At 37.1% G+C, this 576,716-nt stretch overlaps 1 protein-coding gene and 1 pseudogene across 1 annotated transcript; both read left to right on the top strand.

Moving 5' to 3' along the window:
• Positions 1 to 110,785: 110,785 nt before the first annotated feature.
• NYAP2 (neuronal tyrosine-phosphorylated phosphoinositide-3-kinase adaptor 2) lies at positions 110,786 to 353,872 on the top strand. The gene is made up of 6 exons (XM_068543754.1): positions 110,786 to 111,006; positions 206,686 to 206,987; positions 247,572 to 248,666; positions 282,514 to 282,723; positions 309,923 to 310,026; positions 353,645 to 353,872. Exons 1-6 carry the CDS (start codon positions 110,786 to 110,788, stop codon positions 353,870 to 353,872), a joined length of 2,160 nt encoding a protein of 719 aa, XP_068399855.1.
• A 146,916-nt stretch (positions 353,873 to 500,788) lies between these two features.
• LOC137764591 (small ribosomal subunit protein eS4, X isoform-like) lies at positions 500,789 to 501,430 on the top strand (annotated as a pseudogene).
• The last annotated feature ends 75,286 nt before the right edge of the window (positions 501,431 to 576,716 follow it).

Genomic DNA, 576,716 nt, shown 5'->3' with positions numbered 1-576,716 from the left:
AGGGGACAGAAAAAGATATTCCATGCAAATGGAAATCAAAAGAAAGCTGGAGTAGCAATACTCATATCAGATAAAATAGACTTTAAAATAAAGAATGTTACAAGAGACAAGGAAGGACACTACATAATGATCAAGGGATCAATCCAAGAAGAAGATATAGCAATTATAAATATATATGCACCCAACACAGGAGCACCTCAATACATAAGGCAAATGCTAACAGCTATAAAAGGGGAAATTGACAGTAACACAATAATAGTGAGGGACTTTAACACCTCACTAACACCAATGGACAGATCATCCAGACTGAATATTAATAAGGAAACAGAAGCTTTAAATGACACAATAGACCAGATAGAGTTAATTGATATTTATAGGACATTCCATCCAAAAACAGCAGATTACACTTTCTTCTCAAGTGCACACAGAACATTCTCCAGGATAGCTCACACCTTGGGTCACAAATCAAGCCTTAGTAAATTTAAGAAAATTGAAATCACATCAAGCATCTTTTCTGACCACAGCACTATGAGATTAGACATAAATTACAGGGAAAAAAATGTAAAAAACACAAACACATGGAGGCTAAACAATACGTTACTAAATAACCAAGAGGTCACTGAAGAAATCAAAGAGAGAATCAAAAAACACCTAGAGAAAAATGACAATGGAAACACGATGATCCAAAACCTATGGGATGCAGCAAAAACAGTTCTAAGAGGGAAATTTATAGCAATACAAGCCTACCTCAAGAAACAAGAAAAATCTCAAATAAACAATCTAACCTTACACCTAAAGGAACTAGAGAAAGAAGAACAAATAAAACCCAAAGTTAGTAGAAGGAAAGGAATCATAAATATTAGAGCAGAACTAAATGAAATAGAAACAAAGAAAACAATAGCAAATATCAATAAAACTAAAAGCTGGTTCTTTGAGAAGATAAACAAAATTGATAAACCTTTAGCCAGACTCATCAAGAAAAAGAGGGAGAGGATTCAAATCAATAAAATTAGAAATGAAAAAGGAGACGTTACAATGGACACTGCAGAAATACAACGCATCATAAGAGACTACTACAGGCAACTCTATGTCAATAAAATGGACAACCTGGAAGAAATGGACAAATTCTTAGAAAGGGATAACCTTCCAAGACTGAACCAGGAAGAAACAGAAAATATGAACAAATTTTGACAAACAAAATATGACAAAGCACAAGTAATGAAATTGAAACTGTAATTAAAAATCTTCCAACAAACAAAACCCCAGGACCAGATGGCTTCACAGGTGAATTCTATCAAACATTTAGAGAAGAGCTAACACCCATCCTTCTCTAACTCTTCAAAAAAATTGCAGAGGAAGGAACACTCCCAAACTCATTCTACGAAGCCACCATCATCCTGATACCAAAACCAGAGATACTACAAAAAAAGAAAATTACAGACCAATATGACTGATGAATATAGATGCAAAAATCCTCAACAAAATACTAGCAAACAGAATCCAACAACACATTAAAAGGATCATACAACATGATCAAGTGGGATTTATCCCAGGGATGTAAGGATTCTTTAATATATGCAAATCAATCAATGTGGTATGCCATGATAACAAACTGAAGAACAAAAACCATATGATCATCTCAGAAGATGCAGAAAAAGCTTTTGATAAAATTCAACACATATTTACGATAAAAACTCTCCAGAAGGGAGCGTGGGAGGGAGACACAAGAGGGAGGGGATATGGGGATATATGTATATGTATAGCTGACCCGCTTTGTTCTACAGCAGAAACTAACACACCATTGTAAAGCAATTATACTCCAATAAAGATGTTAAAAAAAAAAACTCTCCAGAGAGTGGGCATAGAGGGAAACTACCTCAATGTAATAAAGGCCATATACAACAAACCCACAGCAAACATCATTATCAATGGTGAAAAACTGAAAGCATTTCCTCTAACATCAGGAACAAGACAAGGATGTCCACTCTCACCACTATTATTCAACATAGTTTTGGAAGTCCTAGCCATGGCAATCAGAGAAGAAAAAGAAATAAAAGGAATACAAATTGGAAAAGAAGAAGTAAAACAGTCATTGTTTGCACATGACATGATACTATACATAGATAATCCTAAAGATGCCACCAGAAAACTGCTAGAGCTAATCAATGAATTTGGTAAAGTTGCAGGATGCAAAATTAATGCACAGAAATCTCTGGCATTCCTATACACAAACAATGAAAAATCAGAAAGAGAAATTAAGGAAACAAGCCCATTCACCATTGCAACAAAAAGAATAAAATACCTAGGAATAAACCTACCTAAGGAGGTAAAAGACCTGTACTCAGAAAACTATAAGACACTGATGAATGAAATCAAAGATGACACAAACAGATGGAGAGATATACCATGTTCTTGGACTGGAAGAATCAATGCAGTGAAAATGACTATACTACCCAAAGCAATCTACAGATTCAATGCAGTACTTATCAAATTACCAATGGCATTTTTTACAGAACTAGAACAAAAAAATCTTTAAATTTTTATGGAGACACAAAAGACCTTGAATATCCAAAACAACCTCGAGAGAAAAAAATGGAGTCGGAGGAATCAAACTCCCTGACTTCAGACTATACTACAAAGCTACAGTCATGAAGACAATATGGTACTGGTACAAAAACAGAAATATAGATCAATGGAACAGCATAGAAAGCCCAGAGGCAAACCCATGCACCTATGGTCAACCAATCTATGACAAAGGAGTCAAGGATATACAATGGAGAAAAGACAGCCTCTTCAATAAGTGGTGTTGAGAAAACTGGACAGCTACATGTAAAAGAATGAAATTAAAACACTCCCTACCACCATACACAAAAATAAACTCAGAATGGATTGAAGACCTAAAGGTAAGACCAGACACTCTAAAACTCTTAGGGGAAAACAGAGGAAGAACACACTTTGACATAAATCACAGCAAGATCCTTTTTGATCCACTTCCTAGAGTAATGGAAATAAAAACAAAAATAAACAAATGGGACCTAATGAAACTTCAAAGCTTTTGCACAGCAAAGGAAACTATAAAGAAGATGAAAAGATTACCCTCAGAATGGGAGAAAATATTTGTAAACGAATCAACTGACAAAGGATTAATCTCTAAATTATATAAACAGCTCATGCAGCTCAATAGTAAAAAAACAAACAACCCGGGGCTTCCCTGGTGGCGCAGTGGTTGAGAGCCTGCCTGCCAATGCAGGGCACACGGGTTCGAGCCCTGGTCTGGGAAGATCCCACGTGCCGCGGAGCAGCTGGGCCCGTGAGCCACAATTACTGAGCCTGTGCGTCTGGAGCCTGTGCTCTGCAGCGGGAGAGGCCGCGACGGTGAGAGGCCCGCGCACCGCGATGAAGAGTGGCCCCCGCTCGCCACAACTGGAGAAAGCCCTCGCACAGAAACGAAGACCCAACGCAGCCATAGATAAATAAATAAATAAATACAAAAAAAATTAAAAACAAAACAAAACAAAAACAAACAACCCAATCCAAAAATGGTCAGAAAGCCTAAATAGACATTTCTCCAAAGAAGACATACAGATGACCAAGAGGCACTTGAAAGGCTGCTCAACATCACTACTTATTAGAGAAATGCAAATCAAAACTACAATGAGGTATCACCTCACACCAGTTAGAATGGGCATCATCAGAAAATCTACAAACAGCAAATGCTGGAGAGGGTGTGGAGAATAGGGAACCCTCTTGCACTGTTGGTGGGAATGTAAATTGATACAGCCACTAAGGAGAGCAGTATGGAGGTTCCTTAAAAAACTAAAAATAGAATTACTGTATGACTCAACAATCCCACTACTGGGCATTTACCCAGAGAAAACCATAATTCAAAAAGACACATGCACCCCAATGTTCATTGCAGCACTATTTACAATAGCCAGGTTATGGAAGCAACCTCAATGCCCATCCAGAGACAAATGGATAAAGAAGATGTGGTACATATATACAATGGAATATTACTCAGCCATAAGAAGGAACGAAATTGGGTCATTTGTAGAGATGTGGATGGACCTAGAGACTGTCATACAGAGTGAAGTCAGAAAGAGAAAAACAAATATTGTATATTAATTCATATATGTGGAATCTAGAAAAATGGTACCGATGAACTGGTTTGTAAGGCAGAAATAGAGACACAGATGTAGAGAACAAACGTATGGACACCAAAGGGGGAAAGTGGCAGGGGGAGGGGTGGTGGTGGGATGAATTGGGAGATTGGGATTGACATGTATACACTAATATGTATAAAATAGATAACTAATAAGAACCTGCTGTATAAAAAATAAAATAAAATTAAATTAAAAAAAAAGATATGATAAAAAAAAGAAAAAATATGAAACAAAAAAAATTAAAGGTGGTCATATTAGTAAATACCTCTCTCCTTATTATAATACTCTTGTGGGCAATATTATCCACTTGTATGTTTTTAACTATTTTTTAATGAGAATGATGCCTAAATACATAACTCCACCCCCATCTTTTCCACTTTTTACATTAATACTACATGAAAATCTCCAATATAAAGGATCAAAACTAAATTCAGTTTCTTTCTCCCCAAACGTATTTGCCTTTCTGTATTATCTATCTCACCTAAGAAAACCAGTATCCATTCAGGTAGGAAGCTTGGAAGTTGCCTTTGAGTCCTTCCTCTCCCCTTTAGTATTCCCATGCCCAGTCAATCATGAAGCCTTAAAATTTTCTGGAATCTATGAGTTTTCCCTCTTATTCAGACAAATTATTTTCATTAGAATTATTGCAGAGATTCCTCACTGATCTCTGCTTTCCCACAAATCCTGCCTCCATACTACTAGTAGGGTGTTCTGGTTAAAATAGAAATCTTATGATGTTACATCCATGTTAAAAATGCTTAATGACTCTGCATGGCCCACATGGTGAAGTATGAGCTTTGATCATACCAGAAAGACTCACCCTGACCCGGTCTCTGTTTTCTTTTCCTCTGCCACATCTTACCTCAGACACAGTAAGCTAGCAACCTTGAACTTCAGCAAGCCTCCATTCACACCATGCTGATCTACACTGATGCAAACTTCTTCCTCTACCTGGAGTCCCTTACCCCTTATTTATCTGGTTAACTGCTTCATATCCAACTTCAAACCTACCTGGACACCCCCATTCCCCATGGGCTCGCTGGGCTTCCTCTGTACTGTGAGCTACTCATTCCACTGTTTTGAAATCCTTTATTTACCTTTTTGCCTTATAGAATTTAGCTCTCCCATAGCAAGGAGGATGTCATATTAATAATGAAGCAGTCCACACAGAGCTTGGCACACAGTTTACACTCAGTAAATGTTGGTTGTACTTGACGTGAGACTATTAAAATGTGGTAAACATCATTAAACTCTCTCTCCAACACCAGCACAGAATGCTTGATGAATGTTGCACAGTTAATAGTTGTGTTGAGTGAAATCATTATTCCTGTGGCTTCTAATACATCAAAAAGAAATAAAAGAAAGAAGTATGGAAGGAAGGAAGCAAAGATCTGCAATAAGCTTTCTAATTGATTTTCTCCTTAAACTAGAAATTCTACTGGAGAAATGGTCAAGATCAGGGGGAATGTGACGGAGAAGATGAGAGAAGGACACTGAGGACTCATTCTTACACCATTTTGTCCAAGGCTGGTCTTTCACCTGACCCGGTGGGTACCAAATGCTCTAAGCAGTAACTTGCTATTAATCACGGTGAGGCCTGGACCAAGATCCGTTGCTGTTTCTTCCCTCCGCCAGCAGAGGGTGTGATAGAGCACAGGCCTCCGTTGGCAACTTAACACTAATTTGGGACACAGTTTCCTTTCCCAACCACCTTCTGTTTCTCCAAGCTGGTCTACCTCTAGGGGGATTTCTGTTATCCATTGCACTGTTTACTATCTCACCGTCACGTATCCGCTGCAGCCCGTGGCATTTTGCTGCTGTCAAAATAGGCAAAAAAAAAAAAAAAAAAAGGGTTTTCTATGGTAAGATAAGGCTAAAACCCATGGATTAAATGTGTATTAAGTTCATTATAAAGCCAAGGATAAGTGGATGCACAAAAGTTTATTTTGAAATCCTTTCTGCCTAATCTTCACAGGGCAATGGAAACATACAGATATTCTGAACTCTCTTTCACCCCTCTCCCATCCCCCATCAATTCTGCCATTGCTAGTATAAGTCAACCAACCTCTTAAATCACCGCATGCTTTTAGTGTCATTTCCATTCCGCAGCACTGCAAACAACTCAGTTGTCAGAGGAGATAGATCTGGGCGTAATATCACTTGCAAATGATTTATTCCATAAAGTACATAAAAATGTATTTTGAACTCCTAGGCTTATTATTCCCGTAGTAAACAATGATGTAAAGAGAACTCTTAATTTGCTTGCAGTGTGAGAAGTGTCAAGGGGAAGTCATATTACATTTCACATCTTTCGCATTATCAGTTAACTAACAGAGTTGATGGGGAGAAAAGCCACTTGTATTAAGTGATTGGAAATAATCTCACTGTGAAGATGTGCTGAAGACAGGAAGCCAAACTCCAGATGAAACTAATCTCTCTCCATTTCCTTTATTTCTCCTAAATGCTTTTTTGTTTTGTTTTGCTTTGTTAGAGTGGCACTATTCTGTGAAGTTTAAATGAAGCTGGATGCAATTCTTTTAAGATGTTTCACTACATAAAAGGAGAGAGAGTCATTCAAGAGAAATGAACAAACGACTGCCTGCCAATGTTTTTCCGTGAAGCCCAGTTGACATTTTGGGTAAGATTATTCTTTACTGAGGGAGGCTGTGTCTCGCACTCCTAGGCATTTAGCATCTTCGTTTCCCACCTATTAAATACCAAGAGCATGCTATAGTTATCATAAGAGTCAGCTGCACACATTTTAAAACAGTTCTTTGAGGAGACAGAATGGCCTTCATTCAAGAAAGGCCACTTGGAAATGCCTCATACTATATGAGGTCATCTTGAAAGTTTGTTTTATCAAGGTGTTTTAATTAATACCATTGATAACCATGGGGATAAAATACTTGCAGAGATGGAAGAGCTCGAAATAACACATGCAAAGAGGGTGGACACCACATAGTAGATATTTTGCAATTAGCAGTTAATATTATTGTGAGGAAATGTACGAGATATAATGGTGAATGAAGATGCCCTCTTGCCCTCAAAGAAAAAATAGTGGAGAAAACATACATACAGGAATGCACCCGAATAATAAAACAAGTGAATTCAATAGTCAGGGATATTGGGGCTGGGAAGGAGCTGAGTGCAAATTGCATTAGGGCTGTCTAGCTTCTGATCTTAAATGAATACTCATGCTAGGGTGGAGTGAAGGTATGGCTCTAATTTCCTGGTACCAAGTACATAATTTCCATCCAGATTTTGAGGTGGGAGCAGAGATGGATAGATGAGTTTATCATAGATTTCAACCTGGGACACAGCTGCACTTAAGTGTAGCCAGACGGGAAACTTCAAAATTGCTTTAGGAAATTAATGTTAAATCTGTTTTTAATCTCCATTAAGAGGAATATTTTTTGACTTTGTTGTACTTCAAGTTCTTATGAATATTCTCCTTCAATATCTAGTTAACCCCTAATGTTTCATGTGCCAGTATTTTTAATACAATTTAATTCCCAGACTCATATGTATCCTTGGCTTATCTAATAGCATTTCACATCCTTTCTGTTTCTTTTTTCCTGTATGTTTTATTTATGATTATGACTCCAACTTCTATTGCTATTTGTAAGGTATTTTAGTTTTTATTTTTATTCTTCTACATAAATCCATCCATTCAGTGCTTAACCATATTTACATTTGACTGAATGCATACCACCAGAAGCTAGAATATTTATTTATTGCTTTGAAGAACTAGAATGTTTAATAATAAGGTCATGTATGTATAAGTTATAAAGGTAACAGAAAAAAAAAATAAGAAAGGGCATGCTGGTGAAATTCTCACTTGAGCGTAAATATATCTTTTTCTAGGGTCAATTGAGTCTCTGGGCATTTTTAAAACTGAGGTCTACCACTTTAATTACTTTCAATTGGGGAATATTCAGTACTGTAGCATTTTTGGTGAAGTAAATTAAAATAATTCCCTGAGATACTTAGTCTGGATATCCTTCTACTCCTGTTACTGGAAGAAAGAGGTAACCAAAAAAAAAAAAAAGACGGCAAATAAACCAGGTTTAAATTCTATGTAATAGGCAACACTTCTACCTTATCTTAGGCTAAATTAGTGTATTTCAAGTTTTATAAACTATACAATAAAAAAAAGGATGGAGATTTCAGAGAAATCTGACAATGATGCAGCTGTTACCTGCAGTTTCTTTCCAGTATGAAGTACTGATTTGATGGTGGTTCGTTACCCAAAGAGATTATCTTGGCATCCAAGAAATACAGAATCTCATTGCAGGGGAATCTGATCTCTCAGGGCCCATTTCTCTCTGCAAACCCAGGGGAACCATATGGCCGTTAAAATCTGGGGCTGTGGAGTCTGACTCCACGGGTTCAAATCCCTGTTACTACCAAGTAATTGTCTGAAGGCAAAGTTCTTTGTCATCTTCACCAGGGTATTTTTTTGTCCAAGAATGGTGTTCTTTTCACTGAGCTTAGTGCATACTCAGATTCCTCTTAACACAGCACTCCAGGCAGAATTAGAACTAAATATCACATATGAAACATAACTACAGTAATTAAGTATGTTATCTGTGACTTGAAGAAATGTTTCCTCTACCCCACCTTCCATTCCCACAATAACAACCACCACAATATCAGCATAACACGTGCCCATCTATCTCTCACCTTGTGCCAGACATGGTCTAAGTCCTTCAGATATAATATGCCACCTCATTCACTCCTTTAGGAGAAGTTCAATGCTTGATTTTAAGATCTGGTAGCAATAAAAAACTAAATTCTTCAGAAACAATGCTTAGTTGGAAAGTATGAATCAATAACTTTAAAATGAACAACTAAAGCATAACAAAGTTCTCTTGTTATAGTGGGGGTGAAAGAGGAAAATAAATATGGTATAAAAATGGCAGGCATCTCTTATAACATGACATACTCAGCTGGTGCAGTGAGCCCCACCTACGTCACCCCACAGACATTTTGGGTAAAATACAACAACAACAATAAACCTATATCTATATTTAATATCGTCATATTTAATATCTCATCTTTAACATCATTCTATATCTCGTTACTTGTATCTCTGATATCATTTTTCTCATACCATCTATCTTAATATCTATTTTATTTATATTATTTATTTTTATTTATTTATTTTGGCTGCACCAGGTCTTAGTTGCGGCATTTGGGATCTTTAGGTGCGGCATGCGGGATCTTTTAGTTGCAGCATGCGGACTTCTCTTAGTGTGGCATGTGGACTCTTAGTTGCGGCGTGGGAACTCTTAGTTGCGTCATGCATGCGGGATCTAGTTCCCCGAGCAGGGATGGAACCCGGGCCCCCTGCATTGGGAGCGGTGAGTCTTACCCACTGGACCACCACGGAAGTCCCTCATACCATCTATCTTATATCATTTTATATCTATATCTACACCTAAGCATTGGTCTATATTTTTATCTCACATCCCTACCTGAATCTGGATCTATAATTTGTAGTAGAAATCTGTTCTGTATACTAGGTGATTGTACTCCCTTGGTCAGAAACAACGTCTTCAAGCAGTCAAGGGCATTTGCAGTAAGCAGTCTTCGGGCATGTAGATGCGAGTTCCAGCGGATATGGGACGCCTCCACTGCAGGGACCGTGCTCAGCAATCAAGTGAGAAAAAGTTGTGCTTGCTGGTCTAAGAGATTATATTGATTTTTCAATGACTCGAACATTATTACTAGTTAATCTGGTTGTGTTCATACATGGCCAAAGGCAACAATGAAAAGGAAAAAATAATAATCACATTGCACCTATATTAATGGCTAATACAGAATTCTCTTAACAGTGTTTTCACACCCGCTATAAGAAACGTGTATAATTCCAACTGGATTAGCCAAATGGAATTCTGCCAGTTTTCAAGAATTAATATAGTCATGCACGTGAATAGGGATTTTATTTTATTTTGTGTTTTGGAAGGGTTTCCTCAACAAAAAGTCACGGCAGACTAGCAGAGCCTGTGTGTGTAATCCTCACTCATTAGCCCAGGGCTGACAATATTATTCACCTCTCATGCCTTCCTACCTTCTGCCTTTTTGTGTGTTTTCAGAGTGGAAGAATCCCATTTCTGACAGCTATTTGGAGGCAGAGGTATCATAAAACCAACAGAATCAGCCTCATGATTCGTTGCTGTCCGTTGACTAATTGTGCTGACAACTGGGACACAGGTTCTGGGCCAGGCATCAGAAAGACATGAAGACACAGAAAGAGCCACCTACAGTCCTGAAAATCTCCTAAGTGATGTGCCTGAGGCCCTTCTAACCTAGGACTGAAAGTTATCAAGTCTGACTTGTACTTACTGTGATTCATCCTGGGGAAGGCAGTCACTCGTATTTCATTTTTTTCTACTGATGAGAAGTTCAAAGCTGTTGATTTAACATGCCAATGTTCACATCAGCTGAATTATCCACTAATGGCACTTTTATAAAATATAATTTTTTAACCTTTATCAGCAATGATTTTTTTAAACACTTAATTCGAAAAAAACCCATTTTTAATATTACTCTTGTGATCTGTATTAACATTTACTTTGAACATTGGGAAAAATGATCAGGGCTTGACATTGACATTTTTTGGTGAAATATTTGTCAGGAGGGAGGGTTTCAGCAGTTGCTTAGTGAAAGCACCTGAAAGCATCATTTGTATTGGTTCCCACTTGCCCACGGGATAAAGTTACCCACCACCCCTTCCTGCGTGTCAGGGCTTTCGCAGTCTGGACCCAAGTTCTCTCAATTTCTTGGCTCCCACCATTCCCTGCCAATCCTTCTGTTAAATTTCTAACTGAACTTGTAGCTTATGACTTTAAAACCTCCCTATGTTTGCCCATGCTGACCCCTCTGCCTGAAGTTACATTCTTATCAGTGTTTTTTTAAATTTTACTTTATATTGGAGTAAAATTGGTTTATAATGTTGTGTTAGTTTCAGGTATACAGCCCACTGATTCAGTTATATACACATATCTATTCATTTTTCAGATTCTTTTCCCATAGAAGTTATTACAGAATACTGAGTAGAGATCCCTGTGCTATATAGTACTTCCTTGTTGATTATCCATTTTGTATATAGTAGGGTATATATGTTAATCCCAAACTCCTAATTTATCCCTCCTCCACTTTCCCCTTTGGTAATCATAAATTTGTTTTCTAAGTCTGTGAGCCTGTTTCTGTTTTGTAAATATGTTCGTTTGTATCATTTTTTTTAGAGTTCACAGATAAGTGATATCATATGATGTTTGTCTTTCTCTGTCTGACTTACTTCACTTAGTATGATTGGAAAACATATCTCCCCCAAAGCCGTGCTCGAACATTACCTTCTCTGACAAATCTGACATCTTCCATCTTTCATCATCACTTCCTCTCCTGGACTCCCTAAAATATCTTATTATCTCTCTCTAGTATGTTCTTTTAAGCAACCTATTAACCTGATTGCCTCTGCCCCTAAATGCTGATCTCCTTGAAAGATGGGGCCATAGCATATATCTTAATATTCCCCAGCAACAAGCAAAGTATCTGGCACATGGGGCCATCCTTAGTAGACAATCAAATGTGTATAGATGATGTAAGGAACCATAAAGATATGCAAAAAGCTTTATCAGACTCACATTAGGCTGCAACACACCTAAGAAGAATAGGAACAGGTTTTGTATTAAATTTTTAATATGTGACATTGCATTAAGTGCTTCACGTATGAAGCAAAATGATGCTCTGAAATATTAATCTTTGCACTTTGCTTTTCAGCATTTCTTGTAGTTGGGTCAGTGGCATCTATTTTGCCTTAAGGAATCTTAGAATCATCACGAAAGGGAAAAGTGAGGGAAGAAACTGTATTTGAGTGTTAAAACATTCAGAACAGGCTCTTAGGTGTCTTTACAGGAACAACACCCTGAAAGCCAAGGTTTTCCATTTGAAATAAGCTTACTTTTTTTAAGGGAAGGAAAAGCTTTTGGGATAACCCCAAAGGAAGCAAGGCATTGAGTTTATGTCACAACAGATTAGAAAGAGAATATAAGAAGACCCAGCCTAGCCTACTGTCAGAAAGACAAGAGGGGAATTAACTGGACTGGGGCCAGAGATGGTGGGAAGGGCAGGAAAGGGTTTGACCTTGGTGGAGGTCAATGAGCTAGAATCTGAGGGACCCGCAGAAGGAGGTCCTGGTCAGCACTGGCTTCCTGTTGAGCTCTTCTCTACCCTGGCAGGGCCACATCGCTGGATCTCAAGGGTTGGAACATCCCGTTGGGGTTCAGGGAAGTTCTTCATCTTGCCTATGTCACATTTGCTTTCCTCATTGCCATCTGATAAATCCTTCCATCCACAGCTCTCTAAGTATCTCCTGTGGATATTCCAGAAGAAGTGATTCCCAGTTGTGACCTGGACTTTTCTAAACGTCCCATCCATACTCTTCAGCAAAAATGTGCCCATTTTTAGAGTCTTGACTATGGTCCTAAAATGAAGGGCGGGGTCTCTGAAATCTAGAAAGGCAGTTGTGGTAGGATCAGGAAAATCCTGGGCATATGTGCTTGGGTAGGACTGGGCAGTGGTAAGGCTCATATCCTTTACACAAGAAGAGTTGTATTTAATCAGCACAACAATAATGTAGGCGTTACCATCTGGATTTTACAGATAAGTAAACCAAGGCCCAAAAGAGTTTGACTAATTTGTCCAAGATCATACCACTTGAAGTGTCAGAATAAGACAATAAACATAAGCAGACATGATTCATTATACTGTGCTGTGTTGTCTCTATTTTTTTAAAAGAACTAGAGTGTGCATGTGTGTGTATGTATGTGTGTGTGTGAATGTGTGTTTGTGTATGTATGTATGCAGGTGTGAAGCTGGTGTTCATACAGTCCATGGGCATTGACAAATTCATTTATGCCTATTTTTTCCACACTGAGCACTTGTACAAAAATAAAGTGGGTCCATAGCCATCCCTCCTCCCTCTTTCCCTTCTCCCCTCTTCCTTTTCTCTCCCCATTTTCTAGGGTCACAGTTCACTGCCAAGCCAAGGAGAAGAATGTATCTAGAGCAACACTAATGATTCTGGCCACTAACTGGGAATCTGATCTTCTGGGCTCTTTTCCCAGCTCTCCTACTGTGCAATTTTAAACCTGATGAAGCTTCTGTTTATCCAACTGTAAAATACAGGTAATACATTCCTACGTCAGTGAGGGCTGAGGAAGAATACTGTTATGTACAGCACTTTATGATCCATAGACAAAAGGTAGAATCGGTGACAATTTCATTATATTGAAAGTGTTTTCAAACTCACCTTGTCCTATTCTTTCTCTTGGCATCACTCCTACCCTAGAGGTGAAGGTGTAAGATGACTCCTTCTTTGGAGATGCACAGAATATTCAAGAAGCTTATCATTATTATGTAAAATGTTTTTCTTCAATGCAAGGAAACAATATATTCTAAAAAAATTTTCTTGTGTGACATTAAGAACAGAAATTCTGAAGTCTTAAAAATTGCCTCTGAGAGTCCACAAATTAATAGTTTTATTTAGCTTTGGCGAGAGAACACACAAATCTAATCCCAACCAAGTTATCGACCCTTAAGAAATCCTGGGCCATGCCACTTAATCTCTCAAAATCAAAATCAAGTATGGATCAAAGAAATGTGTCTATTCCTTTCAGATGTACTTGAGCTGTGTCCTTCATTTGAATAATAAGCTAGAAAAAATGAATCAAGATAAAAATGGTATAGGATACTTTCCTAGAAGGAAGATGAATGGATGATGGCTTTGCCAATGTGCTGACTTCTGTCATTCTCATGTTCAGTGACAAGCACCATATGAATGATTCCACTCGGTTGATTCTGGAGAGTTCGACCATGAACAGATTGTCAGAGCTGCAATTGGACTAACCTGCCACTGCAACTCACCATAGTGTTGGCATGGAGAAGAGTGCACTTCTTTATTTCTGAAAATGCACCGGCTTGCCAGAAATTTCATTTTAGCAATTTTAAAGCCAGCAAATTTGAACATTAATGAGTACAATTGCTTTTCATTCTAGCAATTGTTTTTCTTGGTCAAAAAATGCTGCAGGTTATGAATACGTATTTTTGAAATCTAATTTAGGGCAGAGAAAGGGGAAAAAAGCATTATAAGAGAGTTTCCCATTCATGAGAAAAATAGAAAATAAATATGACTACTAAACTATTCTTCAAACTATTTATGTCCCCAAATGAACTCATCATCATCAGACCAGACTCAAAACTCTTGGTCACAGAGGCTTGAAGCCTTGTAGTTATTATTGGGTCATTCTTTTGTCACACATAAATGCCAGTTTGTGTAGCATGAATTCTACACATGTAGCATTAGTCAAATTCATCCCTTTCTATCCACATGGTCTACCCTAACACGAACTCTACTATTATCGCAGCCTCTTAATTGGTCCCCAGATTCTATTCTTTCTACGTGCTAAAGCATCCTGTGTATGCTGCTAGACTAATCTTTATAAAAATTGCTCTGATTCACAACAGTCAAGAGTTCCCAATTTTCTATCAAATAAAGACTAATATCCTTAGTGTAGACCCCAAATCCCTCCTCAATCTAATATCAACTAATTTCCAGCTTTACCTTTAGTTCATTCACCTTCCACTGCCATAAAACTAGGTTAACTCTTCCATACAATCCTGTGCTTTAGTTGCCTTCTTCCATCATTCTGTTACCTACTTTTGGAATGTTAACCTCTCCACCTCTTTGTGATCAGATCCTACATTTATCCTTAAAAACCTAAGCCATACGGTATTTCCATTCAACAGTGGCTTGATGAATATCTCCTGTGTTCCAGGTTCTGTTCCAAGTGCTCCAGTATGGTCCTTTAATTATTTTTCCAGGTGGAAATAATATTTCTTCTTTAAAGTCCCATGTCATGCTTTCTGTACTTTTCTCTGCTTTGTGACCTAGTTAAGGGAATAGATTCTATACTGTCCTGAAAGGGTTGGCACCCTCTCTGACTGTCAGGGTTTGCAATCTCCATAAAGCCTAAAGAGAATCTATCACATAGTAAGTTCTTTGTAAAGATTTTTGAATTGAAAGAAAAAAAGCACAGTATTTTCTGTGAGACATGGCAAAGCCTAGAGCAAATATCTGAAGCCATGAGTTGTAAAATTATGAATACAGCTAATTTTTTGTATTTTATTAGTCAACATCAATGAAGACTCCTAAATTGTTGGTTTTTTTTAAACATGTATGTTGACAATGGAGCAAGTTTATCCAGTTTTCCTAAAAGTGGAGTTAGTTTGTGTGTGTTTATGTGTGAAAACCTATATCTCAATATACATACAAAGTGTAAATCAGGCTAGTATTTCAGAAAAGCTCTATGCAAATTTGTACTTGAGTAGATAAGGGATGAGTAGTTTTTGTTCTGTTTTTATCTATTTAATTTTTATATAAAGCATATTTAAATGCATGCTTGCATTTCTTTTCAATGAAATGGGAAATAACTGTTAGTATACTAAAGTTATACTTGGGATATAGTAAGACTCAGTGTCTCTACTAGAAAATTGAAGATTTTCTTCAGATGATGTGGACTTGAATCTTATGATGGCTGCAGGGCCTTGATACTTAGAGCACAGTCTTTGGGCATGAAGCTTTGGCCTCAGTTGGTATCTAACATTACTTGTTAGAAATGCCATATGATCCAGCAATTCCACTCCTGGTCATATATCTGGAGTAAACCATAATTCAAAAAGATACATGTACCCCAGTGTTCATTGCAACATTATTTACAATAGCCAGGACATGGAAGCAACCTAAATGTCCATCAACAAACGAATGGATAAAGAAGATGTGGTACATATATATAATGGACTGTTACTCAACCATGAAAAAGAACGAAATAATGCATTTGCTGCAACATGAATGGACCTAGAGATTGTCATGCTGAGTGAAGTAAGTCAGACAGAGAAAGACAAGTATCATACAATATCACTTATATGTGGAATCTTAAAAAATGGTACAAATGAACTTATTTACAAAACGAAATAGAGTCACAGATGTAGAAAACAAACTTAGGGTTACCGAGGGGGAAAGGACGGGGAGATAAATTGGGAGATTGGGATTGACAGATACACACTACTATATATAAAATAGGTAACTAATAAGGACCTACTGTATAGCACAGGGAAATCTACACAATACTCTGTAATGACCTATATGAGAAAAGAATCTAAAAAAGAGTGGATATATGCATATTTATGTATATTTATAACTGATTCACTTTACTGTACAGCAGAAACTAACACAACATTGTAAATCAACTATACTCCAATAAAAATAATTAAAAAAAAAAAAGAAATGCAACTGATTGAGTGCCAACCCTGACACACGGATTCCAACTCTTTGTGGATGGATCCCAGAGATCTGGGTTTTAGACAACCCTCCAGGTGATTCTGATGCTTGCTAAAATTTGAAAAGCAGAGAGAATTAAAATTCAGAAGTCCATTGCATGAGTAAATTTCAACATGTAAATTAAAGGTGACAATGTGCCTTAAATCAGGAATTATCAGAGTTTTAGGAAAATGGAACTAAGTGTTATTTTATACAAATTGGATTCAGTTACAATGCACACGTTGCTCAGGACTTTGTCTCACAAAGCCACCTGATGTCATTTTGCTGAGAGAAGAAAAGATGACAGCTGTATCAAGAAAGAATTTTAAAGAACTAGTGTGTTAGTTATTTCTCATTTGAAGAAGATTAAAAAACCCTACATTTCTCCTTCACACATTGTTGCTCACCCTATGCATATGTCAACAGAACCAAGGCAAGTTAAAAGCATGGCATCCTAAGCCACTCCATTAGCTGCATAGAGAAGATTAAAAAATAACTAGAGGCACAGACTGGCTTGTTTTCCTAACCCTTGAAGTAATCCAGCTGTTCTGAAGACATTTTTTCTTGTCCCCCATCTTGAATTAGTTTTCTATTGTAAAATCCTCTGTTTAAGACATTTGGGGAAAATCTTACTGTTGATAATATTTTAATTAGATTTTCCATTTGGGGGGATTTGTTATGTATTCAGAGGTATGAAAGTTCCTTATGGAGAAACTTCTTTACATATGAAAGCAGACCCTGTTGGGCTTGTGAAATGTTTGGGTAGATGGAATTAAAAACTCACTAAGCCCTTTCTTTCAGTTTTTTTCTCAGGCTCACACAGATCCACTTGCTCAGAGAGTTGAATAACTAAAGAAAAAGATATACTAATATTACAGGGTTCAATACTAAATGCCAGCACAAAATAGAGAAGGGCAACAGGCAACACAGGAAATGGATCTACGTATTATAATAAAATGAAAAAACAGGAAAAATAAACCAATAAAAACAACCAGATTTTATCCCTTCCCTCCCTCCCTCTTCCTTCCTCCCTTCCTTCTTTCCTTCTTTCCGTCTTTCTTTCTTTCTTTTTCTTTCTTTCTTTTTTTCTTCCTTCCTTCCTTCCTTCCTTTCTTTCTTTCTTTCTTTCTTTCTTTCTTTCTTTCTTTCTTTCTTTCTTTCTTTCTTTCTTTCTTTCTTTCTTTCTTTCTTTCCTTTCTTTCATTCTTTCTTTCTTTCTTTCTTTTCTTTCTTCAATGGTGAGATTGTGCATGCAACCACTTTGAAAGAATTTAGGACAGAATAAAAGGAATCTGGATGTAAATAAAAAGAAACATTAATAAATTAGCCAGTATTTATGTCCTGTCTGGATTTTGTTTTTTATCCTGTAGATGGAAAAGATCCACATATTACTGTCCTTTTGTCCAACAAAAACTGAGATTATTCTTAGAAATGGCCATACAATTACCATCAGAAAAGGCAATTAATATATTTTTACTCCTACCAATATTGGTTTGGGTTCAGTTTTTGTCTAGATTTTGAGCCAATTTTCTGTTGGTCAGTTTTGTATTTTGCTGTATTTATGTCTTAATCCCAAATGCCTGTGAATTTCTATTACAAATGGTATCAACTGTGGAAGAAAAAGCAAGAGAAGTTAGTGGCTCAGGGTACTGCAACACAGAAAACTGCCCAGGGGCTCAGGACGATGAGCATGTTTTCATAATTCTCAAGAAACCAACAAAACCCTGCACTAATAGTGCACCATATTTCTTTGCATAATAGGTTAGTAATGATGAAGTGATTTGCACTGTATCCTACTCAGCTACTGAAATTTTTATACTCTTCAGATCACTGGGTGTGATGGCAAGAGTAGTTTTGAATTCTTTGGATGAAAGAGTTACTAGTAATTTAAGAGAGGTAATGGATATTTTCATCGCTTGGATTTCTATAGCAAATTATGACAAGTTCGTCTTCTCCGTTGCTGTACAAAGACCTTATAATCAGTCTTAAAGACATATAAGTGCCTTTGCCTTCTGTTTTGTACAACTTTTTATAGCAGTTTTTTGTCAAGATTTTTTGTCAGTTGTAATAGTACATCCTATCAGAATTTATTTTTCTCAAGGAAAGAAGAAGTTTATCTTTAGTTCAAACATTCACCATTGGACTCAAATCAGTGTCTAAATTCAGCCTTTAGTTATCAGGTGAGAATGTTTATAGCCTTCATGTTAGGGTAGGTCCTTGATTCCTTTACCAAAACTGACCAAAGATTGTTAGTGACCAGGCTAAACACATCAAACCTTTAAAGAGTATGCAAAATTACTTTCAAATGAAGGCATTCCTTTCAGTACAAGAGCTGATAGAGAAAATACATGAATAAAAAAAATCTCATTACATATGATGATTATGAAACTTTTAATAAAATCTCTGTGGGATTATGTCAGTAAAGGAGAGTAAAGATTGTACAGTATCTTCAGTGGGATGATACTGGTTGATGATTTTGCAATGAATTCATTTGAATACATGTAGACGAATTGTTTCCAAAATCAATTAATTAAAAAGGGATGTTAATGTGAGAGTTGCAGTGGCACTCTCAAACCCTTCCGACCTTCCAGCTTCCAATTTGAAAAGGCATAATTAAAAACACATTAAACATTAAACATTCATAAAGGAGGTGGACACAAACAGTTTAAAGAAAACCAGATTGGGAGACAGATCAGTGTTCTAGTTCTGGCTCTGCTGCTGAATGCAGTGGCACAGTCCTTTATCAGATATGTCTTTTGCAAACACTTTTCTGGCTGTGGCTTGTCTTACTTTCTTTTTTAAAACATTTTTTTATTGGAGTATAGTTGGGTTATAATGTTGTGTTAGTTTCAGGTGCACAGCAAAGTGAATCTGTTATATATACATATATATATATATATATATATATATATGTATATATATATATGTATATATATATATATGTATATATATATATATATATATACATATCTCCATTCTTTTTTAGATTCTTTTCCCATATAGGCCATTACAGAGTATTGAGTAGAGTTCCCTGTGGTATACAGTAGATCTTTATTAGTTATCTATTTTGTATATAGTAGTGTGTATATGTCAATAGCAGTCTTCCAATTTATCCTTCCCCCCCTTACCCCCAGTAACCATAAGTTTATTTTCTACATCTATAACTTTATTTCTGTTTTGTAGATGAGTTCATTTGTACCATTTTTTTAGATTCCACATATAAGTGATATCATATGATATTTGTCTTTCTCTGTCTAACTTACTTCACTCACTATGACAGTCTCTAGGTCCATCCGCATTGCTGCAAATGGCATTATTTAGTTCTTTTTTATGGCTGAGTAATATTCCATTATATATAGGTACCACATTTTCTTTATCCATTTCTCTGTTGATGGACTTTTAGGTTGTTTCCATGTCCTGGCTATTGTAAATAGTGCTGCAATGAACACTGGGGTGCATGTATCTTTTCCAATTATGGTTTTCTCCAGATATATGCCCAGGAGTGGGATTGCTGCATCATACTGTAGCTCTATTTTTAGTTTTTAAGGAACCTCCACATTGTTCTCCATAGTGGCTGCACCAGTTTACATTCCCACCAACAGTGTAGGAGGGTTTCCTTTTCTCCACACCCTCTCCAGCATTTATTGTTTGTAGATTTTTTGATGATGGCCATGTTGACTGGTGTGAGGTGATACCTCATTGTAGTTTTGATTTGCATTTCTCTAATAATTAGTGATGTTGAGCATCTTTTCATGTGCTTTTTACCATCTGTATGTCTTCTTTGGAGAAATGTCTATTTAGATCTTCCACCCAGTTTTTGATTGGGTTGTTTGTTTTTTTGATATTGAGCTATGTGTGCTGTTGTATATTTTGGAGATTAATCCATTATCAGTTTCTTCATTTGCAAATATTTTCTCCCATTCTGAAGGTTGTCTTTTCATTTTGTTTATGGTTTCCTTTGCTGTGCAAAAGCTTTTAATTTTCACTAGGTCCCATTCACTTATTTTTGTTTTTATTTTCATTACTCTAGGAGGTGGATCAAAAAAGATCTTGCTGCGATTTATGTCAGAGAGCATTCTGCCTATGTTTTCCTCTAAGAGTTTTATAGTATCCAGTCTTACATTTAGGTCTTTAATCCATTTCGAATTTATTTTTGTATATGGTGTTAGGGAGTATTCTAATTTCATTCTTTGACATGTAGCTGTCCAGTTTTCCCAACACAACTTATTGAAGAGACTGTATTTTCTCCATTGTATATTCTTGCCTCCTTTGTCATAGATTAGGTGGCCATAGGTGCATGCGTTTATCTCTGGACTTTCTATCCTATTCTATTGATCTATATTTCTGTTTTGGTGCCAGTACCATACTGTTTTGATGACTGTAGTTTGTAGTATAGTCTAAAGTCAGAGAGCCTGATTCCTCCAGCTTCGTTTTTCTTTCTTTCTCAAGATTGTTTTGGCTATTTGTGGTCTTCTGTGTTTCCATCCAAATTGTAAAATTATTTTTTCTAATTCTGTGAAAACAGCCATTGGTAATTTGATAAGATTACATTGAATCTGTAGGTTGCTTTGGGTAGTATAGTCATTTTCACAATATTGATTCTTCCATTCCAAGAACATGGTATTATTCTCTTGATACTGTCTTTTGCAGGGCAAAAGTTTCTAGTTTTAATGAAGTCCAAATCATCAATTACTTCATTCATGAATTGTGTCTTTGGTTTTGTATCTAAAAAGGCATCACCATACCTAAGTTCATCTAGACTTTCTATGTTGTCTTCTAGGAGTTTTTATAGTTTTGTGTTTTACTTTTAGATCTATGATCTATTTTGAGTTAATTTTGATGAAAAATGCAAAGTCTGTGTCTGGATTCTATTTTTTTTTTTTTTTGCTTGTGAATGTACAGTTGTGAGACTTTTTTTCTCTTAAATGAAGCACTGACAACAAGAACACTGACAAATCATTTCACTTCTTTATGTCTTGGTTTGCTTACATGCAAAACCAATGTGATCCCTGACCTGCCTGTCTCACGAAGCAAGTGTGGAGATCAAATGAAATAACATCCATGAAAATTCTGTGTAAATTCCAGCCCATGTCTTATTCACTAATAAAATGGGAACTCAATAAAGCAATGGCCATGACTTTCTCACCCTTGAACCTCTGGTGCTCAGTCATGCCTTCCATTAAGCAGATAGTCAGTAAATGTTTCAAAAAGTTTTATGCCATATTCTTATTGATTATTAATAATCATTACAATAAATGATGAATTTGTTTTAGAAGTTTTAGAAAGTACCAAGTGTTTAAAAATTCATCTATAACTACCGTAAAAATGTACCTACTAACATTTAAGCGTATTTTATTCCTGTCTTCTTTCAGTAAGTTTTTTTGACTTTGCACTGGACTGAGTTCTTATGACAAAGATTGGGGGAGGCAGGAAAGGACATCACAGAAAACAACCCCCCGCCCTCTGTGGTGGGACAGGTGTGCAGGTGGTGACTGGATGCCTCTTGGAATAGGTGTAATTTCTCTGAACCATTCTCACACATGAAACAAAATGCTTAGGCTGCTCTGGGAGGGACAAGACCCTGCTCCTCGTGGAAGGAAGTAAGCAAAAACCAACTGCTCCCTAGGAGAAGGCCGGGAAACACTGCAGACCCTACACCGATGCAAAGCCAAGGTCTGCTACGACTCAGAGCAGGCAGGAAACTCTTCTGCCCATGATCCCCCAGAGTTACAAGGCAGAGTTTTGCCTCCAAAGGTGAGAGAGCTGAGAAAGGCTCATCCTTCAGACTGAGGCCAAGACTGAGGCTGGACAAGGAAGACCAAGATTCTTTGCTGCACCTCCGTCCCCCCACCATCTCCACTAGTAGCCCAGGATAGAGAAAGAAGCAGAAGAAATCTGCTGCTGGTGGAGGAGCAGTGAAGCAGCGAGAGGTGCATCCCATCTTTGACACAAACACGTGGGAAGTGTTGGAATCTGAGAGTGAAGGAAGAATACCGAGAAAGCTGTTGCCCCGACTCCACAGGAAATTCGAGGGAAGAGCAACCCACAGGTGGAGGAATTTGAAGTTTCTGATGCACTGATGACCAAAACAACATTAAAAATCAAACATAGATCAATTCCTGAACAAAGAGACTCAACTCCCATACTAACTGCCTAATAGAAGCAGAGTATTTCTGGGCATAAGTACTATTTATTTCAGCCTCTACAGGTCATCTCTACACTTTCTTCCACATATAATGGGCAAAAAAATTGAATAGATACAACTACTGAAGAGATAAGGATGGCAGACATCCATTCATGAAGATGTGTTCAACATTAGGTCTATCAAAACCACATTTAGTACTACTACACATTTAGTATAATGACTAAAATGAAAAAAAAAACAAAAACCAAGTGCTGATGGGAATGAAGAGCAACTGGAAGTCTCATATATTGCTGGTTGGAATGCAGAATGGTACAGCCACTTTGGAAAATGTTTTGGCCATTTCTTATAAAGTTGAAAATACACTTACCATCTAACCCAGAAATCTTAGTCCTAGATTTTTTACCTAAGAGAAATTAAAATAATGTCTATACCAATACCTGAAAGTGATTTTATAAACTTTATTTACAGTATTCCCCAAGCTGGAAACAACCCAATTGTCCATCACCTGGTGAATGAATAAATAATAGAATACTACTCACCAAAAAAAACCCAATGAACTACTGTTACATGAACAAATATGAATAAATCTCAAAAGCATAATGCTAGGGGAAAGAAGCCAGACCCAAAAGGCTCATCCTGTATGAGTCCATTTATATGACGTTTTAGAGAAATGAAAAGTATGGGGACAGAAATAAAATAACAGGTTGCCTCCACTGGGGTTGGGGAGTAAGGATTGAATGCCAATGGGCATAAGAAAATTCTTGGAAACAATGGAAATGTTCTACGTTTTGATTGCGGTAGTTGTGATTATATTTGTGTATATATTTGTCAAAATACATGTTATCTTAAAAGGGGTAAATTTGACTCTATGTATATTTAACCACAATATACCTGAGTTTAAAGAATTACAGAAAAGATGATTTAGAGTCTTTTGGAGAACAGTAATAAGAAAGAGTAACACCCTGAATCCTATTCAAGATTTATTTACTGTTGAAGTTTTAAAGATGCATTATTTATAGCTTTGTCCCTTGTGGTTTGTGGTTTCTGTTTTTCCAAAATTACTAAACTATTGAATTTGATTGTGGCACATTATTGTTTGGTTTTCTTGAATATTTTCTCCTTTTAGAGAGCCTAATTAATGTCACTGTATTCCACTCCTCCTGTTTACATCATGCAGACATCACAACAAGCAGCTTTGGGGTTTTGTCTTTTTCCAGAATTCACCCAGGGCCTCTCTTTCACTGACATCCTAACTAATACTTTCTTCTTTATCTATGTAGTCCTCTGATTCCTTAACTTGGTATTAGGGCTTGCAATCTCTTATTTTAATCTCCATCTTTGATTTGGCCACACATTCAAGCAACCTTTTGAGGAGGGCTCACCTTGGCCTGTCCCTTGTCTTTTGATGCTTGTGTACTTTTTATTCTCGTGGCTTCCAAGGCTGGAGTAGAGAAGCTCTATCCTCCCTCTGCCAAAACCTTTGACTCATAGAAACACTTTCCTGTATCCCTTCCTACCCTCAAAATACCCTGAAGCAGAGGTTTTCAGAGTGTGGTCTGTGGACTCCTGCTGGTTGACAAGACACTTTCTGAGATTCCTAGAGATCAAAACTGTTTTCATAACAGTAAGATGTTACTCTCCTTTTCCTCTGTGTTAATATTTGCACGGATGGTGCAAAAGCAACCGTGGGCAAAACTACTGGTACAAATCAAGGCAAGGATACCAAAATGTATTAATACTTTGTTCACCATCACACAAACATACACACTCCCATATACATACAAAAGGCCAATTTCATTTAAGAATGTATTTGATAAAGCAGTATAAGGTATTCATTTTATAACTTTATTAAATGTTGGCCTTGAATACATATTATTTAATATTCTAATCTCTGCCACAAAATGGGAAGTACATAAAGCATTCTTGATTAGTATGATTGTATTAGTTTTGAGCTGAACTAGTTCATTTTTTTTTCTTCCAATTTTACTTGGAAAACTGACAAACTGTGGTGATCAGATTTGGGTCTGTGGCAGACATTTTCTCAAATATGAATGAATTGAGCGTGTCTTCACAGCAAATAACTGACAACATTTATTGTCAGTGATACAATTTGAGCTTTCTAGGAATAATAAGAATTTTGGAAAATTTGTATCTGCTGTTGTGAACTTGATAATTTACCAATATTTTAAAACTTTTGAAATAATACTGGTGGTGATGTTAACAATTGTGATATTTTTGATATTGTATATTAAAATATATGAGCATTTGGAAGATATTCATAACTAAGTGAACTGATAGTTTCCAACTGACCTACGTATGTTGTTACAAAATCATGTTCAGATAAAAGATCTATTCAAAATACAAAATAGACTAGATTTGTATGGATTTCAATGTAACAGAGTACAAAAAAAATCACTGATGTGATTTTAGAATCTGCATTGTAAAATATAAACTTTAAGAAATACCTCTTTTCAAGTCTGAGCGTAGTATAGAAGATGAATATCCATAGTTTTCTGAAATGCTACTGAAATATTTCTTCTTTTCCCAACTACAGATTTAGTACAGAACAGATATGAGACTACAGAATATATTTACAGGAATGTAAAATGTCACTTTTCTCAGTATTTTTTTGTTTTAGAAACATATTTTTTCCTAAAAGTATATTACCTCTGTTAGCATGAAATATGTTTACTATTATTTTAAGTGAATTACCACCTAAATATTTTATAATTTCTCAATTTTAATTTCTCATATAGCAAATATTGATAGATATAATCCACATAAACAAAACTCAATAATTTTTATGAGTGCAAAAGCTTTCTGAGACCAACATGTTTAAGAACCACTGTCCAAAATGCTCCATGCATACTTTACTTGGTTTCCACGGATTCACTGAAAGTATACTGTAAGTTACATGAAATTATGGAATCAAAACTTAGGCCCCATCATGTCCAAGTGTCAGGAGCGAGGGCTTTTGTGATGCTTAAGCCTAATGCCTCACATGGGTCCATTCCTCCTATCTCTTGAGAATTTCTACCACATTGCTCAGCTTCTTGATGGAATCCAATTTACACAGCTTGCCTTAGGGATCCTGGGTCAGAGAAGAGCCTATTGATGGACAATTTCATGTACTCAGGTGAGACTGAGCAGTAGATGTGACTTCTATTTAACACAATTACTCAGTGTTTACCTTGAAAATCACAGTTATTAGCCTTACTCAATATGACAGAGCCCAAATCATGATTTTCTCATTCTGTTACATAAACTATCAGTGGGGTCCAATTTACAGCTGAGTATACCAGTACATTATATGATATAATATTGTGGTCACTTCCAAAAAGACTGGTAAAACCATAGAATAAACTGCCCAAAGAGACAAAATGTCCAAACGATACAATTTAGAATTTCATGTAAAACTAAAGAGGATCTTTAGATTCATTTCAACCTTCTGTCAGAGGCTGGATTGGGAGAGGAACCCACCTGTGTGCCTCTTTGCCCACAGCCACTTATCTTAGACCACGTTTCCTGGAAGACATAGGAATAGGCAAAGGCTTATATGGGATACTCAATTAGGAAGAACACTCCCAGGGAATGAAGGGCAAGGGAAGTGAAGCAGGAAATGTGGAAGAGCAAACAAGGGGTAGTGTTTTAGCCTTCTGGCCACTGTTTGGTACCAAACATAACTGATCACTTGATCCCACAGGACCATTTTTAGGGAAGCTATATGCATACCAGCATCTCAGGATAGTATGTCCATGAGGGGAAGAAGGATGTATCTTCTGGATGTTTTATCTCATCTCATTGGTCAGTGGTCCGCCTGGCAGTATGTTAAATCCCACTGAGCAGGTCCCAAGGGTCTCATGCTTCGTCTGGACAGGGGGAGACAGAGCAACAGATAAGGGGTCCAGGGCATGGGTGGGAGGAGAGACGTTTTCCAGTGGTACCCATGCTAACCTGGTTTCTGCAGATACTTGAAAGAAGTAAATGGCCAAGGGCCCTGGTGACAGCTACAGCTGAGATCTATTTCATAATATGGGTCTGATACTTTGGCCTGCACACAGCTGGTAAAATTTCACAAAGGACAATTATACCTACACTGCATTTTGTGTGCCATGTCTCTTTTTTTGCATATCCTCCATTCATACATAAATTCTGAATCCCACTGAAAAAGCAAGCATGCCAAAGAAAGAGGCTGTTTCTCCATAGGGAAGGACCTCAGCTTGCAGATGTCAGGCATTTCAGTTGTAATCACCTCCATATTGGCTTCTATAAATAATTAGGTAAGTCTAGAGCTGAGTTGGTTTCTCAGATTCTCCCATTTTGTTCTTATTCTTATTGGACTTATTTTAACAAGGATGTTATGTTAAACTCCAGTCCTTCCTAAATAAAGTTTATATTTTCACTTCTTTTCAACATAAAGAAATGATCTTTCACTAACGAAATTAATATATGGCATGAATCCCTAAGTGTGTAGCTTCCAACCGTGTTGGCCTGGTGTCCCCTTGAAGAATCTCACAGACTGGTACCTAATCTGCTCTCCCCATCTGGCCTTTGCATCACTAACAGCATCTCCTGCTTTCCAAGTTCTTCACACTAAATGTATATCCTTCCAGGGAAAATTAAAAAAAAAAATCATTAAATGTTATCCAATATGGTAAGATAACTGTGAGTAAAAGAATAACAGAAGGATAAAACATGTCAACACTTCCTAGTTTAGGGCTTATAAAATATGGAAAATCGGAACACTATCTTAAGCTATCATTATAGGGAAAATTATGTCATATTTCAGAGTGAATTATCCTCGCTTGCCTGCTTGATTCTGATCTATCTACACCTGGAACATTGTATTTAATTTAAGATAATTTATTTTTGTAAATAATACAGTCAAAAGGAAAAAAATGTCAAAAAGAAATACCCAATGAGTTGAGAAGCAGAAGAACTTGTTTCTGAGGGAAGGTGGAAGCATATATTTACCTCTGACCTACCAAAGAGACTATTGACAGGAATCCAATGAATTCCAAGTATAATTTTTCTCAATTTTTCTCAATTTTTCTGCCTAACTCTAAACATGTTATTTAATTAACTGTTCTCCCTTACTCAAAGATTTTAGGAAAGCATTTGAGACAATTTTCCACTACCCTAGCATTCTCCTTTGCCCCTAGGGTCTTGTTGTTTCCTATTTCCAGACCACCTTAAATAGAACAAACTCTTAAAATAATTTTATCTTCACCAACTAAGGCCAGGAGCCGGAGCTTCTCTCTTTCCACCAGTTTTCCTTCCAACCATTCCTCTCTATTTCACAGGATAATAATTGTCCATGAGAAATAAATCAACATCATAGGAGCTTGTGGAAATTGAAAGAAGGCTTAATATCAAAGGTATGCTTGACATTTCATATTCCTAATACTATTTTATGCTGCATATATTAAATTGCCTTGTTAATAATAACAATAGTAATGATAAAAGATGACTTTAGACAATAAACAAACTTCTAGGATTTTAATGTTTATTTTATCATAAGTGATGTAAGTGTCTGAATGCTATGGATATGTAATATTTTATCTATACATAAAATAGATAAGATGTTGAAGTTACACTTAATTCATGTATAATGATGACATGGGTGAGCAGAGCAAAGGCTTCTGATGCCTAATTTGATGTCAGCTGATATTCTCAATGATTCTGTTCAAAGGTTGTATTTACAAATGGCTAAAAATAAGATCCTTGAATTAATCAGCTAGGCCAGACTGAGCCAAGACTAGGGGTGTAGAGCAGGTTATGTACTCTGAAGTAGATTAGGCTTGGAGAAGAGCCTGGAAATTGGTATAAAGGTGGAATCTGAGCCTGGCACTAGAGAATCAGTCCTTTGTGTAAGTATAAAAGGGCAGGTTCATAGTGGAATGGGAACCCAGACACTTAGGTAAGACTCAGAGGTGAAGCGGGTTTGCAGTGTTCAGGTAATGTTATAATGTAAATATGACACTACAGAGTTTATTGGAAATGCAGAAAAATTCAAGGAATTCCTAAAGAATATTCCCCCACCTCTGCATTTTACTATTGTTGGAGGAGGTCATCAAGAGGACATGACTGCTGGTTGACTTGTGAGCTGGACCCAGGCAACTGGAGGCTTCTCACCCCCTCCCCTGTTCTTGGAATGTAGGTTCTGCCTACTAGTCCCATACTAGCAGCTGTTTCAAGATGTAGCCTTGAGATAGTAAGGTGTTGTTAAGATTACCCGGACTGAATACATGACTGAGCCCTGTTAAGGGCTCTCTACGGACTTTTAAGATTCTGGTGACAGGTAGGAAGGTCTACTCGTCTCGCGGTCGCCCAAGACAAGCAACACATGTAAGTTCCCTTGTTTATTAATCCTGCCACCTACCAATCTGAAGGCTGCCTCTTTTTTTAGTCTCTACTTGCCCTCCACGTATGGGGGTCAGTTTCGAATTTCACCTGGGGATTCCCGAGGTTGCAAACCAATAATTATTATTTTTTTTTTAATTTTTATTTATTTATTTATTTATGGCTGTGTTGGGTCTTCGTTTCTGTGCGAGGGCTTTCTCTTGTTGCGGCAAGCGGGGGCCACTCTTCATCGCGGTGCGCGGGCCTCTCACTATCGCGGCCTCTCTTGTTGCGGAGCACAGGCTCCAGACGCGCAGGCTCAGTAATTGTGGCTCACGGGCCTAGTTGCTCCGTGGCATGTGGGATCCTCCCAGACCAGGGCTCGAACCCGTGTCCCCTGCATTGGCAGGCAGATTCTCAACCACTGCGCCACCAGGGAAGCCCCCAAACCAATAATTATTAAGTTATCATTCCACTGAAGAACACTTTGCCTGAAATATATTTATAGTATGTGCTCAATAATTTTTAAATAAATGGATACATTGAAATAATAAATCTCTTATGAAACAAGACTGATATGGTTAGTTGAACGACAGCTCCAAAAAATGTCCATGTCCCTATCCCTAGAACCTATGAATGTATCTTATATGGCAAAAGAGACTTTGCACGTGTGATAAAGTTAAGGATCCTGAGATGGGGTATTATTCTGAATTATCCAGATGGGTCCAAGATATAATCACAAGAGTTCTTATAAGAGGGAGGCAGAGGGAGATTTGACTACAGAAGAGGCAGAAGGTGATGTGACGACGGTTGGAGTGATGCCAGAAGGAGTGCAGGAGGCCTCCAGTTGCTGGAAAAGACAAGGATTCTCTCCTAAATCCTCTGGAAGGAACCAGCCCTGCTGACAGATTGACCTCAACCCAGTGAAACTGATTTTGGACTTCTGGTTTCCAGAACTGACAGAGAATGAAATTTCTGATTTTGAGCCTCCAAGTTTGTAGGAAGCTGTTACAACAGCAATAGGAAACAAATACAACTGGTGAAATATTATATTTGATAACCATCCTAAGACATGATTAAATTGCCTGTGATAACAGCGCTTTTTTTTTTTTTCTCTTGAAACTCAGCCAGATAAAGTCCACTACAGCCGTTACGAGCAAGTCAGAATGACTTCCATCACCCTTCCTTAATCACAGCCTGGATAAATCACCTCTTTCTGATTTTTGAGCTTAATATGCATCAAATTTCTCCCTCTCACAATAATGATGTCACATAAGTATCTGGAAACAATTCTTTCACTCCATTATAATATTGCAGTCTTCTTTCTGTAAAGGCTTTTAATTTAAGCTATTCTTAAAAATATTTGAAAAAGTCACTGACCTTAAAATTGCTATTATTATATGGAATCAAAACGTGTTGATTATTGTTCACAGATTATTTTCAACATCTACAACAAGTTATAGAAGGTGCTTTAAATCACCCTCTGTATTCCATGCCCTGTTCTCATCTGCAACTACCTTACACCTGAAGTATTGCATAAGAGTCCAATCTGCTCTATCTGCTTCTTCTCTGTTTTCAGTCATTCTTTAATTATTGGATTCATTTATTAACACTATTTCCTGGCACCCACTACATGTCCTCTGTTAGGTTCTTTAAGTATGGTAGAGAGCTAAAAGAGATAGAATTTCTGTCCTAAATAATCTTAAAAGCAAACTGACAAAAAAAGAATCAAAGACACACAAAAATGCAAAGTTGGGATGGGGGTTAAGGCAAGAGATGGGGGCAGTGGTCAGATGGTTAGAGGGAGGCACTTTGGGTGAATGCAGCCTTTCTTCCTTAGAGGAAGGTCAGGATGCAAAAATGCTGTTACCTCTTTGTCATCAGTGGAGTGGCTGCTTCCTGAAAGGTTGGCGGTGGAGGGAGCAAAGTCCACTGACTAACCAGCAAAAGTAGGGCACAGCTGTTCAGGACCAAGGCCTGGCCAAGATGAAAAGACTGATTTACCACAAACATGAGAAGCCTGTGGCCAGGCCTTGGGAAGATGCAAGGTGAAAGGCTGTAATAGGGAAGAAACTTCGTATTCTATTACAAGTTAATCACTAAAGGGATGTTGCCTATAAGCTTAAATTATACATAATGGCTCATCCCTGGGAACCCTGCCTCCCAGGTAATGAGCATTAGCTAAAATACCTTTGTTTAGCTCACAAGAAACATCCTGACTGGGAATACCTGTGAATAGCTGCAGGAAAGAAGAAATTATCACATCCGCTCTGGAGTCTGGCGGGAACCAGGACCTTACCACCTCCTCTTTTAGTATAAAAGAAGCCTGAATTCTAATTCGGGTAGATGGTCCTTTGGGACACTTGTCCACCATCCTCTGGGTCTGCTGGCTTTCCAAATAAAGTTGCTATTCCTTGCCCAAACAACTCATCTATTTATCAGCCTGTCATGCAGTGAGCAGTATGAGATTGAACTTGGTAACGGTAACAAGGTAAGTCTTAAAGAGATGATATCCCTTTACTTTGATCTGAGCAAGAATTGGTTAGAAGTAGCCTTCATCATCTAACTGAATTCTTATTTGGGTATTAATTCTATGTACATATTTTGATGTCTTTTACTCTTAAATGGTTTCCAAAACCCCGAAGTGAATGCTTACTAGGCAAATAAACACTCTTGTTTTTATTCACCTAATTTCCCAAATTAAAATTCAGTTTTAAGTTTAATTGTTAATGACTTGGTGGAAACATACACTCCATGTTTTATTCCTCAGTTGTCTTCTTTACACAAGATAGTGATTTACTTTGTTAGAATGATGAACAGTATTACATGGTAGCTCTGTCACAAAGGGTTTCTAATGGAGTCCCCTTTGATGGGGTTTAGATGGGACCAAAGTAGCCCTTTAGCCACAGGTATGAGGATATGACTTCAGGCCTACCTTGCATCATATTACACTCTTGGAAAATAAGAGTTTTAAGATAGGAAGACTGTTCTTGACTCACATACAGTTCAGTTTAAAAGCTAAACAATTTCACAGAAAGGTGAGTGAAAGCTAGGATGCGTATGCTGAGTAATTGACAAATAGGGAATTCGAAATCGAAGGGTAGGTGACCAAGAAGACTGAAATGTTCTAGAAGAGTCTTATGAAGGAGCTAGGATTTTTATTAGGGCTTGACTTTGCAGAGAGGGTAAGACTTAGAAAAAATGGTAAAGCTAGAAAAAAATTCCAGCTAGGGTTTAGGGAAGAGCAAATGTGGGGAGGATCAGTGTAAGAAAAGCAATCAAAGGGGAACTAAGTGCTTTGGTAAAGAAGCAGAAATTTGACGCTAGAAAAAAAAGGAGGGATGAGGGAAGAGGGGAAACCATATTCAGCTCATATTTATGTGACACTGTTTTAGGTAGCTTTTACATACTTGAGTTCTTTGAGGAGAGTAATGGAAAATAAATGCCATGAAGTGGTTGGGGTCATACTGAGAGGTTTGCATGCCAGCTTACAGAGTTTCAAGCTGGAAAGTACTTTCCAGAGCAGCATGGTGCATAAATTGGGTTGAGGTTCAATAAATACAGATGGTCCCCGACCTATAATGGTTCAACCTACAATTTGTACTTATTGTGATACTTATTCAGTAGAAACCCTACTTCAAGTTTTGAATTTTGCTCTGTTCCTGGGGTTGGGATACGTGGTAGGATCCTTTCTCGTGATGCTGGGCAGCTGAAGTGCCCAGTCAGCCAAGTGATCACGAGGGGGAACAACGGATAAACTTACAACAATTCTGCATCCATACAACCTTTCTGTTTTTTACTTTCAGTGCAGCATTCAATAAATTACATGAGCTTCTCAACACCTTATTATAAAATAGGCTTTGTGTTAGATGATTTTGTCCGACTGTAGGCTAGTGTAAGAATTCTGAGCACATTTAAGATAGGCTAAGCTGAGCTATGTTTGGTAGGTTAGGTGTATTTATTGCATTTCTGACTTAAAATATTTTCAACTTATGATGGGTTCATCAGGCTGTAACACCATCATAAGTCAAGGAAGAGCTGTATGTATTTCAGTGACAATGATTCTCTTCTCAGATCAGTTGGAGACAAGAGCAAAACAGTATTGGAGAAGACTAGCAGGACAGTGGCGTTCGGACAATCACCAGCTTCTCTCAGTTTAGCTCTCAAAAATCTCACAAATCTACTCCTCTTCATGTCCACTACTTTCTCCTTAGTCCCAGTAGTACCATTATTGAAGTCCCTACTACTTTAATAGCCTCCTAAGTTACTTACCTGCTCTACCCTCCCCCTGCCATTCACATGAAGCCAGAGGGAAATTTCAAAATCATCCCCCATCCCCAGTTGCCATCCCACTGCTCTTAGGTTGAAGGCAAGACTTCTCCCCTTGGCTCATACAGTCAGGCATGCACAGCTCTCTGCCAGCCCCTCTAGCCTCCCTGCCCCCTGCTCCCAAGGGCTGTGTAATCAGGGCACATTTGTCCTCTGCTTTCCTGCTGCCTCCTTCTACAGAATCATTGCATATCTGTACCCTCTGTCTGGGATGCTCCCCTGCTCCTTGCCTACTTAACACCTAGTCATCCTGTAGCTCTCAGCTCAAACAGCGCTCATCAGCAAGGCCTCTCCTGACCTGCAGGCCCAGATCAAATCTCCCTATTGAAGCATCTCCACTCCCACCCCGACCCCCATAAAATTGCATAGCTTCTCCTGTTTGGCACTAATCAATTGGCAACTTTACATTTTTTGTGTCTTTGATTCTTTTTTTGTCAGTCTGCTTTTAAGATTATTTAGGACAGAAAATCTATCTCTTTTAGCTCTCTACTGTACTTAAAGAACCTAACAGAGGACATGTAGTTGGTACCAGAAAATAGTGTTAATAAATGTATCCAATAATTAAAGAATGACTGAAAACAGAAAAGAAGCAGATAGAGCAGATTGGACTCTTATGCAATACTTCAGGTGTAAGGTAGTTACAGATGACAACAGGTCATGGAATACAGAGGGTGATTTAAAGCACCTTCTATAACTTGTTGTAGACATTGAAAATAATCTGTGAACAATAATCAACATGTTTTGATTCCATATAATAATAGCAATTTTAAGGTCAGTGACCGTTTCAAATATTTTTAAGAATAGTTTAAATTAAAAGCCTTACAGAAAGAAGACTGCAATATTATAATGGAGTGAAAGAATTGTTTCCAGATACTTACGTGACATCATTATTGTGAGAGGGAGAAATGTGATGCATATTAAGCTCAAAAATCAGAAGGAGGTGATTTATCCAGGCTGTGATTAGGGAAGGGTGATGGAAGTCATTCTGACTTGCTCGTAACGGCTGTAGTGGACTTTATCTGGCTGAGTTTCAAGAGAAAAAAATAACGCTCTTATCACAGGCAATTTAATCATGTCTTAGGATGGTTATCAAATATAATATTTCAAGGATCTCTAGAGTGACAAAAAATCAGCACTGACAAGTCATTCCCTAAAAGTCGATGGTGTGAACTGATAATAAATGGAAGGAGAATTCGCTACAATGACTAAAAATTAAGTCCTAAGCTTTATTGGTGAACAATTTGTTGAGAAATAGGTCAGTAGATCTTTGTCACAACCCAGGCTACTTTGTGACGTAAAAAAAAGGTCAAATTAATTTTAAACCACCAAAATCAATCTGTCTATCTGGCTTTAGAATTCCTTCATCATAGCACCAAAGATTAGGTGTCCCAAACTAGACATTAACCTTAGTGGTCCAATCATATGTAGAATACTTAAAGACCAACATCAGATAATGAAAAATACAGACTGAAATCTGACAATTACAGCCAGCAACATATAATTTGCTTATTAGTTTCAGAAAAGCAGTTAGATGAAGAAGATATAATTATCCATATAGGGAGAAGAATGCTTCATAGAAAAATTGTAATATTTATTATCTCATTATCCAACCTACGCTAAGGCCATTTGATGATCACATAAGTTTCGAACCACTCAAGTTTCATATATAACACCAACCAAAACAAATTTAAAGAGCACGTATTTTGGTGCTGTGATAGAGAATTGATTTAGTAGATGCCACCAGGCATGGCTGGTAGAGGAAGGTCCTTCTATCTTCACTTATAAAGTGGCTATTTCATAGTTCTCCTCATAAGGGCTGACATTTGGCCCAGACTCAGATTAATCATATTGCATTAGGAATGATAGAATGTGCTCCAAATTCCAAAAAGTTGCTTTAAAATAGCATTTCATCACTGGCCATCATAATTTCATTATTTTACAAACGTAGAAAATGATACTCTGAGACTTTAAAAGCATTCGTGAAGTTCTGCTAATAAAATAACTTCGTTCTTGCCAAAGAAAAGCTAACTTAAGGACTTCCCTGGTGGCGCAGTGGTTAAGAATCTGCGGGCCAATGCAGGGGACATGGGTTCAAGCCCTGGTCCAGGAAGATCCCACCTGCCATGGAGCAACTAAACCCGCAAGCCACAATTACTGAGCCCGTGAGCCGCACTACTGAAGCCTGTGTGCCTAGAGCCCGTGCTCCGCAACAAGAGAACCCACCGCAGCGAGAAGCCCGCACGCTGCAGCGAAGAGTAGCCCCCGCTCGCCGCAACTAGAGAAAGCCCGCGTGCAGCAGCAAAGACCCAACACAGCCAAAAATAAATAAATAAATAAATTAATTAATTAATTAATTAATTAAAAAAAAAAAGCTAACTTCTCCTAAAACTCATGGGCACCTCATCATCTTTTCTGGTTAACATTATCTTCTGCTGTGATATGGACCATATCTAGTTCGTCTAGATTTATTTCATTTTTACTTGGCCAAGCCATTTTCAAAGCTTTAGGAAAGAGATTATCTCATCAATATTCCAGCTTTTAAATACACTGAAAACTAAGACAAAAATTAACACTGACTTAATTCTCTACTCAACAAATGAAAAATGTATATTTCTATACAATCTGATTTATGGCATAATATGATGGTCAATTAAGAATCTAGTCATGGCTAGTAGACAGAGTCTAAAATATACTCTTGGATCAGGTTTGTTTTTCCTGCATTAATATGATATTTATTTGGGGATGATAATGAATGATAGTAAATATCTTGTATACAGCTGAGAAATATATATAAATATATATACATACACATATAAATAATTTTATATACATATATATGTATATATGCATATATATAATTTTTGTAACTAAACTAAACTTACATGTTTCATAATTACCCTTAAAATTTTCTCTCTGTAAATCTGTTTTACTCTCATTTGGAAGATGGAAGTTTTGTACTCATGCCCAAATCTTTCTTCTCATTGTCATGTAAATTGTTTTTCTTAATCTGAGTTTAGTTTGGTCTGCCTTAATTATTATAATAGTATTTCCATATTGTGCTTCGTGCTTTAAATACTTTATAACATTTAATCCTTCAGAGATCTTGTCCAAGGTTTCACAGCTAGCAAATGGTGTAGACAGGGTTGGAACCCAGGTCTCTCTTACTCCATAGCCCATGTTCCAAATCTTTATTTTGCTTCCATGTTGATATGTGTTATAGCAGTGATTTTCTAACTTTAATGAGGTTATGAATCACTGGGTATCTTGTTAAAATGCAAATTCTGGTTTGGTAAGTCTTGGGGAGAGCCCTAGAGTCTGCATTTCTAACCAGCTCCTAAGTGATACAGATGCTGCTGGTTTGTGAAACCCACCTTGAATAACAAGGCAATATATCACTCTTAACCTAGAGAAGATCACTTCTTTTTGTTTGTTTTTATAACCATGCCAGGATATACATGGTGATTTTTTTTTTATAATGTATTATCAAGCAATCACTAGTTAAACAGGCCTCATAGAGAAATGAGAATCTGGATCTGCCATTTTTCTATGCGTCCTTGGCATTTGATTTCTCTTAGCTGATTTCTTAATGAATCACTGAAAAATGAATAGGTTGGAATAAAACATCACCATCATCATCATCATCATTTAAGTTTTACTTATTATAAGCCTTGAACCAGGCTGACTGCTTTACATTGGTTCCACCATTTTATCCTCAACATAATTTTATGAAGTAAATTGAGGCATTATAAGATTAAGTTCTATGAATGTTTATGATTCTAAATGATATTGTGAACCTAAAGAATTACATATTTCTGAAATAATTAAGCAGAATTTACAGATATAAGAGCAAGATTGTATCAGATAAGTTACAGAAGACACATGTCAAATCACGGCCTCAAATTTTACTCCCTTACTTACTTTAGGCAATTAAGTAATCTCTTTGAGCCTCAACTATAGAGATGGGAGATGCATTATCTACCTTAGAGTATGTTGTAATAATTAGATGGGATAGTTTATGCCAAGAATCTAATGTTTTGCTTGATAGAAACTCAAATAGCAGTCACTGTGATCATCATAACATCAGTGAAAGAGTTAAAATATTATGATTGTCTCCTGTCTTCTTTCACTGAATGTATGAAGAAACAATGAGCTGCATGTAGTCTCTGTCAACTTTCTCCCTCAAAATCTGAAACAACATATTAGATCTTCGTTCTAAGGTTTCCCTCAAGAATTACAGTCCTGTGTTTTTGATGTTTCCACTTTGAGGTGATAAAACCATAAAGGACACGTTTTCTTAGAACTTTCACAATTGGCAATCACTATTTTCATCTGAACCATCCAAGTCCCAAGCTTAATTTTTTTTAAAAAAATGGCTTAATTTCAATTGAATCATAGTAATAGAAATATAGCTATTACCAAGATTGAAGCAAATTAACTGTGAGGCTATCTTTTCAGAAGCAAATTATGGCACTTACTTGGATGAATGAATCATTGACTTTGGGTATTAAAGTGACCTATTTGTTTAAATGTATTAAAACCTAATTGCTAAAATAACCATGCATGGTATTAACAGATAGTTAGAACCATAGTACTTGATCATTGAAAACACCAGATTTCCAAACTGGCTTCCGATTAAGTGGAATAAAAATATTCCAAAGGGTTATTACGGCAGGAAAGAACCATTCCATTCAGTCCTATTCTCATTCGTCCCACACTTGCTGAGCACCTACATAAAGCCCAGTCCCTGACAAGGGCATGGAATAGAAAGATGAATAAGATGTGCAAAATCTTAAGGAACTCACTGTTTTAGCCTGGCAGTTAGATATATTCGCAGGAAATTTGAATATAACTTGTATCATGAGAGAGGACATATTGCAATGCCAACATATAGGTTGTCTGGGGGCACTTGCATCCCCGTCATATTCATCAGCATAAAACATAGAATAGAAACAGTGTACTCATTATGTAAACAAAGCTTCAAGATAAATCTTCTTGCCTGTCCCCACTGTCCTTTCCTTTCAAATGTATTGCTCTCCTGAGCTCCCCATACAGAAATTCTGGGATCACCCCGACAGGTATTGTGCCACTATAAAAAGTTAGTCCATTCTTCTGCCTGAAGGCTTTAGAGAAGAGCTAAACTTAAAGTGAGATTTAAAGGCCAAATGAGGAGTTTTCAGGCAAAAAAATTAGGTGTAGGGCATTCCACACAGGGGAGATGCCAAAGATTTTAAGCCAGGCAACATCATAGATCATGGCCAGGTGTCTGGACAATTTTCTTCTCCTCTGTTTCTTTGCCTGCAAAATAAAACAATCATTCTTACATCTTTCCAATGCTGTGCAGATTACACGCTTGGCAAATTGAATGAGCTCAATAAATGCTAATTCTGATATTCTTTCCTGTCCTGGAAGAATGTCATATGCAAGCTTATGTGAGCAAGAAAATAAATGGTGTCTTGAAGGAATTGTGAGAAGGTTCTGAGTTGAGTTGGTGGAAAACAAGGTAGGCAGGGCAGAGGAGGGGATGAGGCATTTTACCTGAGACTGGAAACAAGTCATGCAAAGACTTTTATGCCGTGGTGAAAAATTTGTATCTATCCCATCAGCACAAGGAAGCAATGGGAATTTAGTCTTTTTGCTTATTTTTAAAAAGCAGAACAATTAGATAATCAGATTTAAAACCCTAGGAAAATCATCCTGGCAGCAGAATGGGGAATAAAAAGAACTGGGAAGATGAAACCAGAGATACCAACCAAAGGCTCCTGTAAAGAGAGAAGAAGAATCAATTGAAAAGTCAAAGGAAGGGAGGAGGAAAGAAATGAGAGAAGATCTGGAAATCTTATCTGGTGGGTAAATTGATAGGCCTGTGATCAGTTGAAAATGGGAGTGCCAGGGAAGTAAGAGAAATACAGACATTTAAGAAAGACAGTAGGGGGTGGGGTAATGTTAGTTCCAAAACCTCCCTGTTTTTGTAACCAAAAGCACTATCCTATTGATGCTATTTCATTCTAGAGTATTTTTCATGGCATTTAGAAGAATAAAACAAGCAGTGTTCTTCTTGGTCTTTTCCCTGGCCTGCAGTTGTCATGGTGATAGAGTGGGGAGGGAAAAGGAAGGAGAGTGCATGGTTGAGAAGGGGCTGAGGATGTTTCACTTCCTGTTTCTTGTCCCCTATCCTACCTGCTTACTGATTTCCCTGCTGGCTGTGGTGAGGGTTAGAAGAGGCTGAGCTTCAACAGTGCAGGGGCACTAGCTCTGGGAGCAGTGGACTACTGGATGGTAATTGACTACTTCCAGCAGAGATGAAACAATTCTTTAGTTCTTTCAGGAATGTGTCAGAGATCTTGAAGAGTTGGTGCCCTCTGAAGAGGAGAACTTTACATATGGTTCTTCCACTCATTTTCTCTGTCTCGAAATTTTGGAAACATTGACTACCAGAGGGTTTATAAGTCAATGAGTTGCTTACATGTTAGTTTAAGGTGAATCTTAAAGTTAACTTAGAGTTCAGGATAATTTATAAATATATTTTGCACATGTTTTACTCTGAGGACACTTAAGTAATTTACTCTAGTATTTGGAATCTATATTGATTGGTTTATATTGTAAAATCTCCAACTGATTATAATTATTTCTAACACTTTTTGTCCAGACTGAAGTAATCCATGCTAATTTAGTCTGTAGTAATTTTTAAAAAATGTTCCCTGATTCTTAAATATAAAATTTCAGAAAGGAAACTCTGACAAATGTCTAAATATCCAGCTAGTTATCTAACTAAAGAATTCACCTAAGAATAGGGATATGAGTTAGGATACTTGAAACATAATTCTTGGTAACTGCTGGAGAGGTGCTTAGAGGTAGACTCATTAGGAAGTCATACTATTTAGCAGGAGCCTGACTTTTAATTTAATTTTAGAAACAGAATTATTTAAGTGACTCTAGCCAAGACTCTCATGAGATGGATGTTTTATCAACCATATTTCTTGCACCTTTGGTCTTTGAGATTTACTAGATGTATGAAGGCCCAGAAGAAAAAAAAATAAGACATAGATGAAGCTAATACATGTGAAACAATATTTTTAAATTAGTCTTTGAGCTCATGGAGAGTGCAATAATGACAGGAGGAAAATCTCTTACCTATAATTGTCTTGAAAAGTTTATCCTTCTAAGACGTTGAGCAGAAGCAACTGAACACCTAAGTTTCTGTACTATATTTCCTCCATAGGATCAACTAATTTACTTATTTGTTATTTGGGGACATGTTTGTCAATTGTGTTGCAATAGTGTATAGTATAGCAAAAGTGTAGGTACAAACTAGAGTCAGGATTTGTACATTTTTGTCCTCTGTTAATAACTTACTAAGACTCACAATGATGACCAAGTCAGAAAGATAAAATCATTACACTGTAAATGCATTGCATGTGTTTACATGGGGCCAAATTTATCCCGTTATGGATTGAAGGAGCTAGAAGTTTGCTATTGTCTATCAAAACTTTTTTTTAATTAAATAATACAATGCAATTTAGCCTCTAAAATCTTACAAAATCTTCCCATGTATAAAACAAGCTAACATGGAGCTTTCCTATGGAACCCACCTTCCTTGTCTAAACAGACACCTTCAGGGGCCTTGAATGCACTCATCTGTAATCCCAGACCTCACTGAAAACACTTTCTTCCACATCAAGTCTGACTGCCTTAAAATCAGGTTTTCACAAATCCTGCCAATTCAGATAGCTAACTGTATCCCCTATTGCCCTCCAGTTGAGTTCTGCTGATGTTGATATTTACCAGTAATCTAGCATGTCCCTTTTCACCTCTTTGTTTTTCTTCATGCTATTACTCATTCCTGGAATAATGTTCCATATCCAAGTCATTCTATGTAAAATCTATTCATTCCTCAAAATTGCATTAAATCCCACCTCCTTATGGACCCTCTCAGGACTTATATATATCCTTGGGTTTTTATTCCTATACTACTACTTATACTTAATGATTATATTCTGCCTATAATATTCACTGTTGTTTCATATGTATTCCTATTAGACAAGCAAACTCTTTGTATTTTGAGTGTGGAGTTTTTGTTTATGTCTATGTTTCTTGTAAGGCCTTGTGAAATACCTAAACTTAGGGCCTTGATAATGACTTGAGTAATTAGGGTTGTAATCATATAAACAAGGAAGAAAACTGTTAAATTTTTCATATCTATTGAATATAGTACTAAATATATTGATCATGCTGGGATATCTACATTTTAATTATTTAATTGTTTCTTCCACAAACATTTGTCATTCAGTCCAAATGATTTGCTGTTTTCAAATCAAGTATTTTTTACATTGATAAATAAGTGTTCTACTATCACAGGCAATGATGTTTAAACACTTTGGGTGCAAAACTTGGAAAATGCACACTGGTCTGCTGCAAAATATCTTGAATTTCATATTAGAAATACAGTGTTAATTCATTAATTATAAATGCACAGCCATTTGGTGGTGAAAAGAAAACAAGATGTCAAGGGCAAATAAAGAATTCATTGGTGAAGCAATATCTTGAACAGGGACTTCTATTTGTTTAATGTTCTATGTAACTTTAATAGTACTCAACAGTCGGTGGTCTATAGTGGTTCTAGCAATGAGTGGATTGCCTTTTCTTTGTTTGCTTTGCAACTGAAGGATGTTTGCAATATTAAAAAGCACACACACACATACATACTCACACGCCATAACAAAAACCCTGCCCCAAGGATACCATATGGCAGGGGCCCTGCACCTGAAACCAAAACAAAGCCAACAGCAACAGAGTCAGTGTTTGTCTTTGGCTGAGAATTTGGGCTGACATCAATTATACTTTTGAACCTGGACTGAATTCAATGCAAGCTTGTCAGTTGACACTTTAGAAAAATGAATTAAACTAAAACTGTGTTTCCTTATCACTGACTTTACCAGCCAAACTCTTTTGTGCATGCCTTTGACATTTTAATTGGAGGAACTAGGAGGGCTTTTTTCAAAGCCCTTCTTGGGCAGGTAAGCAGAATACATATTGTTTCCTGGGTATATGATTTAGATAGTTCAAACAGTTTTGCCAAGAGATCAATGCTGCATAATGGAAGATCAGTGAACAAAAAAATATAGCTATAAAAACTTCAGTTAATCATTTTGAATTATAGATATTTTTGTTGCTATTTTTTATTTTGTTTTGCTTTAAATCAGGTCCAAAAGTACTTTAGGAAACAGCTGGAGAAGTTATTTCGTCAAGTTTAGGATAACCATAGGCTATTTTTAAATGAAATAAAATTTTAGAATATTATGGTAAATTGATTCTCAACTAAATATCAACTTTCAGCTTTATAAGATGATTTTAGCTACATTTCTAAGTGTTAAGTAACTCTTCACACATTTATATTACCAACAGCATATATTTTTAAACTAATGATAGAAAAAGAGCTATATTAGGTATTTTTATGAATCTTGAAGAGGCAAGACTTCTTTCAAATATTCACTTATTTACTACAATTGCACTCATTTTTAATATTTATTCTCCCTTCCTCTAGCTAAGTTTTCACCTATGTTTTAAGTTCCTGTTGTGAAAGAAAATAAAATTCTTTGAAAAGCTATATGCTGAAAAATGTGTTTACTTCCTACTTCAAAAATACAGTGAATATACATTTAGAAATTGGATTTTAATAAACACTATAAAATCACACAGGCCATTAAAACACACTTTGTGGGTTTCAAACAGTTTAATTTAATAATACAATGTATTTTCTTCTGAAAACTTAACTGATATTTCTAAAATAGATTTTCCTAGAAATAAATATTTTCTAAGAAAACTTTACTTTGAATTTTGGTTTAGGGGAGTTTTAGGGCTGAAAATGTTTTAAATAAGATGGAAGATGATACTGAAAATTGTGAACTGATCAGTTTCTTGTGAGAGTATATACAATTTCTTTCTATTTTTGCCACTATTAACAAAAAACACAGTTTTAAAAATTCATGAACAGTTTTTTTTTTCCCCAAAATGCCATGTTTGACACTACATGGGACAGAATTGTTGGCTAACTGTCAATTTTGCTGCTGAAGAAGAAGTAAACATTGGTGGTTTGTCTTCTAGATCTGCATTTCCAAAATGGGAACCACTAGCCCTATATGGCCATTTAAATTGAGATTTAATTTAATTCTATTTAGTGGCAATTGAGCATTTGAAAGGTGGCTAGTTCAATGGAGAAACTGAATTTTCAATTGATCAGTGCAGATATAGAACATTTCCATCAGTGTAGGAAGTTCTATTTGACAGTATTGTTCTATAGTCTGTGGTGGTATTGGTGACCACTTACTACTCAAAACATCCTTATTATTTACACTACTTAGTCATAATCTTCTAAGAAGGCGAGTGTAAAACAATATCCATGGTTGAGAAGTAAACTCTGTGGTTGAGAAGTAAACTCTGGTGCTGAATAGTTGAGTGAGTTCCCACAAAGTCTCATGGAAGATCAAGGGGTTAGAATAAATTTATTCTATAGTCTCTCTCTCTCTCTCTCTCTCTCTCTATCTATATTATATCTATATATCTACTCTATGTTCTAAATACCTATCATCTATCTGTATTATATCTATATACGTATTCTATATTCTATCTACCTATCATCCATCTATCTGTATTATATCTATATATCTATTTTATATTCTATCTACCTATCTATCATCTATCTATCTATCTATTGTCTTACATGATTACACATAAGACTATACTGCTTCAAATATAAATGTCCTGTCTTGGTTATATGGGAAAAATACATTGTGTTGAATAGTTTCAGATTTATCCCAAATAGCTAGCATTGTTATGCATATGGAAAGTTCTTTCAAATTCTGGTCATGTAACCCCCTAAAATTACCCCTGAATTACTGGGTACTATTATGAGTCATGATTTGTTTCATTAGTCAGCCCTAGACCTGCTAGGAACAATAAATTTATATATTTTCTCAAGCACATTGGAAAATAAAAGTGATTTTGACTTGGAAATACAGTCTTACAGAAACCATATCTGAAATTTAACTTCCTTTCTGATTCTCCTTAGCCACTTTCTCTTAGAACAGTGAATCAGAAATACAACTATTCTTTTAACTTCTACAGTTCTACTTTTCTTCCCGTATTCAATTTCACTTGGTTAGATGTAACACGATGATGGAGGGTAAAACATTTTTAATTGGTGTGATGGCAGAGGTTTGTGCTGTCTTTTGAGAGCCAATTATTAGCATCTCCTCCCAAATCTGCTTTTAGTGACATCACGTTGGTGGCTGGAAATCATTCCTAATGATAATATTTACATCATGGAAATCAGAAAATGCTACAAATCAGAGCGGCTCCACTCCTGAGATCTGTTGGTTAAGCCCCACCAGCATATCACTGACTCTGAAACCATTCCTACAAGCAACAGCCCACTTTTCTACAATGCTTCTCTACTCTGTCTACTAAGGACTAGGTATCCAGTGGTTTTGGAGAAAATCCTGAGTGGAAAATAACATAAAGATGACATGCAGGAAATATTGAGTCATAAAAATTATGGTTAGGTCTCTTTTAGCAAGTGATTTGATCAATTCAGTTAGTTACACAATTTCATTTCTTTTAACCCAGGAATTGAAGGGTGAAGGTTCATATTGACTTTCTTGATCAAGATTTTACCATAATCTAGCATACAAGGAGAACCTATCACCTATGTATTTATTTTTTACCTGTGCAGCCACTCTGTATGTAAATAGTACAAGATTGACATAAACCCAAAGTAGCTAATTTGTGCCTGCCAAACATTAATACCAACCTTAAGACAGACTTCATCATTGTCCTTGCCTAAACCAGATTTGTGAGGGCAGGAGGCAAAACTAAACTTGAGGCATGCATACTTCCTCTGAACCGTCAATGTACAGATCTACTTCATTAAACACAATTGTTTACTTTCCTTAAAAATCTCTGACTTACTCTAGAAGAATCAGATAGGAAAGAAATGCTTCTTTTTGCAATAAGTGAAAACATGCAAGGTATGTTTTCATAACCCCAGTCATCTGCATCTGTAGCTTATATATACTAGGGATGTCTAAAATGAGTAAAGAAAAAATTGCAAAAAAGCCCAACTCTCAAAATTTCTCCTTATTATAAAATTTGCACAACTAAAGATATTGATAAGCAAGAGAACAACTATCATGTCGCTACATCAGGTCTCCTGTATGCTGAAGCACGTGGAAATGTGTCTTGCAGAATCAGCAATCAGATATCATTAGATGTGCACACATTGCAGCTGATTTAGAAGATGTATTACATGACTGGAATCATTAAAGTGAAGAGTCATGTAACCTGGTGGCTCTGAAACTTTCCTGGGATATTTGCAAACCTTGAATCTCCTTAAAATGGCTTATTAATGCTGGTCACTGTTTAAGGAGAATAGATCACAAGCTGGTATGTTATAGCCCACTGGCCCATAATAACAGTAAAACTGAAAATAAATCACATTATCATGGGAAATAAAAAACTGACCTAATTTTTACATTATACTGTTCTGACTTGTAAGAAATGGAAATCATGTGTTTAGATATATATTATATTAACATTTTATGTGTTTAAATGCTTCATATTTCCCCATACCATCTCATTATAATGTTTCCCTTGTTCTCTCTTTGTACTCAAGGACAAATTTTGCAGTAAAAAAACTGACAGGAATAAATAAGAGCTGTCCTAGATGTAGCACTCTCCATTTGCAAGAAGTACAGGGACCAGGGAAATTTACTTACAAAACTATTCAACCTAATAGATGGATGATAGCCTTCTGAATACTGGTGGATTCAAAATTATCAGCGGTTCCTCCACAGATCGGTTGAAATTTTCAAACTGGTGAAAATTTTGCCAAGTGTAAACATGAATTACAATTATCCATTTTGAGCCCTGGCCTTGTTTTAAAATACTGTTTAATAATACTTGAAACTTAAGGGTATTAAAAGTAGAAATTGAAATATGAAAAGAAGAAACTTTAGAGAATTTATCATAGGAATAAATGCAGCGGTATCTAAGGATGTATGGATAAAGATCTCCATTAAAACATTGTTTGAAGTGACCAAACCTGGATATACTCCAAATGCTCATCAATAAGGGAAGGTTGACTGCATTTTTAACACAGCCATTTTATGAAATATCATTTAGCTATTGAAAAGAATGAGTTAGACCTAAGCCATTGTTCTGGAAAGATAGCAATTATGTCATTAAGTGAGAAAAGCAAGTTGCTTATGAAAACATATTGGATAATTTCATTTACATAAAGCAAAGACAAAAAACATACATAAGTTAGTTCTTTCAACCATCTTCCACTTAGCCAACACACCTAACTCATCTATGTCATCCATTCTCTCTATAAAACGTACAAAAGGCACATGGATTACTCCATGAAAGTTGATTACATGCACTCATCCAAACAGTCCTGTTCCTACCTTTACTAACTAAGGGTCAGCTTTGTTTGTTACCAAACTCCTTTGTGCCACATGCTACTGTTATTGGAATTTTGACATCTTATGAAATGTTACACAAAGTGATTATAAATAAATGTGATAAAAAAGAGTTGTTACTTCATGAAAAACAAAATTTTAACTTTGAAAAGATGCCATAAATGAAAGTCACTGATAAATATATTGAGAATTTAAGTGTGGGCAAGAACACTGTGAAAAGAGCAGAGCAGAAAATTATAAAAATACAGGAAAGTTCTACACTAAATTGCTTAGCAAATGTCTTCAAAATCTTGAACCACTTGAAAGAAACAGAAGTTGGAAATTTTGGTGTGATTTCTGCAGGAAAATTTAAAGACAGGTGGCTTATACTCTAAAAAATACCATGTGTTTAAGTGTATGTGACTAAATTAATAAAACATTCAAGTTATGTGTGTATCAGTTTTATGCTCCATTTACTGAGCAACTACCAGTTATGATGGATATAGATCTTTGATCATGTACATTTGTACGTACTGTTGAGCATGCAAGAAGATGTAAAAGGATACAGTTGTCCCTTGCTATCCATGGGGGATTGTTTCCAGGACCCCCAAATCTGCAGATGTTCAAGGCCCTTATAAAAATGTTGAGCATTTGCAGAAACCAAAATCTGCAGATGGGCAAGGCCTTTGCATAAAATGGTGCAGTACAGTCAGTCCTCCTTATCCGCGGATGTGGAACCCGTGGATAGAGAGGGCCAACTGTATATATCAATTTGTTAACATCGGGCATCATGAGTAGGAGGCTAGGGAGTGAAAAAGAAAAGGACAGAAGAGAGACAAGAAAAAGTGCTGTGACAAAATAGCAATGCATGCATGGTGTTATATACATAGAATAACATTCTATCTAGAGTATTGCCATATACATGTAAAAAATAGAATTTGCATGCAGGCAAGGTCAAGGGGCACCATGAATAAAGACAATGATTTCGTTAGGTAATGGAACAGTGGGTAGTTTTTGTTCTGACTTTTAGTTATTCTAATGTAGTGTTCTCACTAAAGTAAAAGAAGTTAACATTTTTTTTAACAGTGGAAATGAGAAAATGTGAACTTTTGTGGCTTTACTTCACTAGAGATTTTAGAGATTTCATACTTTTCTATATGTTACTAATTTTACTTTGAGAAACATTACATCACCATTTTTAAGACACATAACCTGGGGGGAAGGAGAGAACCTATTTTAAAATTTCTTAAGGGAAGAAATTAAATGGCATGGCAATTAAAAAATACTACTGAGCAGATAATACATACTTATTTCTAATTTCCCTACTTTAGTACCGCTGGCATCAGTGGCCCCCCAAAGTGGCAATGTCAATTCTGCAGTGAGAATTGAGAGCTGAATTAAGTAAATGAGTCAGTATATGTATTTTTCACCCTTCCTTCAAAACTAAAGGGGGGAAATGAATAATTTAGCCTCCAAAAACCTAGATCTTGAGAGAAGATGTTAAGGCTGAAAAGTGTTCCCTGTGACACTTGTTTACTAAATTTGTTTCATGGTACAGTCCTGAAAGAATTTCAAATACAATTTAGATCAAAAGAAAAATAATTTTTGATGTTAATCTGTTAAAATGTATAAGGAGTTGTTCACATGGAAAAACTTCTGTTAGATCTAATATTTCATATTGAAAAATAACTTCCATATGGTTCTTAATTGTCCCTTTGCTAGATTTTAAAAGAAGTATTTCTATTTCTTTGCTCCTAACCTCTTGGCTCTTAAGAAATGAACAACAAAATTAGAACAACCCTCTACTCACCACTTCATTAGGAGTCTTCATCTATTCACAGTGAAAGTCAACATTTTTATAACTTTATAATATGATTTGAAACTTACAGAAAAGTTGAAAGAATCGTATGAAGAGCTCAAATATACTCTTTACCTAAGTTTACAAATTTTTAACATTTTTACACCAATCACTTTACATTGTCTATTTATCTATCTATCATTTATCTGTTATCTTCCTCTCTCACAGGTCTGATCTATTGTATATCTACATTTCAGAATTACTGGAGAGTAAACTGCAGACATCATATCCCATTTCTCCTAATACACTAATGAGTGTTTCCTAAGAAAAAGGTTCTTCTCTTAAATACCCATAGTACCATTATCAAATACAGAAAATTTATCATTGATTCTATGCTGTCATCTAATCTGCAATCTATATTCAAATTTTGCCAGTTGTCTCCGTAATGTTCTTTTCCATGTCTCTTCCCCTGGGTTCAGGATCCAACCCAGGATCCTACGTTGAATTTTGCTGTCAGATTTCCTTAGTCTCTCTAAATCTGGAATCGAATCTGCAGACTTTCTTTTTTTAATTTTTAAAAATTTTTTAAATTTCTTTTTTATTGAAGCATAGTTGACTATACAATGTATATTCAATGTAATTCAAAGTATGGTTGAATTACAATGTTGTGTTAATTATTGCTGTAGAGCAAAGTGACTCAGTTATACAAATACATACATTCTTTTTCATATTCCTTTCCATTATGGTTTATCACAGGGTACTGAATATAGTTCCCTGTGCTATACAGTAGGACCTTGTTGTTTATCCGTTCTATACCAGTTTGCATCTGCTAATCCCAAGCTCCCAATCCATCCCTCTCTCATCCTCCTCCCCCTTGGCAACCACCAGTCTATTCTCTATGTCCCTTCTCAGACTTTCTTTGCCTTTCATTACTCTGATATTTTTGAAGAGTACAGGCCAGCTGTTTTGTAGAGTGATATCAATTTGAGTTATTCTGATATTTCTCCATGATTAGATTTAGGCTCTGCTTTTTCTTTCTTTCTTTTATGTTTTTCAGAAATACCACAAGAATGATTCTCAGTGCGTTATATCAGGAGGCCCATGATAACTATTTGTTCCATTACAGGTGATGTTAGCTTAGATTACTTGATTAAGATGGTGTCTCCAAGTTTTCTTCACTGTAGAGTTACTATTTTTCCCAGTGTTATTAATAAGTTTTTTATTATTCTTCTTTTAAATTGCTTGCATCCCTTTATTTTAGGTTTTTCTCTTAAAACAGCACTTATATGGATTTTTACTCAACATTAGAGTTGTGTTATTGAATTGTAATGTTTTGTGCATTTCTCTTTATTGCGTAATTGTTATGTATGTCTAAAAACTACTGTTCCTTTCATAATTCTTCATGATGCATTTTGAAGTCCATGTCTAATTCTGGTGACTATTTGCCTAACTCTACAAAGTTTCTAACCACTTGTTACATACAACAATGCAGTGCTTCGCTTATTATGCTGGAATTATTGTGTGTATGTATGTGCAAATTTGTGTGTGAGCGGGTGCGTGTGTGTTTGTGTTTCTGCCTCAAGATGTGATTTCTCTGAGTGTGGTGATCCTGTAGTTATTCCCAGACTTTGAAACCATTCTTGTCATATATAAATAACACCTGAGCCACCTGCCATGTTGTGTAACTCCGGGGGTGACAGCTCACATCACCGTCTGTGAATGGACCCTCCTGGAACACAACTCTAAGCAAATGAAAGATACCTCCTAGAGTTGTGCCATGTGATGACCGTGAATGACACTTAGTAAGTAATACATAGATACCTATTTATTGCTGCTTGTCTTATCTAGACATAGTGCTACAGACATGCAGTGATCTTGATTTGTCCAGTGTTTGTCTCTTGTAACTACTGATTCCAAGATCGTATGATTTCATTCCCATTGCTTTGTCTATTTCAATGATTTCATATAGTTTCTCCTTATTAAGTTCAAAGTTCTCTTCACGTAACAAATATACTCTAGACTAGAGGCCCAGGTGTGGGAGCAGAGAGACTCCTCTAGCTAGTATTTCTCTCTACGAAATAGATCCCTAAGTGGATCCTGAACTCAATCATTCTGAGTAGGTAGCAAGGCCATTGTAAAGGAGATTGAGCATGAGAAATTGCTCCTACTGAATAAATATTTTTCTTCATGGCTTTCAATCTTCACTATTTGCTTCCTTTTTTTAAAGGTAAAGTTTGCATACCTTAACTGGCAAATTTTAGGAGTATAATGCAAAGAGTTTTGAAAAATGTATGTGCCTTTGAAACCCACTCATATTCATATTAAGCTAAGAACAAGATCACCTGCTTAGAGGAAACCACTTGTCTGTTTTGTTTTGTTTCACCATATATTAGTTTTGTTGGTTATGAAATGTTGTATATGTAGAATACACACCAATTTATGCCTGATATCTTTTTCTCAGCATAATGATTTTGGGATTCATCCATGATTTTTTAAATTTGCACTTGCTTTCTTTTAATTATGGAGTAATATTCCCTTGAAAAATTACACCACAATTTGTTTATCTATTCTTACATGCATGGATGCGTTTGGGGGTTATTTCCAGTTTATTATTGTTTTGAATATAGCTGCTATGAACATTCTTTTTTCCTGGATATATTTTTTCAAAACTCATGAATGAATACCTAGGAGTGGACGTGCTATGTCATAGGCGAGTGTATGCTTAAATTTATAACCAAGAAAAAAAAATCACTTAATCATTTTCCAAAATCTTTGTATCATTCTATATTCCCACCAGGAGTATATGACAGTTCCAGTTGCTCTGAATCTTCTCCAGTATTTGGGATTGTCAGTCTTTATCTTTAGTCTTTCTGGTGGGATTAGTAGTGCTATCTCATTGTGGTTTCAATTTCCTATTGACTATGTTCAATACTTTTTTAATAGGCTTATTGGCTATTCATAAACTTTTTTAGAAAGTGTCTGTTTAAGATTTTCCTATTTCTTTTTAAATTATTTCATTGCCTTCTTATTATTTAATTGCAGTAATTCTCTTTGTATTTTTAATATCAATCCTTTGTCAGATATATGTTTTGCAAATATCCTCTCCCATCTGTGGCTGCTTATTCATTTCATTAATGATATCTTTTCCAGAGAAAAACTTCTAATTTTTAATCAATTTTTATGTTTAGAGTTATAGCTTTTTGTTTTTTAAGAAATCTGCTTTCCCTCATTATACAAAGATATTAACTTATCTTTTCTTTTAGCAAATTTAGGGTTTTAGCTTAAATGTTTAGGCTTATGATGCATATCAAATTAATATTTTATAGTTTTCAGTGTACAATGCTTTTACTTCTTTTGTTAAACTTATTCCTAAATATTTTAGTCATTCTGATGCTGTTGTAAGGAGAATTGTTTTCTTAATTTCATTTTCAAATTACCCACAGCTAGTGTATAGAAGTACAATATATTTTTGTGTGTTGATTTTATATCCTGCAACCCCGTTGAAATCATTTATTTGTTCTAACAGTGTGTGTGTGTGCATACTCTTCAGGATTTTTTATATGCAAGACGATGTCATATGCAAGTGACAATCTGGATGCCTTTTTCCCCCTTTTTCTTGCCTAATAGCTTTGGCTAAACCTCCAGTACAATATTAAATAGACATCCTTCTCTTGTTCCTGATATTAGAAGGGAAGTGTTCAGTCTTTCACAATTAAGTGTGATACTAAACTGTGGATTTATCAGAGATACCCTTTACCAGGTGAGGAAGTTCCCTTCTATTTCTCATTTGTTGAGTGACTTTATCAAAGAGGGGTGTTGGATTTTCTCATATGCTTTTTCTGTGTCTATAGAGATACAGACGCATTTTTTCCCTTTATTCTATTGATATGGCATAGTACATGAATAAATTTTCTAATATCACTCCAATTTTGCATTTCTGGGATAAGCCCTATCTGGTCACAGTGTATAATCTTTCACACATGTCGCTGGATTCAGCTTGAAATGCATTTTTTGTTCAGGACTTTTGAGTCTGTATTAATAGGGGACATAAGTCTGAAATTTTCTCTTCTTTGATACCTTTATCTGGTTTTGGTATCCACATAATATTGACTTCCTGCCTCCCTTTTCTTCTTCTCCTTCCTCTTCTCCTTCTTGTTTTCCTTCTTCTCCCTCTCCTCCCTCTTCTCTCTCTCCTTCTCCTTCTCCTTCTTCATCTTTGTGTGTGTGTGGGTGAGGGTGGGGGAAGACAGTGGGAATAATTTGGTTAAATCTTCTTTAAATGTTAGGTAAAATTCACTACTGAAGCCATCTGAATCTGGCTTTTTCTTTGCGGGAAGATTTTTGCCTAAAAACTTAATTGCTTTACTTGTTATAGGCTTATTCAGAATTTAAATTCTCTTTTATTTAGGTTAGGTAGTTTGTATCTTTCTACCTAGGTGGAATCATTCTAGCTAAGTTACCTAGGTTATTGAATTTGTTGGCACACTTTGTTTATAGTATTCCCTTATAATCCTCTTATTTCTGTTGAGGTCAGTTGTCATGCCCCCTCTTTTATTCTTGATTTGAGTCTTTTCCCTTATTTCTTGTTCAATCTAGCTAAAAGTTTGTCAGTTTTGTTGATCTTTTTAAAGACACAACTTTGGCTTTGTTTTCCTACTATCTATTTTATTTATTTGCACTCTAGTCTTTGTTATTATTTCCTTCCTTCTGCTGCCTCGTTTATTTTGCTTTTCTTATTCTAGTTTCTTAAGTTGAAAGGTTAGTTTATTCATTTAAAATCTTTCTTCTTTTTACATGTAGGTGCCTACAGCTATAAATTTTCCACTCAGGACCACTTTTGCTGTATCTTATAAGTTTTTGTATGTTGTGTTTTTGTTTTTATTCATTTCCCTGTATTTTCTAGTTTTCCTTAGGATTTCTTCTTTGACCCATTGATTATTCAGGAGTGTGTTATTTAATTTCCACGTATTTTTGAATTTCCTAATTTTTCCTTCTATTACTGATTTCTAATTTCATTCTTTGTGGTCAGAAAACATACTTTGCGTGATTTAATTTTTTAACTTATTGAGGCTTATTTTATGGCCTAAATTATGTTCCCTACTAGAGAATACTCCATGAAAAAATAATATGTTTTCTGATGTTGTTGGGTGAACTTTTCTATAGATATCTGTTAGGTCTAGTTGGTTTATAGCATTATTGAAGTCTTCTATTTCCTTGTTGATATTTGGCCTAATTGTTCTATTTATTACTGAAAGAAGGATATTCCTCTTTATTTTTAAAAATATTTTCACTGGATGTAGAATTCTAAGTTCATAGATTTCTTGTTCTTTCTGTACTTTAAAGATTATTCATTGCTTTGGGCTTTCCTTGCTTCTCATAAGAAGTGAACTTCTTATAATTGCTTATATAGCTTCTTGTAATTGCTTCTGTTTATATAATTTGATGTTTTTCTTTTGACTGTTTTCAAGATTTTTCTCTTACTCTTTGGTTTTAAGTAATTTGACTGCAATGCTCATAATATTGTTTTCTTTGTGTGTTATAATGTTGGTTATTTGCTGACCATTAATTTATATGTTTATGATTTTCACTTAATATTGAAAAAATTGGAGACTATTTCTTAAATTTTTTTTACTCCATTTTACTGTTTTTCTCTCCTTCTGGGACTCAAGTTACAGATATGTTAGATCACCTGATATTATTCCATAGATATTTAAGGCTCTGTTAATTTTTCCTATCTTTTCACTTGGTGTTTTTTAGATATTTTTTCCTTCCTGTTTTATATCTATACATTTCTATAGACCTAGCTTGAAGTTCACTGTCTCTTTCTTCTGGTATCTCTGATGTGCTTAAATCCAATCCAGAGAATTTTACATTTCAGATATTTGATTACTTTCATTTCTAGAATTTTTATTTGGTTAGTTTTAGTTTCTATGTCATTGCTAGGATTATCTCTTTATTCATTATGCCCATATTTTCCTTTAAAGCTAGGAACATATTTATAATAGGTGCTTTAGAGTCCTTTTTTATTAATTCCAGTATCTGAGTCATCTACATATAAGCCTCTACTGTGTTTTAAAATTTTTCTCAAGTCATATATTTCTGTTTCTTTTCAAATGTAATATTTTTAAAATTTTGTTTTGGGCATCAGAGTTGTTGTGTTGTGGAAACTCAGGATTACGTTCTCTTTGGCAAGTGTTTTATTTTGACCTAGCAGGCAGTTCATTTATTTGACACAAGCTCTGTATTCTGGCTTCTCTTCCATGGGCAGAAGCTGAAATATCTGCTCAATTTTTTGAGCTGTTTACCTGTTGCTTTTTACAAAGCTTTTTGAACTTTCTTTTTCATTGTTCATTTCTTTTATTTCCTATACCTTCTGACAATGTAAACTGTGTACTTGAAGAATTTGTCAGGTGCTCTTTGTGGTATATTGTTTGGTCTTTTGAGTACTCTACTGGCACTTCTTCAGGAAATGTTCTTCCCTCTACTATGACTACATTTTTCAAATGAGGCTGCTACCTTCTTACAAATTTAGACACATATTTCAATCACTGTGTATTGCATAAGGCAAGGCTATCCAGCCAAAATGAGAATTTTTTTTTTTTAATTCCATAGGTTTTTTTAAACTTGAAAAGCTGGAAGACCAAGAACTATAGGCATCTATGCCTTCACAGTATAAAGAGAGCAACCCTAATGAAACAAAGGCAACACACAGAGAGTAGCAGAAATGATAGACAAAGAGAGCTCAAAGATGCTCCTGGCAGTGTTCAATTCCCTTGTCATTTCTTTAAGAGCAGGGACCTTAGGCTGGCTCATCATTATATTCTCACTGCTTTGAATGGTGTCTGACATAACATAAGATTTTGTGGAATGACTGAATATGGCTTTATCTTAAAGATAGTATATGTGTGATATCTTTAATGTTTCCAAAGTCTTTATTCATTTCCTTCTTCAAAACATAGATATATCTTACAGTGAAAGTAAGCCATTTATTCTTCAATATTAACCACACTTTATCTTGTATTAAACAAACTATAATAAAGCATATAACCAGCCCTTAGAAGACCCGCCTTTAATTAATTACTATTTAGCCCTATTACTTCAGGTTTTGGGAAATCTTCATTCCATGCTGAATAGCAAACAAAACTTGTCCTTAGGGAAAAAATAGAAGGCTTTTTTGTTTTGGTTTGCATTTTATTTTGGTGACATTCGTATTGTTTTAATATAAAATGTCTAGGAAGACACATTTCAGCATATTTCTCAATGCTGAAGTAGAGAAATATGGCAGGGTTTCTTGGCAAGTTTCCTCAAACCTATGGTTTGCTAACCACTACAAAGCCTTGGCATACAGGTCTGACGTCTATATTTTCAGATTTGTCTCAGGAATATGTCCAATCCTCCAGTTTCTACTAAGAAAACTGGCTCTCTCTGATTTGAGATAATAAGCTAATTTTGAACATTTTATCCTATCTTATCCAAGGACAGAAAAATCATCTCTGAACAGATGACAGACATTTTTCTCCTATGCAATGTGTTCTGCACTCATAGCAGATGCTGGAGGAAATGGTTTAGTACAAGAGTGAAGTGTACTGCTACTTCTCTGTCTCCCCTTCCTCTTATACCCCCATCCTGGTTCAGATATGTTCCATGGACAGGAGTCTTCAGACTAGACACTTGCCCACGTTACTGCCTGATACTGGTCCAGGAAGGAGAAGAAAGAAAAAAGATACCATATTTCTGACATTTATGGATTTATTTTTAGATTAGCTTTCTTAATTGAAAAACATGGGCCAGTGGATTAGCACCCACCATCAGAATTTCTCACTTCATGCTTTGACCAATAGGAAAGAACCTAGAAACAGCTGTAGAAAATCCCTCTTCCTAAAAGCTTTCCCACAAAAATTGTCCTCTGTATAAGAAGGGTTTAGCCGACCAGGCCATGACCCCCTTGTTTTACCTAAGGGCCATCACAGTTTTCTTGATTAGCTCCCACTTCTACTCGCTTGGTCCCACCCCCTGGTCTACTAAACCATGATCCCAAACTCCAGTCTCATAGGCTGTGAATCTTTATCTCTCTTATGTAATTACTACCATTCTCTTTTCTCAAGTATTTATTCTGCTTCTAGAATCTGCCAAATTGCCTGGAAGGAACTTCCGTGATTTTTGATTTGGACAGAATCCACTTCCTAGAAGCCCCTTTTGCTCTTTACCTGTTCTCCCGAACTTGGCATTTGTTGCATGCCTTATCTTTACAGATTTGGTTCTTGTCCATTGCTTGGAAGAACTTTTTCCCTAAACCCAGCCAGCCAGCCTTGGCTCACACTTTCTTTCCTTCAGGAGTGATCGGTTTATGTTGTAACATAGCTGTGCCTTATTATTGTGGGTGATTTGTGAAAATCAGTGTCATCATCATTCAACCACCCTTATCATTAAACCACACAGGACTTAAGTCCTATGACCAAGAATCTCAACTAACACTCAAGAAAAAATATTGACAAAACAAAGCCTTATGCAATTCATTGATCATTTAGGTTTATATGAATCCTATGTTCTGTAGTAATTCAGAGGAATGGGAGTTTATGAAAGTTTTAATCAAAGCAGAGTATATGGAGAAACTGAAGTTTTTAAATGACTTCCAGTAAAGATTTTTGACTTTTAAATACAGAAAGGCATCAGACAAATGATCACATAACATTGAGCCAGCAAGGCTTTTGAAACCTGGGACTAACAAACACATGCAATGATTAAGGGAGGTTACCTGAGAGTGATGTTGGACATTAATTTGAAGAGTCCAACTCTGAAATCAGGGAGGAATGAGGAGGTCAGCCAGGGGGCTGTCACAGTAATCCAGGGAAAATTTTATTAAGGTGTTGTACAGTGTAAATATAAAGGATTATGCAAATATGCAACAATTTAAAGGAAAAATCAATAAGCCTTAGTGACTGAATGGATATAGAAAATGAAGGAAAATGATGTTTTGAAATGACGCTTCTTATATCTCAGGAAATTGAGAAAATGGTAATAGCTTCTGACAAAACACAATAGTTAGGATGGGAGGTTCTTTTAGGGATGGGTGTGTGTGCAGAGTTCAGTCAGGGACGTGATGCTTTTATGAAATCTAAATTGAAGTATCTGACTGGCATTTGGAGTCCTGCCACTTGAGTAAGAGTACTCGACTGGAGATAAGGATTTAGTTGGTACTCATAAAGGAGCTAGGTAAATCCATGAGGAAGGGGTGTGTCTCAATGATGAAAACTGAGAGATTAGTAGAGGCTTAAAGAAAACCCATGCTAAGAGGGTAGGAGGAGAAAGGTGGGCTAGGAAAGAAAAGAGAGATTTGATGATTCATGTAGTTACCATTAATGAGCCAGTATATTATCAATTGACAGGACATAAACAATGAGTGAAGTTTTGAAAATTCTTAACAATTCCTGCCGACTATAGTCAATAATACTGCATTGCATATTTGAAAGTTGCTAAGAGGGTAGATCTTAAAAGTTCTCATCATAAGGAAAAAAAAAATTGTAACTATGTATGGTGATGGATGTTAACCAGACGTTGTGGTGATCGTTTTGCAATATATGCAAATATTGAATTATTATGTTATCCATCTGAAACTAATATAAAGTTATGTGTCAGTCATACCCCAATTAAAAATAAAGTAAAATGATCCCTGTTGGTTTCAGAAAAAGATTAATCCTAAGCATGAAAGACTGAGCTATTGTGACCCAAGGAGCACTAGTTTGAAGGTCTATACTGAGCTATCTCTTTGATCACCCTGTTTTCTTTATCAAACACTTGAAGTATAATCTTGATTACTTTTAAAGCCTCAAATTGGCCTTGGAGTTGGCCTTAACTTCAGAATATCTTTCAAGCTGGGAATAACTAGAACTTGAAATAAACTTAAAGAACCAATTCCACATTTTTTTTTTTTTTTTCATCCTGGGTTTTGCTGTAGAACCAAACCGATTTCAGAAAGGAATATGGGGCAGGGAACTGGTTTGGGAAAATGACAGCCACAATTTAGCTTTCACAAAGGTTTGTCTTCCAGCTGTCGTAGCCAAGTAGCCATATGTACCTGGCATCTTGTACCTGGCAAGTACGCATATGTACCTGGCATCTTTTTACTTCTCTCTAGAATTATTGTATATGTTTAGGTTATTTTGGTCTGATTTTGTTTTGTTATTGTTTCACATACACCTCACAACCTAATATTTTTTTCGCCATTTGGGAAAGGATGAAAGCAAGCAAATCATAAAATACATGCATTTTCTATGACTTACGTAGGAATAATATAATATGTTTTAAAGCATTTTTATGTAGTTATAATGGACTACAAAAAAAAGGAATTGTGGAACAGTGGTTCTTTGAAAACAACTCAGTCGCACTCTGCTAAACTAATGCTTGAGTCTCAGTACAGTCAGTTTCACATCTATTTTGGGGAAAAATTAGGGAGAAACAACCTCAATAGCCCACATACACAGACAGAGCTAAAGGGGTACCCCTCCAAGGCAGAGAATGGTGAGAACAACTATGTGTTTGGTCTGAATTTTGGATAATTGAATGTAGCTGGATAATTAAAAATGTTGCATCTCATGAAAGTGTGTGCGTTAGGTAATAATCTGATTCACACTCTTAAAAGCTCAGCTTTCAAAGCCTTTTTTTTTTTCTTTTACGTTGGCTAGGGAAAACGAGTAAACTGAATTTTGTAAATAGTCAAATATGATCAATCAAGAAAGGAGCAAGTACGATGGTTGTGGCTATTATTTGACAAGAAGACCACAGATACAGACAGGGAATTTTTTTAATGAGCCTTACTGAGATATAATTCACATATAGTACACTTCACCCATTGAAAGATCACAATACAATGGCTTTTGGTATATAGAATTGTAACACCACAATTCATTTTTGGTACATTTTCATCACCTCAGAAGAAATCCCATGCTCCTTAGTCATTACCCCCTTTAATCCATGTCTATCTCTTCCCATGTGGGAATGCCATACATACAAATAACAAATGTCTCCTATAAAGCTCTCCAAATTAGGTAATGGAGTTAACTGCTAAAAGACAAAAAAGGCTTAAATATGTTGCCAACTGAAATGCAGTTGCCCATATCAAAAGAATACTATACTATTTCTCTTGAGTATCCAGTGATGCTTTTTCCTTCCAAGAGAAATGGTTTTCATTATTCTCTCCCTAGAATTATTGACTTCTCTGGGCAGGACTGAACCTGGGCGGCTGAATTATAAAATCATGTCATAGGCAATTCCATCAGTATCTTGGTGTAAGCTCAGAGGTCAAAGAGGAAAGTTCACAGGAAAATTTCTAGCAGGAACAGACCCCCTTTATACAGTCATAGATTCATCCTGGAATTGATTGATTGCTGTCCTTTACTCTAAGAGCCCCTGATGGTCAGGGCTTTTGCAGGAATTTCTTTAGTACCTTTGTGATATCCCAGAGCTGCCAGAGAGAGCAGCGCCCTGCACGCGTGCTGAGGCTCAGTAAAGGTTACCACCTGACTGACAGTCTATCCCTGGATACCCAGACTGACAGATTTGCAAAGTGTTTTAGTTTGTAGCTGCCACAGTGATCAAAGGATAGCAGAAAGGATGTTTTTTCTTTGAGGTCAGCTTTCAGCTGCTATAAATTAGTCATGGATTACAATAGGAAAGGGAGAGAAGAGAGTTGTGTAATGAGAAAGTGGGGAAGGTACAGGGAATCCATATATTACTCATGACTGTATCTTCTTGGTCATATGTTTTATCCAATAGATTAAATCAAAGGAAAGTGCCAACACACTGGACAATGTTACCATCCATGACTGTAGATGTGGGACTAGACTTCTGGTCATAATAAATAGATGCATTTAGATGAAACTTGTTTTGTGGCCAACACTGGGAAATTAAATATCCTTTATAGTGTATAATCATTTTGTTCTCCATATTATTCTGGGTAACTGTAATTAAACCATTGTTAAGTATCAGAAACACCCAAGGAAAGACGAACTGATAACGTGGTTGGGAAATGACATTAGACAGATGAATAATGAAGCTTAGCAGATAAGAAGTAATAATATCACCTTCATTTTTTTATTACTATTTTCACATGGGCAGAAAATTCACCTCACCTCGTGTATCATATCCTCTCTGAGTCACAATGGTGATCAAAATTCCGATTGATAAAAGAGCCACATGAACTTTGTTCCTCAGATTTCTATGAAAGTAATGGAACATTATGCATTTCATTTATAAACTGGTTTGATTGCGGAAATACTGGATATAAATTTGGGTGTAGAAAAGTTAACATGAATAACACTTGGAAAATGTTGTAATACAGAAGAAAATCATTCAGATTTAACTTTTTTTAGCTCTTTCCTTTTAGGAATTTCTTTTGTATAATTTCTTGATTTATAGAGTTTTAATTAAACACGCCACATCACCCATTGTTTCTATGATTGTGTTAACAGCAAAGCCAATTTAAGAAATAATTTAAGATATTTTCTTAAGAATCTGATGACACCTTGCAATGTCTCCTTTCATTTCTTCACATAATTTACTCAATTTTATCAGTTCTAATATTATTTTTTAAAATTTATTTATTATTTTACTTATTTATTTTTGGCTGCGTTGGGTCTTCACTGCTGCACGCAGGCTTTCTCTAGTTGCAGTGAGCGGGGTGCTACTCTTTGTTGCGGTGCGTGGGGTGCTACTCTTCGTTGCAGTGCGCGGGCTTCTCATTGTGGTGGCTTCTCTTGTTGCCGAGCACGGGCTCTAGGTGCGTGGGCTTCAGTAGTTGTGGCACACAGGCTCAGTAGTTGTGCCTCGTGGGCTCTAGAGTGCAGGCTCAGTAGTTGAGGCACATGGGCTTAGTTTCTCCACAGCATGTGGGATTTTCCTGGACCAGGGCTTGAACCCGTGTTCCCTGCATTGGCAGGCGGATTCTTAACCACTGCACCACCAGGGGAGCACCAAAGTTCTAATATTCTTGAACTAACCTCCTATCTCCCATTATGGTAACCTTCACTGCATATTACAGCTTGAAATTTATAAATCATAATTATAAGATGTTTTCTGCAGGGCAGCAGTATACAAGCTCCTCACTTAAATCTGTCCCATCCGATGGCCCTATCATAAATGGAATATTTCCAAATTACTTGGATAAGCATTCTGAGGTTTCACACTGATAGACTTGACTGCAAAACTGAATAACTTTGGTGAAATGAAAAAAACATGGTGCCTGTATCTCAACAATAGGCCTAAAAAAATAAGAAGCACCTAGGGCAAAACTGAAGAAATTACAAGAAATGAGATTTTTTTTTTTTTACTGTCTAAGTTTAACCTAGTGAGATTTTCCCGAACTATGGAATACCACAGCACTTTTATTCTTCTAATTTTCTTAGCATTTATGACATTTCTAATTATCTACTCCATGAAGGGAGAGCCCACATTCATCCTTTGCCCTCTCTCTCTATGTATATCTCAAGCACCTAACATAGTGCAAGGCACACAAATAATTCAGAGAATATGGGTTGAATGAATATATAAGTGGAACTGCCTTTATATCTTGCTGTGACATATTTAATGTATGTAGAGGCCAGGTGTTGTCCTACCAGAAAATAAACATCAATGAGTCAGGGAGACAATGTACCGGGTATGTTCAGTGCCTAAATCTTTGTGAATGCTCAGTAAAAATTGACAAGAGCAGGTTGTAAGCCTCAGGGAGATGGTGAACAGCTGTCAGTAAAACAGGTAGTGTTTAATCAATTTACAGGTGGTTTAACCGAAGATCCATTTATTCATTGAGCAAAAGTACCTCTAGAATTTAATATATGGATGGTGTCCTGCTCAGTACTATTAGTTGAAAGCCTTATTAATTAACCTTTTGTCTTTCTATTTAGGAGTAAAGTAACCAAACATGTTGTTCTCACAAATTAATTTGTTTAAAAAGTTTCAAAGCTTTTTATAATCTCTTGAGGTGAACATGTCTCTTTTTTATACCCTCTGCATTCAGATGTTTGCTAATATATATAAAAGGGAATTGTTACTCAGGTTTTAGCTCTGATTAACTGCAAAATTGTGTGTCATCAGCACTAATACCATGTTAATGATATTTACTAAAGTAGGAAAGTGTATCAGAACGATTTAGGGATTTTTTTTAATTGCAGAGTTCAAAATTCTAACATGGACTCTGTTAGTTATTTCTAAAATAACTAGAAAATTAGGTAAATACATTAAATAAATATAATATTTAATTAGGCAAGCCTTTAAAATAGCCATGTTTGAAAAGCAAGGCTTTAAAAAAGCTTTGTTAATTAATTATAACAACTAGAAAATTAGAGAAAAATAAATAATGTCATTTTCAACATTAGAATTAGTTCTGTTTTCAGCGTATAATACATTTTATATGATATCATTTTGGAGAAGTATGAACTTTATTTTAATGATTATAAATTTCTTCTCAGGGATGGAGGAGAAATCAATAGCAAAACTTAGATATCCATTCAAATTTTGTGGAATTTCTGCTTGCATATCTGCTTATTACAATGGAATGAAATAGCTTCTATTGAAATGATTTGAAAGGCATAATATTGAAACAGGATTGAATTTTCCCTGACACACAGCCCAGCTTTCAATATTAACATAAACTGATCATGTTAATGTCCAACTTAAAATTCTATGCTGCTCCAACTCTACTCAACTGCCTACAGGGTACACTTCAAACACTTTCCAAGCCATTCAAGATCCATTGTTCTGTCTTCAAACTTTATCTTCTGCCATTTCCACCTGTCCTTACTACCAGTATATTTCATTCCAACCACACTTGCCAATTTGCAATTTCCCAGCATCAGAAAGTGACTCACTCTCAAACGTCTTTGCACACATAAATTTCTCCTTTTGATAAACTTCTTATTCTCCAGGGATCAAATTCTTATTTAAAAACTTAATTTAAATGCCATTTCTTCCTTGAGCTCCTCCATATCACGCAGTTCACTCTCTCCTCTGTGCTCTATGGCCCATTTTACACTTCTCATTTTGGTTTAAAATTAATTATACTTCTTTGTCCCTAACAAAATGTGAGATCTCTAAAATCAAGGTTTGTGTCTTAGGTTTTTTTTGTTTTGTTTTGTTTTGTTTATTCTAGTGCCAAGCACAATGCCCACGAGTTCTTCATTCAATACCAGATATTATAATTCTTAACTGTCAACCAGCTAGTGACTTCAAGGGGGAAGGAACTCAGAGAGTTTTCCTTTCATTTCTAACACTGACCTCAAGGGACCAAAAAAAGAAAAAAAAAAGTTTGGCTATCCCATTGCTTTTGATATTCTGATTAAATTTCTTGGTCTTCATAAAATATAATAGTAAGAATATCCTATCCCATTTTTCCCAGTTTGCTATATTCTACTCTCAGTTGTACCTTTTGTGGAGGAAACTCTCACATCTGCTTTCTTGTATCACCAGTTGTCACAAAAAGGGGATTGACTTTGGTGTCATTGTAGTAACACATAGGGTTTTTGTTTAACATCATTACTAACCGTCTGACAGAAACATGTTAATTAAATTTACTAATGATGTTAAAATTGGATGGTTTGAATTCATAAGTGAGGGTGAAAAAATAAAATAAAAATTATTGAAGAGGGAATTCCCTGGGGGTCCAGTGGTTAGGACTCTGCCCTTCCACTTCAGGGAGCCCAGGTTTGATCCCTAGTTGGGGAACTAAGATCCCGCAGGCTGTGTGGCTTGGTCACTCACACACACACACACAAATAGAAAACAAAAAGAAAAAACATGATCTGAAAAGGTTAGAAATATGACCAGGAAAGAATAAAAGCCTCATATTGGAAACACACAAACTAATACCTGTGGGGAAATTGAGCAGAAACTCAACTGCTCCTTGTGGGTTAAATGGAGTATAAATTTCTAACTCTTTGAGGTGCTATGTAAATATCATGACATGAGTTGTCAACAAAGTAATGATGTTTTCTATTAAGGTAGAAACCTTTTTTTTTTATAGGTATGTCTCAACACATAATACATACACATTAGGACCTATCGTTGTTTGAGGTCAGTAAATGGAAATGATATTAACTCTGGTTTACAGACTGGGAAACTTTTAACTTCAAGAAGAACTATACAATTTGCTCAAGGTCACTGGAAGAGCTATCGACTCCTATTCTTAACGGATAATTACTAAGATTGAGTTTAAATATATCCACTAATGCAATTGCACATTTGCCTAGATTCTTCTTCCATTTACCTAACACTCTGTTTAGATACTAAAGATATCTTTTTTTTTCTAAAAGATCTAATTAAATTTTAGCATCACTTTAGCTTAATCTGCCTCCTCCAACTTGTTGCTGGACCTTCCTAAACTGGCAATTTATTTCACGTAGACTTGGAAACAAAGGAGTTGAAAAGAATGCTGGGTTTGAAGTATTGGCACTAGGGGATATATCATGTTATCATTCAGAAAAAGTGCTAGTTATTCCTTGTGAGGAAACAGCACCCTATCACTTCATACTTTTTAAAGCCCTTGGACTATTTGGAAATGCTTAAATCCATTAGGGAATGTGTAGAAAGACACCGTGGGCCTGAGTTAACACTCTCTCTCCCTCTCTGTCCTCTCTCTCTTTCTCTCTCTCTCTCATACACACACACACACACACACACACACACACACACACACACACACACACACACAATCTTGTATATAGCTGGCATTCTTGGGTAAATGTGGCCTCTGGGAAGAAGATACAAGAAATGCATCCCAGCGGCTGGATCAAGCCAAGTGACAGGGAATAGCTCAGGAACAAACCAAGCCAGCGAGGAAAGAGCTCGGCCATGAGTGTACCCCAACATTGGAAAAGTAGGAAGGACAAAATTCTTCCTCAGGAGGAAGGGGCAAACGATGAATAGACTTCCGATTCCTTGAAGTAGAGAGAACAGCCGAGAACTGAACACAGCCGATGAAGCTGAGCTAGACAGAAAGCTTCACAATGAGCCAAAGCTGGTGGTGGGGAGACAGGCACATTGTGGAAAGAAGAGGACAAAGTGCTCTCTGCAAGTTTCCAGAGTTAGTATAATTTCCCAAAGGCAAATATCCTATGTGTTAGATATTATCATGAAGAGAGGGATTTATTTGATCATGGACAGTAATTTTCTATTTTCAGAATTTCCCAGACACCACAAGGATGCCACTTTGATCTTTCCTTATCTCTCAAGTTATAGCACACTATTATCCTCCCATTATTCTGTATCATATCTTTCATAATACTTTATTTTCCTTGTAATACTTGTAAGATACTATGCAATGCTATTGTTCATTTATTCATTTATTTTTGCCTTCCCAGTTACAATAGAATGTAATTCCTACAAAAGCAGAGCACTCAGCCATTTTGTTCACTACTGTATTATCAGTGACTGGCACAGAGCTAGTATGTATATATATATATACATACACACATTATATTTCTCACTTATATATATCATTATATTTTATATATGGAGATATGTAAAATATATTGCTGTTCTTCCCTCTTCTGAGTATGTAGAATACTAAGGGCAAAAAACATTGTTTTTCCCTATAATCAACTCACAAAATAGTTCAGTTCTATTCTCTTCTCTTTGTTTTATCTCTAAGTGACGATATCCTTTTTTACATGCAAGAATTTTTAGTAGCTAGGGGAAGTATTTATATTTCCATGACTGTTTTGTTCTTTTAGTTCAAGAAAACATTAGGGCAGCTTGATTGATGATGCAAAAGCTGGAATCTGAGGCAGAATGAAATGAGATTCCAGGTACTCATTTTGGCTGCCAATTGTGTTAAAAAATATTGTGAAACTCCCACTGCCCTTATACAGAGGGGCAGCAGGCAGAGCCTGGGAAAGCCTCCCTAAGATGCCTGGGTCATTGCACACACGTACTCCCATGCTGGCCTGCCTTGTCTTTCTTTCTTCATACCACCAAGGAGGGAGCTGTCAAGGCATAAATGATGGCCAAGCTACCCTGGCATATTTAGAGCAGAAGAAATCTCTCCACTATTGATTATATTATTTCTTGCTTCACCCCACCCCTGGAGTGTTTTTTTGTTTGTTGGTTTTGTTTTGTTTTGAATGAATAAAACATAGAATTCCAAAGTAACTATTTTAAAACGTTGGTTGTGGGCATCTTTTGTCTTGTATTGGTTTTGAATCCGCCTATACCATGGGGTTAACATAAGACAATTTGACGATTCATTCATTCATTCATTCAACATCTGTTGCTTTCTAAGTGCCAAGCACTGTTCTAGACATTGAGAATACAATGAAGTAATGTTGCAAAAATAAAACAGAATTTCAGGATAAAAGGAGAACCATTAAAAGTATGGGAGTCCTTCCTGAAGAGGTGACATGTGAAGTGAGACGACCAGGTCAAAATCTGTGAGCAGGATTCTAAGTGGATATAAGAGTGAAAGCCAAAAGTAGAATGAGGTGCAAAGCATGGGAAAAACCAGTGTGGATAGAACACGTTTGCTCATGGGGAAGCAGTATGAGACGCTCCATGTTGAGATTTATTAGATATCCATGACTTCATAGCACAACTAGTAGAAGACCAGTGAGTTCCCATTCGCCCTATTTCTGATACAAAGGTGGTTGATCATAAGCCCAGCTGACATATTATGCAGAGCATTTAGCCTAATAGAATTTTTAAGTACACATGGTTTCATAACGAATTACTTAAAGAGACTACTAAGTCCCTGTACTTTATGCTTTTAATATGACCCAAATCTTTTCAGATTTTCTTTCCATTAAGCTTTTTCCTTTATTTCCTGCTAACATTGTGATGATATGTTTATAAAAGATATTTGCAGGAGTACTATTAACAAGTATTACAGAGTAGATTTAAAGGAAATTAAAACTTTATTAATAAAATGAGAGATTTTGCAGAATCATCAAACCAAACTCCCATTTTATGTCTTTCCAACAATTAGAACAATACCCTTGAGCACATCACTTCTTTAAATCTCTGTAGGGACTCACAGGCATACACCTCTGTCTGTGGGGTAGATGAAAGATTTACAAGCAACATTATTGCATTAGAAGAAAAGAAGGTTTTCGTAATATAAGGACATTAACTTATCTGTGCCTAAATTACTTCCTTCCAAAAACAGCATAAGAAAAAGCTCATTCATCTGAATGTGGTACAAACTGACACCCCACGAGAAGCTGGGCTAAGGAGCTTGTGCTTCTGAGCTACCCGACTCTCTCCACTTCAAATGAGGCGGTTTCTTTATTTCCCTGAGTGTGTTTCATGTTTGCTTGATACTGTCATGTGTGTGGCTAATAGCAAAACCATGAAGCTCAGGTAGTTCTCCTACTCTAGTAAGGCGGGCGTGGTGGGTAGAAAGCTGACGTTAAATCACAACGATACACTCTGAAACATCATGCCAGTTACAAATGAGGAATCAAGGTTCAGAGTGATGACACGGTCCAGGGTCACTCAGCTAGTAAGTGCTGGAGTCAAGACTGCAATGGGCCAGAATCTATTATTATATAGTCTTTACCCCCGGACTACAGTCCCTCTGCTAAATTTGTTGCCATTTTTATTCTCGAGTGAGAAGGAACTTGCAAATTATTTTATTTAAAAGTTGGAACATTAAAAAGGTATTTTAAAAACTCCTCTGAGGGAAGAGTTCAGGGCATCAACATCCTGAGGGCTAGTTTTGGGAAACCTGAAGCCTCACCCCTCCTCGCAAGCCTTCTCTTCGCCATTCCATATCCTGCTCCACTTATCTCTTCCTCTACCCAACTCTGAAAAAATCTGATGTTAGCAATTGGTATATATCCACGTCACTCTGCTGTTCCTCACAACCATATTTGGTCTCAGTCTTGTCTTGAAAAAGAATAAAAGACTCTACATCTTTCAAAGAAATTTCAGGTGACATTAAAATTGGTAGAGTAACTGCTGAGTTGGAGGACTTCTTTCACTCTTAGTATTACATCATATTGGTAATTATAATAGCAACATAGTTGGATACATATTTACACAATAAAATAATTTTACAAATATTATTTCATCACCAAATGATTCTACGATTTTACAATTACTTGGCTTTACTTGTCAAAATACTAATGCATAGGGGAAGATAATTTATTTAAATAAAAAGAAGCAAAACCAAAACCCTAAACAAATACGCCTTAAATCCAGGATGTATTCTTGAATCTTCATTCATCCAACATTAATTGTGCAGACATACACTGAGAATCCACCATGTCCAAAGCCCTGGGGAATTATACAGAGACACACTACTTGCACTGAGAGCTCACAATCCAGAGGGAGATGCTGTCATATAAACATAATTATCGTGTGGTGTGAATAATCATACAATATTATCAGTATTATAATGACAATATATGGACACCAATTATCTTTTACATTTAGACTTCCATGATACTGTATTTTCTCTAGGAAATTGTCAGGAGAGCTTTATCAGAGATTTTAGAACTTGGATATTTTGGGAAGCTAGAATCAACCATTTCTCCAACTTCCAAGTAGATTTTATTAAAATTTTATCAATATTTGGACAGAACTAAAAAGATTTTTTTTAAAAAAGACTGTCTTCCTTCATTAGATGTGTGTGGGTGAGAGACAGAGACAGGGAGAAAGACAGAGACAGAGAGAAAGACATTGAAATTAGCATCCAGACAATATCAAGGTCTAAATCTGGCCTAGCTTGAAGAATGAGCCCTTATGGGAGGATCTATATTAGTAGATTTTTATTCTGCCTTTAATGGGCCACCATTGAATTAAAGTTCATCACTTTTTCTGAACATACGGCCTTTCTGGTCATTGCCAGTTTACTAAGATCATCCAGGAAAATCTACTGTTTGATTTTTCTGGATTCAAAGGTTTGCTTTGATAATTGCTGCACTACTAAAATGCTCTATATTAAGAATTTCAGAGTTACACTTAATATTTTGATTATATCTCTCCCCACTGAAAGATAGTTGAAATGTACTGATTTTAATACACTTCATTAATCACAGAATTCGTATGTCCTGGGAATACCAACACCATTTAACTTATGACAGTTCACAGACTTCTTTTTAAATTTGCAAAGAAACTTGGAAAACATCACATCCAGCCTCTTTATTTTTCAGATCAGAGAACTGGACTCCAATGAATCAAAATGAATCACCACAGACATTGGTGACAAATCCAGAAATACAGCTCTATCCTCTTCCAGTTCGATATTCTTTTCACTACAAATACTGCCTCATTTGTAGCTTTTCAAGGATAATTTTGAATTATTTGCTTATGTTTTGAATTTTTGGATTCATTGTCAGTGTCCAAAATAATGTGTGAGATAAAAGCCTAACAAAATCTTCCATAATAAAGCAACTGAATTTATTTTGAAATGCCATTCAGGAAAGCCAAGTTCCAAAGGGGTTTCAAGACTATCACATTCCAAGATATTTTTAGATGAGAAGAAAATAGAATTCTGGAATCAGGGACCTTCTTTTTAAACAACTTGCTACTAGTCTCCTAAGAAACCAATTTAGGTTGTTAGGTTGATTCTCCAAGGACATATTAAGAGTACAAGTTTTTCCTTTCCTCGTGACCTTTAGAGTTATCTTTCCCCTCTACTCACCCCTCAGAAATGCTAGATTGGAGCTCTGTCTTCTACCTGAAAAATTTTGAAGTGAAAATAAATATGAAAACTTGAGATTTCTAGACACTATGAACATAAATCTCAATGGGAAAAATTCTATATCAGTTTTATTTCCTTATAAAATTATAAAAAATTCATTCTAAAATTTTATAAGAATTTGATTTAATGATCATTAAAATACATATACTAGATACATCTATATTAGGATATCATTATTCTGATTCCTTAAGAATGCCTTTATTTTATTTATTCTATTACTAAAAATGTAACACGTGTTCATATTAGAAAATCCCCCGTAAGCCTACCACCCAGAGAAGGCTTCTGTTAATCGTTTGGTATGTTTTCGTTTAGTGTTTATTTCAGTGCATCTATCCAAGTTCCTCTCTCCCTCTCTTAATAAAGTCTGTACCACCTTATTTATACAATTTCACATTGTTTTTCTTTACCATTTATTTTTATGTTTTGCTTGTCCTTAAATATCATTCAAATTTATTATTTTAATTTTGGTATATTGATCTCCTTGGAAGTATCATAATTAAATCAGTCAATTCTATTTTTTTTTTTTTTTTTGGTGAACATTTTCTCGGTTTATTTTTTGTGTGTGCTTTTTCAATGTAATAAAAATCAACACATTAAAAACTAACTATGAGATAGATGTAATGCTAAGTTCTTTGTATATATGTGACTTTATTAACTCACTGAAACAATTTATGATATAAGCATTATAAGTTCTATTTTGCAAAGAAGGCCCAGGGGCATTTAGAAGATTAAGAACTTGCCCAAGGTCAGACTGCTAGCAAATGGTGGAATCTGAGTTTGACTCCAAAACCAAAAGTTCATGTTCTCAACCATGCTATAATGCCACCACATGGATATTTCTCTTTCAAATACTTTCAAGTCATTTGCCTACTTTTTATTTTATTTTATTTATTTACTTTTTCTTCCTTTTTATTGAGATATAATTGACATACAGCATACTATTTGATGTAGGTGTCAATTTTGATAATTTAAAATTTCCCCAGGCACCGATCTATTTTACATAGAATGTTAACTATTATTTCCTGACTTAAAAATGCTGATGACTTAAAAAGAGTTTCTCCTCTTTTAATCCAAATTTTGTGTATATGTAATTCTTACCTTTGCAGTTTTATTGGAATTTCCACAGGTGTTTCTATTTGATTGTTTGCACTCTGTGTATTTATTAAGTTCTCTCCTCCCTTGCAAAGAACCAGCACTTATTTTTCTTAACATATTACTTTATAATATCTGTTCTATTTCTCCATATTTTATTTATTTTCACAGAGTTTCTTTAAATTGTCAATATTTGAGGACATTTTTAAAAAGGATCTGATTTATTTGGTTTTTATGGGGATGCAGCTATAACTCAGAGATTTACAAGATGTGCTTTTAATCAATTTACATTGAGAATACTATTTTTATTTTACATTAAACCTGAAAAAAATCCAATGGAAATTTGACACTGGCCTTTTTCTTCAACTGTTACTATTATTTATAGAATTACTACTATAACCTTACATATTTAATAGAAACTATATACTTTGTCTTTTCAATATGTAATTTCAGTATGTAGCCTATGTTGTGCACCATTTTCAAGTAATTTTATACCAAATAATTCATGTTTAAACACTTTGCTTGCTAAAATGTATTAATTCAACAAGACTTGATTGGATTTTTAAACTTCATAATATTGCACCTAAAGCTGAAATTGATGCTGTTAAAATACAGAGCGGAGCAGTAGGAAATAGTTGGCCTGTTTCAGCTAATGTTTGAAAGAGTATATTTGCTAATAAACAGTGCCCCAGACTGGGAGAAATATTGTTTCCTCTTATTTCCTCACTATGTTTTTCTTTTTTTTTTAACTTCAGTGTAACAATTACTGAACTTATTTTTGTTATTAGTCTTTAACTTTTACTTCTTTAGGCTACCAGGGAAATTAGGGGCAATAAGAAAATAAATGTCTTCCTTAATGAGAATGAGTAAATTTGCAGGAAACTTTCATTATGAAGTCGATTTTCTGCATCCCATTAGAATCTAATAGCCATGTTCTAGCACGCCAGGAAGAGCAGCCTTAGTTCTTGGGTTGCACTTACCCTCTATTCTTAGTGGAACAAAAAACATTACTGAAATCCCATGAGGGGCACAATATTTAACTACTGACTCCTCATCATTTGCTGAATTCATTTTATTTGGTTTAGGCGAATCTGTGCTTCATATGTTATTATCTTTTACAATGTTTCCAAGTGACTTCTACTGTGAAGTCATTTGAGTTTGAAGGAAATTCTTGTTAACAGTTTATCTTCTGAATGGGAGGAGGAAGTCCCTAATCACTAACTCTGGCTAATTAATAACAGTTGTGATTGAACTTCACTGAAAGCAAATCTACAATTCCCTGAGAAGGTTTACGCCAGAACCTTGGAGGTTGTCTCAAGTTATTATTTTGGAACTATTGGTCTCCATATCCCACTGACATGAAGGACCCTTGGCATGCTGCTTCCCGTTGTGTTGTAGAAATTGATATAAAACCAGCAACTCTTAAAAGATCCCACCTGTCTGTTAATTCAATAAAACACAATCTTGCATGAACATTTACATCTCCAAAGTATCACTTCATACAATATTTCATATTCAGCGCATATTTAAACATATTCTGTAACAATTTGGAAGCTAAAAAATCTACTAGATCCCATTTTGTTTATATAAGTATATAAGCGAAAGTGGCCTTAGTGAAGGCACTGAATACGGTCACTTGTCAGCAGCACTTTCAAGCCCATAATCATCTAAATTATATTACTGACCTCTGCATTACAACACAGCATCTGTACTTCTATGCATTTAATATCTTAGCAATAATTGGCTGGTTTCTTTTACTTACATAACTGTATATAAAATCATATATTCAGCATTTCTTTAAATTGAAACTACCATTATTTGACATGCATAGTTGTTAGTGGTACAGCTAAAGACAAGGAAACCACAAAAATATTACGAGCTTTTCGCTAGATACTGGTGCCCACTAAAGACTCAGTGAAATTAGTTCTCCTTGGTAAAGGCAAATGCTAAAAGCGTATACTGGGTTCAAATTAAGATTTTCTTGACCACTTAATTAGGAGATATAGAGAATGTAAGGAAAAATAACTTCTTCATCATGTGAATTAATGCTGTTTAACGCCACCTAAAAGCACATAGCACTACCAGTAGTGGAGAAACACCAATTTAGATGGAGTTCTTTGAGCAATGTCAGAAAGAAGAGAGGGAAAAAGGTTTGATGAGCACGTTCCTTTTCCAGAGAGGAAAAAACGAGTGAACCAACCTGGACATGAATCGCATGGTAAATGGGTAAGCAATAGCAGATTAGTGTTGGGAAGAGGTTCATTATAATATAATAACAATGACCCTTAGGAGGATTAAAAGAACGTGTCAACAAGCAGCACTTGCTTTCACTCTCTTCTTTGGGACAGCCACTTGTAGATCTGGAGACAGCAATGAAATAAGCATTAGCATCATGTTTTCTACCACAGAGGAAATAAAGACGTGTAATGAACCACAGTTTCTTCATATAATATTACAGGAAGAGAATGGCATTGAAAAGGAACCATTGGGGGCATATTTGTTTGTTTTGGTCTTCCCTTTGTCTGTTCCCCCTCTTCCCAATTTACTTTGGGATACCACAGCTCAACTGCCAACCCATGTAGACCAGGAGGGCTAAGCCCAGTCCTGGCTTCAGGAATGATTATGTGCCCCAAACTTGGACGATCACGGCATCCCATACTCACACTAGACACCACGTACACTGTGCCAGAGTAGTCTATACTGGTACCAAGATTGGTTCACCTGGAAATTTGCTGGCACAATAAGGAAAAGGAGAATCTCTTTCCATGAAAGTTGGTGGGGCAGGAACTAGCGATAGTCAGCTCTGATCATCGTGGAGCTGCCAGATCACCACATTGAAAGGACAGTCTGAAAACAAATTGAACATAGAAAACAGCACGGCTGAGAGCTGGAACAATTGATTCCTGATGAGTCATTCTACCTCTGAGGCTTCTACCACTGGCCTCATCAACTACAGAAACCAAGATATCCTTCCTTTGTTTACACTACTTTGAGTTGGATTTTTGTCTCTTGCAAACCAATCCTGAGTAATTCAGAAACATTGATAAAAGTTGGAAAAGTTTCTGGTCTACTTAGTAACACTTCCACTCTCTCCACACAGACCTCAGTAATTCACTGGCTTGAGTTGTTCTGTCACTCTCTTTCTCATGCATTTATTATTCTTTTTTGTTTGCTTGTTTTTCATTTATTAATCCATCAATTTACTTTTTCTAAAGCCAGATAATCACATATTATGTTTTGGTCCCTGAGAACATAGGTTAGTAAGACACACGTATGGCACCCTGCAGTTCAATATTTAATGGGAAAAGAGATATAAGCATGTGATTGGGAAAGTGTAGAGGATAAACAACGTACTCTGAGGGCGTGCAAGTGCAGGAGTCAGACAAGGCTTTGTAGAGGTGGACTTGATGGGGAGGTGAGAGCAGAATAAGTTTCCCTGGTGAAGGAGTTTCGGGGGGTTTTAGAGGGAGCAGGCAGCAGAGACAATGGACTGAGAAGACGAGAGAGAGGATGTATGAATGACGTGCTGAGAAACAGGGGCAGTTCTGGTGATCTGTGATGCCTGGATAAGAAATTGGACAGCTCTGGTCTTCACTTTCTCAAAACTAGCTCTGCCAATACCCACCTTTGTGCCTTAGATCTCTTCATTTTCTCCAAGTGAAATTTCTTACTTGTTTCTTACCTGTTTTACTTGGCCATATTATACTAATATTTTCTGTTCCAGAGCTACCTCAGATCCTGCCTAAACCAATCATGATTTCTCTCATTCTTACTGTTCTCTCTCCCAGATGAATTCCTTCCTGGCTCCTCATCCAGGCTGAGGAAGGCACCCACCTACCAACAGTGGGGGAGGTACCTGCTATCATAATGATAACTGATGAGTCAGTTTCTGCCTTGGGTACCTTCAGACCGGCAGTGAAATCAGCACAGTCAGGAACGGACTTCCTGCAGCCAGGCTTGGAAATAGACTAGCACAATATAAGAGAGCCTTTGTACAGCTGAAAACTGGAAAGGAGCAGAAGAGTTTCACTTTTTTTTTTTTTTTTTTGAGTTTCACTTTTATGCTAACACAAATACAGGAATGATCTTTCTGTCAGAGAGAGAGGGGGTATTGAGAGAATAATTGAAATATTTAAATACTATATTATATAGTTACATATCCATGTATTTTTCAGATACATGTATTTAAATAATGCCTTATATATCTTTACATATCTGTGTAGTGGTATATGCACAAACTATCCATGACTTGGTGGATTTTCAAGGGTCATTTTTGGCTATATACCATGTGTTCCCTATTTGTTTTTATTGTGTAGGAAACTGTCAAATGAAATCAAGGGATACAAAAGGATTCTATAGTTATGTGTCAATGGGATAGGAATCCATTATTGTATAACCCAGGGCTGTCTAATAGAATATTCTTCAATTAAGCAAATGCTTTATGTTTGTGCCATTCCATGTGATAGCCACTAGCCATGTGGCTACTCAGTACTTAAAATGTGGCTAGTGTGATTGAGGGACTGAATTTCTACTTTTCATTAATTTTAATGATTTCTCTATGAATCAAAAAAGCCACACCTTGTTAGTGACTACCATATGAAACAGAATGTTGATAATGTTATTGGGGGTGAATAAAAATAGATACCTAAAGCAGCCTGCTATCTAACTGACACAGTTTGAAGGTGTATGCCTAGGCAGATGTGACCAAATAAAACTGCCTGAGGAGAGGGTATTAGGGTTCTTCAGAGAAACAGAACCAATGGGATATGCATACACTCACTCACACACACACGAAAAGATTTATTGGAAGAAATTGGATCACACAATTACTTACAGAGGCTAAGTCCCAAGATCTGCACTCAGCAAGCTAGAGCCTCAGAAGACCTGATATATTGCTCCAGCCTGAGTCCAAGGCCTGAGAACCAGGAGAGCTGAAGGTATAAATTCCAGTCCAGAAGACAGCTGGCTCGGGATGCAAGAAGAGCTGCTGTTTCCATGGGAGTCTGAAGCTGGGAAAGACCTATGGCTCAACTGTCAGGCAGGAGGAATTATCTGGCACTTTTTCTTCTGCTCAGGTCTTCACCTGATTGGACAAGGCCCACCCACTTGAAGGAGGACACTTTGCTTTACTCATTCTATTGATTCAAATGTTAATCTCATCCAGAAGCATCCTCACAGACACATCCACAGAATAATGTTTGACCAACTGTCTGGGCACCCTGCAGCGCAGTCAGCTTGACAAATAAAATTATCCATCGCAAACTATTTCTACTTTAACCTTACAGAGATAAATTGCTTTGGGAAACTGAGGCAACAGGACAATAAGCTAAAATCTATCTGCCACTTCCTGGTCCTGTAAACAGAAAGGAGAGGGAAATTACTTGCAGGTCAGACTATGGTTTCTAATCACTCAGAAGTATTTTTTTTCTTTTTACCTCTTATTTTCTTAACCCCTCACCCATACACCCCCTATTTTGTTGACTGGAAAAATTAGCTAAGCACTTCCACATTTGTCTCTCCTGGGAAAAAAAAAATTCCCAGGGATTTTATTACTCTCAATTATGTAATTTTCTGGGAGACTTATTTTTATCCACTTTCCCATTTCAACAAAGGGTCAATCAGATATCACCTCTAATATTTTACACAGCCTGTTCTCTGCATGTTGGAATGGTAGTTCAAAAAACTATATAGTAGTCATTGAAGACAACAGCAATTTATACTTACTGTCTCAACACTACTAAGTGTGAAGAGGGGGAGAGAGTAGAGTCATACTTAATTCATGGCAAACCGTCTTAATAATCCACTTTGTCTATCTCTACCACTATCAGTATTCATGTGGAATTCAACTGTTCCTTATACAACTTTCTGTCTTCCCCATTCCCAAACTCTAGCCACACTAACCCTCTTTGGGACAAGCTCAGTTCATACTCCCTCATCTTCCCTCTGCCATTGCCATGGCTTATAGGAGAGAGCATGCAACCCTCAGTGCTGGCCAATGGGATGTCTTTCAATATTCTCTGTTTGTGTGTTTATGAATGGGCATGTAACCCAGGACTGGACAATAGATTGTGAGCAGTGCCTTTTGGGAAAGTTTTCTTTTTCCTGAAAACTACACCAAAATACATCATCCCTCATTTTTGCTAAACAATGTTGTGCTTGGTTGTTTCTTCTGGAACTTCTTGTTGGAGGAGTTCATTGAGAGGATGTGACTGCTGGCTGACCTGTGAGCTGGACCCAGACAATCAGAGGTTCCTCACCCTCTACGCTGTTCTTGGAATGTACGCTATGCCCACCATTCTCATACTAGGAGCTGTTTCAAGGATGCAGCCTTGAGAGAGGAAGGTGTTGTTGAAACCATCAGTCAATAAGTGACTGAACCCTGTTAAGGTCTCTATACAAACTTTTAAGATTCTGGCAGATGGGTGCAGAGATCTACTCATCTTGTGACCACCCAAGACAAGTCTCATATGTAAGTTCCCTTTGCTTATTAATCCTGCTACCTACCAATATGGAGTGATCTGTCTCTTTCTTTGGTCTCTCCTTGCCCTCCATGTATAGCGCCAGTTTGCAAACCAACACTTCCACAGCCATCTCACTAGCAGACTGAGATTGAAGCCAGCACACAGAAGAGGGCAGAACAAGAGAGAATCACAGAGAAGGAGTGCTGGAGCCCAGATGTATGCCTGGACTCGACCTTATCTTTAGTCTTCTTGTCATGAGATCGTCAAGATCTGTGAGGCAACTGAAAATTTACCCTCTTGCAAGTCAGTAAGTTAGCTTGCCACAATTTCCAGGATGCTGGCAGATAGCATGAGATTCCTGAGTAAGTAACAAAGGATGATTTAGTTCTTAAAGCGATAGTGGCAGTCAGAGTATCAGCATGTGCTCTGGTTCCCTGGGTTCCCTACTCCTTCAGGAGGATGTGAAGGAGGTCAAGTGATACCTGCTCTCACAGTGGGTTGTGTCACAGGAGAGGAACCCTGAGCTTAGGGAACCTGAGCAGTAATCTCATGTTATAATGGGCAGTAAGCATGCCTGCTCTTTGGTCATGAAGGAGCCATTATTGTTTATTATACTGCACACTAAATAAGCCTGCTGTTGACTTTGGAGGGATGCACTATCTCTATCTTCCAAGGCTATTCACCATGCAACAGCTTTGAAAAGATAGACCAGAAGAAAGAGAGACAGTGTCTCTGCTCATAAGATGTACAGAAACATAAGAAATCCGTCAGGAACTGTCTCCCAACAAAGATAGAATACATCTCAATATTGCTTAGGCCAATTTGGGCTGGTCTTTTCTATTCCAGGCCAGCTACCAAAATCATCCATACTGTTACACAGGGGATGAGTACACAAATGAATATCATGGGGAAGGATACACTCTTGAGTGCCTACTCCAAAAGGACTGGGTGTGCTCTGTGTGAATGAGACCTCTGTGCCTTACTCTTCAAGAGTGAAGGCAGACATTTTCTTGTCCTGGGAAGGTTCTCAATAATGTGTCTTACCCACCAATCTTACATTGACTGCTGGCTGAAATTCAGCATTTTTCTTCTCAAATCAGATCTTAGTCTACTATGTGAGAAGAGAATGAAGAAAGAAGTAGAAAAGGAGGTTGATTTTCTTCACGTCTCAAGGGTGTATCTGTAATCTTCAGAATTTAAGGGGTGGAGATGGGCATGAAGATATCAGAGGAAAACAAGGGAGATTATGTGTTTTCAATTTAATTGTTAATTTGGGAGTGTTCATCTCCCAAAGTGTCTATAATCAATAGTGGGTGTATATATCCATGAAGTTGCCTTTTCAAGCTGTTTTTCCTTGGAGTCGGATTTGTATTTTCCAGAGGAAATTAATGAAGGCTTTGAACAACCTAATTCCTGTGTAAAAGTTAAGTTGTCAGCCTCCATGATTGCTTGAGCCAATTCCTTAAAATAAATGTCTCTATATATGTACACACAAAAAAAACTAGTCAAGAGATTGTAGCTATGAATGAAGATCAAATTATTAACTTTGGAAAATCTTTTATGAAAACTCCAGCTACATTATTCAAAATAGTTCTGTTAACCAAGAAATTAAGAAAAATAACCTTATGGGTTTTGTTACTGAAAATGGGTTATTTACTTTTAATGAATAAAAACTGTTAAATATGATGAACATGTTAACTAATGATGCTTACACCTACGTTTAATGAAAATAATGTGGGGATTTGAATAACAAAGAGCTAGACATATATGTGTGATGTTTTACATTTTTCTAGTAAGAAGAAGAGCTTGTACTTGGCTAGATAAAACATTGACATGGGAAAAATAAAAGTAATATCCAGGCTATTTTCCTTAAGTTAATCCCAACTTTTTCAGATGTTTCTAAGTCAAAGGTAAATGCGGGAAAAATAGCTTTAGGCTAATTTTATCAATTCACTCAACTAACACTTTTTAAGTACCTGACTTTAAATTCCCTGCAGTGAACAAAACAAGGAAGTCCCTGTTCTCATGGAACTTATATTCTGTAGATGAATATCCAACCATTCAAATCCAAACTTAGTTTTTGATGCATTCACTTAAAAGAAAAATGACCTCAGTGACTTGGTATGTGAAACATGGTGGCAATAACTTGAAACATAAGATATTGATTTCTGCTTTCTTTCCCCTACTTCTTTTAACTACCTAACATAAAAAAACAGTGGAAAACATAAGCACTCGGTTCTCTAATGATTAACATTAAATCTTCTCTTCTCCACCCCAAAATTCGTACTTTTGCCCCAGGTTCATGCCAAGTTGCAAAAAAGCAACTTGATTTCTCTCTTTTGTTAAGATAATTAATTAATTACTTTTAATTTTTGGCTGCGTTGGGTGTTCGTTGCTGCGCGCAGGTTTTCTCTAGTTGCGGCGAGCGGGGGCTACTCTTTGTTGCAGTGCGTGGGCTTCTCATTGCGGTGGCTTCTCTTGTTGAGGAGCACGGGCTCTAGGCACGTGGGCTTCAGTAGTTGTGGCTCACAGGCTCTGGAGCGCAGGCTGAGTAGTTGTGTTGCACGGGCTTAGTTGCTCCCAGGCATGTGGGATCTTCCCGGACCAGGCCTCGAACCAGTGTCCCCTGCGTTGGCAGGCGGATTCTTAACCATTGCACCACCAGGGAAGTCCACAACTTGATTTCTTGATCTTTGCCTTAGCAATGAGTAAATTACTCACTCCTACGTTAACCCAGCTGTAATCCTTCTTGTTTAAATTTCCTGTCTGTGATGGCAAAGGGCAACACATAACTTTGGCAAACCTGGGAAATCTGGCAGAGCTGAGGTTGAGAACCTCATAAGGGCTCACTCTGGTATTAGGGAAGGACAAAAAGAGGTGTACAAGTGACATGCTTGAGCAGGAGAGAGTAAAGACCACTCTCCAGCTTCTGGTGGTATTCCCAGGTTCCCCATGGTCTTGGAGGTAGAACATCGATGTCATTGGAAAGAAGTGTTTTATATTTTGTCATCTCCCCAAAGAGGCTGATGAGGGGAACTCCAACGGTGAGTGGGATTTAGGGGAAGGAGCTAGGTTTCCACTGTCTCAGCCATCTGTGAATGCTGTGAAGAAACCAATTTGGGCACCCAAGACTATCTTACCTGTCAAAATATAAAATTAGACAATATCAGATATGACAAGAGAGCCACCAACATCCGAGACCAGAGTTTTGAGAACTCTAGTAGTGGACACAGGAAAAGACGAGCTATGTGGAACCAAGTATGAACTCTCTGCACCCTGAGATGCAGACAGTCACATGGGCAGACAGTCTGGTCCCTCCTTTACCTGTTGGGTAAGGGTCCCATCCAAGTTACATGAAAGTAGAAGCTGGGTCAGAGGAATGGGAAGAGAAAATCTGTGCCAGTGGCGAGGGACACTGAAGTGGGTATTTTGTACTGGCTAGAGACAGAGAACTAACTTAATTTGACCCCCAGACTGCTTGGTTGTCTAGAGGTTATCTAGAATAAATTGTCATTAGACATTCTTGGAGGTGGAGTGAGGTGCGGTGTTAGGCTACAATAATTCTGTCTAACAAACCACACCCAATACAACAACATGCATCTATTTTTCTCACTCACGGGTCTGTGGGTCATCTAGAAAGTTTCTGTTACAGGAGGTTGCACATCTGCTGGGATGTTTTGGATTGGTTCTGCCTCATGTGAGAAGAGGCAGTGTCTCCCTGAGGTTTGCTTTTCTTATGTCCATCCTAAGAGTGCAGGAAGACAGGTCAAACCACACGTGCACATTTCAGGTTTCTCTCTGCATCACATCAGCTCAGTGTCCAAAGGTCAAAGTAGGTGACATGGCCAAACCCAAAGCCTTTGAGATAAGGAAGTACCCCACCTGAAGGAAGCCTGAGGAGTGAGTGATTGCTGAACAATAACCCAATCTATGACAAGTAGAGACCACTCAAAACTAAGAAAGCCATATTTAATTATTAAATACAGTTGTATTTATTTGTGACTGGCTTATACTTGCTTTGTGTTTTAAATTTTGATCTTTACAATCATTTATTATGCTGTGCTTCACTTGGTAGTTTAGTGTTTCTCTATTTTCAGCTTTTTGGGGAGGATTTTGTTGTACGCTACAGATTCGCTGGAGTGTTGTTGTATCTTAATTAGGAGGAATGTAGCTGTCAGTGGTGTTGGGAAAAAAGGCTAATGAAAACTCTGATAGACCATTAACCATAGCCCTGCTGATGAGTGGCATAATAAAGGTTTTTCTTTTAATTTTCTTTTTAATTTTAAAGGTAAATCAGTACTCCAAATCGTTTTTAATTGTGACAGTTTCAGAATCATATTGACCGACAAATAATATCTGAAGTAACTTTAAAAATCTCTTTTTTTTCTAATGTTCTCCCCAAAACTTTAAAATATATATTCTTCCTTTGGTGGTTTTGCTTCTTTTCCTTTTTATTTGAAAATCTCTTAGTTTACTCATAATAAGAATTTGACTAATGAAGAAATACAGGTTAGAACTGCTTGCTAACTACACTTCCACTACCCAGAGCAGGTAAGGGATCTTTCATGCACAATTTGAGTAAAGCATTTCAGTAAAGCCAGGTGTCTAAAACCTCTGATGAAGGGATCATTTATATGCAGAGCTCCCAGTCACATCCACCATTGCTGGATCAGATCCCAGAGGTTGTCAGAAAGCACCATGAGAAGGATCCATCCGTCTCTCTCTCTCCAAGTGTTCTGGCAGCTGAGGCAAGGATCCAGGATGCTTGAAATGTAGCTTCAAAAAGCAAAGTTTCCCAGGGGTCTAAAAACAGGAATCTCTTGGTGTCATGTCACAAACCAAAGCACATATATTTTTGGAAATGGTTTTGTTGTTTTAAAAAAGAAAAAGTGGGTAAGACCACGGATTTAGGCTTATTTATAGTTGTATTTCCATTCTGCTTCTGCTGTTTACATAATGGAATGACGCTTTACAATTGAGTTCCTTGTCTATAAAATTGGGACTGCAAACAGTGACTCTTCAGGGTTGTTTGCAATTTCAGCAGATGCATATAAAATATTTTACACAGGTCTTGGCACATTAAAAATAATATATTATAACCATTATTTGTAGATGAACATTTCCCCCATTAATTTGGTAGTAAATCTCTCTCCAAACTCTGATCCATTAGCATTGTAATTGTAAGATCAGGCACTCGGGGAATTTGACGGGCAAGGCTTGTGAAAATGCATCATTAAGCATTTTTATGGTATGTTTGAATTGTAACAGAGCCAATTCTACCCTCGAGTAGAGACAACCTTACTCTCCCCTTGAAGGTGATGTTGGCATACATATTTATTTGATCTCCACCCTGTCTACAGGGCTCTGCTTCTTTAATAGAATGTGTGACTGAAGTCAAGCAGGCTTCTGTTCAGTACCTTAGACCAGAGATACTCAGGGTGCAAATGCATTGTCATACCTCAGCTTTCTGGCAGCTACTTGCATCCCTGGTCTGTAAGGCATTGACATGAGTCACTTGGATTAAAAGCATAGTCCTTACATCTATCCATCCTCTCTCTCCCAGTTTCCAAAAAAGAGAAATAGGAAGCAAAGTTAGCAGGTGCATTTTCTTTGAGAGAAGACTAGATTGATTTAAAATTGTTTAAGGAAAATTTATCACTATAGTTGAGTGAGAATTTAAAGCTCTTATTGCCTACAGCAGTGGCGCTGACAGAGGAGAATATCCAAGAAATATAAACACTCCATTTAACCAAAAGCTTTTTTGTTTGTTCTTTTATTTCAGCATTCTCCAAGCTTTCACAATGCTTATGTTCATTTTGAAACTCCAAGAGGGGATCTCTAACAGTCACATGATCCCTTTATTAAGAGGCATTTTTCCAGCATCAATGTCACTCTTTGAGAAACACTGAATTAATTACTGGATGTATTCTCAGAAAATGCTGGTAATCTGTCCCCTCCCTCCCTCTTCAACCACATATCTAGATATGTCTTGCTGTTCTCACCTCACCTCCCTAACTCCCTATGCTGTCTTTCTCCCAGACAGGCTAGTGTCTCATAGTTTTGTTCTTCTGTGTACGTGACTGCTTCTGCCGGAGATGGCATTTTAAGAACAGTCAACATGATAGCACCTTTCTATCATCTAAGTTTCTCCTCCCGCTTTAGATCCTCTGTGTAGTTTTTATGATCATCCCATGAGGTCTTGTGCACCCTAAGATAACTCTATGATGGTACCTTCACAAATTTTACTGTCCTTCTTGGTCTCCATCATTTTTCTGAGGTCGGCCTCACTCTGGATTCCCAGCCCCAAGCTCAGCAGTGAGCATAGTGTTAGCGTTCATTAAATATTCTGCGTATGATTGAATAAATTCAGGAATGAAATTAACACAATAATGTAAGCCATATATACATGTTTTCCTAATATAATCATTGGAGAATAGAGGTGGATGGCAGGGATTGGGAATCCCTGATTCAAATCCCCATCTTCCTCTGTTCTAGCTGAAACTTTACACCTAAAAATCTGGTTTCTTCAGCTTTAAAAACTGATAAAGTTCCCGTGCTCACAGGACTACTGTATGGATAATATGAGACAATACATAGAAGTGGTTTAGTATCTTGGTTCCCCAAATTGTGTACCTGAGTGCTGTCCCAACTCATAGGAGAGATTATCGGTGTTCAAGGGAAAATGGACATCCCATAAGCTGCTGGCTTTACAATTTCAACATGAAATTGCTCTGCATTCCTTTTGATGGTGTCTTTTCTTTGTGAAGCTGGGTTTTGGCAGTGGTTATGACAGAAAGCAAGTCTCATGCAAAAATCGACATGGAACAGAAAATGAGGGTGATGGCGCCCAAACTGGTTTCAAATTTGGAGAAACTGTGTGATGCCTAATATTTGCACAGGACACTTTAGTAAATAATTGTGGATATTTTAGAATTAAATAAAAATATTCTTCTTTGTTCAATATATGTGTGTCAGTTTTTCAAATTACTACTAAGTTTTTAACAATATAAATAGTAATTTAGATGTAATAAATAGAAGTGTTAGGTATTTCTTTTGGTCTACAGGTACCATGAAAAAGCTATTAAGGGCTCAGTGAACTGAGAAAGTGTGGGAACCTCCAGTCAGCTGGTGGCTATTGCAACAACTCAATGAATATTAGCTTCTTTGTAGGGACAAAATATTGAGACATTAATTTGTGTTTTGTACCTTCTGTATTTTTTCTTTTTATCTCATTTGCTCTTCCAAGAATGTATCCCAGTACCTGGTGTTTTATTACTCCAGGGAAACAGCATGGCATAGCAAAATGCTTTTATGCAGAGGACTTCCCTGCATGGCTTTGAAGGCCCAAGCTTATTATGACAGTTTTCTCAAAGAGAAGGAGAAAGAGATGTGTGCTTTGTGGCAAAAAGATAGGGGGAGGATTACCCGAATCATAGAACAGAGATGGAAATCTACACAGGTCCCTTGAGTTGTAATGGCCTACATTGACCTCTTGCAGGATTCCAGGGAAGTCAGTATGAGAGGTATTTTCTGAACCTATTAAAGGCCAACTAGTGTTTCCTGGGTTAAGTGAAACTCAACTAGTGGCCCAGGAGAGTAGACTATGAGTGACTGAGCTGTCCCAGAAAGAGTCATGTTCTCTGCATACCTGAATACTCCACTCATTTCAGACAATTATTTTTAACAAATAATACACACCATTTATTGAGCTCATTTTTTATTCTAGGCACTTGGATAAGTTCTTCGCGCACACTGTCTCATTTAACACTAACAAAACTATGAATTAAGGTACCATCATTAGCTCATTTTAAAAGTAAAGAAACTAGAGCTCAGAAGAGGTATGTAACTTGCCGCAGGTCACACAGCTCATTAGCGGCAGAGAGCGAATGTAAATTCCAAAGCCCAATGGACTCATACTGAACATGGGTAGGGAATCTCCTTGTTGCAAGTGGCGGAAACCTAATTTGAACTACTTTAAATTGAAAACACACACACAAATTGTGTTTTGACAAAGCTTGGGGAATAGAATATTTGTTCCAACTGGACCCAAGTAATCAAATGATGCGGTTGGCAGTCTGTGTCCTGTGGCTCCTGGCTCTGCATTCCTTTGTGCTGGCTTCACTCTGAGAAAGTTATGGCCACAGGAGGCAAGGTGGCTACCAAAACACTGAGTGCACCTCCAGCAGACTAAGACAGCCCAGAAGTTTCGAAAGAAGCCCCAGTATAGGTCTCACTGTCCTGGTTTTGACATATACCCAACCCTGAGCTAACCTCAGGGAAATAAAATATGCCCATTGGTTATTTCTTGATCACCTGCCCATCCTGGGAGTAGGGTGGATTCGGCCCCATCCCAACCACATGGACCAGAGTGGAAAAGAGTAGTTTCTCAGAAGATCCAATTTTATCGATTGCAAAAAGAGAAGGGATGCTGGCAGGCGAAACATCACATTTGCCCAAAGAAAAGTATCTGCAATTTTTTTTTTTTTAACAAGAGAAGACCTTGAGATATTACACCCATTTTAGAGGTTAGTAAAGTCTATTCACATTTCTGTAATCATCTGGATTTGGCAAAGCTGCAGCTGTGGATTTCCCATTGTTGCTGACACTTTATGACGTGTGCTTTTTCATTCTCTCACGATGGAAAAACGTGCTGGAAATTTGTCAAACAAAACACCCTTCACTGATATTCAGGCTCTGCCCAGGGAAGCCAAAACCACACCTTCATCTTGAATCCCATTCATTTACCAGGATGGAGGTGAAAACGTCCTTAGGCAACAGGTGGGTGTTTCCCTGCTTGTGGTCTGGGTGCTGTCTTGGTTGGGCTGCTTTGAAGCACTCATAATAACTCATCTGCGTGGTAACTAACTCCACCAGGATGCAGTTGCCATGCAACTGCATGGTATTTCTCCATAGTACTGCCTTTTCTATGATTACACAGTGAGGAGCTTTTATAGTCATAATAATACCTTACACTTGTGCCAGGCCTTTTACATAAGAGGATCCCAATAGGGTGAATAGAGGTGCTCTTTATGTAAGTCCTTCCACCAAGTACTAAAAACACCCATGCTTTCAAGTTAGCTATGTGGTAGCCATCCTCTCCCAGTTAAGATATACAATAGCTTATTTTGGCAGGAGGTGATACACAGGATTACACCTCAGATTTAAACTGCGAAAGACATTTAGGTGGACATAACAGAAACATCTCCGTTAGAGATTTTGGGCAAGACATCAGGGATGCTCGTAGGCTGACAGGAATTTTGGAGGTGTCTCTGGTTTGAGTACCTGAAAGAGGTTTGATTGTCTCTGCTTTTTGTAGGGAACAAGGGGGAGCAATTGAAAAGTGCACGGGGTCAGGCTCTCCTGAGTGACTCAGCTCCCAGGTCAGAAATAAGTACTTAGCAGAAACAGTCAGTGTGGCCTCACTGGAGTGCCATTTACCATTTGTTGGAGAAAATCACTCTGTGTTTCTAATGTCCTACTTTTCACCCAGTGAGTAGTTACTTACCCAGCAGGATTCAGCACATTATTTTTAATCCCTTAATAAGAAGCTTTCAGAAATTCAGGTGTTATTATCAAAGAAACAATGTTCTCTTTGAAAAGAAACAAGTTGTAGTGTTCCCTGACACACACACCAGCTAACCTTTTAAACCAAACTACCATAAGCCAGTGGAAGAAACCAAAACTAAACCAGCTTGGCCTTAATTTTAATTAGCTAACTAAATGTGTTATGAAAAATAATTTAAAAGTAAAAGCCTTATTTGCAATAGCAGGATGATTTTTTTAGGATGTCTTCAAAGATCTCCTGTCTTTTTAAGGAAACCATATTTTTGGTTCATCTCTGATTCTACTCCAGTTACATTGATCTAACAATGCTCAAATTATTCTTATCGTGTCTTCATTGCCATAACTGTTCATTGTGAGTTGTCCTCTAATACTCATATAATTCTTCTTCCTTTAATAAATTCCTTAAAATATTTGTGGACACGTGGCTGCCCTGGTTAAAACACATTTTCCTTTCTTCCTTCTAGCTAAGCTTGGCCATGAATCTAAATTCTGACTTGTGGGATGTGAGCAGAAGTGACTGATGCATCTTTCAGGTCATGCCCTTAAAGGAAACGGATATATCCTCTGTTTCTCCTGCTTCCTCCCCAGGTATTTCAAAAATGGTTAATTCCCTTTGGTGACAAAGACCGTGAGCTATGAGTCTTGGGAGCTGTTGGCAGCCATGTATCCTGCTATGTAGACAAATGTAGTCTGTAGCAGAAGAAACTCAAGCCAAGATGCAGCAGAAAGGAGACAAAGACAGAGAGATTAAGCCTCTGCTTTTGACATTTGATCCCTATATCTAGCCGTCTCTGATGCTAATCCACCCCTAGCTCTCTCACCATTGACTGTTTCCACCCTCTGTAGTGATGGACTAAACCATAGTATTTTCCCAGTAACTCTCCTCTTTTTTTTTTTTCCAGGTTAATTTAGGTCTGTTTTTTGTCACAAGCAAAAATTCCAGTTCCTAAATCAGGATAGACTCTAACAAAAATAGCTGACCTTGTAAGTATATTCTCAGGGAATTGCCCCATTATCACCCAAAACCACTACATGTTTAACAGTGTGAAAAAATATGTCCTCCAAAGTGACTTGAGGTGAAAACATGGGAGGAGAATCAACTAAAGATTGAGAACCAAATGACTGCATTGATTGCATCTAAGTTTACTCATAGAAAAAGACATATGAGTTCAGGAGATATACAATTTTTGCATATACAAAAATATTTTGTATATATATATAATATTTTGCATGTATATATACAAAATCTCTCAATCAAGTAAGTACTTGTTTAGGTTGTGTAAAGTATTGGCTGCATACTATTATTTGTTACCAATTTCAGTTTTAGAACCTGAGTTTAAAGTGAATACCATAATTTATAATGGGTTTAAGACACAGCATTTCTTACAGTGTAATATATTCATTAAAACACACTGCTAATGTAAATGGTTGGAAAATAGACAAACTCAAGATAATCCAAGTAGCTTTAAATAACTTTTAAAGATGATTTTAGATGATTCCACATCTATTTCTTTAAAAAATTGCTAAAGATCATTTAACATTTCACTAAGATTAAAGTAGGCTGTTTGCATTCAGTGCCTTGGGTTGGGTTTTACTCTCTATAGCATCCTTTTGTCTATGTGTTTTCTCTTAATGTGGATAAAAAAATTAATCATTATAGACAATGCTCCGAATACTTTAAATGAGATAGAGTTTCCAAAATAAATGTCTTACTAAAAATCACTTGTAATTACACTGGACTTTTATTACCTTTCTGCTAATGACCCAACCATACTAGACTATTTTCCCTATTCTAATTCTGTTTAAAAAAGTGAAATTTAGAGCATCTACTGAAAACAAATTTGTGTCATATATGTAGGTAGTATAATTTTGCATTAACTTTCAAACAGGTAGAATTTAAAATTATGGTGATGCATTGACTTTATTTAAGAACTTTATACATATATGATATGTAAATATTATACATACACATATATACATACGTATATATGGAGATATATCTATATGTGTGAGTATATAGGTAGTATTTACACATTGCATTTAAGAATTTACTAAAATTGGATCTTTTCAAGGTGTATTTTGATACTCATGACTTTTGTTTTTCTTCTGACTATTGTCTTTAATAGGGCAGAAGGAATTTAAAAATTCATGATGCTATGTCAATAAGCAGGAATTCAAGGAGTAAGAATTTCACAAAATTTATTTCCACTTATACAAGTTACATACGCTTTGCAGTGAGCTGTTCACTACATGATTTCCCAGGTGAATGAACCTTGAAACACACCTGAGCACAAAGTATTATTTCCTAGGTGAAGAACTAGAAGTTTGGTCACATTTACTCCAGCTTCTGTCCATCTAGGTCTTCTCTCTGCAGAAAAGAGCACCAAACTGGGAGTCAGATGATTAGATTCTTTTTATGAAATATTTAAAAATTTTTTTCCAGCTTTATCGACGTATGATTGACAAATAAAAAATGTGTGTTTAGGTTGTACAGTGTGACTTTTTAAGGCATACAATGTAATGATTTAATATACATATACAGTGTGAAATGATTACCTCAGTAAAGTTAATTAACACATCTATCACCTCACACAGTGACATTTTTATTTTTGTGGGAAGAACACTTAAGATCGAATCTCAAAAAACTTCAAGGATACGGTACAGTATTATTAACTATCAGTGGCCATGCTGTACATTAGATCTCTAGAATGTATTCATCTCATAACTGGAAGTTTGTACCCTTTGACAAACATCTCCCCATTTCCCCCTCCCCTCAGTCCCTGGTCACCACCACCATTCTACCTTCTGCTTCTATGAGTTTGATTTTTTTAGATTCCCCATGTAAGTGAGGTCATACAGTATTTATCTTTCTGTGTCTGGCTTACTTTACTTAGCGTAATGTCCTCTAGGTTCATCCATGTTGTTGCAAATAGCAAGCTTTCCTTTTTTTTTTTAAATCACATTTTCTTTATCCATTCATCCCTCGAACACTTAAGTGGTTTTCATATCCTGGTTATTGTGAATAATGCTTCAATGAACATGAAAGTGCAGATATCTCTTCTAGATACTGATTTCATTTTCTTTAGTTAAATACCCAGAAGTGGGATTGCCGAATTGTGTGATAGTTCTACTTTTAATTTTTGAAGAAACTCCATGCTCTTTTCCATAACGGCTATACCAGAACATTAGATTCTGACCACAAACTTATCATTGATGGCATTCGCACAAATCACAAAATTTTCTGGCCTCAAATTGTTCATTTATAAAATAAAACCATTGGAAAAATTTTAATTTATGGGTCTATTTTATGTTATGTGGTTTAATTTAATATAGTTTTCTTACAATAATATTCCTGTAATTTTGATATGGTTGTATTTTGTTTGTGTAAACAAGGTAATTTATATCTCATTTTATTATCAGAAAATAAAGCACAACTTATTGAAATAACTCATCCAAATGTCAGCATATACGTAGAAATTTAATAGAGGTCTCTAGACTATCCAGCCTCTAATCTAAACTATAAAATAAATGGAACATGATGCTTTCCTCATTTGCTTTTACCTACTTTTCCCTCCCTGTCTCAAAACCTCTTGATAAGGTCAATAGTAGTAATAATACTTAATAGTAGTAATAATAATAATAACAACAACAAGAAGACAAAGAAGTTAGAAATAGTCCATTGCCCCCATTCTGTAGAGTCATTTTTCAATAAGTACTATTTATTGGGTACCTGTTGAAGGTAGCCCCTGGGCTAGGGAGCCGTTAGGTATGTATGTCATCAAAAGTTTTCATTTCCAAAATCAGCTCTTCCCATTTTCTTAAATCTGGTGTTTGTGTGTGGTTAGCCTGATTGTCTGTACTTCCTTCAGATATTATTGCTAATCTCTTAAACTTTAGATTAAATGTGACTTAAACTTGTAAATTAGTTGATTTACTTTAATTCTTGACTTTTTTCTTGACTTTTTTCCTAAAGCATGGTTTTCTGTATATCCTTTCATTATACGAAATCCTATGCCACATTCGTTTCCTCAGAGACAAGAAATGAGAAAAAAATTAAAATTTGAAGAAATTCATAGAAATATGAAGTTTTAGTAGCTACATATTGACAAGCTGAGTTGCCTCCATGTTTCATCTCTCTGGTTTTGTCAGTATTACTGTCTGGGTACTTCCTTATATAAGCATTGGCCAAAATAATTAGAGGAATATAAATACAATTTTACTTTTTTTGTCAGAGGCCTATTTACAACGAGAAAGAATATTAACCTAGTTGATACCCCAAAAGTTAGAATTCACCTGTGTGTGAACACGAATTTCTCAAATGGGTCTTTGGTAACCCTCTGGTAAAGGCAGAGTTTAAGTGAAGAAAAGAACAGAATTTCAGAAGCTGCTGTGGTTCAGTTGGAAAAATCATCTGGACAAGGGATACTTCTCAGTGTTCACAGATGACTCATGTAGATACAGAATTGGGGCCACCTGTTTACATAGACCTACAATACCCTTCACCACCCTCTTTACTGAGGCGTGAAAGAGCTCCAATCAACACAGAGCTTGATTCAGTGGTTAGAAATAAGGCTGAGACTGAAGGGGCCTGAGAACATACTTAAGTACTCCGAAATGGGAATAACTAGGTTACTTAACAAACATTTATTAAGGGCTTTCTCTTTGCCAAGGAACTTTCTGAACACTTGGGGTAGAAAGTACAAAAGAAACCCAGGTTTCCTGCTCTTCTAGAATTTTATTACAACAGTAAAGACACTAAATAAGTGAAGAAATAAGTAAATATACTATCAAGATAGTAACATATAACAAAAATGCATGAAAAAAGAAGAAAATACGGTAATAAGAGTTAATGTTTTGTGTTTTGCAAATAGTAACTCGTTTAATTATCACAACTCTATGAGGTAGGTCCTATTACAATTTTTCCAATGAGAAAGTTGAACCACAGCCAAATTAAATAATTGTTCAAGGTCACACAGCTAACTAAGACTAAAGCTGAGCTGTAAACCCAGGAGAATCTAGCTCCAGAGCCAACGGGGTAGTGTGATAATTACTGAGGATATTCAGGAGAGAGGCTGGTGGGCGTATTAAGGGGGAGGGACACACAGATATCTGGGGAAAGAGCTTTTCCAATAGAGGGAAACATGAGTGCAAACTGGAACTAATAGCTGATTTAAAAAAATTTTTATTGGAGTATAGTTGATTTACAATGTTGTGTGAGTTTCAGGTGTACAGCAAAGTGAATCAGTTATACATATACATATATCCACTCTTTTTTAGATTCTTTTCTCATATAGGCCATTACAGAGCATTGAGTAGAATTCCCTGTGCTATACAGTAGGTTGTTATTAGTTATCTATTTTATATATAGTAGTGTGTATGTTGAGCGTAGATTCTAAGAGTCAGGTAGAAGGCATTAGGCAGTTGGCTGAGGGAGTAGATTGACATTAGGGTGGGGAAAGTTGACAGGGATTCCTGGGATCCTCAGGCAAACACCTCACAATTTTACCCAAGGCCTGACTGATACATCTCAGGCCTTAATGGATAGTTCGTTGTCTACTTCACCTTTCCACAAAGGCTTTTTAACTCCTAGATTACATTTGAAATATGCTACTTTATTCTTCCTAACTTTTGGGGAAAAGAGCTAAAAAAAATCTATGAATGAAAATGAAACGTTGCAGACTAGAAAGAGAACTACCTAGTCCTGGAAACCCAAAGCAGCAGCTCTGTATTCTGAGGCAAGCTGTTTACCATTCTCTCTTCAATTTACTAATCTGTCTCATGAAGGGGTTAGACTGGGTGATTGCCAAGGTCCTCTTTTGTATTTAAATTTGACCTCAGAATAATGGCCAGCCACCCCTAGAGAGAACTACAGCTCAATTAAGTAGAAACTTGATCCACGAGCACCTTAAATTTAATTCGTAATCAACCTAGAGTTATATAAAGATCGGATGTTTAGAAATAATACTCTTGAATTTATTATTTTTTTTGTTACTTTGTTTGAGCGAGTGTTAGTACCTCATGCCTTTAGTAATAAATTTCCTGTAGCCTTAACATTCATCTGCCTTAAACGTCCCTCAGATAACGTTATTTGGATTAGCTAAATGAAGTAAGGAAGTAGACTTGGAGAAAAATACATTGTATGCTGCAGCTTGCGTTTGTTTCTTCCACTGTTCTCTCTAATTACTGATGGGTATTTTAAAATACTCATTAACTCTGTGTGAGTTTAAATAAGACTACAATAACCCCCATTCAGGCAAGACAGGCTGTAGCATTTTATGTGGCAGAACCTGAGAAAGTGGGAAAGACTTGGCTTAGTATTAAGGTAGTCACAGACAACCAACTGAAAGACACAATCTCCTAAATCGTCCTTTAAATATTTTCATTAGATAGGTTGTGTTGCCACCTTCAATCCCCTTTTTCTTTACAACTTGTCCCCAAATCTTCTCTGGTCAATACATTACTCATACATGCTTTTGAATTTTTATCTCTTTTTTTTTTTTGCAGATATTGCCAACTTGGTGATACACTGGCAACATTTCCATTTCACAGATCCTCCGGACACAGTCTTCTCATTTTAAAAATAAATGGAAACCCATGGATTTCAAAGGCTCCTCTTTCAGGGGGAATTTTGTGAAGACAGAATTTTATATTTTTCCCCCAAATTACCACATAAAATTATAATAAAAATTGTATGTGCTTATTTGAGAAAACTAAGTGACACATACACTTATTTTTTAAGAAGAAAAAAAATACCGCCACTCAGATATAAACACAATTATGCTATTTTTTTCTGTACTAGGGATTTCCCTCTGTATATAATAACTGTGTAACCTTAGACAAATCACTTAAACTCTGCCTCAATATTCTAATTTGTAAAGTGAGGAGAATTAGAGTACCTACCTTATAAGACTGGTGTGACGATTGAATGAAGGAATTAAGTAGAGGACATAATAAATATTATATATGTGTTTGCTGTTACTGCTGTTGTTATGAATATTATGTTTACGTGTCAGTCTTATTATATGTATGCATATATCATAGTATATTATGTTATTTCCTGTGTAATATAGTTATTCAATAAATTTTAGTTCAACACCTCCTGTACACAAGCCGCTGCTCTCTTTGCTGGGATGCACAGATGAGCTAGCACCTGAAGGTACCTGTTCTCGCGAGGCTTGTGTTCTAGTAAGGATAAACTGATAACATTAAAACAGGGGTAAAAATATGCATGTATGTGTGCGTGTGTGTACATGTGTGCATAAACAATATAGTATAGAATGGTGCTAAGTATTTGCAGAGAAAGCCACTTAGTTGCTGTGATAATGAGTGACTGAGTTGGTTTTCTTTTTGTGATTGGAGAACGGGAAGAAGGTATGAACAACATGAGACAGAGGGCTGGGGCTGTGGTCTGGGGCATTCCAACATTTAGAACTCAGGCAGAGAGCCAGCAAAGAAGATGAAGTCATTGAAATAAGAGGGAAAACAGAAGAATACAGAGATATGGAAGATAAGAGAAAATAGTCCTTCAACTAGGATGATAAAGGTAGGGAAATGGCCACTGGATTTGAAAACATGAACTCATAGGTGCTAGGCATGGTGTTGGTTATCTTTCCAAGTACTGCTTACTACTGCTATGATTACATCTATTACTAAAAGCAGCTAGCATTCATTGGTACACGTTATATGCTAGACACAGCTTTTTACATAGACTTTTACTTAGATGATTAATCTTCATAATAAATTTATGACTTTGCACTAATACGATTGTCATTTTTTAGATCAATAAACTGAGGCAGGGAGAAGTTTCATAGCTTGACCGTTGTCAGGCTGTTAGGATATAGGGGTGAATAGTACTCCAGCCCAACGATTCCTTTAAAGAGCTAATGCTCTTGCCCTCCTTACTGTACCCACATTCACGTAAGTGAATATAGATCTATATCATAGTTTTAATACTTCCATCATAATTTATTTTTCAATCTCTTACTGTGGAATATGAAAAAAGTTTTCAAATATCTGCTATTACACACTATAAGTGACTGAAACATAGTTTTGTACACTTATCAGGTCATTATAAGTAGAATTATTATTTCAAAGACTGTGCTCATTAAAAAAAAAATTAAAACTATCAGTTTTACCTTCATTTGGTTGTATACATTCACATAACTGTCCATTTCTCCACATGTTTACCAGCATGGGAAGTTATATAAAAAATTAGACCTATTTGTTATTTTAATTTGGATTTTGTTATTACTGAGGTTAACATCCTTTTCCACATTTATTTCAAATTCTTATTTTCTGAATGACCCATTCCTATCTTTTGTTCTTGTTTAGTACTGTGGTGTTTATGTCTTGCTTATATGTAAATTTTTCTTTTTTTTGTTTTTACTAATATAAGAGGAATGTGTATCTGCTTAGCTCTCACATGTGTTGCAAATAATTTCCCCATTTTTCACTTAAATGACAACTTTATTTATAGTCTTTTCCCATTTAAATATCTTATATTTTTATGTATTCAATTCTCTGGTTGTCACTTAATAGTTTCTAGCTTTGATGTTATCTTTAGATTGGTCATCTCCACCCCAAGATCATATTAAACTTTCAGTAAATTAATGTTTTCATATGCAAATATTTCAAAGGAAGTTCTAGAGCTGCATTATCTAATATGGTAGCCACTACCCACAAGTAAATTTTAAATTTAAATTAATTAAAATAAAATTTAAAATTTATTTCCTCAGTTTCACTAGCCACACAAGTGCTCAATAGCCATGTGTAGCTCATGGCTATCATTTTTGACAGTGCATCCTAGAAATTTTTATTGGACATTGCTTTGCAACGTTAATTTGCACACCAATCACCTAGGCATGTGTTAAAATGCAGCTTCTGGCTCAGATGGTCTAGGAAGAAACCTGAGTTTCCCATATTTAACAAGTCCCAGAGGATGCTGACACTGCAGGTTCTTGGACCACACTTACATTAGCAAAAGTTTAGATTTATTTTGCAAACAATTGTAAAACGTTTTTACGTGCATATGTATGCATTTCTGTTTCCTTAATTGTATTACTTATTGATATGCAATGCCATATTTATCACATGCTAAATACGCATGTATGCTTTTCCTGGACTTTCTAATCTCTTCTATTGATTCACAGTCAATTCCTGTCAAATACTACAATAAAATGAATTTAGCTTTGCAGAATGTTTTAATATTTAGTCTATCAAAGGATCTATTGGCTTTTCAAATTCCACTAAACATCATATTTCATTTAAATTGATATTACATTCACTTTGAAGTCAATTTAGTAAGAAGTAATTATTTACAAAATTGATTCTTTCTATTCCAGAAGGAATATCTCTTTTTTTGCATGTCTTCTACGTCTCTGTTATGGACTGAATGTTTGCGGCACCCCAGAATTCATGTTGAGACTCTAATCCCCAAAGTGATGGGATTTGGAAGTGGGCCTTTGGGAGGTTATTAGGTTTAGATGAGGTCATGAGGGTGGGGCCCCCATGATGACATTAGTGTCCTTATAAGAAGAGGAAGACGGACCAGAGTTCTCACTCTGTCTGCCCTCTGAGAGCACAGAAAGAGGGTGACTTGTCTTCAAGGCAGAGAAAGGGCTCTCACTATAAACTGAATCTACTAGCACCTTGACCTTGGACTTCTGAGCTTCTGGAAGAGTGAAATGTAAATGTCTGTTGTTTAAACCAGCCAGTCTATGGTATTTCGTTATAGCAGCCTAAGTTGACTAAGAGAGTCTCTCAGAAAATTTTTGTTTTCTCTAAATATAGCCCTTATGTTTGTATATTCAGTTGACCTTCTTATGAAGGTCATCTTATCTCATTATTTCTAGTCAGTTTCAAACTGGTTATTTTTGATTTTTCAGGTAGAAAAATATGGAGCCTCTTTGGAAAGATTTTTTTCCCTCCTCAAATATTTGAGTTGTAGAGTGGTTAATTTTGTTTTGTAATTTTGATATAGAATTTTTTAAAAGAGAATTTTATGTTCAGTACATAGGTACTTTTGAATTTTCTACTTGTACAGGCCATGCCATCAGTTAAGATCTGGAGCCATGCATGCATTCAATAAATCCCTGCTGCTGTCCAGGTGCAATCAATGTCCTGGGGTCCTGGAAATAGAAAAGAAGGATCCCACTCTTTCAGTAATCTCAGCTAGCACACTTGGAGAATGAAATAGGTATGTTTGGCAGAGTATTAAAAAATCTTATAGCTTTACTTTTTATTGGTGGGGTATATATTGATGGAGAATTTCATAACATAGAGAACGAGCATCAGGTTTTGACTGTGATAAGTCAGGACAGACTACCAGGGTATGATAGACCTGATTTTTGAATCTTGAGTAAAAATTCATACAAAGAAAGGAGATGGTTGGTTGGAGTGGGAATGTCTTTTTTGTTAGAATATGTAGATTCATTTTTAGCAATTTAAAAAATAATATTTGAGTACAGAGATAAATACATTTTTTATAAATGTAAAATCTTCTGAAATCTTCACTGGAAAATGTCTGCTGGACAAAACAAAAGAGGGATGTCTGGATCAATTCCTAAGTTTCCTGCCATGGGAATTCCCATTTATTGACAATCCCTTCACAGTACAAATGTAGTTTTTGTGTATGTTATTAGACAATAAATCTTTTTTTTTTTCCCCCCCAGTTACTCAGCATTCTGGATCTTGGAGCACCATATTGTTACCCACTGCCCCATGTTTTCTAAATCATATGTGTGACTTCTGTTGAAATCTATATTTTTGCGTAGGCAAAAATCATGAGGAACATATGGTTCTCATTCTACCAAGACTTTCATTTCAGGCTATTACCAGAATGCTTAGAAATCCTGATTGGATGGTAAGGAGATTAGCTTTTTCCCTAGTGGAATAATTTCATTATAACAGAGGTGTCATCTCCTTAAGCTAAATGTGGAAAGAATAATAGAAAAATTACAGATCATGGAAAAAACTAGAAAGGCTTTATTATAAATTATGACATGACTTCATAGAGTACCTCTTGATAGATTTAAATAAACCCCTTAAAATTTAGGTAGCTAGATCACTCAGTTTCAATTCTCACTTTTCTCATTTGCATCACTTTTATACAAAAAGCACTCCCCACCATCTGGCTGATTTACAGACTAAGAAGTGTTTTCAGGACTCTGACTCTCCTGGTCTATCTGAGTTCACAGAAGGGACCTATTTAACCCCAATAGCATTAACTCTGTTAGTCAGTATATTATAATAGAAAGAGACAAACTTCCCTGAATTAAGAACTTTAAAAGAAATAAGGCACGAGGCATTTCAATGACCGGTTTCCTATTGACATCGGAACTATATATGTAGTTTATGAAGATGTTCAAGAAATAAACCAACATATAACCTATAATTTGAGCTTAATTGCCTCTATACTTTTATTCTTAATATAAGAATTTTCAACTTTAATTTTGTCCAATGCATTTTTCTTTGGATATTACTGAAACAAGTAGAAATGAATTTTACATTTGGTTCTATGATTATTTGAAAGTATAGACCCTTTTCTGTTTCATTCAGTGAGACTTAACAAAGTAGTTCTTGAGACCTTCTAGGCACCAACTCTCAAATGTGCCGTAAAAGTTGATACACTAATATGTCTCCAGAGAAGAAATTGCCTGATCAATAGACTCTGTGGCCTGGAGTAAGGAAAGAATGGGATTGGGAAGATGGGGTTGATACAATGTGTTGTTTCTCAAGCCCTGTACTGTGAAAAGAAGAGGAAAAAAGGAAGGAAGGAAGGAAGAAGGGAGGGATACAACAATAATCACAAATTTTCCTAAAGCTGAAAATATTAAATTTAATGGACCACACATTATTATAAATATGTTCTCCCTATTCTGGGGGGATAAAAAAAATCCCTTTAGCTTTTGAAATTTTTGTGGTAAAAAATGTTGGTTCTTTTTATAGTTAGCAACCATATGTCAGTGTCTCCTTACTTTATTTTAAATTATCCTGCTGCATGAAATCAAGGTGACTGAGAACCACTTTATTGGCCAAAGATCCACAATCAGCTCAGTGACCTTAGATCCTAGTCCCAATGAGCCGATGAGTGTGAGGCCTGAAGCAGGTCAGTGTACCTACCTGGGGATTAATTTTCTCATATGTAGAAATGGACTTTACACCAGTGTCTATTCAAACTTTTTATAGCTGAAATATTTAGCCTCCCCTTATCTGATAAAATTAGCAGTCATGATAAAATATTTCCACTTCCCCAAATGTCTGTCATATAATTTCTTTACAGATAATCTTTTCTGCTTTTAGTCCTGTGCTGAAAGACAACTTCTGTAAGGACACTTGACTATTACTAGTGATACACTACTAAACCTCTTGATCACAACATGGTGGTTGTTACTAGTTGGTAAGCATCACTTGAGGCACTTTTCTACAATGTGTGAAGTTTTTAGAATGTTCATAAGATAGCGGTGGGAGAGGAAGAGAGATAAAGAGAGAGAGGTGGCTTCTTCTCTTTCCCAATTGTATTTCCCTTCCTTCTTTTCATCTGTCTAATCTTCCAGAGTGCATTAAACAGATGTCCTTTTCCAAACAAAAAGTAGATGCACAAAGAGCAGGAAATAAATGACTTCTGTGATTCACTTTAGGAATGCACTCTAGGACATGTGAAAACCGGAAGTTTTATAGTAATGTAATGTGTCTATTTCATTTTCCCACAGATACTTACAAGTTTAAAAAAAAATGTAAAATCATACTACAGTCCCAAATGGCACTTAAAAATCAGGAAGATGAACTTAAGTTTATTATTTTTTCATGGTCTGTTGGTATGTGAAAAATTACATTCAGAACACATTTTTCTAAGAAATTAGTTATGAATTTAGATGTTTAGGATAACCCTTGGGAAAATCAAATTTTGAGTGAAGGTAATTTACAATAAGAGTTATTGGAAAAGAATGTGATGGGAAAAAATCTACAGGTCACTATTGAATAATAGGCTCATTTCTCCCCTTAAAATTGATATTTTAGCCCCAATGAAGCAGAAACATTTTGCCTATTGCTACTTTTACTGTAATATATGAACTTACACATTAAAATGCGTAATCTACATTAATCTACTTTGTTACAGTTTTTTTTTTTTTGTTACAGTTTTTACTCTGAGGAAAAGCAGGTTAGATAAAAACTTAGGACTTGATGTATATGTGTGTGTATCTGTGTCTGTGCATATGCACCCATATAAGTTTGTGTATATATATATATACCCACAAAACTATGTATATAGGTTGTATTATATAACATGACGTGTATATATGTATATAACATGGTATGTATATATTCAGTAGAATATTAAGACATGTATGAGGGGAGTTCTTAGTATATGTAGGAAATAAGATGACTTTAAATAATTTCAGCAGTGATTCTATAGGAGTTAGTGACACACATGCAATGGTTAATTCACATTTTATTTTTGTTAAAAAAAAATAATGTGCAAGAGGGAGGAGATATGGGGATGTATGTATATGTATAGCTGATTCACTTTGTTATACAGCAGAAACTAACACACCATTGTAAAGCAATTATACTCCAATAAAGATGTTAAGAAAAAAATAATAGAATAAAATAAAAAATAAAAACACATACACACACACAAAAATAACGTGCACTCCAAGTGAAACCTTAATTCCACATAGGTGTGTGCTGTGCATGTTCCTTCTAACTGGGCTAGCTTTTTTCTCATGCCATGGGAGCAGGTGGCATGAAGCTGTTTTGATGAGGTTAAAAGGCTCCTCCCCTCTTTCCCCAAGCAGCAGCCCGAAGAGCGTCAGCAGTAATTGTGTGCCTGGCTCGGCTGTGCAGGGAGGGTGGAAGCAAAATTGATATCAAATAAGGGTATCAAACTGAGATCTGAATGTTCCGTTTAAGTTGTTGCTCATTTTCATTAGCCATGCCAGGGGTGAAAAGCTTATGACTTAAACATCCTCGGTAGTAAGAACATTTATTTTTGATGGATTTGTATTCCTCTTCTCCATAAAGGCTGAATTAGTGTTGTAGTGGCTATAAATGAAGGGGTTTCTTTATCCTCTTCTCATTTTATTATTTACTAATCAGACTTCAGCTCAGAGAGATAAAAGAGAGAGGTTCTGTTGCCTAGATGTGAGGCCTTTAATGAGGATGGGAGGCCCCAGGGAGCCGAAATCTGAAGTAGAACGATGCTGCTTTCGGGTTTCTTGTCATTTCTTCAGTCGCTTCTCCTCCCTTTTCCAATGGGCCTAGTGAGCGGGAACTATCCAAGGTGCTAGAACGCTGGCAGCTTTGCCGTTCAATGCAGACGGATTGCAGAAACAGAGAAGAAAGATTACTGCTTATTTCAGAAGGTAGGTTCTTTGTTTCAGAATCCCTGATTAATCAGCAGCAGCAGCAACAGACTAAGGCAGCTGGAGAGGAGAGAGAGAAGCAGGAAGGGAGGGAGCCAGGGGCAGGGAGGGAGGGGAGAGAGTATGAGAGAGAGAGAGCTGGTTGTCACGGGGGAGGGACGATGCCACAAGCTAGGCTGCTCCAAACCTTCTGTATGTAAGTGGCAATGAGAAAGAGCATCTTTTTGGCTGAAAAGAGACATGTAGAAAGGATGTTTCTGATTTTTTGTTTTCATTTATTTTTGTCTTCACAGAATATAATCAATGAGGCACCTTAGCCAGCCTGGGTGATTGCTTCGAGTCTTGTAATTATCTGTGTAGCAAAGTGGGTAAAATTATTCAATTTCTTCCCTGCTGGACCTAGAAGGAGAGGGGCTGTGTGTTCATCCCCACCCATTAGCTATGCCTTCTTTTCTCTGAATGTCGATTTAAGGAAGCAAGCACCTGTCTTCTGCCACCGCATCTTCCTAGCAAACTTTAAAGGCCATTTTATCTGATAGGAAGAACATCAAGAATGCTCTGATCTCTAGTGATGAAGAATCTGGGAGTGGACACTTTTCCCATCCAGGTACAATGCACTTTAATTGAAGAAAAACTGAGCTGAACTACAAGTCTATTTCTTATGGTGCTGGATTACTCCTACAGAACTGCCCTGAGATCAGCCGCGAGAGAGGGCTCTGACAGACACAAGTCACCTTCTGAATATTGCACTTAGCTGTCCCTGGGGACTTAAATTTTGGTATGTATCTCCTTTTTCAGATTCTCTAAGCATGCTAATTGAATCCAGCACTAAATAGATCAAGCAATCTGGTTATGAAATGGAATGGATTTTAGCTGGGGATACTTAATGCTGAAGTTTGCATGTCTTATTAGGTGGAGCAGAAAGAAAGCCACAGCGAAGGCAACCAGGGCTTTAATGAGCCTCAGGCTATTTTGTACCCTCTTACCCACTTAGTTATATTACCACAGAAATGGTTAAACTAGATTTTCATTGGTAAAATAAGCTATGTTGAATTATTAAAAGCATTGAAAATATTTTCCAGGGTATTAATTAGCATTCACGTGGTGCATGCTAGAGCTATTTATCTGCTATTCCATACCATAAATATTTTACAACAGTCTCTTAACACATTTGTGTCAGCTCAGTTTCGTGTTCTAAAAGAAAGAAAGAAAGAAAGAAAGAAAGAAAGAAAGAAAGAAAGAAAGAAAGAAAGAAAGAAAGAAGAAAGAAAGAAAGAAAGAAAAGGCACAGTACTAAAAAATAAAAATCCAAACTATCAGACATACACCAAAGCTGAAACTGCTTCTTCCTAACTGATTAGACATAAACCTCTTTGAGAATTATATGTTTTAATACCACTCAATATCAGAAATTTCAGTATTCTCATCACAATAAATATTTTCTATATAACTTTAGGTGGACTTGTTTTACTTGGGACACACACTTATTTTGTTGGGGTGTCTCCACTCTAATTTTTCCAACTACTGGCAAATGTTAAATACAAGAAATGTAGGTATTCCCTATCTGGGAGAACTATTACTATTATAATATTGTTCATTATCATTAGGAAATTTTAAAGTTGTTTTAGTATCATAGAACTGGAATATTTTTCTAAATATAGTCCAAAAATAAGAAAACCCAATGGAAGAGCTTCCACGATATAGTTTTGGTCATTTTAACATGCAAGAATTTATAACCAAGTATTGTGGATTAATGACTGTAGAACATAAGTGGAAATTGACTTCTCTCCTAATTCTTCACACTTTAGACAATGCTTCAACTTATTTTCTATATAGTCAAGTGGTAAACAAATTAATATGAGAAAATGTGAGCCACAAATGCCAAATTATTTTTTTCCCCTGTGGAAAGAACAACATATGTTTGCCAACTCAGCAAAGGAAGGGACTCTGTGAAGGACATTGACAGTTTAGAAAATCAGTGAAAACAGACCTGAGGAAAAAATACTACAACTTCACAAGGAACTGCAGAGAAGCCGAAGGACTTGGAACATCTGTAAAGTTTAGAGAGAGAAGTGTAAAAATCCTAGAGACAGGAAGGTTGGCTATTGTTTAAAAAGATAAATAAGTCATCACCTCCCAATTCAATTAGATGGTTTCTATTGTAGCTCCAGTCAGCAATTATTATACTGACTATATGTACTTTGCAAATACTGCCTTGTACGTATCTGGAAACATTTGGCCAAAGGCTCAGAAAAGTACCTCAGTTATTGACATTTTGTGTGAGTCCCTAATATTAGTGAAATATGCAGTCTTTTTAGACCATGGGCAAATAGCACCATGACAACCTAGAAGTTTGGGGGAAATATCTGATTTATGGTGCTCTACATTAACATGATCTATGCCCACGTTAACCATTTTGGGAAGGGAGATAGTGGAGAAAAACTCACTACAAAGTAATCTGCTTTCTGAGAAAAAAAGCAATCAGTATCTTTGTAGTCACTTCAACAAGCTCTCTTGGTTTTAACTCTAACATTTCCCATTTTGGGCAGAACAACTGTATTTTAATGACAGTGGAATGAAAAAATAAGCATGATCATTTGTGGGGTTGAGGGTAGGATTTTAAGCATAATCAAAGTGAAATTAGAGGACTTATTTTTGACGCGTTATAAGATTTGATCAGAAAAACAATTTTGACACGGTTTGCATGGGTTATGGAGTGAAGCCAGGCAATCTAGTCTGTTGATTTGGTCCTGCATGAAGTCAGCAAATTTTAGGTATTAATTTGCATACATATTTTACATATGTATATGAAGCCTGATTATTTAAGTACTTATTTTTTCAAATTGATTTGAGTACATGCGAAAAATGTAAAAGATCCTTTTCTCTTGCTGAACAAAATATATAGTCAAAATTGCCTTGGGAAACTTTTATTTGGATGAATAGATACTACTGGGCAAAATAGGATTCTCTATCTCAGAGAAGATGCAATGATTGGAGTGGGAGGGAAAATCAAATTTTAATAACTCAAATTCAAATAACTTCCTCACAGTGTTAAGACAGCTGTGGTTTGAAAACCGAAGAAACAAATAAGGGGTGGGCACTAGAAAACTTTCCCATATGCAAATAAAGTGGAAAACATAAATGTGAAATGAAAGCAAAATGTCTCAGCTTTCCACCATGAAATTTATTCCCTCATATGTTTTTTCCTGGTCAACACAAATAGCATTACAATAATGGTACAAAATAAACTCTATCTTATTCTAGCTACAACATTATCATATGGGGTTAACTGTGACCTAAAATTTAAGAAGCTTCTTACAGAACTTTAAGAATTGGGGAGTGGTTCTCTCCCAAACATATGCTTTTTCTTCCTCTACCTCTCAGTGTATGTGGAAAATACCTGAATTAGTAGAGTTTTCACAACTTTATATCTTGGAAAACCAAAGTTTTAGATGGAGAACAGCTCCATTTCAGAAATTCTGAGTAAACACTTTAAGAAGAGAAAAAAGAACCAGCACTCATGAGGGCCAGTGGACTAATTCACTAAGGTGATGCTGTTATACTAGAACTCAGCTTTGGGTAAATGGTGATAAATGGCCCACAGGAAGATTCTGCCTGAGAAGTCAGTGTGCACGTCCACTGGAGCCATTCCTTATGGAGCCAGAGTGGTTGATGTCACAATGCATGAAATTACACTAAAGGAGGAATCTTTTCTGACTTATAAGAAAAGACAAATTCTTTAACATATATGAGAAGATGGCATGCTTGATATTCATCTGACTCTTTTTGTACTTTAAAAAAAAAAACAACAGCCTATAATTAATCAAAAGCCCTCTAGACTATGGGGGAACCCAATCCTGACACCAGTCAGTTAGTACCACATTAAATATCCTCTGGAAATTGAGACCATACAAAATTTACTTCTTAATTTACAAAGGGAATAACCCATGTAAGTGTATGATCTTAAAGTTTCTGCATATACTTATATCTCAAGAATGTACCTCAATTTTTTTTGGCTTTAACACTCAAAGTTATGTAGTGTCTCAGCTTCTTGAGTTCCTTGGATGCAAGCAGTGGCCACAGAGAGAGCAAAAAGGGCAATTTTTTATGTGTCTAGGGATTCCATTTGGATAGCCTTATGTATATTTTCTGCTCTGCATATATATGTAATGGATAGTTTTATTTCAGTGGAAATAATTGTAAAGAGATGTAGTTATTTTCAGTTCTAGGCTCAGCATTGGTAAGGTAGAGTGATGATTTTACACAAAAGAAAATAAGGAAATGATTAACTCAATTAAAAGATAAAATGCTTAATGTCTTAAATACGACCTGAATCCTACCAGCTTAAGTTGGTGCATTTTAGCTGAGTAGAGTGAAATTTCAAATTTTGAGAAGTCTCACAATATTATACAAAGCAATCTTTATAAAGGGTGTGGTCAATAGGAAATAAATAACAAAAGTGAAAGAATAAAATAAAATAAAGCTGAGCAATTAACCACCCAGTTGTATTTAAACCAACATCTGTAGCTTTTATTAGAATGGAATGATTCTAAATACAGTAGTCCAAAAATTAAACAAAAGCAGTCTCTTATAAATGCAGAATACAGCAATACAGGAAAGGCGTAAAGTGAAGACTTGAAGCTATCTGTGGTTTGTATGGGAATTCTGATCTCCACTATCTTAGATGCTTTCCCAGGAGAGTCCCTGGCACAAATTTTAAATGTTGACCATAACTTCCAAGAAAAAGAACACATACACAAAAATCTTCTGTTATTGGAATCAACGCCTTGCATTCCAAAGAAAATATATCTGCTTTGTGGGTGAAGACAATGGATGCCAGCTTTCAGCCAATGCTCTAGGGGGGGCTAAAATGTCTAATTTGTTTTCAGCAAAAATGGCTGCAGACACATAGTTCAAATAAAGGGGATGCCTGGAAAAATGCAAAAGTTCCCTTCAATCTCACCCGCTCTGTTACAAATATCCTATGCAATAATTTGTGATCTACTATGGTACACTCATTAATTAATTAATTAATTGCAATTTATCTAAAGATGCTACCTGAAGGAAGCTGCCCATTTGTTTCTTAACTATGTTCTTTTATGATGCCAACTTTGGAATTAGGTGCTGAAAACAAGCTTTTATAAAATGCTTGCATACAAGATTGTCGTTCAAGGGCTAGAAATGATCTTGATTTAATATCCAATAATCAAAATGCAGCCAAATATTTAGTGATAAGGAATGTATCTGATTCAATATCTGTCTTAGCCATAAATATAAATTTCTGAAGGGCAGATTTGAGATCATACTTGTCTGTGGGTTCTCACCGCATGGGAATGGTAGAAGTTGTAATGATATAGGCACTTAATACAAGACTCACTTTTCTTCAGTGAGGCCAGGAATCTGTTCATTCACAGTCCAGTTACCTGAGAAACATCCTTGGGCTTGGAAGGGTGGAGTCCAAGTGTTTGAGAGATGGGATGCGCATCTTGGTTCATATGCCCCAAAGTCCTTATTTTCTAGATTTGAAAAATGGGACAGAATGGATAAGTGGTTTTACATGCATTTGGTTAGTGAACAAATCTGTTAACCATTTTCATGGCCTCTATTTGAATACCTGTGATTAAGGAAGTTGAATAATAAACATTCTACTCTATTATGTTTCAAAGTAAAACTATGCTTATCGAGGAGTTATTACAAACCATAATCTTCACCACAGTTAAGAATTGTGAAAAATCATCTAATAGTAATGTTAGTGACTAATAACTATGGTCACATTTATTGAACAATTACATACATTTTCTAACTGAATCCTCACAATAGCATAAATATGATTTTAAAAATGTGGGGACTCAAGCTTAAAGAGGTTGATTAACTTGCACAAAGTCATAGATCTAGGGGTGCTTTAGTTTAGGATTTTTAGGCCATTATGGTCAACTCCCCAAATGTATGCCCTTCAAGACTGCCTTACTTTCCCCCTACATTACAAACTACCTTTTACATGTGGACAAAGAAGCAAAAAAGTATGATACTTAAACATTGGTAGGGCTCCAGTCTATTTTTTATTTTTATTTTTGAAGACTAGATATAATTGTTAAAAAGTGTTCTTTGTTCATCCTCAAAAATGGTGAACATAACCATGACAAACTAGTGAATGCCAACATTGCCAAATGAACCCGTGCCCTTGTCACATTGTATTGCGATTTTTTATTTATTGTGTTCTTTCACTGCAGTGTGAATGTCTAGAGGGACACAGTTCTGCCTTTATCAGTGCCTAGTGCATAATATGTGCTCAAGAAATACTTGCATAAATAAATGATTGTAGAAACAATTATCCTCTAGAATTGGATGACAAAAGCATGTTCACCAACATCCAATTTTCATTGCTCTGAAGTTTTACTAGATTTTATGGTTGATTTTCACCCCGCAAATTTTCACCTCAGCTTAAAAAATCTTACAATATGACTCTCCATGGTATACATATTTTATGATTTATGATTTAATATTTTATCAGAATAAACATAATTTAAACTTCAGGCACTTTGAAAGACCACTTAGGAAGATAATCAATTTTCAGAGGTACACAATTAACCTTGTTAATATTTGGAATATGTAAACTGTGTGAAGAATCACTGGTGTCATCCGGATGGGGAGGAAAACTTAAGGGAAGAAATAAAAATCTTTGGGTAATGCCTTAGGCAGTGGGGAAATAGACAATTTTGCTCCAGGGCGGTGTGGAAGTGATCATCTTCAACCCTGAGGCATTCTGTCTAGAATCCTTGTAACACTGACTTGGCTTGCTTAACTATGGTAGAATTAATTTCCATAAGGTTATGCAGATCTTTTTTTACCTAAGCACACCTAGTGCTGTAGCCTTTGGTAGAAGTGAATTCCCAATAATACTAATGCTTTAGCTGTTTGAGAATCATGTTGCATTTCCCCCCCAAATTACAATCATTTGTAGCAGCAATTTTTTATTCCTATGTGTGTTCACCACTTCAGCATCTAATCTGATAGGCTGATAATGAAATACAATTTATTACCTTAGATAGTTAGAATTAAAAGTCCATTTCATTTGCCAGCCCATTATGGCTTAAAACCAAACCAAACATAAGAAAACAACATAACAGAAAATCATGAGTCAACAAACCACTCATCTATCTAGTTTCAACAGTTTCTTACAGATTGAGGAATAAATCCTTAAATTCAGATTGGGCTTCAAGTAACATATGGATTGACTGGCAGCTGAAATGCTAATAAACTCTGATAAGAACTGAAGTTTCCATAGCTACGATCCAGGTTATGGAACATGATTATTCTTATTTAAAAAATCAGAATGAAAATGATTTGTAATGGTAAAAATGAAGGTCTAGGACTTCTACATTAAAAAGCTGGGCTGATATTTAAAAAATATATATCTTTCGGAGTCTTTTGAAGAAAGTAAAAGATGTAAAGGTAATTTATAATTTTTAAATTGCCAGTGTTTTCTCCTTGTTAATTGATTTTGCTTTACCACAGTGAATATGCAATTGAGGACAATAATGGTTATTAAGCTAGATGGGTAAAATACTTACCCCTGTACATAATTAGTTAAACTTCAGTTCTACTTTTGTTTGATTAAAACACAATTTTTCTATCCCCAGCTTCATTTATTTCTATGATTCTTTGGATTCCTCTACTTCAAGGCATGCTGACTTTTATAGCCTGCTGGTTATTTATCCACCCATCCATCTATACATATATACACATTTTACATTATTATTCCTGCCAATAATATTAGCTAACTTTATTACGTATATGCTTACTATTGTTGAACTTTATGCTAAGTTCTCTACAGTCATCACCTCTCATAATCTTCACATCAGCAGGAGGTGGGTGTATTATTTCCAGCATTTTATAGGTGAGCTTTGAAAGTCCTATGTTTGCGTTTTTGTTTTGATTTGACTTTGGCTTTCAGTATTCCTTTCTGTGGCTCAGGTTTTTAAACCTCATGTAGCAAAGATCATCGTAATTGCCACTGCTTGAATTACCAGACTGGTAAGGATTAACGTGGTCCTGGTGATCTGTGATATTTGAGTTACAGCTCGAAGCCATTACAGAGCACCATTTTGGAAAATAATGGAGGGTCAAAAAGAGATTATTTGTAAGACAAATGATATTAGAAATGTGTATTTCCTTGATTACTGCTATATTTTGCATGGATTATTCAGATTCATAAATCTTAATTTTAAATTGCAAAGAAAACACACAATAAGAAATTTCATTCCAGGACTTCCCTGGTAGTGCAGTGGTTAAGAATCCGCCTGCCAATGCAGGGGACATGGGTTCGAGCCCTGGTTTGGGAAGATCCCATGTGCCGCGGAGCAACTAAGCCCGTGCGCCACAACTACTGAGCCTGCACTCTAGATCCTGCGAGCCACAACTATGAAGCCCGTGTGCCTAGAGCCAGTGTTCCGCAACAAGAAAAGCCACTGCAATGAGAAGCCCACGCATGGCAACGAAGACCCAATGCAGCCAAATTAAATAAGTAAATTTATTTTTTTAAAAAAGTGCATTCCAAATAATTACACCATTTTATTTGAAATTGAACAGAAAAGTCTTTGTAGTAATCAGAAAAAAAATGAACCTTGGTTCTACTGTATTTTATTAGTATATGAACACATTTTTGAGAAGCAAAATCATGACTCTGTTTACATAAACTTACGTTTTTCTTCCCCCAGATATTTGCACCCTCACATCACCTTTCAGCGCGAGAGCTTTAGCCTTTGATTTGCTACTTTTGGTGCTTTGAAGAAGTGTTTGCTACCCAGGCAACATTCATTTAATATTAACTTTAAATACTCTGACTGTAATTTCTAATGAGACATTTTCTCCAAGTAGATCCCGCCGTAATCATTGGAGTTTGGGGCTGACAAGATGTTAAGAGGATAAGCAGCACCTTGCTTTTATCCACATCTTTGATGAACGTAAAATGTGTTCTCATCCCACAGGAAGTGTTCCTTTTCACATGAAATCCTCCAGGATGATGAGTTCTAATCCTGAGGAAGACCCTCTGGACACATTTCTCCAGTATATTGAGGATATGGGGATGAAGGCCTACGACGGATTGGTTATTCAGAATGCATCAGACATTGCTCGAGAAAATGATCGCTTGAGAAATGAAACAAACCTGGCCTACTTGAAGGAAAAGAATGAAAAACGCCGAAGACAAGAAGAAGCAATAAAACGGTAAGTATAAATGAAAGTGTTCTGAGTTTTGCACACCTCAGGGTCTCTGTGAGTTCTGCAGAGGCTGTGATGCTGTCACCTGGTCAAGAAGAGGTTTGTCAAAGTTAGACTTGAGGAGACAAAGCGAAAATGTCTTCTCAACTATGATGAACACACAATGCACCCTACTGACAGGACACTTGCCTTAGTTGACAAAAGTTGTTTACTTTTGTGTCGTGAGTATGGAGACGCAGACAGGGTAGGGAAAGAATTCAGTTTCCTCTAAATAAAAGTTCATACTGAACAATCTCTCGATAAAAGATTCAGGGAACACACACTTTAATATTTAATGAAAATCCCCATATATAATGGTCTTTGTATCATCCTTATCTTGTAAGAGAGTTCACCACCTTCCTAGATTATGAGAAGACTTGTCAAGAATTAGAATTATGTGAGTTTCTGAAGTGGAATCCTCAGTGTTTGCCCTCTGTGTAGAATTCTGTGGCTATTACATCTCTTGTCTGGTACCAAGTGCCCCAGGTTTGTTCAAATGAAATGACTTTTATGCTGCAAAACCTACCTGCTACAAGCAAATGAGCCCCGATTGCAGCCTCCAAATGGAGGCTAAGTTCCCTAGCGTGCTGAGACCAAAGTAAGGATACACATCTTTTGATTTTTCAAAAAAATGTTACACTATTTTCTGAGTGTATGTGTTGCAGTGTTACAGGCAGAGATATGTGTTTGATGGAGTCTATTTCTTCAATGGAGTCCATTTACTAAGTGCGAAGAGACAGAATTTAGGAAATTAATCCATCAATTGCCTGGATAACCGAATGGTAATAGTAAGCTATTTTGATAGTTGGTAGATTTTTCATCTAATCTGGAATTAATCCTTTTGCTTACTCTCTGTGAACATTATGATATGAAGGAAAAGAACATATTCTTTTAAGGTAAACTATTGATTCTTATAAGGAAGCTAGGTAAGGATGCACTATTCCAATCATTTAATGGCAAACAACTCTGTATGAGAGGGTGGGAAGGAAGAGAGAGGGAAAGAGGGTGAGAGATTTGGAAATTTTATACAAGATTAGTTGAAAGAGTGTAATCTTTTTTCTCTGGATTATTCAAATGGAAATCTATTCTATTACCAGGTATACAAAGATTTGTAAAATGGCATGCTTGATAAACATGTTCATAATTGCAGATGTTATTTTGAGATATGTTATTTTTTATTTCTACCTAATTTTAGTTGGTATCACAGGTTCCTTTCTAGGATGCACTAAGTGCCCTTTCTTAGAACAACTTTTTTTATTCTGCTAAGTACCTCTGATGAACTTTTTTTTTTTAACAAAGATGTATTTTTTTTTATACATTTATTTATTTTATTTATTTATTTTTGGCTGCATTGGGTCTTCGGGCAAGCAGGGGCTACTCTTTGTTGCGGCGCCCACGGGCTTCTCATTGCTGTGGCTTCTCTCGTTGTGGAGCTCTGGCTCTAGACCACAAGCTCAGTAGTTGTGGCATGTGGGCTTAGTTGCTCCGAGGCATTTGGGATCTTCCTAGACCAGGGCTCGAACCCGTGTCCCCTGCATTGGCAGGCAGATTCTTAACCACTGCACCACCAGGGAAGCCCTGAACTTCTATATGTATGTAAACATTTTAATTTACTTTTGTGAGTCTAAGGTTTCTGAAACTCAGAACAAAAAAGTTATCCTATGTGATTTTTAAAATAACTTCATCTCTAAAATCTAAAGTTTCCCAATCTTGCCATTAAACATAATTCACTCTTTTCTCTAAGCATAGAGACAGAATTATTTGCTGAATAGTTCTATTAGATTGTACAGAGCACCCCAGGGTGCTTATCACTGTATTATTAGCTTCTGTGTTTCATCAACAACCTCAGAAAGTTTCTATCTAAAGATCCATAGATATTAAGAAAGTAAAAATGACTCATTTTAAGTGGTCAAGTGTTCAAAGGGGCATAACCAACAATTCCAAGAAGTCAAAAGTCCAGGGGACAGGGGCTGGAATTTAGGTAGGTGGAGACACAGCAAAACCCGGTCATTGCATAGTACATGAGGTCCAGGAAATTCAGTTAAGTAAACTTTGTGTTAGTTCCTGCTACATTAACTCTAGAATTATATTACAAGCCATAAACATAAAGATAGTTCAGATCACACATTGAATTGAAAAAGTCCCAAATGATCTGGACAATTTTGCTTCCACATCACACTGTCAACACAATATCAAACTGTAGTCTAGCCCTGCTTAAGAACAGAGTAAGGGCAGGAGAAGTCACCCACCCTGTGTGTGTGTGTGTGTGTGTGTGTGTGTGTGTGTGTGTGTGTATGGGTGTGTGCATGTTTAATCAATGTCGATGTCTTGTTTGAAACAGTTCTTCTGAGTATGAGTGTTCTTTCTTGTATCAAATAAGTAAAGATTCAAAGAGGGGAGGAAGAAAGGTACTTGTCAGTTTTATTTTTTAATAAATTTATTTATTTATTTATTTATTTATTGGCTGTGTTGAGTCTTCGTTGCTGCACACGGGCTTTCTCTAGTTGCAGAGAGTGGGGGCCACTCTTCGTTGCGGTGTGCGGGTTTCTCATTGCGCTGAGCATGGGAGTCAGGCGCGCGGGCCTCAGCAGTTGTGGCATGCGGGCTCAGTAGTTGTGGCTCTGGGCTCTAGAGCACAGGCTCAGTAGTTATGGTGCATGGGCCTAGTTGCTCCGTGGCATGTGGGATCTTCCTGGACCAGGGCTCGAACCCATGTCCCTTGCATTGGCAGGCAGATTCTTAACCCCTATACCACCAGGGAAATCCCTACTAGTCAGTTTTAAATTAGCAGTTTATCTTTCTATAATCAGATTAGGAGGAAAACGAAGAACCCACTGGTAGCAGGAAGAAGCAAGAGCCTTCTAGGATCTGGCATTTGATGAGATAGATGTTCATTTACTGTGCACTTTCATTGTTTCCATGGCAGCACATGAGCCAGAGATGTGGGAGTAGGTATGCCTGAAGCCAGCTTACTGTTAAGGTTCCATAGCAATGTTGCTTGTAAGGCTGTTGTTGCCACAGTAGTTGGTGTTACCCACAGGAGAGTTATAAATGTGTGTACCTTATGTCACAGCGACCTAGTGATGGTGGCATTTTAGATGATGAGGCTATTCAGAATTTGTCAGTAGATGTGGGTAGAGTTGAAGAATAAACCAACTTCCCAAGCATGGGGACACCAACTAGAGGTCAACAGACTGCCAGGTCCTAGTAAAGTGAGCTGATGTTCAAGTTGAATTCTGACTCCAGCCATGAAATAAGGGGTCAGGCATAGAGGCTTTAATCCTGGAAGTAAGAAATGATGCTGAACCAGTGAGCTAGATAGGGCATCTCTCACCTGCGGTCAAGGTGATTAGAGACAATGAGCAAACAATGCACACAATATGTGACATGGCTGCTGATGTTCAAGTTACAATGTAAGTTTCGTGAGAAGAATGACTATTTGTATATACAGTTCTTAGAACAGAATCTGAAGCCAACTTATTGTTCAATAAACAACTTGCTGCTAAGTGTATTCATTCATTGGTGAAATATTTATTGAAACCTTACTAAGTGCCAGGAAATGTTCTAGACCTTTATGAGACAGCAATGAACAGAACAAAGTTCCTGGTTATAAAAGAACTATATTCTGAGAGAAGGGAGAAAGAGAGGCAACATGAAAGAAATAAGTATAAATAAATATATATGATAGGTGGTAATAAATTTTTACACTGTAAAATAAAGCAGGGTGAGGGCAATAAGAATAGAGGCCAGGGAAGACCTCTGAAATCCAACAACATCTGAGCAGAGACATTAGACATTGGGAGCCTGTTGCCAGAGACATGAGCCACCTGGCTGTCTGGGGAAGAGAATTCTAGACAGAGGAAACAACAAGTTTGATGTGTTCCAAGAAGGGAAGGTGTCGTGTAGTGACCAAGCAAAGATTGGAAGGGGTGTAAGTTTGACTGGTAGTGGGGCCACCAGGTAATGTAGAGCGTTATAAGTTCATGTTTTACTCTAAAAGAAAAAAATATATTCATTGAAGATTTCTTGAGCAGAGGTATGGCATGCCCTAACTGCCCTTTTTAACAAGGATTACTCTGGTTTCTATGTGTTGAACAGATGGACAGGGCATAGTTGGATGCAGGGAATTCAGAGAGAAAGTTTTTGCAGTAATTCAAGTGAGAGATGATGGTAGTTTGGACCAGGGTGGTACTAGTAAATGTGGCATAAAATGCTAAAATTTGGGACACCAGTAAAATTTTCTAATTGATGAGACGTAGAAGTTGAATAAGAGAAAGGAATTGAAGATGGCTCTCAAGTTTGTTTCCTTGCTGTTCTGGTTCTGTTGTTGTTATGTTATGTCTCGTTTTTCCTGAAACAACTAGAAGAATGCTGCTTCCACTTAATGAAATGGTAAAGACTAGAACAGGAGCAAATTTAGTTTAAATGGTGGGGGAATGGGAGTTCAGCTTTCATAAGCCAGTGCTGGGAGCCCTTTTAGATGTTCAAGTGGAGAATTCTGGATAGGCAGTTGGATCCAGGGCTCATGATGGAGATCAAAACTGGAGGTTTTAATATGAGAGTCATAGATTTTTTACAATCATGAGCCTAGTTAAGGATCCCTAGGACATAAAATTAGATAGAGAGGATAAAAACCCACACGACTGTTCCTTGGGACACCTAATTGTTTACATGACAGGAACAGTAGAAGAATCCAGTAAGAACAGCTAGTGGGATAAGAGAAGAATCACCAAGGCGGGTGTTGCCTCAGAGTGAAATGACAAAAGTGATTAAAGAAGAGAGAGAGATTTTACTGGTAGATCAAATATATTGAATCCTGAGGATTGAACGATGCCTTTTACTACATTGGTGTTGTTGACGAGAACAGTTTTGGTGGAGGTCTGGGGACAAAACCCAGTGGAGTCATGTTCACAAGGGGATGCGAAAAGAGGAATTGAAACAAGGAAGAGAGGAATAGTGAACTATTTTAGGAACTTTCGAGGTTAAACAAAATTCACAAATATGGAGAGTAGTTGAAGGGGGAAGAGAGGTCTATAGTGTTCTGTTTTTCTGGTTTTTCCCTTTAAGCAGAGCAAAAACTAGCTTATCTGAAATGCTGATATGAAAGATTACAGTAGAAAGGGAAATGTTAACGACTTAGGAGGGGGAAGGAAAAATTACTGTGACTATGTCCTTGAGTAGGTGGGAAGGGATGGGATCTCAAGTATTTCAGATAGGAGCACAGACTGTTCAGCCACGATGTACAGGTGACTGAGTGATGAATGAACGGATGACTAATTCTGTGTGACGGCCCCAAACCTGGCTCCTCAAACACCATTTTATTACTGTACCATAGGTATCACACATGCTAGGAACTGAAAGACGTAGTATGTATCTTGCTATCAGTAACTCCTCCCCACTCTTTCCTACACTCTTTCCCCCAAATGTTTTCTGGAATCCTAATTTAAAGTGCAAATATCTTTGGAAGAGAAAAAATACTAGTAAAATCTCTTAAATTTTGAGACTTCTCAGATGACTTTCTTTTTTGTTTATTTTTTGTTGTGGTTGTTGTTGTTTTTTATTGAAGTATAGTTGATTTACAATGTCTCAGGTGTACAGCAAAGTGAATATATATATATATATATATATATATAATTTTTCAGATTCTTTTCCTTTATACATTATTACAAAATATTGAATATAGTTCTCTGTGCTCTACAGTAGGTCCTTGTTGTTTATCTATTTTATATATAGTAGTGTGTATCTGTTAATCCCGAATTCCAAATTTATCCCTCCCCTCCTTTCCCCTTTAGCAACTATAAGTTTGTTTTCAGTCTGTGAGTCTGTTTCTGTTTTGTAAATAAGTTCATTTGTATCATTTTTGTTTAGATTCCACATATAAGTGATATCATAGGATATTTATCTTTCTCTGTCTGGCTTACTTCACTTAGTATTATGATCTCTAGGTCCATCCATGTTGCCCAGATGACTTTCTTTTACAAAAGCAGGGCCCATGCACAGTGTGAGGACATACATAGAAGTCTCTGGATGTTGTCGTGGGAAAAGTTGGAGAGAGAAACATGAAAGGAGCCAAAAATGTCGTGATTGGGCAGCAGGAGGAGACTAAAGTCCTTCCTGACTTTGGGTGGGGCTAGCTGCAGATATCTCAAGTTATTCCATCTCAGTACCTGTTGAAATGTTCAAATTTAATTTTGGTTTTGTTCATATGTTGACCAGTATTCTGGGATTCTGACAATTTAAAAATATAATAAATTTTAAATATTATATAGAATATTCTCACAGTACATTTTTAGAATTGCTTCAACAACGTTCCTAATAGGAAGTGTATTTTTTAAATTTTTGAAAATTCCTTAGCAAGATTCTGGTCACACAGGAATTCTGAGGTTCCAGAGATGGCAACCAAAGCAGAATACCCACATCTAAATTTCACACATAATTTAATACTTTGAACATGCAATTTATGTCAAGTTGTAGGGAAAATTTAACATGACGTTAATGAACACAGTCTAATCAATTAAAATTCTTTATCACGTCTGCTGAATGCCTTCTTTAATATATACTATGATTTAATATACAGGATATAAATGCTGAAAAATCTAAAGATGGAGCATGTTTGACCTTGAAAAGGCATTGATGCTAATTCTCTGTGAAATACGCCAGTTGCAATTTCAGAAATGTGCAGACTGCCAGGGACTGCTTAAAAAATGGAAATAGGATTTCATATGATTGACCTTCTAGATCACATATGTGCTGAAATGCCTTTTGTGTTGAAGCTGGGAAACTTAAAACACTGAGCCCTTAGAAAAGGAATACCCTCATCACATTCTCAGTGTTCTAAGTCACTTAAGCTTTCTGAGCCCAATTCCTTATTTTTAAACTAACTTGAGTCCTTTGTCACTACTAACTTTCTTGTACCTTCACTTCCATTTCTCAAATGGGATTTTACTGAAAAGTCTTATTGGGTGAAACATTTCAAATAAATAAAAAGTGATACTGTTTGTTAGTACTTTTCTTAACAGCTCCAAATAACATTTGGTGAGAAAGAAAGAGAGAGATAGACTCAAGGGCGAAAAGTTAATGGAGAATGAAAAAATATTTCAGTAGCTCATCATTTCTGCTATTTTAAATTCCAATGGTTTTCTGCAGGCACTGTTAAATGAGATTTTATTTTTTATTAAAAAGCTTATTAGAAAACAAACATGCAAAACCTACAGTTTCAAACGAGTGAGATCACTTGAGATGGGTTACCAAACCCTAGTTTGTCATGTGTGTGGGTGAAGAGGGATGTTTAAGACACAGAGATGATAGGTATATTGAACCATTGACACACATAGGCACTAGCCATTAAGAAGGAGGCAACTGACCAATGAGAGCAGTCTGGTTACAAACAACCTGTAAGGCAGTACCTGTGTGTACCTGTGAACATACGTCTGCTTTGGAGATTCACTCTTTACAGGAAACATCTTGTTTAGGACATCCAGTAAGGATATTCACTGAGGAAGAGGGGCAATAAAAGATCATCTGGTATACTAAACGATGCATGCTTAGGTTTGAGGCTTCCCTTCATGTGAATTTTTCTATCTGGATTCTGGAGCTAGTACCTGCATTGTCTCATTTTACTATTAGCCACAGTATTTTGAAAACAATATAGGACATATCCCTTAAATAAAAAGCAACAAGAAAATGTGTTCCCAGTACATGTCTTTCTGAGTATTTTTTCTATTGTAGAAAGGGGTTGAATTTTTTTTCTAATAAAACAAATGCTACATTAGTGAAATTCTCCCAAACATTGCCAGTCCGGAAGACAGCTCTGGACTTTAGCAAAGTGGTTCTGACACAAAGGACTACTTAAGCTGATTAGGAATGTCTCTATTCCCTGTGGATGCCCTCAAGGGATCTATATGAGGTTATATTTCCTGTTTAAAAGTGACAGTCAGAAATGGAATTAGATTAGTTACAGCTCCTTTAAAAAAATACATGCATTTGTATATTAGGATATATACTTGGAAGTTATTTAAATTTGAAGGTTTCAGTATCTCTGTTAGTCAAAGAGAAACAAAGCACCAGGAAAGTTCATCCTTTAGACAATACAGAAAAAAAAAGTAAAAATTTAAAAAAAAATTGCTTTCCCTTTACTAAAGCATTGTTACTTAAAAAGCAAATGATTCTGATACCAAAGTTTAGAACTGGTTAATATTTTAAATGATTACCCAAATACATAATTACATTGAGAGCTCTTATTAGAGAAATGTTAACAGTTACATAAATCCTATTTAGATAGCTATGGCTTCTGGAATCATACTCATGATTTGTGACAGACTTTATGGAAATAGGGAGCATTTACTGAAGTACACTTTAGCGAGCAATATATCTGTTCAGTGCAACGTGAATAGCTACTTTGGTCACGAATAGGTAATCTCACTGGGTTTGATTTAATTGCAGGTATGTAGAAAAATGAAATGCTCTATTTGTGTATGAAAATGGATGTTCATTTTGTTCAGGTGAAGTGAGGACCGTTAAATGAAACAGGGTTCAGAAACTTTCAGAAATACTCTACAGCTAGCTTAGAATATTTAGAAATACTCTACAGCCAGCTCTATCTCCTATGCTTAGAGCATAGGGAACAAACCCCCAAAGCCCTCAGCCATACTCCTATCTAGAATGAAACCCGAATCTGCAGCGTGTCAGGGTCTTGCTGGAATGAATCAGCTGATCTGATCTGATGTGAATTTCTGACCTAATTTTGCTGTAGGACTCAGAGCACAGGCAGAGAAAACAAGGTTAATGTGTTGATAAGGGGGTGAGATTAAACAGCAGAGAGTATCTTAATAACCCTCTCTAATTTCAGCTTCCTCTTGTGTTTGTGATTAATTCCAATCACTTTTCTATTAATCATTTCAGAGGACCACAAGCTGCTTTGCTTATTTTTTTGTTGTTGCTAAAATTGTGCACCCAGATTTCTTTTTTCAAAGCTAAATAAGATATCCAGACATTGGAGTAATTTTTGTTAGAATACCAAATGCATGGGGAGATTTTTATTCATAGGACCATACGATTAGAGGAGAGAATTCAATAATTTGCCTTGTTCATCCCTCACTGCTCTATATTGAGCCAGAAGCCAAATCTACAAGGCTGATCCTAAATGAATTGATTTATTTAAAATGTTCTATTTTTTTTTTAGTGCTGGAGGGGAAAGTTAATATTAATGAGCATATATCTAATGATACCACTTATGCTCATTAATATTAACTTTCCCCACTTAGCCTAAGGACACCACATTTGTCCATTTTGGCTGTTGGGCCAGTTCACTTTATAAGTCAAAATGGTGTCTGTCCTGTTGGGCTCCTGTTTTCAGTAACGGTCACCACAGTCTTAAGAGGATTCATACAAACATCAGCATTCATCTATTTACAATTCACATTACATCTATATTTGTAATAGATGTGATTTTAGGTTTCTCACTCCATCACCTGCCAGGGCAATTAGAGGTCACATTAAGAGGGACCTTTAATGGCTTGTGTTAAGGTAAGCCTTTATTCTTCTCACATACCTTTTTGAGAGCTATTTGTACTTCTGGTTGTTTCAACTTTAATTACATCTGGGACCTAGCACTCACTTTACGTTTTAAGAAGCTCAGTGTCTATTCTGTATCTGAAATAAATAGACAGATGTTGGCAAGAGGAGGGGCTTTTTAGAACACAATCCCACGTGAGACTGTCAGTCAGCCTGAGAATTAAGCTCTTCTTACGCTGAGGAAATCACAGCAAGAGTGAACCTTCCAAACATCCAAACCTGTGGCGACCTGAATCATTGAAAAGAAACCCATTGGAAAACTTAAGGTACTCTTTCTTGCAGAAGTAGTGTTAAATATTTAGAGATGGTTATAGATTAATGAGACAATAGTTTTTAGTCTAGGGCTGTTTCTTTATACTCTTCAGCCTATCAGAGGATATTCTCAATCTTTAAGTAAGCATGGCCTTTGGAAAAGGTTTAAAAACCCAGATAAGGAAAAGAAATTATTATTGAGCAAGGGTATGAGTCAGGGGATTTTTTTTTTTAGCTACTAAAAATGCAGTATAGCTTAGAGAACATGTCTAATGTAACAAATGATATGGCTAGAGCAGAGGCTGAGCATGTTAATAAAATAGCTCGAAGGCTTCTGTCCAACTTTGACATAGCCTGAAGAAAACATCTTCATTATAAATGTATAGATCACCTTGAAATTAACTTTAATCATGAATTGATAGACGGAAAATCAAGCCCCTCTCCCAAAATGAATCTCTGCGTGGAACACATGCCTCTAGAGTTATTCTCAATAACACTCATATTTGGAAATACAGGACAGAATATTCATGTCCATGCTAGAATATGAATATAACTAGCCTGCCAGGAAGCAGAGGGAGAAAAAAATTTTTTCAAGAAAATCACTTTCATTAAGATGTACAAGGAAGCTGTTTTTTTGTTTGTTTTAAATTTTTATTTATTTATTTATTTATTTATGGCTGTGTTGGGTCTTCGTTTCTGTGCGAGGGCTTTCTCTAGTTGCGGCAAGTGGGGGCCGCTCTTCATCGCGGTGCGCGGGCCTCTCATTATTGCGGCCTTTCTTGTTGCGGAGCACAGGCTCCAGACGCGCAGGCTCAGTAATTGTGGCTCACGGGCCTAGTTGCTCCGCAGCATGTGGGATCTTCCCAGACCAGGGCTCGAACCCGTGTCCCCTGCATTGGCAGGCAGACTCTCAACCACTGTGCCACCAGGGAAGCCCAAGGAAGCTGTTTTAAAAATAAAAATACCAGCATTTAAAATCCATTATTTTAACTAGTAAATTACATTTTAGTCTTTGATTTGGGACTAAGTATACCACTCAGCACATCCTGATGTTTGAATAAGAAATGAAGTGGTTCAGCAGTGAAGAAGAGCTTCACCAAGAAGACTTGTTAATTTTCTATTAGGGTGAGGTTTATATGTGTTGCATGGATATTTTGTTTCTATATAAAGTTTTTCATTAAGCATTTATTGAACATCTATTATAGGTCAGGCATAGTTCTAGGTGCTTGGGATAAAGCAGTGAACAAAACAGTAAAATTTAAATAAATAAATAAATAAATAAATAAATAAATAAATAAATAAATAAAAGCTTGCCCTCATGGGATTTACAATCTGGTGTGGGTGGGGTGAGGAAGACAGACAATAAACAAGTAGAGTAGAGAGCAAGTTAAAATGCAACACGTTCTATGAAGAAAATGAAATCAGGGCGTTGGGGTCAGGGGTTTGGAAAGAGTGCAGAGGTATACAGGTGGGTCAGGAAAAGACTCACTACGGATGTCACATTTGAGAAAGGGCCTGAAGTAAGTGAGGGAAGAAGCCGTGTGGATCTCCCGGGTGACACATTTCCAGGAAGAAGGAACACCCAGAGAAGAGGTCCTAGAGGGGAGCATTCCTGACATGTTGGGAGGAACTATAAGGAGGTCAGAGTGGCTGGAGGGGAGCAAGCAAGGGGTCAGAAGGTCAGGTCAGAAGTAATGGGGTCCGATCTTGTCGGGCCACGCGCCACGAGGTCACTGTCAAGACTTTGGCTTCCACACATTTGAGATGAGATGAGAATTTTTTGTAGGGTTTTGGGAGAAAGAATGCCATAATCTGACTCCTCTAATGAAAAGGAGGATCATTCTGGCTGCTCTGTGGGGCAGAAGCAGGAACATCAGTTGGGAGGCTGTAAAAACCATCACGAGAAGGACAGATGGTGGCATGGACCAGAGCAGCAGCGCTGGATGGGGGAGAAGTGGTGGAATTGGAGGTACATTTTGAAGGTAGAGTTGATGGAATTTGGTGACAGATTGGATGTGGGGTGTGAGAGCAAGATAAAAGATGACATTCCCATTAGCTGGGATGGTGAAGACAGCAGAAAAAAGGGGTTTTGGTGAGAAAGGTTTGGGGCATATTGAGATGTCTATTAGGCTTTTAATGATTTGTTGGTATCTGTAAGAATTTCGTGTTTCATTTTTGATACTTTGTGGGTATGAGATTGAAGAATTGTATAGAAATTTGGAATACTGTTTTTTAGGGTGTACAGTATAATTTATTCGATCCTTTCCACATGATAGAGCTTTAGGTTGCTAACCTTTTTTTTTAAACTATTCCAGATAATGCTATAAAAAACATTCTTTTCAAACTATCTTTTGCACATTTAGAAGTATTTTCGTAGGCTAGTACCTTAGAAATATAACTGCTAGATCACAGGGTTTGAGCTAAATTGCCCTCCTGGCATGCAGGACAGATATACAAAATACAACGTTGTATACACACACATTTAAGTTTGAGGAAAGATGATTTTTAACGTTTATTCAGCAAAGGGCAAGCATGTAGCTTAACCAGAGCACATGAACAATTGCCTGGAGGTCTCTGCCTTTGTGCGGAGTTAGTGGAGTTAAGTGATCTTGATTCTAAGACCTATGTGATCCGCGTTCTCAGATGCTTTCCAGTTGGGGCAGAGATAACCATCCTAGTCCTATAATCTAAGAAGCAAGATGAAAGGCAGATGTAGGCATGCGGAATAGTTGACATTTTTAAAAAGGAAAAATGCTCTAACAATGGGTAGATTCAATTATTAACGTTGGCCATGTTCATTTATGGCCTTTTTTGAAGTGATGGAGACGTAGATAATTAGTTTTTTAATTTATGCACATTGGACATTTTTCCTGTCCTGGGATACTTTAATAAATCTGTGGATTATCACCCTATTGTAAGATGGAAATTTAGAGTAACAGTGTGTGGGTGTGTACAGGAGGGGATAACTGAGTCGTGGAAAAATCCTAGTCCCTGCACAGAAGGTGGGATTGGTTTATTCCACTTCTTAGTTTTAGTGAGACCCATAAAGCGGTCCTTAATTCTTAAAGTGAAGTTTACTCATTTGTTAATTAGAAATAATAATATTCCTTTTGTTGTCTTGTTAAGAGAAATAAAGATACGATACACGTGGAACAACCAGTGGAGTAGACACCATATCATGGTAGCTGCCATTATTGTTGGTATTATTATTATTATTATTATCATTACTATCATTGCTTTTACTGTCATCATTATTACCTTCATCTTCATCACATAATGTAGCTACATTAATAATGACATATGGCACCATGTCCAAAAAAAATCTACCTCCATTTAGGTAGAAAGCACCACAAGGAAAGAAATTGGATTGTTTGCTTAGAGTGATTGCAAATGACACATACACCCAGACTCCAAATGTGAATTTCTTACTTTATCATTTTGTTTCATCTTCTCCATGTACACATATTTTTGTTCTTTCTCCTAAAACAGTTAAAATTATATGAGGGCTGAAAGAATTTTGGCACATGTATAGACTCAAAAGGATGCACTAATTGGTAGTTTTAGTCTTAATTATTAAACTGGCTTCCAAGAGCAGAGAAATTGCTTCTTGCGCATAGTAGGTTTTGAAACATTTGTCATATCAAATTGTATCGAACTCATTCAGTGCACTGATGATCTATTTCCCAAAGGAATAGTAATTAAGCTAGCATAGCATGTGATATTTTAAATGTAATTCACTAATGAATTTCCGGATATTTACAGGGAACTACCCTGAAAGTTTCCCCTCTTGGCAATGAGCTGCTAAATTTTTTACTCTTTTCATGGAAATACATACTTTCTGTGAAGAAACTGCTGTAACATTTAGGCTAAAGCTAAACAGAGAAAGAAATAATGACTCATGAAGATAAAATAGCTACTTTATATCTACAAGAGCTACAGTCTAAAATGATTTTTAAAATACTCTGTGATTTGATTTCTTTTCTGGAGAGCAACATATTTTCAACATGGCAGTGTAAATGCTACTAAAAGATTTCAACTTCATATTATTTTGAGGCTTCCGGGGGTGGGGGGAGGGTAGGGGGGGTGGGGGGGGGGCGGGGAGACTAACCACACGAAAGCATCTACCTGCCCTTCACACCAGGAAAGAGCTCTTCTTCCTTTTAAACCACTTGATGCAGTAATTATAACACTGACCTATCCAGCTCTTTTTCAAAGAGAACCAGAATTGCATGGAGACACTCAAGTCTTTAAGACTTTTCCTAGAGGGATTCTTAACCTCCTAGGATGCTTCTATTCAGATTGTCACATATAACTTTAAAAATTTTTTGAAATGTTCCAATGCCTGTTATAATACACAATTGAAATAGTATTTGTTTTAGAGATAAATGACAAAACAGGACTAGAAATCATTTGTCAAGCAAGTGATTCTATAGATCATTTTTAAGGAAACGTTATTCTTTCAGCAGCTGGAATTTTATTTTGTTTTGGGGAGAGATGGAATTTTGTGATTTACAGAAAAAAACAAACAAACAGTAATGGAGAAATTTTTATAAAGACAATGGAGAAGTATCTATAGCAATGAGAGTACATATAGATTCTTCTCTCAAGAGAAGGGGGATGACGTCTTTTTTTATCCTCCTCCCATACCAAGTATGAAATTGTATTGTAAGGAATGTTTGATCAGAGTGAGACTAGAATCTGAAATAACTTACCCTTATGTTACTTTTAAAGTGTTTTAGAAAAAGCTCATTATAATTGATGTAAATTATTCCCTTCTGCCTTGTGACCTCTGGATAATGAAGCAAAAGGTTAAGAGGTGGGTAGTTTATGACTTTTCTCTGGATTTTTACTGAGCTCTTTTTGAAAGCCCCAAACCTCAGCCACTCCCAACTCTCAGCAGATCAATACAAATAACATATCTTATTTAGAAAGAAATCTCATGTGCTTTACAGCTCCTGTTAGTACAGACACATTCATTTCTAGAAATCAGTTTTTTCAAATGCCAAATTTTATTCTTAGATTATGTCTTCTTTTCCATGTCATCTTACTTTTATTTCTTCTTAATATCTTTTTAGGATTTTAATTCCTTTCCTTGGTCCCTGTGTTTCATAATACACTTCAATTCCAATCTGGTGTGTGTGTGTGTGTGTGTGCTTTGTTCAATTTGTGCACAATTATTTTAAAAAGCCTAGGTATTTCAAATAAAAATAGATGAGAGAAACACATTTTCAAAACATGGTACATGGTTCAACAGATTAAATGGAATAAAGAGCGATGGGGGAGGGGGACAGAAAATGACTGCCCAGTAAAAGGCTTTTTAGCAAATCATACTGAATCTCATTAATAAAGAATACGTCCACTAGAGCCGTACAATCAATCTGCCGTGTGCATTAGTGATGTCTAGCCCAATTCAGGTAGATAAATTATTCCCTAAGTGTTGGTTGCCTGTCACTCAAATCACAATACCAATAATACATGCCATGCTGAATTTCCCCTGACTCATGATGAATTTTTTCACAGGGTTAGACGGACTAACAGGTGAAAGAGAAGAATGATGTCTGTCTGAATGAACACCACCAGCAGCAGCCAAAAGGATAGATAACTGGAGACCTAAGCAATAGAATAGGACACTGTGAACCAATCTACCAAAAATAAACTGGCAGGGAGTAATCCAACTAAACATCACTGCCAAAAGTGTCAGCTAAAAATGCAACCGGAAAAGTGTGTAGTCAATACAGATCTTGCAAAGCCAGATGAGAGCATTACTGCAGTGTAGAGAGATCCATCACAGGAAAACAGGCACAAGACAAGGAAGATAAAAGGGAATGAGAAACAGAGTAACTAGTTACTTCCATGAATATTTTAATTACAGCATCTAGTTTGGTTTCTACCCATGAACAATTCTATTTAATGATGGATACCGTAACTAATATCCTTCCCCATAGCTAGCTGTCAGAGCATTCATTATTATAAGCAGATACTTTTTAAAAAAATCTTATTTTATATTGGAATATAGTCGATTTACAAAGTTGTACAGTTCCAGATGTACAACAAAGTGATTTAGGTATACAGATACACGCATCTATTCTTTTTCAGATTCTTTTCCCGTATAGGTTATTATAGAATATTGGGCAGAGTTCCCTGTGCTATACAGTAGGTCCTTGTTGATTATCTATTTTATATAATATGTCTATTAAACAGATACTTTTTCAAGACACAATATAATACACCCTGTGAGACTCTGGTTTGAATTGACACCATGTGGTTTTTCTAAAGAAGTCTGTCAGTTTCACATATGACTGGAAAACAAAAACACCCCTTTTCCACCTATAGGGGAAGGGAAAGTCTTCTATCACCCCTTACAAGATTAAAAGTCTCTAAGGAGATATCGTGCATTTAAGAGAGTATTTTGAAATGAGGTGGGAACTCTAAGCCTGTACTGTTCCATGATTGCATTAAAGTGGAAGAATGAAAGATTAGCCCGTATTGGGTTTAGGAAGAATGCCGCTTGCGGATTTGTCATTAATGCAGTGACCCTATCTGCCCAAGCCTTTCCATTTCAATGTGACTTAGAATTCTAAAAAGAAGTCAGCTTAAAGGTGTCAACACACCCTGTGTAAGTTGCCTTCAGCAAAAACCTCTATCTTTCATTTAACACAACTGGCAATCTTGGTTTGAGACAGACTGTGATTTAGTTAATATGAAAACAGATGACCTCTGTCACCCCGGAGTTGAATGAGAAGCTCAGTTCAGGCTTGATGGCATGTATGAACTATTGTAGGAATGATAACCTGGGAACAAAATGAAATGGCCTCAATGAACGTGTGGAAGACTGGACGTATCTCCCTTCTTGTGGCCTGATCTGGACATGTGTATGCATGTTTATTTTTTAAAGACGTGCTTTAATAATGCATGCATGTTATGTTACCTCAGTCACACAGATAAAACTCGATTTAATGAGCAGTCTCAGCATAGTCAACCTGATGCAATAAGACTATCTCCACGTGTCAATTAGCAGCTCTTGTTAAGTCCTCATAAGGACACAACATATCCTGGCAGACAAGGAATAGCATGTAATGGAAACACTCACTACTTGCAACTCCTTGAGTAGGCAGTTAAGTTAATAAAAATCTCATCCTTTTACTACATGGATCATGAGATATCATCAATGATGGAAAAAAAATTATCTTTTTAGAAAACTTTCTAAAGTGAAGATTTGGAGACATTTTACTCCTCAAGTGGACCATATAATCCCTAAGATACTTGATGAAATGCAATGTCACGTGTTTAAGATCGGACCTGAAAGTCAACATTTTATTTAATTTTTGTTTATATTCATGTCTGAACTTTGGAGAAAAAAAGACATTTCCCTCAATCCTTTTAAATTCATTCAGATAGATTTTTCAAAATGAGTGAAGAAAATGTTTTGTATTCAAAATGATAGTGGGACAATGAATTAAAATTTCATCAAATTATTTTTCTTCTCAGGTATAAAGACGTCAAATTCATCAAAAATCCCACTTGCATACTTTCTATATATGATCTCCAGCCTCAGTTTGTCTTATTTAAGCCCTAATTATCATCTATGAGCAAGGCAAATAGCCACATAAATAATGCAGCCCACACTTACATAAACTGTAGGAAGAGTCCTCTGTTGTACACTCTTTATAAATTAGCATAGGAATTTTTAAAATTTTTGAACAACGGCTTTTGAGACTTAGAATCCCAAAGTTTTGCTCTACTATTATTGTATTGGGACCATGGAATAAATGTAAAATGAGGCAAAAGAGAGGAAAGTATAATTTGAGGGAATTCTAAAGCCCTTAAGCTTGACTTCTGTAGTTTAGAGAGGTAAATATAAGTAATTGCATTGGCTACCAATGCCCTTATAATACTTATATTGTAGATATTTATTTATTTATTTTAAATTAATTAATTAATTCATTAATTAATTTTTATTTTTATTTTTGGCTGCATCGAGTCTTCGTTGCTGCACGCGGGTTTTCTCTAGTTGTGGCGAGCAAGGGCTACTCTTCGTTGTGGTGTGTGGGCTTCTCATTGCGGTGGCTTCTCTTGTTGCGGAGCACAGGCTCTAGACACATGGGTTTCAGTAGTTGTGGCACATGGGCTCAGTAGTTGTGGCTCGCGGGCTCTAGAGCGCAGGCTCAGTAGTTGTGGTGCACGGGCTTAGTTGCTCCACAGCCTGTGAGATCTTCCCGGACCAGGGCTTGAACCTGTGTCCCCTGCATTGGCAGGCGGATTCTTAACCACTGTGCCACCAGGAAAGTCCCTACTGCAGATATTTAAATGTGGGCAGGACTTAGTCCTCCTAAAACCAAAGCAGCAAATGGAAATAAATTAGATAAAAAATAAGGTGAAAGTGAAATGGGAGAATAGAGGTCAGAGAAATCTTAGCCAAGTCACTAAAATGCTAGACTGTGTTCACGTCTTCTCCAGTCTCTGAATTTATAAGTAAGTTTGCAAAATGCTTGTCAAGAGTAGTCATTAAAAGAATCCTTGCAGTTTTACAAAGTAAGCCAAAAATAATTTGAAACTATTTCCATCATACTAAAAGTTGTATGCTTAAACTGGCACTTAATCACTACGGTAACATTGCTTTTCTAGAAACCTAACTTTTGGCAACCTCAACAATTGAAATTAATTTTTTAAAGGAGAGAACTTTTAATAAAAAAGAGACAGAAACATGTCAGGTGCCTGGCAAACGCATGTCTTTGGAGTGGCCATGTCCTCTCCCACTATGAGTCAATCAGACACAACTGTGACACAGCTACAAGACAAGGGAGCTCGTGGATTCACACGAAAGGTGCAGTCATCTATATGGTTTATTTCAAACTAGTCAACTTGGCATATCAGAATTTCTATTTTTATTCTAGTTCTCTGTGTGTGTGTGTGTGTGTGTGTGTGTGTGCTCGCGCACGTGCGCATGTTTGAGCCATTGATGTCTTGATGGATTACACACAGAGCACTTCTCACCAGGAATTTATCCAACAAGTAAGGGCACTTTGGTTATTAAATTGAGGTCTCATGTTAGAGGCCATTAGGCAAATTATTTAGTGCATTCTGCTTTAGAAGGCAAGGGCACAAGTACAGTATTTTATAACTCGTTAATTTCATGCTGCAATTTAATTCTTGACACACACTTGGAATGGGAAACAATGTGGAGGGGAAAATTAAAGAAAGCTTTCTATTGTCAAGTTTCTGTTTGAAAATAGACCTTTAAAAAGAGGTTTATCTAATACATTTAAGGAGTCACATCTTTTGTCGTATGGTAGGATGGAAACTACCTGTTGTGTAGAGAATAATCCAAGCAGAGATAAATGTTTGGGGTTTTAGATTTGTTTTATTTTTAGGTTTTATATGACTTTATTAGAGTTGTAATAGATTTTAGCAGGTACTTTAACGAAGTAGGCAAATACTTTTTAATAATGAAATTGGACTAATTCAATATACATGTTACATAAATGTCTAATTTTCAGTTTGATGGCTGGATTAGGAGAAAGTGGAATTATTAGTGTGTGTGTGTGTGTGTGTGTGTGTGAGAGAGAGAGAATATTAAAATTTAGACTCAAGTTTAAATTCGTTACAGTGGGAAACATCCAGATGAAGGAAAAATAAGGAGGTAGCTTGTCAGGGATAAATTCTTAATAATTGAAATCAAAGGAAAACTATTATGGCCTCTGGAAAGTTAATTTCATGTTATACCTATCTCTTTTTTTCTTTTCTTTTCTTTTTCTACTTATTTAGTATTCTCATCTGAGCCCATAGTATAGTATAGCAGATAGAAGTGTGATCTACAGCATCAGACTTCTTTCCAGGCCAAATTTTGTTCCTAACTCCTTCTGGCTGTGTAATCATGGACAAAGTGTTCAAGCTCTCTGGGCTGCAGGTTTTTCCATGATAAAGCAGTGATGATAATAATAGTGTCTACAGCTCATGATGTTATAAGAAACCAATGACATCAGGCATGCAGAGGGCTTAAAACAGAAGTCATAGCACCAAGTGAATGTTAACTTATCCACTGAAATATTCAGAGCATGAAGGCAGGACCTTTGCTTCACTTTACTGTGTCTTCAACACCTGGAACAGTAGCTGTTCAATAAGTGTATCTGAATGATTTATTGAGTGTTTTATTGATATTATGAGACCTTATTCATGGGTTAATAGGAAGTTAGTGATGTGGCATAATTTGAGGGGATGCAAATGTAACTCTCACCCTGTGAAAATCTCTTTTTCAATATAACCAATACTACATACCTCAAAAGCATAAAATTATTCTTTTGGCTTGCATTGGTTTACTCTTTATAAGGCAAGTGAAGAGACAACATAGTAGTATAGTCATATTAGCATTAGTCAATTTTGCCTTGCTGTGAATGATTTATTACATCCATTCCTAATAATAGGTTAGAGAGCAGTATTCTTTTAAGGGGATATAAAAAAGTCAAAGAGGTTGTGAATTAAAAGGAGTGGCAATGGGCTGGTAACAAACCCCCTATTTTATCGATACAATTTTTCTCAGACTTAGATCAATATGTAACGTCAGCCAGAGGGAAAGTGGGCTCCCTGAACATATAGCAAATTGTTGCTGAATTTAGAAAGAGAAGCCAAACTGTTTCCTGGTATAACTGACCTAAATTATCTCCTTTAATTTTTTGTTGCACAATAGAAAACAGAAGACAGTTGGGCAATAAAATATGGAATCTTTGGATAAGAGAAATGGAAAGTTTAAAAACCTACTAAGGATCTCTGAACAAATAAAATGCTTCACATCCTACGATTCTCTCCATGAAACTCCAAATAGGTGGATGAATATTAAGGAATATCTAGATCGGCTAAATTTTCAATGTTACCCAGATAATCACCATTAAGTAATTAACACCTGAGAAACTGTCAACAAATGGGTCATCTTTTTATACAGTACTTAGTGAGGGGCTTCCCTGGTGGCGCAGTGCTTGAGAATCCGCCTGCCAATGCAGGGGACACAGGTTCGAGCCCTGGTCCGGGAAGATCCCACATGCTGCGGAGCAACTAGGCCCGTGTGCCACAGTTACTGAGCCTGCGCGTCTGGAGCCTGTGCTCCGCAACGAGAGAAGCCACCACAGTGAGAAGCCTGAGCACCACAATGAAGGGTAGCCCCCGCTCGCCGCAATTAGAGAAAGCCTGTGGCAGCAATGAAGACCAAACACAGCCAAAAATAAATAAATTAAATAAATAAATTTTAAAAAATACTTAGTGAGAATGCAAATAATGGCACTCTATAAAACTGTGTAATTGTAGTCAGATTTATTTATCCTCAAATTATCTCAGTTTCCTCACTGATGAAAATCACAGTCATAATGCCCTCCTTGTTGGATGGTAGTGAGGGTTGAATGGAATATCAGTATTGCCGGAGGGACCACTAGTCTCCAGCCATAGAGGATGTGTGCTTCTTCCACAAGTTCAGCCTCTTGTACTTCCAACCATTCATGACCTGGTCTTAGACAGGTCCCTGTGATTCCTTCAAGACTCAGCTCAGGCAGTATTTCTGAAAACTTCTCTGGTTTTCAGACACTCTTGTTTAGTCTTTCTTATTTGCTTCCATAGTACTCTATAATTCTACATTTAATGCACCTTCTGTAATGATTTCCATATGTAAAACTAAAACAGCCAAATAATGGCCAGACCCTGGCACAGAGTCCCGTTCAAACAAATGAAAGTTTAATAACTTGGAATAATTGTAAAGTGGTACAGATCTTTGCTGGAATCTCTCAAAGAATAGCCAAACGGCCATTTCCTTCAGAAAACCTAACATAGTGACTCTCCTTTCCATCTATAAACTCCTAGTAGTCCCCACACCAGACAACCTAGGCTCTCCTCTCTCCACTACCCTCCTCCATGACTAAGCACTTTATTTTTTACTTTTTAAATTTTTATTTATTTATTTATTTATTTGACTCTGTTGGGTCTTCGTTTCTGTGCGAGGGCTTTCTCTAGTTGCGGTGTGCGGGGGCCACTCTTCATCGCGGTGCGCGGGCCTCTCACTATCGCGGCCTCTCTTGTTGCGGAGCACACGCTCCAGACGCGCAGGCTCAGTAGTTGTGGCTCATGGGCCCAGTTGCTCCGCGGCACGCGGGATCCTCCCAGACCAGGACTCCAACCCGCGTCCCCTGCATTGGCAGGCAGACTCTCAACCACTGCGCCACCACGGAAGCCCCTAAACACTTTTTTGTGTAAATCAAGATAACTGGCTATTGGGGTCTTATGGGGAAGCAAGAGAGGTTCTTTTTTTCCCCCTTCATTCTTTGTGTAGTACCTGAACTCTGCTCAAGAGAGCAGGTCCCTGGATTAGCCTTGCAACGCAGCATTCTTCCTCCTTGGGAAGTGAAGAAGAGAAGTTTAAAATCATTTATAGTTTAAATTCTTCGTTTTTGTCCCAGTCATATACTTGACTATTCCTCTCTCTTCGCTGTTAGATTGAGTTCCTTCTCAATATTGGTACTAAGATGGAGTTGGGAAAAATGACAGATTGGTGCTCCAAACATCATTTTGCAGCTCTGCTTTTTAGGAACTTCCTCCCTTCTACCTTTACTTTCCTACTCAGGTATCCTTTAGTCCGTGGGCCAGCAAACATTTCCAGATGGTCATTACTTTAGGCTTTGAGAATCATAAAGACTCTGTGGCAACTACTCAGCTTTGCTTTTGAAGCGTGAAAGCACCTTCAACAAAACTTAAACCAATGATTATGACAACATTCCAATAAAACTTTATTTAGAAAAACAGGAGGAGGGCCAGGTTTGACCTGTGGGCCATTAGTTTTCCAAACCCTGCTGGTCTATGCATTGGTTTTTGCTGATCTAAGTGGCACCATCGAGGCCAATTCTTCTGAAAGGATTTTCACAGGTATTCTGCCTTCCCCAAACATGTGATTTGAAAGCATCAAGAAACTGGGCTTTAGAACTATATTTGCTGTCGAGTTCTTTAGTTGGATTACTGATTCAGATACAAAATAAAGCTTCAAGAGCACTTTGGGGGAAGTTTTGAAATTCTAGGATAGCTAGTTTTCAAGAATGTACATAGTGTAAGAAAGAAAGATGTAAATAATCATAAAGAGATCACAATAGCAACTGACATTGACTTAATGCTTATTTCATACCAGATCCTATACATTTTCTACATGCTGTGTCTATTTAACCCAAATGATATTCCCATGAGGTAGATTCTATCATTTGCTCCATTTCACAGGTAGAGAAGCTGAGTCTTTGAGACTTTAAGAAATTTGCCAAGATCACATAGTGACGGGCAGGGCTGGGCTAGAGCTCAGGCATATCTGACTTCTAAAAACAATTCTGAAAAAGAAGAGAATAAATATAGTGAGAAATAATGCAAATTATTTTGCAAATAATGCAAATTATTTTGGCAGTGGGATTTAGAGATGGGAATTGCCCACCCATCAGTTGCTTCTACTTGAGGCAATCTGACAGGTCACCTGGGCAACTTCAGGATTCCAAATTCATGAACCGAATGCTACACTTGCCTTTTACATAGTGACACTGCAGAGAGCAGAGAGGACCTTCTGAGCTCTCAGAAAGAGCCGGGAAGGCTCCAAACCCATGATCTAGTTTTCAGAGCAGCTTTTACATCAAATTCATAATGATGTCTTCAGATTTGCACAAAGTTCAGTACATCTGGAATTTCTTACAATGTCTGTGATATTTTGAAGAACAAAAACAACAAGAATCATTTTCTTGTGAAATAAAAACTATTCAGGTAACTAAGAACTCCTCTATAATATAAGCCTCAACATAGCAAAAGAGGAAACAATGAAACTGGTTAATATATTTTTTAATTGTATGCTGGTAAACCATTGACCATTTTTAGATAAACTCTTTATATTTGAGAAAAAAATAATAAATGATGTAGCACCTTTGCTTACAGAATCTAGCATAAGTGCTGAATGTTTAACCAAAGCCCCTTAAAGCTTCCTCTTCCAGTGAATTCTTTATAGTATTAAGTTGAATTCTGGTGCATCTATGCTAAAGCAGCATATCAGAAAAAAAAAAAAAACAACAACTCAGTTGCACACTATGTACTTACCATGGCAACCCCGGCATCACATGGTGCACATGCTAGTCTGGAAGCAAAGAGCTTCATGGGCTTTTAAGCAGACACACACCAGACTCCCGGCCATGTGACTTTGCCTACAGTCAGCAGCCTTTGCCAAGGAAATGTGTCAGCGTAAACTGATAAACTCCGGGTTATTCTGACTCCTGCAATTCTCTGCTTTCTTTAGATCTGCTCACTCATCTTCTCTCTCTCTTTTTTTCCCTCCCTTCCTCCCTCCCTCTCTCAGTTACTTTCACTTATTGTAGTTACAGAATGCAAGAGTTGAAGGTTTATTTACCATCTCAGATTGTCTCAAAATAATCCTTTCTAGTGACATCTCCATGACTGGGAAAAAAAAAAAATGTTTTGCCATGTCCAGGGCCTCATTAATTTCTCTATCAGTGTCTTAGAATATGAATAACATGCAACATTTCCAAAGACTGACAAAAATTCAGAAATGTTCATAGCCTAAATGATTGAAATTTGCACAAATGATTTAGATTCTCTTCTGCAATTTTTGTGGGGATATTATTTGTTTAGCCATTATTTTAACAGAATCAAAGTTATTTATTAAGTAAAAAGTGATTTATTCATTTTATTAAAACCAAAACCAAAGATAACTACAGGCACAAATAGGAAAACAAAGCAAACAAAACAAAATAAAATTTTCAAACCAAGCGATGCATATCAATTCTATCTCTTGAAAAAAGTGATGAAAAATACAGTGGCTCCATCTTTTTCAGAAGTTACTTCAAACCCCAGACTAGCATTTTAACCCACTTGGATTAAACACACCACAGTTACACGCTCTCCGTATTCTACTGCTATAGAGGAATCAAACCACATCCACAAACGGTATACTCTTGGCATCCTCTCAGATTTTCAGTTTACGGGTTAGTTTTATTAATAAAATTCTATACTTTAATTCCTTACTGGAACTCTCCCCCTCTAGTTTAGCTTCAAGAATATAAACATAGCAGATTTTATGAATAGGCAACTCCCAAGATCCTATGTAGGGTAATTAATGAATCTTGTGATTTGTGGTAAGGCTTTTGAACTTCAAGGGAGTCCATTTTCAATTTCCAATGCCAGTCAATCAGGCTTGAATGTTATTTCACAAGAAATCACGTTTATGTGCAAATGTTTTTAATTAACAGCCATTGAGTAATTGCCTACCCCCTCTCTTTCCTCTCCCCCCACCTCTCTCTTTCTATTTCTCTCTCTGTCTGTCTCTCTCTCTCTCTCAAATGAGCTTGTTTGCTTACAACCATTTTGGAAATGATCCAGAACAAAATATCATTAGCATGTTCCGGGAACTCATTTGCAAATGGATTTATGCATTAAGAGGCCCACTTATAAGACAAGCAGGGCCGTGCTGCTTCTACTGTGAAAATAGCAGAAAGCTTGAGGAACGGAGCATAGGAAGGGTTGACCAAAGTCTCCCATCAGTGAGCAAAGTCTGATGTTCACAAAAAATAGAATTAAATGTAAGATAATAATAAACAATATTTTAAAGATATACACTGCAAACGTGTAATTGTTTAATTCAGTATTCATAAAAAGCCATTTCTTTTGAAAATAGTATTAACGTTGTATTTTCTCCCTTTGCCAAAACCCTAGAATAGGGACAATTACTGAAAAATTAGAGTCAATCCTAAATTAAACAAGAAATGTATAGCCAAATATTTTCAAAGAGCAAATTTTTAAAATTTTACCGTAGATACTATAGTAAATATGGTATGTACACACATTTTAGTTTGTCCCCTAAACTTTACCAAGAGGTAAAGTCCTAAAACTAAGTGATTTAATGCTTTTCAAATATTTTTTTCAAATGATCCTGAATATAAATTACTTAAAAAAATGTTACAGTCAAGCCGTACGAATCCGAAAATGTCAGCTGTTTCATTAAGCTGTAGTTTGCAAAGATCAGTATCTATGGGATGTAGAACTGACTGTGAATAGAATGAGTGGGAAAAACATGTATCTCTATAACTATCAAACCATGAGCCAATATATCTTAATAAAAAGATGACTGTCATTTGACTGCCTATGAGTTTCTCCTGTTCAGTCATAAGGGAGGGTTTATGTGCATATTGAATAGAAGTGCTCTTTCTTTGTGTTACCTTCGGAGGAGTTATGGAGAAGAACACGGCAAAGGCTTTCTTCTGTGATGTACAGGATGCTACACAAGACAACTGAGTACCCAATGAGGACGCTGCAAAGGGTGGGATTGAGAGCATCAGCATTGTAAGTGGCCTCAGGGACAGCTGCCACTCTGCCCTCTGCTACAGCAGCTTCCTAGGGCGCTTGAAAGCTGCTTAGGAACTTCCATCAGCCAACAGCCATGGTAGGACCAGTTTTCCACACATAAATTAGGGGAATAAACCTATCTCTTTCTTAGAATTCTAGCAGAACTTTGAGTATTTTAAGGCAAGAGGGAGCTGTTCTTTGATTTAGGAAGTGTGATGATGTGTTAAAAGGAAATACTTAAAAAACATGTTTTAGATTTCCATAACAGGGGAAGCAATTCCTTTATTTTGAAAATGTTCATGCATTAATAATAGGCACTGGAATGTACATCATGAACTTGGAGGTGCTCTATTAAACCAGCTGGTATTTCCTGATAATGCATTCTCTTTGTGAACTTTCTCTTCTGAAGACTATGCACCATGTTATTTCATAATAGATAAATATATGGATGGTGCCATTGCTGTAGATTGTACAAGGCTATATATTATAATTTAACATATCTAATGTGTTTCTTTAAATAAATCAATACACACACATACATATATACACACATCTATATAGAGGGAAAACTGATATTAGTATGATTAAAAAGCAACTTGAGACCCTTCAGATAGAATCAGACTTGCCTATCTGCGCCAGACATCAATTGGTCTCAGGAGCTATTGTACAAGCAGCTGAGAGTGTTCTCGGAGATGAGCCTGAAAAGTGTCCTGGGATAGGAGAAGATTATCGTATTTCATGATACTGCTCTTCCTGCATCCTGACCCATGGTTTGTGACTTCTTTACTAGCCTTTTCTATATATTTTTTCTTTGTCTTGCTTTTTTTAGAGACATCTCTCCTCTGAATTTTCAGCCCTGATAGCTGTTATTTGCCCTCAAAGATCTTCTGTAATCAAATAAACATTGAAAGTAAACTAAACAAAGAGATAACTAAAACATCATTATATTTTATTCAATATATACAAAGGATTAGGTAAGAAAGAGAAAGTGACCTGTGTAAAGGGATACAAAAATATGTCTTCTTAAACTCAGCTGTCCTTGCATTATAAACACAAACGAGGATGAATTGAAATGGAGGCCGTGAGAGTCAAATGATGTGTTACACATCAGTTAAAGTCTTTGAAAGTAGTCAAAATGGAGGCTAAATGGGCTTAATTTTTTAATTTGGCTTGACTGGTCAAATACTCAAATCTCCTTATGCCCATAGCTACAATCTGCTTATTGATTTAGTTTCCTTTTGGCAGAATAAATTGCATATCACTCTTAATTATTAAAATGCTTATGAATTTTCAACACATGGTTATTCCTTTTACTAATTAATTTCTCCGTAAATTATCCACTTCGATCATCTAAAGGGATGAATTTATATGATAGCAGTTGCCCTTCTTGGCTTTATTTCTCAGTCATACTTATGCATATGCATACAAACCCAAGCATATAACCTGCACTCATTCAGTTATTACACATACATTTATTATAGGACTACATATCATATTGGTAAAGAACTTGGACCCTGGAAACAGACAGATCTGGATTTAATTTTTGGCTCCACCACTTACCCCTTTGGAGCATCAATTTACTGGTTTGTAAAAGGGAGATACTTGATATTACCTCCTTCATGGGAGGGTTGCAAGAGTTCAGTGTAATGTGCCAGGTATTAATTACTAGTAAATGTAAAATATAATTATATACTGATCACCTACTAGGTGCCAGGCACTGGGACTTACAGTTGTGCTGTGGACTTCTTACTGGACTCCCTGTCTGTAGTTCCTACACCCCACATTTAGTCAACTTAACATGCAACAGCCAAATTAATTGGTCAGATGAAGTCTCTTCCTGACATTTTTGTGCTTTCCTTTTGCCTGTAAACTAAAGGTCAAACAATCCTTCGTCCAACATTCAAAATAAATTAGTTTGCTAGGGCTGCCATAAGAAAGTACAGTAAACTGGATGGTTTAAAAAGCAGAAATTTATTGTCTCACAGTTCTGGGAGCTAGAAGTCCAATATCCAAGTGTCATCGGTGTTGGTTCCTCCTGAGGGCTGTGAGGATGGATCTGTTTCCTGCCTCTGTCTTATCTTCCGGTGGCTTGCTGGCAATCTTTGGCATTTCTTGACTTGGAGATACATCATTTCCATCACTGCCTTCATCTTCACATGGTGTCTTCCCGGTGTGTGTCTATGTCCAGATTTCCCCTTTTCATAAGAACCCTAGTCATATTGGGTTAGGATCTCACCCTACTCCAATAGGACGTCATCTTAACATCTGCAATGATCTTATTTCCAAATAAGGTCACATTATGAGGTACTGGAAGCTAAGATTTCAACATATGAACTTGAAGGGGGGGCACAATTTAATTCATAACATAAAATGTGCCATAACCTAACTCTGATCATTTCCCTCCATATGGTAAAAAAAAAAAAAAAAAATGCTTGCTGACCTCTACACATACTATACTTGCCTGCCTTTTATAAGCATAGAAGATATCAAGGTGCCCTTTTCCATATTTCTAGTTCTGAGGTCAAATTCTGCCTGCTTAATAGGCATTCCTTGTCTCCAGGACCCCTGTCTATTCTGCCATTCTATTCCTGCTTAAAAGACTCTCCTTCTCTGAACTCCTGCCGTACCAGACCTTCATGCCCTTAGCTGGGGTCTGGTGGTGGCGCTTAGGGAGTGGATACCCACAGGGGCAACAGATGGCTTGAGTAACCCAATGAATTATCAGAATGGAACAAGCTACATGAAGGAAAAGATGAACTGAGCTGTGAAATGGAAAATAGAATTCAGCAAACTATACTGCACCCAAAGAATATAAATTAGAATAATCTTGTTGATTTGGGTCCAGCTTCTAAAACCAAGCATCTGTGACTTCTGAAAAGGTGTTATGCTGGGCTGGAATATGGGCACTTTTCACGTCCTCCTCCAAAGCCCCTTGGAATGGCTTAATGGTATCAATAAAAGCTTATGTTTACAGAGGAGTCAGTATGTGACAGGTGTAAAGGAATTTCCTGCTCCTTCATGTTCTAATCATCTAAAGATAAGAGCTGGTATAAAACATCAGTATTACCATAATTGGGGGGTAGGTTTGTGTCAGCATGAGCTAAAAGGCAGCTAGGTTGTCCCTTTCTATAAATAAAACCATCACATCTGGCTCTAATATCTGGGGATGTTTGGTTCTCTATTCTCAGAACACACTGCCTGTAGATCACAATTGTTTTCCTCTTCAACTCACTAAATGAGATCTTTTTTACTAGACACAGACACTGGGCTATGTGCTTCAAACACATTATCAACTTTGATCGACCTTTCAGATGAAGCATAAAGCGGTTAAGTAAGGTACCCAGTGACAAAGAGCTAATAAGTGTCAGAAATCATATCAAACCTAAACCTGTCTGCTTTTAACGATTGCTTCATCTTAGCTCTCTTTCTCTAAGTAATTTATGGATGAGAATTTCAATTCAGATAATTACAGATGAAATGATGGTTATTTCTTTTTCTTCCTCTGTCTGAACTAACATAGAACATACATATGGTTGAAATAAGCAGCTAAAAACATGATTGCTTTCTTGTGATTTCATGTGCACCTATTTAGATCTTGAGTATGTTCCGAACAGCAAGTTTCACACTGTATCTTAGTTTGTGTCTCCTGGACCCTTTACTGTGCCAAGTTCAGTACCGAGTACCTAGTAGGTGTGTTCAAACTATTGGTTGGTTCTGAATATTCAATTTTACTGGGGACAAATGAGTTTTATTACATATGGATAAAATTCTTCTGAAAACTACCACATTAAATAATGCCATGGATAAACTTGGGTGTGAATACAGTGTTATTATAGTGGTTTTAAAAGCCTGCCACAGAACACAAGATTCTGGCAAGTGCCCTCGCTTTATCAAAGATAGACACAGTTTGCCCTTCTTCACAGAGCACTGCCTTTGCCAGGGCACTACACTGGTAAGCTCATCCCCTGAGCTCTGAACTGGGAATTCAAAGACCCTATTTGGCAAGTATTGTAAAATCATTGACAAATGACTGATTTTTTTTTATAGGTCTTTGCACTGATTTCATTTCTAGAGATAAAAATATCAAAATGTTTCTGTAGATAATAACTCAGAGCTCACATAATATCCTTCTCTGTTTCTAAATGAAAGAATTAAGAATTAAAGATAGTAGGTATCTTTAAAATATAATCATCATAAGTCCAAGGGTGAAACAGGAAGGCAATCTAAATGATTTGTTCATGCACCTACTCTTTCACTCAACATATATTTATTGAACACTGACCATTTTTTGGCATTAAGAGTTATGATAGAGGGTGTACATGCTTTAGAAGAACATTTGGTTGTGAACCCAAACCAGAATTAGAGTGCCAAGTAAGGATTCCTGGGCGAAGCAATAAGTGAATTAAGACCTATATGGTGAGTAGAAGTTACCCAGGATAAGATTAGGTAAAAGACTATTCTAGGCCAAAATGAGAAGTATGATGAGAAGCTCCCAAGAATAATGGGTTTGAGAAACTCAAAGAAGTTCAGTGGGATTGAAAGAAAATGTACTGGTTGAGTGAGATGTGCTGGAGATGAAAGCAGGGGCAAGATGATGTGTGCATTCCTATGTGAGCCTGAGAGAGTTGACATGTTTGAGGGATGGGGAGGAGCCAGCTGAAGGTCTGAGGACTATGGGGAAGGTTTGGGATTGCTGACGTGCAGACTGGGAGAGGGATCTACCAGAACAAAGAGAGTGTCAGCATCACTGAAGGCTGAGTTTAGCTTGGAGACCATGAATACATGTCAACAAATTACCCCACTGGTGATGGATATTCTTGTTGTGCACAGGATCTTGGATTAGGCTACGGAGAGGGCAAATTTATATGAGTTGGGTTTTTGAAAGTTGGATTTAAAGGGGAAAAGAAGTTGAAGATATGGGAAAGAGTATAGATGTACAGATAGATTATGGAATCTAAGCCAAATAAAGAAGATCATTAAGCCAGGAATGGCCTCATACTTAGAGAGAAAGTAGAAAGGCTAAAATTTGGAATTTCACTGAGGTTAAAATACAAGGGGGCAGATCATGAGTAATAGAAAGAATAAAAAGGAGAGCTGAAAGGATTGAAATTTGTGATCACAGACTAGGGAATCTGAATTTATTATTTTGGCGGTAGAGAGTTCTGGATCATTACAGATTTCAGACTATAGCCATGGAGGCAGCTCATTAAAGTTAAACAGAAGCAAAAGTTGTTGGAAATGAGGACACCAAGGTAATGAGAGACGAGAATGAGCCAGTTTTCACTGAACATTGAATATTCCTAGAATGATGGCAAGATGTGGAGTGGATGGGGACACAGTGACCCACATACCCCATCCTCAATTAATGGGGGAGGGCTAAAAAAAAAAAAAAAGGAAAACCTAAGTAAATGCCATGAAATTCAAGGGACCAGCCATTTATTGCATGACGATGGTAGGTTAAATGCCTGGAAGCAGCACTGTGTCCTCAGGGGGCTGCTGATTCCACCTTCAGATCATGGGGCCCATCAGGTAGAATAAATGAAGAGTTCCATTTGTCACTAACAGTTAATGAGAGAATGATGCAGTGAAAAATCTCAGTTGATAATTTCAGGCAATGCTGCAAAATACTGTTTTGACCAAATGATGTAGAGTTAAGCATGTGGACTCAGAAATATGGTGGTTTGGGTACAAATATCAGCAGAAAGGAAAACAAAACAAAACAGAACAAAACAAAAACCACCTCTCTCTACGAAGAGTCTGTGGTTCTTTTCAGCTAAGGAGCCATAGGATATACTCAATAAAGACTTCTCAATGCATAAAGGATTTTATGAATATGGAACATGGGTAACAGGGTACAGGGTAGATTGGTTTAAGAACCAGAAAAATTATGTGAAGTTAAGATAAGCTCAAGGGGAGAGTGGGATAGATCGAAGTGCATGTTCAACGCACAGGCTTGAGGAAAGACACAGAGTTTGGGAAAAAGGAAAAAAGTAGATTATTGTGGAGGACATTGTTACATCTGGGGCAGTGTCTGAGGATAGCTGAGCTGTGAGGTATGCTGAATTTATCTGATCTCAAAATTTGCCAAAAGATTTAGTTCTCCCAGGTCAGTGGAGGCAAGTTTGCCCAGAATTCTAAGAATCCTGCTCAGCTTGGGTTAATTGTACTTCTGATGGGAGACTCCTTATGCATAGAACAATGGGAAAACCCCATTTTCCATTGTGTACATGAGTCTATGGGAATTTGGTTAACCTGAGGCCATCACTGAGGGACAAATCCACTCCTTGTATACAAACAGATCAGGTTCTGAGCCTGGAAGGCCGGGAGCAAAACCCTCACCAGGGGCAGGTCCACACCAGAGTGTAGGGAACGACAGGACCAGGACTTGAGTGCCGCTTGCAGCTTAAGCTTCAGGCTGAAAATCTGCATTTGCTTATCGGGGAGTATCACGTGAAAAGGATTTTTACACATGACCATGGGGATTTCACCAAGCATTACCATGCCCCTCTATGACGACATGTCTGGGCTACCAGCAGGTTTTTCTGGGATAATACCATTCTGGATTGCTGCGTGTTCATTGAGAATTTTCAGCTTTGACATGCCTACAGATGTAATCTATATGAGTTCCCAGCCACATCTCAGGTTTGTGCAGTGATTTTTAGATTAAAAGTATAAGTCGTTACAAAAACAAAAACGTATAAGTCGTTGATGCTTACGACTTGATATGCTGTGAGATACCTCTCCCTGGTGTCTCCTTTGCTCATGACCCACCTCCTGTCTCTGTTCGGACTGGCATGTGAAAGGGTTTTTCCTGCCAAGTGAGGCAGTTAGAGGAACGATAATTAATTTGAGTGGATTTAAGTCAGTGTCATTGCGGAAGAGTGCACCACTGTCAAGTGCACCACATTGGTGCTTGGCATCATGCACAGGGGCTGGGCTTGCAGTTAAAAGGCAATCCTTGCAGAAGCTGCTTAATTCTTCTTTAAGATCAGACCTGCATTTCCAGGAGCTGCCACAGATATATGATGCTACATCCCAATGATCACATTGACGAATAACTGACTTTTCTCAGACTCGACAATTTTTAAAAGTTATAGCTTTTACAATGCATATTAATTCTCTGAAAGTTATTAAACTATTTACTGAGAAAATACTAAATTCTAATGAAGATAATCCATTTAGTGAAAGATATAAAAAAGGACATGCATAGCGTTTGCACAAGGACTATGCGACATGATAGATTGGGGACAGAAAGCAGGGAACTAGGAAAAGAAAATGAAACCAAGGATAAAACAAAGGGTAGAGAATGAACTGGGAGTGGGGGATTAGTTAGACCTGAACAGGAATCCAGAGTATGTCAGAGGTCGTCTGGGTTCCAGAGACTGGAAAGGGAGTCCCAGATGCCCTAGGTCAAAGGAAGATGATTGGTTGAAGACAGGCAGGTAGGTTAGAACCCAAAGGACACCAGTATTGACGGGTATCAGAGTAAACACTTAGAGAAATAGTCAAGGACCAGTAAGTCGCCAGAAGTCAAAGGGCAGGATGGAACAACAGGACTTGAATGGCACTAAGTCAGATGAGATTAGTACTGAGATTTCAATGAGAAAGGCTAGCTTCACACATGTACAGAAATTCCATAAATCAAAGAACAAATTACAAAGACTTGCTAAGAATAAGCGTGCAGGAACTCAGAACCCAAAAAAGTAAAGGAACAAGCTTACACGATATGACAAATGAGCTTCCAGGAAGGAGAATCTAGGCAAAGTGGCAGAGTAACAGGTAGAGAGAGGGATAATACAGTTTATACTGACCCAAGAGCTGTGTATGTCTAAGCTGCTGAGTGTAATTTCCTCTCTATAACAGAATAACCTCACAGTTTGCATAGGTATAGTCCCTCGAGGAGATTCACCTGACTGATGTGACAGCAAGAAGAGATGGCACTTTTCCAAAGTGTGTTCTGTGGGGCACCAGTCCTTCAGAAATGCTCCTTGCTTATGAAGGCTCTCTGATTTTACATTCTGGGAATGAGGCCAATACTGTCCCATCTTTAGTATACCTGATGCACGTTCTCATATTAGAGACTGAGAAGTTGTGCAGGAAACAAACCTTTAATTTTCACCCTGTATTCCTAGAATTCCTCAGAGTTACTTGTCAGAGCCTAAGTTGGCCAACCAGCAAACCAATGATGCTGCTTTCTGGAAAAGTCTTTAGAGGGAGAAAAGCCAGGCTTCAAATTGTGTCTCTGCCACTGACTCTGGGCAAGTTATTAATTTTCTGGGATTTAGTTTCCTCACCTATGAAATAGAGGTAATTACTAATCTTATAAAGTTGTAAGACTTAAATGAGATTAAAAAAATGAAAGCATCCTCCAAGGGTACTTAAATACTATTTCTCTTTCTTCTTGTCTTTCCTAATGAATGCTCAGGCAGCATTTTACGACCCCAGACACACAGCTCTGGGAACAGACATAAGGTGTTAAGTGAGGGGCCTCTCTGATGCTCTACAACCAGAGGTTCCTTGACACATCAATACTTGCCGCTTGACTAGAACTAATTCCTGGGTCTGGTGCAAAATGATGGTTCTGATACATACCTGATTCCATGGCAAAAAAAATAAAATGTATAATCTCGTTAAAAATAGAACTAGACTTTCAAGAAACTACCTGTAAAATAATGAGAAGGCCCTGTTAATCATTAGACCATCTATATTTTCTTAGAATTATATACAAATATTACACATGGAGCTTTGAGTTTTCTTTAAAGGAACAGCTGCGTAGTAATTGTTCCACACAATTTAGGCCTCTTTCCCTTTGGACTGGTGAAGTGACTTTATGAGATGCCTGCTCAGACTTGAAAACAATAGTCACTCGCCATAGATAGACATAAGTGAATTAACAAACTTTTGCAGAGATCACATTTTTGGTCTTGTGTGATCTGCCAGCTCCCAAGGAGTTTAACACCTTCTTTGCACACTCTTGTGCCAAACCAAGATGGCAACTGCTAGTTGGATTCAAATGATCTCAATGGGTAGTTCCATATTGAGTGAGTTAAACACTTAGTGGTAATCATCTTCTCATGCTATAACTTTTTCAGATGACCTTAGAATTATTTTAAAAGCCTGAAACTATACGTATTCAAATGGCAGCCAACTACTCAGAAAGAATTAATCGTTCAAGCCATTGATTCCCAGGGAGATTTGTTTCATCTCTTCATTATGGCATCGACACTTCCTATAGAAACTCAACCAATGTGGTCTAATGCCAAGATAGCTGGAATCAATATGAGTAAAATTATGTGCACTGGGAACAACGCCCACCCTGAGTTCGGTGTTTCTCTCTCTCAGCACACATGCCGTCTGTGTCCCATGCCATCTGTGCTATTTTAAAATGATGTGAACATACACGAATATAAAATTGTGATACAGACTGCAGTGCTTCTAAAAAGTAAAATCTTGCCACAAAGATCTGCATAGAAACCTACACATACCTGAATGATTTGTTTTTTTGTTTTTATACACATACACACACATATGTACACACTAAAGGTGACGTGGTAATATAAAATGTAGGAGTCAAAATTAAGAGAATAATACGTGTTCAATTAAATTTACTTGGAGTAAATTTTTGAGCAATGTGATTCCTCAGTTAAATAATAAAGGATCTCTAGAATTTTTATGGTGGTGAGGAAGGGAAAGTGGATTTCTGAGTTTACTCCAGTCATCATGGGCCAGGTGTTACTAGAACAATATTACCTTCCAGTCATTTGGTTGCCAAGTTGTAATGCCATGGTAAAATAACGCAGAGCCTTAGAAACACAGGTATTTCTCCAATCTAGTTTGGTAATATATGTTAAAATCTGGTACTACTTATTTGTGTTATTCATCAGCTTCTTTCATAAAACTGCAGAAAGAAATACTGAAAATCTGGGACATTTTCCTCCTCTCTCCCTTTAATGGCACAAACCATATAGAATGAAAAAAAAGTCATTTCATATTCTATGTTATTGACCTAGCTATGAGCTATGTCACATTGCACTTTATGTTCATAAAACAATTTATAAAAAGCGTCGTGCTTCGCTAAAAAATACAGAGGTATATCGCTGATATTTTCTGTGGCCAAACGTTAAAAACATGTTTGAGTTACTCATAACATCTAAAGATGTTTCAACCACTCTTACTAGAAAATATTGACTTACTTTCTATATGAAATTTTGCCAAAACATTACCTACACCAAATTGCTAAACTGTATCAAAATTTTGTTCTTTTGATATTTTAAAGAATAACAAAAATTGTATCAAATGAACATAAAAATGGTTCTCATTCACTGATATTTCTGATGGGTCATTTGAGTTTGAATTTATATGACGCCAGTAAGCAAATCTTAGAATTATAGACTAACCAAGTTTTTGGGGTACCATCTAGAAAACACCATGCTTCTCTCTTACTCCACTTTTTGACACTGGGTGTGATATATTTATATACTTTAATCCACTGAGTCATGTGTATATTGGGATTTGAATTAACTGAATTCCAATGTGAATGGCCAACATGTGATTTATGTGACCTGTGATACCTCTTAAAATGGACTTAAACACACATATATGTGACTTAAAATCTCAGTAACCCAATTTAATACTCGGCTAAAACAAGAATGAATTAGAGTGAGAATGTCTTATAAAATACTGCAAAGCATTTTAATTAAAGAGATGTGTAGACATACACATGTAAGTTAATTTTTTCCTAGTATTTTTAATAAAATATTTTATTTTTTTACTTACATATTAGCAAAAATATTCAGTCTTACCTTCAGCTATATAATCTTTCTTTGTTTAAATTTCCTAATCTATAAAATTAGTACCAAACTTACGGAATTATTATGATCATTAAGAATGACTTGGGGAATTCCCTGGCAGTCCAGTGGTTAGGACTCCACACTTCCACTGCAGGGGGCAAGGGTTTGATACCTGGTCAGGGTACTAAGATCCCACAAGCTGTGTGGTGCGACCAAAAGAAAATAAATAAATAAATAAAGTAAAATCCTTAAAAAAAAAAATAAAGAATGTCTTAGAAAGTGTATGGGACCAAGAAAGCATTAAATGAATATTAGCTCCCACTATTTTCCATTTGTTCATTTATTCATTCATTCATTCATTCACTGAATCAATTATACTGTGTTGAATCCGGAATACAGAAACAAACCATTCTCTCCAATGTGAACAACTAATTTCACCAGGTAGACAGAGATGTGAAAAACAATGACTGATTCAGTCCAAAATGAGAAAATATGAAGTTACCTAGAACCACAGAGAAAGGAAGTACTAGGTGAAGAAGGACCAGAAATGAGAAGACCCAATATCGTGGCACCTACAAACGTTAACCACTTTCAGTGGTTAGCGTTTCATTGTAAGATCCAATAATGTAATACTGATTCATTAAGAAGAGCATATACTTCAGGGAAATTGAAATTTCTCTGTTAAGTGGTAAAGCAGTCCATACGCAGCAGCAGGGTGATTAATGGGGCCACAAGGATTACTCCTGCAGCTGTTACCTTTGGCTGGTAAGGAGACAGTGAACCCGAATGGATTCAGGCAGTTTATTCCTTACAGACAGCAAAAGCAAGATCAGTATGATGTCTGATCCCCATGGCCCTATCCCACAGTACAGCTCTGAACCAGAGAGGCCCTTTGAGAGACAGTGAAGGCAGGGTCTCTTCCATTGAGAAGCCAACACTAAACTACAGCCAAGCAGTTTAGCAGATGTGCACAGAAACTGACAGCTATAGCCTAGGGTCAGTGAGGATGGAGCAAAACTGATGAGAAACTGCCTCATGGCAGCTTCTCAGCAGACTGCTTACCTCCACTGGCTGCAGCAGAAATTGAAGGATGCTGTGCCGAGACTCTGTGAAGACCGTGGTCCAGCCTTGCCGACAGAGCCCCAATGAAGACATGCAAAGTCATCAGGTCATCTCCTGCTGGAGCTGTTCCCTTTCACCCCTAGACTGACCCCATGTTCTTTGATTCCCATAACTGATAACCCAACCTCCCTCAGATTTGTTTTAAAACATTTTTACTGTAATTTCCAGTTATAAAATTATTTATATATGAAACTTGTTAATATTAAAATATTCTAACATATTTATACTAAAATCAAATAAACATTAACTTCATTACCTAGAGTTCAATATTAAGACAATATGAATTGTCTAAGAATGAAGGAATTTGAGTTGCAAACCCCAAACCGGCTGTCAAATGCTGGCACTGAAGAGGAACTATAAATAAGACAACATAAATAAGAATAATGTTGAGTACATTCCAAACCTGAAGGGTAGAACCTCAAATCTACCGTCAATTATTTAAATTATAGAGAATGGATGAAAAAATCAGACAAAATGATTAGATAAAAGAGGTTGAAAGATCAAATACAATAAATCTTATGCTGGTCAGAGCACTAATCTAGAAGAAACTTGGAAATGGCCAGGGAACAGTAAAATCGATGTTTTCTACGTTCCACTGCATCACTTATGCTTAATTCAATATGAGCAATTTGAACTTGTAGTTCCCTTACCAAGAGATTATAAAAGAAGATTGTGAATACAGTGAGAGCAGTTCCAAACAGCTGTTCAAACAAATGTAATTTCTGTGAAAGTTCTTGATGTTCTTGGGTCTGATCTTTAGTTTAAAAAGAACTCAGGTGGGGATTCCATTTGAAGTAGAATTTAGGAAGATTGAACTCGTGATGAAACAGCAAATGAACCTGGAAGCTGTCCCAGTTTATTGCCACTTGAGAGTGGCCTTTTCAGCTTTGCTGGCAAAATACAAGTGCGCGGCTCTGGCTGGTTAGTGATAGATGCAGCTCTATAGAAGCAGAGTAAAGACAGCATTTTGGTAGGAAAGAAAAAGGGAGAGAGAAAGCAGCCCAAGTGGAGGAATTGGAATCTTTTCAGCCAATTAACACACCACCTCCTGCTTTTGAGGACACAGGCTGTAATCCGGTGACAGTCATCAATAATTGTTAAAGATGGGAGAAAGTGACACAGCTGTGGCGGTGGAGGGTCACACTGGAAAGAAACTAGAGGAATTATAGGCCACAGAGGGAGATTTATTTAAATCGAAATATCCAGGGGATGGGGAGTAGGGAAGGAGGTTAGACTGTTTAAGTAGATACCTTTCTTTTAATGAAATACCTAATTAATGTGCTCATTCTTTGCTTATTGGCTTAAGAAAGAAGTCTATGAATAAATTCATCCTTAAAGAAAGCTTTTATACTAAAGTTACAGGAAATGAATGCTTCTGTTTTATTGATTTTTAGAACTCAGTTAATATACCTGTTCACATCTCTTGTGAATGGGCATAGATGCATCCAGGTCTAAATATTACCAGCGTGCTGGTTCTCCTCTCCTCCCAGAGAGCTCACGCTTGAAGCTACACCTTCCAAGCTTTCAAATTATCAACACTGTTTAGAAGCACCGAGTGGTGACAAACCATCGTCTTTGTCATGCTCCAGAATCAAAATTAGCCAGCGGGGATTCAATGAGCAAGTTCTAAGTTTAGGTTGTTAATTTTCAGATTGCTTTGCAAACTGTGAGCTTTGTTTCTGTTCATTGCCCTTGTGGTTGGTATACATTCAGATCTGCATCAATTCTGGTGAGTGAAAAGGACACATATGTGTTTATGATAGAGCTCTTCTGTACAAACTGCATGGTGAATTCCATGGGGAGAGTAAACGTGTCTGTTTGTTACAGCATCTCATTACATTGTGTAGTATTCAACGTAACAGGCTGAGAGTATATTGGGTTGGCCAGAAAGTTTGTCTGGGGTTTTCCATAACATCTTCCGGAAAACCCCAAACGAACCTTTTGGCCAACCCAAGATTTTTAATAATGAGGAAAGGTAAGAGCCAGTCAAACAAATACATATTTATTGAGCATCTGCTATGTGACAGATACTCTGCAGACCACAAATTAATAAAATAGAAAAGCAGAAAGGTTTGCATTGTAATAGTAGATGTCCATTTACTAGCAGTCGTTTATCTTTGAATCTACCTTGACTGTATAAGAGGAGTAATAGTACTGACCTCACAAGGTTGTTGTGAGGGTCAAATGAAACAATACATATTCTACACAGTATAAACTCTAATACGTTATGCAAATATGGAAAACTCCTATAGTATTGTACTATAGAGATGAGGCATGGTCGGCCAGGAAGAAAGCTTTTCTATATATTTGAGGACATGGGAGTTGATTCTTGATATAGCAAAAACTACGCAGTGATGAGTAATATTACAATAAGATCATTTAATGTATGTAAGTATTACAAAAGCAAAATAAAATCAAGACTAGTTTCCTTAAAAATGCATTTTCATTTTGAAATACCCTTTTCTTTTTTCTTTTTTTTAAACGTCTTTATTGGAGTATAATTGTTTTACATTGTTGTGTTAGTCGCTGCTGAATAACAAAGTGAATCAGCTCTACGTATACATATATCCCCATATCCCCTCCCTCTTACCCTCCCTATCCCACCCCTCTAGGGGGTCACAAAGCACCAAGCTGATCTCCCTGTGCTATGCAGCTGCTTCCCACTAGCTTTTTTACATTTGGTAGTGTGTGTATGTCAATGCAACTCTCTCACGTCGTCCCAGCTTACCCTTCCCCCTCCCCGTGTCCTCAAGTCCACTCTCTATGTCTGTGTCTATTCCTGTCCTGCCCCTAGGTTCTTCAGAACCATTTTTTTTTTATTAAGATTCGATACGTATGTGTTAGCATACGGTATTTATTTGTTTTTCTCTTTCTGACTTACTTCACTCTGTATGACAGTCTCCAGATCCATCCACATCTCTACAAATGACCCAATTTCATTCCTTTTTATGGCTGAGTAATATTCCATTGTATATATGTACCACATCTTCTTTATCCATTCATCTGTTGATGGACACTTAGGTTGCTTTCATGTCCTGGCAATTGTAAATAGTGCTGCGATGAACATTGTGACACATGACTTTTTTTGAATTATGGCTTTCTCAGGGTATATGCCTAGCAGTGGGATTGCTGGGTCATATGGTAGTTCTCTTTTTAGTTTTTTTAAGGAACCTCCATACTGTTCTCCACAGTGGCTGTATCAATTTACATTCCCATTTTCTACCTTGTACCCAAGGAAAGAAGATATCTCTCAATTCATAGCACCTAAACCATACCTCACATTTTTCTGTGCACTGGAACCAGTTTTGATAATCTGGTACCTCATAAATATTTGTTAGATACCAACTTTGTAGGATGCACCCTGTGGAATCAGAGAAAGACAATATGTAGTCTTGGTCCTTATCTTAAGGACATGTATATATTTTTTGTGTGTGGGGGGAGGTGACATAGACATTAGAAATAAAGAATTCAGTACCATTAAGGAAAATGTTTGGTGTAGGCATAGACTGAAGTGGACGAGGAGAGCTATGCACTGGAAATGTGACTTCAGTAGAAATTACTCAGCTAGAAAAATAGATTTAGTGGAATATTTCTAATGTCAGTAAATATGACAAGTGAAATACATGAGATATGTTTTTGTTTCTGAGGAGACTGGTCTGGATTTTAGCAGTGATGGCAAACCCACCTCAAAATGTCGTAGTGGGATTTATTTTAACTCAGTGAAATGGAATTCACAGTAATAGAACTGGCTTCGGCTCAAAGGATGAGGCTTGAAGAAGCAGACGACAATGATTAAGGCTGTACTTCCTGGAACCACACTTCTCAGGTTCAAACCCCATTTCTGTCTCTTGATGACTGTGTATCCTTTGGCACCCCTTAAAAACTCTGTACCTCTGTTTCCTCAACTGTAAAACAGGAATAGTATTGTTGCAACCAGCAACACAAGGTATTTACCCATGTATAGTGCTTAGAACAGTGCCTGCCACATCGTAAATGCCCCACAAGTGTTAATCTTTTTTTTTTTTAACTTTTATTTTTTTATTTTTGCTGCCCTGGGCCTTTGTAGCTACGCACAGGCCTTCTCTAGTTGTGGTGAGCAGGGGCTACTCTTTGTTGCAGTGTGCTGGCTTCTCTTCTTGCAGAGCACGGGCTCTAGATGCGTGGGCTTCAGTAGTTGCAGTGCGTGGTCTCAGTAGTTGTGGCGCTTGGGCTCAATTGCTCCACGGTTTGTGGGATCTTCCCCGACCAGGGATCAAACCCATGTCCCTTCCATTGGCAGGTGGATTCTTAACCACTGGACCACCAGGGAAGTCCCACAAGTGTTAATCTTTAATTGTTAGGACCCAGTCTCTCTAGATCTTTGCCATCTCTCAGGAACCGGGGGGTGTCTAAAACCTCCCAGATGAGGAACAGTAGAAAGAGCATGTCTTATTCCAGGTCATGGATCTGACTGGTTATCCTTACACCAATCACTATGGCCAGACAACTACCATGTTCTGACCAAGCCTGAATGCTTTGCATGCAACATCCTTGGAATAAGGTGAGAAAATACCACCTCAAGGAAGGGGTGGGGAGGTTTCCAAAAAGCAAATTAGGAGTGCCATGGGCACATAAAGGATGGCTAAATACTAGGTAGCAAATGCAATAAGTTACTTCTGTAGGCTTTAAAGGGAATAATAAAAGTAAATTAATTAAATTAAAAAGGAAGGTTGGAACCAGGTTGTGAAAAGACTTGATTTTTGGCACTGGAGAAAATAGGTGATTAAAGGGAAGAAACACTGGGGACAGAAGATCCAACTACAGCTGCCAGGTGCCAGAAAGGTAAGAAATTACCGGGATCAATTTGAAACTCTCCTCATGATATGTTCTTGTCCACAGCAAATGACAAGAGCTTTTATCTGATTTCAAATGCCCGTGATCTTTCAATATTAATGTTTTCCTTGTTTTAATAAATATATATCTAGGAGCACAAAATGTATCTGTTTTTATGCAGAGAATTCTTTCATTGCACTTCAGTGAAACCAAAGAGATTTTTTATTACACTATGAAGATTTAGATCTGGCCAAACTCCATCACTATGTGTAAGAGTAATTTAGAGGCTGGAAATTATTGCTCTGCCTTTTTAAAAAATAGAATACAGGATGAATGCATTTACCAGACCTAGCAGATGTTGCACACGTTATGGAAACCATTACCAAGACTGTAATTTAAAGTAAAAGGTGGACCACTTTAGCGCTGATAGAAACCGCTGGCTAATTCTACAGTTCACGTGATCACGAAACCTCACAAGGCCCACATTTCTCATTTTACTCAGGTACACATTTCTGTGGCATTTAATAAAAATAAGATAAAAATAATGGGCCAAATCGTGTTTTTCTTAGCTTCAAACCTCCGTATATGATGCGTTGATAAGAATGGAAATTTCGTTCATTTGTACTTTGATTCAACAAACATTTTTCGAATTCCTTCTAAACTATATACTCCTACATTGTTTTACGTTAACTTCTATAATCGTCACAATAACTGTGCAGTAGGTATGCCAACCCCCACTTTCTCCTCTCTCTATGTATACATCTACACACACTGTAAATATACAGCTACGCGTGTATGTGCGTCTACACGCGCTGTAGACACACAGCCACGCGTGTAGGTGCGTCTACACGCGCTGTAGACACACAGCCACGCGTGTATATGTGTCTACACACTCTATATATATACAGCCACATGTATATATACATCTACATAACTTGTAGAAATATTAAATGATTTACCCCATGTCAAATAACTGGGAACTGGTAAAATATAGTGTTATTCTTCAAAGTTAGAGTCATCCTATGCCTCTTAGCACTCATTACCAAGGCAGCATTGGTTTTGTTTGTTTGTTTGTTTGTTGTAACATCTTTATTGGAGTATAATTGCTTTACAATGGTGTGTTAGTTTCTGCTGTATAGCAAAGTGAATCAGCTATACATAAACATATATTCCCATATCTCCTCCCTCTTGCATCTCCCTCCCACCCTCCCTATCCCACCCCTCTAGGTGGTCACAAAGCACTGAGCTGATCTCCCTGTGCTATGTGGCTGCTTCCCTCTAGCTATCTATTTTACATCAGGTAGTGTATATATGTCCATGCCACTCTCTCACTTTGTCCCAGCTTACCCTTCCCCCTCCCCGTGTCCTCAAGTCCATTCTCTAGTCTGCATCTTTATTCCTGTCCTACCCTTAGGTTCTTCAGAACCTTTTTTTTTAGATTCCATATATATGTGTTAGCATACAGTATTTGTTTTTCTCTTTCTAACTTACTTCACTCTGGTAGGGCAGTCTCTAGTCCATCCACCTCACTACAAATAACTCCATTTCGTTTCTTTTTATGGCTGAGAAATATTCCATTGTATATATGTGCCACATCTTCTTTATCCATTCATCTGTCAATGGACACTTAGGTTGCTTCCATGTCCTGGCTATTGTAAATAGAGCTGCAATGAACATTGTGGTACAAGACTCTTTTTGAATTATGGTTTTCTCAGGGTATGTGCCCAGTAGTGGGATTGCTGGGTCGTATGGTAGTTCTATTTTTAGTTTTTTAAGGAACCTCCATACTGTTCTCCATAGTGGCTGTATCAATTTACATTCCCACCAACAGTGCAAGAGGGTTCTCTTTTCTCCACACCCTCTCCAGCATTTATTGTTTGTAAATTTTTTGATGATGGCCATTCTGACCAGTGTGAGATGATATCTCATTGTAGTTTTGATTTGCATTTCTCTAATGATTAGTGATGTTGAGCATCCGTTCATGTGTTTGTTGGCAATCTGTATGTCTTCTTTGGAGAAATGCTTATTTAGGTCTTCTGCCCAAGGCAGCATTGTTTCCCATTGAGGGGACGATGAGGGTCCAAACGTATCTTGCTCCATTTGAAGTGTCTTCTAGCTCCATAATCTGCAGGACTTGGATTCAAATTCTGTCTTAATCACTCACTACTTGCACAACTTAACTTCTCCGAGCTTTTGTTTAAAAGGGAGAAAAGAGTAGCGCCCATTTTACAGAGTTGGGAGTGAAGGACTTAGAGTTGTTAAGCTGCGTCAGCACAGTGCCAGCCTCTTAGAAAGGGCTCAGTAAATGTTACCCACCATTATTAATCATCCAAGTGAAACTTGAATCCCCTCTGCAGGGGTCAAACAGTCATGCTGCCTAAAGCTAAACACTTTCAAGGCAGAAGAGAATTCATTAGCTCCCAAGCCAGCCCCTTTTATCTTTAAACAGCTCTCTTGAATGGTTGGAAAATTATTTCTTATGAGGTATAAAATCATTCTCCCTGTAACTTCTTCGTGTTGGTCTTTGTTTTACCCCTTAGGACTCCATTGTATATTTCTCATTCCTCTTTCCTTTGATAGTCTCCCAAATACATAAAGACAACTTTCAAGTTTCCGATTGAATTTGTTTTGCTCTAAGCTAATAAGCAGCCCAAGAATGCCTGGAGGTGTTGGGTTGATTAGTCTTTTGCTATTGTTTATTTTGATTTGCTTCCTTTCCAAGTTAATGTTAAAAGATAATAAAATCTGCTAACAGACACACACACATACACACAGAAAATTCAGTTTCAGCCTCAGTGTTACCTTAAGTCTACTCTAGCTTTGGCTTTATCCTTGGCCTTTGAAAGGCAGAACAGCAAGATGCCTGTTTCAATGTAATTCCTAGAATTCCTACGTTTGTGTGTAATCAACCACTATAAGATTTTTTAGGATTCTTTCAAATCCAATCGGCACACCCAGATCAGTAATAGAACAAGGCATGTCATTCAGATCTCCTGTGTAATTACCTCTAAATATTCACTTTCAAACATAGGTGAGCATTCTTCTAGATGTAACTCAGAGCATAAGTCTTTTTCTTTCTTTACAGAATGAAAATTCTATCAATGATATGGTGTCAATGTTTATTTATTATTGTACAAATAAAACTATGATTGTGAAAGCTGTTAATTTTATGCATGAAACATTAACGAAGGCCTTTTTTTTGAAGGCCTTTTAAACAGTTAAATAAAGAGGGAAACATATTGACAGCTAATATAAATGTTTACATTAAGTAAGAGGCTCTGCTATATCAGTGTTTCTCATACTTTAATCTGCTCACAAATCAGCTGGAAATCTTATAAAAATTCAGATTCTGATTCATTTGTTGGGCCCTAATATTCTGTTATTTCTAGCAAGCTTCCAGGTGATGCCTATGCTGAAGAATATTAGATCCTGTTTGGGGACAATTAATGCTTAAAAAAATAAATATGAACACATAGAAGAAAAACAGAATGAGATATCATAATTCTAAGATAATTCTTTTAACATTACAGCCAATATAACTTTTATTTGTTTTAAAATTTCAGTTATGTCATTTATTTACAATCACATAGGATACGTTCCAAACTGCCAGTCTATTACTTTTTCAAACAAATAAATTAGTGGTTTTGTGTTACAGTGTAAGAGTTTCAAAATTTGACAAATAGATTTTTTACAATAAATCTCAATAATAAGTTTTTTGATAAAATTACATATTTATTCTCGTATCCCAGGTGTTCAGTTTCGATGGTGATATTGGCTTGAACTTTATAGCATGGTCAGTGAATAATGGCTCCCCAGAGATGGCTGTGTCCTAAACCCTGGGACCTATGCATATGTTATATAGCAAAGTGGAATTGACTGTCTGTAAAATAAGGAGCTTATGCTGCATTATCTGGGTGAGAAGAATGTAATCACAGGAGTCCTTAAATGGAGAACAGGGAGGCAGAAGAGTCAGAGTGATAGGATTTGAGAGAGGTTTCAGCCACCCATGGCCAGGTTTGGAGATGGAAGAAGGGGCTGTGAACCAAGGACTATGGGCAGCCCCTAGAAGCTGGAAAAAGAAAGAAAACAGAGTCTCCCCTAGAGCCTCTAAAAAGACCTGCGTCTTGATATCAACCCGTGAGACCTATTTCAGACTTCTGAACTCCAGAAGTATAAGTAAATGAATCCAGGTTACTTTAGGCACTACGTTTATGGCCATTTAAAGCAGCAATAGCAAACTAATCCGCTCATATTTGGCTGAATAATTATATTAACACTTAGCCATGCAACACACGTCCAAAACATGAGCCTCTGATCTATATCCGTATCCACAGTCTCAGCTATACCTTCTCTGTGCAAGACACCACTTAATGCCCAAAAACCCAAGAAATAATGACTGGCATATCCCCTTCAAAACATAGTCCAGTTACGTTTTCCTCATAATTTGCCATAAATTTTATCAGCAATGGGCCAGATAGGAAATGGCCAACGGCCTTCTCTGAAACTGAGGTATAAATGTCCTTTATTTTATGCACGTGTGGCTAGGGTATGTAAAGTGAGAAGAAACATGGTATATCTTCCCAAAGCATTTTATTATTTTTATATTTTCAAGTGGATATGTTATGAAGAAGATGAAACAGGACCATAGATTTTAAGGGGAAATCAAGGAAATGACGGTTGTAGGGTCTCCTCCCAGATTTTCCCTTCTCTAAGATGGCAGTTTCACACTTCTCAACTCTTAGGATTACTTGGTGTAAACGTTTGAGCAACTTATTGCTTTTGAAGGAGTTCAGAGAATGTCATCCCAAAATATGCCACTTTGGCACATTGGTTATTTCGAGTTAAAGGCACTTGAGAAACAGCAGGTGGAAGAAGGGCCTCTGACCTTCCTTTTCCTTCCTAGAAACAGGAGATACAACCCCCATGTGCAAGATGCCCTCCTGGACTGGGAGGTAAAGAGACATTTTTTTTTTTTTTTTACAATAACACCTACAATCTTTTTTTTTTTTTTTAATTTATTTTTATATTTATTTTTGGCTATGTTGGATCTTTGTTTCTGTGCGAGGGCTTTCTCCAGTTGCAGCAAGCGGGGGCCACTCTTCATCGCGGTGCGCGGGCCTCTCACTATCGCGGCCTCTCTCGTTGCGGAGCACAGGCTCCAGACGCGCAGGCTCAGTAGTTGTGGCTCACGGGCCCAGCTGCTCCGCGGCATGTGGGATCTTCCCAGACCAGGGCTCGAACCCGTGTCCCCTGCATTGGCAGGCAAATTCTCAACCACTGAGCCACCAGGGAAGCCTGGTAAAGAGACATTCTTATCTTTAAGGACAAGAAGCTGAAACTGAAAGAATTCTGTACAAACAGACCTTGTTAAAATAATTCTCATCTTCTCTTAGTCCCCCCCCCCACCCCCCACATAGCTTAGTCACTTTTTCACAATTGTCTCTCTTTTTTCAACCTAATATGAAAGCAAGTAGGTTTTGCCATTTCTTTAGGTCATTTTCTTACAAGGGCACCCATGTCATATGAAACTTATATTAAATGAATTTATATACTTTTTTATTGTTGGTCTGTCTCTGTTAGTTTAATTTTCAGACACAGTCAGGGACCCTAAGAAGACAGAGGGAAACTTTCCTCCTCTTCCCTTTGGTTAGAGGCTCAGCTTTCACTGAGCTTATTAAAGATTATCAATAAATTCTTAAAATTTCAGTTTGATTAAGGGATGCATAGACCTATCTTTAGAAAATAATTTTTAAAAAGTCTTATGATGGGTCCACTCTGTTAATCAGCAATCATAGGAGTAGTCCTGGGATTTCCAGAAGCACTGGCCCAAATGAGAATTAGCATATTTACCAGGCAGGTTGGCCTCCTAGAATCCAAACACACAAAAAACAATCACTTTCATTACCTTGTGGGAGGAGTTCTCAGATGAGAGCCTTTGCCACACATTACATTTGCAGAAGAGTTGCTGTTTAATTACCAATGGGCTTATTCTGCTCCTTAAAAAAAAAAAAAAAAATCTAGGCCAACCAGATATGACTCAATGAATCTGAGACACTATGGCCCAGACTTTCTTCATGAGACCATGTTTCCTGATGAACGATTTGTCACTTACAGTTCCTCATACTGGCTTCGATTCAGAGCCCAACATCTGATGCAAGTCTGACTTGCATCCTGGAATCTTCTACCCTGAGACTGAGAATATGATTTTGGCTTTGATTTCTGTCCTTGCCTTTGCCTTCCATTCTCTCCTTCTTCCTCCATTGATTCAGTAGGTATTTATCAAGACTCTATTCTGTGCCAGGCACTGGTACAACACTGTTCCAGACTGAATGTAGTGCACATCCTTTGCTTTTCCTAAACTGTCTTATGCCTCATGTTGGTCTCTATTCAGCTCTGAAACTAATGCCAGACAGTATTTTATTCTATGGATTTAATGCCAATTGTTAACATTCTTTAAGAGGCTCCTAGATTTATTGCTAGAAGGCACACTAATGTTTGTTGGTAAAGTATAGAAGAGTCCATCAGTCCTTTCATAATGCAGTCCTTTATTGATAAAAGAAAAAAATCACTTTGAACTAAACCCACTTTAATTCCTATTGTGGTTACCTTTGTGAATCAAACAAAGGAACAAAAACTCTAATGCTGTATTATAGAAACCCCTGATGTAAGTACTCTAAGTAAAACAGGAAAAAACTGAATGTACTTAAACCTAAAACAAGGACCAGAGCAACATTTTAACCCATGAATCCGAAGAACAAGACGGGCTCTTCCACCAGGCTGAATGTGTTTAGCTAATAATAATTATGATTGAACAGATGACTCAATTATGCCATATGCCATTTTGTTGGCCCCAAGAGTGTATTTGTGACTACACAGAGATAAATGTAATTCATTATTATGTTAATCAAGACCGAAGGTCTTGTGGCAGGCAGGTAAGGAAAAGATGGTACCTAATGAATCATTTGCTTTTCTGTGTTCAGCATCATGAGAGGAAAATATTCTTAATGCCCATGAGTCAATAGTGGCAACAGTGCTAATATATGATGTTTCCTAGAACAAAAGTGTTTGATCGGGCAGAAATAACATGGAATCATTTCGAAGATTTTTTTTTTTTTTTTTTTTGGCAACTAACTTTTTGGGCTTTAGTTCTCTCTCCTTTTTACTTCAGTTACCTGATTAAGTGTTACAAGTGAAATAATTTCCACTAATACTTAGGAAAAAATAAACAATATGCAGAGTACAAAGGAGAATCACTTAACAGATCATTTAAGGAAATGCACCTAGATTAAGGCATTCTCTTTAGCTTTATTTAAGATTTCAAGATACAAATCAGTCTATAGGTAAGATGTGATTGTAAGTTTTTGATCAAATTAATGTTTGTATAGCTTTAATCCTTTTGTTTAGAAAAGAAAATTGTTCTAAATTTTTAATTTTAATAGAATATAACAAAGGCTTAGATTTATCTGTATGCCAAAGTAATGCAGCTTTGTGCTGGGGAAAAAGAATTCTGAGCTCTGATTCACACTAAAGAAGAGATTCCAAGAAAATACCAACCTCTCTTACAGACAATCTGTAATTAATAAGATAATAATGTCTTATTAGTCAATTTAATATATTTGAAGTGACAGTTTCTACTAGCATTCCTAGTGGTAGATTATTTTCATTGATGATTTACTTTGGCTAAAAATTCTCAAAAATTTTAACTAAAAATCTACCAATTTTTCTGATTTTTTTATTTTCTGATTTTATTTCATTAGAAAGCTTCTTAAGTTATATAATAAAGCCACATTTGGTTATGTATTTACAGTTCTGTGTTAGGAGATAGGTAATAGTTCTTCTCTAACCCTCATATTTCTTTCCACATGGAGGGAGATCTATCAATGTAATATTTCTAGGCTCTCTCTGAACACATGAGATGAGGAGTTACTCTCTGATCGATCCATTTGGAAGGAATAATCTGGGCATGCTCATGTCAGCTCTTCCTTATTTTCTCTAGAGAGTAAGATGGCCAGAGGAGAAGGTATCCTCCTATGCTAGACCTTCACTTTGGAATTTAAAACTGGCGTTTAGAAAACAGAGGATGGGTATTTTGCTCCTGTGGAGTGGATTCATTGTGCCCAGAATAAGTGATTATAACCTGTTTTGGTGACTGAAAGTGTAATAACCTTATCCATTAAGTGGACAATATTTCTTTTAAAAGAGAACATCGATGGTCATTTGCACACAGACATAGTGGGCATTGCTCATTTACCCCACCAAAATTATTTTTCCCACGCAAACATTTCTTTTTTTTTTTTTTCAAACATTTCTTAAAGCTGAATGATGACTCACCCTAAATAAATGCCAGATGCACTTTATTCATTTTTTCTATGTAAGGAATCTCACTGGGTTATTTTAGACTCTGTCCCTGAGAAGTCTGTGTCAAACCCTTCCAGGGACTTGAGAACATATTACACTTTCTCCCGTAAGTGTGTAGCTCTGAAATTGCTGCCCAGACTCTTGTACACAATCCTCCATCCATCTTTTCTTGTTGGGCAATCCATCCTTGTAAAGTGGCATTTGAACACTTTACTGAACACGAGAAACATTTTATAGAGGAAAGAATTAATTCCAGATACAGTAAGAATAGAAATCAATAGAGAAAAATTTGTTCCTGGAATAGACTTTGGGCAGTGGACGGCAGAGTGAATTTGAAAGATAAATTAGTCTTTCTGTGCTTATGGAGATGGAAGTCCTTGCAACTTGCACCTTCACCTTTCATCACTGGGCCCTGGATGTCTCTGTCTTGCTTTTATCTTCATAGCTTCTACCATGTTTAATTTAGGGACCATCACAGGGCAGCAAGAGAATCCAAGGATGCTTCTAAAACTCCATTACTCTAAATGGATTGAGGAAAGTTCATTGATAATGATAATAACAATTATTACAGACAAAAATTTTTTAAGCTTAGTGTTACTGTTAACTGAGGAAAGACAATAATTTATGTACCTTTGTTGTATTATGTATTTGAGTCAAAACATGTATCTTCTTCTGCCACAGATTGCAGTATAATTAATGTGGGTGTCTAAACATCAACACAAATTAGTTAGAAATGTAAATTTCCAGAATGCTTGATCCTAATTAGAAAGTGATTCTCCCGCTAAAGTTTCCATGTATGTCATGTAAAAAATATAATATCTAATTAAATAACTTGAACATATAAATGCATATGATGTATATATATGCTGTATATTTGCACAGGTTTATTTATTAATATGCAGGTTTAGTTAACTAGATTTGCTATCCTACATATATTTCTATAGAGATTTTCAAATAAATGCACAAGGCAGCGATTATTACCAAACTTGAAAAAAAAAAGTCTGAAGGTTTAAGCCATAATAATTACTAAAAATTGAATGTAAAGAATGAAATGAAGGATACATTTCTCTCCTTTCTTTTTATTTTTCACTCTCTTGCCATGTGATCTTTCCCTGGCCTCTTTATTACTCCCATCATCATTCCACTGGGATCGACTTCACCCTTCCTTCATATCTTGATAAGTTTTACCCGTTTTCCTGACCAGCGTGCCCACCAGACTAGAAGACTCCAGTTTCTAATTCTTCCATCCCAATGAATGGCTTTATAACTTGGATGATGTTATATATGGGTCAGAGGAGAAACACATCTGCTATTCATTTTCTTGATCTTATTAGATCATCTTTTTTTCCCGGCCAGCTCAGAAGAAATGTGATTCCCCCTAAACCATACTGAAATCTCTGACTTTGTAAACACAGATGACCTGAATCAGAATGAAAGACAATAGAAGTATTTTTAGTAATTCTGAGTTCTGGTCAGATCAGAATACTGTTTAGAGCCCCTTCGAGTAGCTTCAGTGGGTGCATTAAAAAAATAAAAAGACCTACTTCAGGCTCCATTGGCTTGTGAATGTATACACCAAGAGGATTTTAAAATGTTGATTTAGACAGTTTAATCCAGGCAATCTTAGTGGTTGATATATTTTTAAGTGGTTGTGATCACTTGGTTCCTATTTAATAATGATCCATAGCAGGAGATTCAAACTCACATAGCTGACTGGGACCAGATGTGTAACTTACATGATGAAGCAGGCCAGGTTAGAAATGAATAGATGGAGACTGGTGATCTAGAGAGGGATGCCTCGTTTATGTCTGTCAGTTGCCTCTCAGCCCTGGCTGTGTAATGTATACATATAGTACATTTCAGCTCTGTAAATTCCAAATAAGCATTGCTACGAGCTGGCTTAAACCTGCACCTCACCAACCCTCGACTGGAATTTAGCTACCATCAAGGGCAAAAGCCTGCTGTCAGTCCTGGGGTGTGGGATGGAGTGTGGGATAAAGACGAGCCCAGTTCCATCTCTGGCATTTGCGATGATTTTCAGCAGATTATTGTGGCAAACATATCTGCAGAAATAATTTTGTCAAATTGAATAGGTCATCAGTCAATCAATCATGCTTTTTTAAAAAAAATTTTATTTAAATTTTGATTAGCATGTCATTTGTGAATAATTTTGTCCATTGTTCAGAATTCTACCTACTTTAAAAAAAATGTGTTATTTAGCTTTATTTGTGATAGTGAACACTTCAGGGCAGGGGAACCTGACCCCAGTGTACTCTAAAGTTCCCAGCAAGTAATTAAACCAGTGTCCAATTGTGCCATTTGGACAAATTGTTTTCAGACAAATCATTTGTAATCATTTTCTGTCACATCACCTTGCTCTTTCTTTTACACCTGCCCAAAAAACCCCTCTCCATGTCCTTTCCAGGAGACTCACAGCGCTCAGGTGATAGGGTGGCAGGCAGAAGCAGGGCAAGCACAGCGGTTTATCTGGCTCTGGATTATAAGTGTGTGCGCTTCAGCAATCCTGGAGGACTCTGCTTATGTGGAGAGACAGCTAGACAGGCCATCCCGGTGACTCTTCCAAGCTAAAGGAGCTTGAGTCCCCCCAGCAGTTGTCTTAATACAGCTAGCGTGCAGCAAAGACCTGTCAGTGACTCCTTAAACGGTATATCAGATGGGACGGGCTGAGGGATGAGGAGGGAGCAAACTGACTTCTTGGATGTGATGGACACAGACTTGTCAAGGAAATCCCTGTCTTCCCAGCTAAGGGGAGTATGGTCAGCAGGGGGCAGCCCACATCCAGCAACTGTGAGAGCCAGGGGTCTAAGAGCCAAACTTAGGACAATTCTGACAGCCGTTGGAGCTCCAGAACTCCCTGTGGGGGTCAGTCAAGGAACCTTCAGGACTGCGTTGCAGCTGGACCTTCATGACCTAATATCATGAAGCCTTGGGGAAAAGCAGAGTGACAAGGCCTGTTGGAGAAGGTGCACGGAAGTAAGTACACGTTTGTTGCATTAGAAACAACACAATATCAAAAAAAACTTGAGGGGTCAGGAAAGTAGCACGAGTGATGGAAGTGTGGCAGGAAGGGGGACCCCTTCCAGGGCCCTAGAGTGGGCTCTTGTCTAACATTCTGAAATGAATTGTCATTGAAGACACATGTGTTGACAAAGCAAGAGACTTTATTGGGAAGCGACTCCTGGGTGGAGAGCAGCAGGGTAAGGGGACCCAGGAGAACTGCTCTGCCACATGGCTCGCAGTCTCGGGTTTTATGGTAATGGGGTTAGTTTCTGGGTTGTCTCTGGCCAATCACTTTGACTCAGGGTTCTTCCTGGTGGCGCGTGCATCTCTCAGCCAAGATGGATTCCAGTGAGAAGGATTCTGAGAGGTTGGTAGGACATATGGACTGGCATCTCCTCTCTCCTTTTTGACCTTTCCTGAATTCTTCCAGTTGGTGGTGGCTTGTTAGTTCTGCATTCCTTACCGGGACCTCCTGTTGTAAGATAACTCATGCAGGTGGTCACTATCATGCCAGGGTGGGCGGTTTAGGTCAGTGGTTCCCCTAACAGAAGTATTCCAATTCTAACCCAGGAGGGAGGGCTGCTGTCTGCAGCCAACTTTGGATTCATACATCCTGTAGGGGTCTCAACAAACTCAGCTCCATCCTATTTCTGCATCAGGACCATGTGATCCATTGTTGCCACGTCTTCTGGACTAAGGAGAAGCCAACGTTTTATTAATGTGAAATTTTAAAATTCTTATAAATGTACAAATTATGAGAAAGTGATCAATTTTAGACTTTTAGCAATTTTCCTTCCTATAGGTGGTTTGGGGGAATGGTAAGAGCATGCGCCATGCGACACAGATGTGCCCTTATTTTGCAAAGGGAAAGAGATGATCATTGGTTGAGCAGGTATGAGAAGCCAGACAGTCTGATTTGCATCTGTAATGCATGTTTTTTTTCCCTTTTTCCTGCTTGCTCTCTGAAATGCTCAGATCATTTTGGGATAGCATTTGTGCAGCAAATTCAGCATGGGATGAGTTATTTAAAGACTTTTAATCCGATTACTGACAAAAGTTGTATTTCCAGCTCACCCTTAGATAGGGTACAAATTTAGGAATCCAATATGCAGAAGGCAATTAAATACCATTTTAAGTACATAAAAGAGCTGTTCCAAGGGGAATAGTGAATTTCCTTCCGTTCCCTGTAAAATCAAGAGCAAAGGAATGAGCAGTGAGGAGTGGATTTTCTTCGCCAGTGGAAGAAAAGGAGTCTGTGTGACTGAACCATGGGATCGTTTTCTAAAAGTGGGTTTCTACCTATGCAGGAACCTGGCCCTGGCACAGGTGAGCCCATTTGTATATTCTTTCAACCTCTAGGCCTCTATGTTTCTGCCAGAGTGATACCTCTGGATCAGATTCGTGAAGGAATTTATACTGTTGTGTTTTTCCTAGACCGACGTACGTTCTAAAACTACTCTCTGTGTCCTTGAGAGCTTGTTGAAAAACATGTCTGACATCCCATGAATACATTTCAATGGACAAAAATCTGAACTCTTTTCTCAACCACTATCACTATACCTACTCTTTCCCGCCACACTCAATCACTTCAGCCCATTGTGAGGGTTCTTGTGAAAGGCTCAGTTTCCAAGCCATTCAGCGATTCCTTAAGAACCAAATAACTGCACTCTTAGGAAGCAATCAGCAGGCTTATTAAGGCTCACCTGCAATTGAAGGCACCATGTTGCTTGTTAATTTACATTGCAAATATGGGGCTGGTGGCCTTAAGCAGACACTTTAATGGCATGAGGGCTTTGTGACATGGGAAGGAGTATGCCCTTTTGTGTGCTATCACACCATACTGAACTGAAAAAAATAACACACAATATTTCCTGAAAGCACCATTTCCCCAAAACATTTTCACTTCAAACACTTGCAGAAGATTTATGCTTTCTTGACAAACCCTGTTTTTCCTTTCCCCATCTGTGATGTATGGGGATTTGTGCAGTTTCTTGTATTTTCTTTATTTTCTGTGGGTGGCATGGATGCCTGTTAAATTTTGCAGCTATTTAATCATCAGGGTTAAGAAAATGAACATTTGGGCTTACTTTGGGGGATAAAGGGACTACTTAAGTAAAAACACTAATAGAGAGATGGAAATTATTTAATTCTCTTATTTCAAGTATTCTCTGTCATATTTAAGACCCCAGGTGTGAGGTTGGTTCTACTCCCCATCGTGAAACTGATGAGGAGTTATGAAAAGTTAACGGTCGAGGCTGCAGGAGTTGTTCTTATCATTTTCCAGTTTAAAATACTATTTAGAAGTAAACTGGGGATATATTATATACCTTTTTTTTCTAATAAAACATACAAATGGAGAGAGAAACATATCACCAAAAAATCAGAACTTGAAGTCTGAAAGATATGTCCAGATGGTATCTAAAGAATCCTAATCAGCTAGATATCTGGAATCTTTTATAATATTGATAGAATTTGTGTTTGGTCTAAGCAAAACATTATCACCAATCTATTTGGCTTTGCTTTCATCTCAGTAGGCCTCTTCCTGCCTGAAATAGCCTTCCACTTTTTTTAAATGCCTCTAAACAGACTATTGATGTCTCAGTGCCTTTCAATCCGATTTTTCTAGACCAATCAATTAGCAAAGCATTTATCAGATTATCATCCGTGTGGGAATCCCATGCTGGACTCTGAATCTGGAACACAAAACAGGGATAAAATAGTGTCTTTCACATTCTTTTAGAGGAGAAATTAATTTAAATAAAGCAAATAACACTAAGTCATTGTATATAAAAATAACTGAATTATATGGTATAAATTCATTCACTTGTTGAATATATTCATTCATTCAATAAATACTTATTGAGTTCTTACTATGTACCAGCCACTACTCCAGGCTGCTGGAGTACAGGGATGAACAAACCAGTCAAGTCAATGCCCCCCGTGAATCATTCAGTTGATGAAAATTCAGAAAAATATGAGCTGAAGAAATGAGAAGAGACTTCTTGATGGAGTTGGGTCATATGTTGAGCACTGAGAGATGGGTATTTTGTTGAGCTGAATTGTGTCCCTCCAAAAGATAGGTTCAAGTCCTAACCCCCGGGTACCTGTGAATGTGACCTTATTTAGAAGTATGATCTTTGCAGACGTAGTCAAGTTAAGATGAGATCATCCTGAATTAGGATCCTAATCCAATAGGAATGATGTCCTTATAAGAAGAGGAGATGAGACCCAGACCCAGACCCAGACCCAGACCCAGACACAGACACAGAGAGAAATGTGAAGGCAGAGGCAGAGTTTGGATTGATGTGTCTACAAACCAGGAATGCTAAGGATTGGTTGTAACACCAGGCGCTAAGAGACAGGCATGGAACAGATCCTGCTCTAGAAACTTCAAAGAGAGCATGGCCCTGCCATCACCTCAATTTCAGACTTTTGCCCTCCAGAACTGTGAGAGAATTTCTATTATTTTAAGCCACCTAATTTGTGCTGTTTTGTTAGGGCAGCCCCAGGAAATTTATATAGGAAACAAAGACAGGTCAGTGAAAAAGGAAGGATAAACAAAGAAACAGCAAGTGGGGAAATAAGTAAGATCACTGGAACCACAGGTTCAATTTAAGTGGGCAATATATTCTTGGAACTATTGGCATTCGGATTAAGGATGTGATTGACAAACAGAAAAATTGAGACACAGACAGTAAAATATCATTGAGGAAAAGAAATATGACAATGGGACGTTTCAGGAAATTAATCTAACAGCAATATACAAACCCATGGACTCAAATAATCCAGTCATTCTAGCAAATTCCTAGACAACATCCACCATCCTAATGAAAGAGAGAAGAGTAAGCCACTGAGGGCATGAAGAAGACAAAAAGGAAAATAAGTGGAGGTTCCGGCTAACTGTGATAATGAATGATTTCATGAAACCTGTAAATTCAACAGTTTGAATATGTATTTGAATTCTACCTTAGATATTTAGAATTTCTCTGTCACCTGGGCAGATGGTACTTCAAAACTTTGATTTCAGTCAGACAAAATAAGGAAAAAAAGTGCTGATTAACTGCTAATAGGTTATTCCGACGATTTCACAATTAAATATACTGTAGCTTTCTTATCTGTTAGGCAATATACAAACGGTAAACAATTGCATTGTGCATATCCCTTTTGGATCCCACACACAGGTTTAAAAATTGGTATGTTTTCCTAATGTTGTTTGTTTGTGACCTACGTTTTTTGTGCCTGAAGTAGATATGGTAAAACTCTTCTCTTGAAATATTACTATAGAAAAAGCCTGCCCTTTCTTATTGTCTCCACGTCTCTTTATTTTTATATTATATGCAGACACATGAACATCCATTCTCCCAGTTACTAGAGATAAAAAATCCCATTATGTTTCACTTTTTTTTTTTTTAATTCTTTTTTTTTAAGTATTTGTTTATTTATTTATTTATGGCTGTGTTGGGTCTTCGTTTCTGTGCGAGGGCTTTCACTAGTTGTGGCAAGCGGAGGCCACTCTTCATCGCAGTGCGCGGGCCTCTCATTATCGCGGCCTCCCTTGTTGCGGAGCACAGGCTCCAGACGCGCAGGCTCAGTAGCTGTGGCTCACGGGCCCAGTTGCTCCGTGGCATGTGGGATCTTCCCAGACCAGGACTCGAACCCGTGTCCCCTGCATTGGCAGGCAGATTCTCAACCACCGCGCCACCAGGGAAGCCCTAGGTTTCACTTTGACCTATTCCTTAGCATCAACTGAAACCCCAAATTTCAGGACAGAAGTGAAGTCTGGCATGTATGGTACAGGCTCTTTCCAGTTTCTGTTGAGTCTTGCTAAAATTTGTGTCATGCTTGAGGAAAAGTGCACTCAGCGTTTCTGGTGGGTAAAAAAGCAATCGGAATAAAAACTTCTCGGGTGGGAGGGGAGCCTGCTGAGAAATTCTCCTTTCCCACAGAATACAGGGCATTTTGCATTCTGTTTCACTTGCATTCTAAAATATTAATAGCCAACTCCTTAGTAGGACTGTAGTGAAAAACAAAAGCAAAAGCTTAGGGCATATGGTAGCCTTAGCCTGTAAGGAATGTAAAAATATACCTCAAGTAAGATTTTACATATATCTGTATATATGTATATACACACATGTGTATTATCTTACATGAATCTTACATGAAGCATGATTTTTTTATACGGCGATGCCAAAAATGTTGCTGAATCTCATTATTTTGCATACATGCCTTTGAAAATTTGCCCACAATATATGTTAAAGCAGTATGGAGGATCAACCTTCAATTCAGCGTAGAGGAATTCCAACAAACCTCCGTTGTTCATGGAAATTAAACAGACTCCAGTCATTCTACAAGAAATATCTGCCAGAAACCACGTCTGTATTATTGAATATGCTATAAACATGGTTGTCCCCTAACAAGGACGCAATAGTCAGTTTAAAACCAAGCCTGAAAACCAAACCAAGCTATTCACGTCCTGAAGGTGTGTATAACCACGTGTGTGAATGAATGTGTGGGAAGCAAAGGTGTTTGGATGAATTTTAATTTGGGGGCTGCTTAAAAAGAGCCTCTGTGACCTTGATCCTTGGATACTGCTGTGGTGATAGATTAAGAAAAATATATCTGAGACTTTTTAAAAATAAATTTATTAATTTTATTTATTTATTTTTGTCTGCATTGGGTCTTCATTGCTGCACATGGGCTTTCTCTAGTTGCTGCGAGCGGGGGCTACTCCTTGTTGTGGTGCGCGGGCTTCTCATTGCCGTGGCTTCTCTTGTCACAGAGCACGGGCTCTAGGCGTGTGGGCTTCAGTAGTTGTGGCACATGGACTGAGTAGTTGTGGCACATGGGCTCAGTAGTTGCTCCGCGGTATGTGGGATCTTCCCGGACCAGGGTTCAAACCCATGTCCCCTGCATTGGCAGGCAGATTCTTAACCACTGCACCACCAGGGAAGTCCTGAGACTTTTTTAAAGCAAAGATTTCCTTCAAATAGTTTTTTCATCCTGTACATACAAGAAAATATAGAGGCACAGTAGTATTTAGACATATTTTTTATTAACTTAGTTTATTCAAATTTGCAAAGGATGTCTAAACTAGACGTATAGTAACACATGAATAGAAATATCCTGGCAGCCACCCCATGGAAACATCTGCATGTCTGCAGTTGATTTTGGTGAATACATGTAGCCAGTTTTCAGCAGGTTCCAGGTTTTGGGAGAAGGCGCTATATAGGCATTATCTTATTTAGTCTTCATGCAGCCCCTGTGAAACATGTTGCCTCATCTGACACAGGAGAAAACAAGCTGAGAGGGCTAGTTGCTTACAGTCATGCAAGGTGAATGGCAAAACCAGGACTGAACCGGCTCTGTTTGCCTTTAAAGTCAGACTCAACTCTGTCTGTGTGACAGTGAAAATGCTTTCATGGAACCCATTAAAATGCAGCATAGCAACACCAACTCCACTTAGCTGCTAATATTTTAACATACAGAACTTAACCAAGAGGTCAAAAATAACGACAAGAAATACCATTTAACGAGTGTTTATTATATTTCCTGCCGGGTGTGTATTACCTCATTTAATCTCCCAACCACCCTTTAAGGGAGATATTAATCCGTTGTTTCATGGATGGATTACTAAGGATTAAGGAGATGAAGTCATTTGCCTAAAGTAACATATCTAGGAAGAAGCAGAGCCAGGATTTGAATCTTGAGAACCTGACTCCAAAGAATAATACTGCCTTCCAAGAAGAAGAAAACTGTTCAAAATCAGCCCAATTCGATGTCACATCTCTGAGATTCATACAGGTCTACTCACTGTTCAGACCCTCTCTTGACTGTTATTTGAATTTATACATGCTTATGGTAGAAATTTTTGAAAGTATAGAAAAACACAGCAAAAGCATAAGAAAAAGAAGTTATCAATGAACTGAACCAATGTATTCACTATGTGCATTTCGGAATATGTCACTGTGAAGAATATAAGCTTACACATGTGGACAGTTTTTCAAGTTTTTGTATTGGCCAAGGTCTAGACTGTTGCTAAACTAAATCAAACTAAGCCACTCAGTATAGTGCACTAATTAACTTCATTCTCTTTTCTCAAATGACACCATTTCTCTCCATTCCCATGACACTTAAGGTTCTCTTTGTTTTGTTAAGGATAATGCTGATGTTGAAAACATAAACAAAACGGAAGGAAATAACTAAAACTAATTTTCACTTGATTTATACATTATGAGTATAGATTCCAAATGTGGCAGGACAAAAACAATTCTGAATCTGAAAAGCAAGAATGATGTTTTGGCATTTTTCTGTGTTTATGTTACTCCCAGAAATCTAGACTAAGAAATCATTTAGTTAGACATTCAGATGTGAGAGGTGCCATTTGGCTAGGCAAGTTACATATCTTAAAAATGAACCTTTTCAGATTTCATTCAGCTATTTTGTCATTGAGTAGATAGCGCCGGAGAGTAAATCAATATTTCATTTATAATTCAGATCTCCTAGTCCAGCTTTTTGGATATATTTTTCACAATGCTGAACTGATTTCCCAATGAGAAACTGAAAAATACACTCATCCCAGTCTCTAATATAGTACATGTTTAGAATGTTCTCTGGCATTAACTGTCCTGGAGAACATGGTACCTTATAGAATGTAAACTCCTCTTTTACGGTGAAAGGAGAAGAAGAACCTGGAGAGGTTAGGTGATTTTCTAATACATATGTGGGGCTAGAACCTGTTTAATGGAAAAATTCATAATTTGGTGGTTCTAGAGAAGATCAGCATAGATTCAGAGAAAATTTGAGTACAGCCTAAATGAACTGATGAAAACCTATAGGGTAGGTTACTTTAGTCTCAATAGATGTCTGAAAATGTCTTTACATAAAAATATGCCAGGTTTGTGTTCATTGTAGGAACATTCTGTTTCTAGTGTCTTTAGCCAACTATGTGCTGATAAATGTTTAGCAGGCTTCTTTGGAAAAAGAAAATGTATGTAAGTATATATTTTATGATGTACTTTAAACATTTTTTAAATTAAACACATTTTTTGTTTCTGTTTTGTTTTGTTTCTTAATTTTTTATACAAAATTTAAAGGTTACATTCCATTTAGTTATTAGAAAATATTGGCTATATTCCCCGTGTTGTACAATACATCCTTGTAGCCTATCTTATACCCAATAGTTTGTGCCTTCCACTCCCCTACCCCTATATTGTCCTCCCCTCCACTGGTAACCATTAGCTTGTTCTCTATATCTGTGAGTCTGCTTCTATGTTTGTTGTATGCACTAGCTTGTTGTATTTTTTAGATTTCACGTATAAGTGATATCATACAGTATTTGCCTTCTTCTGTCTGACTTATTTCACACAGCATAATGCCCTCCAAGTCCATCCATGTTGTTGCAAACGGCAAAGTTTTATTCCTTTTTTATGACTGAGTAGTATTCCATTGTGTATATGTGTGTGTGTGTGTACACACATATACCACATCTTCTTTATCCATTCATCTGTTGATGGATATGACATACTTTTAAGTTTAATCTGCATCATTATCATTTTCTCCATCGCTTTCCTAAATCCATACAGTGAAAACAATAAACCGAGCCCTGATTTGTAGCATTTGTGGGTTTCCATGGCATAAATATTATCGTAATAACTGATATCAAGCAACCAACCAGAGGTCACTCAATGTAGAGTTGCAAAGAGATAATACACATTACTATAAAGTATTATACCATACAGGCATAATAGTGCTAAATCACTTCAAGATATTAATAGTAGAATGAGTAAAATAATTGGGAAATGATGAGTTTTTAGTGTGTTACTTTTGTCCACAATATGATTTGTTTGTGAGTTTGTATCATTTAATGTTTAAAAATGGCTGTATTTAACAACTATCTCAGAAACTTACTAAAATTTTAATAATTGGATTTTGCTAGCCTGTATAAGCCAGCTTTAGCAATCACTGCCTAAGTCTTTGGAGGAAAGGAACTGTAAAAATTTACACAATGCATTATGTATCATATGTTTTACACATCATATTCAATACTTGTGAGGTATATATATAAGTGTGCTTTTAGAAGTATAACTCTAAAGCAACACTTCTCAAACTTTAATGTGCATATAAATCTCTTGGGGATTTCGTTAAAATGCAGACTCTGATTAGTAGGTCTGAGATTCTGTATTCTAACAAAATATATATAGAGAAATTGATACAGATATATAATACATGCACATGTGTGATATGAAAGGGGCCCCTCCATATGCCCAAAACAGAACAGCATGTAATTGTCATTCTGTAGAGAAAACAGGGAGAAAAATGAGAATTGGAAAAGTTGGGGTTGGCCTAGTGGAAGAGGAGGAACTGATACTGAAGACAAGTAGGATAAAAAATTCAGGAAAGCATTAGAAAATAAAATTTAAAGGCCTGAAGTCAAAGCTTATCAATACTAGTATTAAAGAAAATGTTTAAGGAAAAACCAAATCAGTTCAAACTTGATGAAATGTTAGGACCTAGGGGGATAAGAAAACCTTGAATTTCAGCCAGGGACATTTGGAATTAATCCTGTAGGCATTTATAAGAACATAAGTGATTAATAAAAAATATATATATTATGCTCTAGGAAGTTTAGTCTGGTGCTACCCAAATTGGAGACAAAGTAAACTTGGCACAGAGAAGTTGCTTGTCATAAATTGTGGTAAGTGGTCAATGTCTGTGCCAGAGGATGGAAGAATCCAGGAAGAATCTGGGTCCTATGATGGAGGATGTAGAGTATGAGATACTAAACCAGAATGACCGGAAATATGATAGGGCAGCTGATTAAACAGTAGTCCTGGGAGGAGCAGAAGCCACTCTTTCTTTTTTCTTTTTTCTTTTCTTCTCTTTTCTTTTTTTTAACTTGAGAGTAAGGCAGAAGGCATTAACTTTGCTTATTAATCCATTTTCCTCAAGGTTAATGTGATTCAAAGGCATAAATCATGGCAGGTTTAGAAACATGATAATCAGGAAGTTCATGGTTGTAAACCTCATGAACTTGTGAGAAATCTTGTATACGTATTACTAGTTTGTCTCTTATAACAAAACAAATTTTCTGAAACAAAACTAAACGATGACTTACAATTTTAGCCTGGAGGTGGGGATATTTATTTCTAATCATTTCATTGTTTATATTGTTTTTATTCTAAGTGATATAACCCTAAGTCTTTTTCAGGAGTAATCTCGGTATTAAAATAGATAATCATAAACTTTCATGAAAAGCTGTGGTTTTGAAAGATTCGGGAAAGAGAGAGTAGAGTAGAAGAAAAGCATATTTTAAACCCTGACATAGAAAGCATTTTTTCAAACAATATTATAGGGAATTTCAAAATAGCTATTTTGCCTTTTTTAGTACAGAAACATGGTCTACAAATAGTAGAAGGAATGGAAGATGACTTTTCATGGGCAATTTACAAGAAATATGTTTGAATAGTGAAGGAAAGAGTAAAGAAGTTTGACTTGACTTTAAGATTCCATCAGGGAATCCAATTGGTGTAAAGAAACTAGAGATCCGGCATTAGGGTGACAATTTGTTTTAAAATTATGATAGCAGATTGAATATTGATGGAAAGAGATGCTTCATAGGTGATTCAGGGAACAATGGAAGAGTGGGAGCCAAAGGAGAAAACAATATGAAAATAAGGAAGAATTAGTGGGAGAGATATTGAAGAAGGAGTAACTCTTCCGCAGCCAGAAGAGGAATTCAGTTAAATAAATCCACTCTTATCAAATCTATCCCTTTGAATTCAGTATCATTTGCATGGGAATTTCTAAGTTCCTTAATTTCAAAAGTTCCTTAATAAAATAACATGGCAAGCCAAAGGTTCAAATTTCTATGGATTCTGGTAATCCAGCCAAAATAATAACCTCTAATAGCTTTTTTGGATCTGTTACAATGCATTATGAAAACACTTAGATTTCCAAAGTACCATTATTTTCTTTTCCTTTTTTAATCACCAGCAATAAACAAAGGTTATTTGCTTATGCAGTCACCTTGTATGGATATATCTTGTAGTATGATCAGCATTTCCTTAAGGGCAAACTTTAGAAGAACCAGAGGTTAAATTTGGCTAGATTGTTAGAATATGAGAAGTATCTCAATTTTTCATAATATGTATTCAAATTTCATTGAATGTTTCCCTCAGTGACTTCCTTCCCCCAGTCCTGTTTTCTACAAAGAATCTTTCTTAATGCAAAACATTATTCCATCTCCATGTTCCTCTCTTCAGTTTCTAACCAATCCCAAAGGTGAACATATATTAAGAAATTCTAGCTTTTCACCTGTCTACTGACAGTGTCAGACTTCACCAGCCGTGCAACCTTGGTAGAAGTTAAAGCAATCAAAATATGTATGACTTTCTAAGGAAATCCAAATTACTCTCATGTAAGTTCCTAACTTAGTCATTTCTGATAGTCTGAGATAATTTTAAATTAAAAAAATTTTTTTTTCTAAAAGCTATGTCCTTTTTAAGATAAATTTTTAGTTCAACAGACATTATTGAATGTCTATTATTTATGGGTATCATGACAGTTGTTATTGAGGGAGTGGGTGCAGAGAAATTCTAGAAATTAAGAAAAGAGGATATCTGCCCCTAAAACACATAAATATACAATAGGGAAGATAGATATTTATATGGAAATTCTAATGCAAAACAAAATGTACTGTTACAAATTGGAGGCATAGTGGAAACATGGAGGAGAGGAAGGTGGTGGCCAACTAGGTGAGTTTAAGAAATATTTCTTAGATGAAAGGGCAGTTGATCTAGCCCTTGAAGAAATGTATGTTTTCAGTAGGATGGGTGAAGTGTATGTTTCAGTCCACTTTATTTGAGGTGGACTTGCAGGGGAAAGGAAATAGCATGAAGGAATATTGAGGCCCAAGAATGAAGGTTTTGTAGGACAAGTAGTTTGTATAATTGGTGCATAGTATATATTGTGAGGCTGTGCTTGGCAAAGGTGGCCCAGAGAATATCAAGAAGGATCTCGAATGCAAAACTGAAATGAATGGCAAAATAGATCCATTGAAGATATTTAAGCAGAATTGCATACACAGGGCTGTGCTTCAGAAGATGACTTAAAACTTGGCTTCGTATGATTAGAACAGTGAGAAGACAATCTGGTTTTCTCATATAATTTACTGATTTTTTAAATTAAAAATTTGTTTAAAAAAAGAGTTGCTATAGTCTTGCTCAATAACACAGCCCAGGTAAAAAGTATCTGCATTAACAATCTTAAATTTAGAATAAACAATCTTTCTGCTTATTTATAATCACTTTGTTTGATGTAAGACTGTCTTACAATTCAACAAGAGACCTAAAAATGGAAATTTATCTTTTTCTTCCTATTTCTTCCCTTAAGTCGACATCTCTTTGAAATTTCAGAATCATTCTTAATTTATGCACCATGAAATCAAAGAGAGAAATCAGGGGAAAATTGGATGATAGCTATTGATCTCTATTTTTTCTTTCTACAAGAATGCCTTTTCTACAGAAATATTTGTCAGTTAAAAGTATTGCCTTATATATAATTCATCATCTCTCAGGAAATAATCAGGTTATCTGTATACCTCTTGTAACTTTGTTTTATCAAGGTTTTTATCAATGGTCAAACTCTCTGCACTAAATGGGAAAATTATGATTATTATTTCTTTTCTCCAATTAGCTACTGTCAATTCACCTAATGTCCACTGTATTCACTAGCAAATGCTTTAGAATGAAAATGTTGTCTTAAGTGTAGTGACAATAGCTTTTGCTGCATTTATGTTTCTGTTCTAAACTTCAATGCTAATTTTTGGATGCAAAACTTTGTGATGTCCTAATAAAGAATTGAATGCATTAAGAACAAGAATATGGAGAACAGAGTTTTGGAGCCAGTTACTAATTTATTAATCTTTCAACCTCAGCTGACTGATTCAAATGGATAGTGTTTACTTGTGTGTCATGTCTCTCCCTGAAGCAATGATGTAAAGTAATATGTCTCAAAACTTGAAAGTCACTGAATATTTTCTATACTGGGGATCAAATATATGAAATAGATAAAGTTTGTGATGTTCTGGTTCAGACTGGCCCTTTGGGGAACAAGAATGCACCCTCTTAGGCATTCACTTATCATGTCTTCAATAAATATTCTTGATTCATAGTTTGGCCAAACATTGTGCCAAGTGTTGGAGATTAAAATGAGGCAAACTCAGAGCCCCTGCAGTCTGTGATTTAAATTGAAAGAGAGAGACATCAAAATAGTTACAACAAATACACACACACAAGCATATGATGGCAACCGATAGAAAGCAATGATACAGAGAACTTGAAAGAGTCTAATAAGAATAAAATTAAATAAAGCAACAGTATACAAAAACCTCTTACCCTTACATGGAAGCATAGTGATAATTCCTTTTCCATTTTTTCTATCTTTTTAAAATAAAATTCTGGTGGTGACCGCCTATAGTTATTTCCATATTGATTTTAAAACCCTTTAATCATCACTACCTACAATTTGACAGAAAAAGATCCTTTCAAGATGTTTTCATTACAAAACACCTTTCTATCTGCTTTTGCATATAAAAGTTGGGGGCAGTTTTGTTGGGATGTTTTTAAACTCTTTACTTATGTATATGTGGTGACTGGTCTGAAAAAGAAAAAAGACTGAAACAGAATGCTACATGCTGGGGTAGTAGACTGTTGTTCATCCCCAACGCATGCTGGTTCTTCTGCAGAGTTTCTTCTCTTCTTGGCCTTTGTTGCTGTAATTATGTATCATATCAACTACGAAACTATTTAATTTTTTTTTTCCTGCTTCACTATGTCAGCAGCAGTTTAAGGGAATTTTAAAGGAAAATGTAGCTTCTAATGATGGATAAATAAGTCATTTTAATGGAAAGGTGCTGTGGATTTTCCTGAGTGGCTGGGGAAATGCACACATATACCCCTTCTTCATTCCCCCTTTACTCAGGGGCAGCAGAAACCCAAACCTTCCAGAATGTTATTTTATGTACTTGCTACTTCATCTATCATCACACCTGTTTTCTTTATTGCCACCCCCTCCTCCCCTTCGAGGTTCATCAGTTCTTTAAAACTCAAGTTCCCTCCTCCGGGTGTCTTAGCTGAAATCCCTAAGGTGGCTCTTTTCCCCAGCTGGCCCTACCTGAGCAAATGACTTAGGTAAACAAATGTGCAGCAAAAACAAATGCGCAGTCTTGCTGCAAATGGGAAAAACAACAGGGTGAGAGAAATGGATGAAATGGTGTTTAGAGGAAGGAGGAAGCCTGTGGACTCATTATTTCAGGGATTCCATGGACTGTTCAGGACTTCTTCAGACAGCTGGTAAATATTTCATCTTTTTTATTGAGAAGAGACTGGCTTATGTTATCCTTAAAAATGTGTTGCTATAGTGCACCTGTGTGAATTTTCCATGTTGGTAATTTATATGCAGATATGTGTAATATGAAATCTTTCATTGATTTTTAATTGTTTAAAAATTAAGTTAATCCACCATTATCCAACTTTCCTGCTCTGGTGTGAGCACAGACTTTAAAAAGGAAAAGTGTTGGTTTTTATGCTTCGCTCTGTTTTCCAGAACTGGGAAACAGCGGGTGAAAACACTAGTCAAAATGCTTCTTTTTATAATTATTGGTGATTTTGACAAAAGTTACTCATAGAAAGGGTATGAAATGTACACGTACACAGATACATACACAACATACACAGACTATTAAAATATTATTATGAGTAAAAGTATGCCTAGGAAGAATATTGCCTCTAAGTAAATATTCAACTTAGTGCTTAAAATATTTGTTAAGGTTTTAAGTTTGACATGGAGAATGGAAATAATTTTATTAACGTTTGAGTCCCTCAGAGTTTTATATGGAAATAATTTGATAACATAATTGTTAAATAAAGAAAAATATTATAGCCATTTCTCTGTTTCAGGCTCAGGAAAATAACCCTTTTGAAAGCGTACTGTAAGCCATTTTAAAAGCTATTGAGGAGCAAACCCTTTTGCTTAAGGAATCAGATAAACAATAAATACATGTAGGGAATTTAAAGTTCAATTTTAAAATAAATATATTTTAAAATAAATGCAATTTTTAAAATCAAAGGACTCACATCTGCCATGAGGTATTTTGGGACTGCGGTTTGCAGGGAAAATTTGAGGGTCTACATTGTTGTAGATCTAGAGAAAGGATGGTCCTCCAGCATGATTTTCTCCAGTTTATAAATTCCAAAGGAGTAACAGGACTGCGCCGGGAGCATAGCCCTTCACCAGGGCTTGGCCACTTGCTTCTGTGGCTTCAGGCTCATTGCTGAATAATAAGCATTCTTACATCCATTTGCATCTAGTGTTATCATTTATCACTTTAAAAAAATCTCATTTAGTAGTCTCCATGACACTGTGAAGTAGGTAAGGCAAGTATTTTCTCTCTTTTAAAGATGAGGGCTTGAGGGTCAGAAATTAAATGATTTCCCAAAGACTACTTAGTTCAACTAACTTGTAGTCTAAAGCACACTCATGTCTAGGATCTAGGTATTATGATGTGACATCCTTTACTCTTTCTACTGGACCCTAAGCCTCTTGCTTAATGTTGAATAGCTTCATGTTGAATTCCCTCAAAGAGTTATTGCTAAGGTTAATTCCTGCTTTAAAATGCTATTTGTGAATCTTAATGTTTGAACATGAGCTTGGGAATCAAACTTGGTGCACCTAGTCCAGTGGACCTCAATGTGTGGTCCCAACCATCAGAACCTTAGCACCACCTGGGAGCTGGCAAGAAATGACAATTCTTGGGCCTCACACCAGATCTATCCAATCAAAAACCCTAAGGGTAGGGCCCATTAATTGGGGTTTCAACAATCCTCCAGGTGATTTTGAGGCTCTCTGAATGAAGTTTAGGGTCACCAGCCTGGCCTATTCAGACTCACGTTGACGCTTGCCACAGTGGGTCACTGACTCTCAAAGCAGGTTAGTAATGTCTCTCCTGGTTTAGGTTTGTGCTTGCTTTGGCCCAGCAGCTTTTTTTTTTTTAATGCTATTCTTGTCTGCTTACATTCTTTTTATTTATGTATGTATGTATGGCTGTGTTGGGTCTTCGTTTCTGTGCGAGGGCTTTCTCTAGTTGTGGCAAGCGGGGGCCACTCTTCATCGCGGTGCGCGGGCCTCCCACCATCGCGGCCTCTCGTTGCCGAGCACAGGCTCCAGACGCGCAGGCTCAGTAATTGTGGCTCACGGGCCGAGTTGCTCCGCGGCATGTGGAATCTTCCCAGACCAGGGCTCGAACCCGCGTCCCCTGCATTGGCAGGCAGACTCTCAACCACTGCGCCACCAGGGAAGCCCGGCCCAGCAGCTTTTTAAGGAAGGTTACTGGGGAGGGAAGCAGGGTGAGATGTCTCTAAGATTAAAGTACTCTATTTAGTTTCTGGCTTCATGATATTTTCCAAAGGACTGTTTAAAAGCAACAACGCAGTGGGGAGAAGTAGATGGTACGTGGGGTATTCGCTTGGCCAGGGAAAGCACCTAGAGTACATTTGGACATAGCTCCCTCTCATTGAATCCCACAGCCCCACACTCAGGGCAACACTGGGAAGGAGAAGATAGATATTTTCCAAATTGCTGTAGTGAGGAAATGATGGGCATAAGAGGAGAGCAACATGTCATCACCTCGAAAAGTTTCAGAACTCTGAGGTTATGTTATCTCAGCAGTGGCACAATTGCTGTCTCGGACTGGATTACTTTTTGCTGTGGCAGCTGTCCTATGTACTGAAAATGTTTAACAGCAGCCCTGGCCTCTACTCACTAGATGCCAGGAGCTAGCCCTGATGGCATCATGACAGTCAAAAATGTCTCCCAACATTGTTACTTGGGCCCTGGGGGGCAAAATGACCTCCACTTTGGTTGAGAACTAGTGCCCTTGGGCATCCCCTCCCTCACTTTCCCCATCTCATAGTGCCAACTTTGAGCAAAGTGCATGGAACCCTGGATGGAATAGCCATCATCTCTGAGCCTTCCTTCTTTTGGCTATTATTTCAAGACCAATGTAAAAGAGGAGAACAAGACTCTTGAGAAACTTTCTGGTTGTGCACGGAAAATAAATCAGGAGCGAGAGGTAAACAGTAAAGTCAAAAGGGCATTCACTGTTCTTAGGCTCCTGGTAACAGCCCACTTTGAAAGAATAGCCAAGGGTGGGAGCTAAGGAAGTAGATGAGCTTGAAAAGAAAACTATTAGTGTTTCTGTAGGAAGTAAATGTTCCAGGCTTTGATGCTACAAAGAATTCTCTGAAGGCCTGTGCAAACAGCACAGTGTGTAAGGAGACACAGGCACTGAGCCTTGCCTACTGCTGAGCTGGGCTTAAGGTATTAGGTAGACTCGGTCTCCACTTTCAAATGCCACGAATTTCCTCCATGGAGACATTTGCTTCTCATGAATAACCTTTGAAATAACCTTTGGGTATTTTTCCGGGCACTGCTCATGTAAACTCATTGTCCCCAGTCAAAGCAATCCTGGCTATTTTAAAACACAGAAGAAGGAACCCCATCAGAGCCCACTTTGGAGGTGAGTTGCCTGGAGACGACGCTCTCCTTCAGGCTCTGATATGGTATTTTCTTGCCCTCCCACCCTGTTCCTCTCTTCACCTCTACAGGGCAATCTCTCTGGCCCTTCCCCTTTGGAAGAATTATCTGACAACCCCTCCCTCGTGTACATCTGAGTTCCAGCTGTTCCTCAGAATCCCTACATTTAAGAATTTTTCGATAGGAAGGGCCTTCCCAGTTAAGGGAACGATAACCAGCTGGGACCAGTTAGGTCCACACAGCTGGAACGTTAGCCAGCAGTGTGGGAGAAGAATTGCCCTGGGGTCAGGATAAACATGACCAGCACTTCTGCAATCACACAGAGACAAAAGCATCAACTCCATCTGGTACCCAAGGCCAGCCTCTGACTTCTATCTCTTCTGTTTCCTATCCTCTTGGGCACTTTCTGGGGGGTTCGACTTCCCTTTCTCTCTGGGAAGGAGCATCTTGGCATATTCTCTGTTTTGCACTGGGAACTAATAACCTTTGGACTGGAAATGATGGGAGGGCACAAGGTATACGCTTGGGTCCCCTCAGAGGGGCTGGCCACCAGGCCCTGGGAGAACCCTCACAGCTCCCTTCGCCCTCTGTTTTAGCCTAGAGCCGCTTTCCTGCTTTCTCATATGTACCTTTCAACTTGACAGAATACGATTTTTAAATGAGTTTTGACAGGCCAGTTTTATCCCACTCTTTAAGATAACCTACAGTATTTCTGGTGGTTCTGTTTATTTACAGGCATTCAGATAATTTGACAGTCCTTTTTCCATCACTCTCACGTAGACCTTACCCGTCCCCCCCACGCACACTTACATCTACACTTACAGGAGCAACTGCATTGACAGCATTTTAAACAAATCCTCTTTCTCTGTGTATGGTGGCACATCTGTTGGTAGCACTGGTAGAAACTTGGCTGACATTCTCAGGGTGTTTGGTAGAAGAGGAAAGGAAAGGCCCCATTTGGGACTAGAAAAGAAAATGTGGACTCAGCATTCAAAAAGCTCTTTTTGTTCTCCTAAGATGTTTCTTCTGACCCATATTGATTGACCGTCATAGGGTTTAAATCAAAATATATGTATTTCCATTCCATAATCCTGCTGCTGCTTGGAAAAAGGAATGACAGAGAAAAATCTTCATTGTTCTCCCACAGAGCTTGAAGGAGAACAAACATGGTTGGCAGCATATGCTTAAGGAAGCCATAAGTGCCAGGAAAAGAATGATAATCCTTGGCCTTTAAAAATATAATAAACAGATTTTGTGTATTTAAGAAAAAAAAATCAGACTGCTCATTTTGTAAGCCAGTCATGGAAACTTAATGGAATTTTTATTTCATCTCTTTTATATGACTTTTATTTCCCAAACTTTCTGAGCAGGCAAGTTGCTTCTTTGTTATTCTCATAAGCGACATTCTTTCAGGGTAGATTTTAGCTTGTTTCCATGAGGGTCTACAGAGCCCAGGAGACAATTGTCATGAAATGAATTCCACTATGATGGTCGCTGAGTGTGAATTTGTCAGTAGTATTGAAACAAGCACTTCGCTTAAAGAACCAGCTAGCTCAAAACCACACAGTAAATAGGGAAATGTGCCATCCCAGTAAGGAAACCAATGCTTTCCAGCAAAGCTTTGCTAAGGAACCCAGGGAGAAGAGGGTCTCCAGCTTCATCTACAAACCTATTTACCTCTCAACTGAAATAAAAAGTTTCACTCAGTTGCACACCCACTCCAAAGTCTGCATCATACTTCTGTTTTCGTAGTTGTTTCCTCACAGACTACAAGTTCCCCTTTTGCTTTCAAACATGAGTTGTCCCATTTGCCCATAGCTGGTAATTAATCATAACATAAGACAATAGATTCCTGTTTTCCTTCCTTATTAAAAGTATAATAAAAAAATTATTGCCCTTTTTTAGAGATGAAACAATTACCAGTGTTTACCATGTTCTGAAATCCCCAGCTTTTATGGGGGTAATGAAAGCAACATGGGGTCAAGCAGCCAGGGTCTGGGTGTGTAAGTAAGCAGGCTTTCCTCACCTCCAAAGCATGGAGGTTGAACTCACAGAGTGCAAGGCTTCTCAACCCTAGCTGCCCATGATGAGACCCTGGGGAGCTTCTTAAATAGCAGTGCCTGGGACCTTGACCCAGACCAAATAATAAATCTCTCTGGGGAAGGATCCCAACACCAGTGTTTTTTAAAGCTCCCCAGGTGGATCCCATGTGCAACCAAGATTGGAAATCACTAACTACAAGTCCATTCCCCAAAGGATGCTCATAGCTTTATGAGATTCCCAGAAGAATAGTTTGGGAAACACTGCAAAGTGTGAAAGCTTCTACGATGGTCACAATACACATTCGCATATTGTTCATCCTCGTGACCTGTAGTTAAGAAAATGACTGAACTATCTTTAACTTGGCTGTTTTTAATAACTTGACTATGAAACTCTTTTAACTCACATGTCACCCATTAGAAGAACTTCTATTTGTCAGAGCACTTCAGGAAGCACCAAACCCTAGGGACATAGGGCAGCTTCTAGCTCTGAGCTTCAATTTCCATTCTATCCAGTTCTGTTCTACATCATTCAATGTGCAACGCTGTCCCAAAGGTATCCCTTTGATTACTTAGAACATAAAACTCTTGTTCGACTCCCTTAGCAGCAAAAAGGGAGACCCATGAACATTATCCTTTGAAGAGAAATTTTCAAGGCATTTCCATGAGCAAAGCTTTGGAGCAGTGCTTTAGGATGCTTGTTGCTAAATGAAGGGGAAGATTAGTTTTGAGGAAGATTGGGGATTTTCCTTGTAGATGCAAATACTTCTCCCTGACCTGCTTTGTAAATTAAATTTTGCAGGTAGTACCTACTGTTCTGCAGTAAAGTATCCTGGGTGACAGAAATGTCAAGGAGACTGGGGAAAGCATAATGATTGAGAGGATTAGGTAATCTCAAACCAGGATTACCAGTCCAGAGACTAAAAGGGGAGTTTATGCAGGGCTGACTCTGAGAGGAGCCCTAGATGGTATGGGTGCTGATAAGACAGAGACAACTAATTATGTAAAGTAAAATTTTGATAGACTTTTGTCTTTTTTTCAAATGTGGACTTGCCAAATTTGTTTTACAGTTTGCTATTAGCCAAGCAACCTTGAATATGTCTGGGTACTTGTGTGATGAGTCACGTGACTAGCTCCTGTTAAGAGGGGTTGAGTCTCAGATTCACCCACCTGGACCATTACACTCTTGACTGCTTTTATGAGATCGCTTGTTTGGTTTGTTATTTAACCAGTACTTCTTGAAGGAGTTCGTGTTCCAAGTAATGTGCTAGTTGCTGGGGACAGAAAGAGGATCAAGAGGGACAAACCTTAGGGTCTTCTGAATGCCATCTGGCCCATCAAATATCCCTTCCTAATGATGTCTGAAGAGTTCTTAACACAGGGCTTTAAAAGGGCAAAAGAAAAAGTTTAAATATAATTTCCACATTACAGAAGAAGTATGGTTTATTACCAGTAGCATAAATATATAAGCAGTGAATAAACACATTCTATGAAATACAACGCAAGAACTAAATTTCAATCAACTTGCTTTCTAGAGAGCTAGTGATAGTGAATCCCTTAGCTGGGTTGTGGTTAAAGGAAAGGTCCTATTGCTGGTTAAACCCATCTCTGCTTCCTTAGGTACTGTGGTCCTACCATCCTTTATTATGCACAAATCCCATCTTCTGTTGAACAATATCACCTCACTTGTCTGTGCTGAAATGTTTTCTTTCCTACATTATGTATTTTAAATCAGAGAATTTGTGTCTGTAAATTTGCAATCTCTCAGCAACTTCTTGAAATTCATACTTAACTGTAGAATCTTCATCAAATGTAGTTCTATAGTTTTTACTACAATTATTTGTCTTTGGAAAGGACTTGTCTTTGGAAAATTTCCCCCTCCTCCAGCATGTGTGTTGCAAAGCTGTCTGCTATAGATGGCTTCTCCCCGGTGGGTTGGGCAGGCGTCTTTACTCTGCAGTTAGTGATGTTTCAAGCCATGAGAGAAACGTGGCTTATAGCCCTGCTGACTTTTGTAGGAGACATTTCCAGACTGGGTATGACCTCAAGAAGTCTCATCTTCACTATAAAATTCATTGATTCTATGACAATTCCTTTAATGCAATAAAAGATTTCCTAGTCTGTGAAAGCTCCTGGCTTAACCCTTTATTTTTATTATGCATTGGCTGCACATTCTCAGGTAGTAAAAGTTTGGAAACCTATATCATGTCTCGCTGTGGAACAGGAGATGATGAACAGAAATAATGGAGGGATAAGAAGGATGTGGGTGGGAAAAACCCGAACGAACTTTTGGGCCAAGCCAGTATTTTTAAGACTCTATACTTAGAATATGTTTTCCTTTAAAAAATTCCCATGTTCCATGAGTCACAAGCCCGTGCACAAGTTCTGGGGATAGACAGGCCTGGTTCAAAAGCACCTTAGTTTCAAGCCATAAGACCTTGGACAAGTTACTTAAGCTCCTTATGACCCATCTTTTCATCTGCAAAACAGGGACAATAATCGTCCCTAATTCATAGGGCTGTTTGGAGGTAATTCACGTATAGGATACTGTCTTATACATAGATGATTATAATTTTATTATCACTATCACTATTGTTATGAGTAATTTAATCCACGCACTATGCAAACTCACTAAATGAAGTATCTGGGATCATTAATCCTCGGTTCAAACGTGAGCCATGCGACTCAGCAGAAGAGGAAGATTGTTGTAGAAGTGATACGTTTCAGAATTGACCCTACCAGTTAATTTACCAATCAGGGTGTGTTTCTTCATTCATAAAGCAGGTATAATCATACTATACGGCATATTCACAAGGACGTTGTGACAAACATATCACTTGAGGAATAAATGTGTTTTGTATAAATGTAAAATACTCTGATAATTTAGATGTTATTTCCATGATGTATCCTGTCAGTTCGGTGCAGAGTATAAAGTAAGGTCTGCTGAAATAGAACATTTTTATAAAAGCTTTTATGTTTTTTAAAAAGACTATTTAAAATGCATTTTCAAAACATATATTGGTAAAGAGCGTTGTCATTATTCCCGGTCTCAGGAAGAAGATCGTTTGGTGCAGGGTCATGAACTGGGAGCTGCAGAGTGATATCTGCTCATTGCCGTGTTTATCTAACATGTACAGAAAGGCCAACTTAAAAATAATGAGGGATTTTACACAAAAGTATTTTTATACTTTCCCAACACAACTGGTAGTGTTGTTTTCTTGACAGCAGATTTGCAAGGAAACAATTCTTCCTATCTCCATGGTTACCACCCTAATCTGGGTCACTGGGGGTCTCCCCTGGATTAGTGCAGTGTTCTTCCATTTGATCTCTCTTGCTCTGTTCTTACCCCCTCTCCCAATTCCCATGATTAATTTCCACTGTGGCCGATTTCAAGCTACCGATGTGAAGTCACCTTGGAGTTGGGAAGATAAGTGCAGGAGAAGCTCTGTCAAGTTGGTGTGATCAGCTCCACAACTAGAAAACTCCCCAATGACTTCCCCAGCCAGTCAAAGTGAAGTCCTTCCAATAACCATGAATCAAGCCCACATTTCCATTTACCTTTTTAATCTCACTTCCAACTCTACCCTCTTCTTGTTAGTTTCACTTTTTGTTACTCACTTATTTAATGTGTAAAATGGGGATGCATTTGTAGGGACATATCACATGAAAAGTATGACAGGGCTTCCCTGGTGGCGCAGTGTTTGAGAATCTGCCTGCTAATGCAGGGGACACGGGTTCGAGCCCTGGTCTGGGAAGATCCCACATGCCACGGAGCAACTGGGCCCGTGAGCCACAACTACCGAGCCTGCGCGTCTGGAGCCTGTGCTCCGCAACAAGAGAGGCCGCGATAGTGAGAGGCCCGCGCACCGCGATGAAGAGTGGCCCCCGCTTGCCGCAACTAGAGGAAGCCCCCGCACAGAAACGAAGACCCAACACAGCCATAAATAAATAAGTAAATAAATAAATTAATTAATTAAAAAAAAAAAGTATGACAGCATTCAGCACTCTATAGAAGGCAAATATTTTATAAATCCAAGTTGGTGGGAACAATGGCAGTTCCCTTAATATGAGGGAATGTGACACACAAATCACTGACATTCATTGAGCCAGACAAATTACTCAATGACCGTGTCTCCCCGCAAAACTGGATGTGAACCAAAGTTTCTGTCACCAGATTTTCTGTGAATAGTCTCTAGATCTCTGTGCAAAAATGGGAAGTATTAGTTTGCTCAATTTGGGGGATGACTTCAAAAGGCAGAAATGAATCAGTTGCCATGATGCATTTAGTCACATCAAATCCTGTCCATTGTGTAGCTTCAGTCACTAGTACTTTACTTTGAAGTGATCATTTCAGCTGGATTCACATTTTTGTCTCAGCTATTCATTTCTGCTCCAGAGCCTGCTTGTGGCTTTTGAAGGAAGATATCAGAAATCAAGATATGAAATTTCATTCTTCCCAAGAAATTGGGTCCTACAGAGGGTAAAAGAGGTTTGAAAGAAATGATTTGCAAATAGGTCTTCCACATGTATCTGTCAAGGTATGATTTTGTTGTTTTTGTGTTTTATCTGAACTTGGTCATATTGTATAAGGGAATGTTATTTACTGTTTCTGTTACTGATGCTTTGGGAATTGAGGTAGAGTGGGAAAAAAGGTGGAGTAGATTGATTTCTGCTCATAGAGCTTGTATACACAATGTAATCACATTTTTACCTCCATCCTTATGGGAGGGTCTTGTTTGCCTGAATTTCACAAGAATGTTAGTGGTAAGACAAGAGAAAACTATGCAGCTTGTTTATGTCTGTGTTTCTTATACCTTTATTGGTAAAAACTAATAATACCAACGCAAAACAATGCATTAACTTTATCTAAACTCTTTAAATTTGGCTGGGAAAAAATTCAAAATACTTTATTTGCTTATCATGAAGAATTAAATTAATAGTGCTTATGTAACTTCTTCATTGCATAAAGTCTACACATGTGCTTCTTTTGATAATTTATAAGGACATGTTAATATGTCAATGTTAATAGGTCAATTGTTAATATGTTAATAGGTCAATTTGTTAATAGGTCAATTTTTCTGTCAAAATACTCTTCTAAATGTTCAAGACTGTGCTAGGGCCTTCAGGAGCTAAAAACAAACATAAGAAACAGCATTGATTCTCTCTTCCCCACTTTAGGAACTTTCACTTTATTTGGCAACAAAAAAATCAAACTTATGAAATGAATTGGAAAAAAAAAATCTGTTCTATTTGCACTTCTGTGGGCTTAGGAAGTAGACAAGTTTAGAGAAATCTGCTGTCAGTGAGAGTAAACTGAAGGGTGAATTGATGGTGTATTTTAAAGGATATGTAGAATTTGAAGAAATTAAAAGAATATTGTCTACAGAGAATGAATCATTCATTCATCCCCCAGTCTAAAGTAGGTCCGCTCCACTTTCCTCTTTCACATCTACTTTCACATCTATCTTTCTCTTTCACTCTATTTTCTTCCTGGAATTAGTCTTAATCACCTGGCTCTGCCTCTAGTCTCTAAGTTCGGGGAAGATAAATATCTTGTTCTCTGTTGAAAGACTAGGACCTAGAACACTACCTGGCACAGATAGGTCTTCAATAATTATGGGTTTAATTAACAAATCAATTAAGTATTAATTAACCAGGGGTCTGTGTTTTTGAGGGGGTTCATCAGCAAAGAATGGATATTGGGAAATATAGAAGCAGAAAATAAGTTTGAATGTGTATGGTGTTGTCACATTAGAAAATATTTTAATATCACATACTATTTGGGATATTTGAGCAAGGGAGTGTTCCCTTCAATGGGTCTTCAGTAGACTGGCCTAGTAATGCTATGGCAGAACCATGAGAAGAGAAGGCTGCAGACCAAATCTGGTGTGTTGCTTGAGGTCATCTGTGCATGTGATGAAGACAGCCTCGCCTGCTAATAACCAGAACTGACTGATCATGACCTCTGCATTTGACACTCCCCTGTTCATCACATAAATACTACACTACAAAGACAAGGGTGTTGGGGGTGTTTGCCATGGAGTGATAATAATGACTGATCATAAAATGTAAGCTGCATGCAGAAAGACAAGTTTTACAACAACTGAGGAGGAACACAGAGGAGATTGCAAGACCAATGGATAAGAGGTTTCAAAAAAGTGTCAAAGGAAACTTGAGATTAAGCAAACAGAAGTAGTGAGCCAAAAAGACAAGTGCCAGCAGTCAACGATACATATGCTTAATATTAAGGTAATGGAAGGAGTTAAGTTATTGGTAATCAAAAGGGTAGGTTCTGACTACGAGAGAAGTGGCTGAGATAAGAAGAAAAAAGGTATCTTTGAGAAGATTTCAAAAAATTGAGTGGCCAGGGAATGTGTGTATATTTCACACTGTGTCTTACATATTCTTAAATTAGCCTAAAACTTACCAATTTTTCATCCTCCATTTTTTTAAACTAAATGAGTTGCAATGTAAATCTCTTTTGGTGATTCCAATCTGGAATCCAAGGTTTGCAAATGCTTTAAAAAAAAACTGAAACAGATGCCCATAAATGACAGTTATAAATGGGGGTAAAAATCAACCTTTGCCAAAGAATCATTAAGTTAATTGTCTTCCTTAAGTTGAACCATTCTTCAGTAAATAAGAAACTCCCTTTTCAGTAAGGCAGCCATGAAGTCACATTTCCCTGCTCCCCTTAGAAGTGTGTAAGAAAGGTTTATTTTAATAGGGTAGATCTTAAATTCAAATGTGCTCTCCATTAAACGATAAACCCTGAGGGCTATGTATCTTTCACTACTGTGTAACACAGGCAACAAATAACAGATGATAAATATTATAATGAGGCCAACTAAGATACCGCATCCATGATAACTGGGAAATTGTTTCTTTTTATTTTAAGATGCACTGTGGGCATTAAAACTGTTGCTAATCTGTTGGGATAATAGCTTCTAATTTGTTATGAATAAAGATGTGTGGGAGAGGATGAGGTTTGATCAAAGGCAAATTTTTAACACTGGACCCTGAAGCCCTTAAGGGCTGCACCTTAAAGTGAATAATCCAAGTGCATGCATTGACATGGTGTATTAGATTCAATCATTTTGTCTGAAGGAAACCAATCAAGGAAAGTGAATTGTTCCCGAAAAGTCATCCTAGAAAAACAGAGCCAAGCTTATGGCCTCTGCGTAAGCAGTCCATGGCATTTATATTTCAATCTTTTATATTACTGCATTCGGGTGCATTAAGCAGATGTACAACCTGTTCTGTATAAAGACAGCACGTTGGCCACTCCATTTAGGGTAACTAATGCATCTGTGAATGAGCGTTTATTTCTTAAGCAGTATCTCTAGCGATTCACATTTACACGTCACTCTGATTATATGGATGAGGGATGGAAGGTTGGATTTTGGAATTGCAGGCATTTCTTTTTTAAATGGACTTCAAAAATGTCAAGGAGTGCAGTTCCCAGACTTACCAGTTTGCCAGGATAGTGTGTTCAATAGAAAAATAGTTTCTGTTGTTAAATAGGAAAAACACTTCATGAATATAACCTGACCTTGTTTTACACTCACATTTTAATGTCACAAATATCCTGAGGGATTGTTTGATAAGGTATTTCTACCCTAGTGATAGGTGAATGAATCTATTTAGAAATGATTTCCCCAGAGGTCATATGATGATGTACGAGCAGAGCTAGAAACAGAATCTCCTAACTAGGGTGGAAAAAGCATGTGTTCTCTGTGTGTGTGTGTGTGTCTGTCTATCTCTGAGAGATCTATACTGTCTCTTTCTGTAGATGTAAAGATTATAGATTTTTTCCACTTTACCAGTACTTCCTGGAAAAAAAAAAATGGCTTGACGACCTGTTCAATTGTAGATCTTGAGCTCTGTCTTCTTTAGAGATTGGGAATTTCTGGATGACATAATGTACTTATTCTCTATATTTCATTTTACATCTTCACTTCCTTCCAAACCAAACTGCTACGATTTTTTTTTAAAATTTTGGTCTTCCAGACTTATTTATTAAAGCAAAATTTCTAGACAGTTACAATCCTTTAATTTAATATATACCTAGAAATAATGAGTTAAAATAATTAACTATATATTCCTTTTAATTATTGTCTAAATTTACTTTAAATCCCTAAACACTGGCATGTTACTTTTTATGTGCAAAGAAGCATACCAAACGCTAAAGGAGATAAAGAAATGTACAAAATTTGATCCCCATCCTCAAAAATTCTAGAATCTCATGTTTGTGTATGATAGCTATAAGGCAGAAAGTGACAAATAATACACAAGAAATTCAAGCTAGAGGAGAGAGAGTATTGATAAAAGGTTCAGGGAGAACATGGCATTCAGTTTAGGTTCTGATGAACATGAAATTTATTTTTTTCAAGTGGAGGTATAGTTTGAAGAGGAAGAGACCCCAGGGAGCCAGAATTATGTGAATGGGTGGAAAGGAGGTTGGGTCACACATACAAAGCCTGAATTACCTTATGGAAAAAGTGGACTCTATTTTGGGTAATCCTGAAAGCTCTAAAGAAGGGAAATGAGGTAATCCTGTTTCTTTTTTAGGACTATTTCTTCAGGTTAATGAATAGGGAAATTGAGATAGAGAATCCAACTAGGAATACCACTTAGTAGCCAAGACAAAAAGTTAATAAAAGCCTCGTAGATAGTTTGGAAAATAGGAGACAGATGTGAGATCAAAGGAGATGAGGAAGGATTTGTTGACCAGTGTGTACATAGGAAGAATGTAGATGTCAAATTACTTGGGGGTTTCTGTTCTCTGTGACTGATAGCATGAGGATGCTATTGAAGACAAAGTTTCAATAGAGGGAAGTGGGAGATGATGCTGAGTTAGTTTTGGAACATATTGACCTTGAGTGTCAAAGGGGCATCTATTCATCTTAATAGCATATTTCAAGTTTTTAGAAAGGGTGAAAGCCTTATGTTTAAGACAGAGCTGACACTAAAGCATTTTTATTCCAGTTCTCTGATTTTGCTTGGCAAATTATACCATCTGTCTTCTAGAAGGTAAATGAATAGGTGGTTATGTACTTGGGAGTTTACAGATGCAAGGAAAAATCCTTTTTCTGGATATAAAGTCATACCAGAAATAACTTTGGGTATACTAGTCCTTTTCTGCCAGTATTTTGGATAATACAGACTCTGCAAAATGGGATGCATATCTTGCTAGTTTTGCACACACAACAACAGCAGAAGCTTTCAAAGGTGATGGCAGTATCTAATGTGGCATCATGGATAATGGTCGGGGCTGGGAAAGTCACTAGGTACCCAACTTCTCAAAAGAGAAAATATATTGAAATGGTACTGAAAAGCATGGCATCTGCGGCTTTCTTGAATTGTTTAGTTCTTTCCTGAATTCAGGGCATTGCTTTGTATGTTATCACCACTAGGAAAATGTGTTTACCTCCAGCACCCATTTCCAAAGTGCTTTCAGAATATAATTGCTCATATAATTTTCTGTGAGTAAATTAACATTTTACATTATTTTATTAACTGTACATAATTATACCTGTAGAAAAATTTGACTTTCTGTAGTTCAATGGCTATCTCTAAAAAACTTCCTTTGAATCAATGATCTTGGAGTCTTTGCTGATAATTTTGTGGGATTTTTTTTTTTTTTTTTTTTTTGGTAGGAATGAAACCAACATTTTTGAGACTTATTGAGCCTCTACTGTGTGCCAGGCTCTTTGCTAGTTGATTTTTTTTATAGAATATAAATATAGAGGATCTAGATCTAATACAATCAGGACTGATTAAACAAAATATTTAAAAGTTGGAGCAATATTAAAAAAAGAAACACATAAGCACATATAAAACTCTTTAAAACTGTAAAGTTGTAAATATACACTGTTTACCAAATTTGGCAATAGAGTCTTTTATTTGTGTGTGTTTTCCCTAATTGGATTTCCATATAATCTTTATGCACAAAACATGTCCATTAGTTTTCACTTTTTAATTTGGTTTCAATTTCCTTAAAGCTGAGCCCCAATTTAAAGACATTTGGAAAAACAAGCAAACAAACAAACATAGTTCAGACTCCTTTTAGATTTAACAGATTTACCGTAATCTCACCACATCCAACCAGACCATATTTTTTTTAGTAAACCTCCTTTTATTGAGTATCTTCCAAACCACTGACATAGTTTTTTCAACAGAGTTTTCAGAGAAATTCTCACTAATTTTTCAAACTCATGTTTCTTTGATTTATATACTATTTGATAATATAATTACGGCAACAAGTGCAATTGACATGAGCAGTTTTGAGAGCAAAGTTAACTATCATCAGCATACAATTCAGTCTTCTGAGCGTAAGTGAGTGAGCCTGCCTATCAACCATGGGCATTCAGAATGCCATGGCTGTTGATCAAAATGTTTTACAAAGTTAAAGAAGAATTAGATCTAATCCAGGGATTTGTTAAATAAAAATTAGTTTAGAGGTTTCCACTGTGTTATCTCAGGCATCCAGATTGTCTATAAACATATGACAGGTAGCTATTAAAAGGCTCCATTTTGTTTCAACAGTGAAAATAATTATTGGATACTTGAGTCACATAGTGTCCTGCCAGCTTTTCTTTCTAATGATAGTTTGAAAATGCCTAAGTCAAAGAGTTTTTAAAAAGAAAGGCTCTGAAAATATCAAGCAATTTTTCATGGATCATATCTTTCCCTCCCTTCCATTATCTCTACTTACTTTACACTTGCTGCAAATACTTCATGGTCTGTCCCTCAAGCAGCTCACAGACCAGAAGAGATCAACTCACAGATGACAACTGTAGAGTGCCATAGAGGAGGTGCTCTGATACGGAGAAGGACAGAGCTCTCTGACAGCCCTGACAGCCAGAGGCCTGGAGATCAACCTTGAAAAAGCCTGGCTGATAATAGAAGCCTTTGTCAAGGAAACCACATCTGAATTAGATCTTTAAACATGATTTAGCCAAAGGAAGAAGCTCAAGCAGACAGAGCAGCATGACTGCTGTCTGAGGTCACAATTTAACCTGTCTGTGTCCTCAAGACTCATTGCCACCCTTTGCACACAGTCAATCTTGAACTTTATCCCTGAATCAACAATCTGGAACAAAGTTAATGTGGGAACATGTATATTAGGGTAATTTTAAGTTCAAGGAGGGAGAATGTTGCAGATGAGACTTGGTATAGGATCCAAATCTGAAAAGACCACGAGTGTCACATAAAAGTTTGGATTTTTCGTCTGAAGAAACAGAAAAGCTATCAAAGGGTTTTAATTTAGGTAGTGACATGAGCAAATCCGCACTTACAAGGATAAATCTGGCAGCACCGAGGAGAAAGATCCGCTAAGAGGCAATTGCATTAATTTAGTCCTGAAATTATGAGCACCTAAACCCAGGCAGACCAGGGGAGATGGAGAAGAGGGGATTAAGCTGATCCCTGCATTCGGATTACTCTAATAACAAGGACAAGAATTAACAGTGTGCGAGTATTCTCAGATTTTTCCTTTCTCCTTCATCATAAACTAAGAAAATGGCAAGTGAAGGAAAGGAGGAAATTAAATAAAACTTCATCCGTCCTGATGCTTAAGAAACCTGGGAGTTTATTCTTGAATTATGCCCAATCATATATACAGTTCTCCATTCATTTAGTTAATAAATGTTTACTGGGTACCCTCTTTGAGCCAAGTACAGTTCCAGCCACTGGAATTACAAGACGAACAGGTCCAATGAAGTTCTACCCAAATAACTCTAATTTCTCAGTTTCTCTCGATTCCAAATGTCTGCACACATATTCTCTTCTCTCCACTTCTCTCCCTTATCTGATTAAGTCTTACTCATGCTCTGCATGAGCTGAAAAGCCACTTCCTCTCCCATGGGACTTCCCAGACCCTCAGCCATGGTTGGGGCCCCAGGACTTGTGCTTCCATTGTACTTGCCTGGTACTTCCTCTGAGAGAACATCTGATCGCATGGCACATAAATCATGCTGGTTCAATAGCCTGTGAGGCCCTGAGGACACGGACCCCTCTGCTCTGGTCACTGCCCAGCAAAGAGTAGGCATTCAAATACTTTGTGAATAAATGGTGAGTAAATGAATTAAATGCCTCAACACAGGGAATTGTTTCTTCCTCCATAAAAATGATACTTTTAGAAAGCCAAACTCATCACTATACTTTAAACTGGCATTAAAGTAGCCTTCTACTCAGGAAGTTCAAGGCTGTTATATGTTAACATTCTGTATTTCTAGCTTCTACTTCTAGATTGAGAAATGAGCCACATATGGTTAGCTAAACTCATTTGTGAAAACTTGGCATGTTCTCAAACCATATTCAAAGCTTATGTTAGTTTTGAAGACACAAATAAAAAAATATATTTTCCAGAACCTCCCCTTCTTTGGTTGAATTTTTGGAAAAGATCTCCCACGATGTGAACTTCTGTAAACTACATTCTAAGTTGAATCTGAATATCATTATATGATTTGAATTTTCCATATACTGTCTCTTCTTCAAGCCATGACACTTTAAGGAGTAGAGGAGTATTATTTGTATATACAAATGAGGAATGTTTTAATTTTAGATTCCAAAATACCATAGATAATAACATATGCTAATCTTAAAAGCACTCGACATGTTTCAAGTAAAAAATAAGTCTTTTAAAGATGTACCATAGAATTTGTTCTGGCTTTAATAAACATTAGATTTCAGTCACATCTCTTTAGAGACTCAGAAGTGAATAATAGGAACTTTGATAAAGGTTAAAAAAATCTCTCTACTCCCCACTCTAACCTCCTCACTTTATTTTATGACTAAGCATTAAAGCAATGGGCTGCAGTATCAACTTCAAACTCTAGGCAATAAGCACTTATGATAAATAATGACATATTTGTTTTTCAAGCATAAGTCTAGCCATGATTACCTTAAGCCCTAACTTTCATAAAAATCTTGAATTATCATGGAGTTTTGACAGAAAAAAACCATAAAATCCATTCAAAAATTTGCCGAACTCTATATTATACCCACAATTATGACAGAAAAGATAAATTATTTATTTTTGTTACTTTTCCTTCATTTTCAAGCAAGATCTTTTTTCTCCCCTAATTTGGATTTGGAAGTGTATTGCCTGACAATTATTGTCAAAGCCCTCTTACAGAAATAAGCAAAATGCCCTTATACTGTTAAAGTATTTTTTCTTTTATGGTGCCATAGGTTGGAAATTTATCATTAAAATGCCCTCCTTATAACTGGGTACAGTAAGGTAAAAACCGATACAGAGTTGCCTGGCAAACCAGGAAGTTAGGGAAGGCGCCTTAATATTTGTCTAGCCTCAACTTGTATTGGACACCTTCCTAGGTGTCCTTGACATTTTTTAATCTTATTTTAATTTCTTACAACAACTCTGGAAAGTATTTCCCTCATATAAAGATAAAGGTAATGGAAGCTCAGAAAGTATGTGCCTCCTACCTAAAATCAGGTAGCTACTCAATGGTTGATTACATATTTAATATTCTTTCTGAGACACCAAATTTTGGGCAGAGTTGAAGTATCTTAGCAAAGAGAAATAATATAGTGCTTAAGTATATCAATTTTAAATATAACATCTGGAGTTAGAAACTGAATCCCTTCTCTTCGGGACAAGTTTCTTTTTTCCTATTGTTTTGTTTTATTTAGTTTTGTTTTGCTATTATAGTTCACCACATCAGGTAATAAAAAGGTGTGTAAAGATCCCGTTTTTAACACTTGACCTTAAGATCCAAGAAGCATCAATAAATAGCCAGACACCGGAAATTGATGTCTGGAAAAGCATGAGGAAGAGTTAAGATATTAGGAGCACAAAAGTAGAAAATAGATATCATGGAGGATATGAAGTGGTGAAAATGAATGTTTGTGCCTAAGGCAAGAAATCCACAGGTTATGGCTTTGAATAAGCAAGTGGGGCTCAGGGAAGACATTGAGGGTAATGGTGAGTGAACAATTTGGAAGAAAATATGAACACAGTTTAATGTTACTGGAGCCAAGTTTCCACATCAAAGTGTACTGCATGATCAAAAATATATATATATGGGGCAAACCTATTTGGCATGTAATTTTTTCCACTTATACTGTTAAAAGGAAGGATATTTTCCAGCAATAAATAAGAATGATGCATTCATTTCCTGCCCTGTGTCATTCCTAGTCCTTTCCTGATATCAATTGCATTTTCTGACACGTTAGCCAATAATATTTATTTAGTAATTGCTGCATTGTACTGGCTCATTTAGGACTGTATTCCAATGTAAGTGCCAGAAAACCCAACTAAATCGGGCTTCAACAAAATGGAATTTAGTATTTGACAAAACTGAAGGGCCCTAGGATTTACCTAGCTGCAGGCACATCTAGATCCAGGTCTACGATGCCACAGACCTGGTTCCACTAGTCTCTCTTTGTAGTGGCAAGAGGGCTGAGGCATTTTGAGATGCTACCCAGTGCCCAGGTTTACTCTGATTCACCAGTTTGCCAGTCACTACAATAGTCATGGTGGCCAGGCGGATCTAGTGATTGATTGGCTGAGTCTGTGTAACATGTTAGACTGAGAGGAAGAAGACTGATCTCCATGTAGGATTTATCATTGCCAGAATTAGGGAGAATGAATCCCTTGGAAGCACAAATGACAAGTGTCCATGAAATTCTCTAAGCCCTCTATCATCTATCTATCTATCTATCTATCTATCTATCTATCATCATCTATCTATCTATCTATCATCTATCTATCTATCTATCTATCTATCTATCTATCTATCTATCTATCTATCTATCTATCTATCTATCTATGTGTGTATGTATGTATGTATCTATGTATCTATATATGTGTGTATGTATGTATGTATCTATGTATCTATGTATCTATGTATCTAATCTATCTCCAAAGTGGATTTACTTCCTTTCTTCATTTTTTTCCTTCATAAAACAAGTATGTTTGAGCACCTATAATGTGACAGTGTTTATAACAGTGAGCGAGAACACAAGACTCCTGCCTGCATGAAGCTCAAGGTGAGTGGATGTGAAGTGCCACTTGTACTCATCAAGGCCTAATGGGGCTGGGATGATGAATTGTATGACAATTTCCATCTGCCAAAAATCACGGAGGATGTAATGAATCACACGTCTCTCTTAACAGTCAGACTATGGGTTGAGGCATATTGCCTGTCAAAATAGGAAAAAGTATAACATACCAATCTTTTGGCTCTTTCTATGTATAATTTTTCATAAGCACAGATTGTTTTAGCTGGAAATGATACCTAGAAGAGGCCAGTGTTGAGGGGGGAAAGGGCAAGTTCTAGAGCGGGGGTCCCCCTGGTGAGTGGGCTAGCGGGAATCACAGGGCAGCATAGGGTCATCAGTGTTAGGTCTTGTGTATCTGCAGAGAAGGCAAGAGGAAGACAGCATCAAATATAAACTTTTTTAAGTAGTAATTTTAATGAATAAAATCTCAATATTGATTTCCTTCTGCTCATTCATTATAAAAATGCCTAACATGAAAGATTTGAATATTTAGCAGATGACAGTGGTAAACTTGCCCACAGGTAAATTTTACTATCTCCTTTAGAGATATAGTCTCCACCTCCCTTTCAGATTTACCCCATTGACTTTATGATTGAATAATCCCTTTCCCTAATATCAGATAAAGACATCTTCTTGAAAAATCAACAGAAAAAATTCCAGGGAGTTCAGAACTTTGCAAAGGTAAAAATATACTGGATTATGCATCAGTGTTAGAGATGGATTTTTGAGCTTAGCTTCATAGAACTGTTACAAAAAAAAAAAAAAATTCCAAGCAAGAAGCAAACTCCTAGGTAATACCTCTGTTTGTATCCCAACTTCCTAGATATCCTTGAAAGAGGGTATACATATGAACCGGGATTCTGGTTTTTTTTTTTTTTTTCCAGTGGTTCCCAGGAATACTCTACTATGAGATATTGACATATTTGCTTCAAAATGACACAGAGAAGCAGTGCCTCTGTCACTTTTAGAGTTGACATCTCACCTTAGCAGCTCACCCTTCTCAGGGGTTGTGTTTTCATCTCTGAAAGGAAGCATTTCTCAGAAGGTGACATAAAACATTAATGTTGATGGATTTTCAAGAAGACAGCAAGACAAGTAACAATCTCTATTGAATAGCATTGTCGAAGCAGCTCTGAAGTTCTTGTTTTGTACCTTTCTTGGTCAGTCCCGATCAACAGGTACTTTAAAAAAAGTCAAAGCAAGTACTGAAGAAAGTTAAGGACATGGAGACTATGTTTGCCTAGATTATCTTGAGTTAAATGTCAGATTTTGTTTTGACTTTGTGCACAGTTTTTTGAGGTTACATGGTACCACGTACCACTTTTTTTAGAGATATGGCCTTACATTGTACATTATGATCCCATAAACAAAATTCAGGAGGACAGGATTTAAAAGTAGGAATTGTAAAGCTAAAATTATTGACTGCATATGATATGATATGTCAGATTCCATGCTAAATGCTTCATATGTAGCATTTCAGGTAAACTTGATAACAATTCCATGAGGCTACTACTACTATTTATCTCTTAAGGAAATGGTCTTTGGGATCAGCAACTAAAGTAGAGGTGCTAAATGGTGGAACTGAGGATAGAAACCACAACTCAGTGATTCCAGAGCACAAATGTCCAGGTCTGTTCATAAGCCAGTAACTTTTTTGGAGAAGTTTACAAATATTTTATCAATTACTTCTAGGGAAACAACTTGCTTTGATTTAAGTAGTACTTTATTTTTTTAAATTTTATAATAGACAAACAAACCAACAGACAACTACGTCTTGCAACATTACCTTCATTGTGTGAGAAAAAGTGTACTTCTTTAAATTCAGGGTTATGAAATTTATTTTTATTTTTATAACGTGAGATGTGTCAGGCTTAATCTATCTTGAGCACTAGAGTCTTACTGCAAAAAGACTGCTTTCTTCAGCCCACGTAACTTTCACTTCAAGCCAAGTATTCCTATAGTGGAGTTAGTTCCTACTTTCCCAACCAGCATTTACATACTCAGTCTGAAGCAAGAGACTGCCCTATTTTCACAGGCATTTCTTATTTCTGGGGTCTCACTTTTGTTATTAGGCTTTCTCTTTCTTGCTTCTTTGGTTTCTGAATGTCATAGATTGTATGATCGTTCCCAAGTATGTTTTTTCATGACCTCCAGAAAGCAGATACCAAGATAGATGAAATTTAGAGGGAGAGATTTATTGAGGAGAATGCCTGGGATAAGGAGGGAGCAGGAATAGGCAGAAAAAGCCTCAGACCACAATGTAGCATGACACCTGTGAAAGGAGAAGGGGAAGGAAAAATAATTGGATAGGAAGAGCTTCAGACCATGGTGTAGCTATGGGGAAGTCTCAGCCAACCCAACAGGGAAACTCAGACACAAGGACTCCCACGCTGGGCAGAAATAGCCAGGTCCCATACCTCATATGCTCAGCTGTTAGCTAGGAGCTTTCCATGGGCAGAGTGGCCTTGACCTAAATGCTGCATCCGATTTGAAGACTCTATGGCTGGGGGCTGTCAGCTAAGTGCTGTCCTTAGAGAAGTTTCATGGCTGCCACAATTCACCCCTTATGCTCAGCAGATGCTCTTCTGCAGGTTTGGGGACCAGCTCTTTCATGGATCCTGTTGGATGCTTCATGAGGGAAAACTTACAAGGGGACAGTTGGTGTGAGAAACTATAGCTCCTTTCACTGCAGTTCATATGGGGCTTGCAACTGATATGCATTATCTCCCTCCTCCCACACTTATTCTAAATTCACCTCACTCTCACTCTCAACTAACATGTCTGCTGGTCTCAGTGTCTTGCCCAGTGGTGAGACTAATTTAACAAGAGGTTGGGACATCTGGTCAACAAAACCTTCTCGGGCCAGGTTGCTGCAGGTGACCTTTCAAACTCACAGCTGGGCAAGGGAGTAACCAGAGGGGTCCCATACATTTTTCTCTCTGAACCATCTTGTAACAGCAGCTCCGCCTCTTCCTACTGATCAGGGTCCGTGATCTCTTCCACAATGGAGACCTGTCTTCTTCTCTGCTGGCCACTATACAAAGGGAGCTCCAATTACTTAGGAGGCAGCTATAGCCTTGTTGTTCAATGGGACCTTTACTGTATCTTCGAGAAAGAGTGTGTCCGCTTTGGAGACCAAGACTTCTAACTAGGTAGAGACCAGAATTATGGGGGCAAGAAGCACAAAACCCCTCAATGGGTCACTAGTTGTCAGCTAACTTCATTCCTAATGTCAAGTTCCCTCTTGAAGGGAGATCTCAGAGGCATATGCTACAAGTGCTGTACCTGTATTTGGTCCCCTACCTGGAAGAGGATTATGCATCCCCACATATTGTCATGTAACTTGCAGTGATTTCCTGTTGGAAGAGAATCTATCCCCACTCCATTGACATCAAACTTGGCCATAAGACTGGTTTTAGCCAATGGAATGTGAGTTCAAGATTACATGCCCCATCTGAGCAGAAGCTTTAAGAGACACTGTGTGGTTCTGTGAGTGTTTTTCTCTCTCTGCCATACTGAGAACATATCTCAGTAGGGGCTAGATCCGAGAATGAAAAAGACATGTGGAATACAGCCACAGCTGATGCACAGCTGACCCAATGAATACAAGCAAGAAGTAAACCTGTGTTGTTAAAAATAACTAAGAATAGGGGATTATTTGTTACTTCAGGATAACCTAACAAGATCTGACTAATACATTGTACCTTGTCTTATCTGTGATATTTTGCCTGGTCTCTGGTAAGTCTCCTTTGTCCCACTTTCTGATAACTCTGTTTCCCTGGCTGTTTCTAACTAACAGATGTCTGCTCATTAATGTCTCTAACTATTGTTCTTAATGTTTCTGGGGGTTTCTGGATTGACTACATCAAAAACATCTGGATATAGTTTTTTAAGAAACTCATTGGCTACAGAGTATGGCTAACTGGCTACAGAGATTCTGATTCAACAAATATGATTCGGTATTTGTCCTTAGTATGAATCTAGGAATTTTAAAAAAACTCCTCATGGTGCTATCCTAAATTCAGGAATTAGTTGTATGCTATGTTTCATAATCTTCAATTTCCTTTTGATTAATCATCTTTACTGGTCTCTTGAACCTAGGTGTACCATAACCTTTATTGCTTACCCTTAGCCTTGGATGATGGCCTTTCTATCCAACTTACCTTAGCCCCACATTTTCATCCTGCATTCACAGCCTGGTCAAATTGAATTTGTACCTGAGACCTGCCATTGTTTAAAGCATACACTGAATTTCTCTTTGGAAAAAGTGTTTCTGTGTGTGTGTGTGTGTGTGTGTGTGTGTCTATGTGTGTATACATTACATATATGAGCAAAAGGATAGAGAGTTACAGGAAATTGTTTTATGCTGAAAAAATGTAATTTTGAAGCAACAGAGCTAATTATCTGTCTGGGAAAATGTGCAGGCTCTATTTAGGTCAAAAGTAACAGAGAAATTGCTGATACAATTATTCCTCATAACTCTCATAAATGCCTATGTGCATTAATACATGCATAAATCCCCTCACGTGGATATATTACTGGGAATGACTGTCTAAATAATCCTCAAATCACCTTTTATTCAGTGATATGGCAGCAGAAATAAGGAAAAGACATGCAAAATGATTGAGGCAAAGTTAGATGAGATCAAATATTTCATCTTCTATGAGAAAGATTAAGGTCACAATCATCACAAATCAATGACAAATCTTCACATTCCATCATACCCTGATCTCACCTCCACCACACCATTCTGCCTTAAATTCTTACTGATTTTTCACAAACCATTCCATCTGAATTTATTCTAGTTTAATTTTTGGCTGATGTTCTTGAAGAAAGCATAGAACGTGAAATGCGTGAAAACACTACATGGATCTAGGATACTGACCACTACAATGTGAAAACTTCCACTTAGACATTTCCTTGATTTCATTCATGCTTCTAGATATCCACTGCTCTGGTTAGTGCACTGATATTTCTTTATTTTGCTTTGCAAAGATAGTATATCTAGTATCTGAATATCGACTCATAATACTCAGGAAAAAAATGAAATAAATATAAAAAAACATTTGTGGTTGAATAGCAAGTTGTGATCAGAATTAAATACCAGAATCAGAGTCACATATTCTTGTTGAATCCTTTCTGGCTCTATTCACAAGGGTCACATAATTGTCATAACTCCTTCAGCAAAGGGGGAAAAACAAATATTTACCATGATATTTCCCAGTGGAATGTAAAATGTATGACAAACATTAGAGTCATGAAAGATACAATAAAGAGCCAGCTAAAATTACGATTAAAGAAAGGCCCAAATAAATTTATATCTGGAAAGGTAGACTCAACAGGCTTCCAAAATTCATATATTCAAAGATACTTTTTTACTTCATACATGTCTAAGAAAATCAACAAAATATTTCTAACAATTCTTCTTTTTGTTTTCTTTATTGATGAATGAGCAAAAATGGGGATGACTCTAGAAAAACCTCTCTTAAAAATTCATATTGACATTCATGTCCTTTTTCTTCATAGGGTCACCATTACTTAATAGAATAGAAAGGCACCCAACAGTCATTTCCTATATGATTAACTGAGCTTCAAGCTGAGAGAGTTTTCTTATATATTTTAAAATTTCTGTTCGAACTTTCCAATGTAAAACTTAAAAGCCTTACATTTGGAAACTTTGCATACTCTGAATAGAACTATCCTAGGATCGGATGAGATTTTAACTCTTGATACATCTCTTTATTAGATGCTGCTATTTTATTCTGTGAGACTAATTTATTAGTAGAACTAAGTTACTAGTGTAACCAAAGGATTCTGGAAACCTGAGAGAGACTAACAATTATTCTATTGATTTAAGCAAGTATTTTCCCCTTCCTTCCTTCCTTCCTTCTTTCCTTCCTCCCTCCCTCCCTCCCTCCTTCCCTTCCTTCCTTTACCTCCTCTTCACTTCCTATCTCTCTCTCCCCCCTTGTACTGGTAACAGAACCCCTTTTGTTGTTGTTGTTGTTTTGTTTTTCCCTCTATATTAACTAGGTAAAAGTAGAGATGATCTTGCTGAAGTGGAGAAGAGTTTCAAATGCTGCCCCCTTGACCTCAGTCATGTGTCAAAAGTCTATGACATATATACACTACTATATATAAAATAGATAACTAATAAGAACCTACTGTATAGCACAGGGAACTCTACTTAATACTCTGTAATGGCTTATATGGGAAATGAATCTAAAAAAGCATGGATATATGTATATGGATAACTGATTCACTTTGCTGTACACCTGAAACTAACACAACATTGGAGATCAACTATACTCCAATAAAAATTAAAAAAAAAAAAAAAAAAAGGCAGTCTACAAGTCATTGTCACCAGGAATTCTTGTTTCCTTTTTAAGCCACAGACAAGATTTACCTGAAAGTAGAGACAAGCAATTGAAGATGAAATGTGCTATGTGGTAACTTTTTTTTTTTCTTCAGAATACTATTTTGAGAGTATGTGGATACCAGGATACCAGAATTTCTGATTATGATCAAATTTTATTTGCTTTACTGTCATATTGAATGCAAAAGCATAGAATATTTTCATGTTATTGGAAACGTTTCTTCACCAGTGTCAAGTTAAAATGTGAACTATCAACAGTTATAGATATGCTTGTGCCCATGATCTTGCACATCCTGGCTCACTTGGCGCGGGTTTCGTCTTTCTTTTACAGCATAGGTGGAGAAGTAGGGCGAGGCCACGAAGGAACTTACGTGGGCAAACACTTCCGCATGGGATTCATGACGATGCCCGCTCCTCAGGACAGGCTGCCCCATCCTTGCTCCAGTGGCTTCTCTGTGAGGTCGCAGTCGCTGCACTCGGTCGGGGGCACAGACGATGACAGCAGCTGTAGCTCCCGGAGACAACCACCCCCGAAGCCCAAGCGGGACCCCAGCACCAAGCTGAGCACGTCGTCCGAGACGGTCAACAGCACGGCGGCCAGTAAGAGCGGGAAAGGTCCCGAGCGGAACGAAGGTAAAACCCGCCAGGCCCACTTCACTTAGAAAGAGACTTCAGGCCACGTGTCCGGGTCCGCATACTAACCAGCCTCTGCCTTCCTCCCTGGGTCGCATAGCCCTGTCTCCCTCCCCCCGAGTCCTAGAAAAGAGGAATCCAGGGGGGATGGCTATTTATCTGGGTGTTGTCAAATGACACCCAGAAAAATGTATTTAATTTATATCATCGGAAAGAAAAAGCAGTATATGAGTTTTCTAGCCCCCTTAAAGCTTTGAATCATTAGAAAATGATTTTGCCTAGCAATATGTTTAAAATTTATATTTGCTTGCTTTTATTAGTATTATTTGTATGATTATAGAAGTATCATGTGATCATTAGGGAGCTTTGTAATGCAGGAAAATATAAAGAAGAAAAATTGTAATCATCTTTAGAAATGATCATTTCTTTTAACATTTGGCTGTACTTTCTTGCAGTGAATATGAATTTATGCATGTATGTGTGTACGTTTGTAGTATACACACACGTGTGCACGTATACATATTAAAGTCTCTACTTCAATCTCTATTCTATTTCTACCTATATTTATATTTTTCCTCAGCCATGAAATACATAAATCAAATATATCTTAGTCTCCTTGCTGGTCTATGATTATAAATTAGGCCAGGTTAACACCATATCTCACCAGCTCTTTAGCCTTGCTTGAATAAATAAGTTTCAGCTTTCCTGAGTTTTTCCTGAGAGTCCCTTGGTGGGAGAGTAGTTGCAAGTGTGTTTTGATACAGGCACATTCAGATTTTTGTGTGTCAGTTGTGGAAAATGCTTCAGGCTTTCCAGTGCTGTCAGTGGCCAGCTTGAGAGCATGGCTCTATGAGGTCCCAAGGTCTTTCTCTTACCCTGTCTGTCCCTGACATTCTCCCCAGTTGGCTCCCCTGAGCGCCCAGTGTTCCAAGTTTCCCAGTAGCTTGCAGCAGAGAGTGGAAGCCAGGTGGTCCTTTCCTCAGCTGGGTAGGTTTCTTTGTCACCTGGGATCCCCAGTCACTCACAAAAGCCCCCTCATCTTCTGCTCTAATCCTTCCACCGAAGCTCAAACCTAGTCCGTGAGACGGGTGCCCAGGAAGCATGTACCATCTTTTCTAGTAGCCTCATCTCTCCTTTCTCCCATATCGGTGTCCAAGTGCCTATTTAGCCAAAAAAAAAAAAAAAAAAAAAAAGCCTCAGCGTATATTGAAGAATACAAATAAGTGCCTGGAGATGGAGCGAATCCATGCATTCATTCTATAGGGAAAATCTCCACTTATGCTCAGTTTTTTCCTACTTCACATATATGTGAAAATACATCATGAGTGTGTGTTTGTGCAATTATATATGTGAATAACATGTGTATATGTATATTTACAAAATCGAAATCCTAGTGCATAGAGTTCTGTGTTTTATATTATCAGTTATTTTCTTGTGACTATTTTCCATGACATTCAGTTTGTTGGGAAACACCATTTTTAGGAGGGGCATATACATCATGAAACTTTATTTAATCATTATCTCTTTGATGAAGTCTTAGGTTGGTTCCGGTTTGTTTTGCTATAATGAATATCACTGTAATGAAGATGTGTGTGTGTCTGTGTGTCTGTTTGTTTGTGTAACTCTATTGTTCCTCTGATGTCTTGGAATAGATTAGAATTCTGAGCCTTTTTTCTCATGAGTCATGGTCACCAGTATGTCCTTCAACTTGTAACACATTGATCTTTTAGAGACAATTTAGGTGTTTCATGTACTTGTTAATAAACTAAAAGGCTCTAGAGATCTGCCTTTTGTAAATTTTAAATATTGTTCCTAAGTTTCCTCTGCTATTGATATATGGTGCCTTGCATTTCTCTTTATATCCTGTGATCTTGCTGCCAAAAATTGCCCTTTTCCTACTTCTACTGCCAGAAAACTGCACAATTATTTACATTAGATTGTTTTCAAAAGCAGTTTGCTGATTTGGAACAGTGGTCTCTGAATGATGAGGGCCTAGAATGATTCAAGAATAAAGAGGAATAAAAGACCCATTGGAAGGGGAGGGGAAAATGAAACAGACAAGGCAAGCAGACAGTAAGGTGTGTGTTATCAGGGGTGTAATGCTCCTGGAAACATTCCTGGAAGCAGTGTAATGTATACACTTCTGAAGAGAACCCCCCAGGAAGGGGACCTGGGGCATTCAAAGTAGACACGTGGAAAATCATGATTGTCCCACAGAAGAAACATTTGAGTGGTGATTCAATTGTCTTAAGAATAGAACTCATTACCATTCATTTGAGATGTTGTAGGTAGCTAATTTCTGAAGTAGAGAAGCTCATAGTTCTTTCAGATCCCTTCACCATCTAAAGATCTAAGCCTCTAAATAGCTAGTTATCAAACAGAAGACAGCAGCTCTGTTATCTTTATTCCTTCTGAGGACAGAAGAGGAGACAGTGAGTAAATTACAGCAGCAGCAAAGACTTATCTCAGACTTGGAAAACTACTTTATGGTCAGTGAGGCTTATTAAATACTAGGTTCAAGTTCAACATCTTTCCTCAGAAGGACCTCTAAGGATGGGTTGAGGAGCCTTCAGCTGTAGTGCCTCTTTGAGGGTGGTCAATGGACCAGATAGACTATTAAGATTCAGTGCAGAAATGGTCAACTTCTGTGGAAGAGTGATTCTCAATGCAAATTTCACCTTCTCTTCAGAACACTTAATCAAAAGGCAATTGCAAAACTGGATATATTCAAATCTCTTCTACCAAGTTATGACTTCAGTAACAGGAGAGAATCAGGGCTCAGTTGAGACATGGGAAAAAAATCTTGAGTCCAAATGCATGCGTGCATATGTGCGTACTCAAAGCCAAAATTATATAAATATGTAGATTGTTCTTTTATGAATCCTCAATTCTTTATAATTGTGAGTTAACTGGAGTTCATTACGGAACATATGTTTTCTTTACAATTTTTCTAGCTATCAAAATTATAACAAAGATGAAAAGTGACTTTTATAAATCTTAGTCTGTCTTTTTGCATTAAATGTCAGCAAAATCAAAATATTGATTCAGTGGCGTTAGAATGATTTCCATGGTAACCAGCTTCTATTTAAGTAGGGGCTTATGACTTCCTTGTGTTTAAAAGTAAAAAAGAACTGGACCTGTAGCAAAACAGCTTTTCAGAGTAGGAAAAAAATAGTTTAGTTATGAATACAACCAAAACTCCCATACCAAGAAAATTATAATTTAGCTTTTAAAAATTGTAATTCTGTCATATTGAAAATATATATTTACTATTCCATTTTATGATCTGTTATAATAACACCTTTAAAAACATGTACAGTAGAGAAGATAAATTGATCATAAATATGTGATAAATATTTTAATTGCCCTTTGTATTGCTTCAGTGTTATACCTGCTTAGATTGAGGAAAGATCAGATGAAATAATGGGAGTTAACTAGAAAGGAGGAGAGGCCTGAGAAGCTGTGTCTTGTGTAGGATGTAGAAAAAGCAGGAACCATGCAAATTCTCATCCTGCGTTCCCATTGCTCAGGTCAACACATATCCCATTTCTCAGCAGCATCATTCCTAGACATGCTCTGTGGTGCAGGCAAAAGGGACTGTACTTAGAATCTACAGGCCAACATTGACTTTGGGCCGGTGATCTAATGAGACTGTTTCTTTACCTTTAAAATGATTATAAAGCACTGAAAACTGATCATACTGCCTCCCTCACAGGCTTATGACAAGCCAGTGGGCTAATGGCCACAATGGGGCATGATAAAAAGAAATTGCTATACAAATGTAAGTTCATAGGATTTTAAATGTGTACTTACTACCTATTAATAGGCTTGAATAACATGACATTTTAGTTTAGTGTAGCATATATATTAAAAATAAATAGGAGGTATAAGGCCTTTATTATGTTGAGGTTGGTTCCCTCTATGCCCACTTTCTGGAGAGTTTTTATCATAAATGTGTGTTGAATATTATCAAAAGCTTTTTCTGTGTCTATTGAGATGATCATATGGTTTTTATTCTTCAGTTTGTTAATATGGTGTATCACATTGATTGATTTGCGAATACTGAAGAATCCTTCCATCCCTGGGATAAATCCCACTTGATCATGGTGTATGATCCACTTAATGAGTTGTTGGATTCGGTTTGATAGTATTTTGCTGAGGATTTTTGCGTCTATGTTCATCAGTGATATTGGCCTGTAATTTTCTTTTTTTGTGACATCTTTGTCTGGTTTTGGTATCAGGGTGATAGTGGCCTCATAGAATGAGCTTGGGAGTGTTCTTTCCTCTGCAATTTTTTGGAAGAGTTTCAGAAGGATGGGTGTTAGCTCTTCTCTAAATGTTTGATAGAATTTGCCTGTGAAGCCATCTGGTTCTGGACTTTTGTTAGTTGGAAGTTTTTAAATCACTGTTTCAATTTCAGTATTTGTGACTAATCTGCTCATATTTTCTATTTCTTCCTGGTTCAGTCTTGAAAGGTTATACCTTTCTAAGAATTTGTCCATTTCTTCTAGGTTGTCCATTTTATTGACATATAGTTTACAAAACAGAAACAGACTTAAAGATATCGAAAACAAACGTATGGTTACCAAAGGGGCAATGAGGGAGGGAGGATAAATCAGGAGTTTGGAATTAACATACACACATTACTATATATAAGATAAATAACCAACAAGATCCTACTGTATAGCACAGGGAACTCTACTCAATATTCTGTGATAACCTATATGAGAAAAGAATCTGAAAAAGAATGAATATATGTATATGTATCACTGAGTCACTTTACTGTACACCTGAAACTAACACATTGTAAATCAACTATACTCCAATAAAAATAAATAGAACAGGAAAAGAAATATATTTAGTATAATGAGGAAAACATTTTTTATTAAACTTCAAGTACTTCTAACACTTTAGACTCCTTTAAAAAATTTAAGTATTCTTTTTTTTTTAACTTTTTTTTATATATTGGAGTATAGTTGATTAAGGGTATTCTTTTTTTGAAGTATAATTAAGGTATAACATTATGTTAGTTTCAGCTGTATAACACGATTCAATATTTGTATATGTTGCATAATGATCACCACAATAAATCTAGATAACATCCATCACCATACATATTACCTATTTTTTGTGATGAGAACTTTTAAGATCTATTCTCTTAGCTACTTTCATATATGCAATCCAGTATTATTAACTGTATTCACCGTGCTGTACATTACATCCCCAGGACTTATTTATTTTATAACTGGAAGTTTGTTCCATTTCACCCATACCTCCAAAACTAAGTATTCTTAACTTTCATTTGTTTTAAACTCTTCTTTCAAGCCATTCTCAACTCTTAATTTATGATAATGCTTCATGATTGTCTTTACAAAACAATGAACTGGGATAGTTCTCCTGGTTTCTGATTTCACCTTCTAGAGATGTTTGGTAGAGTCATATCTATGAATTAAAAATTGGAATACCTGCAGGAACATTTGGAATCTGACTGTCCTCAAAAACTTGAACTGTGTGGTTGAGCCAGAGCCAAAGGGAGGCTAAGTTCATTATAGAATCACTGCCTTAAAAACAAAACCGAACACAAATCCCTCTCTCAAGGTTACCAAACAAAGTAGATTACAGCCTTCAGCCATGTTGCTTTTCATGCCGCCATTTATTCTGCCAATGCTTTGAGTGCCTACCTGGTCGGACTAGAGATCCGGTGGTGAACAGAAGTGGTCCTTTCTTTCATGTTACAACCAATTTTGTTTCCATCTCTCCTGCTCAGCTTGTTTCCCTCTATCCATATCACAAGGCAAGCACTGATTTACAAGAATCTTTTCTAGAAACCAGAAAATCTGGCATGATAACTACGTGAGCATCTTCCGTGTAATTAGCTGTTTAGCTCTGGAAGAAATAGCTTAACACATTTTAATAATGTGGTTTTTTTTCCTACAAAGAATATTTGTTGCTCTTTCGCTGTTCAGTGCTAACAGTTTAAAGGTGCCTGAATCTGATTTTGTACCAATGTACAGCTTCGTAAGCAACCTGTGAGCATTTGAGGAGAGAGGAGGAGAAACAAGTTGATTGCTCTTTCTATTGTGGGGAATTTACAGGTTTACCAGGTCAGAATTCCAGTTTGGGAACCTGCATCAGCCCTAGTCAGGGCCAGCCATAAACTTGATTTTGCTTTCTCGATGACTAGCCCAGAATTCTGACCCTTACAAGATACTCATATAAAAATTTAAGACTGTTCCCTTTATGACTCAGCATGACATATTAGAAAAACATGGGCTTCAGAGGCAAACAGACATATCAGTGCTGCCAACATTTAATACAGTGTCTCTCACAGCCTCATTTTCCTCATCTGTACGATGAGAATAGCAATCCTGGTCTTAGGTGGTAGGTGGAATCTTGTCCAAGATATTTATCCAGATTTCCCTATTCCTTGGTATATTCACCCTGGATATTCCCTGGAACTGACATACCATCGGTGGCCTGAAGATGGAAGGGGCCATGTGGCATGGAATGTGGGTACTCTCTAACAGCAGAGGGTAGTCTCTGGCTAAAAGCCAGCAAGGAAACAGGGACTTCAGTTCTATAACTACAAGGAGCTGAATTCTGCCAACAAGAATGTGCTTAGAAGTGAATTTTCTTCCAGAACCTCCAGACAAGGACCTAGACTGGCTGCCACCTTGACTTCAGCCTGAGCAGAGAACCCAGCCTTCTGGGTTCTGGCCATGCCAAGACTTCTGATCTATAGAACTATGAGCTAATAGAGTGGTATTGATTTTTAAGCTGCTCCATTTATGATAACTTGTTACATAGCAATGGAAAAGTAATCCATTTTACCAATTTGGAGGCAGAAAAAGTGGGGTAAAATCCATTAGCAAAGCACATAGCTTAGAGCCTGAAGAATAGCAGATTCTCAGCAACCTTGCTGCCCTTCCTCTCAGCACTGGGCTGTATTTTCGGATAGCAGAGGGTAGTTAAGACAGTGCTGGTAGCGTTCCAGATTTCCCGGGCCAGACCTTGAAAGTAAATGAGGTGATAGAAGCTCAGAAAATGCTGACATATTAGGCCTCTCGAGTATCTGCTTAACTCTTTCTGAATTTGTTTGGATCTTTTCCTGAGAGGGTACGTCCTTTCTCGCCAACAGTTTTTGTTCTTTCAAAGGGCTCAGCGATGGCTTTTCAGTGGTGTTTTCAATGACTCATTTAAATGACTGCAACTTGCAGGCTTAGTGCCTTTTTTCACATAACAAGTGGCACTTGTACGTCACAGTGTGCTTTCTAGAAGTGTTCAAAGCCCCATTTAGCACCACACTAAGAAAACACAAGGGAAGTGGAAACAAGCTCTCAGAATTTCCATCGTTTTGGCATTGGGTAGTGTTCTAGTGTTTTGTTTTGTGGGATGAGACATGGGGAATTGTCATCGAAGGCCCACATTCCTGGGTTTCACTTTCCAGGTTGACAGAATCAGAAGCTGCTAGGCTTCCTGGTGTAAAAGCCATCTGTCATACCAGGCTGCTCAGACGGAGACAGAGCTGTACATCTAGTGTGTGATCTTTTCCTAATGCACCCTGAGACCCATGAATGAAACCGTTTGTAAGTCAAATCATCTTTCTCTTGGTCCTGGCCATGGCTATTGATTCTAGTCCAAAGAACTACCCTGCCTCTATATGGTCTCACTCAACACCCTTTTAGTAGCAATCTGGATTTGGCCTCATTTGTCTCAGTGTCTTAGATTCATAAGAGAATTTTTGCCCATGTTGTTTGGCACAGATGGATTCTTCCATGAGAGACCAATAAGCTCAAACTTCCCGAGTGTCTGTTGTGATCAGGGCATTAATTGTGAAGGTATTCTATTGCTGTACAAGTTGACACAAATTTTGTGGCTTAAAATAATACACCTTGATTATTTCACAGTCTCTGAGAGTCAGGAGTCTTCTCAGGGTCTCCCAAGGCTGCAATCCAGGTGCCAGCTGGGGTTGGAGTCTTGTCTGAGGCGCAGGGTCCTTTCTTGCTCATGTGGGTATTGGCAGAATTTATTTCCTTGTGGTTGTAGAACACATGACATCTTACTTCTTCAAGGACAGAAGGAGAAAGTGTCTCTCTCCCTTCAGGGAAGGCCTACATGTTCTTGCGAAGATCTAACCCAGGATAACCTCCCTTCTGATAAAAGCGGAGTCAACTGATTAGGAACCTTAATTACAATAGGAAAATCCTTTCACCTTTTTCCATATACTGTTACTCAGTCATGGGAATAAGATGCCATCATATTCACAGTGCGGCTTGCACTCAAGGAGAGGGAATCATACAGGGTATAGGAGTCTTATGGACCAGCCTAGAATTCTGCCCACTTGGGGTGATATAAAGGAAAATATGCATATATTGCTTTCCCAGGAACTATCTAACTATCTAGTTAAGACACTTAAGAAGTCAACTAGTGGAAAGTTAATTAGCAATGCAGAAAGCAAACTACAATTCAATGGAATAATGTAAATACCACAAGACATCTAAATAATTGGTAAGTAAAAAGGGCAAAATATAACTCCCTTCCCCATTTCTCTCTTTGTCTTTCCTTTTGTCCAAATAAAAGAAGTCATCCCTGCTGCAAAATGCCTGAATTTTTATTTTTGAGTTGAAAGTGAGAAAATCTCATTTCTCTTGGCCTGAGCCTTACCAAAGGCTCATGGAAATCTTTCCCATGGAAGACATGAGAAAATATACTCCTCAGTCCAGCAGCTCCCTGGCCAAAGGAATTCTGGAACGTAAAGATCCAAGTAAATTATTGACACCAAAATGGTGCAAATATGAAGAATTGTAGTGTGTATAAATGTCAGTCTACTTGATCCTCACTGCTGATTTTCCTAGCTGGTGAGCTCTTTTGTTGACCCAATGGTCTAGCTTGAGCCAGCACAGTGACTGTCCCCTAAAACACCTGATGGATGTGGGCTAGATAATGCACAGCGTCTTTGATATGGTGAGGATGTTCCCCAGGGCTTTGGCCTGTTGATTTCTCCAGAACCCCAGTATTGTAGGGATTAGTGGTGGTAATTCATACTAAGTACCTTCCTGTCCTCTGTCTACCTGTTGAGTAGCATTTTGACGACAACATGAGACTATGTGTTCCTAAATTATGCAACTTCTGAATCGCAACAATGTCATCAATTTCCAGTTATGGGTAAATAGACATCAGAAAGCATATGTCCTCAAATGAAGAAGAAAGTACTAAATGTAACCCTCATTGCAACTTTCCTCATGGTCCCTGTTTTTGTTGGGCCTCAAACTTGGATAGGGATTTATCTCTTCTATGCATTTATACTGAAGCGTTAGGAAGTAATGTAGTAAATTCTTAAATTACGAATTACTAAGATCTTGTAAGGAAAATGAAGGAAAGGAGTTGATAGCCTGCCTTCCTTAAATGGTCTCTACCTCCTTTAGTTCTCTTCTCTACAAAACTGTCACCTCTCCTCTGTTTCTCTAGACTTCAGTCTGGCCACTGAATCCTGAAGCTGAGAACGTCATCCTTAGAAGGCAATTCAGAGCCTCCTTGCACTTAAATAAGCATGTTCCCTGGGAGTTAACCCAGCCCCTTCCCTATCTTTCCAACCTCAGTCAGTATCCTTCTGAGGGTATTCCTGATAAAAACATTTTCTCCCATTTGGTTACATAAAGCATTTGATATTTTACCAAACAAGTTAAAATGTAATTTTTCTTTTTAAAAAGTGGCATAGTCTCCTTTATACCTATACTGTCCACCTCATAGATTTAACAGTAATGGGAAGGAGTCTTTCCAATGGGTGAACTTTCCTCAAGGCATGCTGGAAATTCGATTAGCTCATTTCAGAGGAATCTAACTTTGACTACTAATCTTACCTACTTCTAACCTTGACCCAGTGGCCTCTTCAGCCACTGTCCTGTATCTCTCCTTCCTTGTTCAGCCAGGTTCTAAAAGGCCTTCTGCATGTCCTTGCTCCATGTCCTCAATGCCCATTTGCTCCAGATCCTCACTTTATTACCGACTCCATCTTCACTGTGCCACTGAATCCAGTCTTGGTTCCCATCTCAGTGGCTTCCTGCTATGCCCATCCTTTGCTGTTTCTCTTCAGCATTTTAGACCACTGATCGCTCTCATATTTCCTAAATCCTCAATTCCTTTGTTTTTCATGCACGGCTCTCTACTGGTTTTCTTCCTCTGACTGCTCTCTAAATCTCTTTGAGGGTATCTCTTGTTCTGCCTGATTCTTAAATGATGATGTCTCCAGACTCTGTCCTTGGCTCTTACCTTCTACTCTATATTTGTTGAATAGGTAAGTGATGAATTCTACACACTCTCCGAATGTCTGACTGCATCTCTGGACCCACATCTGTCTGTAGATGGCACAGACTCTCCAAACTCATCATATCTACATTGACCCAGCAGTTTCCTTGATGTTTCCTATCTTGATACTCAGTTTAGAAAAGTAAGAGCTTTATCAGATTGCTCTCCTGACCTTACTCCTGACATCTAATCAGTTATTAAGAGTAGCCAGTTCTGCTCCTCGTACCTCTCCTGTCTGACCCTCTCCATCATTTGCACTCTTACTCTCCTATCTCAGACCATCATCATTTCTCACCTGGACAACTGCTCGGGCACCTCACGGGTCTCCTTTCCTGCAGTGTCACCTTCTCACATCCATCCTTTTTACTACTTCCAGAGAGGACTTTCTCACATGAATGCCTGATCGTATCACTATTCAGCTCGTGATTTCATCAGATCACGGCCTGTTCCTTATTTACCCGATAAAAGCACAACACTTTAGTATAACCTTCATCGTCTGGCCCCTGCCAGTCCCCAGAGCCACATCTCCCATCATTCATGCCTCTTGTAGCATTCCCAAACTATATAATTTGCTGTGAACAAGGCAAAATTATTCCTGCCTCTGTGCCCTTGTGTGTGAAATCCCGTCTTTCTGGAACGCCTTCTCCAAATTAGTCTCTATGGAAAATTTCCACTCATCTATCAAGATACCAGTGTAACTGCTACCTTCTCTGTGACAATGTGTATTAAGCACATTTTTTCCGTGTGTACTTTGTATATAACTCCAGTATATCTATTGTTATATGTTATTCTACGTATTTGCCTACTTTGTGTATCCTAATGAGTCTAAACACTCCTTAGAAATGTGGACCTTTTCTTTTTGTCTTTGCACCTTCAATGCCTACCACAGAGTAGGGCTTAATATTAAGGTAAAGTTGAAGGAGCGCATTTTGAATAACATGTTATTTCGTAAATGAGTCTTCCAGGAGGCTAACTGATACAAAGAGTCGTTGTACTTTCAAGCATCTTTAACGTAGAAAGAAGTTTAGGCATTTGGAGAGCTTAGAGGAAAAGCACAGTGATTCATGATACTCAGGGAGCAAGTACCTCGGCCATCCATCTACACTTCAGTCCCAGCTTTGTTTACGATACAGTAACCAGTCTGAATGATTTAAAAGATGAGATGGTTCTCCTTGCTCCTAGGTTTGTAAAACCTTATAATATACTTCCTCCATTGTTTTACATTTCTGAATCTTGGTAGGTACACAAATTAATTATGGGCAGTGGCGAAGAATACTGTTGAGAGGCTGTAATATGTTATTGGCACCATGTACCCTTTAGTTTATCTTCATGTTATAAATCAAAAATGTTCTGCTTGTGCCCTTCAGATAAGGTTTAAAAAATCAAGTTTCTCAAGATGCAATAGAGAACTGAGATTTCTTTCCCTTAAATGACTTTTGGAAGGTGTTTTAATCTTTCCTATCCTTAAATATTTTGGGATTTCCCTTAGCCATTTATGTTATAGTCTTAGAGGCCAGGTATGTTGTTCCAGATTAATTCTGTTTTTCCATTCTGTAGGCATCTGTCTTCTGAGCAGTTCTTCACTCTACTGTGAAGAAGAGTGTGTAAAGCCATTTTTTAAAGGCAGAGTGACTGCATGTGTGCATAAATCTTGCCTTTAATTGACCTCCACAAAGCACATACTTATTGCAGAACGAGTGCTTTGATTTTATGGCCCTGTGTCTGTACTGAAAGTTTATATAATATGTATTGCTTTCTACATTTTTTCTTGTTAAGTGGGAGGGCAGTGATTTAAGACAAGCTCTTTTTAATTTTTTTTGCTATTAATGTGTATTAAATTAAGTTGATTATATGGAGCAGAACATGGGAACACATTGCCCTTTGGAAATCTCTGCTTTCTGACAACTCCATCTAATGAGAACAGCTGAAACCTAAGAAGAAGAAAAAAAAAGCTTAGGAGAGCCAAACTCCTTCTCTCACTAAGGCTTGTGAATTTTATAGCATATCAATTGCAGGGTTTTGTTTTGTTTTTTTAACTTGGTAAAATTTGTTGCTAGGAGCAATGAATAAGCGTGGAAAAAGAAAAAGCAAGGACTGTTTTACTGATACTAAGGGGAGAGAAACAAAATTTAAAGAATTTATATATTTCATATCAAGTCAAAGAGCATCAAAAGGCCTTGATTATAATTAGCCCCGTTTTACTTTCAGTGTTAGTGTGATGGCCCTGAGGATGTCATTAGTCAACAATTATTTACTGAGTATGTGCCATGTGCCAGGCACTATGCTAGGTAATAGAGAAACAGAAAAAATATGTTATCTCCCCTAAGAAACATTACAACCCAGGGAGGGCCACTGATAATTAAACAGACAGTCACGGTGAAGTGGGATCAGTTCCCTGGTGGGGGAAGTACAGGGCCCACTGTGTGAACACAGATCAAGGGCACCTACCCCAACTGGAAGAGTCAGGGATGGATTCTCAGAGGAAGTATCATAAACTGCTGAAAATAAGGGTGCAAGATATTTTAGAAATATTCTGTATAAAAATACTTAAAATGAATAAGTGTATTGCAACTGAATGAGAATGCTCTTCTTCCTCCAGAAAATGTGGCAAAGCAAACTGAGTTACATCCGTGTAGTTCTAAATAACCAAAGTTCTACTCTCCATATATAATCTTTATTTGGGGAATTCAGATGTTTATTTTATCTTGTAGGATCCTCCATCTCTGTGAGATGTGAAGGGCTGGGTTATCTTTAAGAGAAAGCTAAGCATATACAGAGATGAAATTCAAATTGAGATACTCACTTCACAGAATAAATAGACCTTGCACCCATATGTGAAATAGAAACAAGAGACATGAAAATTAGACCTGGCTTGTTTTTATGTATTTCAATTTTATTTCCTTTCTCCTAACTGTGTCTAGATAATTTGGCCATGATTGTTTACATGACATATAAGCTTGGGGGATAAAAGGAAATGTATGCTCTATCTATGTGCCATTAGATCAGAGAAGCCAGAGGCATGTAGATCTGTCCCTTAGCTGGGATACTTCATCCTATTCCTAACCAAAAATTAGATTTCAGTGGCTGTGGAAATCTTTGTTTTAGCAATGTGTGCACACCAGCTTGACAGTGAATACTGGATTAAATATAAAATTAATTGCCACATTCAAAAAATAACCAAGTAGGAAGTTGTTGATTTGGTTAAAGTAGCAAAACGAATTTGAAAGTGTTGAGACAACATTCTTATATGGTGCTAGAGGAAAAGTTATGTCTTAAGGGCTGAACATAGAGTGATGAACAACTTTTGTAATTTGTAGTCTAGGATTAGTGGAAGGATTACCGTCTCTCTCAGTCCCCAAAGGATATGACAATGCTGTCTATAGCCATTGAAAACAAGTTAAATTCCTCCATCATGGGCCAGTATGTTCAGAGAGGCAGCTACTTGTGATCTGTGAGACTGTTCCTTCAACAAATATTTATTGACCTACTTTACCTACTATGTGCCAGGTACTGTTCTGTGAGTTTGAGATACATCTATGAGCAAATTTTTGAAAAAGGTACGTGATCTTTAAAGTGTTTATATTCCAGCAGGAGTAAGCAATTGGTAAACATTAGACATAATAAATCCATAAATTGGCTAGTATATTGGAATGTTATAGGTGCTATGGAAGAAAGAAAAATCTAGAGCAAGGCAAAGAGATCCAAAAGGCTCGGGCACATTTAAGAAGAGAGGGCAGAAAAGACTTCATCCTGATATTTGAGTTAAGATATTGGATGAGTCTAGATCCAATCAGGAGAGAAAAACCATGCAGTTATTAAACAGGGAATGTTTACTGTGAAGAATCATTAAACATAACTGAGGATTAAAGTAATGGATCAGGTAGTAGGAAGTCAAGAAGACTGCAAAGACTACAGGAATTGAAGATATAAGGAACAGCCACTGGTCCCAGGGCTGAGAAAGAGTACCTCGCAACCTGGGTGAGATCCATTCCTTGTTGGGAGGCATAGTTGCGGATTATTGGATGACAGAGACATCGCTGTGGTGGAACAGTGCTCTTGCTGGAAATCCATCCTTTGGAACTTTCTGAAAAATCAACCTTTAAGGTGCTGGGGAAAACTGCTCACAGGATTGTCTCATTAGAGGTACTCTACTACCTGGGGTTGGGCTTACTGCAGGCAGCTGATTGTTTCTGGGTGTTTCAGGAGCCAAGTGCTCCTGAAGCTGCCTGCTTTGCAGGGCAGGAGCTAGATACGGGAAAGCCACCTGCACTGCAGGAGCTTGGTTAGTAAGCCCCGGAACCAGGAAGTAAAACCCTTTTGTGCTGTAACGTCTCTCCAGCATCCTCTACAAACAAAGCTTAACATTGTGCCACATGGCCCAGGAGAAAATATTTAAAGGTCCCAGATCCCTTGTCACAAACAAGCAAAGAGGATGCATTTGGAAGTGAGAGACACTTAGTTGATAACTCACACGGACAGTGAGGAGGTAAGGATGTGACTTGGGGGCGGATCTTGAGATCTCCACTGTTCCGGGTGGAGAAAACAGTTGCTGCAAAGACCCAAAGGCAGGAGATGTATAGGAAGGAAGTCAGTTGGGGGTGGGGAGCACTGTGGGTAAAAAAGGGCAAGACCAGGAAGTGACGTCAGAAAGGAAAAGAAGGTGACACCCTGTAGAATCTTCCTTGTAGGCCAGCTTAGGGCTTGGCATCCAAGGGAGCCATGCAGGCAATGGAGCAGAAGAGTGGCAGGGTGTATCTGTAAAGAGTCTTTGTGGTGACTGCGGTGAGGATAGACTCATAAGGGTCAGATATAGAATCAGGAAGACCAGGCAGGTGGCTACTGTACTCATACAGATGAGAGAGGATACGTGATTAGACCAAGGTAGAAGTGGAATTGGTGAGAAATAGAAAGTATTCCCTTTTCGGTTGGAACGGTTACTCAAAATCCTACCCCCATTCCTTCCTTACTAGGCCTATAGATATAAATGTAGATATAGATCTGGATGTAGATATAGATACGGATGTAGATATAGCTATCTAGATACACTTAGGGTATACTTGTCCTATGTGTGAAAACGTTTCCTTGAGAAAAGCATGCTAGCACACCATATAGATGAAACCTCATTAAATGTGTGCTGTTGATTTTGCATTTACATTTTTTTCTTGAAACCTGATATGTTGTATGCCAAGAATGAGTTTCAGTAAAAGATTTATAGATGGTTAAATTATAAACATAGCAGACACAGCGAGTTCATCAAGTAAATAAATGAAAAAGGTTGTATTTATCGTCTGTGTTTCCAAAACACAAATTCTAGTTTAGAACCTATAAGATGTGTTCTAAAGGCCGCCTTCTAGGGCAGCCACCGAGCCCTCCCCAGCCTTGCTTTTCTGATGCTCAGCCCAGGCTCTGCCCACAACCTGGAGCTCAGTGTTCCCTCCAGCTCCCCAAACACACCCCCTCCTCGCTGCTCCCGGCCATTGCTCTTAGCCTTACCTGTATTGAAAAGCCGGCCTACTTCCATGTCCTGGCTATTGTAAATAGAGCTGCAATGAACATTTTGGTACATGACTCTTATTGAATTATGGTTTTCTCAGGGTATATGCCCAGTAGTGGGATTGCTGGGTCTTATGGTAGCTCTATTTTTAGTTTTTTAAGGAACCTCCATACTGTTCTCCATAGTGGCTGTATCAATTTACGTTCCCACCAACAGTGCAAGAGGGTTCCCTTTTCTCCACACCCTCTCCAGCATTTATTGTTTGTAGATTTTTTGATGATGACCATTCTGACCGGTGTGAGATGATATCTCAACAGATGAATGGATAAAGAAGATGTGGTACATGTATACAATGGAATATTACTCAGCCATAAAAAGAAATGAAATTGAGTTATTTGTAGTGAGGTGGAAGGACCTAGGGTCTGTCATACAGAGTGAAGTAAGTCAGAAAGAGAAAAACAAATACCGTATGCTAACACATATATATGGAATCTAAAAAAAAAAAGGTCATGAAGAACCTAGGGGCAAGATGGGAATAAAGACACAGACCTACTAGAGAATGGACTTGAAGATACGGGGAGGGGGAAGGGTAATCTGGGACAAAGTGAGAGAGTGGCATGGACATATAAACACTACCAAACGTAAAATACATAGCTAGTGGGAAGCAGCCGCATAGCACAGGGAGATCAGCTCGGTGCTTTGTGACCACCTAGAGGGGTGGGATGGGGAGGGTGGGAGGGAGACGCAAGAGGGAAGGGATATGGGGATATATGTATACGTATAGCTGATTCACTTTGTTATAAAGCAGAAACTAACACACCATTGTAAAGCAATTATACCCCAATAAAAATAAAAAAAAAAGAAGCTGTGTATTCTCAAAGGACTTACTAGTCTTTGTACCCCTACTAAATTCCCTGACGCATGCCATGTTTAATAAATATATATTGAAGTTTACCTTTATTTATTTGGAAAGAAAGCTGTAGAGATGAAAATTAAATCTACTAATTAGAGATACATTATCTGATAAGAGTTGAGGTCATTCTCACAAACTATTTTCCACTATTACATGCCAACTTAGGTCTGTGACCTTTAAGTACTTACTCCACTGGAGTATTTATTGAACTGGGAAGTAATTCTTTGCAATATTCAGTATTATCTGTGGCCTTTCCCACCCCCTCCAGGTACAGTAAAAGACTGACTTAATTAATAATTTTAATACTTTTTCATATCAAGCACCATTATTTTCTGTTAACTGTCATACTTCCAGGGATTATCGCACTAGACGGATGAAATTGTCTATGATCCTTAATCTTTTAGCATTTCCTGAGTGAACTATAATACATGAAATATGCACATACCTTTATTAATACTCAAGTTGTCACCAAATGTAAGTGCTTAAAATTAAAATGTCTGTGTTTTAAGCAATGTACCTCACTATTCAATTATGTAACGCTCATGTGTCTCCAGAGAGTGGGAGGTTTACTGGGGATGTCAAGTTTCCTGCAACTCCAAAATTATGCTAGATTGGAACAAAACAAAATTGCAGAGAGAAAGAAACGAAGTGGGTTTTATTGCCATATTCTGTAAGAACACTGAGGGGGAAATAACTTAAACACATCTGATAAGGACAGGTATCATCCGAATACAGTGCAACAATGAAAATCCACAGCTTGACAAAAGTTTCTACATTAAGAAATGCTTCTGAAAACATTTATTTCAAACCTAAGAACTCTCCATCCTAAGGGATAATTAATTGTGAGCTAACTTGTTTGATTACCTTCATGTAATAAGCCAAGCGAGATACTGAATGGTTCCTGTAATGAGAGCAGATTTTCTCAGAACTTGGCCATTTGAAATAGTTTTCCCCATTTCCTAGAATAATACTGGAATCCTATATGTTTGCTTATAGACATATTTTATCCGGTCTCTACTGTCACAATTTCCCGGTTGTGTTGTAATTATCCCTTCACATCTGTTTTTAGCTCTAAGCAGGGAACTCCTGTAGGACAAGAATCATATTAATCCAATATATGTTTGGTGCTAGTAAGTGTTCAATTAAATGTGTTGAAAGAATAAGAGAATCAAACATAACTCTTATGCCTCTAGATTGAGTAAGTGAATATATGATGGAGTTATTACTGCGATGGGAAAGATTAGGAAAGGACTGAGTTTCAGGTTGATATGCTTGAGAGATGTTTTCAGATATTCAAGTGGAGATAAAAAGTGAACAATTGGATATAGTTCTCTGGGGAATTGCAGTAGAAATATAGATTTGGTGGTCATTAGAATAAAGATGACATTTAGCCACTGAATTCGACAGAATCACCTTGGGAGAGAAAACAGAGGAAGATCAGAGGGTTTGGAAACAACCCGTGTGTAACTCAGATTCAGTTAGGTGTGAGAGAGGTCAAGAAAGGAAACAGGATAAGTAGCCAGTAAGTTAGGAGGAAAACATGAGGGTAATTTAAAAGCCAAGGGAAGATAAGGTAAAAAGATATAGTGATGAATGGCAACAAGTCATTGAGAGCTTAGCTAGGTTGGGGACAGAAATGTGCCTATTCGATCTGGCAATATAGGGACAATATAGAGGCCAAATGTGCCTATTAGGACTGTCCTATTAGATCAGGACAAAAATAATTTGGGGACTGGGGGAGGCAGAAGCTGAATTGAATGGGGATTGAAGAGAAAATGGACTAAGAGGAAGTGGAGAGAGGGCAAATGTAATTTTTTTGAGAAGGTAGGCTATGAAAAGAAGCAGAGAAATGGGGTGGTAGCTGGAAGGAAATGAGGGATAAGGGTAAGATACGTGTACATACTGTGTGGATTATGGGGGGAATAAGAGCGTGTTAGAATGGCAATGAGCAGGATCTGGAAGAGAGGGAAAGACTACAGATGGTGAGAGAGGAGGCAACCGAAGGAGGAAAGTCCCCCTCCAGTTGCCAAAGGTCTTGTATGGGATTAGGGCTTTTTTCTTCTGTACTCAAAGAAGAGAAAATGAGGAAATGGGTATAAATTCTAGTTTGTGTCTTAATTTGGTCCTGAGACTATGGACATTTCTCTCCCATGGGGTTCCAGTAATCTTTGGCTAAGGAGCAAACCACCCCATGGCTTTGTGGCTTGACAGTGATTTATTATTTCTTATCCTGGGGTTTGACTGGACTCAGCTGAGTAGTTCGGCTCCAGGTAGTGTAGCTGAGGTCACTCATGGTACTGTTTTCAGCTGGGAGCTTGGCAAGAAGACAGTCTTTCACCCTTCAGGGTCTTTCTTCACTTGGGTTCTTATGAGTCTGTAGTCTATCATTGTAGCATGGCAGCTGGCTTCTAAGAGCACTTATTTCCAAGAGGACACATCCGATATTCAAGTATTTATACTGAGATTCAAGTATTTATCTGCTTGCATCATACTTGTTAATATCCCCATTGGCTAAGCAAGTCTCATGGTCAAAATTAGAGTCAAAGTAGGAGAGACTATACAAGGCCATGCATGCCAGGAGGTGAAGTTCATTGGGAGCCACTTCATTTTTCATCCTCATGGACATAACCATTCTTTTAAAGGTTCTGATATCAAAAAGGGTCTATGCCTCCCATGTTGGGCTTTATAATGAGGTGAAAGTTGATCAAATTTTATCAAGAATTTTTAAAAGTATTTTATAAAAATGAACTTTAAAAAAGGCATTTAATTAGCCTATGATAATCTGGTCCTGATCCCTTAGGCTCCACTGATGTTCCTTTTTTGTAGTAAAATTTTCAGTTTTCAGTGGTAATAAAACAATAAGCTAAGCAATACATATTCTAAAGTAGCACACGCTTTTCTTTCAGTTGTCCTCCTAGGGCCTTAATGAAATTATTTGTAGTATAGAAATATTCTCCAATCCAAAAACATCTATAAAACTGCCATCCAAAAAAATTTATCTTAGGAAGAGCTAATGCACAGATCATGGGAATTTTGAGCACCATTTGTGAAATAATCACAGTTTTCTAACTGCAGTATTATAGCAGTTTATAGAAACTGCAAGCATTTTCCAGTTTTCCTTCCCAATTTTTTGTCTTTACTTATTTTCTATGGAAAATATGTTAGTGTTTTTGGAATGGCTTTTAGAGGATCATTTGTAGCCTGAAATAATCATGTTCAAGCTTTATTCCAGAAGGATTTATGTTTTGACCAGGCATTCGGAAGGAGGTGTGAGCAGACAAAATAAATATAGGCTAGGGTGGGAGGGGAAAAAGAAGCATTTTGTTTCTTATGTTTTAAAAATACATTTCATGCACCTGAGTTGGGTTTTTATTTTATTTCCCATTCCTTCTCTTTTTCAAATTATACGTAGAACAAGGTCAGGTCAAATTTGGGCCGATCAGTGAACAACCTTCTTTTCCCTTTCCTGGGCCTGGTCTTTTTAGTATTGCCCTTAGAACCAAAGATTCTTTGTTGTTAAGATCTTTTAGTCACAGTCTTAGGTTAATAATAACCTCTTTGATCTTTAGGGGTCACCAGAACCTCCAGATTTAAGGTCCATCCATCTAGTTATCAGTGGTAAATGGTATAACTAATAGTTCTGGCACATATGCCAATGGATGCCACAGTAGGCTTTTCTGAGGACATGGAAGTATGCCTTCATCCTATCCTCAGAGGACCACTTCCATACAAACCAGTCTAAACCTGATTAGTCCCCTTTTCTTTCTCTGCCTAATAATAACAACAGTCAAAATCATATAGAGCTGATGTGAGTACAACAGGAACCCTAGAGATTCTAGAGTCACCCTGCCAGCTGGAGAGGGATACAGATGGAAAAGCTCATTTGGGGATGTTCCTCTCTCCCTCCATTTCTGCTCACCCTAGGTAGGGAACATCTAAATATTAGTTAAGTATGTACCCCTCCACCCACACAATCACACAAATCCTGATACCACAACCCAACGATCCATACCCTGCTCTTGGTTTCTATCGGCAGTTATTACCTTCTAACATACCATATAATTTACTTATTATGACTATTTATTGTCTGAGTGTTATTAGTGTAAAAACTCTCTGAGGGCAGGGATCTTTTCACTGATGGATCCTCATGAGCTAGAACATCTACAAATTTGTTACATTTATTCATAAGACTGAATGTAAAATGTTATAATACTGGAGATCTAGCTTTTAAAAAAATGAACATTCTCTTTTGAGGAACAGTCTCTTAAACAGACAAAAACTTTTTCTCTTTCTGAAATAATAATCCTGTGCATTTGCTTTAATAATTCTGTAATACATATAATTTTGTTGCATGCCAAATGCATTACAGAGGCTAATAGCAGAGGCTGCAAACTAAATTTTAGTGGCTTAACAAAATAGAAATTTTGTTCTTGCTCATGTAACAGTCCAAATGTGGGTGTTTATGGTTGGGTGTGGCCTCCCCACATATGGTAATTCAGATACCCAAACTTCTTCAATGTATGGCTCTCCTGTTTGTGGGACTCCTCAGTCACCAGTGTCCAGCTGGGTGGAGGAGAAAGAGATGGATTCTTAATCACCTTGGACTTGAAGATACACACATCACTTCCGTTGATCCCATCCCTCTAATCAGAATTGTCACATGCCTCCACCTGGGCACAATACAATATGTAGCCTCTGTTTGGGCAGCTCCTTCCTACGGACTGCTCTATGCTATGGGAGGGGAAGAATAAATTTTGAGAATTGTTTACTATCTCTGTTACATTTCATGACCAAGTTCTCCTGTAGCATGCCTTCCCATTAACAGGCTATATTAATGAGGTTTACTGTCATACTAATGCATGATAACTTGAAGAATATGATGGGCGACAACATTGCCTCTGGCTCTTTTCAACTTCAGGCCATAAGTCAGGTTCAGGTGTGCCCCAAATGTCTCTTATGCTGGGACATAAGCTAAGCAGCAGCAGTATTGGGGGGCAGATTTTCTCATGAGCATGATTGAAAAAGGTCATGTCAAACCACATATATCTAAACCCTCTTCTGAGGTATAGAATAGATTAGGTCTGCACTAATTTCATTGACCAGTGCAACTCACATGGCTAAGCTCAACAATGTAAGGAAGACTATTGCCCCCATGGCATGTGGGGTGTGATAGGGAAGTAAATGTCTGATAACAAATAACATCCCCACAGGTTTATGTTGAATAGATTCAAACATAGAACTGGAGTTTAATATGGCATCTCAAATGGTTTCACCTGAGAATAGAGGATGCACTGAAGTGAAGGATGCTTAATATTCAGAGATCACAGGTTAGGAGAGACTATTTTGAATTACCAGTTCCCAGAGCCAACTTCTTATTTCCTTATACCCTTATATACACAATAATCCCAGCTTTTCTACTGTCCAACACTGCCTTTGTACTCCAGTCTTTTCAGGCTAGTTCCTGTGCTCTTCATACACCAAAATCATTCTCCGCTCTGGATTTTGGTTGGTGTTATTATTTGCATGACGACTATCACCGGGAATTCTTGCTTCTTTCCATCTCTCTTAATAGCCTCCCATTGGGGACTTATGAAATCTCACTATTTCTTTGAAGATTTCTTTACCTTCCGGGCATTGACTGTCTTCTTTCCTCTCTGCTCCATCCATCCATCCATCCGTTCAACAATATTTAATGCTGCCTAATATGTATTAAGCATTCTTTTACAAAGTGGGGATGTAGTATGAATAAGATAAAGAAAAACTTCAATTTCCTGGAGTTTATATTTTAGTGGAGAACATAGATACATGAACCAAAACACAAATATGGTTTTAGATACTGCTAATACTGTGAATCAATGGAAATGGGGAAGTATGACTTGTGGGGGCAATGAGCAACTTGGGTGGTCCGAAATGACCTTCTCAATATTTCAGCTGAGAACAAAATGTTGAAAACAAAACAGCCCATGCAGCTATAGTCAAATATGCAATTCTAATCAGAGTCAGCATACCAAAAGAACTTGTAAAGTATCTCCTTTTCCCCCCCTGTCATCCATTTATCATATTTAAGTTGTTGGGCGGGTACAAAAAGGGCCAAGTAGAATAGGCTAGGCTGATTGGCCGGGTCTATAATTTGTTCAGTTATTTTAAGATTAGGTGGAATTACCTTGTTTGAAGGGCCTTTATTTTTATAACAAAGCCACAGTTGAGCAAATACGGTAGAATAATGTTGCCTAATGTATTAACATACTAATTTAAAAGATCCAGGGGAAAACGAACGAAGGTCATAGTTTATATTACTTCCTTACCCTGGTTTTCTTGCCCTTTGTACTGTTTTTGGTGCTGACTGGTTTGATGGTGTGTGATTCTCCAAGGGGATGATCTGACAGTGGAGGGAGGACTAACTTTTCTCCACCAACACTCAAGGTATTTTGGATTCTAATTAAGAACTAGTGATCTCGATAATAAAATTAGGATTTGAGATTTCCACCCTTGGCTTCATATTAGTTTCCTATTGCTGCTATAACAAAATACCACAGACCTAGTGGTTGAAACAACATGAATTCATTATCTGATAATTCAGTCTGACATGAGCCTCACTGGGCCAGAATCAAGGTGTTAGCAGGGCTGCATTCCTTTCTGTAGGCTGTAAGGAGTTATTCCTTTCCTTGACTTTTCCAGTTTCTAGAGGCCACATAAAGTCCTTGGTTTATGACCCTCTTCCTCCATCTCCAAAGCAAGCAATAGCTGGTTGAGTGCTTGTGACACATCCCTCTGACCAACTTCTGTCATCACATTGCTTCCTCTGACCACAGCCAGCGGACAGGCCCGCTGTTTTAAAGGTTCATGAGATTAGATGCACTTACTGGCTAATCTCTTCATCTCAGAGTCCTTAACCTTAATCATATCTGCAAAGTCCCCTTTGTTGTATAGGGTCATTAACTCATTGTTTCCAGATTTTAGGACATAGGCATCTTTGGGTCTGCCATGACTCTCCCTACCACAGGTTTGCTTGCAATTTATGAGTGATGTCCATGAATGTGGGAAGCCTTCCCAGATAGAGCCCTTCTTTACTGATTCCTGGGAATGCATAAGGTTAATGAAAGTGTTTTCTTAGCACTGTGACACCACTCAGCTTCTGACCAAGACCTCTTTGTGACACGTTACTGGAAAGCTCCTGCTTGTTTGGTTTTTGTAACTGGAATTTGAATCACACTTTGAGATTGTTCTATGACAGCTGGAGAAATTGTTTTTATTATATTGGGAGGTCGAGGCTGTCTTTCCCCACTCCCCCGCGTTGTTTATGTTTTAGCATCATCTCCTTCTGTCCTTTGGATGGATTCCAAATTGTTCCTGGGAGGAAACTCTGGTGATAATTCTAATTTCAGCTGCTCTTGCTCTGGGGACTGATTTGGGCCTTGTATTCTCTAATCATAATCCTGATTTTCTGAAATATGAGTGTCAGTAGAGAAAAGGCTTGCCAACCCCTCATTTATTACTGAGAGGATGCTTTTAAGGAAGGTCTTAAATGAAGACATTGTACAAATGCCAAAAAAAAAAAAGGCGCTATGTCTAGGGATTAGTGAAAGCTTCCCATTGTCTGACCTCAATTAGAAAAAGCAGAAACATTTCTAATGATCACTTTCGAGACTCCTAAAGTGGCTGGCTGTATTGTAGTTAACTCTCCTAAGCTGAAGCTCTTTGCCATTAGTGATCTAGTAACCTCATTCCTTTACTTCTTTTCAGAAACTCCTCATGAATTGATGTAGGGCCCTCTCCTCAGTGACTATGATTGGATTTAAATTTGCACTTACTGGAAGTAAGGAGGAGTAATTATGTGCAAAATAATGGAAGGAATTTTAATATTTCTGAAAAAGGTACATAAACGTATGATTAAAAATTTTGGATTGGAAAGAATTGGGGTTTCTCCACCATTTTCTCATTATGACCTCTATAAGGAGTCTTCCTGGATATATTCTTCCTCACCAACCACCATCCCATGACATTTTAATACCACTGATACACTCTATATATGTTGATGTGCTGTATGTATATCTGTGCTTTATACATGAAAAGAGTAAGATATTTTGCTCCTGCCCCAAGAACCAGTGTTTATCTCCTTGAGGAAGATATTGCCCTGTTGTAAATGCATGATATAAATTGAAAGCGTACACTTAAAAAAAATTCTCCTCCCCATTTTTATGATAGTATAATTATTTTGAAAGTGAAACCTGATTATGATATGAATATATACATATGGAAAAACATATACATATACATATGTTTTTCCATATGTATATATGTACAGCCATACTCCCCCAAGTCAAAGAAAAATAAATATACAGTATGCAATATATACAAAAATATAATTTTGTAAACATGACCATCTTTCTATGTCAATAGACATATTATCACATTATTTTTATATTTTCAAAGTACTTCATTATATAGCAATAATGTCTCATAATTTAAGTGCACAGTACTGTGTCGGATATTTATGTTGTTTCTAGCTTATTATGACAGAAACAACACTGTGTTACATATAGATTGTTGTATGTATCTTTTCATATAAGACTGGATATTTCCTTGGGAGCCATATCTACAAGGGCAATCTTCCAGCAAATGCACTTTCCAAGGCATTCGATACAGGATGCTGAATTGCTCACCAAAACTGCGTGGTTCCTTTTAAAAGGCCATAATCATTGCAAAATTTGGATAGGATCTGGGTAATTAAGTGGTATCTTTCTTACCAATAAAATATTACATTCGTAGCCAGATAATTGGGCATATTTTTAGAGGGTGTAATTGTTCAGTTGGAACAGAAACTCTTGCAAGCCGGGACTGGAAGGAGACTTGTGATGTGTTCAGAATTTTCCATGTGTAACTCGGCTCAGCAAAACTCTAGGGGATTTTGTGGAGGAAGGGCCAGGAAAAATGATTATCATCCATGTTGTTTTTTGTTTGATCCCTTCTAATATCCTGTCTTATTTTTTATTAGTTTTAAAACTGTCTACACATTTCAGCTCAGCTTCTATGAACAGATGTGCTGTAGAAGTTCGAGATGGCAGAGAGAGATGCAGGCTACAAAAGAAGTACCTTCCCAAGTTTTTTGTGGCTTCTCATGACTTACCGATTCAACAAATATTTCTTGTGCACCTAGTAGATGACAAGCAGTTCTGCAGGCCTGGAGGATATAGCAGTGCCTACAAACAGTCCCTACCATCATGAAGTTTATGTTTCAGGGTGGGGAGGCAGACAATAAGCCAAGTAGACATAAATAAATAATATGATGGTAGTGAATGATAAGCACTATGAAGATATAAAGAAAGTGAGCAGTGGTGAGGGGGGTGAAGAGGCGGGGGATGCCTCTTTCAGATATATAGAATAGATAACTAATAAGGACCAACTATATGGCACAGAGACCTCTACTCAATACTCTGTAATGACCTAAATGGGAATAGAATCTAACAGAATGGTTATATGTATAGCTGATTCACTTTGCTGTACAGCAGAAACTAACACAACATTGTAAATCAACTCTACTCCAATAATAATCATTCCTCCAATAAAAAAATAGTAATAAATAAATAAATAAAAAGAAGGTCAGAGAAAACCCTTTGAGAAGAATTGAAATGAAGTGATGGAGCAAACCTTGCAGATATCTGGAGGAAGAACAGCCCAGACAGAGGGAAGAGCAAGTTCGAAGGTCCTAAGATCGGAAGATGCTTGGCAATTAGGAATAGAAAGGAGGTCGTTGTGGCAGAACCAGGGTGAGCAAGAAGGACACGGGTAGGAAAAGAAGGTGGAAAGAGAGACAAGCGTCGGTTAATGTACGGCATTACGAAACACAGTGAGTAAGGACTCCACAACATCTCCAGTTGTGAATCATTACAATCATTCATTCAACACATATCTTAAAGCTCCTGCTATGTCCCAGAGCCTGGGCTAGACGCTGGGTATGTAAGGCGATGAAGGCAGTCAGGGCTCCCATGGAGTGAACATTCCGGGGCGGACACAGGCAAGCACAGAGGCAACTGAGTTTTACTGTGATAGTGCTGTCATGGGTGAGGGAGAGGGTGTTAGATGGAGCTCAGTAAAAGTTCACCTAGACAGCTGCAATATAAAGATCATTTTTTTTTTTTTTTTTAGTGGTAAGCAGTTTTTTATATTTTTTATTTAAAAAAATTTTTTTTAACATCTTTATTGGAGTATAATTGCTTTACAATAAAACAATATTTCTCTTTTAGTAGCCTGCATACATCGTTCTCTTGTTGCATGCATTACGTTATTTAGAAATATTACGTGAACTGCTCACCCCAGTCATCTGGGTCCTGGACTGAGGGACCACATCTTTTCATCTGTTTCCTTTAATTCAGCTCTGTGTCTGGATCAGGCTTTCTCCAAATTCATGGCAGTGAACGTATCATGCAAAAGACATAACTTAATTAAAGTCTGGCTTCCTGTCATTGAAATGTTCTGGACCTAACTGGAGTTTAGTGAAAAGATTAGAGGGTTATGGAAAACTCACCAGAAATCTGCAAGACCTGGAAGACAGGGTGGGGCAGGAAAGAGTGGGAACAGCAATTTGGATTACGGGTGCTTTTTCTACTTGTTTTGTCAGCTGTGAGTCTCACTTGCTGGTAAATCCTTAGAAATTATATGTGTTTTGTTTCCCCTTTAAATGGTAAATTCACGGGGAGGGGGGGAAAGAACAGTTTCTGCTACGGCTTTGTGTGGGTGTGTGACAAATGATACATAAAGGAGGAAAACAATTCTTATCCTTCGAATCTGTTCACAGAAATACATAGGAAAATTTTGAGAAATCCAGGGCATGTGGCCTCCTGCTCATTCTAAGGGCATTTACCATATGTGTCCAATGTCTCAGTTATCTCCGTGACTCTGGAATTTTGGTTATTGTTTTAAGCAGCGTGCCGGCATACCCACTGGAAAGCTCTTATTCTCTGCTCTAAGTGCTGTGTACTTTAGGGTGATTGTCGGAGGTTTTTAGGACATGGGTTTGATTGCAAAGAATCCTTATCTCCAAGGTAACACCGACATTCCTATTGGCTGAGAACAGTTTGTCCTCCGTGTTTGGGTCTTTGTGCTATTTGAATAGCATCGTAGGAGCAAATTTACTTGAGAACGTTCAGAGTCCAGGAAATGGAAGCAGCAGCACCGTTCCCAATTACCCTGTGTGCTTGTTCTATATAGTTTGTACCTGCTGAGTGACCCAGGACACCACCCCAAACCTTGCTCAAGATTGACTTCTCCTCACGTAATCTCCCCTCTTGCACACCCCCGGTCCTGAGCTCTTTTGTAGTTGTCTTATCTCTACCTAAACTACCGTCTTAGCTTGGAGAAACTTGGACCACATTTTTCTCCTGTTTTAATTGGGACTGCTTTTGCTGCTTCTCATACTACGATTAGTTCGTTCTACATGGATCACAGATAAGATGTCTGATGATGAGACAAGGTCTACCCACTTATCTACTTCATTGCAAAATATTTTTGAAATGAAAGGAATAAAAAGTATTTAGAATGAATGAGCACTATGAAAGTTTACATCATTTTCTTTGTAACTTTGCAGAAATTTTAATTCTCTTCTAAAACAGGCACTGTGCTGGGAGCTGGGGCTTCAGAGGTGAGGAAAACAAACATGATTTTCCTATCTAGGGGAGAAGGAGGATATTAAACAATCAGTAGACGTGCACCTAGAAATGAGGACACAAAAAAGAGGAGGGTTCCAGGGGAGATTATTTGTAGATTGAATTTCCTGGAAAGAGGTCCCTGGGTGAAAATTAAACCAAGACTTAAACTTGAAGTAGGGGATGGCGAGGGTTGGAGAAGGTTCTGGGGAGGGCATTCTGGGTGTAGTGAGTCCTTGGCGGGGAATCGTTGTCTTGGTCTGAATCACTGAATCATTGTGGCTGCAGCGAGTTCTCAAAGCGACAAGCACTGTAAACTATGGCTGGAGCAAGAGATTTGAGCCACGTGGTGGAAGGTCTTATTGATTGTAATGATTATAAGTCATCATTGCCAGGTTTGAGCAAGGGTTGGGGAGTGAGTTCATGACATGTTCAGAGCTAATTGATTATAGTAATTACAACTGTATATGTAAAGGATCTGATCAAGCATTTTCATTATCACAAAGCAGGGCATTTCTGGGTGTACAGGGAATAGCTAGATAGATAGACTCATAAATGTATATATGCTACATATGTTTTACACACATATATGCATGTCTATACGTATACATGCATATACATGTATACATACACGTATGTATATGTATGTGCATGTATACACATGTACATAGGTGTATATGTGTACACACACACATAGAAATTCAAATTTGAGTTTGAAAGTACACTTTGAGACTAGGATTAGTGCATTTCTTTAGATTCCCATTATTATTGTGCAAAGCAACTGTGAGTGGAAGTTTAATTTGTAGATCAAAATCCAAGCTGATGTTTAAGTTAGATGTTTAAGGTGTGACTTGGAGATAGAAAAAAGACTCACAGGGAATAATCTGAGGACAATAATCTGAGAACGGTACAGACTGGGCAAACCGTAATGTCTCTCTTTTCTTACATTTTAGGTTCAGAAATCATGTCAACCCGATGACTTTATTGTAAAGAAAAGATAACAAACCTAAATCTAAAACTGAAACTGCAGTCGTCATACCGTCTGAGTAATAAAAGGCTAGATTCACATATAGCCCATGAATTTATCCAAGATGAGGAAGGCTAAAGTCTCCTCTGGGATGCTACTTCCCATGGCCCACTGTTGGCCTGCCTGTTTGGAACCCCAGCTCTGAAATTACTGTGGATTGAACAGAATTGCCAAATAATAGGAGAAATAAGAGAGCAAAGCTGATTTCTGAGGCCTCAGGTCCGAAAGTCAAGGCTTACGCTCTCCCATTGTCCAATGCTGCTTCAGTTTGTGCTGTGTTTTCAGTGATCCTTAAGAATTCAGAACCCAAAAAGACCAGTATCTGTTCCTCCTGGTCAATGAACTTCTGGCATGGGTCATACCATCTGGTCCCAAATAGAACCATTTTCCTCATTTGAATTTATAGAAAGGTAAATATGGAACTTGTACAAAGGACTTGCTAAAGAAGAATTATAGGGTCATCAGGGTTAAATAAAAATTGTACACAAACAAAAAGAAATCCTTTCCCTTTTCCAATCCCAGTCTGCAAAGATGGAGGGTAGACTACACAGGGATAATGGAATATCTATAATATCCCAAACTCAATTACATAAATATTATACAATCTACATGCTCATTACATGCATAGAGCATCAAACAATAGGATGTTCTTGAGATGAGCCACCTCATCTTTTAGAAATATTCTTTCTCTTTTTTTAGAATCTACTCACACTCTTCTTGAATTTGAAGCACAGAAAGCCACTCCTAATGTCATTTTGCAAAACCTAAAGGGTATATCTGTGGTTTGGAAAAAGGAGAGTTTGAATAAAAGGTGTTAATCTGTTGAATTTTCGGCATTGCCACACACATGCTGTGACTTCCATCCTACATTTTCTCTTTTGCTTTGATTTTAATTGCATTTTTAAATTAAAACTCACTCAAGAAAAAACATGTTTAAAAAAATTAAGCTGAAAAGAAGCTAAGAGTGCCAACACCGAAATGGTAATGTCCAGAAAATTCCAAAGCCTATATATCTCTAAAGGAAGGATTACATCTTCCAAAATAAGTTCACTTCTATTATGTGGCTATACATAAGATATAACCCTAATACCAAAGGAAACTGAAATATTGATCTCATAGTTCAATGAACATAAAATCTATATTTATTTAGGCAATCACTCATTTTACAGTTTCCCAGAACTGGTAGGCTCGTGGGCACTGGCGCCATTAATTTTGATAGCTCAGTGCTAAATAAATGTGAAGTATGCGTGAAAGCGTACGCTCTCTTTACATATCTTCCAACGTAGAGAGATTTTTAATGAATACTGATAATAATTGATAATGATATTGGCTTTACTTTTTCAGCCCTTCCTATGACCCAGGCAGTATGCCAAACACTTCGGGTCAGTGTCTTTTTAAACCTTCACAATATCCTGAGAACATGTATCATTACAGTGACTTAACAGTTGAGTTCAACGAGGCTTACAAAGGTTAGAGTTGACTTTCCCAAGGTTATACAACTACTAAATTGGAATTGCAGTTCAGGCTAATCTGATTCATGAAAGAGTATTGGTACTGTTTTTTTAAAAAATGTTTAAAACCCCCTTAACTATATATTTGTAAAACAAAAATGCACCATCATCTATAAAGGCAAATTATTCTTTGACTGTATGGCAACTAGAGTCAGATCACCTGGGTTCAAAGCCAGTTTCTACCACTTGGGCAAGTAATTTAATTTCTCTATAATGTAATCTCAGTGCCCATAAAACAGGGTTTATAATAGCATTACCTCCTAGGGATGTTGTAGGTATTAAATAAAATAGTCTCCCCAAAACACGTTGCCTGATACCAAAAAATGCATTCGATACAGGGTAACTATTCTTCTTCTTCTCTTCCTTCTTCTTTTTTCCTCCTCTTCCTCCTCCTCCTTCTTCTTCTTCCTCTTCTTCCTATATTTTCATTACAGATGTTAGCACACATCAACACAACTTCAGTGAAATTGAATGAAATGTTTTATAGTTCTGTAATTTCATGCTGCTTCCTCTGTGATCTCAGATACTTTAAAAGATCACAGACATTTCTATCCTCCTATCTCAACCAGAACAGATTTACAAAGGATAATCCTCAGTAAACTGTATCTATGGAACTGCAGGGATTTGACTTCCACAAAGTTGACTGCCCAACGGACAGGGGAAAATGTTCCAACCATTCATCGGATTTTTCTCCCAACTTAGTTTTCTTTAACATTGTATCCTCCTGGGTTGAATCTAAATTAACTGAGCTTCTATTGGGTTCTCAGCATCACGCATTTTCCATGGCTACTTTTTTGTTATCACATTTTTTCCTTTCAAGGCTCAGGAAATCAACTTATTTGCTTACTTCCTTTCTCTGCAGGTAGTGATGCTGCAAGTGATAGCTACTGTGAACTTGGAAAGCTGATGGCTTCGAAATATTTGGGCAAAGGGATAAAGAGTTATAACCAGTGGTTTAATAACTCAGCTATGCCTAAGTTTTAAATATATGTATTACTTTCTCTGACTTGGCCTTCCTAAGTATCATTTGATTGACCACTATGTGGAGGTGATTGGTATGCATAGATAAAACCAAGAGAGTTTTTGGTTTGGGGAACCTGTAGTAATGTAGACATGGAGTTTTATTTAGGTTGTTTTTTAAAATAAGACTAGTCTTTAAGATTAAGTACACCTAAAAACTCTAAGGAGATCAACTTTCATTAAAACACTTTGAAAATGGAGGGAAGAAGGATGAATATCTGAAGGAATGTATGAGAAAGAGAATTGAAAAATTTAAGTCATTATGCTTACATAATAAACCAACTGAGAAACAAACAAGAGAAATATCCAATGTGATTAAGTACTGATTGGATGGTCATGGAAGACGTCTCTGAAGAAGTGACTTTTTTTTTTTTGCTGAGATCTGAGTGCTAGGAAGAAACCAGCCATGTATAACTCAGGGATGTCAAACAAAAGCCAGAGCTGGACAGTAAATGGTAAAACTAGATTTTATTTAGGACTATTGCAATAGGGGAAAAGAGACCTCAGTATAGAACTGAGGTCAATTCCAAATACAGTATGGGGCAAGTGGGAATCATTAGAACTAGGAAGCAGGGTGGGAGTCATTGGATGGAAAATTACTAAGAGGAAACACAAGGGTAAGGGGGGATTTCTGGCTAAACTGACCTAAGAGGATTCTTGCTGAAGACAGGCCAGGATGATCAGACATCACTGGGAGTACGGTGGAGGATGGGGAACCCAATCAGATATCAAGGGTGATCAGATATTGAGGGTGGGGGTTTCTGGGTAAATTGGCTTTGGCAGGATTATTACAAATAGTGGATTCTACAGGGAAGTGCATAGATAGGCCTAGAGGAAGGTTCAAGAGCCTGACTACTGTTTTATCAAGAAAAGAGTTTTTGTCAGTTGTGGAATCTAATAGTTTAGCATCCTGTCTGACTGAGATCATCCCTGCAGACTGGTCTCTCTCCCTGATGGAGACGGTCCCTCCAGTTCTTTTCTCTATTCCTTCTCAACTTGTGTAAAGTTTGGAATGGCAGGTGGAGTCTGAGAGGCTGCAGTAGTGTAGCCAAGGAAAGGCCTGCAATACAGCCACTCTCTGTTCTTTCCAAGTGGGCTATGTCTAAAGGGCATCCCATGACTAGAGCAGGGGGAGACTGGGAAACAAGATATTTCCCTGGGATGGAAATATCAAATTGGATATTTTTGATCAACTTTATAAATAGAGTCATGTCTCTTTAGGAATGCTGGCTGTCTGTCTGGACAGATTCCCATGCAATGGTGTTATTGTGGTGAATTTTCCCTGGTAAAGTATTGACTTTTAATCTATAAACTCAGAAACTCCATCATTAGATGTCTAGAATAACCAAGATGTCAAAGTAGCCAAGCTCAAAAGAGATGGGTACATGTCTCTCTTTAGGCTGCTATAACAAAACACCACAGACCTATAAACAACAGAAATGATTTTTCACAGTTCTGGAGGCTGGAAGTACCGATCAGGGTGCCAGCACGTTCATGTTCTGGTCAGGTTCCAGGCGGCAGACTGCTGACCTCTTCAATGTCCTCACATAGCAGAAGGGGCTAGGGAGCTCTGTAGGGTCTCTTTCATAGGGCCATTATTCTCCTTCATGAGGGCTCCACACTCATGAACTAATTACCTCCCAAAGGCCCACCTTCTAACACCATGACATTGAATGTTAAGATTCCATTATATGAATTTGGGGGTGGGGAGGACACAAACATTCAGATCATAGCAGTGTATGAAACCAGAATTCCACCTTGCTGGTTTCTAATGTGAAATATATGCATAATATTTTGGAAATCACTCTTATTAAAAAGTTTCGTGTTGAAACTGAAGTTAGAGAAGGAATGACTCGTAAGAATCATATAGGTCAAAGCTTCAGGTTCTATCAGCGTGCTGGGGCCAGCCCCACACAGGGATATAACAGAGGACCAGATCCCCTGGGCATTGCTGTGAGGGTCCACCATCTTTTGCTCTGTGAGTTTCCTGGTTTTATAATCCTTGTGGCTAAAAAGATCCCCACTGTTTGTTCTTCCTTTACATATGTTAATACCTTCCCTCTGATTTCAATCCAGTCTTTTTGACCAGAAAGTATGTAATCTCTTTTTATATCTCTTCTCTGAATCATCCTGTGGTGATTTTGTAATACTCAGAAGGCAATCTTACTTCTTTAATTTCCCTATTCTGGTAGGAACGCTTTCTGTTTCCTCAGGGTGCACACTGTACCCTAGTTCTGTGAAAATAACAATAGCGTTTTCTATGAGATAGCTACATAAAACAGGAAATTAATTTTAGGATTTTTTTTTCAGTTATCTATGCTGTGCAATAAACCGACCCAAAATGCTATGGCTTAAAGCAGTAACAATTTATTACTTATTATTTGGTGAGTTGAGTTGGCTTGTATAGGTAGTTCTTCTACTCCATGTGTCATTGGTTGGGGGTCTCTCATTTGGCTGTATTCAATTGGCAGGCAGGATGGGTTAGAAAGTCCAACAAGGCTTTACTCACATGCCTGGGCTGTCTTTCTCCTCCGTGTGGCCTCTTTGCAAAACTAGGTTGAGTTTCTTCATAGCTTTTTGGTCTAAGAGGTTTTACATGGCAATTGGCTTTTCAGATAGAGGAAGTGGAAGCTGTAGTTCTCTTAAATTCAAGACTCAGAATATCACTTCTGCCACATTCTGTTGGTCAAGGTAAGTCACAAGGCCTGCCCTGATTTGAGGAGAGGGACATAGACCACCTATTGAAAGGTGGAAAACACACAAGGAAGGAAGGAATTAAGGGTGGCTATCTCGGAAGACTGTCTATCACAACTTGCCTTCAAGTCCCAATATTTCCAGTAGGCAAATATTGCCCAAAAGTTTCATTGCATTACACCATCAGGTTGAAATCCAGGATTTCATCATCTAAATAATGCCCATGTGGCACGTTGAGTGAAATTCCTCATATGCAAAGGTCTTTGAACTAAAAGTACAATTTATCTGCCCTGACATAGACTGGCAGGTCAGGAGCAGGAATACTGCAGGGTACAGTCTTGTTCAAAAAAGTAGGAGCTTGAGAGAGGGGAGTCACATAGAAGTCACTGGTTCATAGCAATTCGGAAATCCAGTTGTGCACACGTGCCCAGTTCTCCCTATTCGGGGGCAGAATTTATTGACTAGGGCCCAGCTTCCCCCAGTTTTGGTTCTCTGTGGTTCTTAGTTTTGCTCTCTGAGCTCTTAAATCTGCCCTTCGAGTCATCTCTTCTTGTTCATAAGAAATGCCCTGTATCTAATTTAAGCCAAGGCTCTTTCAGTCCCACTCAACTTTAAGACCATAGTGTTGATCCAGTTCCGTGTCTTACACTGTTTCCATCCACACTTTGATCTGAATTCTGTGTTTTCATTGCTGGCAGATCCAGGATGGTATTACAGCACAGATACTACAATTCCAAATCTGATCCTTTTTGCACATTATCACACTTTCTTGGTCCCACTGTAAACAGACCAAGGGTATTTGTAACTCCCATCCCTTTACAGACACCTTAATTTAAAAAAATAAAATAAAATAAGAAAGGAAGAATTTTGTGGATGGTATTATGGGGCTTGTGACTGAAAATAAAAATATTGCTCAGACCTCTGGAATTGTGAGTTGTGAAAAGAGAGTTATTGTGGGCACAATTCTGCTGAAAGTGGGAAATGTGTCTCCCACCTTCTAGAATCAGCCAGTTCAGTATCACAGAGTGTGGCCATTACTTCTGTACACTGGACTTTAATTTCCCAGTTTGAATTACCTGTTTAAATATATCTCTATAACCAGAGCTCTTTAAGTATACCTCTATAACCAGGCCATGTGATAATACCACTATAAGCATGGGTGAGAAGACCTTTTAAAATGATACTTTATGCCATATACAAAATAATGAATTACAGAGCTTTCCCCCCTTATTTCTTTCCTTTGTTTTAAAAGTTATAAAAGATTGAATTGACATTATGAGGTTTTTTTTAAAGTAGTTGATAAGGCATTTGTATTTCTTCATCAGTGATATATGGAGTTTGGGTTGGATAATCTCTAAGAGTCCTTCAAATTCTGGGAGTCTGTGACCAAAGAGACTTTCCATCAGGGGAAATACCCACCTGTGATGTTGTCTCTTTTTTCACTTCTTGGGTCAAGAACATTTACAGACACCAAAGCCTGGTTTTACATTACACTTTTTTTTTAATATGGAAAATATTATTTCAGAAGAATAGCTTGACAAGGGACATGGCAGATTTCCAAAATTAACTCTGAAAGACAGATCATCTGGGCATGACTGAAAGCCATGCATTACCTTTGTGCTCAGATATTTCATTTCAAAAATGTCACTTTCTGCTTATTCAATGCTACTGTCATTATACTATTTTAAGCATGAAATTTGTGTCTGGAGCTGAACAGAGATTATTGCTTCTATCTTTGGACTTATTGGTAATGATTTAAAATTCATTCAAGAGCAATAAAAATCACCTTTTTATTGTGGTTGAATTTGGTTAAGTGTTGAAATTTGGAATGCAATTTTTACTGTCTTTTATTAGCAGTAGTTCAGCATCTATGTATGTAGATCAAGACTATTTTTAAGCACCTTCTAAAGAAATAACTTTTGAAACATGAGTTTTTCCTTAATTTTTAATTCCCCAGGGTGATGTTAAACTAGAATAAATCACGGGGCAAAGTTGCTAAAAATTTCAGACTTTTTCTTATTTGGGTAAACAAAAAACAAACAAAGCAGATATGACAGTTGAAACAAAATTTCATATTTACTCAATACATGGAATAAGGTGAAACCAGATGATGTCCCAAATGCAGAGAAAAATCAGTTCATTAGAGATGAAATTATTCCCTCCTCTGACTTTTCAGAGAGAACCATGAGATTGCAAGGAGGATGTGGAATGGGAACCAGACATTGCCTGGAAGAAAAGTCTCCCAATATTGAAGGAATGAATCTGTTTATTCATCCTGATTGGCTGTAATTTACTTATTGCTTTACTCACTAAATAATCCTCAGTTCTCTCATTTTAAATTTGGATTCATACAAAGGAAGAGGAGCAGGAAACAAAATGTGTTTGAATTATATGACTCTGCCTGCATTTGGCTCTTTTCACCACACAGGGAAGGGGAGAGGGAAGAAGCTTGCCCAGATAATGAAGGATTTGCTGGGCAAGGTTGGCGGGAGAATTGCTTCTGATGGTGGGCAGCAGAACCTACAAAACCTAGTGGAGCAGGGAGTCTATATGCCAAAGCAAACAACAACAGAAAACAAAGAGCATCTAGAAAATGGGTCTAATTAAATAGCATGACACGTGCCTTGGCACAAATCAGAAGTTGGAGCATCAGATCAAGAAGAATCAGAATAACAGGCAGTGTGGTGGAAGGATGCTCCTGGGTGCACCTGGGATCAGCATCTCTGTGTTCAGCTGTAATATGCTCTCTGTGATGTGCTTCAGGGGGTGAGGAGGTATCGGGCAAGGGAGGGTGTGAGTTACATTTAAAAGACTGGGAAAGAGTTAAATTAATTCTTCAAGTAGCAAAGCTTATTAAAGTATTACAGTGCCAGAGGATGAAAAAGTGGGTGCTCAGGAGTGAGCTTTATAGGGTCTTTACATAGGGCTCAATCAGTATTCTCTTGTCTATGTCATCTCCAGCTGACATAACAAAATTCCATAGGCTGGGTGGCTTAAACAACAGACATTTATTTTCTCATAGTTCTTGAGGCCAGAAGTCCAAGATCAAGGTGCCAACATAGTCAGTTTCTGGTGAGAATTCTCTTCCTGCCTTGCAGATGGCAACCTTCTCACTATGTCCTCACAGGGTGGAGAGAATAAGACAACGAAGATACCCCAGTGACTCCTCTTATAAGGGCACTAATCTCATGCATCATGAGGACCCAGCCCTCATGACCTCATGACCCAATTATCTCTCAAAGGATCTACCTCCAAATAACATCACATTGGGGGTTAGGACTTCAACATATGAATTTGTGGAGGGGACACAGTTCAGTCCATAGCAACTGTCAATTTTGATTACCTCAGAGTCATCATAAGAGTCACATATTATACTTAATCCCCCTCGTCAGATAATACCTGTACTTGGTTTGGTACTGAAGTTGTCCTAACAGTGCAAATAAATTTTCGAAATTTCTTCATAATGAATAGTTACCTTAATTCTAACTATGTTGTGTTCTAGAATAGAGCCTTTTTCTTTCTTCCACATTTCATAGATATGGCGGGTCTTTATTTCATTTTTTTCTGATCTTTTGGCAAACAAAGTTGCATATTCTGAGCGCAACCCAAACATTGGTCTTGCCTATTCCAAAGGCCGTCTTCTAATCTATGTGGGAAGAGGGATGTTGGTTCCAGGGAAGAGGCTGCTGCTTCCCTGAATATCATGTCACTCTCAGCTCTACCACTGATCTCTAGCTTCCTGGGAATCCTGGGTTATGGTCTTCCCTCAATGCAGTGTTGCTACCTAGGCTTGGGCTCTGCCTGTCCTGTTATTTCTGTCCGTACAACAACCCAAGTCTATGTTTAGGGAAGGGTCAAAGAAAAAGGCAGTGAATTATAATTTAGGAACCAGAAAAAAATGAAAACCTTATTCTAAGTATGATTTTAAGCATATAATGAAGTTATCCAGCTCATGGACACACATTCATTCCTAGCTTTAGGTTAACTCTCCATTTACAGAACACCTTGCTACTTCCCACACCATCCAGCTCCTAGAACTCAATAGTCAGTGGCAGATATTCCTAGAGTGTGAGTTACTTAGCCTAGGATGACACACTGAGGTGGAGCATGGCAGGAAACAAGTTCAGAAGAATAATCTGGATGGATTTTTGTTCTAAGTCCTGGCTCTTTCAAACTCCCTCCAGTTCTAAGTCAATCTCACTCATTAATTTATGGGTTTACTTTATTTGGGCTCCGATTTTTGTATGTAATCTGATGACCTATTTGAATCATATGAAAATTAACATGCATGGTAGATTTCAAAACCAATAAAAATTTATGACCAGTAGGAGATATAGAGAGGAGCTATTGGTCACCTTGGGTCCCGCCTAAAGAATTATCCGGATAGTTTTCATTCCATTATGTCCCTAGGCTTTTCCCTTTTGACACTAAAAGGCTCTACTGCTGTATCATCCCCCTGTAAAATGGCATCTAGTTTTTTCCTATTGTAAGTTAAGGAAAAGTCGACATACATTAAGAAACTTCCCTTCAACAAGCTGCTTGATTGTAGTGAGTGAAACCATCACCATGGGTACAATGGAGCAGAATATTTGAAAGCAGGAATGACCTAGAAAAGCAAAAGATATAGCCACTGCTAGAATATTTAATGGGGTCTCTTTCTCTGAAGGCATGATTGATGCATAAAGCAGCCACCTAACTAATCTTTAAGCACTTGCTTCTCCTATAGTAAGTTTTAGAAAAGCTCCTGTGTCATAAGTTTTGCTAGTTGAAAAAAAGACGCAGAAAATTTGGGGTGTTTCCTGGTTTGTGCCTTGAGACCTCTCCTCCCTTCAAGCTGCAAATTATAGAGAAGGCTGTTCTTTTCTCATAGGTGTACACCTATAAGCTATACCGTCAACTTACATTATATGCTACCACTAACCACAAGCAACTACATTCTGCCACATTGCATAAAAATGATAATCATTGTAATCATATATCAGCACAATGAGATAATGAGATAACATCAAGACTCCAGTACTTTCCCTGCATGCTAAACAATTGATTGCAGTCACAGACACGTTGCCAGCCTGTTCCAGCCTACTAGATGGAGTCAGAAGTTTATGTTCCATTACAAGGGGGGCTTCCCGTAGGCTGTGGGGTGTACTTGTATGCATATCTGTTGTGAGTTTCCAGAAGTTATTCTTGAAGCTTACACATCATTCTCTGGATTATTCTCTTGTAAAACTCTCTAGGGGGTTCTGATGTGTCAGGGCAATAAATTCACTCCAAGACAGCATTTGGGATATCATAAGATATCTTATGAACTAAAACAGACAAATACACCATAATCAACAATACCTGGAGATTTGGAGATTAACTTGTCTAGCCTCATAAAATGTTCACATCAATTTCCCCTGAAGTATCAGACCCATCTGTATAAAAGTTATTTATCTGAACCAAGACAGAGATTAAGTCCAGCAGGCTGGAACATTTTTATCCCAAATAAAAGCAAGATGTGATCATGTGTAATAGCCACATCATTTAAAGGGCTCAGTCCCCATGGTATTTTTGTAACCATTTGTACTAATAGAAACTCTAGATTTTTTCCCCTAAGTTTCTTTGTTGCTGAATTCTTAGAAGTTGATTTTTATGAAATGTGTGATTGTTTTTATCCAATTGTGTCATCTGAAGTTTCTATTTAGGAATTCTAAGACAGAGGGATGAATAAGTCCTGGTCTTAATGCATTTATCAGTGTTGGATTATTTATATTAGTTTGAAGATACATATTACTACTGTTCTTGCATCATAGTTTTCTAAATATGGAAATGTTTGACTTTTGTTGGATTTGTAGTCTACGTCTCCAGCTTGAAACGAAGCATTAGCCCTCCCCTCAAATGTTTAGAGTAGTAAATCCACCTGAAAGTCATAGTTGAAAGCTTTCCTATTGTACTCATCTATTTTATGTGTTTTTTTTTTTTTCTCCTTCTTCTTTTAGTGTCAGCCAAACCAAGACCCCACAGTGATGAATATTCAAAGAAGGTTCCTCCTCCAAAACCAAAACGGAATCCAGACACTCAGCTCAGCGCATCTTTTGACGAAACGTATATCAAGAAGCACGTGCCCCGGAGGACCTCACTCCCTCGGGACTCCTCCCTCTCCCAGGTCAGCAGCCCCTCAGGGGACCCCGAGGAGGAGGAACCCGTGTACATTGAGATGGTGGGGAACATCCTCAGAGACTTCCGGAAAGACGATGACGACCAGAGTGAGGCCGTCTACGAAGAAATGAAATACCCCATTTTTGACGACTTAGGCCAAGACTCAAAGTGTGACCTTGACCATCACAGTTGTTCTTCGCAGTGTGCTACTCCCACGGTGCCTGACTTGGACTTGGCCAAGTCCTCAGTGCCATGTACCCCAAAGGGTTTGCTCTGTGACATCCCTCCGCCCTTTCCCAACCTGCTTTCTCATAGACCCCCGCTGCTGGTGTTCCCCCCGGCCCCTGTGCAGTGCTCCCCCAACTCTGACGAGTCTCCGCTCACCCCCCTGGAGGTCACAAAGCTTCCTGTGCTGGAAAACGTGTCTTATATGAAACAGCAGGTCGGGGCGTCACCATCCTCCTTGCCGTCTCAGGCCTCCGGCCACCCTAAACTGGAGAAAGACCAGGCCGGAGCCCTGGGACCCGTTCCTGCGGCCTCGGGTCTCTCCTCATCCCCTCCCCCGCCTTCCACTCTATACCGAACGCAGTCTCCCCACGGCTACCCCAAAAGTCACTCCGCCTCCCCGTCACCCGTCAGCATGGGCAGGTCCCTGACCCCGCTCAGCCTCAAAAGGCCCCCGCCCTACGACGCCGTGCATTCAGGCAGCCTCTCCAGGAGCTCTCCATCAGTGCCTCATTTGACCCCCAGACCGGTGTCGCAAGATGGGAGCAAGATGGTCAATGCCTCGGTCAGTACCTACGGGTCGGCTCCGAGCGGCTCCCGGTCCAGAACACCCACGAGTCCTTTGGAAGAACTAACCAGCCTCTTTACCTCGGGACGCAGCCTGCTGAGGAAGTCGTCCAGCGGCCGCCGCCCTAAAGAACCTGCCGAAAGTAAGTGCACAGACGCTTTCCTTTGTGACTTGAGGGCAGTGAACCCCGTGATGTACAGATAAGGCACGTAGTAGTGCTAGTTGGTCCTTTTAGTTGAAGTCTCAAGATGCGTGATTTTGCTTTTGCCATATCAAAGGAAATAGCGCGTTCTCAGGGGTCCTTAAAAGCGAAAGACAGAGGCAGGGCAGTCTGAGTCAGAGGGTTGAAGATGGTACCCTCCGGGTTTTGAAGATGGACGAGGGGGCCATGAGCCAAGAAATCAGGAAACCTCTAGAAGACTGAATAGCCAAGGGAACAGATTCTCCCCTAGAGCCTTCAGAACGAATGGCAGCCCGGCCTACAGGCTTCATTTTAGGCAAGTGAAACCCATTTCAGACTTCTGCCTTCTAGAATTGTAAAGTAATAAATTTGTGTCATACTTTTAAGACACCAAAAAAAAAAAAAAAAAAAAAAAATAGGAAATAGTACATTCTGAGAGAACTACAAGTGATGGTCTGCACAATATAACATATTAAAAAGAATCAGTTTTAAATTTAAAATAAAGTGTAAGATCTAAATTCTTCAGGGGCTCTGGGAAACTAATAAAGAAAACAGATCACTATAAAATTTTTAGGTACATGTCTCGATTTGGGGGGGAAATTATGCATTCAAACATGGAATTGGTTAAGTGTTAAAATTATCTTGTATTAAAAGCCTGCTTGGACAAATCTGTATTAGAAAGCCTTAGCTGCAAAGAAAGCAATTCGAATAGAATCATTACTTTTTTAAAAAACAATGAATGATTCTCTCCACATACTTCATGTTGTTACATTCTTACCTTTCTGCTAAGCTAGAATAGGCTCACTATTTCCCTTTTAAAACCGTTGGTAATTAGCATCTTATTCCCATGGTACTCTTCCTATAGCCATCAATATGTAAATTACAGAAAGATCACTAAGTCATAAATAGGAGGGGAACATTATATGTACCCCTGAACTTCAAAGGCCAGGGAATGTCTCTATCTGAATGGCTAATCCTTTTGTGAGCCCCAAATCACTGCCTAATGATATGGTAAAGTCAAAACAGATCCCAGTTTTCTCAGTGTTCATTTCATTAAATTACACTGCTTTCCTTTATTTAAAAATGCCTTAGGGCACCTAAGCTGAAAATTAATCACTTACATCTCAAATGATCCCACCACAGGATTTTATTTTTCTACTCATACAGTTACATTGAGTACCTTCTTTAAAGGAAAAGAACTCTTCAACATGCCTGAGGAAGATGTTGATGACACTCCTTAGATAATTAATATTCATTGGTAGTTAAAAGCCATTTATCTTGTCTTTTTTTCTCTTTAACCAGAGAGATTTATGAAAGCATTAACCACTTAAATAACTCTACTCCCTCCCTCCCCAATAAAAACATTTCATTTACCTGACTGAAAGGCAAAAACGTCTCATATTTTAGACATATCTCGAATTAAATACATACATGAATACACTAAAATATTTTTGAAATTATTTTAAAAATTGAATTAAAACTGGGAACCTCCTATTTCTAGAGTGGTGGTTCTCAGCTGGGGTGATTTTGCCCCCAGGGACATTCAGCAGTGTCTGGAGACATCTTTGGTTGTCACAACTGGGGGTGCTACTGACATCAAGTGGGTAGAGACCAGGGATGCTCCTCAACAGCCTACAATGCACAGGACAACCTGCTCCAAAAATTTTTTTAAAAAAAGCAAAGAACAGAAAAAAAAGGATTATCTCATCCACAATGTCAATAGCGTCAAGTATGGGAAACTCTGATCTAGACAATTTATTAAAATTGAAAGTTTTTTCCATATGATTGATTTGGTTTAAACTCAGATCGAGTAAGGTTTTTGGAAAAAGTTGAAAAAAAATAAAGGAAAAGATTTTACTCTCAAAATACGTAATGGTTAGTATGAAATTAGTAGAAGTTTCATCCAAGAATTGGTGAAATTAGCCAATATTCTCCCTACCTACCAGTTTCTTTGGAGGATTCTTAGCAGCTCCAGCTGGCAGCTATACCAGTTAGCTAGAAAAAGTATATGTTAAAAAAAAGTGATTAACTAATGAAGTTATTTCAAGAAAAATCCATCTGTTAGAATCAGTCTATGTGCTATATGTCACAGACTTCTCCATTCGACTCCAAAATGAGCTTTATGTGCTTCTAAAACCAAGCTTGTACATGGAGAAGTGATCTAGGTTCTTTATAGCTTTTTAGGGATCCAAGGATTAAATTCCTTCCCATGTGCTATTAACTGTGTATCAACCCTTCAGAGGAAGGTCATGCCCTGGGTTTCATGAATTCCAATATTTTACTTTACACAAATGGAAGGGAGGAAAAATGCACATAGTGTTTCTAATGAATAAGCCAATGCCATTTACTTTTGATTCTGGAGGAAAATAGAAAAACACTATCTGATGTTAACAGAATCATAGGGGCTCTCAGAATCTTCCTGTAATCCAAAATGTAGATCCAAAATTGTTGATAATTGAAAGTTAACCTACAATTACTGCTGCAGTACACTCAGTGATACAACTATCCCCTCCACTCTTGACAGATAGGATTCGTAGACACCTGCTGATAACAAAGGGACAAGATAAGTGATATGAAGTAGTATAACATTCATGACCCCTGAGTCGCATTTGGCATTTTTTTAATATTTCAGAGATAAAAGTAAGACTGGTATTTCTGTGCTCCATACCCCTCTAGATTTACTGGAAATGTCAATTTTTCAAGTTTTCTGGTATTCAATTCAAAGCAAATATAATATTTCCACTTTAATTTAAAAACCTATGTCAAATAAAATTTATCCCTTCAACTTTTATTTTTAATAATCTATAAAAGATACACCTAATTTAATAATTTCATATCTTAAAGGCTTATAATTATTGATGGGTGTTGCAAAATAGGAAAGAGATAAAATAAGACAATAGTGGTAGACCATGAATCAATTTCATTTTGCTTCACCATTTTCTAAATACAGCCTCCATATTAATTGTTCTAGGAAGCATGTTTTTCCTAGTTGATGTGACATTATTATGTTTAACTGTATATGAGTGTACTAACAATAATAAATTTAGTTGACTTGGTTATTATTAATATTTTTTAAATTTGTGCAGAGAGATAGAGGACATAAGGCATGTAAGAAGTGATTAACTTGTATTTTATTGCTGTAAATTTCTGTGTCTATATGAGAAGTAGGTGAAGTACAAATATGTTTTGTGGTGAATTTGGAGACTCAAATGATAATGTTCTACCTCTCATTTTTATCTTCCTTTTACACATTTTTATTTTATATATCCTTTGGTTGGAATCTTTAGAATACCTAAGTCATGAATGGGCCATGAAATTATTTTATTTTAATAAATCAAGAGCCATGAATCATAGAAATTATTAGCCAGAATCAAGTGAGAAAAAACTCTTTCATCCCGTCAAATAAGAAATAGTTTAAAAATAAAGTTTAGCCTGTATTTAATATAAATGCATGAATGTATGTTTCTATGAAAATGTACAAGGCATAATGAAGGATATAATTAAATTTTATAATATACTTGAGAGAATGTGATAGAAAAGTTAAAAGTGGAAAAATTTAAAGAGAAAATTAAAAAAAGAAAGAAACATGAAACATCAAAGAGAAAAGACTAATTAAAAAACTGAGGCACCAAGAAAAATACACACACACACAATGCACACATCAGGTCAAATGGACATATAAACAAATATAGGTGCCAACATATGAAGCACATACAAAGGTACACAGAGAACCAGAGAAGAAGCACCAAAACACAGTAGGACCAAAGAAGGATCAAAGGAAAAAAAAAAGATGCAAGCTCACTCATCTGGTATTGCCATATATCTATATATGTGTGTGTGTATATATATATATATATATATATATATATATATATATATATATATATATATATATATATAAATGGTGGGTTGGCATTGCCAAAGACCTTCATCATACTCAATAATATTCCACATTAATGGAGATACACGATTTTCTGCTGTTAAATCTTTCAGCCCTTTAAAAAGACTCCTATTTAAGACTTTGAGGTGTTATGTTACATTTTTACAATTATAGATATAAATGTGTCCTATAGGTCTGATGAAACACAGTTGGGAATCAGATGTAAACTTTGCCTTTCCATTCACTTTCTTAAAAAACAACAGCAGCAACAAAAACCAAACACAAAGACAACAACCCAAAGCAACCATCAAACAAACAAAATAAAACCAAAAAATTACCCCATGCCCCCCATGCCCTCACACACATACCTGTCTCAGTTTTCATGTAACTTGAGGTCCAGCGATGCCTAAAATATTAGGCATTGCTGGTGAAGCAACTGATCCAACTTACTCTTACTAATTTAATTAAAAAATAATTTTAAATTGAAAAAACAATGATTTTGGAAGGAAATCTCTTGAAACACATTTCTGTATGTGTATAGTATCCCACTTTTGGGGAAAAGGAAGGGTATGCTAACATCACGTAGCCGTCTTTATGATTCAGGGTCACTGTTGTGATCGTCACTGTGTGTGTACTATGTGCTAGCGCACATGAAGTGTCCATCAAGGTGACCTGAACAGGGGAGGCCTCACACAGGGGTGGCTATTGATTGTCCTGTCATTTTTAGTAGCAGTGACAGCATTGATAGATTAACTGTGATACTGGGGTGTCCTCAGGAGGGCTCTTTGAGGTTGTATAGCTGACTAGCCCTCTACAGCTCTACCATTTAAGTTCACTTAAATTCTTCTGTCTATTTCTCGTGGTTTTCCTGCCTCCCAGGTAGTTCTATTGATGCACCCTCCCCTTCTTTCCTATTCTCCTTTCACGCTTTTCCTTATTGTATTGTATTATCACACCATTAATCAGTTGTGGACCAAGAAACCAGATACCCAAACTTGTCTGTGGAGCCTCTCATCTAACTCAAGTGTGTGACTTCAGGGTAGGGACTTTGTGACCTTGACTTCCAAAGGCCACTTGAATCCATTTACTAAGTCTTGGATGAAGTTCTTGGACCCATGTCTGAGATGGTCAGGGATATTCACTTCCCAAGAACTAAGCTGTCCTGGGAAACATGGAACGAATGTTACTTTATTTTAGGAGAACTTACACTTTTTGTTTAACCTATTGAAAATCATTTTTTTCAGTAAAATCTAGCAAGCGCACTAGCTAAGGACTTTACTTTCTCTCCTTTTTATTCCTACGAAAGCAGAGACTGACAAGGAGTGGGTAGGACAGAGAAGCAAAGGGGATGGGCAGGGAAGAGAGCCCAGGAGTCTGGCTCTTTCATTTGCTGTGGGGAATGGGTGAGCCTTCAGCCCGTGACTGCCCACTGCCAAGCATGTTGACTTTGAGCAGAACTTCTGGGCGTGTGGTGTAGAAGCCACCTGGCCAGAGTTGGGGGGAGGCAGGATATTGAACCTCTGGGACACACAGATCCTTCAAAGGCATTTAGGAGTTGAGCTACACCCAGAATAACTGAAGAGATCTCAGAGGATATGACAAGGAGGATTCCAGAAGGCCTGGCAAGACCAAGGCCTATAGGTTCTGCTAAATTTCTTAAATAAAACCATGACTCTTGTCAGGTTCTTTTCCTGCTGTTTATTGCTTGCCTTCCTGCTGAGTCCCACACTGTGGCCTCAGACTGGTTTCTGCCTTAGCAAGACTCCTTCTAGTAGCTCAGAAGGAAAATTGAGCCTGCACCTGGGTTATGAGGATGCTCTCAGGCCAGGACGCCGGGGACATGCTCCAGGGAAGATCCTTGGGTCATTCAAAGCAGAGTGGGTGGGACTTCCCTGGTGGCGCAGTGGTTAAGAATCCGCCTGCCAATGCAGGGGATAAGGGTTCGAGCCCTGGTCCGGGAAGATCCCACATGCCGCGGAGCAACAAAGTCAGAGCACCACAACTACTGAGCCCACGCGCCTAGAGCCCGTGCTCCGCAACAAGGGAAGCCACTGCAATGAGAAGCCTGCGCACCGCAGCGAAAAATAGCTCCCTCTCGATAGCCACAACTAGAGAAAGCCCACGGGCAGCAAAAAAGACCCAATGCAGCCAAAAACAAAAAAATTAAAAAACAAACCACAGCGGGCAGAGGACCTCCTGCATTATATTCACCTGCTTATTGTTAAAAATACAGATTCCTGGGCTTTACAATAGACTGACTTGTTCAATGAGAAATCCTGGAGGTTGGACCTGGGATCCTGACTTTTTAAGGGCAATCCCCAGTAGTATTTATGCCTATTATCTAACAGTAACTCAGGGGTATACGGCTAAATATTAGCAACACCATTTACTTGTGCGCAAGAGAAACCTATAACACATTGCTTTCATCTAACAAAGTCAAAAACAGAATTTGTATAAGAGAAAGAAGAGGAAGGGGAAAGAGTAAAACCCAGATAACTTGAAATGAGTGAATGTTGTTTTTCTTTCCTTAAGTAAGCTACTGATTAGTTGGCAACTTGCAAGAAAACCCTCAGGGTCATCTGGTTGGATCAGCAGGGAAAAGTATTTCACTACCTCAAGATTCTTCCGGAGACCTTGAGAGTTTAACATTGTATCATATGGTGGGCAATGTGTGAATAACGTCCATTCTTGTTCTTATAACCTTCCTCTTAGTCATGCTAGGTCTGTGTCATTTACTTCATCAGAATTTCTCAACACTTAAATTTGAGAACCACTGGTAAGAACTACTTCAGGCAGGAGTTGTTTCTGTTTTTCAGACAGGCAGGGGAACGTGAGACTCAGGCCAACGGCAGTTTCTACCCCAGAGGTCTGTTTAGATGGGTCCAGGTCATTTAAGTGGGAGGACTAGCCAGAGCAGGGTGGAGCCCCCACATGGAGCCATGATGCAGAACAAGGGCGTGCTGTTGAGAGAGGATACCCGGCCCCATGATCTAGCCAATGCCGGAGAGCAATACAAGAGAATGGGAGTCTTCCTTGTGGGATGCTGGAAGGAGTGAGGAAAGCAAGGAGGAGGTCTAACTGTCGTGACCGGGCCAAGGGTCTCAGTGGTTAGAGCTGACAATGCTAATGGGGAAATGAGGTGATGAGATTCTTGGAAAATGCTTCTGCCGCAAACAGGTTTGCCTCAGAAACAATTTCAAGTCCAACTAAGCCCAGAGTGGAATTCATCCAAGAAGCAGTGGTAAGGTCCTGGGGAAAGAATGCAGCCCCAAGCTTTTCCTTCAGAATGCTCCCATAACAATAGGAGCATATATCAGTACTTACTTTTATGCCATTTACTCTATGCCAGACACGGTTCTAAGCATTTTGCTTGTATTCCACCCTCATAGCAACACGTGGAAGCAGGTGATATTAACGCTGCTATTTTAAAGATGGGAGAAACTGAGGCACAGCTTACCCAGGGTCACATAGGGAGTAAATATGAGACTTGGACCCAGTTTATTTGGCTTCAGAGTTTCTGGTCTTAATGATACTTTATACTTGACCAGTCTCCCTAATTTCTTTCCCCTCCCAATTGCCATTAAAATATATCAGTTACCATCAAAAACTCTAATGGCTCATACTGTTATCACTCCCAGAGATATCTGCTGGATAAAAGGAAGCTGGATCTGTACCTAAATAGCATGGACCACTTAATGGTTGCCATCAACTTAGGAAGGGGCTGGAAAACCTTTTCAGAACCCTCCGAAATTCACTTTGGAATATCCTAGTCACTGCGAGGGGATTTTCTGGACCTCAGGCTTCTGAGCTGCCCCTGAAGGCATGTGGTCTGCCCAGCGGGCCTCACAGTTAAATGACCTGGGCAAAGAGACTGTGAGTGGTCCTGATGCTTTGAAGCATAACTTAAGGATATATGGGCACATTCCTTTGGTCCGAGACGTTTGCAATACCGAGCTACCAAATAGAAGATCCATCCTCCAGCGATACGGGGCTTTTGTCCACAGATCCTTGCATCTTGTCCATAACTAAGCAGTGTCTTGGTGGCCCAGGGCTACCCCAAGGGAAAAAAACACTCCGTGCATAAAAAAAATAAAAAATCAGCCAGTGCCCAAAGGCAATGAGAGCCCTAGCATCACTAACCTAGAAACTGATCTAGTAAAACAACAAAAGCTCCAGAAGAGCCCTATGCAAAATGCTTCTTGGCGTCACCTCTTTTCTCTTTAGATTTGTGTTAATGTGTACTTGGCAGAATCAGACACCCATCTTTAAAACACACACACACACACACACACACACACATACACATACACACATACACAGTTCTTCAAGATCATGCTGGCCTATTTAATCATTACTATTTTTTAAAGCTAAAAAAATTTTTCAGGATGATGAGGTTAAATAGTGTATAAGTAAAATCCCTTGATTTTGAAAATGCATGTGACTCCTTGGTTAATTGGGACCATGACATTGTCTGTTTTCCTCATTCAATTTCTCTTAGGATTGCAACATAGAATCACTGAAGAAGACATGATTTCATAAATAATTGCTCACCTTTCTGGGGGTAGACTGCAGCTGTCTTTGATTGATGCAGGCAGACGTGTTTATCCCCTGTGTTTATGTTCTCTGGCTGCTGAATCTTTAAGTGCAATTTCTCGTCAGCAATTTAATCAGCAATTTTCTCCATTAAGAAGAACCTCCCTGCTTTAGATTGAAATAATGCAGAAACATTTTCAACTCAGACATAAAGCTACACTAGTCTTTTTTTTTTTTAAAACCAAGATTTCCTCAGTTTGTATTCAATACACTAGAGCTGATTTCTTTTTCTTCTGTTGAATTACCTCAAACAGGAAATTCAATTTCTGATTTGTATTTGACATCATGTGTTTTCAACAGTTTGACATCTATGAGTAATTAAATATTAGGTAGAAGGCGTTCCTATCAGTCATATCATAGTTCCTTGCATTTGTCCTACATTTTAATATGATCTAGAAGGCTTGGACAGGGCCTGGATATCACAAGAGATGCTTTTCATCTTGGCTCAACCATTTAGAAGCTTTGAGACTTTGGATAAGTCAGTTCATCTCTTAATGCCATAGTTTTCTCACTTTTCAGATGAGAATATTAAGTGCTCAAACCGTGAATCTCTTCCGTCTCTGTTGTTTGATGCATCTTTGGTTTACTGAATGAGCTGTAGATCCCCAAACAAATGACCACTTCCTGTTTCTGAAGCTTTCTGTCTGATCTTGCTCTCCCTTGCTGAAAGGACTTCCCCAGTAACTCCATAAAACAAAGTCTACAGCTTGGATCCCCGCTTATATTCCACCTCCTTCTTCACTGAGTTTTCTTTGTGCTGTTGTTTACGTATAATCTCTCCTTCAAACTCTGGGAGCGCTTTATACATCTGTAATGGTATGTGTCTTATCCTGACCCATTGTAGAGTTTTGTTTTTTTTTTTTTCTCTGTCTTATTCTCCCTTAAGACACATGGCTAGGGAGATCAAGGGCCATATCTTTTCATCATTATTTTTCATGTAGCACTTGGCTCAATGCAGTCTTCCCCAAAGTTGATACGTGGTAAGTATTTACTGAATTTGTTGAATTAATAGGCATAGTGACTTGAGAGGGCTATTGCACTTGAGGAAACAAAAGCCATAAGAGAAATGTTTGACTCTTAAATAAAAAAAAAAAATCAGATCCTACGACTTAGAAAATTCTACACTGAAATCAATATAGTCATTCAGCCAAAAAAGGAACTATGCTGAATGCTGAATTCATTGCTTTTGTTCTTAAATGTCCTGTTTAAAGGAATGCCCATTTCATTCTAGGCAGATTTATTAGGGGAAGGATATAAAGAATATAGCCATAAAGCATTTAAGTGTGGACCATTTTGTAGATGTGAAATTGTCACCAGTTCCTGTACAAACGAATAGCTGAGAAAATTGATCATTTCTCAACATTTGGAGATAGAAAGATGCCTTTTTTTTCAGAAGAAATAATAGAGACTAACATTTTAAAGAAGGAATTCTACAGTTTAACATTGTGCATTATTGAACTCAAATAGTAAAGAGAATAAGAACACATTCAACTAAGTCATTTAACCTCCTTGGTGAAAAAGCACTGCAGAAATCCAGGGAGCTATTGTTACGTAACTGGTGGTCTTAAATGCATGTGTTCCCAGGTAAAAATGGGTTTAAGTTATAAAATATTTGGAAAAGTTTTTTAATTTTCAAAAACATCAGTTTTCAGAATTCAGGAAATGGATGGCAATTATGAATTTAATGAAGTGTCTTTAGTGGCGCATGGTGTTTCTCAGTTGAAGCCAACTCATTATTGTTGTTAGTTGATGGGAGCTAGGTTAATTAAACGTTCCACTCCTGGTAGAATAACGAATCAGCTGAAGAATCTGGGCTATTGTTATTCCCAAATGAAAGGAGTAAAAATACTGTAAAGAATCTAAGAGGGGAGGAAGGAGGGTTAGTAACATGGATTTTGAAGCAGAATATCCTGCCTAGCCAGGTATACCCAGAACAGCTGAACTTAAAGGAAAAATTTCAAATGCAAAAGTCTGTAATAGTCTTCTGACAAGTGAAGGTAGAAGGAATACTTTCCCCTACATTTTCTTCTGGTCAGGTTTCAGTTACATTCAATAAAATATCACCTTTTGAAATGTTTTGCATCTATTCCCTTGTTACAGATGGAACTGATATAATTAAGTCAAGAAAGGAAAAGGATAGAAAAACAATAGAAAGAGTCAGAAAGTAGAGATTGGGGGCATCCATGTATTGTCCAACCCTAGATCCACACACATTGCTATGGGTGGATAATTCAAAAGTGGTTTTTGTTCCCATAACACAAATAAGAAATCTAGATTTCCAAGAACTCGGAAGCTGGGACAGGATTTAGATGTTAGCAGCCCCCAACAGAAGGATCAAAGCTGAAGCAAAGTATTATTCTCTTTACATTCAGATTCACATTCTGAATCTCAAAGTTGCCTCTTTCATTCTCTGATTAATAAGTTATTAACCACTTACCGACGATTAACAAGAGAGCTATGTCAAAATGAGGCAAGATTTTGTCAAAGAAACTTGACTGAGCTTTTCTCTAAGAGAAATTTCAAACCTAAGAAATTAAAACATTGCTTCAGAGTGGTCCTTCTTTGGTTGAGTGATAATCTCACTTGAAGCCTGCAGAACTCACTTTGGCTTCTAAACCATGCTTTATTTATGATCATTAAATATAAATGATAATAAAATTGTCCATTGATGTTTCAGAAAAAAAAAATTCTTGACTCTACACCCAGCCATGATTTTCCGTTTCCTTTTTATGGCCAAACCATTCAAGTGAGTGTTTACTTGCTGCCTCCGTTTCATGTCTCCCGTCCCAGCTTTAATTTCCTACAACCTGGCTTCAACCTATTCTGCTCAGTCCAGAGTCACATAGGGCTTCCTAACTGGTCTCTGGCCCTTTCCTTTTCCTCTCTTGGAAGAGGAAACATCACAAAACATTAGACATTGTTGATTCCTCCATCTGAAGACGTTTCTCTTGGTTCTCATGCATTGTGATATCCTTATTAACAATCCTTTTTGAACTTTGCCCCTTCTGCTTCCTTTTTGGGGAGCTCTGCTCCTCCATTTACATAAAAAAGTTCTTTGGACACGTGACTGACACAGTGCTGTGATTAGCATTTACCTGTTTGTCTTTCCAACTAAATGGTCAGGACACAGTAGTAAGTCTTTATTTTTTTTCCCCCCAACAACTAGCACATTTTTCTGGCACAGAGAACATGTTCAGTAAGTGTTCCTTGAATTATCAAGTGACTGACTAAATTGAATGAATGTGTATCCAACCTCCACAATTGAACGGTACATTTTTGAGATCAAAGACTATATATTTTTATTTAAGTACCCATGGTTTCTATGACTGTATTTTACATAATCAACTTATGTTTTTGGATTTACTGATTTTTCCACTGCTAACATTTTTTTAATAGCCAAGTCCAATAGAATTACCATGATTACTAGGTATTGATAATAATCTGAGTTCTGCATAGGATGCCAAGGTCAACACTAGTTAAAGTACTTAGGAACCAACTGCTCCAAGGAATATCAATGGAGAACCCAGGTTCAGATGATTTTTATATACATAAAATAGTCAGGAAATCAGTCCTGTTACTGATTGATAAAACCAGGTAGCATTCAGCAAGGAAAATGAAAGGAAGTACTTATAATCTAATCTAAATATTTTATAAAAGAATAAGAGTAGGGACCATGAAAAATAGCATAGCATAGATTTTCAGTAAATGGTTATGGAAACAGTATTAAGATATTACATTGTAGATAGAAAACTATCAGCTGGATTGTACATGGTACTGAGTGGAGCCCATTTACTGTCTAATTTCTAGAAGGAGATAAGGAATATTAGAAAGTATCTTCATTTCTATTTCTATTTTCATTTCTATTTCTATTTCATCTCTATTTTCTATTTTTAAAATTCCTTTGTTTGACCAGCTTAAAAATATATCATTATAATGGAAGGTAGATTGGGAGGGGTCACCTGATATAAATGAATAGAAAAGACCCAGGAATCAAATATCGTAGGGTCAATAGATGGATTTGTCACTGAACAGCTGCACTTTTAGGGCAAGTCAAACTCTCCAAGTATCAGTTTTTTCATATTCACCTCAGAGTATTGTTGTGTAAAATGAAAGAAAATTGGGTTCAGGAAAAGACTTTGTAAAATATAAATGGCTGTGTAACTATAAGAGGTGATCGTTTGATTTTTAGATATCTGGGGAAAGAATAAATATTTTATTTAAAAAAATGCAGTAAGGTCAAAAATGAATTAAATTTCCAGGGAGCCCATACTGTTTGCACAACTCTCTTCAGTTAGGCTTGGGTAAAGGATCTGACATCTTAAGTGGATCATTCCATACCTGATGCGAAGAGCATAAAGCACTAGGCAGAATGTCCCCTCAGGAGGCAGGCTGTTTCTGGGTTGCTGGATGATATCTAAGCCTGGAGGGTGGAGAGACATCACACCTGAGAGAGCACAGTTTCCCTGACCCTATAAAGAACAGCTCTGAGAACAAAGAGCCCATCCTCATTGTACAAAGGGCCAGGCAACATGGCAAGATGATTGTCAAAGATGATTTATCAGCAAAGGAAAAAATGCAATATCACTGGTTGTTGATGTGTTTTTCAAATGTAATGAATGTTTTTTTTCTTTTTCTGGTTACAAATTTATCTTTTAAAATAAAAAGTTTGCTTCCAAAAAAGGTATAAGCTTTAACCAATGAATTAGGTAGAAGCCAAAGATCCAAAGTGCTTAAGATAAAAAAAATATTTAGTATGTAGATGAGGGACCATTAAAGGGATGATTTGTGAAGTGTCACTTCTAAGCAGATTCAAATAGAATCTCTTTTCCTTTTAAAGTGATTAGTCAACATGCAAACAGATTTGAAGTTTAGCATTTGAAAAAATGCAACATCAGAAAAAAGCAACAAGAAACACTCAAATTTTGTACAAAAGCGTGTGCAACCCCAGATAGAGGAAGAATGCCAGCCTCCTAAATACAGATTAACTAGCATAAATAGGCAAGGCATGAAGTGGCCATCCATATACTTTGCATAAATGAAAGGCTACAGACGCAAAAATAGCTGTTGAAAGACTTCATTGTCAATTTTCTCATTTTTTATTAACTTCCATGGCTTTCCTAGTAAAGACTTTATCCAGATGCTAATTAAGCAGAGGTCTGCTTTGCACATCAATTTTTTATATTCCCTCCACATAGTTAAATGAAACCTGCAGCGTGAGGCTTCTCCAGTTAAAAGCAGTCCTGACCTACTTCCATGTGAAATCAATGGATGACTTAGAGAGACTCATGCGTAGCTGACATTTAAGGAGGCCAGCTCATAATCTGTGTTGTGTAAAATGTATGTTTCCTTGGGCTTCAGCATTCTTTCTTTCTTTATTAATTTTAAAAGTTCTTCTTAGAGAAGACCGTGAAAGCTATTGAGCCAGAGAAGTGAAGCCAGACCTGCATTTTGTGCCCCTGGGAGATTGTGAGCTCCTGGGTCCGTTGCATCTGTAGTGGCTTCAAATGAACAGAAAGCCCTAGGTCTGGGACTGAGGAAGGGAAAGAAAGGCCTAAAAGGCACCCACTTGCACTCAAATATAATCCACCAAAAGGAAAAGTTGAAACCGCCAGAATAAGGTCCAATTTTGAAAGTAAGAACCTAGGGTATATAGCAAAACTTTTTGAAGACTTGTATTTTAGGGATCTGAATTGTAAGGCATGAAATAGGAACAAGAATCAAAACCAGCTTGTCAGAGGATCAATAGTCCTCAGGGTATGGAAGAGCACACTGGGTCTCCATCTGGAGACGGGCTCCTATTAAAGATCAGATAAGTTCCTGTCAAGCGTTAACATGCAACCACATAAGGAGTTGCTGTGCAACCTGATGGAAGTGGAAGGTTGGCCTCACACTAAATTCCAGAATACTAAGCTAGAGTGGGGAGAGATGGTAAAATTGATGGAAGAAGTAATGTTCAGTGTGCACGTTTTTTACTTCCTTGGTTAAGTTTATTCCTAAGTATTTTATTCTTTTTGATGCTATTAATGCATAAGTGTTTTAACCATGTATATGCATTCGTTCAGTCTTTCGTTCATTCAGTGAATGTTTATAAAATACCTACTCTGTGCCAGGCACTATTCCAGGTGCTAGAATCTTTATTTTGAAGTGTCGAGCAATAAAACCTAATAATTCAAATGAAGATGAGAGGTACGTATATTAATGGAGAGGGCACCTTCTTGGGGAAGACTTGGCAATTAATAACACATTGGTACAAAGGCATGAATATCGATAGTAATGGAGACAGGCAGATTTAGAACTTAGCATTTTACAAAAATGCTTTCTCTCTCCCTTGCCTCTGCATTGTGCCATTCTGGCGCTCCTGGCGCATGTCACAACAGTTTCTTAGGTTCCGAAGCTCACAAAAGCCTGGGCATCCTGGATTCATTCCAATGGACTGGGTCTGGTGACCCTCAGGAGACAGGTGGTTTTTGTTTGAGGCATACAAAAGAATCTAGTACTGCAAATACTGCTCTCTCCTCCTCCTCCTCCTCCTCCTTTTCTTTTTGCCTTATTTCCTTCCCCTCTTTTAACCCATGAGCCTAACCCGAAACAATGGATATAGGAATTCTCTGAGGCATTATTCATCATTCAGATTGCTTTTGCCACAAAGAAGTTCGCTACCAGATAACTTATGAAACAAGAGATCAGAGTAATAAAGAGTGTTGGTTAACATAAGAAATAAGGAATAACATCCAGGTTTCGTTTTTTTTTTTTTTTTTTTAATTTAATTCACAAGAAATGAAAAAGAAACACCTCTATTCCTGAGGTACTTTGTGATTAAACATTTTGTACCTGCTTCATATGTGTGTTTATGTGAAAGAGTGTGAAGAGAAGGTGATGACAAGAGTTGAAAAGAGGGAACAGGAGTCTGACTTAAGCTTTGACGGCAGAGGCATCTACTTCAAAGATGGCTGCCTTGAGTAGGCGTAGTGCCAGCCCTGCCCCCACCAAGCTCCTTTGTTTTAGAGTTCTTGGTTAATTTCATAACTGACCATTTAGACCCACTTGTTTTTTCTCTTTCCGGGCTTCAGATTCTTCCTGCTATGTTTTATTTTTTTATTTCTTATTATTTTTAGTTTGTAGATTTAAAAAAAAATTAAATATCATTTCATTTTATTGTTTTTTTAAAATTTTTATTGGAGTATAGTTGATTTACAATGTTGTGTTAGTTTCAGGTGTACAGCAAAGTGATTCAGTTATACATATACATGTACATATATCTATTCTTCTTCAAATTCTTTTCCCATTTAGGTTATTACAGAATACTGAGCAGAGTTCCCTGTGCTACACAGTGGGTCCTTGTGGGTTATCTATTTTAAATATAGTAGTGTGTACATGTCAATCCCAAACTCCCAATCTATCCCTCCCCACCCCCTCCAGTAACCATAAGTTTGTTCTCTAAGTCTGTGAATCTGTTTCTGTTTTGTAAATAAGTTCATTTGTATCATTTTTTTAGATTTGGCATATAAGCGATATCATACAATATTTGCCTTTCTCTGTCTGACTTACTTCACTTAGTGTGGTATTCTCTGGGTCTTTCCATGTTGCTGCAAATGGCATTAGTTCATTCTTTTTAATGGCTGAGTGATATTCCATTGTATATATGTACTACATCTTCTTTTTTTTTTTTTAAAGAAATTCACGTTCTTTTATTTATTTATTTATTTATTTATGACTGTGTTGAGTCTTCGTTTCTGTGCGAGGGCTTTCTCTAGTTGCGGCAAGTGGGGACCACTCCTCATCGCGGTGCGCAGGCCTCTCACCATCGCGGCCTCTCTTGTTGCGGAGCACAGGCTCCAGACGCTCAGGCTCAGTAACTGTGGCTCACGGGCCCAGTTGCTCCGTGGCATGTGGGATCTTCCCAGACCAGGGCTCGAACCCGTGTCCCCTGCATTGGCAGGCAGATTCTCAACCACTGTGCCACCAGGGAAGCCCTGTACTACATCTTCTTTATCCATTCATCCATCAATGGACATTTAGGTTGCTTCCATGTCTCGGCTATTGTAAACAGTGCTGCAGTGAACACTGGGGTGCATGTATCCTTATGAACCATGTTTTTACCCTGATATATGCCCAGGAGTGCTACTATGTTTTAAATTCACCAATAAAGAGTGAGCCCATAAAACCACAGGCCCTCACCCTCAACCCCAGGCCCGTGGTCCTTCTCCCTCTATGTGGTACCATGCGCTTTCCAGAACATGTGAGTAACAAACCTTTTTTTATTTTCCAAAGTTTCCTGATGGTTATTGCTGAGGATGTCTTGAAATCATAATAAGAACCACAAGGGCTGGTCCAACCACAATACTGGTTACTAGATTGGTTGAGACTGGCACAAGATAGAAGGAAAGGGAGGGAGGGAGGAAAGGGAGGGAGGGAGGGAAGGAAGGGAGGGAGGGAGGGAGGGAAGGCATGGAGGGAGGGAGGGAGGGAGGGAAGTAGGGAGGGAGAGAGGGAAAGAAGAGAAAGGGAGAAAGAGTGAAAGATGAAATGATGTTGCCCATGAAAAATCCAGAGAATAATTTTTGTATCTTACCTTCCTTGGCTTCAAAAAGAACAAGTGGAGAAGTAAATCATTGATTTCCTACTCTCTGTCTTTAAACCATGAATCACGCAGTAGAATCTCAATAAAACCTTGCTGGGCCTTAGAAATATTCTTGTTAACTCCTTTATATTACAGAGAAGCTGAACTATAAAGAGATTCAATTACTTGAGCACAAATATAATGTTATGTAGAAACATAATCTGAAAAGAGTTTCAGCTTTCCTAAGTCTCCTCTACATATTAAGTTAGCAACATTTAAATATATTTCTACTAGTTTACTTTTAGCTTTACTTCATCTTCTTGACTAACTTCATTTAAACTAACATCTTGGGGGGAAAATATCAAATCTAGTTAATTGATAATATCCCCAAACAATTTTTTTTCCTTTCTTCGAATTCACATGTGTATTTTTTCCCCAAGAATACTATGAAAAATTCCAGATTATCCAACAATAATTCCCAAACACCATTTCTCTCTTTGTGTTTATCTAAAGAATCTACAATTTACTATCAAGAATGTACAGTATACAGTCATTTCTATAGCCATCAGTTATATTATCCCTAAAAGGATTACTATTCCTGCCATGCTTTTCTTATGAAACTTTAATAGCTGATTTCTTTAATCCCCCCAAATATGGCTATTAGTAACTGTGATTTCAACAATGTTAAGTTTTGCATTTACTTTCATAGAAATTAATTATCCATATTACCCTTTGTGATGGAGAGACTATTCTTCTTAACATTTAGTGTTTGCTTCAGAAACGTTTATGAATGTATTTTCAGAATTACACCTTTCAGGAAGAATGGAAATGATATTTTTCTTCCCATGCATTAATATTTTCAGTGCCTGAATGCCTCTGTTACTTTAAAAGAAGATTGAAACATATTTCCATCTGCCTGTTAAAATGATTTGAGTCTTAATTAAAGTCGATTGCACCTGTGCATATATTCAACTACCCACACACCTCCTACCTACTAGTGGAAAAGCTTGTCTCTCCTTCAAAAATTAAAAAGGGGAACTATGATCTTTTAAAAAAAATCATAGGCATAGAAAACAGACAACATTGAGAAGTAAGTACGATGTTTTTTGGCTATCTTAGATCAATGTCTTTTTAATCTTCTAATGATTGCAGGTCATATAAATAAGTTAGTTATCTTCCTTAAATTGCTGGTTTCCTTATCATTTAAAAGGCAGCCTAGCTGAAAAAGTCAAGTAAAAGAATAAAAATTCAACAACAAATTCTCACCCACTCACTGGTTGCTTTTATGTGTTTTTAGCTTTGGCAGTTTCATCTTTCCTTATTTTTGAAGATGGGGAATAATCATAACTGAAAGAAAGAAAGAAAGAAAGATAGAGGGAAGGAGGGAGGGAGGAAGGAAGGAAGGAATAAAGAAAGAAGAAAATATGATGGGGATCATCTTAAAACTTGATGTGATCAAATATTTTTCTCCTCCACCTACAAAATTTTTTTCAAAGAATTCTAATAAATATAAAATAGATTCGTGTCTTTTTTTCCGGCTCTTTTTTCTTTCTCTTGGGTAAAGAAGGATAATTAAAATGCTTTTAGCTAAAACAGGGAGAATTGGGGAAATAAAGGACCGTGCCAGTCTACAAAAAGAATAATGAAAAGTATGTTAAATATTGCTAAAAAACATTCCATTAATTATAGAACAGTGGTTTTGTACCCCAACTTTACTTTAGAAACTCTTGGGGAGCTTTTAAAAATGACTAGTGTCTCAGCCCCACCCTCAGTGATCTAATTTAATTGTGGTCCAGGCATGGATACTTTCTGAAGTCTCTCCAAGAGTTTCCAACATGCGGTTAGGACAGGAACCTCTAGTATAGAATGTATTCTGGTACTTATCAAAAGAATCCTAAACCTGATAATCCTTGAGTCCAGGTGCCTCATTTACAGACAAGCAAATAAAGGCTCAGAAGGGGAAAGTGATTTGCTCAAGGCCCCACAGTTAATTAGGGGCTAAGTCCGAACTGGTACCCAGGGTCTCATAACGCAAAGACGACTCCGTTTACACTGTAAAATGCTGTGGCTGGGACTTCCCAGATGGTGGCATTAAGAGGTATGAACCCTCTGCACTTGGTTTCCAAATTGCTGGTATGAATCCATGCACTGCATTATTAGTACTGATTTTATATCCTCCAACAACATCCAGGCCATTTCTGTAAAAATGTGGCAATTACCCATGCAACAGGAACTTCAGTTTTGATCCCAAACGTCTAATAGTAATTTCCTGTGCACATTAACTCAGTCTTGAGGACACATAAAAATGTTCTACATTACAAAAGTCCTCCCAGTCTTTATATGTCTGGTAACAAGAGTATTACTTGGATCTTTCTAGTCATTCTTTCTTTCCTATTGTTCAAAGGGTTATTTTGACATAACCATTTAAAAAATAGATAGAAACAAATGGTAAAGGCATCAATAGAATTCCACATTTTTGTTTCCTATAGAAGAAAAAGTTAATTTGGGTTCCTTGCATCCAGTAGATAATTGGTCTACTTTCTCCCAGTGGCCTTAGTAAGCAGTGGTTCTGCTCATGAAGCCAAATCCTCTTGAATATCTCATAAAAGGGCAACTCAAAATTATAGCCATGGTTTCTTTATTCTGCGCATACCATTGTTACTTCTCCTCAGACTTGACATCATTTCTTCTGCATTTTGGCTGTGTGATTGTTCATGTTGTCAGAAGCACCTAAGGATATTTTGTATGTAAAACCACCCCTCTTCTGTCTTATGCTAAGCTATCATTAATTAGTTTGAAAATCCCTTTAAAGCAGGCCAAAATTATAGCTTTAAGAACATTGTCCTTCAGTAGTGGGCCACTTTCATCAAATAACATTTCTGTAATGTATTTAGGTGCACATGAATCCCATTTCACTTTAAACTGAGGAAACAAAGTGTAAGATTTTAAGTTTTGGCCTCTTCTTTTTTTTCCATAGAATCTCAGATCCAAAAAGCATCTTAGAGAAGCTATGGTCTAAATCCCTTTAGACATGAGTACACAGAAGCAGAGAAAGTAAAACAACATACCCAAATGTCACCTGGATGATGGCAGAACCATTACCAGGGTCAGGTTTCCCAAATAATTAAATCCAGACATCTTTGTACTATGCCAGTCTCTATTCAGTCTTACTGTGACTGGCACAGTAGGAGGAGAAGAATGTAAAGCTCACATATGTTCATGTCCCTACAGCCTCCTTTCTTCAAGAAGATTCTTTTTTAGATTGTTAGCTTTATGTTAATTTGCTGCCTTGTGTCCTACTTAAGCATGACACTAGTGTCAGGTCTTCTATAATTGTTTGCATATGATTTCGGAATTTGTCAAAAAATGTAGATATCTTAAAACATCCTAAGCCAAAAATGTGTGACTGATCCAGGTTTAAAGATTTTATAACCCTAAAACTCTTTATTTTTGAATTGTCAAGTATTTTAGTATTCTTTTTGTCCCACTAAGAGATTTTTATTGGTAGCTTCTCTGTCAAATACATGAAGAACTAGAGGCAGAGGGAGGTAAGATGAGCTGCAGTCCTGTCATTTTAAACGGGAAAGAAAAACAAAAAGGCCACCATTGGCATTGTGGGGGCTGTAGAGAGCTGTGGGCATAAATATTTAATGTGCTAAATTATAGGGAGACATTTGCATTTTATGTACTATTTTGAAGTAAAAAGGATTGTCGAACAATAAGGACACTTTCCCTAATTATGTTCCATTTTTAATATGCAGAGAGTTGACACTGGGTTCAGGGCAGTTATTTAATGAAACCTCAATGTAACCTTGTCTGATATTTCTCTCTCTAAATCTTGACAACAGATTAAGACCAGACAATGAGGTTGGTTAATAAAAAATGATTATCTTGTCATTGAACAGATGATAGATATTGAATTCCAAAAAAAAAAAAAAAATGATCTTCATCTGGTCGATAGTCACAGGTTCATCTGCATTGGATGTAAACACTAAAAATTGTTTATAAAAAGTCATGCAACTAAATATTTTATATTTCTGCACCTTTGTATCTATGTCTGTAGGATACAGTGAAAAGGATGTTTAAGAAGTTGATGACATCAGAATGTTAAGGTAGTGATATCAGGAGTTCTGGGGATTTCATATGCCCAGAGATAAGATAGTGCTGATAATAAGCCACTGGCTTGGGATGACTCCTTACACTTTGTCCTCCTGGTTCTTGCACACATCTCCTGGGAGAATCTTCCTTTAATACTGATGACATCACCATACTCTACTCCTCAAAAATAAGTACAAACTCTGAAGCCTGTCACTCAAAACCCTCCTTCATTTGTTTTCCCCTTTCTATGTAAATTCAGGTCCCATTCTTTCCTAATATAAAGCCTTTTTTCTAGACAGTCTGAATGTATTGTAGAACCTGAAACATCGTTAGTCTCTACCCTTCGTTTAAAGTATTTGCTTGTGCTATTTTGTCAGGCTGGGAGTTCGTTGTTAGGATCAGTCTGGGGGAAGACAGACTCAAGGAAAGAGCCTGGAAACCAGCTCGGGACTATTAACACAGGAAGATCTGGGGTTCAGGGTGTATGAGGAAAGGTCTAGAAGGAGAGGATGCAGGTTCTGGATGGACACAGGCTCTTGGCCTCCTAGACTCCTTGCCCCATGGTGAGGGTGCATCAGGAGGAGAATCAGAATGAGAATCTCCAAAGTGCAGTGCCCAGGACAGGGGCCCAGGTTGCCTAGGGCTAAGGGTGACACTGTCTTTATTTAAATTTGCTCCAAATAAAAGATATGAAACTCAATCATATAAAATGTAAATAACATCATAGTATTTGAGATTTGGAAATGTCCTTACGAGTGATCTTATATTGTATGATACTCACATTTTAAAAATAAAGAAATAGGATTTCAGAAAGAAAATGTGGCATACTGGAGTCAAGACAGAGTCAGGCAAATTGGGAGTCACATCTTGGCTTTATTGTTCACCAGCATGTATTGGTTTCTTCATCAGTCAAATGAGAATTTTGTAATCACAGAACAGTTAGTCAACAAACGTCTGTTTTCCTCCACTCATTTCTTCATATTTCTCCTTACCTTAATTAAAATCTAAAGAGTAGCAGAACTAGATTAATGTTTCATGTACAGTTGTATGTTAGTCTGCTAGGGCTACCAAAGCAAAATACTACAGACTGAGTGGCTTAAACAATAAAAATTTATTTCTCACAGTTCTAGAGGCTGGAAACAAACAAATGCCCTAGAGAATAAGTTCAAGAAACTGCAGATTATATCAACCTCCTAGACAGGCACAATGTACAAAAGTTTGTTAAACACTTGAAGAAATCTTAACAGAACAAGGCTGTTTAACTTTGTGTAGCCCAGCGTTTTCCCAACTTATTCAACTGTAAAAGCATTTTGTTAATAATACCTATAGTCCGTTAAGAGTTGTAGGTGTTTATGCCATGCAGAATTTGCCTTTCACCTATATGAACACATTAATTGATAGACTTGGAGGTTTCAGCAAGCTGGTTGGGCTTGGGATGCAGAAAAAGAGGGAGCTGGACTGGAAGCAAGTTTTTAGAATATATTGTGGATGGAAATGAAATATAGACTGGGGGAGCATTATATCACTCCATTAGGCAAAGTCTGGAAAGAACCAGTCAAAACCCTCATTTCCACGCATTTCTCTCTTCAGATTTTTTATCAAGGACAAAGAAGTATTGGGTTGGCCAAAACGTTCATTTGGTTAGTGAACACATTGTTCAATAAAGTTCTTCGTGAAAATGAAAATGTGTCTTTTATTTTTACTTAAAATTGAACGAACTTTTTGGCCAACCCAATACTTATAAGACTAGACATCAGTCCCTTCTCTACACTGCAACTACAGTGATCTTTTAAAAGTCTTAATATATTTTTTTTGGTCTATCACTGTAAAAAACATTCAATTGCTTTCCCTTGCTCTCAGAATTTGCAATGAAGCCCTTGCCCCAGAGACCTTGTTTATCTGACCCAGCTCTATCTCTCCACCTCACTTGGTACCTCCCTCCTCTTCCTCTCTCTGCTGTAGCTGGGCAGACCTTCTTTCTCTCTTCCAACTTGTGTGTGCATTGAACAGTTAGTTTTCCCAGGCTGCAAAACTCATTGAGCCCATCCTCAGCTTCCCCTTTGTTACTTGTTGAATCACTATTCAATCCAGATTTCTTGACTGCTCTACTAGGAATATGAGCTGTTAGACCCTTTCTTTCACTATACTCCACCATCTCTCCTTGTTTTTATCAGAGCTCAAATACTGACTGTATTAGTTCATGTAATTGTTTTCTCTCTTTCTTAGAGTAGGAGCCCCATGTGAGTAGATGTCATGGTGTTTTAGTTCACTGTCCTATTTTCTTACTGTCAGCAGTGCCTGGCATACAAGATGTTTACCCAGGTGGAGTGAGGCATGTACATTCTATCATTAATTGAATACAATAAGGAAAAAATATATAGTTTTCTTCACCGGCCATTTATTTTTTCAAAGCAATCCAAAAAAATATTCTCGAGTGAACTGCTCAAACCAGTCTTAGAAAATGCACTTTCTTGGTTTTTCTGACTTGTTTCAGTGTTACTGATAAATATCTCTTGATACCTATGGTTTGGATTATACAGTATGCTGCAGGAGTATTAATCCAATCTACTTCCCATCTGAAAACTACTGTGAACTTCTTTTTAATTTGTATGTTGATGTGTCACAGAAGCTGAGTTGTTTGTAGTTTACACTATTTAGATTGACAATTGATTTCTCCCAAATCTCATCATATGAATTTCCTGTTTCTACAATCTTCGCATTTCTAAAAAGAAAGTTATTGATTCTTTTTAAATAAGGTAAATAATTCTCCTTATACGAATCCAAACAAAAGGAAACCAAACAAAACAAAGCCTCACTGCTGTGGCTGTTTGTTCAGAGAGACCCAAGTTCAAATCCTGATTCCTCCAATTGTCTACCACCAACTGGCCTTGGGGAGTTTATTTACCAAGAGGACTGACCCTCATTTTTCCTTAGCAGTAAAGGAAATCTTCATACCTGCCTGGGAAGGATTGATAATATTATTTGGAAAGAGTCTAGTGCAGCCTCTGACCTATTGTAGGCACTGATTACATAGAAGCTTAATTCAAAATGCTGTTGCTGGTGTTATAAGACATTGTTTGTAACTGGCATTCCCGCCTTTCCAGTAGTGACTAGGAACCATTCACTTTCCTTTCTACTGACAAGGGAAAACATTGAGGGTATTATCTGTATTTTTTTATACCAAGACCCTTATTTTCTTCTAATCAAGTGTTAAGAAAAAAAATTGGATTCTGGGATTGCTGATGACCCTAAACAAATCATTGGTGCTTTTTAAGAGCTCACTTTCTCTTATTTATTTTATAGTTTACTGTGTTTTGTTTGGAAGAGGAATTATTAAACTACAAAAATCACCTTCAAGAATGTAAAACACTGAAATATAAAGTGGAAATAAATATTTTAGAACAGATATAATGGTATTATTGAAACCTCATGAACTATTTTGCTTTTAATAGGAACTTTAGTATCATAGAGGTATAAAATTTTAGACTTAGAAGGATACTTAGAAATAATTTATTTCAAATCTGTAATTTTATCTGAGAAAACCAAGGCTCAAGAGAGTTGTTTTCCTGAACTGACCTGAGAATGGCTTCCAGATCATCTCAACCCCATTCCACAATGGTTTACTGCTTTGATAGTTCTGAGAAAAATATTTTAATTTATTTAGAAATTTTTTCTAAATATATCTATTATATCTAAATTATTTTTATGTTGAAGAAATGGTCAATATTTTCTTTGTGAATATTTAAAAAATAATCTTATTTTTTAAATTATTTCTTAGAGATTTTGTTCTTTGCTACTCTTTTGGATGAAAAACTATTTGGAAAAAAATTGGATGACATCTTCATTCAAATTAATATCAATAAAATATATAAGCTATTTGAATGATGATTTCAGATGCTCATCCACTTGTACATTCAGCACATACTTACTGAAGCCATAGTGTTTAAAATATCTATCGCATACTCAATAAAGATGTATTTATCAGTTTTGTAAAGTGTTTTTATTATAACTAGAGCTAAGAGAGAAGCATTGCTTGCTGAATTCCTTTACCATATTTGGCAATGGAACTTACCTCTCTGCCCTTCTTTTATCTGTCAGTATGCCAATACAAACGTTGTCCTCATTAGAAACTCAAGGATTTTATATTTATTTATTTATTTATTTATTATTATTATTTTTTGGCCGCGCCATGTGGGACTTGCAGGATCTTATTTCCCCAACCAGGGATTGAACCCCGGGCACCAGCAATGAAAGCGCTGAGTCCTAACCACTGGGCCATCAGGGAATTACCAAGGATTTTATATTTAGAATATATTTTACAGGAGAGAAAATGAGAAATACTATCTATTGAAATCTGTAGTAGAGTAGTCCAACTGCTATAGCAAACAACTCCACGACCTCAGTGGCTTAATAGAATACAACTTATATCTTGTTCATGTCACAGGCCACCACATATGTCACAGGCCACCACATATGTCACAGACATGTGACAATGAATTAATGGGCTCAGTGGAAAATAGGCTATTCTCCCCTTAGTTATTGGGGATTTTCCATCTGATGGCTTTTCCAGCATCTAGGACCTCAGAAAATCCCAACCAGCGGGAGGGGGATGCAAGAGGATGAGGTTTTGTGGGAAGCTTTAGGACCAAACTTGGAGGTGGCATACATCACTTCCACTCACCTTCTAATGAACAGAAATCAGTTGCATGGCTCTCCCTGACTGCAAGGAATACTGGGAAGTATGATTTTTCTAGATGCTCAGAGAGAACAAGCAGTTTGGTCAGCATCTAATTAGTCTTTACCCACAGGTCCTCTTGGCTTCTGCCTTACGAGAACAAACAAAAATATAGATTACGTTCTTTGAGAAAATTGTCTCTCATCACCCTGCAATACTAGAATTTCTTAAAGAAAGTGTTACTAAAATATGTCAACATTTGAGCTATGCCTGATGGCTTCAGTGAAGGTTTTTTAGGTAGAGAAAATCTCTTGAAAAAAGTGAGTAGTTAAATCATGTGGACATTTGGTTGAGAGTTTTTGAAGACCAAACATGGCCTTTACAATTCTATTTATTTTTCTGCCCTATGAATAAGCGTCATCCTTTGCAACCATGAAAAAATAACTTTTGAATATAAGTCAGCATGTGAGTTCCTATGTCTTAGGGTGAGAGTTACCTGCTGGGTGGTAGTCAGGAAACCTTTGTCAGGTTCTTACTAATTGTCGTTTGTGCGACCTTGAGCAAGTTGTGTAAAAGCTCTGAGTTGTTTTTAAATGTGTCGAATGATTAGGATTCTTTGCAAAGTCTATCCTACTTCCATGTGCCTCATCTGTTTTATTATTTTATTAAATAATCTACCTCATTTATTTTATTAAAACCAAGGTTTTACTTTATTTGCCTTCTTAACACAAACCTGGATTTTCTTTCTGATTTTCTTTAAAACCATGGAATCTCTAGATACCTGAGCTATTGTTCTTTGTCTGTATATATTTGAAGAGAAGGCATCCCTTAGATGTTGGAATTGACATAACTGACCCCAAATGACAAAGTTCACATGAGAGAAGCAATCATAAAAAATTTAAAAATTGCCCCTGCTCCCTGGTGCCCTTTCATTGTGCAGTCAGGGGAGCCTTTGCCCTCTTTTCTCTGGGGACTCGGTAGGTGGAATAATGGAAGTGTAAGGGGAGGACCCCAGCGCCACCTCGACTCGTAGGTAAGCCATGTCAGGCTGTCTGGCTCTGATCAGCTCTAGACACCGCAGTTTTAAAAGACACCATCCCATGCGATTATTGCCCAGGCCAGGGTGACCAGGAGAGAGAGAGTTCTAGATTTGTATTCTGAAGATGACATGACCAAGGGGAGACAGACTCCCTCACTCTGGATTCTAAAGGGTGTTTACTTAAAAACAGAATTAGACTAGTTCTCTGAGTAGTTCCAGAAACTGGACGACCAACAACCAACAAATAGTGGTGCTTGGAGGGAGGCCAACTTGAGCACAGTGTAAAAGCTTTCCAGCAATTAAATATGCTCTCAGTTGTGTCCAGCTTTCCCATGAGATGGAAACTCCCCCTTCCTGGGGCTACCCTCCCAAAGGCAGGCGGACCATCAGCAATTACATACTACACTCATACCTTGCTTTCCATGAGCTGCTGTGACTGGGATTTCCGAGGTCTCTTTCAGCTCTAATACCCATCTGATAACGCAATTTAGCGCAATGCCTCCATTAGAGTTCAAATGTGTTGTCTTTTCTGCCTAATTAATCTGCCTTGCTCGCCTTTCATTATTTCCATGGTTCAGCAGCTGGAGTAGAATAGAGAGACTTTGATCTTGATGATTATACCGATATGAGGGGACAATTCTGAAGCATTCTTTACATCCATAGGAAGCTCGAATTCTCATCAGCAACATGAGCTTTGGTCCCCATATTGCCAGGCACAATTAAGTCCATATGTTGTAACCAAGGGACCCCTATGTGAAAGTGTGAAATTTTTAGTACAACAGCAGTCACAAACCACAAATATAAAAGCCTCTTGTCTAAAAGTCATCTGAATCATGTAGATGTTCATAGAAGCAATTAAATGACAAGGTAAATTAATCCTTTTAAATATTGCAAAAAAAAAAAAGAAGAAAGGAAAATGCAGTCTTATGTCCCCCAAGAAAACAGTGTTACTGCTCATATTTCCAAATAATACTAATTTTCCCAGGTAGATCACTTGTTTTCTGGTCTGTCATTCTCAAGTCAATTAGAAACATGTATGGGTTAACAAAAAAATAATTTTGGCTACAGTAATTAGCTTATGTTTGTCAGTGAGGGTTATTGGTTCATGCCATGGCCCATGTGCTGGGTGAGATTGGAAAGGTTGGAGGGAAGGCTGTGAGTCATGGCCTAAGATAAGGTTACATTCAGGGGTAAAAGCTAATAAGCTCACTGTCCTGAGTGAAGAAGCAGGGGTGATGCATTCATTCAGTTGATTTTCACTGATATCAGGTATTAAGTACCAACATGAAAGATGAAGTCTTTAGTCTTAAGAATCTTATGGTCTGGTGGGGAGAACAGACATATAAATCAGTAATTACATGATCTTTCCAGCCAAAAAAAAAAGAACCACTTTGGAGAGAGGATAAAACATTTTTAATCGGTTGTAGTTCCCCAGACAGCCATATGTAACGGTCCGTCACTGCAAATTGTTTTCTTTGTCTCTAGAACTTGGGAGGGATTTTTAGGTCGTGGAGACTTATAAGTGTCCTCAGTACTGTTTCATTGTTGAGAGAGTGAATGTTGATGAGGAAGAGTGAATCAAAGACTCTGGGAAAAGTCAATATCTGGTGGGCAGCAGATCTGATGGTGAAAGCTGTGACACCCACCTGGAGAGCCAAGTGATTGTAGGTGGCCCAGGGCAGGAACGGAGAGAGAGAGGAATGAGTTAGAAGCTGGAGAGACAAATACAGACTCACAGACAGCATAAGCAGCAGGAAATGGGAAAACTTTGAGAAAGGACTTCACAGCATGAAGTGTGATGTATTGGCATCCTGTAGAGAATATGTTGGTCATAAAAAGATGACTCCTGGTCTCTTATCCTTACTTATCCATCTTCAACCGAAACACTGTAAAAAGTTTAAGACAGTGATATGTAAAATGCACAATATGAAAGACAAATGCAATACAATAATACATGCTTTTTTCATAGCAAGATCAGATTTCAATGTGAGAATCGGATTTTAGATCAATAGTCAACACGCCATGGTAGAGGATGAGCAACTTCTTCGTAGTTGGCTCAGTGCTACATACTGGGACTTAACTGTGAACATTGAAAGAACTTAGTTTCCACGTAAAAAAGTACCATGGTTGCTTCCGTGTCCTGGCTATTGTAAGTAGTGCTGATTCACTTTGTTATACAGCAGAAACTAACACAACATTGTAAAGCAATTATACTCCAATAAAAATGTTTAAAAAGAAAAACGTACCATGGTACCTAAGATTGATCTTGTTCAGGAAAGTTTGTTACTAAAATCAATTTTTGTTTTCAACAAGCTTTAAGAAAACATTGAGATATATGGATATGGATAAACACATTCTTATTCCTCTGAATAGATTTCTCTGAGCTTTCAATATGTCTTATTGTATGAATTTCTTAGTTTAATTGTCCACTTTCCATTGGTCTCTTTCAACAGCTATTTTAAAGTTTTTTGTATTTATTTTAATTAGAAAATGCATTTTGTAGGAAGCTCTTCTTGAATATCCATGGGATACCTGGTTGATTCCCCAATAAAATGCTCAATAATACATTTATGATTTTCTTACAGATTTTTCAGCTCTGCCTTCTATTTAGGATGTGAGGGTACATGGGCACAAGTCTGAATAGCATGATTTCTGCAAACCTTTTGTTCAGGTTTCTCTAAATATACCTGCCAAAATTCACTGAAGGCTAACCTCTGGGACTTGAAAACAAAGAAAGAAAAAAAAAAAAAAAAGACTCCTTTTTGTTCCCAAAGCTGTATTGGACTTTTATTTAGTTGAGATTTGAGACCTAAATGACACTCCCCTGGTGTGTGTATGCGAGTAATTTGAATGAGAACAAAGAAACTGAGGTTGGTGGGGAGACTTTGACATCCTCAGCCTTTCATATTTAAAATAGTGTCCGAACCTGCAGGAACAGTATTGGACCCAGTGTTAAATTAGAGCATTTTTTTAGTTTGGTTAATTTCAATACCAGTGGTAGAAGACTCGTGTGTGTGTGTGTGTGTGTGTGTGTGTGTGTGTGTGTGTGTGTGTGAGAGAGAGAGAGAGAAGAAAAAATTGCAACTGCTTAATGATGGCAGTGGGAATACAACATAGAGGTCCATAATAAGGCAAACATCCCAACGGTTAGTTTAAAATCTGGAAGAGAACGTGAGGTGAAACAGATGGGTCATTAGGTTCTGACGCTGTGACATTTGGAAGCCAGAGCTACATTTTCTTTGAAACTGTGGATAAACAGCTTGGAAATAGTCTAGAATGTTCTTTTCGGATACTGGTTTTATTCCATTTGACTCAGGGCACAGAAAAGTAAGTGTTGGTTAAATTGTCTTGCTATAATTATTTGCTGGAATGTATTAGTTTAAACTATTTTGACTTACATATGATTTCAGTATAACTGGGACTTCAGCTTATATACGGGTCCAGGGATCTTTCTGAGACTGTTCTTATGGGACTACCCTCCTGGTTTAAGTTCTGTCTCATAGAATGATATTTTTGACATGTGTTTACACAACTGCATAGCACCTGGGAGCTGGAAGGAACCATAGCGATGTGGAAATAAACGGAGAGCAAACAGATGAGAACACGCAGGGCTATTTCATCAGGCCTTGCCGTAGCAACGCGGTCACCCACCACATTTGGCAGAGACTCAAGGCAGGGAGAAGAGTGGGAAAGCTTTATAGTGGGACAAAGGGAAGGCTTCAGTTACACCCCCAGTGGAGGCTGTTGGCATAGGGAAGCTATAGACAGCCTAACTAGAAGCAGGACATCCTATGTCGTTGGTCAGGGGAACATATTTGACTTTCTCTGGTTGGTCCTATGCTAAAAGCAGGGCCCAAAACTGGGGAAGCTGTCAGTTTTTAATCAAATCCTGGCTGCTTTGGGCCAGTTGTTACACAGGTTATTGTTTGCTAGAGATAGTGGTCTGAATTTCTACAAGTCTGAATTATAGATTGTAGGTTGGCTTTCTGGGCTGGTTATTGTAGATAATCAGCTAGAATTCTATTTTTCTATGTGGTCTGGCAATTTTCTATCTGTATCTTCAGTCTCTCAGTGATTATCCAAAACAAATGTAGAAAGAACAAATAAATTCATAAACGACAAATTGCTACAATTTTTTAAATGAATGCTACTTTTTGCATGTGGGGCCCTGTGTTGTTTTTAAAATATTTTAAAATGTAGGATATTATTAGATCCTGCAAATTAAATTGGGAAAGTTAGGCAGGGCTGGTATTATGTTCATTTTGTAGGTAAGCAAAATGAAGCTCCAAGTGGAGAAACCAAGGGCTCAATGTCATGGGCCACCAGCCATATGGCCGCAATGGCCAAGGCTCCCAGCTGGGCCTCTCAGATCCCTCACCCAGCTGCTTACTATATTATAAACTATCTCTGCCCCACAGATTCAGATAATAGGGAACCAAAGTGTGACATCTGTCTTATCACACTGGTTGAAGATGATGAGTGTTTGAACTTACATGCAAAGAAAACAAAATACAGATTCTCTGAACCATTTCTGTAATTTTTCACTATGGTCTTTCCCAAAGATCTTTATTTGAATTAAACTTTCAACCTGGTGAATTTTACAACTTGTGATTTTTACGTAACCAGATTTTTGAAAATACTATTAGCTCTGTGCCACTTCAGTACATTTGTAACACTGGCTTGATCCTCTTGTCCCATTAAGAATGTTGTCTTTTCTACACTCATCAGAAAGATGCCAGAGGAGTTGGGAAAACTACTCCATAAATGAATTGGTTAAATACCTACTGAGCAATATGCTAAGAGCTAGAGGCACCAAGTGGAGAAAAAAGCAAACATCAAAACTCAGACCCTGCCTTTAAAGAACTCCGGGTCTTTTAAGAAGAACAGGTACACAGAAAAATGATACAAGACAATGTCAGTGTAGAGATGACTTTATCCCAACATGGGCTGGATGTATGGGATAGGGAGGCTTCAAGGATACTTAAATTGAGTAACCTTGACTGAGGAAAGAGTTTCCCAATTAAAGGACAGGATGTAAGGGCATTCAAAGCAGGTGATATAGGAGATGGTAGCTATGGAAACCAGTGTTGTTTTTGTTGGAAGTTTTTGTTGGAAGTGGAGTGGAGAAGGGGAAGCTACAGCCAATTTATTGATATTTCTTGAATACACGTTCAGGTAGGAAGTAAAAAAGTTAGAGAGGCAGGGAAGAGTGAGATGGTGGAGAATCTTGTGGGTTGTAAGGAGCTTAGACATACTTCTGTGGGTAACAGTGGACTTCTGGAAGGATTTTAGTCAGGGTTACATTAAGAACAGATTTACATTTTTTTGTTTTTGTCTTTAAACACTTATCTATGTGCATTACAGAATGGCTATCGCATCAGTTCTCTGAAATAACATCGTTCTGAATGTAGCAAGTGGGTATCACTCCTAAACCATCTTTATTTACTACGTGTGCTTTTTTTTTTTAAATTAGGAAGTGATTTTATTTAAAAATTGTTTCCCATTGGCTATTTTTTTTTAAATTGAAGTATAGTTGATTTACAATGTTGTGTTAGTTTTAGGTGTATAGCAAAGTGATATATATATATATATATATATATATATATATATATATATATATATATATATGTTCTTTTTCAGATTCTTTTCCCTAATAGGTTATTACAAAATATTAAGTAAAGTTCCCTGTGCTATACAGTAGGTCCTTGTTGGTTATCTATTTTATATATAGTAGCGTGTATCTGTTAATCCCAAACTACACATGCTTTTAAACACTTCTGTACATGCCTTACAGAATGGCTATCGCATCTAGTCCCTGAAGAAAACACTTGATCAGATTTTCATTTTAAACAGATCACTCTGGCAGTGTACGGAGCTTGTATTTTGGGGAGTCAAGGACAGAGTCAAGGAGGCAGTTTGCAATAATTCAAGGGTGATGATTAGAGCTTGAACCAGAACAGTTGAGGTAGACATGATACAAAGTGCAACAGAAGGGAAAACAAGATATTCAGAAATAAAATCTGTAGAATTTGCAGACTGATGGATTTGGAGGGTAGCAGTTAAAGAAAGAGACAGATACGTTTCTAGCTTGGATGTTTGGCAGGACAGAAGGAACCATTAGTTGAGTAAGAAATAGGGTCAGTGCAGTATGTGAATGTTAAATTTGTGTTACCTAAGGGGTATCCAGATGGATTCATCCAGTAGGCAGTTGGATAAATGAGTCTACAGCTCAGGAGAATGGTCCAGACTTCTGATAAACTATTTAGAAATCACTAGCCATCAGACAATTGTTAGTTGAATCCTGGAGGATGAAATCACAGAAAGAATATATGTATAATGAGAACAGTGGCTAAGCTAGAACCCTGGGGACCACCAACATGTAAGGGACTCTTGGAGGAAGGAAAGGTATGAATGACACAGAAATGGTGTTAGAGAGCACACCACAGGAAGATGGCCCATCAGTGAAGCCAAGAAAATTGAAGATATCAATAAGAGAGTAATCAAAGAGTAATCAAATGGCTTAAAAATGTCTTCTTAAGTTGCCAACTAAAAGGCACTAGGTGATTTTAGCAAAAGCACTTTTAGTAGAGTAGTTGGGCTAAATTCATGTCACAGTGGGTAACAGGATGAAGAGAAGATGAGAAAGTAAAGAGAGGGAGTGTAAAGTGCTCCTTATGAAGTTTCCTTGAAGATTAGCACAAGGGAAGACTTACTAAAGAATACTGAATATTCACTGAGGTTCTCTACTTCCAAAGAGATCATTATTTTCTGCTGATAATCTGCACAGCTCAGAAAAAAGACCCATGTGATCTGTCCCTGTTTTATTTAAATGTAGTCTTCAACACAAGTCTAAGTTTCCAAAAATATATTAAAAATATTTTAGAAAATCATTCTTTAATGTTTAAGGAATCTGGGAAGGATTTGACTCTTGTTTAACAGAATATAATTCTGGTTAATGCACAGAATCAACAGAGGAGCTGAAAGTTCGGAGCCACAGCACGGAACCAATACCAAAGTTGGACAGCAAAGAGAGAGGACATCATGGGCCATCTTCCTCCAGAGAGCCGATCAAAGCTCAGGAATGGGACGGAACACCTGGGCCACCTGTGGTCACCAGTAGACTGGGAAGATGCTCTGTGAGCCCCACCTTGCTAGCAGGAAACCACAGCTCAGGTAAGAAAGATAATATTCTCCTGGACGGTAAGTCCTCGGGTGTCTAGAAACTGCTTTCATGCAATTATCACTTAGAAAACCATAACCACAGATATCTCTGTCTCTCCTCATAGAGACAGCGTAAGTAGCCCTGCACACAAAAGGAGGTAACAGTATGTGGTACACTACAGGGAACATTCTTCACATGGATGATAGAGAAGTGAATGGTGCTTTTCGGGGCTGTGCAATGCAGCAGCCCTGACAACTCCAACTGTCTTGCATTAAATTTCTTAAAAAAAAAAAAAAAATCCTTGGGGCTCATCTAAAGCAGTTTTCATTTATAAAGTTGAAGTAATTTAGAGTTTATGCCTCCTTTGCTTCAAAAAAATTCTAGACAACTGGGAAAAAATGAACAGGAAGTAAAATTGAGGATAAAAATGTAGCAAAGGCGATCTGAAGGCAGTAGAGAGAGTAAATATTATGAGACATTTGATGTATCAATAATAAGCTGAAGACAGTAACTGGTCATTGGGCAAGGTACTAAGTTTCCCTGTAAGTCAAAAGAGCTGGAAAATGATAATCTAACACACCTTTAAATTCACAAGTTGAAATTAAAATCTGTGATGCAATTTTGCATTGTTAATAGATAAATATTATTAAACATCAATTTTTAAAAGGCAGAATATGTGTGCTTTGAACTGATTGATCTATATGGTGGACTCAGAGAGCTGTCAATTGAAATAAACAGCAAATAATCCAGCAGCCGCCTGTAGTTTTCAGATTTCTATTCCTTAAGAGTGTTAGGGCTCTGAAGAAAAGACCAATTCTTTAATGTTTTTTCAACTCTGGTATTCATCTTGGAAAGCAATTAGCATGATTTTAGCCTGTGGTCTCTCTGACAGTCACGCACCAGTTAAAATTGGAACAGGGGGACATTCCTGGTGGCGCAGTGGTTAAGAATCTGCTTGCCAATGTAGGGGACGCGGGTTCAAGCCCTGGTCCGGGAGGAACCCACATGCCGCGGAGCAGCTAAGTCCGTGTGCCACAACTACTGAGCCTTCACTCTAGAGCCCGTGAGCCACAACTACCGAGCCCACATGCCACAACTACTGAGCCTGTGCTCTAGAGCCCACGAGCCACAACTACTGAAGCTCACGTGCCTAGAACCCATGCTCCGCAAAAAGAGAAGCCACCGCAATGAGAAGCCCATGCACCGCAACTAGAGCGAAAGCCTGCGTGCAGCAATGAAGACCCAACACAGCCAAAAAAACAAAAACAAAAACAAAAAAAAACTGGAACAGGATGAATGATCTCTATAATGGGGAAGGGATGTTTCTAGAACAATAACCCAGGCAGAGGTAGGGCAACAGCTTCCTCAGACTGAAAATGTAACTATAAGCTTTGGTGATAGAGCCATATCATGTATCATATGGGTAATCAACAGCGTGAGTTCAACTCTCAGAGAAGAAACATTACGTGAATTTAGCAGAACTCTAAAAATATATGTTTGATAGTAAAGTATAAATATCTATAGGTATATGAGAAGAAGATATCTGTGCATTTTGTCAGAAAGAAAAAAAAAACATAGGGAACAAATAGCATTTTGTAGAAATAAAAAAAGCCACTCCCAAGGAAGGTTGACATCACTATTCAGTTGGGAATTGTGATTTGTTTTAGGTTTGTTAATAGTATATTTTTAATGATTATCTAAATTTGTACCAGTTCTAGCCAAAAAAACCATGAATAGTATCTGCTCCTATTGTGACCACGGGTATTTTATAAAATCCAGAAGCATTAGCTGAGTGTTTATTACGTAAAATAGCCACTGTTCTAGGCTCTGTGAGTACAGTGATAAGTAAGACATCCTCATATTTGGGGGCTCAAAGGCAAGTGCAAGACAGATGACTGGATCATTGCAATAGAATGTGTTATATACAAATAATATGCAGCACAGAGGAGAAATGAATTTTTCTTGGGAGGGTGTGATTTCAGGAAAAACAATCAGAGGCTTTTGGTGGATAGATAACGTAATCATTGCTTGAGGAGGTAACATTTTGAGCTAGAGCTTGAACCATCAAGAGCTGCTCACCTGGAGGACACAGAAGAAATAAGTCAGCCTTCTAAAAGAAAATCTAAAACACTACGGGATGGAAGCTTTGCTGTGAAGGGTTGGAGAAGGTTGAAGAAACTGCAAAGTAGGGTGGGACCAGATAGCAAGAATCCTGAAGGGCCTTGTGCATTAAACAGAAATGCTTTCAGTCACAGAGTACCAATTAACAGTGGTTAAAGTAATACTGGCTTCTGTTAACTCTCCATAGTGCTGGGTCTGGAGGTAGGCAGTTGCAGGGGTCTTGTAACTGTTTAGTGATATCATTGAGGACCCAGGAACTTTCTGTCCTTCTGACTCTTCTCTTCTGCTACCCTTGATGGTTGTATTTGTGATCACAAGCTGAGGAGACATTTCTGGGCATCATGCCCCGTCAGACTCTCTCTTTGATCTACTTGGCCAGATCTGGGAAACATCCTCTAGGTCAATCACTGAGTGAAGAGGAATGGGATTTCCATGGGCTTATAGAGGGCCTTTCTTTCCCTTAAATCAAGGGAACTCTGCCTTATACCTGGAAATGAAATCAACAGCCTATTTGCAGGGATGGGGAGGGAGTGTTGCATAAGCAATGGACAGTTATCTGCCCCATCATGGTTAGGTTTTGAACATTATGTGGTGGACTTTTGTAGCCATTTGAATATTTTTTTAAGATAGATATAATACAATTCAGTTTTCGTCATGAAAGATCCAATGGTAACTCCAAGGCTTCAAGCATGGGTGACTGGGAGACCATTTACTCAGACAGAGATAGTCAGCATTGTTAATGAGTCCAAGCTTTTACTGCTCACTGCATGACAGACCAATAAATTGAAAGACGAGGTGTTGGGGCAAGGAATAGTGACTTTATTTGTAAAACCAGCAGACCCAGAAGATGGCGGACAAGTGTTCCAAAGAACCATCTTTCCTGACTTAGAATTCCAGCTTTTTTTATACTAAAAGGGGAGGGGTTGTGGCTGGTTGTTGGAAACTTCCTGGTGCCAGAATCCTTTGTTCTTGCAGCTGTGCAGATAGGTCTGGTAACGATGTTCCTATAATCCTCCAACAAGACAAATGTTATTTTCTGTTCTGCAACTTTTTACCTTTGTATGAGTGGAAAAGTGTTATCAGAGCCTTGAGAATGGGCTATTTTATTCCAATTTTGAGGGGAAGAGGAGAAAAGGCAAAATATTTGTTATATGGGTAGTTTTAATTTTTCTAAAAAGAAAGAGCCGAAAATGTGCCAATTCTATACTAGAAAATGGCATAGTTCCACTAGCAAAAAAAGGTAGAATATTGATACTTGAATATAAAGTTCACTCACCTTTGGGGTTTTAAGCAAATGGTGTACTCCTTAAAGAATTATCCTCATCAGTGAGATGGCCTTTGTCTAGACTAGGCAAATAACTATGTGAAGAGAGCATTCTGGACTTGATTTTTTGGAACAAAAGAGAGTGAGTCAGTATTTACTCTTTATCCCTGTTCTCTTCACACTTCATTATTGTTTCCTTGACATGGGGCCACTGGGCTATGAATCCCCTTCCTACACTACACTAGAACTGCGACCGATAACCCTCTTGCCTAAACAAGGAGGTACTCAGCTCCACACCTAATGTTCAAGATATAAGAAGGTTCCACCAGTTCTACTTTTAAATCCCCCCTCCCTCTCTGCATCCATCAACTTTCTGCTTCTGGTTCTTTCTCTCTCTGTGTCACTAACACATACACATAGACACACACACACACACGCAGACACGCATACAAAGGCACACCAACTGCTACCAGTCACAGACTATTTGCTTTAACAAAAGTAGTTTAGCCACTTGAAATGGTTGTTCTTAACAGCTCTTTTGAGGAATGGAGGAAATGCTGAAGTAAAGTGGGTGAGCGTGTCAGGAGATCTCAGTTCTAATTAACAGTGCCGCTGGTTGCTGCGGCACTTTATTCAAGTCACCGTTGTTTAGTAAATCAGAGATTCCCCAGGGGGAGAGTCTTGAAGGTGGTGGAAGCCTGGAACCCAAATGCTCATGAGAAAAAATGGAAATTATACCAGTAATATTGTATTAACAAAAAGTTAGATTTCAATTACTAAATCCATCAACAGATAGTTTGCAAGCTTGTATCCATCTCTGTTATAGTTTCTGGGGACAAACACACACACACATACATACACACACTATAGGGTATATAAAACATAAAACGTGGTCTCTGCCACTCTACAATATTACTATGCTTCTTTATGACACAAAACTATTGAGCATAAATGAATTAGATTATAATTAAATGTATTATTTTCATTATTATCTACTCTCTACTATACATTTAAAATCATTCAGAGAACAAAAAATGAGGGCAGGCTAGAAAAAGGATGGAGGGCTTAATGGGAGACATTGAGTCTTTAACCAGGATTGTATCAGGTCTGTTTAAAAATCATTTTTTATTATTATTATTGTTAATTGAGTAGAAATATAGAGGGAGAACTTTCTACATGGGGTGAGGAAGATGAACAAAGGCTGAGGCAGACCTCTCCTGACCTGGTCCTGCCAGGCCTGCCTGACTGCAAAAGCAATTTTGGAAGTAAACTCAGAGGCCTTGGCTTAACACTATAAATGAGACGATCTTAAAATGACCTCAGTTTCCGTGTATTCAGCCTGGTGTGTTTTTGCTCTCTGAGAATGTCCACCATGGGATGCAAACTGAGATGCCTGGTGACAGGCAGGTAACATCAGTGAGTGAATTAGGAGAGGTGCCTTCTTCAAAGCAGATATGTTTTGCTTATACATTGCATACATAGAACAATTCTTTGCTCTCACAAAGGAAAATAGTTTCCCCATTTGTCTTGAAACTTGAAGTTCTTTTGGTCTAAGTTATATATTTCCACATTTGTCAGAAGCATAAACCTGGAGAAATATTTGGGCATTCCAAAGGAGATCTATTGCAAACTGACGAACATCAGGATGGAATGATGGAAATGCAGGTGACCTGGAAAGTACCAGAGCATCTCAAGGGGACAGAAGCTACTCAGTACCAGTTGATGCTCTCCATGAGAGAGAGTCAGCCCAAATTCCCAGATTTAATTACTGTAACATGAAATCTCTCAATTTTTCAATAGAGCTAAATTTTTTAAAAACATTGAATCAAATAATTTGCTTCCTCTGGCTGAATAAGACATAAAGGATGTCAATTTGCATTTTCTGGTTTGTATGACATATACACACTACTATATTTAAAATAGATAACCAACAAGGACCTACTGTGTAGCACAGGGAACTCTGCTCAATATTCTGTAATAACCTAATGGGAAAAGAATTTGAAAAAGAATAGATATATGTATACGTATAACCGACTCATTTTGCTGTACACCTGACACTAACACAACATTGTAAATCAACTAGTATACAATATAAAATAAAAACTTAAAAAATAAATAAAAATTCAAAAAATAAATTAAAAAAACAGCAAACAAAACAAAATAGAATAAAATAAAGTAAAATCAAGCGATGACCAGTTGGTGGAGGCATGCATTTGACCCTGAATCACAGGGAGGCTGGGTTACAGCAAAAACAGCAGGTGCCAGTAAATATCTTGCCCCCCTGTTTTTATTTTCTAGAAACTGCAGCTCCTTGAGAAGGCTATGCTGAGAACAGGAGGGGCGATTAGAAAGAGGCATATGACCTGTGATGGTCAAGAAGGGAGGGAGAATTTCTTAATTCTGGAAAAGGTACAAAGGTCTGGCATTCCACGAATAGTAAGGACCAGTGGCCTAATCCTTTCTCAGCATCCTGGCAAAGTGGCCCAGTCTCTGACTGGGAGGGAGGACAGTTAGGGTGAAGTTTCCAAGGGGTTTGCAGTGAGGCTGGACTTCCTGCTTTATGGTTCTGAACTCCAGAATATGGCATTTTATACTTCAAGGGGATAGTTATACTTGGAAGACAGACTCCAAGCTTCCCACGCTGTTTACCACTATGGGATGAAGACGAAAGGTGCCATCTTGTACATTCTGATCTGTAGAACAGTTCTGGGCCTTTTCATGATCCGTTGAAGGGAAACATTTTCCACCACCATTCATGGGTCAGCCCTTCATAACCACGAGGAGTCCTGTGCACACTTCAGAGAAGTGGAAAACATATGAATTTAATTTTAGTTGAAGAAAACAGAAATACATCATTTTTTGCACACCGCATTTGTAGAATAATAGAGGAAATTTTATATTAATTGTAAGTGCGTGAATAAAGTATAATATAGTCATTGAGCACTGAGGTTTGGGCATCCAGAAGATCTAGATTTAAATCCAGACTCTGTTTTTAATAGTGATGACATCGGGCATGTCCCGTCATCACTCTGACCTTCATCCACAAAAGATGGATGATAATAGTACCTAATTCATAGATACTACTGCAAATTAAAGGTGAGAATTAAATGAGATAACATATTAACACACTTAGCATGGTGTGTGGAATACAATGAATATTAAATAAATACTTGTTATTAGTATGATCCCAGATACGTTTGCACGTATCTTTGCAGGAGAGCTGAGAGACTCACTCATCTGTGGTAATGAAGGAAAGTTCCCTATGAGTAGTGGCATTTGAGCTGGACCTTGAACTGAGCAGAATTTAAACAAAGAAGGTAGCAAGAGAAGTAGAAAGGAGTCGTGGGTTGTTTTGCTGGGAATGGTGAGAGCTCTGTCTCCAGCATGACATTTAGCACACCTGCACCCCAAACTACGGTTCATAAGACATTTTCTACGCTAATTCATATTCTAACCATGCCTTTTAAGACTGGAAAGATCACAGAGATGTTAGGGTGTTAGCTAAAGACCTAAGAGTGGATCTCTGGGAAGAAGATTTAGCAGAATGGGGACCATTTAATAAAAGCAGCAGAAAACTAGGATTCAGGAAAGGGAACTGCAATTGAACCTACGAGTCTAGTCTTTGAAAATTGATAATTACCAGTTGATTTATGAAATTCTGAAACATATTTACCATACTTTACTTGATAACCTGGAAGGACTGGCTAACTTTGCTGATAAACCTCCTGGCAACCATAACTCAAAAATATTCGTATCCAGGAAGGCTCCCATGTGCACAAGTCGGGCAGCAAGAATGAGAAACAGGCAAGAAGCAGGCATTGGGCAGCATGACTGGGAATTGTGGAACAGTACTTATAACAGTAATTCCTGGCAAACCATAATAAATCAATATAGATTTTCTTTTTTTTTAAGTAAATCATGCTTTACGACAATGTTAATAAATTCACATTTTGGTGCTAATAGCTTGAGGAAATTATGTAACACGGCTGTGCCCCAGTTTCTCTATCTTTACAGAAAAGGTAAAGGAAATCTCACCATATAGGTTATTATGAGGATTAAACTCAGAAATGTATAGGAACGTCTGGTACAAATCTGACTTGTAATAGCTAGTAGACCATGGCTTATTCTGTTCCCATTCAATTTTACTAGAAAGGTCTCTGATTTTTTTTCTAGGACTAAGACTGAATATTTCCTTTGGAAAGCTCAGCACATTGCAAATATAAGGTTTTCTTTAGTTACACAGAGTATAAATTGGTTATAAGGCCACTACTAGTGCAACAACCTGTGCTTCATTTATTTGTACATTTTCCAACAAAGTTTTTGGGTCAGTGTAAAGGCCATTTTTGGATTCTCTTCAGTTTGCACTTGTGAAAATTTGGAGAAAATATCAGGTGCAGGCCTTAAAACTTGCTTGCTGCATTATACGTAGCTATCAAAGAGTCATCTTAATTTCTCACAGTGTTTCTTTTCTACTTGGTAGCAATGAATGGATTTAAAACCAGGTTAGCAAGGATATGGGTATCACGGGAAAATACCGATATCCACAAATGTATACATTTCTTTAATAAACACCCAACTTGACATTCATTCATCTATTAATTCAGTCATTCATTCCCTTTGTGTTCATTTAACAAAAGTTGATTCAGCATCTACTCTGTGCCATGTGGGGACTAAGTGCTGGGGGTTCAAAATAAACATGATAGACCAGACCCTCCCCCCTCAAGAGCTCCTGGTCCAGCTGGGAAGACAGAGAATAAAATAACAGAGTCTTATAAATGATATGAGGAGGAAATGCTGGGAACAATCACATGATTTATTCACTGTCTAAAAGGAAGGTAATTCAGACAGGCTTCCTGGAGAAAGTGATATTAAATTTGGTACTAGCATGATGAGTAGGAACTAGGCATGTAAGAGGGGATAGAGTTTTCTCTGCAGCTCACTCACTGAAGTGTGGATGAAAAAGATTTACTTTTAGAACCTGATTAACAGTAAACATTTTAATATGGCTACATAATTCCCAAATGCTATTCTCTTTTCCCTCTTCCATTTTTTCACATGGCCTGGCACCTTTGGGATGCTGTAGTTGCAGTAATGGTCCCAATCATTCCCCTCTCCTTGTATCCATGCTCTTTGCAATGTGCTTTAATAGCTCCTTATCAAGAAGTAAGGTCTATTTCCTACCCCTTAAGTCTGGGTTGGCCTTAAGTCTTGCATTGCCGGATAGAGTGAGATGGAAGTAACTGTGTGTCCGTTCTGAGCCTCAGCCTCAAGAGGCCATGAATGCTTATGTTCACTTTTCCCAACCCTACCTCCACCACGTAAACAAACTTGAGCTAGCCTGTTGGAGAATGAGATACATACAGAGGAAAACCAAGACTCCTCAGCCTTCAGCCAGCCAACCCCCAAGCATGTGAGAAAACACAGCATGAAAGAGCAGAAACACGTACCTGACCCACACCTGACCACGATGCATGAGTGAGCCCAGCCCAGTCCAGAAAAACTACCCAAATGATCCATAGACTCAAGAACAAAACTCAGCGAGTGTCTTTCTAACTCACCGAGTTTGGGTGTCGTGTGAAATCATTAACTGATTATAGCTGCCAAGGTCTATTTGAATTTTGCTGGTTTTCCATCAGATGGAAATATTTTATTATTATTATTATTTGACTGAAGCATGCTTATTGAAAAACCAAAAGTCAAAGAAAAGAGTGAAAACCCACCCTCCCGTCTTTTGCTCCACCATCCCACTTTTCAAAGCATCATTTTTAACTGCCATGGTTTTAACCATTTGGGGCCTGTGGATTGATAGAGACTGTCATTTCTGTTATGCTCATTGTTATAATGCAACAGGAACCACAAGCCAGTCTGGTAGGATTCAGGCCCCAAGGTAATTCAGGCTTCGCTGTAGGATATTGACTAACTTCCTGCTTGGCTCTGCATCGCCGCAGGCAGCTGTGGGCTTCCGCATCTACGACCCTCAAGGCTGTCATTCTGTACCCTCGGCTCAGGCACCAGAACTCGGTTTTCCACATCTGCTCTTCTTCCCAGTTCTAATTGGATGCTGGGTTATTTCCTCGGCCAACACTGGCCAGATCCAGTTGCTAGGTTCTGCTCACTAATTTCACACTCTAGAGTTTAGCTCTCCCTTTCTGAATTCTGGTAGTAAACACATAACAGAATTCTCACGTGGAGAGTCTTTGGAGAATAATGTAAGTCATATCTCCAATCATCCCACTTTGACTTCTCTGCAGAAGACTGCGACTTCTGGCTGCTAGAATTTGTGTTCACCAGAGAAATGGTTTTATTGGTGTTTCTCCTAATACTGGTGATACGGCTTTGAGAAACAACCAGAAAAGGAGAACTTGGTCTGAACGATTTTAAGAAGCCAAAGTGTGTCTTTATGGGGTTTGAATGTAAACCGGCAGGGTATAAAATGCGGCAGGCTAATTACAAAATGATAGGAGGTGATTACTCCCACAGTCCAAGGCAAAAAGCTAGACCACAGAGTCAGAATTTGCAAAGGAGGTGATCGAAGTGAATGTTATTGTCCTTAACTGAACTCTCTTCTCTAGCCTAGGAAAGGGGGTAGAGGCTGAGAGGCTAGAAACCAGCTATTAGAGACTCCGAGATAGACTGTGTGTGTGTGTGTGTGTGTGTGTGTGTGTGTGTGTGAGAGAGAGAGAGAGATGAACCTGCATGCCTCATAGAGGAGGGATGAGAAGTGAGAACTGTCTCCCCCAATGAAAAATCAAGTGAGATAGACTTTCACGGGACCACCTGGAAATCTTGTTATTTGTTTCTAGTCATTGAAGGGACACTGTTAAAAAAAAAAAAAGTACAAGAGGTTAGCTGAATAGCCTATGACCACAGAGCAGACAGCTGCTTGGCAAGTCACTCTCCAGCCACTGCCGATGGGTTAAAGATGTGCATAAAGTGTGTTTCCCGTGGACCAGGTAAGGCCATGGAGAGAAACCCATTAGGAAAGAAATCCTGGAGGTGGCTTAGGTCATGTGACTGCCAGGAACGGCAAGGACTCTGCAGGACATGGCTCAAGGTCCATCCACAGGTTGCCCAGTGGGCAAACAGCCAGGAGATCTTCAGGTGAGAGATAGCTAACCATGAGGGCCCCTCAGGGTATACTTGAAAGCACCCCAAGAAGAGAGTATTAACCTTTCTTTCCTTCGCTGTTACACCAGAGTGTGAGACACGCCGGCTCACGCTAGTGCCAGGCAAGAAGACCTTTCCTGCCCCCTCACCTCTCCTCCTTCCTTCTACCTCGGCCCTTGTGAGGGCAGACTTGGTGGGGATCAAGCTGGGGGCAGCGGGGTAAGAACCTGGAGACAGGCAAAGAGAGAGGGGCCGCCTCCTCTGTGTGCCAGGAGCAGGCCTGAATGGGCCAGGAGAGAAGTGTTTCCTTGAAATAAAGTTCAAAATTGTAATTAGTGTAAGGAACTAAGCATTTAAATTATTACTTCAATAAGACATTTTTGTGACTTGAAGAAACCAGAGGATTTTAAGGTTCTTTATGTTCAAACTAACAGTTAAATAAATACACAGGCAAAAAAAAAATCTGATGGAATTACAAAATTTGCTCTAAGATTATTGCAAATTATATTTAGCCTGAATTATGGAATTGAATTTTATCACCTTTGTTGGTTATCCATTTTAAATAATGCCTTATATTTATATACCATGTGTTAGCTTTTAAAATAAGTGCTATTTCATTTGATCTTCACAAAAACCTGTGCATCTGTGGGCTGGTGTTATGATCTGATTATTTATGTGACCAAACAGCTGCTCAAGAGGAACCAAACAGCCCAGACTCATTGGTAAGTAGTAGCTTCAAATCACGAAAGGGATTTCAGGTTCCTGACCCGTAGTACAGATCTCTTCCCATGATTGAATTAGGTTGAGTTTCCCTTTTTCCACCTCCATGCTCAGGAATTCATTCATCTATCCATCCATTCATTTATTCTTCTGTTTTTTCCAATATAAAATTATCAGGCACTGAGCACATGCCAGTGGAGGAGATTGCTATTAATCACAAAAGCTAAAAGTATAACTACAATCTGTGACAGAATCTACCAAGGAAAATGACACCGCACTCCCTCTGAAGTATGTTACGCGGCTTCCTAATCCCTGGGGAACTGAGATCCCAGGTGACTTAGAAGAAGGAACAATCCAGGGAGGACCCAGGAGGTGTGATGACCCTGGGACTTGAGGGCACATGTGGGAGAAGAAGTCTGACAGAGCCAGGCTGAGCTGGCTGCATCAGTGATTCGAGTCTTACCTAAAAGTGCCAGGAAGCCACTTATGGATTTTAAACTCCCGGGATTTTAAACTCAGGGATCAGGTTTACAAAGTCAGCTAATACCTTATCATCCTAAACCAAGGGAAACAGAATTATGAAGATAAATATGCTGCCCCAAATAACCTGCCTCATAAATTCAAAGAAGTGTTTGCTGTCTAGCCCATGAAATTTCTCTGTTCTTGTAACTAACTGAGAGTTGTTTATAACTGATTGTTTTGATATATCTAAAAATTAATTCTAGAGCACCTGAGCAACCGTGTCACACATGTGCTTTTTTTCCCTAATAAAATAGCAACATTATACGTGCTTGCCTTTCTTTGGTTCAGCCATTTACTCATCCAGCAGACTTGTAAGAACACCTGTCTTGAACAGCACCCTCTAAGGTGATGACAGATGACCTCTGCCTTCAAGGAGCCTATGCTCTCCTGTGATGGTGCTTGATTTTTTACTGTGAGAGGACATCATTGTCCCTGATTCAGAAAGAAAGGAGACTGGACTTTGTTTTCCTGTGGTTTGTAAGGTTTTTTCTAAAGTATTTATATTCTTTTTCTCATTTTTTCCTAGCAAGATGATTGGTTAAAGCTATAAGAACAGTTCTGGAGTCAAGGAATTTGGTGATATTAACTGGTGTGGGTGTGTGTGTGTGTGTGTGTGTGTTTATCTATAGCTACTTATGGATTTTAAGCTTGGGTCTTATGAGGTCCAATCTGCAGTCAGCTAATTTATCATACTCTGCACATAACTATATGTGTGAGTACACACACACACACACACACACACACACACACACAGAGTCCCTTAAACCTGATTTCTACTAAACACATGCATAGACCATGACGTTCTATACTATACAGATACCCTGAAAGCTGCTGGAAAAATATACAACTTGATAGTAATTTCATTCTTGTTAGAGAAATTCTGAATTTCCACCTACTCTCTGTTTGATTCTTTTGGGAAAAAATAATTAACCAGGCATAAACAATTCAGATAATGCAAAAGGTACCTTCACCTTACTTGCCTCTCAGTAGATTAATCCTGTTTGAGAATCATGATGACAATATGCTTGAGTTCTGACTGTAGGGCCAGCTCCTCGTATCTTTCACTGAAGGGACATGACCCTGCCCTGTGCCCTCTCCAGGAGGAGTGGGCTCTGACATTGCTCCTGGCTGGCAGTTGTTGGCTTTCTTTGGAAAGGGCCTATGGGTACAGCACACCACTACTATTCACAGAGAATGTCCTTTCTGTTTCTGTGAAAAGCCATGGAAGACATTACAGAAAAGAAGGCTCTGTCTGACTTATGCTGGGCATATACAGAGACTAAGTCTGGAAGCTTGCAAGCAGACCAGAATACATTATCAAATCGTATTTGCATTGCCATCTGTTGTCCAAGACAGGCATTGCAGTATTCCCCATCTTGATTCTTTTAATGTTAAATTCAACTAAAGTTTGGTCAGTGATGTATTTGCTGGACTCTTGGGAAAGATGAAGCAATGGAGGAAAACATTTTTTTTTTTAATTAGAAATATACAAATCATTTATCTTTTACACTGGCTTCATTCTTTAAAATATGGTTTAAAATAATTCATTTAATAAATACTGCATGAGTCCTCATCAGGGATTAGTTATCATGTTACTCAGGGGAAATACAGTGGGGAATGAGATGGACATGGCTCCTGTCCTCAAAAAGCATGCGGTTTAGTAAAGAAGAGAATGGGAGGAAGGGAGAAGGAAGGAACAAGTGCGCTAGGCAGAGTGAGTGGCATGATTAAAATCCTAGAGTAAGAGAACTCATGGGGCTTTACGAGAATTTAATGTAGTGTGACAGGTGCAAGACTGCAGGTGAGGCTGGCTCTGTAAGCTGAGCCATGGGTACCATCGTGAGGAAGCAGTTTAGAATTCATTATAAGCAGGGGAGCTGAAAGATCATATTTGCCTTTAAATAATAAAATAATAAAAATAGCTAACATTTCTTGAGGTCTTATGACATGCTGGCCACTGCGGTGAAATCTACACTTAGTATCTTATTTAATTCTTACAATAATTTTACAAAGTAGCTACCTTTATTTCTCCCATTTTACCTGTGAACAAATGAAAGCTTAGTGAGGTCAAGAAAACTGTCCATGGTCATTCAGCTAGTCAGTGATGAGAGCTTAGCAGCTCTCATGAAAAGATAATACCTCTCTCCCAAGAGCGCCAGAAGTATGAAGGCAACTCTCATTGGCTGACTTGGGCCACATGTTCAATCCTGAGCCAGTCGGTGAAGCCAAGGGGATAGAATGATTGATTGGACAGGTCTGAATCACATGGCCACTTCTGAGCTGAAGTTGGGGTCAGGCCCCTAGTATGGAACCATGAAAATTGAGATTACTGGTGATATTGTTCTCCAATGGAAATTCAAGCTACTATTCCAGAAAAAAGAGTAAATGGATTCTGGACAGGTGAAAATGACAGATGACCATTACACCTCCTAAATTTTATTTTTAAATAATTTTTATTATGTTTAACCATTTACTACCAAAACTTTCACCAACAATTTTAGAAAACTTTAGCAAATAGCAAACTTGAGTTATGCATAATCCTACCTACATTGTTACAAAAATAAAGCACAGAAGTTACTCATTTCTTCTGGATCTCTCCATGTGTTATTAAACTTTTTTTGGAAATAAGTATCTAAATAAATAATAAAGCACAAAAAGCAGACCAAGAAGGAAGAGTAAAAGCAGTGATCTTAGTAAACTAGCTCATGATCAATCAAGAATATTTTTGAGGTCATTTCAATGATTCCAACAGATTTAATTTATGAACACCTAAGAATCAGTGAACTTTAGACATTGCTTCTCATTATAAGTGATGAAAATGTACCCTGAGAATCTGGATGGTTTCCCTCAGGTCTCACAGGCAGGTAATAGCTTTTCTTGGACATTGCTGTTGAGATTTTTCTAGGGCAGCATTTTACAACTGGTGGTTCCAAAATACTCTGGAGTTTTCAAAGGTTTTCCCATGTTTCTTGTGCTTCAACATGGTATTTTCTTCTGTTTCAGTTTTTGTTTTTCAAATACTCAATTGGCAAATTAATTGAATAAAAAGTTACCCTTTTAAGGAAACTTTGGGGGCTCAGCGTCCATAGAAAGCAGCAGTTCTTAAACTCTTCAGTCCCAGAACCCTTTATGTTCTTAAAAGTTATTGAGAACCCAAAGAGCTTTCCTTTATTTGGGTTAGGTCTAACAATATTTCTCATGTTAGAAATTAAAATTGAGAGTTAAAAATTATCTATTCATTAAAAATGATAAACCCATTATATGTTAACATAAATAACATTTTTTTCATGAAAAATGACTCTATTTTCCAGAACTGTAACGAATGGTTACCAGATTGACATTGTTTTACATTTTTATAAATCTCTTTGATGTCTGACTCAGTAGAGCATAGATTCTCATCTGCTTTGGATTCAATCTGTTGTGATATGTTGCTTTGGTTAAAATGTATAAAAGGAATCTGGCCTTATACAGGTGCATAGTTCAAAGGGGAGGAATATTTTAATAGCCTTTTCATATAATTGTGGATATTCTTCTTTAATACTTTCCCCAAACTCAACAAACAACAGTTTGGTAAGTGTTAGTTACATATCAATAAGCTCATCATGGTCTGTTACATTAAAATCCATTGGTCTATCTTGGACTTTAAGTGTATTTTTACCCATGAATGTTTTTTTTGTTTGTTTTTGTAGACAAATCATATATTTTCTTTAAAAAAAAAGCATGATCACTTATAAAATGGCAAAAGTAAAAATGTGCTTACATTTTATGATTATTAAATTGTATAAACACTAAAATACAATATTTAGCAACATGTTAGTCTAAATTATTATTTTTACTTCAACTTGCTTCTCCATATCACAGAAAAAAATGTGATAAAATAAAATGATTAAAATTACTAAGGAGGTTTTCAAGGTTATATATGTTTTTCTGGGAAAAAAAAATCATAAGACGAAAAAGATTGGGGAGCTTTGATCTAGAGAACTGTTTGTTCCTTATCTATAACAGCATTCTTTATGATCTGGAAAATTGCTTTTTAAAAGTCTAAACAAAGTCTTAATGTTTATCACACGAATTAGTCTATTCAAAGAAATCTGTTAGTCACAAATTATTTCCCTTTGCAAAATCCCTCCTGCCTTTCTACCATGAGAATATACTTAATAAGATATAATTTTCTTGAGCCTGCCAGGTGACTCCCACTCAGGCAGTCCACCTGTCCTCTGGCACAGTAATCATGTGTCATAATCAGCTGTTTTACCAAAAAGAATGGTTAGTGCTCTTCTATTTTGATTTGTCCATTGGATCCAGGGAATCCCATATATTTTCTGCTATTTACTTTATTCCAAGGCTGAAATCTATATCCCTAATCCCACAAGGCAAATACCTGCCAATTATCATTATCAACAAGAAATAGGAAATGTGGGTGACTTACTTTAAAACCCTCATCACTGTGGAGAGGAAATAAAACAGTTCAAAGCATATAGTATACTGCAGTTGGTCAATGACACCAAATACTGTTGTGTATTTAAATGCCTTTGACCTGATTGCATTAAGAGACTATTTTTTTAATTTACTTTTTATTTTTATTATTTATTTTTTGGCTGTGTTGGGTTTTCGTTGCTGCGCGGGCTTTCTCTAGTTGCGGCGAGGTGGGGGGGGCTACTTCTTGTTGCAGAGCACGGGCTCTAGGCTTAAGGGCTCTAGAGCGCAGGCTCAGTAGTTGTGGCGCACGGGCTTAGTTGCTCCGCGGCATGTGGGATCTTCCCGGACCAGGGCTTGAACCCGTGCCCCCTGCATTGGCAGGCGGATTCTTAACCGTTGCGCCACCAGGAAAGTCCAAAAGACTATTTTTAAAGTGGGAAACTTCCCCAAAATAGTGAGGATGAAATAAGGAAGTGAGTACTTCTACTGTCCTTTCTGAGCAGTTTGTTTGAGATGATAATCAAATGAGGTCATTGATTGCCCAAACATTCTTTTGCTTTTAATACATTTCATAAAATTTGTGATTGGTTTTATAGTCATTTACTCTTTAGGTCATTTTTTTGGCTCATCTAATATCTTAGATGTACCTTTACATACATTGTGAGTTTTCTTATTTGTACTTAATCTTTCTAAACATATTTGTAAAAACGTAAATGTTGGCTCACTTGCTGATAGGTACCAGTATCTCTATTAGAAAATATGCATTCAAATTATTAGACTAACACAAGAAATGCAACTGGTCTTCCCATCTCCAATTCCTTGTGAGACTACTACACCCCACCTCTAAGTGTCTAGACTACCTTGTATCTACTACACTTGAGAGCCCTTCAAATGTTACTAGTCTTAGCAGTTGCACAAATCCTACTCCAAGAGACTTAATATAATTGTCCCTATCACAATTCAAATAACATTCAAATGTGTAAAATGATCAACTTAAAAGGAAAAATGACTCCCACCCTTTCATTCAATGTGAGTTCTCACCTATTTCAACCATCATTACAATTGTATTCAAAAAGATGAGGAAGATTATAAAGTTTCTGAAGAGAGGACCTGTTTTCTCTTAAGAATACATACAGAGTGGAGTTTTTTTCTGGTTTAGGCAGGTGACATAATTAGGGCAAGAATAGACCCGGTGAGAATGAGAAGAAAATGGAGTTTGGGAAGGGAAAAATAAGTCAATAGGCAGATGATGAGGCAAGAGAGACCGTAAAGCCATGGGATAAAAATGAGTGGCATGAAAGGATACACTCAAGGACCCATCCAGCCCACAAGGAAAGAGGGGGACTCTCGCTGCAGCGCACTCGAAGCGTTCTCAGCAGTCTCTGGGCGTGTGTAATCCGTTCTGCATGACGAGGCTTCATGGAGAAGCGCACAAGCTGGTGTTGATCTCCCAACATAAGTTTCTTCTGACAGGAAGGATCAAGTATCTCTCGAATAGTGTGCCGTGGCACAGCTTGGCTCAAGCCGTGCAGATGCTCAAGGAGAGAGAAAGTATCAATGAGACGGGAACGAATGGCATCAGCCCGGGCAGTTGCATGTGTCCTACTGGGTGATAAGTGGCCATGTCTTAGCCCAGGCTCTCTTCCGCCCGCTCAGCCCTGACTTCACTCCTCCGCCTGCGGCTCTGACACCCCCCTGAGCTCGGCTGTCCCCACGCAGGCGAGCTCAGGGTCGGCTTCCAGCGCCGCAGCGCCGCATGTCCAGTTCTGCCAGGTCCCGCCCGCTCCCGGGTTCCGGCTCGCCCCGGGCCCACCCCCTCCCCCATGAATGATTTATAACACAGTGCTTTTAGAAAATATCGGTTCACTAAGTCATGCAAATCTTCCATATGTTGACACATTTTGTTATAAAAATCAATACAACACATTTATTAATATTGCCACTGATCTCCTAAGAAAAGTCTTTAAGTATTAGAGTGCTGTCAAGCTCACAGTGGTAAATACAAGTGTTTCAAAATTTTATTATTTGCTTGAAAGCTCAAATGTATCATTGTCAACAAATACTGCCAGTTGTCTTCCTTAAATCAATAAGCTCACTTCATTCATTTTTTGAGAAGGTGTCTGCCAAATATGCAAGTCTGTGTGGCAGTGAAAAATGCCTACTTACTAGTACAGTTTGGTGCTATTGCTTTGATGTGCTAAGGTATCAGCAGATTTATCCAGCCTTGTTTTGGGACTTTCAGTGCGTTTGTCAACACAGTGGAAAAACAAATAATGTCGTAGTATTTTTACGAAAATAGTTTTTACCTCAGGTCACCACCTCCCCAAAGAGTCTTAGAGCCCTCCAGAAGTTCTGCTCTAGAATGAATGAACATGGCCATTACTGGAGATCAGATTGAAGTCGCCATCCATGTATAGTCTCATATTGATCTTATCCCAAGACACGTATTGCTTAGTTTATGTCTATAACAGACAGTGGTTCAAGGCAGAATCATAAGAACTATAGCTATTGTAATAGAACATGCTACAAGGACCATACACAATTTCAATATCTGGTCACATTTTGTCTCAGGATGTTTGCTCTTCAACAAACCACAAAGCCAATTGTATGAAGAGGAAATATCATTAGTGTTATGTCCAATTTTGAGCGTCATTTACATTAATAAGGTGAGTGATATAAAAATTTTGTCTGGCATTTCTTTCCTTTTATTTTGTTATTTAGGAGTAAAATGTCACATATTTTAAACACATGTTAACTTATTTTTGCCATGTATCCATTCCTAATATCAGAGGATGGAAGAGTTTTGTTCTATTTTTTGTTCGTTTATTCTATTTTTGACACCATAACATGAAGTTAAAATTTTATCCCCATGGTAATATACATTTGATCCTGATACAAATCATATGCCTTTTTCTGTATATTATGGCAGATGATTTTTTTATGTAATAATTTTTAAGATAATTAAGGAGCATATATTACTTGTTAAATAGATAAAATATGTTCCTTTATAAACATATACTTTAATTCTCTTTTAATGTGGAATCAAGTATTTTTTGAAAAAAGCGCATTTTCATATACAGCTAAAGTGATGAAGATCTTAAGGGCATTTCAGAAGTGATGTGTTTTAATAAAAGAGGCTGTCAAATTAAAAAAAAAACTGTTGATGGTACATGATGCTATGTTGCCATGTAAGAAACTAACCGTGCATTACAGCATCAAGGGCATCCCTGTGCAGTAAGCGGCGTGATTTATATTCTCTCTACATAAGAAAGTGGACGGCAAGGGAAATCCATGCCCTCAGATATTTAGAAGGAATACAATGAGTACTCCTAACCACACACGCATGTGATTCTCTTTCTCCTCTGTACCGTGGATTCTTTAATTCTCTACATCTGTCATTGGGTCATAAATTTCATCCACCACGTTGACACCTCACTTTTCTCAGGGTTTACCAGAGAACCCAGATCTTTACCAGAATTCCAGTATTCCCAAGGAGAATTACCAATTACTCCAGCGTCAGTAGTTTTACTGTCTGACCCTTCAGATAACACTAGGATTTGGACCATAACTGAAGGATGCTTGGAGTCATTCAATGCCACATAAGTGTCACCTGCTTCCTTCGAGGTTTGTCCCATGAGAGGCTGGGGAGAGAGAAGTATGTCTACTCCCAGGGTAGAGTTTTGCATTTGGCTGATTTTCTTTCTCCAGGGTCACAAAATAATCACAGCAATGATCAGATGTTCATCTTTTAGCATCATAGTGACAGCGCCTAGGTCTATGGGCTTCTCAAGGATCTATAAAAATACTTGATATTAAAAAATGAAGCACCAAAATTTCAAAAGAAACTGCCACATTAACATGAATGAATATCTAATTAAATCAATACAAAATGTGACATTAGGTCAATTTAATTAATTATTAAATTTAGTATGAAAACAGTTCCATTACATCTGAGAACAGTTTCTAGATTAGATTGTCTAATTTGGTAAGTATTCCTGAGGGTGCATGATTACTGTCTAGAAATCATAGCCAATCATGAATTAATTGGATTATTCACAGTCCAATAATTTCAAAGCAAAATTATAAAAATGTATTCAAATTATATACCGAAAAATTTACATTTAAGGTGGGGCATTAGGACATCCTGTATGTTTGCTATGATGTGTGATGGAAGCTTTAAAACAAAATGTTTGGAATCTGTGAAGGTTTTAACATAGTCCTGGCAAAACTGCTCCTTATTACTCAGGCATCAGTTTATCTCAAAGAGCATATGTGTTATTTCAAAACAATGCCTTCCCCAGAAATGAAAGCAGAGTTTGCAATAAGCATACCTCAGTGTATTAAATAAAAGGCCTTTTTTGTGACCTCCATATAGCCCTAAGTCATTGATTAGAAACTTTCAGCAGCATGATTGACTGGGGAAAATCATAATATGTCTCTGCTAGTAGAGAAAAATATTATGTATTGAAAAAATAAAACAAGATGGAGAAAAATATGTCTCCCCAGAATCTGATCTTATTTCTTTGATGCTAGATGAAAGTGTTTTTTTTTTCATAAAAATGCACTAATCTCTTACTGCTGTGTAGATCCAGAGGTTGAGAACAATCATTTGTCTTTGCTTTCTGAAAACAAAGTGAACTCTAGTACTCCTAATAGTAGCTGTGGGTGCCTTGGGGATTGTCCTGTAACAATATCAAGGAACATAATCCTGAACAGAAATTCAGTTCACCTTACAGGGAAGGTGAGAAATGATGGAGAAATTGCCATCCTTAAAAAAAAAGCAATGAAAGATTGTATCCAACAAGAATAAAAAGAGAAAATAGTTCTTTCTAAGTAACAAAGTCCAATGGGCACTTACTTAATAAGAACTTTAAGATGATGATGAATTATTACCCTGGAAAGAGCACATGATAATGTCTTGATGATGGTTTATTTCAAGGAATTAAAATTAATGTCTTCTTTCATCCTTCTTTCCTCTCTCCCTCCCTCCTTCTCACCCTCTCCTTCCTTCTTCTACCTTTTTTCCATTCTTCCTTTTCCTTTCTCTCTCTGTCTCTCTGTGTTTCTCTCTCTCTCTCACATTCTTTCTTGTTCTCTTTACACTTGACCTTCACTGAAATTGCACAAACAACATCAACTTTTACTTCTAGGATGGTTATTGGTAGTTTATTACACAAGAAGGGGTTTTTCCTTGGATGTAGGGAGAATAGATACTTTCTAGCTCATAATTAATCTTTTAATGGAATGAGTTTTTCTAAGGGAGGAAAGCCTTATCTTAGCTAACTTTTGAGGCATATGTCCATCGTTTTTGACCCCCAAATGCCTTGGCAATTTTTATATTAACAAAATTTAGGATGAAAACTTACTGTTTTTAGTCTTGTGGTTCCTCAGCCTCACTATTTAAGGCTCAAAGTACAGTGTATTTCCAAAGGTAAGTGAACTGGACGATCTAACTTTGATGTCACAGCCCTAGAGACTCTCTAAGAGGCTTGGTTATAAAAATAGAATCTTTTCTAGGATTTTTGAGACTTCTTAGGAAATTCTTTTGGCCAAAGAAACCTTGGTGGATCCAACATCATAAGGATTTGTTTCACCAACTAGGTCCCACAAACACCATAATAGATTCCAAATGTATTTAAGTCCAAGACAAGGTGAAACAGAAAAGAAGAGCTAAATGAGTATGATAAAGAAAAACCAAAACCTCACAATTAAAAAAAAAATTGTCCTTATGACATGATACCATCAAGCAGCAATGTTATGAAGTATGTATGTACGTGTATGTGTATGTGTGTACACACACACAAATGTGTGCATTTTCCACCTGCCGGTGTACACATATGTGCATAATGAATTCATAAGTAATCATCTCAGCCTGTCACTGCAGGTGAAGTCATAACCCATATGAGCCATGTTGGGATTGAACAGTCGACCGCTGGGTGACCTGACTTTAAAGCTACAGGGTGGCTGGCCGGCAAGGTCAGCCGCCATGTGTGATGAGTGGGTAGTGGTTATATTGCAGTCCCTAAGGGGGTGGATGAACCAAGACACGATCTGAACCACTGTCCAATAGGGGTAAAGCAAGGCCTTTGCGGGTCATGATGAAATTGGGAGTTTGCTTGGATTTTAGTAAGTCTCAGTCTGTGCTTTAGAGATATCACTGTCTATGCTTGGAAGAGGCTGATTAAGTCAAAGTCTGACTGGAAACCTAGCAGGGGAAATTAATCCATAGGTACATTGGGTAATATAAAAGGCATTGGATTGTGTCACTCATCAGATAATCTCTTCAACATACCCTTTTCATAGTAAAAAACATTATTTGCCATCCTCTTCTAGGAAAAAATGTTGAATTTTCTCCATGTGACTAAATGTGCTAATGCAATAAAGGGATATATGGAAACATTGGCTTATTATGAAAACATGTCAACCAGGATTCTGATAGATGCTTTACATTTATTTTATATAATAAAAGATGATTCCTTAAGACATGCTAGGATTTATGCCTCCTGGGAAATTAGTTTCATTTATAAGTTAGAGTGATAGGTTATGTCATCATGGGACACACTTATATTTGAACACTCTTATATTTTCAAGAGTGGGTGGGTAGATACCAGAATCACCTGCACAAAACTTAGGGAGAGTTTCCCTAGAAAATCATGTACCCTTGCATGAGAATCACTGCCTTGGTAAGTCGGGGAGCCAGACCTTGAACCCAGGCCTTAAAACATACTCTATGTTACCGTCATTGCCACAACTTGCTTTAGAAGTTGCATTGATGTTTTCTAGGTTAATTTGAGTGTCTTCAGTGAAAGAAAAATCATATTAATTGAACACTTAGTCTGTGGTCCTCACCAACATAAATACTCAGAGCCACAGCAAGCAGTGTAAACGGTATATAAGTGCTAAGGCTATTTGGGAGAAAGAGGTAAACAAGGTTGCAGGATGCTTTACAATAGACGTGCACATTGAAGCAGGCCTTAGAAAATAGATAACATCTGGTCTGATGAAAGGCCATGCGTGGGGACGCCTTGTGAAGGACAGAAGCAGGGTCGGATGTGGAGACCGAGAAGAGATACTGAGTTGTCTATGCTTTGGGGAGCAGACAGCCACGGAGAACACAGTGGATCAGATCAGATGGGGCCAGATCACAGGGGGACCTTTGAAAATTAGCCAAGTGAGTTTGAAGTTTTTATCATATGAAATAGGGAGTAATTTAAAACTTTTGAATAAGATGTGTGATCTAAAAGCAATTTAAGAAGTTCCGCCTGGCATTGTGTACAAGTTAGTTTTGAGCAGAAAAACTATGGTTATGGGGACCAGCAGGTAGATTTTACATATATATATATACACACACACACACACACATATATTTAATTATATATAATTATAATTATATATATTACCTATGTTATATATAAAATTATTTTTGGCTCAAGTTGTTGAAGACCAAAATTGTGATAGCATCTGTGAGTTGAAATAAATCACAAAGAAAGAAAATTACCACAGGACTAACTTTATAGAGAGAGGAAAAGAAAGCTCTGAACATAAAAAGTAAACTTCTAGGAAAATGGAGGTAATGTTCCTCCTGTAAATGGGAAAATCAGAAGGATACCTAAGATGTTGAGAAAAAGCTATCATTTGGTCCTTGTTTATTATTATTTTATATATAGTAATGTGTATATTTTAATCCCAAACTCCGAGTTAATCCCTAGTGTCTGGAAGGCACTGGGACTTAACATCAAGCAAGAGTGTGAGGAGAGGACAGACCTGTAGAAACCTCCATGTGACCCAAGAGGGAAAAGATTATACACAAGAAGTCATGACAATGCGCATGTTCTGAGGGAGAAAGTGCAGAGGGAGAAGGCAAAACAAGACAAAAAGACAAATAGAAAACAACAGAGAGGAGAGAGGTGAAGCCATAAGCATCATAGGTGGAAACGGTTCCATCATTAACTCACCTATCCCCACTCTCCTAGATACCAGAATATGTGATTCATTATTATTTCTTTATACTATATAAGCAATAAAGTGAATAAAAGGAATACATCCTGAAATAGTTTTGACTTCTCAGTAGGTTGGAAAATAAACCTAAGCACCCAGGGTCCTCCCTACTTCAGCTTTTACCACCTGCTCAGCACCGTTGGCAGGTGTGAATTATCGCAGCTTTTTTTTTTTTTTTAATAATGTAGATTTTTTTTTTGTATTTGTCTTTTTAAATTTTTTATTGAAATGTAGTAGATTTATCATGTTGTGTTAGCTTCAGATGTACAGCAAAGTGATTCAATTATACATATATGTAAACATACATTTTTTTTTTATATTCTCTTCCATTATAAGTTATTACAAGATACTGAGTTCAGTTCCCTGTGCTCTACAGAAGGTCCTTGTTGGTTATCTCTTTTATATATAGTAATGTGTATATTTTAATCCCAAACTCCTAATTTATCCCTCCACTCCATTGCCACTTTGGTAAATAAGGTTTTTTCTATGTCTGTGAGTCTATTTCTGTTTTGTAAAGAAGGTCATCTAGATCATCTTTTTAGATTCCACAAACCGTAATTCGAACAGACACATGCACCCTAATGTTCATAGCAGCCCTGTTTACAATAGCCAGGACATGGAAGCAACCTAAGTGTCCATTGACAGATGAATGGATAAAGAAGATGTGAGATGCATACACACACACACACACACACATGCACACACACACAATGGAATTTTACTCAGCCATAAAAAGAATGAAATAATGTCATTTGCAGCAACAGGGATGGACCTAGAGATTATCATACTAAGTGAAGTGAGCCAGACAGAGAAGGACAAATATCCTATGATACTACAGCTCTTTTAGGGCCCAGCCTTCCCTAGCTCCCAGAACACGAGGCATATCTTGATCAATGATACCATGGCACCCTGTACTTCTCCTTTCTAATTTTTCTGAATTTTCAGGAAACCATTTTAGGCGTACTGTTTGTCTCCCCTGAGTAAACATAAACCTCATTAAAATATGGGAAATCGGTGTCTTCCTCACCCATATTCTTAGCACCCACTGCAGTGCTTTGTACGTGGTGGGCCCTTGATAAATGTTTGTTGAAAGAACAAAGAACAAATGAGCTCTTTAACTTTTACTGCCCACAAAGTAGATGCCAGCATCCTTCTAACACCTGTTCATTCCCCCAGCAAATGTTCTACCACTGATAATTCCACCAAGAGGGCTGATCACAGCTGCTTTTATATAATCAAATGCATCATTTGTTGTTTAATATCTTTGCTCCCGGATAGACTGTAAGTCTCTCTTAGGGCAAGAGTGGGTTTTTGGTGACCACACTCTGTACAGTCCCTGGCACATAGTAGGTATAAAATAAATGGTTTCTGAATAATGAGTAAATGATTATATTCATTTTTTTTGAAAAGAAATAAAACTTAAATGATATGAAAAACATTTTCTAAGGTCATATAGCTAGTGGAATCATCTCACAGTCCAAAGCCTGCTTACTGTCTTTTTTTTCTTGCTAAATCAGAAGCACAGGGAAAAAGACTAATTTGCCAAGAAAGAGGCTATTAGTGCCCGTTAAGATAATCATTCTAATATGGATGTGAGACATTGTTTAATAGTTTGAAGCAGGGGTGGGAGAGGAAAGTTGTGTGTGGGTGAGGGTGTATTTAAAGGTCTCTGTGTGAATGGACACAAACTTATCTTATTCTTTGTATCTGTATCTGGTGTCTGTGAAGGATGGGGAGAGAATGGTCAGAAGGCAGTTAGCAGAGGCTGAAGTTAGCTGTAGGTCATGTGATGCAGACAGAGCAAAGCTTTTCTCTGAAGAGCAGCTTATATAAAAGTGGCATAAAGATAGTGTTCCTATCCAGCACAGAACTTGTTCTCCAGCATCAGCTTGCCACTGTTTGGTAAATTAGTGATGTAATATCATTTGAAGCTGCTAGTTCAGAGAGTTTCATCTTTAAGTCAAATTTATTAATATAATGAAAGGTTTTTTTGAAAAGTGCTTGTGTATTTGCAATGCAAATATTAACCTTGCTGAGCCTCAGGTTTCTAATTTGTAAACTGGGAGCATTTATAGCTAACTCTGTAACTCTAAAGATTATCTTTAAGATTAGAGATAATTTAAGTGCAGCCCAAACAGAAGCTGGGATATACTAGGCACTCAAAAACTGACAGCTAGGATAAAAGTTTGTGGCAAAAGCACAGATGTCAGCTTTTCTTTTAATGCCTTTTTCTCCTTTATAAATACCTTCAAATATGTCTGAAAATCAGTGTCCTCTGTATACCATAAATTCTGAGCTTCTTGAATGAAGGGAACTCTTTCCATTCCCCAAATTGCAGTCTCCAAAGTATCTTGATAATGACCTAAGCAGCCTATTTAGGCTCCTTAAATAGAGGAAGAGTTAGGGGAAGGCTTTTTAATTTTGAAAAATAATATTATTATGAAAGATGTCAAAAGTCTTAGAAGTGGTTATACAATTAAAAGCAAATGAAGTTAGAGAAATGTTACATTGAAAACATGGTGAAAGTAATCAGCACAACAATATAGACTTGAAAATTAGAAAGTTAGGAAATTAGAAAAAGGAGGAAAGAATAAGAGAACGAATGAAGAAAAGAAAGAATGAAAGAATGAAAGGAGGGAGGGATGCAAGAAAAATTTGGAGAGAGTGGAAAAGACATTTTAGGACACAGGAGACCCTTGGACCAAGACTGAAAATGAAGCACCAAAAATAGTCATGTCACTGGCTTTTTCCCCAATGGGATTTTGTTGCTCCAGTAATCACTCTATAGAAATTCACTCTAAATAAGGTAAAGTGTGCAAGGCAACAAGGCGTGGAACTTAAGTGGTTTGTTCTTTATTCCCAGGAGCTGACCTGTGAACAAGGCTCATTTTAGAATCAATTGTTATGAAATTGTTTCATCACCTGCCAATGATTAGCAAACATCAGAAGAATTCAGTGTATTAAAAGGACATGTAGCAAAACCAGAAGAAAGTCTGGGATCCGGTTCATCCTTGCAGACTTTGCTCAGCTAATGCTCTGTCTTTCCCCCTTGTTCGCAGAACCGAAAGTAAGCTGCAAACTAGGCCGGTCCGCGTCCACATCAGGTGTGCCCCCTCCATCCGTTACTCCTCTCAGGCAAGCCAGTGACCTGCAACAGAGCCAGGTACCATCATCGTTAGCCAATCGTGATTGACTTCCTGTGATGCGACATGCCAAACGCTTTCCACCTCTGTCTGTCGTGTGTTGCTGTAACAACTTTTGCATTTGCTTTTATTTTTCTGTGTGTGTATGGGTGGGAGGGGTGAGCTGTGGCCCTCTGTGTTTTCATCCAAAAAGGAAAGTCTTCCTTCCCTGTGATTGGCGCAACTTTCTTTGCTGTTTGTTACCAAATCGTTTTTGTCTCTGGTTTCCATCATTCTGTAATATAAATGTAAACTTGTACTATATGTATTGGCTTAGTGGTTATTTTTTTAAAGTTCTTTCTCTCTTCCATGTTTTGTGTACTTTTATACTGTCTCCGAAAATTTATCAACGTTTGATAAATTTACCGACTTTGTTTTATGTAGATTTCTTTTTAAATGTTTTGTCCACAACACTTGCACAGATGTTGTCAATGAATTTGTACATATTGTTTAGTTCTTATCCTATTATACTGTAATATTTGTGGCCGTTTTACTTTTATTTTTATTTAGCTTGGAGCATGATTGTAAGACAGTGAATATTGATGTCCTGATAAATATTCATATACCAACTCATTTGGATTGAACATGGCAGCTAGTCTTTTTTCTTGGCCAAAAAGACAAATTGACCAACCAGATAATCTAGGTATTTACCCAAAACTGTAGATTAGTAAGGCAGTCTTTAAATAAATGACCCTTTTCTCTCTTATACCAAAAATATCAGAAATGTTCTCAGTAAGGGAATGTAAGTGTTTATGCATGGTATATGAGATCTCTATTATCATTTGGAGAAAAGATACAAGAAATAAAGGCATAAGCTACAGTATCATTTAATCCTTTATAGTACAATATGTTGCTCTGATGTTCATGGGTACATGCTTGTGTACGGAGGATATAGTATGGGGAAAAATCACTACATATAAATGCTCTATCTATAATTCATCCAATAGGAATTCAGTACAATGACAATTTGTGAAGCTTAATTGTTGTTACTGTTAAATATATTATGGGTGTTAAATAGGATAATGCCATCCTGGAGTGGTTTCTCTCTGCTTCCCAGCTTTAATGTTCACTTTCATAAAACTCTTCTGAAATTGTAAATTATAAAACTAGCAATGATACCTCCATGGGAACTGTCCATTACTGATTAGCAAATTACATATTCATCAATTATATAAATGTCAAGCTATTTTAAAAACATAACCAGGAAGAATAATTGCATTTTTTCTAATGGGAGACAGGGTGCTTTATAGTATTTTGGTCTGGCTTAAATATGCACAGGATTTGATTTATGAATATATGAGATATCTACAAATGCAAGAGATGAGAGGTTCCTCTCAAGAGCATCTCAAGTGCCATTTAGAATTTCTTGTGTCTTAATTTAACATTTTAAATGCTTTGTAACCAAATGAATCCACCTCAAACAATTTTTTGGGTATAAAAGCAGTAGAAACAATAAGACAATGAATAAATAAATAAATAACACAATCAACCTCACTAAGATAAATTGCCACCTTAGTTGATTAAAGCTATTCCAAAATATTACATTTACAGATTTTCAAAGCTTAAAAACTTGAATACAGAAAGGAGAGAACTTTAGCTAGCTGGCGGAGGATTGCATTAACACAATCAATTTTCCAAGTATATATACCTTGCTATTGCATTACCTCGGTATCTCAGAGAGGTTTTGTGCTCTTTGTTTTCATTTGCTTTTTTTCCTAATTATCTTTATAGTCGTTTCATCCTACGCCCCTTCAATTCTCAATGAAAGCAGTTTCCTGGGGTAACTTACAGAACAGAAACAAGGTACAACTTTGTGCCTTTGCATTATCAGCTCTTCGCTTACCTGGTAGGATGCTCTTCATTCTTCAAAATACAGCAACAGGAGAAAGACCCTCTTGTTACTTAGATGCTGCACTTTTCCTCTCCAACCAGGAGAGATTCTGGCACACAGCCACATCATAGAAGGGGTGTCAGGGCTGCAAATTAGAAGGCTGGCCTCTGAGTCTCTCCCCTGTGGCTTGTGACCAGATGTAGTATTCACCTCTTCCCATATCCCAGTGCTAACGGGGTAAACATGGCTCAGAAGAACCTTGCTCTGCATTCCTACAACTTGGAATTGAACTAAAGGCAATGGGTACTTATTGAAGACCCTCTTCTCACCTAATTCCCATGCTCTTGACTGAGATGTCTCCTTAAGTTACAACCAGGATGACACTGCCCTGCCCTAGGCTCAGTCACCCCAGGCAATGGTGAAAGACATTTAAAAACATTGAATATTCGTACACAAACTAGGATGCGGAACACCTAGCATTATCCAACAAATAATCATCCTGGTCACTTTTTTAAAAAGTGTTTTTCCCCCACCGGGATTCTTGATAGTTATTAAAACACAGAACGCTTAATAGACGATTGATAGACTTCTTACTTGGAAATCTTTGGAAGACCATGCGATCTGTTTCAGACAAACAAAAGCAGTCACTGAAATAATTCCAGTAGTGCTTATCTATTGAGGAGTCTGGCTTTAAGAAGCCATATTATAGGACATTTCTGCTCATAGAGAAGGAGCTGTGTTTTTTTTTTCCAGGTTGTTCACATCTTATCTCTTTTCAGCTCCCTCAGTACTAGTTTTTCACCCACCACTTCAGATCATGGTTGGAGCTTTCTAAGAAGTATTGCAGGAGGAGACAGAAGGGACGGAGGTTACTCCAGCAGAGATGGGTAGAGCTGGCCAAAAGGGACTGACGCTCACCCCCAGGAGCCTAGGCCAATGATGATGGACCACCCTTAAAGAATCTGGAGACAGTAGTGATTGACTGACCCGCCGAGGAGCCCGGGGCGCATAGTGACCGCCCACCAAGGGCATTTGTGTAAAAATAAAAGTGGAGGTAATGTTTGCTTGGCTATGCAGTCTGTTTCGGCTTCAGGTAATATAGGAGACACAAGATTTGTAGAAATGTATAGTTTCATCTGACTGGGACTTTAAAATACGTAAGAGAAGACGGGAAGCTCAAGAAAGAAGTATGAGTTCCAAAGCATTTAGAGCTTCTTACACAACGTGTAATACTCTCTAAAACTCGGTGAGATGACAAATAGATCTTGTCTTTCTTAATTCACTCCTGAATAAATAGAGCAGTCACGGGGCCATTAAGGGAAAGTGACATTTCCTTGGAATTTTACGGCAAAGCAACCACATATTTTGGCATTTGTCATACAGCAAACCTTCGGAAATTAGATTGAATTTCTGCAGCTTCCATGAGAAAGCTATTTTATTTTCTTATTTATAAAAGCAAAACTGTATAGGAGAAATATTTTGAACTTGAAGCACATCACTTTATCTTTTTTTTTTTTCTTCTGTAGTGAAGTAGAAAGCTGTGTACTCAGAAGAAAGAAGTGTGAGTGCCTCTATAGACAGCAAATGATGTTCATGTGGTCCCTCCATCTCTGGCCTATCGTGTTAGTGACCCCCTTTACTCTGGAGATGGGGCCATCTCTAGTTTTACTGCAGCAGGTGATGGAATAGAAACTAAGGAGCAGGGCCATGAGAAAGCCAGGCTTTCCTTCAAGGAAGGAGCAGCTAGGGTGTGTCTCCAGACAAAAGTGCCAGCTCTCTTTGGAAAAATGTTCCCAAGAAATGTTTGTACTTATTTTTCTGGGAAGGAAGGAGATGAGAGCCACATCCTCTGACACACACACACACACACACTCCCAATATACTTATGCACATGCATACACACAAACTCTCACATACTCTGCGCACTATCACACACACACACACACACACAATCACGCACTCACTAACACACACACTTCACATTTTTTAAGTAACAACCCCCCAAGTCAAATCAAGGAATCACAGAGCTAACAGTGACCTAAGTGTTGAACTGAGAACTCACCTTCTCTCTGAGGTTTGTCAATTGTTCTAAACTAGATTATCTCTGATTATCCTTGATGTTGGGAAGGGGGTAACAGAAAGCCATCTGTAACTTCCTTTGGACATACATTTCAAAATCTGAGAGCCCCACATTTCTCTAGAAATTTAAAAATCGCCCCTGAAGCCATTATCTCTTGTTCCGTGGGCCCTGTGTGGCTTGAGAGCTGCCTTCTCACTACCCAGAAGAGGCCTTGCCCAGACTGGTCCATGCTGTGCGCTTATACGCTGTTATCCAAGGAAACAAGCCCAGTTCCTTTCAACTTGCCCCTTCAGTATTATTTCTCAAACATTTATTTCTCTTGATGGCAGCCCTCTGGACTCCCTCCAAGCTCCTAACATCCTCCTTTCACTTGATGACCCTGCTGGGGCCTAATGAGAGCCTGCCTGGGCTCCTGCAGAGCAGAATGCCTTCTTTTTTCCCATGGGCTCCATGGCTATGTCTGCACGCCAGCATGTGGCCAGCTTTCCTAGATAATGGAAGAACATATTAGCATCCATAGCTTGATGCATGTCTAGGGTGTGTTTCTGGACATGCCTGGATGTCAAAGTTGTTTTCTATATACAGTAAAAAAAAGGGAGCTAAATCATCCAAAGATAGAAATTAGGGATCAGTACATATGAAAGACTAAGACTGAGAATTTACGAGACAAAGACTTTACCCATTTTAGAGTGTGACACTCAATGACTTTGGTTGACTTACTAAATATCTCTCTCGATAAATGTCTCTTTCTATATATCCTCGAAAAAATGTTTTTCTCACATAATCTAATTTTGTCTTTTCTCTTGGTCTTTAATACCTTCAGGGTAGCGAGGTGTTTTGATTGGTCCCACAGCCTCAGTGTGCTTTGCCTGAAAGCTTTGAGCAGACCATTGCTCTTTCGCAGCCTGTGTGTGAGGTCTGGGCTTTTGTAACTCTCAGACAATCAGGACATTTGCACACAAAACTTGTAGGAGCCTGGAGAGTGTGAGGAAGACTAAAGACAAAGGGATCCTGAGTATAGTAACATAAATACTCCGACAAGGACATGGAAAGGAATTCTAATTTCAGCCACTCGATGCCTGCCCACATTTCTCAGTAATGTAAACTTAAAAGGGTATATTCTTATTTAATTTCAGCTTCTGTGCATTGGATCAGGTAGAAAAATGAAAACAAACCTAACATCTGAAATAAAATAACACACAGTGTGAGAGCTGGGAGTTTCAGTTTTATTCAGGGACTTACTGAGGATGATAGCCTGGGAACTATAGCTTCTCAGATAGCTCTGAGGAACTGCTCCAGAGAGGTGAGGGGAGAGGCCAGGAGAGAGGGGTACGCGCTATCAAGCAAACATCTCAGGAGAACGTTACTACTGCTAGTCACGAAGAAAGGCTATCTCAGTTAATGATATTAGTGTTTTTCCTAAGTATGTGAAGATGCAAGAATCCAGGTTCATAAAAAATTTCTCTTGAACTATTTCTAACTATCTGAGGGCCTGTTTTTACCTGTTTTCCCCAGGGCACAGAATACCTAATCCTGATCTGCACCCTGAATTCCTTTCAGGGTGTACTGCAGGTCACTGACTGCAGTGGCTAATGACTTAATCCTTGTAGAACTGGATGGCGAGTGACATTCCTTGCCTTACAAGCTCTAACAGTAGAAAAGCTTCAGTTCTCTTTAGAATTCCTGTGCTGCCATTAGTGTAGATGTGACTTGCTTTGCCAAGACCATACTTGCTTTATTCCAGCCCTGGGTCCTGGAACATATGTGTTATGAGGTTTCATCTGATCGGTTGTATATACAATGTCAAGTGCTCCTATCTAGTAGTTAAGGTTTTGTGTTTGACGGGAGAAAACAGTGTCAGGAAGAGGAAAGAGCAGAGTATGTGGGTGGGGAACATGTGGCTCCCCAACTTAACGTGATGAAGGGGCCCCTTTTCTACCATCCCTTGCTTAAGAGTTGAACAAACCTTTTTTTTGAGACCCTGTGGTATTCCAGGTCCTGTCAGGCCTGAACTAAAAGAATGTTTACATCGCATTTGTACCTTTATATGGCTGGTTGGATCGTATGCTCAGGGTTACATCATATGATGGAAATGGTAAAAAAAAAAAAAAAAAAAAAAAACAGAAAAAGAACATATAACCAATTAGCAAAAGCTGAACTCACTTCATTCATGCACAGAGATTCCCACCATCACAGAACTTCCTCCAGGCTATGCAATAGGTTTTAAATAACTCCTATTGTTTTTTCATCCTGCATACAAGTTAACCTGACATATATTTCCAAACATGGAAAAGCCTGATGGGGGGGCTTGGAAAACCCCACTAAGTTTACAATGCCATGTAAAGATAAGATGTTTACAGCATCTTATTGGAGAAGGGTTTATCTGTAAGAACTTCAAATTGTAAAATAAAATGTTATCTTAACAAAGATTATGTTACAAAGAAATTATAGTTATTTGTTATAATAATGTTATTTACCAAAGAGATTGGATCTAGGCTTGTGAAAAGTGGAATAAATTCATGTTACAAATAGGAGTGTCAGTGGTTATATTGATCTATTGCTTTGTATTATGGTATCATTGCATTAAAGTAATGCAAGGGCCAAAAAGTAAACAAACGAAGGCTTTGTCTTATGTGTGCCCTCTACAGTCCTGTCCGGTTGATTTATAAAAATGGTAGGCTTTAGTACTTTGTGGGGCTCCCTATAATTACTGTCGTATTTAAAGAAGAAACAAGATGTTGTTATCACCTTCAAATAACAGTAATGTGTGTCCTGAATTCTTTCACACAAATAGTTCAGACAAGATCAGGCACGTTCAGGGTGGTATGGCCGTAGACCAGATGGTAGAAACTCAGATTGCTTTCCAGGACAGACCACAATCTGAACTGAGAAATTTTGACATATTATGTAGGCATCGTGTGCTTGTTAACTGCTGTATATTTCAAGTGGCAGAATATTTGGGGTCACTTTTTAAAGGCCAGTAGTCTCATGACCAGTCTCTCAATAACTTCAAGATTGAGTAGAATGGAACTAAACAAACCCATCCCTTTGCCCCCATTCCAATCCCCCCACCCAATAATCTTGCATTTATGCCCTTGGAGTAGGAGGCAGAGTGTAACAAAACAAGAGGGTGTTCTCTGAGAAATCTTGAACGAATTGACCAACAAGGGTAGGGGTGGGGCAAATGGACTCTGAGGGTGCCCGCCTCTGACTCTGCCTCGTCCCCTGTACCTGCGTGCATCCTCTTCAGCATCAGAATTGTCAGCTTAACCATCCAGCTACAGGGGAAGGTGTGAAGTTGCTTAGGTACAGAGTCCAGCGTTCTTTAACACGTGGAAGGGATAAAATGTGTCTAGGGTTCTTAGATGAAGTTTGCGGGATGGAAACCACGTACCGTTTGCTGTCGTCTCTGATGAGCTTATTGTGCGCCAGGATGGTTTTGAGAGCTTCCTTACATCATTCTAGGTGTGCTGTCTACAGCCCTACCCCATTATTATCCCATGACAACTAAGGATACTAAAGTGAGGTTATACCTTGTCCAAGTTTTGTACCAATTGTCAAAACGATCAGTCTATGATGTCAGTCTATGAGTCCCAACTACTCAGCTGGTTAAAATTGTGAGGTTTAGAGGATGTAAGACGTCCATCAGAACCCTGGGTCCACCCGTTGGTCGCTGTGTGACCTTGAATACATTGCTCAGCTTTTCAGAGTCTGTTTTCTCATCTGTAAAATGGGGGCAGTATTATCTGCCTTGTGTGGTTGTTGTTGAGGATTAATAAGATAACATATGTGTGTAAAGTCCTGGACAGACATTACCTATTAGAAAAATAAGAATTCTTTCCCTTATAGCTTTTCCTTCTGCCAAAATGCAACTTTCCTGCTTGCTGGCAAGTCCTAAGGAGAAGAGTCATTGTAGTCAGTGGTATTTCAAAAGATATGGGCATGGAGGGAACGGTTCTGTCCACCCTGTATCACTGACCTTGTATAGAACTGCTAGCACGTGGTGTTAATAAAAAGCAGACAGATTTTTAGTCAGTTTTATTACTGACTTTAAATTCTCTAGACAGTGTATCTCTTTACTGACAGCATCTGAGACAGACTGGTTTCTCCTACCACCTCTTGGTACACTTGATAGGATTATATTCATTATTCTTTCTCCTCCAAATAGGAAATTAGATATTTAGTTATTTACCATGTAATAAGGAGTCTGTATCTAGCATTTCTTCTTTCCTTGTAGGGTCCCACGTGTGGTTTGGAAGTAAAGTGAGTGGAAGTCGACTAAGGGTATCAATTCAGAGATGTCACGGGTCCCCTAACACTGCTTTACTCTCCTACCTGGGTTCCAATGTGAATGAACGTAATGAAAACGCTAGAGCCCCTGGGGACGCTGTTATCTGCAAAGACACAGGATACAGTTGTTGCAACTTCAACATTTACTGAAAGTTTCCCCAGACCACACTTTGAGAGGCTTTGTTTTCTTATCTGCACATGTATTTACCCACAAGCATGCCCATTATGATATGTTATCCCACTATATCAGTTTAACTTTTATATGCCCGTTATATCCATGTAACTTGTTTTTGTTTATCGTTTTTATGTTTTTCCTTTTAAATGAAGAAAGCACTAAGGATATTGCATTATAAATGTTATGGAAACAAGGAGGCCTAAACTTTAACAACATTCCATCTTGCCAAGTAAATGTGTGCCAATCTTGTCCCAATACATGGAGATCAGTTGCCACTACTTGGTATTTCTTACGCAAAATCAGAGGCAAAGGAATATCTTTTATATTTTTATTTATTGTAGTTTTTGGAATCCTCGTTTGTTCCTCTTCAAATGCCAAGAGTGGTGTAGTTTACTAAGCTAGCAATAATATGGCTGTGTCTGGGGAAGTGAAGCTGAAGATTTTAAATCCATTTACTGTCACATTAGTCTATACCATGTGTTTTCAAGCAGATCTTTAAGGTTTCCAATTCCGTGTCAAATTTTTTTTTTAGAAAATAGAGGCTTTGGGAGGCTGTTGAAAATATTTAGCTGCTAGATTTATTCAAAATGTCAGCAGAGTTGAAAGTGAAGCTTTGGCTTCAAGTCTAGAGGACAAATTATGAATTTATAACTGTAGGTGTTGTTTGAGTTGAACACATAGAGAGCAACTGAAGGAGTATTAAAGCTTTACAGATTAATAACTCCATTTGAGAACTAAATGCTATGCTTGTATTCTGCTGCCAGTTATTAGCAGACATTGCATTTTAGAAGCCTTCCCCATCACAGGCTCTAAATGTTAAAATGCAGGTCAGGCCCTAGATGGGCTGGCCAACCTAGTTTGGGGAAAATAATATAACATTGGGTGGACACGTGGCGCCACCTAGTGTCTGAAGTGCACTTTGCAAACTGTCTTTAGGTTTTAGAAAGGATTGAATTAAAACTGCTTTATGTCAGAGATGGTATGCTGTTTGGGGTAATAAGCATAATGCTTATAGAAACCCAGGGCAAACTTTTTGTATGATATTTGTTTTGGACATTTTTCATTACTTTAGTTTTTAATTTTAAGCTGTCTAACTTTCAAATGCACCTTTCTAGACTTCTGTGTGTGGGGAGCTAGTATCACAGCCAGTGATCTCTGAGTGTTATATATTATTTATGAATAGATGCAGATGTTTTCAATAGGATTTCTGACATTTTCTGCATATTGTATTTCTCTAAATCCAGACTGCGCCTCGAAAAAGGGGATTGCCATCCCTATTTTGAAGACTGGAAAGTGAAAGAGCAGAGATAGCTTGGCTGAATGGAAGAATTCCTTCTTGGTTTTGTTTGAGATTAACATGTTTAACACACATGGCTTAAGATTCACTCCTGAAAAGAGCAGTCTCCCTAACCAGTGGGTAAATTTACCTCTAACTTAAGTTACAGGTGGATTAGCAAGAAATGTTTACATTATATTAATATCGGTTCAGAGTTAGACTACGCTTGACTCAGAATAATAAGCACAGCCACATTGGAGTGCCTTACTCAGGGAGTTCTAGAGCTTCAGTTTCTCCAGCCAGCTCACCTGCTGGGCAAATCTTTGTTCTTTATTCTGTGCTGCAAGTAAACATTAGCCTTCAGATGGAAAGCACCTTCCCCAAATAAAGCAGATTTCTAAAATGGTTTTCACTGAGGGCTTATTACGTGCTTGGCATGGTGTCCAGAATGCCGTATCATATAATTTTATTCTCACGATATGTTTATGAAGTAGGCAATATTATCCCCATTTTACTCATGAGAAAATTGAGGCTGGAGAACCTGTTACCTGTTGAAGGTTTATAGCTAGGAAGTGGCTGTAGGGACATGAGGTGTAAGTCCAGGAGGTTCTAGCCACTAAACTCCTGCTTTATTTTCTACCATAAATAGCTGTCTCTCTGAATTTGCTCTCTTTGTAAAACTCACCTTCCTTCATTTTCTTTCATCCATTTATTTACTCGTTCTTTGACTTTCCGGGTCTTGCCTTATAACTTTTCTAGATGAAAAGCTACATAGCAGAGGGGCAAATTCAATTCAGATTTCAACTGAACAAGGCACCACCTAAGGCCAGATCTCCGAAGGTGGGACGGGGTTGGGACGGTAACTCCTGGAAGAAAGCTCACTGTCACTCAGTTGCATCATTCTTTTGTGGACCACGGGCTGGTGTCGTGAGAGCTCAGCCATGCAGGCGTGTGCATGTGCGTGCGAGTGCCAGTGTGCACGTGTGTGCACACTTGAGAATCTCAACACTTGAGTACATCTAACTCTTTCCGCATTCTGAAAAGAAAAAACATCCCCTTCCCAAACAGGCACTCCTGAACCCCAGCATCTAGACTACTCCGGTAGATTTAACCAACAACACACAAAAGACCAAAAATGCATTCAGCGAGATTTATCTGGCTTCTGGGCTTTTACGTCCATCCAATGAGCAGACACTTTAAAGGGGGTGGGGAGGGGTGGAGAAACAACCATACTGTCACTTCAAAGCCTTTGTTTTCTAAAGTAAGTGCTGCATTAGAGCTAGTTAATAATCCCTGGTTGTCAGCTATTTTGACGGGGATAGTATGTGGAATGCTGCATATAATGACTTCCTTTCCAGAAAATGAAGAGGTTATCTGAAGGAGCAAAAGGTATCAGGTGTAATCTTACCCAACCCAGTCAACTTTGCATATGAAAGTGGGGAGAGGCCTTTCAGGAGAAGCCAGCAGAGCCAAAGTCACTTACCATTCAGGATACAACCTAGGAAGGAACACAATCTCTGCTGTCACTTCTCTGATACAAACCCCAATAATGGAACAGGAACCCTTGAAGAAGCCTTATGTGGGAAGCGCTCACATCCAATGGTGGCTGTCCTGGGCTTCATGGAATTTCCAGGTATTTTGCTTTCTACATCCACATGAAATGAGATAATTCATATGAAAGCACAGTTTAAACCAGAATGTTTAAGTGTAGGTGCCTATTTTCAGTCATTCATTTATTCAACTTATAGGCTGTTTTTATTAAACTTTTTAGTTGAGTAAAGAAGTGCAAAGCACTGTCTTGCCTCTAAGAAAGCGTGGTGCCTTGGGGGAAACAAGACAAGCCACGGGACAGGAGGGCAGGAGGAAGTGAGCCTGGGGCCACTCCAGCAGCTTCATGGTGTGGCTTTTCTTGGATCCAAACTGTCTTACAAGATGACATTGCAGTTTTATGAGAGGCTCAGTGTCTCTCTCCCTTTTCGCCAACTCCAGTCTCCAGTGTCCCCCTGTCGCCAGATCCATCCTCCAGAGCAACAAGAGTGACCATGTGTTGACCCTTCCATGCAAAATTCTGTAAAGTCTCCCCATTGCCTACAGGAGGGGAGGTAAATTGCTTTGTGTGGATTTCAAAGCCTGTATGATCTGGCCCTTGGAATACCCTCTTTAGTCCTGGGCTCCTGGCAACTCTGACTCATCCTCCAAGTCTGGGGTCAGGTGTGTTCTCTCCATCTTTGAGGCTGTCCCAGCCCTTCCAAGCGTATCTTATTTCTCCATATCTCCTCTGTATTTTGTAATTTCCATACACAACGGTAAATAACCTTATTTTTGTATTAAAGGACAGCACTGTCTGAGGGGTGCTATCGACTGTTTTGCTACCCAGAAAAGCAGGCTGGAGAAAGCCAGGTTAGATAAATTCCTTTAATATCAGAGTTTTATGTTTGTAGATGTGCACTGGGAATCTTGGAAATCTCTAGTAGTCTTAGTCTGTATTTTTTTTAAATTTATTTTATTGGAGTAGAGTTGATTTACAATGTTGTGTTAGTTTCTGGTATACGGCAAAGTGATTCAGTTTTATAGATATATATATGGTTATTTATATATATATATGTTTATATATATATATGGTTATATATATATGGTTATTCCATATGGTTTATCTGAGGTTATTGAATAGAGTTCCCTGTGCTATACAGCAGGACCTTGTTGTTTATCCATTCTGTATATACCAGTTTCCATGTGCTAATCCCAAACTCCCAATCCATCCCTCCTCCACCCCCTCTCCCCCATGGCAACCACAAGTCTGTTCTCTATGTCTGTGGTCTTAGTCTATATTGAGTGAATAAATTAAAGCTAAACGTGGAAATAGATAAGCATCTCATTGTAATACTGTTACAGTAATTCGCAGAAGTGTTTGGACTCCTGACAGGTGGCTCTGTACACAGTCATCACATATGCTCACCCCAGCCATTTAATGAACTAGTTTTACCTGCTGGTGGAGACTGAAAGACGAATGTTAGAGAAGAGGATTGAACTGCAAGGGCCCCTGAGAGAAGTAACACCATGACTGCAACTCACACTGAAAGAGAGATCTCTATTCACCTCATTCTTAAACATTGATTTTTTTAAAATCAGCTTTATTACTAGAAGGAGAAAGAGCATACCATGGGCACCACTTTAGAAAAATAAACTCTAATTATGCCTGAAAGAAATGTGGGGCAGGAAAAGATGGTCATGTCCCAGGTCTCAGCTGAGTTCCTGGGATGCCGCCGAGTGTGGGTTCTTGGCTTCGAGCAGGAAAGAATTCAAGAGCGAGCCACAGTAGAGAGAAAGAAGGTTTATTCAAGGAGATACTCACTGCATAGACAGAGTGTGGGCCATCTGGGAAGACGACACAGGCCCCAGGGTATGGGCTGTCAGTTTTTATAGGGGTGCGTAATTTCATAGGCTAATGAGTGGGAGGATTATTCCAGCTATTTTGGGGAAGAGGTGGGGATTTCCAGGAATTGGGCCACGGCCCACTTTTTGAACTTTATGGTTGGCCTTGGAAAGTGGCGCCGGTGTGTGTGTCATTTAGCCATACTGATGTGTTACGATGAGCATATCCTAAGGCTCAAGGTCTAGTGGAAGTCGACTCATCCACCATCTTGGACCTATTCGAGTCTAATCAGTTTATGTTGTGTCCTCGGGCTATGTCATTCTTTTAAACAGTTGTGCCCTGCCCCCTTCCTGTCTCATAATGATGCAAGTGTATATTTAGGACAGGATATAAACTGGGATTGGAGCAAATTAAAAGCTTTCAAATCTGTAACAGAAGGGATTATAAAGCCCTCCCTCCATGAATAGTTCAGTATACATTTTATCTTATAAATTAATGTAAAATTTATATAACATTTATACTTCTGACACCAACCATAATGTGTGTTCATCAATTCAAATTCTGATGTGTGGGATTTTTTTCCCCACACCACCTAGCAATTTTCCAACTCCAGCTGGGTGTCCTACAATTTAACTCAATTCTGACACTGTCTACACAGAAAGAGCATCAGGTCCCACAGGTTCAGGGCTCGGTCCCTCAAGACTGCTCCCGCTTCAGACATCAATCAAAGTCCAGGTTATTACCTGTGCTTCACACCAACCAGCTATAAACCAGAGGTTCCCACAACTCTCTCCTTGGGTTTAATTCATTTGCTAGAGTAGCTCAAAGAACTCAGAGAAACATTTTATTTACTGGATCACCAGTTTATTATAAAAGGTTAGAACTCAGGAACAGCCAGATGGAAGAGATACATGGGGCAAGGTATGAGGAAAGGGCGTGAAACAACTATGCCCTCTGAGCGCTACATTCTCTCTGAATCTCATGTATTCACCAACCTGGAAGCTCACCAAACCCCCTTCTTTTGGATTTTAATAGAAGCTTAGTTACATAGGCATGATTGACTAAATCATTGGCCATTGGTGATAGAATTCAATCTTCATCCCATCTCCCCTCCTTGGAGGCTGGGGAATAGGACTGAAAGTTCCAACCCTCTAATCATAGGACTGGCTCTACTGGCAGCCAGGCCCCATCTTAAGTACTGTCCAAAGGTAACCGCCTTAAATTAACAAATGGCACCTTTATTGCTCTCATCACAGGAAAGTCCAGGGGTTTTAGGAGCTCTGTGCCAGGAACAGGGATAAAGACCGCGTGTATATTTCTTTTCATAAATCACAATATTGTCAGGGAGGAGGACATTTTCCTCTATCCTTCTAGGTTCTTCTGGCTGGTCTAAGAACTAAAAGGACATGAGATAGAGTAACAGGAGAAAATCAGAGTTTAATAACTTGTATACGAGGGAGACACCCAGGAAAATTGAGTAACTCACCAAAATGGCCCAAGCCCTCACCTTAAATATCATCTTCAGCTAAAGATAAAAAGAGGGTGTTGGGGGTAGTGGTTTGGGACTTCAAAGGGGATGAAGGCAATTCATATGGAGATGGAAAAGCAGATGTTTGATAGATAAATGTTTGCTGGGCCAGGCAGAGACAATGGGACACAGAGAAGATTTTAACAGACTTTGCTGGGTTCTTCTCTGTTTACCACCTGGTTCATACTATAGTTATCTATGGTGATAGCTTCCTTCCTGTAACAGGTTCTCTGCATACATTCTTTTAGGCAGTTAGGGGAAAGGTCAAAGGTTTATCCTGAGTCTTTTGGGCCTTGATTTTTTTCAGCCTGAAATAATCCACATGCCAAAGAGACATTTTGGGGTGATGAATTTTGTTTCTATACATATCACAGTCTCTATATATTCTACTCTATTTTGCTTAACTTCATGTAGATTTTCTCTGTACAGAATTTTGCATAAGGTTATTGAAGCTGAACTCTTTTCTTTTATTTCTTGCTTTCTCTCTCTTTTTTTTCCTATTGTTTTGCCTCAGATATACTGGGCAGATGCCCTAAACATATGAGAACTTGTCCTTTGGGTGATTCAGCACTTTTTACCAGCACAAAGAATTTCTAAAATTATTCCTGCAGCCAAATTTAAATACAAAGGCAAACAGTTAAAAACAAATTTTAAAAGATGTGAAAACTCTCAGTGACAAAGAGCTATTTGCTACCACAGTATATTGAATTAAAAGAAAGTCTGCCTTTGTGTTGTACTGTCTTATCAAAATGAGTTGCAGGAGGGGGACTCTTTTAACACAACTCATTGACTATGTGATGAACTGAGTGTGATGATTTGCAGAAACTGCCAGAAGAGGCCAGCACTTCATCTTTCTCGACCTCCTTTAAAAGTGGGTCCCAGCAGGAGGGATGCATTTCAATATTCATCATGGAGATGGAAAGAAATGAGGTGGAGGAGTGAGGCCAAGGGGCCAGCCAGGTCAGGAGTAGAACACATCATGTCTTTTCTTCCCACCTCATCCTCTCCATCATCTTTGCTCTCCCTCCTAGCTGCTCCCAGGGGCTTTGGGCGGAGTGGCTGGACCCAAAGAAACAAGATTCACAGGAATATATTTCTAGCAGTGATTTGACAACCTTACATTTCACAGCTCTGCAAACAGTCACCTTGAGTCTGGGCAAAAAGACAGTGTTTGGCCATTTTCCCTTCTCCTTCCCTTTCCAAGACCTCCATGCTCTAAATATCCTACTTCACACAAAATTATCCAGCCGGAGTCCCACGTCTTCTGTTTAGTCTGCCATCTCTTGTACCACCAATAAATGCTAATAACTCATGTGTATAACTGTCACTGCTGGTGACTAACATGTGTGACTGCCACTGACACTTTGCAGCAATTAGCGTTAGCACTTTACAGTTTGCAAATTGCTTTCATACATTCACTCAGCAAATGTTCATTGTACACTTGATCAGCAGTAGGTGTTCTGACTGATGCTCAGTAGTTGATAAGAACTCCTTGTGTTCAAGGGAATTTCAGCCCAGTAAAGGACACACACACACACACACACACTCACACACTTGCAATTAGTATAATTAAGAGAAGAGTGAGCAGAAGATAGAGGGATTAACTCTGAGTTTTGAGGGATGTCTTTGAAGGTGGTCAAGCATGATTTTAGAGATGGGGAAGTGGGTACCTTTTCTTCATGTTTTAATGAAAGAGGGTGGAAAGCCTTACAGACTGGGAGAGAAGATTTGCAGAGGAGTAGGGGGTTTGAAACCACACAATTTGGACAAAAATGCAAGCAATTTAGCATTACAGTAGTAACAAATGTTGAGGAAAGAAAATTTGAAGGAAAAATGATAAAAGGATGAAGAGCTAATGATAAAGTTCCTGGAGAATTCAGTACCAGAAACAGGATTATTCTTATAATTCTCGTTTTACAAATAGGGAAAGTTATCCACCCAGGGCAGAAATTTGCAGAGGAGTTGTGTCTTTATAATTCAAGCTTTGATACCTGAGATCATGTCACAGAAGCCTCAGTTGAAGGTGGACAGGGTTGTAGAGGAAAGGTCTTCCCTGGGTAGTTAACATTACAAAGAGGAAATCGTTAACCCCAATAAATCTTCAATCGGTAGAATATCTAAGAGCATTCATTTGCTTGTTTTTACATTTTTTAATTTTGAAAAATTTTCCAGTGACAGAAAAGTTGGAAAGCTAGCACACGTGTATACTTTTAAACACACACGCACAAATATATTTTAATCATGGCACTTCCACTCCAAATATTTAAACATGTATGTCCTAAAATCAAGGACATTCTTCTAAACAATCACATGCAAGAAGGAAGTCAATAAATTAGAATGGTTCAATATTACGGTCTCAAAGCCCATTTTCATACCTCTACAAGTGCCCCAGTACCATGCCCCTCCCCAATCCTGGACCCAGTTGAGGATCATATATTACATTTGGTTCTCATAGCGTTTTAAAAATCTCTTTTAATTATGAATTCTTCTCAGTCTCATTGATTCTCAAGGTACTGAGGTCTTCAGACTCCAGAACAGATTTTTTTTTTCCTTTCAGAAAAACCCTCAGTTTTGATGTGTCTGATTGTTCCTTTGTGATTAGATTTGAGTTAAACATTTTGAGCAAGAAGGTGACATGTGGAGGTCTTCTCAGAGGATCACCTGGTGCATGATGTCGGTTTATTTCATTGCTGGGACCGCGATGCTTGATCACTTGGTAAAGGCTGTTTCTCCACTCAGTGCTCTAAGTACCAGGAGGGAGGGACCATGGAAGCTGCCCTGAGTGTCCACCACAGGATCAAATCAATCAACTAAACATATTATGTCTCTTGTACTTTCTTTAAAAATAAATTTAAAAATCTAATTTTGTTTGATCTATTTCTAAATACATTTGATATTTTCTTTTGTGACCATCGGAACAATTTTGCAAATCATCATCATTACTCTATGTCTGATGAGAAAACTGAAAAACACAAGGCCAAGTGAACTCTCAAGTTCATGTAGGTGTCAATGGCAGATGTGGGACTTGAACCCTCTCCAGTAACTCTCCAAGCAGTGTTCTTTCCTGTACTATCAGCTGCAATCCCATGGGTATTCTGTCAATTTTCTATACTGCTTTACACCACTAGAGGGGGGGAGAGGACTTTCAAAGTTAATATGACTGCATTTATCTGGACTAGAAATCTTTTGACAGTCATTAAGTTCAATGCTGGGCAACCCGTGAATGAATAAAGGAAAAAGAAAGTTGTGTTCTGACCGACTTCCCCTCTTTTTTTTTGTTTGCTCATTTTCGATTAAAATAGATTGAATACACATTAACTACAGACATTATTGCATAAGATTAAAGATGAGTGTGATTATCAACAAACTACAAAATGAATATATGGCCCACATATAATTTAGGAGATTTTAAGCAAAAATATGCAATTGGTTGTTCTTTTACAACATGTATTATCTACCTGTAAGCATAAAACATGGTACATGCACTTACGGAATGGGTGTTAATTATACTACTTTCCATGAATCTGTCCTTTCCCTTTTAGAGATAAGATCAAAGCCATTATGAAATGTGAATTTGGCATTTATTATACTGTATTTTTAAAAAATTAAAGGTCCCCAAATGAGTCTCGGCAAATTACATCTTCCCTTATCACACATAAGACATCATGTTTAATTCATTTTTAAAATTTTTCACTCCCCTGGAAAAATATGGGGTAAAGCTAATCTTTACACTGACTGGATTATAAAAACAAATGCTCTCTAGAGATATACACGAGAAGCCTACATTCTTAGTTACCTGGGGTAACAATAATAATAAAATAGTAACTATTTAGTGGAAAAAACAAAACAAAACAGAAAAAAGAAAGTCTTCTCATGTCAACCTGAGAGCAGAATGTACTGGGCAGACATCGGCTTGGTCTATACTTTGAAAATCATTGGGAAGTGCTAAAGTGAATAACATAAAAAATCAGAAGTTTATTCACTTTTAAAGAGTTAAATGAGGAAAATGTAAAATAGCCTTCAGTTCAGTGATAGAAAAGGTATAACGCTAGACTTTAAAGAGAAAAAAAACAAACAAACTTTAATTTTAGTTCTGTCCCATCAGAGTCGAAGTGCAGAGAGTGAAAACATTAACAGACACTATTATTCGAAAACGCCTGATTAAAACCCGTTTTGAGTATCGCCTCTGAGAAGAGTGGGAGTTGGCGTGACCGTGTGCAGAGGTCAGGGGCGCAGTCATTCACGTTCTATGAGGGACCCTTGAAGCAGTCTTCAGAAGGAGATCTTTGCTTTGCACATTCTGGCCCATTAAATTACACCCTCTGCTCTCAACAGTGGACCTAGTATCTGCGGGTCGTCCTCTGGACGGATGTATAGGTGGGCCATGATGAGTTCCTCTGACCAGACCTGTTTCACCCAATTTTGCTGTGGTTCCCTCTCCATGGCCCTAAAGATGTACACAAAGGCCCAGCAATAAAGGGTAGAGACAATCTGTTTCTCACCTCAACTAAAGAGGTAGGTTTGACTAGAGGAAATGGGTGCATGCTGTCTTGTAAAGTATTTTTATTAGACCTGAGAGTAAAATCCTGGAACGTTTTACCGGGAGAGGTCACGAAATCTTCCCTTTGGAGGAGATTTTAAAACCACAGCCGATTCCCAAGCAGATGAGTGTCTATTGCCACCAGGGGGTGCTATTGACTAGTTTATCTCTTCAGAAAAATACAGTTTTTTTTCTCTAAAACATCCTACTATAGGTTTTTGGCAATCATTTTGGGAGCATCAAATAATAATTCAAAATTTTTTATATGTTTTGGGATGACAGTGATTTGGATTAAAGTCAATTTTCCTAAAATGTATTTGGTCTGGTTATAACCTTTTTTTTTTTTTTTAGAAAAATAATCATGATTCTTGGATTATTACTTTGAAGCAATAGAAAACTCCACTTTTTCCAGGCACTGATAGGAAATACGGGCACTTGTGAATCAAATTCATGTCATATGCTGTGGTCGTGTAACGTTTTTGGTAGCAGGATTCTAGTACCCATGAGCAATTATTAGACGTGCAGGATAGTCAGAAAGCTCAGTCTCCTTTGAGAACTGATATTCGGTGAAACAAGAACAGTTTGGGGCACCAGCAGTCTTAGCTCCTATCCATTCTTCCTTGGCAGGGAGGGTGAAATGCCAAAGGGATCTTCAGCCATCTCTGTACTCACTATCAACTCTCCTCCTTTTCCCCTTCATCTTGGGCATAATGACAAAGCAAGGTCAAGGCTGAGGAATTCGGGTGAAGCCACAAAGCTTAGGGTCTTAATGTTCCTGAGTTGGGTCCAGTAGAGTTTCAGTAACTGCTTTTCTTGCTCAGAGAGCTGCTGGGCAGAGGGAAGAAACAAAAGTAAATGAAAAACGTCTGTTTCTCCCAGCAAGACTTTGATGAGGGAACGGGTGTCTTGAAGAGAGTGTAACTTGCAGAGAGTTTGGGCCTTTGAATATATATTAGGCTGTGGTGTGTGGATTCGGAGGTTTAAAAAGCATTCTGACATGCCATGTTAAGAAGGGCTATATTTTCTGGTGTTTGCTGATGTAACGCTTTGTGAACTTAACTTAAAAAGTAGTCTGAGAGTTTATGAATCCCTCTTAGAAGAATTTATTATCTCTTTATCTAGAAGCGTTGGTGAGGAGTGGGGAAGGTTAGTGCATTTGGAATAGTTGACAAGAACTATTTGAGTCCACATTTGCCCTTTGGGACTGTTCCAGGTGAATGTGCAGAGGGCAGCCGTGAGTGATGGTGCTATAGTGCTTCTTGGAGAAACCAGAGACGTGCAGAGTGAATCAGTGCACAGTGCAGGGTAGACACCTGCCCTCAGTCTAGGAGCCTCGTCCTATGACCATGACCCCTGACCTGTTATTGCTGTGTTGCTTTGTCTCCTTTCACTATTTGAGAGCAGGAAGCCCCTGCATATTTGCCATTAGTCAACTGAGAAGTGGAACATGTGTTCCATCCCATATCCCAAATCTGATCTCTTTGCAGGTTCTCCCAGGAAAAATCTGTTGATAGAAAACTGGAGGTTATATTTGGTCCCAGTGGAAGTGTCCTGAAGATTAGTTGATGTTTGCCAAGTGCACAGGGGTCACTGAGGTTTAGAGAACTTGAACACGGGGTATAATCTGGAAGTTATACTTCTAATAACATACTGATATTAGAGTAGATCATGTTTTAGCAAAGTGAGGGACAAAAGTTCAGTCTTATGTGTTAACAGGAGAGACATAATGGGATTTATTAATTTCTATAATAAATGACTAACCATTACTACCTTCTCAAATCACCTGACGAGACATTTTTTTCGCAGTCTGCCTAGGTTACATTAATGATTTTCATTAGTCATTGTTTACAAATGATGAAAGAGTTTTCAGTTGCTCTTCTGAAAACTTAGAACAAATTAATAGGTTCCATCTTCAGAGGTCAAGTTGTTTCAGAACTTTTTCTAAAATTTCATGGGAAAGAAGCAATATTTCCTTCAGTTTGTAGTATTTTGTGAAAGAGAGGAGAAATAAAGACCATTTTCTTCTTTCCTGAATATTATATATTTTTTAGTTGCATGATAAGATGTGGGATATAATAAGCTTGAGAGGCTCAGAGGAATCCCAGTCAGAATATTCTAATTTATGGAACGCATTGCTCATGATATAAATGTGCAGATGTGCAGAATCTTTGAGTTTAATCGTGGCTCAGTTATCCTTTGGCAGAGTTTCATGGACAAATTATTTAACCTTTCTGACTCAGGTGACTTATCTGGAAAATGGTAGCAATTTAGATGAGCTGCAATTACAGTTCTAAAGGGTATAGGATAACGGTGATATATGATAAAGCGGACAGCATCATTGGTTTTGTTACCATTGTATAATCCTCAAAGGACAATGAATAAATTATTTTATTTCTACCCCAGCTAAGAGAAAGATATTAAATATATTGTATGAGAAACTTGGCAAGAACGTTCAGGGAAAAATGTAGCTTAACAAGTATGGACACCATTACAGTTGCTATCGGAGTCATGTTCTCATTTTTGAGGAATGCTTTAGAAAAACAAGTACTTTATTTCAGGGGAAAAAAAGGTAGGAAAGAAAATATTAAAAACACTGTATAAGTTGAAATCCTGGTCCTAGGAAAAAATAACACTAACTAGTAAGTGAGATATTTTGTGTGAATTATAACATGTATGATACAGAGAGAGCCTTGGTATTTTAAAACATTTTCTACAATGTTTACTTAAGTGTTTGATAATTATATTTGCAGGGGAGCAAAATTTGCCACCCCTAATTATGTCTTTTTGGCAGAAGGATTAATTTAAGCTGATTATTTTTTAAGGCCCAAAAGACTCAGGATAAACCTTTGACCTTCTTAACTGCCCAAAAGAATGTAGATAGAAGACCTGTTCCACGAAGGGAACTATCACCACAGATAACTATAGTATGAAGTAGTGTGTAGACAGGGAGGAACCTAGCAAAGTCTGTTTGTTAAAATTCCTCTGGTGTCCCATTGTCTCTGCCTGGCCCAGCAAACTTTTATTTACCAAACATTTGTTTTCCATCTCCATGTGAATTACCTTCATCCCCTTTGAAGTCCCAGACCACTACCCCCTACATCCTCTTTTGTCTTTAGCTGAAGATGATATTTAAGGTGAGGGCTTGGGCCATTTTGGTGAGTTACTCAATTTTCCTGTGTCTCTACCATGTATGCATGTTATTAAACTTCTGTGTGATTTTTCTCATATTAATCTGTCTCATGTCAATTTAATTCTTGGACCAGCCAGAAGAACCTAGAAGGGTAGAGGAAAATTTCTTCCTCCCTGACATATTGAATTAAGTAATTCTATTTACTATCTAATGTAACTTAAAACAATATGTTTCAGACACATTTGGTAATACATTGTCAATTGAAGAGTGAAGTTTCTAATGGTTTTAATTTCTTTTTCAAATTTATTTTATTATTGACTTTTATCTTTCTTCTAATTTCAGAGAATGCTTTGTCATGTAGAAAGATGACAGGTTGTAGAATCAATCCACCCTGACTTAAAACTTCTATCCTTCATCACCCAGCTCTGGGACCTCAGTTTCCTCATCTGTAATATAGAGAGAGTCACAACTATTTTAATACATTTAAATGGAGACGTGAGATGAGATGATCTATAAAGCAGCTCACACAGTCCTTAATGTGCTGTGATGTTCAGTTTACCTCTTGGCATTTCCTCTTGTCATGTAAATCCCTCCCACACACTCAATGAGTGTTTGGATTCATCAGTACATCTGCTCACAAGTTCCAGTGTTTCAAGTTAGAATGTCATTAGAAACCTCTAAATGTTGTTTTGATGAATTTGACAAAAGAAATCTCTCTCTTGTTAACCAAAGACCTCTCTGGCAGAGAGTAAAAGTTGCTCAAATTTAGAAGTATGGAAAAAGTTCTGGTTCTCTAAAGGCCTGCCTCGTAGGAATGTACCAACAGAGGACAAGAGTGTAGAGTTGATCCCGGGGCTATATTACACATAGCAAAGGGTTGCAGTTTATTTGTAAAGTAAATTCTGTACTACTATGAATGCCAAATATGGCATTGCTCCTTTCCTTATTCTATGCGCAATCATTTGCATTTTTCTACAGTTCTAGGGCTCAATTTTCTCAGGATGTTCATTTTTGTTTTAATTCAAGGGATTGTATGGTGAGCATACATCTTTAAATGACAGAGCTAGCATCTTATAAGTTTATTATAAGGATATTATCTATTTCATTCATCCCACATAGTCAAATTGTAACAGAGACTAGTATTTCTATTGTATAAAGCGGAAAGCTGAGGCGGTTCATAACTTCCCCAACGATCCTTCCAATGTAATTCTATTTTCTGAAAACTGGAAATGGACTACTGACTGTGGAAAGGCTAGGGTTGGTTTTGTAATTCTAAACCCACACATTCATTAAAAAAATGTATGTAAAGAAGTCATCACTTATATTGCATGGCATTTCCATAATTAGATTTGTGTCTATCCACAGGAGTCTTTTTAAAGATAGGATGTAAAATGTTGGAAAATATCATTCTAGGACATTCTACTCTAGATCCAGCTATAGCCATATTAAAAAACTAGATGGAGCACAAGTTGTCCAAGAGTTATATACTTCCTCACACTTTGTGTGCTTTTTTACATTTGTGATTGTGTATTAGTTAAGTGAGTAACAGAGCTGCTGTAACAGACACAACCGAAAATTTTAGTGTTTTTCCCTTGAAAAAATGTTTCTTAGTTGCACAAATCCAATATGGATGTACCTGGTTGATGGCTGTTCCTGATTGTTGGACAGATGTGGGCTCCTCTGAACCCATGACTCTGTCATTCCTGAGAACCTCTGAGCCTTCAGCTGAATCCTCTGTCTCAGGCTGACAGATGGGGAAAAAGAGAGAGTGTCATGTGTGACAGATTTTTATATGTCTGTCCTGAGAGAGACACACATTCAGAATTCAGTCACAAGGCCCTGTGTAACTTCAAGGGATTGAATACTCAATACATAATTATTGTACACAAAAGTGCATAAATCGTGATAGCAGTGATGGTGCAAAAGTGGAGGGGATGATCCCGGAAGTGCCTACAGTCTTCGGACTTCCTGATGACTTACTGCATTCATACAGAAGCAGTGCAACTTTGCAGATTCTGGAGTAAGACCCGGCAATTCTATTCCCAGGTGACCCATCTTGGGGCAAGTGATTTGACTCCTCTGAACCTCAGTTATTTAATCTATGAAATTGCAAGGGAAGAAAAATGAACAGTTATTGGTCACATGCTGTTTTCCCGGAACAGTGATATCTATGTAATAGGAGATATTTATATATATAACCTCATTGCATTCACACAACCGCCCCAAGAACAGAGCCACATGGTAGAAGACTTAAAAATGGGGGCTGTGGAGTTAGTTTGCCTGAGTTCAGATTCTATTCCATCCACTTATTTGCTCAGTGATTGGGGCATGTTTCGTACTCTAAGAGCCTCAACTGTTCATCTGTAAAATGATCATCATACTATCGACCTTATAGATGGATGCAAGGAGTAATTAAATTAGCATATATAAAGCATCTGGAAGAGCACCAGACACATTATGTGTGCTCAGTATAAGTCAGTTGTTAATAATGTGTTTAGCACCCTAATTACCATTAGTACCGCAAAGAAGCCTCCTTCCATACACGTTGTTTTTTGGATACTGAAAGATGCAAACCATCCAATCAGGTACGGTTTTGAGCTTGAGCACTCTTCTTTATGAACCAACTTAGAAAACCATTTATGTTAATTTCATTAGAAAAAGGTTAATTAAATGTTGTCTTAAGGAAGATATTCCAAGAAATTAAAATTATTAAAATATATTGGTTCTTTATTATTTAATACTAGGGTCCTAAGTATAGCCATGAGAAATTGTAAGCTCTTTCATGAGTAGTGTATGAATTATTCTACTAGAATGCAGCAAATGCGTTTAGAATGATCTTTATGTTGGCAGGTGTGGGGAGCCATGGGAAGAGCAGTTGAAATAGGGAAGAAGAGATGAAAGTTAACAGTAGGATTTTTTTGGCCACCTCAATTCCATTGGAATCCTTCTGGTAGGAAGGATTCTACAAACTATTACAAAACACCCATATCCTCCTGCTTGTCCTTTGTCTTTCTGATTTTCATTTTCTCCCCATATTTTATTTCTGAGTGGTTTATTGGTCTAAATCTGGGTAAGAACTGGGGGGAAGAAAGTTTGTCATAGTTTTATGAAAGCATGGACTTGTGAAGTTGTGTCAGTTACTTCTTCAGGCTCTTAGAAACTGGGCCCAGAGCAGCATACCAAAAGGGATTCCTCATATTTTCAAAAGTAGTAAGTATGTCATCTCCTTGGACACCTAACAGTCTTGACTGAGGGAGTCTTTTTTTTTTTTTTTTTTTTAACTCTTTATTTTGTATTGGAGTATAGTTGATTAGCAATGTTGTGTTAGTGTCAGGTGTACAACAAAGTGATTCAGTTATACATATACATGTATCTATTCTTTTTCAAATTCTTTTCCCAATTGAGGTTGTTATAGAAATTGAGCAGAGTTGATTTGAATCAGGAATGGTATGCACTGCCACAAGCTGGAGAGAACCCAGGGTTCTAATAAGGGAGTTGTAGGCAATGAGATCATGAAAGCAGATGTGGCCATAAGGTCCATATGTTTAAATGCACCAAGTTATGTAGACATAATACTGTTGACAATGGAAGCCCTTTGACATTCTAGGGAGATGAATGACATGATGAAAACAGTTCTCTAGGAACAAAAGTCTTATGGCAGTAGTAATTCCCTCTCCATTCTGCTCTTCCCAGCATTATCCCTCTGTTGACTCTCTTTCTTTTCTCTGAAGCCCCCAATTGAAGGGCATTAGTAAGGCAAATGCTATAGTGACTTGTGAATGAGGGTAGCATAATATGGCCGAGGCACAGGGACAATCCTAGAATCATTTCCACTGTCAACTAAAAAAAGATATTCACAACCTAAAAGTTGAAAGCTATGTTTTATTTGGTGGGAATTTTTAGGACTTCAAGCCCGGAAGGCAGCATCTCAAGTAACCCTGAGAGAACTGCTCCGAGGAGGCGAGGGGGGAAGCCAGGTTATATAGGAGTTTTGCAACAAAGGGCAGGTAGTCCGAACATCAAAAGATTATTGTTAATTAAGGAAAACCAGACATCTCAAGCTAAGGAATTTAGCCCTTTTCTATGTATGGGAAGATGCAAGAATCTAGGCTCACTGAAATCATTCCTTAGATATGCACCTCAGCTCTCTGGGGCCAGTATCCTGTGCTTTCACATCCTGAGTTTCCTCAGGGCTCACCTTAGGGAGTGGCTGCAGTCTGATGGCTGCTAGATGGCAGGTATTCTTTCCTTCCTGAGTTCCCTTAGGGCTCACCAGCTCACCATTGGCTGTGGCTGCAATCACTGATGGCTGTGACATCCTTTGTTTACCGATATGGCAGAAAATATTCCATTTCTCACCACCAAGGATTTTATTGCTTTAAGTCTTAGCTTTGATTCCACTTCTGAGCATAAGTTGGTCCTTATGTATAGTGGAGAATGATACTGCAACCCATAATTGATTCTTTGAAAGGTAGGATCTGAGAGGGCCTGGGATGGAAGAGCCATTTTCTAGGTAATATCTTTCAGGCTGAAAGAGCATATGTTTTTCACAATTAGAGAAGCTTTTTGAGTATTGATTTAGGAAAGGTATTTTTAAATGAGCTGGCATCCTCAATGGCTATAACACGAATTACCATTGATATGAAGGATGTCTTCTTGGGCAGTAAGTAAACAGCGCGGGAAGCAGGCGAGAAGAAATTGAGATGGAGAACATGAATTAAGTAGCAAGGAAGGAACCTCTCTATTGAACTCTTGGCTTGGTAGATCATAAGCTACAAGGAAACTGCTTGCTCTTAAGCTGATTTTGGGTTTCTTGTACAAGATGTTCATTTTCTCCTGCCTTTCCATACTGACCCCATAACAATTTGGATGAATTTGGCTAAAAGGAAAATGGCCAACTTCTTTTGAGGAAATCCAATTATAATTGGATTAGAGTCCAGTTATAAACCCTTGTAATGTTGACCATAAACTAACTGGAGTCCAATTAGTTTATGGTCAACATTACAAGGGTTATTTTGATTACTTGGGGCATAAGTGCTTATTTTGAGTTAGGATGAAAGGCCACAAACTTTAGGTCAACGTGGCTCAGACTTGAAATCACAGAATGAAAGGAAATTTATTTAGATGGTGAGGTAAGGGAGACGCAGACCCCAATGCCTGCAGCTGCCTAGGAGGCATTGGAAATGAGTACTTTCTCACTTTGATAGAATCAACAGGGCAGAAAATATTTTTCTATCAAATGAAAAGTTTTATCCCTAGTGAAATGAAAAATGGCAACTGGCACTTTGCCTCAGCAGTGAATTACATAGAATCAAGTTGAACAGGAAAGACAAGCCTATTTAAAGAGAGGAGAGAAAACTCAGACGCAGCCAACTGTTGCCATGTTTCTCTGATTTTTCAAGAGAAGCCAAATTCTACATGATCTTGCCCTGGCCCTCTCCTTTCCCCCTCTGTTTCTCTCTCTCTTTCTCTCTCTCTCTTCTTATATCATCTAATGATTTCTTTTCACATTGGTTCAAAAATTTTAAATATTGTGCATTTTATACAACATACACTTGCGAGCCTGATGTAACCTGGCATTTCACAGTTTGTGCCCTCTGGTCCTTTCTAACCTGAGGCCAAGAGAAGTGAAGTGATTTGCCAGAGCTAGTAAATAGCAAAGCTGGCTTCAGAAGGGAAGTATTATGATCCACAGCTTGTTTCTCATTCTATAACAAAGTTATGCTCCTATTGAGCAATGCATTTTAGTGGAGAAAAAATATATTTTATGTACTTTCTCAGCTCTGTTCCAAGATCTGAAAATGATTATTAGCTCTACCAGCGATTTGTAAAGCCTTTTCCTTGAGAATTAGCTTATTCTGCTTGTCTCTGAACCTCCCTCTCTTTTTGCTAGATAAAACAAATGTTTATTGAGATGTGACTATCCCTAATTTATCTGTAGTCAAGTCCATCTGCACTATTAAAAACCAATATTTTGTAATGAAATTAAACTTGAAATTAAATTAATGCTAATGTAAGTGATTAAGAGAATATTCTTAGTGAAAAACATCAATACACTTGTTATAATTGAATTTTATCTTGTAATACCGTTTGCTCCTTGAGGGAATGTCTTTTTAAGGCATTCTACTTAGAAAGTTCTTGTGCATTTAAAAACATAAATTAATTCTGAAACCTGCTCAGAGGTGTTTTTTTTCTCTAATACAAACAATTAATTTAATCAATTAACGGCTGAAATTGTAGTCATTGTTAGGTTTAATTGCTGAGGAATATGTTGTGCCTTCTTTATTGGGAAAAAATGTATCACAATTTTTCTATAGTCTTTTTACTTTCCAAGGGTGAAGAATTCATAATCATAAAATAGTAAAAAAGCAAATTAAGTTATACATATGTATATATGTATATCTATGTCTATGTCTATATTTATATCTATAGCTATATTTTAAGATTGTACATCGCCCTGCCTGAAGACATAGACATAATATTTTTGATATTTGGACGTAAATCAACTTTCCTCTGAAAAGCCTCATCTTGCTTTTTTTTTTTAAATTAATTAATTTATTTATGGCTGTGTTGGGTCTTCGTTTCTGTGCGAGGGCTTTCTCTAGTTGTGGCAAGCGGGGGCCACTCTTCATCGCGGTGCGTGGGCCTTTCACTATCGCGGCCTCTCTTGTTGAGGAACACAGGCTCCAGACACGCAGGCTCAGTAATTGTGGCTCTCGGGCCCAGTTGCTCCGCGGCATGTGGGATCTTCCCAGACCAGGGCTCGAACCCGTGTGCCCTGCATTGGCAGGCAGACTCTCAACCACTGCGCCACCAGGGAAGCCCCTCATCTTGCATTTTGATATAGGAATGTCATATATCATATCACATATCATTTATGCTTATGTTAGATGTCCTTCACAACTTTATGCAGATGTTAATGCAGCAACACTTTAAGGCAATTTCAGACCCTTGAGAACTATATCATAAATCAACTCTTTCTCATGCAGTATTATCATTATTTCTCAAAGCTATTGCATTTTTCTGTATCCTTACACAGATGAATCTACTTATTATACCTGTATACATGTTCTGTATACATATATAGAGATGCACATACCATGTCACTCACACCTGGATGGATGGTGCATTATTGGATACATAGCTTTTTCGTTGTATGATTGATCATAGTCTTTCACCAGAGAACATACGCTAAATCACATACAATTGCCAATTTGCATTTGCGTTTGTTCATAAGAGATACCAAGTTAACATCCTATTTTAGCAACTTGCTTTGCATTTAGTTGTCATCTTGTAATATAAAAATGTGATCAATTTTAAGTGTCTAAAACCTTCATTTTTCTAGAAGTTGAAATTTTATTCTCCTCTAAAATTCTGCGACAGTGAAAATTTTATAAAATTATGGTTTGATGCAATTAGCGTCTTCTTTCATGGTGGTATGAAAGGCATCCCTGGTCTTTTTCCTTCATGCAGCCTTTCTTGGGCTTTTTTTCCTAATGCCACACATTGAATCAGCCAACACTTCTGTGCAACTCAGTCAAGAGGCACTAACATCTCACTATACTTGTGAATATACTTGAAGATGCTTAAATATGTGTAGAAGGACTACGATATTGTTTGCTGCCATGAAACTGAGGAAAAGGTGCTTATTGAAATGAACTTGAATTGCAGTTGGTGAAGTAAAAAGAAAAATATCTTCAGAGGGGCTCCTTTGGTGAAGGACCCAGAGCAGGTAACGTATCCTCAACACACAATTGTATGGAAATAGCAATACAACCAGTGAGTAAGCAGTTTGAAAGTGAGATGAGATGGAGGTATTCTTATATAGCAAGAAAAGAACCATTGTTCTTTTTTTTTTTTTTTTTTTTGATTTTTTGGGGCATGCCATGTGGCTTGCAGGATCTTAGTTCCCCGACCAGGGATTGACCTGCACTCTTGACAATGAACGCGTGGAGTCCTAACCACTGGACCATCAGGGAATCCCCCCATTGTTCTTATTGTTATTGGACTTGATATTATTCACCACTTGGACACATCTCCAATCACGATGCTCCGTCCTTTAGATGTTTTAGTAATAACTTCTTTAAGAAGGAAGCCAGGAGGGAGGTAAAGTGAAGACAGAGAACTGCCTTTGCAGTTTAACCGTGGGATATTAAATATAACCAGGTGAAAATACTCTGGGGACTAATGAATATATTCTTGTGGATTAGAGGCAAGGCATCTGAGCTATGGATAGAGGGTCTAACCTGGGGAAGGAGGTGATCGTGTTCTGCTCTATTAATAATTCCCTTTCACACCCAGTATGGAATCAGTCTCTAGAGACTGCTAAGTGATCTTTAACCTCTTCGGAACTTGATGTTTTCATCTATAATATGGTGATCACAGGGCTATTGTGAGGCTAAACTGAAATGAAGCAGGCTGAGTATTCACACAGTGCCTTGCCCACTGAGAGGAGATGCTATATGGTTATCGTGCCCGTGATCTTGATAATGGCAGAGAGTATGGTGTGATGACAATAATGACAAATATAACAAATAACAAGGTCAAAGTTTCATCCCTCCCCCAAAGTTTTGATACTTTATAAATCCTCTCGTCTTTCAATCTTTCAGCAGCAAACTTTACCACCTTCATTTGACCCAGCACACTTTCCCATGTTATTGGCTATGTGAAGTGAATATGTGAAAAGTACCCTAACAATTGTGTGTGTGTGTGTGTGTGTGTTTCCAGTGTGGGTCACTTTACTCAGAATTAGCTGTGAGACAATCCAGTGTAATGATAAGGGCACAGACTTTAGCGCTTGGTATATTTTGTCTTGAATTCCAATTCTAGTTCTGCCTTCTATTAGCAATATGATACTACACATATTATTTAACCTCTTCAAGCCTCAATTTATCATCTAACAAATAGCAATAAGACATGTTTATATAGTTATTAAGCTCTAAAGAAATTGATATATGCTAAGTGCCAGTCGGGTGTCTGGAACATGGTTTACGTATAATAAATAATGGTTGCTGCTATTATTGCATTGTTGATGTTCTTATGATTATTACTTAGATTGTGACAATCCTTCATTCCAAAGTCACTTGATCGAAGGTGAATGTAGCTTGCTAACTAATTTTAGAAATTTTATAAAATCATTCAAGGGTGTTTTGAGATCATTCCTTGAGATCAATCAAGAATCTCAAGATATGAGACTTTATTAACTTTAGCCTACTATTTTTTCTTCAGTGACATTGTAGACACATATATTCTTTCAGCAAAACTTTTATAATTTTGGTTTTTGAAACCTATAGATTTCAATAATTTAATCATACTTGTCTGATATACACATATATGCACAAATATACATACAAATACATACATATACACACAAATGTATGATCCATACTTTTATACACACATACACACATATGTTTCTGATTATATATGAATTGTATGTATGTATATGTATTCCTGTGCACGTGTGTATGTACATATGGTCAGCACCCAGCCAGCTTCAAAACAGACTTTGATTTTCTTTTAATGAAATGTAATGATTCTTTTAAACATAATTGTTAAATATTTTCCAAAATGAAACACTTTAGAAGACTTTGATATAATATATTGCAACCTGGAAAACTATATTTGTCCAATATATGCATCATTTGAAGCTGGAGAATGAAACAGTATTTTTTTTTGCAAAAGACTGATTGTGTGTATATATATGTGTATTCATATAGATTTATGTTTTAAGAAGATAATGATTACACCAGGGTAATCTGAAGAGGAGAAGTAAAAGTTTTTCACTTAGACATCATTTTCCTTAAGGTAGAACTGATATACATATTCTAATGATTGACAGTTTTATAGCAGCTACTACCTCATAAAATGAAATTAAAGTACAGAATTACTTACAGAATTTGAAATATGGCTTAACCACTATGATTGATAAATATGTGCTTGAACAATTGCTTAGATATGTGAAATAAATAAAAGTAGATTCTCACCTCATGAAAAATTAAAAAGTAAAATTTGTCCTTTTATTGTTTTACCTTTTGTCTCATTTTTCTTATTAAATATATTTTTCTCTTCCTAAGCAATGTACTTTTAGCAACAAAGAAGAATGTAAACAAATGAAGTAAAAGGTGAATTCATGAGTACAATAAAACCATAAACTCTGAAAAACATAAAGTGTTATATTTATAGGTTATCAAAAAGTCAGGAAATTTAAAGAACAAAAAAATGGAGAAATTTTGAAAAAATTAACTGCTTTTACTACCTAAAAATTAGAAACACCTGTTAGTAATAACGTAAATGACTAAAGTGTCAAACATTGGAAATTAATAATATAAATAATGCATAAATACCCTAAATTTTAAAATATATAAATTAGTAAGTAAAAGTACCCTTTTATTAGAAAAAAAAAATAAACTAAGGCTATGTGTCAACTCTTCTGTTATTAAACATTTGTGAAATATCCAAACTCATTCAACTCTCTATTAATGAAAGTAAATTTTGAAATCAAAGGGTTCTTTTAGACATATAAAATGCAGAAACATTTCTTACTTGTTTGCTTGCTTGTTTCTTTTGGTAACACAACTGAGTGCTAATAAAGATGTGGTATAAGTCCCACATTGCTATGGGAATGGAAAATAGTTTAACTTTTCTGGAAGACAAATAGGCTGTATCTGTATCAAGAGCCTTAAAATGTTTTGACCCTTTGACTTGAGAATTACTGTTTGAGTGGCTTCCTGAAGAAAAAAAATCATAAAATATTGAAACATTATTTATAGCATTTAAGAAATGAAAGCCAATCAAGTGTGAGCAATTATAAAATGACTAAATAAAGATATTCATAATGAATAAATTGTTTTTATTATCATGTCTTGAAAAAAGTATTTAAGACTCTAATAATGAGAAAAATTTGAGGATATAATAGTACTGTATAATCCCAAGTTTAAAAAAAGATATTTTATACATACATAAGATATCACAATATATATATATATGATTTATGTGAGGAATTTACTACATTTTTTGTATGGTGGTATCACAGATAATTTTTGCTTATGATATTATTACCCATATTTTGTATAATAGGTATATTTTACTTTTATAATCAGAAAAATGTAGTGAAAAAGTTTACCTCTCAAACTAGTCACTTTGAAATATTATTTCAATGAAGCTTTAACTATTTAAAACATTGTGAGACTTCTATGGGAATACTAACTCAGGATTCTAGGGCTACAAAAATGGTGTAAACAAGATCTGTGCTTTTCAGAAGTTCAGAATCTTGTGCAAAACTTGTAATAAACACACTCATTCATAGCATGGTGTAAGAAGTTGCTGATTTCAGTAATGAATGAATGAATGAGTAGATGGTACTCCAGCAATAAGCAAGCATGGCTGTCAGAGTCATAGAGGATCTCACAATGGATTCTTGCTGCATTTAGCTCAACTTTAAAAGCATAAGTGGGATTTCACAGAAAAGATGAGGCTGCAGAGAGGAAGAGAGTTCCAGAATGAGGAAACAGCTTGAGATAAAAATGGGAACAAGTAGTGTGCCTGTGGTCCCAGTTGAGTTTTGAGTAGTCAGTTATGACTGGCGTATGAAGTAAATGGCTGGGTAAAAAATATTAGCCAGAAAATACAACATTGAAGCTGATTGTGATGGACCTGGAGCATTAACTATTTTCTTTAGGTAAAGGGGAACCGTTGAGTTAACATGATTTTGTGGAGGCTTCACAGGGAGCCCTTGGGCAGAAGTGTGGATGGTGGATGAGAAGTAGCCAGTAAATGGAACATTAGAGGCAATCTTAATAGTCCAGGGACTGAACCAGGAAAATGACTCTGGAAATGTAAAAGATGATGACAGATTTGAGAAACATTTATGGAATAGCATTAACTGCCTTTTGGGCCATTTGAATGCAGTTGCCTGAGACCCACCTTACCTGGAACCTAGACTCAGAATCTCTAAGCATAATGCCTAAGAATTTGATTTTAGCAAATTCCCAAGGGGAGATGACCACATACTAAAGTTTAGGGAGCATCGGTTTGTCACTTAACCTGAGCCAAAGAGTCAAGGATTCTGAGACCCCAGAACTCAAATCCTTGAGACCCCAAGGATTCAAACACCCTAGAGTGTTTTCAGCTGTAGAACACCCAGATTATGGCTCACACGGCAGGGAGGGCTGAGTTTAACGTTAGATGTCTTCTGTGGCTTAAAAATCCTAGGAAATATATTTTCTAACCTTGTACAATTTGGGATATTATTGGATTCAGCTGAGCCAAAGTGAAATCAAATTATTCAATAAATCAAAAATTTCCAAAGCCCCTTTTCTGAAAACACTGAGAGAGCATTGCTCTTCTAGTCACCCATTTGTTTATTCATTCGTTCCTTGCATGAGTATTTATGACATACTTCCTTGTGCTAAAGGATAAGGATGTAAGTATTAACTATAGAGCCCCTCCTTATCTTCAAAGAACTCACAGTCTACTAGGGATAGAGGAGCCTATATTTTTGTGTCCACCATGAAGTAGATGCTAAATCATTACATGCAATCCTCCCAGCAAACCTGAGGTCTTATTATTTTCATATTACAGATAAAGAACCAAGGTCTCAGGAAGATTATATGACTTGTCCCAGACCTCACAACTAATAAGTGGTAAAACCAGGCCATGATATCCATTTTATCCACCTTATTCTGTCCCCTAAGAAAGAAGGAAATCGAACGTGCACACAAAAATAGGATTATTGTTATTACAGAGAGATGTGCAGTGTACTGGCAGAGCTTGGAAACAGCTATAATTGCCACTGTTTAGCAGAGTAGTTCAGACCAAACTCTGTCCTTGAAAGTGACTTGTGACCTGGGTCTTGATTATAGAACATCACTATAAAACTGAAGAGTTAGGTGTTTTCCTCATTTTGCAGGCAGAGAAAAACGAGCAATCTATATTAACACAAAACTCTATTTATAGCCATGCAATTGTAAGGTTTATTAACTTACAATTTTAAAATCTTTATGATGAGTGATTTTTACATAATTGATGATATAAACAAGCACAGATATGTAAAAACAAATAGCATATATGGCTTAAAATACCAACATGTGATGTTTCTTAGAGTTGATCAGAGATTGTATACTGAGGCAGATCTTCAGATCTAGAAAAAGAAGGATGAGGGTTGTATACCCATGATGTCTCATTCAAAAGCACCTCTGAAATCAAGACATGGTTCTCATTTTAATAATATATCTATATCTCAAAGCTAAATTTAGACCAACTGAAATAAACACTGCAGTTTCAGTATATACCTCAAGTGTGTATCTGTCTAATAATTCTTTCACAAAACATAGGTTCTAAATCAACACTGCTGATAAATGAAGGAGAATTACAAAGGAATAATTTAAAAAAAAAATCAATAGATCAGAGTTAAAGATGAAAAAAACATAGGCAAAAAACTATGGAAAATGCTAAAGTTATCCCAAGGATGCAATTATTTCAAATACTGTCATAAAAGTTTAAAAGCTAGGAACATTTCAGACATAATATTTAATTCTCATAATATCTCAAGCAAGAAAACCAGATAAGTAGCTTGTACAACATCACCAAAGTGAGATTAAAAGCCAGGATCTTTTCCAGGCCCATGGAACTGATAAGTCCCTGCTTTTTTGGTTTTGTCAACTTATGTTACCTTTTTTAAAAAAAATATTGCACATTTATATTATCTTTTTTTGTTTTGCACACTTACATTATGTAGTTTTTTATTTTTGATATTTCACACTTTTCTGTTGAATTAGCTTCACTCCAGCCTTCATGAAAAAAGAAAAAAATCATTTAGTGTGGAGCCATCTTCCTGACCTTGAATTTGTAATTTTCAAAGTAGAATAAATGGTATTTATAAGTCATTGTAAAGTCACATGGATTATTTGACTGTACCTTTTAATATTTACCATAGAAAATACTGTGATGTTGGGTCACCTCTATATGCTTTCAATTATTTTACACAAATACATAGGAAGAGAGAGGTAGATGCATACATAGATACATAGAGTAAGTCTTACTCATTCAAAGCAAAAGACATTTTTTTTCTTATAATGTATAATGATCAAGGAACATGGATTTGAGCACTTGTTATTCGATAACTAAGTAAAAAAAACAATTAGTGAATTTGCTGACAAGTGCAGATAATTATAACCCTTCCATCTCTGTGCTATGTCAATTTCAAAACGTTTATTGAGGGCTTATGTTGTTGCCTATGCTATGCAAAGCTGACCTTTTCTTTCCAAAATATAGTTGGAAAAAAAGAAAAGAAATATAATTCACTAACATTATTTTTTAAAAAGTTCTCGAAGCAACTTCTATATTGAAGTTGAATCAACACTGTGACATAGCACAGACAAGCAAATAGCCGCTGCAAGGTTATTAAAAGAAAGAGTTGACCTTATATTGAATCTCTTATTTAGAGGACTTAAACCAGATTATCCACTTTATTTCTTTAATTTCAACATGCCTCTTCTTTCTTATAATGATGAAATTGTAAAAATGTGCCGAAATAATTTCTCTAAACTAATTGTCAGAGCTGATTTTAAATCTAAGTCTCATCCTTTATGATTCATCTAATGGGCCAAACTTGATATGAAAAATATTGTAAGTATATATGAATCAATGCTCTTGATTTTGTTTTATAGCCTTTTTTATAGTACTAATATTGATATTATCCTTTTTGGTCTTCTATCAGGCATTTTTTATTTTAAGGGTTAATTGGCAATTTACCTATTAAGTTAGCAACCTTTTTCTTTAAAGGGCCAGACAATAAATATTTTAGGCTTTACAAGCCATGTGGTATCTGTCGCAATTACTGAACTCTACTTGATAGCGTGAAAGCAGCTGTAGTTAATCCATGAACACATGGGCATGTCTGTATGCCAGGTAAAACTTTATATATGCTGACATGTGAATTTCATATAATTTTCGCCTGTCATGGAATATTCTTCTTTTGTTTTTTTTCAACTATTTAAAAGCTTAAAACAAAAATTCTTGTTTATGAGCTGTACTAAAACAGGCAGTGGACTTTATTTGAGAAGTGTACTTTAGTTTGCCAACCCCTGTCCGTTTTCCTGAAGATATATGTAAAAAAGTCATGGTGCTTACGTGTTTATTCTTTATGTACATTTTGTTAGTAAAGAATCAATCTCTTTACCCGCTAAATGAGAGAGGAAGAACGTTTTCAATGAAAGCAGTAACACCTCTGTCTGACCTGTGACTCCTAAGGATAGGGACAGCAGAGGTGAAAGTGACTTGCTCCCTCCTATAATTCCTGAAGAAGTTGCTTGCCTTTCTCAAATCACACCAGCTGGCCTTCACGCCTGCTCTTCCTTGATGCCCCACTAATGCTATCCGTGCTCTCCTGGAGAAATTGTCTTCAGGGCAAAGGGAAAATTCAGAGAACTTTGGTGACTCTAGCTTCCTTTTCAGCCAGACTAAAGCTTATACTCCTAACACTGGAAATGATGATTTCTTTTTTTTTTTAATTAATTTTTATTGGAGTATGGTTGATTTACAATGTTGTGTTAGTTTCTGCTATATAGCAAAGTGAATCAGTTACACATATACATCTATCCACTCTTTTTAAGATTCTTTTCCCATATAGGTCATTACAGAGTTGGAAATGATGACTTCTCATAAAATGGGCTACCCAGGTGGCAGAAATTGGGATAGAGAGAGCAACATGCAACTGATATTTTTTTTTCCCCTAGAGCTTCTGAAAATTAGTATTGGTATTGAGTCTATTGTTTAAGAAATTAAATTTGATTCTCAAGTCTTCAGACTCACAGCTAAACTTAATTCCAAAGCCAGTATCACACCTGCTCAAAAATCTTTGATGAATTTTTTTTTTATGTGCTTACTCATGAGGCATAAAACTCAAAATCAATAGAGATAGGCATGCTTGTATCAGTTTTATTCTCGTATCATTTTTAATATTGAAATTCTCCATGTGCTTATTTCAGAGTATTCTTTTCTCTTATGGTTTACATACTTTGAAAAATTGAATACTTTAAATAAACATTATGGAGATTTATTATTGGACAGTCTCACTATTCTTTTGTTTCTTGGATGAAATATACTCAATATCAGGAAGTACTTCGATTATTATTTTTTTTTTTAATTTATTTAAAGTATTTATTTTTGGCTGCCATTGGGTCTTCGTTGCTGCACGTGGGCTTTCTCTAGTTGCGGCAAGCGGGGGCTACTCTTTGTTGCGGTGCACGGGCTTCTCATTGCGGTGGCTTCTCTTGTTGTGGAGCACGGGCTCTAAGCGCGCGGCCTTCAGTAGTTGTGGCTCATGGGCTCCAGAGCGCAGGCTCAGTAGTTGTGGTGCAAGGGCTTAGTTGCTCCGCGGCATGTGGGATCTTCCTGGACCAGGGCTCGAACCCGTGTCCTCTGCATTGGCAGGCGGATTCTTAACCACTGCGCCACCAGGGAAGCCCTCGATTATTTTTTAGAGAAAGTAATTATTGAAGTGAATTAAGACTCCTCATTTATGTTATTCCTGATGCATTGAAAGCTCCATAGATAAGATCATGAGCGATGTATGGGACTTTACATTTTTTCAGTTCCAAATATGCATACTATATATAAAGTATATTCAAGTGTACATACTATGTATATATGAATTATGTACATATATATACATATGTAATGTATATAGGAAGTACATACAAGTTCAGAGAGATACATGACTTTTCAAGGTCACACAACAATCAAGATCCCAATCCAGTCATTTAACTCTTCCATTATACCATGTTGCTTCCATCTAAAGAATGAAAGATACAGTTACTTATTCTTTGGAACGAATATGGTCCCATCACGTTATTTTTAAAAATATATGTTTTTTGAATTTTAGAGTAGTTTTAAATTTACAGAAAAACTGCAAAGAATACACACAGTGTTCCTGTATACCCCACACCCAGTTTCCTCTATTGTTAATATCTTACATTATAATGGTGTTTTTGTCACGACTAATGAATCAGTATCGATACATTATCATTAAAACCCATACCTTATTTGAATTTCCTTAGTTTTTATCTATCAGTTTCAGGATTTCTTCCAGTATACCACATTAATTAATTTCAGTCTTCATGTCTCCTTGACCTTCTCTAGACTGTGACAGTTTCTCAGACTTTCCTTATTTTGTATGACCTTGCCAGTTTTGAGGATTACTGGACTGGTATTTTGTACAACGGCTCTCAGTTTGGGTTCATCTGGTGTTTTTCTCATGGTTAGACTAAGTTATGGTGTGGAGGAGGAAAACCACACAGGTAAAGTGCCCTTCTTATCACATCATATCAAAGGTGCATACTGTCAACATCACATATTACTGCTGATCACCAGGTGTGGCGTAGGTAGTGTTTGACAGGTTTCTTCATGTAAAGTTCCTCTCCTCCTCCTTTCTAGAGTGTACTCTTTGGAAAGAAGTCCTGTGTATAGCCTACACTTAAGGAATGGTGATTTATGTTTCACCTCCTTGGGGAGGAGCTTCACTTCATTTTTATCTCCATGAAATTAGCCGAGAATATTGCCTCCACTGAATCTTGTTAATAGGAGAATCTTGTCCAAGATATGTAAGTGCGTTCATATTAATTGAACAATTATCTTCCAATGCATACTTAACTTGCCTGTGTATTTTTTCTTTCCTTCATGGTTCATACAATAAATGCATATGGATTAAAGATGAGAAACAGGACACTTGATTAAATAACTAAACTGGAAGAGTTTATTTACTGGGCTTAGTTTCAAATTAGTTGTAAATTGACTCACAGAGTTCTTTCAACTACAGGGTGAAGTGGAATGGAATTTTACAGCTAAATTTAAACTAAATATGAAGAATCTGATGATAAACAAAAAAATGGGAAAGTCTAGATATCTTTTATGGGTAGTAGTCTTAACACACTTCATATAATGGCTAAACATGCTATTTGTTATGTCTAAAATAATGAATTAAAGCATAACATCTTACTATCAGAATGAAATAATTTTTGACACATTTTAAGGGGGGGGGGATTTGGCTATGTCAATAGGCATGGAAGTAACACTGAGTTTATTTTGGGGAATTAAAAACAACGTGTACCCTCCAGAAAGAAATATTCAAAAACACGCGTTATTTAAAAGTAAATATGAAAAACAGACTTATCTTCCCCAAAATGAATCTCATTCTTCCTTCATTCATATCATTGTAACATAATAATAATTTGGGGGCAGGGTATTTTAAATGAGAAAAAAAGTTTGATAGCAGATTTAACATGAGAAGATTCTACAGCAGACTTAGACTTGTTAAACTTTTTAAAATCAAAAAATTAATTTTCTATCTTCTAACAACCTGTATTTGAATTCTCTTAGAATACCTCACCCTCTTTCACGTATTGGGCAATGCTTTCTCATGGAATTTTTACTGACTATATAATTGACCCCCAAAAGAAGATAGTTCAATATTGCAGTCAGTCTGAAAAACAAGGTTGATTTTCTTCTACTAATATTTTGAACCATTATATCTCAATCAAGTGGATATATAACTATTCTAAAATAAAAATGTAAAGAATATGAAAAACCATATAACTCTTTCTTCTTAAATTCCTACTCCTTAGATTTTTAAAGAATGGATTTTTTCTTAAAAAATTGACATATATAGCATAAACTAGTAATTGACTGAAAACACATACTTATTCTAGACAATGTAATGCATTTATGAACTGTAATGACAACTATGAAATAAAATGTAATATAATGAAATATATTGGTGACACTGTTGTCAGAGCAATCCAGGAAAATTATTATTTTGCAGTTACATATACTGATTCACACCCTAAAAATATTAAAGGTAATTAAGTAATAAGTGATTTAATGTTTGTGTGGACAAGTAAATACCATGAAAATATTGAAGTGATGCTGTAAATATCTTACCTTAAAGAAGACTGGAGGTTTTGCGATTTCCTTGAGATGTGTAAAATCCAGTGAGATTTTACTAAGGAGAAAATTATCTTGAGAGTTTTCTGAGAAACAACAAAAACCGTTGTTCAATGATAGTGGCTTCAATTCATTCCTAAAACATTTACTGAAAGCTAAACGACTCTGTTCTGCATGTTGGGGCTACTGTGTTGGATGTGATTTGGGGCCGGCCCTCTGGGAATTCTGTGTTATAAGTTCCATTTATAACAGTTTATAGTCACTCAATAAATTTTGCTTGTCTTTCCACCAAAATAGAGTTATTGTATTTTTATTGCTTAGATTATCATGTTAGAAAATACTATAAATCTTTTGAAAAATTTTCAAGCTACTTTGGCAATCTCCTGTTAGGACAAAAATCTGTTGGTGTTGTCCTAGAACTTCACTTAAAAAGTGAACAGCCATGGCCAGGGCCTGGGCTAGGGGCTAGAGGACACCAAAAGGTGTCAAACACAGCCCATCCTTTCAAGAAACTTTGTATCAAGGTAAGCTCATTACATACAAGATATTTATCTAAGAGTATCATCTTCTGGAATCTAAGTCCAAGTCATTGATTTTGATTTATTTGATAAACACTTTTTATTCACTCATAAAGCTGTAAATATATTTGCATTTTTGAGTAGCATCTGGAAATGGTGGTACATACAAGAATAACTCTTATTATAATTTCTAAATAATATTCAGGAGATGGAGCTTGCTGTAATAGAAAGATGATTTACTTTGGAGTCAGGCAGATCTGAGTCTGATATAGGCCTGTATCACAGCCAATAGCCTATGACTTTGATCTAGTTCCTTAAACTTTCTGAGACTCAGCTTTCTCACTTGTAGTGTGTAGCTAAATCCTAATAATCTAATTTTTATACTAACTTCTGAAATTAAGATATTATCAATTCAGTTATTCATGTAAAGAAACCAAGACATGGAAGTGACCAGTGGAAATCTGACACATCCCGAATTTGAATCTTTGACTTCTAGCTCAAGATCCTGCCCTCTCCATAAAGAATTAAGAATTGTGAGAATTCAATTTTCCCTTGTTCACACCAAAGCCTACCTGTCTGGTTTGGACAAGATATGTAAATTCTTGAAGTCTTAGCTTCCTCACCTGTACATTGAAGGCATTGTACTGATATATCTTCCCAATCCTTTCCAGTTTTGCATGCACTATGGGAGTCAGTAGAGTGTAGTTGTTAAGATACAGGTGTTGGAGATTAAACTCTTGGATTCAAATCCTGACTCTGCCATTTGTTGGCTCTGTAAGCTTAGGCAAATTACTAAATCTCGTCAAGTCTCATTTTACTCGTCATTATGGGTTAATAAATAGTACTTACTTCAGAGCATTATCTTTGTGAGGAATAAATGCATTAAACTATGCAAAATATGAAGAAAGGGATCTGGTATAGAATAAGTGTTATACATATAAGTGTTTGCTGATTATTTCCTAAAATTGTGCCATCAAATTGAGTGACTCCAAGTGAGCTATTTTAACTCTTCAAGTCAGAGTAGATTTGCTTAAACAATTAAGTGTAAGCATCACCATCCTGGATTCCTGGCCCGATCACACTGCTGTTCTTGTGACACTGACTCAACTCGCTAGCTCTGTTCTAAAGAACAGTTATTGGTGGGCATAGCCACATACACCTGGGAGCAGTGTTTACCTGTCCAGAAATAGATGAATGTGTATCAATATATAGTCAGCACTGAATCTTCTCCTGGTACCCAACTGAACTGATGAATCTGTTTCTTTGAAGTTCTGGAACTATTCGGGATCTGGGTCAGTATGATTGCAGAAGCCAACGATTCTAATTAGACATTTGCTGAAGCACCAAAAAGTATAGCAAAACTGCTTTGCAGAATAATTATTTAAGCATGTAAATTCCAAGCATTAGATGCAAATTAAAACTCATTTTGGTAGAAGAATAATTAAAAGTCTTAATTCTATATGTTATTTGTAGACAAACGCAAGTTTTATTTTACTAATAAAATTGTTCATTAACATCTTTAAAACATATCACATTCATATTAGATCTCACTGAAAAGTAATTCTAATAATTGAACTTAGACATATTGAAACACATACGACAATGGAGTCAACATAGAAGTAATAGCTAAATTTTTGGCAAATTGCTTAAAAATTTTTTAAAAAGGTTTTATTTCCATAGCATGGACTTTTAGAACATATTGGTAAACTATTCCTGCCTAAATTATTGTTTAATAATATTACAATATTTAATAATTTAACTACAAATTTTATTTACAGTTTCCATCTTTTAATTCTGCTTTGTAAGAATTTCAAAAACAGCTGACATTTTTCGAAACAACTACTAGCACAGTGAAAAAAAAAACCTGCTTTCATTCCATTTTTTTTTTTTTTTCTGTATTCACTCTTTTTTGCTAGGTGGCATGCATGCAGTGGTTTCATGGAGACCATACAATGCTTGAGATGATTGAGAAAAAACGTTGCTTGTGCAAGGAAATAAAAGCTAGACAGAAAACGGAAAAGGGCCTTTGCAAACAGGATAGCATGCCTATCCTACCCAGCTGGAAGAAGAATGCGGGTACAAAGAAGTACAGCCCTCCACCCTATTCTAAACAGCAAACGGTATTCTGGGACACTGCCATATGACTGTGTGCAGGATGGCGTGAGCTCCACATTACTTAACACGAAGAGGGAGGTCGACTCGGTCATGTGATAAGTAACTGTTACGTATCGTCTCAGTCAAAATGGAATGCCAGTGGTTCCCTGGAAAACCCATGGGAAGCTGTGCCTATTCGTGGCTAGTTCAAGATAAAATCTGTATTTCCTTGCATTTAAGGCACACTTATTTATCATGGATTATTTTGAATCCAGAAGATATTAAGATGTAAATATTTTACTAGTTTATGGGTGACACCTGAAATAATACACATTATACGTATATAAATGATAGAAATATCAAGAGTTTTACTATATGATACAATTTCGGTATTAACTGGTTTGTTATCTCTTTTATATGTCCCTTGATGCCTTTGATTATTAATTTTTGCATTTAAAATGTTTCTTTCTGCCCACCTTTGGTTTCTGTACACGAGCTCACAGATAGATTATGTTCAATCACACAATATATGATCTGGTGCTAGTAATGTAGAAGTTGAATCTCATATTCGTCAGGAACATCTGTTGCTTTGTACGTTTTCAAGGGTTTGACAGGAAATGAATGGCAATGTGATGCTGAATTTGGACGTCCACATTACATCAACACCAATATTTTTGCTACATTGGCTTTATAAGAATTTCTCTTCAGTATCATCTTGTTTATACTAAGCAATGGTTAGTCAGACTCCAGAGAAAGTTAATAGGATATATTTGGACATCCCAGCAGAAAACATTTCCTTCAGAAATGACTTTAGGGACACATGTCCTTGCATCATTGATTTGATTGGAGGAGACCAGGGTTCACTGTGATAATGGAAGGAACAAGGAATCAAAGGTTAAACAGCACAACTGCTTTCAAGAGGGTGGGACCAGTGGCATTAGAGCCACTGCCATCACCATTTTTGAGTAACTTTTCATGTGTATGTTTGTTTCCCCTAGAAAATGACCAATATACATTCAACCAGATGAGTTTACATGTTTTAGTATACTAAATGCCAATCTTTCTCAAAATTTGGGTCCACGAATGGAGTAGTATTTCATGTTAATTTTTCAAATTAGTTATTACCATATTTTGGGGGTGTAATCTTCTGTGCATGTTCATCACACCTATTCTTACTGATGATGACACCATGACCAAAGAATTATGACCAATTGTTTATTTTATTTTGTTTCAAGGAAGAAACAGGAAATGCAGGGGATGGGAGACGGGGTGGATTCAATTTTATGTGGTGGTAAAATTTAAGTTAAAGAAATCATATATATCTTTTAAGAGTAACTTGTTAGTTGACTATAAATATCCCCACGGATGAAGAAAAAGGAAACTATCACATATATTTTGTATATTTAAATTACTATTTATGCTTCCTAAAATGGACAGTATGTGATTCTTCTTTAACAATCAATTTAGTATTATATTTCTGAGAGAAAAGGTATGTGTTTGAAGTTATTGTCATAGTGGTTTTCCTTGTAAGGGTTTTGACAGCAATAGTACAGTGCTGCTCAATATAACCAAATATAACAGGAGGTAGGGAATTTTTGTAATCTATATTGCTAAAGAGCTAGTAATGCTTTATCAGTAATAGTTTCTTTCGAGCCTTTGAAATGTTATAAAATAATTTTTTAATATTTTATAATTAATGTATATTTTGATGTCCAACTAGAATTCTGAAAGAATAAGGAAAATAAGGTAAGTGGGAGCATGTATATCTGTTATGTGTGCCCGTGTACACGTGAATGAGTACTCAGTGGGGGAACTGTGTGCATTAAATGCTTACTGAAGTTTTAGTTTTGCTTGTATCACTAAGGTGGTAAAAAAAAAAAAAAAAAGCAGAGTCACAAGTACAGGAAATCACGGAGAGATCTTAAGTAGCTTAAATAAATCCTGCTGCCATGTTTCACCAGTTATAGATTATGTTTCAAATCCAACAATCAATGGAGTACAAATCTAGGAGTGATGAAAATGTGTTAAGGTAAAATCAGAATTGAAATAAAATGTGTTTATGATCCAAGTTGTTATCCTGATTTAAGTTATTATGACCACATATGCTCAAGCCAATGAATCAGATATATATGTCATCAATTCTCAGCATCTTTATGATGATCTTGAGATATAGATGTATATATATATATCTCAGGCTCAATATGATAATGATTGGATAATTCCCTTGAAATTTATATTTTGGTAATAAATGCAAGTGTGTTTTTCAACTGCCAATCTTTCCCATATCTATCTGAATTAGGCAGAAGATATTTTTTAATGCTGGCCACTTGTCAAGAAGGAAACAGAGTTACTAAAATGATTTGTGTTGGATTCAGCCATTTCCATTTGTTCTGCCAAACTCATGCTGTTGCCAGGTTTCATACACTCCTTTTTCAAGCAAGTTATTTTCTGAGAAGGTAACTTGTTTGAAAATCTGACCTTAGGCAACCATTTCCATTTATTTTCTCCAAATCTTGCCTTCCATGGGAAGTAATTGAAAGATCTGATATTTGACTCAAGAAATGATATTCTATACCTATAAGACTGTCCATTGTGGTTTAGCCTATGTGGCAATAGCCATTCTATGATTAATTTCCTTTTTGTGTAGCATTTCTTTATGTGGAGAAAAAGAGGTCATTAGGACAGAGAGAAAAATAAAGTTACTCTCTAGTGGCAACTAATTAGGACACTTCATCCCATAAATTTGGTCAGATGATCAAAAGTTCCACCTGCACCCAGAACACTATGGAATGATAAAGCTCATATTTTTTTAGCAGTGCCAAAGAACAGATCATATCATGGCATGGTTATCAAGTTGAAACAGCTCAGACCTATAAAAATTATCTTTTCACAGCAAATTTTATAGAAACAGAATTTTATTGGCTGTGAGCAAGATGCTTTTATATGTGAAAACTTCTTAGAAGAGACACAATTTTTTTTAGAATTGATGGAAGGGAAAAAGCAAATCCTGCTTTTCTGCCCAGTCTCAGAAGCCAGCATCTTCTGAGGTATAACAGGAGTTCTTTATGTAAACGTTGCCAAACTTTCCCTTGTGTTTATGGAGTGGAAGCAAGTTTGGAGTTGAAAGTGATTGATTTGTGTAAAGGTTAATGTCACCCATAAAATATAGTCCTGAAAGTGAAACAAAACAAAACACTAAGAGGTTAAAATGTGTAGTTAAGAACACACACATTCAAATACATGGTAATGAAATGGATACAAGCAGATATAACTTCACATTTCAAAACAGTGACATCGGGACTTCAGAGACCCCAAGGTTCCACATAGGTTTCATTGAATGCTTCTGAAGAGTAGAGAAATATTTTTCTTACTACCTTTTGGCTTAGGCCTCACCCTTATATCCAATGTAGTTTGAGTCTTATAAGCGAGTTTGGTTATAAAATTAATAAAACTAAACGACCCTATTGTTTCATTGTTTTAATTAAATAAGACATCAGAACAATGCACATACAATGCAATTTCAATATTACTTATATGTTAAGGTGAATCACTTGCCTCAAATACAAAAGAACTTGTAAGCTAATCATGGCTCCCTATAAAATGAAGGAAAAATTCCTGTGATTCAAGTAGCAAGTAATCTGAGATGAGAGAGAATTCACCCTTGCAAAGAAGAAGTAGAATAGAATAGCAATTCACAATTCATTGTGTCCCAAACTTAAATTGAAGTGAAAGAAAAATAATACCTATGTACTTAAGATTAACTGGCTAAATCTTCCTTGTAAGGGAAAATAGATATCTAACTCTAGAATGTGAACAATTTGTTATTAATCCATTATTCATTTAACAGTTCATTATTGAGCAACTTATATATCAGCTATTTTAAAACATTTCTGAAGCATTTGGCATTAAGCATTCAAAAAGATGTGGTCCCTGCCTTCAAAGAGCTTTATTATATAATCATTAATATTTTCAAAACAAAGCTTTTAGGAAGATATACAGTATCACATATGTTTGACATCTCTTATGTGTTTATATATGGTATTCTCTTTTTTTTCAGATCAAGTGTATACTCAAAATAAAATGCTAAACATATTAAAGTTGATGTCTAAGTATAAAATATGTTTATGTGTAAGCCTCTATATGTACACATAGGATATGTACTGCTGTCTATATAAATCAGTAAAAGGATAACAAGTTTTGCCATGTTGGACTTTGAACATTGTGGCTTGGGGTTTGGATTGATTTAAAACCCTTTGATATTTGGGTCAGTTACACTGTAGCAAAATGTGTGTCATCTGGGAAAAATGTCTCATAATATTTCCCTTTAAATGTTATAAAGGTTCAAATTTAAGGGAAAACATCTTTACAGAAATATCGTTGCATCTATCTCAACCAAACCTGTATGAAATCCTTTTGAAGTTTTCAATTGTTCCCAAATATGACTGGGTTTGCCCACCCTCAAAGCATCTACATTTACACATGTATACACCCACATACAGTATATATACTGTATATAATATATATGAAAATGTTTAGTATGCACTTCTTTTGTTTGAAACTCCTTCAGTTAACATTTATAGTGTAGCAATTTGTGTAAAGTGCACTGTGATTATAAAAAACAAAGCACAGTAAAGTCACAGGTCTTGTTATCTTGCACTAAAAATGTGTTCACGTATTTAGCAATTGTATGTTTACTTTCTTGTTCTTTTCAAGAAATTGAAACAAATAGCTATTGAGAAAATGATATCAAATAATATGTTTTTTAGTGGCTAATAGCACTACGTTTTTAAAAGACAGGGTTTTTAAAAGAAACCATTTAACATCCATTCCAACATCATGTTTACTGTATTTAAAAATCTGAATGCCGTATTGCATTTTTCATTACTCATTAAAAATGTCAGGTATGTGCCTGAAAAGTTGTGCAACTAAGCATTAGATAACAGATTTCTCTACTCATGTGTTGTTAGCCATTTCTATATACATAATAATATAAACACTGATGTTTTAATTTCTTTTAATTTTTGTACTTGATTTTTTCAGGTAACATGTAATTATAAATGTACTTTGATACTCTTGAAGTAACCAGATGTTGTTTGAAAACAAATTGTTTTCTTTAGTGCATTGGCAATATTTTGCAATACTTTTGTGCTTATTTATTTGTGCTCCCGTGTAATTATAATAAAAGCAATAGTTTAAATTAGTTGACTTTGTCGTTGCTGGTATTTATTCATCAAGAAACAAGATCGGTAACATCTCTTTTAAAGAAAAGTGCGCACATTTTTCCACGTTTCCATTTGCCTATGAGATTGTATGTATGTTGGAAGATTGATGGCTGTGATTAGTTTGAAGACCTAGACTTTACAACTTAGTTATGTGACCCTCAATCGTCCTCAATCACCACTCGGCTTCTGCTTCAAATAGGTGATCCACTAAGTAAGAGGAAACTTGACATTTTTCTTTCGTATGCCCCTAATTCCAATTAAATGACTCAGTGTGTATCTAAATTGTGCTGGAGGCATTAAAGAAAAAAAAATCCAGCAATCCTAGACTGGTGTACATAGACAAGATATTTATTTGAAGAGTATTTAGCACATTTATTTATTCAGTCATACTTCTAGAATTAATCTGGTTTAAATAGGGAGCAAGTCAGTATGTTAATGTTTACTGGGGCATTGGTAACTAAAATGTCATTGAACACCTGAAATATACATGACAAGGTTCTGGATCTCAGCAAGCTTACCAAAAAAAGTTGGAGCTTCCCTGGTGGCGCAGTGGTTGAGAGTCTGCCTGCCAGTGCAGGGGACACGGGTTCGAGCCCTGGTCTGGGAGGATCCCACATGCTGCGGAGCAGCTGGGCCCGTGAGCCACAACTACTGAGCCTGCGCATCTGGAGCCTGTGCTCCGCAACAAGAGAGGCCGTGATAGTGAGAGGCCCGCGCACCGCGATGAAGAGTGGCCCCCGCTTGCCGCAACTAGAGAAAGCCCTCGCACAGAAGTGAAGACTCAACACAGCCAAAAAAAAAGAAAAAAAGTGCATTTGTGGGACTTCCCTGGTGGTCCAGCCGTTAAGACTTCGCCTTACAGTGCAGGGGATGCGGGTTTGATCCCTGGTCAGGAAACTAAGATCCCACATGCCTCGTGGCCAAAAAAAACAAAAACATAAAACAGAAGCAATATTGTAACAAATTCAATAAAAACTTTAAAAATGGTCCACATCAAAAAAAAAAAATCTTTAGAAAAAAGTGCATTTGTAATAAAGCAACCGCCTTTAATAGTTTCTAATGTCAACTTCATCAACCACTTACATCTTCTCCCATATGTCCAGTTTCAGTGTAATTTGTTATACTTTCATAATTCCTCACAAATTCTTTTCATGTTCATTCTTTTTTTATTTTTAAGATTTTTTTTGATGTGGGCCATTTTTTTCAAAGTCTTTATTGAGTTTTTTACAATATTGCTTCTGTTTTATATTTTTGGATTTTTGGCCACGAGGCACGTGGGATCTTAGCTCCATGACCAGGGATCGAACCTGCGCCCCCTGCATTGGAAGGTGAAGTCTTAACCACTGGACCACCAGGGAAGTCCCTCATGTTCATTCTTAAAAGGAATCCAATTCATTCCCACTCTTTAGTTCCGCTTCTCCAGCTACTCAAACGCTCTGTGTGCACCCTACCTCTTGGTTGAACAAGAAATAATTAATCATACTTTCCATTATCAACACTTTAACTTCCATCCATCTCAGCTCATGACAAGAGGTGCCCCATATTCTAAAATGTCTCTTCTCTTCTCCCCGCTCTCACTAAGACACATTGTTTCCAGTGCTCTCATAGTCTAATTAATTACGTTAATGCTAAGATGTGAATGACTGACAAAACAATGTCCATCCTCCTATGGCTATTTGCATTGAAGAAAATTCTTAGTAACATGCACCAGGGACTATCTATTACCGGAATGTCGGGCAATGTGACAAACTAGGAGGTTAGAAGAGAAGTTTATAGAAAACTTTGCACATTATCACCTCAAATCGCATCCTCTAGAGCAGTGGTTCTCAAACTTTGTTGCACAGAAGAATCATGTGGCCTATTTCTAAAAACTCCCACTGTCCGGAGAGCATCTGGGGGTAGTACACAGGCTTCAGTAGTTTCTAAAAGCCCCCAAGTGATTCCAATACGTGGCCAAAATTGAGAATTAGAGCAGAGCTTCTTAAACTTTAATGTGTGTGCTTATCACCTGGGGATCTTGTGAACCTTTAATAGAGTCTGAGATTGGCATCTCCAGCAAGATCCCAGGAAATGCTGATTCTGCCTGCCCATAGACCATCCATTGATCAGCAACTATTAGGCAACTTCCTTCTCTGCCTACTTTTAGGGACCCTTTGATACCGTACACTAGAGCACTGCTACTCACTGTGTGCTTCACAGATAGACAACATAGCACCATGCTGGGACTTGTTAGAAATGCAAAATCTTGGGCTCCATCTGAGATGGATCTTTGGAGCTGAGACTCATGAATCTCGGTGCTGAGACTCATAGATCTGCTTTAGCAAGCTATCCAGATGATTCTTATGCCCAGTGAAGTTTCAGAAGCATTGCCCTGGACCAGTGTGGTTTTCAACAATGGCAGCACATTACATTCATCTCAGGAGATTTTTTATTTACTACTGATACCTGGGCCTTACTCCCACAGATTCTGATTTTATCAGCCTGGGGTCAGGCTGGACAACTTTTCCTTCTCTTCCTCCTCTTTATCCTTTCTTCTTCCTTTCCCAGAACTTCCCAGGTGATTAGAATATGAAGCCGGTACTGAGAAAGCTATATTAAAGAATTAACTCTGTCCCATACATACACTGGAAATTTTGTCACATTTTCCAGAAACAGCATTTTATCCACAGGACCAAGTACAAAACTTGGTCATTTCATACCCCTCCTCATCAAAGTTACTTATAAGTACCTTATGGCAAAGAGTGCTGCGGGAAGAAAGTTCCAGTTTGGGGTTCAATCATTTCCCTATGACTGGGTGCCTATCTGCCATCTGAGGAAATGAATGGTCTATGAGGTCACAGTTACATTATTTTAAAAAAATATTCTGAATATTGTCTAGAAATTAGTGTTCAGGTGCTACTCAGAATCTTCATTTTTGATAATAGTATTCGGAGTCTATCAGATTTCCTCCCAGTTGGAATTGGTGCACACCCTGCAAACATCCACTCCCACCCCCCAACACACACACAAACACACATGTGCTTGAGTCTCCATTACAATGTCATCTGACTTATAACAGTTATTTCTTTGGGAGTTTGTCTTCTATACTATATGGCAAATTCCAGAAAGGGGAGCTAGGTTTGCTTGTTGTAAATCTTTATTCCCCAGAGTGCCTGGCCCATTTGTCTGCACATGAAAGTACTGAATAATATCCATTGAGTTCATTTATGTGTTTATTTAACCAATATTCATTAAAGTCCTCCTATATACCAAGTGCTGTTCTAGACAGTAACAGGGCAAAGTCCGTGCACTTGTAAAGTTTAAATTCTAGTCAATTTATGTTTTCCTTTGACGTTGTATCCTCTACTTGCTCTCTTTCATTAGATAAAATAAAAATTGTATGAGGGCTTCCCCGGTGGCACAGTGGTTGGGAGTCTGCCTGCCAGTGCGGGGGACGTGGGTTCGGGCCCTGGTCTGGGAGGATCCCACATGCCGCGGAGCGATTAGGCCCGTGAGCCACAATTGCTGAGCCTGCGCGTCTGGAGCCTGTGCTCCGCAGCAGGAGAGGCCATGATAGTGAGAGGCCCGCGCACCGCGATGAAGAATGGCCCCCGCTTGCCACAACTGGAGAAAGCCCTCGCACAGAAACGAAGACCCAACACAGCCATAAATAAATAAATAAATAAATAAAAATTAAAAAAAAAAAAAAATTGTATGAGATATTGTGAAATTTTGTAATTTCTGGCCCAAAATTGCTCTAGATACATGTGAGTATTATTTATATGGCTATATATTTGTATCTATCCACCTACACATTTATTTAAACCCCACCTTGTTATAAAATAAATTAAAGCAGTTTATATTAATGCATAAAATACAGCAAGATATATATTAGGAATGTATGACAACTGTAAGAGGAAAAACAAAAGATTAGGGTATGATATTAAAACCAGCCATAAATGATTTTAGTTCACAAAATGCATACAATAATACCGCATGTAATTACGAGCTATAAGTTCATAATTCATCATAATAGCAACACCAATAATAATAATATAATAATAATAATAATGACTATTACAATTATTGCTTACTCTGTGCCAGATACTGAACTGTTTTTTAATCTATTTTACTTAATTTCTACTTCAACTCTATGATTATCTTCATTTTCTAGATAAAGCTGTTGAAGTTTATAGAACTTGCATAAAATTATACAGAGAGTATTTATAGATTCTGGAAATTGAGGCTAAGCTTATCTGATTCTAAAACAAAACCAATGCAACACAGTCTTTCATTTAAATTAGTGTCAGTTTGCTATTCACCATTTACAGAGATTTAAACACGTTTTGAACACTACACTATACACTATTTATGTAGCCTAAATGGAACTAATCCATCTAACTTCGATTTACTTATTTAACACCAAAGAGGCAGTATTTTCCCCTACAGCTGAACAAAGTTCACAGTTACAGCTCAGTGTAGGGGACTACAGGTTTTCTTTGCCGTTACTGATCATTTCTTATCAATCTTTTAACTGGTTGCAAGGAAGGTCAAATGAGTTCACTAAGGTCAAACAGTAAATTGGCTTTTAAATGGATTTTACCTGTACATTTTACTTAGGGTAGCTACTGCTGTGCTATGTTAAGTTTTTTGATATGTTTCAAAGTGCCTTCTCAGCTATGTTCAACAAAAGGCTTATTGGCTTAAGGAGGTACTTTGTTTTAGGGAATGCATCCATCCAAATTTTGTTACTTTTTCTTCAGGGAAGACACTGGATTATATTATTTAAAATGGAGAGGATGGGGAGAAAGAATAATAGAGTCATACCTGGTATTAAATTAAAATCTACCATCACACTGGGCACTGACACCTGAATACTCTATTTTTCAGTAACATTTCCTCACAAAGACCCTTGAAATGTGCTAGGATAGAAAAACTGACACTGAGATAGAAAAAAGAAAAATGTTTGTTATTATTGTAGTTATATAATTAAGAAGCTTTTGTACACTTAAAGTGTAAAGCTAACATATTAAAGTACTTGACTTCTTTCACTGAATAAGTAATTCTTTCTTTTTTTTGGCCGTGCTGTGTGGCATGCGGGACCTTAGTTCCCCTGACCAGGGATTGAACCCGTGACACCTGCAGTGGAAGTTCTGAGTCTTAACCACTGGACCGCCAGGGAAGTCCTGAATAAATAACTCTTGAATGCTTCTGTGCCAGTCATTATTACCAATGATGGGAATATGGTCCTGAATAAAAGACAACCTTACTCCTCTTAGAGTTTACACGATGGATATGATTACTAGTCTTATGAAGTTGACAGCACCAAGTTAGCCCCCTTGCTTGGACCTCAAGGATTACAAGGTGTGGTGTTGAGATGATATTCAGATGTGGCAAAATTCAAAGTGGCTGAAAGGCGGCTACTCTGAGGTCGTAGGATTATACTGTCTCCGCCGGAGGAGGCTTTCTTGCCTCACCCTTCTCCTTCCCTTGGGGTTTGAGACCTCTGTGTCAGAGATCACACATATAAGCATATTGATTCCTTGTTAAACATACATTTTTCCTTTTACAGTGGAAAGGTTCTGAAAAAACAACAACAAACCACTGAGACCACCTTGGAGATGACTAGACAACTCTGATTATAATTATGTCAAAATGGGTTGCTTGCTTGAGGATCCTCTAGACTTTATCTGAGACTAGCATCCAAATGTGTCTCCCACCCTAGAAGATTCTTGATTTCTCTTAGTTTACAATGTTAATTACATTGTCTAGTTTCCAAACTGTTCCACTTGGTTGCAGAAATCCACCAGCTTCAGTATCAACCTACAAGTCCCTGCCCCCTCCCAGACCCCAGCATCATACATCAACAATCTCAAATTCGAATGACTCTATGCCTTGGGTAAGAGAGAGAAGTCTCTATCTTCAAGTATTGAAACAGTCAATCATTAAGGTAGGGCTTGAAAAAAATGGAGGATGAAGGGGATGGTAGACTTCAATATAAACTTGGACACGAGGATAAGGAGTTTGTCAGGGAAAAACACAAGAGTAGGGATATAATAAATTTAAAAAATAAGATTAGTAGTGTTATTCAGTTTTGGAAAAAGTGCAATTCATCCCAAAGATGGCTAGGTAGGAATTTTTTAAGAAGTTTACCTCATTTTTACTTGAATGTGTGGCTTTCTTTCACATTTATATCAGGATTATGCAATAGAGACCATTGGGAAACTTGATCAGAGCTGTTTAGAAAGGCAAACAAGAAAGTCAGTCAAGGCATAAAAATGAATAAAGTCAGTACAGAGAAGTAAGGAAAGGGTAAGGCCAAAAATTATTGACCTCAATATTTTCTGATGACTCCTCATAACTTTTTCTTTCTGATTTATAGATGTATTGTTTATTAAATCTAAAGAGGTGAGGTGAGATTTAAACAGTGTATTCTCAGCTATGCAAAGACCTGCTTCAGGTATTTGGGTGATTGTAAAAGCTGTGAGACAGAATGATTTTGAGGTTTTGAGGAACCCAACTGGCTACAAATATAGTAATGAGGGAGAAGTTGGGGCCAGATATGTAGGTGCTGTGGCGTTTATACACCAGGCAAAGTATCAAGTATATCACTTGCAATATCTAAGAATCGAAAGCATAAGTGGAGTTTAAGAAGGCTAGAAAAGGATATTCATGACACCTCCCTAAATTGATCAGCCCACCTCTCATTAATAAATGTGTGCAGAAAACCAAGAATCATCAAACATTTGATGAAAACAAGCAACGAATAAAAGAAAATCCAACAGAAGAGGTAAGTAAAGCACAAATAGATTATTAACAAATTATATTTAGATTGATCACCAGAGGTAGGTTTAATGTGAAACTAATGACATAAATATTATGGCCACACCCACATATAAAAGCCACTCTAAAATGCTGGGAGAAGCCCTAGCAATGTGTTCACATGGTCATACGATTGTGTAAAATTTGCAAAAGTGGACTTTTTTTACTACGATCAATCAGTTTTCTACTTTAATTTACCTTCCATCCTACTTCTTGATTTGGGGGTCACTGGAATGGCTATGGGAATTTTTGAGATCTGGCCAAGAAGAGGTTGGGTTGGATATACAATCACTTTAGGCTTAGTGGGACATTTCCACATAAATCACAGAATTCATAATTTTGTAAATTTTTTCTTAAAGAACACCCCTCCACAATTCGTATAAGCTTCAGTTCTTACAAAATTTGGAATTGCACTGATTTTCACAGATATTATAGACCTAATTGCTTTAGGTGTAAGGTTAGGTTGTTTATTTGAGATGTTTCTTGTTTCTTGAGGTAGGATTGTATTGCTGTAAACTTCCCTCTTAGAACTGCTTTTACTGCATCCCATAGGTTTTGGGTAGTCGTGTTTTCATGGTCATTTGTTTCTAGGTATTTTTTGATTTCTACTTTGATTTCTTCAGTGATCTCTCGGATATTTACAAGTGTATTGTTTAGCCTCCATGTGTGTGTATTTTTTACAGTTTTATTCCTGTATTTGATATCTAGTCTCATAGCGTTGTGGTCAGAAAAGATACTTGATACGATTTCAATTTTCTTAAATTTACCACAGCTTGATTAGTGACCCAAGATATGATCTATCCTGGAGAATGTTCCATGAGCACTTGAGAAGAAAGTGTATTCTGTTGTTTTTGGATGGAATGTCCTATAAATACCAATTAAGTCCATCTTGTTTAATGTGTCATTTAAAGCTTATATTTCCTTGTTTATTTTCATTTTGGATGATCTGTTCATTGGTAAAAGTGGGGTGTTAAAGACCCCTATTATGACTGTGTTACTGTTGATTTCCCCTTTTATGGCTGTTAGCATTTGCCTTATGTATTGAGGTGCTCCTATGTTGGGTGCATAAATATTTACAATTGTTATATCTTCTTGGATTGATCTCTTGATCATGTAGTGTCCTTCTTTGTCTCTTGTAATAGTCTTATTTTAAAGTCTATTTTGTCTGATATTAGAATTGCTACTCCAGATATCTTTTGATCACCATTTTCATGGAATATCTTTTTCCATCTCCTTACTTTCATTCTGTATGTATCCCTAGGTCTGAAGTGGGTCTCTTGTATCCAGCATGTATACGGGTCTTGTTTTTGTATCCATTCAGCCAGTCTATGTCTTTTGATTGGTGCATTTAATCCACTTACATTTAAGATAATTTTCGATATGTATGTTCCTATTAGCATTTTCTTACATGTTTTGGGTTTGTTTTTGTAGATCTTTTCTTTCTCTTGTGTTTCCTGCCTAGAGAAGTTCCTTTAGCGTTTGTTGTGATGCTGGATTGGTGGTGCTGAATTTTCTTAACTTTTGCTCATCTATAAAGCTTTTAATTTCTCCATCAAATCTCAATGAGATACTTGCCGGGTAGAGTAATCTTGGTTGTAGGTGTTTTGCTTTCATCCCTTTAAATTTGTCCTGCCACTCCCTTCTTGCTTGCAGAATTTCTGCTGAAAGATCAGCTGTTAACCTTATGGGGATTCCCTTGTATGTCATTTGTTACTTTTCCCTTGCTGCTTTTAATATTTTTTCTTTGTATTTAATTTTTGATAGTTTGATTAATATGTGTCTTGGTGTGTTTCTCCTTGGATTTATCCTGTATGGGACTCTCTGCACTTCCTGGACTTAAATGACTATTTCCTTCCCCATGTTAGGGAAGTTTTCAACTATAATCTCTTCAAATATTTTCTCAGACCGTTTCTTTTTCTCTTCTTCTGGGACCCCTTTAATTTGAATGTTGGTGCGTTTAATGTTGTCCTAGAGGTCTCTGAGACTGTCCTTAATTATTTTCATTCTTTTTTTTTTTTATTCTGCTCTGTGGTAGTTTTTTCCACTCTTTTATCTTCCAGGGCACTTCTCTGTTCTTCTGCTTCAGTTATTCTGCTTTTGATTCCTTCTAGATAATTTTTAATTTCATTTATTGTGTTTTCATCATTGCTTGTTTGCTCATTAGTTTTTCTAGGTCCTTGTTAAATGTTTCTTGTATTTTCTCCATTCTATTTTCAAGATTTTGGATCATCTTTACTATCATTACTCTGAATTCATTTTCAGGTAGACTGCCTATTTCCTCTTCATTTGTTTGGTCTGGTGGGTTTTTACCTTGCTCCTTCATCTGTTGCATATTTCTGTCTTCTTGTTTTGCTTAACTTACTGTGTTTGGGGTCTCCTTTTCTCAGGCTGCAGGTGAGTAGTTCCCGTTGTTTTTGGTGCCTGCCCCCAGTGGGCAAGTTTGATTCAGTGCGTTGTGTAGGCCTCCTGGTGGAGGGGACTTGTGCCTGTGTTCTGGTGGATGGGGCTAGATCTTGTCTTTCTGGTAAGCAGGGCCATGTCTGGTGGTGTGTTTGGGGTGCCTGTGAACATAGTATATTTTAGGCAGCCTCTCTGCTAATGGGTGGGGTTGTGTTCCTGTCTTGCTAATTGTTTGGTATGGGGTGTCCAGCACTGGAGCTTGCTGGACGTTGAGTGGAGCTGGGTTTTAGGGTTGAGACAGAGATCTCTGGGATACCTTTTGCCAATTGATATTATGTGGAGCTGGGAGGTCTCTGACGGTCCAATGTCCTGAACTTGGCTCTCCCACCTCAGAAGCTCAGGCCTGACACCAGGCCAGAGCACCAAGACCCTGTCAGCCACATGGCTCTGAAGAAAAGGGAGAAAAAAAAAGAAAGAAAATAATAATTTAAAAAATTAGTAAAATAAAAAAAAAATTTTTAATTATTAAAATAAAAAAATTTAAAAAGTAATAATAATTTAAAAAAAAAAGAAGAGAGCAACCAAACCAATAAACAATGATAACAAATGCTAAAAACTATACTAAGAGAAACATAAAAATCAGAAATAAATCAGCACATACTGCAATCCCCAGTTCTACATTTGCTCCCAACATCCACCGCCTCAATTTGGGAATGATTCCTTGTCTATTCAGGTATTGCATAGATGCAGGATACATCAAATCCACTATGGGGATTTAATCCGGTGCTCCTGAGGCTGCTGGGAGAGATTTCCCTTTCTCTTCTTTGTTCGCACAGCTCCCGGGGTTCAGCTTTGGATTTGGTCCCATCTCTGTGTGTAGGTCGCCCTCAGGTATCTCTTCCCTGCCCAGACAGAAGGGGGTTAAAGCAGCAACTGATTAGGGGGCTCTGGCTCACTCATGTGTGGGGGAGGAATGGGTACGGTAGCTATAATTGGAATACAGGGCGAGCCTGCAGCGGCAGAGGTCGGCATGACGTTGCAACAGCCTGAGGTGTGTTGTGTGTTCTCCCGGGGAAATTGTCCCTGGATCACAGGACCCTGGCAGTGGCGGGCTGCACAGGCTCCCGGGAGGGGAGGTGTGGATAGTGACCTGTGCTTGCACACAGGATTCTTGGTTGCTGCAGTAGCAGCGTTATCATATCATGCCCATCTCTGGTGTCCAAGCTGATAGCTGTGGCTCACGCCTGTCTCTGGAGCTCATTTAGTCGGTGCTCTGCCTTCTGTTGGCAGACAGGGAAGGAATCCCCTCTCCCTGTGCACCTCAAAACAATGGTCTCTTGCCTCTTAGGCAGGTCCAGACTTTTTCCCGGACTCCCTCCAGGCTAGCTGTGGCGCACTAGCCCCCCTCAGGCTGTGTTCACGCAGCCAACCCCAGTCCTCTCCCTGGGATCTGACCTCCAAAGCCCGAGCCTCAGCTGCCAGAACCCACCTGCCCCGGCTGGTGAGCAGACAAGCCTCTCAGTCTGGTGAGTGCTTGTACACACTGATCTTCAGTAAGGGAATCTCTCCGCTTTGCTCTCTTCACCCCTGTACTCCTCCATGGCTTGGAAGCTTCCCCCCACCCATGCTCCCACGTCTCCAGCAGTGAAGGGGCTTCCTAGTGTGTGGAAACTTGTCCTCCTTCACATCTCCCTCCCACTGGTGCAGGTCCCATCCCTATTCTTTTGTCTCTGTTTTTCCTTTTTTCTTTTGCCCTACCCAGGTAAGTGGGGAGTTTCTTGCCTTTTGGGAGGTCTGAGGTCTTCTGCCAGCATTCAGTAGGTGTTCTGTAGGAGTTGTTCCACATGTAGATGTATTCTTGATGTATTTGTGGGGAGGAAGGTGATCTCCACGTCTTACTCCTTCGCCATCTTGAAGGTGCCCCAACAACAAGATTTTACACTTCTTTACTATTATTCAATATTATGTTTTTCATTTTTCATGAACACTTTTCTGAACTATTATCTAGTACCCCAATAAAATAAGTATGTGCTTCATAAATTTTATAGCAGCCTTTTAATATTGATAATAGCAAAACATTTGAAACAGGTGATGATAGACTTTTTCAGCCAAAATGAAATTGGTCAGTTTTGGTGCCACTTATTTGTTATAAATAGCTTAATAAATTCTGAATATATTTTATTAGAATACTCAATCTCTTACTGTTAAAAGAAAACACTTATTTGAAATTCATTAAACTCTCTGATTTCATTTCTCCCAGTTTTATTATTGTTTGTTAATATTAGCTGAAATTAAATTGAACACATTTGATGTTTTAAGAAATTGAACACATGTGGAAGAGTTGGTCTTGAGGTAGGATAATATTCAGTTCATAGCAACCATTCTAACCTGCTCTAACAAATATAACTGGTTTGGGAATTAAAGGCTTCCATAGGACAGTGAAATGATGAAGGGACTGCATATGTATTGTCTCTGTTATTCTACAGAAAAATAAAGTTGGTTTCTTTCATTTTACATTGTAAATTGTTACAAAAGATTAAAATGAACAAATAAATAGATAATAAATTCTAGTAGAGCTTGTATCCTGGAGGAAACGAAGCTCTGTGATGGTACAAAGAACTGTATGATTATTGCTTTTTCTTACAAAATAAATGAATGTAAATACTTTATTATTTATAATTTTTAAATACAGAAGGTGAAAATTTCCTTTTCTTTGAGGCATATTATGATTTTCTGAACTATGAGACAGTATAATGATACTAATGTAAAACATAAAGCTTATTCCCTGTTGTAATGTTTCCCTCCTTTTGAGGGATATCCAATAGCTTCTTGGCCTCTCTCTCATTTGCCTTACTTACTCCCTCCCTAGAGAAGCAGAAATGACATATGATTTTTAGCTTGGGACTAAAACCTGACTCACATGCCTTTCACGTCGAGGCATGCATTCTGATCTGCTACTACTTGAAGCTCATTGAAAGTGGCAGCAGATGTTTGGCTTTAATGATATGTTGTCATCTCATGTCTCACGACTTTGAAAACAGGCATATCGTTAAAGGTAAATTAAATTTTAATTCATATTTGATGTAGTAAATCTTTTCTTCTCTGCTTCACAAACCTTATTTCTTCTTGAAAAAGATAATTGGTTGGAAACATACTTGTGTGTATTCTAGATCAGGTAGCAGGGAATTTTACATAAATATATGGATCTAAGGGTTCTATTGGAAAAAATAAAACTGGAAAAGAGGGCACATTGAGTCCATGTGTCTACAGAGCAGGGATAGGCTGGGGCTGAGTAGCCTGTTTGTACATAAAGCTGATCCTTTCCCATATATTCCTCTCTCTTCCCCTCCCTCTTGTCTTTCTCCAGCCCCATTTTATTCAGTGAAGTTAATAGCCTGATGCCTGTATGAACTTTCTGTTTCAGACATTTTGTTGGTTTTCCTTCATGATGATGTGCATTCTTAGTGTGAAGAAACACCATCACCACTGACTCATTTCATGGAACTTGTTTTTATGAGGATAATGACTGACCATTCTCAAGAACAAAATTCACTCGTTAGCAAGCTGAGTGCCAATAATGTAAATATATCACTTCTTTACAAATTTTCATAGGTTCAGGTCCTCCAGAAGCAGATGCTGAGATACAATTTGGGGTGCAAGATGTTTGTTAGAGATCCACAAATGTGAAGGGAAGGGGAAGGAGGCAGAATTGGGTGGAAAACAAAACTGAACACAGATGGCCAACCTGGCAAGGCAATCGGGAGGGAGCTCTGGAGCCCTGGATGATCCCATGTTGGGACAAAATGGCCTGACCTTTACACCCCCCAGTTCACTCAGCCGTAGCAGTGGAGGCAGGTCTTCAGAGGGTAACTAGCTGGAGATGTCTGTTCCCCACACCCCTGCAATAAGGCTGAAGTCCTTCATTATGGAGGCCGGGCAGTGTATCATTGGCTCTACCACACAAATTAATCTAAAATTCAATACCCTTGGGACTTCCCTGGCGGTCCAGTGGGTAAGACTCCATGGTTCCACTGCAGGGGGTATAAGTTCAATCCCTGATCGGGGACCTAAGATCCCGCATGCTGTGCAGCCAAATAAATAAATAAATAATAAAATAAAATTCAATATCCAATTAAATTTTGTATCAGACTTGAAGAGCTGACTCTAAATTAATCTGGGTTAAAGGAAAATGTATGAGAATAGGCAATATGATTTTGAAAATGCACAATAGGGGAGAATTTGCCCTATCAGATTTCAAAATATAATGTGAAAGTACAGTAATGAAAATAGTGTCATATTGGAGGAAAGGATGTAAGAGAGGAGAGCAAAATGATGGAATAGTGGCCAGGAGTCAAGTGTGTATGGGGAATAAACCTACAATGAATGTGGCATGTGGAGGAAAAAACAGGTTATCCAACAAATCTTGTGGGCAGACTTGTTCATTCATTTGAACAAAAGATATATTTCAGTCACTATACCATTCACTGAAATAAATTCTAGTTGGATTTAAAAGTTAAAAGTAAAACAACCCCCAAAACTATAATGACATTTTGTAAATGTTAAGTTATAATACAACATAATTCATTTTGCAATGCTTTGCTGAGTAGACAAAAACTTCTTAAGACCAACTTCTATATCTACCAAGAAGACAAAATTTGCTATATGAAAGTGAAAGCTCTATGTAATAAGAGACACCAAAAATAACATTAAGGCCAAAGATAGACTAACAGAAAATATTTGCAACATATACAACATACACAGTGTAAGGATGTCTAACACATAAGAGGTCCTAAAAATCTATATGAAAAAGCAAAAGAACAGAAACATGGAATGAAGGTTATTGACAGGCAATCAGAGTAGATACAAATCGCTAATATACATAAAATATAGTCAAATCAATAATCAGAAAATGCAAATTAAACAACACTGGTAGATATTTTTAACTCATCAGAGCCTGCACAAATTAAATGATTGATAAGTCATATCCAATATTGACTACAGTATGAGCCAATGTGTTCTCATGACTATTTCTAATAGTACCTATTGTGACAGCTTTTTTTTTTATAGGACAATTTTGGCAATATCTATCAAAACTGACTCCACATAAAATCTGCCCTGGGTACAAAAATGTAAGATACAAATGTAAGAGTGTCTATTGCCCCTATTTTATATACATGAACAGTTGGAAGCAACAATACCAATTCCATTATTAGGGAGATGATTGAATTAAAAATCGTACATAGATAATATTTGTATGAGTCAAGAAATGCTGGAGTCTGCGGGAGTAACACGCCATTCCAGAGTCTCATTAGCTTAAAACACAAGGGCATTTCTTGCCCACACGTGGCCCTCTCAGGTCAGCTGGGGGCTCTGTCCTGTTTTCTCCTCACCCAGGATCCAGCCAGATGGTTTGGATGCCAATCTGGAGTGTTATACTGTGACCTAGCTTCCTCCTAAAAGTGATCCACGTCTCTCCCACTCACATTTTATTCATAGGGCGGCACCCAACCTCAAGGACACTGCAAACTATATTGTGCCTATAAAGAATATTAGAAACTACTGAGCTACCACACACGGAATAAAATATAATACAACTAGAAAGAATGAGGCAGATAAGTATGTTCATATGTTAATTCAAAAGCCATCCACCTTTGCAGTATATTTAAATGCAATTGCCATTTTGAAAATGTATATTTGTATATGTGCATATGTATTCATGGAAATAGACAAAGTTTTGAAATTATAAACCACTGAAAAGAGGAAATGGCACATTTGTTGGTCAAGAACACTGAAGGGTACTTTTATTTTTACTTTGTATACTGCAATATATTTTTCAAAATGTAATTGTAGGAATGAACCAATACATTATTTGCTTGATTTAAAAATAAAAGTGCCACAAGTTCTTGAAACTTCTCCCACTTTTTCAGATGGGAAAAAAAAAATACCAAGATGTGAACTGAAACAATAAACAATTATTATCTACGTCTTGTATGTCCCAAGAAATATTTGTGTGGGTTGGTGAAGATGCCAAGGTTTTATTAGCTGTTCCCAGATGAAAGAGTCATTTATGTTTTGTTTTATCAGACCAAAATATATTTGACTAGCAAACTTTAGTCTCTTCCTTGTGGCCCACCACTTCTTAAGACAAAAGGGTTATTTAGGGAAAAAAGTTGTGTCTCATTTCCCTTAATAATCATCATTATCTACACACACACACACACACACACACACATACACACACAAAGTTGTTAACTGTTCTGAGCTAATTTGGTGGCCTTTCCCAATTATTAGGTTGTTTCAACAGGCATTAGTAACTTCCTCTATTTAGAGGCAAGTGAAAGCCCCTTGCCCACAGGTTGCTGTTAGGTGACCTGTTAAGTCTCTAGAATTTGCCACACTTGCAAATAGCTATTAGTAAGTGGACCCAAATACAGTTGTGTAATCGATTTGTATTCAGTTCCACAGGCTTACTGAAGGCTCAGCTCTCTGAAGAGCAGCTTGCAGGAAAGGTTGGCAAGAGTGAGGTGAGACAATACTCAAGGACAGGTGTCAGCTACTCACAGTCAGCTCAGATGACACAATCCTGTAAAAATGGCTAGACATAAGGCTACACACAAAAGTTGTTCCTAAGCTTAGGGCTTCCTGGAAAGCTTGGTCTCTTGGGCTTGCTGGATTCTGAGACCAAGGTCCTACAAGGGTGGAGTAGCTGGGTAATGATCTCACCTTAAACGTGACTCCCTTCACCAATGAAAGAACGTTTCTAAAATCCATTCTGCTAAATTAACAGCCTTCTCATGGGATTAGAGATAAAGCTGGTTGATGTGCCGTCGTGGCCACTTTTGTAATGTGGGCTTCAGCTTAGAGTCTGTGTCATCACCTTCTTGTGGACTCTGCACACTTTACTGAGGAAAATCAAGTATTTACTAGTCATTATGGAGATGCAGATTTCAACAAACGCAAACAAAGATACAACTGCCTATGCCAAAGTGTTTGAAAGTAAATTACATACAGTACAACCACTAGCATGTCCAGGGTGTGGTGGCAGAGATGACATAAGCAAGCAATAAGAAAGGTGTGTGTATTACCTGTAGCCAATTTATAAACAACAATTTAATCAACTAATCGACCTACTTTTTATTACCACCATGTGTTTGGGGTGGTGGGAGCTGATAATGTCAGTGATAAACTATTTGTTTCCTGAGAAAGTATTTTGTTGTTCTAAGTTCTAAACCATCCGTGTAGTTATTTTTGATTATTAGCAGTATATATGTAAACATCAAATTAGCCACTATCGTTACTTTTAATAAACACTATACTTTTCATGGAAGTTAATTCAGAGAACCTCTGATTATACAGCTCCCAACCCACATAGACACAGCTACAGATGATTCTCTTGAGAATAAATTTATAGTGGTTCAGTATTACTGGAGTTTTCTTTGGGCACAGTTTGTATCTTCAGCCCTATGTTACTACCTACTCCTGCATTTAAACGGTTGATCCAACATAAATAATTCTTGCACAGTGATTGTAAAGATACAGAAATAGAAGTTATTTCAGTTTGTCATCCAAGGCCAAATGGCAAATGGAATTTATATTGTATTTGGAAAGTAAAACAGTAAAACAGCCTGGACTGTAAGGACACATATTTTATACAATATTTGGTTTAATAAGGGCAAATTTTAATTAGCACATAAAATGTTTTACTGAATGTAAATAATCCATTACATTCATAGGAATAAAATTTATATGACTTTTACATTCATTAACATAAAACTAATCTTGTAATAACCTATAATGAGAAAGAATAAAAAAAAAATATAGATACATACATATATATGTATAACTGAATCACTTTGCTGTATACCTGAAACTAACACAATACTGTAAATCAACTATACTTCAATAAACATATATATATAATTAAAAATTTACCTTTCTTTAATAGTTAGGTCTTTTTGTTCCTAAAGACAAATAAAATGTTACAACAGTAGTATGATTTAGTAATTGCCAAAACTGTACTTTTTTGCTTACATAAGGAAAAATTTAGCATACCTTTCATTATAAATACAGTAAGTCCCCTACATATGAACCTTCAAGTTGCGAACTTTCAAAGATGGGAATGTGCCTTTGCATGTCCAATCACATAAGTTAGTTCATGTGTCTGGTGTACATTGTCACATGCGTGCATCCTCTACAAGTGGTTGTGCTTTTGTGTACTGTACTGTATAGTACTGTATAGAGTACAGTATTTTTATTTTAAGCCCAGGATGTCTGGAAGCAAGCGTAAAACCGGTGGTGATGTAGCTGGTACTACTGTACTTTTCAAGGTACTATACTGTAAGATTAAAAATGTTTTCTTTATTTTTTGTGTTTGTTTGTTTATGTATTATTTGTGTGACAAGTATTATAAACCTATCACAGTACAGAACTACCTAGCCGATTGTGTTAGTTGGGTACCTAGGCTAACTTTGTTGGACTTAACGAACAGCAGTTGGACTTATGAACGCACTCTCAGAATGGAACTTGTTCGTATGTAGGGGACTTACTGTAGAGTATATTTCATTAATATTAACTAATAAAGTTAATGAACAACTATTTATATAGCTTACGTAGAAGAGTGCCCTGAAGATCAATGTTCAAACTGCTAGTTAGATATAAAAACTACTGAATAAATAGTTGTGCTTTTTTGCTTTTATAATGAAAAATCACTTTATTTTGTTTTACATTACCTTTACTGACATAATTATGCATGCAAATTTCAATAAGAGAGACATTTTATTGTCTACACTACTTCTCTGGATATTATTTTTATTAGTTTAATTTCATAATTATTACTGAAAGCAATGTTTTCCTATAGAGGAAGGGGTATTAAAAAGGAAGATGCTGGTGTTCTAGTTGGAAAGCTGTCAGCACAAGGAATTCTCTCTTACTTAACGTGGATGGGGCGGGTCAGACTTTTTGTTTGATTCAGAACTTCAACAGATTGGATGAGGTCCACCCACTTGGGGAGGGCAATCTGCTTTACTCAGTCTACTTTTTCAGATGTTAATTACATGCAGAAACACCTTCACAGATAGACATACTCAGAACAATGTTTGATCAAATATCTGGGCATCCCATGGCCCAGTCAATTTGACACATAAAATTAACCATCAACCATCATAGAAACCTCATAATACAACAAACTTGTTTCTGGAAGATTTTCTAGATGTTAACTTTCTGAAAACTATATTATGGAACTATAAATAAGCCAGTCTTACCTTCTCAAAAATGTATTTCAAATGTATTTTTAGGAACTATATTTTTATGTTATGACAAATCTGTAAGCTCTGAGTTTCATTTATCTTGTTCTCTGTGCAGTGATTAACCTGATTCTTAAATAAATTGTGAAAAGCTTCAAGAACCTTTATTTGAAATTCCTGTGGGTGGCATTAAGCACTAAGGATGTTAATTGCTTCCTTAAATTTTCATTTAAGTCAGGATAGTTTTATCTACAGGCTACCTAGTTATCAAACGCATATTTATCAAAATAGATCTGACTTCTTACTAAATTTTATTTTCATTTTTAGAGAATAAATGATCTTTAATGATTTTTCTTTGCAAGCTTCTTCTTCATATAAGTTGTACTAAGAAATTTGCTCATTGCCTAGCTAACTTTTTATTCTGTATTATAGCTGAAATGTGAAAACCTCTCAAAATATAATTCGAAGTAAATTCTAAGTGGTATATTGCATCCAGAAAGCACTTTCACAGTAAAAACTGTCAGAAATTTTTATAGATATACTTAGTTAAAAATCAGCAAGGTAATAATTTTACGGTACTTAATATTTTCAATGGAATTACATTTATTAAACCTGATTAGTAGTCAATGGACCCATGAAGCTTGAAACAAAGTGATATCAGACTCATCAATCAAAGCATTAAAAGGTTAGAACATTTGCAAGTTTATGTAGCCAGCACACTTCCTGTATTTAGATCTTAATGTTTCCAGATTGTAAGAATCTTTCATTTAAAAATCCCTCAGGATTTCTTAAGGATTCCAAAAAGGGTTATTGTATGGCAGTGTGTAGCAATAATAAAATATGTTCTTGATATTTTTAAACATAAAACTGAGGTGCTTCAAAGATTCATCTTTGTCTTCACTTCAAAACTTTATGGAATACCTGCTAATAAGTACTTTCTTGTTTCTAGAAGATTCTTTAAACTTTAATGAGAACTGTTAGAACATCAATTTAAATATAACCACAACTCATACTTAACCCGTTTAAATGCTCTTCCAATGATAGAAGAGAGCAAATGGGAAAAAACAATAGAATGCCTGATATTGGCAGGCCACCTGAGGGTTGAGCATTAATCTGAATGGCCTTTGAAAGCCACTAGAGAACAGGATTTAGCAGCTCCTGGACACCAGCCTCCTTGGCGGCACAAATGCTCCCTCCTCTGAATCCTTTAGAAGCTTTTTTCTTTAGCAGATCCCTGTGGATCTGAAAGTCATGGCCTAAACCCAAAGGGACTTCAGATGAATTCCCCAGAATATGTGGGAGACCTGAAGTTAGAATTAATAGACATGGGTATCTTTAACTGTTTTTCTCTCCAAACATCTTGAGATGAGGTTGAAATTCAAAATAATTTTATTTCTGGAACTGAACCTGGAAGATGTATCAGTTCATGTTAGATACAATTTTGAAAATATTTTTGATTGTCCAGTTTAGCTTTAGGAAATGTGTAGGTCTAGTATTTGATAACACTCACAGGTAAAGACTAGTCCATGTAACTATTTTCCAGCTTGAGTTTGAATTGAGATTCAGACATTCCTGGAGTGTGGTGTATGGATCACCAGGAATTCATTTGAAGAATCAGTTGTCATAGAAGTTTGGTCTAAAGGATATTCTACACACAGTGTAGGATTCAAAGAGAAAAGCAAAGGGAAATAAAAGAAGCTACTGGCCTGAACGAAAGACCGGGAAGAATTGTTGAGAATGGATTTTTCTAGCTGTAAAGGAGATAAAAATGGTTTGGGCTGCGGAAAAAAGGTGAAAGTTCAGAAAAAACAAAAAATGGCATACAGTAAATCACTGACATTGGTGTCTGATAAAAGGACTCCTGCTCTCCACTCTCCCCTGAAGTCAAATTCCTGAGTGGCAGTGGGGAGGGAGCATTAGGATAGATTCCCATAAAGTTTGGGTGACTCAGAAACAGAAGAGGTTTTTATAGCATTTCTATCTAAATCCCTTAGAATCTGGCAAGCTTCACAGAGTCCCTCATGCATGACCAAGGAATAGAAGAGGATGATGGAGGTGTGAAGGTATTTCAAGACTGACCTCTACAGCACTGCCAAGTTTTCCCAACCACAGAGTGGAGCAGGAGAAGGGCTGACTGTTGTCAATACCAATGATGGGAGACCACCTGATGAGGGATTGGGAGGAGGACCAGATAGGGCCATGCTATCTCAGCTGATGTCAGCATGGGCAGAAGTGGATAAAGGACCAGTGTACCTCCTCCCTCTCATGCTTTGACCATCTTGAGCTCCCAGAATCTTAGTGTTTCTTTGAAAAAAGAGTGAGAAGGGAAACCCAAATTGCTAGAGAAAGTCATGAAGCAACTGCTATTTCTCTGAATGAGAAGTTTGAAAAATCGTAGAATGATATTGAGGCACATAGTTTGAAGAGAGAGGGTGGGGGAAGAGGAAGGGAGGGAGGGAGGAAGGGAGACAAGAGAGAGGAACAAAAGAAGGAAGGAAAGGAATAGAAAAGAAAAGGAAAATAAAACAAATAAATAGGCAATTGGAAGTGATAAAACTAATGTGTACAAAAAGTCATAGTTTACATAGAAGTAAATTAAAATGTGGTATGATTTGGTACAGTAAAATAAAATCAACTTGACCTTGACATTATGAACATTTCTTCCAGCTTTCACAGAAGTCCCAACATTAAATTTCTGAGATGAGAATATAATTCTAATGCAGTATTTGAAGCAATAATACTACCTTGACCATCATACTAATATAGCTATTTATATGCACTAAATCTCCAGAGTTAGTCTATGGACAAAGCATGGCCAACTTGGTCGTGGGTACAAAACAGAGTGTAAAAGATGATAACGTTAATTACTTAAAAAGGAAAAATTTCACTGGCAAGGTGGGAGATGAAGGAGTGAGGGAAATGTGGAGAATGGGTGTAAAGGAAGGGTACAGGTAGTGACAACTTAATCTTAAGAAATGGGGATAGGTCAAAGGACACCATAAAAATCCTATAGAATAAGAAATAGGGATTTACATATATTACTAATGTTATAAAGTGTCCATATAAAAACGAACAGCAATAATACCACTATCAAACACTGGGACTAGCAATGGAGAATGTGGGTCTAGTACATTTCAGCTAAATAATCATCTATCACAGTGGGGACAAAATGGGTACTGTTTTTATTAAAGAATATTAATAAGCATATTATCTAAAGTGATGAGGAGAAACATCATAAGACTTACAAACAATCAAAATTAAAAGGGATCTGCAGAGGATGAGATTAGGAGAGAAAGAAGGAGAATTCCCAAACTTCAGCATAATTCTTCTGTGCCATTGGATGTCACTGTGAGCAAGAATTGCTACAATAAAGATTCAACGACACTAACAATGTGCCATTTAGTGAAGTGGTTAAATCCATGGATGTTGGCATACCTGGATTTTAAATCTAGCAGTCATTATTAGTGGCTCAGAGGCTTGAGAAACTTTCTTTAGCCTCTCTTAGCGTCTTCATCTGTAAAATGGGGGAGAAATTGTAGCTTCTTCCAAGGATTATTGCAGTGATTTAACCTCTGGGTTTAATCTCTAAAAATTAAACTGTGCACAGTATTTAGACACATAATAAATACTATGTGACTCTTAGGTTTTACTGCCTAGTACTTCCGACCATTAACAAATTTATGTTTGCCTCTAAAATGGTGACTCCTAAATACACATAGTTAGGCTATATTTAGGCTTTTAATCTACATGTTGATGGAGATGTACACTCTCTTCCAGACGGGTTACTTCCTCTTCATCCCACAGCCTCAGCGGGTGTCTGGTTGAGACTGTCATCTCTCACAGGGCCCATGTAGAAGCCTCCTTGGCTTCTTTCTTCCCCCCAAACTTCCAGTACTCTAACTCATCCTTCACACTTGCTCCAGAAGATCTTTCTAACCCAGCTAGACCCCTCTTCTCCATAAAAGTCTTCAGGGCTTCCCAACTGCCTGAAGACAAAGTTTCCACTTCTTGGCAAAGAGACCAATCGACCAATCTACTGTGTCCCCTAATTAACATCTTGTGAGCAAGCCATGCTAAGCTTTTGTACTCACTGAAATAATCTATTGAGATACTTAGTCCTTTCTGTAGGAATTGGGCCTCATCCAATATAGATAGCAGGATTTCAACACATGTTTACTGAATGAATGAATGAATGAATGAGATTATAAAACCATAATAACTCTGTTGTTTGAGTCCAGAAATAGTATTTCTTCTATTCATAAACATCTAAAAATTATATAATCTTTTTCTATACCATATAAATCCAATATGATGAGAAAGTAAAAACCAATTTTTCCCAGTATGTTTGAGGCTCTGATTAGAGTAGAGTCATACCCACAGTTGATTCTAAATACATATTTGTTGAATGAGTTAATGCATGGATGGCTAAAAGGATGAATGAATTAAAATGTGTTCATTCTGAGCTCAAGAACTCCTATTAAACACAGTTAATTGAATTTAACTGCCAGCTACATTTGAGTTTTCTCATTTTAGAATTAAAAACTTCAATTTCGAGTATAGTTAAATGTCCAGGTATTCTTAAAATAGGTGATATGTAAATGCAAAATCAAAGCCAAAACTCAGGTATTCAATGTTTTTATCTATTGTAATTCATAGTGTAAAAGCTTTTTCTCTATTAAAAGCATTCACCTCCAAACATTAGTCTCCTTTTCAGCCTTTATTTGTTCTTGCTACGATAATGATACAGAAGATCCCAGCTCACCAGGAGTTGTAAAGGGTTGTAGTCACATGAGCATGGATGCTGTGAAGGCAGATTTTCCAAAGCAGAGTGGACCAAGGCCCAGACAGCTTGAAGCAGGTGTGCGATTAATGCGGGATGGTTAATGGTAATGGCTGGGATCCAACAGCAGCAAGAGGACTAGGAGAGAAACTCTGTGGGAAGATCTGACTGTATGTGCAAGGCACATAAGAAAAGGCGTCAATAAATTGTTTGTGCTGTAATTACTGCAGCTTGCAAATGTTTTTAATACCAAGACCAACAAAGAGAATTGAACCAGAGGTTGGTGGATATGAACGAGCTTTCTATTCTGGGTTTCTTTTATTCCCCTTAGCCCTTTCAATATTAAAACCATTTTGGTGGTAAATCACTGAGGACTAGAGGTGCACATCTGTTGCTTTCTGTTTGAGTCTGGGGGTGTTGGGAGACTCTGAATGGAGTTGGCATGATGAAAAACAGCTTGGTCTTCAGGTAAGCAAATGAGTTCATCTCATTTCAATTATACAATTTATGTTTCCCATTTAGTTATAAGAAGATGCTATAAAAATCTAACTGCCTAGAGGCAGAAAACGGTGACAAACCTTATTCTTATTCCTTATGTCACTTCTCAGATTTTGACAGTGGAGGGTCAGATATGATTACCAAGTCAAATAAACAAAATGCAGAAAAGGGAGTGGTTCAATCAGTCAGTGGTAACCAATAGAAGCAATTAATGAATGAGTCCGATCATGAAGTCAAGAAAGAACTTAAAATTTATTTCTTGTTTCCAGGTGGAGATGATAGTTAAAATAATTGGTCTATGCCTGGACAGGACCATGGTTTTATGTGTACTTTAGAGAAGGCCTCTGAGTTTGTTCAGACCTTAGCAATTGTGTCACTGGTTCTACAAGATAAAACAGCCCAAGATTTCTGTAGCTCTCTCTGGGATTCTTTTGTCTGGGCTGATTTTGACTTTAGCCTTGATAACCAAGTCATAGCTATACTTTGCATTCATTGCAGAAATCACATTAAAAAATCATATGTAGAAAACAAATTTATGGTTACCAAGGGGGAAAGGGGGCAGGGATATATTGGGAGATTGGGATTGACAGATATACACTACTATATATAAAATAGATAACTAATAAGAACCTACTGTATAAAACAGGGAGCTCTACTCAATACTCTGTAATGACCTATATGGGAAAAGAATCTAAAAAAGAGTGGCTATATGTATATGTATAACTGATTCACTTTGTTGTACAAACTAACTGTAGAAACTAACGCAACATTGTAAATCAACTATACCCCAATAAAAATTAATTATAAAAAATGATATATTTTCATTTATGATTCTCTATTCCCTTTCCTCCTTAGGAGACTTCAGCTTCATGATGAAAGGGCCACATCCGTTCTGTCTGATGTAATCTGCCAGTTCATAGCACATGCTTGACATGGCTGGTGCTTAATGGCATTGAATGGGCTTTGAATAAAAAAGGCATTGAATTTGAAGGCTGTTTGACAAAACAAGTCATTAGAAGGTAGAATAAGTGTTAATCATTGGAGACAGCAAAAAAAAAGAAAAAGATTTTGGCAAAGCTCAAGCAAAATCTAGCTAAAGTTTTCTGAAAATGGAATAAGATTCTCTGTGAGCTGTTGAGTCCCCTTTCATCTAGTAAAAACTCTGTATTGGCTTGTGGTAACAATCAAGGAGCAATACTCAGCGCATGCAGTCTTTATGATGTAACCTCCCACTGTTACTTGGGCTTTTCCGAATCACTCAGTCTTCTCTTGGTTTTTCAGCCCACTTGCATTTCCCACTGTGTCCTTCCTGATGCTATACATTTCTCTCTTTTTAAAATTATTTATTTTATTTTTATTTATTTTTGGTGTGTTGGGTCTTTGTTGCTGCGTGCGGGCTTTCTCTAGTTGCAGCGAGCGGGGACTACTCTTCATTGCGGTGTGCAGGCTTCTTACTGTGGTGGCTTCACTTGTTGTGGAGCATGGGCTCTAGAGTGCAGCCTCAGTAGTTGTGGCTCCCAGGCTCAGTAGTTGTGGCTCACAGACTTAGTTGCTCCGCGGCATGTGGGATCTTCCCAGACCAGGGTTCGAACCCGTGTCCCCTGCATTGGCAGGCGGATTCTTAACCACTGCACTACCAGGGAAGCCCTATACATTTCTTTAGACAGGACACTCTTTTGCTCTGGAAGCCTTCTCTCCTCTTTTCAGGTATTCTCATTGTTATTCTCTAAATTTTAAAGGCAAATCTCTTGAATACCCACTCAGTGCTTGCGACCTCACTCTTTCTTTCCAATCCATTCCCTTTGGTAACTATCTCACTGAATTTTGTTTATGTCTGCATTTTTGTTTTCCAAAGGCCATGAGTCTACTGAAGTCAGAGATCATTTTTAATATCTCATCAAACCCCCAGCATCTAGGGTAGACCTGATGCTTATCAGGGTATCAATAAATACTGGTAAGATGAATGGATAAATGAATCCTGGCATAAGCTTTAAAAATTACCTGGGATGGATAATTTTATGTGTCAATTTTAGTGCATCACAAGATGCCCAGATATCTACATTAATCTGGGTGTTTTTGGATGAGTTTATCATTTAAATTGGTACATTAAGTAAAGCAGATTGCCCTCTGTAGTGTGGGTGGGCCTCATCTAATCAATTAAGACCCAAATAGAATAAAAGTTCTAACCCTCCCTCAAGTAAGAAAGAATTCTTCCTATCTGACTACATCAGCTTTTCCTGTCTTCAAACTTGAACTGAAACAAGCTTACCAACTGCAAATCTTGGGACTTGTCAGCCTCCAAAATCACGAGTCAATTCCTTATGATAAATCTCTCTCTCCTTATCTATCTATCTGTCTATCCATCTATGTTTTACATCCTATTGGTTCTGTTTCTTTGGAGAATGTGGATTAATATGCCACTTGTTAGTCAAAACAAAATAACCTGGAACCTTTTTCTCTTTAACTTTCTGTCTCTTGATATTTTCTTTTCTGTTATAGGATATAGTGATATAGGTGACTGAGATTTTAAGATAGATATCTTTGATTTACTAGTATTATTTTCTTTTCCCTTGCATACCTGGATCATTTTCTAGCTCTTCCTTACTTCTAATAACAAGTTTGAAGTATTTTTTAAACTAAAAATAGACAAATGCAGGGAAAGAGCAGTATCTCTTACTTCTGAACTTGACACATATTTCTCAACAATGAAAACCAATATTTAATAATATTTCTTCATATAAGTGTATAACCTATTGCCCTGTCAATTATTTTTCATTGAATCAAATTTATTACTTAGTATGAGCTTTGGAGATTTGAGAGGTTAGCTCTGTATTTCCAGTGGTCAGTCATTATTAAAGTATTTTATAAAACTTTAAATATTTTACATTAGCTAGAAAACAGGTTTGTGTTCGTATAAAAAATTAATGTCTGTTGATAGGCAAAAAGGGAAACTGGTATATATAGAATTAAAATATTAAGGATGTTAAGGCCAATAGTCTTAGGAACAAAAGTACAGTAAAGCTAGAGTTATTTAGAATCCAGTTTTTTGCAGCATAGAAGAAATTCCCTAATAATTATACATGGCATTAATGATTATGATGATGACTGAAAATAAAAATAAAAAACAAATATAGCCTTTAAAAACTAAGCCACAATTAAAGCTGCTAATTGCCCTTAAGGTACTATGGATTAGCAAATTAGCCAGCCAGAAATAAACTAAGTAAAATATTATTGCTATGGATGTTCTGTTTGAAGCTTAACATCGGCAGAAGAGAGCTCTTTCAAAAATACTAGTAAGATCATGTCATTCTATGGCTTAAAACTCACCAATAGCTTCTTGCCTTTTCATAAAATCCAATTTCCTTTTTTAATCCCTAAATCCCTATGTGCCCTGGCCATTGTCCATCTGTTCCCGATCACTAAGATTCAGTCTCCGTGATTCTATTTCTGCTAAGTTTAATTCTTCTTCAGTGCATTTGTGTTTGCTGCTTCCTCTTCTTCAAATGCTTTTTAACAACTGTTGTTTGTACTCCTCTTTCAGATCTGAGCTCAGAAGTCACCTCCATGGCCTTCTCAGAATCTCATTTGATATATGGTCTTTCCTTTCTGCTCCAAGTAACACTCTATATATCACTGTGTTTGTTTTCTTAAATGCACTTGTCAGAAATCTTTATTTATTTTTCTGATACTCCATATTAGAATTCAAACTCCATGGGTACCAGGACCTGTCAGTGTTGTTCACTCTTACATTCTCAACTCCTAGGAAACTACCTGACACATAGTAAGAGTGAGCTTGCATGAGCAAGTGAGTCATATGTAAATTGTAATGTTCTCAAGGCCTTCCAGAAAAATCCTTAAAGCTAGTATTTGAGAATCAAAGCAGAGTAAGTGGTTGATCAACGTTGTTTTTCCTTTTACCCTAATACCACCACCGAATTTCACTCAGGGAATTCTCCCTTTGACCTCCCTTCCAATGTTTTAAATTGGGCTTCTGTTTCTTAATTTATTAATTTGCAAATTATGTGAGGATGGGTTATATAGACACTTTGCTCTGATCATGGATTCATGATCTCATCCAGAAAAACCTTCATCCCACAATAAGGCAGCTGATGATTTATCATAGGACTGGATTGAGTAACTTTAATATAATATAGTAGCTGATATTCACCAAAGTGTGCAATAAACATAATCCAATGTATTCCATATTTAAATATTTAAGTAGAATTTGATAAATGGGCATGGGCTCATGATATAAATCAGGAAAAAGATTTAGTGTCAGGGCTAAGTTATTAGAAAGTTCACAAATGCATTTCTTTTACAAAGAGGTTGGGAAAAATATCACTACTACCGTGGACTAGAAGTTTAATTTTTCACATAAATAACTTAGTTGTGCTGAGATTTGTAGGTTGTCAGAACAAAGACATTGTCTGTAGACGCTTGGGAACAAATGCTTCCTTGAAGTCACCCACATTTCATAATGTTATTTACACTTGACTCTTAACACATCAAAGATTTAAATCATACCCCAGAAACCACATGAGGCAATTGTGGCAAAAAGCCTGTTTCAGGTGTGCTTTTGGCAGATTTTCAAGGGGATCATGAACATCTCATGATGCCCTGGCCTCAGGTAGAGAATCAATGTTGCTTGAAGAGAACTTGAAGTTGCCAGAACTCTCCTTATCAACAATGGATCTGTATCATGGTGACATTTTAGGAGCACTGGAAGAACTTTCCCTGCCATGACACTACAAAAATCAAACTTAGTTTATAAAGAAAAGAAACATTCATTAATTTATACTAAGAAAAATAACCCAAAATACATAGAACTAGTATATTTTCCTTCAGTATATATTTATTGAATAATTAGTAGGTCCTGGAGGAGATAGCTGGAATGTTAATAGTATGCAGTTTTTTGAGCTACTCACAACTTAGTAGATGGGATGACTACATCTACTTGCAACTATATTACAATGTGTGTATTTACTGAGACATGAAGAGTGTAGAACACTGAATTCAACTTGAGAGAAAATGTGAAATAACTATTCCTGTCAGCTGAGTCTTAAAAGATGAGTAGGGTTTAGCAGTTCAGATCACAGTGGAGAAACACAGGGCATTCCATACAAAGGGATACGCAAGTAAAGGTACAGATAATGGCATGGAACACTGGAGTTCAGGCCATATTGACAGCCGTGAAAGTATCAAGCAACAGGTGTCAGAGGCAGATATAGACCACGATATGAAAAACGTTTTAAAGGCACCTTAGGATTCTTGAATATTTTGAAAACTATATCACCTTTTTTGTGTGTCTTTGACAGCATAGAATGGCATATCTCACCATTCCTTCCCCGCCAGAAAGATACTCTATGTATCTTTCACACATAGAGTACCAAAGAATGCATAGAATGGGTTTTCAGCCATGGACTAGATAGAGTTTTCTGTAGCAGGGAGTCAGGAATATCTTAGGGATCTTCTTCAGCTTTCCTCATCCACTGCTTGAATCCTGAGTCAGGCCCTAATTTTCTGCCCTCCAGCACTGACTTCAAGGTGGTCTCTCCCTTCTATGGGGTCCTCTCTTCACCCTCGCCATCTCTTCCCTGACTTGAGATGTTCTACACCCTGCAACTGTGAATCTCTGCAGGGAGAAGAGTTATAGAAATACCAGTTTACTAATTTTCTTCCATTTCAAACAACTTTTATCTAGCCAAGAGTGACTGATCCTTAGAAAAAGTATGAAACATTTTGTTAAAAGACTATTTCTCCTTTTCCTTTTATACTGCTAGAGGCTACATAAAATGACCCTTCCATAACCTGGGCACTGCTGTGGTTAAGCCAAGAAGAGAAGTGTGTGTGTACCTTGCCCGCAGAGCATTCGACTGGGTGTGAGAGAAACAAGGCTTTCAAGCCATACAAGCCATTGAAGGGCTGAAGCAGAGGAAAGATGTAGGTTTGTTATTTTTATTTTTTGATAGCTGTTTGGCAGCACATGGATGATGGATTAAGGAAGACGACCTTGGAGTCTGGGAAAATCAGTTGCAACAATTTTCATCACGGCAAAAGAGCCTCCTTTGGGAAGGGGGTGAACTGTGAGAATATCCAGAGGATGAGGGTGGCTATAGGGAGCACGGTTAGTTTACTTATTGTTTTCATTACATAAACTATGTAAAATTAATCTTGACAAGCTTTCACTGATTTTTGGTGATGCACATTATGGGAAAGGAGCAGTAGAAGATACATGGTTAGAAAGATCTTCAAAAAGTTGATTTTGGAGGCTGTAGGGCATGCAGATGGGGAGATACAGAAAGCATTTGGATATACCATTCCCAAGTTTGAGGACAGAAAGCCCTGGCTCAAAGGTAAACGGCCAGTAGTGTAATCTTCTTGTGAGATCCTGTGTGCAGAGAGAATGGAGGCATCGGGAGTAAAAAGAGAAGGCAGGCTTGACTTCCCACATAAAGATAAAGAAGGGGAACCCATAGCAGAAAAAAAAAATGAGGGGAAGCATCAAAGACTTCAATACTTAACAAGTTTTCTAAAATCATCCCTCCTGCTCCTTGCAATTCTTGAAATTCAATCTAGACTCCACTGCTAGATACTGGATTAAGACTTGGGCTCTTTTCTCAAACACCAAGGATCCTGGATTATTTCTATGAGGAGTATATACCCAATGGGATATTTAGTGATGTAACTTTTCCTGACTTGCAGTTGTTCAGACAATAGCTTGCACCATGTCACAAGAGCAAAGGTGTAACTGTCATACATTATACATATATAAATATTACTTATATAAAATATGTGAATATATTTATTATATATTCATATATAATATATGTAAGTATAATGTGTATATATATATATATGTGTATGTGTGTGTATATATATGTATACACACACACACATACATTTCTCGGCTGACCTGTGAGTTCATCTAAGATCAAGCTCACTTGTGAGCTTCTTCCAACACCAATAAGGAAACATTTGGGACTTTAAAGTTCTAAAGTGTAGAATCCCGGTGTGATAACCTTAGTCTGCTAAACAGAAAGATAAAATAACCGTAAGACACAAGCATAGCTCTGAAAGCAACCTGGAAACCTGTACTGATGAACTATGTAATGGTAGCAAGTAAAGTTTGGAGCAACTCATCCACTGAGTCAGGAGAAAAGAGTGAGCCAGAGAAAAACTCTCAGGAGAGGGGAGGAAGCCCAGACCATGGCAGGAGAAAGATAGCTTGTGAGTTATAGAGTTGGCCAACATCTTCAATGAATGTTGGTAAAAGTATTCAATATGAATTCGCTTCCTGTTTTGTGTTGAGATGTAGCCACAACTTCCCCCCACATCAACCTTTTAGTAAGACTTTTCACCTCTCATTCCTCTAATGCAGCGAAGAGGATACTGGCTGGAGCCCCGAAGCAGTGAAGACTGAACTGACAGTGATGAATCACAGCAGTGACCCTTTGTGGGGGGATGTGGCCTGGCTAGAGATTGGGTACCACCTCACACATGAAGGGTGACCCATGTAGAAGACCCAGTCCAGTTTGAGACCCAGCGGTTCTCAATGAAGGATGATTTCCCCACCAGGGGACATTTGGTAATATCTGGAGACCTTTTTCCTCGTCACAAAGTGGGGCGGTACACTGGCATCTAATGGGTAGAGACAGGAGATGCTGCTAAACATCCCACAATATATAGGACAGCCCCCTGCAATTAAGAATTTCCTGACTGCAATGTCAATAGCCAGGTTAAGAAGCCCCAGGTCAGATATGCTCATTTTCAACTACAGCAGGATACAATGTATAAATTCCTGGCATGTAACATAGAACATTAGAATGTGTTCCTTGTCCATGCCCTAAAAGATTCTGCATCCTGGGTTGGGAAACTCCTCTTGTATTTCCTCTTGCAGCCCTTCCTTCTAAACTTGCCTCCCACCTCAAACAGTGAAGAGGCTGGTTGACATATAACTAGGACTCTGACATGGAAAATAGGCCATATTTCATATTGCAAAAAAGAACTTTAGGATTACTTATATTAATGAACAATTGTTAAATAGTCTGGTAGTTCTGTCTCGGGTTGGCTGTAAGAATTTGGTCTTTTTACATATTTAGTGAATCTTTTTTTAAAATTTATTTATTTATTTTTGGCTGCACTGGGTCTTCGTCGCTGTGCTCGGGCTTTCTCTAGTTGCGGCGGCGAGCGGGGGCTACTCTTCATTGTGCTGTTCCGGCTTCTCATTGCAGTGACCTCTCTTTGTTGCAGAGGATAGGCTCTAGGCACGTGGGCTTCAGTAGTTGTGGCACGTGGGCTTAGTAGTTGTGGCTCGCGGGCTCCAGAGCGCAGGCTCAGTAGTTGTAACGCATGGTCTTAGCTGCTCCGCGGCATGTGGGATCTTCCTGGACCAGGGCTCAAACCTTTGTCCCCTGCATTGGTAGGCGGATTCTTAACCACTGCGCCACCAGGGAAGTCCCCTTAGTGAGTTTTTGATCCAAGTTCTTCTTGCCTTGCTTTCCCTACATGGACCTTAAAGGACTCATACCTGTGGAAATGGATCCCTGGCGTGCAGAATTTGTAGATCGGGTAGTTACAAGCTAAACAATAAAACTTCCCTTGTCTGTCCTTGTTGATGTACACAGATTTTTGTCACTCTGAATCTCTTTCAATACTTGTTACTAAATCATTTATTTCTTTAGAAGTTTTAAAGGTTAAAGTTGATATTAAAGAATATGAAGTCTGGGTTATGATTTTACATTTAAGATGGGAAAATTAGGTCATCCTGAGAGGTCTATAAAAGAGCAAGTAGTTCAGACGTTTGCATCTGCTCATCTTGAAATATACATACAAACAATCTAATACCAGCCCATTGACATGAGATGTTCCAAATTAGCAGAAATTCTGCCAAGCAATTGATGGGACAGAGCAGGAGAGGATGAGTCATTAAAATACAGGCACAAACTTTAGTCAGAAAAACTGATGGGGTTTCTGCCAAAGAAAAAATTCTCACAGCTGGGCCACCCTCAGAGATTTCTCTAACAAACACAGCCAAATGTTCCTGTACTTAGTGACTTGATTCTGTGGTTCTGAATTATCAGCACCTGTCATTTCCTTGCTTCAGAGAAGGATCATTTGAGGGAAAATGTTATTTTATAGCTAATCATTGAGAGAGAAAGTGGTACTCATTCTCTGGCAATATTTACCTTGTGTGCTGGAAAGAAAAGGATAAATTCAAACTATTGGAGAATCTGAGTCAAGATTTGCAAACCAGGATTTTTCAAGCTTGACCTCCAGAATACATGTTGCCCAGCAAACGTGTTAACAGTGCATATTCCCTACTCTCCACCCCCATGGATTCTGACTCAACAGTCTTTTTTTTTTTTTTTTTTTTTCCATAGGCTTCACGGGTATTTCTTTTTTTTTTTTTTTTTTTTTTTTTTTTTTTTTAATTTTATTTATTTATGGCTGTGTTGGGTCTTCGTTTCTGTGCGAGGACTTCCTCTAGTTGCGGCAAGCGGGGGCCACTCTTCATCGCGGTGCGCGGGCCTCTCACTATGGCGGCCTCTCTTGTTGCGGAGCACAGGCTCCAGTAGCGCAGGCTCAGTAATTGTGGCTCACGGGCCTAGTTGCTCCGCGGCATGTGGGATCTTCCCAGACCAGGGCTCGAACCCGTGTCCCCTGCATTGGCAGGCAGATTCTCAACCACTGCGCCACCAGGGAAGCCCTCACGGGTATTTCTGAGCAAGTGGTCTGTGGACCCGACTTTACAAAAAGTCTGTCAAAGATGCCAGCTCAGGATGGGTGGGCAACGGACGGGAAAATAACTGGGTACATAGTAAGGGCTTAATAAATATTGATTGAATGAATTGGCTCCAGCTCTTTTCCTAGAAACAGAGAAATTTATTTTTGTTTTCCTTGTGAGTGGATTGCTAATGGGCCGACTTGGATATATATTATTTTAGAGAAACTCATCTCTCCCCCATTTATTCTCTGCTTTGTGTTAGATGAATTTTAGTCTCTGGTGTCAGAAAACTCAAGTTATGTGAACCGTCTCCTTTCCTAGTAATGTGACCTTGGGCACGTCTTTTTATTTTGCTTGGCCTTAGTTTTAAAATTTCTAACTTGGGAAAGTTAATGATTACTTCTCAAAATATCATATAGCCCTGAAAAGAAACAAGGAATGCTGCGTGTGAAAGACATAGCATAAAGTGTGCTACTCATGTTACTCATTTTAAAATTCCTAGAAACGAATTACGAACTGGAATTCAGAATTCAATGACAGAGGCAGTGGCAACGAGGTGTTTCTAACCAATCCTCTGCTTTAGGAAAAAAAAAAAAAAAATTTCCTCAATGGCTAGGAGAAAGCCAGGTTTAAAGTGAATGCAAGTTAAATATCAGTTGATGAGTTAAAGTTGTATTTTCCATACAATATTTTGCTCTGTTGTTTTCAGAATCAACATTATCGAGGCGTTAGCTACTTGTTTCTAAAGACAGTGGTTGCCCAGGTCCCACTGGGGTTAATTAATCTCTAGGAGGAGAATGGATTGGTCTATTGGGTGGAGAAGGCTTATTAAGACAACCAATCCACTTCCAAGCCTCCCCACACCGAAAAGCCCCTATTACTATGCATACATACTAACTCACACACGCAGGTAGACCCATGTCCCATTCCCCTTAATTCTCATCCTGTACAAGATGAGTCAGATGAGTTCATCTTGCCTCCCCTTTGGCTGTGCTGTATGAAAGATATGCGCTTGTGAGGGAAAGCTCTTTAAGGGTTTTGGTAAGCAATTACAGGCTGGGAGTGGAGAAGAAAGTGCGTGTCTGAAAGTAATTCCAAAACATTTTTTTTTTCCATTTCTTTTCTTTCTGATAAAAATGGTATAAACACTTCTGGGAAATGAATCATCCTGTCACCTGTAGGAGAAATTCAGGCACTTCCCTGTTTAAACCTAACATATTAAAATCAAATAAAAGGAAGAAAGCAAGCTTAGGGGTAGGTAAAATGCGGTAGAGCTTAATCATATTGGCACAAGTCAGCCAGACATAACAAAAACCAAGGCAAGTTTCAGGGCAGGTGCTGTCTAACCCAAAGAACACAGTGACCCACTGGGATCTGGCTTAATTTAGCCTTTGGTCATCATCTGTATTAGTCAGAACTCCTTGCATTTCAAGCATCAGGACCACTGCTTGAATTAGGTGAGGAAAAGAAGGAAACACACTAGAAGTTTCCTGTCATTATGAGAAGGGAGCTGGCCTTGAGGGACTCCTGAAATACGAGAACTCAAATACTCTCAGACCACTCTTTCAGACTCTGCTTCTCCCTGAACTCAGGGTTTATTATCATGGATAACCCTCCCCTAAGAAGAGAGGAACAAGAAAATCAGTCCCTAGATCTTGTATTGATATGTTCCATCTTCAGGGTTCAAGAGGATAAAAGCATGGTAGAGTAGGTCAGATTTGAGATAGAGACAGGAAGTAAAGTAACAAGGACTTGTGTGTGTGTTTGTGTGTGTGTGTGTGTGTATATGTGTCTAGGGGTAGCAATCTGTGGTGGACACAATGATGTAACACATGGTTCAGATCCTTCTTCATGAATAAAAGCCTCATGATCCAACTTCTGGGAGTGCTGCTGGCACCCTCTCCTGCAGCCACTTTTGGAGATTGCACCAAATGGAGAGACCCACCTCTCCTAAGATAGTAATCTCTTCCCAGGATAGCTGACATCAGCCTCTGATGCCAAGCTGACTAGAGGATATAAAAGTCTGTCCCTCCCTCTCCCATTTAGGGGAGTTTTCAAAGCCCTCTGTGCCCACTCCTGCTCCCTTCCTCTCCATGGGTGTTGAGTCCAAGATCACATTCTAATATAGCCCCCGTACACTCAACTCCGTCTCAGAGTTGGTTTCCCAGGGAAGCCAGCCAGTAACAACTGAGAAGAAAGAAGAGAGGGGAACAGAAATCTGTGTACCATCAACCTTTAAGATGCAGAAAAAGGAAGAGAATCTGTTCAAGAAAGTAAGAAGAAATTGAGGAGGAGACTGACCCAGAGAGAGCAGTAATGTAAGATGGAATGGCTTCCACCTGATATGCTCCATTTATTTATTTAGGTGAGTAGACTGGCTTCGAGTGAGAGGAGAGGATTTGGCAGGATACTCGAGGCTCATGGTAAAATTTTAATAGCAGTAAGAGGGACTAGTCATTGCAACAGGACACAAGATTGACAAATGGTGTTGAGGCTCCAGATGAGGCTGATATCCATGATATATCAACACCAAACTGTACAGCAAATGCCATTTACTCTTGCATCACTCAATTTTCAAAATGTAGCGGAGAACACAATGGACTGAAGGATTGTTATTTATTTTGGGATTTCTGTGGAGCAGTAGAGTGGCTGCATAAAAAACAGGCCAAGAGAGTTGAAACAGTAATTAAAAATTGAACATGAAACCTGTGCGTGTACACACACACACACACACACACACACACACACAGTCATCTCTCTGAATCCACAGGGGATTGGTTTTGGGACCCCTATGGGTACCAAAATCCGCAGACGCTCAAGTCCCTTATATAAAAAGGCATGTGAAATTGGATGTGTGGTTGGTTGAATCTGTGGATGTGGAACCTCCAGATGCAGAGGGCCATTTGTATATGATTGTTGATTCTTCTACAACAATGATATTCATACTTTCACATTTTATTTCCAAGGAATGGTTACAAGATACCATTCCATTTTCTCTTGATGAGTTTAAGTGGATATTCATTTGCAATGAAGTTTTATATTATGTATGAATGAAACTATCATTCCATTTGTCTTTTCTAGGTCCTGTGATGAATAAAAAAAGAAAAGAAATTGTATATGGGTATACAATTACATAAACAATTAAAATAGAAGGTAGGGATTAAGTCTTCTTTAGTCATTGACCAGCCAGAAATTTTACAGCCCGTAAAATATGAGAAGGATGCCTTCAATTTACTTTCTATGGCATGATTTCACTTCCTTTTCAAATCATGCATATCATCCTTGGAGTTGGGAGGATAGAGGATGGAGAATAACTGGAGTCATATGTTGGGATTTCCCATAAAACTGGTGAGAAAGGGTCTCCTTATCTTACCTTAAGCTGCTGTGCATTGCTCTGACTAGCAAGCAGAGTCCTGATGAAGTGTAAGGGTAGCCATCTGAAATAAGGCCACTGATCTAAAGGGGACAAGTAGATGACAAGAACAGAAGACAGTGGAAACCCACCAGGTTCAGATAGAGTGTACAGTTTCCTCACTTGTACCTCATTCTACTCAACACCAACCACAGTCTTCTATCCAATGTCCTACTTGTTTTCCAGTATGTCTCTACCATTAGTTTAGAAGTTCTTTAAAGGCAAGGTCTGTGTGTCATTTTTCTTTTTGTCTCCAGAACCTAGCATAGAATTTGGCTTTTGATGTGGTGTACAAGAAATGCAGGCTGAATGACTCAAAAGATAAATTTGGCAATTATTTTGTAGGTATTAGACTAAAATGTCCCCAGACTCAGTCACACTATAGTAAGATTTATGTTGAAATTATCAGCATTTTTCGTAATTTATCCCAGAAAGACTTCTGTGCAACCGAGGGCAAGGAATGAGTTGCATCCTTTCTGTCCAGCCTGATGGTTGACATTTCACCCAGCAGAAGGTTATCTTACAGCTACCCTATTTTTCTGTATGTTTAGGAAAGCTCCAAGTACCAATAGCTCATTAGGGAGGGTGGGAGTGGATCAACTCCAGTGTTTAGATTCTCAAACTGTTTTCAGTTAGGAAATTACTTCTGTGTTTCTCCCACTCAGGTGTCTTTGATTAGCGAGAAGCACAAATATGCAGTCACACAGAAATGTGCTCCCTCATTCAGAGTACAAAGGTAATCAAGTGCTCAGCTGGCTGACATTTCTATATGTTCCCTGACACACACAGATGCTTTTTGAACCTGGCTGGCCTATCCTTGTGCATTACTGCCAGACTCCACAAGGCTAACTAAGGAACACCCAGAGTTGTTTTTGTTTCTAATACTGGGGCCTTGCCCTATAGGATAGAGACATTCCACTGAGCAGCTGTGTGACCTTACAAAGCCCTGGCTCTGATGTCCCTGGAGTTGTTTTAAGATTGTAGATGTGGATATTTCTCACTACTGACAAATGGTTGTGGGTCACTAGGTCTTCAGAAGGGAATGTATAATAATTGATACTATATATGGTGTTTTACAGTATCCAATATTGACCTTTTCACTGTCCGTTACATTTGGATTCTGGGTTCAGATGAGAGCCATTGAGAAAAACAAGAATTGGTGGAGAGACTTCTCTTGCCCTCTTTTCTCCAATCTCCCCACCCCACAACTAACCCCACAGCCAGAGGGACTTTACCAGGTCTGATCAGCTTACTCTGTTGATAAAATGCAAGGGCTTCCCATAACTTTTCACATAAGACAAAATTCTTTGTGTTCTACAGGTCCCTGCCTCCCTGTTCAAGGAATGTCCCCTCTAGACTAACCCAAACCCTTAAACCTCTTCTTCTTTGTACATGTGGTTCTCTTTATCTGATTCCCTCACCCAGATTTCCTGACTACATCAGCTCCTTCTAGAACAGGTTTCCACCTCATCATATGACTCCTCTTCATAGCATTTCTCCCAGGTGCAATTTTACATAGAGTTATATGATTTCTTAATACAAATCTAGACACTCACAGACAAGAATCATGTCTGTTTCATTCTGCACTATATGCCAGTGTCCAGCACTGTTCCCAGCATGGCACACAGTTAAGTCAATGGATATGCTGAGTTTAGATAATATCCAAGAAGTTTCCCTCATGCCCACCCACTGCCTACACATATCCTTTCCCTGTGTCTTTCTTGTGCTACCCATTCTTTTCACTGAGCCAAAAATTCTTTCTTAAAAGAGGATTTGACTATTATATTTTAAGAAAGTCCATCATGAAGAGAAGGTATTAAGAACAATTAGTTAGATAATATACTAGCTGGGTTATGCCTAAATCATTTACAAATTTACAATCTGCCCCCAAAATGTGTCTGCTTTCCTTAACCCACAAAACACACAGTATATTATCTTGGTTTGAACTTTGTATCTAATTCATAATAGATGCTGAATAAAATGTATCATCTATATCAATATCCATTTATGCTTTTTTGGCTTTATTTAACCACCATACCAATAATTATTCCCTGTTTTATGTCAGTACAACCTAATAGTTAATGCACTTTTATAAATCCTATTTCAGTTGTTTTATATTTCCCAGGCAATATGATCTCAATTACATCATTCACAGCCAACTGTAAAATAAACATCTTCTGTCACTAGGTCCAGTAGATGCAAAACCCTAGGAAAATTTAAACAAATATTTTGATTTTGTTTACATATGTGCCACCAGCTGCTTTAGAAAATCTACTTGGGAAAAAACAAAAATTACAGAAGAACCCCATATTGTAAACACCTGGATTTAGATACTCAACAAAAAGCCAGAAAGTAAACACTGCAATGTTAAACTCAATCATCCGGGAAAAAGCCTACTTCCAAAGTGTATTTGAGATACTGTTTAATTTCACATAAAAGAGACTAAGTGGCAAAGCAAAGAAAAGAGAGCAGATGAAAAGAAAAGTCTCACTATTGTGGAACCAGCTATGTCTCATCTGAGTAGGTGTTGGTGGATTGTTGGAAAGTTAGGACACCCCAGATATACTGAGCTTCCCTTCTGCCTACACCCTTCCCAGCCTACAAAGAGGATCTTTTAACCACGGATTCCAGAAGCCCAATTACTAAGAAAGCTCCAGCAGTTTAATTCAGTTAAACACCAAGAACCATTGATATCTGAGCTCTATGCTAAGCATCAGGAATACAGATTAGTAAAAGGAATTCTTTCCTTTAGAGTCTACAATTTAGTGAGGGCAAAAGTACCTGTGGATAATTGTGTAATATTCCAGATACATGCTGGAATAGAGGTTAGTGATCAAACTAGTGGTGGTTCAAAGAAGGAAATAACAAACTCTTGCAGGATTTAAGGAAGATTTTGTATAAGAAATAATCATTCAGTTGAGTCTTGGACTATGCATAGGAATTTCTCCAATATTTAGGTAATGAAAGGTGACTTGGCAAGTGTGAAAGGGGTTACAAGTATGCATTCCAGGCAGAGAAAATGTCATTTCAAAATGAAAGAAGGGTGCCCAGGACTGCCCGAGGTCAGCACAGGTACAAGGGATCAGATGCTATGTGCACCTGCCCTTGTGCCCAGGGCTGCTGGACCCCGAGTCCGTGATCACACTGTTGCCTGGGTTATCTCCTCTACTGACACGCGTGCTTCACTCTCCTGTGGGATGCCATTTCCAAAACACAAGGTCAAAGATGCAATTATTAGGAATTTCAAGATGGCAACCGGAGATCATTAAACCAGGTGTGGGGCTTTTTCTCAGTGCAGGACCCTGTGCTAATACATAGGCTTCCTGCACATGAAGTCAGCTCCACATTAGCACAGTTCTCAACATAGAGATGTATGGTCCAAAACATTCCGTTTTCCTCTCTATTTGACCCAATTTATTTTTATTTATTTATTTATTTGTTTATTTATTTGTTTGTTTATTTTTTTACAGTAGGTCCTTGTTGCCTATTTATTTTATTTTATTTTATTTTAGCTATCCATTTAAAACATAGCAGTGTGTACATGTCCATCAGAAACTCCCAGTCTACGCCTCCCCACCCCAACTATAAATTCATTCTCCGAGTCCGTGAGTCTGTCTCTGTCCTCCAAATAAGTTCATTTTTATCATTTTTTTAGATTCCACATATAAGCAATATCACATGACACTTGCCCCAATTTAATACTATTTGGGCTTGAAACACAAACAAATTGGAGAAGGGGAGAAGGGAAATTGGGCAGCACTGGAATGAAGCTGGGACCAGAGGCAGGGCCTACATTGTGCAAACCTTGATACAACATGTTGGAATTTGATGTTTATTCTGCAGGGTAAGAAAGGCTGTTGAATGATTTCAGGCAGGATGTCACGTGACCAGATTTGTAGATTACGAAATTCAATCTGGTATTAATGTAGTGGGTGAATCTGAAGCGGGAGAAATGTGGCAGGAAAGCTAAGTATGAGCATTACAGGTGGGAGTGTTTTACCTCCCTCCCCAGACTGTAGAGATTATGATTCTGTTGCCCATTGATGCCTGCCCTGTGTTCTAGTTCTGAACGTGCATGCCCTATTTCTCACACTGGAGTGAAAATTCCTTGGTGCCTTTTAAATAGTAGATGCTTAATAACTATTTCCTGTGAAACTGAGGTTGCCTTAGCTATTTGAGTAATCACACCAAAATCTTGACTCCTATAGGTCTCAGTCTGGATTTAACCAAAATTACGTTACCATAGGTAGATCGGTCTAGTAAGGAGAAAGGGGCTACCTGTGTTCACCAATACTCTGGAATGAAGTTAAATACCTGAATGTGACCTTCACAAAGAAAAACTAAAAACAAACCATTGTATTGAGTAATAAATACATTAAATAAATCAAGTAATAAATCAATAGATAGATGTTCATTGATAAAGGAAATTGCATTATAGTTCTATTTTTGGAGCAGAGGTGATGCCTATGGCACTGATATTTTGGGTAGATATCCTTTGCTGCATAGGCTGGTGACGTCACAGTCCAGAGGGACTGGGGCTTCTAACGTGAACAGGATGCAGCATTGTTTTCAGCCCCCACGTTAGACTCACCTGGGATAGTTTAAAAATTACCTTTGCCTGAGTTCTAGCACGACTGAATTCAAATTTCTGGGAGTGAGACTTGGGTATCTAAATTTTTCCCAAGCTTTGTTGAATTATTTCACCCATTTTAAAGTGACTTTTGTCCCAACAGTTATGCCTTTTCCAGAATGTCATGCAAATATAACCAGAGTATTTAGTCTGTGGCACCTGGTTTGTTTCACATAACATGATATTTTTGAGATTCATCATATTGTTGAATGTAACAGTAGTTCATTTCTTTATTCTCTATTGAGAATTCTGAACAGTATTCTACAGTATGGTTATTCATACCACAATTCATTTCTCCATTCACTAGTTTCTCCATTCACTCAACTTTTAAAAGTCTTGCCAGTTGATTCTAGAGCATAGCAAGGGTTGAAAACCACAGATAAACTTCATTATGAATATTACTTTGTATTTTACCAAATGCTTTCACATGCTTCAGTTATCATAATTGTACTCATTGACTGAACATGATATATGTGGAAGAAGTTAAAATTACCAGAGACTAGTCTATAGACCACACTATCTGGCACACATGGAAACTTTGGGTCATGTCTGCTTAACCATTATTTTCTATTTGACACTACGTAAAAATGTATGTACTTTCAATGGCATAATGAATTAGTACTACACACATCCAACTATCACTGTTATCAATAAGGCTTGGAAATGTTGGTGGAAGATTTATGAAAAAGACGTTATTCACGTTCCAAATCATCTTCTCTCATCCATAAATGGAAAGTGTGTGTCTATAAAGGGAGATCAGTTTTTGGAGCCACGCTTATTAAACTATCTAACATGTACATATTTCTGACCACTTGGAAAACATTATGAGAGTATTTCAGTATCCATGTCTATAAATTATGATTAAGAACAATTTATAAGGGTGCAGCCATTTCCTTCATAAACACTTGGTTGGGACAGTACATCTGTTCCTTTCCAGTCCTTTAAAGGCAACACTTAGAAGCAGTAGGATCAGAAACATCCTAGAAACTTCAACATCACAATGAAAGGGTATATTTGTCAGTGTTTTGTTTTTTTTTTTTTTAAAGTGAGTTTATGGTGCAGTTTTTAAATTGCTGTGATTTAATAGATTAGGATGATATTACATACATAATGCAACTGAGAGTCGTAATGGCGTGGCTGGGGCCCCTGAAGACTCTATAGAGACTTTAGTAAGAGATATGCTCCTTGAGAACAAAGGATTGAATTTGGCCTACAGAAATCAAAATACCATTTGAGGGAATTTCTCTGATTTAAATGAAACTTGAACTTTATTCTTTAAAAAGAATGAAGTGTGTGAAGTTATGTGATGATGAGACAAGATCAAGGACAACCTGAATTATGAATAATTTTTATTGATGTTCTTACATATTACAACCTCTCTCCACCATGAAAATGAGAACTGAAAACTGAACTCTTTTGGTCCGACATGATCCATGGCTATTGTAATATCTTGACCTCAGGAAACAGAAGGGTTACCTGGAATTTCTAGAGTTTCTCTTGTCTGACCCTTCAAAAAAAAATCCCTTTTCAGGATTATTATGAATCAACTTTACTTTTTACTCTTTGAAAATTAATTGGTGATACTCATCAGACTTGAATGGTTAAAAAAGTTTAGGGAGACTTAGTTCTCATCCCTTTGCAGGTCATTTCATTCATCTCACTGCAAAAGTTTTTCTTTTGGCAACTGAAGGGGAATGAAGCATTGATTTCCCAGGGGATTTGTATTCTGTTCTCTCAATGTACACGAACACACAGATATATTATTGAAGGAATCCTTCGTTTCTGAGGACATGCCAAATCTTGCAAAGATAGCAGTGAGGTAATTCTAAAGTGAATGAAAGTTGTATCCTCTGACAGGGGGGAAGCTTCAAAAGAATTACCACAGGAATTAAAGAGAATCTTTAAAAAGTGAAGTTAACTTTGGCGAAGGAGGGTAATTTCTTCTTTGTTTATGAAGAACTTATTATTTCAAGTTAATATCTAATTAAGTAGCTTAAGTATTCAACTTAGTTGAATAGCGTCTCCCCCCAAAATCTGTGTCTTTTCTGGAACCTTAAAATGTGGCCTTATTTGGAAATAAGTTCCTTGCAGATGTAATTAGTTAAGATAAGGTCATACTGGAGTAGGGTGGGCCCTCAATCCAATATGACTAGTGTCCTTGCAAGAGAAAGTAAAGAGACACAGAGACACAACACAGAGGGAAGACAACCAAGTGAAGACCGAAGCAGAGATTGGACTTACACTGCCACAAGCCAAGGAACACCTGGGGCTACTAGAAATTGGAAGAGGCAAGGAAGGACCTTCCCATAGAGGCTGAGGTGGGAGCATGGCCCTGCCATCATTTTGATATTGGACTTCTAACCTCCAGCACAGTCAGATAATAAATTTCTGTTCTTTTAAGCCATCCAGTTTCAGGCACTTTGTTTACAGTAGCCCTCGGAAATTAATACAGCTTGTCTCCGACTGACTTCTGACCAAAGTAAAAAATTAGAGGTTTACCATTCTATAGACTGGTGGTCTAGGAGGAGTGAGGAAAATTTTAGGAGAAAACAAAGGGAACAGCACCTCACTTCTGCCCACCCATGACTTCATCACCATGTCACTTGTGTGATCTCTGAGCTATTAGTATCAGGATCACCTGGGGTGATCAAAATGCTCATTTCCTGCCCAGACCCAAACCTGTTGGTTTGAAGTATCTGGTTAGAGCCAAGGGATCTGCATTTTACTGTTTCTTATATCATTCTTATGAATGCTAAAATTCTGGAATCATTACCATACGGAATCCTATCTATTACTGTCTTTGAGAGATAATCAAAAGAAAATCCATTAGTCCATTGAAGGTCAACAAAAGACTCAATCTTGCCCTCAAGTCTCTATATGAGGTCAAGTGAAATCCAAACATCAGACAGCATCAGCGAGCCACCCAGGACCACAAGTTCTCCTACTAGGACATAGAACTTGCCAACAGCATACATCCAAGTGACCCTTAATTTTCCTACTGCTCCCCAACCCCTACATCAAGTAATGGTAACAAATAATTGGTTTTCTTACCTTATGTCAAAACCATAGCAGCTAGAACTCAGAAAAATTGAGGAGAAATATGGAACCTACAGAATGTATAACTTGCTACCTGCCTGGAGTTCTTCTTTAACCCCTTAATAAAAATAAAAATGACAAGCTTTCAAGATAAATTAAAAATCATGACCAAGATTAAATTTACAGAAGATAAAAACAAAACTCTTCCGAAGAGAAATTCCACTTATCAAGAGTTTTTCAATCACATAAATCTGAAATTACATTTATATTAAGTAAATGAGGCAGTTAATTGGTTGAAGGATCTGAAATGGAAATTCTAAATCACTCCTTTTATGTTTCAGACTATCAGGAATCCTTATATTCACACAGTGCATGTACAATTTATGCAAACGAGATAACTCGTGTATGCTTCGTGTAAATATAGAAGTTTGTGATTATAATTAAGGTTTTCCTCTTATTTCCTCTACAAATTGTTTTGGAGTTTGAAAAGTTTAAGAAGCACAGAAAACACTAGAGAACAATGTAACAATTACCTGTGCAGCTACTCCCCAATGTTAACAAACTTTGTAATATTTCTGTATAATATTATTATGAATAAAATACATAAAGCCAAAATGTAGGCTTTCTTTATTTGCTTCTTGAGCCCATTCTTGTCACCTCTATAGAGACAGTCACCATCCTGTCTCCCTTTAGTCTCTTTCTCCCTGTTACTTATATCTCCATGGTTATGTATATGTATATGTAAATGTATTTGTTTTTATTCAATTTTACTATTAAATAGGATTCTATCGCTTGAATATAAAACAGTTTCTTTTAGATATTTTCCAAATCATGAGTTATTTATTTTTCCTCAGTATTCACAATATTGAGGCTATCATAATATTTTAAATATTATAAATGCTATGTGTTTTTTCTTTCATATTTGATAAATGGTATTGTTGGTATAAGGACAGTACTGATTTTTATATATTAGCCTTCTAGACAGTAACCCTGGTCTTATTTGTTTTTTCTGTAGAATACTGCAGCCTTTCTATTTAGTCAGTAATTTCATCTGCATATAAAAATAGTTATTCTTTCTTTGTATTGCCTATTGAATGACTTGGGATCTTTATGGAGGAGACATAATGTCAGGCTTACAGTAAGGTTGAGTGTTCCTGACATTAATAAGAATATTTCTGATGCTACAAAAATAAGCATAATGGTCATTGGGAACACAACTTTCTTCTAGTAAATTACTATTATGTATTTCTTCAGAGCTAGGTCAATAGGAGAAAGATATTGAGAGTTTCTAAAGGCTTCATAGAAAAAAAAAAGTCAGCACTTTATAACATGAGAGAGCAAGATAGAACTCATAGCCATTTTTCACAAAGAAATGTGTATAACTAGTCAATGACCTGAAGAATCTCTTCACACAGTGGATCCTAGACATAACACACAGAGAAGATTATTTTTTGAACCATCCCCTTCAATATATTACACAAATAATTTGACTAATAGTTATAAAGTTAAATGAATAATAATTTTGGCAGCAAAAGAAATGCAGTGAATGTTTTCTTTTTCTGAACTTCCTATAATAATCATACAAATAAAAATAAATAAAACATAAAATAAACTTCACTATATGAAAAAGAAAAAAGAATGAACTGATACTTTCAAATTATATTATTTGCCTTTTTTGAACATGGGGAAAAGACAGTATAACAACATAGAGTGTTGCAGGAATGAATAAAACATAGTTTCTATTTTTGAGCCTTAAAAAATAAATATTATAATATACAATTTTGATTTAAAATTAAATATTAAAATATTTAAAAATATTTCCCTTTATTTCTTATTTTTATCATAAATTGTATTGTATTTACAATACTTTTTCTGCATTTACTGAGATAGTCACTTTTTTTTTTATACTGTAATCTATAAAATTGCTCAAGCTTTTTACCTTGAGCATTCTTGTATTCCTGGGATGAATTCCACTTTATTATAATTTTTATTAATATAGTGTGGAATACAATGTGATGGGACTCTATATAGGATGTTTTTGTTTACATTCACAGGTGTGATTATTATTTTTCTTGTATCTTTCTTAATGAATTTTACTATAAAACTGCATTACCATTTAATGCAGTTTTTTTTTTCTGAAATAATTTGTAGAAGATATGAATTATCTACTCCTTGGACTTTTGATATAAGCTTGCCTGTAAAATCCTATAAACCTGTTTTCCTTTGGGGTTGAAGGTGGGGATGAAACAGGCTGGGAGATAGTTTTTATTTGTTTTAATAAGCAAATTATTTACTTTAACGGTTATTTGTCTAATAGAGTATTCTGTTTCTTATTTTTAACAGCTTTGTTAATATACAATTTATATGCCATAAAATTCAATGTAAAATTCAATTAATTTTAGTAAATTTGCAGAGGTGTGCAATCATCACCACGATCCAATTTTAAAACACGTCCATCACACCAAAAGATCTCTTATGCCTATGTGCAATCATTTCTCTTTCCCATCCCCAGCCCTAAGCTACCACTAATTTATTTTCAGTCTGACAGAGATTTGTATATTCTAAGCATTTCACATAACTGGAATCATACAACATGTGGTCTTTTGTGTTTGATTTTTCTTTCACTTAGCATAATGTTTTGCGATTCATCAATGTGGTAGCATGTATTCGTAATTCATTTTTAAATTTTATTATTTATTTTTTCTTGAGTTTGTTTTGAAGCTTCTATATTCCCCAATATTTTATTTTGTTTATGATTTACAATTTATAGATAAACTTGTTGATTGAATTATACAATTATTCTCATAATAACTTAAACCTTTTGTCATTATGATTCCTATTTTTTTGTTCTAAGTATACTTTTATTTGTGCTTGCTTTCTTTATTATTTTTTTGGAAAAATATGACAAAGAGTCATACTTTTAATGTCTTTCAAATAACCAATTCTTATTGATTATCTCTATACCATTTGTTTCACTTTTATTCTTTATTTCTTTTCATCATTTTACATCATTTTATCTGTTGATCATTCTTAATTTCTTTCATGAAATAATTTATTTCATTTATTTTTAGTCTTTTTTTAGAGGTTTATATATTTTTCTACTTTAAGCACTAAAGTGTATCCTGCAAGTTTTAATATATGATACCTTCATTATAATTTATTTATAAATACTAAATACTTTAAAAGTATGTGCCTTATCTACCATGTCTTCATAGTCCTTTTTTTTTCCTGACCCCACAACCAGTGAGATAATTGCTCAGCTAAATTTGATATTTATCCATCTCTTGTGCTTATTTATACTTTGAATACACATATATTGTTCCCTAAACCTGCAGCTGCATGCCATTCAATAACATTTATATAACACAATTTATTAATTTATTTTTTTGAGGAGCACTTATGCTATTTGCAAACTATTTCTATTATAAGTTGAGCCTCTGCAAACATTTTTGTAGATGTGTCTTTATTTTTTTTTAAATTTTTAAATTTTTTTTAACATTTTTATTGGAGTATAATTGCTTTACAATGGTGTGTTAGTTTCTGCTGTATAACAAAGTGAATCAGCTATACATATACGTATATCCCCATATCTCCTCCCTCTTGCGTCTCCCTCCCTCCCACCCTCCCTATCCCACCCCTCTAGGTGGTCACAAAGCACCGAGCTGATCTCCCTGTGCTATGTGGCTGCTTCCCACTAGCTCTCTATTTTACATTTGGTGGTGTATATATGTCCATGCCACTCTCTCACTTTGTCCCAGCTTACCCTTCCCCCTCCCCATATCCTCAAGTCCATTCTCTAGTAGGTCTGTGTCTTTATTCCCGTGTTGCCCCTAGGTTCTTCCTGACCTTTTTTTTTTTTTTTTTTTAAGATTCCATACATATGTGTTAGCATACGGTATTTGCTTTTCTCTTTCTGACTTACTTCACTCTGTATGACAGACTCTAGGTCCATCCACCTCACTACAAATAACTCAATTTCGTTTCTTTTTATGGCTGAGTAATATTCCATTTTATATACGTGCCACATCTTCTTTATCCATTCATCTGTTGATGGACACCTAGGTTGCTTCCTTGTCCTGGCTATTGTAAATAGAGCTGCAATGAACATTTTGGTACATGACTCTTTTTGAATTATGTGTCTTTATATACATGATGAGAGATCTCCTAGAAGGTAAAAGAGCTTAATTTCTGAATCATAGGGCATGGGGATCTTCAACTTCACTAGATTTTCAAATTTTTCTCTGATGAGCATTTCAGTAGAAAGGAAGAGAATAGATAGCATGGAGAGGAGAAAGCTTCATAATTCTTTGTCTGAAATTGAGTCACATGAGTACACATAGCTACAAGGGCAACTGCAAAATGTGTCTCTAGGTCAAAAACATATGCATAACCAAAACTTAAAGAGATACAATTCCTATTGCTAAAAAAATGTGGGGGAGGGGAGAATGTATTCTAGGGTATGGTAACAGACCCTGCGAAGGACAGGCCTCCCTACACCCAAGAATCTGTGTGCCTCTTCTTCCCACATTAGCACTATTACCCACTCAAGGGTGATGACCTCTCCCTGCCCAAGGGACAGAACCTACTGGATCTGCCCCTCCCCATGCCCAATGCACAATGGGACTGGAATAGGAACACCCATGTTTAAAGAAAGCAGACTGACTGTAAAGTGTTTAATATCACCCATTTTCTGGGGGCAGAGTTTTTCTAGTCCTTACTGTCCTGAGAGAGAAGTCTTCATAACTTCTAGGCGCCTGGGTACCTCTGTGCAAAGATCTACGGTTCATAACCTAAAACGAGTAACTCATCCTTTGTGCACATTGGTGTATTGCCTCAAGTGTTAGCTTGACACTCATGACTCATCCTTTTAATGGTTCTGGGCATTTATCCAAAACTCTTTTGTCCTTTCTTGCTCTGGAAGGTTAAAAGACAAGTTCATTGAAAATATATTGGGTTTTTGTGCATCTTCCCAGAAAATGCTCCATGAAATTGTGGTCTTGAGTTATACATATAACTCAAGACACGGCTTGATATTTCTACCTACAGTATTATAAAAGACGACAATAGTTTAATAAAACAGTATGACTTTTTTCAAAGTCATTGTAGCTCAAGAGACTATATAGATTTAGCCATATTTTATAAGAATAGAACAGTTATATAAGTTAAGACATTTTGCTAGGTTTTAGAGATTTCGATTGGGTGTAACCATTGCCTTAGGCAGATAATTTGGAAAATTAATTTATTGGTATATTATGGATAAGATAGTCATTTAATTTCAACTTTAAAATGCATTGAAATATTATTACTGTAAAAAAGAGAAAAATTGTAAAATTTTATCAATATTTTGTAAAAATTTTATCAATATTTTGCAGTAAAATACAGTTGGGGGAATGGAAGTCTCATATATTGCTGGAGAAAGCATAAAATGATGTATTTCTGTATGGAATGTATTGATAATATCAATGAAAATATTAATGAACATGTATTTAGTGTAGAATCTTGCTATTGAGAGTTAACCTTATCAGTATCCATCAATAGGAAAATTTTGAAATTCTGTATGGTATATGCATAAAGGCAATGCTATGAAGGAGAAAAAAAATAAGGTAGACATTTGTATTAGTTTTCTATGTTGTGTAATAAATTACCACAAACTTGTAGCTTACAACAATATACATTTATTATCTCACAGCACCTGTGGGTTGGGAGTCCAGGCACTGCTTAGTTAGTACTTCTGCTCAAGGTCTCAAAATGCTACAGTGAACTTTTGACTGGGTTGTGCTCTCATACAGAGGCTCATTCGGGGAAGAATCTGCATCCATAGTTACTCAGGTTGTTGGCAGAATTCGTTTCCTGGTGGTTGTAGGATTCGTTTCCAGTTTATCCTGGCTATTGGCTGAAGGTCACCCTCAGCTCCCGGAGGCCATAATTCCTAGAGGCTGCCAGCTGTTCCTTTCCACATGGTTTCTTACTTCATCAAGCCAGTAAGAAGATTCTCTAGAAAGCATCTGCTAGCAAGACAAAATCTTATGTCTTATTAAAGTAATCACTGGAGTGACATCCCAATCCCAACACTTTTGTAATATTTTATTGATTAGAAGCATGTCATAGGTCTGGCCTATACTCAAAAGTGAGAGGATTATATTGGGGTTGGCCAAAAAGTTCATTTGTAAGATGTTAAGGAAAAACCCGAATGAACTTTTTGGCCAACCCAATACATGAGTGTCAGGGACCATGGAGGGACCACCCTAAGGTCTGTCCATCACAGCTTTTATGTGCTGATAGGGAATAATTTCTGAGCTATGTTACCGAGAAAAGAAAAAGGTGTTTACATTGCATGTGAACATGTGTTCACACACGTGTGTGTGAACATGTACGTGCATGTGTTTAATTTTGCCTCTGAAGAAAAGCAGTGGAGGAAAGGGTATTTGGAGTGGAAGGAGGATCAACAAGTCATTTTCTATCATTTTTTCAATGTTGTAGCTTTTCAGGTGTGTGTATATTTACTGTGTTAATAGAGGAATTAATTATTTTAAGTTTATGGCCTTTTATGGCTATTTTTGAAGACTAAACCAAGAATAATCACTTTTTCAAAACAAAACAACCAAAAAAGAGCATTTGGCAAAGAATTTGGTAATCTAGGTTCTGATTTTTTCTTTGCCTTGAGCAATCTGCAACATTTCCTAGACATTCTGAACCTCAGTGTTGTTACTTGCATTTTGGTAAGGTTGGAATAATGTCTTAAATCTCTTTCTAATACAAATCAATCAAATACTGGATAGGTAGTCATCTAAATAATATAAGTATTAAAATGTAACAAATTTTTTATAAAGAATGATCTTAAAAGCATGGAATGGAATTAGACTAGGAACCTGGAGGAAACTACTATGCACACAAAGCCCTGATGGAATTGAGGAAGGACAGAGAGGGGAGAAAAGTTTGAATGAGAAGACAACGGCATCAAATCACAGGGAGCAGAGCCTTGGGATTAGGGCAAATCTTGTGTTGAAATGTCTTCGAATTCATTAGAAGAAGACAGATATCCTCTGCATAACATTTATGTGCAACCAGACTATTTTATTTTTATTTTTATTAAGTTTTTTACTTTGATATATTTGTAGATTCACATGACATGAATCTTTATTCATTTTCTCCCAATGATAACATTTCTTGCAAAACTATAGCACAGTATTATAACCAGGATACTGACATGGATACAGTCAAGACATAGTGTCCATCAGCAGATGAATGGATAAAGAAGATGTGGTATTTATAAACAATGGAATATTATTCAGCCATAAAAAGAATAAAATTTTGCCATTTGCAAAAAAATGAATGGACCTGGAAGGTATTATGTTTAGTGAAATAAGTCAGAGAAAGACAAATACTCTTTGTTAATACTTATATGTGGAATCTGAAAAATAAAACAAATGAATGTATATATCAAAACAGTCTGCTTGACTCACAGATATAGAGAACAAACTAGTGGTTATCAGTGGGGAGAGGGAATGGGGGAAGGAGCAAGGTAGGGGTAGGGGGTAAAGAGATACAAACTATTGTGTATAAAATAGAGAAGCAGGCTTCCCTGGTGACGCAGTGGTTAAGAATCCACCTGCCAATGCAGGGGACACGGGTTCGAACCTTGGTCCGGGAAGATCCCACATGCTGTGGAGCAACTAAGCCCGTGCACCACAACTGCTGAGCCTGCGCTCTAGAGCCCACGAGCCACAACCACTGAGTCCGCACACCTAGAGCCCGTGCTCCGAAACAAGAGAAGCCACCGCAATGAGAAGCCTGCGCACCACAATGAAGAGCAGCCCCTGCTCTCCGCAACTAGAGAAAGCCCATGTGCAGTAACGAAGACCCAACTCAGCTTAATTAATTAATTAATTAATTAATTAATTAATTAATGTATTTCTGACAGCCTTCCTGAATTAAACGTTTTCTGGACAATTGTAAGAGACAAATAAAAAAAAAAATAGATAAGCAATAAGGATATATTATACAGCACAGGGAAATACAGCCACTGTTTTGTAATAACTTTAAGTGGAGTATAACCTATAAAAATATTGAATCAATATGTTGTACACCAGAAGCTAATAAAGTATTATAAATCAACTATACTTTAATTTTTGGAAAAGTTCTCTCACAGAGAAACAGATTAAAAATGTTAATAGACTCTATTTTTGAAAGCAGTTTTAGGTTCAGAGCAAAATTGAATGGAAGGTACAGAGATTTCCAATATACCTCCTGCCCTCCGGCATGCATAGCATCTCCCTTTCTCAAAATCTCCCACCAGAGTGGCGCATTTGTTACAACTGATGAACCTACACTGACACATCTTTATCACCCAAAGGCCATAATTTAAGTTAGGGTTCACTCTTGGTGTTGGACATTCTGTGAGTTTGGACAAATATGTAATGACACACATCTACCATTATAGTGTAACTGCTCTAAAAATTCTCTGTGTTCCACCCATGTGCTCCTGTCTCTCCTCTCACTACTGGTAACCATGGATATTTTTGCAGTCTCCATAGTTTTTTCTTTTTCAGAAACAATATAGTGGGAATAACATAGTATGTAGACTTTTCAACTTGGCTTCTTTCACTTAGTAATATGCATTTAAATTCCCTTCATATCTTTTCATGGTTTGATAGCTTACTTCTTTCTGACACTGAATAATATTCCATTGTTTGGATGTACCATAGTTTATTCACCGACTGAAGGACATCTTTTTTGCGTCTAAGCTTTAGCAGTTATGAATAAAGCTGCTAAAAATATCCATGTGCAGGTTTTTTTGTGGACATAAACTTTCAACTCATTTAGGTAAATACCAAGTAGTATAATTGCTGGATCATATGATAAGAGTATATCTAGTTTTGTAAGAAACTGTCAAAGTGCCTTCCAAAGTGGCTGTACCATTTTGCATACCCACCAGCAATGAATGAGTTCCTGTTGCTCCACATTCTTGCTGGCATTTGATGTCAGTGTGCTGGATTTTTGCCATTCTCACAAGTATGTAGTGGTATCTCGTTGTTTTAATTGGCATGTTCCTGATGAACTTATGAATGTGGAACATCTTTTCATTTGCTAATTTTTATCAGTATGTCTTATTTAGTGAGATGTCTGTTAAGCAATTTTTTTAAATCAGGTTGTTTGAAGTTTTTAATTTTGATGAGATCCAATTTTTCCATTTTTGGATTGTACTTTTATGGTGTCAAGTCTAAGATCTCTTTGCCTAATTCTGGATCCTGAAGATTATCTCCTGTTTTTATTTCTAAACATTTTATAATTTCATGTTTTACATTTAAGTCCATGATCCATTTTGAATTAATTTTTATATAAGCTGTGAGACAGATTGATGTTTGTATTTTTTCCCCTAAGAATATGCAATTGTTTCAGCACCATTTATTAAAAAGTCTATCTTTCCTCCAATTTAATTGCTTTTGCACCTTTGTCAAAATCAGTTGGACATATATGTGTAGATGTGTTTCTGGGTTTTCTATTCTTTTCCATCGATCTATGTGTACCCCTTTTCAAGTACCACACAGTCTTGATTACTGTTGCTATATATCTAGAAATTGAGTAGAATTACTCTTCCCAATTTTATTATTTTTTTCAAAAATTTAAAAGTATTTTTAGTTAAATCTATAATTTAACTAAAAGTAATTTTCTAGTTATTTTGTCTTTCTACATAAACTTTAGAATATTATATATTCATTACATATTATATCTAATATATATAAAATACATAAACATTATACATTTATCTCCAGTTAATTATATCTTCTATGATTTCTTTCTTTGAATGTGACTTTTGGCATATAAGCCCTGTACATGCTTTGTTAGATTTATACTAGGTATTTCTCTTTTTTTAATGATTGCAAATGATATTTTATCTTTATTTTCAGTGCTCATGTGTTCATGGCTTGTATATAAAAATACAAACAATATTTGTATATTTATCTTACATCCTATGACTTGTTGAACTCACTTATTAGTTCTAAAAGTTTTTTTGATGATTTTTTTTTTTTTTTTTAGATTATCTACACAGACAATCATGGCATCTGCAAATATGGACAGTTTAATATTTATTTTCCTTTCTGATCTGTATGTGTTTTACCCCTTTTCCTTATCTTATTGTACTGGCTAGTACTTCCAGCACTATGTTGAGGGTTGTCACAGTGAATATCCTTGCCTTATTTCTGAACTTTGGGGTAAAGCTTTCAGTCTTTCACCACTAAGGATAGTGTTATCTATAGATATTTTTAGATGATCTTTATTAAGTGGAAGAAGTTCTTTATTTCTATTTTGATGAAAGGGTATTTTTGCTTGTTTGTTTGTTTAAATCACGAAAGGATATTGGATTTTTTCAGATACTTTTCTATACCAATTGACATGGTAATGTGATTTTTCTTCTTTAGCCTGTCAATATGCTGGATTATGTTAATTGATTTTTGAATATCAAACCAGACTTGCATCCCTGGAAGAAACTCCCCTTGTTTATAGTATATAATTATTTTTATATATTGCTGAATTCTGTATGTTAATATTTTGTTAGGGACTTTTGCATCTGTATTATGAATAATATTGTTCTGTAGTTTTGTTTTTTATACTTTTTATATCGTTTTGGTATCAGGGTATTACTAGTTACAAAAATTAAACTGGAAAGTGTTCCCCCTTCTATTTTCAGAAAAAAAACAATATAGGATTGGTATTAACTCTTCCTTAAATATTTGGCATTTCAGTGAAAACATCTGAATCTGGAGACTTCTTCTTTTGGAGTTTTAAAATTATTAAGGAATTAAATATCCTTAGTATTTATAGTGCTATTCAAATTATTTATTTAATATACCCAGGGTAGGGGTCCAGCAAGTATGAAAAAATCAGGTCCCTACTTGGCTTTCTCTGACACCACACTGGCAGGGGTGTATTGGGAAGCCTTACATCCTCACAAGGGTAGAAGTCCTAGGCTCCCCACTCAGGTTTTGCTGACATGGATGGGGATGGGGCTTTTTCTGCAGGGTTTAGCTAGAATAGAGAAGTTAGTTTCTAAAAGCTTTCTGGCTAAGCTAAGCTGCCTCTTTCTTGGTCCTTTGGCTAGAGAGAGAAGACTTTTGTTGAGGCTTCTGTTTTGTCTGTTCCTGTTGGCATTTCCAGGTTACCTGTTTGTTCTGCTCCAGGTCTGCAATATATGAGACTAAAAGAAAATCCTGAGAACTTGCCACCATGTGGTCCCCTGGTCCCAAGGTCTCTAGATAGTCTTCCTTCTTTTCTCTGCCTTTTAGAATCTTCTTATGTTTATTCTATATATGCCCAAAGTTTATAGCTATACTTAATGTAAAGTATGGTCTATTCCTTCTTCCCAGAAGCAGAAGCCAAAACAACTTTTTAAAATATGAATTTATGTCCTATCTCATCTCACCAAAAATTTGAGACAAATTACAAAATGATGATAGCTAGACTGACACTTTTGACAGCATAGATTTAAGTGGATTTTTTTTTTTTTTGATGCAATTTTCAAGAAAGACAGATGACTCAAGTCTCACTACTTCCATGACGTCTTTTCCAGTGTTTCCATCCTTGGGGGATGTTCCCTATTCTAATAGAACACACAACCTGGGGAATTTAGTATTTACTATTACATAAATAAAAAATATATACACAATAGAAATATTTATATGCATTGTCTCTTTCCTCTAATTACAATTTAGTAACCAAGAACAGAACTTCCCAAAAGGTATGGGTCTAGCACACTGATATGCTTAGGTAAAAGTGCCCCATACATTGAACCCATCAGTTCTCAGTGTGACTGGGTGGTCCACTGGTACTAAATTTGATGATCTTGTGCCATGAAAGCATTCTCAGTTTTCCTTAGGGTGTTAAACAAACATCATTTTCTGTGTGTTATGAAGTGTAAATGTTTGAAAGGCCTTGCCTTGTTAAAAAAGAGATCATACAGTGCTGTGAAAGGGGTATGCAAATGTTCTCCCATCATAGATACTATCAACTATTTTTCTAAAGTGGTTGTGTAAATTTTTTCTTTTACCAGCAACCTAAGAGTGTTCCAGGTTCTCCACACCTTCATCAACACTTGTCAATATCAGTATTTTAATCATATTCTGGTGGTTGTGTCAGTATCCCATTATGGTCTCAATTTTCATTTTATAAATTTCCTAAATTTTTAATTCTCACAAGTTTTGATATGTTATGTTTCCATTACCAGTTAGTTCAAAATTTTTCTAATTTCTATTTTAATTTTCTTTTTTACCCATGAATTAATTTAAGATGTATTACTTAATTTCCAAACACTTGATTTTTTTGCTAGCTATTTTCTTTGTTTGTTTTATATCTAAGCTAATGTCCACCGAGATCAGAGAATGTACTCTGCATGATTTCAATATATGGTCTTTCCCCATATCTATTTGACCCTGTCCTAGATTGATTGTTACATTCATTTCTTCATTCATTTATTTAATAATTTCTCCAGAGACTAAACATGCAATGGTAAGCCCAAAGCAAATATCATTTTAAAGTTTCCCAGACTGTGAAACATGAAGATAAGCAGAATAAGACCCTGTGTATTTGTGTGTATGTGTACCTCATAAATAATTTGATTTTCTTTATAGTTTTTAATATTTTCCTTCTGGTTTTTTAATTGATATCTGAAAACCCCAATTCTCTCCTTATCTTGAGCACAATAACATACATTCGTTTCTAATTTAATTTTTATTTTGATGTCTGTCATAGAGATCATTTTATTCTCCACGACACAAAAGATTAGACAGGTTAAGTATTTGTTATCTTACAAATGATGAAAGGGAGATTTAGAGTCTTCTCTGAGGAGTATAAGACCCACTTACCTATGTCATAAGACCAGTTTCAAGATTAAATGGAACAACATAGGTGAGATTGCTTTGTAATACTGTTTAAAACTATAACTCTTGCTACCAATTATCATTCTTTTGGAGTTAATTCTGTAGTAGTAAGGTACTACTCCTTGCTAATAACCCTTTTTCCAAACATGGGATCGACTTTTGATAATTTTTATGCCTAATTATAAATCAGTTACATACACGGTTTACTTCCTCAAAGACGTTGAAGAGTTAATGTTTGGGTTTTCAGCCTAATTTTGCCAGAAGTTTCCTTTCATTTTTTGTAGACAAAGAAAGCAAAGACTCCAAATCACCCTCAGAAGAAGTACAATAAAAAAGCCTAGAACTTAGATTTAAGAAGCCTTTTTGGGTGGAGACTCTGTGGCGGTTGTATGCTTTAATCTTGACCTACACTTCCTCTTCCTTTTAAAAATAAACTGTAAGCATTGTTTCTTGGATATAATTGTAAGTGATCTTTCCAGAAAAAGAACAACTCTATTTTGAAAGAATCTAGTAAGTACCACTGAAACTTGTATGATGGAAGGTTGGTTAGACTCTAAATGGCTAAAACTGGAAATTCCACAGACCAAAACATTCTTTAATTGTAGCCAAGCAGCACACACTGAGAGAAGAATCCTTTCTAGTTCTAAACCATTTAGACTAAGATATTTCATAAAATTGAGGTTTTCTTTGAAATGACTTTAGTAAGATTTTATTTTAAGAATCAGCATGCAAGTTAGTGCCATTGTAAACATAGGACTTGTTTTGTTTTTCTCCAAAAATGATGTATTCTTTTGAGCATAGCTGGAAAATTCAGAACCAGCCAATATTAATTTTGTGGCCTTCAGCTAATCTAAATAGGTAAATGCTGGCATATCCCCTTTAAATGTAATATCTTGGTCTGTCATCTCTTGCATAGTGGGAATGTTCTGGAATTGAAAGAACCTTTGTTTACATGAAGAAAATAATGGCCTGTAATTGATTTTCAGGGCCCAACACTGAAACAAGTAATACAGTATTTCATTACTGCAGTGAGTTTCATGAATCAATCTAAATAAGTGTGTTTTCTTTGCAGACTTTAATCAATGCAAACAAATTTGCAGAGTTCTTACCTGGCGGGGAGAAGAGTGCCAACAACTGTATGAGTTTGAGAAGCCTTTTGGGTGTTCTGAAATATCATTTAAAAAATGTTCCCAGATCTTGAATTTTTTCAGTAAACCTCTAAAACTACCGAATAACATTATACGCTGGATGCTTGGAACCATAAAAAAAATATTTAATTTATCCAAAGTGTCTTTTGTTATTATAATTCAAAGTTGTCCTACTTTTACAAAATATAATGTTTTAAATTAAAACATGCAGAAGACACACATATATTTAGGTTTAGCAAAATACAAATTTCTTGACGACTGTATTAAGAAGAATCTTGCTTCCAGTTATCCTTGTCTGTGTCTACGGACCAAAAAACATGTTCAAAGATTTCTTAACATCAGTACTAGTACATTTGTGTATGCTGGCCTGCCTGCTTTTCTTTCTTTCATACATTTTTATTGGGAGCCTATTTCTAGGCTAGACAATTTGCAGAAAGCTGGTGATATAAAGATGAGTAAGACAAAGCTTCTGTTAGAGCCCATGAGGAAGTGTGCAAATGTCTTAAGTTCTAGCTGCTCTAACAGAATACCATAGACTGGGGGCTTATAAACAATAGAACGTGTATTTCTCACAATTCTTGAGGCTGGGAAGTCCAAAACCAAGGTGCTGATAGATTCGGTATCCAGTGAGATCCCTCTTCCTGGTTCATAGACAGTTTCTTCTCGTTATATCCTTACATGGAGGGAGGGTGAGGGAGTTCTCTGGTGCCTCTTTTATAAGGGCAAAGCCCTTGTGACCTAATCACCTCTTAAAGGACCTACTTCCAAATACTATCACATTGGGGATTAAGTTTCAACAAATGAATTTTGGGGACATATATGTTTAGTCTATAGCAACATATAAACAAAAATTTCAATATAGATTATGTTATACAGAGTTTTAATCAAAGTGTGGCAGAGCATGAATGGATAGAATAATTTCAGAAGTGAGCATCAGAAATGACTTCACAGATGAGGCATAATTTAAGCAGGGCATTGAAGAGATATTAGACAAACTTAAAAAGATAATTTCTGTAAATACTAAGAGCACGTGCTAACTCAGTTCAGCAAAATAATCCAAGTAAATTTTTTTTTAATTAATTAATTTATTTATTTATGGCTGTGTTGGGTCTTCGTTTCTGTGCAAGGGCTTTCTCAAGTTGCGGCAAGTGGGGGCCACTCTTCATCGCGGTGCGCGGGCCTCTCATTATCGCGTCCTCTCTTGTTGCGGAGGACAGGCTCCAGACACGCAGGCTCAGTAATTGTGGCTCACGGGCCTAGTTGCTCCGCGGCATGTGGGATCTTCCCAGACCAGGGCTCGAACCCGTGTCCCCTGCATTGGTAGGCAGATTCTCAACCACTGTGCCACCAGGGAAACCCCCCAAGTAAAAATTTAATGGACACCAAAATCAACTATGAGTTTCTTTCAAAGACATTTACGCCTTTTCCTTGTCATCTCAAGATTATCCTGGGTCTGACAACCCCTGCTCAAGATTAACCTCTGAAAGGAGTCATGGTAAGTGATGTGACAGTGTTACCTCCTTCAGGTACATGGGAGACAGAAAAGAGTTTCGAACTACTGGTGAGTACAAAACTACCATTGAAACATGGATGAACTCCTTAAACTGTTAAGAGTCAGCTGGACCAGCAAGAGGATTCTATATCCAACGACTCATGGCAAGCAAGTGTACCTGCTCCAAGAATGAAGATAGCCACACAAGGGTTTCTCTAATAGTGTGTGGATGAAACTTATCACTGTGGATGTATATAGTACAGTGTCTTGTTTGGTTTAGCATATGCACCTCTGACACAGTTACTCAGAGTGTGGTCTAAGACCACATGCATCAGAATCACTAGGAATGTTAAATAAAAACTGATTCCAGGGCTACTTACAATATTCACTGCATCAGAACCACTAACGTTTGTGAAGCTGAACTTTAAGTAGCTTGTCAGCTGATTCTTTTGCTGGCTAGATTTGGAAATGGAATGAACTAAGTTCTAAACATGATGAATTCAATGCAGCTTCACCACTGAAATCTTTGCCCTTCATTTGAAACACAATAAGGTAAAGACAAGTCTGATATGGCAGTCTCAGTTTTACCACCAAATTCCCTGAACCTTACTTTCTTCATCTTTAAATCTAGGTCGTTAACCATTTAACTAGAGTATTTTTAATTCACTCAATTTTTCATGTTTTCATCCAGAAAATACATATTTTTCTAGTACTTATTGTGTTAAGCATTGATTGCTGTATGGAGACCATAGACAAACATTTTCAGGGAGAACCTTAGTTTCAAACACTGCACTTATCAGATGAAGGATACTAAAATGTGGGTGCTCTACATTGGGCCAGAACTCTCAAAAAGGTTATTCCTCTCAGTAAGGCTATTTTTCATTCCCAAGGAAGCTTTGAGAATTATGTTTTCTCTGTGCTGAAAGCTCTGTCTAGGCAGATTTACAATAATTGCGCTTTGGTGCTTTGGGGGAACGCTATTCTCAGAGAGCCTTAATGGATACAAGAGGGTTTATTACTCAATTCTTGAGGGCACAGTGATCAATTCCTTGAATTAATTTTTGGTATAGTGCAGACAGTTAAAAAAACAAAAATCCCTTTTGGGACTTAGAATGAGAAACTTTTGAACAGATTGTAAATCTTTAGGGAATCAAGGAGAATATGTCATAATAGAAGCCCATGGAATTCTGAAGGTAAGGTAGAAAATTGTGCTTTGGGATTTTTCAGGGACCTTGTAGACATTTTTTTTTTTATTATTCAATAAATAACTGTTTAGTTTTTTCCTTTCAGGGTCGATTGGGCACATTTTGGATCCTGGTGGGATGTCATGAAGGGGTTTGAGCTGGTAGATACTGAGGTGACACATCAAGGGATTGAAACATTAGAATCTCTTACTGCTAAGACCTAAAATTTTAACCCCTATGAAAGGAGAAGTGGTATAATCTTGAGCCTGAGGAAGGTGTGGAACTAGAATTGAGGATTCTTCCTAAAATAGGGACATTGGGCTGACTGCTTCTACTGAGCAGCCAAACCTGCACCATGAGTTGTTATGGAAATCAAATTTACAGTAAGGGCCTGTTTTAATTCCTAATCTTAGGAATTGTCAAATATATTCTGGACTGCTGAAATCTTTGGTTGTTCAGAAACACATACTTACCATTTGTTAAGGATCATTGCACAGTCCTATGATAGTGGAGCTACTATAGGTAAATAAATTACTTCGAAAAAAATATCACTAACAGAAATTACAAGGCAAATATCTACCATGAGGAAAAGCTAGTAGACAAAGTATACAAAAGGCCTCTAAGGAATAAAGATAATAAAATTGCATGAAAAATGTTATAAAATAAAGTGTTTATAATCATTAAAGATATAAAGAACAGAAAACATTAGAATTTTACGATAAAAAAGAAAAAAAAATTAAAGAACCAAATAAGCCTTAAAGATATGAAAAAGGAAGTAATCAAATTAAAACTTTGAAGAACAATTTTGACAGGTTAAGGGTTGGCTGATGTGAGTATCTGTGACTTTGAGGAGGGAGATGAGGAAACTGCCCAGATGCAGGACAGAAAAATAAACAACGATTAAAAGGCTTGAAGCAAGCACCTAAAAGAATATCCCCAGGAAGAGACAGCATGAGGGGAAAGCCAAATTTAAAAATATATTGATAAGAATGTTTAGAATCAATGAAAGACTTGTTTGCTTAGAATGGAGAAGCATAGCAAGTCTTGAACATAGTAAAATAAAGCCATGCCATAGTATCATAGCAAAATACCAAATACATTTAAAAAATCTTTAAAACTACCAAAGAGAAAGACTGATTAGGTGTAAAAACTAATAAGTAGACTGACTGTACTTTTCATCCTCCTTAGATGAGGCTACAAAATAATTGAATAACAAAATCCAAAAACAAAAACAATAAGGGTGGCTGTAACGAAAAGGGAAGTTACACCACACAAATCTTAATCAAAAAGCAAGTTGTCACAGCAATGTTGCTATCAGGGACAAAGAAGGTCAATAAAAAGTTAAACATAAAAACTACCAGAAAGTTATAGCAATCTTAAATTCTATTCTAGCAATACAGGCCAAAATATATAAAACAGTAATTAACTGGAAGATAAAATATGCAAATTTATTATTGTATTAGGTGAGATTGGGGATTTAAAAATATATTTTTCAGAAAAATGATATATCAATTAGACGAAGAATTAATAAAAATAAGAAAAATTTGAAAAAACGTAATAAACTTGGCTTAATGGACACACATACACATAGTGAGCTCACTAAAACATTAGGGAAAATTAAGTAGTTCATATTATTTTCAAGGAAAGATAACACATTTCTAAAATTTAATTGTATTCTGTACTACAAAAGAAGCTTTAAATATGATGACCACAGTCTCTATAAGAAAAATGTACTAACATTAAACATCAGTAAGAAAATAACCCCCAAAATACATCTGAAAATTACAAAGAAACACTTTAAGCAATCTAAAATAATAAGTCAGAAAAAATCATAATTATAAAGTAGTTAGAACTGCATGACATTGAACTAACTTTTCAGAATGTAAAACAGCAAAGAACAGTACTTACAGGGAAATATATCAGTTAAATCCATATGCTTGAAAAACAGATTGAAAATTACCTTTACAAAGTTAGAAAAAGAACGCAGGCTAAGATCAAAGAAAGCAGGAGAAAGGAAAGAATAAAAATAATATACTTAAGACTCCCTCTTGCGAGAGCACTGGAATCACAACCAACTGCTGAACAACCATCGACAGGAAGACACTGGAACTCACCAAAAAAGATACCCCACATCCAAAGACAAAGAAGAAGCTGCAATGAGACAGTAGGAGGGGCGCAACCATAATAAAATCAAATCCCATAACCACTGGGTGGGTTACTCATAAACTGGAGAACAATTGTACCACAGAAGTCCACCCACTGGAGTGAAGGTTCTGAGCCCCATGTCAGGCTTCCCAAACTGGGGGTCTGGCAAGAGGAGGAGGAATTCCCAGAGAATCAGATTTGAAGGCTAGCGGAATTTGACTGCAGGACTTTGACAGGACTGGGGGAAAAAGAGACTCCACTCTTGGAGGGCACACACAAAGTAGTGTGCGCACTGGGACCCAGGGGAAGGAGCAGTGACCCCATAGGAGACTGAACCAGACCTACCTGCTAGTGTCAGAGGGTCTCCTGCAGAGGCGGGGGGTGGCTGTGGCTCACTGCAGGGACAAGGACACTGGCAGCAGACGTTCTGGGAAGTACTCCTTGGCATGAGCCCTCCCAGAGTCCACCATTAGCCCCACCAGAGACCCTCTATGCTCCAGTGCTGGGTCGCCTCAGGCCAAACAACCAACAGGCAGGGAATTCAGCCTCACCCATCAGCAGACAAGCAGATTAAAAATTTACTGGGCTCTGCCCACCAGATCAACACCCAGCTTTACCCACCACCAGTCCCTCCCATCAGGAAGCTTGCACAAGCCACTTAGATAGCCTCATCCACTAGAGGGCAGAGAGCAGAAGCAAGAAGAACTACAATCCTGTAGCCTGTGGAATGAAAACCACATTCACAGAAAGATAGACAAAATGAAAAGGCAGAAGACTATGTACCAGATGAAGGAACAAGATAAAACCCCAGAAAAACAACTAAATGAAGTGGAGATAGGCAACCTCCCAGAAAAAGAATTCAGAATAATGATAGTGAAGATGATCCAGGACCTCGGGAAAAGAATGGAGGCAGAGATCGAGAAGATGAAAGAAATGTTTAACAAAGGCTTAGAAGAATTAAAGAACAAACACCTAGAAGAACTAAAGAACAAACAAACAGATATGAACAACACAATAACTGAAATTAAAAATACACTACAAGGAATCAACAGCAGAATAACTGAGGCAGAAGAACGGATAAGTGACCTGGAAGAAACCATGGTGGAATTCATTGCTGCAGAACAGAATAAAGAAAAAAGAATGAAAAGAAATGAAAACAGCCTAAGAGACCTTTGGGATGACATTAAGTACACCAACAATCACATTATATGGGTCCCAGAAGGAGAAGAGAGAAAGAAAGGACCCGACACAATATTTGAAAAGATTATAGTCGAAAATTGTCCTAACATGGGAAAGGAAACAGCCACCCAAGTCCAGGAAGCAGAGAGAGTCCCAGGCAGGATAAACCCAAGGAGAAACATGCCAAGACACATAGTAATCAAACTGACAAAAGTTAAAGACAAAGAATAAAATTTTAAAAGCAACAGGAGAAAAACAACAAATAACATACAAGGAGACTCCCATAAGGTTAACAGATGATTTCTCAGCAGAAACTCTACAAGCCAGAAGGGACTGGAATGATATATTTAAAGTGATGAAAGGGAAGAAACTACAACCAAGATTACTCTACCTGGAAAGGATCTCATTCAGATTTGACAGAGAAATCAAAAGCTTTACAGACTAGCAAAAGCTAAGAGAATTAGGTACCACCAAACCAGCTTTACAACAAATGCTAAAGGAACTTCTTTAAGTGGGAACCACAAGAGAAGAAAAGGACCTACAAAAACAAACCCAAAACAATTAAGAAAATGGTAATAGGAACATACATATTGATAATTACCTTAAATGTGAATGGATTAAATGCTCCAACCAAAAGACACAGACAGGCTGAATGGTTACAAAAACAAGACCCATATATATACTGTCTACAAGAGACCCACTTCAGACCTAAGGACTCATACAGACTAAACTGAAGGGATGGAAAAAGATATTCCATACAAATGGAAATCAAAAGTAAGCTGGAGTAGCAATACTAGTATCAGATAAAATAGATTTAAAATAAAGAATGTTACAAGATACAAGAAAGGACACTACATAGTGATCAAGGGATCAATCCAAGAAGAAGATATAACAATTATAAATATATATGCACCCAACATAGGAGCACCTCAATACATAAGGCAACTGCTAACAGCTATGAAAGAGGAAATCGACAGTAACACAATAATAGTGGGGGAATTTAACACCTCACTTACACCAATGGACAGATCATCCAGACGGAAAATTAATAAGGAAACACAAGCTTTAAATGACACAATAGATCAGATAGATTTAATTGATATTTATAGGACATTCCATCCAAAAACAGCAGATTACATTTCTTCTCAAGTGCACACGGAACATTCTCTAGGATAGATCACATCTTGGGTCACAAATCAAGCCTCGGTAAATTTATGAAAATTGAAATCATATCAACATCTTTTCCGACTACAACAGTATGAGATTAGAAATAAATTACAGGGAACAAAACGTAAAAACCACAAACACATAGAGGCTAAACAATACGTTACTAAGTAACCAAGAGATCACTGAAGAAATCAAAGAGGACATGAAAAAATACCTAGAGAAAAATGACAACGGAAACACAATCCAAAACCTATGGGATGCAGCAAAAGGAGTTCTAAGAGGGAAGTTTATAGCAATACAATCCTACCTCAAGAAACAAAAAAAAATCTCAAATAAACAATCTAACTTTACACCTAAAGGAACTAGAGAAAGAGAAACAAACAAAACTCAAAATTAACAGAAGGAAAGAAATCATAAAGATTAGAGCAGAAATAAATGAAATAGAAACAAAGAAAACAATAACAAAGATCAATAAAGCTAAAAGTTGGTTCTTTAAGAAGATAAACAAAATTGGTAGAATTTTAGCCAGACTCAACAGAAAAAGAGGGAGAGGACTCAAATCAATAAAATGAGAAATGAAAAAGGAGACGTTACAATGGACAATGCAGAAATACAAAGCATCATAAGGGACTACTGCAAGCAAGTCTATGCCAATAAAATGGAGAACCTGGAAGAAATGGACAAATTCTTAGAAAGGTATAACCTTCTCAGACTGAACCAGGAAGAAATAGAAAATATGAACAGACAAATCACAAGTAATGAAATTGGAACTGTGATTAAAAATCTTCCAACGAACAAAGTCCAAGACGAGATGGCTTCACAGGTGAATTCTATCAAAGATTTAGAGAAGAGCTAACACCCATCCTTCTCTAACTCTTCCAAAAAATTGCAGAGGAGGGAACACTCCCAAACTCATTCTATGAGGCCACCATCACCCTGATACCAAAACCAGAGATACTACAAAAAAAGAAAATTACAGACCAATATCACTGATGAATATAGATGCAAAAATCCTCAACAAAATACTAGCAGACAGAATCCAACAACACATTAAAAGGATCATACACCATGATCAAGTGGGATTTATCCCAGAGATGCAAGGATTCTTCAATATACACAAATCAATCAATGTGATACACCATATTAACAAATTGAAAGATAAAAACCATATGATCATCTCAATAGATGCAGGAAAAGCTTTTGACAAAATTCAACACCCATCTATGATAAAAACTCTACAGAAAGTGGGCATAGAGGGAAGCTGCCTCAACATAATAAAAGCCATATATGACAAACCCACAGCAAACATCATCTTCAATGGTGAAAAACTGAAAGCATTTCCTCTAAGATCAGGAACAAGACAAGGATGTCCACTCTTGCCACTATTATTCAACATAGTTTTGGAAGTCCTAGCCATGGCAATCAAAAAGACAAAGAAATAAAAGGAATACAAATTGGAAAAGAAGAAGTAAAACTGTCACTCTTTGCAGATGACATGATACTATATGTTGATAATCCTAAAGATACCACCAGAAAACTAGTAGAGCTAATCAATGAATTTGGTAAAGTTTCAGGATACAAAATTAATGCACAGAAATCTCTTGCATTCCTATATACTAACAATGAAAGATCAGTTAAAGAAATTAAGGAAACAATCCCATTCACCATTGCAACAAAAAGAATAAAATACCTAGGAATAAACCTACCTAGGGAGACAAAAGACCTGTATGCAGAAAACTATAAGACACTGATGAAAGAAATCAAAGATGACACAAACAGATGGAGAGATATACCATGTTCTTGGATTGGAAGAATCTATATTGTGAAAATGACTATACTACCCCAAGCAATCTACAGATTCAATGCAATCCCTATCAAATTACCAATGGCATTTTTTACAGAACTAGAACAAAAAATCTTAAAATTTGTATGGAGACACAAAAATCCCTGAATAGCCAAAGAAATCTTGAGGGAAAAAAATGGAGGTGGAGGAATCCAACTCTCTGGCTTCAGTATATACTGCAAAGCTACAGTAATCAAGACAATATGGTACTGGCACAAAAACAGAAATATAGATCAATGGAACAGGATAGAGAGCTCAGAGATAAACCCATGCACCTATGGTCAACTAATCTATGAAAAAGGAGGCAAGGATATACACTGGAGAAAAGACAGTCTCTTCAATAAGTGGTGCTGGGAAAACTGAACAGCTACATGTAGAAGAATGAAATTAGAACACTCCCTAACACCATACACAAAAATAAACTCAAAATGGATTAAAGACCTAAACTTAAGACCAAACACTATAAAACTCTTAGAGGAATACATAGGAAGAGCACTCTTTGACATAAATCACAGAAAGATCTTCTTTGATCCACCTCCTAGAGTAATGGAAATAAAAACAAAAATAAACAAATGGGACCTAACGAAACTTAAAAGCTTTTGCACAGCAAAGGAATCTATGAACAAGTTGAAAAGACAACCCTCAGAATGGGGGAAAATGTTTGCAAACAAATCAACAAAGGACTAATCTCTAAAATATATAAACAGCTCATGCAGCTTGATATTAAAAAAACAAACAACCCAATCCAAAAATGGGCAGAAGATCTAAAATGACATTTCTCCAAAGAAGACATACAGATGGCCAAGAGGCACATGAAAAGCTGCTCAACATCACTAATTATCAGAGAAATGCAAATCAAAACTACAGTGAGGTATCACCTCACACCGGTTAGAATGGGCATCATCAGAAAATCTACAAACAACAAATGCTGGAGAGGGTGTGGAGAAAAAGGATTCCTCTTGCACTGTTGGTGGGAATGTAAATTGATACAGCCACTGTGAAGAACAGTATGGAGGTTCCTTAAAAATCTAAAATAGAATTACCATATGACCCAGCAATCCCATTGCTGGGCATAAACCCAGAGAAAAACCATAATTCAAAAAGACATACGCACCCCAGTGTTCATTGCAGCACTGTTTACAATAGCCAGGTCATGGAAGCAACCTAAATGCCCATCAACAGACAAATGGATAAAGAAGATGTGGTACATATATACAGTGGAATATTACTCAGCTATAAAAAGAGACGAAATTGGGTCATTTGTGGAGACGTGGATGGGCCTAGAGACTGTCATACAGAGTGAAGTAAGTCAGAAAGCAAATAACAAATATCATTTATTAATGCATATATGTGGAATCTAGAAAAACAGTACAGAATAACTGGTTTACAAGTCAGAATTAGAGACACAAATGTAGAGAACAAATGTATGGACATAAAGGGGGGAAAGTTGGGGGGGATGAATTGGGAGACTGGGATTGACACATATACACTAATACGTATAAAATAGATAACTAATAAGAACCTGCTGTATAGAAATAAATAAATAAATACAATTCAAATAAAATTAATTAATTAAAAAAATAAAAGATTACAATTTTGGATCTCAATAGCACAGAACATTAGATATTGGATCATTTAAAGTCTTACCTTTTAATAAAATGAGTTTTAAGGCAACCAAGCTTTAAGGGACTCAAATGACATGTCTCACTATTCTCTAATTGCTAAGTAATCCCTGAGTGAGTGGTACTCCTGGAACACACTCATATACAAGACTTTAACTTACTTTTTAAGACCCCCATCCAATGAAAGGGAGAAAAATGCTCCTTGTGGAATTTTTCAACACTCCTTTTTCTCATGAATTATTATTGCAATGTTGTAGAAACTGGTTTAATTAACAGGCAAGAGCAGCAACACTATTAGTTCTCCAGCTTGCTTATGGTGACTGTAAAAGTTCCATAGCAATCACATTTCTTCCCTGAGTCTGAGAAATGCTCATGAATGCAGTGCCAACACATTTGGAACAACTGCTCACAAGGACTTGCACTGAAATGTAAGGTTTATGAGCCTCGGCTGGATTAAATGAAGTAGTTACAACTGGCAGCTAAATTACAATGTTTGATCATTGTTGAGGAAGGAAATGAAAGACTAAGTTAGAGAAAGAGGGTTGAGTATAAAGCCTGAAGGATAAGACAATAAATGGTAAGAAAAGCCAAGAAGGTCACAAATCAAGTAGTTGAAGAACTGAGTGAGGCAGAATAGAAGTAGGGTTTTGGCATGACTTTCGAGGCTATATATATGGGGTTTTGTGGTATGAGTGAGTCTGCATGCCTAAAGAGTTCAGGACCAAGGCAGACAATCACTTAGAATCACTAAAGTACTCAAGGGTTCTTCCCATTAGCAAGTCCCTGGGGTCTCTGGCACAGCCTTTCTTAGTGTCATCTCCCCTAGCTGCTGTCAAATCCTGTCATTTCATATGAAACTAATGACACTAGAAATGCTCCCAGAAAACCAAAGAGGGAAGAATAATATCCTATTAAGAGAATGTTCTACTACTGTTGTCACTCTTTAATTCTGGATACTCCATTTATCCAGGTGAAACTCCTCCATCATTATCTAGCTGTAGGACATGCTCCATAACTTCTCTTGAGTCTCCTCATTTGAAAAATGGAAATGATACAGTCTACTACAATACAACAACAACAACAACAAAACACTCAGTGTAAGGACTGGTGTTTAAAAGGTTCTAAAAACATGAATTATTTTTTCCTCTTTTCATGAGGTTAATTCATATGGAACTAAAAATTAGAGAGAGGGTGAAAATAAATTCGAAAGGAAAATACAGAGAAAGGAATACTGAAGATGCTAAATGATGACACATGCTTAAAAGGAAACAGAATGGGGGCTTCCCTGGTGGCGCAGTGGTTAGGAATCTGCCTGCCAATGTAGGCGACACGGGTTCGTGCCCCGGTCTGGGAAGATCCCACATGCCGCGGAGCGGCTAGGCCCCTGAGCCACAAATACTGAGCCTGCGCGTCTGGAGCCCGTGCTCCGCAACGGGAGAGGCCACGACAGTGAGAGGCCCGCGCACTGCGATGAAGAGTGGCCCCCACTCGCCGCAACTGGAGAAAGCCCTCGCACAGAAACGAAGACCCAACACAGCCAAAAATAAATAAATAAATTAATTAAAAAAAAAAAAAAGGCACTCATAAGAAAAAAGTTAAATTTAAAAAAAAAAAAAAAAAAAAAGGAAACAGAACGGAAGAATAAAGGAATGTGACATCATGACAAAGAAAACATAGAAACTAAATAGAAGTACATAGGAAAACACAATGATAAAGAAATAATTAAATGGAAAAAGGAGAAGCAGACCCAGCAGAGTAAAACAGATGAAACATTAAAGGCTCTCTTGTATAAGGGGCCTTTGTAGGAATGATTTGAGTTATCATATATCTTAACTTGTTAGATAAAATTCATCTAAAAATACGTACTTCTAGAGCACAGAAATGAGGTATCTGAAAAAGTCTGTGGAATTAGAAGGGAAAAGGGGCAAGAAAACCGAGTGAAAAATCGACCAAAAAGTTACTTAGAAACTAACTCCATGATGAAAGTAAATTCTAAAGTACATGAGGTTTGCAGCTGCAGTGAATTCCAAGATGACTCAAGAAAAGCACTGTAGATTTGTTCAAGTTATAGAATCTTGGTAACAATTCTCAAACAGTTACAAGTATCCAGAGGGAAGATACACCATAGAGTTTTCAGGTGTTCAGTTTTAGGGTCTTACCCCCAGGACAGTGTTCCATTTTATTCCATTTTTAATTGAAAATCAACAACCCAGAGCTGTAGCAAAATCTTTCCAGCATTGACGTTTCCACTTTCCTTCAGTAGTGCATAAATAACGAACTTGAAATAGGTACTACTTACTTCACCACAGCTCAGCAACTTGCAAACTACCAAAGTGTCTCAGAAAGAGCAAACTTCTAGAAACAAAACTATAAGGTATTTAGATAGGGAATATTTATATGTGAGATGGTGTTGCCAAATCTGGTTCCCTGTGCACCAATGCCAAATAGAAATATGGAGACTGAGAATTGGAAGATAAGAAACACAGAGGCATTTCATTTTATTGGCCAGACAATGGGAAGACACAGTAGGCTAATGCCCCAAGAACTGTGCCCCCCTCCTTGGGGAATCAGAGAAGGTTTTATATGTGGGGCTTGCAGTCTGGGGTATGTGATAAGGATCAAAAGTTGTGAAGGTCTTGCATTTCTTTTCTTCTGCAAATTCATGGCCAAAGCTGGCATCAGGCAGCTCAGCAACTGGGTCCGGTGTCCCTGAAGTCATCAGCCTGTGACCTTCTTTCTGAAATGAAGAGTGTTGCAAGGGAGTATAGGGGGAGAAGAAATGCCAGGTACAAAGGGTAATTTGTATAGAGTCAGAGAGTAATCAGCTTTGTGAAGGACAAGTCTAGCTACAAGTGTTAGTAGTAACAGCTAAAGAATAGCAAAGATTGCTCAACTCTTTCAGGCCTCTTTATGTTGTTTCCCCAGACTGTTCATTGTTTCATTATTTTCTTTGGTTATCAGAAAAATCTTATTTCTAGCCTTGCTGCAACAATGATGAATATAAAGAAAATGATTGTTCAGGACATTCAATAAAATAATAGTAGCTCTCACTAAAAAAAAATTCATAATAATAATAATAATAATAATATACTTAAGCAATGAGATGGAAAACAAAGAAACCAAACAGATATTAGAGACTAATAAAATAGGCAATCTCTTGCCCATATTGATTCATCACAGTAAAGAGAAGGCATAGAAATTATGGTAGGAATGAACATACATAGGTACAAAACAATATGGACATATACAATAAATTTGAAACCTTAGATGACATGGAGAAATTTGAGAGAAAAAAAATTTACCACAAGTGACTAAAAAAATAGAAGACCTTAATTAACCCATGATCTTAGTCTGTCCTATAAAAAAAATACCGCAGACTGAATGGCTTACAAATAACATAAAATTTATTTCTCATGGTGTTAGAAGCTTGGAAGTCCAAGATCAGGGTGCCAATAGATTCAATGTCTTGAAGAGGGTCCATTTCCTGGATCATAGACAGCTGTCTTCATTCTTTGTCCTGATATGGTGGAAGGGACAAGGGAGCTCTCTGTGGGTCTCTTTTATAAGGGCACTAATCTCATTCATGAGGGCCCCATCCTCATGACTTAATCATCTCCCAAAGGTTACATTTCCAAATACCATCACCTTGGGAAGTAGGTTTTAATATATGAATTTTTTTCAGGGTTGGGGGGACATAAACATTCAGTTCGTAGCACCCATCAACTCTGTTTCCATTGGAAATAAAATGTGATTCCCGTCTCACACCGAGACATACATTCAAGATGGGTTAATGGCCTAAGTACGGAAAGCAGCATTTTTAAATGATAGAAGAGAATGCAGAGAACATTTTTAAGATAATGGTTGTTAGACTAATTAAACAGGGAAGCCACTAGACCAAAGTGGCTTTAAAGTCTTGGCAGCTTATGCAGGCAAACTAAACCTAAGCCAGAGTCAATTCACTCAAATCTGAGAAAGTGAAATGTAGGAACAACTCTCACAAACAGCCAACAGGGCTCTCCCAAATAAGACAACTGCTTAAGCTATAGCCAATCAACGAATTTCCTGCTTTGCTTCCATGTCTTCTCTATAAAAACCTTTCCCCTGACTCCTATTGGTAGAGCACTCCTAATCACATTTGATTTGGCATTGCCCTATTTAAACTGATGTATACTCATATAAACTCTTGAACATTTTAATGTGCCTCATTTACCTTTTAACACTGTGTAGTGAAAGATTTCTTGAATAAGAGACAGAATGTATAAATAATACAGGAAAAAAAGTCCACATAATCAACACAAGTTCTTCCTGACAGTACTTAAGAAATGCCTTATAAATCTACAAATTGCAGTATTGAGGATCAATTGAAGAAAAGGATGCCAAAAAAATTTGGCAAGCTTCAACATCTGCTGATCGTAAACCCCGGGGTTGCTCTTTCTAAAACAGATTCAAAAATAGCATCATCGCTCAAGGGCTAAGGATTTGAGCCTCAATCAGTGCAGTGTTTCTTAATTTGGAATGGAGGTTACTCCATGCTCTGTGGGCATCTAGGAATGGGGGTGGGGGGTGGGCATTTTTTGTCGTCCCCACACTAAGGGGTGGTTGCAGCTCCTGGCATTTAGTAAACAGGGACCAGAATGCTAAGTGCAGGGTAGAGGACAGTGCAGAACAAGGAAGAACAGTTTTGCACAAGTAACTGACAAATATGGCTTCAATACAAGTCCTCTCTTTCAGTGAGATTGTCCCTGAGCATCTTCTGATACAGAATTGTGGGATAACCACCAATAAAAGTAGTGCCTGGGGGTTCAACCTGAACTGTGACGCCAGGAGAAAGCAAACCAGGGATGGAGATAAGGAGTTTTTGCCGGTACACATGGGTGGAAAGCTCTGTAATTAAGGAGACTGAGAAAATGTCATGAGACTGTGGGGTGTTCAGGATCTAAGTCTGATAATGCTGGATTTCAATGTGAATATCCTTTTGGGAAGCCTATGAGTATTGGGTTGGCATTAGAAATATCAATGCTACAGCAATAGATGAGGGTGGAGTTGAGGGTAGTCTTTTGTGTGCCAGAGCTTGTGCCGGGTGCTTTGTATTATCTCATCTCCACCTTCGGAAGTAGGTGAGAGAATGAGGCTCAGAAAGCTAGAAACAGGGGTCAATAGAGACTTTCCGACCACAAAGCTGGTGTTCTTTGTTTTCCAACATCATTTTGAAATAGGTTTCACTATTCTTACATATCAATTGAAGAATTTAACATCTGGGAGTTTAGGTAACATCAGTGAGTGCCTGAATTCTAACCTAGGACTTTCTTTTTATATTTCAAGTATTCTTAAAACTATGGTCCTTTTATTCGCTTTTACTTCAGACCCTGTGTGTGTGTGTGTGTGTGTGTGTGTGTGTGTGTGTGTGTGAGACAGAGAGAGACAGAGAGAGAGACAGAGAGAGAGATACCAAAAGAGAGACAGAGACAGAGAGAGAGGGAAAGAAAGAAGAGAGAGAAGGAAAAAAAGATTTGCATCTTTGCATCTTTTTGATTTGGAATTTTTTATAAAATTTAGTACATTAACATTTTTTGTTGGAAGCGTTACTAGAACATTACTCTGCTTTTCCTACACATAAAGTTTTAACTACAGTTAAAAGAAGAAAAAGCTGTACATATATTACAGTGTTAGGGAAACAAATGCCATTTCTTCAGTACATTATCGTGTGAACCAAGGTGGCATTGTAGACTACCTGCCAACCACTCTTTCCAATGCAATTACAATAATACATAAAGGAGGTACATTACTTCTTATACTTATTTTGTTGAGAGTTTTTATCATAAATAGGTGTGGAGCAAAGAACATAATATGGAGAAAGGATAATCTCTTTAATAAATGATGCTGGGAACACAGGACAGTCACATGCATATGACCCAGCAATCCCACTACTGGGCATATACCCTGAGAAAACCATAATTCAAAAAGAGTCATGTACCAAAGTGTTCATTGCAGCTCTATTTACAATAGCCAGGACATGGAAGCAACCTAAGTGTCCATCATCGGATGAATGGATAAAGAAGATGTGGCACATATATACAATGGAATATTACTCAGCCATAAAAAGAAACGAAATTGAGTTATTTGTAGTGAGGTGGATGGACCTAGAGTCTGTCCTACAGAGTGAAGTAAGTCAGAAAGAGAAAAACAAATACAGTATGCTAAAACATATATATGGAATCTAAGGAAAAAAAAAAAAAAAAGGTCATGAAGAACCTAGTGGCAAGACGGGAATAAAGACACAGCCCTACTAGAGAATGGACTTGAGGATATGGGGAGGGGGAAGGGTAAGATGTGACAGGGTGAGAGAGTGGCATGGACATATATACACTACTAAATGTAAAATAGCTAGCTAGTGGGAAGTAGTCGCATAGCACAGGGAGATCAGCTCGGTGCTTTGTGACCACCTAGAGGGGTGGGATAGGGAGGGTGGGAGGGAGGGAGATGCAAGAGGGAAGAGATATGGGAACATATGTATATGTATAACTGATTTACTTTGTTATAAAGCAGAAACTAACACACCATTGTAAAGCAATTATACTCCAATAAAGATGTTAAAAAAAAAAAGAATGAAACTAGATGGCAATCTTATACCGTACACAAAAATCAACTCGAAATGGATTAAAGACTTGAATATAAGACCTGTAACAATAAAACTCCTGGAAGAGAACATAGGCAGTGCGCTCTTTGACATAGGTCTTAGAGATATCTTTCTAGATATGTCTCCTCAGGCAAGGGAAACAAAAGCAAAAATCAACAAATGGAACTACATCACACTAAAAAGCTTCTACACGGCAAAGGAAACCATCAACAAAACAAAAAGATAACCTTTTGGGAGATGACATTTGAAAGTTCTATATCCAATAAGAAGTTAATATCCAAAATACATAAAGAACGCATACTCTCAACAACAAAAGAATCAAACAACTCAATTAAAAAATGGGCAGAAGATTTGAAGAAGCATTTTCCCAAAGAAGACATACAGATGGCCAATAGGCACACGAAAGGATGTTCAACATCACTAATTATTAGGAAAATGCAAATCAAAATCACAATGAGATATCACCTCTTGCCAGTTAGAATGGCTATTATCAAAAAGGCAGGAAATAAAAAATGTTGGAGAGGATGTGGAGAAAGGAGAATACTTGTACACTGTTGGTGGAAATGTAAATCAGTGCTGTCATTATGTAAAACAGTATAGAAACTCCTCAAAAAATTAAAAATAGAATTACCATATGATTCAGCTATTCCGGTCCTGGATACTTATCCAAAGAACACAAAACCACTAATTCGAAAAGATGTATGCATTCCTATGTTCATAGCAGCATTATTTACAATAGCCAAGATATGAAAGCAACCTAAGTGCCCATCAACAGATGAATGGGTAAAGAAAATATGGTATATACATACAACGGAATCCTACTCGCCATAAAAAGATGAAATTTTGCCGTTTGTGACAACATGGATGGACTTTGAAGGTATTATGCTAAGTGAAATAAGTCAGATGAAGAAAGACAAATACTGTATTTCACTCATATGTGGAATATTAAAAAAATTAACAAACTGAACTAAACATAGAGAAACACATAGATACAGAGAACAGAGTAGTGATTACCAGAGGTGAAGGGGGTGAGGGGTGGGCAAATGGGTAAAGGGGGTCAATTTTATGGTGATGGATAGAAACTAGACTTTTGGTGGTGAGCACGCTAATGTGTCTAAAGAAGTCAAAATATACTGCTGTACTCCTGAAACTTATGTTATCAACCAATGTTACCTGAATAAAACACACACACACACATACGCATAAATGAATCAGGGGCACTACTCTTTGTCTAATCGTTTGGGCCTCTTCATCCAAATTTCAGATCATTATCTGTGTTGTTTTCATTTTACCATAGAGTCAAGGCCTACAGCTCCACAGACAATCAATTGCTCATATTTTTTTCTTCAAGATTTGTATTTTTTCAATTTGAAAAGTCTGCAACTGTGGTTCAGGGTGATTTCTTACCCCAAACTGTTTTCTTTGGATAGCAAAGGAGTGAACCAGAACACTTTTGGATACTTTGCTGAATATGTAGTAACTAAACACCATCCTGGTGAACAATAGAGCCTCTTCAACAATAGACAAGATCATTTGGCTGTTTTCTGTTAGCCAATTCTTATCTTTAATGACATAATACATTTAGAACAACATGTATTTCTCCAGGTTTGTAGTGTAGCTGAAAAGCGTGTTCTCGTAATTTTATATGTTGACTGGCTGGCTTCATGGTGAAGTCGGGTAAAAAAAAAAATTATGGAAAACTGTGGGTGGTTTCTGTCTAACACAGTCTTAGGGGAAAATGTTCAGTTCCTCCCATTATTGTGACACGTTCCTTTTCATGTGGTGATTTCTTCCTTGTTATAAATTCTGAGTTTGATTTGAGTGCCTTTGCACATTGTTTTTCTATTGCTTAAAATCTTACATGTGTTTAGGAGAGAGAGAGAGTAGAATATGTCTGTAGGTCTTTTTTAATTGTAAATTTCCTAAATGATTTCAAAGTCATTATTCTTTATTCATTGTACATAATGAGAATGTTGCTGACAGTCACTCAACTCTTGATCTCAATATTGGACACCATAAGGGCTAGTCCTGATATTCAAATGTCCTACTTATCTATTTTCCACATGATCAGTTTCCAATAAGTTCATGGCAATGTATTTATGTAACAAACTTAAATGTCTTAAGCTTTGGATTTCCTTAATCAATATTCATTTTCCTTTGCTCCATGTTTTATTTATGACACACCTGCAAGTATTAGCATGGGCTACTGTTTCCTACCTTACGATTTTACATTTTTACTGCAAGCTTTGCTGTACAAATTAGAATCGTCAGAAACATAAGTACTTATAAAAATGAGTTAAAATGTTTAGGTTAAGAATGACAATTCTCAGACTTTAAATTAACTGACATGGCATATTTGTAATACCTAAATTAATAATTTGCCTTTTACTGTGAATGCAACCAGAAAAGTGTTATAACTTATTCTTAAATGGATGCCTTGAGGGCTCACCCCCTGTGGTGGAGACGGCTCAGTGCCTTCTAGCATGGAGGCTTGTTTTTTTTTTTTTCCTCTGTAACAAAATCCTGATTTTAGTTGACACGTTACTATCTGAAACAAAAGTCTACTTATTCCAGCTTCGTATACATGCTAGATGTGGCATGTAGCCCAATTATGGCCATAAGATATAGGGTAATATTTTTGGTGGGACGCATTCAAAAGGGAGAAATAATCCCCTTCTTTGCTCCTTTTTCCATCTTATATCCTGGAATGCAAATGTGATAGCTGGAGCTCTGGCAGTCATCTTGGATCATGAGGCAAGAACAAGCTGGTTGTTCACCATGTTGGAAGGTACCTGGGCTATGCCAGTACTGCATTACTCAGAGAAATAAAGTTCACCTTCTTTAAACTAGACATTTTTTTTTTAAGTTGTATGAACACAAACCTAATCCTAAAAAAAAAAAAAAAAAAAATTATCTCCCTACAATAATAATTAATGAGGGAACTCCCTGGTGGTCCAGTGGTTGAAACTCCACGCTTCCACTGCCCAGGGTCTGAGTTTGATCCCTGGTCGGGGAACTAAGATCCCATAAACTGTGCAGTGAGGCCAAATAATAATAATAATAATCAATGATAATTACAATAATAAGTAACACTTATTCAATTTTTACTGTGTCAGACAATGTGCTAAATACTTTATATCAATTAACTTGAGCCTCACAGGAAACTAGTAGTATAGATAATATTATTATTTCCTTTTTAACAGATGAGAAAAGTGAAGTTCAGAAGATTAAGTAGCAGGCAGAGGATCCAGGCTCCATGTATACACAGCGTGACTCTAGAACATTGGTTCCTACCACCTGGTCATGTGCCACCCTCAGAAAATCAGTACTGGTCACTTAGTAGTCAGTAACCACATTTCTCATGCACATCACATCATGCCATGGTCACCTGCCATCCTCATGACCCCTGAGACACTTAGATGTATATACAGATTGAAGAAAATAATATTGATTAACTATTTCCCAGCACTGTGATAGACATATAATTTATATTCTCATTTAATTTTAACCATTGTTCTGTGAGGGAGCCTCATAAAGCAGAAGAGTTGAGTATAGTGTGTGGAGACATAGTAACTGAGCCCAGGACTCCCACTTACTAGGCCTCTGACCTTTTCCAAATTAGATGATTTCTGTGCCTTGGTTTCTTAATCTGTATAAAGGGGGTGGGGGAGGATTATTAATGCCTGCATCATGAAGTTTTTAGAAATTAAAATAGTTAATCCCTGAAAAGTGCTTAGAATAGAGCCTGGCATAAAGAAATCACTCAATGCAATTGAGTTATTAATATACCTCTTATATATGACAGATGAAGAACCCGAGGCCAGGAGCAGGCAATGAACCAGCTATGGTGGACCCTTCTCTTATAAACAGACTGAGATAGCAGTTGGGTTCAAAAAGCCTATTGGAGAATTCTCACAGCAACAACACCATGGAGGAGTGAGGAGGGCAGGTATGGGCAGAGATGGGTGTTAACCTGTGATGCTAATGAAATCCTACCATAGGTCCCAGCTGATGTCACAGGAAGCTCTGAGTTGGGCTGACCCTTCAGAGTTGTCTCTAACTGAGGCAGGTATCTAGGCCTTTGTACCTGTGCTTTGACCAGTCATTGGATGTGAAAGACTCCCTTCACAGAACATATAGAGGATGAAGCAGCTCCTTTTGGTCAAGGGTGATTTCCAGGGATCCCTCATCTGAGAGCCTTCAGGAGCCCACACTTTCTGCCAAATGAGTGCCCCAGTCATTGGTTAGGGGGAATGGGTGCAACCGGGCAGCACAAAACTGTGCCAAATGTAGCAGCACAAGGTCCTGAAGTCATTAATGATAGAGCTGGGTACAAGGACAGATCCCTCTAGCTTGTGCACTGCCTCTCTGTGCTGTGTTACAAAGCTTCTCATATAAGTTACGAAGAAGGGGGTTGAGAAGTAACCATAGAATGACCCTGGGGGGAACCTGTGCGAAACAGCCCTCTGAGAATATAACTAAACAGCAGAAGAAATTGATAGAATTTATGACATTTTTTGACATTATTTATCTTTTTTCTCCTCTTTTCCAGATGGAGCTTCAATCTTAGACTGCGTTCCCTAGAGGTAGAGGTAATATAAAGGAAGGACTATAAGAAAAGCTACTGAGATGAATGGGAAATTAATTATTTGTATAATTCCTGCAAGTGTTTCACATTTTGATCTTTTCTAAGCCAACTTTTAATTATCTGTACCATAAATGGGATATAAGGCAAATAAACCAACAGTGTTCACATATGAATTGCCAAAGATTTTACCGAATAGACCACAGAGGCAGTGTACTGAGATGGACATCACTGAGCAAGGTTACGAAGAAGCTGCTACACGTGTGTCATCACTCCATCTGCTATCATTCCAGTAGTTCCATTTCACCTGAGGAAGAACTTCTATATAGGCTCCAGGGGAAAAAAAATCTTTGAGCATTTCACCGAATAAGAGAGTCATGTCTGGAAATAGACAACGTGCATGCCAGTACTTGGTAAAGAATCCTGCTAACTTGGTTTAACCCAGCTTTCTGAGACTTACCATTTCATCCTCTCTTATGTCAACATCCTAAAGAATGCATATAGGGAAAGGCTTTGTGATCATATTCTATCCGTGGCCTTCTCCATTCCTGTTTTATTTTGTCTCTTAGTATCTCTTACTTAGCTGGGGACATTGACAGGTCCTGTATCCTGTACAGATCTCTGTATCCTGACCCATCCTGGTTCCAACACCCATCATTACAGTTTCAGAAGAGCCCCAGCTCCAGCTGCATGACAGCCTAGACTTATATAACAATGTAAGCCCTCCTCATTGCCTGATGTACGATGACTAAATCTTTTCCTTGATGTTGACAGCACCTTTGCTTACTCTCTCCCCTCTCCCACAGTATTGTCTCAGAAGTCTGAGATTCTACCTTGGCCCTTGGTTCCTACATTGCCCAGAAGACCTAGTCCATTGCCCACCTTTAAATCTAACTTTGCCTGATTGCTTCCCTAACTCCCAGCCTACTTCCTCTCTGTCTCCTTCCTTGGGAAACCAGAACCAGCAACTTGTATGGTGTACCTTCTCTCATACGGTTCAGTTCATGCAAGTACCTTCATCCCAGTCCCTAATGGAGTCTCACCTTGATCTTCTAGGACCACCTTGTACTGCACTTGCGTGAGCCATGCTGGAGCTTGTTCCGAACCACCTTGCTCCCCTCTTCAGGATCAGACTAGACAACTGTGTGCATTTCCTTTAGCCCTGTGCTGAAGTAAGATCAGGAATCTAAAAGGAAGAACTGTACTTTTAGCTTGATCTTCTTCTAGCTTCCTCTCGTACCTTTCAGCCCTACTTTATGCTCACCCCATCATGCCTCAGATTATAGTATCTTCCCTTTACTGCGGAAGCTAGATGTATGACTCAAGATGAGGTCATTTCTATGATACCTGGGGCATTTGTATATCATCTGGTTTTGCTAGGGACGGTGGCATTATGAACTATATAGAGGTAGAAAGTGGTAAGGTACTATGATACTGGTAGGAGTCTAATACTAGATTTTTTACTAGCACTGCTAGATGTAAGTATAGTGCTGAACATTAAAGATATGAAGAGGAATAAGATTATGCCTACTCTCAGTAGCCTTGTGATCTAGCTGGAAAAATAGTACTTTACATAGAGTGGTCTGTATTGATAAAATGAAGCATTGTTATGAGGCTGAGTATTGTAGTCAATAATATCCACAGTCAATCAGAGGAGAGGGGTGGTCACTACCTCTGCTTTGATTCCAGAAGATCGCATAGTAGAAAAAAGACCTAACCTGGCTTTGGAAGTATAGGAGACAAGCAGAGAATTCCATATTACAAGGCTATTTGTTGAGCAGCTGTTGCCAGGGGAGTGTTTTGGACATTGAGGAGATTTAAAAAATTGAGCAAGGTCCTTGGTTTCAGGAACTTACAATGTAATTTTAGACATAGAACTAACACAGGAGAAACATTAGTGAATGATAAATGTAATATAAATGTGGGCCGCCAATTTCAGGTGCTGCAGAGGGATAGGGATCAAAGAGAGCTGAAGAGGTCATGAAAGTATTATTGAGACTGTCTCAATAACACTTTAAATACGAGTGATATTGGGTAATGGAAAGGTATCTGGAGGGGTGAATAATGGGCAGAGAAAGAGACTCATACCAGGCAGCCACCTTGTAATAGAGAAAAACAAACCTGACTCCATATCGAATCTATTCCTTTATCTCTAAACTTTGTTCTTTGTTGTCTGTGCTTAGTCATGTTGACTCTGTATCTTTTGCAAAAGAATCTTACCTATAGCCTGAAATATACAGGATAGCCCATTCTCAAGGCTCTGGCCTTTAAAAGTATATACTTTCCATTCATATAGAGATAAAAATTGCAGAACAGAGAATAACATTTGTCTTGTTGGAGTTTACAGGACCATGGTGACCAGACTTACATGGACAGCTGCAAGAACAAAGGATTCTTGCACCAAGAAGTCTGCAACAACCAGCGATACCTCCTCCCCTTTTAGTGTAAATGAAGCCTGAATTCTAATTCTGGTAAAATGGTGCTTTGGGACATTAGTCCACCGTCATCAAGGTCTGCTGGCTTTCTGAATAAATGCTCTATTCCTTGCCCCAACAACTCGTCTCTTGATTTATTGGCCTGTCGTGCAGCGAGCAGTACAACCTTGGACTTAGTAACATCATGTTTTGGTTGGTCGGGAAGTATAACTAAATTATTGATAGAATCAGCTTTCACTCTCTAATGTGTCTCAGTTTGGATGATAAATTAGCTGTTCACTGACTCTTGAGGGACTTTCCTATAATCCCTTTCAATGAACATTTTATTAATACATCTACTAGAGAGCTCTATCTTCGAAGATGCCTACTTTTTCTTGGGTTTTAGGCATCTTGAAAGTTTGCTCAATTCTGTGGTATTTCTAACATAACTTTTAGAGTGAAAAAGGGGTATACAGCACACACTATTTGTCTCTGGCCTGCAAGACTGTATTACATGCATTATAGATAACCTCCTTCCTTTGGAAGATGAGAGAGTGGAGGAAGCTGGTTTCTGTGCTTCTGATTTCACTCTATTTTCCCCTATGGATTCATTACATTACGTGCTAGAAGACAGCTCCATTTCCATTACTTGGAGTTCCAAACTCCAGAATTATGCTCAAAGAAAAAGGTATTCACTAGAAAAAGGTGAAAATGGCTTCAAAAGATGTTTCCTTCTTGCAAAATATGTTTCTTTGTTGTGCAGCAAAACTGTTAGCATAGCTCAACAGCTGTGTATCTGTATATCTACTAAAGCATGATACAGGTTAGTAAGTGCTAACAGGTAGATATTCATACCCCTTTGGTGAGCTGAAAATTGTTATAGTATATAGCTTTTATAGGTATAGGAAATCCATACATTTAATTTCTGTTCCTGTTTCAGGGGTACAATGAGTAGGGAATGATACTTAAGAAAATAAACAATTTGAAATTCATGGTGTTCAGTGTGGAATATAATGTGTTCTATGCCAAACCTTATGACTTACAGGAAACTAAAATAACAGTAAGTTCTGCTGGAAGGAAAAAAAAGACAACTTTTTCCAGATATTTGAATATCTTTGAATTTCTTATCTTATTTTTTCTGCATATGAATTCCCCACCCTCAAACTCCAAAAATACCTGTTTGCTATATGGTAAGATTACTACCTAGTTTGAACTTCAGATCTATATAAAAAAATTTTTTTTCAGAGCTAGCTAAACAAAACTTTTATTAGTATTATTCTGTCTGATTCTGTTTCTCTGTCTTTCTGTCTTCATTCTCATCTGGTAAATTTGGCTATGGACCTCATGACTGCTGGCTATTTCATGAGTTATCTGGCACTCCCACTGGAAATCCTGGAAATCAGCCTTATTTTGACTCTCTGGGCTCTAAACTCAGCCAAACCTTTAGAGTGAAAAATAAAGAGAAGAGCCTGGACCACCTTAGATGGGACCTTGTTGGAGGATCATCCAGTCCTTAAACCAATTGAACTCTAGAAATACTGAGAACTGCCACTGTATTTTGTCCTTCTGAAACTTACCCTTTTGTGGATTTGGGGAAGGAAAGCAGGGAAAGTATTTCAGATGCATAATCTATATTTGTGCTGTTCAATATGGTAGTCAACCACCACGTATGTCTATTTAAATTTAAATTAATAAAATTAAATAAAATTAAAAATTAATTTCCTTAGTTGCACTAGCCACATTTCAAGTGTTCAGTAACCACATGTGACTAGTGGCTAGAGCATCTTTGTTATTGCAGGAAATTCTGTGGGTAGTACTGATTTTTAGGATCTCCAATTAAAATGTGCAATAAAATTTACATTATATTTAGTGTGACTTTAACATGTTTACTTGGAAAACAGAATAACATGAAAGGGTGTGGCTACTGAGGTGGTAATTTTAGAAAAGAACGCTCTTTGGTGTGAAAAAGGGAAGTGGGAACTACATGGTAAGAAGAGAAAGTCTTGTGGCTACTACTACCACGGTTCCTACTAGGAAGACTTTAACTCACTTCTTCCTATAAATTCTATAACTATCTAGTCCCAAGATTCATGAAAAGTCATACATTTTCAACTTACTTCAAGAAAAATTTAGAATTACAAAATGCTCAAACTTGATGACTTAGGGAAGCTTTCATTTATATAATTATTACAGTTAAATAAAAACATATTACTTAAGGCTAATAGTCTATTACACCAAAATGGACAAAACCCCATGTGACTCCTGTCTCCATTGTTTTTTAATGTGTAACTCTGTCCTGTCAACTTATCTTTCCTCAGTTTATTATCACCACATCAAAAACTTTTAGTAACTCCTACTTAGAGGAATTTTGTGAGAATAAGTATTAAGGCAACTGTGACTGACAGTTTATCCTAGATATTTCTATTCTAATGCTAATTCCTATGATACTATGCACATAAAGCATGTGACAAAGTTTTATTAATTGAAACAAACTGAAATTCAAAATCAAATAGGTCAGTTGAGATGAAGTCAATGTTTCTTTTTATGTTCTATAATAATCCATAAATATTCCTTAATATCCTTAAATAGCATGATTGAAATCATGTGGCTATAACTGAAAACTTTTTTCAATATTGTGTCCTGAAATTAAAAATTGAACTCTAAATTAATTGAATTTAAACACTTATTTTTTTGATTTAGTAATTCACTTTAAACAAATATGGTGGTCCAGTGGTTAAGACTCCACGCTTCCAGTGCAGGGGCACGGGCTTGATCCTTGGTTGGAGAGCTAAGATCTCACATGCCGCACAGTGCAGTGGCCAAGAAATTTTTTAAAAAAAGCAAAGAGTAAATAAGTCAAGTGCATGAAGACAGCAGTGCATAGAGTAATCAGAGAAATCTTGTTGATAAGATTTCAAGATGGAGGAAGCTGGTGTAAGATACCTTAGGAAAGAATTTCACATGTGCTGATTTTAAAGTATGTCTATTCACGACTTTATCCAAATGTCATTATGTCTAGAAGATGGAAAGGAAACAAACAAACAAAAATAGGTCACACTAGAGGACAAAAACCTAATGGCATTTATTTTGTTCGTTTGACAACTATTTATTGAGTATTTACAATGTTTCAAGTTGTAGGCTAGCAGCTAGAAACACAATTCTGGATAACACAATCTTCTCAGTTGAGCAGGAATGGAGAGTGTGGTTTAGTGATGAATACCATCTTCAGGGAAAAAAAAAACAGTCAGAAGTTAAAACCAAACAAACACAAAAATAGCAAAAGTGAGAGAGGTGAGGCCTTAAAATTATATGACACTCAAAGACCTTCGTTTTGCTTAGAAATTCCAGTTTTATCACCTGCCCCCAAAATCTCTGTGATTGAGAGTGTTATATTTACAGCTCCAGGATAAAAAATGAAAAGTCTTCTCTTTAATTAGATGTTTGCAGAAATTATGAATGGTCAGTGAAAAAGGAGATAGGGCCAGAGCCTGATTTTGTTTTTGTTCATCATTCCTCCACCTTCTCTTTAAAGGCTACAGTTTGTTTCCCACTAATTGTCTCTGGCATGGAGTTGGCAAGCTTATCTGTGAGACTTTCCCTATTGTGGTCTAGGTCAGCTTCACCCCATGGGAGAAAAGCAGGATCTGGTTCATTGAACCAAAGACCTAAAAAAATCACTGAGGAAGTTTTCCTATAATCTTGAAGTTTATTTTGTAAACAAGTTCTCTTTAATCATAGCTTCCAAGCTATTCCGTCTTGCTTCAAAGTACTTCCACACTAGTCCCAAGACACATTTTTGGTGCATGGGCAAGGAATGGGCTGTCAAAAAGCAACCATCATTACCGTTCACCACTCTGGTTAGTCTTTTTAAAAAGCCCAGAAATCTACAGCAAATTCTCTGAACAATTACTAGAAATATCTTTCAAGAAGAATTAATTTAATCAATAAATTCATTTAAAGATCTGTTTTTAAAGAGCAATTGGGGAAAGGACTCAGTATTTTAAAGAGTGATGCAGAATGACGAGGTGACCTTTCTTCTTAAAGAATCTTCAAATTCCCAACGTAGTGTAAGAGTCAAGGAGATCAGAGATTGAGAGTGATAACTCTTAGTACTAATGACAAAATGAGGTGTTTCCATCCTTGGAGGATGCAGCATATGATCACCATATGATTCCATGTCTATTGTACTGATCCAGTAGAGATATCTTTTAAAAATCACACACAGAGTTAAATAAAATGTCCATAATGATAGCAGCAACCAGTTCCAGTATATACTATTTTGAGTGCCAGATACTTTTCTAAACTCTTCACATATGCTAATATACTTAATCCTTGCAGCACTGCTACTCTTATTATAGATACACTTATTATGACCCCCCATTTTCTTACAGGGGCAACTGAGGCAAAAACAGTTTAAGTAACACATGAAAAACTAAGCAGTGAGTGGGTGGTGGGGCAGAGATTTAATTCTGCTATTTGGGCATTAGACACCACACCTTTAGTATTAAGCAAAGTTGTCTTTCATAAAGGAGTGTTGAAAAAGTATGCTTTCCATGGAGCAGTCACTACTTGTATAAATATACATTCATTTATTATATGTCGTTCATTCTGTCAGTAATTGACTAAATACCTAATGTGGCTGTAGAGGCTTCTACAATATAAACTCCTTGACTAAAAGAAACAAAAACTATGGCAAAGACTTATTTAGGTGAAAGTGTACTATGATTGTCACAATTTTCTGCATGATGTAGTTGTCAAGTGGAAATTACTAGAGTAGCCTCCAACTCAGCAAAAAGCAGGGGCTTTGTTTTCCACAGTGGTTATCTCCTGAGCGCTTTGCAAGGTTCTTGAGAGGTAAAACACATTTCCTAAAGAAAGAAACAATGCTGATTTGAAACACCCTGAGAGTGAATGATCTTGGTAAAAGTGGCTCACATATATGTGAGTTGGAATTTGAGACCTCTTATGGACTGAATGTTTGTACCCTTCTCCCCCAGTTTTATATATTGAAGCCCTAACCCCCAATGTGATGGTATTAGGAGGTGGGGCCTTTGGAAGGCGATTAAGTTGAGACAAGGTCATGAGGATGGAGCCCCCATCATGGGATTAATGCCTTTATAAGAAGAGGAAGAGACACCAGAGCTTCCACTCTGCTATGTGAGGACACAGTGAGAAGGTGGCTGTCTCCAAGCCAGGAAGAGGGCCCTCACTGGAAGCCTAATTGGCCAGCACCTTGACCTTGGACATCCCAGCCTCTAGAACTGTGAGGAAATACACGTCTGCTGTTTCAACCACCCATCTGTGGTGTTTTGTTATGGCAGCCCGAGCAGACTAAGCTAGAACTCATGGATTCTAAGAGAGTCATTGCTCTGTAAGGACAGAAATGCACTGGCGTCATCATGAGATGAAACCAGAGAACAAAACCAAGTGTATTAGTTTCTTGTGGCTGTTCTAACAAGTGACCACAACTAGGTGGTTTAAAACAAGAGAACTTTATTCTCACAGTTCTGGAGGCCAGAAGTCCATCTTCACAGAGCTGGCAGGCACACATTCCCTCTGGGGTCTTTAAGGGAGAATCCATTCTTTACCTCTTCCAGTTTCTGGTGGTTGTTGGCATCCCTTGACTTGTGGCCACATTGCTCTAATCTCTCCTTTTGTGGTCACATCGTCTCCTCCCTTTCAGTCTCTGTCTTCTCATTTTATGTCTGACTCAAAACTCCCTTTGCCTTTCTCTTTTAAGGACATTGTAATCTGATTTAGGACCACCCAGATAATCCAAAATGAGCCCTTTGTCTCAAGATCCTTGATGCAAAGACCCTTTTTCCAAATAAGATCACAGTCACTGGTTCCAGAAACTAGGATGTAAACATATCTTTTTGGGGGACCACAGTTCAACCCACTATACCAAATAATGGCAAGAACAGCCACAGGAGACCTTCTCTGGGGCTGTTCTCTTTGTGAAGCTGCTGGCATTATGAACCTCCCCTTCAGCTTAGCCACAAGTACAGGAAAAGTGCTAAAACTGTGAATGAGTGTTTGTTTTATCTGAATGTGTGCACATAGCACTGGAGTGAGTATATCTGATTTGTTGCAGTTAATAAGTTCTTAAATTGCAAAACTATATGAGTTAGAGTGAGATCAACTTTCCCTGTTTAGTCTTATAATAATTCCATGCTGGGCTTGGTGAATGAAGATAAATAAAATATGGTTGTGGCCCTTGAATTAATTAGCATGTTAAGTGGGAATGTGGTATTAGATTAATTCAGGTGAATGTGCTGAAGGTTTGACATTCTACAGCATTTTCTACTCCTGTCCCTTTAAGTATTTTTTGCCTCATCAGACTGTGAGTTCCTTGTCTTCATCAATTCTGCATTGTCAGTGTCTATCACAGGCTTGGAAGTATTTGGTGTTATGAGCTGTGAAGGCAAATTTGTTGTGTGAATGATTGAATGTTTGCTATGGTGATGGTGCTTCTATCTGGAGGTCAATAAGTGGTCAATCCACCTATTCAGAACACAACTTAGACTAAAAGATTTAATTTTAAAATAGTCTCCCAGCATCTAAGTTAGATGCTATATCCGAGTATACATATTCTTATTTGCCTAATTCCCCATGACTATGCAAGGCTCAACTTCCATTAATTCCTAGCTATTCAGCATCTGTTTTATCCATTCATCCATTGGCAAATGCTTAGGTTGTTAAAAGAAGATTGAATTTGAATATCTTGGCTATTGTGAATAATGCTGCAATTAACATGAGGATGCAGACATCTCTTTTGATATCCTGCCTTAATTTCCTGTGAATGTATATCCAGAAGTAGAATTGCTGAATCATATGGTAATTTTATTTTTAATTTTTTGAGGAACCACCATATTTTTTCTCACAGTAGTTGTACCCATTTACAGCTCCCACCAACAATGCTCAAGGATTCCCCCTTTTCCACATCCTTGCTAACACTTGTTATCGCTTGTCTTTTTGATGATGGCCATTCTAACAGGTGTGAGGTGATCTCGTGGTTTTGATTTGCATTTCCCTGATGATTTGTAATGTGAGCACATTTTTATGTACGTGCTGGCCATTTGTATGTTTTCTAGTTATTCTTGTTTGCACATGATTCTAATAATTCTGACTTTACAGTTTTCTGAGTAAATTAGAAAGCAAATTACAAGGGGACACACGGAGAGCAAAACAAAATCACAAGCAAAACCTTGACAGAAAAATGTTTAAAATGAGGATTTATACTTTACATAATGTTCAGTGAGGATTTGGTTGTTTCATGAGTATCACATTTTTATAACATTTTATTTGCCTATATATACGCCTAATTATTTAATAAACTTCTTTTATGAAAGTATGGCAGATGGACCCTGAAAAGTACATATGTGCTGACCATTGGAAACACAAATGTATTTGTTTCATCTAAAATAGTGTGGTAACTAATATTATACATATCCATCAGTAACAGAAGCTCACATTTACTGAACAAACTGTGCTTTATGAAAATCATTTAATGTTTGATTCTTGCAGGAGTTTTATGTTTTAAGTGAATAAGATGTTGTTATTACTTCCATTACACAGAGGGCAAAAGAGGCTCAGGGAATGTAAGTAAGTGATTTTCCTGAGGTCCCACAACTAGGGAATGATGGAGATGGTATTCTAACTCAGGGAGTGTCACGCAAGACACATTTTCTTGTTATCCATGCCTTTGTACACTCGCAGTATCTGAGCCCTCCACATCATCTCTGCTAGTACCACAGGGTCTTCTTTCCCCCATTGTTGCAGGTACTGAGATGTCTTTGCTCCTCATCTCAGCGTCAATATATAAGAATTCTTATCTGCTCTGATTGTCTACTGCCCCATTCATTTTCACGTTCCTCTCTCTTGCACTTCTTCATGTCTTTTTACTTTGGATAATTTGTGTTCTTTCTTGTCAGGAAAATAGTTCTTCCTTTCTGATCAACGTAGCTGGTGGGTTTACACAGCAAACAGTAATTACGTTCATTCCTGTGTATTGTAGAGAAAAGATGTTGAAGTGATAAAATAAGGACAGGACATTGGAAACTTTGGGAAACCATGGTTTCAGAAACAGAGTTGTTTGTATTATCTCAGTTTTTGGACAGACATATTTGGGAAGTTGAAAGGGCATAAAATTTAAAGTTGGAAAGCCCAAATTCCAGATCTGACTCCCTCACATGTAGTCTCTGTTGTCGTGGACAAATTCCTTCAGCTCTCTGAGCCTCAGACTCTTATCAATAGAATGACAATAATATCAACACAAGCAGCTACTTGAGATAATGTAAGTGGAAAGCATTAAAATATTGTAAAATTACAAAGGAGTATTAGACGTTTTTCTCTACATCCGGAGCATGACTTTGAATTAATAAATTCCTGTCTCTGATCAAAATTTTGTCTGTAGCAGAGTCTGCTCTTGATTGAAGCTGATGAGTCATAGGGGAAAGCTGACCCTAGCATCAAAGTGATCTGTGCATCTCCAGGTAATGTAGATTTCCATCAGCCAAGGTATAAGCATCCAAACCAGACTGACATACCAGAGTACTGGCCTCTATATTGCACTGTGCCTGTTACTTCAACCTTTAGTTGCTTAGTTCCACGTACCCACAGATATTCTTGAAGGAAAGATGTCACCAAGGCTGGTTTAATTCTTGGCTTCCAAAAGGAACATCAATTCCCTTTGCTCTTTCAAAACAATTGATTGATTTGTATCTCTAAAAATCCTCCCTGAGTTTATGCTGTTTACAAGTTTATGCTATTTATTTTATTTTTTTAAACTTTTTATTTTATATTGGAGTACAGTTGATTAACAATGTTGTGATAGTTTCAGGTGCACAGCAAAGTGATTCAGGTATACATATACATGTATCCATTCTTTTCCTATTTCTTTTCCCATTTAGGTTGTTACGTAATATTGAGCAGAGTTCCCTGTGCTATATACAGTAGGTCCTTGCTGGTTATCCATTTTAAATATAGCAGTGTGTACATGTCAATCCCAAACTCCCTAACTACCCTTTCCCCCACCCTTTCCCCCTTATGCTATTTATTTATCTATTTATTGGTTCACATCTACTCCACCTACTTTTTGAAATAGATTTGAGGCAGCCAGTGTATACTTTTGGGGAAACAGAAGCAAAACAATGTCTAATGAGAGCCACCTCTGAGTTTTATGCTGTTATAGCCCCAGTTTATTAATCTTCAGGGCATAAAACAAAACTTGCCATATTAATTGCCCTGCTAAGATGAAAAGGTGGTATGAAATACACTGTATGACATTGCTATCAGCTCGACTAAATAATTTAATGAATGACCTTATTGTGTTTGTACCCTGAGGCTTTTTAAAATTAAGGGCATATTGAAAAATTATGAAGAAAAAAGGTAATCTTGTGAATGTGGTTACCTGCCCATGGGTGGTGGAAGCAGACTATCACAAAAGTCACCTTTACTGAGAGACCTGGGATCAGCCCTGGCTTGGGTACAGCCAGCCTGTGTCCTGGGGCTAAGTAATCTGCAATCCTTGGACCATCCTGCTGCTTATTCTCCCAGAGAAATTTGTTATACACAATCACATCAAAGGGCCTCTTGCTTCTGAGTACCTTTGAGAGCATTCAGAATGTTAACATTCTCTGTCATAGGAACACTTCTTCCCTCCCTCCCACCTTCCCTTTCTTCTTTCCTAAAGGAAAAATAAGTAAGTGACATGTATTATGCTTACCACTTAGCATTCCTATAAATCCTAAACCAGGATTTATAATCTTAATTTTCTAGAATGACAAAAAATAATTCATACGCAAAGAAACAGTTTTATTTTTATGACTGCAAAATAATTTTTCCTGGGGAAGTTGTACACAATAAACAACAACAAAGTCAGCTTAGTGCAAATATTTAATGGGGAGTTTGAAAGATCACAGATTCAGGAGCAAACGAGCTGAAGACATATTTTATTTGAGCTTTATGGGGTTTTATTAATTTGAACCAGAAATTGAAAATTTAGAGATTGAATGTTCAAATCAGATATTTCAGCTCCTCAGGAAAGTATTAGAAAAGGTAGCCCTGGGCCCACATTCTTGCATGGCTACGAATTGGTCTCCCCGGCCCCAAATTTGACAATTGTCTATGACACACCGCATAGGCATATGATGTTGGTCACAGTCATTTGCTAATCAATGATATATGCATCAACATTTGTGATCCCCATATAATCTGTTCTGTGGACAACAAATATGTCTCCATATTGTTGGTGTTTTTTCCTAAGGAACTCATAACACATAATCATAGGTAATACAATGTCTATAGTGAGGAAGCTCTATTCCCATAATAAATCAACCTCTTGTATTTAGCCATAAGAAAGCATAAGGCAGAAATTTCCTTTCCCAGTACTTGGCACCAAAATTGATTTCACAATCAGTGGCCTTATTCAGTTTTCCTTATAGTGCTTAGAGTATAATTTATACCTTAAACTATAGTGTCCATTGTCTGTTGGTTTATCCCTCACATCTATTGGAAGTGTTCATTTGTGAGCTCTCTGACTCTAATGTTAGTAAATCTTCATTTTGAAATCTTGAAGAGTATCTAGAGCCTTAACCTGACATCACCAAGTACTTTTTTACCAGGATTTATACATCGGCCACCAAATCAAATCCCAGTGTACAAAACTGTCTTTTAATGATTGGAGAGCAGGATGGATTCCTGGTCATGCAGGACATGTTACGTGTTTTCTTTATAAATGCATTTTCAGTCATTTTACATTAATCATTGCTTTTTTGTTCTCTTCAGATCCTCAGGGGTCATAACGTGCCTTGTTCATAGTTTCTTCCAAATAATTTCCCTGCACTTTGTCCTCAGTAATCCCAAGCTACCATGACACTTATGGAACCCTTAATAATGCCCAATTCTATGAATCCTGAATATTCTAATGTTCTCTGCATTCTTTTATTTTTGTTTAGTCGTTGTTTATTTTATTTTTTTACTCGGATCTTAGGTATATTGTGTAATAAGTTTTCTAACTACCGCTTAAAGCAAAATAGCAAGCATTTCCTTCAGCACAGAAATTTCCTTTTCCTGCTGCCCACCCACCTAAATCCATCCACAGTCACTTGTGTTTAAGCCTATTAAGGTTTAGTTGACATACATTAAACGACATATACTTAAAGTGTGTAATTTGATAATTTTTAACATATATGTCAATGAAAAAATATATATACAAATTATATATCAGGATTAGATAGTAGTAGAGAACTCATCAACTGAGATCATGTGTGCTATTGTAATACCCATTGACCAAGAAAGTATAGTACAAATATTAAAATATAATAAGAAGAATAAGAATGTATAATGCATATGGCCCTGAGAAATTCTGATGGCTGAAAGCTTAGATAGTACAAACATATATGAACATACACATATGTGTGCACACATACAGACACAAACACACACATAGACGCACATATACATGTATGTATAAAAAGTATGGTATGATGGAATACATACATTTTTTAAGAAAGAGCTTTCAAAGACATAATAATGCAATGTAGCTTAGGGCAGCATTAAAAGGGTATAATTATATTGATTATTATACACAGGTAATATGTTCAGGTAGTTTTCACCAGGAAATGCACTGTCGTATCCAAAGATCAAAACTCACCTTCCTAACTCTCCTATCACAGACACATTATGCCTCCTAAAAAACCACAAAGAACTGTAAGCATTCTGTTCAGGTGGAATGTGAAAGTGTATGGATACTGAACAAGGAAACACTTCTAAGATAAAGGGCAGGGAGATGTTAGAGATTTCTTGGGTTCAAAAAAGATACCAACTAAAATAAAAAGCACAGCCTGCTGGGAAAAAAAGCAGTGGAAGACCTGGTTTGATTTTTCAAATTAATGTTTATAATTCAACCATTATGATCTAAAAAGAGCAGTGTCTGTCACTTCCAATTTCTGAAGACAATTTTGCTCAACTCTTAGAACGGAAACTACATTTCTTTGTAGTAGAACTGAATCCCAGAACTTACTCACTTAAGTAAGATAGGCAGCTTGCTTTAACCATTTTAAACTATATCCATCAAAATTATTGGCATATCTCTTTCCATTGTTAATGATTTCTAGAAAGGATTTTGTTTTCATCTAAAAATAGTAAGGAAAGTGTTATTTCAATCTTTCACAATACTTTGTTTTAGCTTCTGGAACTATTCCAGTACCTTCTTATCTTTTTGCCAAAAATATAAAATGACTTTTTGTTTTTTCCAATCAGTTGTAAAAAGTGCTTTAAATGTGCCCAGTGTGAACAGTTTACAATGATTCATTTTAAGTAGCTATTCTGAGGCACATACTTTCTTATTAGCATATTACAGGCTAGCACTTTTTTTAATAGGTTAAAACTCTTTTATAGTTTAAAATGTCTGATATTAATATCTATCTTGTTAGTAATTATAGGTATGAGCCTTATTTTTAGCAATTAGATGTGTTTCAGGAAATATGGTTACATCTTTAAAATCCAAATCCCTTTCATATGTATCTAAGGTCCATTAATTGAAAGAACCCTGCTGCACTTTTATAAAATGAAGAACTACACCTAAATGTTTTGCTTTACAAATCAATTTATAATTTTTTCTCTTAAAATCCCTAAGCTTTAAATGAATGAAGTTTTAAATAAAATAGGAAGAGGCTTTAAATGGATTACAGACACCTCCTGAGTTTGTGAATATTAGAATTTTATAGTCTGAATACTGAACTTTTAAATTTACATGACCTGTTAAAAGTTTGCCCCTCTCTTTATCAAAGTAGCTCCCAAACCCACTCCATTTTCCCCTCTGTTGTTCTCTTTGAACTTAGTACCTTTCCTAAAATAGGGGTTAGTAGATGTTGCAACATCCAGTTAAGGTCAAAATAACATGCACTTATGTTTTTCTCCTAAAGGATTCATAAGAGAAAGAACTATAAACAGAAGCATAAACACTCATCAACATCAGTCCGAACAGACAACATACTTGAAGAATTTGTCTACTTAAGCAGCAGATCGTCATAATTTTGTTCTCCTTTAGTACAATTTCAGTATCTAGCAAAGTAGATATAATCATTTCCTTTAACTCTCTGTTCTTGATTTTTCAAAAATAAACTTACATTTAGAGCAGTTTTAGATTTATGGGAAAGTTGAGAAGATAGTGAGGAGAGTTACCATACTCCTGACATCAGTTCCCTTTTCATTAACATCTTACGTTACTATGGTACATTCATCACAACTAACAAACATATATTGTTGTTAACTAAAGTGTATAGTTTATTCAAATTTCTTTAGTTTTCATCTAACATCTTTTTCTGTTTCCAGGATTCCATCCAAGATACTATATTGCATATAGTAGTTCTTTATGCCCCTCTTGGCTGTGATCATTTCTAAGATTTTTCTCATTTTGATAACCAAAATCAAGATCACATATATTTTCTCATATGTTTTCTTCTAGAAGTTTTATAGTTTTGCATGTTACATTTAGATTCATGATCCATTTTGAATTAATGTTTCTGTATTGGCTCTGTCTAGGTTTTTTTTTTCTTTTTCTTATTTATTTATTTATTTATTTTTTGGTATATGGAGAGTTCCAGCACAATTTGTGGAAAAGATTATTCATTCTCAATCAAATTGTTTTTGCATCTTTGTCAAGATCAGTTGCCTATATAAATATGAGCCTATTTCTGGGTTGTTTATTCTGATTCATTCATCTGTATTTCTGTTTTGTCACCAATACCACACCTCCAGAGGTAGCTTAATAGTAACGGGTGGGGGGGGGGGGGGAGAGGGGGAGAGAGAGAGAGAGAGAGAGAGAGAGAGAGAGATTATAAGAAATTGTCTTGCATAATTATACAGGCTGTCAAGTCCCAGGATCTGTAGGGTGAGTAGATAAGTGGAAGCCCAGCAGAGCCAATGGTCTAGTTCTAATTTGAGTCTGAAGACCTGAGAATTAGAAGAGCCAACAGTGTAGATCCCATACAGAAGCCAGTAGGCTCAAGACTCAGAAGAGCTGATCTTTCAGTTCAAATCTGAAGGCAGGCAAAAACCATGTCCCAAGCTATCAGGCAGGAAGAATTCTTTCCTTCTGAGGGGAGGGTCAACATTTGTCTTCCATTCAAGCCTTCAACTATTTGGATGAAACTCACTCACATTATAGAGGGTAATTTGCTGAACTTAGTCTATCAGTTTAAATGTAAATCTCATTGGAAAACCTCCTCACAGAAACAAGCAGAATAATGTTTGATCAAATATCTGAGCACATCATGGCCAAGTCAAGTTGACACATACAATTGGCCATCACACTTTTATTTCCTTGCCTTGTCTTACTGCACTCTCTAGGCCTCCCAATACAATGTTGAATAGCTGTGGTGACAGAGGACATCCTTGCCCTATTCCCCATCATAGGGAGAAAGTGGCCAACCCCTAACCATTAAGTATGGTGTCAGCTGTAGGCTTTTTGTAGATGCTCTTTATCATTTGAGAAAGTTCTTCTCTAATCCTAGTTTGCTAAGAGGATTTTTGTCTTTTTTCTGCACTTGATGATATAATCACATTATTTTTATTTTTAGCATGTTGTTGTGGTGGACTACATTGATAAAATTTTTTTTTAACATCTTTATTGGAGTATAACTGCATTACAATGGTGTGTTAGTTTCTGCTTTATAACAAAGTGAATCAGCTATACATGTACTTATATCCCCATATCTCCTCCTTCTTGTGTCTCCCTCCCTCCCACCCTCCTTATCCCACCCCTTTAGGTGGTCACAAAGCACTGAGCTGATCTCCCTGTGCTATGTGGCTGCTTCCCACTAGCTATCTGTTTTACATTGGGTAGTGTATATATGTCCGTGCCACTCTCTCACTTCGTCCCAGTTTACCCTTCCCCCTTCCTTTGTCCTCAAGTACATTCTCTACATCTGCATCTTTATTCCTGTCCTGCCCCTAGCTTCTTCAAACCATTTTTTCTCTTTTTTTTAGATTCCATATATATGTGTTAGCATACGGTATTTGTTTTTCTCTTTCTGACTTACTTCGCTCTGTATGACAGACTCTAGGTCCATCCACCTCACTACAAATAACTCAATTTCATTTCTTTTTATGGCTGAGTAATATTCCATTGTATATATGTGTCACATCTTCTTTATCCATTCATCTGTCAATGGATACTTAGGTTGTTTCCATGTCCTGGCTATTGTAAACAGAGCTGCAATGAACATTGTGGTAAATGACTCTTTTTGAACTATGGTTTTCTCAGGGTATAGGTCTGTATTGGGATTCCTGGGTCGTGTGGTAGTTCTATTTTTAGTTCTTTAAGGAACTGCCATACTGTTCTCCATATTGGCTATATCAATTTACATTCCCACCAACAGTGCAAGAGAGTTCCCTTTTCTCCACACCTTCTCCAGCATTTATTGTTTGTAGATTTCTTTATGATGGTCATTCTGACTGGTATGAGGTGATACCACATTGTAGTTTTGATTTGCATTTCTCTAATGATTAGTGATGTTGAGCATCCTTTCACGTGTTTGTTGGTAATCTGTCAACATTGTGAAAATGACTATACTATCCAAAGCAATCAACAGATTCAATGCAATCCCTATCAAACTACCAATGGCATTTTTCACAGAACTACAACAAAAAATTTCACAATTTGTATGGAAACAAAAAAGACCCCGAATAGCCAAAGCAATTTTGAGGAAGAAAAATGGAGCTGGAGAAATCAGGCTCCCTGGCTTCAGACTATATTACAAAACTATAGTAATCAAGGCAGTATGGTACTGGCACAAAAACAGAAAGATAGAAAATGGAACAGGATAGAAAGTCCAGAGATAAACCCACAAACATATGGTCACATTATTTTTGATAAAGGAGGCAGGAGTATACAATGGAGAAAAGACAGTCTCTTCAATAAGTGGTGCTGGGAAAACTGGACAGCTACATGTGAAAGAATGAAATTAGAACACTCCCTTACACCATACACAAAAATAAACTCAAAATGGATTAAAGACCTAAATGTAAGGCCAGACACTATAAAACTCTTAGAGGAAAGCATAGGCAGAACACTCTATGGCATAAGTCACAGCAAGATCCTTTTTGACCCACCTCCTAGAGAAATGGAAATGAAACAAAAATAAACAAATGGGACCCAATGAAACCTAAAACCTTTTGCACAGAAAAGGAAACCATAAACAGGACAAAAAGACAACCCTCAGAAAGGTAGAAAATATTTGCCAATGAAGCAACTGACAAAGGATTAATCTCCAAAATTTACAAGCATCTCATGCAGCTCAATATCAAATAAACAAACAACCCAATCCAAAAATGGGTAGAATATATTCTTTTACTTTTTTTTTTTTTTTAAAGAAATTCACGTTCTTTTATTTATTTATTTATTTATTTATTTATTTATTTATGACTGTGTTGAGTCTTCGTTTCTGTGCGAGGTCTTTCTCTAGTTGCGGCAAGTGGGGACCACTCTTCATCGCTGTGTGCGGGCCTCTCTCCATCGCGGCCTCTCTTGTTGTGGAGCACAGGCTCCAGACGCACAGGCTCAGTAATTGTGGCTCACGGGCCCAGTTGCTCCGCGGCATGTGGGGTCCTCCCAGACCAGGGCTCGAGCTCGTGTCCCCTGCATTGGCAGGCAGATTCTCAACCACTGCGCCACCAGGGAAGCCCTATTCTTTTACTTTTAACCTATCTGTATCTTTATAATTAGACTGGATATCTTATAAATAACATAGTTCTGTTATGTTAATTATTTTCAGAGCATTTTTAAATTTTAAAACAATTTAACGATATTTAAACTATTAGTATTTTTAACCTTATAAAATTTTACTTAAATGATAAGTAGTAGTAGCCAAGAATCAGATAAGAATAACCTTGGTTATTAGAATACATTTAGAAGTGCTGAAAGACCTCTTTGATCTTTTAAAATTCAAATTTACTCTGTCTGCTGTTCATTTTAATTCCTCTCATGGCATTTGAATTTTTACTAATGAGTTTTTAATATGCTTCCAAGGATATTTGGGGTAATATCAGGATTATAATTGCTTCTAGCTGACATCAAATTAAAATAATTTATTGAAATACTTTCCTTTGTGGTTATATCAGAAATGTAGCTAGAACTATAGTGCATAATTTTATTAATTGTATTCTATTGTAGATAGATGATGAGATGTCTTTACAGCTGATCAGGTGTTAGTATAATTTAATAGGTACTCGCAACAGGTTTGTAATCAAGAAGGCAAAGTTTCAAATTCTTACTATGCTAAGTGCCAGATATATGACTATGCACATATTATCTAAACTCTCTAAATTGCAAATGTCAACTAATATAGGATTCAAAAAAATAAAGTGTGGACTCAGAGAGTTGTAGCTTCTTGACCCTGCTTTACCATTTATTAACTATATAAATTAAGTCCACTTACTTAATTTTCCAGAATCTATTTTCTCATCTGTTAAATGGGATATTACAATTTAGTCAGAGTGATTTTTTTTTTTAGAGTGATTTTTTAATTAAATAAATTTTATATTATATTATTAATACAATATAAATTAGAAGGTGCCTAAAAGAGCTTAACACAATATAGCTCCTAAATAAAATAAAACTTGTTCTTAATTCTGGAATTAGAAATCATCAAGATTAATAAGATTTTTGAGTTTTTCTCATCCTTTTATGGTTTTTTGTTTCTTTCTTTACCATTAGAGTTTCTCTCACTAACATCTCTCTGGAAATCCCATCTTATCTGGCCATGAGCTTGAAAAACAGAAAACTAAATATGTTATAAATTAGCTGATAAAGCTAAAGTAGAGATAAAATCATGAATAATCAATTTCTATAAAAGGCAGAGACAGAGGAAAAAATGACAATGAATAAATTGAACAAATAGAAAACATAAAAATAATATTGGTAATTACAATAAATGTAAATAGTCTGAACACTCCAATGAAAAGGCAGAGGATATTCACATTGTTTGAAGTAGCAAGATCCAATTTGATGCAAAGTAAAAGAAGCCAGACACAAAATATTATACAATCTATGATTTAATTTATATAAAGTTATATAAATGACAAAATTTTAGTGATAGAAAAAACACCAGTGATTGCCAGAGGCAGGGATTGAGGAGATAAAGTTGATTTCAGTTGGATTTGACAGCAGTTTGGGAGGTTATGTAAATCTTTTATATCTTAATTGTGGGACTGATTATATAACTATTTGCATTTGTTAGAACTCATCAAATTGAGCACTTAAAATGGGCAAATTTTATTGTATAAAATTTATAATTTAATAAAAATGAATTAAAAAGAGTTTATGAACATTCATATTTAGAAATCAGGAATGGTTTCCAAGAGGCCTTCCTCTCTGTTAGATTCTTTTGGTTTTCAGACTTTTATATTAAGTTGTGGATTTGTAGAGAAGGAAAAGATTATCAAAATATCCAGTTTATGTAGGTATTCAGTAAATTATTCTTAATAATTTCTAAAGTTGGATACTCAAAAAGGGCAAATTTGAGGTGAGGAATCAAGTCAGTATTAGCACAATGTATTTTTTAAACCTAAAATGCCTTGAACATATGGCCTTTGTGATTCTCATTTCAGTTTTCCAAAATTATACTCCCTCCTGTTTAGCTGGCAGACTAAAACAAGTGGCAGCTCCATTCTAGAAACTGGTAACAGTGAGATTCAAAACCATTGCATAGCTGAACAGGCTATTTGGAAGAAGCTTCTTTATATTATACAAGGCAATAAACATATTCTTTCCACAGTTGCTTTTCCATTGCCTGAGAAATTTCACAGGGATTGCTCATAATCATTAGTTTATATTCTGGTGCCAGTAGGTTAACATACATTTGTTGTTGGTTAATATTGTGTGTTAACATCACTATTATGTAATACAATTTTTTAAAAGGAGATGAAACTTGTAAAAACATAAAAGGTGGTTTGAGCTAGTGTTTGAGTGAGCAATGAGAGAGTATTTTAAGAACCTGAACCAAGGATTTAAAGTTCAGATGGTAAAATTTAGACCCTTTCAGCAAATGGGCTTTAACTATAGGCGGAGCTATTTAATGACACATCTTTTAGCTATTTGTTGCTTATCATGAAGTTAGTAATGGTGAAAAATTTGAACTTTATCCATAAAGTAATCAGAAACAGAAAATGCAAGCATATGTAGCAAGTGACTAGATTCCCTCTCTGGTAATTTAAGGTCCTGGAATTCACTTAAACTAAGATAAATTGTCAGAAATGTCCCCCTGGGTGTCCATTAGAGCTTTATGGCAGATTTAAGGACTTGGAATAGCTTCACTCTGGACCCAGGAGGCCTGAGCTTCTCTTTGATCAATTATTATACTTCCATTAAAATATTTTTACTTTACTGTGGGGGCATCTTGATCACTCTGCATCTTGCTTCAGCTGTCAGATCATCTAAGTCTTTTATTTTAAAGGTTATCACTCCTCTCTGCTAATGTGTTCAATGTTTAAGGAGTCCAATTCACAGTTGATACAAATTTTTCCTGCTGGACTAAGAATCGACCTCACTTTGCAGTGAAAGATGTTCATCATAAAATATCCTAGTGAAATTCATGGGCTATCCTCTTAAACAATTTGGCTGATAGAGTAACATAAATAGTAGCCTTGATGGCTCAGCTATGTTGACAACCTTCTATGATAATGAGTGCTTGATATATGCTGTAATAGTATATTGTGACTATGTAGTATTTCTTTGCGTTTCAATGTTGAAGTGAATGGTCTGCATTGAAAACGGTTAATAGTCACCAAAGAGATTGTTAACTATAGGTGGCAAATCTCTTGTTCTTTGAGTATTTACTAGACTGGTTATTAAAAGATCACATCTCACAGTGAAGTGAATGCTCACACCTTCTCTACACTAAAAGCATGAAAATTAGTTAGATATCTGGTAGATACTTTGATTTCTTGAAATATGCTCTCTCTCTCTCTCTCTATATATATATATATATATACACATATATGTGTAGTATTACTTTAATAGTAGTATATCAATATTTAGTGATCATTAAATGAAAGTTCGTCTTTGTTACTTGGTATAGTCACCTTTATTTCTAATTTCTAGTTCTTTCATTTATTTTGTGTTTTAATAGCACTTCTATACAGACTTTAATGTTCAATTAAAAAAAAATTGGATTCCTATTGGTTTGTATTTATTGGTTCAGAAGCCAAGTTAGTAGAATATACTCTACTATACAAAAAAGATCAGGCTAACATCTTTGTTTTGCAAGTTAGCAACATTCAAACATCACAGTCTTAGAGAAAATTCTTCTGTCAATTAGTGCATAGTTAGTTGGCATAGATCCAGGTCAAGCAGTCACAGAATAATTTCATGTATACTTGTATTCCATTATTTTCAATAGTATCAAATATACTCAAAAAAGTTACACTCATAATAACGTTATATAGTTTAGGATGATGGTAATAGTAAGAAATGTGATATTTATAAATATTATATCAGTAAAATCAAGAGAAGGGAGACATAGGCTTTCAACTTAAACTAACCACCATTACAAGTTACTAAGAGGACAGAACAATGCTTGAATATTGAATAACAATCAACCTGATGTACAAGTATCATAGTATTGTTCATTATAATTTAAGATTTGTGTTCATAAGAGTTTGTTCTTCTGTGTACATTGAGCTTGATGTATGTTATTGAATAATAGTTTGATTTGAAAATTTTATGAATGCCATATAACCATCATTGCATTAGAAACTGACTAGAGGCTAAATGTTTATGGATAACCTTAAATCCTTCTGAACCCAGTATTACCTCAAATTAGACCAGAATCTCAAATAAATTGTAGTCCTTAGGTATATTCTACAATCAAAAGATGAAGTTCATGTGAGGAGATAACAGATGAATTGGATCTGTTTCTTGTTTCTCTGAGGAAGAAAGTTCATTTATGTATTATTCAAAAGGTGGAGAGGAGAGAAAGAAAATAAGCCTAAAGACAGTGTTATCATAATCACAACTTGGTAGTTGAGGCAAAGGAGTGTCTGTTCGTATGTGCTTTTTTTTTTTTTTTATAATTTTAATTAATTAATTAATTTTTAAAAATTTTTGGCTGTGTTGGGTCTTCGTTTCTGTGCGAGGGCTTTCTCTAGTTGCGGCGAGCGGGGGCCACTCTTCATCGCGGTGCGCGGGCCTCTCACTATCGCGGCCTCTCTTTTTGCAGAGCACGGGCTCCAGACACGCAGGCTCAGTAGTTGTGGCTCACGGGCTTAGTTGCTCCGCGGCATGTGGGATCCTCCCAGACCAGGGCTCGAACCCGTGTCCCCTGCATTGGCAGGCAGATTCTCAACCACTGCGCCACCAGGGAAGCCCCCGTATGTGCTTTTAAGTAACTAAATTAAAATGTTCGTAACTATACACATTGATGTAAAATGACTCATGTTTATTTTCTAAAATTCTCTTTAATTTCATTTTTTGCCATATTTTCCCTTTCCTCTCTCCCATGCTCATATAGATAAACAGATTTGGGTGCTTAGGTGTTGTATCAGTGTTCTAGGGTGGTCATAACAAAGTACCACAAATTTCATGGCTTAAAACTTCAGAAATGTACTCTTTCATACTTATGGAGGCCAAAAGGCCACAATCTAGGTGTTGGCAGGATTATTTCCTGCTGGAGGTTCTGAGAGAGCATTTGTTCCATGCATCTCTTGTAGCTTCTGGTGATTGCCAGTGATTCTTGGTGTTTCTTGGCTGTAGACACATCACTCCATTCTCAGCCTCTGTCTTCACACAACATTCTTTCTCCGTGTCTGTGTCTCTTTTCTTCTTACAAGGACACCAGTCATATTCAGGGCCCACCCTAGTCCAGAATGACCTCATCTTAACTTGACTACATTACAGACACTATTTACAAATAATTCCACTTTTAAAGGTACTGGGGATTGGGACTTCAACATCTTTCTGTGGGATGCAATTCAAACCACAAGTGTTTACAGAACATGGATGCACCCAGATGCATATAGTTTCTGTATCTTCCTTTCTTTACACAATAATGCCTCATGGAAATCCCTTAAAGACAATTGTTATAGCTTTAATACATTTTAAAATGTTTGTATAATTGTATTATATTAATTCTCTTATACTTACTTAAAAGAATATACTTTTTCTTCTCTTAAGTAGTAATTCTTATCTAGTTTATGGTATTGGAGCTTGCTAATTTATTCATCTATTCATCACTGCTAGGCATGCACTTTTTTTTCCTGGTTTTTGTCACTACAAACCAACTTCATAAGTACCTTAGTACCTATGATCTTACAAATTTGTTCTTCTGTATCTGTGTAATAGATTCCTGGGTTTGGGATCAAAAGGGAGATGTTTTAAAACTTTCTAGTGTTTCCAGGTTGGTTTCTAAAAGCTACAACAATTTATCTTTCCCTCGACAGTTGATGAGCATAGCTCTTTCCTTGCATCTCTACTGGAATAAGTATTGAAATAAAAAAAAAAAATCTTTTAGTATGATGGGTGTAAAGTGGTATCTTATTGCCTTAATTTACATTTCCTTGATAGTGGGTTTGACCATATTTTCATATCTTTTTTGGGCATTTGGATTTGCTTTTTATTGTGATGTATGCCTTTTCCCTATCAATTCACATGAACCTGTTGGGTATGTAATCTTTATTAGCATCTGCATTATAAAGATTTTCTCAAAATCTGTCATTTGCTAATTGACTTACATGAAAACTTTTATAATTTTATATGGTCAAGTATAAACTATCTTTTTTTAAATATAAGTTCTGGGATTGACGATTTTGGCTGAGCAACTTTTCCCAGGAGAAGCTGATCCCTTCATTTCTTAAAGCAATTTTTGTGGACACTGATACTTGTCTTCCATATTCTTTCGGTGCTTCTTTCTCATACTAAGAGAACCCTTGGATTTCCATTGTGCCAATTACTGCCTAGACAAGAGTGAGCTTGACAAGCTTCCTTCTAGCCTGGCATGGCCATGCTATTCAACTCTGTTACATGAAATGTAAGCAGAATGAAGTCATGCCTGTTAACTTTCTTGCTCCACACTGGCTGCAGTGTTTCTGAGTTACACTGGACCATAAGGATGTGGTCAATACCCAAGGATTGCAAAGTAACTAAGTGGAAAGAAGGTTGATTCTTGCCAACATGGAGCCACCATACGAGCCCCCAAAATAAACCATCTTGTTTAAGCTGTTGCTATTTGAGGACTCAGTTATAGCAACCGCAACTATACCAGAAATAATATAGCCACCTAAGAACCTCATGTGTTCCACATTTAGAAACGATGTCAACTGTCTGTCAAAGGATCATTAGAGAGAGTAGCATTATTTGGGATTCCATTCATGCTAAAAGATTGATTCGCCTACATAATTGTCTGTTTAAAAAGTAAAATATTAGTCCCATTATTTTCCCGCATATTGTTTAATGATTCATTAGTATCTCTGTGTTTATTCAGGAACCTAGTAATTATTTTTCTGAAGCAATGCTAACAGACGGCTAAAGAAGTTTAAGTAATAATTTTGCAAATATGAATTGCAGGCTCAGAATTAAGTTTGATATTTTTAATGGTGGGTGTGAGATTTCCTGAGGCAGCAGGACAAATGGATGTTTAACACCTGTTAGCTTTATTGAATAACGACAGCCGCTCTCACCCCAAAATCTCTAAGCAAACCTATCTTCACACTCTAGAATCTTCACATTCTAAAAGCATTGTTTGATCTAAAACTACATTTTTATTCTCTTAAGTAGCAATTCTTATCAATGTCATCTTTATCAATATCGATCTTCTTTTATACTAAAACATTTAACTTTAATAAAAGTTTAACTGGAAAGGTAAAATTCGACGTGATAAATGTCTTCCTTTTTTCCCTGTTCACTAATGTATCTTTTTCATCCTAACCTTAATGTATCTTTTTCATTCTAACCTTAAAATGTTGGCTTTTTTCAGGTTGCAACTTCAGTCACCTTCTCACCTCCCTCTACATTTTCATACCTAACTATCTTTTTCCACTTTTTCTAAGATCCAGAGCTGAACTTGTTTCTTCCCTATGCAAGAAGAAACTCTTTCCCCATTCTCCTCATATTTCAGTATCAGCCTATAAAAGAGAAGCATTCTGTCACCACCTTAACTTTCTCAGAAATTCTGGAGAGAAACCTTTCACCTTTACTTACTCAGAGGAGATATATTGGCTTATTCATGACTACCTCCAAGGTTAGACTGGGTCAACCTCTATTTTTTCTCCGGATCTGCCTGTCTCATGGCCGGATTGGAAGGGCCAGTGGCTCCCCCTCCCTAACGGTGAGGAGGAGTGAAAGCTGAGAACCTGGTTTTCAAAGGCAGGCAGGTTGGGGAAGGCACATTCTATGATGCTCTCTATCTGTTTGCAGCTGGGTTTGTACACCAGATTGCTATTCTTGGGGCTGGCAAGGTGTTTGTGATGTAGCTGAATGTTTAGAGCTGTTTGGGAGGTAATAGAAAGCCTCAACTTAATATTAGATCAAAGCCACACTCAGGCCCACCAAATATATCAAAATTGATGCATTTTCGAGTTGTTAAACTCCACGTACCTAGTAAGAAAGCTTATGCTTTCCTGGCTTCCTGTGTCTCTATCGTCGATTGCTAAAAGTGATGATAAAGAAGATGATAAATTAGAGCTTCTTTGATACATTACAAGGTCCGCCAACACCAGGCCCTAAATTTCTCTTCATCTCTTGGAACAAGACTCTCACCTTTCCATGTGTCCTATGTCGACTAAAAAATTATTCACAACCTAAAATTTGAGCGTTATGTTTTATTCGGCAGAAATTTTTAGGACTTCAAGCCTGGGAGGCAGCATCTCAAGTAACCCTGAGAGAACTGCTCCCAGGAGGCGAGGGGGGAAGCCAGATAATATAGGAGTTTTGCAACAAAGGACAGGTAGTCTGAACAGCAGAAGATTATTGTTAAAGCAAACCAGATATCCCAAGTTAAGGAATTTAGTGCTTTTCTATGCATGGGAAGAGGCAAGAGTCTGGGCTCACTGAAATCATTCCTTTGATAGGCACCTCAGCTATCTGGGGCCGATAGCCCATGTTGTCACATCCTGAGTTTCCTCTGGGCTCCCTGTAGGGAGTGGCTGCAGTCTGATGGCTGCTAGACGGCAGGTATTCTTTCCTTCCTGAGTTTCCTCAGGGGTCGCCAGCTCAATGTCAGAGAGTGGTTGCAATTGCTGATGACTGGGACATCCTTTGTTTACTGATGTGGCAGGCAATATTCCATTTCTCACCTATGATGCAATAGAGATAAAGGGAGTAGATGGATCTCCCAAGAAGTGACAGAAAGTAGAATAAAGAGAGGACAAGAGAAGGGAGGATGAGAAAAGAGTAAAAAAGTGAGAATGATAACATGAATTTTTTTTTAAAGGATTGTTGAGAAGAGTCTCTGGATCTGGAAATTAGAATCCACTTTTACCTCCAAGAGACATCAGTAGACCGGATTAAAATTGGTAAATTGGTTAACAGCTGAAGAGTAGAAGTAGAGGGAATGGAGGCAGCATCATATGTTTGGTGATGTGGGAAGAACAGTGATGAGATAACACAGTGAGCGTGACTGTGAATCAGGTGCTTGTGTAGGAAATCAGGAGTCCATTGGTCACACCTCAAAACCGAACTTTAGGCAGTAGCAATTACGGTCATGAGTGTTAAGATGTCTATGTCTACGTCTACGTCTACGTCTACATCTACATCTACGTCTATATCTATATCATCTATATCTATACCTATATCATATCTGTATCATCTATCTATATCTCCTGATATAGTATTGTTTTGAATAGAATTAAATTACTAGACCTCATGCTACGTATTTCCTAGAGAGGAAACACACTTTTTTTTTTCCTTTTTAAAGTCACTGTTTATTTACTTAATTAATATTTATTGTGTTATTCAGTTTACTAGATAACCAATAATAAAAAGAGTGAACATAAAAAGTAGTTTATCTTTGTGGAATGTTCAGTGAGGTAGAAAATGTAGACTTAAAATTTATATTGTGTCAAGGAAGAGAAATTAGAAGATGCCTAGAGATAAATAACTGGAAACTTGATTTTTTTCTGGGTAAGAGACTACACGTGGGTCAGAGGGCTTCCTGGTGGAAGAAGCAGGAGAAATATTAATGATACTTAAAGATGAAGGGACATGAGAGGGCTTCATAGGGACAGAGAGCAGCTCATTTAAGTCTGGAGGGGAGAGAGATTGTGCTATCTTTACAAAATAGAAAAATCTCATTATGGTTGGAATAAACAAGGGTAAGGGTGGTAAAAGACAGCTCTTAAAAGAGAGGTGTGGACCAGGCAAATTAAGGATTTCAAATTTTATTGTAAAGAGGTTGCAAACAGAGGAAAGGCACGGCCACATCTGCGTTTGAGACAGATCACTCAGGAGGCAGCACGTTAAATGGATAGGAGGGAGCAAGAGTAAAGGCAGTGGAGAAGAATGGAAGCTTGCACTGGTCTATATCCATGAGAATGGAGTGGAGTAAGATAATTCTAAAGGTATTTAAGTGGTAGGATAAAACGATTTACTGCCAGATTTGAAGCCTGAGTGAGGAAAATGGAGGAGACGATAGGGATAAATTCTAGCCTAGTATCTGGATGGAGGAGGATACCATCTCCCAACATAAGACATAACTGGAGGGCCATCATTTCTGAGATGAGGGAGTTCTCCCACTGCCTTTCTAGACTTCCAACAATCAAGCCTCCAGTCTCCATGAAAATCCTGTTTCTCTGTATTCATCTGCTAGGGCTGTCATAACAAAATACCACAGACTGGGAAGCATAACAATATAAATTTATATTCTCACAGTTCTGGAGACTGGAAGTCCAAAATAAAGGTGTTGGCAGGTTTGCTTTCTCCTGAGGCCTCTCTCCTTGGCTTGCTGAGGCTGCCTCTTGTTGTAGCCTCATGTGTTCTTTTTTTTTTTTTTTTTTGGTGTGCATGGGGCTTAGTTGCTCTGTGGCGTGTGGGATCATCCCGGACCAGGGCTCGAACCTGTGTCGCCTGCATTGGCAGACGGATTCTTAAGCACTGTGCCACCAGGGAAATCCCCCCTCAATTTCTTTTTCTTTTTTTTTTTTTAACATCTTCATTGGAGTATAATTGCTTTACATTGCTGTGTTACTTTCCGCTGTATAACAAAGTGAATCAGCTATATGCATATGTATAACCCCATATCCCCTCCCTCTTGCGTCTCCCTCCCACCCTCCCTATCCCACCCCTCTAGGTGGTCACAAACCACCGAGCTGATCTCCCTGTGCTATGTGGCTGCTTCCCACTAGCTAGCTATTTTACATTTGGTAGTGTACATATGTCCATGCCACTCTTTCACTTCATCCCAGCTTACCCTTCCCCGTCCCCGTGTCCTCAAGTCCATTCTCTTAAGTCTGTGTCTTTATTCCTGTCCTGCCCCTAGGCTCATCAGAACCTTTTTTTTTAGATTCCATATATATGTGTTAGCATATGGTATTTGTTTTTCTCTTTCTGACTTACTTCACTCTGTATGACAGTCTCTAGGTCCATCCACCTCACTACAAATAACTCAATTTCATTTCTTTTTATGGCTGAGTAATATTCCATTGTATATATGTGCCACATCTTCTTTATCCATTCATCTGTAGATGGACACTTAGGTTGCTTCCATGTCCTGGCTATTGTAAATAGTGCTGCCATGAACACTGTGGTACATGACTCTTTCTGAATTATGGTTTTCTCAGGGTATATGCCCAGTAGTGGGATTGCTGGGTCATTTGGTAGTTTTATTTTTAGTTTTTTAAGGAACCTCCATACTGTTCTCCACAGTGGCTGTACCAATTTACATTCTCACCAACAGTGCAAGAGGGTTCCCTTTTCTCCACACCCTCTCCAGCATTTATTGTTTGTAGATTTTTTGATGATGGCCATTCTGACTGGTGTGAGGTGATACCTCATTGTAGTTTTGATTTGCATTTCTCTAATGATTAGTGATGTTGAGCACCTTTTCATGTGTTTGTTGGCAATCTGTATATCTTCTTTGGAGAAATGTCTATTTAGGTCTTCTGCCCATTTTTGGATTGGGTTGTTTGTTTTTTTGATATTGAGCTTCATGAGCTGCTTGTATATTTTGGAGATTAATCCTTTGTCAGTTGTTTCGTTTGCAAATATTTTCTGCCATTCTGAGGGTTGTCTTTTTGTCTTTTTTATGGTTTCCTTTGCTCTGCAAAAGCTTTTAAGTTTCATTAGGTCCCATTTGTTTATTTTTTGTTTTTATTTCCATTCCTCTAGGAGGTGGGTCAAAAAGGATTTTGCTGTGATTTATGTCATAGGGTGTTCTGCCTATGTTTTCCTCTAAGAGTTTTATAGTGCCTGGCCTTACATTTAGATCTTTAATCCATTTTGAGTTTATTTTTGTGTCTGGTGTTAGGAAGTGTTCTAATTTCATTCTTTTACACGTAGCTGTCCAGTTTTCCCAGCACCACTTATTGAAGCCTCATACATTCTTTACTCTGTGCACACATCCCAGGTGTCTCTTCCTTTTCTTGAAAGAACACCAATCCTATTGTATTAGGGCCTCACTTTCATGATGTCATTTAATCTTGGCTACCTCTTTAAAGGCTCTATTTCCAACTACAGTCACATTGGGGGTTAAAGCTTCAACATATGAATTTGTGGGGGACACAATCCAATCCACAGACTTTCCCACGATACATTCACTAACTACTAGATTCTTTCTTCACTAAACTTTAACAAATGTAAAGCCAAAGCCAGTATTACTTATGTTAAAAACAAATGTCTACATATTTTATGACATTTCTTTTTTTATATAAATAATTAGAATGCAGAAATACTGTCTTATAAAATTTTCTATGTCTCTTTGTATAGGGCTAGGCCCATAATCGCTCAAAAAAAAAAAAAAAAAAAAAAGCAAAAACAGAAACTTAATGTTTGAATGGCCATGAGTATTTTAGAGATTTATACCATTCACTATCAGGTTGTAAGCATCAAGAAGATAAAACACATTATATATCTGAGGTATTATATGTCTAGATATTTATTCATTAATGAGAGAAAGAATTCATATTTATAAGGTCAAATAAAAAATTTAAATATTGAGACTTAATATTGTAGTCTTCCTGTCTGTAAATTTGCCATATGTCTCATTGTTAACAAACCAAGCTTTTAATTAGCAAAGAATTATTGTGTTTGTGCATTGTGAATTAATCACAATTATTATAGCCAAACAAGAATGATAGTTAACAGATCAGTTATCATCTATGTTAAATAGAGGCTAAATCCCTCCTTTACAGCGGTTCTGGTAATGTTTTACAATATTGAAATGGACTCATTCCTTCAGGTCTGTTCTCATAATCATATCATGATTATTCATATTTATAGATTAACACAGAGTTTATCTAAGCCACTGGTAAAAATGCAATTTGTGTTTTTGTAGAGATTTTCACATTGGTTATGCATGTAAAACAGCATCATATTTGCATAAAATATCTTAATATGGTAGTTGAATGGAATAAAAAATCATTAAGAAAATATGTCTTGGATGTGAGTTTACCTCTTACAGGTAAAAATGTGATTATCCTAATACTGAATATAAATGTCATTAACAGTCTGTGAGAGATAACAATTCATTCTTGGCTTATTCACTTAGTCAACCAATCTTCATGAAACACTTACCAAGACATCACTATATGTAAGACAGAGTTCATTTAAAAAAATAGACAATATTCAAGAACATAAGAAATTAAAAAGACATCAAAGTGGGATACATAACATATGGGATATATAACATTGCCACAATATATCCCTCTACACTTGTACTATTTTTCAAGGAACCTTGTTTGTTTTAATAAGTATGTAAGAGAAACAAACATAAACCAGTTAACTTTTGAAAAGAAATAAGTCAATGAAAAAATATGGACTCTTGGAAAGGAGATTAATTATGTATTGTCTTTTTGATAATAGCCATTTTAAGAGGGTGAAATGATACCTCATTGTGGGTTTGATTTGCAGTTCTCTGATAATTAGGGATGCTGAGTACCTTTTCATGTACCTGTTGGCTGTTCTATATCTTCCCTGGAAAAATCTGTGTTTAGATATTCTGCCCATTTTCAATTGAATTGTTTGGGGTTTTGCTATTGAGTCGTGAGAGTTCTTTATGTATTTTGGATATTAACCCCTTATCAGACATATGGTTTGCAAATATTTTCTCCCATTTGGTAGGTTGCTTTTCATTTTATTCATAGTTTCCTTTATTTTATAGAGCTTTTTAGTTTGATGAAGTCATACTTGTTTATTTCTGCGTTTGTTGCCTTTACTTCTGGTGTCAAATCCAAAATAGCATTGCCAAGACCAATGTTCAGAAACTTTCCCCCTGTGTTTTCTTTCAGTTTTATGGTTTCAGATATTACATTCAAATCTTTAATCCATTTTGAGTTGATTTTTTTGTATGGTGTAAAATAAGGGTCCAATTTCATTCTTTTGTATGTGGATATCCAGTTTTCCCAACACCATTTATTGAAAAGACTTTCCCCATTGTGTATTCTCAGCATCTTTATCAAAAATTAGTTGACCTCATATGTGAGGTTTTATTTCTGGGCTCTTGATTCTGTTCCATTGGCCTGTGTGTCTGTTTTTATGCAAGTACCATACTGTTTTGATCACTACAACTTTGTAATATAAATTTAAATCAAGAAATGTGATGTCCCCATCTTTGTTCTTCTTGCTCAAGATTGTATAAACTATTTGGCATCACTTGTGGTTCCATAGGTATATGCAAAGATGCTCAACATCACTGATCATCAAAGAAATACAAATCAAAACCACCATGAAATACCACCTCACATCTGTTAAGAATGGCTATCATCAAAAAGACCAGAGACAAGAAGTGTTGGCAATGTGGAAAAAGGGTACCCTTGTACAATATTGGTAGGAATATGAATTTGTATAGTCACTATGGAAAACAGTATGGAGTTTCCTTAAAAAAAAATAGAACTACCATATGATCCAGCAATCCCAATTCTTGCTATATATCCAAAAGAAATAAAATCATTATCTTGAAGAGATATTTGAACTTTCATGTTCATTGCAGCATTATTCACAGTAGCCAAGATATGGAAATAACCTGTCAGTTGACAGATAAATGTACACGGTGGAATATAATTTGCCTTAAAAAAATGAAATCCTGATTATGCAACAACATTGATGAACTTGGTGGGCATTATGCTTAGTGAAATGAACCAGATACAGAAATGCAAATATTGCGTAGTCTCACTTATAGGTGGACTCAGAAAAAAGTCAAATTCATAGTAACAGAGAGTATGATGGTGGTTACTAGAGGCTGGGGAATGTGGGAAAAGGGGCGATATTGTTCAAAGGGTACAAATTTTAAGTTATAAGATGAATAATTTCTGGAGACCTAATATACAGTATGGTGAATTAGTTAATACTAATGTATTGTGTACTTGAAATTTACTTCAAGAGTAAATCTCATACACACACAAAGTAAATATATAAAGTGATAGATAAGTTAATTAACTTGATTATGGTAATAATTTTACAATGTATACATATACCAAAATATCACATTGTGCACCTTAAACACATAGAATTATTATTTGTCAGTAATACTTCAGTAGAACTGGAAAAAAAGAATACACACTTATTGATTCATTCTGTTGATATTTATTTAATAACTACACTGTATTAGTCATTAATCTTGGGTCTGAACCAAGTGCTGTATTTCTCAAATTCTAACTAGCGAAGTTTCCCTGCCTCTGTCATCTGCTGTAGACGGATAATTTTGTAAAATACAGTGTATATATTCTTAATTATTGCAACATTATCAATTTGCTCTTAAATTTTCTAAATACCAATGCTCATTTTCCATACTTTTGTTGTAGGTCAGTAATAAAAATTTACAGAAAGTCAAAAATTTACAGAAAGTCAGTCCATGCTTTGAGTTGCACTGTAGAAGGAGATATAAAATAATAATGCAGAGGTTCTGAACTTCATTTCAGTAGAGAACCCACCAAATAAATAAACTAAAATGTAACACCAATACCATGATATATTACAAAAGTCTTAAGTAGTACAAAATAGGTCGGTCTATACTGTACTAACAGAAACCAATTGTATAAGCAGGAAAAAAAAAAAAAAAATCTCTGCAAATCCAAATCCAAAACCAGTACTAATGGTTTCCTCCAAGGATAGAGACTAATGAGGTGGGGAGGGAGTGTGAGGAGGATGTTGGTAACATTTCTTTTCACTTTTGACTTTTTATACCCTTTAAATTTTTAAAATTTCTGTGCCTCTATTCCTTACTCAAGATGATTAATTAATTTACAATTATAATTTAATAATATAATAAAGGTGTAAATATCTTTTATTTAATACCTAAATACCTTTTAGTAAAAATAAAGATATTTTTCAATACTCTTTTAAAATGTTAATATTTTAATGATAAAACTATTAGTCTTAATGCATTTAATCTTTGCTCATGTGTGTTATACCTAACCTGCTACTCTTACACCATAGGGCACACACACACACACACACACACACAGACAAACGACTTATGTGATATATGATATTTATTCCAGTTGTTCTGCCATTGATTTCAAAAAATTATTGTATATTACATTGTGTGTTGTGTGATTATTTTCTCTTAGATATGGGTTTTTTTAGTGTCCTTTCTTGTAGCTATCTTTTTTTCTTCCTGTTTTATTGAGATATAATTGACATACAGCACTGTATAAGTTTAAGGTGTACAGCATAATGATTTGACTTACATACATCATGAGATGATTACCACAATAAATTTAGTAAATATCCATCTGCATGAAAATAATATTAACATTTAAATATTTATTCAGTTTCAAAGAAGGTAGCTCGAATTAGATGTCCTAAGCATTTGTGGGAAATAATTATTTTCCTTAATTCCACTGGGGACAACACATCCATCCAAATACAAGATCAAAGTATTTAAGTATGTGAGATTTGAGCCTACTGTTTCTTTTCTTTCAGTCTGATATTCTAGTCATGTGTGTACCACATGAGAATGTCAATTTGAACATGGATGCGGATGACAGTTTTTCAAAGGGAAATCCCAACACTTATTACTCAACTTTTCCTGTTAGGAAGATTTTCAGATATTTGAGCATACTTTTCCTGAATGTTAAAATCTGAGAATCCAAGTAACATGAAAAATACAGAAATCATAAAAAGACCATCTGTGTCATACTTTGGGTTCTGTTGCTAGGAAGATTCACAAGGGTAAACTTGGCCCCGTCATACACTGATGTCATTTCTGGACACTGAAAGTAGATAAAAATCATAAGTGTATTAAAACAAATAAAGGCAATGGTCATGGTTGCAGTTTTTTTACCTTTCATTAGTAACTAACTGAACAAACTGACTCGTTCAACAAATAATCCCAGCACTGATCTTCTGTCTGGAAGATGGGTGATACCAAGCGCTACATGTGGGAAATGTAATCATACAAATAATAAAATCTAGGGTTCTACCTGTAGTATTGGTAATTTAGGACGAGAGGTATGTCAGGTGAATAAATACTAACAATACAAAATGGAATATATTATGAGCTGTAGCAGATGTACCAATAAGTCTAAGAAAAATGTAGATTAAGGAAATGTCACCTGAATTTAGGGCTTCAGGGTGAATTTCACTAAAAAGTTTATGAACCAGCAAGGTCAAACTGTCAAGGAAATGTGCCCAGCCCCATCGTCTTCTGACATACAAGGAATACATTGTGTTAAGTTCTTTCCACAAAGAGTCATGCTCCTTAATGGGAACAGGTTGTTCTCAATTAGAATGCCGTCATGATATCATCTTAGCACCGTTACAGGGATGTTAGGTGTTGAGCAGTCTGGTCTAGCTATAGGCTCCTCAATCCAGTTCACATCCTGGATTGTAACCTCTCCTGTTTTTCCTGAGCACATACCCAGGAAGCAGCTTTGACCTGAAGCTGAGTGAGAGGACTATAGTCTGCATCTTCCACTGACGGCCATCTTTTTAGAATTGGGAGGAAAAAGCTCTTGATTATTAACTCTTCTTTTGTTCCTAATTGTCCATAGTTTTGCAAAAACTTGGCACGATAAAGTTTGGAATTAGACATGCTTAGGCTCAAGCCATTACTCTGAAATTTGCCATCTGTGTGACTTGGATAAATTACTTTACCCCTCTACACCCTTGATTGTTCACTTGTAAGATGAACATCAGGTAAAATGCTATGTATATGTCTGGCACAGAGTGCGCATCCAATAACTTTTACCTACTGTAATGGTAATAGCATCACTTTTATTTAGCGGCCAACCATAAATCCTCTACATTTAAGGCCAGGTGTACAGTTCCCTTTGTCTAAAAATATCTCCATTGATTTTCCACTTACCGAGGCCCACTCCATTTTTACGATCCTGTTTAAGTCCAACCTTACATTTCCTACAATAAATAGTTATGGCCCTCAAATTAAATGTTTATTTGGCTAAATGCAAATTAGTGTTTGATAGTCAAGTGAGAGAGTTAATAAGTGGTTAAAATATGCTAAGATTAGTGTATATTAGTTAATTCTAGTATCATAATTTGAATACCAGACACAATATGATTGGAAGAATAGTTAGGTTGCCTAGGTTCAAATTACAGCCCCGTTATTACCAGGTGTGTGACTTTGGGCAATTTGTCTCACCTCCCCAAACCTCAGTTTCATCATGTGGAAAAAAAAAAAAAAAAAGATGTTAAGTATAATATTTCATAAGGTTGAACTTCTTGATCTGTGATCAGTTTTTTCAACTTTATTGAACATGCTGTGACACCAGTGGCTATGGCACCACCAGTATCCATTCCATAAATTGTACTGCAAAAATATATACCAATACTGGTTACTTCTAGAACAAGATTTGATTATAGTATATTCTCACTGAATGTTTTAAGCTTTATCTGATTTGAAGAATATTTACTGGCTCTGGAGTCAAATGGCCTAGATTCAAACTTTGGCTCTTCCATTCACTATCTCATAATTCACAGAGTTTTATTCAAAAGATTGGTGATTCCAGAGAGGTATCTGATGATGAGTTTTCTTAGGAGTTTCTGAACAGCATTTCTGGCACTGTCAATGTACATTAAAATTTGCCATTTTTCTTTTCCACAGAGTAAAGATTGGCTATGTTAAGAAGGGAAGAGCAGTAATAATAGATAAACAGCATTATTAATCTAGCAGTAAGCCAGGAATTTGAACACTTGGATACACAAAGCTGAGTATTATCTAACTAAACATGGGTGCTTGCCTGCCCAAACAGAGTTTCTAATCACAGCTATCACCTTCTTAATAATAATAATTTCAAAGAACTTCATGAAAATATATTGAATTTTTTATTCCAAATAGTGTTCATGAGCATATGGATGAAAATATTTGACTTTATATTGATTTTTTTAACTCTGAATGTAAAAAAATTATTGTATATTACATTGTGTGTTGTGTGATTATTTTCTATTAGATGTGGACTTTTTAGTGTTGTATCTTGTAGCTATCTTTTTCTTCTCATTTTATTGAGATATAGTTGACATATAGCCCTGTATAAGTTTAAGGTGTACAGCATAATGACTTGACTTACATACATCATGAGATGATTACCACAGTAAGTTTAGTAAACATCCATCTGGATGAAAATAGTATCAACATATAAATTAAAAAAAAAAATTCTTCTGGAAAACCAACTCATCTCCCCAACTTTTAGTGAGTGCATACCATTCCACCACTATTTCCAGTCATAGCAGCAACCCTAGAAAAGTACTGTTAGAAATTAAATGGAAAGTTAAAGTGAGTTTCTAGGAACCTCACACAAGCTGTCTATCTTCAGCTTTTAGATTGTATTGGATTTCATGTTGCTGAACAACTATAATGATGATTGATAGGCCCATTTTAGAGATTGAAGCTGTAATGACAATAATTAATCAATCATTTATTTATTTACTCATTAATGTAATCAATTAACATTTTCTGAGTGCTTATCATGGCCCAGGACCATACTATCTTTGTGATAGCAAAAAATACTGCTTTTTGTTTGTTTCCACACTAAAATATTTTCTTCAGCATGTATAGACTGGAAAATTTTGCATAAGAGAAGTTCCACATGTAAAATAGGAAAGGGAGGGCTTCCCTGGTGGCGCAGTGGTTGAGAATCTGCCTGCTAATGTAGGGGACACGGGTTCGAGCCCTGATCTGGGAAGATCCCACATGCCGCGGAGCAACTAGGCCCGTGAGCCACAACTACTGAGCCTGTGCGTCTGGAGCCTGTGCTCCGCAAGAAGTAGAGGCCGCGATAGTGAGAGGCCCGCGCACCGCGATGAAGAGTGGCCCCCGCTTGCCACAACTAGAGAAAGCCCTCGCACAGAAACGAAGACCCAACACAGCCACAAATAAATAAATAAAAATGAATTAAAAAAATTAAAAAACACAGTTCAAGTACTTTCTTTAAAAAAAATAGGAAAGGGAAATATTAATATGTTGTCTACTTTATGTTTATTACACAAGAAATACATGAATAGATGCTCTTACTATCACGAAGTACAGAAGCTGGAGAAGAATATAGAATAAAAAGTGAACTCCCCTTCAATGTTTCACCCACAATTTATATGCACACTTCAGAATTTTTGCAGTGTATTTACATATACTCCCATATTCCCATATATAAAATACATGTTTATTTATGTATATGCATATACATATGTACAATTTTAGAGTTGTGTGGGTTTGTTTTAAACATACATCAGTTTGTGCTATAATATGGTTCTATAATTTGTTTTGTTTGTATCTACATTTTGGAGATTTTTCCATGTTAGTATATTTAGCCATACTTTTTTTCTTTTAACTGAAGCATGAAAGGCTAGTGCAGGGAGGTGTGCTTTAAAGTTGATCATTAAAATTAACCTGTAAGATGGCTGTTATGATCACCAGTTTAATAAGCCTGGAAAGGTGAAGAACAATTTCCCCATCTTGGAAAGTAGTAAGTACTGGGGTCTGGATATGAATTTAAGTCCTTGTGTGTCTTATTGTTGTTTCTTGTTTTTTCTTAAATTTTATTCAATATCTCATTTGTATGAGTTTGAAAGAAATAAACATTATAATTTGTGCACGTGTAAAATGGGATGGTCTAGGTCAAAAGAAGGAATATTGCTTAAACAAAAATGCTTAACTTCTGGGTGCAAAGCTTTTAAAAAGACTTGTTTGGATCAACTAGGTTTATTTCAGGTATTTTTTCACATCAAACATTTTACATTAAATTAGCAATAATACAGAGCTGTGGCAAAGGTTCTTGTGAGGAGGATGGATGGGGTACAAATTAAACAAAAGGGGACAAAAGTTAAGGTCCCTTGTGTCTTTGGGTTCCCCCAAAAGTAGTTGCTAAGGCAAATACGTGGATCTAGGTAGTTTATTTTGGAGGAGATTCTACAAATCACTAGTGAGGAAGTGAGGAAAGTGAGACCAGGAGAGGAAAAATCCAATACTAAGTGCATCAATAGCTTCTGGGTAACTGTGGCTCAACCCTTCAGATGACCCTTTGAGTAATAATGCAGAAACTGCTTCAGACATGTCCCACCAAACATGGAACGAGTATAAGACATTCAGTTACAAAATCCCACACCTCCACAGTTGGAAATTGTATCCAAGGGTATTAATTCCCCTGCGCTGTCCTCCATTGTGGGTTGCTTCTGTGCTTGGCTGAATGGCCTTTCAAGTCATCAGAGAGCAAAACAGAGAACCTCTTATCAAACAGCTGCAAAGTGTAGGGAATCATCCACCGTCACTGAACTGAAATTGGGTGGGAAGAAGTGATATAGTTTAGGGCATCACGAATGTCAGCTTTAATCTCATTAACCATTAAGCAATGAAGAGCCAGGCCTTGGTTAGAATTACAAAGTAGAAGGAAAATCTCTGTGGGGTTCTTCTATCTCTCCATCAATAAACTCTCCTCTTCTTCCTCCCGCATCGACCATCCTAGACTAACCTCCACACAAGCTTTACTTGCATCGTGCCATCATCAAACACATTATGTACCTCAACAAAAATGTTAAAAGAATGTTAATTGATAAGTTATATTTCACAAGCGCAATTAAATTTTAATCAAAAGCCTTCAAAGAAGGGAAGGATTCATGGAACCAAAGAAATGATGTATTACACACAGATGGATGGTGAGATCGTTATTTTGAGACTGGTTTTTATTCTACCTAATTGTAATGAGAAAGGAAAATGAATATGTTCAAGGAAATTGTATTCACAAATACATTCGTTTTTTTCTTTTTCTTTATTTAACACTGATTTATAAAGGACCTTGTATGTGCCAGGCATAGTTAAAGGTACTACAGATATTACAAAATACAACCTAGAACAAGGCAGAGGAGGTCACAAAACTCAAGAAACCTTGGTCCAGAGAAGAGATACGATTAATATGTAACAAATAAATATGTGGAATAATTACTGATTCCCATCAGTGTTATGAAAGAAACCGACAGGGTGAGAGATAAAGAGTTACCGGATTGAGTAGGATGGGTAGAGGGACTTTAGATATGGTTGTGAGAAAAGGCCTCTTTGAAGATATAATATATAAGCTGAGTTCCTTAGAGTGGAAAATCAGGTCACCATGTTACAAAACTCTGGGGAAACCAGTCACATCATAGTCTAAATGAGTGTTACCCCTGGAGTTGTGCTGTACACATGGCATAGCTATATAGGATAGCTTTGAGGAGAAAGAGGAAGATTTGGAAAGTTGCATTCTAGGCCAAACAAATAGCAAATGTGAAGTTTCTAAGTTGGCAAAAGATAAGTTTAAGGCTGGAGACTAATATGTGTGGGAAAAAATGGGGTTGGGGGGAAGGGGATTAAAAGAGATAGACAAGAGCAGTTCATGCAGACTCTTGTAGACCATGAGAAAGAGGTAAGATGAAGATGAGAATAGAGGACAAAACAAAAGAAGGAAAAAGAGAGTGAGAAAGAGGAGGAAGAGGAAACAGAAAAGGAGGAAAAATATAGAGAAGTGAGGGGTAGTAATGTTGCTTAAAGGGTAAAAATTAAAGACCACGGTGATTTAAAATAAATTATTAAGACTCAGAAAACAAAAATGGTAGAACTTGTCAGTATCTCAGAAAAAAAGAAAACCCTAATAACACTTAGAAGTATAATGAGTATAGTTTCTGACATATAAAGAACTATAATCTGGAAGGAACAACTAATAAAGAAATAGGAAATGTGAATTCTGCTTTCCTGAGATTTTTAAAGCCAAGTTTGTCCAGTAATCCCTATAGAGACAAATATGGACAGAGAGTCTTATAGGATCTGTAAACAAAGATTCCTATCTCCTGTATTATATTTTCTATATTTATAATTTATTAACCCATGAGACAGACTTTCCTAGGATGTTCTTATTCTGACTTAATTTTAAATATGTCTAAAAGAAAAAACTGAAGCAGTTATACACCTTGACAGGCATACAGAAGTTTTGCTCTGCTACCCACATTATCTGTAGGATTGTCATTCTTTTTGTCTTTCTACTTTGCATTCACAATGTATAGCAACAATTATTTAGTTGTGGAGAAATTCCTGCGTTGCTTTGAAATGAGTTATAATCAGTTATAAAATTTGACATGCATGTATTTTATTGTCCAAAGACATTAGAGCTCTCAGATATGTTTTCTATTTGTAGTAGGGATAAGGACAAGATGAGGATTTAATTTAGTTCTCACCCATCCAAAGGTGTCAACCTTTGTTCTTCATGTATTTCTCTGAGGATAAATATTAAGAAAAAATACCTTTGCCTGAAGTCTGGCCTGTTATGTCATTGTGTATTTCATGTTTGCTTTAGTGGACAGAATATTAGGTTGAGGCAACACCCACCACAGTGTGCATAAGAGCACAACATCATGAAAGCAGATTTTGCCAAGAGTTGCTGGGCTTGACTTGGTTGTGTCAGTTAAAAAGATTTTAACATCTTGGATCAAGTGTCTAGTATGTGAAGAATTGGAATATGTAAAGATGGGTTGCCTGAACCCATGTAGGCATGCCATTTGTGCAGACAGCATCTCTACACAGCTTCCATGATTAAATCCTGATTGATGAGTATTTAGGGTGTATAAAGGGATGATAGCCTTTATTTTTAAATGGATCACTCTGACTGTTGTTTGGATGTGTAAGAAAGGGATACCACTGGAATCTAGAAGACCACTTAGGAGGCTACTGCGAAGAGATGGAGGGACGTGGACAGGTTCAGTATGTCTCTTGGGGGTAGACTTGATAGGACTTGATAAAAATGTGAAAATGCCTTATAAAATTCCATATACAATTTAGATTTATGAATCTCTTAAAAAGTGGAAAATTTTAATAATATCGGCCAATAATGAGCTAAGTGGTGGTTTCCCCCTTAATTAGAATAGGTGACCTCAGGTTGCTCAGAGTACCCATCCATTGCTTCCTGGTATCTTATACATTTCTCATTTTATTCCTTGACAATGTATGCTGGGTTGCTATACGCCAGGCCTTTATGAAATGTTTAATACACAACAGCCTTTTTTCTGTGAAGTTGCTATTATTTTTAAGAAATTTCATGGAAGACTGGAAAGAATATTGGGCTGTGAGCCAAAATCACTGAGCACAATTAATGTGACACTAATTATCCCAGTCACACTGGACCTTTCAGAATCTTCTAATCTGTAACAATGAGGATAAAAACATCTGTTCGGTCTCCCCCACAGAGCGGTTGTGAGGATCTAATGGGGGCAGTAACTCTCTTCTCTGGCTCTAATACCATGTTGAGTATGCATCTCACTTTGTTCTGTCTTCTATTTTAATTTCTCATGTAGTTTATATGTTGTTCTTCTCCACAAGGTCATTAAGTCCTTGAGGTCTAGTAATGTGTTTGATTCATCTTTGAATCTCCCACAGCTTGAGCATAGAGCTTTGAATACAGTGGCCCTAAGGAAAAACTTAAGTTTGTTGAGCAAATGTGTAAGGGATATTTTATAAGTTGTAAATGGTTCCCGACATATAAATTTTTAGTACATTGATGAGTCACTGTGTCCTGATTTTCTACTGGCCACCTGAGCAATACAGGTAGGTCTGCTTTCAGCCTGAATCTACAGACAGGTACCAACTGTAGTAGCTTGTTGATCTTGCTGGCAAAATTCAAGAAATCTAACTCAAAGTGACTTAAACTCTAAAGGACTGGGAAGCTCACAAGTAGGAAATGTGAGCTGTATGGCTCGATTAGGGTACTGTTTGTTCTCTGGTTCTTGTGGCTTGGTTCTGCTCTCTATGGATTCTTTTACCTTGAACTGGATTGCCTGGTTATGGAATGAAGTTCATAAAATTCTATAGCAGTTTTAGGTTTTACATCAACTCATCACTCTCAGTAGGAGAGAGGTGATACTCATAAATGGTGCTATTGAGTTTGGGATGTGATATTTCTTTACCGTGTGAAAATATACATACATATAATTTTTCTTTTTGCTGCCAGTCAATCATTGACAAAAGGGCTGCATTGACTAAGACTAATGAGGGTTCTTTCCTAAAGCTGGTACAGAGTCAAGTGCTGCTACACATTGAAGAAATGGTGGAACAGCTGCTGGAGATTCAACCTCAGCATCTGATCTGGACTTAATGTCCCGCTCCCCCAATTCATATGGTGAAATCCTAATTCCCAATGTGATGGTGTTTGGAGGTGGAATCTTTGGGAGGTAATTAGATTTAGATGAGGTAATGACGGCGGAGCCCCATGATGGGATAAATTCCCTTACAAGAAGAAGAAGAAGAAACACCAGAGTGCTCTCATTCTCTGTCTTTCTCTCCCGTGTGAGAATACAATGAGAAGATAGACATCTGCAAGCCAAGAAGAGAGCTTTCCCTAGAACCCACCATGCTGGCGCCCAAACCATGGGACTTCCCGGGCCGCAGAACTGTGAGAAATACATTTCTGTTCTTTAAGCCACCTAGTCTATGGTATTTTGTTATGCAACGGATCGCTGACTGAGAAAACATCCAATATATTCTCAGCCAGCCTGAAACCCTAGGGAGACTGGTGGCCTCTCCCATTGTTTAGAATCATAACACAGAGACCAGGAACTACTTTTCTCTCTCTAATTCCATTAAGAATAAAAACAGCCACCATTTACTGCCATTATGTTAGGTACTTTATGGCACCTTATCTCATGTAACATCCCCAACAACCCTGCAATGAGTATTAATATCCCCGTACAGCTGAGCAAACTGAGGCTCAGTGTTGTCTTAGTAAATAACCCATTACTGCAGTTGGTAAGAGACTATACCAGTATAGTATACCATCTACTATACGTTTATTGGCAACCATTTTTAGTAAAGGGCCAGATAGTAAACATTTTATGCTCTGTGAATGATGTAGTCTTTGTCACATCTACTCTGTCACAAAAGCAGCCATATACAATATGTAAACAAACAGATGTGTGGCTATGTTCTGATAAAACTTTATTTATAGCCACTGCAATTTGAATTTCATATAATCGTCACGTCATTAAATAGCCTTCTTCTTTCGATGACTTTTGATCACATAAAATGCAAAAAACATTCTTAGATCATGAATGTATCAAAATAAGCAGTAGGCTGGATTTAGCCTGTGGGACATAGTTTGCTGATTCCTGGGATACACTATATTGTCACCCAGAAAAATCTCACTGGATTCTAAGATGGAATCGGGAGCATTTCTGTGGCCATTTGGTTGTTGAAGCACAACTATTAGTCTCACACCCTTATGGAAAGTGCATTCCATGCCTACATTGTCGGTTAGTGACCCACAGACTGGGGTCTAGAGGCTGGCACAGTGAGATCCTGCAGTTGTCTTGATTCTTGAACATTGGGTCAACCCATCCACCTGAATTCAAGGCTTTAGTGATCATATGAGCATGTCCTGTGGATTACTGGACCTTGTAAAGTGCCCCAAATCCCACAAGTGATGTCACCTCTTTGTTGTGCTACCATTGTCTATAATTGTGCATTCATTAAGGAAAGGTTTTCTGTAAGCCTGATATTGACCTATTACTTTTTCTAGTCTATGCCTTTGATTTAAAGCACAAACATTGAAACATTGAATTTGAGGAGCAAGTGTTTGATGTCTCTTTTTTTTCCCTCTGTTAAGAAATATACCACACCACGCCACTGAAGGCAATCAGGAGCCAACACCTGTCATTTAGCACCAGCTGAACTTGCTCACCAGAGATGCATCCTGGACCACGTTCAGGTCCAGCCTGAAGCAGAAGCAAGTAGGCAGCTGCCTGCGGGAGAATCAGCACAAACTTGAACAGGTGCTCGGAGGCCTGGATACTTCAAATATTTAAGATGGGAGCCTTGCCCACAAGTAATTTTAAGCACACACATTTATCTTTGGCTTTGCCTTCAAGCCCATTTTTAAAAAGCATATCAGTTTCCTTCTGCAGGTTGACTCTTCATTTTAGGAAAGTTTCATGTATTTTTATTTTTCTTTCTTTTTTTTACATGGTGAGTCAATATATTGTCAAACAGCTTAGTGATCTATTTTACATACGCCCAGCTTGCTAGGGTATGAATGAATAAAAAATGTAAGTCCCCAAACTAAGGCATAAGGAAACCAGTCTCCTTATAAAATCTCTCAGCATAAAAATATAAGGTACATGACCATATTGCCTTTAAGATTTAATTTTAATCTAGTTCTGAATTTGAGTTGTAGAAATTAGAGCCATAGGCAAGAAGCAAAGAGCCCACTGGCTTGCAGACCTTGCTGAATGGAGCCATTGTGAGCATTTGTGAGCAGTAGCTGTATAGGGCCACCCTTTGTCTCCTGAATGCAATTTAAGGTGAGACTTGGGTGTTTAAGATACTTGGTAACCACATGTAGAGATGTGGGGTCAGCCTCCAAAGCAGGTCAGCCTCCAAAGCCCCCATCAACTACCTAAAGTGAGGTCAGCCTCCAAAGCACGTGGCTTTGGTAGTTAGTTCTCATGACCATCTGACAGGATCAAGGCTGCTGGAAAAATGTCATTTAAACACCTTGCTTTGTGATTTTGGTTACTATTTTTTGGTTTATTTTTGTTTTATTGATTGGTGGTTCTCATTTTAACCATGGCCTTAGCCCATTAAGTTTAATTCACATTTTTATTCTCAAAGAGAAAAGACATCAATTTAGTACGTCAACAACTTAAAGATTTATCAACTGTCTTTGAGCCTTCGTTTTCTTTCCCATTTGCACAATTTTGATTGTATTTGATATTTCCTAGGAAATGCTGTCTAAATAACATAGCTATTCCACCCTATGCTGACTCCTGGGGTGCAGCTACAGGTATTAGGTTTATCCCTCTTTCCTTCTCTCCCTTCAGCCTTTTGAGATTAGAAGAGGAGACTCAGAGGTAGGGTGGAAGTGAGAAAACAGGAATCTTCCACTCTGTGATTATGGTCACCATACTCATTTTTTCCCAAAAAGGACCAAATCGTGTTTGTTTTCAGGGTGTGTTAGACAAACTCATTATTAGTCCAGGGCCTTCAGGGAAAGGAAAAAATAAACAGCAACAAAAACCCTCTCCTCTGGTTTGTTAATATTTGGCATTTCATTTAGAGAGAAGACTTCTTTCATCCCCAATTGATGTTTTTAGTTAAACAGTTGAGCTCATATAAACAATCCTGCGCCTCCTTCCCAGAGGATGAATTAATCAAGGTATCACTGCTGGGAAGAAGTTGAATCATTTAGCATCTTTTAGTCAAGAATTAAATAAAGTCTTGGTTATTTATTTTATTTTAAGTATGTTAAAATGAATACAACATGTCTAACCATTAGTGACATACTAAAAGTTACTGAGATGGTTTTGGATATAGCTATAATTTTTTAACACCATAAGGCACAATTATATACTTAGCTACAAAAATTCTGTTGGGAAATAGGTTCATTTTATCAAGTAAACATGGGAACTGTCAAATAAATATCAGCTTGATCTGCTTAGTTATTTATAACCTCTAATGAAATAGATAAATCAACTTAGCCAGTATCTGCTTGAAGTATAAAAATGCTATTTTCTAGATTAAAAAAAAAGTGTTTGCTTATCAACACTCCAGAGAACAAATAAATCTTAGGATTAATTCTCCATAAATAATCTGATTCATATCATTCCCTGAATGCAATTTAAATCAAGCTGTAAAAATGTCTGATCCACAGTAAGCAAGTTGATGTTCTACCAAATGATGTAAAATATTTAAGAACTGGAAAGGTAACTTAGGCTGTATACATTTTACTTTATCCTTTTGAAGGGTATAACATCTCATTAAGGTAGAGTAACCACTCTAAATCCAATTATTTCACATTTTATATCAAACTGTTTTCTAAAATCTATTTATGTGTTGACCTCAGTGAAGCCATCAGTTTAATGAAAAAAATTTTAAAAGATACAGGAAACAACTGATGTCTCCAGCTTCATCTTTATAAATGAATTAAATTTCACTATTTCTTTGTGGTTTGTCATCTTCTGGAAAAGTTTAATTTTTCTAGCTTTTACACTGCCCAACTGCTTGGTTGGAAATATCAAGTTGTCCATCTACAAATCTTTGATACTTTAGTTTAATTCTGTCTGCAATCAAGAATAATCATACCTATCCCTCGGCATTGTGAGAATTAAATATGATTCTACATGCAAAGCTCTTGCAAAGTGCTTGGTAACTGTTAAACACTAAAAAATTTAGGCATTATTGTTAATATTAAAATAAAGAATGTATATTAAAACACCTTCCCAGGCAAAAATAAGCCTTTGGGAAATGTGTTTTTTCCTTTCTTGTATTATTTATTGTTTTGGTAAGGTAATTTTTTGTTTCTAAACTCAGCTTCCAAAAGAATACTATGCTTTTTTTTTATGCATAAAAGTAAGACCTTTAAAGTAAATGAAGTCAATTAACTGATGCATGTACTCAGCAAATACCAGTGAAACTCTCTGTGATAAAAATTATACTCAGGTTCAGAATATACAAAAAGGGATAATGCATGAACCACACCTCTGAGTCCAAGAACCTCACTTGAAGGGAGACAGATGTCAAAATGATTTTACAACTATGCCATTCATGAGTAAAGTGTTATAATAGGAGTATTAGATGAAATTTAAAACTCAGTTTTAAATCCAATGCTAATTGTTTCTTACGTACAATCTCAATATCATTTAATTAACATCTGTGCAATAGTTGCTTTCATATACCTACTTTTATAAGGTCTGCGGTTTTTGTTCCCTGCCTTTGTAGACCTAACAATCTGGGTGTTGAAATAAAGACTTACAAATCGTAGAAGTATATAGCATTGAGAGTGAAATAATAACACAAATCAACACTATAAATAATGTCAAATTGCAGTGATATAAGATTTCAAAGGAGGGATTAGTAAATTAAGGTGGAATTTTCTGGAAAGCCTTTGTAGTAGAAGAAAAGGCTTTAGTTGGTCCTTGACACATAGATATGACTTAAATACCTAAAGGCCACAGAGGGAGATTTTCTAGGCTTGTGTAAAGTTTTTAGGCTTGCAAAGGCACAAATCTGAGAAAGTACAGATGGAATGCTATGGTTGGCAAGCGCTGCTTCTTAGTATTACGAAGGAAGGTTTTGTGGGAGAATCAAGGATCATGCCTGTGGATTTTGACATTCCTTAATTACAATATGGGAGAATTTTCTCCTGTAAGCATAGGAGAGAGTTATAGTACCCTGTATATATTAGATATTCAATAAATAATTTAAAATGAAATAAAGAAAACATGGTTATTCATGCTTTCACAAATTGCATTTTGAAAATGGGAAACACTAAAGTAGGGGCCCAGTTAGGAATTTTGATAATAATCTAACTGGAAACAAGAAACAACTTAAAGTACTCAATGTATATGCAGTCAAAAAAATCATACTTACTAGCTTTATCTTAATAAACCATAGTGACTCAAAATGACTAAATTATTGAGGGCAAGTTTAAAAGCATCAGTACAAAGAATACAGGTAACCACTGTTCCTTTTTCTCAGATCTCTAACAAGCACTGTTGATACAGGATGAACACATGAGACTTAGTAGCACAAATCCTTCTTTTCTAATTTTTAGTTATTACATACAGTTTGCTCAGAGCATTAAGACAATATGTCAATAGGGAACTGATTTCACCCTGAAGCCCACTATGATAATATATTACTATTTGCACTTTCTTTTACTTCCCTTAAAATCTTTATCCATGTGTAAATCTTTTTTAAAAGGCTTAATCATTAAATACCTGCAATTTTGTACTCTTTATTTTCACTAACTCCATTGCATATATTTTTCATGTTGCTTCATTCAGCATTCACGATTACAATTGTAGTGACTATCTGATATTTTTTAAAATTTAATGTCCCATAATTTACTACCCTTCTATTGTTGGGTATTCAGGGTTTTTCCATTTTTTCCACTGGTAGAGTTAATGCTGTAATTAATACTTTTATGCATATAATTGTGTTCCTCTTTTGAATTATTTCCTTAGGATAAATTCTCCAGAGCGATATTACTGGGTCAAAAGGTATAAAGGTTTTTATAGCTTTTCAGACAGGTTGCCAAATTGCTTTTCAAAAGGATTTTACTACATCAATTTATAATACCTAGGTGCCTCTCCTGATAATAATGCATGCATTTCCACTCGCTTCGTATCCCATACTATCCATTATAGAGTCTTCTATGAGTATCCAAGCTGTGGATCAGGTGGCTTATTCTTATTCCATCTCTATTCTCCCAAAGATAATCATGTCTTCTTTTGTTGCATGAAGGAACTCCTGTTCCCACTTATAGCACCCTGCAGAATCATGTCTAGGATTTTCCTTATAAAGAGCTGTGGATAATTAGGATTTTTGCCTCGCTGAGAGAAATTTTTGAAAAGAACTTGCAGAGGGAAGGATAATGGATTAAGGCAGAATCAGTGACATGGAATATTTGTTGAACTAACTAGGTTTTCCTGGACTCCAAATGATACTAGAATCCTATCTAGTATTTTATCTTTTCAATAAATTATTTATAAATCCATGATTACTTTTGATTTTGTCCAGCCCCTCTGGTCCAGGAAGGCATTATTGTTGTAGCATATCCTCCTCAAACACATTAGGTACAAGGATCATAAAAACTTTCCTTTGGTGAAAGACTTGGCCTCAGATTCTGATGCTACAATGTATAAACCACATGACCACAGAAAGTAACATGAATTCTCTCATCCGTGAATTCCTTATTCATTAGATGAGGATGGTATTAACTCCTAGTTTATCCTACTATGAAGACTGCATGAGATTACATAAGTAGTGTTCAGTACAGTGACTAGGACATGGCAAATCCCCAATAAATATTAACTCTTTGAAGACAGTAGCACAGATTAAGTATATTTTCTCTATTAAAACCAGTTAAAATATGCCAAGAAGCCCAATGGTAGAACAATTTCATTTACTGTTTCAAATATACTGAGAGTATTTCTGAAACATTTTTCAGCCATGGCATATTTGAACATTTGTTGAAAGCTATCAATCCTCTCTCCCTAGACAAATACAAACCTTGCATCCTAGTCTTCCAAACTGTCTAAGCTGAGTCCATGAATTTCAAATTAAATACTTTTTTTTACATATCTAATTTCAAATATGAAGAAACTAAGCTTCCAAGAGCTTACATAGTTTGTTCAATATTGTACGATTATGTAAAAACATAAAGCAGATCAAAGTAACTATACCTATTTTCCCTACATATTTATATCTGGAAATGTTCAATGGGAGCTGGAGTTCTTAACTGTTATCTTCTCTAAGATGACTTTTTTTTTTGTAAAAACAAAATAAAAACTGTAAAACAATAGTCATTTTTATGAAAACAGAATTTTTGGTCATTTTGATTGCTTCTTTCCTGCCAATGCCAAGGCTTACATTTGCTAGACAATATAGAAATTTTACTTCTTTATGTTTTCTAATTCACATTTTCTAGTACATCATTACTACCTGGCTTGTGTTACAGACCAGGAAGTGTCAGCGCATTTAGTTGAATGGAATCGATTTTCAGGATTACTGACTCAAAGGCAAGTCATAAAGAGAATTATTTTCACCGGGGTTTAGTTTTTGCAGTATCTAATTATGTGTGAGATTCCATACATACTAATGTTTTCAAAATTCAAAGAAAAAAATACAACTTTTTTTTTAAATCGGGGTGGGGGCAGATCTACAGTTAAAGAAAAATGACTAATTCACAAGTATCTAAGAGATGCTCCCTAAAAAAATCTTGTCAGACAAGCAAAGCAGCACTACACCATTCAGATGAAGTTGCAAACCTGCCTGTGTAGTGTGGGGAAGGTGGTATGTGAAAGTAGATTTTTATAACAGAATTTTTAAAGGTGAAAAAGGAAACCAGAATAATGTAATCTTCAACCACATCATGGAAACCTACAATAACAAAAAGAATGACTTTCATTTACAAGGCTAGATATCCAGTTAGAATACAGAAATTGTAAGAGACTCCCACTTCCATCTGAAAAACCATAACAATGTGGATAAGCTTCAAACTCACAGATTTGTGCAAATCTCTGACAGAGTAAAGGATGCAATAAAACCTAAAAAATTTTAAAAACATTTTAAAATGATAAGCCTCTCATAGGAGAGAAGAGACTCCCAGCTATCCTTATTCATGAGAGAGGGAAGAATTCATCACTGACAAGAAAAAGAATAAAATAGCCAAAATTTTAATTGTTAACAACCTATTAATGGATGCTTCTGGAAGCATGTGACGAATTAGAATTTTAAGGAGCCCAGCACTCCCTGTTGCTCTAATTCCTCCATATGGATATTCAACAATTGTTAGGTCCTGTATGTCAGACATTGGTGGTAAGGCAAGACAAATGAAACAAACTCCCCTTAGGTGCATGAGATCTTCCCCAAATACAGGGCAACTGTTTGCTGAATGGAAATGAAAGAGAGAGATATAGTGATGAGAGGAACCCATTTGAGGTACTCCAGACCCTCAACTACCTAAAGTTAAAAGCCGGAAAAATTGTTGAGAGAAATCAATTTGAGGCACTCTGAATTTCATCTCCCAAAGGCTAGAAAATAGTATAGGAGAGCTGAGAAAAACATCTCTGAGGAATTGTAAACATTCTCAGATTATAAGGCAGTTTCCTTATTAGAGCTTGAAGAAAAACATTAGGGCGGAATATTGGAGAAGAAAGAGAACACTCCAATGGCCAAAAAGAGGTTTCCTGCCTATAAAACACACAGAGCTCTCCGGGATATTATCAATATTCATACCCCAAGTTTTGCTAAAGGGTGGATCCTGACGTTGCCCACAACATTTGAATCTAGTGATGACTTCAGTCAAACTAAAGGTATGACAAATTCCTCATCCAAGTCAAATAATTATCTCCTTGGTCTATTGGTCTGATTGAAGAAAAAGGGTGATCTTTGGAAGTAAAAGTTTTGGCATGCAAAAAAATAGTAAAAGAAACAAGAAAGTGTGACGTATGGTCAAGAAAGGAAACAGTCAACACAAGCAGATCCAAAGATTACTCACATGTTGGAATTATCAGATGGGAACTATTAAATAATATATTAGGAAAGATGAACAGCATTCCTGAAAAGATAAGAAAATCAAATGGAAATTGTAGAAAGGGAAAACACAAAATAAAGTATACATTAGATGGGCTTGACAGCAGATTGGGCATGACATAGGAAAAGATCAGTGACTTTGAAGTCAGGTTAATAGAAAATATCCAACCACAACCCAAGAAAAAACGAGTGATTTCAGAACATGATCACAAATTTTCTGATGCTCTCCCATCAAGAGGAAACTTTGTGATCTCCTTGATAAACAGAATGTGACTTGTAAGAGTAGATGCAAAAAGACCGTGACACTTCTGCTACAGTTTCTAGGGATACACACTCTTGGAATCCAGCAGCTATGCTGTGAGGAAGCTCAGGCCAAATGACATGTGTTCTGGTTGCCAATCTCCACTGAAGTCTCAGCTGACAACCAGCTTCAACAGGCAGGCACGTGAGTGAGAAAGATTTTGAGATGACTAGCTAAAGCCATTGTCAAATCACATGAGAGATGCTTGGTGAGAACCAACTAGCTGAGGCCAGTCAATGCCAAGTGCATGAGATAATAACAATAAATGATTATTTTTTAACTCCAATAAATTTGGGATTGTTTGATACACAATATTAGGTCCATGGAACAAAGCTAGAGTGACTAAGACCTGTGAAACAACAGTGAATGATTTAAATGTGTCATATAAATGGGGTCCCAGAGAAAAGGAGATATAAAATAGGGGAAATGGTTGAAAATTTTAAAAAATTGATGAAAGACACCAACCCAAAAATACAAATAAATAAATACAGCATATTCAAAGCAGGATAAATACAAAGAAAACACACACACGTGTGTGTGTGTGTGTGTGTGTGTGTGTGTGTGTAAAGGACTTATATACAGAATCAAAATCAACAATAAAAAGATGAGCTAACTAAACTAAGAAAATGAGCAAAAAGCTTAAAACGACACTTCACAGAAGAAAATATTTAAAATGTTTGTAGCAACTTTATGCATAGTTGTCTATAACTGGCAATAGTCCAAATGTTCCTCAACAAGAGGACAAATTGTGATACATTCTTATAATGAAATAGTACTCAGCAACAATGAAGAATGAGCCCTGGGCCTACTGAACATAAGAAAGCAGACACAAGAGAGTACTTTACGTATCATTGCATTAACATGAAATTCTCCAACACGCATAAACTATTCTGTAATATGTGAAAATTGTAACAGTGATTTACTCGGTAGAAACTGTAAAAATGACTGGAAAGGGGCATGAGGGAACTTTCTGAGGAGCTGCAAATATTCTACTTCTTATCTTGGGTGTTGGTTATAGAATTGTCAAAACGTATTGTATTTAATATTTCTGCATTTTAATGAATGTAATTATACCTCAATATAAATTTAAAACATTTATAAAGCCAGGACTAGGATGCCATATTACTTGAAGAAACATCAGGAAAATTCCCTGCATTGGTATATATTTAGGCCAGCTTTTTCAAGCCTCTTGAGGAAGGGTAGTACCTTCAAGAATGTTAATTTCTTTCTTTTTCAACTATTTAATGGCAGCAACAGTGTTTAATATGATGTGGAATGAGAATTCTATTTTCCCAGCTTCTGCATAGGTGCCCAAAACTGAAAATAATAAGTAACAAACACCTCCAGATTCTAGATAGATGTGTCAGACTATATATCCAGGACTTAGTAAATGTTTGTGACCACTGCCCAAATTCAGAGTTATGCATTCACACACACACACACACACACACACACACACACACATATTATAAAGAGGGAAAGTTAAGTATGACAGATTGATGATTAACTACCAATGGCCCATTTTCCCGTTCTATCATTGTTCAGAGTAACAAAGTGTTCAGCTTAGAGAATCTCCTTCCAAGCTACCTTGCAAACGTTGATAATCATTTGGCATAGTTCTCATCAGTTAAAGGCTTTGACATAGCCTTTAATGCCCTGATTTTAAAAAAAGGGGTGGGGGGAAGCTAGAGTGGGAATGAAGAGTCTTTTATTTATTTGTTTGTTTGTTTATGTACTTATTTTATTTATTTTCCTGTTCATGTACCACTTCCTCTTTCTTGAGATCAAGTCCCTATGCCTATAGTTTCTGGAGCCAACCTCTGATTGTGAAGGCAGATGCCACATGCTGAGAAAAGGGAAACTGGAAACCAGACAGAACTAGGTCTTGAATGACTTTTGAAGGAGCTCTACAAATGTACAAATTTCCTACTTAACCTCTTATTATTTGTAAATAATAAAACTTCTATATGGTTAAGTAATTGTAGTTGACTCTCTCTTATATACAGCTAAATTCATTCCCATCTAATGCAGTTGGAAAGTGAAGATTTTCACAAGATTTTAGGGAGTGTTACTTCACTCACAGCCTCACCCTCACCAGAAAATGTGAATTGTAATAAAATAAAGTTTTTATACCCATCACAGTAATTTAAACAAATAAATAATAAAGGAAAAATACATATTGCTGTTGGAATTGGAATTGTTAGAGATCTTCCCAGAATATTCTTGAAATATAGATCAGTGGAACAGGATAGAAAGCCCAGAGATAAACCCACGCACATATGGTCACCTTATTTTTGACAAAGGAGGCAAGAATATACAATGGAGAAAAGACAGCCACTTCAATAAGTGGTACTGGGAAAACTGGACAGCTACATGTAAAAGAATGAAATTAGAAAACTCCTTAACATCATACACAAAAATAAACTCAAAATAGATTAAAGACCTAAATGTAAGGCCAGACACTACAGAACTCTTAGAGGAAAACATAGGCAGATCACTCTATGACATTAATCACAGCAAGATCCTTTTTGACCCACCTCCTAGGGAAATGGAAATAGAAACAAAAATAAACAAATGGGACCTAAAGAAACTTAAAAGCTTTTGCACAGCAAAGGAAACCATAAACAAGATGAAAAGACAACCCTCAGAATGGCAGAAAATATTTGCCAATGAAGCAACTGACAAAGGATTAACCTCCAAAATTTACAAGCAGCTCATGCAGCTCAATATCAAAAAAACAAACAACCCAATCCAAAAATGGGCAGAAGACCTAAATAGACATTTCTCCAAAGAAGATATACAGATTGCCAACAAACACATGAAAGGATGCTCAACATCACTAATCATTAGAGAAATGCAAATCAAAACTACAATGAGGTGTCACCTCACACCAGTCAGAATGGACATCATCAAAAACTCTATAAACAATAAATGCTGGAGAGGGTGTGGAGAAAAGGGAACTCTCTTGCACCGTTGGTGAGAATGTAAATTGATACAGCCACTATGGAGAACAGTATGGAGGTTTCTTAAAAAACTAAAAATAGAATTACCATACGACCCAGCAATCCCACTACTGGGCATATACCCTGAGAAAATGATAATTCAAAAAGAGTCATTTATCACAATGTTCATTGCAGCTCTATTTACAATATCCAGGATATGGAAGCAGCCTAAGTGCCCATCGACAGATGAATGGATAAAGAAGATGTGGCACATATATACAACGGAATATTACTCAGCCATAAAAGGAAACGAAATTGAGTTATTTGTAGTGAGGTGGATGGGCCTAGAGTCTGTCATACAGAGTGAAGTAAGTCAGAAAGAGAAAAACAAATACCGTATGCTAACACATATATATGGAATCTAAAAAAAAGAAAAAATGGTTTGAAGAAGCTAGGCGCAGAACAGGAATAAAGGCACAGACGTAGAGAATGTACTTGAGGACAAAGGGAGGGGGAAGGGTAAACTGGGACAAAATGAGAGAGTGGCATTGACATATATACACTACCAAATGTAAGATAGTTAGTGGGAAGCAGCCACATAGAACAGGGAGATCAGCTTGGTGCTTTGTGACCACCTAGAGGGGTGGGATAAGGAGGGTGGGAGGGAGACACAAGAAGGAGGAGATATGGCGATATATGTATATGTATAGCTGATTCACTTTGTTATAAATCAGAAACTAACACACCATTGTAATGCAGTTATACTCCAATAAAGATGTTAAAAAAATTACATATATTTTGGACAAGTAATTTTACCTGGGACTTTTTCTGACAGACAAAAAGTACCGGAGCATTGGAACACAGGAATATAGAGTAGTGAAGTAACAATGGCAAAAAGAAAGAAAAAAGTGAATGCCCTTCAGTAAGAAAACAATTCAATAGATCATGAGACTTAGATACCCTGGAGTATTTTGCAGCTGTTGAAGGTAAAGAATTAGTGCTATCTCTTCAATATTAGTGCAATACCTACTGCAGTGTCCTCAGTAGGGAGGAACCAGAGGTGGTGGGAACAACTCACCTGGATGAAAGTGATTAGGAGGTTCATTGTAATAAATACACCCAACTAGAAGACACTCTGCTTTTTAGTACTACTGTAGGCTGGTAATTCTACTAATATCATTGATAATACACTTTTCCCCATCAGTCAAGATTCTTCTCACCACTCCTCTGTCTTTGGTATCGCACTGTGTAACAGTTAACGTGGAAAGGTTTCTTTAAAGTACTATTGAGTAGCAAAAGAAAAATACAAAATATGTATATCATCTTATTCTATTAAAAAATAGTGATCAAAATCCTATATCTGTATGCATATGTGTATGAGTGTATGTCACATACATATGACTAAAACGATTATCTGAGCATGAGAAAAAAGACAGAAGGCTAATTTCTAGATTGTTAACATGGGCTCTGAGAAGTTGGAGAGGTGGAGGAGAGGGAGGAGGAAGAAAGAAGATTAGCAAAAAAATACTCCATTAAAAATGTATGTATGATTTGATCACATCTGCACATCCGTATACGTATAAGGGTGGAAATGTAAAATCAGACAGAAGCAAACAGAACGTAACAAATTTTAGTAATTTCAAGCTGAAAATTGGGGTCCAGATTTCAGAACTCCATACTATGTGAAGACTTAAATATCTGAAATCCTATGTGAAAGGATGGGATAGAGATCAGGCTTGGAAGATAGTCAAGAAACACTCGTCCACCCCAAAAATCCAAGATGTACTCCATGAGGAGGTTCTTACCATTTCCTTAAATTGCAAGTTGAGAGAACTGACTCATTTAGTACATACAATATGAACGCATAAATGTAACTGTCACCCATCATTCCATTGTAAATTTGTATTGAGAATGAAGACTAACTTTTAAAATATTTTCTTTAGAATGAACATAATCAAATGGTTAGCAGAGAGCTCCAATAATTTTGAGTATATAATTTCCTGTTGGCTTGTTTGTTTAGTTATCTAGAAAATTGGGATGCAAGGCTTAAATTTTTACTGTAAGCTTTATAAACACAAAAACTAAGCCTCACCTAGTTCTAAGAAAGCAGAGCTAGGTGGAGGATCGGGGGTGATGGTTTGTGCCTGACACAGAGCAAACATTTTAGTTGTATCTAATCAGCAACTGGTTTTGTTTTTAGTTCCAGTGTCAAATCCAGCAGTCTGCATTAAGGAACCTGTACAGAGGCACAATAGATTAGTCATTAGTCTCCATTAGTCATTCAGGCTGCTTTGTCCATGTCACTGTGACCTTGCAGAGAACACAGTATCCTTAGAGATTTTAAAATCATGTTCTAGGTGAACCTCACCTCATAAAGTACATTAAGGCTATAATTCTGCCCTGTGTAAAAAGACTATGAATTTACTAAAAGATGTAAAAAAGTTTTTGTGTTTTTTTATCTAGATTAAGTACATGTTAGGATTTGGGAACTCTTGCTTGTATCAAAGTCACTAGATTTATAGCATCAATAACTTACTACAAATAAATAGAAACAGTTCAGTATTTTTTAAATAGTCCTTTTAATTTTAGGCAGAAAGGCAATATGGAGAAATAAACAGTGTTGACAAGCAAGATTCTTCATTTCCAGGTCTACCTTAGTCAGGTATATTGACTTCTTTCTAACAAAGAATAAATATATTTTTCATAAAGAGCTTCACTTTCAACCTCTGCATTCAAGGGAATTGCTATGAAAAAGGTTATTGTCTTTATCTCATTACAAATAAATAATGAGTTGGATAAACATTTAGTTCCAAGTTTTGGATGCTTGCTGGTAATAGATTAATGAACAAAACACAAACCTGTTCTCAAGACATTTGCAGATTCAAGTAGAATGCCCTGTGAGAGGCACCCTAATTCTGCTAGTACAAGGAATCTTGTAAGCATAGAAAATTGTAAATATCATAATTTTGGTTAGATAGTATATATACTTTTGTATTAACAGTTTCCAGGTTAGGATTATGGCCACACATTGCTCTAATTAAATACTTAAAGTTCACGCTTAGGGACCACTTACAAGGTTTTTGAGATCATCAAACTACCAAATTCATACAAGTGAGACAAGATTGAGATTATATTTTTACTCCAAATCCTACACCTTAAGCAGAATTACATCAAGGTCAAGCTTGCTTTTAAAGAAATTAAACTTATATTTCTCAGACATGGAAATTTGATTAGGAATTTAGATCTGTTCACCTTGGAATAGTGCTTGCCACTTTGGAGTCTACTTTCTTGTATGGGTATGAAAATGGATCATTCAACCCAAGCCAACACTCTGACCAGGCACCTTTCTCTCCAATGCTCTGAAATTAGATGATGAAGAATAAAGGCAATTAAATATTTCCACAGATTGTAGGCAAATAACCCGGAATTAGCTATGACTGCTTGACAGAAAATTTTGGCTTGTAGTTTTTCTTAGCAAGCTGTTCATGAAAATATTGAAGTTGCTGATTTGAGATACATTTAGTTCATTTTTGTTTCATCTTTTTTTAAAATTCAGTACTTATTGTATGAGTTTAAAGGGCAAAAGGCCAACGACTTATTTTTAATTTTCACACACATTTCCCTTAATAGCTACATTACCAATCTCTACCTGGATAATTTAGTTAGATAAATATATAGAAAAAAAAATAAGATAGGCCTAAAAGAGCCTTTGGAACACCAATTTCTAAAGCTGAAATATAATGCTTGGATATATTTGCAAAACAAAATAATACTCTGTTCTCTTTGATACTTCAACATTTTAACTTGTAGCAGATACCTGTAAATTTAAGCACTGACCTTAAATAAAATGCAAAGTTTAAAAAAATTCAGTCAGATAAAAATTTATTCAGACAAATGAATTCTAATAATCTTTTGGGAAATAATTAAATATGATTTGCTTCCTTCCTGTTCAGCTAAACAGAGATTACTTAGTAATAGCAATTAATATTTATGCAGGTCTTTGTATGTTTTGAGAACTCTTTTAAGCTTTTTGCATGCATTATTTCATGTAAGTCCCATAACAACCCTACGTTGTGTCCATTTATATTAATTAAAAGAAAGCTGACTGCTATAACAGAGAAGCCCCATGATTTCACTCCTTTTATTAAAGTATCTATTTTTTCACACTCATAAAATCTAATTAGTCATAATTTGGTGCAGGGAATTGTCAGATACCAATACCCACAGATGCTTAAGCCCCTTATATAAAACGGCACAGTATTTGCATATAACCTACGCACGTCCTCCTGTACGTACCCTTTAAATCATTTCTAGATTACTTATAATACTTAATACAATGTAAATTCTATGTAAATAATTGCTGGTACACAGCAAATTCAAGTTTGCTTTTGGAACTTTTTTGAAATTTTTTTTCCGAATACTTTTGATTCGTAGTTGGTTGAATTTGAGGAACACATAAATACGGAGGGTCGATTGTCCTCTCTTCACTGACAGTTTGAATCTTTACCTAAACAACTCAGGAATGAAGGGAAAAAATGGATGAAATTGATTCTTCTCAGAATTGAAGACCTTAAGAAATGATGCATTAATTTCTGCTACCTAGATCTTGGGTGAGATCCAAGTTCTTTTCCTCCCTGAGACCCAATGGATTTTTAGTTATTCCTTTGATTCTGTGAGTCTTCTCCATATCTTTCCAATAAGTTCCTTTTTTTTTTTTTGAATAATTTGACTAGACTTTCGGTTGAGTTCAATTTTTAAAAGTAGTATATATTACCAAGGTATTTTTTATTACAGCTTTAGTCTCAAAACTGGACTTAAACAGTTAAGATTTTTAAGTCAATTTGATCACCCAGCAAATAAAGAGAGCTAAAGCTGTCCTTTTATTGAAAAACAAACAAGTACAGCTCTTTTTGTGCCTAGTGCAGCTGTGGCTTGCAGTCCCAAGCGTCTGAAGCATGTATCAGCTCCAGTAGACTAGAAGCTGTTAACTGACCAGTGTGTTTGCTCCTCATCCATTTACTGGTTCCCACAAACAGAGAATGTCTCCTTATCAGTTTCCTAAGGAACATACTAAGTATACATTGACAGGAGATGAACTAAAGAAGCATACAGCAGTCCATTAAGATTGATGACAAGGTCTGAACTGATACAACGTACAGTTGCTGGATTTATGGACGTCATCAATATTGACAAGACTGGAGAGAATTTTGGTCTGATCTATGACACCAAGGTTTACTTTGCTGTTCATCATATTGCACCTGAGGAGAGGCCAAGTACAAGTTGTACAACGTGAGAAAGAACTTTATGGGCACAGGTGGAATCGCACATCTGGTGACTCATGATGTTCACACCATCTGCTACCCTGATCCCCTCGGCAAGATGAATGACATCATTCAGATTGATTTGGAGACTGGCAAGATTACTGATTTTATCAAGTTTGACACTGTGTAAAGTGACTGGAGGTGCTAACTTGGGAAGAATTGGTGTGACATCCTGGTTCTTTTGATGTGGTTCATGTCAAAGATGCCAATGGCAGCAGCTTTGCCACCCAGCTCTCCAACATTTTTGTTATTGGCAAAGGCAACAAACCATGGATTTCTCTTCCCCAAGGAAAATGTATTCACCTCACCATTGCCAAAGAGAGAGACAAGAGACTGATGGCCAAGCAGAGCTTGAGGTAACATGATTGGTAGAGTCTTTGTACTTAATTAACGACAATACAGCATGATATATTTTTTAAAGTATGTCCAATTAGAGTAACATGGGTGGATGTTGTTCAAAGTGACTCTTTTATCAGTCTCAGTGACCCAGTTGCCAATGACAGAGAGAGAGAGAGAGAGAAGAAATGAGTATATTCAACGACTTATTGGCCACCGCCTGCTGTCTATATAGTAAATTTAATTTTTTTCTGATGGCAAATTGATTCTAAATTTCATTGAGCTTTCAAAGCCTTAAACTTCATAAGATAATCTTGTTCAAATACAAACATTCTGAGCTACACAAAGGAACATTCTCAGGAGGTCTTGGAGAAAGAATATAAGCAGATTCTTGTAAGTGCAAAATACCTAGGTCTTGTGTTCTATTTTAAAAAACTATATAGATTTTTGTATTCAGCTCTATGGAGTATCCATTTTTTGTTGTTGTTGTTTTTGCTATTTCTACGTGACTTTGGACAACGTTCATGCTCTGATACACATATATCATTTATCCTATGGTGTTGAATAGCCTTAGGACACTACCATGTTCCCTTAAGGGCACTAATGATATGTTTGTGAAGCAATCCACAATGTTGCCACTGATAATAACTTTTAAGTTCTCACCTTTAGGGATAGATCATTACCTTTATCACGTTGTCATCATCAGTTGTATGTGTATTCATGTATCATACTGGAAGCCCCGGGCTAAAAATGTATACTGATTTGAAAGGAAGAAATAAAACTGCCTTTATTCATCAAGAACAAAATTGTATATGTAGAAAATCTCAAAGAATCTACAAAGATACTCATTGAGTTAATAAGTGAGTATAGCAAAGTTTCAGGATAAAGGACACTATACAAAAGTCCATTGCTTTCCTGTATACAAGCATTGAACAAAAGAAATTTAAAATTTAAAAAATACCATTCACAATAATGCCAAAAATGAAATACTTAAGAATAAATCTGTCAAAACTTGGGTGTGATATATTTTCAGGAAACTACAAAACACTGATGAGAGCAATAATAAAGGATTGTCTATAAATAGAGAAATATTCCATGTTCATGAATTGGAAGGCTCAATTATTAAGATGTCAATTTTTCCCACTCTGATCTATAAAATAATTGCAATTTCAATCAAAATCCCTGCAAGCTATTTTGTAGATATCAACACACTGATTCTGAAGATTATATGGAAGAGCAAATGACTTGGAATAACAAACACAGCATTGAAAAAGAAGAACAAAGTTGGAGAAGTTACACCATTCACTTTAAAGACATATTATAAAAATAATAAAGTGGTATTGGTAAAACAGTAGACACTTAAAACCCAACAAAGATATTCAAATCATTTTTGACAAAGGTGCGAAGGCAATTCAATGAAGAAAGGGTAATATTTTTATCGACTTGTGCTGGAACTATTAGAGATCCATATGCCTAAAAAAGGAAAAAAGGAAAGAACAAAAAGAGCTCAGACACAGCTTTTGCACATTATAGAAAAATTAACTGAAAATGGATCACAGACATAAATGTAAAAAGTATACTTTTTAGAAGAAAACATAAGATAAAATCTAGATGTCCTCGTGTTTGGTGATGAGTTGTTACATACAACACAACATAAGCATCCATGAAATAAAAATAATTAATCATTTGTATTTTATTAAATTTATTAAATTAAATTAAAATTTCACATCATGAAAAACACTGTTATGAGAATGAGAAGATAAGTAGTCACAACCTAGGAAAAAATTTTAGCAAAATATATACCTGAACAAGGACTTGTAACCAAAATATATAAAGAACTCTTAAACTCAACAATAAGAAAACACACAATCCAATCTAAAAAATGGGCAAAATGGGCAAAATATCTGAACAGACACTTCACTAAAGAAGATACACAGATTAAAGCATATGAAAAAAAATGCTCAATATCATTTGTCATTAGGGAAATGCAAATTAAAACCAATGAGATACAAGTTTTGGAATGGCTTAAATCCAAAACTTGACAATAAAACTTACTTGCAAGGTTGCAGAGCAACAGGAACTTTCATTCATTTCTGGTAGAATGTAAAACAGCACAGTCACCTTGGCAGGGAGTTTGACAGTTTCACCATATGATACAGCAATTGTGATTGTACATATTTACCCAACTGATTTAAAAACATATGCACATACAAAATCCTACACACAAATATTTATAGCTGTTTTATTCAAAATGCCTTTCAATAAGTGAATGGATAAACAAACTGTGATATATCATACAATGGAATATTATTCACAATAAAAAGAAATGAGGTACGAAGCCACACAAAAATATGGATGAATCTTAAAGCATATTGCGAAGCTAAAGAAATCAGTCTGAAAAGACTGTTTACTGTATGGCTCCATTTATATGACATTCTGGAAAATATAAAACTATAGAAACAACAAAAATATCAGTGGTTACCAGGGATTTGGGAAGCAGAAAGAGTTTAATAAGAAAAGCATGTGTGTCTTTTTAGTGCATTGAAACTATTCTGTATGATAGCATAATTATGGGCATAACACACAAGGTATCTGTCAAAACACACAGGACTTTACAGCAAAAATAGTGAACCTTAATATATGGCATGTTGCAGTGCCAAAAAGTGCGAGGTGCTCAAGAAAAAAAAAAATAAAAAAGAATAGAAATATGTCAAAGGGACACAGGAGCCAATGGAAAGGGTTCCCAATGATCAAAGCTGGAGCAATTTTAGTAACAGAATAAACAGTGTTGGATTATAGCCAAAGTAAAAATAAATAACCATGAATCTAGATTGATTATTTAACTTTAAGAGGAAAATAAATTAATCAGAAAGAATAAATAAATCTCCCAGGCAGAAGAATTCTAAATAATTTGTGCAGATACTCTGCCCTCAAGGAGGCTTCCTTAATTACTCCCCACTCCTTAAGTATGGACTTTACATAATGACTTTCTTCCAAAGAGTACAGTATTGAAAGGGGATAAAATAATAATTTTACAATGGAGAAAACTGACAAACTACCTCAGACAGGAGATAAAGTTTAACTCAACAACGATAAATCAAGTTAATAGTATGTATCCTTGATATTACAAGATGAAAAAGGCACTTAATCTTTGTGGTCTTATTCCTCAAAACACTGCAGCCTAAACAATGGCAGACAAATCCCAACCAAGGAACACTCTATAAAATATCTGATCAGTATTCCTCAAAAATTGTCAAAGTCATCAAAAACAAGGGAAGTCCTAGAAATTGTCACAATGAAGGAAAGCATAAGGAGACATGATCATAATCATGATCAAGATGACTAAATGTAATGTGATAACCCAGATGGGATTCTGTAACAGAAAAAGGCCATAAGGTAAACACTAGTGAAATCTGAATAAAGTATGAACTTTAGTGAATAATAATGTATCAGTATTGGTTCATTAACTGTGACCAATTTCTAATATTAATAATAGGAAAAACTAGGTGTGGGGTACGTGGGAACTCTGTACTATCTTTACAAGTTTTACATCAATCTAAAACTACTCTAAAAATTTTACTTAAAAAAACTTACATACTTTTCCAAAAACCTTAAATATGTAAGGCTAAAAAGAAGTGCTGCTGGGTCTTGTGGGCAGCTGGAGTATTATTAGCATCACACGTGTTTACACAATAACTAACAATCTCATCTTTTATCTTTCACTGTATATCCCTATTTTTCCATCAACATGTGACTTAGGACTCCCTGTTCTTTCAATCAACCCACTTGCTTACGCAAACTTTGCTATCACCTTCAACTTGTAGTTATTATTAATGGAAAAGTAAGCAAATGCCTGAGTCAAGGATTTCTAGGAGGAATGGAGAGAAAAATAGAAGAAGAAAAAAAAAGAAATCTGTAAATGTGAAGATACTGAAGTGTAATGAATTTCCTAGATAATCTATTTCCTAGTAGTAATATTTCCCAAGTGGTAAAATTTGGAAATAAAATCTATAACAGTTAAATTTTACTGCTAAATGTTATAAATATTATTTTTTAAATGATTTAAAAATATTATTATCAACTTTGTTATACTAGTACGCTGAAACTGTTTTCAACTCTGGTCTCAGTATCCATGCTGTGAGATCCCATATTTATGAAATGATTCTTAATCAGAGGAATCCTGATTTGATATTTTAAAAAAAGATTATTTTATGTTGGCAGTAATCTAAGATGGATTCGCTACAACAAAGTGCATTGTGTACCATGATTAGGTCTAATTTCTAAGCTTTAATAATATATTTATAGATCAGAAGTGATATGATAAAATTCTCTAAAGATAGTAACTCTACTTTAGTCAGTCTGGTTGTTTTAGTCTTCTTAATACAATGAAGGCCAAGGTCAAGAAAACATCACTCTCAGTGTGAAACCAATAAAAATAAATAGCAAATGGTTAAGATTCACTATCTGCAGGAAGTATTCCTTTCATGAAGTGTGTGTATATTTGTTGCTAAGGAGATGGGAGACAACCCAGTCCAATCTTCACAATGAGAGTATAGCATTCAAAATAACATGAAACAAAGAAAGGTACAACCTAATCAACTCAATTGTCACAACACAGGTTAGAGTTAGGAGGTATGGATTATTTTGGACCATAGAGCATCAATGATATTTGGCAAAAAAATGAGTTTTTTGTGTTTCAACCTAAAGTATTCAAGCTTCAGGAGTCGTGGGGGACAAAAGAGCAAGAACATTATTACTAATTTTCTTAGGAAAGCAGATACTCTGCTTTTCGCTGACTATAGCTATTTTCCTAGCAATATCCCTGGGTGGGAGAAGACTGTGCACTAGGACACCATACAACTTATAGGAGGTGTTCTTCCAGAAAATTTCATTTCCTTTGTAACTTGGTGCTTTGTGGTAATATTTGGATCTATAATTTGGCGTCCTCACTGAACTTGCCCATCAACAATGGCTTGAGAAGCTACCATCTCTGGTTTTTAAACCAGAAGTGACTGCTATGTTAAAATGTTAACTTGAAATCCTGGACTATTAACAAGTCACTTGAGAATTTTGTTATATGGGTCAATGCCTCTGAAGCTAATCAATTATACACACATATTGAGGAGCTATGTTTTCAAAGAACTGTATTGGCTATAAAGAGTGAAAAGATGTAGACTTGTAAAACCCAAAGGCCTCATAATCCAGATAGGGAGAAGAATATATACAAAATTAAGTTTAATACAAGTTCAAGGGTTATGGGAACCTAGAAGAGAAGGTGATTTATTCTGAATGTTAGAATTGGAGACAATTTCCCAGAAAAAAATGAGAGTTGGGCTGGGTTTTAGACAGAGATTTAACACAAAGAATATCGATAATGGAATTGGTAAACTAGAGACTGCATCTCAGTGACAAGAAAGTGCATGATGTGTTTGGGGGAAGGGTGTATTTTTGGTGTGAGGACATCGTAAGACATATGATCAGAGGATATAAAGGTGGATTTTTTGATAAAGTGTCTTAAATACCTTGCTTACCATTTCTGTAGATCTACTGATTTACCACCTTTTCTGCCTCCGAAAAAAAAACAAAAAACATGGGTAACGTTCTCCCAAGAATATTATCTCTCATTATTGACAATGATTTTCCCTGTGGGAAATAGAAATACTCTGATGGGGGAGGTAAATTATAACTCGTGATTGAAAAGTTCTTAGTGTGTCCTGCCAAGTCCACCAACAGCACTCCTATAAAACACACCAAAGTTAGGTGTACTAATTGTGCTGAAGCAATAGAGAACGCATCCCAGAGGAAAACTGGGAGTAACTATGTAGAAGGATTAAGGAGGGATTTTTTTATGGGACTTTATGTTTGGTGAGTTTAAGGAGGAATTAGCATAGTCAGTGAATTCAATTCAAATTCAAATTCATTCAACAGTGAATTAGACATGGTCGAGTAGCAGAGGCTACTTTGTGACTGGGTATCTTCATAAATGTATCCCTGAAGTGGAAAGATCAAAGTTGGGCTAAAGTTGTAGTGGGAAAGGAGCAGTAATCACTCATGTTGTTCAGAAGAGTGGAATGTTTTGTCATGTTTGTGGTGCTCACATAGCCTTGTTGACATCCTGGTTTGAGCATTGTTTCTGATGGGAATATTGCACTCTGGTTGTCATCAATGTCTATCCTACTCTTACTGATTGTCAGCAAGGCTGATTTTCACTTTTCAGTTCATCCTGCCCCATCCACCAGCATTCTTCATTCTTGGTTGAATATCTGCTGAGGGCACATCAAAGTAGTTTGTTGGTGGTGGAGGTGGGTATTTTTTGAGACTGATATATCTAGATCATTGTAAAATAATAACTATGATTACTCTGTAAAAAATCTTGGAAATAGGATGCCCTGAAGACATGGTAACTAGTTAGGAGGGTTTTTCAAAATTCTAAGTAAAAATTATGGGGGTCTTGGCTTAGATAGTGAGATTAGAAAAAATTAAAAAATAGTCAAGACACTTCCACAGTGGAATCTATGACTCACTAGCCAAATGATGCGGGCCATCCAGGAGTACATCTGAAAGAGTTTTGCAGTAAGCATATTAAATACTGATACATAATTAAGCACCTGTTTCAGAATACTCAGGATGTTACATGCTTTTCTGTATGCATTGTGGTAATTATACCATGATTGGAAGATGAGTAAATATAGTCTTCACCTCTTTGGAGTTCACTGTCAAGAGAGGTATGCAGATATCTAAAATATGCAATGAAAATAAATAATATAGAGGAGGATTATACAAACCTACAGACAGTGGGGACTTAGGGACCTTCTCCAGGGAGGTAACCTGGAATTTGGGACTTGAAGTATAAATAGGGGAGATGATAGAAGATGAGAAAATATCATGAAATAGAAAATGAATAGCTCATGCTACCGAGATACAAATATGAATATACTAAAGAGCTAATCATAAGTAACCAGGGATGCTAGAATAGAGTGGATAGGTGTAGCTGGGGTTTTAGAAGCTTAGAAAAATGGGTTAGGCTATAAGGCCATGCTGAGGAAGTGTACATTGTAGGAAACTGAGGACCATAAACAAGGCCAATGCAATGAGCAGAAGTGGCTTATCATACACATTAATTTGTTATCAATAAGTATTTGTTATTAATAATTATCAATAATTAAATCTAAACTGGCCATGGAAAAAACCTACAATAGTCAACTAATTTGTAGTGTACCTTATGCAGAACCACACCTCTACTCTCCTATAGAGAATATTAGCATATTAACATATTTTAATTTAAAAGTATGTTAATTTATAATATATTAATATATAGATTTATAAAAATTTAATTTAAAATATAAATTAACATATTAAATGCTGTTCTATTTATAAAGACTTCCACTGGAACAGATTGCATCATAAAATTTAAAATACAGTTCCAGTGTTAACCTTTGTTGCCAGGATTTTTTGGGTTTTTTCTCACAGAAAGGTAGTTCCTTTCTTCTCAGGCTCTCTGTTTTCTGCATCATGGTAACCATGGAGCTGTGATCATTGTTCTTTGAAGCCACAATCCCCACCATAGTCTCAGGAACACTGGAGGAAGACGGTTTCATTTTCTTTAAACAGTCGTGGAAAGTACACTCTCTGTATGCGTGTCAGAGCGTTCCCTGCCATCACAGTTCTGCGTTCCTTCCATTTTGATTTTCTGAAAAGCTTCTTGTCAGAATCTCAACAAATACACAGGTGATAAATAAACTCCCTACCTCTTGGTGCGCTACATGTAGAGCTGAAGGATAATTCCCCCATGATGTTTAAAAAATCCCAACTAAAAGGCTAACAAGTCACAAAGGTTTGGTAGCACTTACTGTCCGAAAATGGTGACAGATAAGGGCAAATCAAGTCAAATCCAGATGCAGTGCTCAGCTGGAAGAATTGCCAATGGCACCTGGCATCCACTTAGAAAGGTCATAATGTTCAGAATATTCCAACGAACAGAGCTCAAGCAGACTTCCATTATTTCACTTTGTGGTGAAGCCATTCCGGAGCCGAGTGTAGTCAGTTTCAGTGACTCGTTCTATGGCATTTTAAACATCTCTGTTTCGTCCCCTTTCCTTCCCATAGCCCTCCTTCTACACCCTTCTTGGGCACCTCTACTACCCTACTGGTTCCTGAAACTACACTCTGTCTTCCAGAGTTAATTAGTTAGGATGCCCTCCACCACCATTTTCTTAATCTCCCTCATTCCCATCCTCGGAGCCTCCTTTATTTCAGACCACTGGTATTGTAAAAAGAACCTTCTTTTCTAGTTTGTTTGTTTTTTTTTAAAGTTTCCTGATTAATAACTTTTATTATTTACTTTATTACTTGTTATGGATTCATCTGGAAGACTTTTCTACCAAATTTCATTTTACTCTTACAATGTCTTTGGTTTATATCTCACCTTATATACATCTTATGAATGCATGTGTGTTTATACCTATATATAGTATTATTGTGTATTAATATAAATATATAGTTGTATGTATGAAGTTAGCTCTCCCTATTCACTGATTCCTCCTTCAAACATTTCAACATCATGGATTTCAAAGTCAGATATAAATTTGAAACTGCTGGGCAAAATATGCATTGGTGTGTCATTGTGTACTGTTTGACTACCAGGAGATCCATCTGTAACATTGTGATAATCTAATACTAATTAAAATTCATGAAAAATGCCTAGTATAGTGTCTTGCCTGTAGAAGTTCTCAGTAAACATTTGTCCCCTTTCTACCATCTTAAACACCCCCCCCCCACACACACACAGAAAAAGAGAAAGAGAAGAAATGACTCATCTTAGAGATTAAATAAGTTTTTAGAACAAAGCTGAAAAGGCAAAAAGAATCATCATATTCTCAAGAATAAGATATAGAGCAAATTTAGACAAGCAGTGATGGCGCTACTAAAAAGAAAACATCAAGATGAATTTGTATTTCTGTTGTCCTCCATCAAACAGTTCGTCAAGAATTAACTGCACAGTCTCAACACACATCACCTCAATTACCCCCTTCAGGTCCAGTGAATTTTCCTTTGACCTCTGCTGTAGCCACACTCTGGGTCTTCTTCGTAGTTCCTCAAACTTTCTAGGTATATTCTTGCCTCAGGAATTTGCATTGTTTACTTCTCTAATTGAATGCCCCTCCCTATGTAGTAGACTAACATAATCCCTTACCTGCTTCAGATCTTTGCTCCAATGTTACCTTCTCAGCTAGGCTTTTCTTGAACGCACTAAAATTACAAGGCACTTCCCAACTGTTACCACTCTTGGAAACCCTCATCATGGGAAATCTTTTTCCATAATTCTTATTGTATTCTGAAAAACTGCTTATCTGCATGTCTATTTTCTCTTCCCAACCCCAACTAGAATGTCAGTTCCATGGGTTTAGTGAATCCATAAAATATTGAAGAAATAAATGAATAAACAGTAGTTACATATAAAAGAATACTAAATGGTTGAACAGTAAAGAGAAGTTATAGGCTTGGAAGATGTTTATCAATTTAACTCAGGAAATCACTCAGTGTCCATTTTTTCCCACAGTGGGAGTTAGATTCCGGAGATTATTTCCTCCGCCAAAATGGATAGACTCACTTTCAAGCCTGAAATGATTGTCCTTCGTTTTCTCTCTTATGGTGACCAACTAACTCATCCCAGTTTGACAGGGAGTTTCACGATTTTAGCATGGAAAGCCCTTCATCTAATTTAGTATCTCACTAACTCCATCAGTTCCAGGTATACTGGGATGGTTAGTTGCCAGACACCCAACCCAGGACCAAAGTCTATCAATGTTGCCTGGTAAACATCTCTTAAATTTGTACACCTTTGTCCATCTCATTGCTTCTATCCTACTTCTATCTGCCGCCACGTCTAACTTCCAGCCTTAAATAGCCTCTTAACTGTTCTAAGCAGAGCTACCCTGAATGTCCCCTATTTTATTTCCACTGCCCCATCTAAAACTGTATCCCATCATACTACTTCCCCTGCTTATAACTCTTTAATGATCTACTACTGCTCTTAGAATGATAATAGAATTTAATGTGCCTAGTATGAGCCAGTCTCTAATTTCTCCTCCAGCCTCATCCTGTACCAGTCTTTACACTTCACCTAAACAGGGCTTTTCTAAAACCTGAATGTTTTCATGTTCCCTTCCACCACAAGGCCTTAGTACATGCAATGCCCTGGTGTGGAATGTTCTTTTCTCTCTGCTTAGCCTATCCCTCCTTCTCATTTTTCAGACCTACTTCAAATATCCCTAGCTCAGGGAAATATGGCAGACTTACCTGACTTGGTCAGGTTATCCAAATATATTTAAAACCATGTATTTTTTTTCTTTTCTAGTAGCTATTGCCACAGTCACAATTTATCTACTTGTGTGTACTTATTTTTCTAATGTTGGTCAGCCTCACTAGTTTATAAGCTCTACTTTTGAACCTGTACACCTTTATTCATATCCTCTCTTGGCATATAATCAGTTCTTAAAAAATATTCTTGAATGAATAAATAAATTAAGAGAGCAAGAACACCAAAGCAATTTGAACAAAATGCAAAGCCCCATAATCATGTCAATAGACAAAATATCTCTAGATATAAGTCAGTAGCCTCAGGCATTTAGGAGAAGGTATATTGGCAAACTAACACATCTCAACAATACAATTGATACAGACTAAATCATAGTGAATAGTCAATGGGTAAAGAATAATAATTATTTACAATTAACAAAATTATCTGCTGCTTGGAATATAAGCTAGACGATGAAGAGAGAGAAAGAGAGAAACAGAGACAGAGAGGGACAGAGAGATTAAGAGAATTCACTTTTCTGGATATTAGATTACAGACTATTTTCTTACCCACATCTTATTCACAAATTCACCAGTTCATAAATGAGAGTAATTTAAAATGGCACACAGTTTTGTTTAATCCCTCCTCTTGAGTGTGGGTGAGATGTATGACTTGATTCTAACCAATAGATCATAGCAAATGTAAAGAGATTTTGCTGGTTTAATTAAGACTGACAAAGTCAATTGACTAGTCAGTTGACTCTTGGTTAAGCAACAGGGAGATTACCTTGGGTGGGTCTGACCTAATCAGTGAGTCCAATAAAAGAAGATTTGGAGGTTAGATATGGAAGAAGTCAGAGATTCTCCTGCTAATCCATATGAACTACCTATGGAGAATAACAGGCAACAGCAGGTGTCCTCTAGCTGCTGAGAACCTCAATCCTACAACCGCAAAGAATTAACTAATCAGCATATGAATTCACTGAACTCTATGAAATTGCCATTGTTTTGTGTGAAACAAATGGTTAAATATCAGAAATTTCATATGGTTCAACCTATATATACAATGTATTCCAGGTAATGTGACGGGTGATCTGCATTAGTATTTTTATCTGCATAATAAATTACAACAAACTTAGTGGCTTAACCTAGCACTTATTTGTTGTCTCACTCTTTCTGTAGGTCAGAAATCAAAGCACAGCCTAGATGGGGGTCTCTGCTCAGGGTCTTATAGGCTGAAATCAAGATACTGAGGGTCCTGAGTTCCTCATCTGGAGCTCAGGGTTCTCTTCCACTTCCCGTGAATCTGTGTATGTTTACTATCCCAGCAATTTTAACATTTTATTCTCTCCATTAGGTTTTTTTTTTTTTTTTTAAGTATTAAGCAACTTTTATAGAATTTGGTATTATTGAAACATCTAATCATCCATTAGGTATTAACTTAAAGATCCATGTTAGATGGATACATGGATTGAAAGGACTTTATCTGATTATAATTGATGAGATATTATTTAGGCTACATAGGCAAGGTAAATAGTATCCATTAATGAAAGATGCCTTAGACATATTTCAGTAAGAATGAACTATTTGTCATTTACTGACATTGGATATTGGGAAAACTAATTGGATCATTTCATAAAGTACTTGCATTTCTCTTAGTAAAAACTAAGAGCTATGATAACATCTTCAGTATTATCTGAAAGACATTCTGACGCATAAATCTTGATAGTGTAACTTCTCTCTATGCAAAACTTCAAATGTACAATATTTTACTTAGAGCTAAAGAACTGAATTGAAGACTACCTACCAAGTGTCATGTGCTTCACTGATCCTTTACACAGAGGCAATGTATTTTTCTATAAACTTATATGCCATCAACATAGCTAACCTGAAGTACATGTGAATAGGGAATCTATAAGTAAAGGATGTCTTAGTGATTGCTTAAACATCTGGCAGAAAAGTACCAATAATTATGGTGTTTCAAGTTAATTTACTTTTTTGAAATATTCCTTGGCGTTATATATGAAACATGTAAAAAGAAACTGATTGCTTTGTAAGGGTAGCTGTATCTGAACCATAGAAGTAATTTAGTTTTGATTTCCTTTTAGGTGAGTATTTAGAAAGATATGCAAATGTAAAACAATTTTTTTTTTTTTTAAAGCACAGTAAAATATTATGAAAAAATAAGGATCATTAGTTTTATGAGGAAGCATAAAATTTTCTCTTGTTCCAGAAAGACATGATTCACCATTCCCTTTCATTTTATTTCATTTGCCTTCTTCCCTCCCTCCCTCCCTTCCTTCCTTCCTTCCTTCCTTCCTTCCTTCCTTCCTTCCTTCCTTCCTTCCTTCCCTCCTTCTCTCCTTCCACAAATATTTATTGAGTCTCTACTATGTGCCAGGGAGCTGGGGATATAGTGAACAAAACAGATACAATCCCTGCCCTCATGTAGTCTATATTCTATCGGGGAAGACAAATATATAAATATAATGTTGGAAGTAAATAGTATGAACTTGAATAGGTAAGGGATCTGGAATGATGGAGGTTGCTAGTTTAGATACCAAAAGAATTCGCTGTTGGAATATTCTGGGGATGGAGTGAAGGGCGCTTTGTTTTTGTCTTACTTTGTTTTGTTTTTTAATATACTGAGCACAGGAAAGGCTAGGTCACTTCTCTCTTCCCAGCTTTCCCGGCTCTCCTTTGCGCCTTCTGATTAAGATGAGTCTTGCGTTTGCAGAGGACCAAAAGCAGTGCAGTACCATCAGTTGACATAGCTCTAGAAGTTGCCCCATGACTAGACGCGCAGGAGTAGAGCGAAACATTAACACGTTTCTTCACGGAGTGAGGGCAAAGGAGAGGATGCAGTCATGGTGCTAATAAGTACATGCGACGGCCACAGGAGTGCTTTGTGGCAAGAAATAGAGAGGAGTGCATTTGGAGAGGGCTTTGGAGGACTCGGCGGGGGGTGGGGGGGAAGGTGAAAGGATCTCAAAGGCTAAATTTTCATACTTCGCACTGGAACCGGCTAGTAACAATGATCTTTTCAATCTTTGAAAATTATCACAGGTTGCTGGACCTGTTAAACCTGAGGCCTTTAAGGGGTGCATACATAAGTTCATGTTAATGGTATTTACGTAATTTCCAGGTGTCCCAGCACTAGCCGTAGTTTGAAGACTTGATCAACAGGAAAAGAACCCTGGATTTTAACTGTAGGAAATGTGGTTAATTTCTTGTTCTACAATGTATACACTCTGTGATCTAGGACAAGTCACAAAAACTACTCATTTTGATTTTATATTACTCAGAATTGAAATGTCCACGGCTATATGCCTTTTATGAGGGTAAGCAAACACTTCTGGGGAATGAACGTTTCTCTCTCTAATTTCTATCATGACTCTTTTACTTTATTTTTTCCTTTCTGTGCCTTGTTGTGCCTTATTTATTTTGTTATCATTTTTATTTGGGGGTAATTTTGGATTAGCTGTATTTTTTAATAAGTAGCAACTGGGGGTTTTGCTTTATCGTTGAACTTGTGTGTTTTAAACTTTTAATATGAAGTTTTACTCAAAATAGTTATAATATTTTAACAGCACTGATATGTTTAGTCATATGTTTTCATTTCATTCAATTTTTCTTTTGTTTCCTTATAATTTACTTACAGTCTTTCCTCATTTTTTTTCTGTTTCTGAATCACTCAAATCCTAACTTTTGCTTTATTACTATGTTGTTCAAATTTAAGTTATCTTTTTATCCTTATATAGTGAGGATAGTATGCATGGTGTTTTTGTATACATTTTTATTTGGTTGCATTCTTGTAGTAATTTCATTTCATACTAAAAAAAGTATATGTTTAGATTTTTTTTTTTAATTCTGCCAAAATCAAAGTATAATATTAGAAATTTTGAACTTTAATCTTTAAAGATAAGTGAGGTATATTATGTACGTATTTGGTTATTTTTAAAATGTCAGGCATGACAGTATTTGATTTAAATATGAAGATGATTATGATAATATAAATTCACATTAAAAATTTGCCATCTTCTATGGTTTTTTACAATTTTTCTTTTTTTATAATGCATGGGTAATAGTATTTTTTTCAATTTATTACAATTTTTCATTATCTCATAAATTATTAGGTAAGGTGTCCATCATTTTACCCTTAAAATGTGTCTTATTTTTAATGCTGCTTCCTAAGAATGTGCTTTATTCTTCATGTGCTTCTCAGACCTTTATTTTTAATTTATGTGGTCTTCTGGTAATCACTAACAGGTAATATGAGACAAGCATTAAAGAGATGGTGAATTAGGTTTAGGTTATCGTGGATATGTTTTTATCCTCTTGACAGCTCAAAGGCATGAAGACAACTTTCTGAGGTTAAAGAAATGGGTCCATTTAAAACTGGGATTACCTTTATCATTGGTGTCATAGTTGGAGTGTGACAGGCGGCTGTTAACTCTGGCAACTTGTCACGTACCAGCTGTTTTGTCACTATTCAAAGGGCCCACAGGTAAATTCTGAGCAAAAACAATTAAATGATAAAGGAATAGAATCACATAAAAATAACACCTAATACCAAAAGACCTTCAAGTTTCAGCAATCAACAAATAAGGTGAGTTCCCATGGGGAAGTGTCCATCACAAGAGCAATGGAGACATTTACTTTCAGCATCTTCAAAGAACAAAATCAAATACTGTGATTCTTCAAAGCTTCTAGATTTTATTTTGACCAAATTCTTAGGTTAATAAGTCTATTTTTCTTTTAAAATTTCAACAAGAATGCTACAGTACAACAAATTATTTCAAGGATATTCCTTAAAATAAAATTCCACAAAAGAAATACCTAAGTTATCATAGTCACAATTTGTGATCTCTACTCTTTGACGATTTTATGGTTGGTACATCAAAACTCTAGGTAAAACTTCAAGACATCACACTTTCAATGGGATTCATGTTCTAATACAAGTTGTATTACTTTAGAGAATATGGTGACTTTTTCCAGTTCTTCCTCTTAACTTTTTGAAACTAATGGACTTAGCATCGCCTGTGGGATGATCACCAGCTGACTCCCAATTTACCTGGTTTTAAGTGAAAGATATGCTTAGTAGTAGTAATTAAGATGGTCAAGGAACACAGGATTCCTGTCATGTATGGAAGAAATTTCTCACTTGCAATGGGCTTCAGGGGATCCTGGAATCACTCTTTGGCTCTGTGATTGGGTCAAATCGTCCTGGTAACACCTTTGTCCTTGTTAGGTTACCTCCACTTTATCAGCATTGTCAGTATTAACATAACTGGGTTCTGACTGTTGGGATGACAGTCCTAGAACAGAGTAAACCACGTCAGGTTCTTTTAATAAAGATCCTAGAACCCAGAACAGAGTGAGTGAGTCACACAGAGAAGGAAGAAGCATTAGTCTGAAACAAAGAGATAAGTCATAAGGTTAATGTTCAAGCTCTGGTATGAGAGAAATCTGGGTTTGATTTCTGATTCCTTCACTATCAGCTGTCTGTGGCTATAAGTAACTGATTTAAAAACTCTAGGCTGTAGCTGTGTTTATCCCTGAAATGAGGAGGCTCTACTTTCTCTTAATGTCACAATGAGGATTAAATCATATGATCTTCATAAGACTATTAATAGAACTTGTGAGTACTACCTTAATGAACATTCCTTATTGTTTTGGCTGTTTCTATGTTCTATTTATCATTATCATCATCATTGTCATTTTGAATTTTGTGGCTTCAAACACCATAAAATCTGCTTCAATTTTTTTTTCCTCCAGGAAATATTTTCTGACCTCCTTCCCTTACCATGAGGGACCTATACCACCCTGAAGGCTATCCATATTTACCTGTGCTTGCCTTATCTTCTAAGACAGTGCCAACTCACGGAGTGTAAAGATTGGATTTCACCTGTCTACATGCTGCTATCATACTTAGCCTGATGCTTTGAATGTATTAAGAGCTAAGTATTGGTTGTGGAATTGAATTGCTACCTGGTTTGGGTATAACCTGTTATGGAGCTTTAGTGTTTCTTCATGTATTGTTGCAAAAAACACTACTTGTAATTGGAAGTCTTTTATTGCAAATTCAACATTTTTTATGAACCCATAAATGGGTCATTATGATTTAGATTTTTTAAAAAACAGTATGATCCAGCTTCCCCCCACTACATAATCTCCGAATTCCCAAATCTAATTTTCCCCTAGAGAGTTATGAAAACTTTCCTCTTCCAATTGCAAATTGTCTTATTATGAAATTGAAAGTGAGGTTTTGGTAAAATACACTTGGAGAGGGATCACAGAGTAATTTTTTAGGTATCCTATAAGCCAAAAAAAAAACCCAAAAAACAAAAAACAAAATTGCTATTTGGTCTAGCCCTGGATACTTAGAATGATGAAGGCTCTAGGAGCCTTGTTTTCTGTTTCTTTGCTCATCATCCTATGTTTTCAAGGATTCAGAGGATCTAGACATGCTTTATGAGGAGTAAATCTACTCTAAATATTTAAGCATGATCTGGGGGACCCATCAAGACTAATTCTGATCCCCAATTTAGAATTAAATTTGGTAAGAAATGCCTTATACTTCTCACATGTTCTCAGGTTTTCCAGAATTAGACCAAACAGGAAAAGTGAATTTTATGGAAAAATAAAAGCCAGGTAGATCACTCCTTAGGTATCTAAAGCAAACATGAGAATGGTGAAAATACCATAAAGGATTTGACTCTTCACTGACTGAAACCACAAAATGGGAAACTAGAGAATGATCCAAGTTGCAGCGGAAATGCTGTTGATGGGTGACAGTTTGTCTACCACCTGAGACCCTGTTAGGGGAAGAGGTAGCATTTGAAGGGCCTGGGCTCTGGGACCTTTTGAAATAACGGCTCAAATACAACTGAATCTATATCAGTAGATTTATTTTGTGAGTCTGAAAGGGGTGATGTAGAGTAGTATCTATGACATAGAATAAAGTTGTAATGCCCAGGAGAAGAGCAATTCTGGTCACCAACACTAAGAGAAGTGCTGGAAGTCCAATCTCAATTAGACATAAACATTAATGCTCTTTTACTAGAGCCTTAATCATGACATACAGTGTCCTAGATTATGGAATCATAGAATGCTATATCTGGATACCATCTAATCCAATTACTTCCTTTTTTTTTAAACAGAGAAGGAATTATAAATTCAGGGTAATTTGCTCAAAATATTTATTACGTATTTCAAGTTGCAAGTGTGTGTGTGGTTTTTTTTGTTTGTTTTTTTTTTTTAAATTTATTTTGGTCACACAGCACAGCTTGCTGGATCTTAGTTCCCTCACCAGGGATTGAACCTGGGCCATGGCAGCAAAAGCACAAGTCCCACAAGTTGCAAGTGTCGAAAGGCCAAAACAAGTGTAACAACAACAACGAAATTTTCGCAATAATTGGAAAGCCCTAGGGGAGAACTGTCTCCATGAACAGCTTCATTCAGGAGCTCAAATAATATCACAAAGGACTTGATTTCCTACGTATCTCAGATCAGTGCACTCCCCTTCCCCAGGCTGGGCTTCACTCTCAAGCTCTGAGTATGAACAAGGTGACCAGCGGCTTCTGCTTCACATCCTTTGAGGTCCAAGTCTAGGAGGAAATAAATTTTCCTTTCACATTGCCATCCACTTGTGCCTCCCACAGAAGTATGGAACATTGTCTTAATTAGACAAGATGCAGGCTAAGCTCCTACTTGTGACCCCGTCTTTGTGGCCAGGACAATGTGAAGCAATGATTGGCTTAGATCTGATGCAGAAAGGGTATTTCACTCTTAAAAACGACAGTCAGAATTCAGGTTCCATGGGCCGAGAGTAGAGGTGGAGAGTCCCTCACAAAAAAAGAAATGAGATATTACTAGGAAAAAGCAGATATAAGCTGAGGTAGTAAAAAACTATTTTTTTAACTTTTTATTTTATATTGGAGTCTAGTTGATTAACAGTGTTGGGCTAGTTTCAAGTGTACAGCAAAGTGATTCAGTTATACATATACATGTATCTATCCTTTTTCAAATTATTTTCCCATTTAGGTTGTCACATAATATTGAGCAGAGTTCCCGGTGCTATACAGTAGGTCATTGCTGGTTATCCACTTTAAATATAGCAGTGTGACATGTACACACTACTATAGTAAAGAACTATTAAGTCAAGAATTAATCCAGACAAAGCTATCAGGGTTCTTCACTAAAATATTGCATCCCTTAAAGTCTTCATATGAAAAACATATAATCTTGTATGTGGTGGGTTGTATTTATTGTACACCCATATGTGGTACTCCTCCCAGCAGGAGGAATACACTCTGATGGAACCTGGGACTTGCTCTGTGAGCAGAGACAACATGTGACAATTTTGAGCAGAAGCTTCAAGAGCCAACACAGGGTTCAACAAATTTGTTTTGTCCTTCTGCCATCACAACCAGTGGTGCTTCAACTAGGAGACTTCTCTGTTAGTCTGGTTTTCAGAAGTGAAGATGAATTGGAGCAGAGCCATAGGCAATACATGAAGGACATAGAACGTGAGAGAGGAGTAGATCTTTCCTGCTGTAATAGACTAACATTTTTGGATTGTTTGTTATCACCGTATGACTTAACTTAGCCTGACTGATACAACTTCCTAAGAAGAATCACCAACCTCACTTCTCTTTTGGCATTTATAAACCAAGAAGAATCTTTTCATCTACTGCTTTTCCTAAACTTCTTGCTCCCCAGCAAAGCCAGAAAAATCATTTTAATATGATATAAGATTATTTTAGTTTTTGGTAAAATTAACTGATTTGAGTTTGCTCTATGCCTAATCTGAAATGTGCCACATACTAGTTCTGTGACTTTGGACAAATCTCTTTAACTCTTTAGATCCTATATTCTTTAACTCTGAAATATTGTGCTTGATGACTAGATGACTTCCAAAATCACCTCTGTCAATGAGTATCTATGGTTCCATGAGTTCATACTCTTCTTTCCTTTATAGCACCCACTATAATTTGTAATTATATATCCTTTTGTTGTTGCTTTTTAGTTTTTATCTCTCCACACTAGACTATAAGCTCCATGAGGGCAGGAACTATCTCTGCCCTTTTCACCACGGTACACTCAGTAACTAGCAAAGTGCCTTATGCATAGCAGGATGAATAATGTTGTTATTCATTTTCTTACAAATGTTATACGCATCTTGGCTTGAATGAAACATTATCTAGATTAATAGCTTTGAGCAGGCATTATCTTGCAGTTGTCCAAGACAAATGTCTATGTCCATATCCAGACATAATGTGTAAAATGTAATCTAGAGGTATATATTTTTACTGAATCAGAAAATGTGCATCTTCTTTGCTGTTGACAGTATAAAAACCATACAAACCATTCTAGAAAATCATTGCCAATCCAAGAAAACTGTTAAACTCACAGGCCTCTCATGCTGGAAATTAAAGCATGGGATGGTTTATGAGTTGATATTCAACGATGTGTACACAGACTGTTAGGATTTGTTTTTAACTTGACATTAAAAAAAAAAATATCAACATTTATTTGAAACAAAATACTACTAATGATGGTTTAATTCTTAAGCAGTTCCCCATTTTGCCTCTAGATGTCTCACCTGGAATTCCCATTGTAGAAGATTATTCTGATGCAATACCCCACTGTAGGCTTGGCTGAAATGTCATCTTGGGAAGTAAAAGAGTAAACCATGTGAATTTAACTGCAGTTGGGTCAAAACATTCCATCAGTATTTTTTTTAACTTTCTGGAAAAATGCAAATAACAGATGGTGGGAGAATAGACAGATTTATGAGAAAAATGACTTGGTATTAGTCATTCCGATGAGCCACATCCTAAGTAGGCCCTGCCTTTTTAACTGTGATAAACAGTTTCCAGGTGTAACCCTTGATGTTGGGAAAGTGATATTTAAGACAATAGTCATCAGCCCATCTTAACAGCTTTTTTTTTCCACTTCAAAAATAATTCATACCACATATATCCCAGTAGGCGAAGTATGGAATCCAACATATTAATATATTTTAAGAATATGACTTATAGAAAAATAATAATGACGTTATCCTAGGAAAACTGGCTCTACAAGTTAAGCCAGAAGCAAAAGTAGTAGTTTTACTTCTTGATACAGTAAGAAATATTTTGGCAATGGGCAAAAATAGAAGTTTATTTATTAAGATATCTTTAACGTAAATAAATGAGAAATAATACTCTTGCCGATATCTCAATTAGTAAAAATGTGTTCCAAGTACCATATGTTATATAGATTAATATACTATATATGCAAATGCTATGACAATATTTAGCGTATAGGAGGAATGTGAAAAAGACACATGATCTGCAATGGTTTAGAAAAAATATTACATTTCAGATAATATTCAAACTACTTCAAAGTACAGTAGAGCATAATCACTTGGGCTTCTACCACAAACTCTAGATTTCTCTAAAGCGAGGTGGGGGGGGGGGTGGGGGGGAATCTCTTCCTGTCCCTAAAATAGGCTAGCAAGAGCAGATTATCAATATCTATTTGTTGAAAAAACTGAGAATGAAAGGTGAGCAAAATCTGATTTTTTTTTGCCATTTTACTAAAGAAATCCTTTCTTTGTGGATTTTCATTATACTGTGCTTCAGTTTCTATATCTTAAGTTTCTTTTGTTTGTTGTGCTTTATTTTGAGCCCTGCAGATGTAAAGAAAAAGTTAGAATGACTTTTACTGATCATTTTGATTTTGATTCAAATTGGACACCAATAAAACTAGTAAAATGTATTAGTCTCAAAATATTTGGTATAACTACTCACTTTGGCAGAACCAAAAAAAAAAAAGATTAAAAAAATCTCAGTGTGCCCCATGTTCTATCTCAGTGCTTTTGTTTCATTTTGATTATTCAACTATTTTTTTCAGTTGATTCAGGTCAGTTTGATCATTTAAGTTACATTTACAAATATGTCACTTTCATATTTAAAAGAACTTTTCAAAGAATTATTGCAAACTTCCTAATTATCGATGAACTTTTGGGTCTAACATCCAAGGCTCTCCCTGGGCTAGTTCTAGCCTCCTTTTCCAGACTTTCTTCTTCTAATAATTGTAAAGCGATCTAAGATCTCTTCTTATATTTACCTATTATGGTAACTTGTTGTTCAATTCAAATATTATTTACTTCATGATGCCTATTCTGGTTCCTTCAAGTAGACATGATCAAATCTGTCTCTACTTATGGAAATTGAAGAACTATTATGTGTTTTCTTATCTCTAGCTATTGATTTGTAACTTCAGTAGTTCCCTGGGTGAAATGAAAAACTGGTTCCCGTACACGGAGGGCAAGGAGAGACTCAAGAAAGGAGCAAATCACTCCAGATCGGTAGGTGGTGGTTTTAATAAGCAAGGGGACTTATGAAGCTCGTTTTGGACAGCTCCAACATGAGTAGATCTTTGCATCTACCTTCCAGAATCTTAAAAGTTTATATAGAGGCCTTAACTGGGTTCAGTCATGTATTCAGTTCAGATGGTCTCAACAACACCTTATCTCTCAAGGCTAAATCCTTGAAACACCTGCTAGCATGGAAATATTAGGAGTGACATGTATTCCAAGGAGAAGGAGGAGAAAATGAACCTCCAGCTGCATGGGTGACTGCGTGGGTCCTGCTCTCGGGTCAACCAGAGGTCATGATGACCTCCTCCAACACAAGCCTCTGTCCAGATTTTAAATTGAGGTCAGCAGTTGTAACTTATTCCTAAGAACATTGCTTGACCTTCAACAATAGTTGGTTAAAATAAATTCTATTTGTCAATTTTCCAGTTAAAGGAATTGATACGGTCAACATTATCCATGGGAGGAGGGAGAGTATGACTCTGATAAGTTCCTGTCGGAAAGACACCATGAGAAAAGGGAAAGAGAGAAGCTGAGAGAAGTTCATGAAAAAAGACAAAGAGGTTAGAGAGATATGAAAGAAAAGGAGGAACAGGAAGAGTAGAAATAGAATGAGCAGCAAGAAAGGTAAGTCTTGCTCCTAGACCTGAATGGTATTATTTCTGGGATCTTCTGTCTTAGCTCCACCTCATCTTGAAACTCCCAACTTGCTTGATAGCAGTTCAGTAGGAATAAATCAGCCTTTGAAGTATTTGGGAATCCATCCAGGGATCAGCCAGTCTGTGCAGGTCCTGAGAAGTGAGGAACGTAAGCCAACTCCCTGGTCCCTTGTCCCTTCCCTTGCACAGCATGATGTTCTAGTAGCTTCAAAGATACTTTTTCCTCAAATAGTACCTACTCTTCAGAGCAAATTCTGAGTGCTTCATCTACGGAGAAAGTGGAATTCCTTAGAGATCATCTATCAAAATCCAGAGGCTTACATTTACCTATAAAATCGGGAAGTATTTAAATTTCCAATCAGTTGTGTGTCAGTTGTGGATGGTTCATTTAGATTATTTTGTTCTCAATTTTCAAATTCTAAAGGATGACTGTTAAGCTAGAGTTCTTGGAGAACTCTTCTAGGTATAAGATTCTGTTTTGCTATTCTGGAAATTAAAGTACGGATGTTTAATTCCCTAATCATAACACCTCAAATTTTTTGTCTGTTACTAATGTAATGGTAATTATAGATATACATATTTCTATCTCAGATATATATATAGTTTAATTTTAAAAGAAACATTATAGCATTTAAAGTAGTTATCAGTGCTATAGTGATGTGGTGCAGTGGTTAAGAATCTGGTGCCAATGCAGGGAACACGGGCTTGAGCCCTGGTACGGAAGATACCACATGCTGCAGAGCAACTAAGCCTTTGCGCCACAACTACTGAGCCTGCTCTCTAAAGCCCGTGATCCACAACTATTGAAGCCCACGTGCCACAAATACTGAAGCCCGCGCGCCTACAGCCTGTGCTCCGCAACAAGAGAAGCCGCCGCAATGAGAAGCCCGCGCACCGCAACGAAGAGTAGCCCCCGCTCACCGCAACTACAGAAAGCCCGTGCGCAGCAACGAAGACCCAACGCAGCCAAAAATAAATAAATAAATAAATTTATAAAAAGAAAGAGTAGTTATCAGACTTTAAACTTTTAGAGTCCTCTTTTCAATTAACCAGAAAATGAAGTAAACTTTATTTTTTTAATAAATTCAACACATAAAAATTTATTGAAAATCTATCATGGGCCAACCCCTGCTAGGTGCTTGGATTATAGCAATGAGGAGAATACTTCTTTCCCTCCACATGAAGCAGGTACTTGAACTGACTAAAAGGCTAGTAGATCTAATTAAATTATGTGTTTTGGATATCACTGCTTTTAAAATTCTAATCAATAGGCATTTGATACTCTCTTTAAACAAAGCAATCAAATCTGCTTTTTAAAACTATTTTAATGATGCTAACAATAGCAAACATGTTTTTATTAGAACACTAAGTGTTTCATTTATAAATGCAGGTAAGTCTTGACAAATATATGTAAGTTGTTGAGAATATAGAAAAAAATACATTGGAGCTGACGCAAAGTTTATGATTTGCTTTTAAAACTCTGTAAGAAGGCTACTTGAACTTAATTCTAATAGTCCAGACATGTGTCATATTAGGGTTCTGACAGAAATAGATGGCTCTTTCAAATGATAGAATTGATGAACTTTTAATAAAGATACTCTTTTCTTTGCAAGTGGTGTGGGCAGGGTTTAGAGAAACCAACAAGGGATGGATTGCACACATGGGCTAGCAGCTCTGGGACTCTGTGACCACCCCTTCACCAGAAGTAGAGAGGTGGATGCCAGAACATGGAGATGCTAGCATATAGGTAAGGCAACTTAGGAAGCACTATGGCCTTTGACAGAGTGACACAGCCAACCTGTGGCCACCTGGCAAGGAGAATTACATTGAAATAGATATCCTGGACACAGTCTCCTCTTCCAATTCAGTCTATGACTGCTTCTCATTGGCCCAATCCAAGCCAGAGAGTATGGTAGCTCAGCGATGGGATCCATAGAGGTCAACTTTCTGTAGTGTAGAACAGAATAAAGAAAGCTCGTACATGGACCTGCACGAGAATATGGAGGATGTGCAGAACAATAGGGTAATTAGAAGTTATTAAAATGATGTCTTGATGATCTTTCTAGTTTAACATGGAAAAATTACATAACAGAAAAGTTTATTTCTATTTTATTTTGAAAGCAATTTTCAAAATTCAAATTAATATTTTAATTACTCATTTCTGTAGAACATTATATATATATATATGGATGACAGTGTCTTCTCCAGTATTAGTAAAAACTTTACCTTTAGAATGATTTAATGATAGTGGAAGTGTTTCTCAGCTTTGAGTTGCTAGATGTCATTCAGTAGGCACTTAAAACTGGAATAAAAGCATGAAGGGAGAAAAAAGTATATTCATGTACAGCCCTCATCACAAGTATTCTGATCTGGTTCATTTTAATTCATAGAAATAAATAGATACTTTTATTTTTATAACATTGAAAGTGCAGTACCCTAAAATCAAACCAAAATAAAGCAATAGTATACTTGATATTGTTATGTGGACTTAATAATATTAACACCTAGTGAATATAAGCAGAATGCATGGTCTGGATTTCTCTTCAGAAACAGATAATTATGATCATGTTCATTTTATTTATTTTGCTCCTCTCTGTACCTTTATTGTCCCCAAATTAAAATGGAGAAAAATTCTAAGTATTCTGTAATTTTTTAAAAAGTAACAGACTTGCTGATAATACAGAATAGCTACAAATTTTTACTGAATAAATCACTTTGTTTTGCTTTGCTTCTGTTTTAAATCTAAAGTTGAAGATGAAAGAACTAGATAGAGATTTCTAGTTTATTAATTTTCTTTTTTAATATCAAAACACACACACTTTTAATACATAATCTGGTTTAGATCAAGCTGCCTGCTCTATCAAGGGCAATGTCTTTGGCAAAAGTAGTTCCTTGCAGTTCAACATAACATATGCTAAACCTGTACCAAATATTTTGCTACAACTTGGCAAGTTCAGCACAACTGGCAAACCCTTCCTAAGAAAGGCCACAAATGTCACATTGGCATGAAAATAGAATCTGGGCTGAGAAGTAGAGAGAAAAATAAAAGTTCTCTTAAGGTCAAGGGCAACAGCTGAGCAGCACTGGGGCTACCTGTTTCAAAGGATACAGTGTCTTGCGTTTGTAGATAAAATGTTGGTTTCTATGGGGGGGAGGGTGGTCACAGGAACAAATATCCCTGACTCCCAAACAAAATAATCCCCAATAAAATGGATGATGTAGCCCTTAGTAAAAAGGGAGATAACTATTCATGGGAAAAAATGCATGACCTCACCCTTTCAGAATACACAGTGATTCATCAGCATTTTCCAGCTTTCTTGCCTGCTTGTTTTGAATCTCACAGCTCTGTCCCTTTCTCTTTTGCCCCCAAGGTCAGGTCACCTAATTGAAGGTCCTGGGGTTCGGGAAGGACAGTAAAATTTAAGGAAAGCCCATGGTTCGTGGAAGTTCTTCTTGTCAATAATTTAGAGGCACAGTCTTTGCTGACCATACGTGTTTCTCAGGAGCTAAATGTGATCTTTCTTTTCCTCACTTTTTTTTTGTCTCAGAAAAGTTGTGTGTTGCCTTCGTTGAAAAAGAAGCCTCTGTGATCATGAGGAAAATGTTATGGGAATAATATATGGAAATGTATTTATAAGCAGGAGGAATAAGCTAAAAATATCATTACAAGCAGGCTAAGTTATAATTTTAAATTGTGGCACTTGCAAAAACCTTGAAGTGCTATCAGTCCGTCTCCTTCTTATGAAAAGGCATCATAGTTTAATCAGATAACTGTGAAACCACTGCCTTGAAATTGCAACCAAATTGTTTGTGCAGTGTTATGTATCTAAGGGAACAAGTGTGGACTTCTAGAGTTACATTATTAGTTTCTTTTGAGCCATGTGCACTTCAAAGATTTTTCAGAATCTAGTAATGCTAATGTTACACAATGACCGATTACTCTGTGGGTGGAAGCACTAGGCTTCTTGCTATTCCTCCTCCTCTTCTCATCTGTGAATCTCCTGATTATTTCTGATTTTTGGCTCTGCAATGTGGGGGGCAGGAAGGGGAGGGCACATCTGTCTAGTTTGTTCTACCAGACATCTACAACTTTATACAAAGAATGACAAGACCACTATTGGGGAAAAAAAGAAAGTTTTTGATCATTCTGCTGCTTTCAACTACACTCTACCTGTGAGTCCCGGCATAAACAGTACACTTGTGCCTATTAAAATGCATATTCCCAGGCCCTGCTTCCTGAGATCCAGCAGTGGTGGATCTGAGATTTCTAATTTTTATTGGGAATCCGTGGGCCTGAGGGCTACACTTCGAGAAATCCAGCAGTATGTTTTCCTTTGATCTTTAGAAATCAGATCAAGCTAATGATTTTCATCTATGCTAACTGAGCAATTTCTAGAAAAATCATTTCACTGCTGCTCAGAAGCCAGCAATTAAGTCCTATCAAAGCAGCTGGTACAGCCTTGGCTCTCAAGTGTTCTAGGTAATCTCTCTAAAAGCCCATTAACAATTAGTGATCTGAAGAGGTGGTTAGGGATAGCTTAAAAATTACATACTAATATTGTCTCTTCATTTGGCTGGCTTGATTGTGCCAATGTAGAGAAAACCCTGGGTATGAGCATCTGCCACCTCAACCTGGGGCCCAGGTAAGTGGCAGACTTTGCCTGATCTTCCTTATGCTATGCTCTCACATCTTGGGAACAACCGAAGACGTTGGGGGTGAAAGTTGGGGCTAGATTTCCCACATCCCCCCTCTTACCCCTCTCTTATTTCAGAGGTGTCTGTGGGTCTCAATGACCTGTGTCTATCCACATATCTGCTTGGCTTCTGGCCTTGGTGTTGCTGGCTGGGCAGATAAAGCATTTTTGTTTTCACTCTGAGAGCTTTCCTTTCTGCTTATTTGCACTTCTATCGCTCTGTACCCTGATGATAAACCCCATCTGATTCAGACTGACTGCTTACACTTTATGCTGTCAGCACTATATTCATCTATACAAGTGGGCTGAGTGTAAATATCCTTAGGTCGTTTCCTGAGATGGTTTGGCCAAACAAATGGCATGTTATTTATTTCCAGGAGTTTGTTATTTTCTTAGGGAACTCAAACCTGGGGTCACTCCGTTTTGCTTATTCATTATTGAGGAGTTAATGACACTGATACTTATTTTTGGTAATCAACATTATTTGAGGTGTAATTTGCAAACAATAAAATTCCCATGTGAAATGTACAAGCTGGTGGCTTTTTACACTTTCTTATTTTGAAACAATCATAGATACACAAAAAGATGCAAGGATAGTACAGAGCATGCCATCTACCCTTCACCTGTGTGCCCTCAATTGTTACTTCTTAAAGAATGATTGTATAATACCAAAACCAGGAAAACGGTGTTAGTATGAAATGTGTGTATAGTTCTATGTTATTTCATCACATGTAGATTGGTGTAGTCACCACCACAATCAGATATATGTAATAATGAGGCTGAAGAAACAAATACAAAATTGGAAGCATTGAAAATAGGAAGGCATAGCAAGCTAGCCTTAGTGAATGATAACATAGTCACTATGTTTAAGTTTCAGAATTGACTATGAAATCCCTGGCATCCAGGTTGAAAAGGAGAGCATGATAAATGGAATAGCTTTCATTATTAGAAAGGAAGATGCCTGCCAGTTCTTCAATGAAGAGAACTTTTCCACTGGTTTTAAATCTAAAACAAATAACTCTGCAAAGTTTTACACAGACCGTACTGATGTAATGGTTAATGTTCTGAGCAATTCTGAGCAATATTTCTATAGAAAGAGCAAACACAGATTTTGCTTAACTGGCTAGTTTTCTTTGTGACTGTTAGTTACAAGTCCAAAAGCAAACTATTAAAGCACAACTCCATAAAGCTAACAAATAAGACACATTATGTGGTTAGCACTTCAACACAGCATAAAGAAGGCTATGGAGTGGGGGGGGGGGGGCTTCTATGGTCAGTATTAGTGTGACTCAGCATCTATTTCTGGTTTTCCTTTTCAGCCTTTTTGTGAATGAATGAGGCCATGTGACCAGTTATGGCCAATGAGTTGTGAGTATGGCAGTTTATATTTTCAAAAGAAGGCTTTTCCTAAAATATGACACTGACATTCCCCTATCAGGAGATTGGGTCTAGCTTTCCTCCCCTTGAACTACAATGGGTGGGCTTTACAGAAGTGATGCTGTGTGACCTCAGATGTTAGCTTCTGCCGGGCCCCCCTTCAATCAATCTCTTTTTATCTCTCTCTTCTTGCATTTTTATGAGTCCTCTGCCAACATGTAAGAAATTCAGCCATCCTGAAGCAGTCATGCTGGAGAGAATGCGTAGAGAAACAGCATAGAGATAAAGAATTCTGTCCAAGGCACCCCAGCTGTTTCAGTGCAGAGCTCTTCAAGTCATTCAGGTTTAGGAACCATATATAGGAGTAAAGAAGCCCTGGAGATAACTGAGCCCCAGTCATCTTCTCACTACGATTTCAAGACAGGAGGTTAATTTAATATTTATTTGAAAGGAAATATAGAGCAAATTACTTAGGCTTCCTAGATCTAGAAGAGTAATTGAATCGCAAACTCCTATGCTATTTGCAAGCGTTGGTGAAGAAATATGTAACAGTATCCTGTATATAGAACCAATTTTGAAATATCTTAGAGATCAGGCTTCACCTGAAATATTAGGGAAAAAGAATCACCCATTCTTATAGAAGGTCTTCTTTTGAATAATCTCCATGGAGGAAAAAAATACAAAAACAATTCCAACAAATAGTTCTGATAACTTCAGTCATAATGACTTTTGTTATCAGTGCTACTTTTCTGAAGTTTGTTTTTTTTCATTCTTTGTGTCTAACTTTGTTTAGTGCTTTCTTCTTTTGTTTAATCTTCTGGACCATAGTTGATTATGAGTACCTGGCTGGTCATAACAGAGCATATTTTAGGGCCGAATAAGACTTTATTGATCATCTTGGCCTAAATCCCAAATATTGTGACAGAGGAAATTTGAGATCTAGGACTTTCCCAAGGGCATGGCTTAATTGTAACCCTGGGCACCTGACTGGCCGTGCTCTCTGTCTTCAGAGACATCACTGACTTGATGGATATGCCATGAACAGCCTTTGCAGAGATGACCACATGGCATCTGAGTATTCCCCAAAGGGTGAAGAGTAGGAAAAGAAGAAAATGCAATAGTCCCTCTCTGCTGGTCACCTGTGGATATCACCCTCCACGTTTCTCTGAATAGCTCCTCCCTGCCCCAAAACAGAGATGCAATCGACATTGATAAACTGGCTACCCAACACTTACTTCCAATATGACTGTGATATTTTAGAAAAACAGGAAATGTCTCTTCTGGTAAAAAGCAGAATGTATTAAATGATAATGATGTATAATAACTGGTTACTAATCCCTGAAGAGAAAAATATTGTTTCCTGTATTTTGTCCTATTTGGATAAAATACATCATTTTTAAGCCTGTAGCTATTAATGTCTTTTTAATAATATTCTGTTCAAAATCACACAAGTTCAGAGTTCTAAAACTGGTTGTATCTTATGTGTCTCTGATAATGTATTCCTCATTCTTGTTTTTGAAAAATTTAGATTTAAGGAGATTTACACATGCTCAAAACATCATTAAATCTCATATTTTCAGAGACCTTTCCTTATCACCTCTGCTCCCTTTCAATATAAAATAGCCTTCCCATTAAATACTCTCTATTCACATTAAATTTGTCTTTCAGAGCTTTCCCCTAAAGATGTTATGCTTTTGCTTATTACAATTTTGTATTTCTCTGCCACCAGTCTGTAAGATCTGTGAAGGTAGGGACAATCTCTGTCAGCTTCATCATTATAGGTTTGAGAATAGTTGTTATAAGTGTTTGTTAAATGAAGGAAGCATTGCCCTTCAGCTCTAATATTATCATTTGTAGGTTTCCTCTTCTTGAATAGATGATTAATAAGAAAACTTATGGAATACGATTATAGTTAAGACAATATAAGAAATCACACAACAGACTCAGAAGAAATCATAGACTTATAATGTAAATGATAAGTGCCATAAGAGTTGAGTAGGTAGCACCATCCCTTCAGGAAGGTGTTTAGAGAATATTCAAGTAGAAATTTGGGCCTTGAAAAATGGATGGGGAGACGAGTAGGAAATATATTGACAGTGGGAAAAAATTGGCATGAACAAAATCAAAGAGAGAAATAGATGTTCTACACGTAGCAGGGCAGTTTTATGGTTATTCATTTTTGGAGAAAATATTCTTATGGGGACATCATGAAGTATGAACTTTGAGAGGTCATTTGGGGGATTATTGGATGCTTTTGAATGCTAGAGTCCAACCTCTGTCTCATAAGCATCGGAAACCACTGTATATTTTCAACAAGCAAGTGGCATGATGAAAAAGTTCTACCAAGATGTTCTTGGTAGTTTAATGCAAGATGGATTGACTAGACAAAGCCCAGAGGGAGAAATGAGTAACCTGTTGAAATTTCATAAGCAGGGTAGAGGTAGTGAAATAAAAAGGAAGGTTATATATGACATGCATTGTGAAATATAATAAAATATTAAAAAACAATGTGAATTATAGATGGAGATAGATGGTAAGAGAAAGGAATAGGCAAAGAAGGTACAACAACTGGAAAGACTGTAATAAAACAAACAGAATGTGGGAAGCCAGGTATAAGAGATCATTTGTGTAGATCAAGTGATAACTTAGAAATACTGAATTATCATTGACAATGGGATGTCCAAGTGGCCATATTTTGTAGGCAAAGGTATTATAAGATGAGCTTACAAGGGTAAAGTCAGTGGTAGAAATCAGTGGTCTTTGGTCAGATTAGGCACTGGTCGGATTTTGTAAAGGCTCCATATATCTTTGAAAATAATCAGTGTTCCCTAACAGTTAAGTGAATTGTCCCTTATATTTCTTTTAAATCAAGGTTATTGATTATGTTATTCAAAACTTCTATATCCTTATTAGCTCTGTTGCTGTTTGATTTGTCAAGTGTCTGAGAGAGGCATATTAAAACCTTTTTTTTTTTTTTGGTAAAGTTTCCATGCACTTTTAAAAATAATTTGTGTTCTTTAAAATTTATGTGCAAATTTGGTATATTTCTTTTAAATGAAGCTTCTTAATTGTGTTGTTTAAAACTTCCATATTTTCATTACCATTGTGCTGCTTAATCTGTCAAGTTCCTGAGAATTATATTAATATCTCTACCTATTAGTGTCTTTACTTTTAATCATAATTCTGCCAGTTTTTGCTTATATAGTTTAGGATTATGTTGTATCCAAGTTCAAAATTTTAAATTTCTGGTGAACTTTTCATGTTATCATTAAGTTAGAAAATTCTTTATCCACAATAGAGTTTATTTTTATCTAACAATATTAATATACAAGATTTGTTTTATATCTTATTTTTACCTCTTTACTTTTAATATGCCGGAGTCAACTTACTTTTAGATGTGTCTCTCATAAACAGTGTGTAGCTAGTTTTTTTAAAAATCAAAACTGAAAGTGTCTTTCTTATAAATGAGAATTTGCTCTTTCAAGTTTTATTTTAATTACTAATGCCTTTGGACTTCAACATTTTAAGTCCAATTTATTTTTAATCCCTCCCTCTCCTTAGCCATTACTTTCCCCCAAGAAGTTCTGATTTAGATTTATCAATAAGTTTACCAGTTTCTTTCCTCGTTATGACTGCTTGCCTCACACTCCTTCATGGGAGTTCAATGCTTTTCTTACTGAAGTATATATATCCTTTAGTATCAATAATATACTCTTTCAGTATATTCTTTTAGTAGTTCCTTCAGTCGGTAGTCATAAACTTTCTTTATCTTTGCTTAAGAGTCATTAATTTTGCATCATCTTAAATAATGATCTAGTTAAATAGATATTATTTTTACAGATATATCTCTTGTTAATGAATATAAGTCTGTTCAGGGCAGTAATAATATCTGATTAATTTTTATAGTTGCCCACAGGGTCTCACTCAGGGTGGTGTGCACAATAGATCTTCCATCAGCTATCTGTGGACAGATGGCTAAGGTACCACTTCTCGTGTGAATGCCAGTGTCTTGAATGAACCTCATCTTAATGGAGAGTGATGAATGACATATGCCTCATTCTCTCTTTTGACCACAGGTAAGGGCAAATCTTGAGATTCTTTTGGAGATTTGAGGAGTAAGTAACTCAGAGTTAATTTGTGTTCACTTTTTAACTTCCCCCTAAAATCTTGTCAAGTTATTACCCTATAAAATATTGTGTGAAGCTAATTGCTTCATACATGTATTAATAATTGATAACAGAGAAATGAGCTATTGTTCCTGAGCATTTTTTTTTTAAGTTGTGAAAAACAAGTCCTCTGCAAAGATACCATGAGAAGTAGTCAACTTAATTGCTATTTTTTAACTTTTTAAAATTTGAGCTACTTTAACATTTACAGAAGAGAACTTCTCTATTAGTACTAGTATTTCTTTTATTCACCTTAAAAATAAAGTCCTAATTGAACTATGCCTCTATAAATATACTTCAAGAGCAGTATGTGTATAACCAAAACAAGCTAGGTGGGAGGGGATCTATGTTGAAAAGGGAAAGGACTTTGCTGACACGGAACACCTAGAGAACACATCAAAGACCATACAACAAAGATGTTTGTGTTACCTTTGAAATGAGAAGTTACTAAGCACATTTGCATAGCCTTCATAGAATTGGCACTAAGTTTATTAGTGTTTAATTAGGGGAAAAATAAAGTACACACAGCCCCATCAGGTGTAGAGGAGATGAGGAAAAGAAAAATAATTGTATATAAGAATGTCACCCATATACTTCGTTCCTTCATTCACTCATTCATTATCAGCAATCTAATTCATAATCACTTATTGAGTGTCTATGACTGTGTCAGGAACTATGCTAGCTGCTGGGATTATGAAAACTATTACTGTTTGGCTCCAGCTTCAATGAGTTTATATTCTAAGTAAGCATGATACCTAATAACATAACGTAATAAATACTATGCTAGATGCATGATGACAGTGAGGAAGGAATGCATGCTGGAGGGATATTCTCAATGCCAGTGCATATCTATTTAGCCAGAAAATATAGCATGAGAGCTATTCGGGGTAGAAATGCGTAACTCCAGGTAGAGTGGCAGGTGTACTCCTGATGTTAAGATGGTCATATGTGGCTATCAGAGCCTAATGCTATTAAACATTGGAAACACCTTGTTTCCTTGAAGGCACCTCTGATCTCACTGCATGTCCTTCTTTTTCAGACATCCAGAGTTACATGTGTATTGTTTAGCCTCCATGTGCTTGTATGTTTTTCTTCCTGTAATTGATATCTGGTCTCATAGTGTTGTGGTTAGAAAAGATACTTGATACAATTTCAATTTTCTTAAATTTACCAAGGCTTGATGTGTGACCCAAGATATGATCTATCCTGGAGAATGTTCCATGAGCACTTGAGAAGAAAGTGTATTCTGTTGTTTTTGGATGGAATGTCCTATAAATATCCATTAAATCCATCGTTTTTAATGTATCGTTTAAAGCTTGTGTTTCCTTATTTATTTTCATTTTGGATGATCTGTCCATTGGTGAAAGTGGGGTGTTAAAATCTCCTACTGTGATTGTGTTACTGTTGATTTCCCCTTTTATGGCTGTTAGCATTTGCCTTATGTATTGAGGTGCTCCTATGTTGGGTGCATAAATATTTACAATTCTTATATCTTCTTCTTGGATTGATCCCTTGATCATTATGTAGTGTCCTTCTTTGTCTCTTGTAATAGTCTTTATTTTAAAGTCTATTTTGTCTGATATGAGGATTGCTACTCCAGCTTTCTTTGGATTTCCATTTACATAGAACATCTTTTTCCATCCCCTCACTTTCAGTCTGTATGTGTCCCTAGGTCTGAAATGGGTCTCTTGTAGACAGCATATGTATGGGTATTGTTTTTGTATCCATTCAGCCAGTCTCCGTCTTTTGGTTGGAGCATTCAATCCATTTACATTTAAGGTAATTATCGATATGTATGTTCCTATTACCATTTTCTTAATTGTTTGGGTTTTGTTTTTGCAGGTTGTTTCCTTCTCTTGTGTTTCCTGCCTAGAGAAGTTCCTTTAGCATTTGTTGTAGAGCTGGTTTGGTGGTGCTGAATTCTTTAGCTTTTGCTTGTCTGTAAAGGTTTTAATTTGTCCATTGAATCTGAATGAGATCCTTGGTGGGTAGAGTAATCTTGGTTGCCGGTTTTTCCCTTTCATCACTTTAAATATGTCCTGCCACTCCCTTCTGGCTTGCAGAGTTTCGGCTGAAAGATCAGCTGTTAACTTTATGGAGATTCCCTTGTATGTTATTTGTTGTTTTTCCTTTGCTGCTTTTAATATTTTTTCTTTGTATTTAATTTTTGATAGTTTGATTAATATGTGTTTTGGTGTGTTTCTCCTTGGGTTTATCCTGTATGGGACTGTCTGTGCTTCCTGGACTTGATTAACTATTTCCTTTCCCATGTTAGGGAAGTTTTCAACTATAATCTCTTCAAATATTTTCCCAGTCCCTTTCTTTTTCTCTTTTTCATCTGGGACCACTATAATTCGAATGTTGGTGTGTTTAATGCTGTCCCAGAGGTCTCTGAGACTGTCCTCAATTCTTCTCTTTCTTTTTTCTTTATTCTGCGCTGCAGTAGTTATTTCCACTATTTTATCTTGCAGGTCACCTATCCGTTCTTCTGCCTCAGTTAATCTGCTATTGATTCCTTCTAGAGAATTTTTAATTTCATCTATTTTCTTGTTCATCGTTGTTTGTTTGCTCTTTAGTTCTTGTAGTTCCTTGTTAAACGTTTCCTGTATTTTCTCCATTCTACTTCCAGGTTTTTCAATCATCTTTACTATTATTACTCTGAATTCTTTTTCAGGTAGACTGCCTATTTCCTCTTCATTTGTTTGGTCTGGTGGGTTTTTACCTTGCTCCTTCATCTGCTGTGTGTTTCTCTGTCTTCTCATTTTGCTTAACTTACTGTGTTTGGGTTTCTCCTTTTCACAGGCTGCAGGTTCGTAGTTCCCATTGTTTTTGGTGTCTGCCCCCAGTGGCTAAGGTTGGTTCAGTGGGTTGTGTAGGCTTCCTGGTGGAGGGGACTGGTGCCTGTATTCTGGTGGATGAGGCTGGATCTTGTGTTTCTGGTGGGCATGTCCACGTCCGGTGGTGTGTTTTGGGGTGTCTGTGACCTTATTGTGATTTTAGGCAGCCTCTCTGCTAATGCGTGGGGTTGCGTTCCTGTCTTGCTAGTTGTTTGGCATGGGGTGTCCAGCACTGTAGCTTGCTGGTCGTTGAGTGGATCTGGGTCTTAGCATTGAGATGGAGATCTCTGTGAGCACTTTTGCCGTTTGATATTACGTGGAGCTGGGAGGCCTCTGGTAGACCAATGTCCTGAACTCAGCTCTCCTACCTCAGAGGCACAAGCCTGACACCCGGCCGGAGCGCCAAGACCCTGTCAGCCACACGGCTCAGAAGAAAAGGGAGAAAAAAGAAAGAAAGAAAAAAATAAAATAAAATAATGTTATTAATAATAAAAAAAACTTAATTATTTAAAAAAATTGAAAAGGAATAAAAATAAGGAAAAAAATAAAGAAAGAAAAAAGAGAGCAACCAAACCAAAAAACAAATCCACCAATTATAACAAACGCTAAAAATTATACTTAAAAAAAAAAAAGAAAAGAAAAGAAACTAAAGAAAACGGACAGACAGAACCCTAGGACAAATGGTAACAGCAAAGCTATACAGACAAAACCACACAAAGACGCATACACTTACACACTCACAAAAAGAAAAAACGGAAAAAAAAATATATATCATTGCTCCCAAAGTCCACCGCCTCAATTTTGGGATGATTCGTTGTCTATTCAGGTATTCCAGAGATGCTGGGTACGTCAAGTTGATTGTGGAGATTTAATCCTCTGCTCCTGAGGCTGCTGGGAGAGATTTCCCTTCTCTTCTTTGTTCGCACAGCTCCTGGGTTTCAGCTTTGGATTTGGACCCGCCTCCGCCTGTAGGTCACCTAAGGGCATCTGTTCTTCGCTCAGACAGGACGGGGTTAAAGGAGCAGCTGATTAGGGGGCTCTGGCTCACTCAGGCCGGGGGGACGGAGGGGTACGGAGGAGGCGGGGCGAGCCTGCGGCGGCAGAGGCGTCGTGACGTTGCACCAGCCTGAGGCGCGCCGTGCGTTCTCCTGGGGAAGTTGTCCCCGGACCACGGGATGCTGGCAGTGGCGGGCTGCACAGGCTCCCGGGAGGGGCGGTGTGGAGAGTGACCTGTGCTCGCACACAGGCTTCTTGGTGGCGGCAGCAGCAGCCTTAGCGTCTCATGCCCGTCTCTGGGGTCCGCGCTGATCGCCGCGGCTCGCGCCCGTCTCTGGAGCTCGTTTAGGCGGCGCTCTGAATCCCCTCTCCTCGCGCGCCGTGAAACAAAGAGGCAAGAAAAAGTCTCTTGCCTGTTCGGCAGCTGCAGACTTTTTCCCGGACTCCCTCCCGGCTAGCTGTGGCGCACTAACCCCTTCAGGCTGTGTTCACGCCGCCAACCCCAGTCCTCTCCCTGCGATCCGACCGCAGCCCGAGCCTCAGCTCCCAGCTCAGCCCGCCCCGGCGGGTGAGCAGACAAGCCTCTCGGGCTGGTGAGCGCTGCTCGGCGCCGAGCCTCTGTGCGGGAATCTCTCCGCTTTGCCCTCCGCACCCCTGTGGCTGCGCTCTCTTCCGTGGCTCCGAAGCTTCCCCCCTCTGCCACCCGCAGTCTCCGCCTGCAAAGGGCCTTCCTAGTGCGTGGAAATCTTTCCTCCTTCACGGCTCCCTCCCACTGGTGCAGGTCCCGTCCCTATTCCTTTGTCTCTGTTATTTCTTTTTTCTTTTGCCCTACCCAGGTACGTGGGGAGTTTCTTGCCTTTTGGGAGGTCTGAGGTCTTCTGCCAGCGTTCAGTAGGTGTTCTGCAGGAACTGTTCCACATGTAGACGTAGTTCTGATGTATCTGTGGAGAGGAGAGTGATCTCCACATCTTACTCTTCCTCCATCTTGAAGCTCCTCCTCAGTAAATTTTAAAAGGGTTATTCCTGGCCACTTATCTAATAACCATGGACTCAGATATTGTATTCAGTTTTGTATGGAGAATTCCCCATACAAATACTCAATAGTAGACTTCCCTGTGCTATACAGTAGGTCCTTGTTGGTTATCTATTTTAAATATAGCAGCGTGTACATGTTGTACACCTGAAGCTAACACGACGTTGTTAATCAACTATACTCCAATATAAAATAAAAATTAGAAAATCTCAATAGCATTTGTCACCCAAAGGTATTTATCAATACTTTCCATTTTTCTAGGGAACTGAATAATTTTAAGAATTATTTTTCACATCAACTGACATGTAATCAAAATGAGTCTTGCATTTGTTCAAGGTAAGTAGTAAAAAAAAATACAAGAGAACAAGAATGCTGAGAAAACATAATCAATTATATCCAGAATTTAAGATTTTTTTTCTTTATTTATTGCTTTTATTCACCTCCCACCTTTTTGTAGCAAAGAGAATTGCTACTTGTGATAGTTTGCCATGATCAAGAATCAGAACCTTGCTTGACTGAGCTGTCACTGTCTTGGTTTGCCACCATCCAGACTCAGAAGACTGTGAAAGTGGGCAGACTTCCCACTGTTTACTGAAACGACTTTCTTGTTAACCACGGCAAAATGTCCAGTTCTGAAAATACTCTTCTGAGAACCCCCATGAACTCATTGCAACTCCGGCATAATGCACATTTAGAAGGATTTCTGTGAGTCCTTTAAAATTTGTGGTTTATCACAAATTGCCAACAATTTGCCTGCAGTGCTGTTTATCAGCACTAAATTATTTCAAGCGCCCTTCCTGCTAAAGCTTTTAATGTTTGGTGCGACTCCTTATGCTAATGTAATATTTATCACTGTTTTTTTTTTTGCTCCCATGAAACAAAGCACATTCATAAAATGTGAATATCAGATTATTCTTCAATATTTCATTTAAATTGATTTATTCTAAGCATTTCTTCTATATTCCTATAAATCTGCTATGGAGACTGTTTGGATGGATCAGTCACTAAAATGAATCAGATAATGCGTTATACATTAAGGCAAAGTAAATTTAACCTACCGCTAGTAAAAATGGATTTAGATGTGTGCGGTTTTTGTACAACATGCAATCTGTTGTGTTTGATCTCCTCTTTGGAGGTAGGGATAGTCAGTCTATGCACAAACACACTAAATGAATATATGTTTATGCAGGCAAATAAATGATCCTTTTCTCTTTTAGCAGGCTCCTAACCCCACCTCTGATCCAAGCAAGGCCATGAGCTCTGGGTGGATTTCACCTACGCTACTAGGCACAGCCCTTCCACATATACTCCTAAAAGAGATATTTACTATATAATTTTGAGAGAAAAAAAAATGCACAGTTGATCTCGCTACTAACTAAGGTCTATTATGTAGAAAGTTTGTGTATTTAAGTAAATGGTTTTGGATACTTTTGAAGATCAAATGCATAGTTCTGCTGAATTTTAAGTATATCAACCATGAGAGCTATATTATCAACTATAGAAATCTTGTTAAATATAGAATTGTAGAATTGTGTCTAAATTAAAATTCATACATGGCTCAACCAGTTGGACTGAATGAATGGGTTTGTTCAGTTAAACAGCTGAACTAGTTAAAGCAAAGTTCCAGAAAAAGGAGCTGTTGATAATTAAGTTAGTTACAGTGGTTGAACTGTTTATCTATGTGAACATGTACTATTCACGATGCAAAAAGCAGAGCGACTTTGGAAATTAAATCCTAGAATCTTGATTGTACAGTTTTGGGCATATTTGTGTGTGTGTGTGTGTGTGTGTGTGTGTTTGTGTACTCCATAAGATTCATTCATAAAATTACTTTACAAATCTCACAGGAAAGTATTGACTGGTGCCATTGCCACTTGCTGTGATAACCCATGAGTACAAGAGAAAGAAATCCAGCTCTGAAGCTCTAAATTAATAGTGCCCATCCAAGAATGTTTTTATTGAAAAGCTGGGTGCCTCATTTAAATCATAAACACTATTCTTATACAATTTGTTAAGAACTGGAGAGGGTCTCCCATATAACATGGAGTTAGTACTACTAGTATTCTTATGCTAGTCATAAATGTAGTAACCTACAAGGTCATGGAAGTAAAGTTCATATTAACTGTATGAGTGAGGAAAATAAGTTTGGAATATAATGCAACTGAATCTACAAACACAGACTGAGTCTTCTACTGAAAATATTTTGAGAGATTTAATAAGAACAACAAAACTAAGATCCAGTCCCTCTTTCTAAGGCAATCACAGTCTAATGACAAAGCCCTAAGGAGGCAATTTTCCTAGTTTAGATGTAGTAGACTAAACAAAGTCCAGGTTTAGGGGATTCAAAAGTAAAGGCAATTATTTCTTCAGTAGATCTAAAAACATATATCTCTTCACTTCTAACAACAAAATACTAGTATTCTTTGTCTAAGATTTTAACTTTTTGTATAAAATTAAGACTCATACTTATTCTTATTCTGTGTAATCTACTTTATTTTTCAGGTTCAGGAACCTACCCTGTGGTCTGTAAGGGATTTGATCATTGTTTCACACTTATTTCACAGCTTCAATGATAATGTGAAACCGAAAAAGTGTCAAAGAAGTGATGTAATTTGAGTATCAAAGAAGTGGAATTTAATACTTTATGCTTATATTTTATTTATATTCTAATATTTTATTCTTATTTAAGTAATATTTTCTTATTTGGGTTTTCTTACTTTTGATTATGGTAAGATTTGAGCAGGTTGATTCTCTATGAACAATTTTATTTCTGGCAGAATGCCCTATCCATAGTGCTACATTTCTGGAAACAATACTGTGATCCCCATTAACCATCACCCTCTGAATGTAGGTTATAGCACTATCAAATATTTTGTCTACATTTTTAAAGAGTAAGTTCCCTTTGATTTGATGTAAGAGGTGTTTGGTGTAAGAGCTACTACATAGTACAGAATAAAGTGTATGTCTGTGGAAAATGGACACTTTGGTATAGAATTTGGAGTTTTATGTCTGAAATATAAATCTCCAGTGTAATAAATCATTTGTAAACTCTGTACTTTCAAAACATAAGCCCATTTTATCTTGTGTGTGTGTGTGTCTGGCTTATCTAGCTACCTATCTGCACTTTTTCAGAAAAAGACTCATGTTCAAGGCAACTTGTTTTCACATTTCTCTGATGTTAAGTCTCTTTGGATGGAAGATTTTTTTCCCTCTTTTTCATGTTTTTATAGTTGTTTTTATCAAGCTACATGTTATTAAATCTATAGTTAGAGAAATCTTTGTCAATACAAACCTATGAAACACAGACTATAATAATTATGTGTCCAGAGTCCAGAAAACTGGCAAACTGAGTAACATCCACAATGGTCAGCTGAGAAATTGAGCCCATTCCTTTACTCATATTAGTTTGATATCACTGTTTGTTTTCCCCCAAGATATGAGCTAAACTCCAGCAAATGGTTTTTAATTTGTAAGTTCATAGACAGAAAATAGGTTAGGTAGCATATGGTTAGTGTCTTAAAAATCATTGTTAAAATTTGATTTTTCTCTAATCTCTATCCCAGCCTCCAAGGACTATATTTCATACAAAAAAAAACTTGTTGGTCACAGTTTCAAAGGAAATACCTTTTTTTTTTTCAACAGCTATTCAGTGCCTCTTAGATGCCAAACCCTATGCAAGATACTTAAAATGCAGCAGAAGATAAGAAAATACAATGCTTTCCATCATGCAGCTTTGAGACTAAGGAAAACCGGTTTATGGAACAGAAGAGACACAAGGAGAGTAGTTAGTCCAAACTTACCATGCTGTGAATGTTCACAAAATTGTTTTTATGACTCAGTATAAATGAGGCAAAGGCTTAGATCTTTAATATTAACTTGCGGCATATCCCTAAATACTAATTTCAGCCTAGTGCACGACCCATATGTGTGTGTAGGCAGACAAGAGTAGGATATCATGTGATAATACATGTGAAATGTTTAGCTTTGTGAAATGTTTAAACTTAGTGAAATGTTTTTGTTTTTTGGACAAGATATTATTGAAGTTCAATTTTAATTATGTGGGTATTGACAAGAGCTCTAATTTAAAGACAGACTCTTCTACAATGTGGAAAGTTATCATTCCTCCTAAGAAAATGTCACAAGAGAGACATTTGTGAGAATGCTCAGAAATCCATGTGGGACAAATTCTGATCCATGGAGAAAGGGCAAAATCTTTATAGGAATTTAGTACTTGCCCTTCCATTTCTCCTGGGAGTATTTCAGCATCCTCATAATCTCGTTTGCCATCTTCTCTTCCCTCCAAAAAATTTCAGCAATACTACCTACTTTTATCATAAAAACAAAGTCATCCCATTCTTGTCTTAAGTCCCTGGAAGAGTCTTATCTCATCTGCTGTAGTTCTATCCTCCTGGTTGTCCCTGTTCATTAAAAGGGTCACCCACTTCAGATGCCTTACTCTGATTAAGCAATGTCTGAAAGCAAGAACCCTTCCCCATACAAGTTTTTAAGAGTCCAGCACAGCCAATACTATATGTTTACAAAAATATTTCATTTCCCTTTTGTATATACACCTCTGTGTTTCCCAACTTCTCTCGCATCTGGCCCCTGAAATGTGAAAAGAAGTAGTATTTATTACTTTCAAACCAGACCTGGCTATAAAGCATCCTGCCCAATCTTCCATGCTCTTTCTCCTCAGACTAAATAGCTGGAACTGAAGGATTCCAAGATGGTGGAGCCACATGTTGAAAGGAGTCCAGGTCTCTGAATCAATGGCTCAAGAAGAGCTGTTCAGGAAAGCTACCCAATCCTCATTGGTTTGAGCAAGAAATAGGCTGTCTTGAGTTATGCCCCCTGAGGTTTCTAGGTTCGTTTAACTGCCACCCCCCCAAAAAAAACACCCCATCTAACCTGCAATCTCTTCAATAATTCTGCTTTTAAATTTTGTTTTCGCTCTTTAAGTAGCTCATCTTTCAGGCAACATTTTCATATGCTAAATGCATCTTACAAATGTAAGTAACCTAATAGAACTTTCAGAGTTTATTTAAGTCATTGTGCAACTGGACTCCAAGTAGGAAGGTCTTCACTCTTGAGGTCTTCATCCCCAAGCCATCCACTCATTAAAGGCATAGTTCCTGAGTGCTTATTCTGGGCATGCAGAGCACTGCCCTAGATGCCATTTCTCTAGAAGAATAATTTTATTACTTCTATACACACAATTTGCCCTTATGTCTTGTTAACTGATAAACTCAGCCTAATTATGCAAAAAGATCATTTAACCCAAACTTGTCTGGGATTACATCACAAAATTTTCTACATTGACTGAAAGTGTATTTTCTCTAATTTCCTCCCTAAATACTCTTCAGTGTTAGTTCTAAGCTGAGCCAACTGCTTCTTCAATCTGAATAAGGGAATAAAATAGTTCTTATTCTGATGATTAGCTGACAGTCAAGGCTTCTTGGAAAAGAATATCTAGAAATGTATTAACTCCATCACTTGGCTTCTCTTTGCTTCCTGAGGTTGATATGTAGACTCATTCTGTGTCATTTCAGATGTCCTTCTCTGTGGTGCACTTCATACCGCTGGACAAAGGCAAGGGTGCTGCAAGGCAGGGACTTTGCCAATAACGCTGAAGCTGAGTAGAGTGCCAGAGGCTTGATCAACTTGTCTCTTGCCCCACTTTTGGTGATTTGGGTCTTTATACCTGGGACCGTTTTTAAAGTTACTGTTTTCACTTAGAGAATATGAAAATAGTTTAAAGACCATAATACTTTTTATTACTTGCAGTATTTTTAACTTCATACTGCTTTGCAAAACAGACAACTCAGTACCTTAGCATCCTCTGAAAATAGTTTCTTTTTTTTATTCATTAAGAAAGGTTACCCTTCTATGACACATGGTAGACTTAGTTTGTTGAATTTTGTGAAGTTCAGTTATTCAAACTAGAATACAGAGTTCTCTGTAAGATATGCTGTAAGTTTTCACAAATCATTTCCATCACATTAGGATTCATTTTTCAGTCATTTGATGACTAGATGTCTATCCTTGGCAATAAACAGAGCTCACATTAACAAGATAGCCAAATTTTACTGGTCCTAACCAACTTATATCACATTAAATTTTGGATCCCACAAACCAACCCCCTTATATGATTTAAGAAGCAATACCATCTTTTTTTTTTTTTTTTTTATAATTTCCCCTGCCTATCCTCAGAGGTTTTCTTTGCCTAGAAAACCTTTTCTCTCACCACTGCTGTGGGTCCCTGTGACACTGGTGATGAACACGGCAAGGATAACATTTACAAAATGTCTGAGGGCTTACAAAACCTCAGACCTTAAAAGTAAAGCCACTTTGCTATCTCCTGTCTCACTGAGTCAGTTCCAGTCTGTGTCATTGTCATGCTCATCACAGCGAGGGACAGAAACAGCAACGGGATTTCCAAGTCTCACTATTTCCCTTCCGCAGCTTATAAGCGGTCTCTCCTTGAAGGGTCCTCCCATGTACCTGAGGTTCCTGGTACAATGCTTCTCTTCTCCTTCTACCTTCTCCACTCACCTGCTTCTCTCCATCCTGCTCTGTTCATAAGTGTGTCCATTATGACCAAAACAGCCTGTTTCAGGTGGAATCCACACTAAGGCCTTACCCTATTACTACCTCAGCCGCAAATATACTCATTTTCTTTCTTTAATACCAACTGTCTTTTCATGGATTATAAATCCTGTGCAGTAATGAGTGAGATGTATGATTCTTCATTCTTAAGATTCAAAGTTTAGCCTGCAAAGGGATTATCTGGGAACCTGTTTAAAATGTGGATGAAATATTTGCATTTTTGACAAGCACTCAGATAACTTTAATTCAGGTGATTCAAGCCTACTTTTTTAGATAAAATGCTAGTTGCAGTATACTATTGTTGACTGTTTGGAGCATAATATAAAATTGCATTAATTCTTTCTATAATGCATTTTTTTTCTTTTTTCTTGAGTAACAGTGCTTTTGCCTAATAGCCTACCCTGTTATTTGTTGCAGATACATTTAGGATCTTTATGTCTTCCTGCTGGATTGGTCCTTTTACCATTATGTAATGTCCTTCTTTTTTTCTAGCCATTTTCTTTGATCTGAAGTCCATTTATCTTTTAATTGGTATGTTTAAAGCATTTACATTTAAGACAATTTCTCATAAAGCAAAGATTGTCTACATTTTATCATTTGTTTTCTGTTTCCTCTCTTTCTAATTTCTTTGTTTTTCTTTTATTGTCTTCCTGTGGGTTTCTTGAACATATTTTAGCAATCTATCTTATTAATGTACAGAATTTTTGAGTACGTCATTTTGTATAGTTCTTAGTGATTTCTCTATACTTGTATAACTTAACATAGTCTACTGGCATGAACATCATACCACCACTTTGAAGCAAGTATAGAAAACTTACTTCCGTTCAGGTCCTTTTATTTTCTCAACATTTAAAAATATAGCTGTCTTACACACAAAAATAAACTCAAAATGGATTAAAGACCTAAATGTAAGGCCAGACACTATAAAACTCTTAGAGGAAAACATAGGCAGAACATTCTATGACATAAATCACAGGAAGATCCTTTTTGACCCACCTCCTAGAGGAATGGAAATAAAAACAAAAATAAACAAATGGGACCTAATGAAACTTAAAAGTTTTTGCACAGCTAAGGAAACCATAAAAAAGATGAAAAGACAACCTTCAGAATGGGAGAAAATATCTGCAAATGAAGCAACTGACAAAGGATTAATCTCCAAAATTTAAAAGCAGCTCATGCAGCCCAATATCAAAAAAAACAAACAACCCAATCCAAAAATGGGCAGAAGACCTAAATTGACATTTCTCCAAAGAAGATATACAGATTGCCAACAAACACATGAAAGGATGCTCAACATCACTAATCATTAGAGAAATGCAAATCAAAACTACAATAAGGTATCACCTCACACCAGCCAGAATGGCTATCATCAAAAAATCTACAAGCAATAAATGCTGGAGAGGGTGTGGAGAAAAGGGAACTCTCTCACACTGTTGGTGGGAATGTAAATTGATACAGCCACTATGGAGAATAGTATGGAGGTTCCTTAAAAAACTAAAAATAGAACTACCATATGACCCAGCAATCCCACTACTGGGCATATACCCTGAGAAAATGATAGTTCAGAAAGAGTCATGTACCACAATATTCATTGCAGCTCTATTTACAATAACCAAGACATGGAAGCAACCTAAGTGTCCATCGACAGGTGAATGGATAAAGGAGATGTGGCACATATATACAATGGAATATTACTCAGCCATAAAAAGGAACGAAATTGAGTTATTTGTAGTGAGGTGGATGGACCTAGAGTCTGTCATACAGAGTGAAGTAAGTCAGAAAGAGAAAAGCAAATACTATATGCTAACACATATATGTGGAATCTTAAAAAAAAAAAAAAAAAGGTTCTGAAAAACCTAGGGGCAGGACAGGAATAAAGATGCAGATGTAGAGAATGGACTTGAGGACACAGGGAGGGGGAAGGGTAAACTAGGACGAAGTGAGAGAATGGCACAGGGAGATCAGCTTGGTTCTTTGTGACCACCTAGAAGGGTGGGATAGGGAGGATGGGAGGGAGACATAAGAGGGAGGAGATATGGGGATATATATATATGTATAGCTGATTCACTTTGTTATAAAGCAGAAACTAACACACCATTGTCAAGCAGTTATACTCCAATCAAGATGTTAAAAAAATATATTTATCAATCAGAATATATATATATATATATATATATATATAGCTGTCGTAAGTATTTTCACTATATTCACTGAGTATTACATCAGACAATGCTACATTTTTTCTCCAGCCATCAAATATGGTTTAAGAAGCTACTGAGAAGGATAGACTCTCATCCCTATTTTTATAAATTCCCATGTTCGTCTTTCCCTTTTGAAGTTTCAAGTATCCTTCTGTTATCATTTATTTTCTGTTTAGAGAAATTTAGTCATTCTTTAAGGGTTGGTTTGCTGGCAAAAAAATTCTTAGTTTTTCTTCTTCCAAGAATGTGTTGATTTCTACTTCATTCCTGAAGTATATTTTTGCTGGACATTGACTTCTGGATTGACAAGTTCTCTTTTTTGAGATACAAATTATGACGCAGTTCTCTGCAATTTCTGAAAGTTTTTCTTCTTCTTTTTCTTCTATTAAGAAATATTTCTGAAACCAATATCATAAGTTTTGCTGGAGGAGTCATATGTTCATGTACTGCAGGGGAGGATTCCACAGAGAAGCAGAGGTGAAACATAAAACAGCCACAGAGAGTGAAGATTGATTGGAACAAGGGCTGAGAGGAAGCGGAAAGGATTATTTTGAACTGAAGTGGGTACACTTCTTCCTCTGGGACTGGAGGGAGGATGGGAAGAGAAACACACAGAGATTGGAGTGTTTTCTGAGTTGGTTTTTCCCTGTGTGCTCTCTTAATGCAACTTGAATTCTTATGTATATATTTTTATACACCAGATACTAAATTGTAATCCAACTACTTAAGTTCTCATCTATAGAAATATCTCTTTTCCACTTCTGTATAAAAAAAAAAAAGAACTACAAAATTATAGAGACTGTATGAAACATGAAACAATCCTGAATAATTTTCAAGGGTGATTTAACCACACCCAATAATTGCCTCATACTCTGTCTTTAGAACCTAACCTTGGGTTAGATGAGACTCCACTGCATTTCTTTTTTGGTGCCTGACTTGAAGAATCTTGCTAACATTAAAAAAAATTTTGTCATGAACTAGCTATATGCACATTAGCCTTAAAAACATAAAGGATGAGATAAAACACTAGTTTTGGCTCTAAAAGGGGAAAATATTAAGAAGTCTTCTCAATATTGCACAGAAAAACATTATTAGGGAAAAATATGATGCAGATCTACTTATTGAAATTTTAATTTTCTTTTTTGGACCATGCTGCTTCTAGTAATAGGACTTGGTAGTTTTAAAAAAATCAACAGATTGTACACATCAAAATGAACTATATTTACTGTAGAGCAGGGTTCCACAACCCCCCGGGCCACGGACTGGTACCGGTACTGTTAGGTACCGGGCCGCAAAGCAGGAGGTGAGCAGCAGGAGAGCCAGCAAAGCTTCATCTGCAGCTCCTCACCGCTCGTGTTTCCACCTGAACCATCCCCCCTATCACTCGCATTACTGCCTGAACCATCCCCCCTCTCCTCCCCCCCAACCCCATCTGTGGAAAAATTGTCTTCCGTGAAACTGGTCCCTGGTGCCAAAAAGTTTGGGGACCGCTGCCGTAGAACAATCTTACTTGTCTTTGTATCCAGGTTTGCTGCTAATGTGAAAAACCTTCTGGAAACTCGTTTTTGGGAAGGTGCCCAGAATCTGTAGCATGCTCTTTTAAGGAATCTTGATGATGGCAAGGGAAACCAACTGACTGTGTTGGTGAGCCACAGAGGACACTGAGTTGGTAAAGCAAAGGTGAGCTCTGTCAGTTCCCACGAAGGCAAGAGAGAATTGAGTGCTCACAGCGCCTGTCTATCCCAACAGACTTTTGGCTGATGGAGTGAAGGTGCCATATTTTATTAATCTCAGTGTTTCTGGCACAGTTCCTGGTACATAGCAGGCATACCATGAATGACTGTTGAATTCCATGTTCTTAACTAAAGTCTTGGTTAATGGTCCTAATAATTTGAAATGACAAAAACGGTTCTCTGGCCATTTGCAAATAAGCATGAGGTGATTTTTTTTTTTCTCAAGCATGCATTCTATTTCCCTACAGAACATATATTCATGATGTACTATACATATTGACAGAATACTATTTTCTGACCCCATCCTCTCCTTGTAGTGCAATAGTCTTATGGGGATTATCCATAATTGATAGTTGGATTCATTTTCCAACTAGATACCTGGATCCAAATGAATGATTTAATATTTCAACCCCTTAAAATGTAATGAAAAAACCTGTCATGGGTAATAAGTTGCAATAAAGTGTTTGAGCACCTAAAATGGCAGGCTATCTATGATTTCAGACTTCAATTCTCCTGGATTTGAGTTATATAGTTAACTAAGCTAAGGATGGTATGTGTTAAGAAACAAAAGGTAATAATTTTAGAAAATATTATAATCAACATCAACAACTAAAACCGTCACTTTGTTTTATGTTAAAATACTAAAATAATTATTTTCTTCAAGACCACTGCACCAGAAACCATGGGGTATAATCTGCAGTCTCCTTCCTTTGCTGATTTCTTGTCTCCTTTGTCAGCTTATTTGCTTTGTTTTGTCTTGATTCAGCTCTGACATTCTCTTATATATTAATCAAAATCATATCATATAACACATTGAACAAAGCTTGATTGCTAGGGTAACTCAACAAGCTTTATCAACAACTGATTTTTTTGAGGGGTAATCTTAAAAATGTAAAATTTGCAATCACAAAATTTAAGTTTTTCTTTAGCATGTTCAGCATTTATATTTAAAGAATCAGAGTGCTTTCCTAGATGTAACCCAGAATCAAAAGTTTTATTACACTAGTAAATGTGATTTTCCACTTCAGAATAGTTCCTTTTTCAAGTCTGTGTTTTATGTGGCTATTTGTTACTGAGACAAACAGAATGGGTAAATCAATACAAATGACCCTTGAGGTCTAGAGCGACCATAAGAAAGTGTAGTATCATTAAACTAAATTACGGACTAGCACTTAAGGAGACAAATGAGTATTTTCTTACCATAAGTCCTCATTTTTTTATGGTGAGGATGATTGAAAATGATTGCCAAACATGCATGGTACCAGGAACAAGGCTTCTGTGGGAGTGTCCCAATAGTTAGGCTTAACTTAGTTTCTATGTCTGTTTTAATCAGATAGGAAAGTATAATCTAGGGAGAGGTGGAACTCTGATAGTGTTTTTCTAAGCCCCGATCTCTATCTGGTTTTAGGAAAAATGTAATATAATGTAACTCAGGAAATCTAATAATCAGTGAGATGAGAGTAAGAGTAACGGAGGTCAGCTAGCGGACATGAGTATAACACTTTCATTCCAAACCTGGGCCATGGGGTGAGTGAGGAGAAGACAGACACCGGAGGAGTGAAAGTGAAATAATACTAGAACACATTCTCAGTCAGGGGTTCCCTTCCTTTTCTCTAGGAAAAGTGCTCCCTAATGCCCAGATTTATGTCATCAACTACCCTACAGCAGATGAAAACAAAGACAGAGGGATTAAACTAATATTCTACAAACTGAATACAGGCCCAAGAGCTAGAACTCAGGGAATCACCTTAAAACAAACAAACAAACAAACAAAAAAACCTTTTGAGGAAATGTATCTCAAAAGAAAGAATAATAAATTGCCTGGAGTATCTTAAACTCAGAAGAGCTCAGGGAATAAATGACTTGTGGTTCTGAGCAATACCACATGTATGACATGTCTTCCAGAAATGGCAGTTTAGAGCAGTGGTTACTATACTGCAGATTGCAGCTGTCCCTGGAAGAAAAGCAAAATAATTTAATTAACCTTCTTGTATGAGGTATTTAAGCTTAATATTAGAAAAAAAATCACTTGCATTATAAAGTAATTATGGGATTTGAAACACTCCACCCAGGATATATATTTTATATTAGCAATTTTAAGCTTAAATATAAGAGATGTTTCAAACAAAATATTTTAATATAAAAATGATGTTCATGATACAAATACACAGATTTGGGTTTTAACATGAAACCTTTCTGGAAAGTTCAAATTCTTTATAGCCTTTGTGAAAGACAGTATTCAGCAAAAGGTTATGCTCTTTTGCCCGTACTGGTTACTGGATTCTTGAATTTGGAGGAATCATTTTATATCTATCTTTGTCACTGCCAGCTGTTATTTTGACAGATTAAATGGGAATTGAATAGACAATTTTTGTCTCACTAAATTGAAAGTGTTTTTTATTGGTTGTAAATGACATTGAGCTACACTTCTGCAAAGCACATAAGAGTGGTTTACGACTTTTCGAAGAAAAAGATTCCATTCGATGGGCTTGCTGAAAATTTGTCTTCAGTATAACAATTCCATTATATGTGAAAAAAGATAACATTTAAAGAAACTAAAACAGAGATGAATTATTTTTATTTGTCCTTTGACAGCTGTGGTAGAGATGTCGAGCACTCACACATATGTGTTTCTCCTCTCTTTTCAGGTTTCTGAAAGGATTCATTTTGTTATCTTTGCCCTAGGTATCACTGTGCAATTGTTTCTGGTCAAGGAGTTGTGACTATGGGTCGCTTCCAGGCTAAAGCATTTAGTTGCTGGTATGAATTCCCCAGCACTCTTCTTCTTTTCTCTGACAGTCATAGAAAAAGGCGTGCTCTAATGGTGAAATAACAGTTTGAAAGATCGTGGATCAGCAAAATTGCTACTTGGAGAACAGTTGCCTGAGAGAGTTACCCAGATGCATGGGGGACTTAGCATTAGCAAGAAATAAACCTTTGTAATTTGAAGTCACTAAGATTTCAGCACCACCTAGAATGTAGTAACAAATACAACTTTACATGGCACTTTTTGTTTCATGATATTTCCATGTAGTGTCTAACGTAAAAGTGTTTGTGTTTTGATACGGTATTAAATTTAATTTGCCAAAGCTGGTTAGGACCTGAGACAAAACTAAATAATAAAAGTGAACATCATGACCAAAGTTAGCAAAATATAAGAGTCTCATCTTAATGCAACAATTTGGGATATAAAAACATGGTGTCAGAGGGTTATTTCTTCAACTATTGGGTTGGCAGCTATCTTTCTTAGTAAGGACTCTCCCACCCATATAAACAGAACTTCTGTGAGCAGTACGCTTTGCTATGTCAATATTCTATAGCAGCCAGCAACTCTGATTTACAGTGTATTAGAGTTGGCAGAGCGATATGAAGAGAAACCCTGAGGGTAATGTTTGGGTGTCTTATTTCTGGAGGGCAGGAAGTAACAAATACAGCCAAGGGAAACCCACTCCATGCCAGCAATCCTTGGGGACTTTTGTGGAATTCAATTTTTTATATTCATGTTACTATTACTTTTAGAGTGCATTTTAAAATAGAAAATTTTGAAAAATAAATTTCCCTTTCCTGAGAATGAAATATTTTTCAGAGAAGAGTTTTTATAGAGTTTTTCTTCATTTGGAAGCATTTGCACTTATGAGAACTATAGGGAACTTTGGGAAGTTACACAAGCCATACGAGAGAGGAATTTTGAATTCCAAACTTGCTTGTTACTTTGGGTTATTCTGTCTGAAGAAGAAAACATATTTGGTTGACTCTCTTAATATCTTGTTGAAAACTTATATGTTGGAAAGTTCTGAGGTGATGATATAACTGGGAAACCCTCATGAACATCATACCTGTATTCTCACTGTCTTCTATTCTTGGTCTTATATCTCTCCCCTTCATCAAGTCTTTTTAGGTGGGAATACTGACATTCTGAAATTGACTGCATAAAAGCAGGGACTATTTTTACCTTGTTTTATTTTTTTTTCTTAAGTGTGTATGTGTGTCTGTGTGTTTGTGCACACGTGTGTGTTTATAAGTAGGATAGAGAAGAGGAACAAACATTTTCAGTCATGTGTTGGGAAGGCAGAAAAATGCCTCTTGCAAAGGTGTCCACATCCTAAACCTTAGAAACTGTGAATATGTTATGTTACATGACAAAGGGAATTAAGGTTGCTCATGGAATTAAGCTTGTTAATCTATTGAACTTAAAATAGGAAATATTATCCTGGATTTTCTGGACGGTCCTAAGGTATTTGCAAAGGTCTTCAAATGTAGAAAAGGGGGGCAGAAGAGCGTCAGTGTCACAGTGTTCTGATGTGAGAAAGACTCAACCCACCTGATGGCTCTGAAGGTAGAGGAAGGGGGCCATAAGTCAAGGCATGTGAATGATCTTCAGAGGCTGAAAAAGGCAAGGAAACGGATTCACAATTGGAGGCTCCAGAAAGGAACGTAGCCCCAGTGCCACAATGACTGTAGCATAGTGAGACCCATGACAAATTTCTCATTTATAGAACTGAGATAATACATTTGTGTGTTATTTTTTTAACATCTTTATTGGAGTATAATTGCTTTAAAATGGTGTCTTAGTTTCTGCTGTATAACAAACTGAATCAGCCATACGTAAACATGTATCCCCATATCCCCTCCCTCTTGTGTCTCCCTCCCACACTCCCTCTCCCACCCCTCTAGGAGGACACAAAGCACTGAGCTGATCTCCCTGTGCTATGCAGCTGCTTCCCACTAGCTGTTGGTTTTACAGTTGGTAGTGTATATACGTCCATGCCACTCTCCCACTTCGTCCCAGTTTAGGCTTCCCCCTCCCCATGTCTTCAAGTCTGTACTCTACATCTGCATCTTTATTCCTGTCCTGCCCCTAAGTTCTTCAGAACCATTTTTCTTTTTTTTTTTTTTTTGTGATTCCATATATATGTGTCAGCATATGGTATTTGTTTTTCTCTTTCTGACTTACTTCGCTCTCTATGACAGACTCTAGGTCCATCCACCTCAATACAAATAACTCAATATAATTTATTTATATGGCTGAGCAATATTCCACTGTATATATGTGCCATATTTTCTTTACCCATTCATCTGTCGATGGACACTTAGGTTGCTTCCATGTCCTGCCTATTGTAAATATTGCTGCAATGAACATTGTGGAACAGGACTCTTTTTGAATTATGGTTTTCTCAGGGTATATGCCCAGTAGTGGGATTGCTGGGTCGTATGGTAGTTCTACTTTTAGTTTTTTAAGGAACCTCCATACTGTTCTCCATATTGGCTATATCAATTTACATTCCCACCAACAGTGCAAGAGGGTTCCTTTTTCTCCACACCCTCTCCAGCATTTATTGTTTGTAGATTTTTTGATGATGACCATTCTGACTGGTGTGAGGTGATACTTCATTGTAGTTTGATTTGCATTTCTCTAATGATTAGTGATGTTGAGAATCCTTTCATGTGTGTGTTGGCAATCTGCATGTCTTCTTTGGAGAAATGTCTATTTAGGTCTTCTGCCCATTTTTGGATTGGGTTGTTTGTTTTTCTGATATTCAGCTGCATGAGCTGCTTGTATATTTTGGAGACTAATCCATTGTCAGTTGCTTCAATTGCAAATGTTTTCTCCCATTCTGAGGGTTGTCTTTTTGTCTTCTTTATTGTTTCCTTCACAGTGCAAAAGGTCTTAAGTTTCATTAGGTCTCACTTGTTTATTTTTGTTTTTATTTCCATTTCTCTAAGAGATGGGTCAAAAAGGATCTTGATGTAGTTTATGTCATAGAGTGTTCTGCCTATGTTTTCCTCTAAGAGTTTTATAGTGTCCAGTCTTACATTTAGGTCTTTAAACCATTTTGAGTTTATTTTTGTGTATGGTGTTATTGAGTGTTCTAATTTCATTCTTTTACATGTAGCTGTCCAGTTTTCTCAGCACCACTTATTGAAGAGGCTGTCTTTTCTCCACTGTATATTCTTGCCTCCTTTATGAAAGATAAGGTTACCATATGTGTGTGGGTTTATCTCTGGGCTCTTTATCCTGTTCCATTGATCTATATTTCTGTTTTGTGCCAGTACCATACTGTCTTGATTACTGTAGCTTTGTAGCATAGTCTGAAGTCCAGGAGCCTGATTCTTCCAGCTCTGTTTTTCTTTCTCAAGATTGCTTTGGCTATTCAGGGTCTTTTGCGTTTCCATACAAACTGTGAAATTTTTTGTTCTAGTTCTGTGAAAAATGCCGTTGGTAGTTTGATAGGGATTGCATTGGATCTGTAGATTGCTTTGGGTAGTATAGTAATTTTCACAATGTTGATTCTTCCAATCCAAGAACATGGTGTATCTCCACATCTGTTTGTATTGTCTTTAATTTCCTTCATCTGTGTCTTATAATTTTCTGCATACAGGTTTTTGTCTCCTCAGGTAGGTTTATTCCTAGGCATTTTATTGTTTATTTTTGCAGTGATAAATGGGAGTGTTTCCTTAATTTCTCTTTCAGATTTTTCATCATTAGTGTATAGGAATGCAAGAGATTTTTGTGCATTAATTTTCTTTCCTGCTACTTTATTAAATCCACTGATTAGTCCTAGTAGTTTTCTGGTAGCATCTTTAGGATTCTCTATGTATAGTATCATGTAATCTGCAAAATGTGACAGTTTTACTTCTTCTTTTCCAGTTTGGATTCCTTTCATTTCTTTTTCTTCTCTGATTGCTGTGGCGAAAACTTCCAAAACTATGTTGAATAATAGTGGTGAGAGTGGGCAACCTTGTCTTGTTCCTGATCTTAGTGGAAATGATTTCAGTTTTTCACCATTGAGAACAATATTGGCTGTGGGTTTGTCATATATGGCCTTCATTATGTTGAGGTAAGTTCCCTCTATGTGTACTTTCTGGAGGGTTTTTATCATAAATGAGTGTTGAATTTTGTCAAAAGCTTTTTCTGCATCTATTGAGATGATTATATGGTTTTTCTCCTTTAATTTGTTAATATGGTGTACCACATTGATTGATTTGCATATATTGAAGAATCCTTGCATTCCTGAGGTAAACCCAACTTGATCATGGTGTACGATCGTTTTAATGTGCTGTTGGATTCTGTTTGCTAGTATTTTGTTGAGGATTTTTGCATATATGTTCATCAGTTATATTGGCCTGTAGTTTTCTTTTTGTGTGATATCTTTGTCTGGTTTTGGTATCAGGGTGATGGTGGTCTTGTAGAATGAGTTTGGGAGTGTTCCTCCCTCTGCGGTATTTTGGAAGAGTGTGAGTAACATAGGTATTAGCTCTTCTCTAAAGATTTGAAAGAATCCTCCTGTGAAGCCATCTGGTCCTGGAATTTTGTTTTTTGGAAGATTTTTAATCACAGTTTCAATTTCAGTGCTTGTGATTGTTCTGTTTATATTTTCTTTTTCTTCCTGGTTAGGTCTTATAAGGTTGTGCTTTTCTAAGAATTGTCCATTTCTTCCAGATTGTCCATTTTATTGGCATATATTTACTTGTAGTAATCTCTCATGATCCTTTGTATTTCTGCAGTGTCAGTTGTTACTTCTCCTTTTTCATTTCTAATTCTGTTGATCTGAGTCTTCTCCCTTTTTCTTCTTGATGAGTCTCCCTAATGGTTTACGAATGTTGTTTATCTTCTCAAAGAACCAGCTTTTAGTTTTATTGATCTTTGCTATTGTTTCCTTCATTTCTTTTTCATTGATTTCTGATCTGGTCTTTATTTCTTTCCTTCTGCTTACTTTGGGTTTTTTTGTTCTTCTGTCTCTAATTGCTTTAGTTGTAAGGTTAGGTTGTTTATTTGAGATGTTTCTTGTTTCTTGAGGTAGGATTTTATTGCTATAAACTTCCCTCTTAGAACTGATTTTGCTGCATCCCATAGGTTTTGGGTCATCATGTTTTCATTGTTATTTGTTTCTAGGTATTCTTGATTTCCTCTTTGATATCTTCAGTGATTTCTTGGTTATTTAGTAGCATATGGTTTAGCCTCCATGTGTTTGTATTTTTTTTACAGATTTTTCCTGTAATTGATATCAAGTCTCATAGCATTGTGGTCAGAAAAGATCCCTGATACAATTTCAATTTTCTTAAATTTACCAAGCCTTGATTTATGATGCAAGATATGATCTATCCTGGAGAATGTTCCATGAGCACTTGAGAAGAAAGTGTATTTTGTTGTTTTTGGATGGAATGTCCTATAAATATCAATTAAGTCCATCTTGTTTAATGTATCATTTAAAGCTTGTATATCCTTATATATTATCATTTTGCATGATCTGTCCATTGGTGAAAGTGGGGTGTTAAAGCCCCTTACTATGATGTGTTACTGTCGATTTCCTCTTTTGTGGCTGTTAGCATTTGCCTTATATATTGAGGTTCTCCTATGTTAGGAGCATAAATATTACAATTGTTATATCTTCTTCTTGGTTTGATCCCTTCCTTGATCACTATGTAGTGCCCTCTTTGTCTCTTGTAATTGTCTTTATTTTAAAGTCTATTTTGTCTGATATGAGAATTGCTACTCCAGCTTTCTTTTGATTTCCATTTGCATGGAATAGCTTTTTACATCCCCTCACTCTCAGTCTGTATGTGTCCCTAGGTCTGAGGTGGGTCTCTTCTAGCCAGCATATATACAGGTCTCATTTTTGTATCCATTCAGCCAGTCTATGTCCTTTGGTGGAAGCACTGAATCCATTTATATTTAAGGTAATTATCAATATGTATATTCCTATTGCCATTTTCTTAATTGTTTGGGGTTTGTTATTATAGGTGTTTTCCTTCTCTTGTGTTTCCTGCCTAGAGAAGTTCCTTTAGCATTTGTTGTAAAGCTGGTTTGGTGGTGCTGAATTCTCTTAGCTTTTGCTTGTCTGTAAAGGTTCTAATTTCTCCGTCGAATCTGAATGAGATCCTTGCTGGGTAGAGTAATCTTGGTGGTAACTTTTTCCCTTTCACCACTTTAGATATGTCCTGCCACTCCTTTCTGGCTTGCAGAGTTTCTGCTGAAAGATCAGCTGTTAACCTTATGGGAATTCCCTTGTATGTCATTTGTTGCTTTTCCCTGCTGTTTTTAATATTTTTTCTTTGTATTTAATTTTTGATAGTTTGATTAATATGTGTCTTTGAGAGTTTCTCCTTGGATTTATCCTGTACGGAACTCTCTGTGCTTCCTGGACTTGATTGACAGTTTCCTTTCCCGTATTAGGGAAGTTATCAACTATAATCTTTTCAAATATTTTCCCAGTCCCTTTCTTTTTCTCTTCTTCTTCTGGGACCCCTATAATTAGAATATTTGTGTGTTTAGTGCTGTCCCAGAGGTCTCTGGGGCTGTCCTCAATTCTTTTCATTATTTGTTCTTTATTTTGATCTGTGGTAGTTATTTCCACTATTTTATCTTCCAGGTCACTTATCCGTTCTTCTGCCTCAGTTATTCTGCTATTGATTCTTTGTAGAGAATTTTTAGATTCATTTTTTGTGTTGTTCATCATGGTTTGTTTGTTCTCAGTTCTTCTAGGCCCTTGTTAAACGTTTCTTGTATTTTCTCCATTCTATTTCCAATATTTGGGATCATCTTTACTATCATTACTCTGAATTATTTTTCAGGTAGACTGACTATTTTCTCTTCATTTGTTTGGTCTGGTTAGTTTTTACCTTGTTCTTTCATCTGCTGTGTATTTCTCTGTCTTCTCATTTTGCTTAACTTACTGTGTTTGTGGTCTCCTTTTAGCAGGCTGCAGGTTTGTAGTTTCCGTTGTTTTGGGTGTCTGCCCCCAGATGGTAAGTTTGTTTCAGTGGGTTGTGTAGGCTTCCAGGTGCAGGGGACTGGTGCCTGTGTTTTGGTGGATGAGGCTGGATCTTGTTTTTCTGGTGGGCAGGGCCGCATCCTGTGGTGTGTTTTCGGGTGTCTGTGAACTTATTTTGATTTTAGGCAGCCTCTCTGCTAATGGGTGGTGTTGTGTTCCTGTCTTGCTAGTCGTTTGGCATGGGGTGTCCAGCACTGGAGCTTGCTCGTCATTGAGAGGAGCTGGGTGTTAGCGTTGAGACGGAGATCTCTGGAAGAGCTCTTGCCCATTGATATTACATGGGACTGGGAGGTCTCTGGTGGACCGGTGTCTTGAACTCAGCTCTCTCACCTCAGACTGTAAGGCATGACACCCAGCCGGAGCACTAAGACCCTGTCAGACACACGGCTGCTAGTTTTGGAGGGTCTCCTGCAGAAGCAGGTGTGGCTGTGGCTCACCATGTGGACAAGGACACTGGCAGCAGAAGTTCTGGGAAGTACTTCTTCTAAATGTTTGTTTTAAGCCCTATGTTTGCTGTAATTTGCTACAGCCATAATAGAAAACTAATATATCTGTTATGATGTATCAGAATAAAAAAATCTGAAAGCCACTATTTCTTAAGTCTTTGAGAAAGCACTGCAAGGGAGCACAGTAATCAACTGTTCTTAATTTCAACCAACACCCCGCCCCCCAAAAATAAAAAAGACTATAAACAGGTCTGAATAAAAGGACATGGGAATTTTATTGGAATGAGCCTCAATCTCCAGAATGTAAGAATTTGAAGAAACAAAATCTAATTCCTAAAAAAAAAAAAAAAAGTAGGAGAGGCTAAATGTCCCCTGTACTTGGACTTGCTCAAATGCAATTTTGCCAGGAAACTGAGAAATGAACTAGGTTCTCTTGTGAAGTCCTTCTCTGCTCTCAAGTCTGCGATTGAAGAATAAATCATAACAAGCCAAGCTCTTGAAAGGTCAAGTTAAAGTTTGACACAGAGTTGGACTGGGTCACAAGCTGAGAGTGTTATTTAATACTGAGGAGATTGTAAACTTGCCAATCCAATCAGATTCTACTTTGATGTTATGCTTCTTGCTTTGCAGGTTCTGACTTATGGCAGTTTATATTTATTTTCACATATATTTTCTTTTATTCTCACTTACGAAGTTCTTGGAATTGGTACTTCTGCATCCAGCTTAAGCAATACATTAATTCAAGCCAATCTGCAAGACTCTGCCATCACTTGGCTCCAATTTCAACTCCATTATTGTATAAAATTTCATGTTTACAACATACTAAATCTGTGTTAAGAAAAACAGCCTCAGTCACCAAGGCTCACAGGACCTTCAAAATGTTCAAGAATGACAAATAGTCATGAAAACGACATGCACGTTTTAAAATTTATTTTGTGGAGCAGTAACGTTTATCTAAGTGTAGATGGGAACTTTTTATACATCATAGAGGTCACTGTAGTGATTCCAAATACTTAGGAGGGACAATAAGACAGATTTTTTCAAGTTACTAAAACCGGGGGGAAAAAAAATTAAACAAGGCAAAATATCCACTTCAGTCTTAAAACCTTATTAGAATAATAAAGACCACTAAAGAAGTCTGAGGAAAGTTCTAACACTGACAAGTGTTAAGTAATGATAAATAGGATTCTCTACAAAATTTAATTATCTAGTCTTTTGAGATTGAGTTCATTGCTAAATTAACTAATTAGAATAGATCATAAGAGGTTATTAAACACTTCATACTGATTTTCTTCAATGTATAATCTACTTAATTAACATTTGAAAAGTCTGGATATTTGGTTTAACACTGATGAAAGATCAAAATCGTTTCAAAATTTTTCATAATTAAAATAAATGTTTTGGTGTTAAAAAAAGTAGGAATTTAGGGCTTCCCTGCTGGCACAGTGGTTGAGAATCTGCCTGCCAGTGCAGGGGACATGGGTTCGAGCCCTGGTCTGGGAAGATCTCACATGCCGCGGAGCGGCTGGGCCCATGAGCCACAACTACTGAGCCTGCGCATCTGGAGCCTGTGCTCCGCAACAAGAGAGGCCGCGATAGTGAGAGGCCCGTGCACCGCGATGAAGAGTGCCCCCACTTGCCGCAACTAGAGAAAGCCCTCGCACAGAAACGAAGACCCAACACAGCCAAAAATAAATAATAAATTTTTTAGAAAAGTAGGAATTCAGATACTTTTAGATTTTTTCCTTCTTTTTTTAAAAACATCTTTATTGGAGTATAATTGCTTTACATTGTTTTGTTAGTTTCTGCTGTATAACAAAGTGTATCAGCTATACATATACATATATCACCATATCCCCTCCCTCTTGCGTCTCCCTCCCACCCTCCCTATCCCACCCCTCTAGGTGGACACAAAGCACTGAGCTGATCTCCCTGTGCTATGCAGCTGCTTCCCACTAGCTATCTAATTTACATTTGATAGTGCATATATGTCAATGCTACTCTTTCACTTCATCCCAGCTTACCCTTCCCCATCCCCGTATCCTTAAGTCCATTTTCTACATCTGGGCCTTTATTCCTGTCCTGCCCCTAGGTTTTTCAGAACCTTTTTCTTTTTTTTTTTTTTAAGATTCCATGTGTATGTGTTAGCATACAGTATTTGTTTTTCTCTTTCTGACTTACTTCACGCTGTATGACAGACTCTAGGTCCATCCACCTCACTACAAATAATTCAATTTCGTTTCTTTTATGGCTGAGTAATATTCCATTGTACATATGTGCCACATCTTCTTTATCCATTCATCTGTCAGTGGACACTTAGGTGGCTTCCATGTCCTGGCTACTGTAAATAGAGCTGCAATGAACATTGTGGTACATGACTCTTTTTCAGTTATGGTTTTCTCAGGATATATGCCTGGGGGTGGGATTGCTGGGTCATATGGTAGTTCTATTTTTAGTTTTTTAAGGAACCTCCACACTTTTCTCCATAGTGGCTGAATCAATTTACATTCCCACCAACAGTGCAAGAGGGTTCCCTTTTCTCCACACCCTCTCCAGCATTTATTGTTTGTAGATTTTTTTATGATGGCCATTCTGACTGATGTGAGGTGATACCTCACAGTATTTTTTTTAAATTTTCTTTTGGCTGTGTTGGGTCTTCGTTTCTGTGCGAGGGCTTTCTCTAGTTTCGGCAAGCGGGGGCCACTCTTCATTGTGGTTCGCGGTCCTCTCACTATCGCGATCTCTCTTGTTGCAGAGCACAGGCTCCAGATGCGCAGGCTCAGTAGTTGTGACTCACGGGCCTAGTTGCTCCGTGGCATATGGGATCTTCCCAGACCAGGCCTCGAACCCATGTCCCCTGCATTGGCAGGCAGACTCTCAACCACTGCACCACCAAGGAAGCCCTCACAGTAGTTTTGATTTACATTTCTCTAATGATTAGTGATGATGAGCATCCTTTCATGTGTTTGTTGGCAATCTGTATATCTTCTTTGGAGAAATGTCGATTTAGGTCTTCTGCTCATTTTTGGATTGGGTTGTTTGTTTTTTTGATACTGAGCTGCACGAGCTGCTTGTATATTTTGGAGATTAATCCTTTGTCAGTTGCTTCATTGGCAAATATTTTCTCCCATTCTGAGGGTTGTCTTTTTGTCTTGTTTATGGTTTCCTTTGCTGTGCAAAAGCTTTTAAGTTTCATTAGGTCCCATTTGTTTGTATTTGTTTTTATTTCCATTTCTCTAGGAGGGGGGTCAAAAAGGATCTTATTGTGATTTATGTCATAGAGTGCTCTGCCTAATTTTTAATCATAGTTTCAATTTCAGTGCTTGTGATTGGTCGGTTTATATTTTCTATTTCTTTCTGGTTCAGTCTTGTAAGTTTGTACTTTTCTAAGAATTGGTCCATTTCTTCCAGGTTGTCCATTTTATTGGTATATATTTGCTTGTAGTAATCTCTCATGATCCTTTGTATTTCTGCAGTGTCAGTTGTTACTTCTCCTTTTTCATTTCTAATTCTGTTGATCTGAGTCTTCTCCCTTTTTTTTTCTTGATAAGTCTGCCTAATGGTTTATGAATGTTGTTTATCTTCTCAAAAAACCAGCTTTTAGTTTTATTGATCTTTGCTATTGTTTCCTTCATTTCTTTTTCATTGATTTCTGATCTGATCTTATGATTTCTTTCCTTCTGCTAACTTTGGGTTTTTTTTATTCTTCTGTCTCGAATTGCTTTAGTTGTAAATTTAGGTTGTTTATTTGAGATGTTTCTTGTTTCTTGAGGTAGGATTTTATTGCTATAAACTTCCCTCTTAGAACTGATTTTGCTGCATCCCATAGGTTTTGGGCCGTCGTGTTTTCATTATCATTTTTTTCTAGGTATTTTTGATTTCCTCTTTGATTTCTTCAGTGATCTCTTGGTTATTTAGTAGCATATTGTTTAGCTTCCATGTGTTTGTATTTTTTACAGAATTTTTCCTGTAATTGATATCAAGTCTCATAGCATTGTGGTCAGAAAAGATACCTGATACAATTTCAGTTTTCTTAAATTTACCAAGGCTTGATTTGTGACCCAAGATATGATCTATCCTGGAGAATGTTCCATGAGCACTTGAGAAGAAAGTGTATTCTGTTGTTTTGGATGGAATGTCCTATAAATATTAGTTAAGTCCATCATGTTTAATGTATCATTTAAAGCTTGTATATCCTTATTTATTTTCGTTTTGTATGATCTGTCCATTGGTGAAAGTGGGGTGTTAAATTCCCCTACTATTATTGTGTTACTGTCGATTTCCCCTTTTATGGCTGTTAGCATTTGCCTTATGTATTGAGGTGCTCCTATGTTGGGTGCATAAATATTTGTAATTGTTATATCTTCTTCTTGGATTGATCCCTTGATCATTACGTAGTGTCCTTCTTTGTCTCTTATAATAGTCTTTATTTTAAAGTCTATTTTGTCTGATACGAGAATTGCTACTCCAGCTTTCTTTTGATTTCCATTTGAATGGAATATCTTTTTCCATCCCCTCACTTTCAGTCTGTATGTGTCCCTAGGTCTGAAGTGGGTCTCTTGTAGACAGGATATATATGGGTCTTGTTTTTGTATCCATTCAGTCAGTCTACGTCTTTTGGTTGGAGCATTCAATCCATTTACTTTTAAGGTAATTATCGATATGTATGTTCCTATTACCATTGTCTTAATTGTTTTGGGTGTGTTATTGTAGGTTTTTTCCTTTTCTTGTGTTTCCTGCCTAGAGAAGTTCCTTTAGCATTTGTTGTAAAGCTGTCTGGTGGTGCTGAATTCTCTTAGCTTTTGCTTGTCTGTAAAGGTTTTAATTTCTCTGTCGAATCTGAATGAGATCCTTGCTGGGTAGTGTAGTCTTGGTGTTAGCTTTTTCCCCTTCATCACTTTAAATATGTCCTGCCACTCCCCTCTGGCTTGCAGAGTTTCTGTTGAAAGATCAGCTGTTAACCTTATGGGGATTCCCTTGTATGTCATTTGTTGCTTTTCCCTTGCTGCTTTCAATATTTTTTCTTTGTATTTAATTTTTGATATTTTGATTAATATGTGTCTTGGCATGTTTCTCCTTGGATTTATCCTGTATGGAACTCTCTGTGCTTCCTGTACTTGATTGACTATTTCCTTTCCCATATTAGGGAAGTTTTCAACTATAATCTTTTCAAATATTTTCCCAGTCCCTTTCTTTTTCTCTTCTTCTTCTGGGACCCCTATAATTTGAATATTGGTGCTTTTATGTTGTCCCAGAGGTCTCTGCTGCTGTCCTCAATTCTTTTCATTCTTTTTTCTTTATTCTGCTCTGCGGTAGTTATTTCCACTATTTTATCTTCCAGGTGACTTATCCGTTCTTCTGCCTCAGTTATTTTGCTATTGATTCCTTCTAGAGAATTTTTAATTTCATTTATTGTGTTGTTCATCATTGTTTGTTTGCTCTTTAGTTCTTCTAGGTCCTTATTAAACATTCCTTGTATTTTCTCCGTTCTATTTCCAAGATTTTGGATCATCTTTACTATCATTACTCTGAATTATTTTTCAGGTAGACTGCCTATTTCCTCTTCATTTGTTTCATCTCGTTTGTTTGTTTTTGTTCTTCTTCTGCTGTGTATTTCTCTGTCTTCTCATTTTGCTTAACTTACTGTGCTTGTGGTCTCCTTTTAGCAAGCTGCAGGTTTGTAGTTTCCATTGTTTTTGGTGTCTGCCCCCAGTGGATAATTTTTGTTCAGTGGGTTGTGTAGGCTTCCTGATGGAGGGTACTGGTGTCTACGTTCTGGTGCATGAGGCTGGATCTTGTCTTTCTGGTGGGCAGGGCCACATCCAATGGTGTGTTTTCGGGTGTCTGTGAACTCATTTTGATTTTAGGCAGCTTCTTGCTAATGGGTGGGGTTGTTTTCCTGTCTTGCTAGTTGTTTGGCATGGGGTGTCCAGCACTGGAGCTTGCTGGTCGTTGAGTGGAGCTGGGTCTTTGCATTGAGATAGAGATCTCTGGGAGAGCCCTTGCCGATTGATATTATATGGGGCCAGGAGGTCTCTTGTGGTCCAATGTCCTGAACTCAGGTCTCTCTCCTCAGAGGCTCAGTCCTGACAGCCAGATGGAGCACCAAGACCCTGTCAGCCACACGGCTTTTGGGAAGTCTAAGGTCTTCTGCCAGCATTCAGTAGGTGTTCTGTAGGAGTTGTTCCACATGTAGTTGTATTTTTGATGTATTTGTGGGGAGGAAGGTGATCTCCACGTCTTACTCCTCTGCCATGTTAAAGGTCCGTCCCACTCAGCTGGTGAATGACATTCAAAGAAGATAGCCTTTCAATCCAAAAGTAAGCAGATTTTTTTCCTTCTTAACCAAGGTGAGGAGAGGCAGCTGTGAAAGGAGAAGTGGATGCAGAATCCAAAAATTTGAAATCTCATCATTATTTTTTCAGTAAGGAGCATTATATTGGGCTAATTATTCTACTTCCTGATCTCAGTTTCCATAAGTATAAAATGAAATATTGGACTATATTTAGTCATTAAAGAAAAAACCCAGAAGTCTTGTATGGGCAACTGGGATACATGAATAAACAGAGTAAATGCACAGAATTTATAATTTGATATCCCTTCCTGTATAACTAGCATTTATCTGTTTGCTAGAAAGCATTACAATGTAAGTTTAAGGCAGTTTAATAATGGCAGTTATATGTCCTGTACCTACAAAAATTGACTTTCTATGATTTCACACTTTAAGTCCATATAATAAAAAATCAGAATTTCTTTAAGTATTCTTTAAATATTTTAAAAGTATACAGCTAATGAAGAATTTTAAGAAGCAATTTTAACATGAAAAAATCAAAATATTTTTAACAAATCAAAAGCCAGAGTTGAAAAAATGCTTACATAAAATTGATTTATTGAGCTAATGCTTTAATGAACAGCACTACCAAACAAATATTTATAGTAAATTCTAGATATTTGCATGGATTTTTTAGTTTTTGAGACAAGGATTGAAGCAAAGTGAAAACTCATTTTAACAAATGTTGATCTGAATTAAAAGAATAAACATAGAACAAGCCATAATTAGACCTAGATGGTAGAAAGGAAAAGAGAATAGTTTTGAGTTCCCCAAATATTCAGAGTTCAAGAACTTGTTTGAAAATGTGTAAATTTGATTTTATCAAAATTTTATTCTCATTCTCTCTCTTTCTCTTTCCCATCACCCCACAATTTCTCTTCATTTAGCTGTTCCATTAACCCTTTTAAATTACCTATTATCTTGTACTTCTCTTATACCACACATTCTCCCTTTTATACCTTATTTCCTTCTTATGTCCTCTTTTCTCCCTCATCTTCTCTCCTATCACCTCACTCCTCATTTTCCTCTTAGTTATTATTTACTTATGTTTCTGGTCTGAGACACCACAAATAACTACCACTGACAGAGAATGACCCGTTTTGCTTCTCCTTGGTAGAGTCCTAAAAATCTCAACAAGATACTCATGGTTCATGCTACCCCACCCTTTTTTCTTTTTTTAACTTTTATTGGAGTATAGTTGATTTACAATGTTGTGTTAGTTTCAGGTGTACAGTAAAATAAATCACTTATACACATACATATATTCACTCTTTTTTTTAGATTCTTTGCAGCACTATTTACAATAGCCAAGACATGGAAACATCCTAAATGTCCATCCACAGAGGAGTGGATAAAGAAGACGTTGCAAATATACTATCCCATTCTTGACAGCTCACTTGTTAGTTACTATTGGTTATCCTGCTTCCAAGCCATCATCAAACCTTGATAACTTATACTGTAAGGGAATAATCCATTAGTCCCATTTTACATGCCAAGAGAGTGTTGTCCCAACCCCTGAGATGTTGTTGGGTCCTGCATATTAATGACTCTAGTGTTTATCTGGCTATAAGTTTGGCTATTTCCCAATAATTAATAAACATGGACACTGGTTCAGAAATACACTTTTATTCTTTGGCTTCTTCTCCTAGTGACAACTAATATATTTCTTTCCAACTTTGGAAATCACCTGCTATAAATTCTTCAGTTTGCTTAATGTTGCCCTGTATTAGTCAAGACTTTTTCACTGAAAGTGAGAAATCCACTCAGGCAGGTAAAACCATATAAAAGGAAAAGTGTTGCCTCAAAAAAACAGGAGTTGAAAGGATGATTATCTTCAGGTTTAGTTAGATCTAGAGCATTGATGATGTAATCATGCTGTCTGCTCTTTCTTTTTCTCCCTCTTAATTTCTCACTGTTGCCTCCTTTCTGTGTTGGCCTAATTATCTGCTTCTCTGACACATAGACTAGATTTCTGTATTATAATGATTCCAAGAAAATATTCTATAAACTTAAAATCCAAAAGTTATGCTTTTCTAACTCCAACAGAACTTTGAAGAGAGAAGGCCTCCCTTGAGCTTATGCCTATCTTTTATAAAGAAAATAAGCTATAGTACTCTGTGCACCCCAGTTTAAATAATATAAACACCCCAGTAGTTGTAGTGGTAAAAGAGATGGAAGATTATGGTACAGTGTCTTGATTTAAATCCATATGGAAACTATATGAAATGGAGGAAATATTTCCAAAGGGAGATGGGAAAGAATTATGAACAGAAAACATTTATATTTAGAACAATCTGATCTTCAGACTTTTTCAAAATTATACAATTCTGGGCAGTAGCCTTGTAAACTCAGAACAACTGAACTGTGACAGATATCAGAAGATTCCAGAAAACCAATTAAATTCCAACAAATAGGAAAAGTAGGTATAGACTTCATAACTAATGTAACTAATCCTTTGGGAACGTGTCAAATTTTTTAGTGTCTGTTAAGTTAGACAGCAATCACTATATTTTTTCATGTCACATGTGGTTAAGAATAAGGTTACATGTATTAGTGGATCAAAAGTTGTGAGTTTTATGTTTCATTTTCCTGCCCAACATTCATTCCTCCTCTTCTAGTACTTAAATTCTCATTTGGGATACCACTTTTATTCAATTTTCAGTCTAAAACCTTAATCTTTAACATCTCCTGCCCAAGGTGTCTCAGTTCACTGAAAATGAAATTTAAAGTCCTTAAAAATACCTATAAGACTTACAAAACCTTGCCCCAGTACCTCTCTGACCTCATGTTCTATCTAATCCACTTGCTCTACTCCAAGCCACACTGGCCCCTTCTTATAGTTCCTCAAACATGCTAAGCACATTCCCATCTCAGGGTTTTTGCATTTATTTTTTCCTCTTTCTGGGACACTCACCACCCCGTAACCACATAGCTTACTTCCTCATATAATTAATATATTTGCTCAACTGTCTTCTTTTCAGGGAGTACTGCATTAGTCTCTTTAAAAGAAATAAATAGACAAAATCCTCTCTATCCCATTAGCATCTCTAATTTTCTTCATAACACTTTTTACCACCCAACATGTTATATTTCTGTTTGTTTATTTTCTCTTTACCCACTGACATAAGAGTTACTTGACAAGAAAGATTGATTTGTTCATTGCTATATTTCAGCACCCAGGACAGTACCTGACACATTGCTGTTGTACAATAAATATTTGTTAAGTAAATTCCTAAAGGGAGAAAGAATGAATGAATGGTCCCATCATCCAGATACAAATGTAAGCTCATGATCTAAGTGTATCTGATGATATCTGTCATATCATCACTCCTGGCCAAAGTGATGCTTCAAGAATGGCCATGAGACATATAAAACAAATGACATGCACTCACAATAGATCTGTGTGATACTACAGGTAAAACAACACAAATCAAAACAATGAGACCCATGGAGGAGTCAGCCTGAGCAATAATCCAACACAGACATGATGAGGAGCATGATGACCCGAGTAACACTCCCCTTTTTTTTCTTATGTCATTTGGAGCTGGTTTTCTTTTTCCTAAAGTTGAAAGAATTCTGAAGTCCTTGATATTTTTTTCTGAAAGAGAGGTAGTGCCTGTACCACAAAAAGTAATTGATGAGCATGTCAATTTTTGATACTCTAATTTGATATAAATTTTATATATTTTGCCAATTTTGAAAAGAATATCATAGTACTCTTTTTAGTATACATGAATTCTAGTCATTTTTGCATGACTTACTTATTAAGATCATTTAATGATGGATTGATTGAGTTATTAGTAGTGACTTGAAAATATAAGGTGATATCACAATATGGCTGAATAAGACATCATTGCTTATATTCCCCTCTCAACAACAGCAATCTGGCATCCATCTATGTACAACGGTGTCTTTATGGGAGTTGTGGAATCCAGCACCTTTTGGCAATGAACCCAGAAAGAATCTCTCCCACCCATGCATTGAGTAACTCGGTCTTGACTATGGGCCCTGCAGTGGATGGTAAACCAGCTCTAACCCCTCTTGGCCACAGTCTTGAAGCCCCAGGAGAACATTATCTTAAACAGCAACCACAGATATGAGAGCCTTTGTGGAAGTCCAAATTTTCAGTGAAGATGTTCTGGCACAATGTTGGAGGAAATAAAGATGAGTTTGCACACATGGGAGAGGGTAAGAGGCACAACTTTGGTTTACCCACATTGTACCTGCCACTGGGTAGCACAGCTTGGTGCCAAGAGACCCTCTTGGTTCATGATTTCTCTTGAGAGGGAAAGTGAGAATGTGTGTGTCCAGCTTCCCCAGCTGTGTGGGATACTTCCAAAGAGGCTCATTTATCTCTCACACCATTCAGAGTACTGAGTAATGTGCTGCATGACCGGGGAGCAGGAGGAAGCTGGGAGAGTGGCAGATAGGATTCTCAGCCTTAATGAGACAAGGATCCTACTAATGGCATTGCAGATTCAATCAAGAAGTCTATCCATGAGCCACTTGGTATTCCTTGCATGCAGATCTGTCAACTGGCCCATGGGCACTCCCAATGCTCTGCATACCTCATCCATACCTTCACATCCCCACCTGTAGCTGGCTCTCTGTGGCTCCCAGTGGTGATGAGAGTGAGCTTTGGCAGATAGCTAGTGATGCACAGAAAGCCAGTCTGAATCTGCAGGTCAGGGAAAGACTACATTTGAACATTACTCCACTTGGAAAAGCAAAAGGGAGGCTGGCAGGACCCATCCTGGTATGTTGCCAGCATCAAGAGAAAACATGCAAGCTTAAGAATTCTACCACAGGAGGGAGCAAGACGCATGGGGCAGGCATATGTGTAGAAGGCCTGAGAAAGTCTCATAATCTCTAGTAAGGCTGATGGAAGGTATTTCTCTCCCAAAGTCAGTTAGTAAAGACTGGAAGAGGTGACTTCTATTTGAAATGTGAAGACAGCAAAGTAAAATTTGAAGCAACATGGAAAATCTAGAAAAAAATATAATACCAGTATGGGATGACACTAATCATCCAAAAGACATGGAGATCTGTGATATACCTGATAAATAATTCTAAATAGCTGTTTTGAGGAATCTCAATGAGCTATAAGATAACACAGACAATTCAGTGAAATCAGGTAAACAATACATTAGAAAATGAGAATTATAAAAAGGAGATAGAAATCATTAAAAAGAACCAAACAGTTACTATTATATCTATAAGAGGCTCTGTGCAAGCCTCATGGTAATCATAAAACAGAAACCTACAGTAGATAAACAAAAAATAAAGAGTAGGAATCAAAGAACATCCTTATGGAAAATCAACACTTCATAAAGGAAAGCAGCAAGAGAGGAAGAAAGGACAAGGGAACTATAAAACAGCCAGAATTAATAAAATGACATTGATAGGTCCTTACCTATCAATATTTACTCTAAATTTAGATGGCTTGAATTTTCTAATGAAAAGTCATAGAGTGGCTGAATGGATAAAAACAAACAAATGAACAATAACAACAACAGGACCCAACTATGTGCTGCCTAAAGGAGACCCACTTCAACTTTAAGGACACATATAAGCTCAAGGTGAAGGGGTGGAAAAATATATTTCATGCAAGTGTAAACCAAAAGAAAGCAGGAGTAGCTATACATCCAAGAGATAAATAAACTTTAACTCAAAATCTGTAACAGGCGGCAAAAGTCATTATATAATGATAAAAGGGTAAATTCATCAACTAGATGTAATAGTAATTATATATATATATATATATATATATATATATATATATACACACACATCCAACATCAGAGCTTCTAAATGTATTAAGGAAATACTGACAGATCTGAAGGGAGAAATAGACAACAACACAACAATACAGTAATTGTAGAGGACTTCAGTGCCCCACTTTCAACTATATATAGATCATCAAGACAGTAAATCAACTAAGAAACATTAAGCTTGTACTATACTTTATACCAACTAGACCTAACAGACACATACAGAACATTCCATCCAACAGCAGAAGAATACACATTATTCTCCAGTACACATGGAACATTCTCCAGGATAGATCATATGACAAGTCACAAAACAAAACTTAGCAAATACAAGAAGACTGAGATCATACCAAATATGTTTTCTGACCACAATAATATGAAACTGGAAATCAATAACAGGAGGAACAGTGGAAAATTCACAAATATATGGAATAACCAATGGGTAAAAAAAAATAATCAATAAAGAAATTTTTTAAAAAATCACGAAAAAAGTGAAAATGGAAACACAACATATCAAAACTTATGGGATGCAGCAAAAGCAGTTCTAAAAGGGAAGTTTGTAGTGATAAATGCCTACAGGAAGAAAAAAGAAAGGTCTCAAATGACCAACCTAACTTTACACCTCCAGTAACTTGGAAAAGAAGAACAAATGGAAACCAAAGAACAAAGTTAGCAGAAAGAAGGAAATAAAGATTAGAGCAGAAATAAATAAGAGACCAAAAAAAAAAAAAAAAGAAAGAAAGAAAAGAACAACAAAACTAAGAACTGGGTTTTAAAAAAGGTAAACAAAATTGGCAAACTTTTAGCTAGATGAAGGGAAAAACAGAGAAGATTCAAGTAGATAAAATCAGAAATGAAAAAGAAGATATTACAATGGATACCACAGAAACATAAAGGCACATAAGAGACTGCTATGAACACTAACACGTTGAATAATCTAGAATAAATGAATAAATTCTTAAAAAATACAACTTACCAAGATTGAATTATGAAGAAATAAAAAACATGAGCAGACCAATAATGTGAGGAGATTGAATTAATAATCAAAAACATCCCAACACAGAAAAGCCCAGAACCAGATTGGTTTCACTGGTGAATTCTACCAAACTTTTAAAGGAGAACTAATGCCAATAGTATTTAAAACTCTTCCAAAAAACTTTAAGAGGAAGGAACACTTCCAACCTCTTTTTATGAGGCTAGCATTACCCTCATACCAAAGCCAGATGAGGACACTACAGGAAGAGAAAACTATAGGCCAATATCCCTGATGAAAATAGATGCAGCATTTCTCAACCACCTATTAGCATACTGAGTTCAACAGTACATGAAAAGGATCATACACCAAGATCAAGCGAGATTTATCCCTGAGATTCAAGGATTGTTCAACATATACAAATCAATAAAAATGATACACACATTAATAGAAAGAAAGATAAAAATCATGTGATAATCTCAATAGATGCAGAAAAAGCACTTGACAAAATAAAACATCCAATCATGATGAAAACTCTCAAAAAATTGGATATAGAAGGAACATACCTGAACATAATATAGGTCAAATATGACATGGCCACAGATAATATCATACTCAACAGTGAAAATTTGAAAAGTTTTTCTGTAAGATTAGTTATAAGATAAGAGTGCCACTCTCACCACTCCTGTTCAACGTTAGAGAAACTAGGGGAAATAAGGAACAAAAGGAGAAGCAAAATTGTCTGTGATTGCAACTAATATAATGCTAAGTATAGACAATTCTAAAAGCTCCACCAAAAAAAAAAAAAAAAAAAACTGTTAGAAGTAATCAATGAATTCAGTAAAGTTGCAGGATAAAAAATCAGCATAAAGAAATTAGTTTCATTTCTATACACTAGCAATGAAATATCTGAAAAAGAAATTTAAAAAATCCCATTCACAATAGCAGTAAAACCAATAAAATACATAGAGATAAATTTAACTCAAGATGTAAAAGATCTACACACTGAAAGCAATAGACTATGATAAAATAAATTGAAGAAGACCCAAATAAATGAAAAGAAATACCCTGTTCAGGGATCAGAAGAATTAATACGGTTAAAATGTCCATACTACTCAAGGTCATATATAGATTCAATGCAATCCCTATCAAAGTTCCAATGACATTTTTTTACAGAAAACAAAATCCTATACTTTGCATGGAACCGCAAAGATCCTAAACATCCAAAATAATTCTGACAAAGAAGAACAAAGCTGGAGGCAGCACACTTCAAACTATATTACAAAGCTATAGTAATCAAAACAGTATGGTGCTGGCACAAACATTGACATATAGACCAATGAAACAAATTAGAAGCCCAAAAGTAAACCCTCATATATATGGTTAACTAGTATTTAGCAAGAGAATTAAGAATACTCAATGCAGAAATGATAGTCTCTTCAATAAATGATGTTGAAAAAACTGGATAATCATTTTCAGAAAAATGAAATTGGACCTTTATCTTACACCACTGAAAAAAATTAACTCCAAATGGATTAAAGACTAAACATAAGATCTGAAATTGTAAACCTCTTTAAAAAAAAAGGAAAAACCTCTTTTAACTTGGTCTTGGCAACATGTTTTTGTATATGACATCAAAAGCACAAGCAACAAAAGTAAAAATCAATAAGTAGGACCACGTCAAACTAACTATCTTCTGCATGGAAAAAGAAACATCTACAAAATGAAAAGGCAATTTACAGAATGGGAGACAATATTTTCAAACCATATATCTGATAAAGGTTTAATACCCAAAATTATAAACAATTAATGCAAATTAATAACAAAAATATTTGATTTAAAAATAGGCATAGGAACTAATTAAACATTATTCCAAAGCCAAATGGCCAAAAAGTGCATGAAATTGTGCTCAACATCACTAATCATCAGGGAAATGCAAATCAAACCATGAAGGGATAGCACCCCACACCTGTTAGAATGACTAGCATCAAAAAGATAAGACATGCTGGGGGGGGGGAGGGACAAATTGGGATTGACATATACACACTACTATATATAAAATAGATTAATAAGAACCTACTATATAGCACAAGGAACTCTATTCAATACTCTGTAATGACCTATATGGGAATAGAATCTAAAATAAGGTGATATATGTATATGTATAACTGACTCACTTTGCTGTACAGCAGAAACTTACACAACATTGTGAATCAACTATACTCCAATAAAAAAGAAAGAAAAGACTAGAGATAATAAGTGTTGGTGAAGATGTGGAGAAAAGGGAACTCTTGTGCACTGTTGGCGGGACTGTAAATTGGTGCATCCACTATAGAAAACAGTATGGAAGGTTCTCAGAAACGTAAAAATAGAAGTACCATATAATCCAGAAATCCCACTTCTTGTTATATAAAGAAAATGAAATACGATCTCGAAGAGATATCTGCACTTTCATATTCATTGCTTCATTATTCACAATAGCCAAGATATGCAAACTAAGTGTTCACCTATGGATGAATGGATAAAGAATATATGACACATATATTATATATATATATATATATATATATATATATATATATAATATGGAATGATTATATATATAATCATTATATATAACGAAATATTCAGCCACAAGAAAGAAGGAAATCTTACCATTTGTGACAACATGGATGAAACTTGAGCACATTATGCTAAGTGAAATAAGTCAGTCAGATAGAGCAAAAAGAATATTGTATGATGTCACTTATATGTGGAATCTAAAAAAGCAGAATTCATAGAAACAGAGGGTAGAATGGTAGTTTCCAGGCACTGGGAGTGGGGGAAATGGGGAGATATTAGTCAAAGGTACAAAGTTAAAAGATGAATAAGTGCTAGGGACCTAATGTACAGCATGGTGACTGTAGTTAATGATACTCTATTACATACTTTGAAAGTTACTAATAGAGCAATTCTGAAATGTTCTCATCACAAAAGAAATGGTTATTGTGGGAGATGATGGATCAGTTAACTAACCCTACTGTGGTAATAATTTCTCAATATACAAGAATATCAAATTAAAAAGAAAATTTGAAAGCACTCCTAATATAACATTACTGTCACCAATTTCTCAGTTATGTTTGTAGCTAATAATTTCCCCTGTTTCTTAATAAATCCAGAGAATCTCAGATGGGGAGCATCTAAAAATCAAGTCATACCCCTTTATTTTAAAGATTAGGACACTGAGATCAGGGAAATGCAATAATCCAGGTAGTAAATTAAAAGTCATACATGGTTCATCTTATATAAGCCTTGTCGAAAGCCTAGTTGAATTTTAGTATTGACATATTCACAAATAGAAATGTAGCTGTGAAATTGAACCAAATTAGCAGTCAGTGGTGACTAAAAATTTCCTAGCAGGTGCAGCCCTTAAATTTATCTTGTCTCACATTCCAAATGATGCAACAAATGCAAGATCTCAACTATATTCAATCAACACATCCTAATACAAGTGAATGCAAATACTCATATGAAAGGTCAACTAGTACTAATACCAAGAAATCAGTAGTATGAACACTGCTGAGACATTTTTTACCTAAATGACAATAATATCATACAATTATAATAAAGATAAGGCTAGACTTATTCATCTTGGTTAACTTGGTTCAGTGTTTAAAATGTGACCTAATCTTTCCCATTAATGTCCATTCAAGTGATCTTTCAGCTGCAGGATTATATCACAGATCCAAAACAGTACTTAGAAACAGGTTGTAAATTACTAATCCAGCATATACAAATTTAGAGCACAAATTAGCATCTCAGTTAACTCACTTACAAATAATGATTTAGAAAAGATACCTAAAATGAGAGAGAGACCTCTGTGTACAGTATGATTTCGTGCATGGTTGTAGCATCTTTATAGGTTCTAAGATCTTAGAGAGGTCACATAATACCTTATTTATGCACAATTTTAATAGTTAGACATATATTAAGTTTTTTAATCCTTGTAACAGCTCTATGAGGCCGGTACAATACTTACCTCTGTTTTACAGATATGGAAACTGAGGCATA

The sequence above is a fragment of the Eschrichtius robustus genome, chromosome 5 (assembly GCF_028021215.1).
Source record: "Eschrichtius robustus isolate mEscRob2 chromosome 5, mEscRob2.pri, whole genome shotgun sequence".
In the NCBI taxonomy this organism is placed as follows: Eukaryota; Metazoa; Chordata; class Mammalia; order Artiodactyla; family Eschrichtiidae; genus Eschrichtius; species Eschrichtius robustus.
Note: the sequence above shows the minus strand (reverse complement) of the source record. Positions and strands in the feature narration are given on the sequence as shown.

What these genes read in the sequence shown, in the direction of transcription:
- NYAP2 (XM_068543754.1), top strand. Translation starts at nt 110,786, where the DNA reads ATGAAATCCTCCAGGATGATGAGTTCTAATCCTGAGGAAGACCCTCTG. An exon ending in CAAGAAGAAGCAATAAAACG is followed by an intron (nt 111,007 to 206,685) that starts GTAAGTATAAAT and finishes TTTCTTTTACAG; the next exon opens with CATAGGTGGAGAAGTAGGGC. An exon ending in CCCTAAAGAACCTGCCGAAA is followed by an intron (nt 248,667 to 282,513) that starts GTAAGTGCACAG and finishes GTTAATGCACAG; the next exon opens with AATCAACAGAGGAGCTGAAA.